At 42.1% G+C, this 576716-nt stretch overlaps 2 protein-coding genes across 2 annotated transcripts; one reads left to right on the plus strand and one right to left on the minus strand.

Moving 5' to 3' along the window:
* The first annotated feature begins 139938 nt into the window (after positions 1–139938).
* Positions 139939–453457, plus strand: LOC126188000 (uncharacterized). Its single transcript, XM_049929409.1, has 8 exons — positions 139939–140034; positions 301734–301778; positions 357251–357524; positions 393572–393599; positions 400841–400937; positions 420362–420421; positions 420515–424944; positions 449442–453457. Exons 2-7 carry the CDS (start codon positions 301736–301738, stop codon positions 420859–420861), a joined length of 849 nt encoding a protein of 282 aa, XP_049785366.1. The 5' UTR covers positions 139939–140034; positions 301734–301735; the 3' UTR covers positions 420862–424944; positions 449442–453457.
* Positions 453458–471482: 18025 nt separating this feature from the next.
* LOC126188500 (histone-lysine N-methyltransferase E(z)-like) lies at positions 471483–473256 on the minus strand (the record flags this gene model as incomplete). The annotated part of the gene is made up of 1 exon (XM_049930104.1): positions 471483–473256. A coding segment is annotated over one exon (1185 nt), but the record flags the coding sequence as incomplete, so codon positions are not given.
* Positions 473257–576716: the final 103460 nt, after the last annotated feature.

A 576716-nucleotide genomic window follows, 5' to 3' on the forward strand; every position in this document is an offset into this window, starting at 1 on the left:
AGTTTGTGAGATAAGTTAATCTCAGATCTGGAGGACGAGACTGGGACTGAATCTGTGAACTGTACTAACAACCGTTAGTCAATTGTTCCGGTTTTTAAAGATGTTTCTCACACCAGTTTAGGTCATTGCAATGGTATCTCCCTCTCTCCTTCTTTTGCTCTAACTCCATCACCCAATCTCTGTCTCTTTCTTACACACACACACACACATACACACACCTTTTCACAAACACAACATACGGGTATCTAAATTCAGCTGCCGTTTGCTATGGAAGTTATGCGATAACGTCTTAACAAATTTCCTGTCATCTTGTGGTTCCTTGTTGTCATTACTTTCTATATTTTCTTTTCTTCGCCGATTCTGAGGAGAACCTCCTCATTTGTCATATCAGTTCATTAATTTTCAGTATTTTCGTATTCTCTTCTGTTCTCGTTTTCTCGCAGTCCTTGATTCACTACCATTCAATGTCTTGTTCCAAACGTAGGTTCTCGGAAATTTCGTCTTCAAATTAAGGCCTATGTTTGCTATTATTAGTCTTTTTTGGCCAGGAATACCCTCTTTCCTCTGCTAGTCTTCAGTGTTTTTCTCCTTGCTTCGTCCGTCATGAGTAACAGAATACTTTCATTTCGTCTTCTAATCCATTGAAACGAACTTTAATGTTAAGGCTATTGCTAATCTTATTTTTGCAATTAATCATTACTTTTTTTGCCCCTTCGGTTTACCCTCCATATATGTGATACACACATTACACCGTCCAGTCCATTCAACAGGTCGTGTAAATCTTCTTCACTTTCCGGAGGGTAACAGTGTCAACATCGAATCTTACCATTGGTAACCTTTCATCCTGCTTGTGATTCTGGCATGTATACCTAAACTACAGTGTCAACATCGAATCTTACCATTGGTAGCCTTTCATCCTGCTTGTGATTCTGGCATGTATACCTAAACTATTATAATGGACGTTGGTTGCTCTCTGTTCTGATGACAGCAACACTATCACTGAACTGTTCACAGTACCTCACTCTCTGCCCAATTTTATAATCATAATGAATCCTACTCCCATTACACCATTTTCTGCTGCTCTGTATTCTTCCGCTCAGAAATCTGTTTCTTTCAATATCACTTCAGTGATCCCCGCTATATCTTAGATTGAGCCTTTGCATTTTCCTTCTCAGATTTTCTAGATTCCCTGCCACGTCCAAATATCTGACATCCACGCTCCGACTTAATTTTACAATTTAGTTAGTGCGGCATACGATATTTATTCTCTTTGATGATGCACATTTTGTGCTCGTGGCACGACAGGAAGTCACTGTAACTAAATGGTAATTACCTACATAAATAGAAATCTGTATATTTCATTTTTTGCACGAAATCGTAAATTTCCGAAAGTTTTTCACCAATTGCTTTGACATTTTGACACAACGTTGCTTGCGAATAGGCACTTGTTTTCAGATATTCCCGAAAATCTTGAAAGGATCGTGACAGATTTGCTTGAAATTTTATACGATTTACGAAAAATTTGAAAACGTACTTGAACATCTTACTTCAGACTATTACACGAACTTGATACATACCGGCAAAGAGCGCTTTGTTACGTAAAATTATAAACGATACTCCGTTCCACATCCACGCAGGCATTTAAACAATAATATACCGGTTTTTTGTTAATGACTGCGCTAAAGAAAATCCTGTGCCGTGCTTTGCTCTGCTGTAAAAATGTGCGGTTTTGTTTTCTTTCTCGCATCACTACGACAGCGGGGCATAGAAACCAACAGATAAATTTTTCCTCTCATGTACAACATTTTTAAGCATAAATTGTATACACTACAACGTACTGTTTTGTTTTCTTCCTCGCAGACGGTTTTCACAGGAAACAGGAAAGACATTCGTGTGGCTTTGCCAGTTTTTGAGTAGGGTGGTCGGAGAGGACATGGACGGACGGGTGAAAGAAAATGAACAATGACAGATGAAAGAAGGAGATGGACAGAGGAAAGAGGACAGGACGAGATCGAGAGATGGGGAGGAGAAGAAGATCGGAAGTGAGAGAGGGCAGAAGGTGCTGGACAGAGAAGGGAGAAAGGAGGAGGGGCTGGAGGAAGAGAGATGGAGAAGAAGATGGAAAGAAATAGGGTGAGAAGAATAATAGGGCTTACATTTAGTTCCCGTACGTATGAGGAAAGTGTGCTTTCTCTTTTCTTTCTTTTCCGTTTAACCAGATTGAGCCACAGCAACACGTGACTGGGTGTAGCTAGTTAGCTTTATGAAAATTCATTAGCTTCCTACCATAAAAGATGCAGGCTAATAACATAGATCATTAAATTTTTTGCCGGAAGTTATCAGTCTTCTGATTGGTTTAATGCGGCACAGCACGAACTCTTCTATTGTGTAAGGCTCTTCATCTGAGAACAGTTTTAGATTGCAAAATGGTGTCTGAACAATGAGAATTTAATACCATTTTCAGACATGATATTGAAAGTTGCTATCACCTACGGATGCACTCCTTGGCGTTTATAATTTCTTTCTTTTGACGTCTGAAAGATGCATGATCATTACAAGCTTTTTTTTTAACTTTTATCTCGTTTAATGTGACGATCTTTGTATCACGAAAAAGGATGGGGGCTCATTTCCATTCCAAACCACGCCGTGTTTGGAGGGAAGTCAAAAATTCATTCCCTTTCTCGACAATGAGCTCATCTGAAATTCTAATTAAGGAGGAGTTAGTCTGAATCGCCTAAAGGATTACACTCCTCTCTCTCGTGTTTAAAGAGCTTAAACTTTTTATATCCACACACAGGGATTCAATGTGCTTCGAGATAACAGAAGCCACAACGGAATCTTACTATTCAGCCAGAATCATCCACTGAATATGATAGAGACATTTCTTCGAAAAGTAGGTCGTTTAAAAAAATACCTGCTTCATTTTTTGTATTCTGTATATTCGGTATATATTTCACAATCTAAGCTACGATTTGCTTCGGTTTAATCCGTAGAAGAAGTTTCGTAAGTGTTCGCAATGTGATAAAACAGTGAGCAGCGAATGTAAATAACTCAACATAATAAATATTTCATAGATATTGTAAATATGGATGAAATGTGAACTAAAACTGGTAACATGAGGAATGTAATTATTTTTGATTAGCATGTATTTAATGCTAACATTCAGAATTTGTAGACAAGAAAATCTTTTATTTAGAAATTTTTCTTCTCCAAAAAAGATTATGGGTACTTGTCTCCACAATATTGTTGGAAAGAATGCAGTGAAATCATATCATGGACAACATCTTCGGGTAACTGTGAATATCTTGAACAAGCACTAAATAGATAACATTGTGTAAAACACCAGACACATATTTCTGAAGCAGTTTCAACTTCGGTTGTACATTTCAGTACTTAATAATTCTTATGTAGATTCCAAACGATGACATACTTAAACTTTTCCCTATCGTTATGGCAAAGCATTGCGAAATAACATTTAATAAATAAATGGAAAACAACTACTCTAGTACTGTGAAGACTGTGAACATTTGTACATTGTTAGCGGCTTGTAATGCCAATGTTTTGCATTTATTGATTTTTCTGAGAAAAGACATGATGAGGTTGAAATACACACACGGTAACACGTTTGTTAGATAAAGACTCGTATTTGTAATACAAAAAAAAAAATTTTAATTTGTAATGTCATCTGAAGATGATGTGCAATCGTTGTCAGATATCATCAAAACTGAGAACACTGTTAAAAGAAAATTCTTCAAGGTGATTTTTGTCTAGACATCAAATCCTGTTTTACATAATTGATAGGCTTGCACTATGCTGACTGGATGGAGAAACATTCTGATCCCAAATCTGATAATTTTGAGACAAATTTGTAATTATAAACAAAAGATTGTACTTCCAATGAGTAAATTTTTCTTTATTCAGTATATAGAAATAAGATTGTAACAGTATGGAAATTCTCCTTAGATGGAATTTAATGTCCTATTCGTCACGAAAAGGTAGGTAATTGAAATGGGATCTCAGTAAGGTGAAAAAATGAGAGGTTTTTGAAAACTTTAAAGGGAGCATCGGGTAAGGATTGACTGAAATGGCGGAGAGGTCCTCAAGATTTGAAGCTTTGAAGGATTGACTGGTATGGCAACTGAGGAGCTTTAATCCAGACCAGATTATTTATTGTTTTTTAGTTTTGCAATTCCTGCGCACAGTTATCTTTCTGTGATGTCACCAGTCTTCACCATTACCTCCTGAATTTTTGGTTCAGTTTCGAAGTTCTAATTATTAAGTTGGTTGGGCTAATTTAAGGTTTCTTTGAAGTACTCAGTCCATCTGGAAGCTTGCTCACTTTTGTAATCAGAAGTTTGACATTTTCATCCTTTATGTAGCCCTTTCAAGAACTAAGAACTCCAGTAAGTTCTCGAAGGATAGAGTATAATGTCCTGGTGTCACTTTGAAAGACAGTATTTTGCGCCTCTACGTTTCCATTCAAGCCGCTCTGTTCTGTCGGCTCCACAACTGCATTTGTCCCGGCGGTCTGGTTCAGCATTTTTTCGTGAAGCTATCTGAAGCTCCTCTCGATTTTTAGCTTGTTAATGATGTTCCTATATCGTCACGCCAAGAGCGGTTTTGAATCTAACGTCCTTTTGCGTTCATCTCCGTCGTCCAATTGTCATTTCGGCACACGTGTTCACAAAATCAAAGAATTTAAACCAAAAGTTTCAAAGTTATCGGGTAGATCTTGAAGTACCTGAAATCGACCCATAAAGTTGATAACTCTGTTGCTTTGTCTTTTAGCTTTGTCACACCAAATTGTCGCTTAGGCTGTCGGCGTTTGCTGGCATCTAGACTTCACTTTCAAGTTCACTTGGACCAAGAAATGGTACAACCTCTCTCGTGAGAATTACTTTCATCACCTGTTTATACAAACGTAGTCAGTTTCATTCAGAGGATTTCCATAGGGTAAACCTCAGATCTTCTTATGTATCATATTATGTCGAAAGAAACTATTACGTATACAGAGCTTGTGAAGGCTACAGAAGAGTTCATCATTATCTTGCACGCATTGCGCTGTCGCGAAGGGTCGAAGAACATGCTGAAAGCCTGTACGCTAATTAAGTAAGGTATTCGTAACATCCTTAAGAGTTGTTAAGATAATGAATGGATATTTCGTCAAATACATCGTGCAACTGCTCATAAAAATCACTCTTTTCCTCATCGTTTGAATCTCCCGTTGGAGCGTAGACCTGTACCGTTGTTGTCCTGGTGTGAGCAGAATGAAAACGTGCAGTAATGATTCGATCATTAATTGGAATTATTCGAACCAGATGCTTAGCAGTTTCTTTACTTAGTTCTAGTCCAACATCATGAAAATGGTGACCATTATGCCATGACTAAAAGACTATTTTACGATAACTGACTATTTGATTTTTGACCGTCCAATAAATTTCAAAAAAGGTCCAGTATGTCTAGCTGATACTGATTGGATTTTGCAACCTAGCCTATTTAAGGACTGCTCATTCCAAGTTCCGATCCGGGTAATGTATTTTGCAATAATGATTCAATTCCGTTTCATCACTGTCAAGATACCCAGTCGCGTTTCAAAGTTATCAGGTAGATCTTGAAGTACCTGAAGTACCTGAAATCGATTCATAAAGTTGATAACTCTGCTGCCTTGTCTTTTAGCTTTGTCACACCAAATTGTCAATTAGGCTGTCGGCGTTTGCTGGGATCTAGACTTCGCTTTCAAGTTCACTAGGACAAAGAAATGGTATAACCTCTCTCGTAAAGATTACTTTCATCAGCTGTTTATACAAACGTAGTCTGTTTCATTCAGAGTATTTCCATAGCATAAACTTCAGGTCTTCTTATGTATCATATCCGTGTCCATGCTTGTGTATCATGTCCATGCTGTGGTTTATATTCACATAAAGGTTCAGAACTATCAGGTTCGGAAATTGGAATGAAGTAAAATTAGATCAGGTGATGCTAATAGATTCAGATTAGGAAATAAGACTCTAAAGTAGTAAATGAGTTTTGATACTCTGGAAACAAAATAATTGATGAAGGTCGAATTTGATAGCAAGAAAAGCACATACGCCGCTGAATGCACCTACAAAGTTATATCATTGTATGACACATAGATCAGGAGACATGACGTTATAAACATTTAAATCTGTGAAAAACTTTTGTGTTGTGCATGACATTTACATTTCTTATTTCTTTTCTGCTAACTGTATTCACACATATTTCGCTGACAATATTCACATATGTTGGTAAATGTACCTATACGAATATAGTGTTGTACGACACATAGAACAAGATATATGACGTCATAGATACTGAGATACGTGAAAAAAACGCCGCATCATGCGTAAAGTTCTACTAAATATATTATTTACGACTAAGACACTCCTATAGTTGCGTCATCTTAAGGAAATCACTGGCACCTTGCAGCGCTTTTTGTAGGTTTGCACTGCAAAGGTAAACAGCTGTAGGTGGAAACGATAGCCGTCTATAGAGCTAGAAGAGGCGTTGCCATAGAGACGTTTAAAAAAGACGTTATAGGCACGCGAAGCAGCTGCGCCCAGCGTACGCGAACTGACAAGGGTCATGTTTCTTAGTTTGGGTACAGTACTTCCATATTAATTGTACACTGTACATATATTATTTATACGACTGTTTCATAATTTCACAGGTACGTGGAAACGAAGTTCTTTATGTACGTGACTAAAAAACAGTTCATTTTTTGTTTTCGTTTCTAATGGAAAATTGGCGAAATAATTACCCTGGCAATGCCGGGTTTACAGGTAGTGTTAAGTAAAAGATTTTTGTATGTTTGTATATTACAATGACGTGAGTAAAGTCTTGGAACAGCGATAAGCATATACACAGAAGGTGGTAGTATCATGAATACCAGGTATAAAAATGCAGTGCCTTGGCGGAGCTGTCATTTGTAATCAGGTGATATCGTGTGAAACAGTATATGATGTGATTATGGCAGCACGACGGGAATTAACAGACTTTCACCGCAGAGTAGTGGGAATAGAGGGACGGGACATTCCATCACGGAATTCAATACTCCGATATACACAGTGTCAGGGGTGTGTTGAGAACAACGAATTCAGCCATTGCCTCTCACCAAGGACAACACAGTGGCTGACAAGCTTCACTTAACGAACTTAACCACCGAAAGCAGCGGACGCTTAGGTAGAGTTGTCAGAGGAACAGACAAGCAACACTGCATCAGCAGAAACCAATGTGGGTCGTACGACCAAAGTGCGGCGAAATCTGACGTTAACGGGCTACAGCAGACGACCGATGTGAGCGCCTCTGCTAACAGAACGACATAGCCTGCAACGCCTCTTCTCGGCTCTTGACTATACTGGTTGAAGCCTAGACGACTTGAAAACTGTGACCGGTCAGACGAGTCCCGGTTCCAGTTGGTAAGAGCTGATAGAATGATTCGAGTATGGTGCACACTCCATATAGATCCAGGCTATCAACAAAGCATTGTGCAAGCTGGTGTTGGCTCCACAACGATATGGGCTACCTTCATATGGAATGAACTGGGTCCTCAGTTTCAACTGAACCGATCATTAACTATAAATGTTATGTTCGCCTACTTGGAGACCACTTGCACTTCGTGTTCCGAAACAACGACGGAATTTTTATGGATGACAGATGTCAGAAAAGTTTGGACGATTCGAACGAATGACTTGGCCATCCAGATAGCCTGACTTAATACCATCGAACGTTTATGGTACACAATCGACAGGTCAACTTGTACACAAAGTCGTACACTGGCAACATTTTCGCAGTTATGAACGGCTATAGAGACAGCTTAGCTTATCATTTCTGCAGGGGACTTCAAACAACTTCGCTGGATATCGGGGCTCCGTTCGAAATGGGACTCACCACTGAAGACAATTCAGCTCCAGTATGACAGATTCCAAGTCGAAGACGTTTTTGGAGACGCCCCAGACAGCACTTGGATAGCAGCTTCTATTGCTTGTCTTCACGCTTTACAATCGCTACCATGGCGAGCAAGGTCGCCGGATGCCTCCGCAACTGAGTACGTTTGGAGCTACATGGGCATTTATCTCCATGAACCTCCAGATTTAGACGATCTAAAGCACTAATTGGAAATAATTTCCCATTATCTCACTCAGGAGGACATCCAACACCTGTATCAATGAATGGGAAGTCAAATAACAGCTTGAATAAGGGACAAAGGTGGACCAACGCGCTAACAACTTGGTCAACTTGGAAGCTGTCTCTCTCGATTAAATAATCCATTTTTCCTGAAATTGTAATCATTTGTTGGTCCGTACATGTACATCACATCAACCGATTTTTCGTCCCATTCATATAATTCTATCGTGATGTATAGTTTTTTTGTCTTATCTTCAGAAGCATGCAAATTAATGGATATTAAGAATGTAATTAGGTTTATTACATTTTCTTAAATGTTTGGTGTAGGTACAAAGATTTATAGTTTCCCTAATTTTGTAGGCTTCTGAAGAATGCAAATTAATTTGCCGCGACCGGTAAAGTGAAAGATAATATAAATGCTTATGACTCCTTGTAGCATGCGAGAATTGCAGTTTGATTGCGTGTTGTACAATTTCAGCAAGATTACGATAAAACTAGTTACTTATTATCAATGTAACTTGAGATTTTATTTAAACACTGCTTTTCACTGGCTAATGATAGTTGTTTTGTTAAATAAATCTCCACCTGGGAACATTTAGCAATGTTGTCTGTCAAGCAGTGTAAATGGCACTAAGTTGCAGATCGTTTATCGAATTTAAAGCTATGTTATTCGAGGTGGTAGCACTTTTCTGTAAGCGAAATGAACAGTTTTGTCACACAATACTACACGCACACAATAGTAATATATTTTTCCTGTTAAAATATTTCATAAAAGTTGTTACGAAACAACCAAGCTTCATACACCAGCAGATCAGTATATATATCACGTAAGATTCTATTTGCAGTATGTTTAAAGATTATTTACCATCTAAGTCGAATTTACTTTCTCAAAGTGGGTTCTGGGCCAATTATCACACAATTAGTATCGCAATTATGACCAAAAATATTTATGCCTCTATAGAAAATCACTTTAAAACTGCCGCTGCAATATTTCACTAGGATGGCGGCTAACATAAGACAATCACTTACCGATCCTCCTTCAGGCCCTATTTTACTACTAACAAATAATATACATTAAATCTTTTTGTACCGTCACTATATTCATTAACATTTAAAAATATTTATCAATGTTAATTGCTTATTATTCAGCATTTACGAATAAATCGCACTGTAAATCAATAGCGCTAATGGCTGCGCTCCTTTGTAACTGAGGAGAAAACATTTATATAGGACGAGAATTACAATGAAATAAAAGATTAAACAAAGAAAATTCATTTCAGTGACACAGAAACTCTATTTTTCTAATATTAACTAACAACATAATACAGCTTTTTACAGACCTCAGTGTTACAAGATATCATCCACGTCCGATCATTACAACAGTTGGAACAAGAAGAAGAATTAATCTAGAAGAATCACAGATAACACAAGATTTCCATTATCTTTTTCCATGAACGTTGTCTGAGGTTTGATTTTCACAGAAATTTAAATTATGTCACTTGCAATAATTATTTATTATTATTTTACTACTGATGAAGTCCTTTTTTATTATTATCACGAGAATGTTCGCTCAAATTCCACACACAATGCTGTCGTGAATATTGTTGTGAATAAAATATGGTCGTGGATATTACATTGCCCCTTGGCCTGAGAAAAAAACATTGGTTGATGTATTTTTTTATCAGACCACCATATCCATGTTACTTATTGCTCACTTTCACTTGATTAACATATTGTTCTCATCATGCAAATGTTATATCTATAACATTAAGTAACTCGTAACACAGTTATTGTTGACGTGATAGTATAAATGGCTTCAGTAACTGTAAATTCTTGGAAAATGCGGCGGAGACTTCCCGGATTAACTTATATCCCCCCCCCCTCCCCGCTCCCCCAATTTGGGTTCACAGGATTCGGAAAACCAGGAACAAAAACGTCTAAGGGGCGTCAAGACTATACATTTACCTACTCTTATTTGTCAGGCTTGGCATGAATATAACGGATTATGTTTTGAACACGCGACTGTAAATTTCTATTTAGTCGCATCTGAGCTCAAGAGACTTTCACGGAGGTTAAACATTAAAATTAAAAGTTAATGTAACTAAAATAACAAATTTCGTATAAAGATTCCCCGACGACGTCGCATAGCCGCCCCCAAGTCGAGCCGCTGGATCGCAGGCTGGTAGAGACCGCTGCTGGAATGCCCTCGACCACGTGGATGGAGCGTCGGCAGCCGTCAGCCGCACCCTAGTCTGGATCTGTTGCTGTCTGGAAGTATTCCTGCAGCAGGTCCTGCTTCTCTCTTTCCACGTCCCTCTCGTACAAGATCGGTACATGAAACTCGAAAAAAAAGGAGAATCAGTAACAAGATAATTATTATATTTATCCTGTGGAAGAAGTTTTAGTCTCACATTCACTTTCATTCACACGGATTCATACAATTTGATTTGGGATGAAGTCCTGCATCTTGACACTGTTCGTTTGAATGTAGTGAATCATAGTCAACTTTAATTAACTACGCACTGTGCACATGTACGACACTGCACCGTTTATCATTCTGGTGTCCATCGTGTGCTTCGTTTATCTCTTGCGGTAAGCAATCATTTCCGCTAGGCGCTGCATAGCCAGCGTTGCATTATATTGTTGCCACGCGGCTCGCTGTACAGTCTGTCTCGTAACGTTGGGCAGGCGAAGATGACTCGTAACACGTTTATTTGAGGTCTACAGTTTTACATCGATTTTAATACAGTTAACAGTTTTTAACGTCCATGTCGTTGCTGCTAACACTGACACTCTATGAGCGTTCGTATGTTCTATAATCACAGTTATAATCGCTGTTCATCACTTTTGTGAAAAGAAAATACAGTTTTTCGTGAGTCCACTAGACTTTCATAGTTCTTGTGAGACACTATTCACTGTCCTAATTGCTGCTAGCGTTTCATAAACCACACAACAGACAATCTTGTAACAAATGGCACTTTACAAAATAATGCATTTTTGTCTATGTGCACATTGTTCCATATTGTAATAACTTGACAAAAAGATCAATCACTGTCGAAAAATATGAGATAAGATGACTGCTGGAATCTTCTACACTGTTCTGACCATAGGATAATGATTTAACTGTGTACATACCAGTACATTTCCATATTTGATGACAATCACTTATCGACTCTGCTTCAGGCCCTGTTTTACTACTAACAAATAATATATATTAAATATTTTTGTACCTTCACTACATGCATTAACAATTAAAATATTTCTCAATGTTAATCGCTTATTATTCAGCATTTACCAATAAACCACGCTGTAGATCAATAGCGCTAATAGCTGCGCTCCTTTGTAGCTGAGGAGAAAACTTAACATTTATGTAAGACGAGAATTAGAATGAAATAAAAGATTAAACAAAGAAAATTCGTTTCAGAGACACAGAAACTCTAATTTTCTAATATTAACCAACAACATATACAGTTTTTTTACAGACCTCAGTGTTACAAGACACCAACTACATCCCATCATTACAACAGTTGGAACAAGAAGAAGAAGAATTAATCTAGAAGAATCACAGATAACTCAAGATGAAGATTTCCATTATCTTTATCCATGAGCATTGTCTGAGATATGATTTTCACATAAAAGTAAATTACGTCACTGACAATAATCATTTATTATCATTTTAGTATGTATAAAATGATTTTTTATTAGTATCATGAGCATATTCGTTCAAATTCCACACACAATGCTGACGTGAATATTGTTCTGAATAAAATATAGTCGTGGATATCACATCCTGAATTTTATTCTGAAACGAACAGGTATGTCGTTTCAAGCTGCTTCACCTCAGTGCCAGAGTTAATCAATCGCAGTGGCGGCAAGTTGTGGCGCGCCCGTTTTCCGACAACCCATAACCAGACATTTTGAGCGCATGAGAGATGTGGAGAACGATCTGATCGGGTATGCAGTCGACAATCATCTGTATCGGCGAAGTTCACGACAGCATAGGCACATGCGGTCTAGCAATTGTATAGCTGGAAGGTAGTGGCACTGCGACTTACAAGATAGCGGTCTCCACCCATAACACGTCAGAATAGAACGTCACTTATCGAAATAACCATTCATGCGAATCAAGGGAGATCATGTTACATACCTGTGGTGCGCTATGTGGGTCCATGCGATAGTAAAGAACTCATTTGCAATTACAAAACTGCGTTGGAGTATAGGACCAGAAACTCAATTTATTATTTATTTAGTTTTCTATCACAGTTACGTATAATCTTTAACGATGTCTAGTTTAGAATGCGTGAACTAATTTTGTAAGCATTCCCTGCAGCTCTATTATTTGAATATAACGTAATTCCGTTGGAACATCAGAATATTAGTGTAACATTAGCGATGCAGACGCTGGTTTAAGAATGAACTCACGCGTTTGAAACTACGCAATTAAAGATTATATGCAAGTGCGATGGAAAACTACATAAATAATTAATAAAGAATTCATATTTGGGTTCGTCAGTGGTGAAAAGGAATACATAGCCAGGGCCCGCCTGAGAGAGCGACGTTGTCCAGCGTTGTGGCTGTGCGCGCCACCGTCGTCGCTTGCGTCTCTGCTGCCGCATCAACGGATGAGGCAACAGTGATCCCCTTGCCGACATTTCGTGGTGCTCCATATGTCGATGCACTGTCACTGTGGGTACCTTTCTTGCTGACAACATGTTCATTTCCCGATGCAACGTGAGTGTTATGATAGAACGATCGTGCATGCTTTAGCGAGTAACGTGTTTTTCTTCTGGGCGCTGGTCACCTGAAACTGTCGAGATCCTGCAGGGCACTGAGTATTGCCCTCCGGATCCCATAGTGTCCCTATTGTCAAGGCAGTCATGGGATTCCATCAACACGAGAAGAAATATCGTTGAACGATAAACCACAGTGTTCACAATTCTCCGTTCTACGCTGACGAAATTCGATACGAGCTCGTGCAAGGCAATACAAACCTTCTCACAAGCAAATAACGTTCAAAACTAGACATGATTGTCTTAATGGGACTTCGGCGATCGTTCATTAAATAAAAATATGGCATTTCAGCCTTTGATCGCTATTTTTCATTTTCAATGACCGGTTTCAGGCTAGCTACTCATCTTAAGATCTGTTAGACAAAGTTAAAAATATAATTAACAAGAGAGACACAGTTAGTGATAGAAATATCGTAGTTTACAAAAAGAAATTTTGGAACGTATTAAATGCCAACGTACCATATATTGCAGCTACAGAGTAACTTGTCAGTACAGAACTATCGTTTCGCTGTCATAACTGAAGTAAATTTTAATCTGTTAAAACCTTATATCGCAGTTTAAGAGAAACCTGATTGGTAACAGTAAAAGTGCCCTCTATCTATAAGAATTGTGTATATGTTATTATTTCACCGTCCATATTAATGGCGAATATACTTTTTAATAAAACAATTTTTAAAGTAATAACAAATGAATAACTTTTTTGAGTGGACCATGAACCGAAGTAATTTACACTAATTAAAAATTTCTTGATAAGAAACTTAAAAATATAATTTTAATGTAGATATTCTTTCGACAATGTGCGTTTCCTCTTCTTTGTTTTGATTGGTGGTGGAGCGGATTTCCCTACGTCAGAACGTATACAACGCCACGCCGAGTCCTCTTCCGCCGCGCCCAATTCACCTCGCCGCCAGTACGAGCGGCGGAAGAGGACTAGGCGTGGCATTGTATACGTTCTGACGTAGGGAAATCCGCTCCACCACCAATCAAAACAAAGAAGAGGAAACGCACATTTTCGAAAGAATATCTACATTAAAATTATATTTTTAAGTTTCTTTATTAAGAAATTTTATATTAGTGTAAATTACTTCGGTTCATGGTCCACTCAAAAAAAATTGTTCATTTGTTATTACTTTAAAAATTGTTTCATTAAAAAGTATATTCGCCATTAATATGTACGGTGAAATAATAACATATACACAAGTCTTATAGATAGAGGGCACTTTTACTGTTACCAAACAGGTTTCTCTAAAACTGCGATATAAGGTTTTAACAGATTAAAATTTACTTCAGTTATGACAGCGAAACGATAGTTCTGTACTGACAAGTTACTCTGTAACTGTAATATATGGTACGTTGGCATTTAATACGTTCCAAAATTTCTTTTTGTAAACTACGATATTTCTATCACTAACTGTATCTCTCTTGTTAATTATATTTTTAACTTTGTCTAACAGATCTGAAGATGTGCAGGTAGCCTGAAACCGGTCACTGAAAATAAAAAATAGCGATCAAAGACTGAAATGCCATATTTTTAAATAACATTCAGATGCGGTTTCTGGATGATAAACTCGCCACGGAATATTTCTGTTTGTGTAGAATGTAGATGGCGCTGTTCCTACCTACTTTTTGCTTATCGTTTGCATGTCCAAGCACGAAGTAAAGTTCAAGCCAGTTTAGCGTTGTTTGGATGATGTCCCCCATAGGGTTGCAATTTTGAATGCCAGCAGTGCACATTACACTCTGAACAGTATAGAAAAGCAAATGAAAATTGCCGCTGCAATATTTGACTAAGATGGAGGCTAACATAAGACAATCACTTATCGATTTTGCTTCAGGCCCTGTTTCCATTCACACCACGCCGCCACGTTATTGTGGTGTACCGACAAGAACAAGACTAGTCGCAACGAATTAAGAGACATATATCCTTTTTTCAAAATAGAAAAAAGTAGAGCAGAAACAGTAACAATACTCCTGCCAACAACTACGGCGACATACGTTTTTCTGAATCTCGATCTTCTATATCAGTACATGTGATACTAAGTGAGAGCGAAGTGACGAAAGACGTGAAAAACAGAGCATATAATTGCACGCCACATAAATATAGGAAGGCTGTACAATACAGAGTACAACGGAAGTACAGAACCTAAACTACTGTTCCTCTCCGGGAAAGTATGCAAAGCAATTAATCTCTGAAAAAAGAAACATATTTTTCTTCGCAGTACTTTCCAGATAACATGCTGTCAACGCATAAAACGCATCAGAACAGAGATACCTTGTACGGGATCGATTATTACGGCGGTAGTAATTTATTTCGTAAGCCAACACGCAACCTGCTTGCTCTTTAATGAGACAGCTGTGGGCGTGGCCACGGTGCAAAATGAGGGTAATTCTGTGGTTTATAATGTGGAAAAAATGCTGCAGAAAGCGTGACATGTGTCACTGGGCACCAGTGTCAGTCCTGCAACCGGCATCCGACCACCGACTGCGGAGAGCCGACGGAACGGCGGTAACACTGCGACAGTCAAAGATGGCCCGTCGAGGCCGGCTGCAGATTAAACACAGTTAAATTCTATGGTTCAAATGGCTCTGAGCACTATGGGACTTAACATCTATGGTCATCAGTCCCCTAGAACTTAAAACTACTTAAACCTAACTAACCTAAGGACATCACACAACACCCAGCCATCACGAGGCAGAGAAAATCCCTGACCCCGCCGGGAAGCGAACACGGGAACCCGGGCGTGGGAAGCGAGAACGCTACCGCACGACCACGAGATGCAGGCTACATTCTATGGTTTTTTCTGTTCTGTCCCGTACTATCTGCTGTACTACAAGCTATTCAGCCCCTGGTCAGATTCGACTGATATTACCTCTGAATGCTGGCCGTGGTGGCCGAGCGGTTCTACGAACCACGCGGCTTCTGCGGTCGCAGGTTCGGATCCTGCCTCGGGAATGGGTGTGAGTGATGTCCTTAGGTTAGTTAGGTTCAAGTAGTAGTAAGTCTGGCGGACTGGTGACCCATAGTGCTTAGAGCCATGTTAACCATTACTTCTGAATAATTTACGTGACTATACGATAATTAGGTATACGACTGGCGCTATGTATGTATTGAGTTAAAGAATACATGTCGCTATGCTACATTTATAAATTATCTCTTGTGATCAATCGATTGTATTTATTCACTTGATTTTACCGTCGTGTAAGCTTTGTGTAGCAGTTCTGGCTTATTTATGTCTCGACATTGTTACGAAGAAATGGCAGTTTCTTTACCTTATGGCCGCGTGCTTAAGCTTCGACTTTGTCAGACTTTTCAGTAACTGTCATACTGACGAATTTTTCGCCTCGATTTCTTATCACTAGTGAAATTAGTGAGATAAGTCAGTGCTTATTAACGGATATAAAGATCGTAAAAATTACGGGGATTTCAGCTGAAGCTTCGTTTTTTGAATCGTTTCTGAGTCGATAATGGCATCTTGAGGCACTCAGGTTTCCTCAGGACAGACGACTCTTAACACACCTGCATCCAAATGTTCAAATGTATGTGAAATATCTAGGCGCTCAGTCCGGAACTGAGCGATTGCTACAGTCGCAGGTTCGAATCCGGCCTCGGGCATGGATGTGTGTGATGTCCTTAGGTTAGTTAGGTTTAAGTAGTTTTAAGTTCTAGGGGACTGATGACCACAGATGTTAAGTCCCATAGTGCTCAGAGCCATTTGAACCATTTTTGTGTGAAATATTATGGGACTTAACTGCTAAGGTCATCAGTCCCTAAGTTTACACACTACTTAACCTAAATTATCCTAAGGACAAACACACACACCCATGCCCGAGGGAGGACTCGAACCTCCACCGGGACCAGCCGCACAGTCCATGACTGCAGCGCCGGAGACCGCTCGGCTAATCCAACGCGGCAGACGTGCATCCGAAAAACGTAAACACCAGAGGATAAAAGGAACGATGCAACCAGTACAGTCCGTCTTTAAAACTGCTGCAGTTGCAGGTGAGCAGTCACTACAAAATAAATATCCATCTGTAACGGTTGCTATGTCTGAAACAGAACACTAAAAATATTTTATAGAAATTGAGACAAGGCTCACTGAAGATGACATAAAGATATTGAAACGTATTTAGGTAAAAAAATTAAAAAATATATAAAAATTCAATTTTTCTTTTTTTTTTTTTTGCAGAAATTATAGAAAACCAAAGTCTCAAACTAAATTACAGAATCCCCTGAAGCAGAAACTACTCCTTTATAAGCATGTCGACCGTGTTTGTATTTCAGCATGACGAGAGCGTATGCGCTGCAGCGAAGTTGACTTTCTCCGGACACACACTGTGTGCGCTCACAAGACGACGTTTAGCGCCTTACAGCGAGAGCGGGAAGACGGTGAAGGGGGAGGGCAAGTCGTGCCTGGGCGCAGCAAGGCGCTGCGGCTCGTGTGGCTGGGCCGGCGTCACTGTGCAGGTCTTCAGGTCTGCGGCCGTGCCTTATCTACGGCCGCTCGCAGACTACGCGCTATCACGGGGCGCCTGGCTGCTACCGCCAACACCGGTCTCACTCGGTAAACTTCGATTCCCGCCGAGTTTATCCCAAGACGGCGCCACACTGTACACAATATGGCACGTACTGTATGAAACAAGCAAACAATGAGCCAAAACATTATGACCACTTGCTTAGTAGCTTGTTTGCTGTCTTTGGAGCGAAATAAATCACTGCTTCTGTGTATCGCGAATCCGACAGTTTGTTGGTATCTTAGTGGAGGTACATGTCATTAGACGTCTACGCACAAGTAATATACACTACTGGCCATTAAAATTGCTACACCACGAAGATGACGTGCTACAGACGTGAAATTTAACCGACAGGAAGAAGATGCTGTGATATGCAAATGATTAGCTTTTCAGAGCATTCACACAAGTTTGGCGCCGGTGGCGACACCTACAACGTGCTGACATGAGGAAAGTTTCCAACCGATTTCTCATACACAAACAGCAGTTGACCGGCGTTGCCTTCTGAAACGTTGTTGTGATGTCTTGTGTAAGGAGGAGAAATGCGTACCATCACGTTTCCGACTTCGATAAGTTATCCGCATGGCTGTAACGGATCGTGCAGCCACTTCTCGATCCCTGAGTCAGCAGATGGGGACGTTTGCAAGACAACAACCATCTGTACGAACGGTTCGACGACATTTGCAGCAGCATGGACCATTAGCTCGGAGACCATGGCTGCGGTTACCCTTGACGCTGCATCACAGACAGGAGCGCCTGCGATGGTGTACTCCAGGTTCTGTTTACAGCATCATGACGGTCGAATCCGTTTTTGGCGACATCGCGGTGAACGCACACTGGAAGCGTGAATTCTTCATTGACATAATGGCGTATCACCCGGCGTGATGGTATTGGATACCATTAGTTAGACGTCTCGGTCACCTCTTGTTCGCACTGACAGCACTTTGAATAGTGGACGTTAAATTTTAGATGTGTTACGACCCGTGTCACTACCCTTCATTCGATCCCTGCGAAACCCTACATTTCAGCAGGATAATGCACGACCGCATGTTGCAGGTCATATATGGGCCTTTTTGGATACAGAAAATGTTCGACTACTGCCCTGGCCAGCACATTCTCCAGATCTCTCACCAACTGAAACGGCTGATCAATGGTGGACGAGCAACAGGCTCGTCAGAATACGCCAGTCACTACTCTTGTTGAACTGTGCTATCGTCTTGAAGCTGCATGGGCAGCTGTACCTGTACATGCCATCCAAGCTCTGTTTGACTCAATGCCCAGGCGTATCAAGGCCATTATTACGGCCAGAGGTGGTTGTTCTGGGTACTGATTTCTCGGGATCTATGCACCCAAATTGCGTGAAAGTGTAATCACATGTCAGTTGTAGTATAATATATTTATCCAATGAATACCCGTTTATCATCTGCATTTCTTCTTGGTGTAGCAATTTTAATGGCCAGTAGTGTAGTTCGGGTGAATAACAGCCCACTGATCTGCATACGCCATGATGGCGCCCGATAGCGACTCGCTGGCCAGAGTAGCCGAGCGGTTCTAGGCGCTTCAGTCTGGAACAACGCGACCGCTACGGTAGCAGGTTCGAATCCTGCCTCGGGCATGGATGTGTGTGATGTCCTTAGGTTAGTTAGGTTTAAGTAGTTCTATGTTGTAGGGGACTGATGACCTCTTAACGTAAGTCCCATAGTACTCAGAGCCATTTGAGCCATCTGATAGCGACTGTGTGGGTTACATAGGACTTACATCAGACGGAGCTAGTGACCAAGACATCGATGTGAGTTCACTTTAATGTTCCCAAAACCACTGTAGCCCGGTTATAGCTCCGAAACACGGACAGTTATACTGCAGAAACATGACATCGCCGTCGGGGAAGATATCAAGCATAAAGTGGCACAGCTGGTTCGCATCTGTCAGCTTGTCTTCAATTACAACCACAGGTCTCATGCAAGCCATGGTCGTCCTACCATTTAGCGCCTACTGATAGTTCCACGTCGACGATAGCACGTGAACATTCAACCAGCTTCGCCGTTTTCGAGACAGCCGTTCACAGGGTCACGGTATTAATAATATCATCTCTGTCAAAGTCTCTTATGCCAGTATTCTTACCCATTTGCGGTCTGTGTCATCGTTTGAAAGATTCTCCATCCATATTTCATCCACTTATATACTTTCCTTCCCGTGTCACGTTCCCGCAACGCCACCAGGCGGGATCCAACGTCGCGGTGAGCAGAGGTTATTACGTGTTAGCTGATCAGTGTAAGTGCATATAACTGCAAATGTGACAATCCTTCACCAATGCAGAAGATGGGTGTCATGTGCTTATACACAGGTAATATGTTACTAGACTTTATTTCTCTCTAGCCTTACCTCATTAATACCACATGGAGCGTAGTTTAAGTCGCTAGTTCCAACGACTGTGTCCTTCTGTCAGTGTTAGGTGAAAGACTGAAGAAGACGTAAGGTTGAAATGGATCTGAGCACTATGGGACTTAACTTCTGAGGTCATCAGTCCCCTAGAACTTAGAACTACTTAAATCTAACTAACTTAAGGACATCACACACATCCACGCCCGAGGCAGGATTCGAACCTGTGACCGTAGCGGTTGCGTGGTTCCAGACTGTAGTGCCTAGAACGGCTCGGTCACTCCGTCCGGATGCAGACTTAAGGCCCAACTTATCCATAGAGTCCGTGAAAATGGAGTTTTAGCTGCGAAACCCGTTGGATAGCAAAGTATGCAGTATAAATAAAAATGTAAATGTTAGTTTATTCAAAATCTTAAGTCTCTGAAACTTAATTAGCCCATTGCTTTGAAATTTTGACACAACGTTGCATTCGAAAACGCGCGTGTGTTCATGTACAGCAGCGCTATTTAATAACATATAAATACATACCTAATATATAAAGGGACAACGTCGTTAATGAAGATCTCGAAAAGTTTTCGACCAAGTTTCTTCAAAAATTTTTACCCGTTGCTCAGTTAAATGTCCTAATGGACATAAGCTATATGATTTTAATATGTATAGTATATATATATATATATATATAACAGCGAAACATTGATAACACACTTCTTGAAAAGCTCTCGGCCAATTTAGGTTGGTTGCTTGGAGGTGGAGACCAGACAGCGAGATCATCGGTCTCATCGGATTAGGGAAGGAAGTCAGCCGTGCCCTTTCAAAGGAACCATTCCGGTATTTGCCTGGAGTGATTTAGGGAAGTCCGCAGCTGGTGGTCGTGCGGTAGCGTTCTCGCTTCCCGCGCCCGGGTTCCCGGCGGGGTCAGGGTTTTTCTCTGCCTCGTGATGACTGGGTGTTGTGTGATGACCTTCGGTTAGTTAGGTTTAAGTAGTTCTAAGTTCTAGGAGACTGATGACCATAGATGTTAAGTCCCATAGTGCTCAGAGCCATTTGAACCAATTTTTTTTTTTTTATTTACGGAAATCACGGAAAACAAATCTGGATTGAACCGTCGTCCTCCCGAATGCGAGTCCAGTGTGCTAGCCACTGCGCCACCTCGCTCGGTCGGTCAATTTACTTCGGATTTTTACAGGACACACCAATAACTTTCATATGGACATTGCGTGTATATTTTTTTAATAACAGTCTGCAGGTTTCCTGCTAAAGCGGACTGCGAGAAAGAAAATGCTCTTCTTTGCTGTGCTGTAAATGCTAGTGTACGGTTTGGTTTTCTTTCTCGCAATCATTACTATATACAACAGAAGAACTTTCAAACCATCAGAAACATTGCTTCTACCATACATTTTCTTTTTCAGTACATATATTTTTCAATTAAAATTGTTTACACAACGATGTGCTGTTTTGTTTTCTTCCTCGCAGTCGTTTTTCACAGGAAGAAAGAAAAGTTGTCTTTATGGAATAACGGCTTATGATGAGAATACTACCACGAATTTCTAATAACAATACCCCAGGTTCAAGATCAGAGAGGGAAGGAGGTGCAGATGGACTGAAATTTAGTGGCGGGAGGGGGGGTGGGGGCGAGAAAATGGACATATAGAGGGGAAGGAAGGAGATGGACAGAAAGAGTGCGTGGAGGAGATGCAGAGATATAGAGGAGGAGGAGATGGACAGGAAGGGGAAGGAGGTTAGGGCCAGAGAGAGAGATGGGAGGATTAGGAGATGGACAAGGAGAGGGGGAGGAGTATAGCACAGAGAGATGGGGTAGGATATTAGGACATATGTCCAATTTCAATGCATATTCAGCAGTTGCGAAGCATTGTCGGACTCGCTAGTTGGGAAGTAAAGTTGTGACTGATGACAGAATATTATTAATTAACAATCCCTAACCTAAACGCTACAATCACGGACAGCCTACGACTTAATCTCTATCAACAAAACGTCTGTTAGCCCTGTAACGCCGGCGATATCCGCGCGTTTCATATCTCGCGCAAAACTACAAACTGGAATACGACACTGTATCACAGTCGAAAGAACACGTAAGTTGAAAGTAGGCAGAAAATAGACGCTTGCGTGCTATCTAAACACACCTGACTGGATTTACATAGCCGGCCGGAGTGGCCGTGCGGTTCTAGGCGCTACAGTCTGGAGCCGAGCGACCGCTACGGTCGCAGGTTCGAATCCTGCCTCGGGCATGGATGTGTGTGATGTCCTTAGGTTAGTTAGGTTTAATTAGTTCTAAGTTCTAGGCGGCTGATGACCTCAGAAATTAAGTCGCATAGTGCTCAGAGCCATTTTAGCCATTTTGGATTTACATATTTTGCTTAAGAAAGATGCAGCATGTTATTTTCGAAGAGAAGTTGTCATCCGAAATAGAAGTTGCTTTTGGCGTGTGTAACAAAGTAAACTGTTGCTCCTCATGTTGTTATGTTAATGAACTTGCAGACAATTTTAACAATAGCTTGAGATATTTTGACAATGATGCAGTTGTCTGTAAAACAGTACTCTCTGGCAAAAATAACACAAATGTTCAGTCGGCTCAAATAAATGCGAAGTGGCTCAAAATATGCAAAAATGGATTCATCATAAAGGCTCAGTCGGGTGTGAAGCATATGACGCACATCTGTTCATTGGTGTAATATATTAAAGGTACTACCCGTGGGCTAGGGGGAGCGTCTTTTTAATCATAATCAAGACGTCTTCGGTCCCGGGTTCGATCCCCGACACTGCCTAAATTTTGATAAATAATCAACATTGGCGGCCGAAGACTTCCGGCATAAGAAGTCAGCGTGATTCTGCCAACGGCCTTGTCAAAGAGGGAGGAGGAGCGGATAGAGGTTCAGGCCACTCTCTTGTCCTAGGGGTGGGAAATTGCCCCTAAAGGAGGAAGAATCAGCAATGATCAACGATATGAGGATGCAGAAGGCAATGGAAACCACTGCATTAAGTACACGTAATGTGTATCCACAGGACATGTGGCCTGTAATTGAAGAAGTGTCATGATGATCTCTCCATTGGCAAAAGATTCCGGAATAGTTCCCCATTCGGATCTCCGGGAGGGGACTGCCAAGGGGGAGGCTACCATGAGAAAAAGACTGAATAATCTACGAAAGGATAACGTTCTACGAGGATTTCTGGTCAGATGAGTATCGGGTAATATCAACAGCAGCAGAAAATGGTATAACAGGTGTAGGATTCGTTATGAATAGAAAGGTAGGGCCGAGGGTGTGTTACTGTGAACAGTTCAGTGACCGGGTTGTTCTAATCAGAATCGACAGCAGACCAACACCGACAAAGATAGTTCAGGTATACATGCCGAGGTCGCAAGCTGAAGATGAACAGAGAGAGAAAGTGTATAAGGATATTGAAACGGTAATGCAGTATGTAAAGGGGGACGAAAATCTAATAGTCATGGGCGACTGGAATGCAGTTGTAGGGGAAGGAGTAGAAGAAAAGGTTACAGGAGAATATGGGCTTGGGACAAGGAATGAAAGAGGAGAAAGACTAATTGAGTTTTGTAACAAGTTTCAGCTAGTAATAGCCAATACCCTGTTCAAGAATCACAAGAGGAGGAGGTATACTTGGAAAAGGCCGGGAGATGCGGGACGATTTCAATTAGATTACATCATGGTCAGACAGAGATTCCGAAATCAGATACTGGATTGTAAGGCGTACGCAGGAGCAGATAGAGACTCATATCACAATATTACATCATGGTCAGACAGAGATTCCGAAATCAGATACTGGATTGTAAGGCGTACTCACGAGCAGATACAGACTCATATCACAATATAGTGGTAATGAAGGGTAGGCTGAAGTTCAAGACATTAGTCAGGAAGACTCAATACGCAAGGAAGTGGGATACGGAAGTATTAAGGAATGACGAGATACGTTTGAAGTTCTCTAACGCTATAGATACAGCAATAAGGAATAGCGCAGTACGCAGTACAGTTGAAGAGGAATGGACATCTCTAAAAAGGCCCATCACAAAAGTTGGGCAGGAAAACAGGTACAAAGAACGTAGCTGCGAAGAAACCATAGGTAACAGAAGAAATACTTCAGTTGATTGATGAAAGGAGGAAGTACAAACACGTTTCGGGAAAACCAGGAATACAGAAATACAAGTCACTGAGGAATGAAATAAATAGGAAGTGCAGGGAAGCTAAGACGAAATGGCTGCAGGAAAAATGTGAAGACGTCGAAAAAGATATGATTGTCGGAAGGACAGACTCAGCATACAGGAAAGTCAAAACAGCCTTTGGTGACATTAAAAGCAACGGTGGTAACATTAAGAGTACAACGGGAATTCCACTGTTAAATGCAGAGGAGAGAGCAGATAGGTGGAAAGAATACATTGAAAGCCTCTATCTGGGTGAAGATTTGTCTGATGTGATAGAAGAAGAAACAGGAGTCGATTTAGAAGAGATAGGGGATCCAGTATTAGAATCGTAATTTAAAAGAGCTTTGGAAGACTTACGGTCAAATAAGGCAGAAGGGATAGATAACATTCCATCAGAATTTCTAAAATCATTGGGGGAAGTGGCAACAAAACGACTATTCACGTTGGGGTGTAGAATATATGAGTCTGGCCATCTGACTTTCGGAAAAGCATCATCCACACAATTCCGAACACGGCAAGAGCTGACAAGTGCGAGAATTATCGCACAATCAGCTTAACAGCTCATGCATCGAAGCTGCTTACAAGAATAATATACAGAAGAATGGAAAAGAAAATTGAGAATGCGCTAGTTGACGATCAGTTTGGCTTTAGGAAAAGTAAAGGGACGAGAGAGGCAATTCTGACGTTACGGCTAATAATGGAAGCAAGGCTAAATAAAAATGAAGACACTTTCATAGGATTTGTCGACCTGGAAAAAGCGTTCGACAATATAAAATGGTGCAAGCTGTTCGAGATTCTGTAAAAAGTTGGGGTAAGCTATAGGGAGAGACGGGTCATATACAATATGTACAACAACCAAGAGGGAATAATAAGAGTGGACGATCAAGAACGAAGTGCTCGTATTAAGAAGGGTGTAAGACAAGGCTGTAGCCTTTCGCCCCTACTCTTCAATCTGTACATCGAGGAAGCAATGATGGAAATAAAAGAAAGGTTCAGGAGTGGAATTAAAATACAAGGTGAAAGGATATCAATGATACGATTCGCTGATGACATTGCTATCCTGAGTGAAAGTGAAGAAGAATTAAATGATCTGCTGAACGGAATGAACAGTCTAATGAGTACACAGTATGGTTTGAGAGTAAATCGGAGAAAGACGAAGGTAATGAGAAGTAGTAGAAATGAGAACAGCGAGAAACTTAGCATCAGGATTGATGGTCACGAAGACAATGAAGTTTAGGAATTCTGCTACCTAGGCAGTAAAATAACCAATAACGGACGGAGCGAGGAGGACATCAAAAGCAGACTCGCTATGGCAAAAAAGGCATTTCTGGCCAAGAGAAGTCTACTAATATCAAATACCGGAATTAATTTGATGTAGAAATTTCTGAGGATGTACGTCTGGAGTACAGTATTGTATGGTAGTGAAACATGGAGTGTGGGAAAACCGGAACAGAAGAGTATCGAAGCATTTGAGATGTGGTGCTATAGACGAATGTTGAAAATTAGGTGGACTGATAAGGTAAGGAATGATGAGGTTCTACGCAGAATAGGAGAGGAAAGGAATATGTGGAAAACACTGATAAGGAGAAGGGACAGGATGATAGGACATCTGCTAAGACATGAGGGAATGACTTCCATGGTACTAGAGGGAGCTGTAGAGGGCAAAAACTGTAGAGGAAGACAGAGATTGGAATACGTCAAGCAAATAATTGAGGACGTAGGTTGCAAGTGCTACTCTGAGATGAAGAGGTTAGCACAGGAAAGGAATTCGTGGCGGGCTGCATCAAACCAGTCAGTAGACTGATGACCCAAAAAAAAAAAAAAAAAAAAAAAAAAAAAACATTAAAAATTCAATTATTCTAGAAAGCATAATACATTAAGGGACGTTGACCTAATACACCAACGACGGTCACCAGATCGCTTTACATCACAAAGAGATTGTAAAACGTGACCTGCCAGACAGTTCTACTCGTAAATAGACGCTAACTATACCACGATTGCCTACTAACAAAGCTTCAGGAATCAGCGAGAAATACGTGAATATACTACAACCGCTTTTGTACTCGTATCTACCGCATGAGGATCACGATTACATGATTAGAGTAATTACAGTGAGCACAAAGGCATTCAAGCAACAATTCTTCCCGAGTTCCATAATCGAATGGAGTAGGGAAAAGACGTGAAGTGCTACTGTGTGGAGTATCCTATATCATACGGTTGTACTGGTTTGCGGAATGCAGATATACAGGGGTTGGACATAAATATGGAAACACTGAGAGAAACGCATGCTTGAACATACAGGGTGTCCAGTGAATCCGTCCCAGAATTCAAAACTAAGTATCTCGAAATTTAAGATCGATAGACAAATGAAATACGATTTTTGTGAAAGCTGTAAGAATTTTTTACAGAAGAATTTTATACCGAAGTTAGACAGACGTTTCGAAATAGTTCAAAAATCTGGAACAGCTGACCCTGTAACCGCAAAACGTAGTGCCTACTAATAGTGTGTAGTAGCTCAGAACCATCATTTTCACCGCTATCGTACCGAAGGAAGAGGCTGGAACCATGTATCCTGTTGAACAACGGTTTTTCTGTTATTGGAATTCCACACCTTAGAACATAGTCCTACGCAACAACACGCAGTTATCAGACACGATTTCGTGTTCCAAAAGGACTCGATGCGAAGACCATTCGCGACCTCTTCACCGAATTCCAACAGACAGGCAGCGTGTCTGATGATCTAGTGGGGAATGTTGGCCCCAGGCAAAGTGTATTTACTACTGAAAATAGCGCCACGGTTGCTGGAATTATTCAGCAAAATCCAAGGAAATCAGACCAAAGAATTTCAGTAGAGACTGGTTTGAAGCGTTTCTAGCACGCAGAATACTTAGATGGATCCTACAGGTTTCATTTCAAAACCCAAGCCACTGGGCCATACCTAGGCGAGCTGTACGGGAGAGGGCTGACTTTGAGAACCAAGCTCTCGCACTGATTGATAGTGAAGAATTTCATCTTGGCTACATGAAGTTCACAGAGGAAGCGTATTTCCACCTGAATGGAGTCGTGAATAAACAAAACTGGAGATTTTGGGATTCCAAAAATCCCCATTTGTGTGAAGTGAGACCACAGTATTGTGACGTGTTATGCCATAGACGCATTATTGGCCCTTTTCTCAACAGAGAAACGCTCACGAGTGAACTTAACGTTGCAATTTCGGAACAGTTTGTCGCCACACAGCTGGCCTTGGAGGATCTACCAGGAACCGACTGTTTCACTCAAGATGGGGCCAGACTATGTTGCATCAAACACGTGATTCGCTTTCTTGATGAATACTTCGCGAATAATATTGTAAATTTAGTGGCGCAGGGATGGATTGTCCTTCTTATTCGCCCGATATTATTCCTTGTAACTGTTGTTTGTACGGCAAATTGAAAGACACTATCTATCGGGATGGACATGAATCGAAGATGTGTCTCGCATCTGAATCCATTTCCGTTGAGACACTACAAGATGTGATGTCAAATTTCAGTGTTCGTTTGCACCATCTCCGTACTGCGAGTGCTGGACATTCGGAAAAGATTGTGATGTGATTGCAAAAACTTCTTGCAGGGAATGAGTCTAATCATTCACGCTGATGCTACACGAGCTCCACAGCGTCGGTCCTAGCCAAGCTGTTGTATTTAACCACTAACAGTACCTATACAGCGTCCTCAACAAGTTGCAAATGTCAGTCGTCGCAGGGTAATCTTCTGTGTAGTGAGTTCAGTGAATTCGAACGTGAACGAATTGTTGGTACTCTTATGGTGGATGCTTTCTTAATGAAGGTAGCCGAAGTGTTTCGTGTTTCCAGATGCGCAGTATCGAAGATCTATACCGCATACAGGGAAATCGGAAAATCATCGTGCGCTAAGGCACAATGCGGAAGAAATTGCATATTATCATGACGGACGGTTACTGAAGAGGACTGTAACGAGAAATAAGAATATGATAGCTACAAACTTGACTGCTGAACTGATTGGCGCATTCGAGAACCATGCCAGCACAAAAACAACACGATTGGAGCTCCAGAAGCAGAGAACTGCAGGGCGAGGTGGAACTCAAAACCACTCAACACTGACGAAAATGCTCATAACACGAAGACGTAGTGAAGAAGCTATAAAACCTGGACTATGGAGCAGTGGAAGAATGTCATTTGGTCAGTCTTGTTTCCCACTGTTTCCTACCTATAACCGATTTTACGACCCAAGAGTGAAACGTGACTGGTTGGACTGCAAGGTCGAATTACAGCCAAGGATAACATGACCATTCTGGCTTATCAGATTCTTCTCGTGGTGTAATGTTAGTACCCCAATGATGCTGCTGTATCTCAATACGACAGGCCCCCTGTTCACACAGCCTGCATCACACAGGACTGTGTTTTCGAGCACGCGCAAAACGACTGGAAATAATATGACATCTACATACATCAAAAAAAGTTTTGCATCACACCGGTTCCCAGAACTCCTGAACATAGAGTTGACTATGGATATGGAATCACAGGCACAGTCCCTTTGACTGTTCAGAGATGTCACTAAACCCGCCCAAAGATGTAAACAACCATGCATGAGCAGCGCATGTTACACAGAGGGGGTCCAGCTGCCGATCAATTCCAATCATTCCACCAGAAAGGAGGTACACGACTCGTGTTGTCTGTAGTTCAACCATGCCTAGACGGTCAATACCGCAGTTAGATCGCTTCCGCATTGTTACTTTGTGCCAGGAATGGCTCTCAACAAGGGAAGTGTCCAGGTGCGTCGGAGTGACATGGAGGAGATACAGAGAGACAGGAACTGTCGATGGCATGCCTCGCTCAGGCCGCCCAACGGCTACTACCGCAGTGGATGGCCGCTACCTACGGATTTTGGCTCGGAGGAACCGGTCGTGCGGTAGCGTTCTCGCTTCCCACGCCCGGGTTCCCGGGTTCGCTTCCCGGCGGGGTCAGGGATTTTCTCTGCCTCGTGATGACTGGGTGTTGTGTGATGTTCTTAGGTTAGTTAGGTTTAAGTAGTTCCAAGTTCTAGGGGACTGATGACCATAGATGTTAAGTCCCATAGCGCTCAGAGCCATTTGAACCATTTTTTTCGGAGGAACCCTGACAGTATCGCCACCATGATGAATAATGCTTTTCGTGCAGCCACAGGACGTCGTGTTACGATTCAAACTGTGCCCAATAGGCTGCATGATGCGCAACTTCACTCCCGACGTCCATGCCGAGGTCCATCTTTGCTACCACGATACCATGCAGCGCGGTACAGATGGGTCCAACAACATGTCGACTGGACCGCTCAGGAATGGCATCACGTTCTATTTACCCATGAGTGTCGCATTTGCCCTCAAACAGACAATCGTCAGAGACATGTTTGGAGGCAACCCAGTGAGGGTGAACGCCTTAGATACACTGTCCAGCGAGTGCAGCATGGTTGAGGTGCCCTGCTGTTTTGGGTTAGCATTATGTGGAACCGACGTACGCCGTTGGTGGTCATGGAAGGCACCGTAACAGCCGAACTGAAAGACATTACTTTAGAAATGTTACCCGACTTGAGCCAGCAAGGGCACCGTCAACGCCAGCCGCTGTTTTGCAGCCACGGCGTACTGCTGCCTCAGCATACTCACTGACTGCCCTACTAGCTACGGTCAGCTCCTGAGCCACAGATACCCGACGTGTGAAGAAGAGTAGAAGAGTTCGGGCAGTGTTTCCTAATAACGTAGCTGAAGCCATAGCGACTGCGACGGCATTAAAGGAGATAGACGCTGCGATTCGAGTTCATGATAGGAAATTGATTTAATCAAGGGTGATAAATATTACAGATGTGGGTTGGACCAATGTTCTAGATATAGCAGGAATTTCCTGAACCACAGTGTAAGAAATGCGGTTGAATAAGGTAACTGGAACCGACTTGGAGACGACAGTCTGATTTGGGGCGTGGCAGGTGGACACGTTGTGAGAAGAGAAACGCACCGTTTAAACAACGATGAACGCTACCGTGCCGCCATGCTGCCGCCCGGTGAACACAAGCACAGAATAAACGTGTGCAATAGCGAAATTTTGCTTACATAGCTTCTTGGATGAAAGGAAGCGTACAATTTTATTGGACATGGATTCGTTGGTGACCTGGGAAGTTTTGACTTCATAGGGAATAGGTTGAACCACCACTATATTGGCCACCTGGAGTGAGTGGAAATGACGTTTATTCTTTAGGTTCAGCGGTATTGACTATTCAAACTGGGGGCAAAAGTTTCCGGGTTTGTATGAAGCTTTGCCTCTTATGCTTGATGGGTACTGCGCAAACTTAGGATCAGATTTATTACTGAAACATCACGCTAAAGTCAATGTAGAATGGCGTTCCAGATGTGTGGGAAACCATCTAGACTAGAAACCACCTTAATTTCGCGACGGTTCGATAACTTTATTTACGAGATAAAATCTGGACGGTGCAGGGGAAACTACGTTGGGTGAACGCAGGAACTAATCTGCCAGTAAAGGTATTGCGGATAGTGGAACAGCTAAAACAAAATGAGAAATTAAGTAAATCCCTGTGTTTTACATGCATGAATATTGTGTGCATGCAGGAATTAGATGCTGAGCTGCGACGTACATTGTAAAAGTGCTAGTAATGGGAGGCATTGCTTGACTACTTGTGTACTTGTTGTTCATTAATATTATGTGGTGAGATGTATTTGTCACACGTTATTTGACACCCTTCACTTTTGTGTAAAGCGTAGTATTATTACACAATCTAAAAATCAAATTAACTCCCTTTATTAATTAATTAATTTTTTTTGTAAAAATTTCGATGTGAAAGTCACTGTATTATTCCGCAGCTATGTAGTTCTCCAGTTCAGATGTTATATGTTTTGCAATGGATTAGTATGATATTATTTCTGCTAAATTTTGTACCATGTTGTAGGTTCCTTAGAAATTGAAAATGAAAATTTCTAAAAGACATTCCTACGTGTACTACAAAGAAAACACTAAAATCATTATTACTCTGCAACTGTTTCCATAATTTGGAATTTAAAGAGTGTATACCACATGTTAACTATTTAAATACATTACATAAATTATAGAAATTAGTTGTACCGTAATAAAGAAATTAACATCTTTGTGACGATATATATAAAATGTCTGTTACAAAAGATGTACAGAGAAACATAAATGTTTTGGAATAAAGGGATTATGTCTGTAATGTAACCACAGAGTGTACTATCCTTCCGTGCACGTAGTTGTAGCGAAAAAACATATGTGTACTGAACATACTGAACACAAAATTTGTCTCAAAATAGTATGGACAGGAAGGTAGTACTGAATAATAAACGAAGAAAAGAGGAAAAATCGTTTGCTGCATTTATCAATAAGCTTTTCATAGCGGAATGAATAATTTGTTGAGTGTGAGCTATGTACCGACTCTGTTGTCTATATTAGTCTGAGAGGTGTAAATGGCTGTTGCTGGAGCGCTGTCTCTCTTCGTAAATAGCAGTATCTAAAGCCTACGGAATACAGTGTTATATTCCCCATTTTCAGAACGTCTCAACGCCTTCTATCATCTGCGTTTGGCCCAAAACGTATTTATAGAGACTGGGCTTCGACAACCTCCGCTTCCCGCGGGCCTTTTCTTCATTATAATTGCTGTTGGCACCTCTGGCAGTTCGTTGGGAAGCGCAGTCCCAATTGCTCGCATTTCCGTCTTCCTTCGCTCAATTATGCTCCTTTGTGGCGCCAGTGAAGCGTTCTTGTCGCATGCAACGGCAACCCTTCCTTGCTCCCACGCTTTTAGCCGTTACTCGGAGGCGCGGCGATTTTGTGGACCCCCCCTTGCTTATTTCCATTAACAAGCGAATAAAATTACTGTTTCCTTGCAACTTAAGACCTAGGCCGCGAGGAGTACAAATTAACAAAGATTGCCAGAGTGCAGAGTGAACTAAAACAATTATGTGTTTCAGAAAATGGAGAGTGTGTGTCAGGCAGGGGCAGGGGCAGTGGTGGGAGAAATAAAATATGATTTACTTTATCCTGAAACACTCCTTTTAGCTACAGAAAAATGTATGTCTAATATTCATAACGATTACACGCTCAAATATCTCGTACGATATCTCGCAGGAGCAGCTTCGTAGTATTTGAAGGTATGTGGCTTTGATTGAGCATGCTAGGCAACATTTATATATTCAAATACTGTATCATAGGTATAATTTTGACCCGAAATGTATTAAACAGGGTGAGCAGTACATAAAAGCGTGTGGCTCGCAAACAATGTATATTAAAGTTCTGTAAAATGCACCATAGTGGCTGTCTCATATATATTTTATACTTACACAGCATTTAGAACAGTCGGATAATTGTTCTTTACTTAACATTCATCATGATGAATACTCCTAACGAGAGAGACCACTGCCAATATGTTCAGACTGTTTATTTCAGTCGATCCTGTCGTAGCCTTCTGAAGCTTTAATGGAAGTCACTTGTCTTTGTAAATAAATTTCGTCATTGATGGTCCGTTGGAGTGTAGCAGGAGACGACATAGGGCTGGACGTAGTTTCGACAGATCTTATAATGGGTATCCCGAAACACGTCATCATTTGCTTATGTCTTTGTCGCGCAAGGGCACGGTTTCGGCATTACTACTATTGGATTTGACATGGTTAATTTAATGGGTTACCAGGTGTCCTATCTGTCGCCACCTCGTTACCCCCGGGAAGGATTATGAGTACCCCATCTATCTCCGTGTTTCGTTATCCATGTGAAAGTGGAAAAAGTTTCCTAAATATTTACGACTCGTGTTACTGAGGCAGACTTGGGTACCAGATCAATAATGACGTGGTGGAATGGGGAAAACCGCCTATGAAAACCGCATCGCCGTGCGGTTCTAGGCGCTACAGTCTGGAGCCGGGCGACCGCTACGGTCGCAGTTTCGAATCCTGCTCGGGCATGGATGTGTATGATGTCCTTAGGTTAGTTAGGTTCAAGTAGTTCTAAGTTCTCGGCGACTGATGACCTCAGAGGTTAAATCGCATAGTGCTCAGAGCCATTTGAACCAAAACCGCATCCAGGTTGGTTAGTATACCGCATCTCGTCGTTAAGCCGCTAGGCAAATTCGATCCGGGGCCGGCGCATTTTCCTGAGCCATGAGCGAAGCCTTCACACACATGGCTATCCGTGGTGGACATGTAATGATTAGATGTTAATGAAAATTATATTGACGCCTAAGACTAGCGAATTTACGTTGTGCCTAAAGATCTTCCCATATTCCTAGGAGACTTCTCGTCAAAAGTGATAAAATAATAGGGTAATTTACGGCGACGACTGTGAAGTCGCATCGTTTGACGCAACTGACAAGAGTGTGGGATGTAAAGAGCGTCGTTTTGTTGCCTGAATGCTAAATACCACTTGTTGTAATTACCATAAAACCTTAGTATAAACATTTCAGTCACTGAAGACGTCGTTGAAAGGGAATCAACAGAGTTCATTAATATATAAGCACTGCTGCGTATTATTTTACCAGCGATTATGTATTGCTGCTGTAGTTCAACTATCGGTATTTGTACTGATGACTGTAGCAGTCATGATAGAGATATTGTTAATGGTTCTTTTTGCTGCAGTTGTGGTGACTGTGAGATCCATGGGGCCGAGCGAAGACACCCCTGTGTTGTCAGAATGGCTCAGAAGAGCATGTAAAGCGTCTTTGACGCTATTAAAACAGTGTTCAGTCACTTTATTCTTACATTTACAGCTCAATGCTTACTGCACCAGCCTCAGAAGGTGCCTCATTCAGGAAATCTTTGGATTACTGCTGACATCCGTATGGTTAGCTCACTGTCTGCTCGTCCAGGTAACCATGATAGCGGTCTCGATGTCGTACAGGCAGCAGTCTGGCAGGCTGCAGCCTTCGCCACAGCGCGATTATTTGCTTTCATCCGGTTTTTGGAATGAACTCTGTCCCAATCCTGATTCTGAGATGACATTTGATGACTCATCAGCTATTTACCCAGCCTCAGTAGTAGTGTCATCGGTTGATCTGCTCCCTGCTGGTCTGGTAGGTCTCAGCAGCCAGAGGGCCCTGATCGTTAAATAGCATTGGGATCCTGAGAGGCCCCTGACTTCCTCAACGATGTTACTGCTACCAGCACCTTGCGACGAGGCGATGCTGGAAGACAGTCAGTGTCCCCATCTGTACATGGTAGGCAGCGAACAGCGTAAAGTTCAATAAACATAGGCCAGGATCTCGAACACATCTTAAGCTAGTTCATCGGAGGTCCTGGTAGACATAGTTTCACTACACTGTTCTAATCACGGAAGGGAGTGTTGTTTCTGTGAATATCATCGGTCCCATTGATCAGCTGCCCTCAGAGCTGTAAAGCTGGAATGTTTGAAGGGACTAGCATTGGGGTTTCACGTGACGTTTTTTTCGTAATGACTGAATGTGTACTGCTTATTCTCTACTGTCATCGATCCTCGTCCTGCTATCGTCCCTTAACAACACATTGCAGGCTGTTAACTATTGCGTCAGGTTCTTGCTGGATGTTCTTGTGCAGGGGATGTTATCTCTTGCATCATGTCTTACCGCCAACGCCTATGTCTGTCTGTCTCAGCTTTGGTTTTCTGTCTCTGTCACCCTTCTGCTAACTGTGTGCTCGGAGCTTGGCAGCTGATGACGATGTTGAAATGTGTGTCCAGGTCTGACCCACATGCGCCATTCCATTCCAGACTCCGCCTCTACTCTGTTTGGTATTGCCTGTGGCAACGCAGATGGTTATTTTAATCAAAAATTCAAATTAATTTTCCTTACTATTCTGTGGCGTAACGGGGAGAACCGTGCTACCCATGATGATATCAGCGTGATAATTGTACTATAACTGTCAACAGCATTGTCATGTGGTGAGTATCATGAGACCAAGGAACCATTACCACGAAACCTCTGCACGCAACATTACTCAGCGGTGTCTTCAAAATAATGCATCACTTTGGATCGTAATTTTAGTTATTGAGTAGCGCTTTGAATCGTGAAAGTACAATGATTGGGATATCAGTAGGAAACTTCACTTCCATGTCCTGCAGAGTATTTGCGGGTTAAATAAGGGAAGGAACGCTGTGAAGGGTATTACGTCCGTTAGCTTTTGTGAAACAGCATTTAGGGAAGGTATCCATCAAACACATTGTCAGCAACTAACAGAGAAGTAATAATCTGATCAGCTGCCTCAGCGCCTCACCTCCATTTCCCAACTGTACTGCGGGATGGACACAAACTGGTGGCAGCTCCATTATGCTCTGGGGTACATTCACGTCGGTATCCAGTACAGTGGAGCTCGTGCAAGGCAACATGACGGCCAAGGATCATCGTACATTGGTAGCAGATCACGCACATCCTTTCACGAAGGTCATGTTTCCAGATGGCAGTGGCATTTTTCAACAAGATAATGCGCCTTGTAGCAAGGCAAGTAGTATGTTGGAGTGGTTCGAGGAACACAGTAGTGAGTTCCGGTTGACATGCTGGCCCCAGATCTGAACTCGATCGACCAGATCTCGGATATGACTGAAGGTGGCATGAGAGCTCGTGGGCCCCAGTCCGGGAATTTATGGGAATTTTGCGACTTGTGTGTGCAAATGCGATGCCAACTCCGTCCAGCGACCCACCAAGGCCTCACTGCTTCCATGCCACCACACATAGGCACTGTTATCCATGCCAAAAGTGGACATGCTGGATATTAGTTAGGTGATCATAATGTTCTGACTGATCAATGCATTCAGGAAGCTGACAAGGGAGATAACCTAGCCATTACCTCTGAAGGGTGAAGTTTGTGAATACTGCAACTCTGGCTAGGCTCCTTCAGAACCTAACAAAAGAAGAAGAACGGAAAGAATTAAGTCATAGCCACCCTATAGCGACATCTGACTGATAAGGCGTTTTGTCTCTTCCAGATTGGAGATGATGCAGTTGGAGAACTGCCCTCCCTCCCCCCCCCCACACCAAATTATACTCTCACTCTAAAATATGTTCAGATATACTCAATTGTTCTCCCATGCTCGCCGACGTCCTCTGTACAAGACTATATCGAGATGAGTCCTACAATCTCTACCAGGTGCTGATTTAGACGTGAAGACTACTACTGAGCCAGGAGGCAGACAGTTTCCAGTCATCAACCAAGGACTTCTTCTATAGTAGCGGCAGACAACCGCCCGCACTGGGGACCGTATGCAGAAGGCTTGGCGCACTCGCACCGTCTTGTCTCCCTCTGTGTGACAACCTACTGGCGGCTACCTCTCTAACGGAACGCCTGTTCGAGCCTCGGCTTTGGTGGCCCTATCTCTCTCTCTCTCGATGTGCTCCGGTTCCTTGGGGCTTCCATCGACGCTGATCATCTCCTAGGGTGAGCACACGCCTTCGATATCGATCGTACTGGGCCTTACGGTATAGCTATATCCAGTTGTATTCCGTGGCCTGAGGCAGACCAACAGTATGGACCTAGTTGTCATACATCGGCCGCGGCGCGGTCTTTGCCAGCTACTGCCATCCTGCAGACCAAGGGTGTCGTAATGGCGGCCCGCCACTCCCTTCCACTGACCAAGACCTCTGTCAACCTACATCCTAGCGAAGTAGGCAGCGTTACTTGCTAACCATCGCATAGCCGTTTCCTCCAACCCTGGTCTCTAAAGCAACATCGAGAACTGATAGCGGATGTCCGTTCTTTTGGCAGGAGTCTTTGCGACGACGGCCGTTTACTATTGTGAGGAAATAGAACACCTGCAGCCGTCCTTATGATTTTTTATTTTGTTTCAACCAGCGCATTGAAGCTCCGAAACCGGTTGCAACAAAATAAAATAAAATCATAAGGACGGCTGTAGGTGTTTTATTTCTTCACACTATTAACTGAAGTGAACTGATCTGCTATATAACTGATAACGACCGCAAATATTCAGATACACACAGAATTAGCCTGGATGTGGAAACGGAAACTGGTCATAGACTTAAATAAAGTACATATCAGCAACTGGGCCGATCAATTAAAATTAGGTGACATGTTGTTGGCATTGGTTTGCTGTCGATTCTGATAAGAATAAACCAATTACTAAACTGCTCACAGAAATTAATTCTCTGCATTACCTTCCTATTCACAAAGTGTCCTACCCATGTCATAACTTTTCCTGCTGCTGTTAACATTACCCTGTAATCGTCCAGCCAGATATCCATATATTCTTTCCACTTCAATTCACTAACTCCGCACTGTATACAGATTCAGCCTTTCCATTTCCTTTTCCAGATTTTCTACCTTCCTTACCATACTCAAAATTTAACTCGTAGAATGTTTCAGCATTCCTTACCACACTCAAACTTCTGATATTCCACGTTTTAACTAGTAGAATGTTATCCTTTCGTTGGTTATTCATTCTTTTTCTCATGTTTACCTCCCCCTTTAATCACATCGGGGTACGGCGTCGTCTTCGTCGCTGATTTCCGTTCCTTTGTTGTACACATTAGTTTGTAAGCATTCAGTCACATATACTGATTCTTGCAATTTCCACAAGTTTCCGTGTACTGGCCACTACTTACGTAATTGTCTGGAGGAAAGTTTTATCTATAAATAATGAACAATCCATTGCTTTTAACTGTAAGACAATTAACTTAAACAGGAGAAGGAAATTCAATAGTATTAGCATTAGCAATTTGCAATGAACTTTGACGAGTCGCGTAAGAAGATTTTGACGTTCTGAAATATCACAAATTGGCTCTGAGCACTATGGGACTTAACATCTGAGGTCATCTGTCCCCTAGAACAGAACTACTTAAACCTAACTAACCTAAGGACATCACACACATCTATGCCCTAGGCAGGATTCGAACCTGCGACCGTAGCGGTCGCGCGGTTCCAGACTGAAGCGCCTAGAACCGCTTGGCCACACCGGCCGGCGAAATATCATAAATTTTGCTTAAAACGTTATAGGAGTTGTAGGAAAGGAAAATTGAAAATTTATATTTGTTTCCGACGGAATGTTGCACACTTGAAAAAGTGATTTCACGCATAAATTCTTCCTTGACTAGCGGGACAATATTTGGTGCCTTGAAGACCTGAAAGAAGTGGTCGACAGAATTCAGACTTTCAGTTCGATGTAGTCGCGAAAAGAAGGTGAGAATTAGTTATTCATAATAAACTGCAAAAGGCTGATAAGGTACTGCAACTAAAATACACGAAGCAGTCACCAAGAGATTATATCGTATAACATTGTCGCACACAGGAGAGAATATTTAAAGTTTATGTCTTTCTGTGAAAAATATTGTACATTACCTGACACTTGCAACCTACATTGTTCGGTATCGTAACAAAATAGTCTCTTTTACTTCATTCCCTGTGTCGTCCGGCCTCCCTACTTCTCTTTCTTATTTTTCTTTTCTTATTTGTTCAAAAATTTTATTTGACAGTCTTCAGAGTATTTTGATGCAAAGTTGATATGGTCCCTAATGGAGTTATAGATCTGGTCGAGTTAAATTCTGAACTGCGGGTAAAGATAGTAAGCAGAAATAATACAGTTTTGACAGTTAGCAGATTTAAAGTTGAAACAACTTTTTAATGCGTATTAAATATCGTGATCGACAGGAAGTGCAAAATGGCTAAGCAGGGTTGGCTAGAGCACAAATGCAAGGATGTAGAGGCTTATCTCACTAGGGGTAAGATAGATACTGGCTACAGGAAAATTAAAGAGACCTTTGGAGATAAGAGAACCACTTGTATGAACATCAAGAGCTCAGATGGAAACCCAGTTCTAAGCAAAGAAGGGAAAGCAGAAAGGTGGAAGGAGTATATAGAGGGTCTATACAAGGGCGATGTACTTGAGGACAATATTATGGAAATGGAAGAGGATGTAGATGAAGATGAAATGGGAGATCCGATACTGCGTAAAGGGTTTGACAGAGCACTGAAAGACCTGAGTCGAAACAAGGCCCCCGGAGTAGACAACATTCCATTGGAACTACTGACGGCCGTGGGAGAGCCAGTCCTGTAAAAACTCTACCATCTGGTGATCAAGATGTATGAAACAGGCGAAATACCCTCAGACTTAAAGAAGAATATAATAATTCCAATCCCAAAGAAATCAGGTGTTGACAGATGTGAAAATTACCGAACAATCTGTTTAATAAGCCACAGATGCAAAATACTAACACGAATTCTTTACAGACGAATGGAAAAACTAGTAGAAGCCGACCTCGGGGAAGATCAGTTTGGATTCCCTAGAAATACTGGAACACGTGAGGCAATACTGACCTTACGACTTACCTTAGAAGAAAGATTAAGGAAAGGCAAACGTACGTTTCTAGCATTTGTAGACTTAGAGAAAGCTTTTGACAATGTTGACTGGAATACTCTCTTTCAAATTCTAAATGTGGCAGGGGTAAAATACAGGGAGCGAAAGGCTATTTACAATTTGTACAGAAACCAGATGGCAGTTATAAGAGTCAAGGGACATGTAAGGGAAGCAGTGGTTGGGAAGGGAGTAAGACAGGGTTGTAGCCTCTCCCCGATGTTATTCAATCTGTATATTGAGCAAGCAGTAAAGGAAACAAAAGAAAAATTCCGAGTAGGTATTAAAATCCATGGAGAAGAAATAAAAACTTTGAGGTTCGCCGATGACATTGTAATTCTGTCAGAGACAACAAAGGACTTGGAAGAGCAGTTGAATGGAATGGACAGTGTCTTGAAAGGAGGATATAAGAAGAACATCAACAAAAGCAAAACGAGGATAATGGAATGTAGTCGAATTAAGTCGGGTGTTGCTGAGGGAATGAGATTAGGAAATCAGACACTTAAAGTAGTAAAGGAGTTTTGCTATTTGGGGAGCAAAATAACTGATGATGGTCGAAGTAGAGAGGATATAAAATGTAGACTGGCAATGGCAAGGAAAGCGTTTCTGAAGAAGAGAAATTTGTTAACATCGAGTATAGATTTAAGTGTCAGGAAGTCATTTCTGAAAGTATTTGTATGGAGTGTAGCCATGTATGGAAGTGAAACATGGACGGTAAATAGTTTCGACAAGAAGAGAATAGAAGCTTTCGAAATGTGGTGCTACAGAAGAATGCTGAAGATTAGATGGGTAGATCACGTAACTAATGGGGAGGTATTGTCAGAATTGGGAGAAGAGGAGTTTGTGGCACAACTTGAGAAGAAGAAGGGATCGGTTGGTAGGACATGTTCTGAGGCATCAAGGGATCACAAATTTAGCATTGTAGGGCAGCGTGGAGAGTAAAAATCGTAGAGGGAGACCAAGAGATGAATACACTAAGCAGATTCAGAAGGATGTAGGTTGCAGTAAGTACAGAGAGATGAAGAAGCTTGCACAGGATAGAATAGCATGGAGAGCTGCATCAAACCAGTCTCAGGACTGAAGACCACAACAACAACAACATTAAGTATTTCTAATTTTTTTACTTAGAAAATGTTTATTCAGTAACGATAAAATGTATATATTTAAAAGTGTTGATTAAGCACTACTCGACAAATTTTAGACAACAGTTATTATTTACAGAGTTAGACGTTTCAGTTGTGGAGACACAGCGATCTCTATGACTTTTTAGAATTTTAAAAGTCTTTTTCCCGATACAATCCAAGTGAGACTATATAACCGTTTTCGATTGAGCAAGCACTATCTTTAGACTATACTTCAGGTACCAATTACAGTGAAAGTAATATGTGATAGTAATGAATGTAAACATTCAGAAATGTGATGAACTGTAATAGAGGGAAAAATATATATACAGCGTAAACATTCCACTTATTTTGTAAGGTTTGTCAGGTACCCAACGCTGGGCGATAGCGCTCCATGTAAGACGTTGAGCAGTTGGTGGAATACAGCGCCTGTGTACGGAGACAAAGCCCGGTGTCGGGTGCAAGGGTCGCCAGCCGTGATATTGCGCTCCTCGCCGTGATGTGCCATTTGCGCGCTAAAGAGAACGATCTGGCTAATTGAGCGGGTAGTCGGAACTTCTGCAATCAAGGGTAATCACCTGGAAAAGCTCTCCGAGGTCGGATGAACAGCAAGGAGCCGGAACGTAAATGCGTCAGGAGTACACATACGTGGGAAATATTCGAAACTCAAAGGTTTACGTCTCAGACACGTTGTATCGATAACAAAATCTGATCAACAAAGTGAAACACGTTTCTGAGACAATATTTTTATTATCATTTCCAATACGACCTTCGCACATGTAATTGATTTTTACTTGTGTAAATCGGTTCAGGGAGTACTTGGAAAGTCATAAAACATTACAGACATGCACAGAGTAAGCGTGGCTGCGTTGCAGGTGCTGACGTCCATTTCCTGTTAGATGTTTAAATTATGGTCAAAGTTTGCCAGATCACTCTGTTCACAACTATATGAAAATCAAAAGTTCCATCGAAAGTGAAGCAAAATTGATGCTTTTCTATCAAAGCAATTATGGTAATCTAAACATTGTTTTTCGGGGTTTGGCGAGAGGCATTTGTTGGAATGACAGATGCTGAAGTTAAAACAGCAATTAAAAAAGTGGTATTTCATCTCATTTCGCTTTCGTTTGTCCTGAACTCTAGTTACGTCCCTCAACGTGTCTCTATAGTCTGTCATGGTACTTGGTGTCTGGGCGGTAAACACTCGGTTATCAGCCACAATAAAGGAAATTCTCAGTAAACAGATGAAAATCCACAGTAAAAATAAACCGCAGATTATTGTCTACAATCGTGAAAAATGAATAGAGAATTTCCATCTCTAACATCCAGCGGAATTCGTCTAAGATGTGAGTTTCACAAGGAGTAGGAAGCCGTACCCTTGGTCTTTTCTAGCTTTTCTGGCCAACGGACGGAAAAGAATGATCAATAAAACTAAACTGAAAGCACAGTGCTTAAACTACGAGCTTTTCCTGCCAAATTTTGAATTCTTTGCCTTCTGTTACCATACAAAAGTACTACATTTTTGCCATAATGAACTATTTCCCAGAGAATACTCAATTGTTGTGAGCATAAATATCCCTGCAAAAAGCCGTCTTCATTGCAAACTCGAAATTCATTGCTGCATTCTACAGTAACAACACCAGTTCAAAATATTAGTGTATAAGAAACGTAATAAGAATGCCATTGAAACTTAATTTTTGCAGTACAGTACTGCTTTAGCACGTTTCGTGAAGTTCGTGGGAAGCTAACGTTGGTCTCGAATTTTTTCTTATCGTCATTGCCGACTCATTCTATGGATACAATGAACTGCAAATGCTGCTGAGAATATACCATGAAACCATCTTGAGGCTCATATTTTGTGTACAAGTAACTATTGTTAGTTTCATCGGACCGTTGCCACTCACGTTGAACATAATTGAATTGGTAGTCAGCGTCGGTGTCTCTCTGATGTTGTTTGTGCACAAGTGAATTGTTCCACTACAAAAATATAGCGCAATCGAAGAAGAGATGGAAGTGACCATCGCTTGGTGTAAGGATTGGCAGTTTCTTAATCAAAGATAATGTAACATGTGTAAATGGTCCCAAGGTACTGATCCTGGCGAATTTTGTGTTACGGGCATTAGCACTTGGACCAAGATCTCTTTAAATCATCTAACAATAATTGAAATCACGGGCGCCGATTCGGAGCAATAAAACAACCAAATAAGTCTAATCGTTATAAAGCAGGCGTCTTAGATTTACTGGAAAAATAAAAGAGAACTTTAATCTGTTTACGAACGGAGGCTCTTAAAAACAGTGACTCTGCGGTTCGTTAGTCTGACACATTTAACTGAACGGACACGGAGCATAAAGACAAACATTTTTAGCCAACCACCGAGAGCCACGGAAAAGTTTTTAAATAGATAGTTAAGACATAGTTCAGCCTCAAGACTAAAAGTCCTAGTTTCGAACATTCCCACAGAAGTCAACTAATATACTGTATCGACGTACGCACAATGTAATCATCTAATGATAAAATCAAGAATTCAGAATCTTGTGGTGGTTCACTAGCAGTGCATTCAAAGAGATGAAAATTATTCTGGAATGTGATGCAGTATGATTCCCACTCAACATCCTACTTTGGCGTATGGAGCGCATTTGACAAATTGCATTGCGTACGGTGGTGGTTAATCAAGTTAAGTATAAGTCTATTTTACAGGAGCACAACAGAAACCTCTGGTTGATATGTACCCATTATGCTGCTCTACCCATTTAATATCGCTCTGTACCCGTGGGGTGGGCAGCTGGAGTATATAAAGACACCATCCGCAATTTGATTAGTAATATTTTAAGAAATCCTCAAAGCGACCACGTTATCAGTGTAAATATCTAAACTGCGCTGTTACGTCTTCCATTGACAGCGGAATGTACTACGATATGCTCGCTTATGTTCATTCTCAACCACCATTTAAAGAGTTGGATGGAAGAAGTTGAGACGCTAAAATCAATAGTTATTTGTGGTCTGTGCTTTCATAGTCAAACCTTGATGCCGACCGTTCTGAGTCGAGCTGTGGTCATTAGTCAAATAGCTTTTTCTGGTGACTCCGGTTTTATATATCTGATGGAACAGAATGACCATGAGAGCAGTTGTTTTTTAATTTTTATTCCTGCAACAATGATTTTATATCAGCTGGTCTGCCTCATGTATCGTTATATCCAAATGCCTTACGCATGTTAAGCTACATTCAGGTATGTGGTGCTGTACTAATAGTAATATATATAGTGTAACTCATGTAAACCCTCCCTCAAATCTGTCATGTTATATCTTCACAGATCCGATGATGGCACCTTTAGTGTGGTGAAACCGGTCATCTAGTAAACAGTGTTTAAGCGATCTTGGCTTTTGAATTATTTATACAATAGGGTGATCGCCCCACAACACACTATGTGTCCACTGCTTTTACACTCTGTTGCTTTAAATTGTTCTGATTATTTCTTTTGTGTCCCCTTTTCTGTTTCTAAATCCAAAGTTCCTGTTATACGCAATGTTTTGTTTGATCTTGTGAACAGCAGCATGCAACACTTGAAAGATGTGACAATGTTCAGCGGATCTCTCATCAATAGAAGTGCTGTCTCAGATTTCAAGCTAAGGATGTTCCGTTCTGTTTTCCAAACTGTTTATGTTCTCTTGTGAAGTAAACATCCCTTAATAACTGTAAAATATGTTCTTTTGTAGGTACTTACTTTCACCTTTTGTGGCATTCTGACCATCAGTTTCTCACTTTGAACACGCAGATCAATACTTATTTCTATTTCGCACAATATTCCTGTGTTCTTTCTCATTATTAGACTTACTATAGCAATATATTTACATAATTTTTAGTTCGTAACCCCGAACGTTTTTCACCAGAGGCTCTATTCTTCTTGTAACCACACTTGACAAATTTGCACAGTTTCTGTACTGATGGAAAAAAATCGGAATGTCACGAAGGAGTTGTGTAATAAACGGAAGTTCATAGCTGTGTTTTTGCGTCGAATTTCGCAACCATTGCATCAAGGTTCATGGTATGGGTTCCTGTAGTCATGTCCTAGTTCATGAACTACGGGCAACGTATGAGTGGCCAAGTAAGTGCTTCCGACAGTCGGTATACCAGCTACTCGTACTTTGGAATAAGGCTGGGCATCTAGGACATATTCTGAGTCGTGGTTACCTTTGCGCTCATACAGCAAAGACTACCAAATCCACCAGTTAGTCCCTCAACCGTTAGGGGTAAAACCCAATGGGACTCGGGGCAAGTAAGGCTAGCAATCTGCTTCCCTGGTACTTTAAATATGATGCTGGCAACAATCAGAGCAAAATGCCTCGGACGTTTGGAAGTGACGGAGTCCCACCTCTAACTGACAAACCAGGGACTCCTAAGATACTATTTGGAAAACAAATGGTAATGAGATGGGGAGCTATTAATATCAATGGGGGCTACTCTGGGAAGAAGGTAGAGCTGGAAGAGGCTGCAAGTAAGATGGGGCTGGACTTTTTAGCTGCTAGTGACATTCGGGTAAGGGGTGAGAAAGAAGAGGAAGTGGGAGAATACAAGGTCTACCTGTCAGGAGTCAAAGCAGGAATAGCACAATGGGGTGTAGGTCTTTACATCAGGAAAGAAATGGAACCCAGCTTAGTTGCAATAAGGTATGTAAACGAACGACTGATGTGGATAGATTTGACAGTGTCTAGCAAGAAAATTAGGACTGTGTCAGTATATTCGCATTGTGAAGGGACAGATCAAGATAAGATGGATAGTTTTTATGAGGCACTCAGTGATGTAGTTGTTAGAGTAAAGGACAAGGACAGTGTTCTGCTCATGGGTGATTTTAACGCCAGGATTGGAAATCGAACAGAAGGGTATGAAAAGGTTATGGGTAAATTTGGAGAGGATATGGAGGCCAACAGGAACGGGGAACAACTCTTGGATTTCTGTGCCAGTACGGGCTTAGTAATCACAAACTCCTTTTTTAAACATAAGAACATTCACCGGTATACTTGGAAAGGCAGGGGAACCAGATCTGTCATTGACTATATAATAACAGATCAGGAATTCAGGAAGGCTGTGAGGGACACACGTGTATTCAGGGGATTCTCTGATGACACTGATCATTATTTAATCTGCAGTGAAATTGGGATTGTGAGGCCGAAAGTGCAGGAAGTCAGGTCCATATGTAGGAGGATAGGAGTGGAGAAACTTCAGGATAAGGAAATCAGGCACAAGTACATATCAGCGATCTCAGAAAGGTACCTGTTAGTTGAATGTAGTCAATTACAGTCATTGGAAAAGGAATGGACAAGGTACAGGGACACAGTACTAGAAGTGGCTAAAGAATGTCTTGGAACAGTAGTGTGTAAAAGTAGGATGAAGCAAACAGCTTGGTGGAATGACACAGTCAAGGCAGCCTGTGAAAGGAAGAAGAAGGCGTATCAAAAATGGCTACATACTAGAACTCAGGTAGCAGAGAAAGTTATGTTGAAGAAAGAAACAAAGCCAAACAGATAATTGCAGCATCCAAGAAGAAATCTTGGGAAGACTTTGGAAACAGGTTGGAGACTATGGGTCAAGCTGCTGGAAAACCATTCTGGAGTGTAATTAGCAGTCTTCGAAAGGGAGGTAAGAAGGAAATGACAAGTATTTTGGACAGGTCAGGAAAACTGCTGGTGAATCCTGTGGATGCCTTGGGCAGATGGAGGGAATATTTTGAAGAGTTGCTCAATGTAGGTGAAACTACGACCAGTAATGTTTCAGATTTCGAGGTAGAATGGGATAGGAATGATGATGGAATTAGGATCACATTTGAGGAAGTGGAGAAAATGGTCAATACATTGCAGTGCAATAAAGCGGCTGGGGTGGATGAAATTAAGTCGGAACTCATCAAATACAGTGGAATGTCAGGTCTTAAATGACTACACAGGATAATTGAAATGGCCTGGGAGTCGGGACAGGTTCCATCAGACTGGACAAAAGTAGTAATCACACCAATCTTTAAACATGGAAACAGAAAAGATTGTAACAACTACAGAGGTATCTCTTTAATCAGCGTTGTGGGTAAAATCTTCTCAGGCATTGTTGAAAGGAAAGTGCGGGTATTAGTTGAGCACCAATTGGATGAAAATCAGTGTGGGTTTAGGCCTCTTAGAGTTTGTCAGGACCAAATCTTTAGCTTACGGCAAATAATGGAGAATTGTTATGAGTGGAACAGAGAATTGTATCTATGCTTTATAGATCTAGAAAAGGCATATGACCGGGTTCCTAGGAGGAAGTTATTGTCTGTTCTACGAGATTATGGAATAGGAGGCAAACTTTTGCAAGCAATTAAAGGTCTTTACATGGATAGTCAGCCAGCAGTTAGAGTTGACGGTAAACTGAGTTCATGGTTCAGAGTAGTTTCAGGGGTAAGACAAGGTTGCAACCTGTCTCCACTGTTGTTCATACTATTCATGGATCATATGTTGAAAACAATAGACTGGCTGGGTGAGATTAAGATATGTGAATACAAAATAAGCAGTCTTGCAAATGTGGATGACTTATATGTGATGGCAGATTCGATTGAAAGTTTGAAAAGTAATATTTCAGAGCTAGATCAGAAATGTAAGGACTATGTTATGAAGATTAGCATCTCCAAAACGAAAGTAATGTCAGTGGGAAAGAAACACAAACGGATTGAGTGCCAAATAGGAGGAACAAAGAACAGGTGGACGGTTTCAAGTACTTAGGATGCATATTCTCACAGGATGGCAACGTAGTGAAAGAACAGGAAGCGAGGTGTAGCAAAGCTAATGCAGTGAGCGCTCAGTTACGATCTACTCTCTTCTGCAAGAAGGAAGTCAATACCAAGACTAAGTTATCTGTGCACCGTTCAATCTTTCGACCAACTTTGTTGTATGGGAGCGAAAGCTGGGTGGATTCAGGTTACCTTATCAACAAGGTTGAGGTTACGGATATGAAAGTAGCTAGGATGATTGCAGGTACTAGTAAATGGGAACAATGGCAGGAGGGTGTCCACAATGAGGAAATCAATGAAAAACTGAGAATGAACTCTATAGATGTAGCAGTCAGGGCGAACAGGCTTAGATGGTGGGGTCATGTTACACGCATGGGAGAAGGAAGGTTACCCAAAAGTCTCATGGGTTCAGCAGAAGAGGGTAGGAGGAGTCGGGGCAGACCAAGGAGAAGGTACCTGGATTCGGTTAAGAATGATTTTGAAGTAATAGGTTTAACATCAGAAGAGGCACCAATGTTAGCACTGAATAGGGGATCGTGGAGGAATTTTATAAGGGGGCTATGCTCCAGATTGAACGCTGAAAGGCATAATCAGTCTTAAATGATGATGATGATGATGATGGTGATTGCATCAAAGTAGCGGTAGTAGCGCCATTATGAGGATTCAAATCAGTTTGCTTTAAATACTCGCTATGGCGGTCGTGAGCATTAGTTAGCTTTGAGATTGGACGTTGTGACCTCACTGAATATGAACGATATCGTGTGATAGGGGACGATAAGATGGATGTTCCTTCCAAGATACTGCAGAAAGACTTGACAGGTATGTAGCCACTGTACATGACTGTAGGCTGTGGTGGTCACGAGAATGTACGGTCGTAAGAAGATCGGACTCCGGACGGCTACATGCTGCTACCGAGAGGGAAGAGCATCTTGTTTGGAGTATGACACTGGAGCACCATACTGCATCTGCAGCAGAAATTTAAGCAGCAGTTGGCACCAAAGCGACAAAACAAACAGTTATAAATCGGTTACTTCAAGGACTGTTTCAAGCCAGTCCATTCCACCGACCCGACACCACCACCATTTGCGATTTCAGTTGTATCAAGCGGGAACACCTTTTGGGGGGGGGGGGCGGAGCAGCGGCGAGCAGGGTGGAGGTATGTTGTGTTTACTGACGAAAGTTGGTTCTGACCCAGTGCCACTGTCGACCATGTGCTGGTCAGACGGAGGCGAATTGAGGGTCTGCAACCAGCCTGTTTGCATGCTAGACTGGAACTGCAAATGGATTTATCGTGTAGGATGCGATTTTGGATCACAGCGGGACCACTCTCGTGGTTATACACCCACACTGACTGCAGGTTTGTACATGGTGTCTCGTTATTTGATGTATTGGAATTGGACGACAACTTCGGAGTCATCCACACCTAGTATTAACTGTCCCTGTGCTGACTGGCCTAGTGCCACAGGCATGGAACGCAAACTGACGAGCGCCACCTGCACAACACAATCCCTGCACGTCTGAGTGCTTACATCCATCTTTCTGGCGGTTACATCGGTTATTGAGGTACCAGAATTTCACTTCTGCGATTTCTTATTCGGACTTACATCAACCTGTGATCTTGCAATGTTAATCACGTAAATATGTTACCTAGAGAAATGTATTCATGAAATTTCATTAATATACATTAATTACTACTTGGTGTTGCAATATTTTCTTCCGTCCGTGTATATGTATTCTAACCGTTCTTCTTTTTTGACATCAAGTAATCCACTTACTTGATTTAGGGACAGAACAACGAGTTTGGGCTTTCCAGTGACAATGTGTTCCCTAGTGTAATTAATATTGTTTCTCTTATTGCCATTGAGAGAGGACGAGTCGCCCTCTAACTTTCTCCATATTCAAGGGTACAATTTAAAGTTCATTTTTTAATACAAGTCATCACGTTTGTATGACGACAAGAAGGTAACAGCATGAGCAGGCAGTGAAGGGAGCGTGTACATCGTTAGTGTACATGGGGTCTTTATTATGGCCCTCCTTTGAATAGTATTTTTCTGGAGTTCAGAACGAGCAGGTTGTTCGGCCATTTAACAGTAAATCTTGCAGAGGACTTTTGGGGCTTGAAAGCCACGTGCAGCTATTAGGCTCTGGCTCTGAGCACTATGGGACTTAACATCTATGGTCATCAGTCCCCTAGAACTTAGAACTATTTAAACCTAACTAATCTAAGGACATTACACACATCCATGCCCGAGGCAGGATTCGAACCTGCGACCGTAGCAGTCGCGCGGCTCCGGACTGAGCGCCTAGAACCGCTAGACCACCGCGGCCGGCTCAGCTATTAGGGAAAGGAACATCTCGTAGCACTTACTGGGTACAGAATGCTGAGTCCAAGAATTTTTCTCACTGTGTGCAGACAATGCATTATGTCGACGAAGCGGAAAATGCCTATCTGGAACTACCCGTTAGTCACCTCGTGCCACAGCAGAGGCCGAGGTCGCGAGAGAAGTCTAGGTCGCCCAGCTAACGCATTACGACAGCATTGTGAACGCCCTTTGTGAACACGGATGGCGGCTTAAAAATTCACGAGTTTCCATGTTCACCGTGGACAGGGAGCCGTCAGGTGGTGTCATACCTCAGCCTGCACAGTTTTTTGGGAAGCTTCAGGTATTAAGCAGCCGCGATGGACATAAAGCTAACACACATCACAATACTAGAGCAATCTATACTGTCCCCTCAAACGATAAAGCCCATGACACAACGTGTGATGAGATACGAGAATCGTTTCATACTTTTAAGGGAGATTATACCTTAATTGTGATGGGGGAAAGGAATTGGGTAGTAGGAAAAGGAATAAAAGGAGGAGTAGTATGAGGGCAAGGACTGACGGAATCCATCTGTCGAATTTTGCACAGTGCATTATTTAAGGTTCGTGAAAGTTGATGCTGTACGAGCAAGAGAGTTAGATACCCAGAAATATTTAAGGTATAATGGTATAATGGTAAGGCAAGTATGCTGATCCATAGTTTAAATTGTAAATAATTCCATTCGGTGACGGTCTCTGACTGCTGGTACTGTTTAAGAACTGTAAATAAATACCTTAGGAAATCGCCGAAAAGTAAGAAATTAAGATGGGACTTGGATAAATTGAAGCAACCCCAGATTTCTGAGAATTTCAAATGGAGTATTAAGCAACTATTGATTAAAACAGGGGACAGTATGACAAAAAAGACAAATGGATTAGCTTTGAGTAGCTTTGAGAGATAAAATAGTGAAACCAGCAGAAGAATGACTGCAGGGAGATACAGCCCAGTAGGTACTCTTGGGTAGGACATGAAATACTGAATTTAAGTGATGAAAATGAAAAATAAAATAAAAAATAAGAAAACCACAACAAGCCAAGCAGGCGAACAATACTACAGATGTCAATAGAAAGAAGGTTGACAGGAAATGCAAAATGGCAAAGCAGGAATGACTGGAAGAGAAATGCACCACAGCAGGAGCGTACATGACAACTGGAACGATAGACGCCAGCTATAAGAAAATCAACGAAACCCTTGTAGATAAGAGACTGTAGTTGTATGAATACCTGGCTTCAGCAGTAACCAAAGTTCGCTCCTTGGCATGGCAGCGAGCTGCACTGACCATTCAACATGCTAGTCACATTAACGGATCTGTATTTCATTGTTAACTTTGCTCAAGGAAATTTCTGTTCTCTCATTTTTCGCTGGTGTTGGATGAATTGTTGGACTCTGCTGGAGGTGGTGGGGGAAGCGGCGCCTGGATCTGAACTGGGGTCTGCAGTCTCCCTTTTGCCGCCGTCGGGGGCGGTCCTCGATCTCTGGGACCGCATCTTTCTCTCCAGGCAGAGAGCAGGCTTCCAAGCCTGACTAACTTGAAGGACGCTGTTTTTATTAATTAGATCGTCCTGTAGTCGGATTTCGATGGCCTCTTTAGTAAGGCAGTCCCAGAAGTAGGAGGATTGACAGAGTATTTTTGTTTTTTCATAGTCCATAGTATGGCCAGTCTTTATACAATGGTCAGCCACGGCTGATTTACTGGCCTGGCGTAATTCAGTATGGCGCTTGTGTTCGCGGCACCACTCTTCTACAGTGCGGACTGTCTCCCCAATGTATGATTTTCCGCACTGACAGGGAATTTGATAAACGTCTGGATTTCGAAGGCTTAGGTCATCTTTCACTGAACCCAGTAGAGTCAAGGTTTTTGCATTTCACATTGTGTTTGCCCAGGATTCTGCCGATTTTTCTTGAAGTGTTTCCGATAAACGGAATGCACGCCAACGACTTGTGTTCTTCTGTTTCTTCTTCTTGTTCTCTTTGCGCAGTCTGTCTGAGTGCGTGTCTTATTTGCTTCTGGTTGTACCCATTTTCCCGAAATGTTGTCTCTAGGAGCTGCAGTTCTGCTGGAAGGCTCTCCTGATCGCAGATCGATCGTGCCCTGTCAACAAATGTGCGCAAAACGCCTTCACGCTGGGAGCTGTGGTGGCAACTGAAGACATTTAGGTAAAAATCAGTGTGTGTAGGTTTTCTGTATACACTGTGTCCCAGCTTGCCGTCAGGTTTCCGTTTAACCAAGACGTCAAGAAACGGTAGGGCACCATCTTGCTCCACCTCCATCGTGAACTGTATGTTTGGGTGCAGCGAGTTGAGGTGTTCGAGAAATTCATTTAAGCTGTCCCGTCCATGTGGCCAAACAACGAACGTGTCATCCACGTAGCGGAAAAAAACAAGTTGGTTTTTGTTTGGCTTGTTCTAGTGCCTTCTCCTCGAAATTCTCCATAAAAAGCGCCATACTGAATTACGCCAGGCCACTAAATCAGCCGTGGCTGACCGTTGTATAAAGACTGGCCATGCTATGGATTATGAGAAAAGAAAAATACTCTGCCAGTCCTCCGACTTCTGGGACTGCGTTACTAGAGAGGCCATCGAAATCCGACTACAGGACGATCTAATTAATAAAGACAGCGTCCTTCAAGTTAGTCAGGCTTGGAAGCCTGCACTCTGCCTGGAGAGAAAGATGCGGTCCCAGAGATCGAGGACCGCCCCCGACGGCGGCAACAGGGAGACTGCAGACCCCAGTTCAGACCCAGGCGCCGCTTCCCCCACCACCTCCAGTAGCCGCCGCGCCCGCAGCACGAAAGACACCAGGGGAGGAACGGTGGAGGGGGTAACGGCTAGTATATATAGGGCTCCGAGAGGAACAGCACAGCATTCGTCAGGAACCACCTGAAGATGGTAGCGTGTACGTCTGCCGAAATATTGTGGAGAAATTACGACGCTACCCGGTCGGATACCCGAGAACTGTTCAAATTGGAAATACGCCGGGAAAACATCAGATCGCATATCGAGATTTTACTGCTTTGTATTTTTGTGAATCGGTCCCTATCTGTTTAACTTAGGTTTTCGACCTCATTCATGAGCTCTGATTTGTTGAGTTTTATCGTTAATAAATATATTTAAAGCTTGTTAAGAATTACGTCCAGAAAACCGCCAGCCACTTTGCATTCTCACCGTTTCCCGTGCCACGCATTCCGATGTAGTCTGATGTAGTCCTAGGTTAAGAAATTCGATTCCGTGTGTTATCGAACTTCACCGTACAGTGGAGAGAAGTTACCGGCCACGGACGGAGACAGAGGCGCGCCAGTCCCAGTGCGACATTCGTGAGCAAGTTGAGGACGGACGCCGCAGGCGAGCACTGGAGCGGCGCGAGGTGGCGCGTCAGGCGACGGGCGGCTATTAATCACCGCTAATCTATTCGGCGCAGGATTTCCGTGGCGGCGCGCCGCGTCGCGTATCGTGTTAGCGCACCCGCGCGGAAGGGTTATATTGCGGGGCGTCCGCCCTCACTGCAGCCGCTCCACGGCTCCCCAACTCCACGGGGTCAGGAACCAGCCGGCATGTCGGCTGCCGCATACACGGCGAGCTCCACATAGCGCACAACATTACGTTCTCTCGTAACGGCGGTGTGGGTTCGCAGAAGACAGCACCTGGCAAAGATCTGTGACCTTTCGTCCCGAAAAATGGGAAACGGTACCAGTATGCATGGCAACAGTGATGCAGCGTGTAGAGAAGCGTCGTCTTCGAAAATCTTAGCAAAAACCGAATTTAATTTCATAGTGACGAACAAAAGAAGTGTGGAACACTTAAAGTTATAAAAACTGATTTGGGTTTTGTTCAACTTTTTACCATTCAGTCTGAAAGGGTACGGAGCTTATATCTGGGAGCGGTACGGTGCTGAGACGAAATTAAATGATTTCTATTTACCTCAATGGCATTTTAACATCCACGCTCAATTAGCGACTATGCGTCCACTAGCAAGACGCTGAGCAACGCATCGCTTCGAAACGCCAAAGTTTTATGAGCTGTAGAAATCGATTGTAACCACCACGGCTTACAGTATTTCGCAATATAATGCTTTCATTTCTTCCTATTTTCTCTAATCTTTCAATCCTTACTTACGTATTACACCATGTCTATGACGCACGTATTTTTCCATATTGTACTGTCTGCCCCCACGAACTTTTCCAATTGTTTACTACTGTTTCTTTCCGTTCAGCTTTCGCGTGATACTCGTTATACTTCCCTTCTGTGTTGTGCCCCATATCAAATGTTTCAGAGTATTACAACTGTGAACTGGGCTAGTACTCAAACCAAGGCACTCGCCTTACACGGAATACAACACTTTTACCGGCTGAGAGATTCAGGCGAGATTCTGAGAAGGAAGACAAATGGTCGACTTCGGTTTATTCGGAGAATTTCGGGAAAGTGTAGTTCATCAGTAAAGAAGATAGCATGCGGATCGCTAGTCCGACCTATTCCGGAATACTGCTCGAGTGTTTACGATCCGCACGAGGTCGGAGTAAAGGAAGACATCAAAGCAATTCAGAGGCTGGTAGATTTGTTACCGATAGCTTCGAAAAACACTGAAATATTACGAGCATGCTTCAGAAATCAAATAAAAATCCCTGGAATGAATACAACTTTCTTTTCGAGGTACACTATTGAGAAAATTTATAGAGCCAGCATTTGAAGCTGACTGCGTAATGATTCCACTGCCCCCAACATCCGTTTCGGTAAGTACCACGAAGACAAGAGTAATTAGGGCTAATACGAAGACATACAGACAATCGTCTTTGCCTCACTCTGTGTGCACGTGGAACATGAATAGGAAATAACTAGGTGTCGTACAGTGTACATTCCGCTACACACTGTACGGTGGCTTGTGCACTATGTGTGTATTCGTAGATGTTGGAAATCACAATTTCATTCCAGACGATCTCATATATCGTCGATGACAAATTCAATGTGATTTGTCTTAACAAAGGTTCTTCCAGAGTCATTAAGATTCACTTCTTGTTTGTTAATGCTAGCAGCAATTCTTCTGCCGTTGCTACTTCAAAGGTGTTTATCTTATAGAAAAAAAAAATATGAAAGATTTTTTCTAGATCTGTATTTTTAATGATTGCAGCAGCTCTATTGCTTCTTCGACGCAGTTTGTCTCATAGATAACATAGTATATGAGGACACTGAACGGGTAATTCAGTATGTAAATGGAGATGAAAATCTAAGGAGTCACGGGGTTGAAATGCGATTGTATGGGAAGGATTATAAGAAACGATTATGAAATAATATCGCTTCATATTAGGAATGAGAGAGGTGAAAGACTAATTGAGTTCAGTAGTAAATTTCAACTAGTATTAGCAAATGTTCTGTTCAGGAATCACAAGAGGCAGATGTATACATCAGGGTCAGTCAGAGATTCCGATATCAGATATTGGATTGTAACGCATACCCAGGAGAAGATATAGGCTCAAACCACAACTGAATAAAGATGAATAGTAGGCAGAGGTTTAAGAGACCAATGTGGAAGAGAAGAAATGGGATACAGAAACACTAAGGGATGAAAAGATACGCTTGAAATTGTCTACGGCTTTAGAAACTGCGATAATGAACAGCTCAGTAGGCAGTTCAAATGAAGAAGAATGGACATCTCTAAAAAGGCAATCACAGAAGCTAGAAAGAAAAACATAGGTACTAGGAAGATATCTACGAAGAAACCACGGGTAACAGAAGAAATATTTCACTTGATCGACGAAAGAAGGAAGTACAAAAATGATCTGGGAATTTCAGGAATACAGGAACACAGATTACCTAGGAATTCAATAAACAGGAAGGGCAGGAAGCGAAGTCAAAATGGTTGCATGAAAAAACGTGAAGAAATGATCGTTGGTAGGACTGACTCAGCAGAAGGCAAAACAACAAACAAATCATTTTAGCTTGTAACTTTTCCACTGGTCAGTGATGCATAAAAACAATAACATGGGATTGGGGGTCCGTCTTGATGCAAAACACTTTCTTTTTATTTATTTATTCCAAAACTAGTTTAATGCGATAATATTGCCACCAGCAGTGGGTTTTTATGGTAGAATATGCAAAAATAGCATACTTATGAACACTGTAAAACATTATTACATGTGTACTATTTGGTTCAAATACGATATACTGTGAATAGTTTCATAATACTTAATTTACATCACAGGATGAGTTTTGCGATTGTTGCCGCTGCTTCCGGTATATTTTCTGTGTTTTTTGTTGCCTCTTTCTCAGCATACGTCGTGTCATCTGCAACTGTATGCCTGGCTGTTAGTAAACAAATACTATAATGTCAACTTATGTACGTCAGCGTTATACTCTTGGGATTGTGATAGTATTGTAGATACAGTTTTGGTGTATGCTAGGTTGTTACGTAGTTTCTCGTGTACTCACTTTCGTTGGACAGCTTGCAGCTGCTTTTGAACATAGAAAAACATAACTTTTGCATCTGATTCATAATCTAAAACATGACGCCATTCTGCTGTTCGCATGCTGCTAGAAATGTATCGCATATTGCGAGAAGGTTATGAAAATTGTAGCGAGAGTTCTGAAGAATTCTGTTCCTTATTTTTGTGTCTATGCGTCATGAGGGAGTGGTTTTTCCCTTCCACTATAGTTTTTGTATCTGATAATTTTGTTCTATTATTAGTTTTCAGTGTAAACTCTTTCTGTGTGTAGATCAGTTTCCATATTTGTGTGGTTGTGGTTTTTATTCACTAGGTGGTCTGCGTAAGTGGAATGTGTGCTGTAACTTTTCAGGACTTTTATGTGCTCTTGTGTAACTTGTTCTGAAGTTTCTGCTTGTTTGTCCTTAGTATCGGGCCTCACAGGAGTTACGTGTGAGTTGGTATATTCCAGCATAGCTGAATTTGTCTGAGGCCCTTCTGCCTGATCTCAGATTTTGCTGAACTGTGTTTTGTGTTCTGAATATTAGTAGGATCCCTTGCTCTTTCAATATGTTTCTAATACTATGTGCAATTTTATTATTGTATGGTAGTGTGTACCATATGTTTCCTTTAGCTGATGTGATGTGGTCTGCTATGTTGTCTGTGTGTTAAGCCTGTAGCTGTTCAGATCCTTTGGTTGTGACCTTGAGTGGATGTAAGTCATTGTTATGGTACATTTTTACCTTTTTGTTGAGCATGTTTTGGTGTCTCTTCTGTAGTAGTTTTCAACAGCAGTTTGATTCCCATGTGTACTTTCCTGGTTTAAGAGGTGTTCTATTTATCCTGTGAAGCCTATGTGTGGAACTGGCATGTTTATGGACTCTCTTGTATGAGCTATGTCTAGCAGTATTTGTGCACATGGATTTTGCGTAGATGGTAAATTAGTGCTGATTGTTGGTTTTTGTAACTACAAGATAAATAAATGGCATTTAATTTCTTGTTTATTCTTTTCTATTTCCGTTGTTAAGTGGATTTGTGGGTGTACTGTGTTGATGTTACTTCTATCTTATTTTGTCTTTCATCTATGAGACAGATTACGTCATTCACCTGTGAGTACCAGTATATTATTTTGTACCCCTATTGTTTTACAATATTGTTGAATAATGTGTTCTCTATATGATCCAAGAAAATGTTGGCTGAAGTTCCACTGATGGGGCAGCCCATAGACAGCCTCCCCTGTTGCAAATAAAAGTTGCTGTTGAAAGTGAAATAATTTTGTTCAGTGATTGGCCTAAGAATGTATGAGATTTCATTTCTAACGTGCATAATGCTTGGTTTATGGGTAGTCTAACCCAACACTTAACGCACGAGGAGTGCTCTGAAAAGGAAATTATTAAGACCATGAACACAGACGCTATCAGGTAGGGATACCCTAGACACGCCAACTCTTAGGCATCAAAAGAACAGCTGTTGTCGTTGTACCTAAATTATGTCATTGAGGAAGGGAACTTCAATTTTAGGATAAACAAACAATCTTCCCTGTACAAAGAAATTTTTTATTATATATGTTACCATACACAATCAGGTTCAAGCAACGAACATGATCTTTGGAAAATGCTATACAATCTAGGAAGATCCTGTATCAAAAAATAAGGGAAGAAAAGTTTATTCATTGAATGTAACAAATCTTAATATGAAAAAATATGGCAGCACTGCAACTAGAAATCGTAACTGTAATTTCCGTCAAAAATATTCACTCTGAAAACATAATATAACCTACTGTAGCTGGACAATATTTCCTATCCTATGTATGATTGTTGTTGTGGTCTTCAGTCCACAGACTGGTTTGATTCAGCTCTCCATGCTACTCTATCCTGTGCAAGCTTCTTCATCTCCAAGTACCTACTGCCACCTACATCCTTCTGAATCTGTTTAGTGTATTCATCTCATGGCCTCCCTCTACGATTTTTACCCTCCACGCTGCCCTCCAATAATAAATTGGCGATCCCTTGATGCCTCAGAATATGCCCAATCAACCGATCCCTTCTTCTAGTCAAGTTGTGCCACAAATTTCTCTTCTCTCCAGATCTATTCTATACCTCCACCGATCTAATCTTCATCATTCTTCTGTAGCACCACATTTCGAAAGCTTCTATTCTCTTCTTGTCCAAACTATTTATCGTCCACGTTTCACTCCCATAAATGGCTACACTCCATACAAATACTTTCAGAAACGACTTCCTGACAGTTAAATCTATACTCGATGTTAACAAATTTCTCTTCTTCAGAAATGCTTTCCTTGACATTGCCAGTCTACATTTTATATCCTCTCTACTTCGACCATCAACATTTATTTTGCTCCGCAAGAAACAAAACTCATCTACTACTTTAAGCGTCTCATTTCCTAATCTAATTCCCGCAGCATCACTCGATTCAATTCGACTACATTCCATTATCCTCGATTTGCTTTTGTTGACTTTCATATTATATCCTCCTTTCAAGACACTGTCCATTCAGTTCAGCTGCTCTTCTAAGCCCTTTGCTGTCTCTGACAGTTTTACAATGTCATCGACAAACCTCAAAGTTTTTATTTCTTCTCCATGGATTTTAATTCGTACGCCAAATTTTTCTTTTGTTTCCTTTACTGCTTGCTCAATATACAGATTGAATAACATTGGGGAGAGGCTACAACCCTGTCTCACTCCCTTCCCAACCAATGCTTCCCTTTCATGTCCCTCGACTCTTATAACTTCCATCTGATTTCTGTACAAATTGTAAATAGCCTTTCGCTCCCCGTATTTTACGCCTGCCACCTTCAGAATTTGAAAGAGAGTATTCCAGTCAACATTGTCAAAAGCTTTCTCTAAGTCTACGAACGCTGGAAACGTAGGGTTGCCTTTCCTTAATCTATTTTCTAAGATAAGTCGTAGGGTTAATATTGCCTCACATTTCTACGGAATCCAAACTGATCTTCCCCGAGGTCGGCTTCGACCAGTTTTTCCATTCGTCTTGGCTTGTTAAACTGATAATTCCGTAGTTTTCACATTTGTCAACACCTGCTTTCTTTGGGATTGGAATTATTATATTCTTCTTGAAGGCTAAGGGTATTTCGCCTGTTTCATACATCTTGCTCACCAGATGGTAGAGTTTTGACATGACTGGCTCTCCCACGGCCGTCAGTAGTTCCAATGGAATGTTGTCTACTCCCGGGGCCTTGTTTCTACTTAGGTCTTTCAGTACTCTGTCAAAATCTTCACGCATTATCATATCTCCCATTTCTTCTTCATCTGCCTCTTCTTCCATTTCCATAATATTGTCCTCAAGAACATCGCCTTTGTATAGACCCTCTATATACTCCTTCCACCTTTCTGCTTTCCCTTCTTTGCTTAGAACTGGGTTTCCATCTGAGCTCTTCATGTTCATACAAGTGGTTATCTTTTCTCCAAAGGTTTCTTTAATTTTCCTGTAGGCAGTATCTGTCATACCCCTAGTGATATGTGCCTCTACATCCTTACATTTGTGCTCTAGCCATCCCTGCTTAGCCATTTTGCATTTCCTGTCGATCTCATTTTTGAGACGTTTGTATTCCTTTTTGTCTGCTTCATTTACTGCATTTTTATATTTTCTCCTTTCATCAATTAAATTCAATATCTCTTCTGTTACCCAAGGATTTCTATTAGCCCTCGTCCTTCTACCTACTTAATCCTCTGCTACCTCCACTATTTCGTGTCTCAAAGCTATTCATTCTTCTTCTACTGTATTTCTTTCCCCCATTCTTGTCAATCGTTCCCTAATGCTCTCCCTGAAGCTCTCTAAAACCTCTGGTTCTTTCAGTTTATCCAGGACCCATATGCTCAATTTCCCACATTTTTGCAGTTTCTACAGTTTTAATCTGCAGTTCATATCCAATATGATTATCCAAATTTAAACCTCAGGATGACGTTACTGTCACTATCACGAGATAATTCTAGCTATTACTCCAAGATTACGCAATTCTGAAGTGAAAGGACATTTAGTGACTCCACGATGCGTTGTTTACCCTTCAAAGGATGCAGCATCAGTGGCGCCGGCGGCCATCTGTAGCATGCGGCGTGTCTTGTAACTATCAACCTACTAAAACTATACTGGTCTCTGACCGAGTTTAACCAGTCGAAAACTTCCCCAAGTTTTCGTGAAGCGGAAGACTGTATGTGTCCATAGGCTAAGACAAAATTGCTCTGTACACTCGCCAATGCTGGGCGACGTGAACAATATTGCCCTCAAATTTCTCTTAAAAACGTTTACTAGAACGACTCGTCTCGTTTTCTCTTCTTTGGAGATCTACGAAGTATTCACACAAAAATTGCAGAAACAGAGCCTAGTGAACCACAAATATTCACAGAAAAACCTCTCTCTCCGTCACCACAGGACATAAAGTGCCCCGTGCAATATTCGACTCCTCTCGAGAGACGAGGGCCTCAATTATCAATCCGCAATTGATAATGTTATCGTGAAGTTCCTCCTCTGTACCGCGGCCTTGCCTCACACCAATACTGGTCTCGGCAAATGTGAGCACTCGGCACATTCTTACTTGCGTGTTAGAGTCAATCAGTCGTATTAAAGTCGCCTTGTCCCTCCTTGCCTTCCTTTTGTTCAGTCAACGTCCCGAATTTTTCTGAGCATTTCTTGTACATATTTATCTGTATGCAAATTAGACAGGAACTCTTAAGACGCTGTACCCGAAAGCCACGTGTGTGCCCATTGCTCATTGCACTCCTCATTGCGCAAATTAAGCTAATTACGTTGAAAGTAAGGTATGTACCGTGTCAATCTAATCGGCGTGTCGTGGAGAATCACAAGAGAGGTGATAAAATACCCTGATATCTTAAACATTTATTTGTATGTCTGTGAATGTCTTACATTTTAGCTGTTGTTTTGTAGTGTTTATAGTTCCTCCTGTGGGTATGTGTGTGTACATGGATGTAATGACAAAATAAAGCAATTTTGCTGTTGAGGGTATGCAGACATTCATGATTTTTCCCTACTACCTCTCCTGTGTTTCTGAAGTTTCTGTTTTTTGAGTATGCGTATGTTTTCGTAATTTCGTTCTCTTCCAGCAATTTTTCTGTGTTCTCTTGTTAGACCTGTAGGTGACATGTTGTCTACATTACTTTTAATATAACTATGAATGATGTTGCTGGCTGATCAGTTTTGTTGTATTTGGGGCTCATGTTTGTTTGATGTAGTTCGACCGTCGTTTTCCTAAGGTTGTAAAGAGCTTTACTGGAAATGCCTGGCATGGCATACAAACAATTATTTTATCGTGAAACTCTTCTATTGGTCTGTGTTTCTGTGTTTACAAAATAACAACAATATGGGATTGGGGGTCCGCTTTGGTTACGAACAAGGTGCAAAAGTTATGTTCTTCTGTGTCTAAAAGCAGCGCCCAGCGAATGTGAGTACACGACAAACTACTAATAACCTATTATACACCAAAACTTTATCCACAACAGTAGCGCAGTCCAAACAATATAACGCTGGCATACATAAGTTCACGTTTTCGTATTTGTTTACTAATAGCCACTAATCCAATTGCAGATGACATTATGTACGCCGAGGAAACGGCAACAGAAAACACAGAAAATATGCCGGAAACGGCGGCAACAATCGTGAAAACCATGCTGTGATGTAAATTGAATAAAGTATTATGAAACTATTCACAGAACACCATATTTGGAACCAATCAGTACACGTGTGATAATGTTCTACAATGTTCATAAGTATTTTAAACATAGCTGCGCAACAGCAACGGTTCCACGTAATAAAACTATAAACAGCCGACCAGTTGCAATGGATAAAGAAATCTTTACCTAGGTTTCACAAGCTTGTGAGCTCTGCAACATCCATGTACTAATTTGCATTTAGATGACAAACCCTATTTTCAGGGCTATATTTTAATTTGGACAAATGGATCTATGCAGATATTTGTAAAAACGACGATGATACATCAGTCCACACAAATGTAAAATTGCCACCTCCTGAAGAAGACAAATTTAAATTTGTTGAAACCTAGGTAAAGATTTCTTTATCCATTGCAACTGGTCGGCTGTTTATAGTTTTATTAGTTCATAAGTATGCTATTTTTGCTTATTTTACCTTTAAAAAGCCCACTGATGGTGGCAATATTATCACAGAAATTAGTTTTTGATTCAATAAATGAAATACAGAAGTGTTTTGCATAGAGGCGCACCCATAATCCCACATTGTTGGCAAAACAACCTTGTGGGACATTAAAAGCAAGAGCGATAACATTAAGAGAACAATGGCAATTACATTTTTAAATGGGGAGGATAGAGCGGATAGGTGGAAAGACTACAATGAAGGCCTCTATAAGGGGTAAGACCTGTCTGATGACGCTATACAAGAAGCAACAGGAGTGGACAGGGACGAGTTAGGGGATCCAGTATTACAATCGGAATTTAAAAGAGCTTTGGACGAATTACGATCAAGTAAGGCAGGAGGGATGGATAAAATTCCGTCGAATTTCTAAAATCATTTGGGAGAAGAGGCGCCGCAACGAATACACAAGTCTGTGTGTAGATTGTATGAGACTAATAGTATACAATAAGACTTTTGAAAAAAAAAAAACATAATCCAATAACCCACACAATTGCGAACAGAGCAAAATCCGGCAAGTGCGAGAATTACCGTACAATGAGCTTAAAAGTTCATGCATCCAAGTTGCTGACAAGAATAAGATGACGATCAATTTGGGCTTAAGAAGAGTAGAGACACCAGATAGGGTTTTATGATGTTGTGGTTGACAATGGAAGCAAGTAAAGAAAAAGCAAGACACGTTCATAGGATTTCTCGACCTGGATAAAGCGTTCGACAATGTAAAATGGTGCAAGATATTCGAAATTTTGAGGAAAATAGGGTACGACATATGGATAGACGGGTAATATACAACATGTCCAAGTACCAAAGAAAAAAAAAAGAAAGTTTCACAGTAGCACTATAATGCATTTTATAAAATTGCGCAGAATTAATTCTTTCGGTGAATGTACATTTAGCGCGTAGTATCATTTAACTGTGCGTTAGGAGACAAACATTTTGGAATAATAACGTGGGAATGATGTACAGACACAAAAAATTCGTCAAACACTATCTTCCCGTCCACTATGTCCGCCAATGTTAGTGATTTAGCAAATTAATTTACATGCATTTTGCACTTTCACAATAATTTGCCCACTATTAAAGTTTTGGCATTATAATATTGTTCGTGTAAACCGCTTTTCTACTTAAAATCCGTAGTAGAGTTGCATACCCATTTCTTCACGTCTTTTATTGTTGTTATTTATTACTGAAGTTGTATTTATTTTAATTTAGTGCCATATTACGTTACGTACTGTTTGTGAATGTATGTGATAAATAAAAGCTCTCAGTGTGCACTCCTCTTCACATGCTTAGTTTTAGCATTGCAGCTTAATAAGATACGTCTTTTGTAAAATGCGATGTGTACATATATCGTTTTCTACGTGTCAGGATACATGACTACTGGGCCGCCTAGCTTTCACCTGTTTTCTTCCCCACCCCTATCCCTTCCTTTAGATTTAGGCTTTATTTTTACTGCAGTTCTCTTGTTTTGATGTATTGTAACGACACATTTTATGGTCTTTGCTGTATATCGTCCCACACATATTTTTATGTTTTATATAACACGAAGCGTGTCTACAGTGCGTGACTAGCTTGCAACCATTTTCCACCCCACACCCATCCTCTATATTACATTTAGTTTTCATTATTACTGTATCTATCATGTTTTCGATATATTGTAACGACGTATTTTATGGTCTTTGGTGTGTAACGTGATTTGTGATATGCTTTGTCTTTAAGTAACTTTGCATCAGCATTTGGCTCGTCAAATGCGTTCAACGCTACCTTGAGCTGTTAATTGCGCCACCCGGTGGCCATGTTTATTAGTTTGTACGTAACGTCATATTTTCTCACCCAGGAAGATAACATGGGCTCTGCCATAATCCGATTTCTCAGAAACTTCGTTCGGTGTAAGAGGGATCAAAATAAGGGAACACGTGTTCGGCTTAATCCGTAAATAAACTACCGTTTTTGAAAAAACGACGGTCAAAGTTTTCAAGGTATGTTCCACGTAATTTGTATGTCTTTTACTGCGGTGTATCCTCAGAAGAAATGGTGGCACAATGGTTAGCCGCGCGGTTTCTTAATTTACAAAATTACTACACGAATTACGACACGAATTTTTCCCATTGTATAATGATATAAGGTTGTCTTTATTCGACTACCAATTGTATGATAGATTAATGAATTTTTCAAAAATGAGAAAATTATTTGAAGTGGTTTGCGGTGGAATTCCTGGAGTGAATATTGATTCATAATCAATTGCAGTCGCTACTTTTTAGAAAAGTGATCGTCTGTGCGTGGTTTGCCACGAAATTATTGTCAATGCGTGAAATCTAGGACAACGATTTTTTTTTTAGAAACGGCCGAGTCTACGGATAAGCCGAGACACTCCTTGTCCACTGAGCAAAATTCCTGGGAAATCGGGTGATGGCACTTGCTGTGTTCTCATCGTTAGTTGTACTCCGATATTTGTACTTTATTTGGACATGACGACATGTCGTGTGCATGAAGATTATTAACTCCTTTGACATATTCATTTTATGTTCATCTAAACTTTTTTCAGTTTTATTATTTAGTAATTACTTTTAAAAACTGCAGTTTACTCGGAACACGTCAATAAAGTCGAGTTGCAGAACATCAAGTGACCAAACGTTTTCAGCGAACATGACAGCAGTGCATAAAAAAGCTCCGAACCTATAAAATGGTCGCATGAAACATACTGACTATATGTCACACCTCAAAAAATAATATAAAAACACTCGATACATACACTATGTGATCAAAAGTATCCGGACACGTGGCTGAAAATGAGTTACAGGTTCGTGGCGCCATCCATCGGTAATCCTGGAATTCAGTATGGTGTTGGCCCACCCTTAACCTTGATGACAGCTTCAACTGTCGTAGGCATACGTTCAATCAGGTGCTGGAAAGTTTCTTGGGGAATGGCAACCCATTGTTCACAGACTGCTGTACTGAGGAGAGGTAGCGATGTCGGTCGGTGAGGCCTGGCACGAAATCGGCGTTTCAAAACATCCCAAACGCTGTAGGATTCAGGTTAAGACGCCTTGCAGGTCAGTCCATCACGGGAATGTTATTGTCGTGTAACCACTCCGCCACAGGCTGTGCATTATGAACAGGTGCTCGAGCGTGGGAAGATACAATCGCCATCCCGGAATTACTCTTCAACAGTGGGAAGAAAGAAGGTGCTTAAAACATCAATGTAGGCCTGTGCTGTGATAGTGCCAGGCTAAACAATAAGGAGTGCAAACCCCTCGATGAAAGACACGACCACACCATCACACCACCGCCTCCGAATTTTATTGTTGGCACGACACACACTGGTAGATGACGTTCACCTTACCTACAAAATTGTTTTCCTTAGCTTTCCTCCAGCTCTTCTCACCATGTCGCCAAATAATTGGAGACTTGTCTGGTTGCCACGAGAAGAAAAGCACGTGCATATATTGGATTTCTCAATAACGGACGCATTTGTTATCCTTTTAGCTCATTTTGTGCGCAGTATCCTGCGCCTGCACCAAAGCTCAGATTCGTCGATTCGTTGTTTGTCTCTGGCTTTAGGATCCATGTCCCACAACCATAAAATAAGGCGGAAACCACTGTAAGTAGCCTGTTTGTAGGTTGGCAGCGCTAAAGACTGTCTTAATATCGCTGACAGCGCTCTGCGCCCTCGGCAAGAGATTCTGTGGCTGGACGGACTAGCAATTAGCGAGTGGATAGAGAAGTGTATGGACATTTAAAAAAATGAGCAAACAATGTATTTAGAAAATTTACCTCATTCATGTGACATCAAGTTCTAAAACTTATGTAGTTGTCAATAATTCCACTGCCCAAAAATTACCAATCAAACATACATTTCCATGCGTCTCACTTTACAGTGCATGTCCTACCAACACAGTCTCCCCCCCGCCCCTCCCAAAAAAAGAAGAAAAAAATGTCCATATACTTCCCTATCCACTCGCTAACTGCTAGTTCGTCAAACCACAGAATCTCTTGCCGAGGGCGCAGAGCGCTGTCAGTGATATTAACACAGTCTACAGCGCTTCCAACCTACAAACAGACTATTTACACCACAAGTGATTCAACAAACCGCACCTTCGTGGTGTTCGTTATTGCTCTATTCTGCTAGATATTGGTGAGCTTCATCGTAGCCATCGCCCTAGCGTCATCCGTTTTCTTATCCCACCTTCGCAGCTGCCCGTTTCACAAATGGTTAACCGAAGAGAGATGAAAGAATGCATTACTTCCAGTTCCTTTAATCGACCTTTGAGTTGAACCAGTACTCCTCGATCAGTTATCATGAGTTAGGACTTGTTGCATTTGAGATCCAATCCATATGGTAGACTAATGTGTTTTACTTTTATTAATAGGTCAGCAAGTTCGTCTTCGCTGGTGGCTAAAAGCACAGTGTCATCAGCAAATCGGAGACTGTTAATAGATCTACCACCAACTGAGATGCCTTTAGTACAATCATCAGCAGCATTCCTAATGAGATGTTTCGTATAGGTCAGTTGTATCAGCTAGGGGATAGAACGCAACGCTATCTGACATCTTTTGATGCGCTGAAGAGATCAGACCCGGCAGTACTTGTCTTCATAGCTGTTAGATGACCATTGTACATACTATTGAACATTGCAGACAATTATGGTGGGACAGCAAACTCTACATGGGCCTGCCACAACTTTTTCCGTACGACACAGTCAAAAGCCTTCCTATAGTCATAGAAACAGATGAAGACAGGAACACTAAACTCTCACAATTTCTCAGTTATTAATCGTATCTTCAGAATCTGTTCATGAGTTCCTTTTCCTTCATCAAAACGTGCTTGTTCTGCGCATACGTGAGGCTGAATCTGTGGCTGCAAACGCGGTGCAAGATGGACGCTAAAATTTCGCTTGAGTGGATATGAGAGCAATGGTTCGGTAGTTGGTACAGTTCGTATCCCTTTTTGTATGTAGGGAAATGAAGAGAGACTTCGACCAGTCTTCCAGCCACTCTCATATTCTTGCATACACTGAACGCATCATATCACCACCTTCCTGTCGGATATCCTTGATCATCCACTAGATATACTTTCTGGACCAGGAGGTTTGGTTCCAATGTAAGTAGCTGAACTGACTGACTTTTCCTACTGTTCTTAATCCCAGAACATAACTTTTCACAATACTGTTCCTACCTCGCAACAGTTTCTTCATTGTTTCCGATAGGGTAGCCATTCTCGTCGTCTACCACCAACGTACGAGGATTAAATTCATCGCTGATGCTTGTGAGTTTCTTGAATAGACCACATACCTGACTGTTGTTCGATCTCACTCCAGATACCATTAGTGAAGGTGATCTGTCCTTTCTGCAATACCATTGCTTTTTTTCTGCACAGGTTCTTATGTCTGTCTTAATCCTGGGTGGTGTCGATACCAGTTTTCTTCAGACTGGTTCTGTCTTCAATTAGTTGTAGTGTGGACTGTAATATCCTGTAAATTATAATCATGAAATCGGATCAATCTTTTGGAATTTATCCAGATACTATTTTTGTCAGTGATTCATGAAAGATATCTCATTTGCATTTTTAGGCATTAATTACGCTAGGACCGGCTTCGTTATTGTGCACGTCTTCAGGCTGACAAATTGTGCTGACGTCAAGATATAGGTTTCGATGGTCTGTTTGTCGTATTTAACGTTGAAGACGACATGTGTATGACAATCAGACCATCTGTGTCTTGACTTCTTCTGCTCAACACGATCCAGATACTGTTTTTGGGCGCTGTGGTGTCAAATGAGAACGAACTGCTGTAATAAAATTACCTATCGAAAGATATATCCGCCACATAAAACTAACGTGTTATAAGTTGTAGCACGCAGCTACCACGGCCACGTGAAGCGTTAGCTAATGTGTTGTAAGTTGTAGCAGGCAGCCAGCAGCAGAGAGTGAAGGCCGAGTAGGCTGCGAGGCGAGCCGGCGCACGGTGGCTGGCCCGTCGCGCAGGGGACCATCCATCACAGCGCGGCCTGGTCGTCGCCCCGCCCTCGGCCCCTGGTCGCCAAAAACCGACCGCAGCAGAGTCGCCCTAATCGAATCCTGATGCGACATCCTCCACCAGGTCTCTGATCCTCCGAAGTTCGCAGAAACTGCTCGCAACTTTTGTAGCTGCACCGTGATTCTTCCATTCCTTCGTTTATCCTTTCTTCCCTCATTCCTGTGGAATAAGTTATGACAGGTGCCCACAGTTCACATAGTATTTCTTTTTTTTTCTTTTAACAAGTTCTCTCACTTTATGTGGATTAATTCAGATTTAATGATTAAGTTCTCGAATGGCTGCAAATGTTCAGTACTGTCTATTTACATCACAGCATAATCTAGATGCATGAGTCGCAGAATATTTCATAAGGTTCTGCCCGAATTCCATCTGACCCCGGAGATTCGTTTTTCGAGCTATCCAATACAGCATCTTTCGCGTCTTCGTCAGTGACCTTCAAAATGAGAATTTGTGCTTCCACGTGTCTTATTATGTCTTGCCGGTTAGTCATTAATTCTTCTTGTAGCTGTTTGTCGACGAGTTGATTGGACAGTAAAGACGCACAATGTTGTACGATTGGCTGCTTAAGCTCACCGTGCGTTACAGAGTTCGTCCATCATCAGGTTTCAGGTCAGTTAATATTTTGCGAGATCCTCGTTTCTCTTCTCAAATTACGCGATATACTTAAGTCAACTCGTGCTGTGCTATATTCTGTCACCACGACCAGATTTTGTAAACTTTTGGTTGTTTACGCCGAAGAGCCAAGATTTGCGCTTTAATCCTTTTGATTCTTTCGTCGTTTCCCATCATCGCTCGTCGGTGATTTTTTATACCAAAATCATTTTTCTCGCATAGTGTATGAAAAATCTACTACTTTTGGCTTTGGCATATTGAGCCACCATTCAGTAGAAGAATAATACGAGGTGAATTTGCTTTCACATCCTCTTCATATGACGTGGAATGCCTCTGATACCAAGGGTCTTGCAAGTGTGAGACGTTAAATTTCCAGGTAACTCTGCCTCTGTAGGTCCTTTGTGTTGGCATATTAATTGGGTATATATACGAAACATGATCCAACAATACTGTGGGCCATACTTAGGACTGCAAAATGTTATTTTCTAAATTGTGCGACACATATATTCTGCCCAAAGGACTCTAAAAATGGCTGGTGACGTGTATAAAGACAGGGCCTCTCTGTAGATGTGCCTCCGTAAGACAATTAGTTGTGGATCTTTCACTTTACGTTCCAGTTCCGTGGATCTATTGCAATGGGTTATGTGACTTCTTTAAAGAACTCCGCTCTATGACGCCTATTACTGGATGCTGACGGAGCATGAACATTTGTTTATATGAAGAACATGTCCGAAAGAACAGATACCATTGGTGATCTTGCAGCTGTCGAACAATGAAATCGAGACCTTTAGCTACACGATAAATCAGTCTAATCTAAAAGCCATAAATTCAACGAAATACCTAGATATTACAATTACGAACAACTTAAATTGGAAGGAATACGTAGAAAATGTTGTGGGGAAGGCGAATCAAAGACTGTGTTTTGCTGGCAGGACACTTGGAAAATGTAACAGCTCCACTACTGCCTACACTACGCTTGTCCGTCCACTTTCACACTATTGCTGCGCGGTGTGGTATTCTTGCCAGATAGGACTGACGGAGTACATCCGAAAAGGTTCAAAGAAGGGCAGCACGTTTTGTATTATCGCGAAATATGGGAGAGAGTGTCACAGAAATGATAGAGGATTTTGGCAGGCGTTTTTCGTTGCGGCGGTATCTTCTCACGAAACTCCAATCACCAACTTTCTCCTCCGAATGCGAAAATATTTTGTTGACACCGACCTACATAGGGAAAAGCGATCACCACGGTAAAATAAGGAAAATCAGATCTTGTACTGAAAGATATAGATGTTCGTTCTTTCCGCGCGCTATTTGGGGCTGGAATCGATGAACCCTCTGCCAGGTACGTAAAAGTGATTTGCAGAGTATCTACGTAGATGCAGATGTAGATGCTTACAGGCGCTGATAAATATCAACGGGGATAGTTGAAAATATATGCTCGACCAGGACTATAACCCAGGATCACTTGCTTTACATGCCAGACGCTCTCTCCGTCTGAGCCACCGAGGACATAAGGGTACTCCAACTGCAGCGACTTATCTCTGGCGCTCCCTGTGAAACCCACATTCCCAATTTACTGTTCACACACTACATTTGTAGTGCCTCTGCCCGCTATATTCATTACCCGCGGCAGTCAATCTACCGATTCATGTAAGAGTTTGAGCAATGTGCATCCGCACTGAAGAAGATCAATGGATGGTAAGCCTTACTTATATGAAGATGGTATCTGTTCTTTCGGACATTTCCGCCGGCAAGCAGCTAATGATCTGGATTTCATTGTAATTACGTTCTTCGAGAGCCGCAAAATCATCAATGGTATCTGTTCTTTCGGACTCTTACGGGAATCGGTAGATTCAAAAATGGTTGAAATGGCTCTGAGCACTATGGGACTTAACATCTGAGGTCATCAGTCCCCTAGACTTAGAACTACTTAAACCTAACTAAACTACGGACATCACAAACATCCATGCCCGAGGCAGGATTCGAACCTGCGACCGCAGCAGCAGCGCGGTTCCGGAATGAAGCGCCTAAAACCGTTCGGCCACAGCGGCCGGCGAATCGGTAGATTGACTGCCTCGAGTAATGAGCATAGTGGTCTGGGACACCAAATGAAATGCGTGGACAGTAAGTTGAGAATATGGGTCTCACGGGGAGCGTGCCAGTGATAAGTCCCTGCAGTCGCACTATCCTCTGTGCCGTCGGTGGTTCAGACGGATAAAACGTCTGCAATGTAAGCAAGATCCCGGGTTCGAGTCGCGATCGGGGCACTCATTTTCCACTGTCCCCGTTGATATTCATCAACGCCTGTAAGCAGCTAAGGGTCTTGATTTCATTTAGTTAGGTTATTGTTATTTATTGTGCCCACTTTGCCTCAATTGTTAGGTAGTTTGATAATACCTTTGATTATTATGCTCTCCTTTGTGAGAAGAGCAATACTCATTGTTCAAGCTCAATACCCGTAACTTTTTGTAAAAAGATAACTTCAGTATCGCCTGCATATAGAAAACCTTCTAAATTTTGTACATTAAAAGAACTATGTATTTTGTTCCAATTTTACATGCCGTGCTTATTAATTTATTCTAGGCGATTAAATCTCTAAAAGCATTCTTAAATTTCATCTCGAAAGATCGCTCCTTAGATAGATTATAACAATAGTCGTCAGTTACAAACGGGTCAGAGGCTCATCCTTTTTGTATGAGGAAACCATCCACGGCGACCTGTTCTGTGTGAACATCAGCTTCTTTGGCGTCGGAGTAGGTCTGCTTTAGTTCTTGAGAGTTACATCTTCATCCGCAGCGAAGTGTTCTGTGGCGTCTGCTCAGTTTGTTAGCGTGGGGATTTTCACAGGATGTGTCCAGAGAGCGGCTTTTTAACGCCGTTGTTCAGTAGCTTTCTTTGACTCCATTTCACTGGTGTCCTCACCTTCTGGCGGAGAAACCGAGGAATCTTGGAAAACAGGGATCAGTTTTGTCTTCTTAGGAGTCTGCTGAAATAATTTGCTCCACATTTCTTTAGATTTTTGACACAAAAGTGGAGTTGTTTGTTCCTCCCTTTGGTTCGCCAGCCTTAGTTTTTTATGTTCCTTGGGAGAATTCCCTCTGACATTTGTCAGTGTCCGAAATAGCTTCTGCTTCTTGCACGGAGATTTCATTAACGCTGCGAGGGCTGCTTCCTTAGTAGTTGGAAGCATCTGCGGCGGTAGAACTTCGACTGTTTTCGGAGTTGGTCGGGATTCAGGTAGGTTGTCATCTATTAATGCAGTGATTTCCATTGCAATATCCATCTAATTAATGCTAGTAGTCTCAATAACTTCGGGGACCGTTGGTATAATCGGATGCGCTCGGCTCACAACAGCATGCGACCCAGGCTGTGTTGTCATAGCAGTGTTCGGATGGGAGCAGGCAAATTGAGCCCTCGGAAGGCCTCGGTTAGTCATCATCGATTGCAATTGCTGTGTATTAACAAAAATTTATACACCGAGTGTTTACAATTAAAGTACAGTTAGTCACAGATGTCCAGTGTGGGCTGTAACTATCGCATGGCAGCGGAACTTGGTAGATATTCTAATGCTTTAACGCGGAATCGATTTGCTTTGGAAAAAGTTAAAAATGGTTCAAATAGCTCTGAGCACTATGTGACTTAACTTCTGAGGTCATCAGTCCCCTAGAACTTAGAACTACTTAAACCTAATTAACCTAAGGACATCACACACATCCATGCCCGAGGCAGGATTCGAACCTGTGAGCGTAGCGGTCGCGCGGTTCCAGACTATAGCGCCTAGAGCCGCTCGGCCACTCCGGCCGGCGGAAAAAGTTAGTTCCAGTTTTGGCCACCAGCTGCAGATTTGGCACCGTCAATGCAAGAAAGACGTACAGGAATTTTTCCGTATGTAATAGAATTAGGTAAGGAATGTGGACAGAAAAGGTTAAACAACTGGGAAAGGCATAATGTTAATTTTATTATTAACCTGCGGTTACTCAGTTTGTTCTGTATGAGTACCGGAGGCGTCGCCGAGATGCAACATCCATAAAACGACATGATCAACAGGTTCTCGCAGCGGTTCCTGTGGAATCTGAGCAACATGTTCCTGTAAACAGGCCTTCAGATGAGTTACAGACCGAACATGCCCCTGGTAAACGGGTTCTTTTAGAGATTCAAAGAGCCAAAAAGACCATGGTTTCAGGCCAGGTGATCTTGTAGGCCACGCGTCTGGGAAACCTCTCGAGGTAACACATTCGTGGAAGATTACAGTACGCTTATCTCTCATTGGGCGAGCGACCTGAGGCGTTGCCACACCTTGCATGGAAACAGCGTCTTTCACACAGTTACACTCCTCCAAAGCAGGAACCACATGCTGTACAGGGAGGTCTCAATAACGTGCAGACGTCACTGTACAACTGAGAAGCCCTCTGAACGTATTCTCTTCAAAGAAGAACAGACAGCGAATAGGTACTTGTGAATCCATACCACACGATAACATACGGCGAGCGCAATGGCTCTTTTTGCAGAACACGCGGTTTAACAGTATCTTAAATTCGACATTTCTGTGTATACACTGTACCCAGTAGTGTAAAATGTTCTCGGTCACATGCCACCAACTTCGATCAGTGCCAGAAACCCAAGAGCAAATTCAGAATGCAGGTACGGATCATGAGGTTTTAGTTCGTGTATCGTCTGGATCTTATACGGGCGCCAGTGTAAAACAGACCCCAAAACTTACCGTCTTGTTGATCATGGGACGGACAATTCTCGTGGCACTGCACGAGCACTAGCCTACTCGAGCACGCGCTGCATGGTCACTTACGGCAACAGTAACCACGTCAACAACGTATGCCGAAATAGGACGGCTACCTCTTCCAGGTGCCACAGCAAGTTCACCCGTGTTTTCGAATTTCATTATCATCTTCTTTAAAACATTTAATGACATCAGACCTCTCCTCATATATTTCAGTCAGCGATACTGATCCAATGCAGCGCTGGAATTGCTGACGTTCAAATAATTCAGTTTCACTAACAGCGCACGGTCTTTCTTCTTGATTGACGTCGTTACGGCTTCTCAAATGACAGCGCCAGTTTGCACCTGGTGGCGACAATTGGAACTAACTTTTTTCTATGTAAATCGGTTCCGCCTTAACACATTAGTTCATCTACCAAGCTTCGCTGCCGTAAGATAATTACAGCCCACACTGGACCTCCATGAGAAGATGCATTTTAATTATAAACATCTGTTGCGGTGGAACGTGGTTTTGTGAGACTACGCGAAGTTGTCGCTCACCATTTAGGACGGAAAACTTATCTGCACTTGACCACTCTCCCGTAGAGTTTCTGAGGACTTTTCCGAAAGGTGAGATAACGGCACTGAATTGCTTTGGTGTCCCTTCAAAGGGAAACTCGAATATACTGAATGTGAGAATACCAAAAGCGGCATGAATAACAACGACACTCCATTTCCGCAATAACGTTTCATCTTCATCACAGCATTATCTGATTCAATAATTTTCTCACCCAACTCGTTACTCTTGAAGTTCACAAATAAAACATAGGCTGCAATCGACAGGTTGACCCCTATAACATTATTTCTTGTAACCAGTACCCAATTTCGTAAGACTAGGATCGAGCACAGTTCTTGTCGAAGGTTACTTTCATTGTGTCCTTCCCAGTCGGTTGGGCCATCACTGCAACTTACTTAAACCATAGCTAGACGCTGAAGCAAGTGCAGAGAATACTACACGGAAGCAATGTCAGCGCAGCCCACAGTACAACAGGTCCGACCCCAGTGCATTCGCTGGCTGACTGGCACTTTCATACGTATGAGCAAGCTGTTTAACGACCTGGATTACGTGTCTGAGGGATTGCATGATTGTGCGTTAGTATGTAACCTGAACCACGATGCGGATTAATAACTTTTTCCACTATACATGCGAGTTAACACACACACAAAAAAAAAAAAAAACAGGAAAGTGCGAGTAGGGCTCGAGGTGTGTGGGTTCCGTGTGAACTTGATTGCAGCGCGGAGTGGCAGCGTGGTTTAAGGCGCAATGTGACGGATCGTGCGGCGGTCCCGCCGGAGGTTCGATTCCTCCCTCGGGCATGTGAGTGTGTGTGTGTGTGTTGTTCTTAGCGTAAGTTAGTTCACGTTAATTTAAGCAGTGTGTAAGTCTAAGACCTATGACTTGCGCAGTTTGGTCCCTTAGGAATTCACACACATTTGAACTTAATTACGTGTATATAATAATTGTAGATAATAAAAATAAATTAGCCCAATCGCCTGGAGCAAGTCTTTCTGTTGGAAGCCACTTTTGCTACTTACGTGTCTCTAACCTGCCCCAGTTATCCAACCAGGGGCAGGGATCTACAGTTTAACCTGGAATACGAGCCACGTGTTGTTTCTAGCGACTCCTTACATCAGTGAGAGTTGAAGGCTAGTTCATAAGAAGACTGAAAAATCTGTAGCTCAGTCGAACTCAGATCACACGACTTCTGAGTTTCCACTTCATTGCTAGACCACCAGACCTGACATGTAGATAGGAATTCCTGTCAGTTAAGTTTGCGAGTATCAAACTACACTCCTGGAAATGGAAAAAAGAACACATTGACACCGGTGTGTCAGACCCACCATACTTGCTCCGAACACTGCGAGAGGGCTGTACAAGCAATGATCACACGCACGGCACAGCGGACACACCAGGAACCGCGGTGTTGGCCGTCGAATGGCGCTAGCTGCGCAGCATTTGTGCGCCGCCGGCATACGGAGCTCCATCGCAGTCTTTAACACTGGTAGCATGCCGCGACAGCGTGGACGTGAACCGTATGTGCAGTTGACGGACTTGGAGCGAGGGCGTATAGTGGGCATGCGGGAGGCCGGGTGGACGTACCGCCGAATTGCTCAACACGTGGGGCGTGAGGTCTCCACAGTACATCGATGTTGTCGCCAGTGGTCAGCGGAAGGTGCACGTGCCCGTCGACCTGGGACCGGACCGCAGCGACGCACGGATGCACGCCAAGACCGTAGGATCCTACGCAGTGCCGTAGGGGACCGCACCGCCACTTCCCAGCAAATTAGAGACACTGTTGCTCCTGGGGTATCGGCGAGGACCATTCGCAACCGTCTCCATGAAGCTGGTCTACGGTCCCGCACACCGTTAGGCCGTCTTCCGCTCACGCCCCAACATCGTGCAGCCCGCCTCCAGTGGTGTCGCGACAGGCGTGAATGGAGGGACGAATGGAGACGTGTCGTCTTGAGCGATGAGAATCGCTTCTGCCTTGGTGCCAATGATGGCCGTATGCGTGTTTGGCGCCGTGCAGGTGAGCGCCACAATCAGGACTGCATACGACCGAGGCACACAGGGCCAACACCCGGCATCATGGTGTGGGGAGCGATCTCCTACACTGGCCGTACACCACTGGTGATCGTCGAGGGGACACTGAATAGTGCACGGTACATCCAAACCGTCATCGAACCCATCGTTCTACCATTCCTAGACCGGCAAGGGAACTTGCTGTTCCAACAGGAAAATGCACGTCCGCATGTATCCCGTGCCACCCAACGTGCTCTAGAAGGTGTAAGTCAACTACCCTGGCCAGCAAGATCTCCGGATCTGTCCCCCATTGAGCATGTTTGGGACTGGATGAAGCGTCGTCTCACGCGGTCTGCACGTCCAGCACGAACGCTGGTCCAACTGAGGCGCCAGGTGGAAATGGCATGGCAAGCCGTTCCACAGGACTACATCCAGCATCTCTACGATCGTCTCCATGGGAGAATAGCAGCCTGCATTGCTGCGAAAGGTGGATATACACTGTACTAGTGCCGACATTGTGCATGCTCTGTTGCTTGTGTCTATGTGCCTTTGGTTCTGTCAGTGTGATCATGTGATGTATCTGACCCCAGGAATGTGTCAATAAAGTTTCCCCTTCCTGGGACAATGAATTCACGGTGTTCTTATTTCAATTTCCAGGAGTGTATGTGACACGTATGATTGTATCTTTTGACTGCAATGACTTACTAGCTAAATTTTTGATACAACTACGAGGGCGTAGATCTCAGTATTTTACATAAAATTCTGCTTGATACCTGTACCCATACCTAAGAAAAAATGGTCTTAGATGAACAGATGGACAAAGGGACAACAAAGTGATTCTATAAGGGTTCCGTTCATATCGACTGAGGTGCGGAACCCTAAAAACAGCATTAAAATTATGCTCTCTGCTGCTTTTCGAAACCTACAATGTCAAGAGAATGGCTCATTTATCGCTGGAGTACCAGCGAATTAACGAAAACAAGCACAAACAAAAGCAGGTAAAATGTGAAGTTGTAATAAATAACTGTATATGGCAAATTTATAATAACCAGGCTAAAGCCAAGCCAACGGCCTTGCCGCAGTGGTAACACCGTTTCCCGTCAGATCACCGAAGTTAAGTGCTGTCGGGCTGGGCTAGCACTTGGACGGGTGACCATCCGGTCTGCCGATTGTTGTGAGGCAAACTGAGGAGCTACTTGATTGAGAAGTAGCGGCTCCGGTCTCGGAAACTGACATACGGCCGGGAGAGCGGTGTGCTGACCACATGACCCTTCATATCCGCGTCCAGTGACGCCTGTGGGTAAGGATGCCACTGCGGCCGGTCGGTACCTTTGAACCTTCATGGCCTGTTCGGGAAGAGACTTAAGCCAGCAGTTCTCGCTCTACAAGATTCCAAAGGTTATTATGCTTTCTGTTATATAAAAACATCTTTTAATGCAGTGTAATGTATTTATATCTACATTTAGCACTGTCTTTGTTCTTAACTAAACATTTTCAAATCCATCACATCTGTAGTGCAACCAGGCGGTTTCACGGGTTTTGGAGTATTGCAGATGGATCAGACAGAATGGAACATTGTTTTGCTGTCTGAACAGGCCGCAGCGTGGTGTAGTAGTTGTATAAAGCTGAAAGGGTGTGAAACAATATACATCGCAAACGGTTGTGGTGAGATATCCTAGTAATGAGTTTTGTGTTGGCACAAGAGCCAACACCGTGTTACGAGTGGAGGTCGAAATGCACACGTTTTAGCTCACGCAGGCTGGCGTGAGGAGGGAAGAACTATACTGACGTGAGGTCTGGAACATGACAAGGAATGAGAATTCAGGAAGCGGATGTAATTAGTTTGATACTTAACTTTAATCCATTAATGATGAACGTCGCTCTTGACGGTACATGATTCAAAATATTATCTGTTCGGAATACATTCTTGAAGATAGTTCTTACAGTAACTGAATATGCACCTTGCTAGGTCGTAACAAATAACGTAGCTGAAGGCTATGCTTAACTGTCGTATCTGCAAATGAGAGCGTATGTAGACAGTGAACCATCGCTAGCAAAGTCGGCTGTACAACTGGGGCAAGTGCTAGGGAGTCTCCCTAGACTAGACCTGCCGTGTGGCGGCGCTCGGTCTGCAGTCACTGATAGTGGCGACACGCGGGACCAACGTATACTAACGGACCGCGACCGATTTAAAGGCTACTACCGAGCAAGTGTGGTGTCTGGCGGTGACACCACATTCTTCCCCCGCAAATCGGCGTACGGTTGTGGTATAAGGCCTCCGCCCGCCGTGGGGAGGACCCCATGTTGACGTATGCGACGAGGTGGGGAGCCTAACAACAGGCGAGGCTGTGCCACCCACACCCTGCCATTCGGACCGCGGGGAGCTAGGGAACGCCTGGAAACCTACTCCAGGGTGCACGCCAACATGTGGTGTATGCACCCGTAGAGATACAGGAGGGGCCGAAGGGTCGGTCGACCTCCAACGGGCCGGGGCACCCGACGGGCGAAGACGACACATGGTCCGGAGCGGGCAAGAGTTCTATGTCGGAGGACAACTGGTCACTGGGAGCGATCGGCGGCGCGTGACCTAGGGGGGCGCCCGGCAGCTGCAGCGACACGTCCACTGCGGCATCGCCGGCGGGAGAAAAGGCGGCGGCGGCGCGTCCCCATGGGGCCAAATGGAAGGCAGCGTCGGTAACACCTGGGGCTGAGGAGAGCCAGTAGATGGGTCCCTGGGGCGCTGACCGGACGTCACCGTCGCTGAAAGCAGACGGCAAGCAGCAGATCCCGTGCGACGACAGAGGCGCAGCCGATTGAGATGCTGGCGCACCTCACCAGAGACCCCCAAAACCAGATACATAGCGCGTCCGAGGCAGCGAAGAATACGCCCTTCGAGCCAACGCCGTGAACCTCGATAGTGGCGGTAGTAGACAACGTCGCCTGGAGTAAAAGCAGGTGTCTGCCGCTGCACAGGGGACTGATGCGGCGGATGTAGCAAAGACATCAAGGTTCGATGATGGCGACCGTGGAGCAACTCAGCCGGCGAGCGACCATCTTGGGACTGAGAGCGATACGAGGACAAAAAGAGCAATAACGCGTCCTCCCGAGAATGCGACTCTTTCACCTTCAACATCTGTGACTTGAAAGTAATGACCAATCGTTCAGCGGCACCGTTTGACTACGGCGAAAACGGCGCGGACGTCAGATGTTGAATACCACTGGCCTTGCAGTATAACTGAAATTCTGCGGACATGAATTGTGGGCCATTGTTGGAAACAATAGTTTGTGGAAGACCTTTAATGCGAAAGATAGCAGATAACGCTTGGATTGTGGCAGATGATGTCGTGGAAGACAACCGGACAACAAAAGGAAAATTACTGAATGAATCTATCACAACCAACCATCGAGAATTCCAGAATGGACCAGCAAAATCGATGTGTAAGCGTTGCCAAGGGAAAGTGGCTTTTGACCATGCAAAGAATTTACGCGGCGGTGCTGATTGTTGTTCGGCACACACAATGCAAGAAGAGCACATATTCGTAATCGCGGCATCTATTCCGAACCAAGTACAGTGCTGACGAGCAAGTTGTTTCGTTCTCACATTACCCCAATGTCCTTGGTGGATAAGCTGTCTTAAACAGAGGACTGTAACGAACGTGAGACCACGACACTGGACTGATCATTATCAGAACGCAACAGCAAAACACCACGTCGAACAAAAAGTCTCTCCTTGTGAGCAAAAAATCAGCGAACAAACGGGTCCCTGATCCGTGACTTTGACAAGGGCAATTGCGTAGCAACAAAACGTAGAACGGTAGCAAGAACAGGTCGGCAGTTGTGGCTGTAGCTACATGACGAAAATCAATCGGAAACGATTCAACCACGTCATCGGTTTCCGCGTCAATGAACATGCAAGCAAGTTCGGAGGAATTGAATGCCCTATCCTCATCAACAGGCAAACGGGACAACGCATTGGCGTTTCCGTGCTTAGCAGTGGACCGATGCAAGATATCGTAGCGGTGCTGCGAGAGGAAAATAGACCAGCGAATGAATTTCTGCGCTGTACGTGGAGGTACAGGCTTTTTCGGATGAAAAAGCGATGTCAAAGGTTTGCGGCCTGTGATTATGGTAAAGTGACGACCATACAAGAAGTCATGAAACTTTGTAACACCAAATACGAGAGCCAATGCTTCTTTCTCGATCTGTGAATAATTACTTTACGCAGACGAGAGCAATTTGGACGCAAAGGCAATAGGGCGATCGTGCGAGCCATCTTTGTGCGCGAGCACAGCATCGATCCCGAAATCCGATGCATCCACCATCAACAAAAGGGGTTTCTGGGGATCGAATGGCGTAAGGCAAATATTGTAAAGCAACGCCGATTTCAACCGGCGAAAAGCGCGTTCGTCGTCCAGACGAACGGAACACCTTTACGGTGTAAGCGATGAAGCGGAGCTGAAATGGAGGAGGCATGCGGCACATATCTGTGATAATAGTTGATTTTTCCCAGCACAGTCTGTAGCTGCTTCAAATTCTGCGGCGAAGACAAGTCTTGTATGGCATGGAGGTGCGTGGGACTGGGATGTATGCCTTGGGCATTGAGTACATGTCCCAGGTGTGGCAATTCAGTAGCAAAAAACTCACATTTGTCCTTCCGTAAGCGAAGACCATTTTGTCGCAAGACCTGAAATAATGTTCTGAGATTGGCTAAATGTTCTTCTTCTGTCTTTCCGGAGATCACAATGTCGTCCAGATAGTTTGCTGCACAGTTTGTAGATATTGCTGAAACAATGCAGGGGCAGATGCACACCCGAATGGCAGTCGTTTGAGTTGATACAAACCAACCACCAACACGCGCTGGGATTCTTCGTCCACCGGTATTTGCTAGTAAGCATCTACTAGGTCCAACTTCGAAGAATACGTGCCGGGGCACAGTTTGTCAAAAACATCTTCCGGGTGTGGTAAAGGAAAAGTTGCAATCACTAGTTGTGGATTCACTTTTGCCTTGAAGTCCACACAAAGTCTCAATTTTCCAGAAGGTTTTGGCAAAATGACTAAGGGTGATGCCCAAGAGAGAAGCCTGCACACGTTCAATTACACCTTGTGATTTGAAATCGTGTAATATTTTCGCGACCTCATCCTGGAATGCGTGGGGAACATGGCGCGCTCTGAAAAATTTCGGTTGCGCGTTTACTTTCAGTTCCAAATGTGCTTTATAGTTCTTAGCGCAACCGAGGTCCGCTGCAAAAATGTCTGCAAATTCTTCACATAGACGAGAAACACTGTCTGAAGGCACAGTCTGGTTCATTGATAGGACCTGATTTACTATAGGCAAGTTAAACAACTAAAATGAATTGAAACCAAAGAAGTTCACTGCAGAAGAAGAACAAAGGACGTAAAATGACATAAGTTTTGTCTGGCCTTTGTATGTTGCAAGAAGGCTGCACTGTCATAACACAGGGATCTCTTGACCTGAATAGCTAGTTAACTGAACATTTGCGGCACACAATGTAGGTGTGCCCAGCAGTTTGTAAGTGTCTCGATTGATCAGTGAAACTGCTGCTCCAGTATCGAGCTGGACTGGTATCACTTTGCTGTTAATGTCCAAGTCTATAAAAAGTTTATTGTCCTGCTGACGACAAGAGCGACTGTCTCACGCAACGTGAACTGACATGGGTACAAAATCACTTGAGACGTGACGGGAGTTCCTGCGATGTCGACGCACACTATTTGTGGAACGAACACAGTTACTGTTAGAGAGAGTGACACTGGGCGGAGTGGAATGAACGACATGAATTTCCATGAGCAAAGTTTCGCAAGCCTGAGTATCCTTGGTTTGATTCTGATTCTGGTGCGAAGCAAAGGGCCTGGAATGGTTTTGAGTTTTTGAACTGAGCTTTTTCTGGCAAACACTCTGAACATGTCCTTTTTTATTACAGTAAAAGCAAATAGCTTGGCGTGATTGGCAATTCTCACGCAAATGGTTAGTAGCTCACCATGGGCATGATTTCAGCACTGCATTTGCTTACCGGTGCGGCACACGTGGCTGAGAGCCTGGCGGCAGTGGTGCGGCCGGGTGCAAGGACTGTTTACTGCTCCATGCAGCTCGCCCGGTGGGCCGGTTAACCTGACACACGGCTGGCAAAGTTTCAAATGATTCCTGAGCAAAGTCAAGTGTGTCCTGTCGATCCAATATGTCCATCACTTGTTGAAGGGAAGGATTGACTAGTTTCAAAATCTGTTCCCTTATACGAACATCGGAAACGTTCTGAGCAATTGCATCACGTACCATAGTATCTGAATATGGGAGTCCACATTGACACTCAAAAGCACAATCCCTAGTAAGGCCTTGCAAGGTTGCAACCCACTCCTGATGAGTCTGACCTGTCGTACGTTTTGTACGAAAGAAGGTATATAGTTTCGCAACTACATTGACTGACTGGTTGAAATATGCATCTAACGCAGACAAAATTTCTTCGTAGGACAGAGCTGCTACATTGCGTTGGGGAAATAATTTGACTATCACACCGTAGGTTTGCACACCGACGGACGACAAAAGAAAAGGCTGCCGCTTGTTACCTTGAATTCTGTAGGTGGCGAGATGGAATCCAAATTGGCGTGACCACTCCTTGCAGCTTTCCAGTGCAGCATCAAAAGGTCTGAAGATCGGTGCAACTGCGTGTTGTGGCTGCGTTAGCGGTGGAGCGGCGGCTGCCGCATAGTTTTGCATTGCACGTTGACCATGGACGAGCTGTCGAAGGGCATCCAGTAATGCCTGCGTCTGCTGATTCTGTTAAAATGGTTCAAATGGCTCTGAGCACTATGCGACTTAACTTCCGAGGTCATCAGTTGCCTAGAACTTAGAACTACTTAAACCTAACTAACATAAGGACATCACACACATCCATGCCCGAGGCAGGAGTCGAACCTGCGACCATAGCAGTTGCTCGGTTCCAGACTGCAGTGCCTAGAACCGCATGGCCACTCCGGCCGGCGCTGATTATGTAAGCGATAAAATTCGGACAGTACATCTGGAGATTGTGGCGAAGCCATTACACAATGAAATCAGGGCAGCCTCAACGACATATGGCAGTATAGTTAAAAACACCGTTTTTCCTCCTCGTCGCCAATTTTGTGTTGGCAGAAGAGCCAACACCGTGTTACGAGTGGTGGCCGAAATGCACACGTTTTAGCTCACGCAGGCAGGCGTGAGGAGGGAAGAACTATACTGACGTGAGGTCTGGAACATGACAAGGAATGAGAATTCAGAAAGCGGACGTAATTAGTTTCATACTTAACTTTAATCCATTAATGGTGAACGTCGCTCTTGACGGTACATGATTCACAATATTATCTGTTCAGAATACATTCTTGAAGATAGTTCTTACAGTACCTGAATATGGCGCCTTGCTGGGTCGTAACAAATGACGTAGCTGAAGGCTATGCTAAACTGTCGTCTCTGCAAATGAGAGCGTATGTAGACAGTGAACCATCGCTAGCAAAGTCGGCTGTACAACTGGGGCGAGTGCTAGGGAGTCTCTCTTGACTAGACCTGCTGTGTGGTGGCGCTCGGTCTGCATTCACTGATAGTGCCGCCAAGCGGGTCCGACGTATACTAACGAACCGCGGCCGATTTTAAGGCTGCTACCTAGCAAGTGTGGTGTCTGGCGGTGACACCACAATGAGGATGCAGAGTAACAATAATAGTACAACTTCCGCCTGCTTATCTCTCTATTTCCAAGCATTATTCCCGACTTGTGGGGTCTGCTGTTTTGCTGCATCTCCTCCATTTCTCCCTGTCGTTGACATTTTGTCTTAAGCCAACAACGTGCGTGTATCCCCGGACGTTGTCAGTCAATTTCTTTTCTGGTGGTCTTGATCCTCCTAGGTTGATGTGGATCGCTGTTTTTGCAACTGAGTTGTCTTGCTTTCTCATGACGTGGCCGTACCACGGAGACGGGCTTCCCTCACCTTGTTGGTGATCGGCGCGTCACCAAACTTTTGCCGGGCGTCTGCATTTTTTACGTGGTCACGTCGTGTCAGCCCCATGGATCATCGAAGCATCTTCATCTCCATTACGTGTAACATTTTCTCCTGTTGTTTCGTCGTAGAGCGACACTCAGTCCAATACATTGCTGCTGGTCGTACCATGGTCTTATATACTTTTGCCTTTAGATATTGAGTCATCTTTTTATCGCAAAGGACTTCGGAAAACCTGTCTCCACTTGAGCGAAGCTGCATTCACCCTCATCCGAGTATCAAGAGTTGTGTCGCAGCTTCATGTCTTGTTGACGAACCAGCCAGTAACCGATCCGAGTAGCATGAGCTCCACTTGTATAAGTAGCCAGATGTGTCGGCCTCTTTTTAAAGTATGTGTTGGTCGCAATGAGATCATGAGCTTCAGCAACATCAAGTATCCGACATCCATCATCGTTCTGCACACCGAATCCATGTCCTCCATGGCATCGCATATATCCTTCTTTGGGAGGCCTGACATGTTAGTTTAAATCTCCTCCAATAACAATGGACTCATCCTGGGGAATTTCTCGTAGGAGGGCGTCCAGACTGTTCCAAAACTTCTCCTTCTCGTCCTCAGTGCATCCAGTTTGAGGTGCATAGCAAGATACAATATGGGCAGTGATAGCTGTTGAATCAATCTTGATATACGTAAGCATTTCTGACACCCTGTTGACACTGGTGACATCGTTCCGGAAGTCCTGGTCGACGACTATTGCTACGCCGTTTCATATACTGGCGCCATGATAGATGAGTTTGTAGCCATCTCCGATTTCTTTTGCCTTTGAACCTTTCCATTTGGGTAGCAAATCTCATTAGTTGTTTAGGTTGGATTAACTTCCGCCTGCTTATAAATGAGATAATGGATCAACGACGAACTTGAACAAACGTCGAACAAATACACCGCTCAATAACGAAAAAAATAAGATCAATAAAAAAAGAAAAAAGAAAAGAGCTGGGTGGCGACGTGCATGCCCCCCCTCCCCCCCCCCCCCCCCCCCCCGAGCAGCGGGCCCGCGTTCAATTCCCGGTCGGATTGGAGATTTTCTCCGCTCGTGGTCTGGATGTTGTGTTGTCCTCCTTTCATGCTCATCACCGAGTCGCCCAATGTGGCGTCGACTGAAATAAGACTTGCTCTTGTCGGCCGAACTTCCCCGGACGGGGCCTCCCAGCCGAAGATGCCATACGGTCATTTCTATTTTTTTTAAATATTTTACTTTCTCTTCTGCATTGTGAATGATTACTTCAGCATAAGCACGGATTCGCCATCCATTCTCTGATCCAAGAGAACATATGCCTGGACACAAGCTTTCTCTTAGTACTGCTGATGATACTAAATTGAAATTCGTATGTTGCCAGATACAGCGTATCCACAGAAGGAAAATGCGGAAACTCAGATGCGATGTACAGTATCGTCCTGTAATCTAGGCAAAAGTTTTTCTGCAGAAGGTGAACTGTTCCTTATTTATAATTAACAGACCACAATGGAAACAAAATTCAACGCTACCGGTCAGTTATTCGGTCTGAGAACTGGGAGATATGGATAATAGAAAGCAACTTGTAGAATGAATCATGCACTTTGTAGCGGAGTGTGCACTGTTTCAAAAGTTTCCAGCGAATTAAATCTGTGTGTAGTAGCGGGATTCAAATGCGTGAACAGCCTCTCAGTGGGTGATGCTTTAAGTCATCCTGGCGCGACCCTCTACCACACCCCTCAAACCACTAGTTTCAGCAGAACCTTGCTTCTACCTTCTAAACATCACAAACGATATCCTGCGTGCATTAAGAGAAACTCATTTGCACATGAACTTTAAAAAAAATTGTGACTGTCCTGAGAGCCCTCCAGTGGAGTCTACTAAACTTAACTGTTGTGAAAATCTTGAAATTCTGCAGGGCGGTGATGACTGGTACATGTGCTTGCTTAGTGTCGTAAAATGTTCTTTTCTTATTTTTTTGTTAATAATGTCTGCTTATATGTAATGGATGAAGTGTGTAACTCGAATTTCAGCACATAGTGGAACGTAGATTGTTTTATTAACTTGACTGCCTTAATCTCTAAAAGCAATCATTGGTCATTCTCCTGTTTTGTTCGGTAAAATATCCCTTACGTTATTAATCTATGTCTTGCAATGAACAGTACGATCGTATTCAGTTTTTCAGTTGTGCCAAATGTTATGTAGATTGTAATTATGTCCTGAAAATATCTAAGGTAACTTAGTGATAAATTTCATCAACGCAAAATGTCGTTAAGCCTAAGTTTGTTGGCGAAGGAAGAGAGTGTGAATGGTCGTGTCGGGAGAAGGACGCGAGGTTCTGTGGAAACACGATGTGAAAATTTTAATTTATTGAGAGACATTTTGGTAACAGATTTGATTTTGGACTGTGAGTAGTTTCGGAAAGGGTTCCGCAAAGGCCCTTTTGATTGTGCTTGGTTAAGAAAACGCTAGGTGGAGGCTATGGGACATTAATTTCCTGCGTCACAGTATCAGGCAAATGTACGTTATTGCTGTGTTAAACCCAATGATTAATAAAAGATTACGATGGTGGATTTTTATTGTGTGAGAGGTTGAAGTTTAATAAGTGATAATTCCTGTTAAGAACTGTGAAATGTGTTCATTAGATACTAAACTGAGTCAAACTCTAATTTCTTCTTCAGGACTGTTTTAAGGAGAGTAAGCTTATCGACTACGAATATTTTAGTACCCGCGATGCTTTAGTATACGTGGCTGTGTAATCAATATAGGTCTAACTGCAACGAATCACTTTTTGAAATGTTCATTTTTTCCAATAACGTTAACTGTTTTCTGCTCTGTTTTAACCACTTACCTAAAGTAAACAAGTGATAACGCAGTTCTGTTCACTTCGGATGGATGTCGAATGCTATTGCCAAGTTGTCAATGAAATCCTTTTCTCGTTGTAAAAGTGAAACTTGATGGTTTCCATCACGTAAACTGCTCCAGCTTGATTATTCATTATTTATGTCCTTCTTGTTCTAATTACAAATGAGTCATTCTTGAAAATGATTTTGTTTTTATTGTTTTTACTGGCTTTGATTCTGATTCTACTTTGGTAATTGCCAAGTTCATACGCACAAGTAAAGATCACCGTACACTTTTCTAAGTAAGTGCACCGTCTTTTCCTGACACCGGCGTATTTCGTAAAAGACAAGAGGTATGTCAGAGGGGACGTACCTCGGGATGACAGAACCTCGTTGATGTTGCAGTAGAATCAGCGACCGCCACTAAACCATCACAAAATGAGTGCTCTCGGCACTGGCGTATCAACAGTGTTTTAAAGTAGGGAAAAGCGCAGTTAACACTTTCCACAGTGAGCCATTTACACAGGTTTTCAACCAATATTCCGGATTTTTTAAAGAAGTCATGAATAAAATATAAAGGCAGTAAACTATTTACGAGGTGCATTCAAGTTCTAAGGCCTCCATTTTTTTCTAATTAACTACTCACCCGAAATCGATGAAACTGGCGTTACTTCTCGACGTAATCGCCCTGCAGACGTACACATTTTTCACAACGCTGACGCCATGATTCCATGGCAGCGGCGAAGGCTTCTTTAGGAGTCTGTTTTGACCACTCGAAAATCGCTGAGGCAATAGCAGCACAGCTGGTGAATGTGCGGCCACGGAGAGTGTCTTTCATTGTTGTCTTGGTGAAACAGCACACGCGCAGCCCTTCCCGGACGTTTTTGTTGCAGTGCAGGAAGGAATTTGTTCTTCAAAACATTTTCGTAGGATGCACATGTTACCGTAGTACCCTTTGGAACGCAATGGGTAAGGATTACGCCCTCGCTGTCCCAGAACATGGACACCATCATTTTTTCAGCACTGGCGGTTACCCGAAATTTTTCTGGTGGCGGTGAATCTGTGTGCTTCCATTGAGCTGACTGGCGCTTTGTTTCTGGATTGAAAAATGGCATCCATGTCTCATCCATTGTCACAACCGACGAAAAGAAAGTCCCATTCATGCTGTCGTTGTGCGTCAACATTGTTGGCAACATGCCACACGGGCAGCCATGTGGTCGTCCGTCAGCATTCGTGGCACCCACCTGGATGACACTTTTCGCATTTTCAGGTCGTCATGCAGGATTGTGTGCACAGAACCCACAGAAATGCCAACTCTGGAGGCGATCTGTTCAACAGTCATTCGGCGATCCCCCAAAACAATTCTCTCCACTTTCTCGATCATGTCGTCAGACCGGCTTGCGCGAGCCCGAGGTTGTTTCGGTTTGTTGTCACACGATGCTCTGCCTTCATTAAACTGTCGCACCTACGAACGCACTTTCGACACATCCATAACTCCATCACCACATGTCTCCTTCAACTGTCGATGAATTTCAATTGGTTTAACGCCACGCAAATTCAGAAAACGAATGATTGCACGCTGTTCAATTAAGCAAAACATCGCCATTTTAAGTATTTAAAACAGTTCTCATTCTCGCTGCTGGCGGTAAAATTTCATCTGCCATACGGTGCTGCCATCTCTGGGACGTATTGACAATGAATGCGGCCTCATTTTAAAGCAATGCGCATGTTTCTGTCTCTTTCCAGTCTGGAGAAAAAAAATCGGAGGCCTTAGAACTTGAATGCACCTCATACATAAAAATTTGAAAATTCGTCTTTCTAATGTGTTACGCAAGTTTTTCCTGAATGTGAATGATATTTTTCTCAATGTTATTTTTCTACATTTTTGGAAATTGAATGTTTTTCCGAAAATAGTTGTAGCTTCTAAAACCCATTCGTTTCAATGTTTGCAAGAAATAAGCATGTACAAAAGAACTTATTTTATTGAACGAAACATATGCGTACAAGAAAAATTCAGTGCAGAAATGTGGTTTTTGTTTTATCAAGTATAATTTACTTGAGTATGTTACTCTCTAAAACAGTGTGGTACGTAGAGACCCACATCACACTGCTTACTCCACTGTCATGTTTCTTTTATTACTCTTTTTCCTTGCTGCATTTTGTTTACATGCTTTTCTGCAGACTGAAGCACCTCTACAGCACCATGACTAGCTAGCTGTCTTTGACCTTGATGAATCACACCAAAGATGTGTTGTCTGTTGTTTGTACACAACCCAGCTATTCATCACTGTAAAAAAAAAGTAAAAGACACTTCGGTGTCTTCCGAGTCCGCCCCCGGTAGCTGAGTGGTTTTCCCTGACACTGTCTTTTTCCCCTCACAAAAAACATCGGCAATCCGATGGATTGGAGGACATGCATCGCACTGCGTGCTCTCGCGGACCTTGATATTGGATGTGGACTATTGGCATTATCTTACAGAACAACACGAAATCATCCGACGCCACTCTAAATATAAAACGCATTTTGCGAACTTTCTAGGCAGCTTGTTTCAGAACCCTCCGAAGTGGTGGGGAGTCCCAGGTTTACGTTGTTTCGAGGGATAGGATTAACTCCCAGTGAAGTGTCGAGGATGTCACTTCGTCCCTATATTTCTTTCCCTTCTTTTTCATATATGATTTTTCTTTTGGGACATTAAAATTAAATGACTATATAAAATATTATTGTTACTAATAAAAAAATTACATAAATGTACAATGTTTCCTTCCCGCTGCCTCTCCCTTAACCTGACAGGAGACGGGGACACCATGGCCAGGCCTCCAAGTACGACCCCCTGCCCACTCTGCCCCCTGAACTACTAAAAAAAAAAAAAAAAAAGTGGTCAGCGCGACAGACTGTCAGTCCTAAGGGCCTTGGTTCAATTCCCGGCTGGGTCGGAGATTTTCTCCGCTCAGGAACTGGGTGTTGTGTTGTCCTAACCATCATCTTTCATTCCCATCGACGCGCAAGTCGCCGAAGTGGCGCCAAATCGAAAGACTTGCACCAGGCGAGCGGGTCTCCGCGACGAGAGGCCCTTGTCACACGACATTTATTTATTTATTTAGAGTCTTCTGACAGAAAGCACAATATCTTAATAGCTGGTCAACCATGTCTGCTCCAGTTTTACCGTTGTTACAATCTATTTCAACATCTGCTTTACATCTGCCTACTTGTTCTTCTTTGCTTCTGGTACTAGTTACAGTTGGATTTGCTCAGTGTGTGGTTGAGAGACAGTACACATCCCTGGTCGATTTCCGTTTTACCGCAAGTAAACGTTTCTTCTTCCATAACACCATGTACCCCTTCCTCAGTTTCACAGTCTTCCATGTTTTTCGTTGCCTAAGCCCGAGGTTTAATTCTGCCACAGATAGTCGAACACATCAGGGCTTTTGTAGAACCTGAGCATGTAAATGCAGTGTTCTTTGCCTAAATAATCTCCACACAGCTTCCCAATTACAGACACGACAGAGCTATCTACATTGTTTGCTTTACTTCTGTAAATTTCGCAGTTCAAAGCATAACGTGCTGTTGAGTCACAAAGTAAATAAAGTCTGATGGTGCATTTATTTAGTTTGTGTTTCATTTGTGAGATTCATTTGTGACTTGAAGTTATTCTTACACTTTGTGACAAAAGAGGTGAAAGAAGGCCGAATTTTGTGTAGTGTATCACACAGCCTGGCTGACCTACCTTTAGAATTTCTTGTTGTCATTCATGTGCAACAGAAACAAAATGTTAGTGAATCTGTCTCTACTCGTTAGCGTGCTTGCCCATGAAGAATTCGAAAGCACATCCTTTGATCAAAAGTCACTTATATTCAAAATACTAGAGAAATATTTCATGTATATTATTGACGATCGATGCCACATCCAGTTTCCATTCTCAGACTTCTTCTTATTCATTTCATGACAGTTTAGTCCTGAATACCTGTTTCTGTCAAAGTATCATTATTGAAAAATGCTGGGAAACATTCAAATTCAGTACAGGTTTCATCAAACTGCAAAGTTACACCACTAGCACTATTGACTCTCCCTCCGAACAGGCCTTGGAAGGCCCAACGGCACCGACTGAGCGCCGTGTCATCCTCAGCCCATAGGCGTCACTTGATGTGGATGTGCAGAAGCATATGGTCAGCACACCACTCTCCTGGCCATTGTCACTTTTAGTGAACGGAGTCTCTACTTTTCTATCGTATAGCTCCTCAGTTGGCCTCACAAAGGTTGAGTGCACCCTGCTTTCCAACAGCGATCGGTAGACCCGACGGACAGCCGTCCAGGTGCTAGCCAAGCCCGACAGCGCATAACTCCGGTGACTTGACGGGAACCGGTGTTACCATTGCGGCAAGGTCGTTGGCACTAGCACTATTGAACGCTGGTAAATCAGGCTGGTTGCCGGCTCTGGATCAGTTGCTCAAATCAGAAATTACATTTTGTGATGTATCAGGACGAGCAACAGTACTGAGACTCTCATCTTCACCTATCCATGAATAAGTAAATACACACATCAACGACTAAAAGAACAGAGCAAAATATTTTGAGGTAATATTTGGTTTTATAGTAAAATACCTATTACTTCTTAACGATATTTCACCTATCCATGAATAAGTAAATACACACATCAACGACTAAAAGAACAGAGCAAAATATTTTGAGGTAATATTTGGTTTCATAGTAAAATACCTATTACTTCTTAACGATATTTTACGATACTATACACCCGTATTAGTTACCTGAACAGTAGGAACTTCGTAAAATAGGTCTGGAGTTTCGTAATCAATATCCACATCATAGTTTTCCCCCTCCGATCCGTAGCAACCGTCAAAAACAACCAAGTTCGTAACACAACACAAACACCCAAAGTAAACCACGGAGTGAACTAAGCCGAAATCAGAGATTAGGCGACCACGATCACACAAATCGATCGCGTGCTGGCTACACTCAAGCCGAAGACTCGTAATTACCTCTGCCGGAAAGAAACGTACAGCGTAAGTTTTGTCCTACTAAAAATAATGGGAAACAAAGCAACATACGCAAACGGACTCTGTCCAAAGTGCTGTGTTTGCGAGAACGTATTGTGTACGGGCTGATGTGGAAAGTGTTAATAAAGTCAGCAATACAAGCCCGTTAGTTTACCAATGCGTGCACATTTATTGTATTCCAGATACACAACACGTAAAGGTCGCTAACGGCCCTTACAATCGACACTTTTGTCACTTTAAGCTATACTTTACTGATTTAAGTCGACTGGTTAAAAATATCAGCGTGTAAATATAGAAAACTGCAACTAGTCTCACAAATATTCGTTTATTCAATTTACTATCTTCAGACATTTTCTGGCTTACCCCCTCGCGTAGTTTTGAAGTAGAGGGTACTGAATGTCCAACTGAGTTACTGATCACAATCGCCTGTACCACGGGTCCTTATACAGGTAAGCGTCTCCATTACCGTCTCTGCGAATGACTATGCACATTTTAATTACATAGTTAGTATGATTTAGTCAAATATTTGCAGTACCATCTGCAGTGCTACATTGAGTACTCATTCGTCTGACTACCGCACAACTTCAGCTACTGCCTTTTAATTATCCATTACTTAAAAGCTGTGGCATGTAAGTTGAATATTTCACTGTGTGTCACAATAGAGGGCACCTTCATTGTGTGTGTGCAAGTTACGCTTGCTTCTGATAGACAGGAAGTGAATTCTGCATTTTGCTACAAAATCTGTTTTGTGGTTGCAAAGACATACTAGACAGTTTTTAATGTACTGTTCTGGCGAGACATCTTATCCGTATAGGCTTTATTAAGATTTGTCATACCAAACTAGATAGTTTAGCAAGTACATTCAAAGGGCGAGATGTTACTGTTTTGATAGATTATTCCTCTCAAAAAGCACTGAAGGACCTACTGAATAACTTCCAAATCGTGTGGATGAATTAAGATCAGTGACGTCACCAACCATCCCCCGTGAAACGCGGTCTGGATGTCTGAAATCTGTTATGTAACTGCGGCAAAATTTGCAGTTTAGTGACTACTGCTGCACGTCAAGCCATTCAAATACTAAGTACCAAATTTTCTGACACCACCACGATCCAAACAGCTGTCTCTTCGTCAAGGAAACCCCACTGAAATCAACTTTGGTCTTAGGCTAACTATGAAGTTACACAGCTGAATTGGAGTTGTTGTTTTGGGAAGACAACGGAATTCATTTGTGATGGCACCGAGCCAGGCGGTGCGCACGTATTCCTTGATACCAGAAACCTTTGTATGTTATTGGTGGCGGTTTGGATGAGGGTCATGGTTTAGGATGGCTCCCCAATGCATTCAGTGCCTAATATGGTTCATACTATGACGCTTCATGAGGGTAATAGAGGTTTCTGCAAGTTATGTAATCCAAAATGTTAGGTATCTCTAGCAGTGCTGGAAACTTATTTTCGTTCTGTGTACAAGATTCACAATCAGAAGTATCCAACCTGCATTACTCCAATTTGCCGGCCGCGGTGGTCTCGCGGTTCTAGGCGCTCAGTCCGGAGCCGCGCGACTGCTACGGTCGCAGGTTCGAATCCTGCCTCGGGCAAGGATGTGTGTGATGTCCTTAGGTTAGTTAGGTTTAAGTAGTTCTAAGTTCTAGGGGACTGATAACCACAGATGTTAAGTCCCATAGTGCTCAGAGCCATTTGAACCATTACTCCAATTTGTGGACAATTAGTTGTTTCAAACAGGTAAGATCAAGTTTTTATGCGCTGCGCTAGTAGCTAGGACAGTGTGTCCTACCAATTTAGTATCATAGCTAGGATCCAGATTGATATTACTATTAAGAGCAGAAAAACGTACCAGTTTAATCATCAAACTCTTTTTTCAAATTTTTTACAGGATTCTTCTCTTCCGATTTGATTTATTTCGACGAATTAAAATGTATTACTCAAATTAGGGGCAAATTTGAAATTATGATTGTCATGCGTAATCCGGACTAGGATTTATATTGCTTTAACTACAATGCATATATTAAAACATTTAACACTTTCGAATATTTTTGTAAATACAGCTATGATCCTTATCTAACGTAGTTTGAATATCAGTTTACGGAGTAATCTAGAACGAAAAGGAAATGTTGAATATTTACTCGACTGCATAACGTAATTTGTAATAAATCCCGTGACTGTGTTAAAATATAGCTGTAAATCGTGCAATATGCGGCTTAATTGGGGAACTAACTAAATATATGATCCCTCGTCTGAGGAATGGCATTCATCCCCATTCGTTTAAGAGTTGTTTTCTGAAACTAGATGCCACATTCAACTCATTGGGAGTTCTGGTGTGTGAATATTGAGGACACATCCAAGACGAGATAATAAAATAACGTGGACTTGAAAGGAACCTCCCAACTAATGCAGCATTTTTCTCACTTAGTGGTGAAATAAGGCCCTTCTGTCTAAATAGACCCTTACAGATAAAGATTCATAGATGTGACCATGTCAAAATGCGAACGAGATCACTAAGTATTTTTCACACACGCACACACAGACACACACAAACACACACACGCACGCACACACACACACACATACGTGGGGTGGCAGTCCATTGCCGGGTCCGTGTACTACTCGTAATTTCATTTAAGATCATGAATACTTGAATTTTTTTACCATCACCCATAAAAATAGTTAAAGATTACAATGATTCATGCCAGTAATTGCCAGAAATGAACCTTCTAATTCCTTATTAATCTCTTGTTCTTTCTGGTGGCGGATTTGCATGTAATTCTGTCTGTAGTTCCATTGGTTATACAATGAGCGAAGCCAGATGCGGTAGGCCAGGCCAGTGACATGCTGCTCTTACGGTTGCCCCGGGTAGGTTGTGGCCTGCCTTTTCAGATGAAAGCGCGAGGCTGGGTGAGCGCTAACAGCAGGAGCTGGACACCGCCCCAGTCGTAATCAGGGCCGGTACCGGCTAATCACGTACCTGCAGGTTCGCTTCATTCTATGCGCCCTGCCTGATGTGGATCCAAGTGTACATTCACATATATAACATGGCATGACGAACACCTTCATTCGCGGAGAATCCTACTCTTTACATGCAGGCACATCAGGCAAAACGAACATCAAAAGATCTTGGGTTTGAGCCGAAAAGTAACTTTCCGGGAATGCTAGACGAGGGGAATTCGGTGAGAGATAAACATTTTAGCGGAATGTGCGAAATCGATGGATCAGTTAACAGGAATTCTTTATCTTGTTAATGCACTCGGCCGACTTTCTCTGTCACCGACTCATACGGAGAGGATAAATTCTGGCTTAAAAAGTTATAAGAGAGCTCCCCATTATCTAACCTAAAGAAAAAACAGGGGCAGGCAAAGTCAGGATACCAAATTCCTTACTTACATGAGACGCCACTTCCATAACAAAAAATTCATCATTATCGACCCCAATGGTCGATACACTATCCTCTACCCAACTCAATTTATGACCTCTTACCCCTCTAACTCCCTTGAAGTCACCGACACGTGTGCCCCTGTGTTCAACAAAACGCTATACTCTTTAATATCTATTAAACAACGGGTGCTTTTTAGCATTCGGACCACCCGTACCATTACTCTTATTCCATTGCTGCTGATCCATACTACCCACAATGTTATTTCCATTAAACCGTTGGTAGTTCACTCTACCACTATTACTCTACAGCTGGCGCCATTGCCTCTTCACATGTCCTGTACATCCACAATTAAAACATCAGACTTGGTCCCCTTTTGCAGATAAGTTTACTGAGCGTTGTAGATTTTCTTAAAACCTGTATTTCGCCAAGTTCGAAATGCAGAAACGAGTAATTACTAGTTGTAACAGTCGTGTTCAGGTCAGAATACAAACATGCAGTGTCTAAACCAAGGGAGTAAGTAAGACAGTCATTACAGTGTTAACATCCTTAAGGAAATGTTAACTTACACTAGTATTTACAATGCACGTATATAAAGTTAGGTCGCTATCTTATCTGGTTAACTTTTACTGACATTGCAACTGGGCGTCATATCTTGAAATAACTACAGCGATGTTTGTATTCTATGTATACATATGTATATTGTAAATACGACTGTGACTTGGCACGTACTTAAAGATTTTAACGTTGTAATGACTAACTGTCTTACTTATTCTCTTGGTTTAGGCACCACATGTTTCTATCCCGATATGGTGATGACTCTTTAAGCGATTGAAACTAGAAATCACTATTTTCTACACATCGCTCTTGGCCTCAGAGATGTTAATAAAATCTACGACATTCATGTTTACGGATCTCTGTCTCCATGCTGCTCATATCAGGTAATTAAGTTAATTAAAATTGTTTGCATGTTTGCAGCATGAGATTGTCTAGCTCGCGCTTGCAATCAGTCTACTCCATTCATTTTCCTTTGGTTGGTCAAACAATGTTTCATGCGGTGTGTATCCTATTTTCGTGTTAGGCAAATAGGTCTCTATACGCCCAAAGGGCTCCAGTTAATCTATGTATGTAGTTTGAATACGTTCTCGCACCACTTAAGTATGCATGAATCGTCCTACAGCATTACTTTTGCTTTAGTACCCCGAAATAGCTATTAGATTGATTCCATTGTTCTGGAGAAATTATCACCACCGGCCACTTGTAAATACGAGCGCAAGCCAATTATTATCCGCAATTTGGTTACATTTTTGTTTACATTGGTAATATTATCGTTTTACGTTGATGACGCATGCTTTGTTTATTTTTTGTTATATCTTTGCAATTTTCAAGCTGCTAGGTTAGTTTCGTTACCGCTGCCGTGCTGTTGATCATGGCTGGACCGCTGTCTATTTGCACCATAGAAGAGCAACGTTCAGTGATCCTTTTTTTTTGTGGTCGGAAGGCGTATCAGGGGCAATTCATGGACCACGATCAATGGACCGTACAGGTCAGACTTTGTACATGAAAGTCGCTTGCCCGGTATCGACAGATAGATATGATATTGCAGTGCCTGTGTTATTCTGATTACGATGCAAAGTTCCTTGAATACGCATGGTTGACGAAATACGAAAGTTTGGGTCTGGCGGTGAGTCATGATCGTATAGCCAAATGGTAAAGGCGACCACTCACGATAAGCGGGGAATCTGAGTTCGAGTCCGGATCCGGCACAAATTTTCATTGTCGTCATTCCATTCTACGTGTGATGGTTGTCCTTTTTCGGAATTGCGAATTCAACTAACGTTTCACGGATGGTTTCCAAGTCATTTCGATATCAATTCGTTGTTGTAATGTAACACGCATCCCCCTCCCGTACCCCTCGACTGGAACTAATCTGTCTGGTCTCAGTTAGTGAGTTAGTTTCCTGCCAGTTGGTGATTCGGCCCTTGGTTCTGATCACGATTCCTGCCGTTAGTTCTGTAGCTGGTGTGGTAACGCCCATGGAGTTTTTTGATCCACCACCCCGGAATTCCAGTCATGGTCAATGTCATCACGCCACTCGCAATGGGAGATTTCCTATTGTTGTGGTGTTTGGCTGTCTCATGAATTATCACTAAAGCAACTGTCTTTTAGTCTGTTTGTATGCGTGTGATTGTTAAAGTGTGATGCCCAACTATTGTTTTCTGTACTGTGCCAATTATCTTTCAGCAACTCTAACACATCGGTAGCAGACGGAAATTCGTCAACATTTTGATCAGGGATGGTCACCAGCCTTTCTTTGATATTCAGGGATAAATTGTCCTTCATGTTTTTTAAGTCATCAGTGCGTGTCATTTCCTGGTCCCAGTATTTCGTTTAGTTTATGAGCTTACGAAGAACAGTGACTTGGTTTCTTTGATTCGTGGAAGGATTAAACACTTCCTTTCTTAATCGTTCTTCGACGAGGACTTTTTTGAAGAAGGCTTCTCAAAGTCATTGTAACGTAGATATTTTCTTGACGCGACAGTTGCTCATAAGGTGGAGTCTCTGTGTATGAACCCTGTAAGGAATTTGATCGTTTGCGTGTCGTTCTAGCTATCTGAGATGACTCCTCTAAATGATTTTGTGAAAACACCCATATGTGCATAATGGCGTCCTAGTGAAAAAGTAGCCAATTGTCTCTGTCGGAGCATATTTTCCTCCATATGATAGATAGGAAGACTTGGTACTGCTCTCGTATGATACAGGGTTTGATCTGACTTCCTTGTGTCCGGTAGTTATGCACCCACTATTATTATTATTTTGTGTGATGTTACTGTCTAAGCTAGACACATCATCTCATCGAACACGGACACACCAGCTTCCAACAGTTAAAAGTTGTTTCCTAAGTCTGTAATCTCATGATGTATGGATTGCATTTCCTTATTAAAATTACCCACCTCATCGTAATGCCCAATATTAAGTTTCTTTAATTGTTTTCTGGAACTTCAGAATTGCGAGCCTCTGTGTCCTGTAGGAGCTGACTTCGATATTGATTTGCCTGTTCTGTTGTGCAGTCCACTGCACAGTATAATCGTTTTAGAGTTTGCTACATTGTGGAGAGTTTTTCCTCAATAGTCTCTTCAACTGCTTGCTTATGTGAGCGGTCAAATAGGACATTTGCTATTGTATTGAGAAAACGTGCTCATCAAGCGTCCGTTCGATATGTCAGTCTATCTTTACCGAAATATCATCCATTCTCCGAGATGAAGCTTTAACACTTTCGTTGTTTCTTGTCTGTTTGTTAGCTAAGCGATTCTAATCGACAGTGACCAGATCAGTTTTTACGTTTTCGATTATATTGTTTTGAATGTTTCAGTGATAGAATCTACTGAATGATTTGTGTCGCAGTGTGGGGTTAGAAGGCTGAAAAGAAAGTAAGTGCTTAGCGTACCGTCTACATAGATGTCATTAGAGACGGAGCCCAAGCTCGAGCTAGGGAAGGATAAAGAAGGAAAGCGGCCGGGCTCGTTGTTGGAAGAAACCATTCCGGTTTTTTCCTGAATCAATTTAGGGAAATAATGGGAAACCTAAATCAGAGTGGTCAGATGTTGGGTTGAACCGCAGTCCTCCCGAATGCGTGTCCAGCGTGCTAATCACTGTGCTACCGCGCTCGGCCGGTGAAACAGTATTCAGTGCTCATGAGAGCTTGTTTCCTTGCCAGATGCATCTATTGCTTTAACTTTTTATGGATTGAGTGCTTGTTCTTTGGCATTAATGTCGATTGCATTGACTGTTTCTGCAATTTGGGCTTATTCTAGAGTCATGTGCGTCACAATACCTGCAGAGGACAATACCTTCCCCAATACATTAGTAATTTTTGTTCAGTAAGTTGTGCTGTTACGTTTTCTTTCGTAGCTTCATGTTCGGGAGCTCAAGAACCTAACTCATCTGACAAACAGAGCGGCAACGTAAATCCGTCGTAAAAACTGATATAGTCTTTATATCACAAATAACTGAAAATAATCGGTCTCGGTTATGTCATCTACTTAATGAGCCCAAATGCATCAAGACTAGTCCGCCACTTCTTACGACTCGGAGGAGAGATAAAGGGAATGTCTGAATGAATATCAACTTTTTGCACTTGACTGAGTGAGATAAAATATTTTTCTCTGAGCGTGAGAACACTGATGTTTTACTTCTGAAATCTGTCAGAAAATCCAAAGAAATTCTGGTCATATTTAAAGAACACGAACTTCAAGGCACAATAAACACCTCCACTGTATGAAAATGTCACTAACGCGGAGTTACTAAATACGGATTTCCAAAATTTCTTCACCAGAATTACATAATTCGAAGATATAATTAGTAACTTAAAACTCACAGTAATTAATAAAGGCAAGCCTTCCGGTACAGATTATATACAAATTACACTCCTTTGTATGGTGATATAATAGCTCCTTACCTAGCAATGCTGTACAACCAGTCGCTCACCGAAAGATCCGTACCTAAAGACAGGGAAGTTGCACAGGTCACACCAGTACTGAGGAACGGAAACAGCAGTAATTCACTGACCTACAGACCCATATTGCTGAAGACGTTCAGCAGGAGTCTGCAAATTATACTGTGCTCTAGCATTTAGAACTACCTCAAATGAAACGATCTATTGACACACAATCAGCACAGTTTCAGAAAATATAGTTCTTGTGCAACTAAACTAGCTCTTTATTCCCATAAAGTGTTGTCGAAAGGGAGAACCTCAGATTGAAACCATATTTCTGGATTTCTAGAAGCCTTTTGAGACCGTCTCTCAAGAGCGGCTACTAACCAAATTGATGCGTATAGAATATCGTCTCAGATGTGCGACCGGATTCGTGATATACTGTCAGAGAGTCACAGTCCATAATAATTGACGGAAGTGATGTCTGGCGTTCCCAAAGGAAGTGGTGTAGGCCCTCTGTTCCTAAAAAATTAGCAGACAATCTGATCATCCTCTTACATTATTTACAGATGATGTTCTATTCTGCTGCGTAGTAATAACATCATAATGTTGCAAAATGATAAAGACGAGATACCTGTTTGGTGCGAAAAGAGGCAAGTGACTCTAAATATTGACAAATATGTGGGTTCCGATTTGTATCCTTGGTCTAGGGACAGCGACTTTCAATCGCAATCAAAACGTCCTTAGTCCCAGGTTCGAAACCCGCCACCACTTAAATTTTGATTACTAATCAACATTGGCGGCCGAAGACTTACCGCATAAGAAGTTACCACCATTCTGCCAACAGCCTTGTCAAAAGAGGGCGGAGGAGCGGACAGAGGTTCAGGGCACTCTTTCGCCCTTGGGTTGGGAAACTGCCCCTAAAGGCAGAAGAATTAGCAGTGATCAATGATATGAGGAAACCAATGGAAACCACGGCATTAAAGACATATACGGAGTTACAGAACATGTGGCCTGTAACTGAAAAAGTGTCGTGATGATATTTCCATTGGCAAAAGATTCCGGAATAGTCCCCCATTCCGATCTCCGGGAGGAGAGTGCCAAGGAGGAGGTGCCCGTGAGAAAAAGATTGAATAATCAACGAAGGGATAACGTTCTACGAGTCGAGGCGTGGAAAGCCAGATTCGAATGTGGTAGGGAAGTTATAAAATTTGAAAACTGAAATGGAAAGGCTCAATCTAGATATAATATGGGTCAGTGAAGTGAAATGGAAGGAAGACAAGGATTCAGATATCCCTGACGTTTCGTCCAAAGCTACGTTGGACTTCTTCGGAGGTGCTCCTGGTTGTGCTGAGTCTTGCCGACTCACGAGACTCAGCGCAACCAGGAGCATCTCCGAAGATGTCCAAGGTAGCCTTGGACGAAACGTCAGGGATAGAAGAGTTCTATGGACCGCGGCCATACAACCTGGAAGAATTCACAGCTGAAACATCCGGTCGTGAAAACTTTCATTGTATGGTAAGACAAGTATTTCTGCTCAGATGAGTATATGGTAATATCAACAGCAACAGAAAATGGTATAACAAGTGTAGGGTCCGTTATGAATAGGAAAGTAGGGCACTGAGTACGTTACTGTCAACAGTTCAGTGATACGGTTGTTATTGTTAGAATCGACAGCAAACCAAGACAGACAACGATAGTTCAGGTATAGTGCTGACATCGCAAGCTGAAGATGAAGAGATAGAGAAAGTATACCAGGATATTGAAAGGGGAATACAGCACATACAGGGAGATGAAAATCTAATAGTCAGGGTGGACTGGAATGCACGTGTAGGAGAGGGAGTAAAAGAAAAATGTATAGGAAGATATGGGCTTGGGACAAAGAATAAGAAAGACTAATCGAGTTCTGTAATAAATTTCAGCTAGTAACAGCGAGTACTCTGTTCGAGAATCACCGTGTGATACAGGAAGATTTCATTTAGATTACATCGTGGTCAGACAAAGATTCCTAAATCACTAAATCAGATACTGGACTATAAGGCGTACCCAAGAGCAGATACAGACTCAGATCACATTGTAGTGGCGGTGAAGAGTAGGCTGAAGTTCGAGATATTAGTCGGAAAGCATCAATAAGCAAAGAGGTGGGATACAGAAGTACTAATGGATGACACGACGCACTTGAAGTTCTCAAGGACATAGATACAGCAGCAAGGAATAGCCCAGTAGGCAGTACGGTTGAAGAGGAATGGTCGTCTGTGAAAAGGGCAAGCACGGAAGATGAAAAGAAAAACGTAGATACAAAGAAGTTAACTACGAAGGAACCGTGGGTAACAAGAGAAATTCCCCAATTGATAGATGGAAGAAGAAAGTACGGAAATGTTTAGGGAAATTCAGAAATACAAGTCGCTGAGGAATGAAATAAATAGGAGGTGCAAGGAAGCTAAGAGGAAATGACAGTATGAAAAATGTGAAGAACTCGGAAAAGATATGATTGCCTGACTCAGCATATAGGGAAGTCAAAACAACCTTCGGTGAAATTAAAGCAAGGGTGGTAATATTAAGAGAGAAACCAGAATTCCATTGTTAAATGCAGAGGACAGAGCAGATGGTTGGAAAGAGTGCACTGAAGGCCTCTATGATGGGGAAGATTTGTCTGATGTAATAGTAGAGGAAAAGGGAGTCGACTTAGAAGATATAGGGGATCCAGTATTACAATCAGAATTTAAGATTATTTTTGGAAGACCCAAGGTCAAATAAGGCAGAAGGGGTCGTTAACGTTCCAACAGAATTTCTAAAGTGATTAGGGGAAGTCGGAACGAAACGACCTTTCACGTTGGTGTGTAGCATGTATGAGACTGGCAATATACAGTCTGACTTTAGGAAAAATGTCATCCACACAATTATGAAGACTGCTAGAGCTACCAATTGCGAGAACTACCGGACAATCAACTTAACAGCTCATGCGTCCAAGTTGCTGACAAGAAAAGTATACAGAAGCATGGAAAGGAAAATTGACAATATGTTAGATGATCATCAGTTTAGCCTTAGGAAAGGTAAAGGCACCAGAGAAGCAATTCTCACGTTGCGATTGATAATGGAAGCAAGGCTAAAGAAACATCAAGACATAGGATTTGTCGACCTGCAAAAAGCGTTCGACAATGTAAAATGATGCAAGATGTTCGAATTTATGAGAAAAATAGGGATAAGCTATAGGGAGAGACGGGTAATACACAATATTTACGAGAACCAAGAAGGATTAATAAGAGTGGACGACCAAGAGCGAAATGCTGGGATTAAAAAGGGTGTAAGACAGGAACGTAATCTTTCCCGCCTACTGTTAAATCTGTACATTGAAGAAACAATGATAGGAATGAAAGAAAGCTTCATGAGTGGAACTAAAATTCAGGGTGAAAGAGTATCAATGATACGATTCGCTGATGACACTGCTACCCTGAGTGAAAGTGAAGAAGAATTACATGATTTTCCAAATTGAATGAACACTCCAATGAGTACAGAATATGGACTGAGAGAAAGTCTTTTTTTTTTTTTTTTTTTTAAAATGGACTTGTAGTCCGAGGTGATAGGTTACAATACAGCATCAGAGAGAAAGTCGAAGAAAGACGAAAGTAATGAGAAACAGTAGAAATAACAACTGCGAGAAACTTAACATCAGGATTGATGGTCACGAAGTAGATGAAGTTAAGGAATTCTGCTGGCTAGGCAGGAAAATAACCAGTGATTGACAGAGAAAGGGGGACATCAAAAGCACACTAGCACTGGCAAAAAGGCCATTCCTGGATAAAGAAGTCTGCTAGTGTCAAACATAGGCCTTAGTTTGAGGAAGAAATTTCTGAGAACGTCCGTCTGGAGCACAGCAGTGTCTGGTAGTGAAACATGGACTGTAGGAAAACCGGAACAAAAGAGAAACCAAGCACTTGGGGTGTGGTTCTGCAGACGAATGTTAAAAATTAGGTTGACTGATGAGGTATGGAATGAGGAGATTCTGCGCAGAATCGGGGGGAAAGAAAGATGTGGTAAACACCGACAAGTAGAAGGGACAAGATGATAGGACATCTGTTAAGACCTCAGAGACTGGCTTCCATTGTATTAGAGGGAGCTGTAGAGGGCAAAAACTGTAGAGGAAGACAGTGATTGAAATACATGGAGCAGATAGTTGAGGACGTAGGTAGTAAGTGCTACTCTGAGATGAAGAGGTTGGCATAGGAGAGAAATTCGTGGAGGGCCGCATCAAACCAGTCAGAAGACTGATGACTCAAAAAAAATAATAATAATAACATGTGCTCATCAACAAGAGTCCTAAAAGGAATCTGTTGAATTCGGTTACGCGATAAATTGTACAAATCTAAAGGCTGTCAGTTAAGATGAATACTTTGGGACAACAGTCACGAATAACTTGAATAGTAACGTAGATATTGATTGGAAGGCGAAGCAAAGACTGCCTTTTATTGATAGTATTTGGTTTCCTCCCCACAATATTATCTGTTATTAGTAGAAAATGTAGAAGATGCGACGGAGGGAGACTGCCTACTAATACACTTGTCCGTACTCTGCTAGAGTATTGCTTTGCGGTATGGAATTCTTAAGAGATAGGATAAACCATTTGTGGAAAGTAGTTCGATGAACCCTTTGCCCTGCACTTAAGTGTTGATTTCAGAATGTGATGTAGAAGTAGGTGTAGAGTATTTGTAAATATAAAATTAAAATGTAAAATATTTGATCTGTTCTATTATTTTATTATTAATCATAATATTTGGATGTACATGGTGTTTTTCTTTAAAAGCCACTGATTTGGTCTCCTGTGCGGAACACATCTAACGGTGCTCTTCACAGATCTTACCTAATAAATGCATGCCCTTTGTTGATCATCTTCATTCTCCGCCATCGCTGTGGATGCACCGACGAAATGTTGCAGTTTTGTCTAAGCCCTCAGTTTCATGTATAGGATGTGTTAGTGCACCATTTATACCTGTTTGTTAATAGAGACCCTTGAAAATATTTTTGGAGTGTTGTGGGTATCCTTTTTTCCCCATAATTTTCCATAGTATCTGCAAACATTATCCAACGCCTTCATAAAATTAATAAATGCTAAATGGGTTACCATGTTATACTTTCTTGTTTTACAATTATTGGTTTAGTTATGTATAGTGCATCTGTTGTCTACCTGCCCCTCCGGAATCCCATTTGTTGTTCTTCGCCTAATAAGCTCTCGGTTATAACGATTAACCCCTTGTTTAATAATCTGCTTTCATTTGGTGTCTCTGATCATTTCGAGGACAGTTTTATTTCTATCTTGAAAAGATGTAAGGCCTGAAAATTAGATTTTACAGCTTACTGGCTGATAAATACAGTTACCTAACCACCATCTCCAACAGAAAATCCATACTCCGGTTGTGGCTATGAGAACGCAGAATGTAGAGTTATTAGCGTACTGTCAGAAGCCTGAGTTGCTGACAGATATTAACATCTACTACAACTGTGCCTTATAGTCGTATCGATTGCCAATGGTTGAATTGTGAGAGACTATAGCAAACCCATGCTATGTATCATTTGCTGTCCAATAGATGAGGCAAGGACAAATTTAACTTCCTCTAGTAAAGCCTCTGCTCATTTCTTCATCCTCTATCAAGACAGTGTGTACGAATCTATATTTGCATACATACTGCGCAAGCCACCATACGAATTTTGGCGGAGGCTTCCTTGTACTAATGTTGGTCTTTGGCGTTCCACTCGCAAATAGAGCGAGGTGTCATACCTCAGTACGTGACAAGGGATATAAAGACAACTGAAATCACTCAACATCGGACATTCCACTGGACCTGACGGGATACCAGTTCGATTCTACTCAGAGTGTACAAAAGAACGCCCTTCTTCTAGCAGCTGTGCACGGTAGGGTGTTTGGCGAGGGAAACGTTTCCCATGACTGGAAAAAAGCACCTGTCATTCTCGTTTTCATCAACGGTCGTCGAACAGACGCACAAAACTCTAGACCTCTTTGTCTGCCTTCGGTCTGTTGTGGAAATTTTGGAGCATAAGAACCAACATGGCTTCTGAAAACAATAATAGTGTGAAACCCAGCACGCTCTGTTCGTCCACGAGCTACAGAAGGCAGCAGATAAAGTCGCCCTGGTAGACATCGTTTTGCTTGACTTCCGAAAGGCGCTCGATACAGTTCCGCATTGCCGCCTAGTGAACAAAATACGAGTGTGTGAAATATCCATACAGCTGTATGAGTGGACTGAAGAGTTTCTGGATAACAAAACACAGCATGTTGTTATCAACAGTGAGGTCTTCAGATGTAAAATTAACATTGTGCGTGCTCCATGGTAATGTTGTAGGACCATTACTTTTCATAATAAATATCTACTACTTAGTAGACAACGTCGGAAGTTCCATGGGCCCACTGGCGGATAAAATCGTTGTACACACAAAAGACGCGATGCTACAAAACTGTAGCGAAATGCATGAAGGCCTACAGAGGATCGACGCTTGCTGCTGGGAGTGGCAACTGATCCCCAACACATACCTATGTAGTGTATTGCGGATTCATAGAGAGAAGGACCATTTTTTGTATGATTACAAGATTGCAGAACAGTCATTAGAAGGCGTTACTTCCATAAAATATCTTGGAGTACGCATACAGAGCGATCTGAAGTGGAACCACCACATAAAATTTAGCCCAAGTAAAGCAAATTCCCGACTGAGATTCGTTGGAGGAACCCTCAGGAAATAAATACTATCAACTAGGGAACTACGTTACAAAACACTCGTTCGAGCAATACTCTAATCTTAGATGTCAGTATCGGATCCGAACCAGATCAGACTGATAGAAGAAATAGAGAAGATCCAAACAAGAGCGGGACGTTCGTTACAGGTTTATTTAGCGCAGGTGAAAGCGTCACGGATATGCTCAGCCAACCATAGTGGCACACACTGTAAGAGCGGTGTTCTGCATCACATTATGGTCTACTGTTAAAGTTCCGAGAGCGTGCATTCCTAGAAAAGTCACCCGCTATATTTCTTCCTCCCACATACATCTGGCCAAAATGTCATGAAGATATAATGAGAGAAAGTTTACCAGAATCGTTCTTCCCGCGAACCATACTCGACCGGAAGAGCAAATGGGGAATTAACACTGGGACACGAAGTACCCTCCGCTAACACTGTAAGGTGGCCTGCGGAGTGTAGATATAGTTGTAGATGCGGACACTTCGTTTTTCTTCTTTTGTCTTCGCGTTTCTAACGTATACTGACGGCAGTAGGAACGTTTCACAGTCCGTAGCAAATGTCGATTCTCTAAACTTTCTCAACAGCATTTAGCGAAAAGATTGTATTTTTCTTTCCACAGTTTCCCACTTTAGTTCTCGTAGTATTTACGTGACACTCGCGTGCAGATCCCAAAAGCTCGAGCGTTGCTGAAGAATGTCTCGCATAACTGTTCTGTATGCGATCTCTTTTACAGACAAGCTACACTCTTCCAGATTTCTTCCCAAATAGCGAAGCTGACCACTCGCATTCTCACGTTCAGACCAAACGTCTTCGTTCTATTTCATGTCACTTTGCAACGTTACGTCTAGGTATTTAATCAACGTGACTGTATCATGCAGCCCACGACTAATACTTTACTCGAACATTACTGATTTGATTTTCCTACTTTTCTGCATTAATTTATAATTTTTGTAACTTTAGAGCTAGCCACCATTCATTGCATCAATCAGAGATTGTATCCAAGCCATCCTGTGTTCTACAATCACAGAAAGACGACATTGCCCGTTCACTACAGTGTCATAAACCAACTGTCGCAAATTCTGTTCTCTCTGTCAGAAAGTTTATGTATATAGAAAAGCAGAGCGGTTCCATCACACTTCCCTGGGGCACCCCTGACGATACTTTTAATCTCCTATGAACACTCTCCTTCCAGGACACGTACTAGACGCTGTTATGAAAAAATATAAGTAAGTCTGAAAACACTCTATCACAACAGCTGACGAAATTATGTGTATGCAAGTTGCTCGTCAACGCAACGTCTGCTGTAAGGTCTGCTCCCCCGGTGTTTTGCTTGCAGCCGATGGAGGCGGCTGCGCCTCGTCCCCGCCCCCTGTGTGTGCGTCGAGCTACGCTGCAGCGAGATGTAAAATTCTGGCCGTAATGAAGCCCGCGTGACGGGGCGCCTAGCTTTGATCTTCCCTTTCTTTGCTCCGTCTTTGGAGTGTGCAAAAGCGAAATTTCGTTTCGAGGAACTTTTCGAAGAATTCCTCGCTCGGCTTTTTGTAAGCGGCGTAGCTGTGTTAGCAAGAAAGCGGAGTATTGTTTTCAGAAGGACGCGAGTAAATATCGAACACCACGTTCGGACTGAAACTCCACTCTCTTTACTAACTGCACGCCTTTACTATTTAGTGTGTCGGATGACTAGAACACTTACTTACAAGCAGAACGCGATTACTTGTTAGACTTCTCTTTCTTTGATTTGTTTGATTTGGTGTCGCAATCTTTCAGGTTACAAAGCTTAACGAACCTCGATGGATAAAATACGATACCAGCTGCTGCCAAAAGAACTCCTTAAATCAAGCACAGCTCTGACTGTTACTCTATGCTCCGTCTTACAACTCATCGTCTTGGATCAATATGTATCTAGAAACGAAAGGACACAACTATTAACATTTCCAGGACCCAACGCTTACTTGCAAACAGATTGAGATGGGCATGCATTCACTGACAGTATAATTCCTGTCGGATTTGATACCGACATTCAATGAAAAAACTTGAAGATTATCTCCAGAACCTATACGGTTAGGAACTTTCTACAATTGCTGTTCTTACGCTATGTTATGTGGCTACGAATTGTACACCATCCCCTTAAAGATACTTTGTTCGGTCCTTATTCATACACAAAAAAATCGGGCAGCTTCACTCATGTTGTGGTCACTTGCACATTGCACATCCACTTCACAATCAATTGTGTATTGATATGTCAGTTTGCTGACATGAATGAGTCTATTAATGGATGATTAACATTTTATTTATATTATTGTATGTTCACTGTCAGCCACTCATTCATGACGACTATGTTCTCAGTTAGCACTACAAGTTATCTATCTTGTGGCAGACATGATAATATTTTGTGCTCTGTAGGAACAAAAAATGCTAATTTTATTCAAATATATTCGTTAACATTGTTTAGAGAGCGAATTTGGTACTGACTTTAAGATTTTTAATAATTAGCTTGTATGTGAATCTTATCTCTTAATTACAAGACAAAATCAAGTCGTTTGAATCATCTAGTCGGAAAGAAAAAGGTGTGATGCCTGTTTTTCACATGTAGAGTGAGCAACAGCTGTTTTGAGCTTATAGTTAGTTTGCATTACAATCTGAACTGGAAATAAAATTGTCACATTTCACCTTTTGTAGATCACATAGTTTCATTGGTGCTACCTATTTATCATTAGTGACTGCTACCAAGTTAAAGAGTATCTATGGTTGCACAATGAAAGTTCATGACACATATTGAAAGGAAATGGGGTGACCAGCATACACTTTCACTGTGGCCACATTTCCTTTCTATAGCCAACTGAAACCAAAATCAATTTCAAGCACACCATCATTATTTCGACAAAAGTGAAAAATTACTGACTTTCACAAATAAAAATAAATAAAAAATAAGAAAAATTATAAATTCTAACAGAAATATATCAATGACTGAAAATCAGTAAATTATAAATTTTTAACTGAAAAAACTGCACATGAAAACATGCCTTTTCATATATAATTTTAAAAATATAAAAATATTTTCCATTTTATTTTTTCTAATAAATTCTTTCTATAAAAATGGAGGTGATTCAGTCTAAGAGTTGTAAATGTTGTTGGGATGAGAAGTCAATTTATAGTTTTACTTCATAGAATTATACAAAAGATGCATATGAAATAATGTGTATCTTTTCAAAATGAATATAAGAAAAATACAATAAAAATCAAATTGTTTATTGATGTGGACAATTTGTTTCTAAATATTGCTGCAAAGAAAATTCAAAACGAATTCCTAGAGAACACTCAAAAATATTATCATTTAAAAAATGATGAAAACAAAAAATTTTGTTTTCTTTAGCTGATACAAATTTTAAAAAATGGACAAATTGATGAGAAATTAAAGAATTAAATTGTTTCTATAAGAATCTAACAACTAAGTAAATCTATTCATATAAATATAATAAATGTATTCTAGAGTATAACAAAAATGAAAAATAATTCTATATAAAGAACTGTTGTAATGTTCTGGAAGAGTTAGAAAATTACAGGATAAAAGATATGTTAAAAGAAACATCAAAAGTGTTACATGAAAATCTTTGAAAATGGTATCACATACACCATTTATGTTGAGAATTATGATAAAAGTATCACATACACCATTTATGTTGAGAATTATGATAAAAAAGTTTATCAGATATTATTCATGTTAGGATTTTAAAAACGAAACATTATGGTATAAGAGTATATGGCTTTGGTATATAAGTACATATAACTGATTGATTTTTATTGGAAAATATTAATATATTAAACTTGAATTTTTCAGAAAATAAATCTAATTAATTAAACATTGTGAAGGTAAAGCAGTCTTTAGTGTATGGAGACAATATGGTAGTGTATTTATATTTTATTTTTTAAAAAATATCTTTTATTATTGTCAGTACAGAACATTTTTTATGAGTCTCAACAGAATAAGATTCATATTTAAAGCTTTGTACTGAATTCGTAGTTCTGTTTTGTTTTTACTGCTGAATTAATAATAAATATAATATTGAAAACATATTTTATTTTTAACACACATTTATTTTTGACTTTTCTCTTCCTTGGTTCAAATGGTTCAAATGGCTCTGAGCACTATGCGACTTTACTTCTGAGGTCATCAGTCGCCTAGAACTTAGAACTAATTAAACCTAACTAACCTAAGGACATCACACACATCCATGCCCGAGGCAGGATTCGAACCTGCGACCGTAGCGGTCGCTCGGTTCCAGACTGTAGCGCCTAGAAATGCGCGGCCACTCCGGCCGGCTTTCTCTTCCTTATTATCAACTTTATAATCATACATTTTTGTTCCAAATCCACAAAATTCACTATTATTTTTCCTTTACATTCATTTTGCATCTTTCCTTATTAACTTGAGGTATATTATAAATAATATTTTCTGGATAATCAGTTGAATCAAAATTATCAATCATTGACTTCATATCTTCAAAGAAACCATCATTTTTATATTATAGTTGTAACTGTCAGTATATTGGTAACAAAAATGAGTATTTTCTTTATATTTTCATTTTATAACGTTATAGTGAAAGTTACACATTAATTCTTTCTTTAAATCAAGTATAGCTATTCAAATACAAATAGGTTTCTTATATCTACTCTGTTTCTTATATTTTTCATCATTTTTCCAAATCCAAAATGAGTCTTGAGTTTGTACAGATCTGTTCCAAAATCATTTTTTTTCACTTCATTCTCATGTCTGTGTATTCTGATATATAGGATATAGTTCACATATTATAGCCCATAGGTAACAATTTTACCATTATTTCTCTTTTATTTTTTCTTTCAATATGATGTAATGGAATTCTTAATGGAATCTATATACATTTTTAACCAAGAAAAGCATTTAAATTTTAAAACATAATTGTATTTTTGTAATGTTCATTCCTAGAGACAGATACTATGTAAGACTTTTACAACAAACAGCATAATTATATTTTTTACCTAAAATGGTTAATAATTCGTTTTCATTAGTTTCAGGCACAATTTTTGGGGTGTAATAGTATACATCTTGTAAAATATTTGAATATTCTAGACCAACATTAATAATATAACAAATTTTACTTATTGTTTTAGAATCGAAATTATTTGGTTCATGCCAGTTAAATCCACAATATGGCAAATGCTGACTCATAGCATAACTACAAACATTGTTTGCATCTACAGATGCTAAGTAATTAGATACTTTTATCAAATCATAATTTTTGTGTATTTATTATTTGCTTTAACATATGTTTTACAATATTAGGATCCACCACCACTTATTCCCTTTTCAAGCATTAAAATCGTAATATAATCCTGTAATAATTCAAGTGGACACTAAGTCATTTTTTACATAGTATTGAAAAAAATCGTTTGTTGTATAATAAAACAATGGATCTAAATCATAAGTTTTTCTAAGATTTATGAAAGCCCCAGGTAATAATAAAACATATGTTTCAACGTATAAAGTATGATATTCACCACAATTTTTGATACTAAAATTTTCCAAAACTATTTATATATGATTATAATCTTCTTCAATAAATCAATTTTTAAGATTGTTATAAAATTGTTCTACTGATAGAAGTTTTCTTTCTTAAAATTTGTCACAAATATCCATAAAATCATAAAGAAAATCTCGTTTTATAGTGACTAAATTTATTAGTTCCCCTCGATCCATTTTTCTAACAGTTCTCATTTACTTGTTTGTAATTTGAAGGAGGAATGCCAAGGCTTTTAGGTCTAAGTCTGAATGTATAAATAAATTTCAATAAATCTCATTTTCAAATTTTTTGTTTCATTGACCAAATTAGTATTTATATTTTCATTATATGGTATTAAATCTGTTTCTTTTTAATCCTTAGCAAGTCTTTTACAAATGAATGACACTCATATCCTGATAAGTTATGTAAATAAATTTTTAGTTCTAAATTACAATAATTACATAATCGATAAGGTAAAGAATGAGGAAGTTCTATGCAAAAACAGAGGGGAAAGGAATTTCTGGAAAACACTGAAAAGGAGAAGAGACTGGACAGTAGGAATCAGGGAATGACTTCCATGTTAGTAGAGGGAGATGTAGAGGGCAAAAACTGTACAGAAGACAGAGATTGAAATACATACAGCAAATAATTTAGGATGTAGATTGCAACTGCTACAATGAGTTGAAGAGGTTAGCACAAGAGAGGAATTCGTGGTGGGCTACATCAGACCAGTCAAAAGACTGATGACCAAAAAAAAGAAAGGAAGAAATTATTATGAACTTGAGTTACAACAGGAAAAATTAAACAATCCTGTAACACTAATACTTGTTTATCTTATATACATACCTACTTACTTACAGACTATAGACATCGTTGAACTGAGTAATTAACACATATTTGAGATACATATAATAAATCATTGTGTTTCAGCAAAGTTTATTTCTGTTTTTCGAACAAACAGAAAAATCATCAGTCAGTTGATTCATCATTATCTGACAATGGTAAATTACAGAATATTTATTTAAAAAAATTCAGGAATGAAATTTTGGCCGAAGAACTATGGAATATAGATCAACCAATATATATATATATATATATATATATATATATATATATATATATACTTTCATTACAAATTATCCTATTTACGTTGTAAATATGACTTGAAGAAAAAATTCTATTGCAAATACAATAATATACGAAATTATGCACTACCCAAATTATGTACTACCTTTGATAGCAAAGTTCTTGTGATACTTCAACTTATATAATTTTTATGGACAGAAGAGTTTAACCTATGATATTCAAAACAGAATATTAATTTTTTTATCTTACAATATGAAACAGAATCTTCAGCTTGAGAAAATAATAAAAATTACTTTTCAAAAGTTTTGGACAAATCCTCCAATATATGTAATCCTCATATATATGTTATCTTTCAATTTGGATAGACAGAATTTCAACGCCAATTTACTATGTCTTCAAATTCCTTTAAAAAAAATTTCAACTAATTGTTGGGCCTTAGAAATATAAAACGAATATATTATTCTATAATAAAATCTTCTGACTGTCTTTGATATTGTGAAATATAAATAAATTTGTTATATCCTTAAATTCTCTAAGAAAATGTTGAGATAATTTATAGGGAAAACAAATAATGCTCCATTCACCTTCATTTTCAAATGTTTCTTTCTTCATTTTAATATAATAACCAACACATATGATTTAGCTTTCTTCTGTTAAATATAAATTGTATAATTGTTTAAGCTCTAAATTTTTATTAATTTTTCGAATTTAGGATGATCATAAAAAATTAATAAAACTTTTTTATTATCATTAAGGTTAGGTTTATTAATGAAAAAAGTCTGAGAGAAAATAAAAATAAAAAGCATGTTTATATTTTTAAAATTTAATCTCAGAACGTTTTACTTTTTCATATGCAGTTTTTTCAGTTAAAACAATTATCATTAACTGATTTTCAGTTTTTTCATTTTTAGGTAAAATAAACGATTTTATCTGACTTTTTTATCATTTTATTTTTGGTTGAAATTTATAATTTTTCTAATTTTTTTTAATTCTTGTTAATAAAATTCTGTTATTTCTCTATTTTTGTTAATATAGAGAGTAGTGCTTGAAACTGATTTGGATTTCAATTGCTTGTAGGAAGCAAATGAAGCTGCATACAAAATGTTTGCATTCACTCTTTGTTCTTGCTACTAACAAGCATTATTGAACTAGTATCCAAAAATAAAGCACAATCAAGGAATGGGGGCATACATGTTTATATATGTCACCAAGAGTTGAAGAAGTTAAGAATTAATAATTATTTCCCATAGAACCATTACTGAAAATGTAATGAAGAAAGATGTGACAGCAAAGACATCCAGTTAGCAAGGAATGAAATATGTTGACACATTGTTGTGTTATGTCATCAGCACCATATGCTTGCCACCATCATAGTGATCTTCCTATAATAACTATGCAGTGGTCCTTGTTTCGTTTTATTCCCATGTCTTTGTTTTCTAATTCCATTTCTAATCAAGCTATTTACATATAACCTGAATACAACTGAAGAAAGACTGCAATCTTGTTCACATCTTTGGTAAGTTACAATGAAATACCTACTTATTAAATTTTATCTTTTGTATTACAAATTTAATTTCATTGCTGCTTTTTATGGTTCATATCAAGTGTCATAGAATTCTGTATTCTTGTTACGTTGACTACAGTTTTGTCCTGCCTAATCTGTTGAACGCATTGACGTAGTCAATAAAAGCTATGTCCACCTTATTTGTTATGGCATAAAGTCAAGCACCAGCACACCAATCAGGCACGACAGGGATGAGACGGCTGTAAGAAGAAGTGAGCCTATCACACGCTGTCCAACCTCCCTTCCAGGATAGCAATGTGACAGCAGTGGCCCCTATGTGAAGAGGACATAAACGCCGCACCTGATTGGTGAGGCCCACTTAAATACCAGCTTCAAGATTAGCACTTGGATAGCAGCATTAACGTTAGGCACTTTGACAGCAGTTCAAGAAAGCCTTTTGTCACTTAGAGATCAGCAGTTGCTGCAAAGACTGCCTATTTTGTATGTCACCCTTTTCTTGCGACACTTCTGTTTAGTTGCCAAAGTTAAGTATTGTGTTTGATTAATTGTAATAAAACTAATTAATACGACTTGTTTGATTGTTTATCTAGCAAACCGAGTAGGCAGGATTCCTATACACAGCATTATTACCAATTTTTCCTCTTTTATTTATCAGTATCTTCAGAGTAAATATATTGTCCACTGTCGTTCATCATGATCTAAATCCCCTACTGTGTTCAATTTAAAGGTTTTTTACTGTTGTTCTTAACCTTAGAGATTTTTACACACATTTTACATCCACCTGTGGAAACACTTACTCTGCAGATGGTGGTAGTATCATGTACACTAGGTATAAAAAGGCAGTAGATAAACTATCATTTTTACTCTAGTAACTCATGTGAATAGGTTTTCGACGTGATTATGGGCACACAACAGAAATTAACAGACTTTGAACGTGGAATGGTACTTGGAGGAAGAATGGCATATTCCATTTCGGCAGTCTTTAAGGAATTCAGTGTCCTGAGATCCAAAGTGTCAAGAGTGTGCCGAGAAAACCAAATTTCAGCCATTACCTCCCACCACAGACAACAACCGAGATCAGTGGCGTTTGCATAGAGTTGTCAGTGCTAACAGAATAGCGATAAGGGTTGCAATAACCTCAATGATGAACATACCATGAATGTTTGGACAGTGGGGTGATATATGGCGTTAATGGGCTACGGCCGCAGGCGGCCGATGCAAGTACATTTCCTAAGTGCATAACCTCTCCTGGGCTCGTGACATCATCAGTTGGGCTCTAGATGACTGGAAAACTGTAGCCTGGTCAGTCCTGATTTCAGATGGTAAGAGCTGCTGGTATTGTTCGACTCTGGCGCAGACTGGAAGAAGCCATGAACCAAAGTTGTCGACAAGGCACTGTGCAAGCTGGTTGTCGCTCCATAATGGTATGCGCTATGCTTTCATGGAAGAGACTGGTTCTTCTGTTCAACTAAATCGATCATTGACTGGAAATAGTTATGTTTGGCTACTTGGAGACCATTTGCAGCCATTCGTGGACTTTATGTTCCAAAAAAACTATGGAATATTTATGAATGACAGTGCACCATCTCACCGACACACAATTGTTCACGATTGGTTGAGGAACGTTCTGGACAATTAGAGTCAGAGATTTGTCCACCCATCGAACATTTATGGGACATAATCAAGAGGTACGTTCAAGCAGAAAATCCTGCAGTAGCAAATATGGATGGCTGTAGAGGCAGCATGACTCAACATTTCTGCAGGGCCTTCCAACGGCTTGTTAAGTCCATGCCATATCGAGCTGCAGCGCTACCCTGGACAAAAGGAGGTGCAATATGATATTAAAAGATATCCCATGACTTCTGTCATCCTAGTGTAATTATTACAGCTTTTTCGATCTGCTCTGAAAAATTGAGTGCACAATAACTGTTGACTAGATTTCCTGTATTCGTACTATCTCCAGCTCAAACGTAGGAAATGTAAAACTCTTAGTTTAAGAAGACTTTTGCCATAATTTACTAACTCGCTGTTAATGCTAACTAAACCAGCTGCGTTTGTATTTTCATTGTTTTTAAATTTTGTTCTAATTCCGTTAATTAGTACATCTATCTTTCCTCAAATTTATACATCTCTGCTTGTTCCATTAACTTTTGGTCATGTCCCATTGTTTTGAGTTAATTGTATTAATATTTAATACAGATTTTTCTTTTCTATTTGCGTGTATAATTGCTTTACATGTAATTTCTTGTTGTCCATCAATGCCACTTTGTAAAGTATTTGTATATCTGTCCCCACTTGTTTTGTTGCCTTTTTGCATCCTTGTTTCCCAATTGCTCTTTTTCGATTATGTTCTGCTCTTAAATCTGGCGTTTTTCCTTGTAGATACTTCAGTTGTGCCTCACTTTTCGCTCTTATTAATTTTTCTATTTCCTCATACCATGTTGTTAAGCCCTTCATATTAAATTAATCTTGGGTCTAATATTTCTAAACTCACTTCTGAAGACTACTACTTCCTTCTTTAATATCTTCATTGTGAGTTTCGTTAGTAATTGTCCATTTATTCTCTTTTGTATAAAGTTTCTGTACTTTTATCCCATACTTTGAATGTTGTTTATTTCTGTGTTATTATTTCTTCTCCACTTTGTTAAAATATTCATTTCATTAATCATCTTTGAACCTTTTGACTTTCCCATCAGTTCCTTTAATCCTTTCAACTTTTTCTTTGATTCCGTTACAGATAGCGTAACTATTTTTCTTCTTTCATTCCTTCAGTTTGTTCACATTCTTTATTGGCACGTTCTCTGATATTCCAAACTGCTGTCTTATGCTGTCTTGTATGCCATATTTTTCTTCCTGTGCCTTGTTATACTTTGTTCCACATTATGTTTATCCATCTGGCTAATTATCGACTGCAGTGTGTATCTGGTTAATATTTTTGCTAGTACAAGTTACTGACCCTTGTTTTATCTCTGTTCCTGGAGGACAGATAGTTCTGATCTTAGGTGTTCTTCCCCTAGAGAAACTGTTCGCAATTGGGTGTTCTTTCCCTAGAGAAGATGCATTTACTATTGGGTGTTCTTTCTCTAGAGAGCTCTACTCACGACAGATACAGAATGCTCTGTATCCGTTGTAGGTCAGTCTTTGAATCATTTCCAGCATTCTAGCAAGCTAGGCTTGCCTGAAATAGACCTCTAGAACACTGAGCCCTCCTACCACACCAAGGTGAGGTCCACTGGAGGACATACGGGCTGTAACTAAGAAAGGTCATGATGATTTCTGCATCAGTAAAAGATTCGGTTTAAGCTCCATATTATGGTCTCTGGGACAGGACTGTTGATGTGGAGCTATTCGTATGAAAAGCATTGAACTACTAAAGAAATAGTAACATTCTGCAAGTTAGAATGTGGGATGCTAGAAAGTCTGGAAAGGTAAATGCAAAACTACAGTCTCGATATAGCGTGGGTAAGTGAAGTAAAAGAGAAAGAAGGTTGGGATTTCTGATCAAACAAATATAGGGTATTATCAACAACAGCAGAAAATTGCATAACAGGAGTAAGATTCGTTATGTAGGGCAGTGTGTGAGCTACTATGAACCGATGAGTGATATGGATGTTGTCATTCATGTTCACATCAAACCAACGTCAATAAAAATAGTTCAGGTGTACTTGACGTCGTCACAAGCAGAAGATAAATAGAGAAAGCGTATGAACATATTGAACAAGTATGTAATACATGTAAAGAGAGATGGAAATCTGATATGAAAGATTAGAACGAGGCACTAGGGGATAGAACAGAAGAAAGAATTACCAGAAAATCTATGCTTGGTAGTAGGACTGTGACAGAAGGAAGGACAACTGAGTTCTGCAAAAGAATTCCGCTAGTACTTGGGAATACCCTGTTCAAAAAACACAAGATGTGTAGACGTACTTGGAAAAACTCAGGGACTCCACTTGCATTACATCATGGCCTCACATAGATTCCAATAGAGATATAACGGATTGTAAGGCATACTCGGAGAACGTAAGAGACTCGGATCACAATTTGGTAACAAGGAAGAGAAATCTGAAGTTTAAGAGAATAGTCCCGAAGATTCAGTGTACAAAGAAGTACAGAGGAATGATGAGATGCATTTGAAATTCTCTGAGGCTATAGATATTGTGATAATGAACACCGTGGTAGGAATTTCGTTTGCATAAGAATGGTCATATCTAAAAAGAGCAATCACAGAAGTCAGATAGGAATACTTGCGAAGAAATCTTTGCTAACAGATAAGCCAGTTTAGTTGATCGACGCAAGTAGGAAACATAAAAATGCTCGGGGAAAACAGGAAAACAGCAGAATAAGTCATTTAGGTGAGGAACATATGTAAATTTCGGGGAAGTGTAGTCGGAATGGATGCAGAAAATGAGAAGAAATCGCAACCACAATGATCATCGGAAGGCCTGATACAGCAAACAGACAATTCAAAACACCCTTCAGTGGAATTAAAAGCAAAAACTAATAAAGTTCAGAGCAGAATATGAATTCCATTTTTAAACGCAGAAGAGAAATCGGATGGGTGGAAAGCACTGGCGGCCTCTACAGGGGAGTGATTCCATCTGTTGACGTCATAGAACAAACGGCAGTCGATATGGCGGACATATAGGATCTGTTGTTACAGTCACAGTTCGACAGAGCTTTCGATGACTTGCGATCAAATAAGGCACAAGCAACAGAAAACATTGTTTCAGAATTCCTTAAATCACTGGGGGACGTGGCAACCAAATGAGTACTAAAATTGATATGTAGCACCAGAATTTGGTAAAATTTCTCCATACAATCCCGAAGGAGGTAAGGTCAGATAAAAATGAGAACTGTCTCACAATAAGCTCAACCGCTGATGCAACAAGTTTACTGAAAACAATAATAGAAAGAAGAATAGACAAGGAAACTGAGTTGTTAGACGAAGATCAGCTCGCTATCGGTAGGGTAAAGCCACCATAAGCAAGTCTGATGTTACGACTAACACTGAAAGCAAGACTTCAGAAAAATTAAGACTCATAGAATTTGTCAACAAAGAAAAAGCGTTGAAAAACGTAATTTAGTACAATATGTTTAAAATTCTGATAAAAATTAGAGTAGGCTATAGAACAAGGTGGAAATTATATATAATTTGTATTGGATCCAAAAGAGAACAATAAGACAGGAAGACCAAGAACGAAATACTCGTATTAAAAAGGACGTAAGACAGGAACGCAGTCTTTCGCTCATACTGTTGAGTCTATATGTCGAAGAAGCAATGGCAGAAATAAAACACCAGTTCAGCGGTGGGATTTTGATCCAGGGTGTACGTTTATCACTGACAACATTCGCTCATGAGAGATTCCTGAGTGAAAGTGAAGAAGAATTACAATACCTCTTAAATGGAATGAACAGTTTGGTGAGTACAGACTACTGGTTGCGATCAAAGCGAAAAAAGATAAAAAATAATGAAGAGTAGCATAAATGAAAATAGCGATAAACTTAACACAAAACTTGGTGACCACGAAGTGGACGAATTCAAGGAATTGTGCTACCCTGCAAGCAAAATAACCCATGACGGACCAAGCAAGCAGACCAGCTCATGAAAAGGGAGCATTCCCGTCCAAAGAAAGGCTGCTAGTATCAAACATAGGCCTTAATTTGAGGAATAAGTAGCATGTAGAATAGTAACTGCTACAATCACAATAGAACGTGATCCTATTTCATTCACGGTGGGTTCTGAAAGAACATGGCCATTCAGCCACATCCATTAAAGATAACCTGAAGATACCGCACACTGTCAGCAAAGGAAAGAAAATAAATATTCTCGAAGAGCTTAAACTCTGCATCCATACCTCCCACTCACCACACCTTATTCTCAACAAATAAGCAAATTTCACAAACAAGTCATTCCTACAAATTTTTAATGAAATTTTTGAAAACTAAAATTGTTACTCACTGCCCCCATACAAACTAATAGGGAAAAAAAGAAAATAAGTACAATGATTACAACGTTACGTAATTTGCCCGCAAACATACTATACAGGTTGTATCATAATTAATGGCGTAAACGCGTACAGCTATGAGTACTTATTCATTTTTTAACTTTTAAGGTAAGCAGTTTAGAGCACATGTTTACTGGACATTGTTTCTTGTTTTGGTCCATATTATCACTTCCCAAAATAAGGAAAGCAAAGAACTTGCAGAAGAAGAGACTTGCTTCACAGTATCGAAGATGAAAAATTGCTTGTAGCTCTTAAGGTATGCATTTTCGACCCTATGTTTACTGAGAACTTTTTGTTCCTAGTATCGCGTACTTTCAACTGTATACGTTTACACCATTAATTATGATACATCCTGCACATTAAAAATGAATGCGTGGGTCCATAGTCAAGTAACACTTTCATTTTAATAATCTGTAATATCTGTTATGTTTTGTTTGTGTGATATCTTTGAACATCTCTTTTCCTAGGTAAACATGCTAAATGTTGTGTGTGTAAGTGTTTCTGCGTTATTAATATCTACTGTATCGAAGCCATAACATGGACGTACCATTATTTACCATCATGCATAATATGCAGTTAATGTGTAAATAACTGAGATATTTTTGTAAGAAATAAGATGAACTAAATGTGGAAACGACATACACAGTCCAGCTGCATGTGAGTCCTATAACACTTTACAACATATGTCGCTTAGCAATTTCCAACTGTTTCAGTCGGGTTTATTTAATCATCATAATATGATTTCTTTTCTTATTTAAACAGTGGTCTTCAACACAGAGGTTTGAAGCATGTAATAGAACGTAAACCACCTGAAGATGTTGAGATGCCTGAAACCGTTTGTGGTCTAAATAAAGTCACGTTCTGTTGTGACTGGTAGCAATTATTATTCCACAGTCACGTTATTTAACTGCGTGCATTACGGATAAAATTCACTCGAAGAATAAATGTCTCAAAATATACTTTTTGACAGGGAGTTCAACTGCATCCATTATAGATAAAATTTACTTGTGGAATAAACATCAGGAAATCTACGCTTGGAGCACAGCAGCGTGTAGCAGTGAATCATGGATGGTGGGAAAACCGTTACAAAAGTGAAACAAAGTTTTTGAGATGTGGTGCTACAGAAGAGTGTTGAAAATCTGGTGGACTGATAAGGTATGAAATGAAGAGGTTCTGTGCAAAATCGGAGACGAAAAGAAGATATGGAAAACACTGACAAGAAGAAGGGACAGAATGACAGGACATATATTATAACATCAGAGAATAACTTCCATGGTACTAGAGGAGGCTGTAGAGGGTAAAAACTGTAGACGAAATTAGAGACTGGAACGCATGCAGCAAATAAATGAGAACGCAAGGTGTAAGAGCTACTAAGAGACAAATGGGTTAGTATAGGACAGGAATTCGGGACGATCTACATAAAACTAAACGTGTCATCAACCTGGACACCAATGTCTATGACGCTCTTGAACTAGCTTTCGTAAGAACTACGTTTCCGGAACCCAAGTTGACTTTTGAACAGGAGATTTCTACTCTCTAAAAGGTATGAGAAACATTCCATCATTATATAGTAGACTAACGTCAGTAATGTAGCCCATTCATTATCACATATAATTATCTGTCTTACGAATTCTATGGAAAAGGGAGTGAACTGGGATTAATTCCACTCCCTAAGTACCGTGCGTTGCTCTCGCGATCCATGATACACTACTTCAAGAATGGGAGTAAGTTCTTTCTCGTAATCTTTGGAGACTTATAAGTATCTTATCCGTTTCACAAGCCTTTCTACTATTAAGCGATCTGGTTGCTATCATAATCCGCAATCACTTATTTATCTAAGTGTCTATCATTTCGGTTTTTCTGCAATGGTTGCTTGCTCTGCTTATCTTCTCTCTTTTAAGCGCCTGTCGCCCGACGTAAGGGATGTTCTGTATAACGCAGTGTACTCTCTAGAAGGCCTGTCTTTGCTCTACGTCAATCCTGTATAGAGCCAGGCAAGAATTTTTGTGTGCTTCCGTATGCAACATACTTTGTCGTATGTTACAATTCCCCTGCCGCATGAGGGCAGAATAGTTGTCCAAAACCGATTCCCGAAATTTAAGTAACAGTATATCGCTGTAACGAAACTGAATGTAACAGTAATGTTCTTTATAGTCAGTCTTACATAGACGTTGCTACAGCTCAAATGCTTTATACTACACACATCAAAAAAAGTTTTCCATCACCTCAGTTCCGAGACTATCGGAACTTGGTCAGAAAATTGGAATAGAGTCAGTATAAACATCATTTCCACCCTTTTTATTGCTCATGAAAACTACACTTTGCAGTTTCTACCACAGTACAGCCAGACCTTCAGCAGTGTTAGTCCAGATTGCTGTGCACACCAGTACCTCTAATATCCAGTAGCACATACTCTTGCATTGATACATGCCTGTATCCGTCGTGACATTCTATTAATAAGTTCATCAAGGCACTGTTGGGCCAGATTATCCCACTCTTCAACGGCGATTCGGCGTAGATCCCTCAGTGGATGGTGGGTCATGTAGTCCATTAAAAGCCCTTTTCAATCTATCCAGACATGTTTGATAGTGTTTTTGTCTGGAGAACATGCTGACCACTCTAGTCGAACGATGTCTTTATCCTGAAAGAAGTCATTCACAAGATGTGCACGACAGGGGCGCGAATTGTCGTCCATGAAGACGAATGCTTCGCCAATATGCTGCCGATATCGTGGCACTATCGGTCGGAGGATGGCATTCACGTATCGCACAGCCGTTATGGTTCCTTCCATTACCACCAGCAGCGTACTTCGGCCCCACATAATGCCACCCAAGAACATCAGGGAACCACCATCGTACTGCACTCGCTGGACAGTGTGTCTAAGGCGTTCAGCCTGACTGGGTTGCCTTCAAGCAAGTCTCCGACGATTGTCCGGTTGAAGGGATATGCGACACTCATCGGTGAAGAGAACGTGACGCCAATCTGAGCGGTCCATTCGGCATGTTGTTGGGCCCATCTGTACCGCGCTGCATGGTCTCGTGGTTGCAAAGATGGACCTCACCATGGACGTCGGAAGTGAAGTTGCACATCATACAGCCTATTGTGCACAGTTTGAGTCGTAACACGACGTCCTGTGGCTGCACAAAAAACATTATTTAACATGGTGGCTTTGCTGTCAGAGTTCCTCCGAGCGATAATCTGTAGGTAGCGGTCATCCACTGCAGTAGTAACCTTTGGCCGGCCTGAGTGAGGCATGTCATCGAGAGTTCCTGTCTCTCTGTGTCTCCTCCATGTCCGGACAACATCGCTTTGGTTCACTCCGAGACACCTGGACACTTCCCTTGTTGAGAGCTCCTCCTGGCACAAAGTAACAATGCGGACGCGATCGAACCGCGGTATTGACCGTCTATGCATGGTTGAACTAAAAAAGAGTCGTGTACCTCCTTCCTGGTGGAATGACTGGAACTGATCGGCTGTCGGACCCCCTCCGTCTAATAGGCGCTGCTCATACATAGTTGTTTACAGCATCGGACGGGTTTAGTGACATCTCTGAACAGTCAAAGGAACTGTGTCTGTGATACAATATCCACAGTCAACTTCTATCTTCAGGAGTTCTGGGAACCGGGGTGATGCAAAACTTTTTTTGATGTGTGTATATAGTGATATTCGATAGCCCTGTTATGAAACTAAGAAAAAATCTCATCATACCTAGACTAAAAAGACAAACATTTGATATATTATACAAATATGATGCGAAAAGATTTGAAATTTAAGAACTATTCCACGGGATGTGCTTTGGTGTAAAGACCTGTTATAGTAAGTCCAATGTCATCATACATGCAGTGCTCCACCAATGGATTGGCTGAAGACACTCTATAAGCCATAAAACAAGCATATGAGGCTGTGAATGCCCTCTATGAGTGCTCTTACATCTTAGGTCAAAAACGTAATTTAAAAAATCCAATAAAAAACGTAGATCTAATAATAAAGTAAAGTGCTGCGCACTCCCGCTAGGACATAATTTTTGCAAAATTGCTAAGGAATTCGTGGCCACTTGTTGACAAATTGTGTGTTGGCTTCAGTCTCGGGTTCTTCGCTCGACGTTTAATTGTTGATTTGTCTGACGTTTCGCCAGCACGAGTGTTGGCAATATCGAAGCTACACTCTTCATTGTTTGGTAGTGGCACAGCTCGATGACTTCCGACGCTGAACAGTCTCCATTCCAAAAAAAAAAAAAATTACCATGAAAAGGACAAACAGCTGCCCTTTCTAGATGTGATGCTCCCAAGAAATGGTGAAAACCTGGGACAGCGTGTTTCGAAAACCGACACATACGGACCGATACCTGCACAGCCTGTCAAATCACCCCCCGAGCCAGAGAAGAGGCATGATTAGTAATGATCAAGAGAATATGTGTGCAGCAACACCTCAGACGCGAGGTACAACAGCTGTAAAGCGTTCTGGGGAGCAATGGGCACTCCACCAGTTATATAAGAAGTTTTACAAAGGCCAACATTCGGAGAAGTGACACATCGGAGAAAGAAGTGTCAAGTACGACCTTTCTGCCATATATTCCCAAAGTGACGGACAGAATCGGTCGTATATTGCACAAACACGGCATAAAAACTATTTATAAACTGACGAAGGAGATCAAAGAGTATCTCCGGTCGGCAAAGGAGAAAAGGGACCCACTTGCAACTTCAGGAATATACCGCATACCATGCACATGCGGAAAAGTTTATGTTGGAATGACTGGCCGATCAATCGATACCAGGATCACAGAACATAAGCGGCATTGCAGGTTGGGGCGGGTGGAGAAATTGCCCGTGGCACAGCACGAGTTGTGTGAGACCAACCACGTAGTAAAATTCGCCGACATGGAAGTTCTCCCTGTAGAGAAGAGATATCACACCCACCTGTTCAGAAAATATAAAGAAATACACAAACACATAGCTTCAACAAGGAAGAAGAAAGCCCCGAGGTGAACGGATCCCGGATTCCCATGCTGCAGCGCAGGTAGCAAGAGAAGACCCGCGCCGGAAAAGACCACGGAAAAAAATCTTGGACGTTGGCGCGCCAGGTACATTTAACATACGCCGCGATGTCGGCTCCAGTCCACCACTAGCAGTGGATGGTGTAGCTTCGACAGTGCCAACCAGTCGTACTGGCGAAATGTCAAGAAAAATCATCAGTTAAACGTCGGCCGAAGAACCAGAGACAGAAGCCAACAGGCAATACAATTTTTGTCTACTTTAATCCCAAAACATGATTTACTGCAGCTGTAGTATCTACAGAGAGTCTTTTCTTGTATTGTTATGAAGTACATGCATACGAATTTTATGTAGGTTAGGAATATTTTGACTTCAGATGCTTTTGTTTAGATTACATATGTGCCTTAAAGCGGACCATCATTTCCAGTTAATTAGGAATTTTAAATGACGCATGCACCTGATATTTCCTGCTGTTTGGGAAAGGTATATGTTCCATAGAATAATGAAAATTCGCCTAAGCACAGATACAATTATAACCGAATCGGTATGGGTCCAATGGCTCTGAACACGATGGGACTTAACATCTGAGGTCATCAGTCCCCTAGAACTTAGAACTACTTAAACCTACCTAACCTAAGGACATCACACACATCCATTCCCGAGGCAGTGTTCGAACCTGCGAGCGTAGCAGTCGTGTGGTTCCGGACTGAAGCGCCTAGAATCGCTCGGCTACTGCGGCCGGTCGAATCGTTATGACGCGACTACCTTTGCACGATAACGATCGAAAAAAATGTTGACAAAAAATGAAAAAATAAGAAATAGTTAGTGAAATTTCATATAAATAAACTTAATTTGCTACAATTTTAGACTGCAAATCACTAAGAACGATCGTAAAAATTACTCCATAATTGTTCATTGTTTATAGCCTGTAATTATGAACTAACCGCTGAATTGTAATTAAGCGAGAACGGAACTAAAGGCACTGACTCGAGTTCCGATGTAAAAACAAATACCATTAATTAAAGTTACTCGAAAACCAATAAAATAATTTGTACTGAACGCATGCACGGAAAAGTTAATTGTTTGCGAAACAGTTCGCGTAATGAATAGCTTTGCGATGTTCGCTATAATGCTACCTGTTACTGATTTTAAAAATGCAAATGTTCATTAATACTTGTTTTCTGTTCTAATAAGTTATTTCTGAAAATGTTATAATGTTTCATTTAGAAAAGAGAAAGTAATTGTATACTACACTGTTACGTAATTTTCAAAAATGAGAGTTTTCAGTGCACGGAAAAACATGAAATATATTATTCTGAGGTAATATTTTGTCAATATTAAATTAATCTATGCTTTTTTCTCTTTTACTATTGGTTGTTATTCTTTAATTAGTTGTTGTACTAGGCATCAAAGTTCACTGTCGTTAAATGACTGTTTTGGACAGTCCTCAGTTTTGTAAATTGGACTTCTTTGTCTTAGTTACCAATATTAAATAAACTCGTCAATTTCAGTATTTTACTATTTTTTCAGTGTTGGTATTATCGGAATCAATCGTGGTGATAGGATACCATTAGATAAATGACTTCATTTACATCATATAACAGTTGCTGCAATAAACGCTCTGTTATTCAGTTAAGAAAACGTACTACGCTGGCTAGCCGTGTAAAGTCTAAAGATGAAACTGTTCAGATCTCACTATGATAAGTTGATGCTGGTGTGTTGTAACCCATTATTCGTCTACCATGGATGGCGACAGACTCATCTTTATCGTCGCTCCATATAACAAGTGTCGGCCCACAGTACTACTCTTAAATATTAATCCCTCTTGATCACAACGTGCTGCTCCCCCTTACAACCACATAATATGCCTGGCCATATATTAAAAATCTTGCAGTTTATTACTTAAATTACCGCGCACCGCGTCTGTACTTGACCATTTGTCATTACCAACTCTCTCCTCTGACTACTTGTGTCTGACACCTCGCTTACGCCCCTAGAGACAATACGTCGTACTTCAAACGTGTTCTTTGGCTCTATGCAGTAGCAAACTTGCCTGATTAGGTCAGCGTTTTTACCACATCATAATTACAATATTCTTCTTTAATTTCATTTGAGTTACTTCTTTGACATTCAGTTATATAACCACATTAATTAAATAATAAAAGGGATCTATGAAAGGAATTACATCACAGTTACATTATTGTTACAGAATTAATTATGCAAAAAATTATTAGGCACTGTGTTATTTTGTTTCTCAGGCGTCGTGTTTCATTGATCTATATTGCCAAATATAGACTCAAGGAAACAGTGACAAAATTTGTTTACTTTTCAACAGAATGAAATCAGAGACACAATCATCATGAAATAATCACATGACATATGTTTGCAGTTAATGAGGTACCTAACACAAAACATCTTCTCACACGCACAGATCTATAGACAAGTAAGATTAACGTAAGTTATCTTTAAGTTTAGCATTGCGTTGCAAATCAATAAAGTATGAAACTGCAGCTAGTTGAAAGACTGGTCTGTTTCCTATCATACTCACATTCATTATTTAATTTACCATGAAAATCAATTACAATTAATTAAAGGAAGTCATGAAATTTATTCACACAGTACTGACGTTATCTGTGTGTACGAAAAGAAAACATGTAATCGCTACTTCCATTTTTAACATTAAGTCGTTCGCATATGTATTACATATCCTTTTCATAATCACTTTCTCACAAACTTCTTTCTACTGGAAATAGAAAACGGGTTCATGGTGCACTGCCTGGTGCACTTCCTCCTCGGCTTTTATTTTTGTGCCTGCATGTGATCCATGTTCAAGCGCAGACATTTTCATATCTAGTTTCTTTCATCTTTCTGTTCCATTCGATAGATAATGACCACCTTTTTATGCTCTAACAAATTCATATGAAACTTAAATGGCAAATCTGAGTTCATCTGACATCACTAATTACATGTATACAGAATCCTCTAAAAATAAGTACTACACACTTAACCTTGATGTCTACTAGTTATGAAATAAAAAAAGACAAATATTGTGATATCGTAAGTATTACTTCTAGTGTTTCAGTATGACTCAGAATTACTGATTATTAATGTGAAAGTAAGAATAACTTAGCCATTATTTCTTTATGATTATTTACAAGTAGTATAAACACTACATCTGATCTGGAAAGGTTTCAAGTCCAAAAAGATACACACAACCAATCCGTTATCTGACTGAGGGTGTATCAGACAGAAGGCGCTAGGGTGAAGAATGCTTTCAATTTTAGACTGTACGTTATACATAAAACTCAATTCACGATTCTAACACCACTATATCTTTTGTTCACACCTCGTTTCTTCAATGCGGTATATCCCTTTCCTCATTGCTTCTTTCTTAGCTAGTGTTACCATGTAGACTGGTACAAAAAATTACTTATGGGGTATCTTTTCAGTCCTGTATTCAAAATCCTATACCTGATCAGGTTAATCTGATAATGCTCCTGTGCTATTAAACAAAATATTATAAAACCCCTCCTTATGTTCGGGAGACAGAAACATTTTCCATTATTTTCACACTCGTCATCGGAGGGAGATACCAAGTTCACATTTCTAACTTGACAACATTCGGATGCTACACTCGACACTTCATTCAGATTTAACGTAATTAGACTTAACATTGTGTGTTGATCCTCAACCCTCCTATCCGTAATCAAAACTTATTTCTAATCTAATTTCTCCCACAGAACATGCCACCATCTTTTCATCACAACCAATAACCACCTTGTGGTTCATCATTCAATACATGCCCACATTAGTGTTAGTACTCAATTGAGAAACCGCCAAAAAATCGTGATCAAAAAGAAAAATACTCTTAACAGAAAACCATATCAATGCTTGAGTTTTGATTGGTTTTACAGACACTACTAGTGCCTATAACGTTTACTCTCATAATTGTCATTTTAGCTATATCTGTTTCGGTTTTAATATGCTTATAAAGGGATTGAGTCAGGACATTAACTTGGCTGCCATTATTGATTAAAACCTGAGTCTCTATTCCATATACTGCAATAGGTATCATAATTTGATCGCATCTTTTTGGTTCGGCTCCTTTAACTTCTAGTAACAACTGTTCGTCCACTTCCAAATCACTCCACAATACATCTCGTTCAGACAGTTCATCTATTTTCTTTCTGTATTCCCCTGTTCCCTTCCTTCTTTTGATTCCAAACAAATTTTAATTTCGACATATTTAACTGATCTGCAAGTTTATGTTCCTCATCACTGTCCTCTAAGCGAACTACATCTACGTTAGCTTCGTATACGAGATTGCAGTCATCTGCTTCGCTCACTAATCTCATTTGGTTGTCAGAAGCTACATAGTCTTGCCGTATATTACAATTTCCGGGTGTCCGTTCAAATCTGCCGATTACGATTGAATCGGGAATGGCATCAACAGAACTTCTAGTCATCTGCTCTCACGTCCTCCCCGTCACTATAATCATTGATATCGTCAACATTACTCATTATATACACATTAACTTCATCTATGTTTCGCAGAATCTCTCTCAGACTGCTCCCTCCCTTCGTCTTATGAATTTCATGATTATCATCAGTCATCGTATACTCAACTCCATTCCCACCATAACTTACTTTCCTGTTATTTTCCCAGTCTCCAACCCATCATACATTTTAATTAACTGCATCAGCCATTCCCATCATTTGCTACTGTTTTGACTTCATTAACGTAGACAATTTTCTTCTTCGTGTCCCGATAATGGGCTATTATATACACCGCCGTACTACCCGTATGCGCCGGACCCGGTTTTGCTTCGACAACACCCACAATTTCATTCGCAACCGTTATGACGTACAATGTATATGAAGCGCATTTTCCCTATCTGAACCTACTCGTATTCACATAATTTACTTTGTAATTTACTCTTTATTCCGTCGTTATTTCCACAGTAACATGATTTTTGTTGGTGGGGTCGCGCACTGCTTCCCGCATCAGTTTGCTTCTCTACTGTTGCGGACCTCCGGTTTTCCGAACAGTGATTTCCGCAAATTCGGTCAGCATGATTTCAGTTCAAAATGGTTCAAATGGCTCTAATCACTATGGGTTATCAGTCCCGACCGGCCTGTGTGGCCATGCGGTTCTAGGCGCTTCAGTCTGGAACCGCGTGACCGCTACGGTCGCAGGTTCGAATCCTGCCTCGGGCATGGTTGTGTGTGATGTCCTTAGGTTAGTTAGGTTTAAGTAGATCTAAGTTCTAGGGGACTGATGACCACAGATGTTAAGTCCTATAGTGCTCAGAGTCATTTGAACCATTTTTATCAGTCCCATACACTTAGAACTACCTGAACCTAACTAACCTAAGGACATCACAAACATCCATTCCCGAGGCAGGATTCGAACCTGCAGCCACTACCTCTTCCTCCTCTCTTATCTCTGTCTGCACAAGCACATCTCACTTCGTGGTTCTTGAAATTGATTCTAATTTGTTATTGTTGTTGCTATCGTTCCGTTTTCGTTAACTCGATCCCACTCATCAATATCTGCTATTTTTTTAGGAAAGGGGTTTTTACATTTTCTTCCTGATATAACCTCGGATATTCCACAGTAATTTTCCGTGCAGCACTGTTAACATGCTCTTTTCTGATGTTTGTCGTTTTACGTATTCCACTTTTTCGTCTAATTCTGTGGAGTATGCTTTTTCGTTTCTTTACCTAGTCGATACGGAGAACCTTGCATGAATTCCTGTAACAATTCATTCTGCTTATCAACAGACCAGTATTTTTCCTAAAATTTGTTGAAAAACTCTTCCAAAGTTCGGCATTTGTCCGAATTTTTCAGTCTCGAAACTTGTATGGTTGGGGTAGACTTTTCCTAACGTCAACTTGGTAGGCTTTTCACTTGCTCCCTTGATGTACTATTTTCAGATCTCAAGCTCACCGCCTCCTAGTTTTTGAACTCCACTAATGTGTGATTTGAGCAATCTTTTAACTTTAGATTTTGACCTGTACATCAGCGTCGTTCGTAGTTACTGTTAGTGTTTTCTTTAACTTAATTTCTGTTTCACTTTGAACGTTCACGCAACGCAACAAACCTTAGCGTCCTGCAGTCGGCGGTGTCCGTAGCCGAATGCTGACTGGAGGCGGGTGTGGTGAGAGACGTCGCGTCATCCGGTCATCCGGTGGCAGGGCGTCGGAAGAAAGGCGTCTTCAGGAGGAGGTTCGTTATCCCGTGCACACATCCAGAGGGAGCAGTCTTCAGAAGGGGTATGGTGCTGTTTCTTCCGTTTCCTCGGCGACCTTTGCTTACGTGTTACTTTGCGTCATATGGCGGACGGCTGTCGTCCGACATCCGGCCAGACGACAGAAAAGCTGAGATCGGCACTGCTCCATTATCGAGAGGACTCGAAGCCGGCGGCGACGGATTCAGAGTGGGAGCACCGGAAAGCCCCATCCCCTTCGCAGTAAGATAGAAGTAACACAGTGAGCACCGCAGGAAGGGCGAGGTCTCCTATTGGCATCTGAACCAGTCTACGTCGGAGACGTTGAGGACGGACATGACCTTCCTGACCACATCCTGCCCACCGTACCTGACGACAGCCTAGCAGCTGGCAACAGTCAGGTAAGAAGGCAAGCGATTCTTCAGCTCCATTTTTATCTGACGGACACCACTTAGGACACGACATGTTTCGAATGTCCTCCATGTTTCAGCGATGTGACTGACGAAGTTGCCGTAAGGTTTAAAGGCAGCCGCCGCACCGTCCAACGGCACCTCAAACGGAAGTTAGAAAACTCTCAACGTTTGAAGTCCAAAACCAGAGAGATCAACCACGACAACCCCTACATAGCCGTCAAGTATCGGAACACAACGCCGGTGCACAGTTCTTCATTCGCCAGCCTTCACAGTGGTAATAAGGATCGAAAAATGAATTATGAGAACATACTGCGGCGAGACCGTATTTCGTCCCGTGTAAACCGTTAGACTTTTGTTCGTTCATGATCCAAAGGAAACGTTAATCGTGGCTTGGCGATAGGAAAATGTCATGGTGGTCGATGAATTACAACACGAAGACAAGCCGCTACGCTGAAGTAAACAAAAGCGCACTCGCTCGCAAGCAGCACAAGAGGCGAGATGAAAGCAAGCCGAAAGAAGACTGAATTGGCCCCTAGACCATAACGGAGGTCCAATATAAGACCTTGGTTACCAAAGAAAGCAGCTGGCAAATCAAAGTGGGACTGCTTTGTATTGCCAGTCTAAGTCTCGAATCAGTAGTCCTAGGAGGTCCACTCTGAAAGGTCAAATTCCCAGGCACTGGCATCTCCCAACGCCAAATTTATCCTGGCAGGTGCTTCGCAGTATGTAAAAGTGATCGAGCTCCTACAGGGACTTGGAAAGAAAATCGCCATCTCGACGATAATTGGAAGCTTTTTAGTACTACTGGATATCGATTCTTAAAAAAGGGGACAAGTAGTTAACCCTTGTATCTACATTATCTGTTTATCATCTATTCAGTACCATCGCAACACACATAAAACTAATTCCAAATTATTTACGGCATTTATAGTAGATGGAAATGTTGCGCCAAAGTGAATACTGTAAAACAATCTCAAATCATTATTCAGTCCGCACAACAGTCCATGACATTTCTGCCGGTACTTGTTATCGAAAGAGTACAACATTTCGGCGAGCAACCATGTCGTCTTCATCGAGTACTCTTGGATGTCTCGCCGAAATGTTGTGACCGTTGGACACCGAGTGCAGGCAGCTCACGATTTGACTGCCGTGTCAACAAATTCTCTTAGCCATACTCTGTATTGCAATTTATGTGTGTAGCTGTTTCTATGTTTACACTGAGCTGTTGGCAATATAGAATAAACTCAAGCCAAGTAAAAAAAATATTAAAAGAACTGTGTAGGAATGCATGGTTTCAGAGTGATATAAACCAACAAATACTTTCTTTAGCCTTAGGATGAGTGCCCCTTGGCCACTACGAAATGGTAGTTGTAGTGTGATTGCTTCAGCCGTTCTTATACTGGGAGATCCTTATTAACGTTTAAAACGTCCCGAGGCGACGGTACCGCAAATGTCGGGAAGTACGCCAAATTTTGAACATGTCACGTCACCAGATGGCGTACCTAGCCGCATGTACAGACGTTGGGCTTGTCGGTCCTACCCTCGCCATCAGAGGACAGTGCTGCACATCGCTACGCTAGGCTACTTTCGAACTTCCAGCATGCTGGAGTAACTTGGGTCTGCAACTTCTGTTAATCAGTAGAACGAAAAACCAGTCCAAGTTGCAAATTTTTTACTTTTTATTCATTCGATGACTAATTTTGGGGCGAGAACCATTTTTGAATCGTCATAATAAAGTCGAAAATGACATTTCCGAATGTTCATTGCACATTTTTTCTTCGGAAATGCCATTTTCGACTCTGTTAGATGATCTGAAAATGGGTCTTGGCCCAAAAATAGTCATCGAATGAATAAAAAACTGGAAACTTGGACTGGTTTTTCGTTCTACTCGTTTTCGTTCTGGCGTTAGCCGTTTTAATATGGTTACTCGCGATAGGGCTAATACAAGACAGCGATGAGTCGGTTAACATTTACAAAAACAGAGTGGCGTAGTAGATGGATATGTATCACTGCCCCCTGTCAGCGAGAGTGGGTTGGACAATCCCAACTGCTGCACATGCGGAGAGGAATTTCATCTGGCGACGTGACACGTTCAGCATTTGACCCCCACTTTTGGGGTTTCTGGCCACATGCGCCATCTACATCGCTTCGGGGATTTTCAAGCGTTAACAAGAATCATCCCCATATAGCTGTGCTACTGGCTATGGCGGCACTGGTGCCCAGCCCATGTAACTTCTCTTTGCTTACCCGCTGCGACTGCTTCAGCCTCCCGGGGTTAGGTACCAAGCTGTACCTGCTGCAAATCACCATCTTTATTGAGGATCTTGTCAGATATTTTTATCTCGGTCGCGTCTTTTATACCACTATCCGACGAAAGATTTTTCCGTTTTATAATAGATACATCGTAAATTCAATTCGGTGCCCATTTTACAGAGCATGTTCCGCAGCCGCTGATTTCGTGGGGTACTGCAGGCGGAACCAGCTCTTGCGTTCTGTAAGGCGCTGTTCAGTATTACACACAATCTATCCTACATAAAACTGACAATATCCAACCATTAATTCATACATCCCTAGCTTCCTGATACCTATCTTCGTCTTTCACAGGTCTGATGAGATGTTGCTGGGGGGCTGAAGAATGAAGTGGCAACGAGCATAAGTCAGTATCCGACGACGACGATACGTCCAATACGACCTGTCCTGCTGGGTACGCGCCACTTTCCAGTGCTCGTTACCAAATTACAATGTGTTTCACGACAATCTGAGTGAATAATGTGAAGAGGTGAAATTATCGACATAAAATCGTTAGAGACGGATATAACCATGCAATGGTTATATTACCATGACAGGACGACCATCGACAACACGTTTCAAAATATAAGTAAGCGTCGTCTCCTCCTGACCAAAAATCTTGTCTTCACGGGGCTGGCATGTTATTCTGGGCTTCGTGGTCCTAGAGGTAGAGGGTGGTGGGACGCCCTTCGTGTCGCCACCTCTTCCCCCTCTGGGTGGAGTTTGCCTGCCTTATCTTTCTGCGTCCATTGCTACCTGGGTGAAAGTGTGAGAACGTTTTTTCAAAATTTTTGGCATCATATGAGAGGGAACGTGAGTATCTGGAGGACGTGGGTACTAGCGCCATATTCACCTAGTCTAATTTGGGAAACTATCTAGAAACCAGATACACGTTGGCCCACACATTACTCGTCGAAGTTAATCCACCAGCTGGATTCGATCTGGGGCTGTTCCTCTTCTCCTAATTCTGGAAGCACATTGTTAACGAAGGGATACATCCAGGTGGGACATTCAATAAACAAGCATATTAGCCTTTTCCCTTCGGCTTTGCCCGCATAAACCTTCGACAAATATATGGGCCACTTTTCCTTCTCCTCCCTCTCTGTGTTCACTTCTTCCTTCCTCACGTCTCTCTGTCCACCTTATCGTGCTAACTCTGTATCCATCTCTCTCTACCCTCTGTCTTGTCTCTCTATCTGTTCCTATCCCAACTCTTTAAACATTTCACCCACCCTCTTTCTTGGACAAAATCTTCCTAATCCATCGCTGTTCATATCCACCTGGCCCCGTCTAAACCCTCTGCTTCTTGTTCCAGCTGCCCACTACCCCTCTATGCTTTCCATCTGCCTGCTCCATTTCCCCCGCCTGCTCTCTCTCTCTGTTTTCCCATGCCCCTCTGCCCATCTCCTCCTTCCCCTATCTCCTTAGCCTGTCTCTGTCCATGCCCTTCTGTCACCATTCTCTGTGCATCCCCTCTCCAATCTATCTCGCATGTTTAGTCCCAGCAAAACAGCTCAATGAAGCAGGCCAACACTACTCCCACAGCATGCCTATTGGGCAACGCAGGCTACATGCCAGAGGCTTAAAATCCATTTGTTGAGCTGAATTGTAGGTTGTCATGCAAAGCAGATCGATAAAGCAAACTGATGCACAACATGCGTGTCATACAGGGCAGCCTATATGTCAGAGGCTGCAAAAACGTTTCTTGTCCCAGATGTGTAAGGTGTTTGGTTTGCAAAGCAGGTCAGAAAGAAAGGGAAATACTATTCCCACACACTACACCCACCACACAGGGCGGCCTGTACAGCAGGAAAACACATTTCTGCCTGTGTCTCTTCACCTACTGTACGTGGGAGGTTTTATATAAATTGGGTACTCTAAAATTCCCCATATAGATTTCTAGGACTTGTAAAGAGGACAGAGTAGACAATATTTTGATTTAGATCTGATGTTCAGATATGTAACTTTTCTACACGATAATCATTTGGAAACTTTTGGAATGTGACAACTTTTGCAAGTAATTTATTAAATGTGACCCAGTACATAATTTGTTTTACAATTTCACACATTAATAACTAACAAAACAAAACTCATTGTTGGGTCCTGTGTATTGTGATACAGTATGGCCCTTCAAATTTGGGTGTATGGCATCTTCTTAGACCACTACACTCACATCCGCTAACAGTGAAGGTATCCCTTTTCCGAAACCATTGCATAATTATGGCTAATAGGGTATGTGATGGAGTCAGATGTTCAGGTAATGATATTGATAAAGACAGTGAGCATCTCTTGCATTACTCTGAGCTTTGCAATACAAAAGGATCATGTTAGTGTATTCTTCAAACATGTACTCAACCATGTAACATTCACAGATTTGTGTATGAGCCTCAAAGGAGGTGAGAGAGATAAGGTGGATGCCAAATGATACTACCCGATACCCACATAAGTATCTCTTACTATGAGTAAACATTTATCCAGTCTACATTCCGAATGGTTATTTTATTAAAATAACCCATTTCGGCCAAGGCTTAGGTCATCTTCAGAAAACTTAGCAGAAGTTGACAATGTGCGGAAAAGTCAGTTGGGTGGTGCTGTCTGAAGGTGGCCTAAGCCTCAGCCGAAACTGGTCGTTTTTATAAAATAACCATCACGATCCAGACTGTCTTTTCACTGATTTTATATAAATTACAAGACTGCTGATGTGCGAAAAATGTTAATATACACTACTGGCCATTAAAATTGCTACACCACGAAGATGACGTGCTAAAGACGTGAAATTTAACCGACAGGAAGAAGATGTTGTGATATGCAAATGATTGGCTGTTCAGAGCATTCACACAAGGTTTGCGCCGGTGGCGACACCTACAACGTGCTGACATGAGGAAAGTTTCCAACCGATTGCTCATACACAAACAGCAGTTGACCAGCGTTGCCTGGTGAAACGTTGTTGTGATGCCTCGTGTAAGGAGGAGAAATACGTACCATCACGTTTCCGACTTTGATAGAGGTCGGATTGTAGCCTATCGCGACTGCGGTTTATCGTATCGCGACATTGCTGCTCGCGTTGGTCGAGATCCAATGACTGTTTGCAGAATATGGAATCGGTGGGTTCAGGAGGGTAATACGGAACGCCGTGCTGGATCCCAACAGCGTCGTATCACTAGCAGTTTAGATGACAGGTATCTTGTCCCCATTGCTGTAACGGATCGTGCAGCCACGTCTCGATCCCTGAGACACCAGATGGGGACGTTTGCAAGACAACAACCATCTGCACGAACAGTTCGACGACGTTTGCAGCAGCATGGAATATCAGCTCGGAGACCATGGCTGCGGTTCCCTTGACGCTGCATCACAGACAGGAGCGCCTGCGATGGTGTACACAACGACTAACGTGGGTGCACGAATGATAAAACGTCATTGTTTCGGATGAATCCAGGTTCTGTTTACAGCATCATGACGGTCGCATTCGTGTTTGGCGACATCGTGGTGAACGCACATTGGAAGCTTGTATTCGTCATCGCCATACTCGCATAGCACCCGGCGTGATGGTATGGGGTGCCATTGGTTACACGTCTCGGTCACCTCTTGTTCGCACTGACGGCACTTTGAACAGTGGACGTTACATTTCAGATGTGTTACGACCCGTGGCTTTACCCTCCATTCGATCCCTGCGAAATCCTACATTTCTGCAGGATAATGCACGACCGCACGTTGCAGGTCCTGTACGGGCCTTTCTCGATACAGAAAATGTTCCACTGCTGTCCTGGCCAGCACATTCTCCAGATCTCTCACCAACTGAAAACGTCTGGTCAATGGCGGCCGAGCAACTGGCTCGTCACAATACGCCAGTCACTACTCTTGATGAACCGTGGTATCATGTAGAAGCAGATGCACCTGTACACGCCATCCAAGCTTTGTTTGACTCAATGTCCAAGCATATCAAGGCCGTAATTACGGCCAGAGGTGGTTGTTCTGGGTACTGATTTCTCAGGATCTATGCACCCAAATTGCGTGAAAATGTAATCACATGTCAGTTCTAGTATAATATATTTGTCCAATGAATACCAGTTTATCATATGCATTTCTTCTTGGTGTTGTTACAAAAAGGTACGGCCAAATTTTCAGTAAACGTTCCTCACACACAAGTAAACAAAAGATGTTGTGTGGGCATGTGTCCGGAAACGCTAAATTTCCATGTTAGAGCTCATTTTAGTTTCTTCCACCTACGCTCAATGGAGCACGTTATCATGATTTCATACGGGATACTGTACCTGTGCTGCTAGAACATGTGCCTTTACAAGTACGACACAACATGTGGTTCACGCACGACGGAGCTCCTGCACATTTCAGTCGAAGTGTTCGTACGCTTCTCAACAACAGATTCGGTGACCGATGGATTGGTAGAGGCGGACCAATTCCATGCCCACAGTGCTCTCCTCACCTCAACCCTCTTGACTTTCATTTATGCGGGCATTTGAAAGCTCTTGTGTACGCACCCCGGTACCAAATGTAGAGACTCTTCGTGCTCGTATTGTGGACGGCTGTGATACAATACGCCATTCTCCAGGGCTGCATCAGCGCATCAGGGATTCCATGCGACGGAGGGTGGATGCATGTATCCTCGTTAACGGAGGACATTTTGAACATTTCCTGTAGCAAAGTGTTTGAAGTCACGCTGGTACGTTCTGTTGCTGTGTGTTTCCATTCCATGAATAATGTGATTTGAAGAGAGGTAATAAAATGAGCTCTAACATGGAAAGTAAGCGTTTCCGGACACATGTCCACATAACATATTTTCTTTGTTTGTTTGTAAGGAATGTTTCCTGAAAGTTTGGCCGTACCTTTTTGTAACACCCTGTATATATTGTGTGGTAACGGTTTAGAAGTCAGCTGATCTTTTCTGTCACCCAGCGACAGTCAGTCAATAAACGCCTACATCTAGTTTTCTGGGACTTCCCACTTACATCCTATTGGGGAAACGGCTGGCGAAATTTGTCGTTTGTTCTAGCCTTCTTCCTTTGATGATAGCTGTTAAATCGCTGAGAACTGTGTCACAGCAGCGTCTCGAAGAGTTAACGGTATTAGCGGTTACAAATCCAGCAGGAACAGGGCGCACGGGGCCCTGCGCACAGCAGAAGGCACGCGGTGGGCCCGCCGGTGGCGGAACAATGGGCGCGGGTGCCAGTGCGGGGGAGTGAGGGAGCAGGGAGCAGGCCACCGCCCCCGGCCGGCGGGGCGGGCGCAGGCGCGCAGGCGGCGGTCCGGGCCCGGCTGGCGCGGGGGCGGCGGTGGCGGCAGCGGCGGCAGGCGCAGTGTCGGCCGCAGGCGGGCCGAGGGCGGGCGCTGACTGGTCCTGCTGCCGCCGCCCCCGCCGCCACCATAGGGCCCGTGTGCTGCGCGCACTCGGCGGGCCGCCAGCACGCGGCCCCGCTAGCCGGCGCCGCCGCCGGCGCTCACGTGCACGTGCTGCAGCCGCACCGGCCAGGTAACCGGTAGCTCCCTCCACAGCGCGCTCTGCGGGAAACCTCGCCTGTCCCAGTTGTACAAAGTATTTTCAAAAAAGAAAATTGTCGAATTCAATGAAACCTGACATTTAACCGCAACATGCGATTTATTTGATATTTTCTTCATTAAAAAATGTCCTAATAGAATCTGGGTAATTAGTGACGTGAGTAGTTTCGCCTGTAATGTTTTATCATCAGAACCAGTATCTTGCTACGGAATTAAGTAGTCAAGTCGTCAACGAGCGCTCGTCGTGGCCATCAACAGCCTCAGCGGAAATGGTCACCTCTTAACTTCATGTGTTATTTTCGCACACGATACTGTTTCTGATGATGACCCATTCGAGTCGGAATTGGTGGAGTGTCAAATCTACCAAACGCGATAGGGACATTTTTTTAAGGATAGAACAGCTCTATATATATGCATGAATTTTTTCACCACATGTTATCTATGTTCAGCTGGCCAGTGATACTAGATGTAGGTGCATGCTACAATGATACAACCGCAACTGTCAAAACTAGTTGTTTTAATTTCACTACATCAGGTATTTCAGCCCCTCAGTTTATATTAGTGCTCTCCATCGTCAGATCGCATTCTGTACGTGATTTTCACTGGACGGTTAAGTGATGTGAGAGGATACCGGTGGCTAGCGGCTGCGCGTTTATGGAAGCATTTCATTGAATCGACTTGGATATAACTAACTTCCCAGACACGTATCATGATAGAATGAATATTTCAAAATCACTCATGTATGCTACATGTAAAATAAATATTAAGAAAGTGTAACCTCAGAAAGTCTGGAATTTTACACGCAATAAAATACGTATCTGCTGCGTGCCTGAGATGCCATTGTCAACAACGACGGACAGATTACAGTCAGAAATTTGTAATGTTGCTCCCCATTCCTTCCATTTAGAGTTAAGTGTTGGTGGAGAGACTACAGTTAGAAAATTGTGATGTTACCACCCCTTTCTTCTATTTAGACCTAAGTGCTTCCTCATTCGTAAGCGTCGTGATAGCTTATCCATGTAACTCTGTATACCAAAGACTCCCTCTCCCTTTCGGCGGATGTATTTCACGCCGGAATGACACGTGAGTCGTTAATAATTCGAGTAAAAGAATTTCCATTACTCTGTAAGTGGTAGCTGAATTCCATTCATTACTAGAGTTCAGGCTGATTATGTGTTCTGTAACACGAAATCCTAAGCGACGCGAATGTGGGGCTTGGTAATACTCAAAGAGTCCTCACTGATAATAGATTCTTTGAAACTATTTTTTCCGGCGAATTCCATTTACCATTCTGCAATTAATATTACGCTTGTTTTTCATCATTTCTGTGATGCTCTGCACTTCCTTTCTGCGTATACGTCCAGCATTCTCGGCTGGTCCATTCTGACATAGTTCTGGCGACAATTCAACATGGATCACACGTTTTTCTACTTGGAGGGCGTGTAAGGCGGTCACACTTCATAATCAGTTGCAGTTTCTCAGCACATTTAATGAACCGTAGTTTCCGCTTTACGTCGACAAGCCCTGTTCTAAAAATTTTATCTTCCGCAGTGACATAATATATTGTGGTATATGAATAAGTGTTTTCGCCACATTTATATGTCAAAAAATTGGTAAACAAATAGATACACATATAAGTGTTGTGTGTGTGTGACGTAAGTCGCGTTAGTTTAAATTCGACTCGTTTGTTGAAAACTGCTGATACATTGGTCTGAAATAAGACCATGCTACACTGTCGTAACTTTTCGCTATCCGTCTTTGTGTATCTCGTATCGCTTATCTGCTGCTTATAACTGGTGATTGGAATTTTTCTTTACCAGTGTAGCACTTCAGATTAACAGAAATTGATAACAGGAAAACTTTCCTACTATTCTGGCAACACAAAATTTACGTTTTTTAGTTGATACGAAGCTCCATTCGAAGTTTCGAAGTCGCTAATTGTAGTCTAACTTAGAAATATTTCTCTCTTTAAAACGCTTATCGTTACGAAACTCTGCACTGTAATTTCGTATAATAATCTGTACTAACAACAGATTCGTTCAATATTTCTGTCTAAGAGGAGTGAAAAGAAGCACATAGTTAATTTTTTCGAAATACGCAGACTATGTATCGGGAAATGGAAACAGTAACAAGTACTTTTCAGTTAAAATGTTTGTACAAAGCGATTTCAAACGCAAGTAGTCTTCTTGCTCACTTCAAAGCGACAAGTCGCCTTGCAGGCAAAATGTAAAATTAATGCAAATCGTAATACATATGTACCGATCCCTTATTAATTGTTTCAATTAAACTGGTCTTGAGCTGCCTTATGTCACTGATAAAAAACACAAAGAGTTTCAATAAAGCGCAGAACATCTACTGAGAATGCTTTAAGAAGTAAAAATTAAATACTAATGGTAGTTTCTTTTTTACTGATGTGATTGTCCCAATCACCTGTCTGTATCACAGTGGACCTGCTGCAGCCCTTAGCATGGCACATGGAAGGAACGAAATTAACAGGTGGACGATAAATACTTTCCGCTAAACAATCAGATGCATCGCTGTAATCTCGAAGCATAGCAGCCAAACATACTCGTAGTTACATAGATCGCTTGGGCCCCTTTACCTCCTTACAGTTCTTTTCCGTGACGCTAAGGTCGTCACTAATATGTGGCGCAAGAGATATGTTGGTACCTAGGATACCAGTCTAGGTAGCAACGTTGAAAAAAAATTACTTATATTAGCCATGAGGTGTTATTCGTGGGCTACCTACATTGTTCACGGAGGTTTCTTGAAATTTTATTGCAATACCTTTATGTCTGAGACTGAAGCTCCTACGCTAGTGTAATTGTCGACTGGACATTGGTACCTTATAACACGAGAGAAAAGTGACGGGTTTCGGGTAGTACTGATTTCGGAGGATTCTTTTAAAACTATGTAATAACTCAGAAATTCAGTGACAAACTAACAAGAGAGGGTTTATAATCCGCTCAGCACTGCCATTAAGCAGCTGAAACGCGTCCTATGTTCCACCTCATTGTTCTGGATATGGGATTGGAACTCATGTTACCGATAAGATGGGGTGTGTCCATTATGTCCGTTCCAGTTGCCACACTGTGATCGGGTCGGCTTATTCAGTTACGTTTGAAATCTCCAATTTTGTGAAGAGAAGAATTTTCCCAACGAAATTTAGTTGATGGTACAACTTTTTTGTTCCAAGGAACCTATGTATAAAGCCGAAACTCTTCGACTTGTGTCATACAGCAGATGCAGCACAGCGTGAACACAACTAGTAAAAATAAATTCCACACGAGCTACAGCAAGCAGAGCGCTGAACAATTTAGCGCTAGGTATAGCTGGTGATCTGCGACTGAAAGGGAGCTACATATTCGAAAGACAGTTTCAAGAAGTCTCATAAATATGAGTGTGGTGACAAGACACATTTTTAAATCTGCAGGTAAAAATTTGAAAAAAAGAGAACAAAAACAAAGAGAGAGAGAGACGATGAAAGTGATGAATACGAAGACCAAATACGAAAGCCATTAATAATAAAAAATCGCAGTGTGCGTCCTCTTCCGCTATGTTTATTTGGGAAAGCGGATAAAACTTCACCGACCTAATAGTCCTGATATCTATATTCAATAGTTTCTCGCTCTCTTATTGTTTATAGTTTTACTGTAAACCAAATAGTATTGATTTAAGTTTGATCTTTGTTCAGTCCGACTATATAATCGTAGACTTTATGTAGTTTACATTCAGAGAAAAAATATCGGCGGTGGTTGAGAGATATACATCCATAAATTAATAAGAGATGTACTGATCCCCCATGGAACACAAAGCAGGTCAGTCTGTACCTGGAGCAAGGAATAAAGCACGCCAAATTTCAAAATCTCAGGACATCCAAGATCGTCGAAGTTTTCTAAAAGTTGGGAATTTAGAACTTCAGTGCGAGATTCATTTAACAGTTTCCACAAGGAAACTCTGGCAGAAAATCCGAAGTAAAGTACACGAACTCCAAGAGGCAACCTATACCTTCACCTGTGTAATAACGCTGGTGAAGTTACTAATGGTAGTGATACTAAAGCAGAGTTACTAAACAGTTTTCCGAAATTCCTTCTCCAAAGAAGATAATGCAAATATTCCAGCTTTCACATCAAGAGGAACTGCAAACAAGAGTAACTTAAAAGTAGATATTCTGGGTGTAGCGAAGTAGCTTAAATAACTTAATAAAGGAAAGACCTCCGGTCCATATTGTATACCAGTTAGCTTCGTTTCAGAGTAAGCTGACACAAAACTCCATATTAAAAATCGTATACAACAGCTCGCTCGTCGAAAAGTCTGTACGTAAAAATGAAGAAGTTGTTCAAGTCATAGTAATGGCCAAGACAGGAGGTATGAGTAATTCGTTGAATTACAGATCCATATCGCCAAAGTCAATATTCAGTAGTATTATGGGGCGTATACTGTGCTCGAACGTTATGAATTACTTCGAAGAAAACGACTTATCGACAAACGACCAACACTATTCACAAAACATCGTTCTTGTGAAACACAGCTAGCTCGTTATTCTCACTAAGTAATAAGTGCTACCGATAGGGAATGTCAAATTTATTCCAGTTTTTTCTATTTACAGAAAGCTTTTTACACCGTTGCTTACAAGCGACTTCTAATCAAATTTCGTGCCTATGGATCAGTTACGCGACTTGGTTTGTGATTTCCTATCATAAAAATCAAAGTTCGTAGTAATTAGCGAAAATTCGTTGAGTAAAACAGAAATAATATCTGGCGTTCCCCAAGGAGGTGTTATAGGGCCTTTGGTGTTCCTGATTTACATAGACGATTTAGAAGACAATCTCAGCAGCTCTCTTAGATTTTTTTTGGATGATGCTGCCACTTTCCGTCCTGTAAAGCCATCCTATGATCAAAACCAATTGCAAAATGATTTAGAAAAGATATCTGTATGATGCGAAAAATGGCAGTTGACTCTAAATAACGAGAAGTGTGAAGCCATCCACATAAGTCCTAAAAAGGTATCCGCTACATACATTCCGGTCACAGAATAACTCACACAAATCTACAGGCTGTCAATTCAACTATATACCTTGGGATTATCAATAACTGAAATTGGAACGATCTCACAGAAAATGTTGTAGAAAGCAAACAACAGACTGCGATTTATGGGCAGAACACTTAGAAAATGCCACAGGTCTCCTAAAGAGACTCCTTTCACTAAGATTGTCCGCCCTCTTCCGGAGTATTGCTGTGCAATGTGGGATCCGCATTAGTTACGGTTGACAGAAGATATCGAAAAGTCCAAAAGAGATAAACACGTTTTGTATTATCGCGAAATAGGAGATGGAGTCACACGGAAATGATATGCGGACTACGATGGCAATCATTAAAACAAAAGCGTTCAGAGTTGCGGCAGAATCTTCTCATGACATTTCAATCATCAGTTTTCTCCACAGAGTGAAAATATTTTGTTGGCCCCCACCTACATAAGAAGAAATGACCACCAAGCCAAATCTGACAGATCAGTGCTCTAAAAAAAAACAAATTTAAGTTTTCGTTTTTACTGCTGTTCGAGAGTGGAACGGTAGAGAAATAGCTTGAATTTGGTCCGATGAACCAACTGTCAGGCACTTAATTGTGAATTGTTGAGTAATCACGTAGATGTAGATTTTGATGTAGATGTAGATGTAGTCGTCGAGTAAAACAGATATAATATCTGGCGTTCCCCAAGGAAGTGTTATAGGCCCTCTGGCCGGCCAGCGTGGCCGAGCGGTTCTAGGCGCTTCAGTCTGGAACCGCGCGACCGCTTTGGTCGCAGGTTCGAATCCTGCCACGGGCATGAATGTGTGTGATGTCCCTAGGTTAGTTAAGTTTAAGTAGTTCTAAGTTCTAGGGGACTGATGACCTCAGATGTTGAGTCCCATAGTGCTCAGAGCCATTTGAGCCATAGGCCCTCTGCTGTTACTGCTCTGCATAAACGGTTTGGGAAGAACATACACGTTTGAAAAGGAGACGCCAACCTATACCCACCACTCACGAAAGCTGAGCGGTGTGCTCATCACAAGTGGCCATATGCCCCTTCATATCCGCATCCAGTGACGTCTATCGCCAAGGATGACATGGCGGTCAGTCGGTATCGTTGGGCCTCCTTTAGCGTGTTCGGATGGAGTTTTAACCTATAGCTATACCTACGCAGACGCGTGCGTACACATTTCGCACTGATGTCGGTGCTGACCTGTCATGGCAACAGAAGGACCAATAGCTTTGAGAAACTATCCAGATTCATTACTACTCAACCACCGCCCACCAGGTCAGAGACTTCTCGAAGCTGGGCTCCATGACGCTCAATGGAGTCTCAGACATGATAAAAGGGAGTGAAATCAGTACTGAGACGACATTATAAATTCAGGCTTGTGGAACCTTTCTAGGCATTCTGAGGTCAACGAGATGGTGAATTTTCTTGCTCAAAGCACAGATTGTCTGGGGAGTGCTGCTGAGGAACAAACCGATATAAATGTTTCGGCAGTAAATACCTATGCACACTGAATATTTATTTATTCCTGTTTCAACTTACTCCGACGTCTTGTGATTCTAAGGCTGGTAGTTATATTCTATACGTTCTCCGTATCATTTAGGTTGAGACTGGATGTATAATATTAAACATCTACATATAAATTCTGCAGCTACATTAACAGAAGAAAGTAGAAATAAGAAAGCAAGAAGAGTGAAGGAGAAACGAAAGAAATATCCTCTAGCACAAGACCCTCTGTCCCTCCTCTGTTGGAATGATGATGGGCAATCTGGGAATGGTTTAAAAAGTCCTGTAGCGGTAAACAGTAAGAGTCTGTGGGAGATGTAGAAGTGTTTCCATGAGAAAAAGATTGAATAATCAACGAAAGGATAACGTTCTACGAGTCGGGGCGTGGAATGTCAGAAGCTTGAACGTGGTAGGGAAACTAGAAAATCTGAAAAGGGAAATGCAAAGGCTCAATCTAGATATAGTAGGTGTCAGTTATGTGAAGTGGAAGGAAGACAAGGATTTCTGGTCAGAGGAGTATCGGGTAATATCAACAGCAGCATAAAATGGTATAACAAGTGTAGGATTCGTTATGAATAGGAAGGTAGGGCAGAGGGTGTGTTACTGTGAACAGTTCAGTGACCGGGTTGTTCTAATCAGAATCAACGGCAGACCAACACCGAAAACGATAGTTAAGGTATACATGCCGACGTCGCAAGCTGAAGATGAACAGATAGAGGAAGTGTATGAGGATATTGAAAGGGTAATGCAGTATGTAAAGGGGGACGAAAATCTAAAAGTCATGGGCGACTGGAATGCAGCTGTAGGGGAAGGAGTAGAAGAAAAGGTTACAGGTGAATATGGGCTTGGGACAAGGAATGAAAGAGGAGAAAGACTAATTGAGTTCTGTAACAAATTTCAGCTAGTAATAGTGAATACCCTGTTCAAGAATCACAAGAGGAGGAGGTATACTTGGAAAAGGCCGGGAGATATGGGAAGATTTCAATTAGATTAAATCATGGTCAGACAGAGATTCCAAAATCAGATACTGGATTGTAAGGCGTACCCAGGAGCAGATATAGACTCAGATCGCAATATAGTAGTGATGAAGCGTAGGCTGAAGTTCAAGACATTAGTCAGGAAGAATCTATACGCAAAGAAGTGGGATACGGAAGTACTAAGGAATGACGAGAAACGTTTGAAGTTCTCTAACGCTATAGATACAGCAATAAGGAATAGCGCAGTAGGCAGTACAGTTGAAGAGGAATGGACATCTCTAAAAAGGGCCATCACAGAAGTTGGGAAGGAAAACATAGGTACAAAGAAGGTAGCTGCGAAGAAACCATGGGTAACAGAAGAAATACTTCAGTTGATTGATGAAAGGAGGAAGTACAAACATGTTCCGGGAAAATCAGGAATACAGAAATACAAGTCGCTGAGAAATGAAATAAATAGAAAGTGCAGGGAAGCTAAGATGAAATGGCTGCAGGAAAAATGTGAAGACATCGAAAAAGATATGATTGTCGGAAGGACAGACTCAGCATACAGGAAAGTCAAAACAACCTTTGGTGACATTGAAAGCAACGGTGGTAACATTAAGAGTGCAGCGGGAATTCCACTGTTAAATGCAGAGGAGAGAGCAGATAGGTGGAAAGAATACATTGAAAGCCTCTATGAGGGTGAAGATTTGTCTGATGTGATAGAAGAAGAAATAGGAGTCGATTTACAAGAGATAGGGGATCCAGTATTAGAATCGGAATTTAAAAGAGCTTTGGAGGACTTACGGTCAAATAAGGCAGAAGGGATAGATAACATTCCATCAGAATTTCTAAAATCATTGGGGGAAGTGGCAACAAAACGACTATTCACGTTGGTGTGTAGAATATATGAGTCTGGGCGATATACCATCTGACTTTCGGAAAAGCAGCATCCACACAATTCCGAAGACGGCAGGAGCTGACAAGTGCGAGAATTATCGCACAATCAGCTTAACAGCTCATGCATCGAAGCTGCTTACAAGAATAATATACAGAAGAATGGAAAAGAAAATTGAGAATGCGCTAGGTGATGATCGGTTTGGTTTTAGGAAAAGTAAAGGGACGAGGGAGGCAATTCTGACGTTACGGCTAATAATGGAAGCAGGGCTAAAGAAAAATCAAGACACTTTCATAGGATTTGTCGACCTGGAAAAAGCGTTCGACGTTATAAAATGGTGCAAGCTGTTCGAGATTCTAAAAAAAGTAGGGGTAAGCTATAGGGAGAGACGGGTCATATACAATATGTACAACAACCAAGAGGGAATAATAAGAGTGGACGATGAAGAACGAAGTGCTCGTATTAATCAGCGTGTAAGACAAGGTTGTAGTCTTTCACCGCTACTCTTCAATCTGTACATCGAGGAAGCAATGATGGAAACAAAAGAAAGGTTCAGGAGTGGAATTAAAATACAAGGTGAAAGGATATCAATGATACGATTGGCTGATGACATTGCTATCCTGAGTGAAAGTGAAGAAAAATTAAATGATCTGCTGAACGGAATGAACAGTCTAATGAGTACACAGTATGGTTTGAGAGTAAATCGGAGAAAGACGAAGGTAATGAGAAGTAGTAGAAATGAGAACAGCGAGAAACTTAACATCAGGATTGATGGTCACGAAGTCAATGAAGTTAAGGAATTCTGCTACCTAGGCAGTAAAATAACCAATGACGGACGGAGCAAGGAGGACATCAAAAGCAGACTCGCTATGGCAAAAAAGGCATTTCTGACCAAGAGAAGTCTACTAATATCAAATACCGGCCTTAATTTGAGGAAGAAATTTCTGAGGATGTACGTCTGGAGTACAGCATTGTATGGTAGTGAAACATGGACTATGGGAAAACCGGAACAGAAGAGAATCGAAGTATTAGAGATGTGTTGCTATAGACGAATGTTGAAAATTAGGTGGACAGATAAGGTAAGGAATGGGGAGGTTCTACGCAGAATCGGAGAGGATTGGAATATGTGGAAAACACTGATAAGGCGTAAGGACAAGATGATAGGACATCTGCTAAGACATGAGGGAATGACTTCCATGGTACTAGAGGGAGCTGTAGAGGGCAAAAACTGTAGAGGAAGACAGAGATTGGAATTCGTAAAGCAAATAAATGAGGACGTAGGTTGCAAGTGCTACTCTGAGATGAAGAGGTTAGCACAGGAAAGGAATTCGTGGCGGGCCGCATCAAACCAGTCAGTAGACTGATGACCACAAAAAAAAAAAAAGCTGGGTTTCCATTTCACTCCACGTAGGCATCCTATATACGGGCGTAACTCCGCTACAGAATTTGCTTTTTGGGAAAGGAGGAGGGTAGTCTCACGTAGGTGCCGACGTACTCGTCTGCCTTTGGTTGTGTTGTGATCTTCAGTCCTGAGACTGGTTTGATGCAGCTCTCCATGCTACTCTATCCTGTGCAAGCTTCTTCATCTCCCAGCACTTACTGCAACCTACATCGTATGTACAAGCATATACAGTTACTTGTAAGACAAGGTAACTTTTTCCGTCCTTCAACGCCTCCATATTTACGATTGAGGGGTTTCTGCTCCACGCTAATATCTGCGTTAAGCGCTGTGCGGTGAGCAGAGGTCAACTTGACGGGTGGTGTTTTCTGTATAGAACAACCTTTTCATAGTTATGGATCATACGTCTGTCCACAAATTATTACTGCCGGGTAGTGAATTTTTCAGTCATTTGCTGCGTTATGGATCATATATCTAATGTTCTAATTTTCGAAATGGTTTCCAAAGCGGTGACCGTGGCAGAATCTTGTCACAACGGCACTTGAAAACCCCAGCGTCAGAACAGTATCGGGGATGAACTTGTTTATTGTGTCGGTCATCGCCAACCAATAACCAACGATGAAATACACTTATATCGCTTCCCCACCCTGCTCTCGGCTGTCATTCTGACAGGCCTTAAGAAGTGGCTCACAAATCCACCTGTTCCGTTCAACGTGGCGAAAGAAACCCTGCATATTCACACAGCACCCATCTCTAATTCATTTACTAAAATGGTTCAAATGGCTCTGAGCACTATGGGACTCAACTGCTGAGGTCATTAGTTCCCTAGAACTTAGAACTAGTTAAACCTAACTAACCTAAGGACATCACAAACAGCCATGCCCGAGGCAGGATTCGAACCTGCGACCGTAGCGGTCTTGCGGTTCCAGACTGTAGCGCCTTTAACCGCACGGCCACTTCGGCCGGCAATTCATTTACTCGTGACTGTAAAGTCAACTGTAAGGAACATTCCCACAATTGTTTCGTTGACTTCCCAGACAAAACTATATCAAACAGTGTTCATTCACCCAACTATCCTTTGAGGATTAGCGCTTTTCTGAAACTTGAATACACCATTTATAAAAAATTATCTGACATAAAAAGTGAAGGATCTTCAAGACATGGTCGCCTCTCAATATAATTTCATACACGCACTCATCTTCTCATCTGTATCTACGCCATCATATTCCGCAAGCCATCTAATGGTGTGTGGCGGAGGGTACTTTTGGTACCACTATCTGAGCTCTCCAACCCTGTTCCACTCGCGAATAGTGCGTAGGAAGACTGATTATCGGTAAGCCACTGTATTGATTCTAATTTCACAAATTTTCTCCCCGTGGTCCATAGCGAGATGTATTTGGAGAAGTAATATATTGTCCAACTTCACCTGAAAAGTACTGTCCCGAAATTTCAATAGTCAATCTCTCCGTGATGCACAACGCCTCTCTTGTAACGTCTACCAATGGAGTTTGTTTATCATGTCCGTAACGCTCTCTCGCCAACTAAACGAATCCGTGACGAAACGCGCCGCTCTTCGTTGGATCTTCTCTATCTCGTCTATCTGTCCTACCTGATATGGATCCCAGATAAGTGAACAATACTTAAGAAGTAGGCGAACATGCGCCTTATAAGTCACTTCTTTCGTGGACGAGTTACATTTCCTTAAGATTCTGGATCTGAGTCTGGTGTCCGCTTTTCCCACTATCTGTTTTATTTGGTCATTCCGTTTAAGGTCGCTCTGGATAGTTACGCCTTGATATTTTACGGCAGACGCTGTCTCCAGCCGTTTGTCGTCAATAATGTAGCTGTTCAGTATCGGATTTCTTTTCCTATGTATGGGCAATATGTTACATTTATGTACGTTCAGGGTCAACTGCCAGAGCCTGCACCATTCATTAATTCTCTGCAGGTCGTTCTGCAAATTCTTACTATCTTCTCGCTTTGCTACTTTGGTATAAACGATTGGGACTGTAATTCTCTGTGACAGGTGTAACGGGCACCAAAGTGCATTAGTGTTATTTATGGTTAGTGTTGCTGCCAGTCTTGGTAAGGTATATAAGGGGTGCAAACAGCGTCAGATGTTGAGCGATCACTGTGAAGGACGCTTAGATGTCACGTATTCGTTAAGACAATCGTCATCAGCACGAGACAGAATTTGAAAAGAGACTTACTAATGTCTCAATTCGGTCGGCTGGTCGACTGATGCAGTATTCAAATTATGAATCATTCAGAGGAGACACCTGCCTCGTGTTGGACTGCATGGGAATATGAGGGTGACGTACTCTTCGTCAAGATCCTGTTCAATTAGTGTCTCGTGCGTAGGCTGTCGTTAACACTGCAACACAAGCGGTTGGATTTGGTGTACTCAGGAGACATTGACTGCTGATGTATGCTGTGTTCAGCGATGATCATCGTCAGCGAATATGTTGGCCACCTGGTGAGAGGTCCCATTCTGCCAGTAGTACAACTGCACGGGGGTGTTAATCGTGGCGTCAGGGTGCGGGGAGCCATCGAGAAGCTATCGGGTATGCCTTCAGGCGACGCCTGATATTGATGGAGGGGATTCTGATAGTAGAAGATTACTTCACAGACATCCTGCGACCTCTTGTGTTACTTCCTATCTGGCAGTATCGTGGAGTGCTCGTCGACCAATGGAACATGTTTCTACGTGCTGTTTGCGTCATGTTGAGGTACTCGCGTGGCCAGCAGAATCCCCAGATTTGTCCTGGAAAGAACACGTGTGAGACCAGATCGAACGTCAACTCTGTCCCAGTGCCAATGTCCAGGACATAAGTCCGTTTACAACAAATGTGGATCGGCTTGCCTCAAGAGAGGATACAATGGCTTCGTGACACCCTTCCCAACCGGATCAGTGCATGCATTCAGACCAGTCTGAGGGAAATATTATACTGATAAGCGAGTTCATACTGCCATGTTCTTTGAAAATTTGACTCAGTTTTATAATCGCTGAAATAACATCACATAACCTCTCAACTTGTTAAATTTTATTTCGTATTCTTCCTCCTTATGGGTGCTTCACTTCTTGTATCAGACAGTGTACACAGTGTGATCAAAGGCATCCGGCTGAAAATGACTTACAACTTCGTGGCGCCTTCCATCGTTAATGTTTGAATTCAATACGGTGTTGACAGCTTCCACTCTCACAGTCATACGTTCAATCAGGTGCTGGAAGGTTTCTTGGGTAATGGTAGTCCATTCTTCACGGAGTGCTGCATTAAGGAAAGATATCGATGTCAGTCGGTGAGGCCTGGTACGAAGTCAGCGTTCCAAAATATCCCAAAGGTGTTCTATAGGGTTCAGGTCAGGACTCTGTGCAGACCAGTCCATTACAGGGATGTTATTGTCGTGTAACCACTCCGCCACAGGCCGTGCACAATAAACAGTTGATCGGTAGTGTTGAAAGATGTAGTCGCCATCCCCGAATTGCTCTTCAACAGTGGGAAGCAAGAAGGTGCTTAAGACACTAATGTAAACCTGTACTGTGATAGTGCCACGCAAAACCACAAGGGGTGTAACCTCCCTCCATGAAAATCACGACCACACCATAACACCACCGCCTCAGAATTTTACTGCTGGCACTAGACACGCTGTCAAGTGACCTTCACTGGGCATTCGCCATACAAACACCTTGCCATCGGATCGCCACATTGTGCACCTTGGTTCGTCACTCCACGCAACGTTTTTCCACTGTTCAGTCGTCCAATAGTTAAGCTCCTTAACCAAGCGAGCCGTCGTTTGGTATTTACCGCCGTGATGTGTGGCTTATGAGCAGCCGCTATACCATGAAATCCAAGATTTGTCACTTCCCGTCTTACTGTCATAGAACTTGCAGTGGATCGTGTACAGTTTGGAATCCCTGAGTGATGGTCTGGAAAGATGTCTGCCTGTTACACATTACGATCCTCTTCAAATGTCGGCGGTCTCTTTCAATCAAAAGACGAGATCGGCCTGTACGCTTTTGTGCTGTACGTGTCCTTTCACGTTTCCACTTCACTATAACATCGGCAACAGTGTACCTAGGGATGTTTAGGACTGTGGAAATCTCGCGTACAGACGTATGACACAAGTGACACCCAATCACCTGACCACGTTCGAAGTCCGTGAGTTCCGCGGAGCGCCCCATTCTGCTCCCTCATGATTTCTAATGGTTGAGGAGTGTCCGGATACTTTTCATCACATAATGAGTTTGTCTTCGAACCTCCGACTGGGAGGAGCCGTGAGAACCGTGACAAGACGCCACGCCAGCTAAATAGGACGGTGATTAGGCTTAGTTTCGACAGTAGCATTTTTGATGTTACCTACTCTCAGGAGACTAAATTTGTTTTGGGGAATTTACTATGTACCTATAAAAGAATGTCCGGGCACAGCTCGTGAACCATTTGTCCACTTCCCTTTGTGGTCGTCACAGGGTGTTGTCATCCGGGAATCCATATGACTGTCGAGAGAATCAGTAGAGGTGGACTCCACAGCCTGGACTGCCATCCCACAGTAAAACGATCACCCTGCGCAACGTTTTGCATAGACAAAACCTCCAAGAGTGCAGGCAACACTTACTAATCCAAGTATGAAGCTATTTGAAAGATAGAATGGGTCACACAGTCTTAAGAGAGGTGACATGTTGATAGACATGTTACACTGCTATAGAATTACAATATGACCCGAAACTGCTCTCGGTATTAGCGACATATTGTTTTGAACCTTATTTGTTATTAATACCACTCCAACTGGTTTGATGTATGAACGGTACACCTGAAAAGAACTGAGGAGCGTAAACTAAAATCATCAGAAACGTACATATATGTTTAGGAAAAGGATGCGGAGATGAATTTCTAAGACAGAGATGTAAACAGGCTACCGCTGAAACAGGCATAAATAACAGATTTCCCGGTGATTCACTGATTCACTTAAAGCGAACTTTTTAGATACTTCCTTCAAAGATCACCACACCTCTCGTTTCAGTTGTAACTAAAGCAATGGAAGATGGTCCTTTCTGTTGTAACACAGAAGTGGGTAACACCAACCACATACCTGAATAGTGCTACAAATCTGAATTTTTATTTTCTAAATTGCGTACAGTTATGATGATTCTAAATGTTCCAAAGTTGTTCAGATGCTTGGAGTGAAAGGTGCGTATACGATCCTTAAATTAATGAATGTTGTATTGTGCTACCTCCCCAGAGCCAATTTTAGTTTTAAAATTTCGGTTTTTATCAAGTTAACTGAGAAAGGATGAAATGTTTCTCCTATTACGAACAACAAGATTAATTACAAATCCGAATATTTTAAAACTCATTAGCAGTTATCTAACGTAACAACGGCTCTGTCTCGACAGTATCGTACTTGTCGGGTATTTGGGCGTTGCAGAGGACGCAACTACGTTTTTTATATTTACTAAGATGGTATCTGTTCTTTCGGACATGTCCGAAAGAACAGATACCATCTTAGTGGATATATAGTTAAGGCTCACCGGCCACTTGACCATCTTCTTCTTCTGTGTGAATGCACAAACAGTACCCGAACTCTTACGGGAATCGGCAACGCACCGCGAGTAATGAGTATAATGGGCGGGGGCCCTACGAATGTAGTGCGGAACAATACGTTGTGAATGTGGGTTTCGCGGGAGGCGTGCCAGAGATAAATCCCTGCAGTCGCGCTATCCTCTGTGTCCTCTGTGGCTCAGATGGATAGAGCGTCTGTCATATAAGCAGGAAATCCCGGGTTCGAGTCCCGGTCGGGGCACACATTTTCATCCGTCCCCGTTGACGTGTGTCAACGCCTGTGAGCAGCTAAGAGTGTTCATTTCATTGTAAATTCAACTATGTTTTGCCTCTTAATAAATTGTAAAATATTCAAAACATTCCGGTTACGATCAGAGATGTAGATTCCATGTAACACGGACCTTTCCTTACGTATCAGTGTAAAATGTCGGAAGAATGTGTTGCTTTATTTGTCTTGTCGTGGCCCTCAGAACCCAAAGAAACAATGGAATGAAATCGAAATATATTTCAATAAAAATACTCATTTTTTCCCTGATACTTGAGTGTCCAGTGTCTTCTATTATTAACTTACAAAAGTTGCTACATTTTTGTCATAATTCATTTTATTCTGTTCATTAACAGCAAGTGGAATAGTATCAGGTCCATTCATCTAAACGGTTCATAGAAGGCTGCCTGATATCTTTCGTACATTGTAAAAAAGACAAAAAGGAAGAAATTTGGGATGTAACGTCAGGCCGACGTCAGAATCGTTAGAAACGGAGCACTTGTTTCGTTGTAAAAATGGAAGACTAAAAATCGAAAACATCTTTTAAGGTGGAACTATTTCAACGTTCTCTTGGAGTTACTTAGCCAAATACTGGAAAATCTAATGAAGACGAAGAGTTGAAGTTTCATTTGTTCCGGATATGAGTCTAGTGACTTGACAACTGCGTCGCGCTAAGCTCGGTACAGATTCCAATACTGCCGTCTCGTAATGATTCAAATCTTCTTCAATTGTTCACAATTAGTTGCATGTTAACATTTGTAGGTGAGAATAGAAGAAAGATCATGGTTTTTATCCCATCGACAATAGGGCATTATGGACGGATCATTAGACAAAGTAGGGTGACAATAGAGAACGAAGTTGCTTGTGTTACTTTCAAAGAAAACATTCAGGCTTCACATTGAAACATTAAACACGAAAAACTTCCATGTGGTGAGTAGTACCTGTATTGACCCCTCTCTATTCTGATGAGAATCCAGTTTCCCACCGTGTCTCCTAGCTCGAAGTGTTCTCGAGGTCGGTAAGCGCATATTAATGGCGACTTAATGTTGATACCATTATACGAGGAAGCGAAATCAAAGTAGGTTTTACCGTGCGCTGACCCACCGCCCACTGTCATAGAGAAAACTGTAATCAGTTATCACTTGCGTCGGCCGTGGTGGGCGAGCGGTTCTAGGCGCTTCAGTCTGGAACCGCGCGACCGCTACGGTCGCAGGTTCGAATCCTGCCTCGGTCATGGATGCGTGTGATATCCTTAGGTTAGTTAGGTTTAAGTAGTTCTAAGTTCTAGGGGACTGATGACCTCAGATGTTAAGTCCCATAGTGCTCAGTCATTTGAACCATTTAGTTATCACTTGCATCCACAAACTGCACAGCATTGTACACTAGTTTCAATGTTGGCATGCCCGGTGGAGTCTGCAACTGTTCACTCTTACATATAAACTTTGATTTCGGTAAGGAATTTGCTTCCGCGACAGGTATCATTTCCGAATGATCTCCAGTACGTCATCTTAATGAGGCGATATGTAGGACACCACATTGATGAAGTAATCCCATTTTGGTAGCTGTAATATGCTGGATGCGAAACGAAACCTTTTGTTGATTAACAATTATTAAGCCCAAATGGCCTTTGCTTCATCTTTCGCTTTGCAGGATTGAGGAAACAGATTAGCAATGTCTCCCGGCCTATGGAAATCTATAATCACAAATGGACACAATGTTGTAATCGGTCGCACAGGTTGGTGGTCAGGTACAGAACGATGTACGTCGCAAAACATTCTTAAGTGGTTACCCAGACAATTCTCGTAATGCTAAAACGTGAACTCATAAGTTTTAATGTCGATACGTCTTCAATGCAGGTGGCATAATGTGTCTCATAAGCCGTATGTTCTAAGAAAATCAAATACTCCCTTCTTAACATTCTTCCACATTCTATGCTTCGTAATTTTCAGAAGAAAACGCGTCGGAAATAAAAATTGATACAATTACTTTGATCGTGTAAGTTGTTGCCAAGCAGGCTATACAATTCATTTCCATCGTGCATGAAGAACTTTAAAATAGGAAATATGTCTTATGTACACTTAAGTCAGTCAACTTCAGAGTTTGGGACCCGTAATGGCACTTGACGGCGTCGCGTAGGATGCAGTTACTCGATTACGTTGATGATCGATAAAATTAACGCCATAAGAATAAGATATAAATGAGAGGAGAATAAATTTGTACGGTAATTACAGATATTTTGAAAAAGGCTTATATGAAATGCTTTGAGATTACGCTGCGCGGCGTAAGGTATCGTAAATATTATAGTTATCCCTAGTTCGAAAACGAGGTCTGACCGAAAGAGCACAAATATAAATACTTAGTTGCTCACAATCTTGAACATAGCTAAGAATCGTTGGCAAACGTTACACAAAAAAGAGGAAGTAAATGACGGTTATGGGTGTGTCACTTTTGCTTCGCGTGGCGGTTTATATTATTACGAGAATCATCGCCTTCAGATGTTTCATAGTGGAGTTCCTGCACCCTGTTTTTCTGCTTTTCTCCAAAAATTCACAAGATCAACGAAAAGTCTTACAAAAATAATACTAATGAATTTTCTCTATAATTATCAAATTCTGATGGTGTACGTTTTACGAAATGTATTTTTTCCTGCACTAGATTTGCTAAGGTAGTTCCCAATTTGTAGGAAAGAGAAAGCAACTAACATATTCCAATATTGTTTTCTCCGTATAAGAGGATTTATTGAGCAACTATAATTCTCTGGCAGAATTCCCATCTCTTAAAATCATTTGAGAGAGCGGAACATAACAGATCTCAGGTTTACCATCTGAACACAGTGCACATGCTTCTCAACTGCCGTTGCTGTCATCCTAAAACAAGAATTTTTTTTCATAAATAACCCGTTTAAACGGCTTCTCTAAAACGACATCGAATCACTAGAAAGAACGTGGTGAAACTCACTCATCATTGTGACATATATTTGAAACATTTCTCGTGCTGTTTACCTTCGCAATTATCTGAGAACTTTGAGTAAGAAAGAAGAAATGTCGGTTCGTAAATGTCTGTAAGCAGATTTTCATGTGAGTCTAGACGTATTTATGCGAGTATCTGCCAGTCAAAACTTTTAAGCAGTACTATAACTCAATCTCTCTCTCTCTCTCTCTCTCTCAGCTTATCAACCTAGTGAAAATTTAGACATCACATTAGTACATGTCTCATACCTCCCAATATTCCACTCTGAAACGTTTCAAACAATTCTAAGAAGTATTCTGCTACTGGCTAAACAAATCTTTTATGAACAGTCAATTTTCAAGAGAAACTGCTCTTTTCCCATTATCCTGACAAAGAACTGAAACCTATCTCATCCTTCCATAAAACAGTTACTCCTACGTACATATATATCAAATGAATCCAGTTTGTTTAAAACTACAGTAACGCCTTACATCTGACAGCATTACCTGTGGACTGTCTAACATTACATCCAGTGGTAGCCCTTCATAATTTCTTTTTTTTATATAATTTTTTTTTTTTTATTTTCGCTGTCTCGTTGAAGATGTGGCGCTAAGTTCGGAGCAGTAAAAGCCTGAATATGTTAAACTTACATACCTTGTAACAACGATTTTATTGATATGAAATTATCGTATGCCTTTACTAGCCGGGAGAAGTCGCCTGGTTATTCGAGCGCCAGGTGCAAGTCTGAATCGTGATGACAACACACATCCAGTCCGGAGCACACAGGGAGTTGAACCGCAACCTAGAGGCAGCACTCCTAACAAACAGACCGCAAGCTGCTGACAACTACTTTATTTCAAAATTTTGCACGACGGGTTTTGAAAGATACTTTTAAAGTGCACATGTACAAATCATACGTAAACTCGTAATCGGATATGTGTCGTAGCCATTTTCTGGAAGCGTTTTCGGTCTACACGTTATATACGTGTAAAAGAGTCGCACTGTGATGTAGCCAAAGGCACTAATCATTTGTACGTGCCCAACTGCAGAAAGAATTTGCTTCTTCGAATCAGATAATGCAACAATTGAGTCTAAAAAATTAATCTACATCCATGTCCAAAATCATTAACAGATGTCGTGAACAGGATGTGATTACACTCCCCTGGGACACACCAGATATTATTTCCGTGATGGAGATTGATTTCGCAATCCAGGATAATGTATTAGGTTCTGCCTCTTATGACGGCTCCGTTCAGTCACAGAACTGACTAAGTTCAGATACTAACGTATTTGTTTATATGCGTCAGGTTTTAGAAAAACTAGAAATACCGAATCCAACTGGTTGGCGCTATTTATGGTATTCTTTTAAATATGATGAATTGTAGAAGATACGCAGGTTTCCATTTTCCTTGCAAAGCGTTGAGAACTATCTTTCTAAAAAAGTTACACAAATCCAGAACAGAACGTTATTTAATTTTCTGTCTAATTTACAGGTCAATAGGTTCGCGTATGGAACTAAAACCAGGAAAATGTATAAAAACGGTTAAGTTACCTGTGAAATAAATCACGTGTCAGTTTTTCAGTGTGTGTAGTGATAGATCACTTCCTTCACTATGGAAACTTCAATGAAATTTATGATCTAAGTCATGCCGCGCTTTAGTTGGAAAATAAAGACAAAATAATCAGCATCTCGTCTCCCCTATTACCAAGTAGTTTATTTTTTTTAATTATGTGCCGTGAGGCCATCGTACAACTACTACGCTATCAGCGCGGAAGCTGTTACGCACCAGTTGTTGAAGACGTGTGATTTATTTAACACAACATGTTTCAGGCCTACATTATACCCATTATCATGTTTTATACAACAAAGAACACGCAGATCATTATTTCACATTACTGCGAACTGTAACATATATAGGATAATGTGTGTTAAATACAGCAACATTTTCAACTTTCGCGCAATAATTTCCGTTACGACATTGTTAAATGTTCAATATAGCTGACAGCAGAAAACCTAGAGACGCTGGAGAACGTTGTTACATTTTAACAAGATTTCCATCGAAAGCGTTACTTGCAAGAACTGAAAGGTTATGTGTAGTGTCTCTCTCGCTCTGCGCCGAAACGCGTGTAGCACTTTTATACCCTGAAGCAGTTTGTAGTTTAATATTACTGGATGATGTTTTATATTATAACAACATACAGCTCTATGGTCGAATTGTATAAAATGAAACATATGCCAAGTCAGAACATAAAACAGAGGTTAGTGATTACAAATCAAAGTAACCGAAACATTATTGTTGCAGATAAGTGGGTGCTTCACGCCAAGGTCGTGGATTTACGCTCTATGTCTCAGGTTAGTTTGTTTAATATTGATACAGTTCATGACTACATGGTGCATAAATATACGATACCAAGTAGTTACTCCACTACTTCCTCCATTTGTAGTGTCCCACGGGCATTTTCAACCATCCATCCTGTGCTATCTAGTCACAGAAGGACTATTGTATCACAATTCGTGTGAAGTTTCATACTACGTAAATATACACAGACCGAAAGCAAGCAGTGAAACTCATCAATATGTAAGTGCACCATTTAGTGAAACCTCCTTCATCTTTTGCTAAGGGAAGTTGAGCAGCATACGTTTGTCATTAGACTTTCAGTAGATTAGCTTGAGATTTCTTTATATTATGATGCTGAGAATTTATCAGACGTTTCGCATTCAGAAGCAAGCTATTATTGTTAAATAAATTTCGTATTCGGTTTGGTTATTCTATATTACCGATCTCTCACCTCGTACCATGTTCCGTCCACAATGAGCACCATATTCGAAAATCTAAATAAGGCTTGTGCAAGATTTTCTATCACTTCAGATATACTCGTATATCATATTATCGATACATCGCATTGCTCATAAGTAGGTAAGAGAATTATAGTGAATTCTCTGGCACTTTCTTATGCTCGCATGGTACGTTTATTAGCTTCGTCTTTTTATATCTCCAATCGTTCACTGAATAGAGTTCCTTGAATATTTACTTTGATAGTTATTCCACTTACAACTGGAGGTGAAAGCGGGCAAGATGAAAACAATAAGAGATCTTTGCAAGGAAATCAAAAGTAAATGAAATCTGAAGCAACCTAATGCTCCAATAAATTTAAAATATTTGAAGTGGGTACCACATTGTAAATCTCAGAAATGACATTACAGTATTCCAGATAATATGAAGTTATTCTTAAGAAAAATGAGCCACTGAGGAAGCATAGCAAGGAGCAACTACTCTGATGATTTCATTCATCTACATCTACATCTACATCTATACTCCGCGAGCTACCTTACGGTGTGTGGCGGAGGGTACTTATTGTACCACTATCTGATCCCCCCTTCCCTGTTCCATTCACGAATTGTGCGTGGGAAGAACGACTGCTTGTAAGTCTCCGTATTTGCTCTAATTTCTCGGATCTTTTCGTTGTGATCATTACGCGAGATATATGTGGGCGGTAGTAATATGTTGCCCATCTCTTCCCGGAATGTGCTCTCTCGTAATTTCGATAATAAACCTCTCCGTATTGCGTAACGCCTTTCTTGAAGTGTCCGCCACTGGAGCTTGTTCAGCATCTCCGTAACGCTCTCGCGCTGACTAAATGTCCCCATGACGAATCGCGCTGCTTTTCGCTGGATCATGTCTATCTCTTCTATTAATCCAACCTGGTAAGGGTCCCATACTGATGAGCAATACTCAAGAATCGGACGAACAAGCATTTTGTAAGCTACTTCTTTCGTCGATGAGTCACATTTTCTTAGAATTCTTCCTATGAATCTCAACCTGGCGCCTGCTTTTCCCACTATTTGTTTTATGTGATCATTCCACTTCAGATCGCTCCGGATAGTAACTCCTAAGTATTTTACGGTCGTTTCCGCTTCCAATGATTTACCACCTATGGCATAATCGTACTGGAATGGATTTCTGCCCCTATGTATGCGCATTATATTACATTTATCTACGTTTAGGGAAAGCTGCCAGCTGTCGCACCATGCATTAATCCTCTGCAGGTCTTCCTGGAGTACGTACGAGTCTTCTGATGTTGCTACTTTCTTGTAGACAACCGTGTCATCTGCAAATAGCCTCACGGAGCTACCGATGTTGTCAACTAAGTCATTTATGTATATTGTAAACAATAAAGGTCCTATCACGCTTCCTTGCGGTACTCCCGAAATTACCTCTACATCTGCAGATTTTGAACCGTTAAGAATGACATGTTGTGTTCTTTCTTCTAGGAAATCCTGAATCCAATCACAAACCTAGTCCGATATTCCGTAAGCTCGTATTTTTTTCACTAAACGTAAGTGCGGACATAGTCTTTTATCGCTTCAGAGTTCATATTTATCAGATATGACTGTATAAGGCATTTGTAGAATTGTGTACATGCTAACGAGTTACATATTCATGATTGTGGCATGAATTTCAATGCTTAAAACTCTCATGATCAGATATACAGTTCTTACATCCCCCTTCTTAGTGATTGTCGAAGTAATCCTAGTGTGATCATTTTGCGAAAGGCTTCTTATTTTGTGGATGGATGGGGTAAAAACGCAACAACATTGTTGCTGACATTTGCTAATTACGTAGGACCTCTGTACGGAAACATTGTCGATTCAACATCATCTTCCAAAGAACTGACATCTCGGACATCTCTGACAAGAGCTGAAAAATAATGAGAAGGGGAATGTCGGATATTGAATTCATAATATGCAACATGTTCATGACGATTTTCCTTAAGTACTATAAAATACTGTCTTATCATGTAGCAAAAGTATTGCGTGATATGTTCACAGACATTTCTTTTCTGGAACTGCGATGAGTTTTAATTTTTAGTTTGTTAACTCTGTCCGACGACATTTTTTTTTTTATTTTATTCATGACTGTTGTTTTTCAACAACGTTAGTATGTATTTCAGAGCAAAATTCAGTCAGCAGTTGCACAAATATTTTTATTTCGATTTACCGGTTTCGACAAATTAATTTGTGATCTTCAGAAGGTTACAAAATTCGGAATATTATAAATCGTTAGGATTTGATTATACATGGATGTAAAGTTTAGTACTTTATCAGTCGTCAGCAAGTGTATTTCTGTTTGTTGAAATAATCAGCAATCAAATGCTCAAAAGAAATTTTATTTCCTTTATCGGTTTTAGCAATGAGTGCCCTTCTTCTTGTCACAGTGTGTCAAAAATAAGATAACTGCAGCATATTGCTGTGGTCATGTGGTTCATAGGCCCTGCAAAAAAATATTTTTCTACAGGTACGATGAACCACATGACTACAGCTGTATGCTGCATGCATCTAACTTTTGACACTCGCAAATAATGCTATAGTTATAACCTTCAGAATAGCGGCTCAAGGTGCTTGAAACCGGTAAAGGAAATAGAGTTTCTTTTGTGCAACTAGTTGCTGATTATTTCAACAAATATATGTAAGGTATAAGAAGTGAATTACAGAAACCTTCTTAGTATTGAGTTAGAAGATGTCAGTATCTTCTTCAGAGAAATAAAAATACCTGTGCAACTGACGACTGAATTTTATTCTGAAACGACAGACTTGTCCCTCGATGAAAGTAGAACGAATTTCAAACTGCTGTCAAGCGTTTGCTAACAATTTAAAAATTACGTAGTACGAAAACTGGAACTGATCGCAAGGAATGAGTGTTTTGAAAGAAAATCTTGAAAAAGTTGAAACACTTACTAAGACACCTTGGGGGGGGGGGGGGACAATGGTTAGTAATTTCGGTACATCCTCGAGCTTAAATTGGGCAAGTTGAAGTTGAGAGAGTGAAGAGCCCAAATTTAAACTACATGTGGGTCAGGAATTAGAGAAACTGAAAAATTAAAATCTGTCGACTTGCTCGGAATTTATGTTACGGCTCAGTGTTTTCTATCATCAAGTTTCAGATAAGGTGAACAACTGCAAAAGTCTAGAAGGATGGGTTTTGGGAAACCAAACGTACTTCTCTTTTTCCACACACGAAATCAGAATTGTGATTAAATCCTTTCCTAACACATGAGTTGCTGAGAATACTGCTCTGCATAAAATTTTTTTAAGAATACTCATCTTTGTCGGCTGCCATCCTGCTTCGGTACGCCTTCAGCAACTTGCTAACCAGGATCCAAAAGTGCCAAAAGATCAATGGTGATCACTTTCAGTCAGTTAGGTTAGTACTCTATTTCCTTTCCTCTGTGTTTTTCTTTGTGCCCTGGAACTCGACGTAGAACTTTTATTTACACCATCCTGTATAAATATGAAGGGATTGACGGCAACGGAGAAAGGTGTATCATTTCCTTAAGCTCTACAGTTAGCGCCAGAAATGCGTTAACCCAGAATTGTGAAACAAAACAACGCTTTGTTTACTGCAGCGGGAAGTCACGAATCACATTTCTAACTTAAGCTACGTAGGTATAACAAATAATGCAACACCCTCAAAACCATGAAAAAATGTGTAATGCTGGTGGACTCCAGATATCGCATTCTTCGACTGATAGGAATAATTACAGATAGGAATGCGATAAATGTCCAACCTATTCTACTTAGGACTTCTCTTAATACATTTTAGTTTATACACCTTAACAACCATATACCGTTCAGATCCGAATACTACATTTATTAGCAGTGAGGCTGTTTTGAATATTTTATCATCTCGGAAATTAAATCGCAATTGTTCATGAAATTGTTGTTTTATAAGCAAGGGAAACAATGATAACAAAAAAAAAATCATGGCATCTTAGTTGGCACAACGTAATGAGCGTCATGTTGCCTGTGCAGACAGGTCCCAATGGAATCAATTACGTTTTTCGCCACCTCGGCAGTACTGCAAATTGTTTCTGACATCCTGGGCAAATGTATAGGTACTTACACGTCTCCACGACAAAAACGCAAAAACAAACATTTATAATAATAGTTTTATAAGCAAAATCCACTCTCGTCCTGTCCGTGTGTAACGGCACAAATCACATCACGTGAAAGAAACACTATTTTGCGCCAGCACATTGTTACACTTGGCCCTGTTTTGTTGTGCTGAGAAGGACTTTTATTTCCCGTTTACAGTTACCTGCTAGAATTTTCTCACCCTGCTAGGTGTATGAGCTTATAGAACATTTGTAGACTGCACGTTGATTTAAAAACGTGTATAAAGTTTTTCGCACGATTATCATCTTAGTTGTGAATGTCAACCGTTCGGTTATTAAAGCAGACAACGAAAGTTTAGGGGAAAATACAATACCTCAGTAATCATCTGAATAAGACTTTCTTTCGGAATTTCTCTTTCATAAACGTAGAACGTCTGCAGCGTACTTGAAGTAATCCGCAATGAACAGCGTATGTTACAAACTTCCATCAGTAAATGGTATTCACTTTCAAGATCATTTTCCTTTAAATTTTATTGGAAAATTTCATAGTATGACAGCGTTTTCAATACACATCGTTACCTTTTTAACAATTATTATTTTAAATGTAATGGGCTTCCATGAGAACCCTTTCGAAATATGAAGTAACTGTCCATTCTTGACGATCCAAAATTACGAAACTCTGTACTTCCGCAACGTAAACATGGACAACAGTCTTCGGATTCCATATTTCAGTAACAGGGCCCACCAAGAACGGGTTCCTTTCTCATTGAACCTCAACGATATTTAGCTCTAATCTGCTCATTCAAGAGCAGAGTGAGAAGTCCGAAAGACATGCATTTTCATTCATCGATTTCTAGATAAATTAAAAAAAAGTTTTCAAGTGAGGAAATAATTAATTAAATAACATCTCTAAGTACAACTGAAAGCCAGTTTCATTGTGCGTGGAAAGTCAATAAAAATTTATTTACTAGCATAATTGGCACAAAATGTAGCTGCTTTCGTTGAGACTGCTTGATGTTAGTCGACAAAAAATTCCTCATTACAGACTCTGACTCTTTGGTTACTAACCTGCATATTACCACCGGCACATTCATGAGTTCCGTTCTTATCGGTAGCAGCGTCCGGCCCCGGTAGCTGAGTGGCAACCGGCACGGTAGCTCAGCGTGTTTGGTCAGAGGGTTAGCTGCTCTCTGTAATAATAATAAAAAAAAAACTGAGTTAATGGATCAACAACGAACTAAAACGGGTGTCTTGCGACGTCCGCACCGAGCAGATGAAACGAACAAAAACGAACAAAATGAGATTTAAAAAAAAAGAAAAAAAGTGGTCAGCGCGACAGACTGTCAATCCTAAGGGCCCGGGCTCGATTCTCGGCTGGGTCGGAGGTTTTCTCCGCACAGGGACTGGGTGTTGTGTTGTCCTAATCATCATTTCATCCCCATCGACCCGCAAGTCGCCGAAGTGGCGTCAGATTGAAAGACTTGCGCCAGGTGAGCGGTCTACCCGACGGGAGGCCCTCGTCACACGCCATTTAATTTAAAATTTGATCGGTAGCAGCTAGCCCTGTAGTATACTCATTACGGAGCAATATAACAAAAAAAATTCTCGTTATATCGCATCATTGTTTGAGAAATAATTCGGGAGAATAACACAACAAGCGAAAATACAATATTAGGAAACCATTATCATAAAGTGAATTATAGATGTAATTCTGCACAGTGATACAGCAATACTGTTTCTTTAGGAGCTGATATAGATTTAATCCCTGATACTGCTTCTACAAAGTAAATACAGTGTAACAGTTATTTGCATCGTTATATATAGAAGGTGGTACAAATATTCTAGTTTATAGCTAATTCTGTTATTGTAGTTGAAAGTACGTATTTAGAATGAGCACCGGAAAACTATAGTGCGAAAGTATTCACGATTCATCGTCTGTTTTGGTAACCAGAAAAATAACGAGATCAGTTTACACAAAATGTGTTAAAATGAAGCTGAGGCATAACTAATTCTTTTATGTAAGTCTCCTTAGATTTTACACGCGCTGCTAAGTCCGATCTTAGAAGAATTAGAAAGGTTTCGTTTTACTGTCGTTCTAGAGATAAAAATAGATATTTTCAGAACAGACGAGTAGATCGGCAACGACAACGTTTAGCGTTGTTGGAAGCCTTTGTCACCTTGTACTTCACGTCTTACTCTGCAAATTTCTGTGTAATATCCTGCCAAATGTGTTACTTACTAATTTAGTACGTCAAAACGATAAATGGTAAAGTAAGTACCTTGGCGATCAGCATCAACTCTTTGCTGAGTTACTGCGTTCTAAAACTGATTTCTTTTACAATACTTTGATAATAGCCAATATATGTTATACGTTTATGAACTGTGGGTGAATAATGTTGGCGCACATCTGTGCTGTCGTAAGCTACTGCACTTCCTGTGTACCAGAATTTTTTAGATCTAATGATGGATGTAAAGACGAAGCCAATTATATGTTAAGTAGATTAAAATATGTCCAAGACAGCCAATTCTACAGTTTATGGTCAGTGAACAACAGGTTAAGTGTATAATGTGGACCATATTCTTCTATTTACGACGCAAATCAATGGAGGGAGAGGCTTGCAAGGGCGATGCGAAAATGTTCAAATCTTTGTGAAATCTTATGGGACTTAACTGCTAAGGTCATCAGTCCCTAAGCTTACACACTACTCAACTTAAATTATCTTAAGGACAAACACACACACCAATGCCCGAGGGAGGACTCGAACCTCCGCCGGGACCAGCCGCACGCTCCATGACTGCAGCGCCCAAGACCGCTCGGCTAACCCCGCGCGGCAAGGGCGATGCGGTTCTGTTGTGGCTTCCAGTGGATGATATTGCCACACAGGGAGAAACTCTAGCTAATTACGTGTATAGCTATGAGACCATTTGAGGCGTCCATGTTCTTCAATAGCGCAAACACTATTTTACAGTTTTTGGGAAAACGACATTCTGTTTAAAGAGATGATTGACTTACGAACAACGTTTGTTTACTGTTTACATAAGCTCTTTTCATGACACAATAGTAGGGGGTTTCGGCCCACAATGGACAACCGCAGATGCTTTGAGCGGCATTTGGTGAACAAATGTGCATACGTTTTCAAACTCAACTCATGAACTCTTACTGTCCTGCCCAAAATCACAAGGCTAGAGACCCCCTACTAATCCGATCTGTGCTCCATATTTAGATGCAAGTATGGCCAGCATACGTCTGAAGAGAAAGGGAAGCATGTCTTACATGGTGTGTACAATCAGGGAGTTTGAATATTACCAACTGATAGTAATAACCAAATATTTAGGGATATGCTTCCGGAGCACAAAACTGGGAATGAGCACGTAAAATTGGCTATAGGGAAACCAGCTCCAGGCACATTAGTCGTAAGTATCCTAACGAAACTCAATTCACTCGCGGAAGGAGGAGTTCACATATCTCACATACGGTCGATTCTGAAGTGCACCTCAGTGACCATGGTGTCTTATAAGGTTGAATTTATAGGGAAGACATAGAAGGTCCAAAGGCGAACAGCAGGTTCTATAGCTATCCATTTATGTAAGCGTGAGAGCATTAAGGAGACTATATTCGGCACACGTTACAAGGGAGGGGTTCGGCGTCTCAGAGAGGCTCACAATCAGAATTCCGCGTGCTTTGCAAGAATAGTCAGGCAATATATTACCTCCTCTAACAAACCTTTCGCGAACCGACAATGACAGAATAACCTGAGGAATTCGTGCTCATTCGGAGACTTTCAGCCCACAATTCTTGAACGGAACAAGGAAGGAAGCAAACTATAGCGGTGAGCAAAACTTTCTACGCAAAACGCTGTAAAGTGGTTTTCAGAGTGTATATTTAGATGCAAGTATGGCCAGCATACGTCTGAAGAGAAAGGGAAGCATGTCTTACATGGTGTGTACAATCAGGGAGTTTGAATATTACCAACCTAAGGTCAGTAGTAATAAAGGGCTGTTTGACACTGCAGTATCCTTCAAAGCATCCGAATAAATAGTTTACGAAGCAAGTTGTAAAGTACGATAAATCATAATTTTTATTCATTATGTCCGCGCAGACTTTTTAGTATCAAAGTACATCATAAATACATTTTTTTTGGGCATCAGTCTTATGACTAGTTATACAGCCTGTCACGAATTCCTGTCCTGTTTCAACCCCTCCGCCTCAGAATAGCACTTGAACCTTACATCGCCAGTCATTTATTGGATGTTTCCCTATCTCTGACCTGCGCTAGAGTTTTTATCTTCCACGGCTTTCTCTTGTTCGATGGAAGTTATGCCCTGATGCGTTAACACGTATCCTATCATCCTGTCCCTTCTTTTTGTCAATATTCTCCATATATCCTTATATTCTCCGATTCTGCTGCGAACCTCTTCATTCCTTATCAGACCATCTAATTTCCAGCATTCTTCCGTAGCACCACATCTCAAACGCTTCGATTATTTGCTTTTCCCTTGCTCCACAGCCATGATTCACTACAATATAATGATGTGCTGCAAACGCACATTCTTAGACGTCACTTCCCCCAACAAAGGCCTGTGTTTGATACTAGCAGACTTGTTTTAGCCAGTAATGCTCATTTCGTCTGTATTAGTCTGCTTTATACGACCGCCTTCTTTCATGCCATATGTTATTTTGCTTCAAATATAGCAGAATCCCTTTCCTTTGTCTGTTTCGCAGTCATCAACTTTGCTTATCTTATTCCTACTACATTTTATTACTTTCCACTTTCTTCAGTTATCTCAATTCTTAGTCATTACTAATGTTACACTATTCAATCCATTCTACTGGCTGCGTAAGTCTTTTTCGCTTTCACCACGATAGAAATGTCATCAGAGAATCTTATCTTTGATATCCTTTCACTCTGAGCTTTAATTTCACTCTTGAATGGTTCTTTCATTTCCGCCATTGCTTCTTCGATGTATAGGCTGAACAGCTTTGACAAAAGACTGCAACCCTGTCTTACCCCTTTTTCAATCCGAGTGCTTCCTTCTTTGTCTTTCTTTCTTTTTGTTTCATATTGGGTGTTGTACATGTTGAATATTACCTGCCATTCTCTATAGATTACTATAATTTTCCTCAAAATTTTGGACATCTTAAAAAATTTAACATCGTTGAAAGCCTTTTCCAAGTCAACAAACAGTATGTTTGTGCCATGATTTTTCCTAAATCTTGTTTCTGTTTTCAGATGAAACATAAGAGCTGCCGCTCTGATGCCTTATCCTTTCCGAAAGCCAAAGTGGTCGTCATCAGGGCGTTTCTCCATCTTCTTCTTGATTCGTGTGTATACTACTCTTGTCAGAAATTTGGATTTATGACATGTTAAGCTTTTTGTGTGACAGTTCTCGCTCCTATCTGCCCTTTTCGTCTTTGGGGTTGTGTTTATAATACTTTTTTGAAAGTCTTATGGCATGCCTCCAGGCTTGTAGATTTTACAGAAGTTTTTGAACAGTCTCTTGGTAGCCTTTCCACCGATGACTCTTGAAACAGCGAAGGAATGTTATCTATCCTTTCTTCTTTATTTGACGTCATGCCATCTAAAGTTCTATTAAGTTCTTTGTATCCCTCATAGATGTCTTCAATGCATTATTTCCACTTCTCTCCTCTGCGTTTAACAGCGGACTTCTCATAACAACGATGAAAACCATGAGAATGAAGAAATGGAAAACGCATTTGCTAAAAGAAAATTCCATAGAGAACCTTTACGGGGGCATACTGAGGAAACTGTGCCAAGATCTCTGAAGGAATGGAAAAATATTAACACTGTAATAACGCAGGTAGTTGCAGAGGCTCTAGGACACTGAAATCCAAGAAAGAACAATAAATGACTAAATACTGGAAAGATGATTAAATTTATGTAGACAGACGAAAAAGAGGCATACGTGAAATGGACAGAACAGGACTGCTGAAAACAGAGCGGAATATAAAACACTACTTAAAGAAGCTAAAAAATTATGTCGGAAAATTAATCAAGAAAACTTGGATAACTCTATTTCGGAGGTAGACCATAAAATCATGAAGAAGAATAAAAATATAAAAGGTGATGCGAGAAGTGATAAGTAAGACACAATGGTTGGCCTACTATAAGAAAGTTTGGGCAACAGAAGGCGATGTAAAAATAGTTCAAATGGCTCTGAGCACTATGGGACTCAACTGCTGAGGTCATTAGTCCCCTAGAACTTAGAACTAGTTAAACCTAACTAACCTAAGGACATCACAAACATCCATGCCCGAGGCAGGATTCGAACCTGCGACCGTAGCGGTCTTTCGGTTCCAGACTGCAGTGCCTTTAACCGCATGGCCACTTCGGCCGGCGAAGGCGATGTAAAAAAAAAAAAAAAAAAAAAAAAAAAAAAACTGGATGGGGATGATATGCAGAAATAACAAAATAACAGGAAGAGAAAACAGTACATATAATAGAAATGTAGGAATTAGAAGACGCATGCGTAAGAGGAAAAATAGGAAAACACCGCACGGTGATTAAGACGGCTCTGCTTATATATGCAGTTCCAACATTGAAATCCTGATATTAATGGATCCTGGACAAATAAGAAAATTCCAGAATACTGGGAATTGGCAACGGTGTTACATATTTACAAGAAATGAGACAGAAGTAACAGAGAAAACTACGGTGGCATCTCTCTCTCTTAATCACGGAGTATCAAATACACAGGGTGGTCCATTGATCGTGACTGGACCAAATATCTCACGAAGTAAGCATCAAACGAAAAAGCTACAAAGAATGAAACGTGTCTAGCTTGAAGGGGGAAACCAGATCGCGCTATGGTTGGCCCATAGATGGCGCTGCCATAGGTCAAACGGATGTCAACTGCGTTTTTTTAAATAGCAACACCCATTTTTTATTACATATTTGTGTAGCACGTACAGAAATATTAATCTTTTAGTCGCATCCCTTTCTTAGCTTTGTGATAGATGGCGCTGTAATCGTCACAAACATATGGCTCACAATTTTAGACGAACAGTTGGTAACAGGTTTTTTTTAAATTAAAATAAAGAACTTAGGTACGTTTGAAGATTTTATTTCGGTTGTTCCTATGTGATACATGTAACTTTGTGAAATTATCATTTCTGAGAACGCATGCTGTTACAGCGTGATTACATGTAAATATCACATTAATGTAATAAATGCGCAAAATGACGTCCGTCAACCTCTATGCATTTGGCAATACGCGTAACGACATTCCTCTCAACAGCGAGTAGTTCGCCTTCCGTAATGTTCGCACATGCCTTGACAATGCGCTGACGCGTGTTGTCAGGCGTTGTCGGTGGATCACGATAGCAAATATCCTTCAACTTTCCCCACGGAAAGAAATCCGGGGACGTTCAGATCTGGTGAACGCGCGGGCCATGGTATAGTGCTTCGACGACCAATCCACCAGTCATGAAATATGATATTCAACATCGCTTCAACCGCACGCGAGCTATGTGCCGGACATGCATCATATTGGAAGTACATCGCCTTTCTGTCATGCAGTGAAACATCTTGTAGTAACTTCGGTAGAACATTACGCAGGAAATCAGCATACATTGCACCATTTAGATTGTCATCGGTAAAATGGGGGCCAATTATCCTTACTCCCATAATGCCGCACCATACATTAACCCGTCAAGATCGCTGATGTTCCACTTTTTGCAGCCATCGTGGACTTTCCGTTGCGTAGTAGTGCATATTATGCCGGTTTACGTTACCGCTGTTGGTGAATGACGCTTCGTCGCTAAATAGAACGCGTGCCAAAAATCTGTCATCGACCTGTAATTTCTCTTGTGCCCAGTGGCAGAACTGTACACGACGTTCAGAGTAGTCGCCATGCAATTCCTGGTGCATAGAAATATGGTACAGATGCAATTGATGTTGATGTAGCATTCTCAACACCGACGTTTTTGAGATTCCCGATGCTCGCGCGATTTGTCTGCTATTGATGTGCGGATTAGCCGCAACAGCAGCTAACACACCTAATTGGGCATCATCATTTATTGCAGGTCGTGGTTTACGTTTCACATGTGTTGAACACTTACTGTTTCCTTAAATAACATAACTATCCAGCGAACGGTCAGGACACTTAAATGATGTCGTCCAGGATACCGAGCAGCATACATAGCACACGCCCGTTGGGCATTTTGATCACAATAGCCATACATCAACACGACATCGACCTTTTCCGCAATTGGTAATCGGTCCATTTTAACACGGGTAATGTATCACGAAACAAATACCGTTCGCACTGGCGGAATGTTACGTGATACCATGTACTTATACGTTTGTGACTATTACAGCGCCATCTATCACAAAGCGAAGAATGTGGTCCAACTAAAATATTCATGTAAGCGTAGGCTTCCGCGGCCGTTGTCTTCTTCAATAAAATTCTTCAGGGTATCAGACCGCATCGTCATAATTTAAAATGCGCCAACGTTTCGGCCAGCGTTGCAGCTAGCCTTCATCAGGGCCTTACGTTAACGTAAGGCCCTGATGAAGGCTAACTGCAACGCTGGCCGAAACGTTGGCGCATTTTAAATTATGACGATGCGGTCTGATACCCTGAAGAATTTTATTGAATAAAATATTCATATTTCTTTACGTGAAACACGAATATGTTATAAAAATTGGGGGTTCCTATCTTAAAAAACGCAGTTGATAACCGTTTGACCTATGGCAGCGCCATCTAGCGGGCCAACCATAGCGCCACCTGGTTTCCCCCTTCAAGCTATACGAATTTCGTTCTTTGTACTTTTTTCCTTGGATGCTTATTTCGTGAGATATTTTGCCCAGTCACTATCAATGGACCACCCTGTATTCTAAAACAGTAACACAGATACTAGCAGTAATTGTTGAAAACATTGTGCTGAAAGAGCAGATCGGTTTTTACAGGCATTGTGCACAGACAATACGTTCGCTACTAGACAAATCGGTGAGAAACACAAAGGTTTTATTATAGAGGCACATCTACTGTTCATAGACTACTGGAAATCATTCGTAAAGCAAACAGTTAACCTGTGGGATATAATGAACAAATATCTGTGCGTAATAAATATAGCAGAAAGCATATATCAAGGATCAGCAATCAGCATCGCAGGAAATGAAAAAAATCTAAGACCAGGGAATGCCATGAAGGTCGTACTAGAAATCCTGATCGGTGGGGGCAAAGTGTAGGAGTGAGCGTCACTTTTGTCCATGTTTTCGTGAACAGCTCGGACTCTATGGCCTTTAGCGACAACGTATCCCGATACCAAATTTAATTACGTTAAATTTCCCACACAAAAGATCCTGTTCATTTTTTCTGTAGGACTAATAGTTTGCATGTAGCGAGCTACAGAATATGAAAATCTTGCGCGTGGTTTCTGAAGGGCAGGCAAAACACTGCGCGTTGCATAAAACGACAGCGGTAGGCGCAGCTTAATCGTCCTGTACAACTCAGACCATTATTATTGGATTACTGGTGGTGCTCTTTTCAGACCACCTTATTACGGAGTACCTGCTCATTTTAACTACGTCACCCATTGATTCATATGGAGGTATATGCCTATAGTCAGTTAAAACGTTTGGCGCAGTATGTTTCGAAACTTCTATGGCTTTTCTCACGCATTTCTTCGCTGTCATATCGTCACACGTATAGATTAGGACATAAAGCATCTTCCGCTTGTTTGTCTTTCATTCTCCCACCACTGATTCGTATTAAGAAACGTAAACATATTAGACAGTCCTTAATTGTTTCCACGTTAGCGACGATCATAGAAGAGGAAGAACAAGAAGATGAGGGTTTGAAGTCGCGCCGACAATAATGTCAGTGGACCCGTCACACACGGTAAAATGAGAAAAATTGGAAAAAATTTGGTAATTACCTTTCAGAAGAATCATCCTGTTATTCTCCTTAAATGATCTACGTGGAAAACGGACACCTAATTAAGGATAACGCACGTAGTTTTGAACAACTGTTCCGCCGCCAAGGTGACGACACGGCAATCGAATTTTTCCAATTTTTTATATTTATGATACGTGAAGTTCAGAATTCAGGAATCAATCCTCCATACCACTTCCCTGCAACTCTCAATAATTCACGAAAAATCAGCTTTAAAGTTTTCCGAACGTCTTCAATGTGCTGTAGCGAGAGAGAGGTTTTCGGGCAGGCAATCTTGCTACCTGATAGAATGTTTATCTACCAGTTTCGAGGACTGGGTTCGTTTCCTGTACAATGCAACTTTTTTTTCTTTGTAGATAAATGATCAAAGAGCGTTTACGTGAAGCGTAATACATATAAAGATGGAAAAAAACAGGTAATACTCTAAGCTGATAACAGTTGCTTCGTTTCGTTTATTATATTCCGTTCTTTTTTCCATTCAGTTCGAATACCTACGTCATTCTTAAAGGAAAGGCGTGTTCTCACAGGAAAACGGCGTCTCAAGCTAATGACTCTAGTTAGTATTACTCTGCAAACACTTCTCGTACCTTCCTGGATGCATATGTACCCGTTCCGCAAAATCGGCCACGGTGGATTTCCATGTTTTCGCGCCTACTTTCACCTGTGGTCCATAAGCTCATATTAACCGTGAAATTAATTACTTGTAAACAAAATAAGTGTCACCTAACACATCGTCTTTTTTTATTTTTAATAAAAGTCTTGAACACAATTGTTGAATAATCAGTGTCGAATGATACGGAATAGAGCGAATCTTCTCGGCACCACCCGAAATTTGTCACATTATTTTGTGTTTTGTATTTTACAGTTTGGTGGTTACATGTTACAGTCTTTTTCGTTGTTATGAAGGTATTTTCACAGATACAAAGGTGACTGCAGTAGTAAAGCATCATTGTCATCGGATATTACGGGTCACTGAAGCCAAAAACCTCAGGAAATTGAAATGAACAACCCACGATACTTTGTCGGTAGAGTTCGGGGTCACACTGCATAAAGAGAGCAGTATCCAGAGTTTCCGTTTTTTGACTCTAATTGCTGTGTAAGTCATAACTCCTAAGTAACCGCAGTGCTCTATACTAGTCGCCTTCTACCTCCTAGTCTGGTGCAGGTGCGGACACAGTGTTCGGTTCTGGTGGGAGTCAGATTCTGTTTCTGGTTTAGGGCGTAGAGTATGATCTTTTTTTGGGAGGGGGGAGGGGGGAGATTACTGATGAGAGTGACGCCTAAATCCCTCACTAGTTTCTAGGTATTGAAGTATTGTAGTATCACTGTCGAGTATCCATGTTCACAACTTCTGTCGCAATCATATACCCAACCCTCCCAAATTACTTCCGTCAGCTGACAGGCACGCCTCCCTTGTCTTTAATCCGGCAGGGGGCTTCGATGTGGCGCTGGCGCGACGTACTAATAGGTGCGAATATCCGGGCAGGTAAGTCAGTTGCAATACTCATTCATGTGTGAAATTTAACGGCTAGAACTTTCCAAACGGTGTATTTATTGGAATTTCAATTACCTTGGCGAGGCGTCTGTCATCATCGCAACAAGGTCGCGCAGACATGTACGACCTCCCGCGTGCAGGCCGACTGCACACAGCTGTGACTCCTGCAGTGCTCCATTATACGGACACTACCATTCGAGGTGATCAGCTCACAAGTGTGTGCCCGCTAGGTGCCTCGTCACCTAACAGAAGACCACAAAGAACAACAAAGGACCATCTGTGCGGAATTATTTGCGCGTTACGAGGCTGATCGAACATCGCCACAGCCGATGCAACCTGGGTTCATTACTTCCAACCTGAAACAAAACTGTGATCCATGGAGTGAAGCCACACCACCTATACTCCGAAGAAAAAATTCAAAGCCGCCGCACCCTCACCCAGCAATGTCATGGCGGCTGACTTCCGGGAGTCTGAAGTAGTTATTCTGCTTTATTTCCTCCCTCATGGTGGAACGATCAAATCTGGAGTGTATTTTGCTACTCGACTTCAGCGTGTTCCTCGCCACAAAAATGCATACGAACTTCTCGAGCTACAGGACAATGCAAGGCCTCACACACGTCTGCGCACGTTAAACGACTTCAGTGGACCGTTCTTCCTCATCCACCCCGCAGCCCGGGTCTTGCACCTTCCGACTTGGCTCAATGAAGGATGCACTACGCGGATGATAGCGAGATTACTGATGCAGCAAGGCGTTGGCTGCCACGTCGACAAGTAGAGTAGTGGTACCAAGCGGGCATACAGGCCCTCCCAGGAAGTTGCCTAAGGCCACGGCATTGTACGAAGGTTACGCTGGAAAATAGGTTTTTGTAGCCAAAAGAGAGGGAAAAATGCGCTATACTGGAATCCTGAATAAAAGCAATCAGCTTTCAGAAAAAATGTGCCATTACCTACTGAACGCCCCTCCTATAACATAAAAATCTTTCACAACTTTGGGAACTGCATAATTCACGATTCAAAATGGATGCTTGCACTCACCGTTATTAGTATTTCACTTAGCACGACATTTGTGAATGCGACTGTACTGAGTGTGGCTATGCAAGTATATAAAAATGGAGAATGTATTGGTTTCGCTTGTTTTACGTATGTTAGAGAAATTTAATTCTTTTTTATTTTCATACTGGAAAACCTTTAATTGTCTTGCCTTAATCAACTTCCTTGGACTCAGGAGCATGTCGGCTTCGTTGGCGGCAGTAGGCATAACCATCCCGTGCAAGAGCGCCCTTGGCTGGAATGTTTCTGTAGTCAGTCAAGCCACAAGCATTCAGGCAAGCAACTAAAAAGTGGCGATCCATGCTAGTATCAAGAGCCTTATTTTTTCATCTCTCATTACTCTACATAAGTTGACTAAAAAATCTGGAAACTTAAACACAAAGTAGTGAATTGTTCGCCGGTCGGAGTGGCCAAGCGGTTAAAGGCGCTACAGTCTGGAACCGCGCGACTGCTACGGTCGCAGGTTCGAATCCTGCCTCGGGCATGGATGTGTGTGATGTCCTTAGGTTCGTTAGGTTTAAGTAGTTCTAAGTTCTAGGGGACTGATGACCTTAGAAGTTAAGTCCCATAGTGCTCAGAGCCATTTGAACCAGTGAATTGTTCTTTGGAGGGGTGCAGTGTAGTGTCTGAAATATTGCATTGACGATTAAAAGCAACATTAAGTTAAGAATGAACTCGCAAATAGCGATTGTGGTCCCGCATCAGCTGTAGAATATACCAGAATAAATGAAAATTTGTCCCATTCGGGCACAAATTTTCGTTTGTTCTGAAATATTTTACGTTTGATGTACAACGTTAATCGCAGTTTGCGAGCTCATTCAACTTGGAGGCAGGCTTTTTCGCTCCGAGCCAACTTCCGACTCCACAGTTCTAGTTATGAGAGACATTCAGAGACTGCTTGCTCAGGATTATATGAGTGGGGGTGACTGCTTACAAACCCTTCTACACGACTGAGAATAACGCCCAAATCACAAGAGGGAGACACTATATGCTGGAACGTTGAATCTCACCTATCAGTTTTAGAAAATTTGAGAAACGCCTGACACGCCCTCACAGACTTGCCGCCCACTCACCTGTCCACATCGCGCCAACAGACATGTAATTTGCGGCTGTCAATAAATAATCTGCATTGAATTGTAAATGCTTTCACGCTCATAAACACTCGGTCATTCTGGGCGCTGAATAATTCATGGCGGAGGCTTCCAGAGCGGACGCCCGGCCTGTGTCGGCTGTTGCGCGGGGCGTTGCTTTCAATAAGTCCGGCCGGGCCCTTGTATCGGCTGTTAGGCAATGGAATATTGAGCACCGACGCGACTGCCCCGCCGTCAAGCTGTCCGCCACGTGGAGCGCCGCCATTACTGCTGTCACCGGAAACTGCGTCAGCACTGACCTCGCTTCCTTCTGGCGGCCGCTAATGCGCTCACCGTTGTTTCGTTCCAGTTTTGCGTCAAGTGCGCTGTACCTCGGCGCGGAAAAGAAGACTAATGTCCCATCGACGACAATCCTGTTAAGAATTCGTATGAAAACAAAATAAACCTCTGAAACTGGATTGTGCCATATGGAATAGAATTCAGTTTCTCCCAATGACATCCCGATAATTACTGCACCATTACACTGGGTTGCAGATGGATTTTGGGCTCTTTTCGTCGAAATGTATGAGAGAACATAGCATGTGTAACGGAAATGGAAATGAGCGTATGGCGTCAGTGGCCGAGAGTTCCCAGTTGGGAAGTTCGGCAGCCAATTGCAGGTCTTATTGAGTGCGACGTCAACTTGGGCGACCTGCACATCGACAATGGGGATGAAATGATGATGAGAACAGCACAACACGCGGTCCCTGTGGGGAGAAAATCTCCTTCCCCAGCCAGAAATCGAACCCGGGCCCTGCGCGGAGCATTCCAACGCGCTGACCGTTCAGCTAATGGGGCAGACATAGCATGGGGCTCATTTAGCATGGGGCTCATTTAGCTCATACTGCAGCACACCGTTATTTATGTTGGGGCTCATTTAGCTCATCTTCAGCATACCGTTATTTATTTTCTTTATTAACTGTTTTTCAAGTACAGCCCCTCAGTTGCTTATGTTGTCATTGCATCACCATGGGTTTCAACACTTACCGTTTGGAAGAGGAATGGGAGTTTGTGTGTATTTCCTTATTTATACTTTGTCCTTGCACAGGCCCTCTTCCTTTCATCCTTCCTGTATGAATGAGAAAACAAGCAAAACAGAACAGTTCAAAACTCGTTCCAGCACGGTCAGAGTGTGTTAGTTGTACGATATGGTTTGCTGGAGTATTTCCAACTAAAACTTCTGGGTACGCAATGGTCGGACCAAGGAGGGTAACCTGATGGCATGGTCCAATCACCGTTTCCGCATGTATTATGTAGGATAGTTGGTACCTGTTCCGCCTATCCACATGAAGACCTAGAGAGCCACGTGAGGCATTCGTTTCCTGGCGGCTGTGTAGGTAAGGTGTCGTAAACTCTCGTAAGTACTACATTGTTTTTAGGAAAAAGGTCTGTAGCCGGTATGTATCCTTTTTCAATTTCAATCTCAAAAATTGTAGATTTGCAAGGGGTATATTAGCTTTCCGACGACTGAGAAGATTAAATGCATTCTTTGTAATGTAACTGGTTTACTTTTTCTGTTCTTGCCTTCAGCCAAGTGTGTGAATCTTGGTAATTTAACTAGTTTCCTTTTTGAACCGCAGTTTGTTATTGTAGCCTTCAGCCAAGCAAGTGGTCCTTACTCAAAAATGGTTCAAATGGCTCTGAGCACTATGGGACTTAACTTCTGAGGTCATCAGTCCCCTAGAACTTAGAACTACTTAAGCCTAACTAACCTAAGGACATCACACACATCCATGCCCGAGGCAGGATTCGAACCTGCGGTCATAGCGTTCGCGCGGTTCCAGACTGTAGCGCCTAGAACCGCTCGGCCACCCCGACCGGCAGTGGTCCTTACTCTCTTTCTACTGTAGGACCATAATAAATGATTGGGTGTATTATAATGAGATAATACAACATATCCGTGTGAAATCACATGATTTTAACTAATTTCGTTTGTGAGCCGCAATTTGCTATTGTGGTTTTTAGCCAAGCACGTCATCCTCATTCTCTCTCTTACTGAGATAGGACTACAATAAAATGATTGCTGTTTGAGATAATAAATGTAATGATATACCATTTCCGCATGAAATCTTGTAATTTCAACTAGTTTCGTTTACGAACTGCACTTTGCTATTGTGGCCTTTAGCCGCGTCCGGTAGCCTACCTCTGCCTCATTGCGGTAGGACCAAAGAAACCGATTGCGTGATTGTTAAAATAAGCACGATGATGTGTAATTTGCATGTGAAATTTCATAATTTTAAGTAGTTTCCTTGGTGGGTGGTACATTTGCTTTTGAGGTATCGAGCCAAGCACATGGCCTTCACTATGTCACTTATCACAATAGAATCATAATGAAAAGGTGGTGGGTGCCATAATAAGCACAATGATATACAACTGGTGTGTGAAACCTCGTATTTGTGGATAGATTTCTTTGTGAGTAGCACTTTCAACTTTGGCCCATGATACAAACCACGTTGTCGTTACCTTATAGTCCATAGTTTACGAGCTTGAACAAGTAATTGCTGAATTTCTTCCAGCAGTACGTGAACGGAAAGTTCATTTTCCTTTAGTAATCAGCTTGTGTACTTGTTCTCTTTGTGGCCGATTTCGAGATTTGGCATGCAGATGTTGCATATTTGAGTACTTGCATAAACGCCATGAGGTCCCGCCATCAGCTCCCGTGTCCCGGCATCAGGCTCATGCTTAAATTCAATAATATAGTGTGAATTCACCTGTGGGATTTTGACCATGGAACCAATGTATAATTATCGTTTATTCACTACCGACAAGTACTGCACAAGATTAAAATGAATTAAAGTCAGTCTTTTGGAATTCAGCTTATGGTATGGTTTTCATCATTAATATTTTTTGTGGATTGAAAATTAATCGAGAGGTCTTAAGCTCGTAGCATGTCAAGCTTTTTTACTTACTTATTTATTTTTTAGAATAGTTCCAATTAAATGAAGCGAGTTTAGACGCTCATTAACCCGAATCGCCTCTTTTCACATCATGTCCTCCCTGTTACCAGCTTAAAAGCACAATGTATTACGATATGATGTGTACTGCAAAGGATAGATTATCCGTATTAATGAGACAAAATCTCTCACGTCTGTGCGCCACTTTGACCTAGCCTTTTTTGCTTGTAATTATTCATGCAGGCCGACATCCGCGTTATCTGTTGCGTAATGAAATAAGTTGTTAATTATCGTTTCACAATTTCTTTATCTGGCGAACTTTTAGTCTGTGGACTAAAATCTATAAAGGGTATGTGTGAAAAGTGAAGCTGGAGGACGTAGATGTAAAGTGAGCGATCTCAGATGGTTCAAATGGCTCTGAGCACTATGGGACTTAACATCTATGGTCATCAGTCCCCTAGAACTTAGAAATACTTAAACCTAACTAACCTAAGGACATCACACTACACCCAGTCATCACGCGGCAGAGAAAATCCCTGACCCCGCTGGGAAGATCTCAGATGGTCCTGGCAACAAATATTGTAAATATCTCAGATTTAAGTGTGCAGTTTAATCTCAGGGCAGGTACAGCAACATTTCACATGTCGACCCTGTACCAGAATAATAGTGCAACCTTCATTATGACTGGTTATTTTTCTTTTTAAGCCGACGGTCCTTCAACTGGTTTGATAGTGCTCATCTTGCGTTGGTCTGTTTAACACATTCTAACATTTTCCCTCTATATTGCTCCTTCTAACACCAAGTTAAACATCCCTTAACGCCATACCACACGACAAGCCCAACTCTTGCGTTGGTAAGGGTCTTCCACATACTTCTTTCCTAACCTACTATTTTGGTACTTCTTTATTTTCAGCTTAATACGTCTACTTGCCGATTAAAATTCTACGATTTTCAAATGTTTCTAGCTCTCCTTCTCCGGATTTTCAATGGTTGACGCTTCACTTTCATAGACAGTTGTGACCTAGATATAAACTTTTAATAACTTAGTCCTCATTTTCTTATCAATATCTGATGTCTGTAAAGCTCTTTAGAGCTCTTTTATTAGCAAAGGCTTTCTTCATCTGACCCACTTCACTTCTCGTATCATCCTTGCTTTGGCCTTCCTGAGCAATTCGTAGATAGGGCAGTTCCGTCACAAGTGCGCTGTTCTCAGTTTCGATATAAAGCAAATGATTATTCTGTTTTACTGCTGGTCGTACCCTTCATTTTTGTTTGTGCCAAAGCCATTATATATGTTATGCGTGCTATCTGTTGTGCTCAGTAGCTGTTCTGTGCCTTCTTCACGTCCAGCCAGAAGGGCTGTATCGTCTGAGAACCTTGTCAGTAAAATCTTTACTCGTTGCATCTCTATTCCTCTGCAGAAATTTTCTTTCACTGCTTTCTTTATTTCCTCGACATACAAATTGGAGAAGACTGCTGTTAAGTTGCCACCCGCTTGACATTTAACTTTTATTACTCCCACTTAGGTTTTACGATTACCATCGATTAGAGCTAAAAGAGAAGAAGAAAAGACACCATGGAGACAGTTCTGACGTTGCTCTCGATAATGGAAGCCAGGCTTCAGAAAAATCAAGACACTTTAGTTGGAAACGCCGACCTAAAAGAAGCATTCCACAATATACACTGCTGCGCGGGATTTGCCGAGCGGTCTGAGGCGCTGCAGTCGGGGGCTGTGCGGCTGGTCCCGGTGGAGGTTAGAATCCTCCCTCGGGTATGGGTGTGTGTGTTTGTCCTTAGGATAATTTAGGTTAAGTTTTACGCACTTGCGTAGGGAGGAAAAGAGGTGAGTCTAAATTTCTCTGCTTAACTGCAGTCAGTTTTTGACAAATACAGGGTGACACACGGGAGACTAACGGTTTTTAATGAAATAATACTCAGCCAACTTTAAAATTCATGCATGTTTATTTGCACAAAATCAAAGCTCATTATTTGCCATTTTAGCTAACCAAGTTATTTGTGAAAAATAACGTCGTCAAGGTGATGTCCATCATTTAATGCACGACTCAATTCTCTTCTCAAAATCCTCCATCACACGGACTAAAATCTCTGCAGGGATGGCAGCAATTTCTTGAATGATTGCATTCTTCAACTCCTCCAAATTTCGTGGTTTTGGTTATAGACACAGTTCTTCAGGTACCCCCACAGAAAAAAAGTCACATACTGACAAGTCGGGAGTGGCCGTGCCGTTCTAGGCGCTACAGTCTGGAACCGACCGACCGCTACGGCCGCAGGTTAGAATCCTGCCTCGGGCATGGGTGTGTGTGATGTCCTTAGGTTAGCTAGGTTTAATTCTAAGTTCCAGGCGACTGATGACCTCAGAAGTTAAGTCGCATAGTGCTCAGAGCCATTTGAACCATTTGACAAGTCGGGAGACCTGGGAGGCCAAGGAACATTGCCAAAACGTGAGATAATCCGACCAGAAAACATGCGTCTAAGAATTGTCATTAAAGTGTTTGCGGTGTGCGATGTTGCCCAATCCTGCTGGAACCAAACGCGTTTTAAAGGGATTCGTCGTCTTCTTAGTTCTCGTTTAAAAATGTTTCAAGCATACGAATGTAAGGAACCGAATTAACAGAAACTGTGGACCCGTTCTCTTCAAAAAATAAGGTCCAATAATGCCAACAGAGCTAAGAGCACACCAGGCTGTTACTTTTTGTGGGTGTAGAGGACGCCGGTGGATAAGGTGTGGATGCTCTGGAACCCAGTAACGTAGGTTTCGCTTATTCACGGTCCCATTTAAATGAAAATGAACTTCATCGCTCATGAATAAAATTTCATTTTCATTCGATCTCAAAACCACTTGCATTCTGTAAGCGAAGTCTTCTCCTACAGCAAATTCAGTTTCCTTAAGTTTTTGGACAAAGAGCATTTTGTAGGGATGGAATTATAATTCTTTATGCAAAATTCGTGTAACCGATTCACGATTTTATAATTGCGTAGGCTTCCGCGGTCAGAGTCAGTCGACATAAAAGTTTTCTGGGTTTGGTACCGCGTCATAATGTAAAAAACTACTGCTGCTATAGAAAAGCCAACGTTTCGACCACGATTGCAGCAGCCTTCTTCTGGGTCTAGTTTTTTACATTATGACGCGGTACCAAACCCAGAAAACTTTTATGTCGACCGATACACGATTGATTCGTAACTCACTAGCATGACGTCTAGCTGACCGTCCTGGGCTTCTGACTGCCGCTTGCCTTACCCTTTCAACATTTTCTGGTGTCGTTACTCTGCATCTCGGGCCAAGGTGCTTCTTATCCAGTATGTTTCCAGTTGATCTGAAGTTTTCCACCCATCTAATGGTTGTGTTACGGCTAGGAACAGCTCCATGTCGATCGACATTAAACCGCGCATGAAACAATCGCTGCGTAGCAATAATAGGCTCACCACTTTCCACGAAACTGTCATAGACAAACACTCGACGTTGCAAATCCCACTGCTCTATAGTGACTGAGTAAATGAAATGGCGTCTTGTGTGGATCAGAATTATCCCCACCACAACCACCTCCCACCACCGCGCCTTCAGTACTATGCAGTTCAAAACCGTCCGTCTCCCGTGTGTCAACCTGTATAACAACAAGCATCAAATACTGTTGACAGGAGGTTTAAACGCGAGGGCTTAGAGTTTTGTTTCTTTTAACGGACTGACGACAATCAATATTTTGCATCACAAAACAATTGATCCACAAATACTCATTGCCAACGTTGGGGTTTTAGTCTCTTATTGACGGCATTATCAATGACGAAAACTGGAACACGAGTGTGTACAGGGAATACTACATAGGTTCTTGTCATTTCTTTGCGATAAATCGAATGGATATGTTCATCAAATGCAGAAAGAGCAAAAATTTTACAGAAAGGACGATGAAGGAAGAAATCTGCCTATTACACAAACTAAATGAACGTAGCATACGAGACCTGCACCAGAGGAAACTTAAACGAGAACTACAGCAAAAAGAGCAATGGGTAGCAATAGTGAAGGGCTGAAAAAAAATTGGAACTAGAATTAAGAAAGCTCATGAAGAAGCCATAAGGAAACAGAAAAAGGTAGGGAGGGAGGAAGACACTCAAGCTGCAAGTTGGCAGTTGATGGTTGGAGTGCTGACACCACAGTCACAGATAGACTGCGTAAGACCTCCGGTGGAAAGAATAGACACAAAAAAAAAAACAAAAAAAAGGTGATGCTATGGATGGCACAGACACTGAAGAGCTAAAATCTGGAGCTACCTACTACAAAAGAGACTACTACATTTATTAAACACTAGCTGGAGAAATAGAGCTATACTAGAAAGATGGTCACAAGCAAATAATTGCCAAAACTGCAGAGGAATACCGTATACAGAGTTTATGTAAGAATAGCAAATAAGAGGTTAAGGATTATGGCTGAGATTTTATTCGGTTAACAGCAAGTGAAATTTGAAACGTGCAGGCCGACAACAGAGGCAGTATTTATAATTAAACAAATAATCGGAAAACAGATAAACAGCGAAACCCATTTAGTATTTTCTTAAGACGTTCGATAATGCTGCTAAACTGTGGGAAATCATGAAGAAAATAGGGTATTCACAATATCTAAAAGACATTTCCAAGAGTATATACTAACACATGACTGTAAATTTAGACATAAAGTTACTCAACAAAACCTATAACCACTTATAAAGGACTTCGTCAAGGGTCCAGCATTTCAAAAACATTTTTAAAATTTATTTAAATGATACGAGTGCAATCCGGAAATGAAAGGAGATTTTTAATGGGGGATTTCAGACTAACAGAAACTCCCGCTTGAATTTCCTCGTAAATGCAGACGACGCTGGCGGAGATTGAAGGTGACCTCCTAAGGGGAATGCATTTATTAGGTAAGATTTGTAAAGACTATCATTTGATGATATCTTAAAAGAAGACTAAGTCAATGGTTTTTAAAGGAAAACACCAGGTAGAGACGAAAGTTGTGATTAACAATGGAATAATACAGTGGGTCAAACATTTTAGCTGTTTAAGTTGCCACGTCACGTACGCGTATGGCGAAGACATAAGAAGAAATTAGTAAATTTTGAGAGAATCTGTGGAGCAATAAACAAATATCTAAACAATAAAACGAGGAAAGAAACATGATTGAAATTTTATAAGACAATGGCAGTTTCATTGCTTGTTTATGGAAGTGAATCGTGGGTTCTAAACAAACGACAAGGAAGTCGCATACAGGCAATAGTGATGAAATGCCTAAGAGCAGTAAAGGGATGCACAAGATTTGACAGATTTCTAAATTCGGAAATTAGGAAAGAACTAAATATCCTAATACATTTAATATCCTCAATAAAATACTCGAACATAGGAGAAAGTGGAACGATCAACACGAAGGAATGAGTGGAGAAAGATTATCTGTACATATGCGGAGATTTAACCCAATTGGGAGAAGAAGGGATGGGTTTCGTAACAGGCAAAACAAAAAAGAAGACCTGATGCTTGAAGCAAAGATGAGATGAGATGCAAGGTACGGATTATTCTTTGCACTTCGTACTCCGTTCACCAAAAATAAACGACCTTCAATATTGTTGATATTACTAGTATGTTTATATGTAACCTAATTTTTTGTACGTTTATTATTCTTACGAACGTTCACTACTCTTACGCTCAACGAAACATTTTTATTTTAGATCTTCTTTGTATCTTGCCATTTTAGGTGAGACCAGATGAAGATACAATTTTATTAGGGAATAAATACCTAAATGGTGATATGTTTTGTAAAATAAATTAGCTAGAGGTTTGGCAGTAATGACTGTGTCAGAACGACACCGCAGAGTCGATAACTGAACAACGTACAGCGAAGCCTAACAGCTGCTCCCATTAAACTAACTTACAACCACACCGTATCAATTATAATTTACGGGAAGATCAGACTAGTTGAGGCAGTCTTGTTTACGGATCCCTGCACAGGAAAATGGCCAGATTACAGAACCTGTGTGCCTGTAGGTCACAACTGTACGGGAGAGAGAATGTCACTTGATATGATAGTTATGGGTGTTCCAGTAGAACCCCGATAAAAATTTTGATAATGAGTATGCCTACGCACGACCAATCCACAGGCCAAATAAAGAAAGCCTGCTCTTACCTTTTGGGGTAGTACGCACTTGAAGCCCTAGATAATGTTTCATTGTACACACAAGCCCACAAGAAAAACAGATCTAGGCAGCCAGCAGTGTCTGTAATTTTTTTCTACGGTACCATTCTATGAGACTCAGCACATATATCCTGCGACCTACATCTTTCGATTCGTCTCCACCCAACAACTTTCGGTGAGGTGAATACCGCGGTACGACCCAGATTGTCATCTGCGACTGTTCTACAGGTGGTGGCCAATGTGTGTTCTTCAGTGAAAACATTATCATAACTTCAGTATCGAGATCGTTAGTGACTAAGGCATCAATGATCTGCTTCCATGCACAGTGGCTACATGCAGGTAATTTATGAAACATCTTTGTAGATATTATCCAGTGTGTTAATAGCTCTTTTTATTATCTCTGTGCAAGCACAATGATCCACTGCACATGAAATTAACTATACTGATTTCGCAAACTGCGACATAGTCGTGAATACTAACAGTGATACTATAATTCCAGCTTTTGATCACAAAAATTGTCATCAGAGTATCGATTGCGGCCTGTAGTGGCAATCTTCGGATCTCGGTCGTGATTTACTTCCTTTAGATTACTAAAGCAGAAAATAAGTATTGATAATCTGAGGACAATATTTTTGTCATCATAGACAGGAATTCATGATACTCATTATGCTGAATGTTGAGATCAACAACTAAAAATAACAATAATTAAGTAATAACCCTTTTATGGTAATATTCTATTGGCTACATGTTGTCTAAAGAGGTAGTTTAAATTTTTGCATGTGAGTGACAAATAATACAACAATAACACAGCGAAAACTTGACATGAAACTCAGCAAACGCCCTGCACGACCCTTTCACATTTGCCAGTGAAGTTCGCATTCTGTGTATATAGTATGCTACATTTCCGAGAACAGTATTCTGCCATATACAAAGTGTCTGAGACTGGATGACGAATCACTTGCATGCAGCATGCAAATATAAAGAAAAATAATATAATGTGTCGCAGAAAAGCTCACTACCTAATAAACTGAAAAAGAATGTGTTGTGTCATCCCTGCGTATTACCCCTCGAGGCGTCAAAGCTATTGTGAGTTGTACGCTGGTAACTATATAATAGTATGTGGCTTCGTCTTCAGCCTTTGACGTGTTTCATGTTTGCGAATTTCCCTCTCGTCTATGGTAGCGGAAATGTAGCTGTACGTAGTGCAGCACACATGTATGTAACAAAGGGAAATTACAGACTGACTACAAGAAACAAAGGGTGCCAGGTTATTTCACGCGCATGCAGACCGCAGTTCCTGGAGCGTGCGTGAAGTTGAAGTCGCTTTAAAAGCGAAACACGAGCCGTCCTTTTCCTTGTGTGAAGAGAAGTCCACGCGCGGACATTTTCGCAGCGCTCTGACGGTTCTACTCCAGCAGAGCAGAAATATAGCCGTAAAATCATAGCGCACGCCACCATGACAACTGGCTTTACACGCGCCGGAGTCCTCACCGAGACAACGTCGCGCAGCTGTCAAATAGACGGACGGACATCCAGAGCGCACGCCTTGTTGGGCGTCAAAAACAGAATTGTTTTACTTTGTAACAAGTGTAACAGTATGGTTACAACATGCCACAAGAACGAATCACTAACAGTCTTCTGATTTTAAACAGCCACTAGCGGAATTTTAAAAAGGATCAACAATTGTAATAGTTTCTTGAAAACGGTACTCGCATTCATTATCAATTCATTTGAACAATTCTACGATTAGATGATGTGTGCAACAACAAATCACTATCGAAATGAAATGAAATGAAATTATTGTATGACACATGGCGGGGAGTCTCCGCCTGGGAAAGTTCGGCCGCCGAGTTGCCACAATGGGCGACATGCGTGCGGATGATGATGACTTGATGATTACGACAACACAACACCCACTCATCAAGAGGATAAAATCTCCGTCCCAGGGTAAAATCAAAGCCGGTCCTGCTGCATTTCAGTCACTCAAGCTGACCATTTAGCTATGGAGGCGGACAAGTAACTTCCTGGATTTGAACGAGTTGTGCAAGCGTGGTCTTATTGTAGAGTAGAATTTATTGGAGAAAATACGTATTTGCACACACACACACACACACACACACACACACACACACACACACACATGACCTCAATAGAAATGACCGACAGTTAATAAGAAAACAACAGTCTTTTACCTAAATGTACATCTTTTATAAAATAGGCGGCGCACAGTAATAAATAACAAATGAGAAACTTATCCTAAGCAAATATCATAGGTACAACTTAAATCTGATTCCGCCTATGTGGCAAACAAGTGGACACCAACCAACCAAGAACAATAGAATAAAAATCATTATCTTCGCAGTTTTAGCCCATAGTACGTTATGATCGGGCAGCCGTAATGACGCAGTATAATAGAAGAATAAAGTCGCAAAAGGAGCTACGTATACTGCTAAGATCCTCCACCAGCTACTCACTACTACTGTAGACACCAGGACTACTCTTAGTTCCCTCCATACAGCAACATCAGCCTGACTATTGAGAGTTACCCAACAATCACTACAGACAACCAACGCAGAAACCTAGTGCTCTGCACATCACAAGAATAGCACTTTTCCCTATCTCTAGCAGCAGTTGCTGTCTTCTCTGGCCACCGGGAAAAGAAACTATCTGTCCTCCAAGTAGGCGATGTCCACGACAGCTTGATACCACCCTGTTTTATCTGTTGTGACTGTACAGGCTGCCAGGCTCTACGGCACACAACGTTTCAGACTCGAACTTCACCTCGGTTGCTGGCCATAAGCCACATGGGGTTCGATCCAACTGTGTCCCTCGAAGACTACATGGGCCATCCACCCCCAACCCAAAATCACCGCCAGCGCTTCAGTCTGGAACCGCGCGACCGCTACGGTCGCAGGTTCGAATCCAGCCTCGGTCACAAATGTGTGTGATGTCCTTAGGTTAGTTAGTTGTAACTAGTTCTAAGTTATAGGGCACTGATGACCTCAGATGTTAAGTCCCATAGTGCCCAGAGCCATTTGAACCAATTTTTTTAACCAAAATTACCCCAGACAGAACGCCGAAACAGTACTAGACCTGCTCCGTGGCTTGGAAACACTCCATCTCGCTGACCGATGTATACAGACACAGGCCGCCAGTCCGACAACCGCAGCTCTAACAATTACGTTGACATATACACACATTCGAGGAGTTAACGAGTCGGTACATACAGCACCAGATTATATGGCATGAAGATGAAGTGCAATCTCTGAACGATGACTATTTATTAAAATAAATTCTGAGTGATACGCTCCTCTACTAGCTGTTTGCTCATAAATGACCAAATGAATACATAAATGGCGCCTTTTTTTGTCGCAAGAATATAACAGTGAAGTACCTCATTGCCCAGTTTTCGATTGACTCAGCACATAGACTGATGAGCCAAAACATTATCAGCACTGCTTAATGGCTTGTTTGTCCGTCTTTGGAACGAAATACACTGGTGTCCAAGATTAAAACAACAAACCATTATTTCCCTGTCCTGTGTCGAATTCACGATATAATCATACAAACTGTCAACAGAAGTCCACACGATCGTGTCCTGCTCGGAAGATGGCATTCTAGTCAACGGGCATCCACGACGTCAGGGCACCTATCAGACGGGATAGTGTTTGCCGGATAGTCCCACATCCACAATCACTGTGTTCACAGTCACAGACGGTGCGTTATGGCACAGAGAAGACGCCTGCCAAGCTCTTGTCGGTGGAGAGCCATGGGAAGAATGGAAGCAGGACAGTTGCAAATTTATGTGGCCCGTTGCCTTAATGTGAATCGTTCTGTTGTTTTTAGGATGTTGGTATAGTTTGTTGTTGTTGTGGTCTTCAGTCCAGAGACTGATTTGATGCAACTCACCATACTATTCTGTCTTGTGCGACCTTCTTCATCTCCAAGGAACTACTGCAACCTACCTCTTGGTCTCCCTCTACGATTTTTACCCTCCATGATTTCGTCCAATACTAAATTGGTGATCCCTTGATGCCTCACATCTCCTAATTAGTTACGTGATCTATCCATCTAATCTTCAGCATTCTTCTATAGCACCACATTTCTAAAGGTTCTATTCTCTACTTGTCTAAACTATTCATCGTCCATGTTTCACTTCCATGCATGGCTACACTCCATACAAATACTTTCAGAAACGACTACCTGGCACTTAAATCTATACTCGAAATTAACTAATTTTTCTTCATCAAAAACGCGTTCCTTGCCATTGCCAGTCTACACTTTATATCCTCTCTACTTCGACCATCATCAGTTGTTTTCCTCATCTACTACTTTAAGTGTCTTATTTCCTAATCTAATTCCTTCAGCATCATGAGTACAAATGACAGCTCCGCCAATGCACTGCCGTTTTATACCTTGTGTACGCGTTACTAGTGCCATATCGCTAACCCATGACTTTTGTCACGTCAGTGTATTTGCGACGACGTACTTTGCAGCAATTAATATTGGTCTTACACCCTCCACAATGTTACAAACCACAGCTCCGTTAAAGGCCATCTGATTTCTATAATCGGTAATTTCGCTTAGTCAATGCAATTTTTACAGCAGTAAGATCGTGTCATCATCTTCTGTACTAAAATAATTTGTGACTAGCCTTGCACTCCTGCACGCTTCAGTAAGAGAGAACGAGTCGAAGAGTACGAAGTGACTGCAGGGCCACTGTTCTCAGACTTGTCATACTCGCGGAACTACATCGGGATCGAAGGAAGCCCGTTAGCACTGAAGTAACAGCGGCTCCTAGATTTGTGAAGTATGCAACCCGAACGCGAGACTCTTTGACTGTCACGCCAATCAGCGCCGCAAGCTGGTACGCCGCTTCTACTCCCGGGACGGTGCTGGCCTCCAGGAGATGGTTTCACTAGTTGCAGCTGACCAACTTCCTCCGTGTCGCATCACCCCAGCCAGTGTCGGAATGGCGCTGCTGCGTCTCCATTCACCGCCAGCCCCGCCGTCTGACTAAACTACTAGCGGCTGAGCAGCGCTGACGCCTGGCCGGGAAGGAATTCAGCCATGCCGTGAAATTCAGTCCACACAGATAAAAGTTATTGTATACGAAAACAAAATACTTTGTAACTATGAAGAATATGAAAGCTTCATCAACGTGATCTTACGTCAAAGATAAAAATTCAAGTTTTCCACGTTAGTGAATGTAAAAGATAATAGTTACGTGCTGTTATGTATTAAATGTGTTATGCTAATGTGGTTTGTAATATTATTACATATTTGTTTAACTTCGATGAAAATTTCCTCAGTGTATACTGTAGGAAGCAGTAATTTGTCTGTTTTCAAGAAGAAGAAAAGCAACATACTTTTGATGAGATATTCTGACAGATTTTCTGCTGTCCAAATCCAATGCTATTACTTGAAACAAAGGCCCACTAATGAGGGAATGCAAGAATTGTTCCAATGTGAATACAATTTCCCTTTAAGTAATTTGCCTTGAAAGTTTTGTGTGGTAGGAAAAATTTCACATGGTGTGGTTTGACATTTGTATAAATTGATACTTTTCTTAATCAAAATATCAGCGGGTGTGCTGCCGATCTATAGTGTCCAACGGGCACAATATTTCGCCGATCATACATGTCGCCATCATCAGGTGAACTGACGGACTGAGCTCCTGTGAACGTGCCGGCACGGAGATCCGTACGCTATGGCTGCTCAGAGGGAACTGGGTTCGGTCGCCGCGGCGACCGATTTAAATACCCTCCGCCCGCGGCGCGCTCCCTCCGCCGTCCGCGCCCCGCGCCACGGTCGCGCGGAGGAACAGATTGGGACGGCGTCTGAGATGACGTCAGTGTGATGGCTCTGTCCGCCGTGGTCGTCACAACTATACGTTTGCTCGATTTACTCTTGATTAACCCAATCGCTGGTTCCCAAGCCTTGCTAAGATTATAGCCACAGTCACGGTTTATGAGGTCGTCATTGGTGCGAATTTCGATGGCCTCTCTAACAACGCTGTCCCAGTATCTCGACGTCTGTACCAGAATCCTCGCGCGGTCATACTCCATGGCGTGATTTTCCGACAAACAATGTTCAGCGACCGCCGACTTGCTCGGATACATCAGTCGAGTGTGCCTCTGGTGTTCACGGCATCGATCCTCGACGGTACGCATCGTCTGACCAATATACGACTTGCCACATTGACACGGAATCTGGTACACGCCGGCCTTCCTCAAACCGAGGTCATCTTTGGCGCTCCCCACCAGTGCACGAGTTTTATTTGGAGGACAAAACACAGTTCCGACCTGGTGTTTCTTCAGAATGCGGGCGATTTTCCCCGAGAGTGCGCCTGTGTATGGAATAAATGCAGTGCCTACCTCCTCCCTCGTGACTTCATCCATCTCAACAGGTTGTGCTGCAGTGGTTGGGCGGAGAGCACGTTGAATCTGCCACTCTGAGTACCCATTTTTTCGAAATACAGTTCTCAGGTGTTCCAATTCCTAGGGTAGACTCTCTACGTCAGAGATAGTGCGCGCCCTATGTACTAGAGTTTTAAGTACCCCGTTCCTCTGTGAAGGGTGTTGGCAGCTGTCTGCGTGCAAATACAGATCAGTGTGCATTGTCTTCCGATACACCCCATGACCTAGGGTGCCGTCAGCCCTTCTCTTGACCAAGACGTCAAGGAAAGGTAATGTACCCTCCGTCTCAGTCTCCATAGTGAATTTGATGTTGGGATGTATGGAGTTTAGATGTGTAAGGAAGTCAAGGAGTTTATCCATACCATGTGGCCAGATGACGAACGTGTCGTCCACGTAACGAAAAAAGCAAGTAGGTTTCCATACGGATGACGACAGGGGTTCCTCCTCGAAGCTGCCACTGGTGAGAGTGGGCTACCCATGGCGACTCCCTCCGTTTGTTCGTAGTATTCTCCATTAAAAAGAAAATACGTGGAAGTCAAGACATGCCTAAAAAGTTCAGTGGTCTTCTCGTCAAACTTCTGACTAATCAATTCTAGTGACTCTCGAAGGGGTACCCTCGTAAACAAGGAAACGACGTCAAAACTCACCATGATATCTGACTCATCCAACCTGAAACTATCAAGGCGTTTAACAAGATCCGCGGAGTTACGGATGTGATGAGGGCATTTACCCACATAAGGGCTTAATATTCCCGTCAGGTATTTGGCCAACAAATATGTCCGGTACCGCCGAGACTATATGGACTCCCGAAGGTTCACAAAGAGGGGGTACCATTACGCCCCATTGTCAGCACCATCAGGGCACCGACATATTTGTTGGCCAAATACCTGACGGGAATATTAAGTCCTTATGTGGGTAAATGCCCTCATCACATCCGTAATTCCGTGGATTTTGTTAAACGCCTTGATAGCTCCAGGTTGGATGTGTCAGATATCATGGTGAGTTTTGACGTCGTTTCCTTGTTTACGAGGGTACCCCATCGAGAGTCACTAGAATTGATTAGTCAGAAGTTTGACGAGAAGACCACTGAACTTTTTAGGCATGTCTTGACTTCCGCGTATTTTCTTTTTAATGGAGAATACTACGAACAAACGGAGGGAGTCGCCATGGGTAGCCCACTCTCACCAGTGGCAGCTTCGAGGAGGAACCCCTGTCGTCATCCGTATGGAAACCTACTTGCTTTTTTCGTTACGTGGGCGACACGTTCGTCATCTGGCCACATGGTATGGATAAACTCCTTGACTTCCTTACACATCTAAACTCCATAAACCCCAACATCAAATTCACTATGGAGACTGAAACGGAGGGTAAATTACCTTTCCTTGACGTCTTGGTCAAGAGAAGGGCTGACGGCACCCTAGGTCATGGGGTGTATCGGAAGACAACGCACACTGATCTGTATTTGCATGCAGACAGCTGCCACCACCCTTCACAGAGGAACGGGGTACATAAAACTCTAGTACATAGGGCGCGCACTATCTCTGACGCAGAGAGTCTACCCCAGGAATTGGAACACCTGAGAACTGTATTTCGAAAAAATGGGTACTCAGAGTGGCAGATTCAACGTGCTCTCCGCCCAACCACTGCAGCACAACCTGTTGAGATGGATGAAGTCACGAGGGAGGAGGTAGGCACTGCATTTATTCCATACACAGGCACACTCTCGGGGAAAATCGCCCGCATTCTGAAGAAACACCAGGTCGTTACTGTGTTTTGTCCTCCAAATAAAACTCGTGCACTGGTTGGGAGCGCCAAAGATGACCTCGGTTTGAGGAAGGCCGGCGTGTACCAGATTCCGTGTCAATGTGGCAAGTCGTATATTGGTCAGACGATGCGTACCGTTGAGGATCGATGCCGTGAACACCAGAGGCACACTCGACTGATGTATCCGAGCAAGTCGGCGGTCGCTGAACATTGTTTGTCGGAAAATCACGCCATGGAGTATGACCGCACGAGGATTCTGGTACAGACGTCGAGATACTGGGACAGCGTTGTTAGAGAGGCCATCGAAATTCGCACCAATGACGACCTCATAAACCGTGACTGTGGCTATAATCTTAGCAAGGCTTGGGAACCAGCGATTGGGTTAATCAAGAGTAAATCGAGCAAACGTATAGTTGTGACGACCACGGCGAACAGAGCCATCGCACCGACGTCATCTCAGACGCCGTCGCAATCTGTTCCTCCGCGCGACCGTGGCGCGGGGCGCGGACGGCGGAGGGAGCGCGCCGCGGGCGGAGGGTATTTAAATCGGTCGCCGCGGCGACCGAACCCAGTTCCCTCTGAGCAGCCATAGCGTACGGATCTCCGTGCCGGCACGTTCACAGGAGCTCAGTCCGTCAGTTCACCTGATGATGGCGACATGTATGATCGGCGAAATATTGTGCCCGTTGGACACTATAGGCCGGCAGCACACCCGTGGATATTTTGAATATCAAATACGCTGGGAGAAACTTAAGAATCACATGATACTTTTCTTATCACCACAATATCACATTCTGTAAATAATTAGAATGAACAGGGAAAGAACTGAATGGGATATATACGAACAAAGGGTGAAATTGTTTTGATACAGGTCTGCAGCACAAATTTTCCTTGAAAAACTATTCTTACTTGTATTTGCTACCTTTTTGGTTATACGCTATCTGTTTTTGCTCCATATAATTATTCAGGTAAGACATTGAATACATGTCACTTAGAGGATTACCACAAAAATATCTTGCAGTAAGAAGATCAGATTGGTTTCTCAAGAAACTATTACTTTCAAAATTAATGCAAGAACCTGCTTTTGGCCACAAATTTTCAGAAAGTATGAGGCATAGGAATTTGATATTGCTAAACAAGCAATTTTCCGAACAAGACGACATAATTTTATAAAATCTGACGATGGCAAAGTGAAGCAGCCCGTGTTAGGAATAGCAAAGTAAGGGCTAGAGCATTCACTTGACTTTAGAACTGTGTTTGTTATCAAAAAGCTGTCATCCACATCAACATTATAACATTGGATCATTCAAAAATCATCAATGAAAAACTCGTTATTGAAGAAATACTTCCATCACTTGAAGAACGCATACCAAGTAAACTCTTGACAAGAGATTTTTCTGTTAAGATTCCAATAATTTGTTCCGGATGGTTGCCTGTACAATACAAATCTTTCTTTTACATTATTTGTCCATAACTTTCCAGTACAATAGTACTAAATTTTGAAATTATTAAGACATAACTGAATAGGAGAATGAAAACTTGCGACTTTCACATAGTGTAGCTTTTAATTAATACACTACTGGGAGAGTGCAAGTCTTCATCGCACCAGCTCAAAAAACCGACAGACACCGAGATCGGTGAAAACAGAACAATTGAAGTACATCAAAAATTGATAGTAATTCTTTCAGCTACCTGACAGCTTACTCAAATACAAACATACCTCCCTATGATACTTTGCCACACTGGCACGGCGCGAATAATAACCATTACAAGTATTTATTTATGTGTGTACACAACCTCTAAAAATATCTTAACAAATGCCTTTGTTTCTTTTTTCCATTCCATTCATCTGCTTATGTTTCACGTATTGAAATTACAGAAACTACTAAACAATTCGATAAATTAGAACGGAGAAATATGAAATAAAAATTGTGTGCCCTAGAGATCTTCTCGTGTGTCTAATTAATTTTTCTTTAAAGATAATATACTGAATACATTTTAGGCAAGTTTCTCGAATTTCGATAATGATTCTCGAAGGAAATGATGAAGGTTGCTGTGCCTCGCTATCCGCTGTTTGTAGCCGTTTCCATTAGCAAGCAGATGTGAGCTACAGAAATGTGTGAAGTATAAAAAAGGTCAACACTCTGGTGAGATGGGGAGAAATGCGCGCTGATAACTGGAATTTCTGGGTTTCAATTGCTGGTGATCACTCAGATTTTTCCTGTGGCGAGGAGTCCTTGAGCAGGAGTCACTCAGCCTCCTGACACCTGATAAGAAGCTGCTTTACAAAGTAAGTACCAAAATAGAGACGTAGCCTGCTAATGGGTGTCTAATAGCAAGGCTTCGATGGGAGCCATTTGCTACATGCAGATGTAGATGTATGTATGAAGCAACTAAAGCATTTACAGTACTAACAGTTACGGGATAGCCTACTATGTATTTATGTAGTTTCCAGTGGTCCTATAAACATTACCTATGTCTGAGTTGCGTAGAGACGTTAATGGGAAAAAGAATATAGTTTACATCCAGAGGGAACACAGGAATAAATGAAAACGTGCACGTGGGAACAAATTAATTAATGTAATCATGGAGTGTTAACGTAATTCATGCTATAATGCGTGGATTTAAGTTTCGAAATTACAGACTATCTACTAATTAGAAGACGGAAAGCTGTGTTTCCTTTTAGCTGGCAGAATGTGCTGTTTGACAGCGTGGTCTTGTTGGTCAAATGTTCAGAGAGATATTCAGAGATAAATACGCATTTAGCTGCTTGTGTGGCTGCATTTTCTCCGTGCAAACAAAAAGAGAATGTTGGTACTGTTTCGCAGTGTACTCTGGTGATGTAATTGTATAACACATAGAGATCATGTAAATTTCCCGAAGAGGGAATATGGATGTTAAAGATGCCAAGAATTTCTCGCGCTGCTCTATTTTATTAAGGCGATCTGAGTTTCGCTGAATATTAAACGTCATTCATTAAATTTTCAAACATTCAGCCCGAGCGTTTCCCCTGAAGTTTTAATTAGACCTCAATATCCCTGCTCCGCTATTGAGAGGAGACGTAGTCGAGTTTCGAATGGAAGTAATACTCGTAGCCGAAATAGCTCGCTCATTTTGTAGCAAAGCTTTCAAATTTTTAGGGCTAACCAACAATTAAACGCGCAAAGGGAAACAAAATTACTTATATTACAAAAAGCACACATCACAAATTTTGAAATCATTTTTAAAGACACATTTCCGGAAGTGGTACAAAGTACAATCCACTCACGGAAATGTGTGCGTTATCACCAGCAGATTCTCGAGAACATGGAACAGTATTCCTCCTTCTACCTGTTTATTGCTTCTAACTGCAGTAAACAACTTATACCTTTCAAGTCATCTAAGAGATGAAAAACGATAAATGATTGACAAGTCTTTATTTCAAATCGAAGGGATATCAAACTGTGGTGGCGCTCTGTAGGACCATCATATCATCATCAAATTCAATAGGTTTTGGCCGCAGACCTGCTTTAGCAAATATCGTATGTTTCACAGACGCTGTGGTACTTTGATTTAATTATCTGCACGATGGTCTCTGCGCGGAAAACGTTCACGAACGCCTAAGATCAATGTCATATACATCGAATTAACCTTACTCTTGGTTTCAGTTGCGCGGCATGTATTACAGGTGCCTACCTACTTATGTAATTTCACCTATCACGACTTGTTGTACTTGTGGAACTCCACCAATCCTCATGTAAACGACATGTTCTTTAGGTGTATGACCTTAGTTTCCGTCTGTTTTAAAGCTGTAAACAACGTATATAAATGTTTTTATTTGTATACCAATGTTCAGTTTGCGTTTGTATGTCAAATAGAGTCTACTTTCGCTAAGACTTGACGGTGGCACCATCTAGCGCCTGTTGTTGTACATTATGTATGTCCTGTTCACTTTCTTGTGTTTCTATACTACATTCATGGCTTCTAGTGACAGAATCGGTTACCAGGCAAATGGAGCAATGTTATGTTAGCAAGTTAGCAGTGCGGCAGTCCTACATGAAAGTACGGTGTCTTTTGAGATTCTTTTTTTCGGAACATAATACAATTATGTGCTGCATTCCATATGGAAGCTGGTTGTGCTTGATAGACTAACGGTGACGTTGTTACACGTGTTTATCTTATGGGAGTTTCCACCACGACAATGAATAAATACACATAAATGTGTTTAATTATCAGACTTGTGAATCTTCATCAGCCATAAGATCGTTGTGTCGCAGCAGGGCACTTTGAAAGAATTCTTGGCAGTTTTTACCCTGGTGTAGTTTTTACCTATTCTACATTACGACGTGTAATGAACGTTTGAGCAAGCATGGGCATAACATGTAGTGATTTCTTTATGCCAGCATTGCCTCGGTTGCCTGGTCCCATTATTTCTCATAATTTTTGTGAGATGTATGGTCATAATTCCCATTATGTATTCTCCAACTGGTGTTTTACATTTGAAAATGACGACATTGTTCGTTGAAACCGGTAATGTAAACCCTTTCTTAAAGAAAAAAAATGTTATGTAGTGTGACTATGTCTTCACCATTGTAGTGTCAAATAAACACTTAAGCTATATTTTGATCACATTCATTACGACAATTATGTCGGAATATAGAACAAACGATATTAGTAGACGTTGAACTTACATACATATCATCTTTTGACAAGACAACAAGAAAGCTAATACTGTGTGCCATATTATGATAACATTTCCTCACTAATATTCTATGTGATGGTAAACTAGTTTAATATCAATATTAATTTCACAAGTATGAGAATGATCCTAATAGTAGGCAAGGGCGTCTAGACAGCAACTGCATTACCTTGATTTTTCTCTCGTGCGCAGTTAGCAGGTCTTACTTTTAGCAGCGGCTACTGATTTCGATTTTCTGTAAGATTACACTTGAGCAATTATAACCGAAGTAGAACAGATAAAAAAGTAATTTAACTTGTATTCTGAGCTTGACTTCCTGACAGATATAACACAGAGAAAGAATAATTGCTGATATACGTAGCTCCGATTCATTTGAGCTGCTTTGTTTGTGTACAGTCTCCCTTCATCAGTATATTATGCAGCAACAAATCAGCGAAAAGACATTGGGAAGCTGTTTGCTTTCATGCTACAACGAACACAGGAAATTATTCGTATGAAAGAGAGTCACACTTCATACTGATCTAGATGGTAAACGTTCCGAATGGAATTGTAAGTTAAATCGTTTAATACCCCACAATATGTAATAAATATAGGACTGGTGCGTTATGGTGTAACACTTTCCACCAGACTGGTATCGTGTAGCCCCGCTGCAAAAGGATGGTACATTTGTTGTGGAAACCAGACAGCACTGCATAGTCGATATGATATGATAACAAAGAAACGAAGTTTCGCCTCAATACAGCATTATATGGAAGCATGGGACTGGCATTTCGTAATGTGTGTACAACAATATTTTGTTAGTTATAATGCTTTATTGAGACGAAACTTCGTTTCTTTGTTATATCTTATCGACTATGCTGTGCTATCTAGTTTTAAAGCTATAAACAAATTATATCAATGTTTTGGTTTGGATAACAGTGTTCAGTATGTGTTTATATTTCATCTGAAGACTGGTTTCGTTAAGACTTTACTATGGCGCCATCTAGCGTCTGTTATTGTACACTATGTAGGTCCTGTGCTGCATTTCATATGGAAGCTTGCTGTGCTTGAAACACTTACGGTGAGGTTATTGCCAGCCGCAGTGGCCGAACGGTTCTACGCCTTTCAGTTCGGAACCACGCTGCTGCTTCGGCTGTAGGTTCGAATCTGCCTCGGGCATGGATGTGTGTGATGTCCTTAGGTTAGTTAGGTTTAAGTAGTTCAAAGCCTACGGAACTGATTACCTCAGATGTTAAGTCCCGTAGTGTTTAGAGCCATCTGAACCAATTTTTTGATGTTATTACATGTGTCTGTCTTATGGGAGTTTGCGCCATGACCATGATTAGATTAACACATATGTATTAAATTTATATCAGCATACGATCGTTGTGTCACAGCAGGACACAATGCAAGAACTCTTGGCAATTTTTACCCTGATGTAGTTTTTACCTAGTCCACATTAGGACATCGAATGAACGTTTGGGCAAGCATGGGCTTAACTTGTAGTGACTTGTTTGTGCCACCACTGTCTCGGTTATCTGATCTTATTATTTCTCATAATTTTTGTAAGATGTATGGTCATAATACTCATTATACATATATTCTCCAACTGGTGTTTTACATTTGAAAATAACGACGTAGTTCGTTGAAACCGGTAATGTAGACCTTTTATTTTAAAAAAAAATTATGTAGTTTGACTATGGCTTCACTATTGTAGTGTCAAATAAACATTTAAATTCCAATTGTCTAAGTTACAAGTGTTTGCGTCAGCCAAGAGGCAGTCGGTAAATGTCATTATCGAAGTCCGTAAGCTTCAGTTAATATTGATTAGAGATATAGAGTTATGTGAACGGGAGTAATACGAGTTGGATTCCATTCCTGGAGTTAATTCTAAAATTTTTACTCAACATGAACCAACGTTTTGCTGAACGCCACGTACTCCACTTCCATATTTTTGCAATTACGAATTCCCCATTTTGTTGTTCGTAAGTAACTGCCCCGCAAGAGCACACAGCTCTTTCCAGTTTTCACATTCTGAAGCGGGCGCTTCAGTTGCGTGTCCGGCGGTTCAAACGCACCGCTCAATCGCAGTATAGTCGCGCATTGCAGCGATATACCGGCGCGGCAGGATCCACGCGACTAAGCTACCAGCGTTAAAGCAACCATAAAAAGTAACTTTTGTGGGGAGACATTGATCACGTTTTTTGTTCTTATTTTTCGTTAATATTTACTGAATGCAATCACATCTGTAGGCTACCATTCGTAGATCAGAACAACTGAAGCAACATCATGTGCCCCCTCCCCTAAGTTATGCTTCATCGGGCAACGCATTTCTTGTGGACTATCTTGATGCTGTTTCAATTGTTCTGATGGTGGCCAACGGTAGCCACTACCCTTTAGGAGTGTAAACAATATCCGACAGTGTCAAAAAAATATGACATATAAAATATTTATGTGAATGCCACCATCAAGCTGTCCCATCCATTTAGACGTCTGTCCCTCGACACGTATTTGCGCAGCTTAGAGGGTGACAGAAGCCAATTTGAGAGCCTCTGGCCTACAGTTCCACACTAAGAAGTCCATTCTTCTAGCATGACTCTCCATATCTTGGGAACAGCGTCAGGATAGTTTGGAGAACTCTCCACAGACACGACGCTTGCATGACATTCCTAATTACATGACACCAATGTTACTGAGTACATCTGATAAGCTGCCGAGTGAGAAGAACGCATATTGAACTCTCTGAGACTTATTAGTGAGAGACAGTTCAGCTATCAGTTATTTTCTGGGTCCCCAACGCTTTCGTCGTCTTAAGGTGTTCGTGCAACGATCGTCGGGCCGTTATTAGTGATACGTACGTTTGGCTCAATCACCTGTCTATTGATACACTAAATTTTGTAGTACAGCCTATGTCCTTCCCCTCCCCTTCCAGCCGTACGTTACTGATGCGATGTGGTATGCTACAGTTATATTTTTTCACCAAGCGTATCATATTTCCATTAACAGCGCGTCCATACAATTTCAATAGATTCATGATGCAGGATTGCACATTTCTATAAAGTATCAAGGCATTTACAATATGCGCTTGCCTACAAACATTATGAATGACTACTGTTCACTACCTCCACACCAATAAATACAGAAAACATAAATGTTACTCTCTGAGCGTATTTCACGCGTCTGGTGCCTCGGAAAACGTTGCACTTGTAGCGAGTCGTAATAAACATTCCACATTATATGTAGCAATGTTAACTAGGATCGTTTTACAGCAACAGCGCAGCCAACTTTCTCACCGCAAAACCACTGCTCCTCGAAATATTGCACTTATTTCTGAAACCGAGTTACATGCTGGATATAACTTACAGGCAGTTTAAAATACAAGCGAAATCAAACATGCTTATTGCTACTGTATGTAGTTTTGTCGGGATTAGTTGCAGTAAATTGCTCACATGCGGATCCACACCGTTTACAAAAACTTCTAGGAGCTGAAAAACAACTCTCCTATTACCCACCAAGAAGAGAGAACGCTGGAATGGTAGCAAAGCCTGGCGTCTTAAGTACGATAAGTGATGGGTGTCCAGACTATTCTGTCCCTATTATGAACGAATACATAAAGCTTTATCTTTTTTTTGTCGGCTAATATTTATTATTTGATTTATGTGTATGTTAGGATTTAATTGTTGTAACATTGTTATAAGCGATTTATCAGCTTTTGTTGCCAATAAAAGATCTCTTTCCAGCTGTCTCATTAAACTGAAGACATGGAACACAGATGATGTTACAGATAGTGCGATTTATATTCCTGTATTGTTTTCACGTTACACTCTACGATCTGTTTTTCACTTAGACAGGCCTGCATTCATTTGATTGTTCTCGAAATACTTTTTTAGCACCCTATAGAAGAGAGTGCTTTTTAGCGACAAGATGACCGTTTAAAATGCATTACGAACACAGACCTGCATTTATATGTCTGACATTGTGCTGGTGGCAGTGGGCAGTGTGTAAAACTATGTGAAACCGCTATTGTGACATGAAATGGTGCAAAAAGCTTATATGGTACGTTCTCTATCCAGGGCACAAGCGTGCAACGACGGCACACGTCTATTTTAGCAGGCCGAGAAGTAGTGTGACGAAGCCCATGTGGATGGCAATGGGGAAAGGTTAACTTGTGAGCTAAGATCACCGTTCGATGGGCGGAAGCAGTTCAGAGGTGGGCTGCTAGAATTGTTACCGGTGGGTTTGAACAACACACAGATCTTACTGATATGCTTCGGGAACTCAAATAGGAATCCCTGGAGAAAAGGCGGCGCTCTTTTCAAGGAAAACTATTGAGATAATTTCCTACGACATAATTTGCACATTAGGACCACGAAGGCAAGATACGTAGAATTAGGGCTCACACAGAGGCATATAGAGTTATTTTTCCCTCGCCTTATTTCTGAGTGGAACAGGAAAGGAAATGCAAATGGCTAGTAGTGGTACAGGGTACCCCCCCGCCACGTGCCGTGTGGTGGCTTGCGGAGTTCCTACGGAAGTAGATGTAGATACAGAATGATTAGCAATGACTTAAACTGGTATGCATTAAAATGTAATGCACATGCCCAAAGTGTGTGCAAATATGGTCCGAAGAACCTCAGAACTGAGCCGACGATCTATCTGAAGAGGGTGTTGTTGATCATTCGGACCGTCAGATTTCTGCAGTTGTGTTATCATTGGTGACGAGTGATAGATTTTAATACGATCCCGAGAAGACACGCAGACGACACCCTATAGTCTGTCTTTCGATGCGAGAATCGGCTGATCCACAACCAGGTCGGTGCTCAGTCTATTTCACAGTCAGAGAACTGTCTACCAATAATGTAAGCTCCAGAAAAAACTATCAATCAAAATTTCCCTTAGGAAATTTGAATTCGGTGGGGAGCTGGTGTTGAGTGCAAAGGTACTGAGCAATAATAAATTTATTAACGTTTATAAAAAAACTAATGAATTTGTTTTTAACAGCAAACATTGAAGAATAAAGTTAACTGAATAGACTGAATTTCAATAACCAACTCATGGCAAACACCTCAAAAAGGCAACAGTATAAAACAAATCGTTCAAAATGGCTCTGAGCGCTATGGGACTTAACTTCTCAGGTCATCATTCCCCCAGAACTACTTAAATCTAACTAACCTAAGGACATTACACACATCCATGCCCGAGGCAGGATTCGAACCTGCGACCGTAGCAGTCACGCGGTTCCAGGCTGTAGCGCCTAGAACCGCTCGGCCACCCCGGCCGGCAACAGTTTAAAACCACTTCCTTTTTGTAAACAATATTAAATGAAGTAAAAAGTACATTTATATTACCCAACACCAAATCATATGATCAACTGATTATGTCACAAATATCAATATGTCACAATATCGGCTATTGCCAGTAATTATCAAATGCCACTGAAATCGAAGGAGCCAAACGAAGGTGGTTCAAATTCATGATGATAGAGGTGGTAGCAGAGGCGACGCCAGCAGCAATAATTCTTCCTTCTCTATTAACATAGGACGGCCGCTGCCGTTACCATAGTACTAGGAACCTTCATTAAAAATTTCATTCATGGTACTAAGGCATCTTTAAGAAGATCACAGTTAACAAGAGATACAGTCATCTATCCTGTAACACAGAGAAAACTCGTTAATTATTTAGTAAAAATTAAACATATTACAAATGCAGAAATTCTTTAGTTTTCTTTTATTGTAGAAGCCAACAATTTAGTAAACAGCTCGAGCTCATGATGCCAGCCAACAGGTAACTATATACATGCCTCAGAAATAACGTAGCTAGATTCAACAGTTTTCACTAACTGTAAGGTACAATTCGTAAATCAGATGACTTACATCTCCATTCTGTACCCTTAGCTTCTAAAATCAGTTTGGAATAGTGACAGCCACAAGCCCACACACATTGACAGAACTGGACTCAAGTAGTACCAGGCTAAACGTTCATAAATAAAACATTTGTATACATAACAACAGGCAACCAGAACTCGGAGTCAAAAAGGCCACTACACGACACCAAGTGACCTGCACACTAATTGGATGATCGCCATCGATTTCTCGTAAAATCTAGCGCCCACTGACAAACGCTTGCTTAGAGATCGCCGAGAGAAAGCTGTAACGAAGATTACTCGTAGTCGGAAACCCACGGGTATTATCCAGCAGACGCCACCGCGTCCAGTACTTGCAAAGGTCAGACCGGACTCCAACCCGGCACCACAATGGACACAAATTGCTGTGCGTCCTGCTGAAGTAGCCTTCAACGAGCGATGTTCACGGCTGCGACCAACACTCGGCCCGGCCAAACCCGCAGTGAGCAAAGGCACCAACAACTCTTGCCAACGGGAGACGGCAGACACTTGGCCACACCAACACGTCGCCTCACTTTACGCTCTTCGTCGCCCGTGTCACAGTCTCCTTTACTCCAGGTCGCCGCAGGCCTTAACTACCTCATCCTCCGACCTTCCCTCCACCGGCGACAGTAACGCTCTATGAGCTGTTGCGGCCAGAGGGATTCCAAATCCGCGGGAATTAGGCGAAATTAAAAGCGAGCGCATACACAAAATTCTTGAAAGACGGTGGCACGTGTGTGACCAGGCATTGTATAATTTTGGTCGATGCGCCTCCACAATGCACACTGTCACATGACGCTCTCCTTCAATGAATTTTTCGCAAGATATAAAAGACCTTAAGCCCGCATCTCGTGGTCGTGCGGTAGCGTTCTCGCTTCCCACGCCCGGGTTCCCGGGTTCGATTCCCGGCGGGGTCAGGGATTTTCTCTGCCTCGTGATGGCTGGTGCTGTCTTTAGGTTAGTTAGGTTTAAGTAGTTCTAAGTTCTAGGGGACTGATGACCATAGATGTTAAGTCCCATAGTGCTCAGAGCCATTTGAACCATTTTTATAAAAGACCTTATCAACCAGATTCAGTTCCTGCTACCTCCTTCCGTATTCTTAGCTCAAAAACCATGTGAGGAAGCTTCACTATATAACACTGGATTTTAGCGATGAAAACGTAAGAGATTAGCTGACATATTCCACCAAATGGTTTTCAGAAGTGCTACATAGACTGGAAATAACGCTTCCGTTGCTGTACAGCTTCTGAATGTCTCTTCTGGAAGGCAAGAAACATGCGAAGAGAATAAAATGAATGGTTACAAGAAACATTGCCGTATTTCCTTCTCTTTGTCACTGATTTCAGTATGTTCGTTTTAATAGAACTGCTATTTATTTGCTGACAATGAAGTGGGCATGTGATCACTCATCCGTGCGAATCATTCTGCAGATATTAGAGTACACGCTATCGCGGCCAGAATCCATTTCAATGTGTCTCTGATCATGACGAATGCTGGGATTACAGAAGTGTCCGATTCCACCCGTTTGCTTTTTCCGATGACGTCATCAATATGGCGGAAATGGCTATTCTAAACATCTCCAATATGGGGCCTATGACGTCACTACATACACGCTGCAACAAACACGAAAATACATATAAATAAGACAATCACATCTCCCTCCAAACATACAATCAAACTAAAGTGACAACCGTGGAAAATTGGGGGGTTTTAGGGTGAGGACGAGCTAATTTAATAGTAAAAAAAGAACACTATCTCAAAACACAAAATAACGAACAAAAAGAAAAAATAAGAAATTACAACATTCCGCTACACAAACAAAATCTACAGGAATTGGACATTTCCCTTAACCTATATAGCTCAACCACAGGAGACGATACCAAAATACCCACACCAACAAATACGAAAATGGGAATCGATCATTTATGGTGACCTAAATAGGCAATCAGCCATCACAAGTATTGATACAAAAAAAACAACATTTACAACTACGAACAATAGAACCAAACCCACAACATCAGAAATCCACAAATCAAACATCCCTACATAAATTAAAACACATTCAGTACACCAAAAACACATTAAACATCACAACTCGAGAAGAACAGACCAAAAAATACTTGCTACCAATAAATTCTGGCGCTGCAAACTAGGTCGGCCAGCCCCCCTCCCCTCCCCCCCCCCCCCAACACACATACACGAATTAAACGTCTTGCCACACTACGAAAAACAAAGCAATAACACCTAACGAAAACGGCAAAGACATAAACAAAAAAGTTTGGAATTACAAACACTGCCAATGATTTCACAGGTCCAACACCAAGGCTCAAATGAACTCAGTACAACATTTTACACTCGGCACACACACACACACACACACACACACACACACACACACACACCAGAGGGCACCATCAAACACAACAAGACAACATCTATAAACGCAACCAACTCAAACTCCGTACCGTAATGACGTCATACACCACATCACCCTTACGTCACGGGTCAAAGTAGCCGGGTAGAATCGGACGCTACCATTGACCCCGAAATTTGCCTGTACGAGAAACCGAATCGTCAGTGGTTTTATTGAATATGACGCTGTCACACACTCAGACGAAATGTATTGAGACCTTCTACAGACCTTAACATATTGCACAAAAGGATTGACGATATCACTAGGTGTCGAGTCCTCTGACATCAACAGCACATCTATGCACACATACACAATCTGAACTAAATGGATCATTCCGATTGACATATGCCGTTCGAACAAAAATTTTCAAGTCTTTGTTTCTAGTTTTTAGTTTTTTGATAACTAGGGTTTCATAACCTCCTCACCCACTTACTTGTTGCTGAACTTAAAACTTTTGCCTATGTTTTCATTTAATGAGAACTGACACCGTAATTAATGCTTTTCAGATCCTTTAATTTCCTCTCTAATTTACAACGTGATTCGCCTTGACGAGCACAGCGCTTCGTCATGATACTCGCATTATCTCACTTTGCATCGTCTTTGATGACATCGTTATTATTAAAAAATCAGACTAAACGAAGTTTACACCGCCTTAAAAGTGACCAGTTAGCTTTCATCAAAAACTTTAAAGCTTCAAGCGAAATTGCAGCGTAATTTAGTTTTATGAATTCTTTTAACATCGAGTCTTCTTTACCCTTCAAAGTACCAGATCTCTAACATATGGTAATATTGTCTTTGAAAGGACATTGTAACAATAATGGTAGTCTGTGAAGTCCTTAATTACTTTCAAGGTGAAAGCCTCATGCGTTTACAGTGCAAGATTCACGTAAGTACCGCGGCGATTTCCTCGGTGAAATGAAAATTAACGTGCGCAAGAAACCCTTTCTTACTGCACCGTTGTTTGAACGCACTGTATATAGTCTACGTTATTCCGTAAAAACACATTACATTAATTAGTGTATTTTATTACGTAACTTAATTATGTGCAATACTCCCATAAATATGTCACTGCCTGCTGACAATTCGTAGTGACCCTCTGTGAGAAGAACGTTGCAGCTACGTAGAAATGAGTTGCTGTTATAGGCGTGTGATATACAAGGCAACACTGTGGTCCCTCTAACTGTGTCGGTTTAGTTTGACGCTAGCTGTTTTTCTAAATATACGAGCATTGGGTTTAGTTTTACTTTGCAGACTTCAAATCTTTTCATTATCAATTTTAAGAGTACGCCTTCCAAAGAATCGTAATTGCTCTTTTCATTAGTGCACTGCCTACTACTTTGTTGGAAGTAGAACAAACTTCTACATAGTAACTTGTGTTTAAGAGTGTAGTCCTTTCTCAATGTCAGTTTTGTATGCCGTTTATCACCACACATCCGCTGCAAAAGTACCAGATCAAAAGATTTAGTTTCCTGAGGTTTCGCAGAAGTTTAATCTCAGCACTTTTATGGCCACTTATGGTAATAGTAGTTATTGTGACTTTTCATAACAAATATCACGCTCACATTTTTACGTTCAGGACCCTATTTACATATCCATATAACTTCGGAAGGTATGTTGTGAATGATAATCAACGACGAGTAACGAAATTTGTGTTGTTTTTAATTTTTTGTGGGGATTATAAAGGACCCCTAGACTCAATGTAAACATTATGGAAAATACAGTGGTTTTGCTAAGATTATGCTAAAAGACATGTTCATGTTCTGCAACCTACTTATACATCAGTACCTATTTAAAAATGATATTGTTTGTGAAAGTTAAATACATTTAACGAACTTTCCCCCCCCCCCCCACCCCTGCCCCCGCTGGTATGACACGTTGTGGAAAATGCACTGACATTTCTAGGGCTAAAATTGTTCATCTGACTTATGTATCTTTGACTGAATTTGGCCCATACCCAACAGTTGGGGGATGTTGTGCATCGGGGATAGCCAAGAACTTGTCTTGCACACAGTGCTCCTGCACACATGGCAGTCCCTCTAGGCCGAGTGCACACTTCCCTCTCTACCATACTACACTCTCTGAGTGGGAAGAGGGAGAAAGGGCGGGCACTGCACAAGTGCTGTGTGTGCCTTCGCATCTTACTTCATATTTTTCGTCAACATAGATCACACGCAAAACAAATTTTTAGAATTCTTTAATTGGTTTTGGCGTGCAGAAGACATAATGAGATTTATAACTGGAGCAGACTGTCGGTGTACGACAGACACAGAGACTTTCGTAAATTTTCGTCACTCAGCTTGCTACATAATCGTAACTTGCATCGACACCCTTATATCGGTCCAAACATCGATACCACGTTTGCAACCTTATTATGGAGGCGTGGAAACCCTTTCCGAGAAAAACAACATAGAACTTCTGGACACTTTTAACGTGAAATAAAATTACATTGCAGATTGACCCTTTTCCCTACGCCGATGCACAGGAGTGATTTCAACTAAAATGGCGAACGGTCTCGAAAACAGCTCAAAAACATACGTAAGACTGGCAGTGTTCTCTAACGTTTAGGCAGCTACTCCTGTAAATCTTTCACCGTCCAAATGTATTGTTCAAAAATTCTGGTTTTATTTAATGACAGTGAACTGGAAATGGGCAGTGTTCTTCATTAGAAGTTGTCCCTTCCACAATGCGATTTTTTTTAATATGCAACCATTTTAGCCATGATATAAGAAATAAATTGCTTCTTACCTTGTAATATCTTACTGACGGCAGTGTGCAGTTAATTCTATTTAAATTCAAGATCTGTAACCCATTACGAATCTTATAATTTTCGTTCTTGCTTTCTTCTTTCCTTCAGAAATTCAATAATAACAGAGCTCAAACCGAGAACTGAAATTTCCCATAATTAGAGACTGGAGGGAGCTGTCCGTATTTGCTTTTAAGAAATTTTTAAAAGCCAAAATCGCATTCAGTGCTATTTATTATTGATAACTGGTTTGAACAGTTATCATTGTCATCTTCTGATCTTTGGAAACCTGTTGGCCGGCCGAAGCTTCCAATCCTGCCTCGGGCATGGATGTGTGTGATGTCCTTAGGTTAGTTAGGTTTAAGTAGTTCTAAGTTCTAGGGAACTGATGACCTGAGCAGTTAAGTCCCATAGTGCTCAGAGCCATTTCAACCATTTGAAGTCCTGTTGTTATACGCCCTGTTCCACATGCCATGTTGACATTACAGTGGACAGTATATAGCACACTCCATACAGGTTTGATGAAAATAAAAGCAGGTTTCCCACATAAAAACAATACGTTGAATATCACCTTGTGGAACAGGGATGTCCACTTACATAACATTGCAACGATGCTTGTCAGATGTTGAATTACGGTAACTTGACGATTTAAGTACATCATGGATCCCCATTCCTCGAAGTAAACAGTTCAGCTCAAGTAAACGTAAAAATGTGCACAAATGAGGATTGTTACGCAAGTCAGTATCTAACTAGCATCAGTGGAATGTAACCCGTGTGGACAACCGTAGTTACATTAGATGCTTTTAAACTGTATTGTTCTTATACGTGTATGGTGTTTGTTCACCATAGTGGATCGTGACAGCCGTGAAGAATAACATTTCAATTAATTACAAACATCAGCTTTGTATGAGACGTTGATAGAATCAACGAGGAGATTTGCTTTGCTCCTCCCCCGCCTCCCCCCCCCCCCCCCAATTGATCTGTTAACGCCCCGTACACAGCTGATGTTTGTAAATCATTGAAAACTTTTATTGTTTTTATTTGTGGCAAACCTGTTTTTATATTTTAAAAAACCTGCATGAAATGTGCTACAAACTGTCTACTATAATGTTATCTTGGGATGTGGAACAGGACGTACAACAACAAGGTTTCGAAGATCTGAAGGCAGTGTTAACTGTTGAAACCTGTCATCAATAATAAAAAGCATTCGATACGATCTTGGCTATTAAAGGTTTGTTCTTTAAATCTGAAACTCATTCCAGACCTGTTCTTTCACTTAACCAATGTATTTTGTGGTAATATATAACTTATCCGTTCTTATAGTTCAGTTCCATCCAAATTTTAGCGACTAACGACGTAATAATGCATGCGACTTCAGAAAATTTACTATGCGCACCACCAGTTCCATCACGTGTTCCACTCTCATTATATTTCATACAAAGTGCTACTTGTTGTACGGAACAATGAATCCCACACAAATCGTCTGTTAATCGTTATAATTTCTAGCTTTTTCAACTTTAATTAAATCTTTAAATTCTTTCTGCAAGGTGCTCTATTGCTGTTTCATAGAAAATTTGACTACAGAGTAGACACTGAGTGTTCTCATCCTTCTCCTCTGCGACTCCCATTTATTTTTAAAGGAATGCGGAGAGGGAATGCTAGATTGCCTCTTGTGGCGCAAACAGGCACTAGAACTGTGAACTACCTCTATACCACGAACAAATAGCGAAGGATGAACAGCGCTTAAACTACGACTCTACCGAGCCGAATAGTGTCGTACAGATGAATATAAGCCGCACAAAGTGCTGACAGAAATTTTAATATCGCACTGATAAATGAAATGTCGAGGTGTACCGAACAGAATCTAGCAGACCCGACACGTACCGACTAGTGCCGAGACAGGCAGAGCCTCGATTAGACCGTGGGGCCTGATTTGTTCGTCTCGCTATATTTCCTCTGATGGTCTTTACTGCACTCATATCTGCGACAGCTTCGAAGACACCATACTGTCTTCTGGCAGTATGCTGCTTCAAGGAAATGGCGCATTGAGGATTTGTCACAAAGACGGCACCTTGGTACTTTAAATGTCAGTTAATGACGAAGGTCGGTTAATGACTCAGCAGTGGCGAAAGGCCTCAGGAGCTGTGATTTATCAACAATAAAGTTGACGGTTGTATGACTTCCTTGTGGACTTGTGGTTAGAGTGGTCGAGCTACAGATTGGAACGAAGTAGGAAATAGGCTTGCGTCCTGCTACTTGTTAACTTTCTTTTATCTTTGCTTTTGGTTGGTTGGTTGTTTGGGGAAGGAGACCAGACAGCGTGGTCATCGGTCTCATCGGATTAGGGAAGGATGGGGAAGGAAGTCGGCCGTGCCCTTTCAGAGGAACCATCCCGGCATTTGTCTGGAGTGATTTAGGGAAATCACGGAAAACCTAAATCAGGATGGCCGGACGCGGGATTGAACCGTCGTCCTCCCGAATGCGAGTCGAGTGCTTTGCTTTTGTATGAGATTTTTCCAAGTTATTGTTACGTAATACAAGTCTGTTGTGCAATATTCGGCAGTTTTTCCGAATATGTTGCGATTTCCGAATTTGTGGTTAGGCAGGAAACTAAGAGGACAGCTAAAGGTGCTGCGAGTGAAACAAATACCAAAGGTCCGGATTCTCACAAATAACTGGCTGTTTACGAATATTTTGCGAATTACGAGGTACCCCAAGCATAGCGAAAAGGACTGGTGCAGCAAAGGCCATCAGCGGAAATATACTCGTCTTTCTGGGAGAAGTGCATTAGGTCCCAACGTCTTGTGAGTCTCGGATCGCACGCAGGGAGCACATGGTGCACACGTGAAATTTTGCATGCTGTGGTCGACCCTGGAGTACATGCATGACGGAGAACTGTTATATTTTACTGCTGGCGTAGTATGGGTGGAGCAGGATGGTCGAGCAGGATCTTTACATTGACCTGCAACTTCACCTGACTTCAATCATCTAGCTTCTCCTGCCTTGGATCACCTCAGAAACACAGGTAAGCACCTTCTATTCAAGTTTTACGGGAGTACAGCAGTGATTTTACTTTTTTGCTGTCAATCCCAACAATTGGACGAGTTACCTTAACCCAGGATTTATGCTGTTACATCAGAGACGGAAAGTTTTTTTAATAATAACCCCACGTTTATGTGAATGGTGAACACTGAGATATGTCTTTGAAAAGGTCTAGACGAAAAGTGCACTACAGGATAAATAGGGTGCATTTTAAAAGAGACGTACTTATGTTCATATCTTCATGATGAACAAAGTCACAAGAAAGACAACTGTGCTGGTTAATAGCCGCCTAGTATCTAACAATATTTGCTTGACATATTCCAACCCCACCCCCTCCTCCTTAAGCTAACCAACCAACCTCAACATTTTTCTTTTCGATTCTGCGTAAAAATTATATGGGGTACTCAAGATAAATGGGGTACCCTGTTTGTGAGTCTGTGGAGCAAGATGTCCTAGTTTAGAGTGCACTGCGAAAGTTGCGGCGGGCGAGAGAATTAGGGTGTCGTAAAGGCAGCGGCCTTGTACGCCGCAAGGTGGCGGCCGTATTACGGATACTCGGGGAAGCCCCGAACAAAGGCGCGCTGAGTGTCCTGCCAGAGGTGCCACACAATGGCGACGCGGATGACTGCCACCGATCCCTGTTCAGCAAGCACTTCAGCGCGGCCCCACCGTCGGGCGGCTAGGGCGGGCTCTTTCCATTGCGTTTCATACCTTCCAGACTGATCGTCTGCGTTCGTCGTTCGTAGCTATTATTATGATCACGTTAGGCTCTTTCACGACGCTCTGTATCTAACAGGATTTTACTAGAAACTTGTGTTATTTATAAAACGATTACCAAGAACTAGGAAGTTTGTAGGTGATGTTTAGTACAAAATACGATGAGCTTCTTTTGTGGAGTACTGTCGTTTCCTGAATCAGAATCGCCATCCACGCTGAATGCGCTTCGATTGCATTCCGATAAGCAAATCTTTTGCTCTTTAACATATTTTACAGAAGTTTCCAGACTTTATCCCACTTTTGCCTGCGGCAAATAAGTTTCTTGTACATATTTAGCAGTTACGAATGGATCCGAAATTGTCGATTCAATTAACGCAGAGGAGAACATCCCTGATGAAGAAGCTGCAGTAGTATCAATTACTTCGCGTGTCGGAAAAAAAATTAATAAACTTAGAGAAATATTTTTAGGTAGGAAGAGTGACATGATACAAATTTCGTGGTGAGTAGTCAGTATCAAATATTCAGTTCTGTGGAAGAAATTGTGGAGCACAAATGGATTACATTAAAAATGATTTTCTTTATTCCTTTGACTAATACGTGCTGAGCAGGTTTTTAGGATTGGGAAACACCTAAAATTATTCAGCAGGTGCGCTTGAAATTTTAAACGAATGAATAGAAGAACTTCATCAGATATTTAAGTGAAGTCAAATAATAGTTACAAACAAAAGCTGAATGAAGTTAAATTAGTGTAAGGAAAACAATTCAAAATTTCTTCAACGAATTTGAATTAATGTCGCTCTGAATACGTCGGATTTGAAAGCCTTCCAAGTCACAGGCGCTTCTGTGACGTTGCAAACTACGATTTAATTGTTGGTGTTGTGATAGAGTGATGCTGATGTGAAGACTCCTGTGCTCTAGTGATAAATAATCAGAAAATAATCAGAACGTCATTGGTTCCGGGTCGAACCCAGCTCTGCTTAAACTTTGAATAAAAATCGTCAGCAACGGCCGCCAAAGACTTCCGAAACAATAAGTCATCCTCGCTCTGTCTATGGCCTTGCCAATGAGGATGGAAGAGCGGAAGAGGTTCAGGGCACTCTCTTGTCCTTGGCGTGGGAAACTGCGCCTAAAGGGCTTCCTATATTCCAAATTAATCTGCGGAGGCCGTTCCTGAGTCGTTCACAAACAGTTAGATCCGCTTCAGCGGTCGCAGTATGCTGCAGCCAGTGTTTTCAAGTTATATGCTACTAGTGCCGTATCATCTAGCGTCAATTACATAGGTTCACAACTCGAAAAGTGGCAGTCTTTACATTTTACTGTGTGAAACAGAACGGAAACCTATTCCCAGAAAAACACTATGAAACTGAAACTAACAAGGAAACGTGGGGCCAACTGCTCTTGAAATTCGGAACTGCGTAACTACCTACATGAAACATAATAGAGATCAAGTAGACGGAGAGCAGCTTAATACTAACGAATTGACTTACTATTTCAAATTTAGCTCTAACTTACTGTACGAGTGCGTATTTCATGGGTGTACTGGTACCTTTGTCGGGCTCCCAGGGAAGCAACCAGCTGCTTGGAAAGCGGCCGCTACGGTCAAAGTCCAGAGGACAACGTAGGACTGCAGTAGAGCACCATGTTAGATGATGGGGAGCCAGCATCCAAGAGAGAGAAGCTTTGGTGCCTCGTCCCTTAGCTGCCCGCGTCCAACGGAACACGTCATCCCTTTTCACACGATTATTGGCCAGTGAATGTAAACAAAGTCCACACAAGGCGTCCCCCGATCGTCAATCCTGACAGTTATCCGAATTAGGGAATGGGAAAAGAAAGAGACGGAATGGGTGGGAATTCATTACTTCCAGTAGCGCAGGGGATTGTGGTAATGCATGGTCGGAGATCACAGCCACGTAGAATTCTTTGATGGACGTTTAATTCGTTGCTGACTGTAGAAATTATTAATTTCACAATTGCAGCTTTGTCCTTTGGTCCAGTTTCAAGTGGTACTGCAAAAGATTCTGCTTCAGCACCTGCGTGCAATCCTTCGACATGTATGCATGTCATCGTCAAAAACAGGCCTTTTCGCTCTAGAAATACACCAACATTGCACGAGTGCGAAGCTCTATACGTCATAAATTGATGTAAATTCATTCAAGATGCACAGATCTTTGTACTCGTCGTCCGGACGCAGTCCCTGACCGACTACAATTTCCAACTCATCGCACGCTACAATGCAGATATAGCAAATAAAAGTTAAAAAATCCATTGCTACACACATGGGGCAGCTAGCAGCATGCTTCATATGCAATGGAAACGATTACGTTAAACAGGCCCATCCCAGATGAAAATTCCGTGTTATCTATCTTCTAATTGGTTCGATGCGGTCCGCCACGAATCTCTCTCCTGTGCCAACCTTGTCGATCTAAGACGTAGCATTTTCCACCTATGTCCTCAATTATTTGTTGGATGTATTCCAAACTCTATCCTCCTCTCCATTTCCTATCCTCTAGAGCTCCCTCTGGTACCATGAATTTATTCCCTAATGTCTCAATACATGTCCTATTAATCTGAATGGAAACCTTGATTTTCTGATCTCGTAGGAGGAATATGTGGAGAAGCGTAATCAAACGGTGCCACACCAGCTGAAAGTAATTCAGTTGCTGTTAATGATACCGAGACTATAAAAAATAAGGCTGAGCATCTCAGTAATGTTCCAGATCATATAAACGGACGAGTATTTCCGTCTTTCAGAGTAAGTGAAAATACACAGAATCAGGACGAGTTTGAAACGAGCAATTCTGATACATTTCGTAACAGCCCAGACTAGTGGTAAGGTCGAAGATTGTAGCACAGTTGACAATGCTAGAAAAGGGACAAGTTCTTTCACATGCTCCGTTTGGAATCGAACTGGTGTCCCGTCCCGTCAACTCCAATGGCATTTGCTCTGTTGAGTGATTTCAGTTGTTTTTCTATCCCTTGTTCACTTATTTCGATATCTATTCTTCTGTCGTTCGTGCTAGGATTTGACGCAGGAACTACAGTGGTACCTGCCTCTGTGAAACAGTTTTGAGCGAGACGTTTAGTATTTCGGCCTTTTCTGTGTCATCCTCTGTTGCAATGCCATTACTGTCGCAGAGTATGTAGACAGAGATCTTCGATCCGTTTACTGATTTAACATAAGACGAAAACTTCTTAGGATTTTCTGTCAACTCGGTCGACAAAATTTTGCTTTAGAATTCACTTAAATCTTCACACACAGTCCTCGTTACGCTAATTTGGGCTTCGTTTGGTTTCCGTTTGACTCTTAGGCTTTGGTTAAGTTTAAACTTGCAGTAACGCTCTCTTTGCTTTCATAGCAGCTTTCTAGCATGGTTTCCGAACGACTGTTGGTCTTTTCCATCCTCCACAACTTTACACGGCACATACCTGTCGAAAGCTGATTGCACTATGTTCTTGAACTTTTTCCACTGATGCTCCACATTTTCAATGCTGGAGATGAAATTTGCGTTTTGGTATGACTGGTAATCGGAAATCTGTCTCTTTTCGCTTTTGCTAAACAGAAAACCTTCTTACCTTTCTTTGCATTCCTATTTACAGCTGTATTCAGTGATGGAATAACGGGCTTATGATCACTAATTCCCTGTTCCATGCTGATTGGAAAATATTGAGTTTGTTTGTCACCAGGAGGTCTAATTGTTGTCTTCACGAATCTTTTCTCTGATTAGAGACTCAAGGTAATTTTCGGATAATGAAGAAGAATTTCACTTGATTCTCTGTCCCTACTACCCACCCTAATTTTTTGCGTATTTAGAATTTTTATATGTCTTGCTCATTATGAGAAAGACTTGCGTGACCAAGACTTCCGACACGATGAAAAGATTATCACAACATTCTTGAAAATTTTGAGTCGACATTGTCTTCGAAGACTCGAGTTTTTTCATCGTAGTTCAGCTAGGATATCGTCGCTGACAACTCATCATTATTTCGTCCCGAGTCAATTAGAATTTGATGTATTACATGTTGTTAACATAATTTAAAGTAATCCCCGTTCATAAACTGGGTGCCCAGTCAACACGACCAACTGTAGACAAGAAAAGCACTCCGTCATCAGGCCACATGTGGCCCACCGGGACCATCCGACCGCCGTGTCATCCTCAGCTGAGGATGCGGATGGGAGGGGCGTTTGGTCAGCACACCGCTCTCCCGGTCGTTATGGTGGTTTTCTTTGACCGGAGCCGCTACTATTCGGTCGAGTAGCTCCTCAATTGGCATCACGAGGCTGAGTGCACCCCGAAAAATGGCAAAAGCGCATGGCGGCCAGGATGGTCACCCATCCACGTGCCGGCCACTCCCGACAGCGCTTTAACTTCGGTGATCTGACGGGAACCCGTGTATCCACTGCAGCATGGCCGTTGCAGCAAACAATAAGCTGGCATAAAATTTCTAGAGGCACCTAGCAGCGCAGGAAATTCGTTTTTAATCAACTTCATTATGGCGGGAATTCGCCCAGAGCGTTCATCCTCGCATCACAGGAACTTGCGGCTGCACTTACAAATTGCTGACAACCAGTACATTTCGGACTATTATTACTGTTACATATAACTCCCGGTATGTGACATCACAAGATCATCGGCTTGTTGACAAATAAACAAGGGCAGTGCGTGGTCATCATTTGTCACGAATGCATACTGACCTACACGAAATCTTTCGACTCACTGAATACAAGTAAAGCGCTCCAAGACTTAAGAGATAACATGTGCTCAATGAGAGGTGTCTTTGAAATATTACCGAGATATTTTCATCAAACGTTGTCTGCCATTAGGAAATCGACTTGTGTGACAAAATAACCACATGCTCAAAATGCACCACCAGCTGGCAGCTACTAAAAACGTGTGAATATAATAGCCTAAATTTTTGGAGATGAAAGGGCGCAAGGTTTTGCCGAAAAGCTGCGACACACAAACTATTCGGAAAAATTGTGTTGATAAATGAGTTGCAAAAAATCACTGAAACATCCGAAGGCTTTTTTCGTAAAATATATCAGGATCTTGCCTCGGGCACGGATGTGTGTGATGTCCTTAGGTAAGTTAGGTTTAAGTATTTCTAAGTTCTAGGAGACTGATGGCCACAGTAGTTAAGTCCCATAGTGCTCAGAGCCATTTGAACCATTTTTTAGAGTTACTGTTACACTCGAGCGTATATCCATTTAACACAGTTCGATCATTCACAATCTCATCGCGAAATACAAGTTATCACAGCAGGCGCGCGGCTGCTCACCGCTCAGAGACTAAGTCCCGCGATACCACACAACGAGATATTTTCAAACTCGTTTCACTTCCTAGCTGCCTGAAGACCGACTGTCCACTTTCGCATCTCAATCGGAACTGTATCCTTTCGTGTATAGACCAGAACTGTCCGCTTTCGCGTCTGCACCAGCACTCCCCCAGCCCGTCCCCAGCCGCGTTTCCCGCGCGCCGAATATCGTCGCTCAACTGACTAGGGCAGTTCCCTTCCCTGAGGCCGTCCATCTCATTGGCTACAGCTTATTCTACATTATTTTACATTTTAACATATTTGAATAATCAAAGCTTGATCACTTTCACGTTCTAAATAAAGTAACAATAATATCCATTACGTAATAAACATTAAATTATTTTGTATAAAACCAACACAATTTCCTTCTTAGCTTTCAATGCCACGGCCAGTAGCCTTGCACAAATGTGCTTACTGACAAATAAATAAAGAACAAAAATATCTCTTATGCACTAAACTTAACAACAAATATTCTGTTATCTAATGATTCAATGAAGTGTCTGCTGTCATCGTTCAATGTGATTTGTGTGAAGGAAATGATGAACTGATGCTTAACTGTAAATACTGATATATCTTTTAAACAATTAAAGTTACAGAGTTGATATTTACAACGGTTGTCATTTTAATGATGCGCTTCTATATGAAATATCGACCGATAAGATCGACTAAAGCGTTCATATTTTAGCATTCAGGTCTTTGTTACAAAACTTGTTAATTTCACTTTAAAGTAAATCCTAAACTATTACAGATGTGATCATTATTCAAGTTTTATTGAGATCACCACGATAATTTATGAAGGATTGTAGATTAAAATAATGGTGGCTTAATTCCCTGCATTCCTACAGAATTAAATACTGTAGTTTCCATAAATGTTTCCCTTTATAGCTGATCTTAGGTCCGCCATATTTAACACTGTTACGTCTCCTCAGCCACAAACAGTTTCTACTGGGATTTCCTATGACGTAGGTTCTCGTCTGTCTCCCTCGCATACTACAGCACTTAAGCCTCAATAAACAGTAGACGCGTGTGATTTTCCCCGTCTCGTGGTCAATTTGCGCCCTTTGTGGCACATGGTCCTCGACGACAGGGTTCGTTTCACAATTTCTGTAGGCTGACTCTTCCGGCCATATGTTTAAATGAGAGCGCATTGCTCGTTAACTCACAGTGTCAGCCTGAAGGAATCTTACTTCCCGTACTGCTGGGTGCGGACTGAGTACGGAGCGCCCAACACCATCCAGGCATAAATACTGTACTCATCTACCCAAGGACTGTTCTCGGGTAACACCTAAATATTTTATTCAATATTTTAACTCTGCCTGGTTAGAACCGGGTAATGCTTATACACTAAAACGCCAAAAAAAGAAATACAGGTATAGGCGTGTGTATTCAAATACAGAGACATGTAATCAGGCAGGATACAGCTCTGCAGTCGGCAACGCCTATATAAGACAACTGTCTGGCGCAGCTGCTACAATGGCAGGTTATCAATATTTAGGTGAGTTTGAACGTGGTGTTATAGTCTTCGCAGGAGCGATGGCATACATCATCTCCGAGGTAGCGATGAAGTGGGGATTTTCCCGTACGACCATTTCACGAGTACCGAGAATATCAGCCACCCAGTAAAACATCGAATCCCCGACATCGCTGCGGCCGGAAAAAGATCCTGAAAGAACGGGACCAGCGACGACTTTAAGAGAATCGTTCAGCGTGACAGAAGTGCAACCCTTCCTCAAATTGCTGCAGTTTCGATGCTGTGCCATCAACAAGTTCAGCGTGAGAATCATTTAACGAACCATCGTCGGTATGGGCCTTCGAAGTCGAAGGCCCACTCGTGTACCCTCTATGACTGGGCGACACAAAGCCTTATCTCTCGCCTGAGCCCGTCAACACCGACATTGTCTGTTAACGACTTGAAACATGTTTTGTGGTCGACCGAGTCTCGCTTCAAATTGTATCGAGCGGATGGACGTGTATGGATATGAAGACATGAATCCAAGGACCCTGCATGTCAGCAGGGGACTGTTCAAGCTGGTGGAGACACTGTAATTATGTGGGGCATGTGCAGTTGGAGTGATATGAGATCCCTGATACGTCTAGGTACAACTCTGACAGGTAACACGTTCGCAAGCATCTAGTATGATCAACTGCATCCATTCATGTCTATTGTGCATTCTGACGGACTTGGGCAATTGCAGCAGGACAGTGCGACAACCCTCACGTCCAGAATTGCTACAGAGTTGGCTCCAGGAACACTCTTCTGAGTTTAAACACTTCCACTGGCCGTCAAACTCCCTAGACATGAACATTATTGAGCATATCTGGGATGCCTTGCAATGTGCTGTTCAGAAGAAATCTCCACCTCCTAGTACTCTTATGGATTTATGGAAAGCCGTGCAGGATTCCTGGTGTCAATTCCCTCCAGCACTAGACATTTGTCGAGTTCATGCCACGTCGTGTTGTGGCACTTCTGCAAAGTCGAGGGGGCCCTACACGATATTAGGCGGGTATAGCAGTTTCTTTGGGTCTTCAGTGTAGTTACTACACAGAGAAAACACGTCTTTTTCTGAAATAGGGCTGTTTTACAGTGGCTTTTTACCTTTTATCTCTCTCTCTTTGTCACCTCTCCCGAGTCCGAAGAAATTTTAGATATCAGTGGCCACTCAGAGAGGCAGTGTTTTACGGCCAGCATCGTATGTGCTTTTGAGAAAGGGCAGTGGCTACGAGATGAGAGCAGGTGAGCAGTAGGTGTGTCCGCCCATTCATCAGACGCTGTGGGCGCTGCACACGCACACAGCGAGAGAGGCTCCCTGCCGGCTGGTAGCTGCAGGGCGCCGCGCCGGGGCGACGCCAGCTCTCTGTGGAGAGGCGCCATTCATCTGTCTGCTGGAGGTGGGCGTGCTCGCTAAGGTGCCGCATCGATTCCTGTTGCCAAGGAGCGCAGCACAGCGCCTCTACGCTCTCGTCCTGCACGCACAGAGTACGATGTACGCACTGAACGAGTACACGCGCAGAACAGAATTTTTGTCACCAACATGCATTGTTTCCAAAATCATGTGGCTACGGTGCGACGTCAGGTTTGTTCTTAAGATCTCCGTAGATTACGAATGTCATTATAGACAGCGACACAACAAGAAATAGAAGTCGATATGGAAGACATAGGCAATCCAGGGTTAGCGTGAGAGTTAATAGACTTTTGGAAGACTTGCGTTAGAATGAGACGGGAGGCGTAGATAACATTCCTGTAACATTCATCTGCAATTGCTAAAATCATTGTAGGGACATGTAAACAAATGACTATTGGTTTCTGTAGTAAACTTCCGGAAAATACCATCCACACAACCCCGAAGACAGTAACGGTAGACAATTGTGGGAGCTATCGTGTAATTAACTTAACAATCTTGCATCCAAATTCCTGTCAAGAATATTAAACAGAAAATTTAGGTCTGTTAGATGATAATTTTAGTTTTAGGAAATGTAAAAGCACCAGAGAGTCAATTCTAATGTTGCACTTAATAACAAAACAAAAACGTAGTAAAGATCGAGACGTTTTTAACAATATTTGTTGAACTATAAAAAGCTTCCGACAATGCAAAATGGATTAAGATGCTCAAAATTTTAAGAAAAATTGGCGAAAGTATAGGGAAAGACGGGTACTTTACAGTATGTAAACCAACAAGGAGAGATTAGAATGGAAGACCAGAAACGAAATTATTGCATTAAGAAATATGTAAGACAGGACTGCAGTCTCTCCCCCTACTGTTCAACCTAAAAATCGAAGACGAAAATAAAACAAAAATATTTCAGGAGTTGGATTAGAGTTCAGGATGAACTGTGGAAGAACTCCAGGACCCTTTCTATGCGATCAACACGAATGAGTACACACCATGTTCTCGGCATGAACCGTAGAAAGACGGAAGTCCTGTAATTAAGATTAGTAGAAATGAGAATAACGAGAATCTTAACTTGAAAACTGGGGAACGCGCAGAAGACGTAGTGTATGAACTGTGCTATCTTGGTGCAACATGTAGTAGCACTTGACGGATAAAGCATGGGGGACGTAAAAAACAATCTAGGTTAGGCAGAGGGCTTTCGTGACCAAAAGAGTATTAGTACCAATTATTGACACTAAGCTACAAATGATACTCTTCAGAAAGTACGTTTGTAGCACATCAGTGTTTAAAAGTTAATCGTGAACTGGAAAATAGAATCGAAGTATTTCAGCTGTGATGCTTTAGAAGAATGCTAAAATTTTCGTGAACAGAAAGGAAATGAGAATTTTATCAACCTTAATATAGGGGAGAAAACTTTGAAAAGAGGGAGAGACAGGATGATAGGACACATGTTGACAACAGTGAATAACTTCAGTGGTGCTGGAGGGAGCCGCAGACGGTAGAGAAAGGAAGGGAATGTAAATATTGGAATACATACAACAAAACATTGTGGACGTAGGTTGCAAGTGCTATTCTGAGACGGAGAGGCTGGCAATAGAGTCCCGCGGCGGTCCACATCAAACTAGCAAGAAAGGCGATAGTGTACTGAAGTCCTGTGGATTTTTCTCGTGTGTTTCATAGGTATAATGCTATTTAGCATTCGATATTTGCGAATAACACTGGTTAACGCTTTGAAATGATAACTAAATGTGAATTTTGCTCATTTACAAGTGTCACACCTTGCTATTTTCTCTTTTTATTGTAAGAGGAGTAGGGAAATCCACCACCAACTTTTCTAATTTATTACTGCACTCGATTGTACTGTCGATTCCCCTTTTTTATGTAACTTAATCTATGATGGCACTGCAAAACGACTTCCTTGTGTCCTTAAAAACACTGAATTTGGAGTTACGTTACGCGGAAAACTGACGACTTACCAGCCTATGAAATATTTTTAGTGGCAACAATATTCCCATTTTACTATCTGGCACCACACTTTAGTCTTCGGTGACCCTTACGGAAAATAAAAGATTTACCGCGTATAGGCATTATCAGTCTCATAGGTGCTGCTACAGTAAAACTTGCTCAGTACGAAATCGCGTGGGACTAAAATAATTTTCCAGATTAGACAAGTTTCCGGATTACACAGAAATTACTAGGTTACATAAAATTTGTCAAGTATCATGCACAAAAATACAGATTTCTACTTATGCACGTATTTACGTACCTTCACTCCTGCACAGCAGTTGTTCATTTAGTGTATATTGTACAATAGAACACTATATTTCTGCACTGACTTATAAATAAAATGGCATTTCTGTATTTTTACTCTAACTGGTAAATTTGGTTATTGTTGCCTGTGCACACATATCATTCTCGTATTTATTTGCGTTGCCTTTCAAGTTTCCGCCACATATCAAGGTGGAAAACTGTTTGAATTCCGTGTTCAAAATAGTTTTTTCTACGCAATTTTCTGCATTATGCAATAGTCCCAACAGCTTGGGAGAAATTGTGCGGGCTTCAAATTGGATAACATAGTTTATGCATGCAACAGCTTCTTCACGAGTATAAATTTTCCTAGGATAACATTTTGTTACTCTTCTTCTTCCTTTGTTTCTTCCTAATCATCTTCTGTGTTGCGGATTTCTATGAAATCTGTTGTTGAAGGAAAAGTGGAGTGAGTCGACGGAAAGTCATCACTTCGAATGTAGTCTTCTGCGTTATATGAAATATTTGACATTTTGATTAATTCGGCAATTGCTTCGATAGCCACAGAAGTGTATTGTTCTTGAACTACTAACCCAGCTTCGTTGAAGTACAGTAGTTGGTAACAGTTCCGTGCTTTATTTCCCTTACCGCAAAGCCAATCCAATTTACTGTATCCAGGACAGAAACTGACCGTGCAAGAGACTAAGAATGTGTATACATTCAAGGGATTGGCTGACAGCTCACACTTACCCTGCTCAAAATAGGTTGTCCCAGGAGGAACGGTCAGTACTCAGGGATATGACGGCAACGCTCATAGGAAACAAAACAACTTCAAATGGAAATATGGCCTGTTCCGAGTGTTTACGAGATACAACACATTTAATGTACAGGGTGATTATGATTAAAGTTAAACTTTCAACCCGCTGTAGAAATAACACCACTTGTCACAATGACGTCAAGTATCAACGGAATGTTGTCAGAGAAGGGGGAAAAGTATGGCAGAAGAAAAATAAATAGCTACAAAATGTAGCAATAGATGGCGCTGTAAGAATCACAAACTTAATAGCGGTCGACTACAAATGACAAATGAATCATACAACAATGTCTAAGGTGTATGTTTGACGTTAAATAAACTATACTATTCCGTGTGCATGGGTATACCGGTGCAATACTGTTAGTTGAGTAAGCCCATCCAACACGTCAAGTTCGTATCTCATGGGCTGGGAAAAATCGGTTTTTAATTGCCCTGAGGCCAAAAACCGTACAAAAAGCATCAATCACATCGGTTTTTAATTGTCCTGAAGAAAAAAAACCGCATGAAATGCACCAATCAAAATCAAATCTGATTATTAATTTCCGTGTGACTGGCGCGAAACATGTTCAGTATGCTGTCCAACGTTTTGTGCAACAAGTTGAAATCGAGAAACAGCATGTTCCACTACTGATCGGAGTTTTTCTGGGGTCACGTTCATAATGTGTTGCCCAATGCGTGCCTTCAATGCAGCTAAGTTTGCAATCGGAATACTGAAGACAACATCCTTCAGCCCCATAGCCAGAAGTCACACGGATTTAAGATCGAGTGGCCGGGACGACCAGGCTGTAGGGAAATGGCGGCTGATAATTCTAGCATTCCCGAAATGGCGCTTCAGCAGCTGCTTAACTGTATTTGCACTGTGCGGAGGTGCACCATTTTGCATAAAAGCGATCCTATCCACACATCCACGCTGTGGGACAGCTGGAATGACGTGGTTGCACAGAAGACACTATCAGCGCTTACCAGTGACGGTACAGTTAACAGGACCGGAAGCTTCTGTCTCTTCGAAAAAATATGGCCGTATGATAAATGATGCCGTAAACCAGCACCACACAGTACCTTTGCAGGATGGAGTGGTACTGGCTGATCTGCCTGTGCATTTTCCATTGCCAATATTCGATAATTCTGTGTATTGACATATCCTGTCAGAAGGAAGTGGGCTTCGTCTGTCCAAAAAATCTTCCACGGCCAATCATTGTCCACTTCCACGCGAGCAAGAAATTCTGAACAAAGGTCTCTCTTGCTGGCAGGTCAACGGAAAGCAACTCGTGCCCATGGGTAGTTTTGAATGGAGAGCAAAGGACGTTGCGTCGGATTTTATGCACCGTGCTCACGGGTATGTCCAATGTTCGGGCTGTTCTCCGTGCACTACACGTTTGCATATTCCGTTGATATTTGACGTCATTCTGACCAGTGGTGTTATTTCTACAGCGTTTTGAAAGTTTAACTTTAATTATAATCACCCTGTACTTTGTTTTCGGGCTAGTGGCGAGCACGCATGTGTCCTACCACACAATCTCATTGATGTTTTATTCTAGTCGAAGCTACCTCGTTGCTCTCTCTGCTATTAAACTAGCCTGTTGAACGCGCGGTTGTCCATGGCGTGTTGTGAGGGAGGGATCGTAAGTGTTTGACAGACAAGTATCGTTTAACTGTGTACGTACACCTACTGGCTAAAATGCCACACATCTATTCTCATAAAGAATATGCATATAATGCTTCATATTTATGGCTGCTACAATGTTAGTGATCGCGCTGCTGTCGAAGAATTCCGTCGGCGCTTTCCGACATATCGAATACTTGATCGTAGAGTGTTTACCAGAGTTTTCAGCACATTTTTGTCCTGAACGCGTAATTCAACAAGTTGTCCAGGAACGATAACACATTGTTGAAATAGTGGAGCGTAGTTCTACTACCAGCACACGCTGAATATCTGCACGCATCAGTGTCCCACGGACACATGTTTGAGGAACATTACATGCGTAAAACATGTAATCATTTCAAATACACAAAATCTTGACACTGGCGTCAACGCCACACAACTTGACTTTTATCACTGGTTAAATTACTTCTTTCTTGGTCTTCCACTCTTATTATTCCCTCTTCGCTGTTGTACATATTGTATATCACTCGTCTCTCCCTATGGCTTACCCCTATTTTCCTCAGATTTTCGAACATCTTGCACCATTTGACACTGCCTAACGCTTTTTGCGGTTCGACAAATCCTATGAACGTGTATTGAATTTTCTTTAATCTTGCTTTCATTATCAACTGCAACGTGAGAACTGCCTCTTTGCTGCCTATACCTTTCCTAAAGTTAAACTGATCGTCATTTAACACATCCTCACTTTTCTTTTCCATTCTTCTGTATATTATTATTCTCAGCCAGTTGCCTGCATGAGCTGTTAAGCTGATTGCGCGATAATTCTCGCACTTGAGACTCTTCCGACTTTCGGAATTATGTGGATAATATTTTTCCGAAAATCAGATGGTATTTCGCCAGATCAAATGGTTCAAATGGTTCAAATGGCTCTGAGCACTATGGGACTTAACTACTGTGGTCATCAGTCCCCTAGAACTTAGAACTACTTAAACCTAACTAACCTAAGGACATCACACACATCCATGCCCGAGGCAGGATTCGAACCTGCGACCGTAGCAGTCGCGCGGCCCCGGACTGAGCGCCTCAACCGCGAGACCACCGCGGCCGGCATTTCGCCAGACTCATAAATTCTACTGCCCATGCTGAATAGCCATTTTATTGACATTTCCCCCATTGATTTTAGAGAGATTCGGATGGAATGTTAACAATTCCTTCTCCCTTATTTGATCTTAAGTCTTCCAAAGCTCTTTTAAATTGTGATTCCAATACTGGATCCCCCGTCTCTTCTAAATCGACTCCTGATTCTTCTTCTACACTCCTGGAAATGGAAAAAAGAACACATTGACACCGGTGTGTCAGACCCACCATACTTGCTCCGGACACTGCGAGAGGGCTGTACAAGCAATGATCACACGCACGGCACAGCGGACACACCAGGAACCGCGGTGTTGGCCGTCGAATGGCGCTAGCTGCGCAGCATTTGTGCACCGCCGCCGTCAGTGTCAGCCAGTTTGCCGTGGCATACGGAGCTCCATCGCAGTCTTTAACACTGGTAGCATGCCGCGACAGCGTGGACGTGAACCGTATGTGCAGTTGACGGACTTTGAGCGAGGGCGTATAGTGGGCATGCGGGAGGCCGGGTGGACGTACCGCCGAATTGCTCAACACGTGGGGCGTGAGGTCTCCACAGTACATCGATGTTGTCGCCAGTGGTCGGCGGAAGATGCACGTGCCCGTCGACCTGGGACCGGATCGCAGCGACGCACGGATGCACGCCAAGACCGTAGGATCCTACGCAGTGCCGTAGGAGACCGCACCGCCACTTCCCAGCAAATTAGGGACACTGTTGCTCCTGGGGTATCGGCGAGGACCATTCGCAACCGTCTCCATGACGCTGGGCTACGGTCCCGCACACCATTAGGCCGTCTTCCGCTCACGCCCCAACATCGTGCAGCCCGCCTCCAGTGGTGTCGTGACAAGCGTGAATGGAGGGACGAATGGAGACGTGTCGTCTTCAGCGATGAGAGTCGCTTCTGCCTTGGTGCCAATGATGGTCGTATGCGTGTTTGGCGCCGTGCAGGTGAGTGCCACAATCAGGACTGCATACGACCGAGGCACACAGGGCCAACACCTGGCATCATGGTGTGGGGAGCGATCTCCTACACTGGCCGTACACCAATGGTGATCGTCGAGGGGACACTGAATAGTGCACGGTACATCCAAACCGTCATCGAACCCATCGTTCTACCATTCCTAGACCGGCAGGGGAACTTGCTATTCCAACAGGACAATGCACGTCCGCATGTATCCCGTGCCACCCAACGTGCTCTAGAAGGTGTAAGTCAACTACCCTGGCCAGCAAGATCTCCGGATCTGTCCCCCATTGAGCATGTTTGGGACTGGATGAAGCGTCGTCTCACGCGGTCTGCACGTCCAGCACGAACGCTGGTCCAACTGAGGCGCCAGGTGGAAATGGCATGGCAAGCCGTTCCACAGGACTACATCCAGAATCTCTACGATCGTCTCCATGGGAGAATAGCAGCCTGCATTGCTGCGAAAGGTGGATATACACTGTACTAGTGCCGACAATGTGCATGCTCTGTTGCCTGTGTCTATGTGCCTGTGGTTCTGTCAATGTGATCATGTGATGTATCTGACCCCAGGAATGTGTCAATAAAGTTTCCCCTTCCTGGGACAATGAATTCACGGTGTTCTTATTTCAATTTCCAGGAGTGTATTACATCAGACAAATCTTCTCCCTCACAGAGACGTTCGACGTAGTCTTTCCAACTATCCTCTCTCTCCTCTGCATTTAACAGTCGAATTCCCATTGCACTCTTAATGTTTCCACCCTTGGGTTTAAATTCACCGAAGGTTGTTTTCACTTTCCTACATGCTGAACCATTTCTTTGGCAATCATTTCTTTTTCCATTTCTTCACATTTTTCATGCAACTTTATCGCCTTAGTCTTTCTTTACTTCCTATTTCTTTCATTTCTCAGAGACTTGCATTTCTGTATTTCCGAATTTCCCTGAACATTTTTGTACTTCCTTCTTTCACAAATCAACTGAAGGTTTTCTTCTGTTACCCGAGGTTTCTTCGCAATTACCTTCCTTGTAACTATGTTTCTCCTTTCAATTTTTGGGATTGCCCTTTTTAGAGATGATCATTCCTCTTCATCTGGACTCCCTACTGAACTACTCCTTGTTGGGTTATCAATGGCCTTTGAGAACCTCAAGCATCTCTCTACATTACTAAATACTTCTGTATCCCACTTCTTTGCGAACTGATTCTCTCTAACTAATCGCCTAAACTTCAGCCTATTCTCCATCACTACCACATTGTGATCTGAGTCTATATCTGTTCCTGGGTACGCCTTACAATCCAGTACCTTATTTGGAAATCTCTGTCTGACGATGTTGTAATCTGACTGAAATCTTCTGTATCTCCATGTCTATTCCAAGTATCCCTCCGCCTCTTGTGATTCCTGAACACTATATTCGCTGTTACTAGCTGAAATTTATTACAGAACTCAGTTAGTGTTACTCCTCTCTCATTTCTAGTACCAAGCCCATATTCTCCCGCAATCCTTTCCTACAACCACATTTAGTCCCCTATGAGTATTAGACTTCCATTTTTCTTGACGTACTGAACTAGCCGTTCAACGTGGTCATATACTTTCTGTACCTCCTCATTTTCGGCTAGCGACGGTGGCCTGTATACATTATTTGTAGTTGTCGATGTTGTTTTGCTAGTAATTCTGATGAGAAAAACGCTATAAATGAACTGTCCACACTAACACACTGTCTGTCCTACCTTCCTGTTCATAACGAATGCTACTCTCGTTGTACAATTCTGTGCTGCTGTTGATATTACCCTACAGTCATCTGACCAGAAATCCTTATCTTCTTTCCATTTCACTATAGTGACCCCTACTGTATCTAGAATGAAACTTAGCATTTCCCTTTTCAGGTTTTCTAGCTCTCCTACGAGGTTCAGACTTGTAACATTCCTCGCTCTGACTCATATAACGTTTTCCTTTCGTTGGTTATTCAATCATTTTCACATGGTCACCTCCTCCTTTGCACTCCCCTCTCAGAGATCCGAGTGGGGAATATTCCGGAATCTTTTGCGAATGGAGAGATCGTCATGACACTTTTTCAGTTATAGGCCACATGTCCTGTGGATACACATTATGAGTTCTTAATACAGTGGTCTCCATTGCGTTTTGCATCCTCATGCCACTAATCAGTGCTGATTCTTCCATCTTTAGGGGCAGTTTCCCATCCTAAAGGCAAGCTAAGGACCTGAACCTCTGTCCGATGCTTCGCCCTCTTTGACAAGGCCGTTGGCGGAATGAGGTGACTTGTTACGCCGGAAATCTTCGGCCGCCAATGCTGATGATTTTTATTTTAAATTTAAGCCGTACTAGGGCTCTAACTTGAGACCGAAGATTTTATTACCAATCAAAACCGCTACCCTTAAACTCGGGTTGCACACGACGTTACACCTACACGACGATAACCACCCAAGCCCTGAAACGACGTTGCCAACACCTCTTCTGCCCCTGCAGCATGTTTTAATTCTGTTTATAATAGTCCCGTTGAAATTAAGTTTAGTGATCAGTTAGTTTAGTGTCTCATCTGAAATATTTACTGATGTATGAAAAAATCATCAAGTTGGGAATGAAAATAGAAACTACACTGCTATCAACGGAATAGATTTGTATTGCCTATGAATTTCTGACGTCTTTGATACTCTAGGGCAGTAGAGTAAACTTGTAAATAGCATAAGCAGTGGATAGATAAGTTTTTTTTTTTTTTAAAGTCATGTCTAGCATGCAGAGGAACGCTATAAAGATAAGGAGCTCGCCAAAAGCGCTGTGAAGGCGACGCTGCTGGTGGTGGGTGAACGGTAGCAGGCTCGCCCCCCCCCTCTCACCCACCCACGCCACCCCCTACCCAGGGCGGCTCTGGCAGCAGTAACGACCATCGTCCTCTGCCTCGCCGCTTTCTTTATTGATTTAGACCCATCCCAATTTGATTGGCCCTTACAGCGGATTCAGTTCATTCCTTTCTCCTGTTCCTCCACTCGCACTCTTTCCTTCTCCTACGATCAGTTGTCGTAACAACTGTTATTGGGTTAGAATGCCGTGGATTTTTGTGCTTCGTAACTGTGCCGTGTGAGTATGAATCAAATTAATATTTTCAATGGTTTTTCGTTTATAATGGCAGCTCGGTGTGTCCAGCACGTTCCTTCTTCCTGTTTTGTTCTTTCTACATTCACTTGATGGGCGATATAAATGAATTTTGAGCATTTAGATTTCAGCCACTGAAATCTTACGTGAGAAAACACCCGGAATGTGGGAATGTAGTATAACTCTGGAACATATTATTCGTTCAAATATTATGATGTAACCAGTGAAACACTGCCTCGTGGAAAGCGGCATGGGTTTCGAAAACGTCAAATGGTTCAAATGGCTCTGAGCACTATGGGACTCAACTGCTGTGGTCATAAGTCCCTTAGAACTTAGAACTACTTAAACCTAACTAACCTAAGGACAGCACACAACACCCAGCCATCACGAGGCAGAGAAAATCCCTGACCCCGCCGGGAATCGAACCCGGGAACCCGGGCGTGGGAAGCGAGAACGCTACCGCACGACCACGAGATGCGGGCTCGAAAACGTCGATTATACGAAACTCAGTTACCTTCGACATGATAACCTCACAAGGGAACCTCCCCATCGCACCCCCCTCAGATTTAGTTATAAGTTGGGACAGTGGATAGGCCTTGAAAAACTGAACACAGATCAATCGAGAAAACAGGAAGAAGTTGTGTGGAACTATGAAAAAAGTAAGCAAAATATACAAACTGAGTAGTCCATGCGCATTATAGGCAACATCAAGGGGAATGTGAGCTCAGGACCGCCGTGGTCCCGTGGCTAGCGTGAGCAGCTGTGGAAGGAGAGGTCCTTGGTTCAAGTATTCCCTCGAGTGAAAAGTTTATTTTCGCAATGTTATGATCTGTCCGTTCGTTCATTGATGTCTCTGTTCACTGTAATAAGTTTAGTGTCTGTGTTTTGCGACCGCACCGCAAAACCGTGCGATTAGAAGACGAAAGGACGTGCCTTTGCAATGGGAACCGAAAACATTTGATCGCAAGGTCATAGGTCAACCGATTCCTCCACAGGAAACACATCTGATATATTCTATACGACACTGGTGACGGCATGTGCGTCTCATGACAGGAATATGTTGTCGATCCACATAACTTGTACACTTGGCGAATGGGTAAAAAGATTCTTCTACCTTGCCCGATTTAGGTTTTCTCGTGGATGTGATAATCACTCCCAAAATAGTGATGAAAACATAAGAGTCTGTCACATAAACTGCAACAAATGAATGCAACAGTTTCACAGTCGCACAGTTTTCCCTGTGCTCTGACAAAACATATGTTTTTAACGTTTTCAAATTTTTCCGTGTGTAGACCGTCAAATCCTGCTTATGTCCAAGAAAATCTGAACATGTACTGGAATTTTGGAGAGCGAAGTTGATTATGTGTGTGAGTGCCTGAACTTTGATAATTGTTTGAAAATAAAAAATTAAACTTCTCACTCGAGCGAAGACTTGAACCAGGGACTTTTCGTTCCGCAGCTGCCCACGCTGACCACGGGACCACGGCGGTCTGAGCTCACACTGCCCTTGATGTTGCCTATCTTGCGCATGGACTACTCAGTTTGTATATTTTGTTTACTTTTTTCATAGTTCCACACAACTTCTTCCTGTTTTCTCGATTGATCTGTGTTCAGTTTTTCAAGGCCTGTCCACTGTGCCAACTTATAACTAAATCTGAAGGGGGTGCGATGGGGAGGTTCCCTTGTCAGTATGCCGATTTGGTTTCGTAGACTTTCCAATACTTTTGATCCACTATCACATAGACGCCTTTCAAACGAAATACAGGGGTTGGACAGAAATATGGAAACACAACGAGAAATGCATGGTTGAACATAAATGCAGGTGCTAGCCAAGCCGTCAGGTTGCGCTGTTGTATTTGACTACGACCGGGGCCAACGTTGGTAGCGTCACTCGTGGTCTGAACAGTGTTCCGTGCGTTATGTCGGAGCTTAGTGAACCTGAACGTGGGCAAATTGCTCTTATGCTGGCTGCTCCCGAAATCAAGGTAGCCGATTTGTTTGGTGTTTCAAGAGGCACCCTACCGAACATTTAAACCGCATGCAGGGAAAGCGAAAAAACATTATCCGCTAAGCCACAACGATGACGAAAGTATTTGTTGAGTGATCGCGATGGACGCTCATTGAAGAGGAGCTGCAAAAGTGTGCTGAACTGAACATCGCACTCGCGAAACTACCAGCACAAAAACAACGCTAAGGGAGCTCCATAAGGATGGACTAGCAGGGTCAGCTGGCATTCCAAAACCACACACCGCATTTGAGAAGAAAACATGGTAGGCAATGGAAGAAATTTTGTCGAATGGGTCTTACAAAGAATCGTATATGTTGGGCAACCGGAACTAAAGAACTTGTACATAATGTGATGGACAATCGAACAATTCAAAAATGGTAAAATAGTCTATATTAAACAGAGTGAAAGTCCAAATCCGCAACAGCTGTTTACTATGTTTTTCCCTTTATGATGACCGATTTGATACGCTGGAGGTATATCTTCAGCTCTTATCTGCATAGAGAATGAAAATACATAAGTAAAAGCGCTAATAATCAATAGCCTACGGAACAAAGTAGACAGTAAAGCGATGTACTTACAAAACTAATACTTCATTTGTCACGACTTCCAAGGCAGTTTCCACTCCTCGGAAAAACCGTGGATGAACCGGCAGATGGACATCCGATCCGAAGCGTGCACGATCAATAAAACATCCCCAAAACTCTGGAAAAAGACGAGCCCGGACAGCACATGAAAAGCCACGTCTGGTAGGATAAAAGGCATGAGCAGAAAACATTGAAAAAGGAACGTAACATAGTGTGAAACAGACCTCGCTGTGTCAGTAGAGCATGTTGTTGTTGTTGTGGTCTTCAGTCCTGAGACTGGTTTGATGCAGCTCTCCATGCTATCCTGTGCAAGCTTCTTCATCTCCCAGTACCTACTGCAACCTACATCCTTCTGAATATGCTTAGTGTATTCATCTCTTGGTCTCCCCCTACGATTTTTACCCTCCACGCTGCCTCCAGTACTAAATTGGTGATCCCTTGATGCCTCAGAACATGTCCTACCAACCGATCCCTTCTTCTGGTCAAGTTGTGCCACAAACTTCTCTTCTCCCCAATCCAATTCAATACTTCCTCATTAGTTATGTGATCTACCCATCTAATCTTCAGCATTCTTCTGTAGCACCACATTTCGAAAGCTTCTATTCTCTTCTTGTCCAAACTATTTATCGTCCATGTTTCACTTCCATACATGGCTACACTCCATACAAATACTTTCAGAAATGACTTCCTGACACTTAAATCTATACTCGGTGTTAACAAATTTCTCTTCTTCAGAAACGCTTTCATTGCCATTGCCAGTATACATTTTATATCCTCTCTACTTCGACCATCATCAGTTATTTTGCTCCCCAAATAGCAAAACTCCTTTACTACTTTAAGTGTCTCATTTCCTAATCTAATACCCTCAACATCACCCGACTTAATTCGACTACATTCCATTATTCTCGTTTTGTTTTTGTTGATGTTCATCTTATATCCTCCCTTCAAGACACCATCCATTCCGTTCAACTGCTCTTCCAAGTCCTTTGCTGTCTCTGAAAAAATTCCAATGTCATCGGCGAACCTCAAAGTTTTTATTTCTTCTCCATGGATTTTAATACCTACCCCGAATTTTTCTTTTGTTTCCTTTACTGCTTGCTCAATATACAGATTGAATAACATCGGGGAGAGGCTACAACCCTGTCTTACTCCCTTCCCAACCACTGCTTCCCTTTCATGTCCCTCGACTCTTATAACTGCCATCTGGTTTCTGTACAAATTGTAGAGAGCCTTTCGATCTCTGTATTTTACCCCTGCCACCTTTAGAAATTGAAAGAGAGTATTCCAGTCAACATTGTCAAAAGCTTTCTCTAAGTCTACAAATGCTAGAAACGTAGGTTTGCCTTTCCTTAATCTTTCTTCTAAGATAAGTCGTAAGGTCAGTATTGCCTCACGTGTTCCAGTATTTCTACGGAATCCAAACTGATCTTCCCCGAGGTCGGCTTCTACTAGTTTTTCCATTCGTCTGTAAAGAATTTGTGTTAGTATTTTGCAGCTGTGGCTTATTAAACTGATTGTTCGGTAATTTTCACATCTGTCAACACCTGCTTTCTTTGGGATTGGAATTATTATATTCTTCTTGAAGTCTGAGGGTATTTCGCCTGTTTCATACATCTTGCTCACCAGATGGTAGAGTTTTGTCAGGACTGGCTCTCCCAAGGCCGTCAGTAGTTCCAATGGAATGTTGTCTACTCCGGGGGCCTTGTTTCGACTCAGGGCTTTCAGTGCTCTGTCAAACTCTTCACGCAGTATCGTATCTCCCATTTCATCATCATCTACATCCTCTTCCATTTCCATAATATTGTCCTCAAGTGCATCGCCCTTGTATAGACCCTCTATATACTCCTTCCACCTTTCTGCTTTCCCTTCTTTGCTTAGAACTGGGTTTCCATCTGAGCTCTTGATGTTCATACAAGTGGTTCTCTTATCTCCAAACGTCTCTTTAATTTTCCTGTAGGCAGTATCTATCTTACCCCTAGTGAGATACGCCTCTACATCCTTACATTTGTCCTCTAGCCATCCCTGCTTAGCCATTTTGCACTTCCTGTCGATCTCATTTTTGAGACGTTTGTATTCCCTTTTGCCTGCTTCATTTACTACAGTAGAGCATAAGAGAGGAGAAAACTAACATCATCAAAATTCTCCGGGGAAACAAACAATTGAAATAATTATCTCGTATCGGATGCCTGTCTGCCAGTTAATCCACGGTTTTATCAACGAGTGACATATTCTTATGCGCTCTTGCAACTTCGAAGTCGTGCCACATGGAATGTTAGTTTTGTGAGTACTGTCTACTTTGTTCGTTAGGCTATGTTGATTATTAGCGCTTTTACTTACGAAGTATCATTTTACGGATATGACCTGAAGATATACCTCCAGGGTATGAAACCGGTCGTCATGCAGAGAAAAACACAATAAACAGCTATTGCGGATTTGGACTTCTCTCAGTTTAATGTAGACTATTTTACCACCTTTGATCTTAAATTGTGCGATTGTTCTCCACATTATGTACGGATGAGTCTTGTTTCACAGTTTACAACTTCTGGTCGACTTTACGTACCAAGAGCGAAACATGGCGGGAAACAGGTGATGATTTGGGGACCATATCCTGGCATTCCATGGAGACCAAATGTCGCATTACTGCCAATGATTATATGTCCATTTTGGCTGATCAGGTTCAACCATCGTACAGTGTTTATTGCGCAATGGTGATTCAGTGTTTCAAGACGAGAGAGCTCCTGTTCAAACAGCTCGTGTCATCCAGGACTTATTTTGTGAACAGGGGGATGAATTACCGCGTCTCTCCCTGGCCGCCACAGTCACCAGATCTCAATATCATTTAGCCTTGTGGTCTACTATCGAGAGAACGATGCGTGATCACAGTCCACCTCCATCATTGTTATCTGCGCTTGACTCTATTTTACGGAAATAATAGTATAAGATTCCCTTGAAAACCATACGGGGTTTGTACTCGTATTTATTCATTCTGAGTTGTGCGGGTGCTGTTTTGAATGTCAACGGGTTTTCCATATGGTAACACATAGTTTTTTCGGTTTTTCCATATTTTTGTCAAATCTCTGTAGGTTTCTATAGGACTTGATCAAAAATATCATTGCGGTCAACTGAGAGCACTAAATCTGGATGACTGACTCATCATGAGTGCATTGAAGTAATATGTGTGTGGTCCAGGGAACTATAATAGGACCGTTGTTGTAATAATAAGTCTTTTTCAAATGATGCAGTTACCTATGGGAAAATTATTTGAGATAAAAATGATGTAATAACCTGTTAGATAATGGAAAATATCGGCACCGTGCATAGGCGGGAAACTAGCTCTTAATGTAGAGATATGCAAAGTGGGGCATTTTAATTTCTGCTAAAAAAAGAGAGAGAGAGAGAGACAAGAGCTGGAATCGCTGACTTTGTAGACTTTATTCGTTTATTGCGTTAACCTGTTCTAATTTTTTATCTATGTGTACTTCGATCGTCAACGAGTGTGGGAAGAGTTTCTAGTCATAGTTTTTGCATTCGGAAGAGGCCGTCAAAGACTGATATGACGCATACTGATAACTGAATTACCCTACTGTATACATAACGGAGCACTGCGCCATAGCCTAACATATACTACGGCCTTTCCTGCTTCCATCCACTGGAAGAGTGATACATAATTTCGTTCATCATAATCCACGTTATTGGAAAGCCTGCAGCTCATGTAGTTCATGATTTACATAATCTAAAACTGCACCAGTTAATTATTTTTCCACGCTTAGCACAACAAGTTTTGACAATTTATTCTCATTTTCAAGTGAATTTGTTTACATATATATGCGTGATTTTCTGCTTCTCTTGCACTGTATTAGTCGTCTTGAAATTACACTGCAGTCGTAAAATCGAGCAAAATGAATCTTGAAATGTTTTTCACATGCTAAAGCTAGAGACAGAATTTTTTTGTCTTCTTACAAATACTGTGCCTCTTCCATAACACAAAGTATCACACACAAGCAAGTCATCACTTGCACTGTTTGTTTTTGCAAACAAAATTTGCTACACAGATATTACGACAGTATGGCTTCAGAAAGAGCTTTTATACAGACAAAGGTGTTACATTACTATATGGTTGCACAAAGTGTTTGTATGCAGTCACAGGTGTTACATTTTCTGTCAAAGAAAAGTAATGCCTCTGACTTCGCTAACTCTTTACGAAGCCATACTGCCGTATTATCTCTGTAGCGTGTTTCGAATACAAAAACAAACACAGTAAGTGTTGATTCGCGTGTGCGTGACTCTCTTTGTAGCGGAGCAAGCACAGTACTTGTAAACAGAGAAACAAAGATATCATCTCTGACGTTAGCATGTAAAAAACAATCGGAGATTCATTTTCTCCGATTTTACAATTGAAGTATAACTTCAAAACACTACTTCAGTCCAAGAGAAGCAGATAATCACACATCCAAATATTACAAAAATATTTTCTGAACAAATGGACTTGAAAATGAGAATAAATTCTCTAAATGCGTTGCGCTAAGCACCAAAAAATAAGTAACTGGTGCAGTTTTTCATTATTTACGTCAGATGATACATAGTTCTGCAACATTGTCTGAAGCAGTCTTTGTCAATTTTAATTTCTTCAGCTGGTTTTACTCTAAAGAAAATGCTGTACAATGTAAAGAAAGTGGTGTGTGACTCGGTTTTTTAGAGTACAAGTACCATACTACAAAACCAAACTTCCAGCCTTCGGTTCCCAGATCGATCCTATGAGTTTTTATTTACCTATCGTTTCTTTCCCCTGGTTTAATGATTTGTTAATATGAAAAATGGCATGCTCTCCTGAGCCCGGACTCTATCACGTCAAATTGCACGATCTCCCTATAACTGGCTGGGTGAGTTGGTTCGAGTGTCGGAGGAAAGCAGATTTATACCATCTCTAGGAGAACCGTGCCTAGATTTGTGGTGTTAAAATCAGATTCTATTTGACGAGAATTTCCATCAAGAATATAGCATAATTGTTAGTGAAATATAGATTTACATCGGAGAGTAATTTTAAGGGGAGTCAGAAACGCCGCGCCGTAACTTTTCGGATGATTGACCGATGATATTATATTGCCTAAAATACTCTAGCTGCAGCACAATGAGTACTATAGCACCTTTGAAAAAACTCTGTTTTAAATAGGAGTGTGATTAGTTAAATAAATTTGTAATAAAATGTTAGAAACGGTTGTTCCATTGATGGCAGAGGCAATTCTAGCGACCTATAAAATAATACGGACTTTTCCCCAGTCTGCGAATTTTGTTCAAGCTCCACTGTTTCGACAGTGCAATGTAAATGCACGCGAGTTTGGCATCACGTCGATGTAATTGATACGATTCTGAATGATTAATGTGGCATGCATTCCCGGTTCAGTAAGCAAATCCAGACGCTTGTCAGTGGCGTAATGAATAATGAGCTGGCGCGCCAGTATCGCTGGCCACCTGGCCCGGCTGACAGCTGGCGCCAGCGCGGACGGCCCTTTGTCCACCGCTCGATTAGCGGAGCTGTCAGGCCGGCACACGCCTACAGACAGGCGCGCCTACCTCTATGGTGTCGCATCGCACGCCGCTTTTGCACTGGTGCTCAGCCGTATTATTGCCACTCGTGTCATGCGTTTCTATGACGATTGCATTGTGTTTGTAGTTCATCTGATTCCGGGAAATCCCTGATAAAGCCTGTGAATTAGTGGAAAACCAAACCTGATCATCTCACTGAAGCGAAGATTACTTGACTAATCACAAGGGGGCACACTGAATACCAGCAGGATCTCGATACTGGACATCTGTTAAGACACCACGGAATAACTTCCATGGTACTAAGGGAGGTATAGAGGGTAAGAAGTGTAGAGGAAGACAGATACTGGAATACATCCGGCAAATATCTGAGAGCGTAGCTTCCATCTGCTACTCAGAGATGAAATGGTTGGCAAGAGAGAGAAATTCGTGGCACGTCGCATCAAAACAGTAAGAAGACTGAGGGGAAAAAGGAACACTTTGATACTTGTGCAAATTAAGTCAGCAATCAGCAATTGTGGGGGTGGGGAGGGGGAGAAGGGGGGGGGGGAGACGATTGTATAGTTTGATGAAATGTAGCTCCAGTTTTTATAAAAAGAAATTTATAGTCATACCCGTTGTCGAGCTCTAGGTCACTCTCAAATGATCAGCTTTTTGTTGACATCGGTGGATTTGTGCAGAGAGTCCATGAACCCATGGGCCAGATCCATGTCCTCCCAGTCGGAGGTTCAAGACCTCCTTTGTGCATGGGCGTGTCTGTTGTCCATACTGTAAGTAGCGTGTAAGCTTAGGGCCCGATGACCTAAGCAGTTTGGTCCCACAAGATCTTACCACAATTTTCTTTTGTCAGACCCATGAACTTACATCAGAACTCCTGTTGTGATGACCAATTGTTCAATATTTTCAGAGCGGTCTAGGATCAGAAACGGTTGCGAAAATAACTACGTTGCCATGCAACTGGAGCTGCTATTTATCAAACTGGAAACAGTTGCAGAAGCTTTATGTCCGAGATGAGAGTATGGTGGACAAATTAACAATTATACTATTAGAAATACGTAATGGCATTTCACCTACTCTCGGAGTTGGCTTAGGGATGTTGCTGATAATTCAAATACACCAGGAACTATTTCATCATATCGTAGATGTGCTCATTGAGAACTGAATCTCACGACCATACTGGCCGGGATAGTCGACAAATTACTTCTAGAGCGCGTTACGTGAGGCCAGAAGTACATGGCCAGACAGTGGACTGCTGGATAAAAATGTGCGATTTTTTAGGAACGGCAAAAAATGTATTGTATTTGTCCTGCTCTCTTTTCTGCTGAATTATAATTTAAGAAACATAGTAAAATATTCTGCTCCATCTAGTTTCGATTAAGTATTAAACGTTCATGGTCATGACAACAGATTTAAATCCATATAGAGCGTCGTCTAGACTACCTTTGATTCTTATGCGCTTCTCGTAAAATCATATACTCGTCGGCTTCTGACGTAGTTTTCAACATGACCGTCATACATTTCTGATAAACTTTCCAGGAGTACATATCAGGTCGTAACACGCTCGTAAATGTAAGGCAAGTGTTAACACAAAGAACAGCACTCACAAAACGTCTGGCATCGTTAGGTATACAACATCAACACTGCGCACGTACCGTTTCAGATAGGAAATACACAGAAATAGGAAATTGTTATCATCAAGTACGAGGGTTGTCCAGAAAGTAAGTTCCGATCAGACACCAAATGTAAACCACAGCGAAAACCAGAATCGCTTTACTTGCAACAGTTAGGTACACCTTCCACGTACTTCTCTACATATTCGCAGCTCCAACTACGAGTTTTGTCGTTGTGTTGTATCAACTTTTCAATATCCTCGTCATAGACATCAGCCGCCCGTGCTTTCGGCCAGTTATTTGCACTGGCCTGCAGCTCGTTGTCTGTGGAAAAATTTTGTCTTCATAGCCAGCGGTTCTTGTAAGCAGATATGAGGCTCAGGGGGAGCAAATTACGGACTGTAGTGTGGCTGATCAAACACTTCTCAATGGAAACGCTGCAGGAGCGTCTTCATTGCCCCTGCAGTGTGCGGCCGAGAATTGGCATGAAGAAGGAGCTGCTTGACAGTTGTGTTATGTGGGCTGCGTGATACAGGCGAAATCTCTAACCAGGCCCTCATACTTGGCGGGACACGCTATTCCCTACGCATCTTTACGTGCTCACTGTTCACTCAGAACCGAAAAGAGCGACGCGGCAGGACCAACGGGCATACTAGAGACACTGCCCAACACATCTGTGCAAAGCTTTACCCGATTTTCCCAGTGGTTTCCATTTCGCGTCCGATCGGAACTTACTTTCTAGACAACCCTCGTATAACAGAAGCTAAAATCGTTATGATGGCTCAGAAACGTAGATGAATAGTTTCGTTTCACTTTCATTTTTAGGGAACGCTCCCAAGTCCCTGTAAAAATTCATGTAAAACTTTTCGTAAATTATTACAAAAGAGTTAATTAAATTTAAGATCCTCTCCTTATTAAATACCACTTACGAAATATCTTTAGTAGTTACAGTAAAGGGACAGAAATTGTTGACATGAAACGCAAACCCGTTTGCATCAGATGGATCTCAGAAGGTTTACAAGCTTATCAGGTGAGATAACTTTCATAGTGTAAGTTTCATACTGAGTCCAACCTAGAACGGACACTGTGTTTGCGATTCAAATGGATCGTAGTACCTTCCGTCGTCCACTGTGCCGCGGCTACTCGGTGTTCTACACATAGTAGAAGTAAACTAAAGTTCCACCGTTCTGGTCACAGACAGGCCACTCAGGACCGACCGACTACCGTGTTATCCTCCGCTAATGGCGTGGGTCCAGCACGCCGCCCTCCCGGCCTTTAACGGATTTGCAAACCTTGGAACCGCTACTTCTCGTTCAAGTAGCTCTTGGCACGACGAGGCTGAGTGGACCCCATTCCCGTCCTCCCCTCAACTAATAATCCTTGGCATTAGCGGGAACTGAACCGCAGTCCAGCGCCTGACAGTCAGCTAAGGAGACACTTACTGTAACCCCACTAAAAATAAAAAAAAAAAATGTGCTTTTTCATAACGGAACATTCGAGGGAAACGTGGGGCAAGTGTGAGGACATAAAAACCTTTATTCATTTATCTTAATGAAGTGTAACATAATCACATTGGAGTATACAGCGACTAAATGTTCAGAATTTGTGGAACTGAAGACAGCCATTGTTCGTAAAAGTTTTTATTTCACGACTGGTTTCGATCCACTGCATCATTACAATATGTGTCTAAAAAGACAAAATGAACGGGCAGACTTATTGATAAGAGCATTATCTTCCGATTTAAACAATTACACTCATTTCTTTTTTGAAGTAGGCCTGTGTACATGTCATAGCGGAATCCAGTAGGTATGGAAAAATGAGAGTAAAACATTTGAAAGTATGCCGATTTGTATAACATCGTTTAGCACCCGCTGCTTCTCTCTCGTAGAATGTGCGACTTGCTGAGATTTTTTTGTTTTTGTTTTTATTTAATCAAATTCTTATGTTGTTCACAAATTGCAACACCTTCTCACCGTTTCACGCTAATTAAGGCCATATAAGCATGGTCCTAATGTACTTCTAACCACAAAGCGATTCTGGAAGCTAAAGTCCAAAGTTTTGCTAATCATGCCTTTTAAGTTCTTGCGGAGATATTTCCATAGCAACTTTCATTCCCTAACGAATATTTCTTTATATCTAATCGAGAAGTGAAATACCAATTTTCATAAATATAGCTTTTAAACGAAATGTTTTCTTAAACATTTTCATCCCCTATTGCACCCACTTCTGCGTTGAGTTTCCAGAAACACTGAAAACTTTTTTTTTTTTTATTTCCAACCGAGAATTCAGATAGAAATTGTCACAGATGTAGCCTTAAAAATCCTTTACTAGTTCTTTAGTAATTATTTATTTTGAAAAAAGAAAACTTCTACGCACTGTTTTACCTCCTTAGTGGTTGAATTTCCAAAAACTCAGAAACACATACCTTTTATCTTCTGGCTAATAAACCAAACACCAGTTATCGTAGTTGTAATTTCAAAATTCCCTTAATACCAACATACTTTCAAACAGCCTTTCATCCACTATTTCACACCCATAGGGGTGGAATTTGGGACAATCGGAAAAGAAGACTACAGTATAAGGTCCAAACTTCAAGTTTGTGTCCTGAGCGATTTCGGCTGGACGACGATGAGTCAGTGAATCAGTCTGACTTGTTTCACCCCTCAAGGGTTGAATTTCCAAAAAACAGTGAAACACGATTGGGGACGGGGGGCAACTTTTAAATCTGAAATGTAAACCCCCATTTTTATTGCAGATTCGGATTCTCCATAAAAAAGTAATGAAGTTTTGTCCGAAACATTTTTTTAAACCATTGACAGATGGCGCTGAAATCGAGAAAAATTAAAATTGGGAAAGAACTCCGATTTATTAGAATGATCCGAGGACACATCAGATCGATACAAAATGTGCACCAATCATTTCATTACGCCATATTAAGCTATTGTTTTACTAAATGTATCCTACCCGCCACAGTTTTTGATGGAGGGAGGCGGAATGGTATTAAAATCAGTTAGGGAACTTTTCAGTAATGCATTACTCACCCGACTGTGGCGCTACCGTGGCCAAATTGCGAACTATGGCTCAGTATAAGGATCGGTGCAATGAGTTCAGACGTCACTTCACTTTCAGATATTGAACCGTAAACATCAACTGACGAAAGTAAATTATTTGTTAGCGAAACATGGCTCACAATCCTCCTAAAGAGATTGTTAATATGATGTTAATTTTAGGTGAATGCCATAACAATTATGCTGCAGCTGCGCAGTTGTATGTGGATCGCCCAGTCAGACGACATCCAAACGAAAACATTATTCGAAATTACACTCAACGAGCTCGAAATAGATACATGCACTGTCCACCTCGTCATCGCAAATACAATGAAAATGACACTCGCAATGAGTAGTCGTGCTATTTAGCGACTAACTGGAATACCGAAATCAACTGTTTTGAGGATTTTGAAGGCACATAAATATCATGCGTATCATATCACACTGACACAGGCATTAACGCCCAAAGATATGCAAATAGGCTTGCATTCCTGCCAGTGGGCCTTGGAAATGATAAGAAGTGACAGTGACTGTTTTAGATACTTTACATTCACCGATGAAGCCACATTCAAAAACAATGGTGAACTGAATCGTCATTGTTGTCATTATTGGTCCCCCGTCAATCCTTCAATAAGCACTGGCACAGACCCGTTGACAATCACCACAAATGGTCGTTAATGGTCTGGTGTGGAGTTTTAAGTGGTTACTTGATAGGACCATTTTTCCTTTTACCGAAATGTCACTGGGGAATCTTACTTACAACTTCTCTGTGATGATTTGTTGGAACTAATGGAAGATGTTGATTTAGGAACTAGGCAACGAATGTGGTTCCAACAGGATGGAGTAGCTCCCCATTATGTTAAAAATGTGCAGAATTTCTTAAATTAACGGTACCCTGGTCGGTGGATAGGACACAGCGGAGCAATTCAGTGGCCTCGACGTTCACCAGACCTAACACCTCCTGTTTTTTTCTTGTGGGTTTTTTTAAAAAAATATTATTTATGAAAGACAGCCCACAACCCTAAAGGATATGGAGCAACGCATTCGAAGAACGTGTGCAGGCATACCATGGGATGTGCTGCTCAAAATTGTGGACAACTTTCGCAGACGATTGACTTAATGCATTGAAGCAATTGGGGGTAATTTTGAACAATTTCTTCATGGCTAATTTCATTCATTAGGTACCCCAAATTCTGAGAGGCAAGGGAACTCACACCAATGAAGCACCCCATGGGAACATCATTCTAATACTTCCACGTCGTTGTTCCTGGGCGATGCTAAAAGTAGGATACAGTACATTTTGTACAAAAATAGCTTAATTTGGCTAACGAAAGAACTGGTGCGCATTTTTTATCGATTTGATGCGTCTTTCTTTGATAATTCTAAATAAATCGGAGTTCTTCCACAATTTTACTTTTTTCTCGATTTCAGCGCCATCTGTCAATGGTTTAAAAAATTTTCAGACAAAACTTGATTAATTTTTTATGGAGAATCCGAATCTGCAATAAAATATGGGTGTTTCCATTTAAGATTTAAAAGTTGCCCACACCACCCAAGGGGGTGGGGGCTGGAGGTCACGTGTAGGATCATTTGATGTCCTCTTCTGAGCTTACGAACTTGTCTTACCCACTATTTTTACCCGATGTGTAGTTTTCGAGATAATCTTATCCGAAACTTCATATGGACCACCCTGTATAATAGTCTAATTTTAGGATGTTGCCCATATCAGCCTTCACAATCCAGAGAGTTTTCAGTACTATTTACAACTGTATAGCAGCTATAATTGCCCTTCGGCATAAGGTGAATAACGGTATGCCAGCTGATAAATCGCGTGATTGAACGACAGGGAGGGCTGCCAGTTTCAGACAAACACAACGTTTAAGCATCTTGTTGCAAGATAGTCATAACAATACAGTTAGCATGACAGGACGACCACAACCGAACCACGAACTTATCTACGCCACTGCTCAGGTAATGCTTCAGATCCTACTACCATCAGTTCGTCTTTAAACGGAATCTCTCTCTTGCTTGCTGTTATTTTGTCGTGTATATTTTGTAATTATTATGTGCGATCGTGAGCCAATACTAGTCCAACTGCCTGTGAAATCGGAACACGTTAAGCACACACAGCCACTCGTATCAGTGCTGTCATATTAACTGATTAAGTGAGGTGTCTGTGTCTGTAAGGAGGACTTTATTGAATATGCCTGTTTCTTGAATCTATCTACAAATCGTCTGCACGTTGCTTTGTAACCTACCAATTCCTCCTCAATTTATGTTAGTAATTCGATCATTAATCACAGTGATTAAGTGAGGGGCGAAGATTAATTATGTCTGTATTACGAAACGTTATTGATTACCGGTTTATTGTCAGGGCAGACACCATTGGCTGGAGACTGTTACACCGGCAGATTTTTCGCAGTGGACGCTGCAATCGACAAACTGGGGATCAGTCGTAATTTGCACTATTCAAGCTAAGTGATAACTCAGGTGGATGCAAAAGAAAGGGAAGAATATGCAGCAATAGAAAACAACATAGTACTCTTTTTTCTTAAGAAATTTCTGTCATTTGAAGGCAAATTACCACACAACCACGATTTGGAATTATAGTCTTTCTGAAGTATCGTTGCCATACAATGTCCGACCTGCCTGAACCACATGGTATTTCGACGATAACATGCGTGTGAAACGTGTGAATAGTAATTAACGGCCAAGTGGTGGAAATTTCATTCAAAAAGTTACATATGACTGTTATACACGACTGTGGTCCCCCTCGAAGGAAAAACCATTAGTGCAGAAGTGTGAAGGACCACTTGTCCTCAGCCGTGTGCTGTCGGTCGAGTGCAGCTGACGTGGGTGAGGGCCGCGTCTGAAGCGCTTCGTAGGGGAGCTGCAAGAGTGGACCGGTCCAAAAATTATCGAGCGGCTGTGCGCGTGGCGGGCCCTGGAGACAGGAGCTGCTGACGTGGCGACTGCGACAGGGAGGGCGAGAGCTGAGGGACAGGGCGGGCTGACACGGCAGGCCCAGGGCTCATTTCCCTCCCACGGACCTCTCGTCCGCCAATTGCGCGGGAAGACACCCCTTGCACTTGCTACTCTCTCGAGCAGCTGCTTCGTGGCCGAAGAGCTTTTGTCGGATCCTTCCCGCGTCCACGTGTTCCCCACAAGGTCTCCCACAACCGTACCCGTTGTGTCATCGTTCACACAGCCTTACAGTCTGGTTTTAATTTGTTGTCTCTCGCAATACAAAGAGCGGAAGGGCGGGGGGGGGGGGGGGGCGGCTACTTTATGCCGTCATTTGAAAGTATGCTAATCTAGTATTTTATTTTCTAAAATTTAGAAAAAAATTCCTGTTTTTAATCATTTCTTAGTCCATATTCCATAAAGATTTTGAATTTTACAGCTAAACGTAACCCAGAAATTGAAGTATTAATACTGAATGTGACTTTTCGCAACTTACGTCATATTCATGTTTTCAACTTCAGGATCCTTCTTACACATCTGCAGATGTTTAAAAAGTATGTTGTGAATAAAACTCAATGTCAGTTAACCTAGTTAGTATTGTTTCCAACGTCTTTTTGGTCGTCATAAAACACCCTTCCTCTCTGTGTACGCATTCCAGAAAATGCATTGGTATTGCTAAGATAGTGCTAAAAGATATTTTCACCTTCAGGACCATTCTCAAACACCAGTTCCTACTTGAATTCCTACTTAAAAATACTTTTGTTAGTAAAAGTTAAGAACAACTAACGAAATATATTTGTTTTATTATGTTATATTAATTTTCTTTGGTTGGCACAAAGTACCCTCCCTTGGTAGTACCCATTATGGATAATGCGTTGGTACTGCAAGGGTTAAAGTCCAAAGTTACGACTTTCACCGCGGCACGTTTACGAGCGGGGCACGTTTTCGCAGAGCACTTCGCTGGGGAACCGCTCTTGTTAGAGTGCCGCCGACAACGGAAGAATAATACATCTATTGAGGGCTGTCGTAAACTTCACGGCAACAATTGAGTGAACGTCTTAGTGTGAGGAACTTATTGACTTTTATGAGCAAGGTGGGAAAATTTTGTTAGTGAAATATCGAAGCTCCATGGGAGAATCGATACATATACGTCCGTTAACAGGAGATTATTCTACACAACAAGCTGGCACGCCCAGCTAGCCGCGCGGTCTAACGCGCTGCTTCCAGGGTGGGAAGGCGGGACGGTCCCGGGCACGGATCCTCCAGGCGGATTAGTGTCGAGGTCCAGTGAACCGACTAGCCTGTGGATGGTTTTTAAGGCAGTTTTCCATCTACCTCGGTGAATGCAGGCCGGTTCCCCTTATTCTGCCTCAGTTACACTGTGTCGGTGATTGCTGTGCACGTACACATACACCATAATTATTCCACCACATTTGGGGTTGAACTCGTCTGGTATGAGGCTGAGGGCAAAGACGTTCCCGGGACGGGGGGGAGGGGGGGCGGAGGGGATAGAGGAGGGGGGCTCGGGTACACTGGGGGCCGAACCGCACGATAACCCTGAGTTCGGTGGGCGGGAGGCGGCGGTGGGGTGGGTGGACTGCTGTGACCTGTTGTGGGGTAGTGAACCACTGAGGGCTACGGCGGGACGAAGCCTCTCCGTCGTTTCTAGATCCCCAGTTCAATACACAATACACACAAAATAAGGTATATTAGTATAATTTGAAATCCTGTAAGTTTCTACTGTGGTTTCGAAAATAATTGAAACGTGGTGATGGGGCACATTTACGCAGTTCTGTTTTGGCATGGGGCACATTTACGCACTATTTTGCATTCCCATCCTAACGATACTCCAGTGAAGAAAACTATAAGACAACAGCAGTTGGAAACTCAATCTTTAAAAAAAATAAAAAATAAAAAATAAAACTATTTGAAGCTAATAAACTTCAATCAAAGCGAATTAACTCTGTGAGAGAGAATACTGATAAGAGCAAGGAATTGTTAAAACTAGGTAAAATATGGATAGGCCTACTTCTGATGTCTTCATTAGTGCTCTGACCAAAGGGAGGTTTTCACATGTTTACAGTCTAAGCTCTCCTGTCTTCTGCCATCCTGCTCAGATACGCGTAATTTCCGCATCCCTTAATGTCGTCTATCACCTTGTATCTCCATCTTCCTCCCAATCTGTTCTCGCAACTAATCTTTCGAAAGCGACTGTTGGCAAGCAGTCCCGTCTCAACGCATGTCCCAGCCAGTTCTTCCTACTTAATCTTACAACCTGGTGCAGTCTGATAATGAGGCTCAAAATTTCCTTTTTATTTACTGCTTGAAAAGATACAACCAATTAAAAAGAAATCAAGATTGCTTCTAGTGCCTTAGATGTAAAACGAGGGCTCGCGATGACTGTGCAACAGGAAACACATAACTTTTTTGTGTGCAAAATGTGAAGCATGGACATTGATGATGAATAGCCCTTTAATTAACATTCACTTCTATGTAAGCCATATTAGACTATCATGTGGGAGTTGGCCAAAATAATTGTTTACTGCCAGTAAAAGTGTTTTCATTGCTAGAAAACAGTTAGTGCACCCTTTTAGATATTTTCAGTTCACTCAAGATTTATTGTTGCAACAGCGCATGTGGAATACATGAAGTGATTACATTTACAGATCAACAGCACAAGCGGTTCTGAGGTACCAGGCATCGACTCATGCTGATACACTCTAATGTGGGGTGGGAATGCTGGCTCTGACTCTGGCATCCAGTTGACTGTACAGGTGGGATATGTTATGCCACGGCTGCTCGATCTGTTCACATAGTTCTATAAGAGATGTTGGTTGACGTGTCGCAGGAGTCACTTCGCGTCCCGTCATCTCTCACACTTGTCGATTGGACACAAGTCCGAAGACTGTGTTGGTCACGGAAGTTGCTGCATGTCTTGCAGAGCACTTGAGTTTCACGTGCATTGTGTGGGCTAGCATTATCCTGTCGGAACAACAGATCATCTTCATATTGCGAGAACGGCAAAAGAGCAGGTCTGACAACATTCGCACGTACCGAGCCCTGGTTAGCGTCCCCTCCAGAAACAATGAAGGTGAATGAGAGTTGTAGTTGTAGCACCCCCGATCATAAGGCCTGGGGTGTGGCCAATGTTTCTTGGACGAATGCACTATGCGAGACAGCGCTCTCCATGTCTACATCGTACGCGGAAATGACCATAGCTTGCGTGCAGATAGAATCTGCTGTCATCGCTGAAGACCACGGCGTGCCGTTCCATGTGATCCGCTGACGGCGCCAGTCGTGCCGTGCACGTTGATGCTGCGGCATGAGTGTAAGATGGGCTAGGAATGTGCGCGCCAAAATCCCCACTGTTAAAACCAGTTCGCGACAGTTCGTGTTGACATGTCTGGGCTCACAGCCTCTCTTGTACGATCTATTACTGCTGCCCTTACAATACGACGATGCTGGGGGTCTGCGCTGCGTGGACAACTGATACCAGCACCGCTGCACAACTGATGCAGCACGCCCAACTTGTGTGGCGATCCTCCAAGAGGACTATACTGCCACTCGGGAGGCCACAATTTTAACCCTTTCAAACTTGCTCAGTTGGCTGCATGAAGCACCAGTGCGTCTCCGTGGCATTGATGCCTGCTTGCTTCAACGTTTGACCACAATGAGCCTTCAGGCTGTAGGCATTCCCTGTCAAAGCCGTGCCATCCTGTAAAAGCTGTGCCACTACGTTATCTATGGGTGGACGATATCGAAACAATCAATAGTATATCTACTACCCCCGCGGTGGGATATGCCGTCATCAGATCAAAATCGATGTCGTCTTTCCGGGAGTACTACTTTTTCCGGCCGTATTTTAGCCTCTTAATTGGTGTAAATAAGCCTGTTATTTTGTTTATTGCCAGTGTAACATAGTTTGAAAATTTTATAAATGTGTTTTGTGTACTCGTTATTGTATGATATGAGCAAACTGGCTCCCGTAGGTGCTTATATCTGCCATACCCGGGGACTAAATAAAATCATTTTGAACTATTGAATGTAATATTGAGTGAGAATTTTACGTAGGAATTTATACCTCAACAACCGTGTTACAAGTCCAAACAATTTTAAACATGATAAATCAAACAAAAAATATTACTAATAACGTGCCTCGGTCTCCCCTATTGTCTGCAGCGCTACGCTCTCCGCGGCGTTAAGAATTCTATCTGCTGCAAAAATCATTTAAAGATCGGAAATTCACACATCGCATAGCTCTCTTCACCGTCACTAAGCATCCTGAAAACCTGATCCCCGTTTAGTTGAGGGCAGAATTATGTTATTTTTTTACTTTTCGTGTTTTTTTTTAAAGGAATGAAATTTTCGTATCCAGGAAAAACCTCACTTATCACGTGACTAGCCTGAAGACTATTGAGCTAACTGTAAATTTTTTTGGTTACCAAAAGACCCTGTCCGGCAACAACTCTTTCTAAAGTGGCTTATCGCACTTCGTTTGATATGTATAAATTCTGGAAAACGCCTTTTCTGCTGTGCTTCTCAATTTTTAACTTGTAAAAAGTATAATGTTGTGTTCAGATTGCACCTGTAGGCAGTACATACGTGGAACAGCAGAATTCCGCTTTTTACTTTATGTGTGGAGAAGGCAATATAATGTAACGATGAAACCTCACCAACTTGACCTCGTACTTTAAGGAAAAAAGAATCACATTTGCAATATATTAGCCCTAATTAATCTTGTCACTCCCTACGCCCCACTGCAGCCGCTTAATACCCAAGCGCGAAGTGTTGTACAGCGGAGTGACAACCAGAGCACTCCTAATCGCGGTGTGTTGCAGGCTAGGGAAGAGGAGGGCGGAGATGGACACCTCTGATCTACCTGTTTTGAAGTTATGTTAGACTATGTCAAACATTGTGATGCCGCAACACGACGTAGTATGGACTCTATTAGTATCTGAAGTAGTGTCCCCATGAATCCTGCAGCGCAGTCCATAAGTCCGTAAGAGTACGAGGGGGTGCAGGTCTCTTCTGAAAGGCATGTTGCACGGCATCCCAGATATACTCAATAATGTTCATGTCTGTGGTGTCTGGTGACCAGCGGAAATGTCTAAACTCAGAAGATCATTCATGGAGCCACTCTGTAGCAATTCTGGACATGTGGGGTGTCGCATTGTCCTGCTGGAATTGCCCAAGTCCGACGGAATGCGCAATGAACGTGAATGGATGGAGGTGATTAGAGAGGATGCTTACTTACGTGTCACCTGTAGAGTCGTGTATAGACGTATCACTCCAACTACACACACCCCACACCAGTACAGAGTCTCCACCAGCTTGAACTGTCCTCTGCTGACATGCAGGGTCCATGGATTCATGAGTTTTGCTCCATACCCGTACACGTCCATCAGGTCAATACAATTTCAAACGAGACTCGTCCGACCAGGAAACATGTTTCCAGTCATCAACAGTCCAATGTCGGTGTTGATGGGCCGAGGCGAGGCGTAAAGCTTTATGTCGTCCAGTCATTAAGGGTACACGAGTGGGCGTTCGGTTGGTTGGTTGGTTTGGGGAAGGAGACCAGACAGCGTGGTCATCGGTCTCATCGGATTAGGGAAGGATGGGGAAGGAAGTCGGCCGTGCCCTTTCAGAGGAACCATCCCGGCATTTGCCTGGAGTGATTTAGGGAAATCACGGAAAACCTAAATCAGGATGGCCGGACGCTGGAGTGGGCGTTCGGCTCGGAAAGCCCATATCGATGATGTTTCGTTGAATGGTTCGCGCGCTGACACTTGTTGAGGTCCAGTAATGAAAGCTGTAGCAGTTTGCGGAACGGCTGCACTTCTGTCTCGATGAACGATTCTCTTGAGACATCGTTGCTCCCGTTCTTGCAGGATCTTTTTCCGGCCGCAACGATATAGGAGATTTGATATTTTACCGGATTCCTGATATTCACGGTACACTCGTGAAATGGTTGTACGGGAAAATCCGCACTTCATCACTGCTTCGGAGATACTGTGTCCCATAGCTCATGCATCGACTATAACACCTCGTTCAAACTCGCTTAAATCTTGATAACCTGCCGTTGTAGCAGCAGTAACCGACCTAACAACAGCGATAGACGCTTGTTGTCTGATATAGGTGTTCCGACGTATTTTGCCTGTTTACATATCTGTGCATTTGAATATGCATGCCTATACCAGTTTCTTTCGCACTTCCATGTGTTTTAGCTCATTTATTTTAACTCATATATTTTAGCAATATTCTCGTATAGATATATTGCAGCTATATATATATATACGAGCAAAATCAAAATTAGTAATATAATTGTTATGAAATCAATATAACGATTTTCAATTTACAATTTAATCATGCTGGTCAAGTTGAAGAAGAATTCATTTCTTAGCTTTAACAGTCGCAACTTTAAAATTAAAAGAAAATAATGCTCTAAAGCGATGTTAATAACTAAATAATACTATGCTAGCCCTTTAATGACATACTAATTTGTTTCATTCAATTATATTGCATTTGCGAATCGCAACATAAAAATGTTCAAAGCAGAGATATCTCTGACACCAACTACTGTTTAGAAATCACGCATTTTGCCACAGTTGCGTTTCCAGTGTCAAACCACAATTTCACGAATATCTTACCCGCTGCGTTCTACAGTACTTCACGCTCGGGTACAGGGCGGTCGCCGTTAAGCGGAGCGAGTTGCTAACAACCAGTACGCGTCAACGTTTAAAAGCTGAACTTTCAGTGGACCATAAATGTTTACTGTCAGAATTATGGCCCAAATTCTCACGCAGCAGCGATTGCTGAGACAGCTATCTTGCAAGAGTGCTTTTTTTTCTCTTTAAAGTGTGAGACCGAGTTGTTGCTGCTTCTTGTGAAGTTTCGCTCTGCAGGCTCAATGACCAGCCGCAGTCATAGACGGCTTCGATACATGTAATACCAATGGTAGTGACCTGACCAGTCACAATAGTAAAGTAACAACAACAGAGCTAAGCTTTATGATAGTGACGCTTGAAATACTGTGTACGGAGTGCAAGATCAGGTCTTCGAAGTGACAACCCCTCAGTGGCTATAGATGAACGCCAGTGACAACAAGCAGCAAAAGATAGGGTCCTTTTAAGATGTTGTGTGGTGATACTGTTCTAATGATTCCGCCAGGCATCACGTTAAGGCTGCAGCAGCACTAGTAAACCTGTGAGAGGCACAGCTCAAAACCAGAGCTCAAAATGTACGTCAAATAAATATGTTCACTCAGTCACGTAATGGTCCGTTTTTCCCCTTTATTGAAAGCGAAGATAAGGATGTGTGTCGTCTATATCCTAAGTAATAAGGTAATCTACTACATCGAGAACATATGAACATATGCATAAATAAACCATATATATATATATATATATATATATATATATATATTACTGTCAGGCCGAAATAATGCTCTGGTGAATCTACAAGCAGTTTAGTCAATAGTCCAATTTTTCAGAGGTTTATTCCAGTTTGTTTCATAACAAGGAAGTCCCAAAAACAATCATTCTGCGTTTCTATTCATAGACTAAGCCTACTAAAGACCTTTGTATCATCTGTCTTTTAGTTTTTTGTGGGTTATTTACCTTGGCTCGGTCCTTTATGATTTCTGGGATCGCATTTATGTTCTCTCGTCAGGGCCAAGTTCATTGCCCTTAATTTAGCTTATGCTAATGAACATACAAAATGATGAATGAATAATATTATGCGAAACGGACAGCTAGTGCAAATCTCATTTAAGGGAGAAAGTAGGTGACGCCACGTACAGTACATTAGTTTTAAGTTAATTGAATTGAATGCTGATTCTCTATTCAGAATACAAATGGGCGCCATGAATATGGATACTTTGGAGTGTTAATATGGGACTGAATGGAAAATAAGATTATGAAATTTTGGTTGCATTTGACTAGAAACAAAATTTATTACTCATGACACGATATTATTCAGGCAAGAGAATAAAGACCATATGAAAGAGAAATCTCTAATCATTACAATATTACGAAGTCAAGGAGGAGATCATGTTCAATAAAAACGAATTTTATGAAGATATTTTCAGAATACTGTCCCTTAACATGCACTCAGGCAAACACATTCAGAAAAATACAGGAATCGTAAACGCAGCCCGGCTTCAGGAAATAAGGGGCAATATGACAGGGGTCAAGAGAGCACCCAGTTCATTTGCATACAGATGCATTCACAAACCTAACAGTATTGAGATCTACAATTTACGATGATTGAGCTAATCAGAGTGTAATCGGGAATATTAGGGGCATTTGTTGAGCCTGAGGACATATGTCCACGATCGACACATAAAAGAGAATAAATGTATAAAAGTCATACATTAAAAGAAACTTCCCACACAAGTTAATATTCTACAACGTGATTTAGACCGTATAAGCATAGCAACAAGGCCCAGAGCATGCTGTGGGGTAAAATCCGAAAGCTATGGTGTCATCAGAAACTTGTCAAACTGGAAAAAGGACAGAAATCCTTTACGTATACATATATTCACTATGTTCTTCAGTACGAAAAGCATCGTTTAGCAGTCGCAGCCAAATTTAGAATATTTGTGGGGTTAACAGTCTAAGATAACCCCGTGAGGTAAAGGAAAGATCGCAACTGACGCCTCACCACAGAGAGAATAGCACCAAATCACCAAGAAGATTGAAACTTCCTGGCAGATTAAAACTGTGTGCCGGACCGAGACTCGAACTCTGGACCTATGCCTTTCGCGGGCAAGTGCTCTACCGACTAAGCAACCCAAGCACGACTCACGCCCCATCCTCACAGCTTTAATTCCGCCAGTACCTCGTCTCCCAGCTTCCAAACTTCACAGAAGATCTACTGCGAACCTTGCAGAACTAGCACTCATGGAAGAAAGGATATTGAAGAGACATGGCTTAGCCACAGGCTGGGGGATGTTTCTAGAATGAAATGATCACTCTACAGTGGAGTGTGTGCTGATATGAAACTTCCTGGCAGATTAAAACTGTGTGCTGGACCGAGACTCAAACTCGGGACCTTTGCCTTTCGCTGGCAATTGCTCAAGATCTCGAGTTCGAGTCTCGGTCCGCAGACAGTTTTAATCTGCCAGGAAGTTTCATATCAGCGCACACAGCTCCCGTTCGTCGTTCAAACCTCGCTTAATATACTGTAACACAGCTAGCAGCAAGACAGATAGTACACAAATAGCCGCTGGTTTGGGCTAAACCAAAAACTTGCTAGCTCAAACAGGAACCGCGCACCAAGATTCCCTTCCAAAGAGCGTTTCTGCTCTCGGCCTCTTTATACACATTTATTATTAGAGTTGAGACGTGCAAGACGTAAGGACGAAAGTAACTTTCGCTTGATGTGTCACTACCAAGTAACATAGCTCAACACAACTAGGACCATGCATTGAAAAAACTGATACGGTATTACAGAAGGTAAATGAAAGAACTATCTCCTGACACAAACAGAAATAGCACTTGTATTCAAAGATACCAATTACACTGAAGTCACCGTAATTCACGATGGTCCCCTGGACATTACGGAAGGAGGGACATGCTTCTTAATAGGACATTTGATTACTGCGGGCGACAGTACTTGATCTACAACATGTTCCCATGCTGGCCACTACGTGGATAAGTAGTTCTTGTGATAGGGCTTTCCATTCCTCCACAAACGGGTTAACATTTCCTGTATGGTCGTTGGTGCATCAGGATGTTCTGCAATACGTCTACCCAACGCATCCCTCACGGACTCGATAGAATTGAAGTCGGGGTAAAGTGCAGAGCAGTCCCTTCGTCGAGTATTCTCTCGTACCAAGAGCACCTATGCCTGCACCGTTCGATGCTGTCGCGCATTGTCATCGATAAAGATGCATTCAGAGCCGAACGCACCCCTGAGGAGGTAAGATAGTGTCAATACGCCCACGCAACATTATGGCTTGTAGCGTCACTGCACTAAGGTTAAGCAGCACTGGACCAATAACCTCTGCTTGTGAAGGCTTGTGAAGGCTTCAGAATTTTATTGTCCGAGTTGGGCTGGTCCAGCTGACGGCTGGAAAGGTACTTTGCAGCTAAACCTGGAATATTTTGATCTGAATTGGAACTCGGTCGGAGTAGGAAAAGATTCCAGAGGTATAGTCCAAATAATAAAATCAAGGTTTATTTTAGAATTTAATCTAACAACAGAGAAAAACTTCACTGGAGTCCTTATTATACCTAGTTGAACCACGACTAAAAGTCTTGCTAAATACACTACTGGCCATTAAAATTGCTACACCACGAACATGACGTGCTACAGACGCGAAATTGAACCGACAGGAAGAAGATGCTGTGATATGCAAATGATTAGCTTTTAAGAGCATACACACAAGGTTGGCGCCGGTGGCGACACCTACAACGTGCTGACATACGGAAAGTTTCCAACCGTTTTCTCATACACAAACAGCAGTTGACCGGCGTTGCCCGGTGAAACGTTGTTGTGATGCCTCGTGTAAGGAGGAGAAATGCGTACCATCACGTTTCCGACTTTGATAAAGGTCGGATTGTAGCCTATCGCGATTGCGGTTTATCGTATCGCAACATTGCTTCTCGCTTTGGTCTAGATCCAATGACTGTTAGCAGAATAAGGAATCGGTGGGTTCAGGAGAGTAATACGGAACGCCGTGCTGGATCCCAACGGCCTCGTATCACTAGCAGTCGAGATGACAGGCATCTTATCCGCATGGCTCCAGCGGATCGTGCAGCCACGTCTCGATCCCTGAGTCAACAGATGGGGACATTTGCAAGACAACAACTATCTGCACGAACAGTTCGACGACGTTTGCAGCAGCATCGACTATCAGCTCGGAGACCATGGCTGCGGTTACCTTTGACGCTGCATCACAGACAGGAGCGCCTGCGATGGTGTACTCAACGACGAACCTGGGTGCACGAATGGAAAAAACGTCATCTTTTCGGATGAATCCAGGTTCTTATTACAGCATCATGATGGTCGCATCCGTGTTCGGCGACATCACGGTGAACGCACATTGGAAGCTTGTATTCGTCATCGCCATACTGGTGTATCAGCCGGCGTGATGGTATTAGGTGCCATTGTTACACGGTTCGGTCACCTCTTTTTCGCATTGACGGCACTTTGAACAGTGGAAGTTACATTTCAGATGTGTTACGACCCGTGGCTCTACCCTTCATTCGATCCCTGCAAAACCCTATATTTCAGCAGGATAATGCACGATCGCATATTGCAGGCTGCGTACGTGCCTTTCTGGATACAGAAAATGTTCGACTGCTGCCCTGGCCAGCACGTTCTCCAGATCTGTCACCAATTGAAAACGTCTGGTCAGTGGTGGCCGAGCAACTGGCCCGTCACAATACCCCAGTCACTACTCTTGATGAACTATGGTATCGTGTTGAACCTGCATGGGCAGCTGAATCTGTACTCGCCATCCAAGCTCTGTTTGACTCAATGCCCAGGCGTATCAAGGCCGTTATTACGACCATAGGTGGTTGTTCTGGGTACTGATTTCTCAGGATCTATGCACCCAAATTGCGTGAAAATGTAATCACATGTCAGTTCTAGTATAATATATTTGTCCAATGAATACCCGTTTATCACCTGCATTTCATCTTGGTGTAGCAAATTTAATGGCCAGTAGTGTAAATTGATTAACTCGGAAGCCCAGCAATTGTCCTGTGACCGTAAATCCGTTGAGAAGTAAATTTAACTTCAAATTCTTAACAGACACCAGCAAGGCTCAACATATAAATGTATTAACAAATTAAAAGCTTTCCATGTACAAGTGCTACAAATTTCACAAGACAGTGTTACAATGGGCTGTAACAAGTGAGGTACATAATCTTACCCGAGGCTGCAGGCGAAGGCTCTGTTTTACGGTGAATTCATTTTGTTTACTAGTCGAGAATTACCTTACATGTTACTTGTAACCTCCTTCCTGCCGGTGTGATGGCCTCTGGCCACACCTGAGTGTACTTTCTACAAACGTCAGTAAACGCTTGATTGATTGTCGGCTGATAGCCGCGTGCTCTGGGGGTTCAGCAGCGTTCTTACGGAATGTTATTCTGACCAGTGGAAGTTTCGGGAAGAGTGTTTACCCCTGGCTCTTGGACATGATAATCTATCCGGTCGAGCCGGCACTTCCAATGTTCGCCTGCCGGCCGTGGTGTCTGCCTGCTACTGTATGCCTCTGCAGCTCAGTATTAGAACCTTTTAATTATCCCATAGCGATAATCATGTTGCATATATACATACACTATTTGCACTACGGGACAACCTGAACGACCAAAACGATTATGTTGGACAATTTTGATTGAATCCTCGTACGACAAGAGAAAGAAACACGTATTGCACCCAGGAACACTGTCTAACACGATCGTTTTGGTGATCCAAGTCTTATGGTGCCGTGAAGCACAACGTTCCATGGGTGTACTGAGAACTGAATCTTGTAACACGCTGAAGAGCATGCATTGCCGTCAATTGTGATCACACACGCTTTTAAGATCCATGTCCAGCCTTTTGTAACAACCCGGACACCATCAAGGATCAACGTAATTTCAGAGTGATGATTGTGTTCGAATAAAAATATCATTTCTGTTCGTCTCACTGGGTATTTCTTTCAGTTACCTTCTGTACTATAGTGTACTAGTTCTTTCCATGTATGGTCCAACTTTCCTGGCAGTGACAGATCACGTGAAAGTTACTTTCGTCCAGTAGTTCTGCACACCAGTCTAGTGAATGACTGATTTACTTTACAGTACACTGGTATCGAATGCGCGCCGTATAAATAATATTAAAGACAGCTTTCTCTCATTTGTGGACGAACAGCATGTAGCAATTTGCGTAGTGTGCCACGCATGCTTAGCTCCACTGAGTGGCATCTCCATATCAGGTTTTAATGTAGTTCGCAATGGTAGATCGGATGGGTAATTAAAAAAGCATCCCAAACAAAATATTAATTTTAAAGCTTACACAAGTAAATTTTCAAAACGCGGCATCTCCATTCTTTCAGATAATGGAAATGCTGTCATAACCTTTGCATAACAAAGCTAAATAACAATCGATCTAAGAATGATCTGCGTTTTCTCGTGAATTCCAGTATTAACACTAAATTAGTAATGGGAGACTTCAGTGTGCATCATCCCACATGCGACACAGGTCGAGAAGACAGAGTTAAGTGATGAATCACACAGACGATTTAGGAGAGTAACTTAGTGGTATTTGATAACAGGAAACCAAAGGTAATTGGGCTACATCAGTTATGAGGAACGGCTACATTTCTCTTGTTGACAGGTTTAATTTTGCTTTTTTTGCCAAAGAACAGTATAGCATGTCCAAACTCACCTTTCAATACCTATTACCACAGAATCTTGAAACAGTGTGTCTTATCAAACAAGCAATAGACGTCCAGGGTGGTAAAGCCTTACAGAAAACCTCACTCCGTCGGTTTGCTGTAATACAAGAAATTTCATGTTTATATCCATACTAGCAAATTCTCTTCGCAATAGCTGTCGAAGACTCCTAAAAAAACTTACAGTACTTGTCTGAAAAACAAAATAAAAACAATAGCTTCTTCTATAACACCATAGGTAACAAAGTTATATACGTTACCAATACAATAATATACTCTTCTCTTTGTGTATTGTCTATTGCCAAAATCTTGTACCGATATCTCGAACGGCTTACAAGGTATGAGGCATGTAATGAATATTTCAGTCGGAGAATGGCCATTCACATTTCGTACAGCATTATGGCGCGTTCCATGACCACCAGCGGCGTACACCGGCCCCACAAAATGCCATCCCAAAGCAGCAGGGAACCTCCACCTTGCTGCACTCGCTGGACAGTGTGTCAAAGGCGTTCACCCTGACCAGGTTGCCTCCAAACACGTCCTGACGATTGTCTGGTTGAAGGCATACGCGACACTCATCGATGAAGAGAACGTGATGCCAATCCTGAGCGGCCCATTCGCCATGTCGTTGGGCCCAACTGTACCGCTCTGCATGGTGTCGTGTTTGCAAAGAAGGACCACGCCATTGACGTCGGAAGTGAAGTTGTGCATCATGCAGCCTATTGCGCACAGTTTGAGTCGTAACACCATGTCCTGTGGCTGCACGAAAAGCATTGTTCAACATGGTGGCGTTGCTGTCAGGGTTCCTCCGAGCCATAATCCGTAGGAAGCGGTCATCCACTGCAGTAGTAGCCCTTGGGAGGCCTGAACGAGGCATGTCATCGACAGTTTACTGTCTCTCTGTATATCCTTCATGTCCGAACAACATCGCTTTCGTTCAGTCCGAGACAGCTGGACTCTTCCCTTGTTCAGAGTCCTTCCTGGCACAAAATAACAATGTGGATGCGATAGAACTGCGATATTGATCGTCTATGCATGGTTGAACTACAGACAAAACGAGCCGTGTACCTCCTTCCTGGTGGAATGACGGGAACTCATGGGCTGTCGGACCCCCTCCGTCTAATAGGCGTTGTTGTTCGTACAGGGTTTTTTACATCTTTGGGCGGGTTTAGTGTCATCTCAGAACAGTCAAAGGGAAATGTGTGATACAATATCCGCAGTCAACGTCTATCTTCAGGAGTTTTGGGAACCGGGGTGATGCAACACTTTTTTTAATGTGTGTATGAAGAGTACAACGACGACTGCAGAGTGGATGAAGAAGAAGAAGATCGTTCATACGACATTTTCAGGGCTTTTAAAGGTCTGTTCGGTTTTATAATCTATGAATTTTTTAGTCTGCCTTTGCAATCTAATAATTAAAATGGTAAAAATTTTGGTTAAAAAATTGCTTAAAAGTTAAGGTGAGTCTTATCCTTAACGTCTTATAGTCTGTAAAATACGGTACTATATTTTATTTCTAACAGCCAACCGATATACCTGAAGTACGTCATCCTTCAATACTTTTACACCGTCTGTAGATCCAAAGTGGATGAAAAAGATCAACAGAAAAATAATTAAAACTTGTCCAGACACGAGAAACTTTGCTGTAATTAGTGCGTGAAATGTCGCACAAAACTTCGAGTCCGGTGGAACGTCATCATGCAGAACTGAAAAAAAAAAGTAATAGTGTACGAGTTAAAGGTTCCAGATGAATCTGTGGCTATTCGGTTCTGACGTTAGTTTCTGACTGAAATAGTATCGAGACATTTGGAGGCAGACATTTTCATCAGTTGAAACTGTTTCAACCTGTTAGTATATATGGACTTACAAAATACTTTTTATTATGCATCAGAAAATCTTCATCCGTATGGTGAGCTCCCGTTGCGTAACTTTGGCACTGGTGTTGGACGTATAGTTTCGTCTTATGTTCTAGACGTAATTTTGTATTTGTCGTCCAGTAATTCAAGAATGCTTCCTCGAAGTCGTAAATATATTTTAACTTTAGTGATGACGAGACTTTCAAAAGCATACAAGGGAAACAGAAGCTGTATTTGAATCTACGAGTTTGTTATAGTGCTTTACTTCACATAATTAGAGCAAACACTGTAGACGAATACTAATGAAAGATGTATTTCGATGTACTTTGCATCACTTGTAAATGGAAAATATTCGTAGTTTTTCAGCATCTAATCTTTTGTAGGAAACTGTATCATAGATAGTGTTCATCTGTTGTGAACCAACAGAATACTCCTTATGGAGATATGTTACATGGTAATAAAGCTTCTAATGTGTCAGCGTTTACTCGGAAGCTAAATTACTCTCCCGCCGACCACTCGATCCAATTAGGATCTGGAACTTTCAGTAACATTTACTCTCGATATTACTTCTGGAAGTTTAATTAAGTTTTAATTGCAGTCTCAGGTCACCGTAGTTCGTAAATTAAGTGAAGTGTTTCTCCAACTTCTTTCCGCCGCCTGGGAGACCCGTTCGCATTGTACTCGGGAAATTGGAATCTGTTTACGGAAACATTGCGCCACGCAATAATTTCACATTAACGTACGGATGTAATTATGAAAGCGGTAATATCTGTCTCGTCGACTGTTCATTTAATTGCAGTAGATTTATTGGCCTCTGGACGTTACATTGAGCAGTCGATCGCTTCAAAAACTAACTCAAAACTTCCGTGTAAATTTTCTATGGGATAATTACGCAGGTTGATTGGGCTACGTTTTCTATTAAATTAATGAACACCAGTTATTAATTTTCTCAAGCTGATGTGTGTTTCCTGTTGCTGAGCGTGTGGGAGAGACGTACACAGACATCTGATCGTACGTTGCTATCGTCTCATGTGGTATACATAACTATCCTGATTAGCAGAAATAACAGCGCTTTCTTCACAAACAAAGTCAGTCAGACGTCCTGTTTGAAATGGATACATAATATACTGTCTGAAGAATACTGATTCCCACTATACAAAGTGATCGTTATTTATTTATACTGACTGAAACTGAAATGGTATCAAATATTTATTAATAATCGACTTTAGCCAGAATGAAAGAAAAGGAGGAAAGACGTTTGCGACAGCGATGCCGCCTTAAAGCCTCGATCAATATGCTTTGGTAGAAGGATCATTATTGGATATCTGGTTGCTCCAAGTAACAATACTGCGGAGCAACTAGCTGATATTACAACTGAAGGCAATGTACAAACGCTACAGGGAAGTTACTCAGCCGAGAAGCAAGTCGGTTGACACCACTTTGCACCGCTTGCGTGTCGATGAAAGTGAAGTGATGATGAGTGCAACACAATACCCAGTACCAGAGCGAAGAAAATTCTCGACCCTGCCGGGAATCGAACTCGGCCGCGCTTCATGGCAGACAGTCGCGCTGACAACCCAGTTAAGGGGACGAACTGCTTAACGTAGAACAGTATCGACAAAACAAGTTCAGTTATTGTAGTTCGCCAAAGCAAACATTTCTTTTGAACAGAAAGGATACACAGATTAAACTTGGAACATTCCAATGTCAACAATGTCTCGCTCCACGGGCGATTCATCTACAATGAGAAGGTTTGCAGCATCTTTACGCGATATCCTGCTGAAAGCAAGCGTTGAAGACTGTACAAAACACGCTTGTTGGGAGCGAAATGGAAGACAACGGTCACTCTAGATGAGTCCTACAAGTACTTCTAGAGTAACGGTAGCACCCGGGGTAGTATCTCCGTTATAATGCTGATAAATGTAGTTCTTGCTGTAAGAGGTATGATATTTTTCCACAGTTATTCATGTTTATAACAGGGACTAGTCAGGAAGAATCAATGGGCAAAAAAGTGGGAAACAAAAGTGCAAGGCAAGGAAGAGACACACGTGAAGTTCCCTAAGGCTATGGATACTGCGGTAAGGAATAGTTCAGTAGGCAATTCAGCTGAAGAGGAATGGATATCTCTAAAAAGGTCAGTCACAAGTGGAATGAAAAACATAGTTATGGAGAAGGTAATTTCAAAGAAACCATGGGTAACAGAAGAAATATTTCAGTTCATTGATGGAAGAAGAAAGGACAAAAATGTTCAGGAAAATTCAGGAATACAGAAAGACAAGTCACATAGGAATGATGGCAGGGAAGCTAAGGCGAAATGTCTGCATGAAAATGTAAAGGAATCGAAAAAGAATTGACTGTCGGAAGGACTGACTCAGGATACAGAGAAATCAACACAACCTTCGATGAAATTAAAAGCAAGGATTGTAGCTGTAACAGTGCAATGGGAATTCCACTGATAAATACAAAGGAGAGAGCGAATAGGTGGAAAGAGTATATTGAAGGCATTTGTGAGGGGGAAGACTTTTCTGATGATGTGAGAGAAGAAGAACAGGAGACGATACAGAAAAGATAGGGGATCCATTATTAGAAACAGAATTTAGAAACGCTTTGGAAGACTTGGAGTCGAATAAGGAAGAAGGATTATATAACACTCCATCAGAAATTCTAAAATTATTGGGGCAAGTGGCAGTAAAAAGGCTATTCGTGTTGGTGCGTAGAATGTATGAGTCTGGTGATATGCCATCTGATTTTCTGAAAAATATCATTCACATAATTCCGAAGATTGCAAGAGCTGACAAGTGCGAAAATTGTCGCACAATCAGCTTAACAGCTGATGCATCCAGGCAGCTGACAAAAATAATATACATGGGGATGTAAAAGAAAACTGTAAACCTGTTAGACGAAGATCTCCTTGGCTTTAGGAAAGGTAAAGGCACCAGAGAGGCAATTCTGAAGTCGTGGTTGATAGCGGAAGCAAGACTAAAGAGAAATCAAAAAGCGTTCTACAATGTCAAATAGTACGAGATGTTCAAAATTCTGAGAAAAGTATTGGTGAGCTATAGGAAAGGAGGAGTAATATACGGTATGTGCAAGAGCCAAAAGGGAATAATAATGCTGGAAGACCGAGAACGAAGTGTTCGGATTAAGAAGGGTTTAAGACTGGGATCCAGTCTTTCAACCCTAGTGTTCAGTCTACAAACCGAAGAAGCAATGACGGAAATAAAAGAAAGGTTCAGTAATGGAATCAAGATTCAAGATGAAAGGACATTGTTATCCTCAGTGAAAGTGAAGAAGAGTTACAGGACCTCCTGAATGGAATGAACAGTATAATGGGTATGGAATATGGACTGAGAATAACTTACCTAGGCAGAAAAACAACCAATGACAGACGGGGCAAGGAGGATATCAGAATCTCACTAGCACTTGCAAAAAGGCCATTCCTGACCATGAGAATGCTACTAGTGTCAAACATAGGCCTTAACTTGAGGAAGAACATTGCCACATCCGATTATGCCGACCCTGCGTATCTGTAGGACAAACGGCACAAGCAAAAGAAAGAAAGATATTATGATACGTTTTTATTGATGCTTACATAAAATTTGTCATGTTCAAATGGTTCAAATGGCTCTGAGCACTATGGGACTTAACAGCTATGGTCATCAGTCCCCTAGAACTTAGAACTACTTAAACCTAACTAACCTAAGGACAACACACAACACCCAGTCATCACGAGGCAGAGAAAATCCCTGACCCCGCCGGTAATCGAACCTGGGATGTCATGTTCCGAATGGATTATTTCATTCTCTACGATCCAAGTACTTGTTTTATTTTGTTTTAGAGACACAGTTGTATCTATCTGACAAACGCTTCTAGCGGATTTTAATTTTATCCGAGGCTTTAAGGATGGGAAGGGGTTGAAGAAAGCGTTAAATAATGATATGAAGGACAAGGTCAGGCTTAAAGAAAAGAGTTATGTAACCTTTTAGATACGATTATGTAAGTACTTAATGTGTAGGTCTATATTCCACATTATTCATTAAGCGTAAAATACTTCCTTTCTAATCCCTGCTTAAATCACCTGATGAAGGGCCTAAACTTCCGTAAAACCGGTCGTGGTTTTATGCCACTCTCTAATATTTTTCTCCATAATCGACCCTACAGTTACTATTTTCAGTTACGGAGAATCAGCATATTTTGTCTTATTCAGTTTTCTTAGAATTATATATTTTTTGATGGGAATTCTGTAAATTTCTGTCCTTACTATCTATTGAAATAATGAAGAGTGAAGATAATACTGTTTTAGAAGTTTTTGTTGGTGTCGTGTACCTGAAAAATGCGGGCATGTGCAACGTCACTAGAGATTTCTCACACTCATACCGTGCATGACTTTTCTTCTTGCTGGTTTTTCACACTACACAATTGTCCAGGGTATTTTCTTAATGGAATGAACCTAACAATAAGTGAGAACGTCAACTCGCAAAATATGTAAAGAAATCGATTGTGTTATACACAGCTAAATATATTCCCAGCTTTTCATTTGCTGTCTATTAAAAGACAAGACGAAACACTAAGAAGAAGAAGAAGCTATAGCTGCTCGGCCGTCTTACAGCCGGCAATGTAATAAAGGACTAGAAACCTGCGGCCGGTTGTGAGCCGGCGGTAAAAGCCAATAGGTTAATAAAAGCCAGTAGCATAATAAACTTTCTGCAGCCAGAGTTTCTTTTTTTTTTTTTTCTTTATCGTATTTCAGTTCCCCATCCGGGGTGGGCTGGCAGCAGCATAGGCGTTGCTCTTCAGCCGAGAGACACAAAGAATATAGCAGGAAGACATTGAGAACAACATAAATGAGAAAATAGTTCAAATGGCTCTGAGCACTATGGGACTTAACATTTGAGGTCATAAGCCCCTAGAACTTAGAACTAGTTAAACCTAACTAACATATGGACATCACACACATCCATGCCCGAGGCAGGATTTGAACCTGCGACCGCAGTGGTCGCGCGGTTCCAGACTGAAGTGCCTAGAACCGCTCGGCCACTCCGGCCGGCCATAAAGGAGAAAACATGGCGAAAAGTAGATACAAAATGGGGGAACATAAATGAAGAGAGCATACAAAAGGGGGTGACAAAAATGTAAATAAACACAAAAAAGTGTTTGACACAAAAAAATCACGCTGTAAGGATTAAAAGAACGCAAGGCGAAGTACGCCAGAGCGTAAAAGTTGGAGAATGATTACAACAGCCACATGATGAGCGGCGTAGCACAGAACAATCACGAACAGCAAAACTATATACAAGTCAAGCACACGATTAAAACCACAGCACTTTACCTGACTATAGAACGGCACCGAACACAACACTGACGCAGCACACTGATGACAAAGAACGATATCGGAGGCATATGAGGGAGAAGGGAAGGAAGGGGACCGGCCGCTGTGGCTGAGAGTTTCTACGCCCTTCAATCCGGAACCGCGCTGCTGCTACGGTCGCAGGTTCGAATACTGCCTGGGGCGTGGATGTGTGTGATGTCCTCAAGTTAGTTAGGTTTAAGTAGTTCCAAGTCTAGGGGACTGATGGCCTCAGATGTTAAGTCCCATAGTGCTTAGAGCCATTTGAACCATTTTAAGGAAGGGGTGAAAGGGCAGTGCTAGAGGGTGGGGGGGAGAGAATGGGGTATTGGGTGGGGGACGCACCGAAGAGGACTGGGGAGGGAAGGATGGGAGAGGAAAACAGCTAAGGAGGGAGTGCAGAGACTCAGGGGGGAAGGAGGCAAAACCAACTCTAGAGGAGGGAGGGGAGGCCCTGGGGACGGGGGAAACAAGGTCGGGCTACATTTGGTAGGAAGGGTAGACGTCACAGCGACGTTCATCATTGGGGAGGGGGAGGTGCTGGAAATTGCCCTGATGAAGGATACGGAGAGTGTGGAGATGGAGAGAGGGCAGCAATGGGTCAGGGGGTGGAGAGGAAGGAGGACATGATCGGGTGGGAGGATCAGGCCTATGGACAGTGTAAAGGATGTGGATATGTTGGAGGAAAACGAGGAGAGGGAGAAGGGGTGAGGTCGTACAGGACTACGGAAGATAGGTATGGGAGGCAAGGCGAAGCACATGGCGTTCAACGATTTGGATGGCCTTACAAAAGGGGGTAGGAGGGGGGAGGGGCAGAGATCCTGGCAATGCTGACATAACAGAGGATAGGATGGATGAGGGATTTGTAGGTGTGGAGGGTGATGGAAGGACGCAATCCCCATGTCTGGCCAGACAGGAATTTCAGGAGGTGGAGGCAAGTATGGCTTTCTGCTGGATGGTCAGGAGATGAGGGTTCTGGGTGAGGTGATGGTCGAGGGTTAGGTCAAAGTAACTCAGGGTCAGGGTGAGCTGGATGGGACAAACATAAATGGTGGCATAGAAATCACGGAGATGGATAAAGTGGGTAGTGCGGCCTGTGATGATTGCCTAGGTCTTAGAGGGGTTGATACGAAGAAACCACTGATTGCACCAAGTGGTGAACTGGTCAAAGTGGGTTTTGAGGGTGCGTTGTCACTGTTGAAGGGTAGGATAGAGAGCGAGGAAGGCGGTGTCATCATTGTATTGGGGGAGGTGTACAGGTTGGGATGGCTTGGACATATCGACTGTGTACAGAAGAGAGGAGTGGAGAGAGGACGGAGCCTTGGGGGATGGCAGCGGTGATTTAAGAGATACAGGAGTTGGTATCATGGAGGATGACGTAGGAAGGACGTCGTCAGAGGAAGGAAGCGATCAGATGGACAGGGCATAGGTTTGGAATTTAAAGAAGAGACCGCGATGCCATGAGCGGTCGAGGGAAACAAAAATGGCAGAGCCACGGGAGTTAAGTTGGGGGGAGAGAAGGTGGAAAAGATTATGGAGTTGGTCTTCGACAGAGAAGGAGGGTCGGAAGCCACACTGGGCAAGAGGGAAGAGGTGGTGTTGATTAGGTGGTGCTGGATACGATGGGAGAGGGTTACAGCTGAGTGGTATTTGTTGTTTTCATATAAAAATGTGGACATCTGGCGGCGGTTGCCCACAATTCAAGATAATATGTACAATTAGGATTAGATACTAGGGGATACAGGACTTCTTGCCCACCCTGTAGATGTACAGAAAAATCAGTCTTGCAACTTTTCTAACATATCTCGTAGTTCGCATATGCAAACAATCAAAACGTCGCATTTCAGTCATAAATAGACCTCTTTGTGAGCCAGTGGGAAATAGCACACTCGACGCGGCTTTCAGCTAGGAGGTCACTTGACTATGCCGTATGTGGCACGGGGGCTGCAGTTGTGTGTGACACAGCGGTAGTTTTCCCTCGACCGCGACTGCGTATGCAGCGAGGCCGTGCCGCGCTGGACGCCGCGCCGCCTCGCGGCTATCAAGTATTCATAGCGGCGGCGCTGGTCCAGAACGCGGCACGGCGGGCTGCGAGGCGAGGCGAGGCAGCGTGTTTACTGCGGCCCGTCGATACTCTGCAAACTGGGGCGCGCGCGGCGGGCGAACAGAGGCGGCGCCGGCGCCACAGCGCAACTCCCAACTTGCCGGCCGCGGTTGCAGCCTGCAACTTGCTCCGCCGCTGCCGGCTGCGGCGGGATGCAACCCGAGCCACCACCCCGCCACACAGTCACAGCCACCTTGCTCTCTAACCCGCAGCGAGTCTGGATGCGGTCCGTGTCTATACGACCGGGAGCTTTGTTTTTACGTGTTCGAGATGACGATAAGGTCTCAAGTTCTGCTACCAACATAGCGACGGCCTTGATACACAGATTCAGTTCTGTTTTGTTGGTACGTGCGGTGCAATAACGTAATAACCACGAAACTTCCTGGTGGAATAAAACTGAGTGGAAAACTGAGATTCGAATGCGGAACCCTTCTCTTTTGTGAAAATTCTCTTCTACCTGAGCGCCCTAAGCAGTAACGTTGCCGTAATAAAAAATAAAATTTTGCCAAAGACAGGGCCGGAAGCAGGAAGTGAGCTGATAAGTTGCAAGTGGGTCAGGTCCCCACGCATTACGATCCCACGTTTTGAGTGAGGATACGCATTCAGCAGAAACGAGACTGCTGCAGAAAACCAAGGGAAGTGAGACAAATATTTTCGTCAGTTCGTAAGACATTTTACAAGCAACTCTATCTCTTACACAATAGCACACAATGAGGAACTAACACAGCAGTTAACAGTGAAAATAGCAGAGTAACGACACATATAGTCGTTACGAAGTGAGCCCATCGGCATAACCTCACCCTAACTCCATTCAAATACCCCAGTTTCCCAGCTCTCATCATTCACAGTCATGGCACTCGATTTGATGTTTACAGTATTGTAGCGAATCTACATCTACATCTACCTGATTATTCTGCAATTGAGAATTAAGTGCCGGACAGAGGGTTCACTGAACCACCTTTAAGCTACTTCTCTACTGTTCCAGTCTCGAAGAGTACACAGGAAAAACAAACTCTTAAATCTTTCCGTCTGAGTTGAGATTTCTCTTACTTTATTATCATGATCATTTCTTCCTGTGTAGCTGGGCACCAACAGAAATAAAGTTGGTGTCTGATATTTCATGAGAACGTGCTCCTGAAACGAAAAATGACTTTCCTTTAAAGACTAATACCTCAATTCGTGTATCATATCCGTGACACTCTATCGTTCATTTCGCTATGATACGAGAGGAGTTTCCCTTCTTTGTATGTTTTCCATCAGGCCTTCCCGATGCGGACCACACTCTTCAAAGCAATACTCCAGAAGAGGGCAGACAAGTTTAGTACATGACGTCTCTTTAACAGACGTTCTACCAATAAGTTGCAGCCTTTGGATTGCTTTCCCTACAACATTACCTATGTGGTCGTACCAATTTAGGTTATTCGTAATTGTAGTCCTTAAGTATTTAGTTGAGATTACAGCCCCTAGATTTTTGTGATTTATCCTTTTAACTGAAACTTACCGAATTTCTTTTAGTAATCAGGTGGATAACATCACACTTTTCATTATTTAAAGTCAATTGCCACTTTTTTCACCATGTGAATATTTTGTGTAAATCATTTTATGATTCGTTTTGATCATCTGATGTCTCTAAAATTGTTTATGTACATCGGTAACAACAAAGACCTATAACACTCCTTAAGTAACATAAGATATTACTTCTACTTTACTCAATGACTTTCTGTGAATTTCTGACAGGGAAGACGATGCTCCATAGAAGTCGCTTGTGAGTAACGGTGTTAAAAGCCTTTTGGAAATCTAAAAATATGGAAACAATTTCATATCCCCTGTCGATAGCAGTCATTACTGAACGAGGATGCCGGCCGGAGTGGCCGTGCGTTTCTAAGCGCTACAGTCTGGAGCCGAGCGACCGCTACGGTCGCAGGTTCGAATCCTGCCTCGGGCATGGGTGTGTGTGTTGTCCTTAGGTTAGTTAGGTTTAAGTAGTTCTAAGTTCTAGGCGACTGATGACCTCAGAAGTTAAGTCGCATAGTGCTCAGAGCCATTTGAACCACTGAACGAGGATAAGCAGCTAGTTGTGTTTCACAAGAACAACATTTGCTGAATCCTTGTTGGCTATTTGTTAATAAATCGTTTTTCTTAATGTGACGCATAATATTCGCGCATGGTATATGTTCCATAAGCCTACTGCAAATCGACGTCAGTGATATGGATCTGTAATTCAATGGATTACTCCTATTTCCTTTTTTGTTTATCGGTGTGACTTGTGCTACTTTCCAGTCTATGAATACAGATCCTTTTGTGAACAAGCGGGTGTATATGATTGCTATTTATGGAGCTATAGTATCAGCATACTCTGAAACTAACGTGACTGGTACACCTTCTGGACCGGAGGCCTTGCCTTTCTTAAGTATTTCAAGCTGGTTCGCTACACCGAGAATGTCTACTTCTAAGTTACCCATGTTTTCAGTAGTTCTTGATTCGAATTCTGGAGTACTTATTTCGACTTCCTTTGTGAAGGAATTTCGGAAAACCGTGTTTATTAACTCTGCTTTAGTGGCAGTGTCTTCAGTTATCTCGCAGTGAATCTATGTCCCAGATGCTCCAGCACAGTCTATGAACTAGCCGAAGACGTACTCGAGATGACGTCCTTCGTCTGAGGAACTTCATGCTACTCTCCGCCTACCATCTGCTGATGGAGAAACTGTCTTGTGACAACACCAAATCGTCCCTGTTCGACAACGGAACATGTTGCTGGAATGGAAAACAACAGAATCACCAAAAAAGCATTTGAAGGAACTGTCCAGGCAATAAGACCAAAATGCATTAATACGCGACGTAATTTGGCAGCAGTTGCAAAGTGGTACGGAAAATTTCGAATAAGCACCAGCAAGACCCGATAAAAATATCGCCAACGTCGAAACAGTGTGAATCATTCGCGGCCAATGCAGAAATGACTAATGAAGTGACGGGTGGGGCGGGTACTACCCTACCTTTGTGTGTCCTACATACAGTCCGAAACAAACATTCTGCATTAAATCGATTTCCATTAACAGTTTATGACCGGTAATTTTACAGTCAGTTTTCCCACTATCATTTTTTCTTTAAAAGTAAAGTAATGTAAGAGAATAATTTTACTTGTATGGATAATACTTTTGTTTATTTGTACCTGAAATATCCTTGCATACCGACGCTACCCTAGGGGACTGGTTTCATAAAATATTCATGCTCTGGCGTAGTGCACACTGATAAGTCATAATGATCATCGACATGACGGATTAGAATTATTGTTTCAACTCAAAAAAGGTTCACGACGTGTTTTTAAAGGGTGGCCAATATTTCATTTTCGTCTCGATTTATAATGCAAAGCAGTCTTACTAATTCTAATCTCATCCGTATATTTACATGGCTCATTCAAGTTTTTTTCTGAATTTCCTTATAACATCTCCAACTGACACGACATTTCGTTACATTCTAATTTCAATATTGTTATGATTTATGAGAGACTATGACACGTCCAGACAGCCGCAAGAATTAAACAACGTTGCTTCCGGCATTTGGGGAGCAACGCCCGCTACAGATCGAACCCGCCTGGCGTATTAACGACGAGGACCTGTGTGGTTTTTAGGCGGTTTCTTACATCTGACTGGTTCAGTACCGTCTGGCATCACTATTCGCAAACAGAATGCTTTGGAAAACTTTCACACGAGATAACGTAAGCAGTTGTGATATCCAAATTCTGTCCCTGTAGGGGAAGTGGTGGCGACAAGACGGGCATCCGGCACCCTCTACCACCACACAGCCCGATCCCATGAAGCTACGGTACAAATGACAGGAAAAAAAAAGTTCTACGGTGAACATCCCGCTATATATTGGACAAGCCTAATATCACAATGTAGTTTGTGTTATCTGGTCACGTCATAGTCCATCTTTCGTATCCGTACAATAGTAACGGAAGAGCCATAGCTTTGTCCAGTTTGGGAAGAGTCTCCATTCACACTCGTTTATTGAAGTTCGCAACATTGTAACACAGAAATGCCTACATTTTGCAACTTTGTTCCTACATCGTTGACATTGTACACCTTAGGTGACTTCCCAAAAACTTTAGTTCACTGACTTGTTCGATTACTTTTACTTTTATTACAATTTTTTTCCATTTTATTGAATCTAATACCGACCTGCCATCAATTTAGTTTTATTTGTAGGAACTTTCGTACAAAATGCAAAAGTAATCAGGTCTCACTTTATGTCTGATGTCCGTATTTCATTTCCATTGTTGTCTATCATGTCTTTGTAGTCAGCAAAGAATGGATTTGTAAACTTTGCATTTTTAATGGTAGAAGTGTGGTTTTCTTTTCAAAGACAGTTTTTCTATAAGCACGAAAACCTGAACTTAAAAAGTGTATTAGACGGTCCTCAATATTTGCCGAGTTTTATTGACGTTGGCTGAGTCTTTTACACTCTAAGACAAAAAGAAATGCTCCACAAAGTATTTATCCCATTGGGACGGAAATCGGTGGATGTGATTTCCATGTACAGATAAACAAAGGAATACAAATTCAGTAAAACTGGATGACATATTCGTGGTAAAGAGCGTCACAAATTGAGCAAATCAATAACGCGTTGATCCATATTTGGCCCTTATGCAAACAGTTATTCGACTTGACAGTGATTGATAGAGTTGTCGAATGGCCTCATGAGGGATACCATGGCAAATTCTGTGTAATTATGTCGTCAAACTCTCGTGATGGTTGGAGGCGCCTGCACAAAATACTCCAAAAGTTCTCAATTGGGAAGAGATCCGACGACCACTCAGGCCAAGGCAGCATCTGAAAAGCACGAAGACTAGCAGTAGAAACTCCCGCCTGGTCTTGCTAAAACGTAAGACCAGGATGGCTTGCCTTGAAGGGCAGCAAAACAGGGCGCTAAATATTATCGACGTACTGCTGTGAAGAGACTAGTCAGGAAGAATCAAACAGCAACGAAGTGGCATACGTAAATACTAAGGAATGAAGAGATACATATGTATTCGCTGGGGCTATAGATACTGCGATAAGGAATAGCTCAGTACGCAGTTCATTGGAAGGTGGAATCTCCCCCTCCTTTCTTCTTCCATTTATTGTACACATTAAACAATGCCCAGTCCAGGAAATTAAGAAGCAAAGTATTTTATGAAGATGTGGGAGGTGCGAAGATTACAATAAACGCCGGCCGCTGTGGCAGAGAGGTTCTAGGCGCTTCAGTCTGGAACCGCGAGACCGCTACAATCGCAGGTTCAAATCCTGCCTCGAGCATGGATGTGTGTGACGTCCTTATGTTAGTTAGGTTTAAGTAGTTCTAAGTTATAGGGGACTGATGACCTCAGATGTTAAGTCCCACAGTGCTCGGAGCCATTTGAACCATTACAATAAACTATCAAGTTTACTTAGCTTCTCATGTTGAGATGGGTCCAGTTCTTCTTGTCTAGGGGTCTGATTCTTGAAGCTGAAAATCTAACATCAGGTCCTCACAATTGGTTTAAACTAAACAAATTGGGAGATTGTTGATGCATAATTTTTTACGTAAATATATTTTCCACTGATTTTCTCACATTTTAGTATATCATACAGTATTTTGATTTTTCACATCAACAAAGACGAAATTACATTGTTCGCACCTATTATACAAAATACCTCCGATCACATTAGAGCCGGCCGGAGTGGCCGAGTCGTTCTAGGCGCTTCAGTCTGGAATCCCGCGCGACCGCTACGGTCGCAGGTTCGAATCCTGCCTCGGGCATGTATGTGTGCGATGTCCTTAGGTTAGTTAGGTTTAAGTAGTTCTAAGTTCTAGGGGACTGATGACCTGAGATGTTAAGTTCCATAGGGCTCAGAGCCATTTGAACCATTTTTTTGATCACATTAGAGAGAAAGCTTACGAATCCCACCCTCTGCGGAAATAACAATATTCCGAAGGGTACAAATGAATCGAGAAATAAGCAAAGTGAACAGTACAGGATAGCGTAATTGATAACGGAAATTTTAAGTGTGCAAATAATTCGTAATTTCAAATGTTTCTAGGAAAAATAAGTAATTTTAGCTGTATATTGAGAACTAGTACTTATCGGTTATAACATCGAAACTAAAGTGTTTTATAAAGTAATTCCTTTCCATAAATTTTAGCTTGAAATATAACACACTGTGTTTAAAATTATATGTCAGTTTTCAGAAAAGCATCTGCGATAATACTGACCTGTCCAAAATTCGAAAAATAATACTCCTATCGACAACTACTATTGAGAAAATGTTATACAAGAGGAGGATGTCCCGTTACAAAGTTGAGTGAGCATCTCTAAAGAGGGCAATCGCAGAAGTTGGAAAGTAAAGCACAGGTACAAAGAAGGTAACTGAGAAGAAACCGTGGGTAACAGAAGAAATACTTCACTTGATCTATGAAAGAAGAAAGTGAAGAATGTTCAGAGACCTTCAGGAATACAGAAATACAAGTCGCTTAAGAATGAAATAAATAGGAAGTGCGTGGAAGATGAATGAGGCGAAATGGCTGCACGAAAAATGTGAAAGAAATAGAAAACGAAATGATTGTCGGAAGGACTGACTCACCATATAGAAACAAAAATCTCAAAACACCCTTATGTGAAATTACGACCAAGGGTGGTAACATTAAAAGTGCAATGGGAATTCCACTGTCAAACGAAGAAGAGGGAGCGTATAGTTGAAAGGAGTACACTGAAGGACTCGGGGAAGATTTGTCTGATGCGATAGAAAAAGAAACATGAATCTACAGGGAAGAGATAGGGGATCTAGTACTAGAATCAGAATTTTAAAGAGATTTGGAACATTTAAGAGCAAATATGGCAGAAGGGATTGATAATATTCCATCAGAATTTATAAAATTATTGGTGCAAGTTGCAACAATACGACTATTCACGTTGTGTTTAGAATGTGTTAATCTGGCGATATTCCCTCTGACTTTCGGAAAAATATCATCCACACAATTCCGAAGATTGCAAGACCTAACAAGTGCGAAAATTACCGCACAATCAGCTTAAGAGCTCTTGCATCCAAGCTGCTGACAAGAACAATATTTAGAAGAATGGAAAAAAAACTGCAAGCCTCTTAGCTGACGATCTGTTTGGCTTTAGGAAAGGCGGAAGCACCACAGAGGCAATTCTGACGTCGCGGTTGATAATGAAAGCAAGGCTAAATAAAAAGAAAAATCAAGACACGTTTATAGGTTTTGTCGGCCTGTATAAAGCATTCGACAATGTAAAATCGGTTAACATGTTAGAGGTTTTGAGCAAAATACGAGTAATATACAATATGCACAACAGCCAAGAGAAAAAAATAAGAATGGAACACAAAGAACGAAGTGCTCGGATTAAAAATGGTGTAAGACAAGGATGTAGTCTTTGGTCCCTACGGTTCTATTTGCACATCGAAGAAGCTGTGATGAAAATAAAAGAAAGGTTCAGGACTGTAATTAAACTTCAATGTGAAAGGATATCAGTGATATGATTCGTTGATGACACTGCATCCTGGGTGAAAGTGAAGAAGAATTGCATGATCTGGTGAATGGAATGAAGAACAGTCTAATGAGTACAGAGTATGGATTGAGAGTAAATCGAAGAAAGGCGAAAACTATGAGAACTAGCAGAAATGAGAACAGCGAGAAACTTAACATCAGGACTGATGGTCACGAAGTAGATGAAACTGAGGATTATACTCTTTTTTTTTTTTTTGTTATCACTCTTCTGACTAGTTTGATGCAGCCCGCCACGAATTCCTCTCCTGTGCTAACCTCTTCATCTCAGAGTAGCACTTGCAACTTACGTCATCGATTATTTGCTGGATGCATTGCAATCTCTGTCTTCCTCTACAGTTTTTGCCCTCTACAGCTTCCTCTAGTACCATGGAAGTCATTCCCTCATGTATTAACAGATATCGTATCACTCTGTCCCTACGCCTTATCAGTGTTTTCCACATATTCCTTTCCTCTCCGATTCTGTGCAGAACCTCTTCATTCCTTACCTTAACATTCCACCTAGTTTTCAACATTCGTCTGTAGCACACATCTCAAATGTTTCGATTCTCTTCTGTTCCGATTTTCTCACAGATCTTGTTTCTCTACCATACAATGCTGTGCTTCAAATTTCTTTCTCGAATTAAGTCCTATGACGACGAATGTTGGAAATTAGGTGGACATAAGGTAAGGAATGAGAAGGTTCTGCGTAGAATCGGAGAGGACAGTAATACACGGGAAACATGACAAGAAGAAGGGACAGGATGATAGGATATTTGTTAATACATCAGGGAATAACTTCCAGGTACTTGGGAGAGCTGAAGAGGGTAATGACTGCAGAGGAAGACCGAGATTGGTAGGTTGCAGTTGCTACTCGTACCATGAGACGAAAAGTTGGCACAGGAGAGGAACTGGTGGTGGGCGTCATCCAACCAGTCAAAAAATAAATGAATAAAAATTATAAAGGAAGGTTCCGAGGATGACAGTCAAAGGGGACCGCAATATAAAGAAATGGCACCTCAGACCATCACTCCTGAATTGTGGGCCTTATGTCGGGCGACAGTCAAGTTGGTATCCCCCCACTGTCTGGAGTGTCTTCAGCCTGGAATCTCTCTGACTGGCATTGTCTTCAATGATCAGTCCGCTTCGGATTGAGCCCCGATGACAAACGAACGTTGCTTGCGTATGAGCCACGGCAGCATGCGCCTGGTACATACACCCATGGTGAAAGCTGTTCATTGGCAACGAAAACTGGGATCTGCACGCCATTACCGCACCTGGACTTCCATTGGGTGTCGACAAGTGCCTCTTTCGTATGAAATACGTTTTATGCTGCATCGGAATGAATGCGAACACCTTGCAACAACCTTCGGATGGGCCCAGACCGGAGGACGGTGTACTACGAATTGGATAATGACGTTGCTTTCCCTGGAATGTCGTCGTTCTGAAAGTCAAAATGAATCAATAGAAGTACACATCTGTCTTTGGGGACCACGTATACCCTAAATGCAGTCTGTTTCTTCCTCGTCACGATGGCATCTGTCGCCAGCACAATGCAACTTGTCGTACACCACGCAGTGTACGTGCAGAGTTCGAAGAGCACAGGATAAGTTTACCGTACACCACTGGCCACCAAACTCCTCGGATTCAAACCCACCCAAGAATCTGTGGGGCCACGTAGATCGGGCTGTTCGAGCCGTGGACTCTCAACGGAGAAACCTAGCGCAGCTGGTCACGGCACTTGGGTCGGCGTAGCTCGACGTCACTGTCGGCAACTTTAAGAACCTCACTGACTCTCTCCTTGCACGTCTCGCGGCGGTCACCGCTCCAAATGTTGAAGGAAAACGACTATTTTTCTACAAAAGTACCTTAACCGATTTAGTGAAACCAAGGAAAAACTAATTTTCGATTTACTAACGTGGTTTTGGACCCTATTCCAGTGAATTTGTATCTACATCTGCATCTACATCTCTACTCTGGAAAACGCTTTACGTTGTGTGACGGATGGAACTTATGGTTCCATTATGCAATCCAGCGTTCTGTGTTTCATTCGTGTGTTGTGCGTGGAAGGAAGAGCTTTTTCTCGTAGTGGTCCTTCATGAAACGAATGTGAAAAGAAGTAGAATACTGCACGACTCTTCCACGAACTTCTACATCTACATCTACATGGATATTCTGCAAATCACATTTAAGTACCTGGCAGAGGGTTCATCGAACCACGTTCAGAATTTTCCATTATTTCAATTCCGTATAGTGCGCGGGAAGAATGGACACCTATATCTATCCATACGAGCTCAGGTTTTCCTTATTTTATCGTGTTGATCGTTCCTCCCTATGTAGATCGGTGTCAACAAAATAATTTCGCATTCGGAGGAGAAAGTTGGTGATTGGAATTTCGTGAGAAGATTCCGTCGCAACGAAAAACGCCTCTCTTTTAATGATGTCCAGCCCAAATCTTGCACCATTTCTGTGACACTCTCTCCCATATTTCGCGATAATACAAAACGTCCTGCCTTTCTTCGAACTTTTTCGATGTACTCAGTCAGTCCTATCTGGTAAGGATCCCAAACCGCGCAGCAGTATTCTAAAAGACGACGGACAAGCATAGTGTAGGCAGTCTCCTTAATAGATCTGTTACATTTTCTAAATGTCCTGCCAATAAAACGCAGTCTTTGGTTAGCCTTCCCCACAACATTTTCTGTGTGTTCCTTTTAACATAAGTTGTTCGTAATTGTAATTCCTAGGTATTTTGTCGAATTTACGACCTTTAGAATAGACTGATTGATTGTGTAACAGAATCTTAGCGAGATCCTTTTAGCGCTCATGTTGATGACCTCACATTTTTCATTATTTACGGTCAATTGCCACTTTTCGCATCATTCAGATATCTTTTCTTAATCGTTTTGCAGATTGTTTTGGTCTTCTGATGACTTTATTAGTCGATAAACGACAGCGTCATCTGCAAACAACCGAAGACCGATACTCAGATTGTCACCAAAATCATTTATACAGATAAGAAACAGCAAAGGGCCTATAACACTTCCTTGGGGAACACCATAAATCACTTCTGTTTTACTCGACGACTTTTCGTCAATTACTACGAACTGTGAACTCTCTGACAGGAAATCACAAATCCAGTCACATAACTGAGACGATGTTCCATAAGCACGCAATTTCACTATGAGCCGCTTGTGTGGTACAGTGTCAAAAGCCTTCCGGAAATCCAGGAATATGGAATCTATCGGAAATCCCTTGACAATAGCACTCAATAGTTCATTTGAATAAAGAGCTAGTTGTGTTTCACGGGAACGATGTTTTCTAAACCCCTGTTGACTGTGTGTCGAATGGTTCAAATGGCTCTGAGCACTATGGGACTTAACAGCTGAGGTCATCAGTCCCCTAGAACTTAGAACTACTTAAACCTAACTAACTTAAGGACGTCACACACATCCATGCCCCAGGCGGGATTCGAACCTGCGACCGTAGCGGTCGCGCGGCTCCAAATTGTAGCGCCTAGAACCGCTCGGCCACTCCGGCCAGCGACTGTGTGTCAATAGACCGTTTTGTTCGAGGTAATTCATGATGTTCGAACACAATATAAGTTCTAAAAGCCTGCTGCATATCGACGTTAACGATATGAGCCTGTAATTTAGTGGATTAGTTCTTCTACCTTTCTTGAATATTGATGTGACCTGTGCAACTTTCCAGTCTTTGAGAAGAGATCTTTCATCGACTGAACGCTTGTATATGATTGTTAAATATGGAGATAATGCATCAGCATACCCCGAAAGGAACGTAATTGGTATACAATCTGGACCAGAAGATTTGCTTTTATTAAGTGATTTAAGTTGCTTCACTACTCCGAGGATATTTTCTTCTACGTTACTCATGTTGGCAGCTGTTCTCGATTCGAATTCTGAACTATTTACTTCGTGTTCTTTTGTGAACTAACTTCGGAAGGCTGTGTATAGTAACTCTGCTTCGGCACCACTCTCTTCGATAGTATCTCCATTGCTAACGTGCAGAGAAGGCATTGATTGCTTCTTCCCGCTAACATACTTCACATACGACCAGAATCTCTTTGGATTTTCCGCGAGGTTTCTAGACAAAGTTTCGTTGTGGAACTTCAACAGTCAACCTCGCTGCAATGCACAACTCCTATCTTGTAGCGTCTGAAACTACAGTACGTTAAGAATTTCATTAAGGGTAAACGACACCGTGCTGAAACGCGCCGCCGCTCGCTACGCGTCGTCTCCCTTCCCTAGTAAACCAGTCTGGTATGGATGCCGGCTGATGACCAGCTCTCAAGAATCTTTCTAACAAGTGTTTTGTAAACTGCTTCCTTCTAAAGTGAGTTACATTTCTTTAAAATTTCCTACAATGGATCTCAGGCTTGCGTCCTGTTTTCTTACCACTTGTTTTAAGTGGTCATTGGTCATAGGTGTTTCCGAATGACTGAGGTATTTTAGTGTAGTTACAGTGCCCAGTTATTGGCCATTATGTAATCGAACCGTAGTGGATTTCTTCGCCTATTTGTGCGCGATACGTCACATTTATTTAGGTTCAACTACCAGGCACTGCATCAATCGTCGCTTCTCTACATCTCGTCCTGCGTTTTGCTACAGCGTTCTGGCCTTTCAACCTTTCCATAGGCAACAGAAGACTGTTAATAGGCTCAGGGACACTCCAACGTTAGACCACGTTAGCCATTATTAATTATAAAATGTAACGCTCCTAAAACATAAGCATGATGTACTCTTGAAAATAAATTTACGTCTGTCGACTTTTTCCCGCTAAGGAGGATTTCTTGAGTTCTGTGTACAAGAAAGTTAAGGCCGATGTTTTAACTACAGTATCACTTCACTCTGTAAAAATAGAGCGCTTTTTACCTACAAGGCAATCTTCCACTGCCACGTAGTGAAAATCCCTTCTCCTCCACCTAACAGCGGATTCCGTGGGAAACAATGCACCATAATGGCTTTAGACGTACATTCCTAAATTTTGTAATTAGGATGGTGTTGTTGCACGTAAAATAGAATCTGTGGAAGACGAGTGATGTAAATAGGCCGCCAGAGACTTTGCAAGCCTTATTCCCAGTGCAGCAGTCCAGTTAGCGGGGCAATTTCCTGCGGCCCTGGAACACACACCTAACTGCACTCCATCTCCGGTCTGGAGATTAGTCGTCTGCCACATCGACACCCGGCTACTGCCGGCAGCAGCGCTCGCCACAACATTCTCTATGAGCTCTGTGCACTTCGCGACGTCTGTGACTGCAACACGTACCAATGAAACGAGGCTTTCATGTTCACCGTGGGGCCATCTCTTTGGTAGTCACTATCAGACAAAGAAGTTGAATGTTGCACCTGTGTAGAAAAAATTATTCAGCAGTGGATCAGGATGAGGTCTTTACGGGGCTCTCGCAATGGTATTCACAAAGAGGATTTGAGAACCTGTGACACATTTTCAGGAACTTTCCGTTGGCCATAAAATGTTCAATAATTGAAAGTGTTCAATTTTAGAGAAGCGCATGGGCTTCACTGTTGCCCAATTTCTTCTACTCCATTCACTAATTTCTTATTAGAACCGACTATTGTACACACTGATAATAATATCAAAGCCGGCCGCGGTGGCCGAGAGGTTCTAGGCGCTTCAGTCTGGAACCGCACGACCGCTACGGTGGCAGGTTCGAATCCCGCCTCGGGCATGGATGTGTGTGATGTCCTTAGGTTAGTTAGGTTTAAGAAGTTCTAAGTTTAAGGGACTGATGGCCTCGGATGTTAAGTCCCATAGTGTTTAGAGGCATTTGATTTGAAATAATATCAAGTAACGTGAGCGTTACGTAAAATCTGTCTTCTGCACGCCTTTAGTGCAATAATGTTGTCAACGTAAATAAGAGTTGTGAACTGATTTTCTCTAATAAACATCGTATTCGCCTCAGAGTACAGTACATTTACATGTTTCGTGATCCGGTTGTTATGACCTGCTAATCCCGTACTGTACAACGGCCTGTGCGGGCTATTCGAAAATTCCCGTTGCAGTCTTCTTGGACTTGTAGACGGGAGGGAGTACATAACATTTCAAGCAGGAACCCATGTCCGGAAACGTACCGTTTCAATTCTACGGTGATTTCAACTCAGATGTGTAACGCCTCCACGACTTCTGAGCGAAAGAGAAATGTCTCAAAGTTGCTTGTCCCAGTATGCAGCAAGGTACACTGCAAGACGTGGACTACTTCTTATGCGGTGGTACAAAAAGTTAATTTACGAGACTCCTGGACAGACAGAGGAATATTTGTTATTACGAGTTTCGGCCGCTGCACTAGAGATTGAAGAGACTATAGGAGGAATGGACTGTGTCCCAGAACACACTTCACAGGTTCAAGGTCTGTAACGACGCTGGTGGTCGTCACATCGAGTTGCTGCTGTAACGCATCAGTACTGTTCTATACTTATACTATGCTGGTTCCGTTTTGGTTTGGAATAATGCAAACGCGTAATGGCGGAGTGTTAATACAAAAAAATGTCCCTAAGTGGTAAGTGGATGTTTCGTTACGTTTCCTATCAAATTGTTTCCTAATAACTGTGCTGCGTCACGCCTAAAAGGATTACTCAAGCAGAAATGGATGAGTTAAACTTCTGAACTGAAACTTTTACAAGCACTAGAAGTTTGTAACGAGAATTTCCGAACACCATGTATATCAGCCAAACTTGAAAACGCTTGCGTCCTTTCTGTACGAACTTTTTTTCGCTAGTTAAAAAAAAAACTCTATTCAAGCCCTGACATAATCAGTATTATTAAATCACACAGGCTACGATGGTCGGGTCACGTAGATCGAATAGATGTGGACAGGGCAGCGCGCAGAGTACTAGTAGGGCACCTAGAAGGGAAACGTCCTGTGGGGAGACCGAGGCGTAGATGGGAGGACAATGTGAAGGCTGATTTGAGGAGCCTAGGCATTGAAGGTGAATGGAAGGAAATAGCCCAAGACAGGGACAGATGGCGAAAATACGTTGCTGCGGTAATGGACTCTCGAGTCCGGTATGACCAGTGAGTAAGTAAGTAAGTAAGTATACATCTGCTCTCAAGAAATCTCGGTAATTTTGGTATCGCAGTTATTGTTATCATATAATTTGCAGTCTGCAGTATAAAAACTAATGACTCTTTGGTACCAGTATTGAATATCGGAGTAGCATTTACGGATATAAACGAACGTCTGTTTTTCAGACAACCCCTTACTTTTAAGAACAGTAGAATTTTAGAGAAGGGTTCACTAGTTCTCACGCTAGTGCGCTGAGAAATTTTAAAGAATGATTTTCTTCAATCATTAAAAAAGTCCTGAAGTTTCTACAGCATTACAGAAAACAATTTATTCGGAGGGAGAAAGAACCATTACTTTTTCAAAATCCACAATCCTCAATCTGTTTTGACTAACAACTGGGATGTATCACTGCTTGATCATTGTGGTAAATTTCTCTGACTTACTTATGACGGTTTCATTGTTTGCTGAAGCGCTTGTTCAGGAACAAACAAAATTTGAACTCGAACAGTCTTTGAAGGACTTCTTGAATCCATGTTTGATTCGATATCACAAAGTGAGACAGCGCTTGTCGCAGCAATTGCCGGATTCAAGAGATACAGATTTTGGGGCTGTAACATTTCATTTATTGGAACATTTATTCGTATTTAGAATTTCTGTAGATCACTTGTGTACTCAAAATATTTAATTTGTAGTAGTTACTTCATGATACTACGTTTGATCACCGAAACTGTAATAACAGAGTTTATGTAGTTGGTAAACTATGAAAGTATCTAATTATATTTTTTTAATGTTTTAGGTTAGTAAACCCACTGCTTGCATGGAAAGTGTAAGCTACCTCGAAAATAGAGGAACTAGACCTTCATTTAGGTAGCTCTTAACCAGATCACCGCGAAGATTAGAGTTTCGTCGAAGTGACTAAATATGAAAATGTCAACCGTTGTGACTGCTGTACTTTGTGCATTGAAACATCCATGCACAACTGATAACATTCACTACCAGTATTAAATACTGAATTGTGCTGAGCTCACTTAATGTAAGTTATCGTAATAACATTGTGGGTTTCCTCGTGCCGTATTTATTATTTGCTTGCACGCGGCAAGGCGTAGATACTACCTCGCAAGAGACAGATATGAAAAATAATGGTGCCGAATGTACGTGCATCTGGTGATACAGTAAACCACCAACATTAATGGCGGGTTTCATGTAACTTCCCTTACTCATCTAGGCAAATGAAACCGTTATTAAACTACGTTAAAGCACTACAGGAAAGTTAAACGTAGGTTTCGCGCACACGAATTCGGTCGTGTCCTCCGCTTATGCAATCGCAGAATCTTAAGGTAGTCAAATACTGCTTGGACGTGTTTCCATGGCATGCGGATCCCCAAAAGGCAGTGCAACAGCACAGTTTGCGACAGTGATCATTGTTATTCAAAATCCTTTCTCCAAAATCTTCTGCAAAGCACAAATTGTTTTAAAAAAACTCGCCAATTGCTTGTTTATACTGTATGTTTATGCATGGTGCTTAGCTGCTTGGATGTGTCTTCTAGCGATTACAATTTTTGTACGGGATATCGTCGAAATACTGTACTATCCATTCCAAACTCAGTAGTTCACGTAGGCCTTTATAAAAGATACGTCAGCGCTTCTTTGCAGAGAACACTTAAAGACATACAGATATCACAAAACTTGGAATGTAAGTCTATATTTATACTGAACTATATGTATAAACCGTAAAGCCGTCGTGCTGTCTTTTTGTCTGTTTGAGCACGAGGATCTCCAAAAGTATCATGTGAAACTTCATGGAGTTTTCGTAGGTAACTTGAACGAAGGTTGGCACAACGTATAGGCTTTCTTTTATCAAAATTGGATCTCGAAAAAAAAAATTATATATAGGATAACATATTTACTTTTGGCAAAGCTATTTACTCTTTGGCTATTGATCTGTTTCAAATTTGTGAAAATGCTTTTATTGATTGATATTTTCTATGTAACACGATTCAAGGTAATTAACACAGTGCTTATACACTGCTCAGTGGGTTTAATCCACACTTCCATACTAATAATATTAAATTTGAAGGAACTCTGTCCTAGAAAATGGGAGAAAAACACCTCTAAGGGTCTGAAGAACGGAACATCTATTTTTCTTCAGGTAACACAATCTATGTGTCAACTGCCTTGTCGCAGTGGTAACACCAGTTCCCGTCAGATCACCATAGTTAAGGGCTGTCGGGCTGGGCTAGCACTTGGATGGGTGAACTTCCGGTCAGCCGAGAGCTGTTGGCAAGCTGGGTGCACTCAGCGCTTGTGATGCAAACTCAGGAGCTACTTCAATGAGAAGTAGCGGCTCCGGTCTCGTAAACTGACATACGACTGGTAGAGCGGTGGGCTGACCACATGCCCCTCCATATCCGCATCCAGTGACGCCTGTGGGGTGAGGATGACATGGCAGCCGGTCGGTACCGTTGGGCCTTCGTGGCCTGTTCGGGAGGAGTTTTGTTTTTAACACAATCTACGTTATAAATTATGGAATTTCTTACATAATGCCAACACTGAATGATGTATAGTTACTTCAGTATCACGATGTACAAAGCATGCCCCTCCCAGGCCATCAACATGCACTGTTCAGCAGTGATGCTGCGATAGTCACTGCGTCATGTATTAAGGCAGTTGAGTGTTAGGGGGGGGAGAGGTGCACATCACTAGTTATTCATGCCAAAATGGGCAGAGACGTGAGGGCAGCTGACATTATTGCATGTATAGTAATAACCACGTACAATAAACATGTACATTAATAACCATCACTAATCACGAAAAGCTGCTGATATGCGAGCACGGCTGCGGGAAACAGTTAACAAATCAACACATAAATATATTAATACCTTGCCTGAGCCGCGAGATTCTCCTCTCGTTTAGAGGGAAATTGCTGCCGTCACTGTTCAGTCAGAACGCTCATGAAAACAACTGGGGCGAAAGGTGGTAGCCAGCTGCGGCGCGCCAGTGGCGGCTGGTCCTGCTGTGATTGAGTTTCTTTCCGCCCGCCCGCAAAGAAAACAAAACGACCGCCCTGCTTTCTCCTTCTTTCTACCGGCATTACTCAATTACCGCAGACTACGGCATGTAACTCCGTTATGTCCCGTTGTGGAACTGTTACTTATGGCATTATATTTTCGAAAATACCTCCACTATTCCAAGCTGGCAACTGCATCTTAATCAGTAGATTTAGTTCTGCACTGTCAATACTGACGTTTAAGAAGGAGAGACACACGACGTATGTGATGAATCTAGAGAACTGTGTGACATTCGAACACCCATTTCTTTTCGATTCTCAGTCACGGTTAACACAAACACTATGTTCCTTTTAAAAGCAAAGCTTCGTTATTAACTTTGAAGTTGACCCAAGTATCCATGTGTTGCAGTAACAGCAGAACGTCTGACACGGACGTACTACTGGTAGCATTTCCTTCACGCTATAACATAGTCTTCTTCGAATATGTTAAAGGATCTAAAAATCAAATGTCTGTGAAATCTTATGGTACTTAACTGCTAAGGTCATCAGTCCCTAAGCTTACACACTACTAAACCTAAATTATCCTAAGGACAAACACACACACCCATGCCCGAGGGAGGACTCGAACCTCCGCCGGGACCAGCCGCACAGTCCATAACTGCATCGCTCCAGACCGCTCGGCTAATCCCGCGCGGCTTAAAGGATCTAAACCGACTTCAAGCGATTGTTTCTACTGTTCAAAACTAGTGACATGTGATTTCGTTATTTGTTTAAAGAAGCAAGACACAAAAATAGATGTCCTTTTTAGAAAGTATACATTTTAGTTTATAGTCGCAATTTCTTTATTTTGGCACCTGGCTACCGGTTTCGGTACACAGTACCATCTTCAGGTCGTCTTCTGGCACGCAGTCATCACACTCGCTTCTCAAGTAGGTGTGTCAAATACAGTCTATTTTACCCAAAGTTTACTACACGTTTTTACACATATACACACCTTAATGCTACCACATGCCGTCGTTAGTCATAATAACTTAGACAAAAAAATTGGTTTTTATCGTTATCACTAGAGATAGAAATGCACTCTCGACCTTATACCGAATCGAAGCAGATGTCGTGTGTGTGTGTGTGTGTGTGTTTGTGTGTGTGTGTGTGTTGCGATCTAACATCCGAGAGATGTTCGGGCTCACATGCAGTTCCTCTTTGTCGAAATGTCTTGGCTCAAACTCGTGTAGAGGTTGAACCACACGTATCGCATTACACGCCCTAAATTAGACATTTCTGATCCTATCGTTAAATTGTCTGACTGACAGCAAGTTTGCGAAATACAATGTTACCGTAACATAAAATAACAGTAAAAATAACATCGGGAACTAAATTAACGACCCACAAATAATGTAGGTCACACAGTTGCGATTTGATTAGAATAACGTTTATTCAGAAAGCAAACTTATAGCGAAAGTAGACGTATTTAGAGTTATTGCTACACTCGAGCGCATATCCATTTGACCCAATTCGATCATTCACAATCTAATCGCGAAATAAAAGTTCGCACCAGGCGCGCGGCTGCTCACCGCTCAGAAACTAAGTTCGCTGATACCACAAAACGCGAAATTTTCTAAGTCATTTCACTTTCTAGCTACCTAAACGCCGACCATCCATTTTCGCGCCTCCACCAGCACTGTAACCTTTGGTGTGTCCAGCCAAACTGTCCGCTTTCGCGTCTGCCTCCGAACTCCCTCTGCCCGTCCACGGCCTCGTTTTCCCGCGCCAAACATCCTCGCTCAACTGATTAGGGCAGTTCCCTTTCCTGAAGCCTTCCATCTGATTGGCTACAGCTTATTCTACATTAATTTACATTTTAACATACGTAAATTATCAACGCTGGACCACTCTCATGGATCTAAATAAAGTAACAATAATATCCAGTACATAATAAACGGAAAATTCTTTTACATAAAACAAATACAATTTCCTTCTTAACTTTGAATGTCACGGCCAAAAGCCTTACACCAATGTGCATTCTGATAAATAAATAAAGAACAAAAGTAACGATTATGCACTAAACTTTACAACAAATAATCTATTACCTAATGATTCAATAAGGTGTCATGCTGTCATCGTTCAATGTGTTTCGTGTGGTGGAAATGATGAACTGATGATTGAATGAAAATACTGGTAATTTAAGTTTACAACATCTTTTAAACAAATGAAGTTACAGTGTTGATAAATACAAGATTCTGTCATTTTAGTGACGCGCTTCTATATGAAATGTCGATCGTTAAGATCGAATAAAGCGTTCAGATTTTAGCATTCAGGTCTTTGTTACAAAACTTGTAAACTTCGCTTTAACAGTAAATCCTAAACTATTATAGATATGATAAAAATTCAAGTTTCTTTGGGATCACCGTGAAAATTTATGTAGGATGTCAGATTAAAATTACTGTGGCTTGATTCCCTGTATTACAACAGAATTAAATAGTTTTCATAAATATTTCCCTTTATGGCCGATCTTAGTCCGCCATATTTAACACTGCTGCATCTCCTCGGCCACAAACGGCTTCTTCTGGGTTTCCCTATGACCTAGGTTCTCGTCTGTCTCACTCGCACACTACAGCGCTTAGGCCACAATAGACAATAGACGCCTATGAATTTCCCGATCTCGTGGTGAATTTACGCTCTATGTGGCACACGGTCCTCAACAACAGGGTTCGTTTCACAATTCCTGTAGGCTGACTCTTTCGGCCATATATTTAACTGAGAACGCAATGCTCGTTAACTCACTGTGTGTGTGTGTGTGTGTGTGTGTGTGTGTGTGTGTGAGAGAGAGAGAGAGAGAGAGAGAGGGGGGGGGGAGAGAGAGAGAGGGAGAGATATTGCAGAATCTGTAGTAGAAATAAGCTGATAGAAGAGGAGAAGCGTAAGATCTTTGCCCTTCAGCTGCAGTTACAATACTTAAAGAAGGAACTAGATAGGATCAGGAGAGTGAAGGGTGCTGAGGATTGAGAATTGGCAGTTATTAAGAAAGCAGCTAGGAGGAGGAGGAGGTATTCAGACAGTTATACTTTGTGTATATTCAGTAAATCTGATCAACTGTCAGAGTTGAGTGTAGCTGCAGGTCTAGGAAACATGCAGCAGTCCTCAGCAGTTAGGAGTTCTAGGTCAGTTGCAAAGTGTAACAGAAAGAAGGTTCTGCTGCTAGGTACTTCACATGGTAGAGGTGTGGGCCACCAGATAAATGAAGTGTTGGGGACTGAGTACCAGGTCTCGGCATTTCGAAGTCTATTGCAGGGTTGGCTCAGGTGACTGACAGCATAGGTGAGTTATGTAGGAATTTCACGAAAGAGGATCAGGTAGTGATAGGGGGTGAAGCCGGGAATAGTCTTGATAGGGACGAGGAATATGATGTAGGTGATGACCTGGTAACGATAGCTACTCAAACTGGTGGCACTAATATGCATTTCGTGCAACTGTTTCAGCGTCATGATCCGCCTTATCTTAACGCGGCTGTTAAGGCGCGTTAAATGGGGCTGGAGAAGGTACTGATGGCAGAGGGCATGGGTCACATTTCAGTGGTACCGGTTGAGTCTATCAGTAGATCGGATTTCACTAGGCATGGCCTGCCCTTCAACAGGTATGGGAAGGGGAGGCTGACAAAGCTTATACGTGACAATGTAGTCAGTGGGAGTGGGATCACTCATGGAAACATTCCTGTAGTAGTTGGTGTTAGAGCTGCACCTTGTTTTAGACTGAAGTCAGGTGATAGATATACCTGCTTAAAGGCAATCTCTCTAACTAAGAGATCACCGTCAGAGGACGTCATGTTTCCTAGTAGAGAAGGTATTAGCAAATTTCATCAAAATATTACAAGTATTAGAGATAAAGTTAGTGAACTGCTTGTATTTGTTGAATCTGAAATTACACGTATACCGCAGCACCACTTAAATAATTTGACAATTCAGAGGCCTCCTTTACCAGGATACAGATTATCTGGCTGTTTTTTAAGGAGTTTCTTGCGCAGAGGGGGAGTGGGCATGAAAATGAAAAACAGTATTCTATTTGAGTCCGTAGACGTACCACGGCACGCACCGAACAGATATTTGAATGTTGTGCGGGGGCAGTTGAATTTAGTGAAACTAAACTTCTAATTTTTGTTGTTTATAGGTCCCCTAGCTCTGACTACAGAGCATTTCTGCTCAAGCTAGAGAGGGTTCTTGATTCACTTTATAGGAAGTACCAGAAATTAGTTATATGTGGTGACTTCAATATTAATTTTATATACGATGGTGAAGAAAAAGAATGTTGGTACATCTTCTAAATTCATATGATCTGATGCATACTGTGTTTTTTACAACTAGAGTGTAGAGGAACAGTAGCACAGCCATAGACAATATTTTTATTAATTCTTCATTACTAGATGAGCATTCTGTTAGTAAAAGTGTGAATGGCCTTTTAGACCATGATGCACAAATTTTAACACTAAAAGGCTTCTGTACACAAACAAATGTCACGTATAATTACAAATGATGTATAAAAGTTAATCCAACAGCAATAGAGAGTTTTTTAAACTTTGTCAAGCAACAAGAGTGGCCGGATGTTTATAGCGCCAATAAAATAGATGATAAATATAATGCTTTGCTTAACACATTTCTCATGCTCTTTGAGAATTGCTTTCCATTAGAACGTTCTAAACGGGTTCCTAGCAGTAAACGGTTGTCTCCGTGACTGACTAGTAGGACGAGGATATCGTGTAGAACAAAGCGGGAATCATATTAAAATGTAAGGAGTAGTCACAATCAAGCTACCGTATTCTATTATAATCAGTACTGAAAGGTGCTTAAAAATGTTTTTAGGACGGCAAAGAATACGTGGTACGCAAAAAGAATAGCTAATTCACAGGATAAAATTAAGTGAAGGAAGTGTCTGATCAGCAGCACAAGGTTGACGATATATCAGTTGGTAGTTAAAATATTTCTGTTACTGTTTATGAGATATATGAGCAGTATTTAACAATCATTTTCTGAGCATTGCTGCTAAAATAAATAAAAATTTAGTCTCTACAGGGAATCACATAACTCTCTTGGCAAATGTCCTTCCAAGATTGAGGTCTGAAATATTCGTCTGTGATACAGACAAGAGGGAGACTGAGTCAATAATTAAATCACTAAAGACAGGACTCTTATGGGTATGATGGAGTACCTAGCACAATGTTAAAGTACTGTGCTGCACAGGTTAGTATTCCTTTAGGAATGGTCAGTTTCCAGAACGATTAGCGTACTCAGTAGTAAAGCCGTTTTATAAATAGGAAGAAAGGGATAATGTACACAATCTTAGAACTATTTCTGTGCCATAGGATAATTCATCATTTTATATCACACAATTTGCTATCAAATGTACAGTTCGGCTTTAGAAGGCATATTTTATGATTTAAATAAGGCGTTTGATTGTGTAAATCACAGAATATTGCTCCAGAAATTGGACCATTACGGAATACGGGGAGTAGGTCACAAATGGTTCACCTCTTACTTTAGCAACAGACAGTAACAGGTCGTTATTCACAGTGTTGAGAAAGGCTGTGATGTGGGGTCTCAGTGGGGTACAGTCAAATGGGGGGGGGGGGGGTGCCCCAGGGATCATTCTTGGAACCACTCCTGTTCCTTATTTATATGAGTAAATGATACGCCCTCTAGTATAACGGGTAACTCTAAAGTATTTCTGTTCGTTGATGACACTAGCTTGGTAGTAAAGGGTGTCGTGTGCAACACTGGCTGGGTTTCAAATAGTACAGTTTACGACGAAAGTTTGTGACTTGTAGAAAATAAACTAAAGCTAAGTTATAGTATGACACAGTTTTTACAGTTTCTAACACACAGTTCAATAAAACCCGATGTTTTAATTTCACATAATGGGCATATGATTAGCGAAACTGAACAGTTAAGATTTCTAGGCGTTCAGGTAGAAAGTAAACTGTCGTGGAAAGCCCACGTTCAGCATCTTGTTCAATGACTTAATGCTCCCATTTTTACTATTCGAACGGTATCTGAAGTAAGTGATCGTTTGATATGCAAATTAGGCTGCTTTTCTTATTTTCATTAGCTTATGTCATGTAGTATTATATTCTGGGGTAACTCTTTCCATTCTAAAAGAATATTTTTGGCTAAGAAACGAGCGGTTCGGGCAGCAAGTGGTGTAAGTTCGCGAACCTCTTGTATTTTGACATTGGCCTCTCACGTTACTGTCATTTCATGTTAACAATATCAGCATATTCCCAAGAATAAGCAGCTTTCACTCAGTTAATACTCGGCAGAAATCAAACCTACATTTGGATCGGACTTTCTTAGCTCTTGTGCAGATAGGTGTGCAGTATACAGCTTCATCCATTTTACAAAAACGACCACAAGAGTTCAAAAATCTGCGCGCTTTCAAATCGGAACTGAAGAGTTTCGTCATGGGTCACTCCTTTTATTCTAACGAGGAGTTCCTTGAAAAATGATGATTCTTGTTGTATTATTGACTGCGTTTACTTAAAATTATGGTTTGTCATTTTTTGGGTTCATAAACATTTTATTTTTATCTGTTATTACTTTTACTTTGGACTGACACGTTCCATGGTCTTGGAGATATACTCCTCAGTTTGGTCCTACGAAACCTGACGTGTAAATAAAATAAAACACACACACACACACACACACACACACACACACACACAGAGAGAGAGAGAGAGAGAGAGAGAGAGAGAGAGAGAGAGAGAGAGAGGGGGGGGGGGGGAGGGAGAGAGAGAAAGAAAGAGAGAATGAAAACAAAACACAGGCATAAATCATGTTGTAAATGACCAGCTCAAGCTGCTCAGAGCTTTTGTTTTATTATTTTAGATCTAACTGTTTCCTTGAGGAAATAATCTGAAAGAACTTTTAAATTTTTCATGTTGATTACCACGTTTCCCTAATTTTAAAAATTCTGCTACCTTTTAAGTGTAATGGCATGAGTAGAACTACATAATAAAGATTGTTCATTAACGTCAAGACTAATTATTTATACATTCTACATTAATACGAAAAAAAATCCGTTCAAATAATCTATGAAACGTTTACCAATCTAAAATGTAATCCGCGAAAATTTATCGCGTTGCCTGTGTATTGCTCTTGAGTATGGCACGACTAAGTCAAGTTAGTAGTTACTATACTTACTGTAAGAGATATGGCATATATAATGAGACTAACGTTTCTGATATTAGTAATAAGGAGAAACTGTACGAAAAATAAATTACGTTGAAAAGGATTGGTGTAACTTCAAATTTTTTGGGAAAATAAAGTTACGACATTAACTGTTTTAAAACATCCACTGTTGCAACATGTCCACGTTCAAGAACGAATACAAATATTGCACTCTATACTAAAGATTCTATTCAATTATGAACTGTCACTTTCTGTTCAGTACTAAAGAAACTCTTTTTCGATTCCATCAAGTGTGTCAATGCAACATCATTGTTGCGTCCAGTTCGAGAAGGCGCAGACTGCAATCCACAAAATAAATATTTACCTATCTGAAGTGAAGAATTGTTCTTACGATGAAATTATTACAGTCTGGCGCTTAAGTGAAACCACAATTTTCCAGCCTGCACGTGAAACGGCAGAAGAACATGACATATTATATCAGTCAGTTTTTTGACATCACTTGTTAGAACGATAAATGAAAGAGCGAACCCAGTATGGAACGAAATACGGGGTTTTGCGTCCGTTTCTTTGAAGTTGGTATGGCGGAAAAGACATCTGCATACAAATTGATGCAAGTTAAATTGCATCTGGAAGAGGTTGAAAATGAATTTCACTTCTTAATTGAACTCGTCAGAGAGAAAATTTTAATTACTTTTCCATTCAGGAATAAATTAACACCACTACGACAAAAAAATCTTACGAAACTTATTATTCCGAGAACTGGAAAGTAAGTCATCATTAATGAACTGAGGGAGACTTCGGGGTCAGGCGTCTGACGAACGATCTCATTAGATTCCGAAACTCGTCCTCTGAGAAGCCGGGTTCAGTCAGAGTGGAAATTTCCAGAACACTTGAAATCATTGAACACGGCAGAGCGCGCGCACAGAAAGACGACGGAGTGCTGCAGCCTTTGTGGTGTTGTGTTTGCACAGTCTGCCGCAATTTACACTGGACAAAAGCGTGTGGTGGCGTGTAGACCAACCAAACACGTTCGGTAACTGCAATACTGCTCTTTGGGCTATGAGAGCTATGGGGGAGGGGGGATGATTTTTGTTTTGGTTTGCCTTTCTGAAAGGTATTGTTGGGGTAACACATGCGTTGTAGAATGCGGTCGCAATTAATTAGGGACGAATCGCGTCACATATCATGAAAATTGAAGCTGTTTTTTGTTGTGTTTGCAACTCGTCAGATGCAATAGTCCTTACATAGAAGTGACTAATATGATGAAATTTATAAGTGTACCAGTCTATACTAAGATAAGTATTCGAGCTTTACTTATCTTTGGCAATGTAATGCATATGGATTCAAGAAGACGAAAGAGAGATAACTGTAACACAAATTTTGCGCCTCACCTCTGCATGTTTCCTTCACCACTAACAAAGTCCTCGAAGGTATCCTCTAAGTTTTCGAAAGAATGAAGAAAGATGGGGCCAAATCAGGACTGGATGGATGATCGCTGACAGTGCAACCAAGGCGTCAGATTGTTGCAGATGTCTCAGCGCTCGTGTGCGGTCTGACACTGTCATGCTGAAGGAAAGGGTGTTCCATGAGTAGACGAACTCTTCGAATTCGAATCTCGACTACAGCATGCTGTTTCTCACGCACCGACAAGGTTAACGTTATATACCGCAAAGTTATACGCTGCAGATCGGAGCACTCCAGCGGCGAAGGGCTGGAAAATATGTAAACATGAATAACGAACATGTATAACGTTAATAACGTTTGTTTTACTTAAAACATTTTTAGAGTTTTCTCACAAAAATTCGGAGGCATTAGTTTTCAGCACGCTCTCGTAATATATCGCCGAATTTGTGTGTTGCTCTTGTTTGATTAATGCAACAGAACTATGTTTCCAGTTGATATTGTACAATGTAAGAGACGCGATATCCACACAACACGCGATATCCACAGATTGCAAGTGTGAGAATTATCGCACAATCAGCTTAAAAGCTCATGCATCCAAGTTGCTGACAAGAATAATATACAGAAGAATGGAAAAGAAAAGTATCTGCTAGATGACGATCAGTCTTGCTTTAGTGAAGGTAAAGGAACCGGAGATGCAGTTCTGCTGTTGCGGTTGATAATGGAAGCAAAAAACAGAATATTCCGTCCGAGCAGGCCTCGGATGGCTCAACGGGACCGACCGACAGCCGTGTGAACCTTAGCCGAGAGGCTTCACCGGATGCGTATATGGAGAGGCATGAGGGCAGCACACCGCCCTCCCGTCCGTTGTCAGTTTTCGTGATCCGAGCCGCTGCTTCTCAATCCATTAGCTCCTTAGGAAGCCTCACAAGGGCTGAGTGCGACCCGATTGTCAATAGCGCTCGGCAGACTCAGGTGGTCACCCGCCCAAGCGGTAGCCAAGCCCTACAGTGCTTAAATTCGGTGATCTAACGAGAACCGGAGTTACCACTGAGACAAGGTCGTTGGTTAATTGAAGCAAGACTGAAGAAAAATCAAGATACGTTCATAGGATTCGTAAACATGGAAAAGGCGTTCGACACCGTAAAAAGCTACAACATGTTCGAAGTTCTGAGAAAAATTGGGGAAAGCTATAGGGAATGACGGATGATGTACAATACGTACAAGGGCCAAGGAGGAATAAGAAGAGCAGAAGATGAAGAACGAAGTACACAGATGAAAAAAGGGTGTAAGACAGGGATGTAGTCTTTCACCACTGCTGTTCAATCTATACGTCGAAGAAGCAATGACGTAAATAAAAGAAAGGTTCAAGAGTGGAGTTAAAATTCAAAGGGAAAGGATATCAATCTTAAGATTCTCTGATGAAATTTCTATGATGAAAGTAATGTAGTATTCCGTGACCTGTTGGATGAAATAAACAGTGTAATACATATACAATATAAGCTGTGGGTAAATCGAAGAAAGATGATAATCGTGAGAACAGCGAGAAACTTAAAATCATAATTGATAATCACGAAGTAGACGAAGTTGAGCAATTCTCCTACCTAGGGAGCAAAAGAACCCATGATGGACGGAGGAAGGAGGACGTAAAAAGCATACTAGCACTAGCATAAAGTGCGTACCTGGCCAGCGGAAGTCTACTAATATCGAACATAGGTCTGAATTTGACAAAGGGATTTATGAGAATGTACGTTTGAACCACAGCATCGTATGGCAACGAGACATGGACTGTGGGAAAACAGGGACGGAAGACGATAAAGGCATTTGAGATGTGTTGTACAGATGTGAGATGTGGACTGATAAGAAATGAGGAGATTCTCTGCACAGTCTGCGAGAAAAGGAATATACGAGAAGAAAAAGGGCCAGGATGATAGGACATCTGTTAAGACATCATGGATTAACTTCCATGGTTCTAGAAGGAGCTGCAGAGGGTAAGAACTGTAGAGGAAGATAGAGATTGGGATATATTCATCGAACAATTGAGGACGTATGTTGCAGTAGCTACTCTGATATGAAAATGTTAGCACAGGAGAAGAATTCGTGGAGGGCGTATCAACTCAGTCAGAAGACTAATGCCACAAAATAAGAAAAAAAGCAATGGTTTAGCTTTTCCCTCAGGCTACCGGTACTGAACCCGCGATCAAGCTCTGAATGGCACACGCTTTTGAACGGCCGCTGCGTCACCCTTCGCCGCCTGGTCTCATAATGGAGAGGAATGGCATTAGCACAGTGCCCTACTGGCCGTTGCCGACTTTTGAGATATGGATCTGCTACTTCTCAGTCAAAATAGCTCCTCAGTTAGCATCAGGAGACTGAGTGTACCCGTTCTAGTCTTCCGGCAAATAAATAATCAAACTTCCTGGCAGATTAAAACTGTATGCCAGACAGAGATTCGAACTCGGGTAGAGCACTTGCCAGCGAAAGGCAAAGGCCCCCAGTTCGAGTCTCGGTCTGGCACACAGTTTTAATCTGCCAGGCTGCATAGTGAAATTTCATTCTTACGGAAATAGTCCCCGGCAATACTGGTGACAGACCCATAGTCCTCCACATGGGATTCAGACGCGCTAGCCTGTCCTCAGGTAAAATCACGATTAAATATCAGTACGGGCAAGTTAAACAGAAAAAGTAAGTACGATAACACGCTGAATACATACCTTCCTAGTTTGACGAAACCTCATGCATCACGTCATACCTCGGCCGGCCCACCAAATCACCCTACCTTATTCCAATGGAAAATTTCTACGACTAGAACAGCGGATAAAACGTGCCAGCCAACATCCTCGCAACTTCGTAGCTCTTCGGGATCTATTCATGTATTATTGGATTCAGGTGTATATGGCGTACCTGATGAAACTTGTGAACTGTACGGCTCACCGAACAGAAGCGATTACCAAGAGATTGTACAATGGTACATGGAATTAGCGAGATGTCTCATGACATTGGCTAGTATTTTGTCAGGTCTTCGTAACTCCACAAGCAAAACTTCAGGCTTAATCTGGCTATAGACAAGAAGAAGAAACCTAGTTCAACTCTATGCAGAGGCAGAGTGTTTTCTACATTTATTGTCAGGGAGTTCTCAGTTAGAGAGCCCTACCCAAGGAAATGGTGGTGGAATTCAAATGTCGTAGCTTTGTATTGTAATACATGTACTGCATTGCTGTCTGTGCTTTAGTGAGAATACAGCAGCCGACTAACGTGTGGCTCTTTCTTTTTTCCGCAGGGATGGTGAAACAAGTGAAGGGTGGCTACCTGCTGCGATACAAGAGTAAGTAGGAGCGGCGGCACCGCTGTTTGCCGTGCCGCTGACGTAACGGCGCGCTCGCCACCCGCCCTTTGTCATTCAAATGTGCGCTTTGTGCGCCACCGTGTTTGCCCCATCAGCTGTCAGCTAGATGACGTGTCAGACGGCTTTTGCATTACAATGGAGCCCACAAAAACGGCGATTTTGTACACCATGTGCTTTATTTATACCAGTTGATAGCTCCATGAGAAACCCAGAAATGCCAGGTCTATCTCTAATTTCACCAGTACTTATTAATTTAGATGCTGAATAATATTACTGCTTCAACGACTGGAATATATCGATTAATGATGTATTTCTTGATGTTTACCTCATTTCCCTTTGTAGTTATAGCGCATGTTAAAAAAAGGTTAAAAGATTCACAGCACTTAGTGAAGTACGCTGTACTCTTCCCAAATCGCAGCAAATGTAATTATTGACATTGCAATATGGATGGCTTCAGAATTTCAGAGACAGCTTTCCGGGACGACAGATACACCATATACAGATATTACTTCATCCATGTTGGACCTTGTGAACTCCGCGGCCGTTAATGTTGTTTGATGATGACGAAATGGGCTCTAAAGTGCATACCTGAGGAGCTATGACCATTCGTTCATCTTTTCTAATGTGAAACACATCTCCTCTACTGAGCAAGTGTTCATAGCTGTTAAGGTACGCACTTTAGATCCCACGCTTATTAGACATTTTTTCTCGTTTTTGTCCACACAACCACCACTGAAAGTTACCAGCCCCACACTCTTCGCAACACAAGAACGGGTATATGTATTCAACTGTCAGAGGTATCAGAACGGTTTTCGTTTATAGCTTTCGACTCGTTCGTTTCCGGTACAGGGATCCTTACTTCAGATGAATACATTTATCGTTCTCCATCATCCTAGAAAGTCTGAAACATCTTCACAGAATCATCCCGTGTATACATACATTTACAGACGCCCGCGCCTATAACATTGACTCTCTGTAGTCTCGTTGGATGACGTTTTCGGACATGGGTTCCTATTCAAAATACGATGTACTCACTAACCTCTACAAGTCCTAGAAGTCTGTAACGGGAATTTCCGACCACCCTATATAGACAACGAGCTTGTTGTCATGTTTGACTTAAAAGTGATGTCACTAGTGAAAACTAAAACCCTGTATCCAACACTTGGATATTTTTGGGATATGAAAGGGGTGTATGTTGACGCATGTACACTTTGTACATTCTTCCACATAGCACTCAATAGTTTGCGGAGTGAAGATATAGATGTCACTCTGATATGAGTTGTATCATTGTACTTTAAGTAAAACCAACCATCAAGTGGATTACAGAAAACTTGTCCTCTCTGATTAGTACATACTCCAACGACACACTGTAAATATTTAGAATTTTATGAAATAATAGTGCATCCATGTTATTGGGTATACGCAGTACATGAGGTAACATGCGTCATTAGTCGTTCATGTTTGACGAAATTTGGTCCTGTTTTCTTCAGTTTCTAGCAGTTTACATGTAAATTACAGTAAGACTGCCACTACCGATATCGAACGATTGCCAGGGAGAGACTAATACTGTAGTCCCATGACATAGAAACCAGGCCTAGCTCCAGCGTGCGGTGTTGCCATCGAGCGCCGGATGCGGTTGCTGCGTTGCCAGGTCGATACCTGTACGACTCCATGGAGCCCTTCTCCCGACGGACATCTCGCCGCTACCGAGTCCGGCCAATAAAATTAACGATGCTAATGAAGACATGCGTCACGTTAATGAACACTTTCAGCCGGTGGTAACCTGAAGCCACAGACGTGGCTCCCTCTATTAAGCTCCTCTTGCTAGTCTCGCCACCGCCTCTATGCCACTGCATGTAGTTAATTTCCTACCTTTGAGCTACAGTGTCTGACATTATAATGATAACCCTCACAGCAAGGAAACGTAAATCAGACACACGATGGTAGTTAATGTTTTAATCACTTTCAAGTAAATTCCAGGAATTAAGTGCGGCACCTAAAATGGCATACACTGAAGTTAAAAATTGCAAAAATTTCTACTACTAACCATCACAGCTGTTTTTCTATTGAAATCCTGCATTTTTATTTTGCACTCTCCTTAGTTATAGCAGACTCAGGCATTGCTATAGCTAGCATGCTGTAAACTATTTTTGCACAGCTGGGAAATAAAATAAGTTATAAAGACACAGCCAGTAACATGGAAAGGTGAACCCTATTTTATTTATGCAGGAAGGTAAATATCATATTAATATGCCTATTCTTTAAAAAATTCGAGAGAAGAGTTATCAAAACAGTCCCACATTGATGACTGACGATTATTATTCGCCAAGTGTAATTTCATGACGGTCATTTACTCAAGCAGCTGACGCCGCAAACACATATCTGATGACAATCAGTACTACGTTAAGTAATTTTCGTGGTTTTATTTGGTTGAAATTGTGTTTCGGAAAACCAGGCTGTGTATCTGCGTCCCCAGTTAAATTACAAATTGTAGTCCTCAATTAATTGAACGCTGCTGACACTTTTAATGGTAATAGATTTTAAAAACCCTGATTTCAAGCTTGGTGGTTCCCTTTGCGCTGTTCTTGAAGCGAATTCTGTCCTTTCCACCTGTATTAGCAAATAACTCCCAATGAATCTTTCACTCAGAAGCGGAATGGTCGTTGCTTTGAAATTTCCTGGCAGGTTAAAATTGTATGCTAGACTGGAGCTCGAACTCATTTTGCACATAGTCAATACCTCGGAAAGTAAAGAAAAGGTTGACTCAGAAAATGAAAGAGGTATATGAAGTTATGAAGGCAGTGGTTCATTACTTTTCCTCATACTCATCATGATTATTTAAGCATTTGTTTCATAGGGAAACAAGTCCAAACGAGCGTAGAGGATATCAGGGTCCAGGTCTACGATAATAGGCTCCCAGAGATCGGTGTCGATTTTAATGTGATAAACGGCCAGTTGCTTTTCAATGGTCTGAAGAGATGAAAATTGTTTTGTGAGGGATTCAGACTGTGTGGTGGGTGTTCCAATGGACTGCATCGGAAACGTCGGACCAAATCAACCACAATCGAGGTCGTAAGCAAGCGCATGTTGTCGTACAGCACCTCTACACCTTTCGAAAGCAATACCGGTCATATCCTCCGAATCGCCCTCTGCAACCGTTTCAATAGGGTACAATACAAGTAGCATTCACAGACTCTCCATCATGGGTGAGGTCATAACTTTATTCGTTGATACCGATGTTTTGAACTTCTTATGCGGAGGAGATGAGAGTCGTCTCTCAGACATTGATGCTTTCTTTCTCTTGTGTTTTAAATGAAGCACCCACATTTCGTTCACTGAAACTGCATGGCACAGGAATGGAACATCCTTCGCCTAGTACTGCATTAACTGCTCAAAAAATAATCCCATCCGCTTGAGAGTAGGCACTGTAACCGGCGAGAACACTTCTTCAGTTAGTCCACGTGTTCTGTGTGCTATTCGCTACACTGCCAATGTAGATATGGAATTCAAGTGTTGTATGGCTTATATGAATCAAACCTTCGAGGCAGCATACGTTCACATCGAGGTGGACGTACTTGGCCGCCTTAACCGTTATTCGCCTCGCCCAACTGTTCTGCAATTATTAAATTGCTAGCAACAAATCGACGCCTGTTTTTTTGACATTCACTAGCTCTGCAAACTTCTTGTAGTTGGTGATGAATTGTAGCTGATGATGTTTCCTCTAAGCGCTAAAAAGTTATTAACCTTGCCACTTATGCACTTCAACCCCTATATCTTAAAACGGCATTTCGAAGAACAGTGGTGTACATATCTGCATCTAACGGCCACGTTTGAAAGCTTTGATAGTATGAAACTTCCTGGCAGATTCTTTGATAGTATGTTCTGTCTAGGCATGAGATTTGACTTGCCTCGAGTATCTATACATCTGTGAGAGTTCTTGTTACTAACTGAGCCATCCTCGCCCAACATGTTAGAATTGGGGGTCAATAGAGAATTAAATAAATACTACTACATAGACTAACAGGCCAGCTTTGTGGTTGGATTGAGGAGCTTTTAGCGAATGGAATACGTGTCATTAAGGAAGAGAAAATTCCAGATGTAATTTCAAATGTGTCCATAGAAGGTTTACAGCACGATTAATGTCGTATTATATATACACCCCCTGTGTTCCATTTATATAGAATGCGGGCTGTCCTGCATGACAGGCATGTTGCGCGGCAACAGTGTTCTTCCAAATTAACCTACTACATAGAGCAGCCTACATTTCTGGGACAAAAAACGGTTTTCAGGACCTCAACATGAAGGTGACCTGCATGACAGGCATGTTGTGATGGCGTAGTACCTCTATACTTTATTGGCATACTTTGCCTTGCAACGTTTACATGAGGAGTAAATAAAAGATTTTCAGGCCTCAGGTGTGCAGCCTGCCTACCAATAAGAGGCACATTGTGGGAGTAGTTTTGGCTCACCTTACTGAACTGTACTGCAAGGTTGCATGTGCCAATGAGCAAGGCTGGGGACAGGTTCAGATGGATAGAGAAGGGGTTGGACAGAGCAAGGGGGAGGAGGAAATGGACAGAGTGCAGGGAGAAAGATAGATGCAGGTGGAAGATGTAGAGAGGCAGTGGGCAGGTGGAAAGGGAAGAGGGGCAGATGGAGATAGCCAGCAGGAGGAGCATTCTGTCGATGGAGCGAGGGACGGAGGATGATATGGTCAGAAAGAGGGCTTGGAGGAAATGGACAAAGAGAGAGAGAAGGATAAGAAGAGACAGAGGGAGTGGGGAGAGACCTGTAGAGCTGGAAGGACTAGGTGGACAGACAAGACAGACAGAGGAAAGAGGTGGACGTTGGGAAGGGGAGCAGGAGTTTACAGCAAGAGAAGCCGTGTGTGTGTGTGTGTGTGTGTGTGTGTGTGTGTGTGTGTGTGTATGTGTGTGTGTGTGTGTGTTTGTGTGTGTGGGGGGGGGGGTTGGGGGCGGGGGCTTCTAGGTTGATGCAGTTGCATTAGAGAAGTCACAACTCTAGATAACTGTAGCGTTATGTAGGAAGATCTACAGAGGATCGACACGTGGTACAGAGATTGGTAGTTGACCCTCACCATAAAAAAATGCAACTTATTGCGAGTACGTTGTAGGAAAAAAACCTGTTATTGTATGACTGTACCATAAGGAAGAATCCGTAAGAAGTGCAGTCCACCCGTTAAGTAGGTAGTCTGCAGAACCCATTTTAGACTGATATTTTAGTGTTGCTCGTGCGTATGGTACGATTACCACATAGAATTACAAAAATTATAGAGGGAACAGAGAACATCCAAAGAGCAGTCATTGTCATATAGGAGATGATAATCAAACTCGAGTAGCAAACGCTGTAAAAGAGGCGATATGCATCACTGTGTGGTTAGCTGTTGAAATTCCGAGAGAGGCTGGAGTTAAGACGGAAACATATGAACAATGGTCTTTCCTACGCACGATTCGCGGCTTCATCAGTATAGGAGGGAACTGACACGAGTAAACAAAGAACTTTCCAGTATAAACTAGGAGACGAATTGTCAATTATAGATTCTGACGTAGCTGTAGAAAATGTTGGAAACGAAGAGATACAATGTCTTGTCTCTAGTGTTCATCCCACATGTGGGAGAAGCAGTGAAGGAAATAAAAGGAAATAAGGGATGGTACTGTATAATATAGGTCTAAATTTGAGGAAGAAATTTCTGCAGATTCATATCTGGAACACAGCATTGTAGGGAACTGAATCATCAGTCGAGAAAAAACCGTGCATGAAGAGAATCTTATTGTTTGAAATGCACGTTTACACATGGGATTATTTGAAATTAGCCGCAAAGTATGTAAATATCACAGGATCAGACAAAATCAAGTATCTAGGAGAGCTCACTGAACCTAATGTAAAGGGAAGAAATAAGATTAAGAAAAATGAACTTATAATCTCGCTTAAATGAAAATGTTTACAAAAAATTGTGTAAATTCGCAAGAAATCATCACTACAGTGCGTTACACAAGGCAGAATGCACGCATGTATCAGAAATACTGATTTTAGGATCAATCAAAGAAAACGAAGAAATCAAGAGAAGGGAAATAAATATTGTGAGGAAGATATTAGGATTTAGAATAATTGTATAAAGATTTAAAATCGCAGGAAATCATTAGTACAATGGAGTATAAGGGGTAGAATGTACGTATGTAATAGAAATACTGATTTTAGGATCAGCCAAAGGAATTGAAGAAATCAACAAAAAGGGAAGAAAGACTGTGAGGAAGACTTTAGAAATAGAATAACCCTACAAACATTTAAATTAGGGTGTGACCCAGGAGAACATGTAGAAACGTCATGTAGCAGGAATCACAGACGAAAATAAGAATAATGGTTTATGGGGACATACAAAGAATTGGTCCGTAGGTACTTAGTGAATTGTACACATCGGCTAAAAATCTTTATCCAATTGTAGAAGCTTGCATTTCTCACTATTTTTACCTATAACTATCAACGTTACACTAAGACATAAAATGTACACTGATTTGTCCTGATAAACACGACGTCTGTAATTATAGAAAACGTCGCCCTGGTTGTATCACGTAACGCGCGTCCAGCAACTACACACACTTTGATGCTCGCGCCATGTGATGTAGTGGTCTGTTGCCTGCTGGAGAGTGAGGTCTTTCCGGCGTTAGTTGTTCGCATCGGCGATAGCTGTGGAGAGACGTGAAAAAAAAAAAGAATGCTGAGTCGCTACAAGTCCTAGCAGACTGACAGGATAAATTGGTCATCAATTTGAAAAAAAATAAGAGAAAAAAACTAACTATGTGAATGCATGGTTTTTTGGCAAAATAAACTTCCACCGCGTCACGTGGTTTAATCACAGGGCTGGCGTATAGATTCTGCTGTCGTCTTTATACAGGGTGGTCCAGTGATAGTAACCTGGCCAAATATCTCACGAAATAAGCATCAAACGAAAAAACTACAATGAACGAAACTTGTCTAGCTTGGAGGGGGAAACCTGATAGCGCTACGGTTTGCATGCTAGATGGCGCTGCCATACGTCAAACGGATAACAACTGCGTTTTTTAAACTAGGAACCCCCATTTTATTACATATTCGTGTAGTACGTAAAGAAATATGAATGTTTTAATTGGACCACTTTTTTCGCTTTTTGATAGATGGCGTTGTAATAGTCACAAACGCCAGTGCGGACGGTATTTGCTTCGTGATACATTACACGTGTTAAAATGGACCGTTTACCAATTGCGGAAAAGGTAGATATCACGTTGATATATGGCTATTGTGATCAAAATGCCCAACGGGCGTGTGCTATGTATGCTGCTCGGTATCCTAGACAACATCATCCAAGTGTCCGGACCGTTGCCGGATAGTTACGCTATTTAAGGAAACAGGAAGTGTTCAGCCACATGTGAAACGTCATCCACGACCCGCAACAAATGATGATGCCCAGGTAGGTGTTTTAGCTGCTGTCGCGGCTAATCCGCACATTAGTAGCAGACAAATTGCGCGAGAATCGGGAACCTCAAAAACGTCGGTGTTGAGAATGCTACATCAACATTGATTGAATCCGTACCATATTTCTATGCACCAGGAATTGCATGGCGACGACTTTGAACGTCGTGTACAGTTCTGCCACTGGGCACAAGATAAATTACGGGACGATGACAGATTTTTTTGCACGCGTTCTATTTAGCGACGAAGCGTCATTCACCAGCAGCGGTAACGGAAACCGGCATAATATGCACTATTGGGCAACGGAAAATCCGCGATGGCTGCGAAAAGTGGAACATCAGCGACCTTGGCAGGTTAATGGATGGTGCAGCATTATGGGAGCAAGGATAATTGGTCCCAATTTTATCGATGGCAATGTAAATGGTGCAATGTATGCTGATTTCCTACGTAATGTTCTACAGATGTTACTACAAGATGTTTCACTGCATGACAGAATGCCGATGTTCTTCCAACATGATGGATATCCGGCACATAGCTCGCTTGTGGTTGAAGCGGTATTGAATAGCATATTTCATGACAGGTGGATTGGTCTTCGAAGCACTACACGATGGCCCGCACGTTCACCGGATCTGACGTCTTCGGATCTTTTTTTCTGTGGGGAAAGTTGAAGGATATTTGCTATCGTGATCCACCGACAACGCCTGACAACACGCGTCAGCGTATTGTCAATGCATGTGCGAACATTACGGAAGTCGAGCTACTCCCTGTTGAGAGAAATGTCGTTACACGTATTGCAAAATGCATTGAGGTTGATGGACATCATTTTGAGCATTTATTGCATTAATGTGGTATTTACAGGTAATCACGCTGTGACAGCATGCGTTATCAGAAATAAGTTCACAAAGGTACATGTATCACATTGGAACAACCGAAATAAAATGTTCAAACGTACCTACGTTCTGTATTTTAATTTTAAAAACTTACCCGTTAATAACTGTTCTTCTAAAACTGTGAGCCGTGTGTTTCTGACTATTACAGTGCCATCTACCACAAAGCGAAAAAAGTGGTACAACTAAAACATTCATATTTCTTTACGTCCTACACGAATGTGTAATAAAATGGGGGTTCCTATTTTAAAAAACGCAGTTGATATCCGTTTGACCTATGGCATCGCCATCTAGCGGGCCAACCATAGCGCGATTTGGTTTCCCCCTTCAAGCCATACAGGTTTCGTTCTTCGTAGTTTTCTCGTTGGTCGCTTATTTCGTGAGATATTTGACCCGGTCACGATCAATGGACCACTCTGTATAGCCGCGACGTGTTCTGTGACGTCACTGATGCTCATTCCAGCGCCATACTCGGTAACATTTTTGTTTCGTATCTTAGCACTCGCCAGCCCCCTTCAACCTTACAACAATGACCGTGTCCCCAGCTGCGCTTAGCTGCAGAGCGCCGTCTTTATTGAGGGTGTTGTCACAAATTCTTTATATGGATCGCTTATTTTATGGCGCTGTCCCAGAAACATTTAGTCTGTTTAGAAACACGCACCTCGTTAAAAGCTATTTGATGCCCGTTTTCCAGAACATGCATTGCTACCGATGGCTCCTAAGAATATAGTGGGCTGAAATACCTGTCATGTTCTACATGGGACTGAGCCTTAGTACGCGCAGTCTGTTCTCTCTAAACTGTCTACATGCGAAGGAACTGAACCACTTACGGGAATTATTCAAGGAACGGGTACAACAACTGACAGTCGTCGCAAAGGTCTCTCCGAAGACACGTAAGCAGAAGGACCAGGAGGAGAACTCGAGAAAGTTTCCATTTTTGCCGTACCGTGGCCCACTAAGTGGAAACATTAGCCGTCTCCTAAAGAAGCAGAAAATAGTTTGGGTCGTCTCGCTTCCAGGCACAATTCTACAACTGATAAAGCCTCAGAAAGACGATGTAGGCCTCAGAACGCCCGGAGTATACGACTACAAAATACCATGTGGGTGTGGAAAATTTTATGTCGGACACTGTGTAAACTATTGAACACCGCCGAGTAGAACACGATAGGTGTTCCTGCGTACGGTATACTGAGAAATAAACGCTAGCAGAGCATGCTGTAGAAAACTGATACCGAATAGTATTCTCTGAGACATCTGTTATTAAGCAGCCAATTGTTTCTGGGGTAGCTTAATAAAAGAAGCGATCCAGATAAAAAGCTTGTGACAACACACTAAATAAAGACAGTGGTTTGCGTATAAGGACAGCTTTGGATCTAGCCATCGGAGGGTCGAAGCGTTTGCGGTGGGTGCGTAACGGAGACATCAACAAACATGGCGCTGGAGTGAGCATCAACAACGTTAGAGAAGGCAACGCAACCACAAGACAATAGCCGAGGAGCACCATGCAGAAAACTCGTGGTTTTTAAAGTGTCCGACGGTACTACAAGTCAGGACGGTTCCATTAACAAATCAGAGAGTTATGGGAACGGGAAGAAATTAGCACTGAAAAGTAAGAAATTGAATGCAGAACAAAATATGGAAACAAATTTAAGAGATGGAAAGAAACAGTTCTGACAAGGCAGGGGAGAATGTAAGAGGAAAGTAAAAAGGAACAATTAAGGTACCAGAGAAAGTGTAAATCTAGGTTAGTGGCTTAAACGTCGTTCTTCACTGAAGAGGAAAAAAGATATGGTGGCGAACATTTCCATATGATATACCGCAAAATCCATCGGCCATGTCCCAAGATTCATCAGTAAACCCTCTGCAGGCGTAGTGCGAAAGGCACCAGGGAGTCTCAGAAATAGGCTCTGCTCAGTTCGTAGCAGTAATTTTTTGTAGCTGCGTACTGCAAAGCGATGCGCCTAGACCGACAGCGATGAATCCCACAATGGCGTTGAAGATAGCTGCATTATATGACTACACCACATGCAACGGTAACTTAAAGTCAGTAATGTCAGCACGGACAGTCTTGTGCATGATTTAACGCTTTGTGAGTAACCGATTGTACATCTTCAAGAAAGTTTCTTTTCTTGCCTAGAAAAATGCCTAACTACCTACAAACAGTGGTGTGTTTTACAGGGATCCCTTCAAGCTTCAAGGAATGATTTCTGTCAAGAGAAAGTCTTCCCTTCAGAATATTGTCTGTGGTTTTATGAACAGTTATATTCAGTTTGTTGTCACTGCACCAATGCTGCACCTGAGCAAGCACTTCATTCGTCTTTTCGCCAAGTCACGTCCTTGTGTCTGTAGACACAAGTAATAGCATATCTTCTGCATATGCAACAACATCTCCAATAGCATCTACCCTCTCTAACAGATGTAATAGGGGTTCTGTAATAATAACCCAGAACTTATAGAACCTGGAGCACAGCCTTTGGTAATCTGTTTACCTTGCTCTGCCCCGCAAGCCTCTACAATAATCAATGAAGTTCTTATACATACATTCGAGGACCCTGTATTCACGGAAGCATGCGAACATTGTCGAATGTGCCTACTATGTCAATCATGAGCGCGACTGAATACTTGGTTCTCGAATTTTCTACAGTCTAAAGAGCTCATTAACCACACCATGAACGCTCTCCAAAATGTCGTTCATGCCAAATTCTATTCATCTACAGACTTCCCTTTCCTGAATCAATATTGATGTTGATTAGGCCCAAGAGATCCTTGTGTGCTTGCAACCAGTCAGCGAGCAGACGCTCCTAAACTTTGGCCAAGGCGTTTAATAGGCGAATACGGTGACGGAAAATAATTAGTACACCGTTTTAGAGGTATGCAATTCACTCAAGATTTACAGTTGCAACAGTGAATATGGAGTACATGAAATGGTTACATCTACAAATCATTCGCACAAGCGATTCTACTGTATTAGGTATCGATCCATGCTGAAACACCAATATTAGCACGTGATGAAAGGTAGTTCTTGAAATGTCAGTGGACGCTCCAGGATAAAGGAACAACTAAACGGACATGCTAAAGCTGCAGGTCATTTATTACATTTCATTTGTTACTTCACAAAAGTCCAACAATCTTTTATTGCACAGATACCAAAATCACTAATGAAATACAGATGATAATAGTTGCTTGCCATGAATGTAATTAAGAAGGCACAATTAATGAGTGACAGTAATTAGCGCCAGCAGAAGATTTGAAATGTTAAAAGACGATCAAATTTCAGCAGAAAATTAGATAAATTAATTAAGGAGAGGCATTCAGGCAGTTACTCCAAAATTTCGTCAGTTAAACTATTTGATGATTAATTAGTTAACTTAAACGAATAAGTTGCACCGATTTAGGAAGTACTTACAAGCTAGTAGGACAATCAAATTTAACTCAAACACGCCCTTAGCGTTGAGTGAACAATGACAGCAATGATGCTAAAGATTACAATCGCAACATTTAACAGTATATTGGGGTGCTCAACAATAATGAATAAAACTTACAAAAAGTGTAGTAACACGAAGTTTCACAAGTCTGGTACCTTCCGAGCTGATGCCCGTCAAGTAAAAATATTTTGTGCAACGAGCACAGGGACAACTCTGAACGCAAATATCCAGTATTGGATCAATCAGAGAAACCCTTTGGGCGTAATCAAGATACTGATGTGGAAAATTAATAAAATACCGTTTTACAAACTGAGTATTGTATTGTATTGTATGTTAACCGGGGACCTAGAAACGACGGAGAAGCTCCGTCCCCGCCGCAGTGGTCCACAACTCCACGACGACTATCGCAGTCCACTTCACCCCTCCGCCGCCACACACCGAACCCAGGGTTACTGTGCGGTTCGGCCCTCGGTGGACCCCCCCCCCCCCACCCAGGGAACGTCTCACACCAGACGAGTGTAACCCCCATGTTGGCGTGGTAGAGTAATGGTGGTGTACTCGTACGTGGAGAACTTGTTTGCGCAGCAATCGCCGACATAGTGTAACTGAGGCGGAATAAGGGGAACCAGCCCGCATTCGGCGAGGCAGATAGAAAACCACCTAAAACCATCCACAGACTGGCCGGTTCACCGGACCTCTACACAAATCCGCCGGGCGGATTCGTGACATGGACCAGGCGCTCCTTCCCGCCGGGAAAGCCGTGCGTTAGATTGCTCGGCCAACCGGGCGGGCAACTGAGCATTACACCAATATTGAAACTATTGCGTTAAATCCAGACTTCAGAGAAGGAAAACATGGAAGATCTGAATAAGATGGTTTAGAATAACGGGCATTTCATGTAAAATTAATGCCGGATTGCTACGAGATAGAAGCTCAACTGATGAGCGATGCCCTAGCGGGCCAGGAGGCTGTTACGTCTCAAAGGCTACAGTGAGACGGGAAGCGGCACACCGCCTGCGGGCGTGTCCACAGCCGATGCGGACAGGCTGCGCCCGAGGAACCGGCGGTAACAGGTAACACTCCGGGGCAGCGCCTCCAAACGCTACGAGCTGCTCGGAAAGCCGAGAGCAAACAAGCAGACATACGATTCATGTAGAATAATCATAGAACATACGAAAATGCTCAAACCAAGACAAGAAACTAAATGTTGGTATGGCCCCAAGCCCCAACCAAACTATTACGACAAGAACATTATAATAAGAACTAGCTATACCCGGCGAACTTCGTTCCGCCTCTGAAAATCTTTATACGTTATAGCTGACCCGGCAAACGTTGTTTTGCCATTTAAATTATCTCTAGTGTATAAGAATAATGTATACGTGTAACACAATGTATAAGTGTAACACAATAGCTGTTGTTGGCGGGAGCTCGTGACAAAAACAATAATAATGGCAGAAAACTGTGTAGGGGTGAGAAAAGGCTTAGGGGGAAGTCCGGCAGTATCGGTCACTATTAGTTCTTGCGTTTCTACGATAGATGGCGCGGATGTAACAATTGCAGCTGATACAAGGCTCGTCCATGAGCATACAAACATAGCGGCAATGTCGTGCCGAAACGAGTTCGCCAGCATTATAAACAAGAGCAAGCGCACAAGCATAGAATTTTATCGTAGGTAAAAATATTGTACGATTAAATTCTTTTAGAGGAACAAAGGAGAGCATAGGAACTTCTTTGTTCCACTAAAAGAATTTGATCGTAGGATATATTTCCGTACGATAAAAATCGATGCGTGTGCGCTAGGCCTAAATGTCGGTTTGGCAAAGGACGCGTGATATTTGATCAGTTATCGACCGAGGCTGAGAATTATTAAATTACTAAAATCGCTATTAAAAATACTGGCTGGTGGCAGAAGGGTGAAAATTTAGGGTTACGTGTATTTTGTACTTTCACATCATAAAAAATAAAAAGTTCTGTCCCAAAAATAATAAAAAAAATTGGGGTGAACCACCCTTATCACTTAGGGGAATGAAAAATAGATTACGACCGATTCTCAGACGTACAGAATATACATCGATCGAGCCGTTGATCAAGTTATAATTGATCACTTATCGACCAGGGTTGAAAATTATTAAATTACTAAAATCGCTATCAAAAAATAGGGATTGGTGGTAGAAGGGTGCAAATTGAGGGTTGTGTGTATTTTTTATTGCCACAAAAAAATAAAGTAAACGTTCTGTCCAAAAAATAAGAAAAATTTTTTGGGGTGCACCACCCTTATCACTTAGGGGCATGAAAAATAGACTACAACCGATTCTCAGACCTACCGAATATACTTGTAAAATTTCATCAGAACCGATTGAGCCGTTTCGTAGGAGTATGGCAACTAACACTGTGACACGAGAATTTTATATATAAGGATATGGATTACTTAAGACAATTAACCGGTTAGTATTACTATAAAATATAACAAGAAGTTAATGTAATATCAAATAAATCACAAGGCTATTCAAACACATTAATTTAAATGACTGAGAAAGTAATAGGCAAATCTTGTAGGCTAACACTCAAACAACTACAATAGTAATTGTATTTAGAACAATAAATATTAATTTCTTTGAAAGGGGCAAAATCACCTGAGTTATGGATCTTAATTACCCAAATGAGCCAAGATTCACTGTATCGCTAGCCTTTGCTTACCATGGCCGTAGGCAATCTTATAGTCGTTACATCAGTCAGGGAAGCAACGACTTCCAATACAAATAAGATTCAGTTTCGATATCAGTGGTCACTAATGCACGTGGCAGCCTAGAACATATTACACAATTAATTTCACGCCCGAATGACAAGATAAGCAGGCTTTGAAAAAGTTGCAATTAAAAAAAGATTTAAAACACACAAATAATTTATGGCAATCCGATAATTTCAAACAGAGGCACAAGAAAGTAAATTTAATACTTGAGACAGAGTGAAGGAGGACCACAGGCAATCCAGTGTAGCGGGAGAAACTTCTACTTGGGAGCACATATGACAATCAAGTAACGAGCAGCTTACCCCCAAAGGGCAGAACAGATGGCACCAGAAAATGAAGCACTCCATACCCAAATCAGCAACTATGCCTCCTTATTCTATGGTAAACCGGCCGCGTCGACATTAGACCCAGGTATTGCCGTCCAACACAACTCTACCCACCATCGGCCGCTTAGACAATCGTGCGCCCGTTGGCTCCGTGAACAGCTCACCGTACATCACATGTGCCTCTTGTATTTCTCTCATTGAAGCGGCTAGTTGCCTGCCCATGTGGTTAACAATCCGCTGCGAGAAACTACAACCAAAGAGTCAACTAACAGATGACCGAAGCGCTACCCGGCGAGTGGACAGAGACGGATCGTGCCACCAGCAAAAGATGTAAGAACACAGGATGAGCTGACACGGCTGTATGAGTTGTTGGTTAACGAGTTGCACGTGTCATTCTCGTCCCATCACATCCCACAGATACTCCATTGAAGACAAGTCCGGAGATCGTGCTGGTCAGGAAAGTTTCTGCACGTCTTGCAGAGCACGTTGGGTTTCAGAGGCAGCATGTGAGCGAGCATTATCCTTTTGGAACAACACATTACTTTCCTGTTTCAAGAACGGCAAAAGAACGTGTCTACCAATACTGTACGCCAACAGAGCGCTGGTTAGCTCCCCTATGAGAAAAACCAACGGTGAACGGATTGTGGCTTATTGCACCCCAGATCATAACGCATGGGATGGGGCCAGTGTGTCTTGGACTAATGCACTCTACAAGACAGCGCTCACCAGGTCCACGGTCCAAGCGCGAACTACCATCATTTGGGTACAGGGAGAACCTGCTTTTATCGCTGAAGATCACGGTGCTCCAGTCCGAGTGATCTTCTGACGGCACTAGTCGAGTCATGCACATCGATGCTGTAGCTTGAGTGGAAGATGGTCTAGAAGTCCCACTGCTAATAACCGGTTCGCAACTGTTCGTGCTGACAGCTCTTGAGCCCTCTTATCTGCGCTGTGCTAGCTGTACGATCTGCCACTGTAGGACTTATAATATGACGATCCTGGCGGGCGGCTGTGTTTCGTGGACGTCCAGAAACTCGTCTAAGAGTGTGACAATGTTCACGTACCCACTGATAACCAGTATCTTTGCACAGCCCGCCCGGTTGGCCGCGCGGTCTAACGCACGTCTTTCCGAGCGGCAAGGAGCCCTGGGTGCCCGGCACGAATCCGCCCAGCGCATTTGTACCGAGGTCCGGTGAACCGGCCAGTCTGTGGATGGTTTTTAGGTGGTTTTCCATCTGCCTCGGCAAATGCGGGCTGGTTCTCTTTATTGCGCCTCGTTACACTATGCCGGCGATTGCTGCGCAAACAAGTTCTCCACGTACGTGTTCACCACCATTACTCTACCACGCAAACATAGGGGTTACACTCGTCTGGTGTGAGACATTCCCTGGGGGGTGCACCGGGGACCGAACCGCACAATAACCCTGGATTCGGTGTGGGGCGGCGGAGGGGTGAAGTGGACTGCGGTAGTCGTTGCGGGGCTGTGGACCACTGCGGCTGCCGCGGGGACGGAGCCTCTCCGTCGTTTCTAGGTCTCCGGTTAACATACAATACAATACAATACAATCGTTGCACAACTGACGCAGCACGTCCAACTTGCTTGCAATTCTCCGAAATGGCCACCCTGCCACTCGTAAGGTCACAATTTGACCCCTTTCAGTTTCGCTCAGTAACTGTAGAAAGCTTCTCAAGTTCGCGAATAAAACAGCGACCCGAATACAGAATAAATTTCCTTTACGTCTATGGTCACAATTTTTTTGTCGTCAGACTACCGGTTTCGGTCTGTAATCACAGTCTTCAGATCTGTTTTACAAAAGCATGTCCTAATGTGCTGCATCCATAGTGGCATCGTCAAATGTTAACACAAAATTAGCACCAGCATCGTCATATATCTATAAATAACAACATTTGCAAGAGTCATCTAGTCAGCAGCACTACTGTTCAAAACAAACTTTTTATAAAACAGATCTGAAGACGGTCATTATAGATCGAAACCGATAGTCTGACAAAAAATTTGTGACCATTGTCTTTAGGAAGTACGAGTGTGTCTCTATTGAATAGTTGCCTGCTTGGTTCATGTGTTTGCACCTCATTGTGCCTTCAGATGGCCGGCCGGAATGGCCGAGCGGTTCTAGGCGCTTCAGTCCGGAACCTCACGACTGCTACGGTCGCAAGTTCGAATCCTGCATCGGGCATAGATGTGTGTGATTTCCTTAGATTAGTTAGGTTTAAGTAGTTCTAAGTTCTAGGGGATTGATGACCTCAGATGTTAAGTCCTCATAGTGCACAGAGCCATTTGAACCATTTGCCTTCTGACTGTGAGCGATCTGGTAGGTATGCCACCACGCTATCTGTTGGTAGACGATGTTGAAATCATTATCACTTCTACAATCCTCCAGATGGCCTATGCCATTATCGGACCGAAACCGACGTCGTCTTTCCAGATGCACTATTTCTTTGTCCGACACTGTAGCTCTATATGCCAACGGCCGTACCGCAGTGGTAACACCGGTTCCCGTCAGACCACCGACTTTGAGCGCTGTCAGGCTGGACTAGCACATTGAAACGTCCCCTTAGGAAAGTTAATGAATTACTGTGCTGGGAAACCCCTTACGTTATTTGATTATCAAACAGCTGAGCAAAACTGAACGTAGTCAGACATTTCTCTCTTTACTTATTCTGATTATCACTAAACTGACATACAATACTTTTAGGGCAACTCAAACTGACTTTTAATAATCCCTACGAAAGAATGACCCTAACTAGCAATAACCAATACCTTTAATTAATCACTTACCACACAAGAATCTTCGTTACTCGAACTACTGCAATACAGCGAGCGCCAATACTGCCAGCTAAATAAAAGATTCTAACTACTGAAGGCACTAACTACTGATAGGCATAGTTAGCAAATGAAAGATTTTGATAGAGAACAAACAATGTATTTATCTTAAGAGTGTTCAAAAGTCATTATATATATATCAGTTCATGACATCCAGTCTTACAAATTTACTCTCTCTGATGGACACACGTCCAGATCATCCGCTCTCAAAACTCAGCCATCTCACTCCCCACATCCACCACCGCTGGTGGCTCACCCCCAACTGCGCAACGCTACGCGCTGTTCACATCCAACTGCCCAGTACTACAATAGCCAATATTCCAACAATACAAACCAGCCACAGACTTCACACAGCACAGTCAGTGATTTTCATATAGAGCGCTATGTGGCGTTACCAACATAAAAACCAAACAGCCTATTTACAACATGGATGGGTCACTGTCCAGGTTGCCGAGCGCTGTTGACAAGCGGGTACAGTCAGCCCTTGTGAGATGTAAATGCTGCGGGGCGCGGTACGTTGAACACATGCACCACCATATCCACATGCAGTGACGCCTGTTGACCGAGGATGACACGTCGGTCGGTCGGTACCGTTGGGCCTTCCAAGGCCTGTTCCGACGGACAGAGAGAGAAAGAGAAAGAGAGGGAGAGTAGGTCCACAGATCTTCGGTAACGCTTGCTAGCAAATGAACGCAGGTATCATACCATTTTCGAAAACAATACCCACTTAGCAGTGCCGTTAGTTTTGAAAACGGCTGTGCAGGTACGTTCCTGGTGAAAGCGGAGAGTCGCCGTCTATTTCCTGGCGCCGTTGGAAGGAGATGGGTTGTGCAGACGTCCAGTCTGCGGGCCCCACCCTGGCCGACGCGGCCCGCTTTAATCCATCAACGTCAGCGCCGGCAGCCGGCTGCAGCCTGCCCGCTCGTCAGCGGAGCCGGTGAGGGGTGGGGCAGGGAGGGGGAGGGAGCCTCATTCTGCCCAAATTACTTCCCACGCTCGTCCTCCCCAACACTCTCTCCCTTTCTCCCTCTTTCCCTCCCTCTGTGCGCGTGTGTGCATGTACGTGTGTGTGTGTGTGTGTGTGTTTGTGTGTGTGTAGGCGACCACACCGTGAAAATTTAGTCGCCACGGCCCTTGTTTCCGCTTAGGAGCCCGTCACACAGCTTTATAAATTATTTATGAGCGTGAGCCGTTATTCCACAAACTTTGGGCTCGCGGTTCGTTTAATTGCTTTATAGCTTAATGCAGCTCTCGCAGGGGATATGGGAAACGGAATTTCGTCGCTTCGCGGAACGCCGTAACACAGCAGGCTGACACTAAAATGTGGTCCCACCAGGGCAACACTCGAGTCCTTCTCAAACTTCTTCGCAGTACAAAAATTACCCCATTCTCCTCTCAGCTTGTTTCCGAGAAACTAGGCGAAAGTAGGTATCAGTAATTTACCAAGCGTTTGTATGCTGAAAGGTCTCTGTGTGGTACACACAGGTGCTGTACAATTAATGTACTGACTAATCAGGGAACGTCATTCAAGGTGTGGCCATGGGCCCGTCTATACTCCATAGCTTATGTCTGTCATTCGGTCATGTCTCCACGTCGACCCGTATTCATCATACTGCGCTGATTCAATACAGCCGCTTGCCACTTGCACAGTTCTGTACTGACACGACGTACGTCACTTGTGGAGGGTCGTTTCACCACCGGATACCAGTTCTTCAACACGTGCAGTGCTACAAAGCGACCCACGTACTCCTTTAAGTGCATAAGTAGAATTTAGTCCAGTGAGCTTAGCTTAACCGTCGTCTAAAGAAGGGGTAATCACTACATTAAATCAGGCGTCAAAATTGAAGATGCTTCCAACTAACTGCAGGATCTCTGAAACGTTCCGCAAGTGAAATCATTACGAAAACGATGCTCAATAACTCGGGTTACTGTGTCATATGTATATCCTTCCGCCTGCCCACAACTACTGTTTCCTACTTGCACCATTAGAATGTCCGAAAGTTTAAATACAAACTTTATTAATTTACTGGCTTTACAGGCGAGAAACATAAATTAATTTATCGGAAGTGTTCTTAAACTGAAGGGGTATCATGCTAGATGAGTTAACTGCAAGTTTTGCATAAATTGTGTTTTCTACTTCGTTAGGTGGAATGTGAACAGGGCTTCAATATATTACAAGGGCAATCTCCAATAATGACTGATTTAGGCGCCCCGAAAGTTAATAGGCGGCATGAGAAGTAATTCCTATGAATTCTTATGGTAGATAAGTGCTGAATGTGTTACACGAGTTGCCTATAGTGGACACATTTCGCTTGTCCTGCCTGTTACAATGGTTGTTACAATGGCTAATGAGAAAAAAAAACATGAAAAAAACAGTAAAGGGAAGTAACAGAAAAACTAGTAACTCTAAAAGGATGCTTGGGCAAACATGAGGAATCATTGTGTTACCGATGATGTACTGAATACCATAGCAACAGCTCGCAATAAGCAACTATTTGAAGAGGTTCGGATAAAGGGCACTTATTTTATGGACTTTGAGCATGAAGCTGACATAATCTTTAAGACAACTCCGGTTAAGCTCTCCCTCATGGATTTAAACCACCACGCATGCGGGACATCAGATAAAAAAATGGTAAAATAGATGGACGAGAAATTATAAGAGTATTGAGACGGAATGGCGAAGTGAAGATTTAAAATCGATCACATTCAGTAAGGTCACTGTTGCAAAATTATTGTATTCAGAGAAGAAAAGTATAATGGAATACCTACCTGAGGTGGAGAAACAGTGTTAACAATGAAGTATGTCAAGGTTGAACAGTAAAATGGTTACTGCAGGTAGAAATATTACAAAATTAGTTTGATGGGCTTAACCCGTTAAGCATTTAAGTGCAAACTTATTTAGAAAACTTAGGGGTTCTTTGTTATTTTTGGGTCGTGCCAAGTCGTAACTTGTTTTCATAAAGTAAATGAGCAGGTGTTAATATGGAGTTAGTGCATATTTATTATCTTCTTATTTCAATTTTTTTAACCTAGAATATAAACTTTATTAAACAGCCCCTTCAACATTTTAACACCTAAGTTATATTCCTTTCATGAGTTCTCAATCCGAAGATTGGTTGATAGCAGTTGGTTTCCAACAGATCTCCTGACGTACTGCCTTGCAGAATTAACTTCACATATTGGAGTTACAATCGGGAATTTTTTTGTAATTTGACGTGTGTATTTCAGCCGTGGTCATCATCCTGTTCCTTTTCCATTGACATACCCCTTTATTACCGTTTTCGGAGGCACTCGTATTTTTCAGTGGATGACCGATAACTGGTACTCTTCTTTTTCCGTTACTGTTACTTGAACTTTTGTTCCCTTTCAGCTCTTTAATGACTTCATGATTCGTGATCTTACCCGTTAATCTGATTTTCGGAATACACCTGAGCACCACATCTCAAAACAATTGAGTCGTTTCCTTTCCCAAATTCCCACAGTCAAACTCTCACAGCTGTTCAGTGTCACACTCCGAGCTTAAACGATAAATACAGTATTGAGAATTAAAAGGAAGAATTCAAAGCTCACACGAGAAAAGATTGGAGACGCGTCTGGATAATCGAGCGCGTTAACGGGGCCGCTTTCAGGTTTCGGAGAGGCGAGCGTACCCTGGATCGAATCCACTCCTTGGAAAAGGCGAGGAAGAAGGAGAAGAAAAGATGCAGAAAGAATGGCATCGAAGGAATCATCCTCTCATTTCCCTTAAGAAATTACGAAAATACAGAAAAACTAAATATGGATGCCCCGATAGGTGTCTCACCTGCTGTCACCACAGATATGAATCAGTTGCCTCATTACTGCACCACCTCGGTCGCTCACCTTCACGGGTCGGCGCTATTTGACCGCCTGTTGCTTCATGTTCCGCGAAATACACAATTTCATTTGAGTTTCAGAGACGAACTTGTGTAACACACCGACGTCACAACTGTCGATTTTAGTTTCTTGTGTCGAAGCCCTGTCATACCTGCGAACAAAAGTCATTATTCACAGTGTTGAGAATGGCTGTGAGATGGGTGTAACGTGGGGAGTGCCCCAGGGATCAGTGTTGGGCCCACTCCCGACTTTTATTTATATAAATGATACGCCCTCTAGTATTACGGTCAACTCTAAAATATTTCTGTTTGCTGATGACACTAGCTTGGTAATAAAGGATGTTGTGTTCAACATTGGCTCGGTTTCAAATAGTACAGTTCATGATATAAACTAACGCTAAATCATAGTAATAATCAGTTTGTACAGTTTCTAACACACAATTCAACAAAACCGGACGTTTTAATGTCACAGAATGGGCATGTGATTAGTGAAACTGAACAGTTAAATTGCTAGGTGTTCAGATAGATAGTAAACTGTCGTGGAAAGCCCACGTTCAGTATCTTGTTCAATGACTTAATCCTGCCATTTTTACTATTCGAAAGGTATCTGGAATGAATGATCGTTCGACACGAAAATTAGTCTACTTTGCTTATTTTCATTCGCTTATGTCGTATGGTATTATATTTTGGGGGTAACTCTTCCCAATCTAAAAGGATATTTTTGGCTCAGAAACGGGAGGTTCGGGCAATAAGTGGTGTAAGTTTACGAACCTCTTGTCGACCCCTGTTCATTAGCCTGGATATTTTGAAATCAATCCTGAATTTGGATCGGACTTCCTTAACTCTTGTGCAGAAAGGTGAGCAGTATACTGCTGCATCCATTTTCAATAAAATACCACTAGAATTCAAACATCTTAGCGGTAATCCACACGCTTTCATTTCGAATCTGAAAGGTTTCTTCACGGGTCATTCCTTCTATTCTTTCAAGGAGTTCCTTGAAAAATTAAACTGGTTCTTGTTGTATTGTTGATTTAGTTTACTTAAACATATGGCCTGACTTTTTTCGGGTTCATAAACATATTATTTTTATCTGTTACTACTTTTATTTGTAATTTCATGTACTGACACGTTCCATGACCTTGGAGATTTGTTCCTCAATTTGGTTCTATGGAACTTGACGTGTAAATAAAATAAAAAATAAAATAACAATACTTTAATACTTCCACCGAGGAAAGACAGTTGGTAATATTAGGAACTGAATCCACAGTTTCCGTGAGGTTGTTATGCTTATCACTTAGTAATAGGAGACATTCATCATTTATAAATTTTAGACTGAAATGAGTGATTGAGGAAATGAAATTGTTTTATTTTAGGACTATTTATGATAGTGATACTAACAAGCGCAAAAAAAAGACAAGGTAAATTTAAAGCTGTTCACACCGTTGTAAGGATCATATCTGCCACTGCACTTCCAAGTATCTTATGTACAAACGTATGCTAAATTGGAGACTATAGTGATGAAAGATTTTCTGCAAAATTTATACATGTGTCTCCAGTCTTGTTGAACGAACATATATGTTTTCTGTCTTTTATTTCTTGTCATAAACTGTTATCCGCAACACAGAGTTCAGAATAAGTAGGTGTGGAATTTCAAATGTACTGTCAGTTATCTCTACAATACTCTACAATTCTCACTAATATTTTCGGTCACTGTAGTTCTAAGATACTAGGTAGGTGCAAAAGTTCGTAGCATTTTTCCGTACGTTTAATAAATACGAAGGATACACATAACAGAGACTTAAGTCATCATTAATAAATTCTTCTTCAGGGTTTACAGCAGTCTTCCAATTTGGAGTAATTTTTCGGTTCCGCGCCTTTCAAAATCACGTGGTTTTGGGGCGAATAAAACTAAGAGCCATGTTCCGAGCGGATTTGCATCCGGAAAGCAAGTTCATTGAAGGTTTTTTGACAGAGACCGGGAAAAGGTTAATAAGGTGGGTGCGGAATGACTTCCCAATCCGACTCCAGTATACTGTTTTTCTGTCAGTCTAGCAGAACGCGGGCGGGCGTTATTGTGGAGTAGCATCACTTCACGCAGTCTTCCTAGTCGTTAGTTTTGGGTTGTATCTGCAAGACATCTCTGTTGTTGATAATAAATGTCCGCAGTGATGGTAGTACACCACACCATCGACGATCCGCCTGATGAGTAAAATTATATTTTTAGGATGCGCACAGGTCTGTGTACGAGGAATTACTGATTCGTTTCGGGTTACTAATTCCTTTCTTTTTCTTATGTTAGCATCAATATGCCATTTCTCGTCATCAGTAACTAAACAGGATAGGAACAGTCGGTGTTATTCACTAGCGAATTCATGCCGAGTAAGCAGAGATGCACATATGGACACATCTTACATTTGTAGCTTTGGCTTAGAGCATGCGGTACCCATACACTAGATTTTTAAACCTTCCCTGTTGCAGGAAAATGTCGAATGACGGACGAAATACCACGATTAATCACATTCGCCAGTTCTCGAGTACAGTGACTTGGATCATTGCGAATTAATGAGTTTAAACGATCTTCATCGATCTCTTTCTGAACATCTAGAGTCACTAACGTCGAAACAATCTTCCTTAAAACAAGAAACCATTTTCTTGCCGTTCTCTGTCCAACGGTATTATCCCCATACACGGCCTAAATATTCCTGGTTGCCTCCGCTGCTGTCACCCTTCCAACGAACACAAACAGGAGAATATGTCTGAATTGTTCTTGTTTCTCCACTTTAGCACTCCATTTTCTAGTGTCCACAGTTCCACACACTATCTCTAAATGACAAAGTGACAATCCCAAATAACAACAGTGAACCACAAATAAAAAAATGACAATCGATAAATGAAACCATGGCAATCAGATTACCAAAATTATAAACAAAAACGCTAGGAAGATATGCACCAATCTAAGAGAGAGAGAGAGAGAGTGGATGACTGGAAACGGGGGGTTTGGAGTGGTGAATCTCGCTACCCTGTGGCAACGCTGTGGAAGAGTCTGGGTTTGTCGAATGCGTGGAGAACATTACCTGCCATGAAATCTTCCGGGTTGTATGACCTTAGTCCTTGGAACTCTTCTATGTCTGACGTTCGTCCAAAGCTACGTTCGACATCTTTGGAGGTGCTCCTGGTACATCAGATCAATAGTCATGCAGGGACACGCCGTCATCCAGCCGAACGGCTAGTCGGCACCTACATGTCCCGCGACAGGAACGAAGGCTGATAAATGCATTCTTACGTTATGGGAGGATTCATCTTGTCTTCCATGGAACATGTGGTAGCAGCCCAAGGCACCATGACGTCTTTGGACTACGTGAATATTGTTACAAACCAAACCTCCACGTATGAACTCTTCCCGGCAGGGACAACTTCCTGGAGAACAACTTTCCTTGTCACAGACCATAATCGTGCTACACTCGTTTGATGAGCATATCTCTACACTTCGGAAGACATCTGAGCCACTATCAGGGCACAGCTATTGGCTCACAAGGCAGCGGTCCATAATTTACGGGAGTTGCATGATTTGAATTGTTATTTTAATTCATTAAAATTAGAAGTAAAACAGTCTTGATCACAATAGCACATTTATTGTTAAATAGCAACCGATGGCCATTGTCATATACACTGAAGAGCCAAGGAAACTGGTACATCTGCCTAATATCCTGTAGGGCCCCCGCGAGCACGCAGAAGTGCTGCAACACGACGTGGCATGGACTCGACTAATATCTGAGGTAGCGCTGGAGGGAATTGTCACGATGAATCCCAGAGGGCTGTCCATAAAACAGTCAGAGTACGAGAGGTTGGAGATCTCTTCTGAACAGCACGGTGCAAGGCATCCCAAATATGCTCAATAATGTTCATGTCTGGGGACTTTGGTGGCGTAGCGGAAGAGTTTAAACTCAAAAGAGTGTTCCTGCAGCCACTCTGTAGCAATTCTGATTGTGGGGTGTCGCACTGGTCTGCTGAAATTGTCCAAGCCCGTCAGAATGCACAATGGACCTGAACGGATGCAGGTGATCAGACAGGATGGTTACATACCTGTCATCCGTCGTATCTATACGTATGAGGGGTTCCATATCGCTCCAACTACACACACACTCAACACCATTACAGAGCCTCTACCAAAGACTTTCGTTGCGAAGTGGGTCAAGAGATATTCAGCGGTTGCAAATATGGATGATTTACCTGAGAGACAGCTAAAATGCCAATCTATAATCGATGATGGCGGCGATAGAATTAGCTATTAAGTAATTTTGCAATTAGTAATAACATGTATTTTCATACAAACATATATTTGTAATAGCACCTTTTATTTCATACAGATAACGATGTACACTTTCTTGTGGAACTGACTGTATATGAAACGGTAAGACCACAGAAAACAAGAGCAAATCCGAGGGTAGCAGCCTGCAGCAGTCTGCGGGTTAGGTCCGGGAAAAGCCGAGGGATTAAAACCGATACCGCTTTCTTTAGTTCTGAATAACTGGTATTTTTCGGTATTTCTTTGGTCTCAGCTACAATTTTTTTACTATCAATATTATAAGAAAAACGAAATATCAATTAGCGATAGCATCAGTGCTAAAATTTGTAGTTTTCAATCAACCAAAAAACAAAACGAGTAATTTGTATTCGTAAAATTTCCATCGCTTTCAGATACTACGTTATTATAGAAAATGATAAAAGATGTCAGTGCCATTTTAACAACAATGCCGACAGAAACGAGCAACACTTCGGCCGGCTAAGAATAGGTACAACGTTTCTGAGACAATAATGTTTCCATTACCATGTGGCGTGGCGTATTGTATGGTAAGCATGTACATGCTGTGTCCGGACTTGTCCTATCCGGTGTATGTGGTAGATTATCGCTGTGGACGTCGGACGTCAGTTGTGTTACAGAATGGAACCATCCCCCTTCCGGAAGTGTTTTACGAAGTGCGGTTTCAGTGCAGTACTGTATTTGCTTTAAAACATTAGGAACGGGAGGACCCGCCATAAACTTATAACATAACAATTCATTCACTGTTTACAATAAAGGCAGAAACTATATGATCTGTTTCCTGTGTCTACATAATATGCCTTATATACTTGTAGCCTTTGGAAGCGGAGAAATTAACAAGAAAAATAGAGTTCTTCAACCTCGGTTTTCACCCTTTACCATTGACTATTGGTAATGACCAAACAAAGGTATGATCCGCGATTACATGTTTTTTGAGCAGAGTTTCGAAAACTTAGAATCAGTATTAGAATAAAATGAATTCTTGTAGTATTCAACCGCCTATCACTTTTCTATAAAAGCAGCGAACGTAGGTGGACAGAGTTTTCTTTTATTTGTATATTTACTTTCGGTCCTAAGTATCTTGAAACTGAAGAAGTCGAAATGTTTCAGTCTTTGACGATTTCTACTTTATTACAGGAAAGAATAGGAATGGAAAACAGAAAACCGGTCATTTCAGGAACCCGTTATTTTGAGTGGTTTTAACAGTCAGATAAATCTGGCGCCGAGAACAACCGATACAGGCGAAAAGTAGTTGTTTCTGCGATAACCGCCATACCTACTGTGGGTGGGCCAGATGAGAGCGGCTGAGTTGTGCTGGGAAGCCTATCTGGATGGGGCGCGAGTGAGGGTGTGTGGCGGGCGTGACAGCGCCAACCTGGCAGACGAATGGCCGGGGAAGGGCTGGCCGCCCCGGATCGCCCCAGGATCTGCTCCGCCCACTGGCCGCGTGCGGCTGGGCGCTCGCCGCTGACAAATTGTACCGCGTAGTCCGGTTCCGCCACTGAATACGCATCCATCTGCCCACTCGCACTTAGGTACGGGTTAAGAGGGAGAGCGCGCAGTAGTGCGCTTTCTGCGCCTACGTGCTGTGTCTAGAGAGTAAAGGGAATTCTTATGGAAATAATCCTGTTTTTCCGTCTACATCAGTGTTAACTCCCTCAAAATAGTCCTCGTGAGGTATTATACAGTTACGCCAGAGCTTTTTCCAATCCCCAAAACCCTTCAGGAGCTTACTCTGGATATAGTTTTAGCTCTGCTTGTGATGCGTCCATACACATATTAACAATTAAAAAAACACCGATCCTTTAACATTTTATTTATATTCGAACAAAGAAAAATTTCACATGGTGCCATCTATAGCGAATATAGTGACTAGAACTAGAATCTCATTACAATATGGTTTTTGGCAAAAAATTCACGAACAAGCAACGCCACTTCTTCTCTAAGCTGATCGTAGGTTGTGTTCCAAAAACGAACAGCATAGAGACAGAAGTGATGACACTTTCTGCAGGTCCTGACCATCATTTTGCAGTACAGTGCTCAAGCAAGTACGTTGCAAGCTGTTACTGATTTGATTCACTGATGAGGTGCTACACCACCAACTGCACTCCCCTGGCTTAAGCCCTCGTAAGCTCAACTCGATTTCTAAACTGAAGGAAACATTTCACAGCATTCGCTTCAGAACTGCTACAAATTCTTCGGGCAATAGACCGCGCCGCTCGAACTGTCAACAGAACTGGCACTGCTAAGAGTATCCTACGACTTCCACATCGCTGGCAATGGGTTATACATAATACTGGTGACTGCTTTGAAGGTCAGAAAAACTTTGAAACACGTATTTATTTTGTACGAGCTGTAAATAAATAGTTGGCACTGTTAAAGTTGCAACCTTCGTATTCAGCAGATTTTACTTTAATCATGTGACATCCCGTTCGAAAAACTATATAATCGTCAATAATACCATTGCCCACATTTTACAATCCATGTCCAACCACTACTAAATCTCCATGACGGATAGACATCCACACCGTCCGATCGCGCTAACACTGCTTCTAACCTCCATCACTATAACTATTAACATCTAACTGCCATGACTGCTAACAGTTAACTTCTAACTGCGAGTCCGACCAGCCACAGAGACTCTTACAGAGGGCGCACAGCGCTTTCAGTGATATTAATGCAGTCTAAGGTGCTGCCAACACACAAACATATAAACATGCTACTTACAGTAGATTTGGTTGTGTTCACAGACTGCTCTGAAGTACATCCCGACGTCTAGGTTAGTCAACGAATGTGAATGCCAAACAAAGTTTGTGTTAACACTTTGTCCAATAGCGTAGCCTAGTGTTTACGGTCGCGCCACATTAAATTGGTTGATTTCAGCTGAACGCCATATGTACAGCGCTCATTTTAGAGCAACGGTAAACTAATTTAATAAGTGTATTTATACTTTTTATATTTTTTTTCAAAATTGTGAGCGTGTTAGTAGAAATACTTTGCTGCCATCAAATAGACTATTCTCTTGACTACTGAGAAATAATAACATTGAAACCTTTCAGCACGAAACATTGTAGTTCATTTCGACATCGGCTGTAAATGTAGTCGTTTGGGTGGCACCTCAGCATGCGCCATCTCTGTGATAATGTCATCATGATGTGATATAGTTAAAAAGGAGTTTTACTCTCTACAGGTTCCTCATGTACTGTCAAAGTTAATCCCTGAAGTCTTAACTCATGTGCAATCATCCTGGCGCTTCTTCTGTTGGCGTACTGTTTTCCTTATTTCCTTATATTAAGTCCATTTAAATTTTCGGCATCAGTATGCACACGGTAAATTTCAAAAACCTTATTTCTTGTATTATGCGGTTTTCTCGAGGTCTATAGAATTCTGTGCTCCAGAAGAGCATTATCAGAAATTTCTTGGTATATTTAATGCCTACGTTGTTTGTTAGTAGTATTTTTTCAGTGAGGAATGCCGTTTGATATGGTAGGAATGTGGCGGAGGGGGGGGGAGGGGGGAGGGGGGAGGGCGGAGTGGAGAACGCAGGGGCTCCTTACTGGACCGAGTTGCAAGCTATCGTTTATAAATAAAAATGCACTACTGGTCATTAAAATTGCTACACCAAGAAGAAATGCAGATGATAAACGGTTATTCATTGACAAATATATTATACTAGAACTGACATGTGATTACATTTTCACGCAATTTGGGTACACAGATCCTGAGAAATTAGTACCCAGAACAATCACCTCTGGCCGTAATAACGGCCTTAATACGCCTGGGCATTGAGTCAAACAGAGCTTGGAAGGCGTGTGCAGGTACAGCTACCCATACAGCTTCAACACGATACCACAGTTCATCAAGAGTAGTGACTGGCGTATTGTGATGAGCCAGTTGCTCGGCCACCATTGACCAGACGTTTTCAATTGATGACAGATCTGGAGAATGTGCTGGCCAGGGCAGCATTCGAACATTTCCTGTATCCAGAACGGCCCGTACCGGAACTGCAACATGCTGTCGTGCATTATCCTGCTGAAATGTAGGTTTTCGCAGGGATCGAATTAAGGGTAGATCCACGGGTAGTAACACATCTCAAATGTAACGTCCACTGTTCAAAGTGCCGTCAGTGCGAACAAGAGATGACCGAGACGTGTAACCAATGGCACCCCACACCATCACGCCGTGTGATACGCCAGTATGACGATGACGAATACACGATTCCAACGAGCGTTCACAGCGATGTTGCCAAACACGGATGCGACCATCATGATGCTCTAAACAGAACCTGGATTCATCTGAAAAACTGGCGTTTTGCCATTCGTGCATCCAGGTTTGTCATTGAGCACACAATCGCAGGCGCTCCTGTCTGTGATGCAGCGTCAAAGGTAACCGCAGCCATGGTCTCCGAGCTGATAGTCCTCGCTTCTACAAACGTCGTCGAACTGTTCGTGCAGATAGTTGCTGTCTTGCAAACGTCCCCATCTGTTGACTTAGGGATCGAGACGTGGCTGTACGATCCGTTACAGCCATGGGGATAAGATGCCTGTCATCTCGACTGCTAGTGATACGAGGCCGTTGGGATCCAGCACGGCGTTCCGAATTACCCTCCTGAACCCAACGATTTCAGATTCTGCTAACAGTCATTGGATCTCGACCAACGCGAGCAGCAATGTCGCGATACGATAAACCGCAATCCCGATAGGCTACAATCAGACCTTTATCAAAGACGGAAACGTGATGGTACGCATTTCTCCTCCTTACACGGGGCATCACAACAACGTTTCTCCAGGCAACGCCGGGGAACTGCTGTTTGTGTATGAGAAATCGGTTGGAAACTTTCCTCATGTGAGCACGTTATATGTGTCGCGTATCACAGCATATTCTTCCTGTCGGTTAAATTTCGCGTCTGTAGCACGCTTTTCGTAATGTAGCAATTTTATGGCCAGTAGTGTATTAACCATATTGCGTTTGGTGACAGAGAAAGTCAAACTCAATATTAAATAAAATAACCAAAGGCGAGGGAACAATGCACAGAAACGCCGTATTTGCACTAGACACAATTCCCGTAACATATATAATTGAAAAGACACGAATCACAAGTAGACTGCAACGCGATCCAATACACAAACATGACCGAAAGACATCACTGACGAGGACAACGCAGTAGTAGACAACGAGGTAACTGAAAACTGTGCCACTCGTACGAATACAAATCAAACTACCTTTTAAGTAAAGTGTCTCAGAGCTGCGCCGCAGTGGATGGTCTCGGCGTTGCTTAAAATCTGGAAACAAATATGTTAGGTACACGCCACACTGCTGCAGCTGCACGTGGCAATACAGAGGAACGAAGACAAATAGCCTTTGACAGAAGACACGCCGTACGCAGCACAGCAGACTGAACATTGCGTCACTCTGTCGATCACTGGCGATCTAGCCACAAGGAACCACAGCAACAAACAATGCTAATATGTTTCGTCACTTCCACGGCCATCCGAACGCGAAAGCATATCAAATCCCGCATGCTGTTCTTCGTGAGAGCAGCGATAATAAGGCGGGCAGACAGCCTCCACTCATGTTCCATACACGGCAGCGAGAAACGGCAGGCACACAGCATGCATTCATTGCCGCGTCTGTGCATCATCCAACTGACCCTTGCTCACGGATCGACAATCTGCCGGCCGGAGTGGCCGAGCGGTTAAAGGCGCTACAGTCTGGAACCGCACGACCGCTACGGTCGCAGGTTCGAATCCTGTCTCGGGCATGGATGTGTGTGATGTCCTTCGGTTAGTTAGGTTTAAGTAGTTCTAAGTTCTAGGGGACTTATGACCAAAGCAGTTGAGTTCCATAGTGCTCAGAGCCATTTGAACCATTTGGATCGACAATCTGACGTAGCCGAGCTCTCGCACCTCATGGCACCGTACATAGGTTGGCTGCTCCCCAACGCAGCCCAGTCGACCGTGTGTTGTTTTCCTCATCCGCAGGCAGACTGAGGGTCCACTACCATCTCGACCACACAAAACACACACCACATAGCGGTCACAGTAGGCCCCTGTGATACCAATGGCAGAGTCGTTCCTGGAACAGCTCACTCTATTTGCCTGTGCTAGCTTGTTACTTTTATCCTGCTTCCTTTATACGTCACGCATTACTTGCCATCCTAGGTAGTAGAACAGCACCACGCCATCTACTTTTTGTGTCCAATTTTTTTTGTTAATGTTATCGCTAACATCGTTTCCGTTATTCATAATTATATCTGCATGTAAACGAAAGGGGGATCACTGCTGTCAGCTGCACCGGGACATTAAGCGGAAACAGCGACTTCGAGCGAAAATGAGGACCGGACCAGGATTGGAATGCGGGATCTCGGGCTTACTAGGCAGGGCCAGCCGCTGTGGCCGAGCGGTTCTAGGCGCTTCAATCTGGAACCGCGCAACCGTTACGGTGCAGGTTCTAAACCTGCCTCGGGCGTGGATGTGTGTGATGACCTTAGGTTAGTTAGGTTTAAGTAGTTCTAACTTCTAGGGGACTGATGATCTCAGATGGAAAGTCCCATAGTGCTCAGAGCCATTTGAACCATTTTTTACTAGGCAGGTGCGGTAACCACTGCGCCATGCGGAACGCAGCTGCTCCGACTGTCTCGGTACGCCTCACGACCGGTCCACACTCCCACAGAGCGCCACTTATCTGCATTCCCTGTCCATCTGCTCATGTTCTCTACTCAGAGAGTCCCACAGAACGTCGGACATCTTTCGTGCATTCGCATGAAGAAAGTGGATCCATTGCCCATCCAGGCTCATTAATTATATGAATGTGTGGCGTCTGTTCTTTCGAAAGAACAAACACTACACAGATCCATAATGAACAGGTACTACTGATAGGTGGCGCTCTGTGGACTGTGGGTCGGCCTTGAGGCGTACCGAGACGTGCGTGCAGTAGCGGTAACGCTGTGTCCCGAATGGCTCAGTCGTTACTGCGTCGCCATAGTAAGTAGGAGATCGCCGGTGCGCTACACATTTTTGCCCGTCGCTGCTGATTCAAATTAGTGTTCAACTGCAGCTGACAGCAGTGATCCTCGTCCATTTACATAATAATGTTTCACAGCGTTCGGCGTAGCGTCTGCTAGTTCGAACGAACAGACACCACGATTTCATATAATTATATCTGCCTTTTATTAGTTTACTCTAAGTCCGCATTCTGTTTTCATTAGAGTCTTTATCCAATGTAACACGTCCTGTAATTTCTCTACACTTTCACCGAGGGTAGCAACATCACCAGTGGATCTTGAAAAATGGCTCTGAGCACTATGGGACTTAACTTCTGACGTCATCAGTCCCCTAGAACTTAGAACTACTTAAACCTAACCAACCTAAGGACATCACACACGTCCATGCCCTAGGCAGGATTCGAACCTGCGACCGTAGCGGCCGGGCGGTTCCAGACTGTAGCGCCTAGAACCGCTCGCCCACTCCGGCCGGCCCAGTGGAACTGATCGTTGATATCCTCTCAGTATGAATTCTAATCACACTCTTTAACCTCCCTTTTATTTCCATGATGATGTACAAGTGAATGATCAGTTATAGGAAGGTTAATTTAAAAGAAAATGGTCGGCTGTGGGTGCAAATGGTTTTAATTTTCAAAAACGTAACAGCGGACTGGGAAACGGGCACAAGGAAATTAATAGATCTGTCATCAGCAGTCTTAGTTATCTTACTTGTGAACTGTGCGCTCTCTCAAGTTCTTCGCCAGAAGGTGCTTCAGGAGTGCTCCTAGGACACTCCTTTAATGGCTACCATCAACGTCCTATTTTCTCCACTCCCGACGTGCAGCTTTGCATATACGGCTCCTAAAAATGGCCGCAATGTCTTAGTACTGTTTACGGCAATCTCATAGAATTTCAACTCAGCTCATTTCGAGTGCATCGAACGAGGTCTTTTATTTCCACGGCAAGGACGGAGTGCTGGGTATTGGGCACAATACACCTTGTCGGATGCTTCCACGTCCCGTTCTTCAGTTTCCGTCCTTCATTGTTAGTCTCGTCTTCCGTCTTCTTTCGCTTACTTGCAAAAAGTGCTTCATATTCCGGTAGAGAGCACTCTGCCACCTCACCTGGCACTGGGATGGTCGAAACCCTGTCAAAAGTTGAAAACCATTGCAATTTCAGGTAACTCAACAGTTCCGAGAAATAAGCTGACACTGCACTCTTGCTGTAGATAAATAATCAGCAACTGGCGCACCGCGGTCCAGGTCCGGACCGCAGAAAGCACACTCAAGAAAATACGTTTGCGTGCCACCCTTACCACTTTAAAGAGTATTTTACAAGTATTTGAGTGACTCATTTGAGTTCTTAATGGTTAGTAGACAGATTAAATGCATAGTCGCTGTGTTGTGTAACGCAGGAGGCTCCGCTGGAAAGTGGGGACGCAGCAGAGCAAGGTAGCGTATCGTGTTGATTCACACGGTAGCTCTGTACACGCTAAGGCAACACCAAAATTTTATTTAATGAAACAGGAAACTTTATAAACCGATCTCTGACTCTGGCAACCAATGTAGCCTTTTTTAATCGGAGCAGGGCTGTTCAAATTAATACAATTTTGAGTTCGTAACTCGAAGGAAAGCTTAACACCGCTGTATGAAACTTTGATGACAATTACTATTTTATCTCTTGAGAGGGTGCACTCGGCGGCGACGACTGTGCCATGGAAACGGATTCTTTGCGATACGTCGACACGCAGGCAACTCATTGCAGTGCGCCGACATGCGCTTCGTATCGGGCAGTGGTACCTTTATAAATAACGAATCGAAATAAAAATGCACACATTTTACTGTGACTTTGTCAATAGTTGTTTCGTTCTCGTACAGAGCTGTTATTAATTTGTCTTGTAATAACAAGCAGCTTATATCGTTTCTTTGTATCGATATGGATCCTAAAATACGTAAATATAGTAGCGAACATAGGAAGTTTCTGACTCAATGGACTGAAAAAAAAAATTATGCTTCGTTATAGGCATGGACTGTTCCAGTGTCCTCATAAGCAACAAAACTATCGATTCTGTTAAACGTGCCAATTTAAAGTGACACTATCGAACAGCTCATTGACACTTTCAAGAAAGTTTTCCGCTGGATAATGAAGATCGTCAAAAGAATCTTTAGGCATATTTACCTTCCTACAAAAAAAAAAAAAAAAAAAAAAAAAAAAAACTCGGCCTTACAAAATCTCTCTATGAGCGAGCAACCAAAATCGAATGTTGGGCGCTTAATAAACACCAGAAGCCATTTTCAGACTCTGGGACAGTAATAAATTTATGTTGTGAGCGGCCGCCGCACTTTTGGAAGAGGAAAAGAACGTTGTCGCAATTCATAGTATTCAATATCAGCAACAAGCAATACAAGTGAAAATGAAAGTTTGGCTGCTACATCTACATCTACATCGACATCTACATTTATACTCCGCAAGCCACCCAACGCTGTGTGGCGGAGGGCACTTTACATGCCACTGTCATTATCTCCCTTTCCTGTTCCAGTCGCGTATGGTTCTCGGGAAGAACGACTGCCGGAAAGCCTCCATACGCGCTCAAATGTCTCTGGTTTTACATTCGTGATCTCCACGGGAGGTATAAGTAGGGGGAAGCAATATATTCGATACCTGAACCAGAAACGCACCCTCTCGAAACCTGGACAGCAAGCTACACCGCGATGCAGAGCACCTCTCTTCCAGAGTCTGCCACTTGAGTTTGCTAAACATCTCCGTAACGCTATCACATCTACATCTACATCTACATCTACATCTACATCTACATGATTACTCTGCAATTCACATTTAAGTGCTTGGCAGAGGGTTCATCGAAAGAGGGTTCATCGAACCACAATCATACTATTTCCCTACCATTCCACTCCCGAACAGCGCGCGGGAAAAACGAACACCTAAACCTTTCTGTTCGAGCTCTGATTTCTCTTATTTTATTTTGATGATCATTCCTACCTATGTAGGTTGGGCTCAACAAAATATTTTCGTATTCGGAAGAGAAAGATGGTGACTGAAATTTCGTAAATAGATCTTGCCGCGACGAAAACTTTCCATCCCAACTCGCGTATCAAATCTGCCACACTCTCTCCCCTATTACGTGATAATACAAAACGAGCTGCCCTTTTTTGCACCCTTTCGATGTCCTCCGTCAGTCCCACCTGGTAAGGATCCCAAACCGCGCAGCAATATTCTAACAGAGGACGAACGACTGTAGTGTAAGCTGTCTCTTTAGTGGACTTGTTGCATCTTCTAAGTGTCCTGCCAATGAAACTCAACCTTTGGCTCGCCTTCCCCACAATATTATCTATGTGGTCTTTCCAACTGAAGTTGTTCGTAATTTTTACACCCAGGTACTTAGTTGAATTGACAGCCTTGAGAATTGTACTATTTATCGAGTAATCGAATTCCAACGGATTTCTTTTGGGACTCATGTAGATCACCTCACACTTTTCGTTATTTAGCGTCAACTGCCACCTGCCACACCATACAGCAATATTTTCTAAATCGCTTTGCAACTGATACTGGTCTTCGGATGACCTTACCAGACGGTAAATCACAGCATCATCTGCGAACAACCTAAGACAACTGCTCAGATTGTCACCCAGGTCATTTATATAGATCAGGAACGCAGAGGTCCCAGGACGCTTTCTGGGCAACACCTGATATCAATGCAGTTGTACTCGATGATTTGCCGTCTATTACTACAAACTGCGACCTTCCTGACAGGAAATCACGAATCCAGTCGCACAACTGAGACGATACCCCATAGGCCCGCAGCTTGTTTAGAAGTCGCTTGTGAGGAACGGTGTCAAAAGCTTTCCGGAAATCCAGAAATACGGAATCAACCTGAGATCCCCTGTCGATAGCGGCTATTACTTCGTGCGAATAAAGAGCTAGCTGCGTTGCACAAGAACGATGTTTTTTGAAACCATGCTGATTACGTATCAATAGATCGTTCCCTTCGAGGTGATTCATGATGTTTGAATACAGTATATGCTCCGAAACCCGCAAACCGACGTCAGGGATATAGGTCTGTAGTTCGATGGATTACTCCTACTACCCTTCTTAAACACTGGTGCGACCTGCGCAATTTTCCAATCTGCAGGTACAGATCAATCGGTGAGCAAGCGATTGTATATGATTACTAAGTAGGGAGCTATTGTATCAGTGTAATCAGAAAGGAACCTAATCGGTATACAATCTGGACCTGAAGACTTGCCCGTATCAAGCGATTTGAGTTGTTTCGCAACCCCTAAGGTATCTACTTCTAAGAAACTCATGCTAGCAGCTGTTCGTGTTTCAAATTCTGGTATATTCCATTCGTCTTCCCTGGGGAAGGAATTTCGGAAAACTGCGTTCAATAACTCCGCTTTAGCGGCACAGTTGTCCGTAACAGTACCATCGGCACTGCGCAGCGAAGGTATTGACTGCGTCTTGCCGCTTGTGTACTTTACATACGACCAGAATTTCTTCGGATTTTCTACCAAATTCAGAGACAATGTTTCGTTGTGGAACCTATTAAAGGCATATCGCATTGAAGTCAGTGTGAAATTTCGCGCGTCTGTTAATTTTAGCCAATTTTCGGGATTTCGCGTTCTTCTGAACTTCGCATGCTTTTTCCGTTGCCTCTGCAACAGCGTTCGGACCTGTTTTGTGTACCATGGGGGATCAGTTCCATCTCTTACCAATTTATGAGGTATGGATCACTCAATTGCTGTTGCTACTATATCTTTGAATTTGAGCCACATCTCGTCTACATTTGCGAAGTCAGTTCGGAAGGAATGGAGAGTGTCTCTTAGCAAGGCTTCTAGTGACACTTTATCCGCTTTTTTAAATAAAATTGTTTTGCGTTCGTTTCTGGTGGATTTGGAAGAAACGGTATTGAGCCTAGCTACAACGACCTTGTGATCAGTAATCCCTGTATCAGTCATGATGCTCTCTATTAACTCTGGATTGTTTGTGCCTAAGAGGTCAAGTGTGTTTTCGCAACCATTTACAATTCGCGTGGGTTCGTGGACTAACTGCTCGAAATAATTTTCGGAGAAAGAATTTAGGACACTCTCGGAAGATGTTTTCTGCCTACCACCGGTTTTGAACAAGTATTTTTGCCAACATATCGAAGGAAGGTTGAAGTCCCTACCAACTATAACCGTATGAGTGGGGTATTGTTACGAGACTCAAATTTCTCTGAACTGTTCAGCAACTGTATCATCGGAGTCTGGGGGTCGGTAGAAGGTGCCAATTATTAACTTAGTTCGGCTGTTAAGTATAACCTCAACCCATACCAATTCGCACGGAGTATCTACTTCGACTTCACTACAAGATAAACCACTACTGACAGACACAAACACTCCACCACCAATTCTGCCTAATCTATCTTTCCTGAACACCGTCTGAGACTTCGTAAAAATTTCTGCAGAACTTATTTCAGGCTTTAGCCAGCTTTCTGTACCTATAACGATTTCAGCTTCTGTGCTTTCTATTAGCGCTTGAAGCTGAGTGACTTTCCCAGCACAACTACAACAATTTACAACTACAATTCCGACTGTTCCTTGATCCAAGCACGTCCTCTATTTGCCATGCACCCTTTTGAGATTGCAGCCCACCCCGTACTTTCCCGAGGCCTTCTAACCTCAAAAACCGCCCAGTCCACGCCACACAGCCTCCGCTACCCGTGTAGCCGCCAGCTGAGTGTAGTGAACTCCTGACCTATACAGCGGAACCCTTAACCCCACCACCCTATGGCGCAAGTCAAGGAATCTGCAGCCAATACGGTCGCAAAACCGTCTGAGTCTCTGATTCAAACCCTCCACCCGGCTGTGCACCAAACGTCCGCAGTCGGCTCTGTCAACGATGCTGCAGATGGTGAGCTCTGCCTTCATCTCGTAAGCAAGACCGGCAGCCTTCACCAAATCAGATAGCCGCTGGAATCCAGAGAGATATAACCCTGTGACGAAACGCGCCGCTCTTCTTTGGATCTTCTCTATCTCCTCCGTCAACCTGACCTGGTACGGATTCCACACTGGTGAGCAAGACTCAAATATAGGTCGAACGAGTGTTTTGTAAGCCACCTCCTTTGTTGATGGACTACATTTTCTAAGGACTCTCCCAATGAATATCAACCTGGTACCCGCCTTACCAACAATTAATTTTATATGATCATTCCACTTAAAATAGTTCCGCACGTACACTCCCAGATATTTTACAGAAGTAACTGCTACCAGTGTTTGTTCCGCTATCATATAATCATACAATAAAGGATCCTTCTTTCTATGTATTCACAATACATTACATTTGTCTATGTTAAGCGTCAGTTGCCACTCCCTGCACCAAGTGCCTATCCGCTGCAGATCTTCCTGAATTTCGTTGCAGTTTTCTAATGCTGCAACTTCTCTTTACATACACCATCATCCGCGAAAAGCCGCATGGAACTTCCGACATTATCTACTAGGTCATTTACATATATTGTGAAAAGCAGTGGTCCCATCACACTCCCCTGTGGCACGCCAGAGGTTACTTTAACGGCTGTAGACGTCTCTCCATTGAGAACAACATGCTGTGTTCTGTTTGCTAAAAACTCTTCAATCAAGCCACACAGCTGGTCTGATATTCCGTAGGCTCTTACTTTGTTTATCAGACGACAGTGCGGAACTGTATCGAACGCCTTCCGGAAGTCAAGGAAAATTGCATCTACCTGGGAGCCTGTATCTAATATTTTCTGGGTCTCATGATCAAATAACGCGAGTTGGGTCTCACACGATCGCTGTTTCCGGAATTCATGTTGATTCCTACAGAATAGATTCCGGGTTTCCAGAAATGACATGATACGCGAGCAAAAAACATGTTCTAAAATTCTACAACAGATCGACGTCAGAGATATAAGTCTATAGTTTTGCGCATCTGCTCGACGACCCTTCTTGAAAGCTGGGACTACCTGTGCTCTTTTCCAATCATTTGGAACCTTCCGTTCCTCTAGAGACTAGCGGTACACGGCTGTTAGAAGGGGGCAAGTTCTTTCGCGTACCCTGTGTAGAATCGAATTGGTATCCCGTCAGGCCCAGTGGACTTTCCTCTGTTGAGTGTTTTCAGTTGCTATTCTATTGCTTGGACACTTATTTCGATGTCAACCATGTTTTCGTTTGTGCGAGGATTTAGAGAAGGAATTGCAGTGCGGTCTTCCTCTGCGAAACAGCTTTGGAAAAAGGTGTTTAGTATTTCAGCTTTGCGCGTGTCATCCTCTGTTTCAATGCCATCATCATCCCGGAGTGTCTGGATATTCTGGTTCGAGCCACTTACTGATTTAACGTAAGACCAGATCTTCCTAGGATTTTCTGTCAAGTCGGTACACATAATTTTACTTTCGAATTCACTGAACGCTTCACGCATAGCCCTCCTTACGCTAACGTTGACATCGTTTTGTTTCTGTTTGTCTGAGAGGTTTTGGCTGCGTTTAAACTTGTAGTGAAGCTCTCTTTGCTTTCGCAGTAGTTTCCTAACTTTGTTGTTGAACCACTGTGGGTTTTCCCGTCCCTCACAGTTTTACTCGGCACGTACCTGTCTAAAACGCATTTTACGATTGCTTTGAACTTTTTCCATAAACACTCAACATTGTCAGAGTCGGAACAGAAATTTTCGTTTTGTTCTGTTAGGTAGTCTGAAATCTGCCTTATATTACTCTTTCTAAACAGATAAACCTTCCTCCCTTTTTTTATATTCCTATTTACTTCCATATTCAGGGATGCTGCAACGGCCTTATGATCATTGATTCTCTGTTCTGTGCTTACAGAGTCGAAAAGTTCGGGTCTGTTTGTTATCAGTAGGTCCAAGATGTTATCTCTTTTCGAGTCGGTTTTCTGTTTAATTGCTCGAGGTAATTTTCGGATAGTGTACTCAGTATAATGTCACTCAATGCTCTGTCCTTACCACAGGTCCTAAACATTGGAGTGTCCCAGTCTATATCTGGTAAATTGAAATCTCCACCTAAGACTATAACGTGCTGAGAACATTTATGTGAAATGTATTCCAGATTTTCTCTCAGTTGTTCTGCCACTAATGCTGCTGAGTTGGGAGGTCGGTAAAAGGAGCCAATTATTAACCTATCTCGATTGTTGAGTGTAACCCCCACCCATAATAATTCACTGGAACTATCCACTTTTATTTCACTACAGTATAAACTACTACTAACAGCGACAAACACGCCACCTCCGGTTGCATGCAATATATCCTTTCTAAACACCGTCTGTGCCTTTGTAAAAATTTTGGCAGAATTTATCTCTAGCTTCAGCCAGCTTTCTGTACCTATAACGATTTCAGCTTCGGTTCTTTCTATCAGAGCTTCACTAATGCAGCTTCGACAGTTTACAATTACAATACCGACTGCTGCTTGGTCCCCGCATGTCCAGACTTTGCCCTGCACCCTTTGAGACTGTTGCCATTTCTGTACTTGTCCGAGGCCATCTAACCTAAAAATCGCCCAGTCCACGCCACACAACCCCTCCTACCAGTGTAGCCGCCTGCTGTGTGTATTGGACTCCTGACCTATCCAGCGGAACCCGAAACCCTACTACCCTATGCGCAAGTCGAGAAATCTGCAGCCCACACGGTCGCAGAACCGTCTCAGCCTCTGATTCAGACCCTCCACTCGGCTCTGTACCAAAGGTCCGCAGTCAGTCCTGTCGACAATGCTGCAGATGGTGAGCTCTGCTTTCATCCCACTAGCGAGACTGGCAGTCTTCACCAAATCAGATAGCCGCCGAAAGTCACGCAAAGAAATTAAGAATTAAACTATGTAACAAATAAGTGAGCTAAGTGTAGCGGCAGGGAACGCATCCGTAGTGCGATTTTTTGATATTGAAAGTAAAGCATTTTGGGGTGCACTGCTAGCAATATTGCCGTTTAAAAACGGGACTCACGGAGAAGATTCATTCGAGGCTTTTGATGACAACATGACAAAATTGGATATTAGTTATGATAAAACGATGTCTGTTTCAACGGACGGGGCCTCAGCGTTGATCGGCCAAGACAAGGGACTTGCACATTTTGTCAGACTTTCACCTCTAGCTAGCCCTGCAATAGGGTTATTCAGATTTTAAACCTAGAGTTCACCTTTTACTTTCTGCAGACTTTTCTTAAAATTACAAAAAATACTCTGGAAAATTAAAGTTTCTTCAAATGTGGAAACATGTTACAAGGTACAACATTGCCAATTACCCAGGAACAAATATTGCGTTGAAATATAAAAGCGTTTCAGTCCAAGAAATCTTATCAGTACTCTATTTAATCGCCTGTCTATTAAATTATTACCCTATTAAACGCTAATAATCAGTCAGTGGAATCAAATCGAGCAGAGATATTATAAGAAAACCAGTAACAAGGTAACTAAATTTTGAAGCAGAATCTATTTAAAACTAATAAGACAGGTAAAATTGTTCAGACAGTAAATAGCCTTAGTTGATTTGCAAGTGTCATATGTTCAATGTTAATAGAGTTTCTTCTATTTCATGGTAAAAGATGCCTGATGACAGACAAAGTACGGCTTTAAGTGGTCTCATGTTATATAATTAGTTCTAAAAATGTATAGAATTTTAGTCTGTAACTGTCGATTTAATATATTCCAAATAGCTTTATCGTACATTATAAGGCCTTAAATGTGTAAAACGTGAAATACTTACAAATGCTGCGCATAATACAGCCTCGTATACAGAAAAAACTAAGCTTGTAAGAAAATGACGGAAGTGCGAAATCCATCATGTGATTCTAAAATCGGACTGACGTGCCGACTAATAAATATAATTTAGTTTGTTTCTAGGTGACTGTCTTATAAGTACAACACTCTATAGTACTCTTTATTTAAATAACAACCGTTGTACTTCTCTAAAATCGCACAATACATTCTTTTAACGCAGACCAGTATGTAAACCGTCGTAACTGCTGTCATGAGACACAAAAAAATAACTCATCCGAACTAAACATAAATTTGCATAACATTCGAAATTTTCTTGTTTTCTTTTCCCACGTAGAAAACGATGCGTCTGAAATACGTTGTTACAGAATTGACATGGCATTCTTAACCGAGTACAAAGCATAAACGAGTGCGAAATATTTTGTAAATGAGTCGTATGGATATTAGGAACAGAACATTAGAATTTGAAAAACGGCCTATTACCAAATTCGCAGAAAATAAACAGAGAAAATATATTATGAATGATGGACGAAGACTAGCCAGATGTACTGGCGGAAACCATCTCAGAAGAAGAAGCTATATGATGTTCTTTATGCACAGAGTAGATAATGGAGAAGACCGAAGGTTTCTAGAGACGAACCTTGCCTACAATTAACGTGGCCATTGCTATTACTACAAATAAAAAAGTAAAACTGGATCATCAACTAATATCGTTTAACACACGTGCTGACAGTAACGTTGCGAGAGACTGAAGAGAATACGACAGCGCAGACAACAAAAATAAGCCTTGACGAAACACAATTAAACGTGTTTATAATGTCTTTCTGCTTGACTACTGTTACACTGTGGTAAAAGGACATTATAATACTTCACATGTCCCGTGTTTCTCTCTTTTTCTCCTCTGGAACTGAAGAAAACGTACCGTAAAAATACGAAGGTAGCAGACAACATTTAGTACACAGTCCGTTTCCTCAACTGACTTATGTGCCTTCAGATATATCACTTTAGTTATAGCCCATTCACACTTTGGTAGAGCATTGCTACGAAGTTTGGCTGAACTAACCAGTTGCCTTTTCATTTACAACCTTTAGTGTGTTATTTCGTGAAAATAGGTTGATGTAAACGTCATTTTGTATCTTGTGCATACTGAAACTTTTATAAGATTATGAACCCAGCAACATCGAAACCATGACTCATGTTTTCCGTCCGCCCAAGAACTGAAGAAGTCAATCAGATGGAAGGTGAAGATTATGCTTTGTGATTGCTACAGCTGTGTTTCATGAGTTTCAATCAACTGAACATCACCTCCTCTCGTTACGTCAGACCAAAGTGCTCTAAGAAAGGTCACGTTCCGCATCATAAGTTCTGCATATATATGTCAAAAATGATAACGTGTGACAAGATATTTTCCTCGCTCTAACATTGGGAAATACGTTTTACAACATTTGAAGGATCTAATGAAGCTACACGTACAGGCCACGTTTCGATGCAACGTTGGTACTAAGTTCGTGAAGTTCTCTAATGAAGCAACTACGTTGGAATCATGTACCAAGTACAAAATTATTTACGAACTAGTGCCATATTGCTCGATAAGACACAGTGCAGTCCTCTATTCTTAAAATAAAGCAAAACAATTGTCCGCGAACTCTGAAGATATTATTATAAGGTAAAATTTTATATGTAGCTGTTTTCAAACTGTGAACATGTTTTTCACCGCTGTTGCCTCGATTTGTTTGCAGTGCACCAATATCATTGTAGTAGTAGAGTATAATTATTTCCCGCCAAATGACTCCACATAACACTACTTCACCAGTACGAAATCCCCGAACTCCTAACCACACAAGGTCTGTTTGGCTTTCCAAAGGTTTTATCTTAGGACCATTAAAAGCAACATGCGTACACCAATATGCGTACTCTCAATAGGAAAGCTACGCATCAAAAACTTCTTTTTTATGAAAGAACAATTATTAATAATTGTTTTAAAGAGAAATCTTGAATTCTAAGTCTTCTCATTTTACATGGAAAACATATACCTAATACAGTGAAAAAGACTGAATCGGTGAAGTGTACATCTTTCTCATAAGCTAACGGACTGGAATAAACGTGAACTATCTACACAAATTCTTGGGTAACGATACTTAGAAATGAAGAAACCGATGCCAAACTCAGGAAAGATTAGATTGGCTTCCGGAGAAATTGAAGATCACGCGAAGTACATCTTATGACTTACGTTAGAAAACAGACCGAATAAAGTTAAACGTATGTTCACAGTATTTTTACATTTAGCGAAAGCTTCGGAAAATATGGTGGAAGTAGGAGTAAAGTGTAGTAAGCGGAAGAAATATCTACAACTTGCACGGAACCAAACTGCAGTTATTACCATAGCAGTGTATGACAACAAGGTCGAAAGCTACCCTGTAGTTATTTAGTCTGTAAAGATGCCATAGGATAACCAACCGATGATTGATACACCTTGCAGAGAAGATGCAGGATATTTCTGTCTATGGTAATGTAATTTTTTTAATTCAAAAGTCAGAAACCCCAATTGTAAGTAGATTTAAAAGATTTCTACAGCTATGTGACACCGTTCTATAAAATATCCGGTCAAAGCAGTCTTATTGTGAAGCTCTTAAAAGTTGTGTTTCAATGTCGTATGTATCTCAAATCTGAAAAACAATTCGTAAATGTAAAACACTGAGTCGTATTTGCTTACTTTTCACAAGCAAATAAAGAAAATTACATGAACGGGAATGACTTTTGTGGAGAATATCAACATTTTAGGCTACAGGAACACAAAAAGTAAAGACAGTAGTAGGACTGAAATGTGAAATTACTGTAGCAAATCCTCTTACCTCCGAGAATCTCACAAATTTTTCAGCAAAGCTGCTGCGAAAAATTATATCAATGAAACATATTTGGAAACAGAATGCATTTATTTGTTAATCAGACTATATTTCAAATGCACAAAAGTTTAAATTACTTGTCAGTGTGGGCCATGGGACTGAAATTGGCGATGTCATACATGTAATACTCACTGGCGGCCTAACGGAGGTGGTGTTTTTACGTTATTCATATCGTGAAAATTTTCTACATCGCTTGGTTCACATTATTTAAATCTCGTACACGGCCGGTGATAAATATTAACACTATACATAGAAACTGAATTATTGATGAAATATCTATTTTGCTTTTTTTAATTGATGTTTTATTCAGTGCAATATCGCTTCTCGTTTTGATCAATGTTTCATTATCCCACTTTCATTTTGAAATTTTTAACTGTGTGAAAGATACATGAAGGCAGGAAAAAAATTGTCCTTGTCAACAATAGGTTGTCAATTCTTTCAGAGTCGTACACGCTCCACATACTACCGACATCAGCACAATGAGAATACTGGTAACACCTCCTGTTAACTTATTCAAAACTCAATAAATTCGTTGCAGCCGTTTGGATTATTTCATAAAAAGGAAAGGGACATTGATTTTAGCTCCTCATCATAATTAGCGTTAGCATATTTTCTCATTCTTGTGCGCCCTAAAACACCAATCTTCATCATCATCATCATTTTCTCATTCATTTACTGTTCACTGCTGGGTATAGGTCTATTCCAGAACTTTAGCTTTTCGAATTTTAATTTCGCCAGCTGTTTCTTTATGTCGTACATCCATTTTCAATTACGTCATCCTCTATGTCTTTTCTTGTCATGAATAATCTGTATCTTCGTCTACACCTATACTCTGGAAGGCACCTTACGGTGCGTGGTCGAGAGTATTAGTGATACCTCTTTCTTTTTTCGACTTTCTTGTTTCATTCACGAACAGTGCATGTGAAAATTAATTGTCGATAATGCTCCGTATGAGATCTAATTTCTCTGTCTCGTCGCGATCATTTCACGAGACGTATTAAGGATGTAATTTGTTTCTCGACTCTTCTTGCAAGTTAAGCTCCCAAAATATTAATCAAAATATCCACGGGTATGCTGCCGGTCTATAGTGTCCAACGGGCACAATATTTCGGCGATCAAACATGTCGCCATCATCAGGTGAACTGACGGACTGAGCTCCTGTGAACGTGCCGGCACGGAGATCCGTACGCTATGGCTGCTCAGAGGGAACTGGGTTCGGTCGCGGCGGCGGCCGATTTAAATACCCTCCGCCCGCGGCGCGCTCCCTCCGCCGTCCGCGCCCAGCGCCACGGTCGCGCGGTGGAACAGATTGCGACGGCGTCTGAGATGACGTCGGTGTGATGGCTCTGTCCGCCGTGGTCGTCACAACTATACGTCTGCTCGATTTACTCTTGATTAACCCGATCGCTGGTTCCCAAGCCTTGCTAAGATTATAGCCACAGTCCCGGTTTATGAGGTCGTCATTGGTGCGAATTTCGATGGCCTCTCTAACAACGCTGTCCCAGTATCTCGACGTCTGTACCAGAATCCTCGTGCGGTCATACTCCCAAAATATTGTCCCCTGTATATAAGAAGGGTAAAAGAGCAGACCCGCAAAATTGCAGACCAGTATCACTAAATTCGGTACGCTGCGCAATCCTTGAACGTATTCTCAGTTCGAATATAATAAATTTTCTTGAGACGGGAAAGCGTATGTCCACGAATCAGCTCATTTATAGAAACGCTCGTGCGAAACTCAGCTTGCCTTTGTCTCACATGATATCCTGCGAAACATGAATGAAGGGGAAGAAGCAGATTATGTATTTTTAGATATCCCAAAAGCATTTTACACGGTGCCCCATTGCAGAAAGCTAACGGAGATACAAGAATATGGAATAAGTTCCCACATATGTGAGTGGCACGAGGACTTTTTAAATTATAGAACCCAATCTGTTCTCCACGGCGGTCGTTCATCAGAGTCAAGGATATCGTCAGGAGCGCCCCAGGGAAGTGTGATAGAGCCGCTGTTGCTCTCTGTCAACATAAATGATTTGCCGGACAGGGTGGGTACCAATTTTCGATTGTTTGCTGATGATGGTGTGCCGGCCTTCTGACCGAGCGGTTCTAGGATCTTAAGTCGGAACCGCGCTGCTGCTAAGGTCGCAGGTTCGAATCCTGCCTCGGGGATGGATGTTTGCGATATCCTTAGACTAGTTAGGTTTAATTAGTTCCAAGTCTAGGGGACTGATGACCTCAGTGTTTAGAGCCATTTGAACCATTTCAGATATTGCTGTGGTGTACGATAAAGTGCCAAAGTTGAGACAGTGTTGGGGGATGCCTCAGACAAAATTGCTAGCTGGTGTGATGAGTGGAAGCTAGCTGTAAATGTGGAAAAATGTAAGTTAATGTGGATGAGAAGGAGAAACAAACCCGTAACGATGGGACAGCGGCTGGTCAAATGTTTGACAATGAAATTCGCCAAACAGCCGTGGAATTGAGAAGTTTTTAGCTTTCAGTTTCATCAATTCATTATGACATCTTCAGGACCCACATGCACCTCTAAAAAATAATCGATATTATTATACTGGGGCTATATGTTTCTTGATGTCGTGAATTCTCAAGCCAAGTCAAGTCTTTGAAGGAAGCACTTGAGAACAGATATGGAACCAGAAGATGGCGTAATGAATTGCCGAAATTGGTGGGTAAAATAAAATAACTTCTCAATCGCACTGCTTTTTGGCGCATTTTACTGTTAAACAGCGTTAGTAGGGTCCTGCTTTACACAGTCTTGTCATTTAAACATCTGGGGTAACGTTGCAAAGTGGGTTGCAAAGTGGTATGAAACGGAACGAGCATGTGAGGACTGTGGCAGGGAAGCCGAACGGTCGACTTCGGTTTATGGCAAAAATTTTAGGCAAGTGCGGCTCATCCGTAAAGGAGACCGCGTATCGGACACTAGTGCTACCTATTCGTGAGTGTTTATGATCCGTTTACGTCGGATGGGAAGACATCAAAACAGTTCAGTGGCGGGTTGCTACATTTGTTACTGGTAGTTTCGAACAACACGAGTGTTACGGAGATGCTTCGGAAACTCAAGTGGTTATTCCTGGAGGGAAGGGTACATTCCTTTCGAGGAACACCACTGAGTAAATTTAGAGAGCGGGCATTTGAAGCTGAGTGCTGAACGACTCTAATGCAGCCAACGTAAATTGCTCTTAAGGAGTACGACGATAAGATACGGGAAATTAGGACCCATACGGAATCATACAGACAGTCGTTTTCCGTCGTTCAGTTTGCGAATGGAACGAGAAAGGAGATGACTAGTAGTGATACGGCGTTCCCCGCGCCACGCTCCGTGTGTTGGCTTGCGGAGTGTCTATGTAGATGTAGATGAAGAAATACCAACAGCAAAACTCTCCGTCACGCACAACGTTTCTCTTGTAGCATCTGCAATGGAATTTTTTGGGCATCTCCGTAACGCTCTCCCGCCTAGTAAACAATCCCGAGCGAAACGCGCCGCTTTTCATTGTGTGATGATGTTTGTTTTGTGGGGCTTTCAACTGCGGTGTCATCAGCGCCCGTACAAAGTCTCACTTTTTACACTGTCCAACCTACACACTGCCACGGATGATCGTGATCATGAAATGATGAGAGCAACGCAAACACCCTGTCCCAGGCAGAGAAAATCCCCAACCTGGCCGGGAACCGAACCCGGAACTCCGTGATCCAGAGGCAGCAACGCTAACCACTAGACCACGAGCTGCGGACCTTTTCTCTGGAGCTCCTCTATCTGTTCTACTAACACTACTCGGAATGGTTTCCAGAATGATGAACAGCACTTGAGAATCGGTCGAACGATTGTTTTATAAGGCACCTTTATCATGGATGCTTTACATTTCCTTAAGATTCTCACAATTAATTTCAGTCTTCTTTTCCTACTATTTATTTTGCGTGGTCACTTCACTTTAGGTCGCTCTGATGGTTCCTCCTATAAATTTTACGGTAATTACTGTTTCTTGTAATTTACCGCATAGAGTGTGAACGGACAGCAGTGGATCTCTTCGTCTATTTATACACAGTACGTTACATTTATTTATGTTCTGAGTCAACTGCTATGCCGATCCTCATCAAGCCTTCCTGCAATTCGCAACAGTTTCCTGTATCTGTCTACAGAATCCTGCATAGAATCTTTTTAGTCCCTCTCTCATCAATTAGTTCCGCTGTATGGCTTTTCCCTTATCCATCTATCAGCTTATTTGTACCTTCCTGTTATGTCGAATCTGCGTTTTTCTATTCCTTTTTAATCCACCTTCGATTTTTGAACTGTTGGTGCAGTGAACACCAGTGTTTCACTTTTGTAGAACTGGTAGTATCCACGGGTTATAGACTGTTTAATGCACATTAGGAATTTAGTTTTGAATGCAGCATTCACTTTCCCAAATGAACTTCAAGCCACATTTAATCTACTGTTTATTTCTTCACGTAGTCGTCTTTTGTTATTCTTAGGTTTTTCAAATGCACTAACCGCTGATTGCCACAAAAGCTTCAGATTCTGTTTTGCTCTCTTCTTATCCTCATGATACTGCATAGTATTTTCATCTTACTGTATTTAATCTTCACATCTACTGCCGTGATTGTCCAGCTTCTTCGTTATTGCTTAAATTGCTCTAGGTTCAAAGGAAACGAACATATCGTCCGAAAATGTTGTAATGTGCTACCCGTGTAGGCATATTCCAGGTCAACGATTAAAATCCTTATAACACACACGTCGCTGGAGGACCTCCGGCATAAGAAACGCCTGAAATGGCGTCGAAAAACGATGGAGAAAAATTAATTTGAGATATCATCCAAACATAAGTATCGGCAAAAGCAATGAAATGGTCTTCACGGGAGTAACAAATCGATTTGCCTAGCAATGGACGAGTTGTCTGCCACCTTTACTCTCACGTAACTTTCAGAAAAACGATTTTAAGTCTTCATTGAGTCTAACCGCGTGGACACAATAGACATTTAAGCGATGGGGTCAGTTCTCTTAAAACTTGAGAAGTATAAAAAACTAATATGAAAGCGATCCAGACGATTCGTACTGTCGACAATACTACAATAAGAGTAAGCCACGATCCTAGCAGATTGCTGAAATTTATTGGAAACAAGCTTCCTGTGAGATCACAAGACAAAAGATGGGGTGAGAAGGATCACAGCTACAACCAATGAAAGAAATGTAGAGGGAAAAAGATGCAAGAAACAATATTATACTACAAACAGCTATAAGACAAATCGCTGTAATATATATTGATTTAATTGGAATTGAATTATTGTTGACTTCAAAACTGATAATGATATGGGTGAACTGAGCCAAATATTATGACTATTCTGGGGCGTGTTTGCTACAGTATTCTGCAGCATGACGTAAGACATTTGCATGAGAATTTTAGTAGTTGTTTCTGCGTTACATAATTTATTGAACACAAGAAAACTGCACTTGCGCTAATACCACTGTAGACAAGCTAACCTGTCGACAGAATACTTGAAAGAGTACAGTCAGAATCAGTGTGCAGTCACACTGGATATACTGCCTGCAGCTGCCGCAATTAAAGCAAGTGTGTAGCTCTTGTCGCAAGGTATTTAGTAACATTATTGGAGGGAAGGGTAAGAGTATATTTTGAAGAGTTACCTATTACTTTTATTGCCTGAAAATTCTACAATACTTCTTACAAATCCTGTATCTTACCTAAATATCATGTTTATAAAATTCTACCATCTTATCTACAGATAGTCTGATACCGAGCACTTTTATTTCGGTATACCTTGTAATGAATTTTCTATGTCGTGTTTGTAGTATGTATGTCTGTATTACAACGCTCTCAATTTTACTCTCTTCTCTGCCTCTCCCTCAACCTGCTGCCAACTTCCTACATTATTAAAGCCATCCAGCATCCCAAGTTTTCGTCTTATCCTCTCTCTCTTCCCTGCAACCTTTCCTTCATTGACTCTCCGTTGCAGTGTTTATTTCGCAGAATACGTCACAGGCAAATGGTCTCTCTTTATTTTCATTATTTGCACTAGTTTTCGTTCGTCTCATTTTCTTGTACTTCTTAATTTGTCACTGTGTCAGCCCATTCTACTTTCAGCACTTTCCTCCACAAATACATTTAATACCTATCCAAGAATTTTTCTCTTTCTTTTCAAAAGTCCGAAATTTGCTGCCATGCGGTGCTACATTCAGGATAAAACACATGGCAAATCTCCTTGTTAACTCTGATACAATCCTTTTCGCAGTTAAGAAAACTTTCACTTTCCAGAAAGCACTTTTACCAATGAATATTCTTCTTTTTATATCCCCCACACTGCTTCCATTCATATCACGATACGTTCTAAGTATCTGAAAGATTTTACTTATTTCAAAATTTTTCCTTGACTGAACACTTCTATTTTGTGACTCTCATCACTTTGGTCGCCCTTGCATTCATTCTCATTGCATAATTTTATGCCTTTTTTCTTCGATCGTCTCCCTCAAAAATAGTTTTTCCTCAGATTTCCTGAATTAAAATGAATTCTTAAAATTTTCTACATACACCTTTGTAAGTTCTTTCGTTAAGCTAAAACAACGTTGCAGAAAATGTGAATATCTCTGTTTCACAATGTAATGATGAGCACAGCTGCTTAATTTTAGAAATACACTCTAAGACAAAAAGAACATCGTACCATGGTGAAATTCTCCGATTGGGACGTAAATCAGTAGCTGTGATGTACATGTAGAGAGAAACACATTATTACAGTATTAGAAAAAGTTGATGATATATTCAAGAAAAAGTGTTTCACAACTGTAGCAAGTCACTAACGCATTGGTCGACCTCTGGCAGTGACACTGATTGAAAGATTTGTCGGATGTCCTCCTGAGAGACATCGTGCCAAATTCTGTCCTACTGGTGCATCAGTCATAATCCCGAACTGGTTGGAGGGCCCTGCCCTATAACGCTCTAAACTTTCTCAAGTGGAGAGAAGTCCGACGACACTGTTGGTCAAGGAAGGATTTGGCAAGCACGAGCACAGGCGGTAGAAACTCTCGCCGTGTGCAGGCGAGCATTATCTTGCAGGAATATAAGCCCAGGAGAGCTTGCATTGAGGGCAACAAAACCAGACGTAGAATATTTTCGACGTACACCTGCGCAGTAAGGGTGCCACAGATGAAGGGTGTAACGAAACATATTAAAGGCTTTACTGTACCGAAGTATGCGATACCCTCCAAATTCAACCAGTTTAACGAGTATTTATGATTATAGAAAAGTTTTTGTGTATGTTAACAATGATTGCATAACATGTCTGCATAAACAGTCAACCCATTAAATTATACTGAATAACTGACCCACACAAAAGTTTATATCACTTGATCACTGATACAGTAAATGTCATCATGTAAAAACACTAAGTTCATCTTAAATAATTAATATGAAGTACGAAAAATAGTGGCCAACTTAGGTATTTTGGATCTCCTTAACTAAAAATCACCCAGTGAAACCTATTTGTTCACTAGGAGCGTTTTCACTCAGTATTCACGTAATCAATCCTATTTTAGACGAAAACCAATGTAATTCTTAATAATTCATGTTATTTACTTATTTATGCAAATTAGAGAAGTCAATTGACAAACTTCTAAAAAACGGCCTTTTTGTAACAAAGAATTATTCTGTCAAGTCAACAAATCTGTCTGTCATTTTAATAACATGTTAAATTATGTCACTCGATGCAAATTAATAACTTTTCTGCACAATTTATGATAACAGATGTACATGTGACTTATAAACTATATCTCTTTTTAGTAGTTCTTTGACAATGTTATAAATACAAGCAGCAAGAAGGGTCGGGGCGCAGTCGGAATGTCACTTTGGTAAAGTGTGTTTGTGTGTTATTGTTTGAGGTGGATAAACAATGCAAAGAACATGCAAAGGAAATACTACTTTGTGTTGTGTCATGGTCTTTGGTGGACAGTGGAATTAAGATGGCCACCAGAGTAATAAATATTTGAAGTTTACATATTTGTTGGTTTCGCTCGTTCTTTATCATCAAAAGCACATAAAAAACACGGGACCTCATGTTTTTAACCCTAGACAACCAGATGTAGAGCCAGCATCAGCATCGAGAGACAGCAGCGATCCAGCAAGTAGCAGCGATTACCACAACACAATGCATTTTAATGGCGCCAACCTAACATCAAGTGCTAACAAGCTCCGTAAATGGGAGTGAAATAGTGCGATTATAGCAATTAGCAATATCTACGACCAGGCGACCATTACAAGGAGATAGTGCTATGAAAAGAAATGGTACCCCAGACCATCATCCTGGCTGTCGGGCCGTATGACGGCTGTTCAGGGCGTCTCCAAACAAGTCCTCTGCCTGGAATCTCTTGACTGGAGTAGAATTGTCTTCCTTGAGGAGTTCCACTTACAAATGAGATAGTGTGACACTTACAAATGAGCTCCGATGTCCGAAAGATATCTGTATGGTGCGAAAGGTGGCAATTGACCCTGAATAAAGAAGAGTGTGAAGTTATTCACATGAGTACTAAAGAAATCAGCTAAATTTCGATTACGCCATAAGTCACACAAATCTGAAGACTGTAAATTCAACTAAATACTTAGCGATTACAATTACAAATAACCTAAATTGGAACGATCACAGAGATAATATTGTGGGTAGAGCAAACCAAAGACTGCGATTCATTGGCAGAACACTTAGAAGGTGCAACAGGTCTACTAAAGAGACTGCTTACACCACGCTTGTCCGCCCTATTCTGGAATATTGCTGTGCGGTGTGGGATCCGCATCAGGTGGGACTGACGGATGACATCGAACAAGTACAAAGAAGGGCATCTCGTTTTGTATTATCGTGAAATAGGGGAGATCGTATGACAGACATGAAACGTGAATTGTAGTGTCAATCATAAAAACAAACGCGTTTTTCGTTGCGGCGGGATCTTCTCATGAAATTTCAATCTCCAGTTTTCTCCTCCGATTGTGAAAACATTCTGTTGGTACCCACCTACATAGGGTGAAATGATCATCACGATAAAATAAGAGAAATCAGGGCTCTCACAGAAAAATTTAAGTGCTCGATTTTCCCGCGCGCCGTTAGAGAGTGGAATGTTAGAGAGACAGCTTGAAGGTGGTTAACTGAACCCTCTGACAGGCACTTTATTGTGAATAGCAGAGTAATCACGTAGATGTAGATGTTCAGCAAAGACATGTCTGGAGTCGCACCTTACAGCTGTGGTTGGTATACCACAGCTGACTGTCGCCCGCCATACGACCCGACAACCTGGAATGATAGTTGGGCTGTCATTTCTTTTCGTAGCAGGCAGCATTACTGTAAAACGAAGATATGCTACGGCTCGTTTTGTGGCCCTCCATGGGCTTAAATTTCGCCCTCACTCCATGAGAATTTGGAGTATTATGGGCAGCGCCCTCAAACCACCTCGGGATATTGAGGATCTAACGCACCCGTTGGACAGAATTTGGCACGATATCCCTCAAAAGGACATCCAACATCTCTCTCGATCAATTCCAAGCCGAATAACTGCTTGCATAAGGGCAAGAGGTCTACCAGTGCGTTATTGACGTGCTGAATTTGTGAAGTTCTTCCTCCTGACTAAATCATCCATTTTTTTCTGAGATTGTAATCATTTTTTTGCGTGCATCACATCTACCGATTCTCGCCCCGTTCGGATAACTCCTTCGTCGTGCGTCGGCTTCCTTTTTATCTTTTGTCTCAGTGTGTATATTGCTACAGAAAATAACGAAGCATTTAATACAAACTGAGTCTCCAGATGTAAGCCACTTGTCCCAAAGAATTCGTCAAACACAACAGAATTATGCTATGACTGCTAGTCGTGTAAAATGTGTAAAAACTTTTCCATCCATGTGTAGCATAACATGTGTATCCTTGTGTGGAAGTTAAGACTCGGCCTGCAGAAGACGCTATTTCTGTCTCTACAGAGAGGCTATTCGGCAAAGCATGGCGAGAGGAGTGGGTGGTGCTGTACGACGACTCGACGCTGGCGTGGTTCAAGGAGAAGGGCCGCGGGCAACCCGAGGGCAGCGTCAGGGTGAAGGACGCGCCGGAGATGATGGCCGTCAGCCAGTGGACGGCGCGCATCCCCGGCCGGCCCGACCTGCCCTCCGGCTGCCACGTGGTGCAGCTCATGGCGTTCGGCACGCGGCGCCGCGACAAGGTCCACTGGCTGCTCGCCCAGTCCGAGCAGGAGGTCAAGTGAGTACCCGCGGGCCGCCAGCTAACAGCACAAATCTTAGGAACAGATCGCACAGTCACCATTAGCATGGTTCATTTCGTGACAGGACATGGCCCTTACTGCCAGTACAACACAATTTCTACATCATTCCCAATACAGGGATGGTTCATTTCGTGACTTAACATGGCCCACACCTCGAATACTTACACAGAACAAGAGGAAGACCAACAGATACCACAGTGTCCATCCCAGTAGAGGTAACATGCATTTAATAACAGGACATCCCTTCCCCCTATCCCACAATAAAAAGAACAGAAAGAGACCAACAGCAATGGGTGACTGGCTATTTAAGACTCACCCCCTTCCCCCACACAAACACAATATGATCCATATTGGTTAATAATTACAAGTTAATCGAATTTAGAGTATTTTAAATAATTCTTGGGCCAGCTGACGTCACCCTCTTTACGACTGATTATCCGAGAAATAATCAAAATCTTCCAGTGCTGGAAAAGCCTAAAATCACAGTTTCGGAGTTGACTATGAGGGGCAGTCAAATGAAAACCTAACACCCACCACGACGCGCTCATGGAATGGTTCTATTCAAAAGTAATCACCACATTCATTAAGGCATTTATCCTACTGGGAGACGGGACGGTCAAATCCTGTTTCATAGATAGCAATCGCCTGCTGGCGGATCCACAGCCTCACCCACGCTGGCACTTCCTCGCCCGACTGAAACCGACGTCCACGCATGTCTTTATTCATGCCACCAAAAAATTGAAAATCACACGGTGAAAGATCCGGGCCGTATGTAGGAGGCTGCTGTGTTTCCCGACATCATCGCTGAAGCGGAGCATTCGTCCGATTGGCGGTATGGGCGGGAGCTATCGTGCAACGGAATGATTCCATCCGAGAGAATTCCTAAATCCCGAGGGAAAACGGCAAAGCCAACAACGCAAGCATCCAATATCTCCCCCCGCCAAAGAAATTCCAAGCTATGCACACAATTTGCGGCACACAAGGTCACAATAACCTTCTCTTTCAACCTCAGGAGCACGCTGCTCGTCGAGTTCCTCGAGCCTGGAACCACAATCAATGCGCAGCGCTGTGAAGAGACTTTGCAGAAATTGCGAGTTGCCATAAATACAAAAAGCCCAGGAATGCTGTAGGGCGGAATCACCCTGTTGCACAATAACGCCCGCCCCCACACTGTCAATCGGACAAAGGCTACGCTTTAGCGATTTGATTGGGAAATACTGCAACATGCTCCGTACAGCCTGGACCTTTCACGGTGTGATTTTCACATCTTAAGCAACCTCAAGAAACACACGAGCGGACGTTGACTTCAATCGGACGGGGAAGTGCAGACGTTGGTACGGTTTGGGATCAGTTAGCGGCCGAACGCGTTATGCAAAACCGAGATTTATCATCTCTTTTCTCAGTAAGATAAATGTGTTAACCTATGTGGGGTTTACCTTTGAGTGGAACCATGCCATGGTTCATTTGACTGACTGACCCTTTTACATATTAGAAATATAAACAGAAACATGTACCTCAGACATCTTAACAAGGAACAAAATGTGATACACAGGGAATATACCATCGATGTGAGATTTTTTAAATAATAATGTTTTGGTGTATTTATTGTTATTTGTTTCCTTTTGGACATACAAGTCCAATATCAGTTTCGTAATCATAGATCATTGTCTAGTAATTTATTATTATCCTTTCGAAATGAATTATGTTTCATGTCGTAATGCATGCCTTAAATATTGACTATAAAGGGAGAGTCTCGTTAATACCAACTGTATTGATTTGTATCACTTGGCACTCTAACAGACAGCGTCGAGGTTAATTAAGAATTGGGCTAAAATCTCTTCGCAAGTATCAGATTGTTTGTACGGTTCCCATCAGATGTAAAGCGGTATATGTGTTCGTATCGAGGGAACTTGGTGGTTGAGGGTTCCACAGGTGGTTAATCGGGCTTAAATCAATGGAATATAATGATCAGAGAAATGTTTTGATTTTATTTTCCTTGTTACTAAGTTATACAGAACTGCAACCAGTCACTTTTTTGAACAATTATGTTTTATTCCATGAATCGGTTTTCGAACCTTTTCAGGTTCATCTTCAGATGGTTTCAGGAAGTTACATCATTATTGGTAGCATAATGCTGGGTGATGGCTCTATGGCAGAAAGATGGGTCACACTTTAATGTGTCACCATGACTATAGCTTATCTGTTGATATGGATGTAAATTTAGTTTCTACTTACTGCGACAGTATCAGCGGCTTTTTTCGGTTAGTGTCCATCTGTCTGCCTCCATTTTGATGTCCAGTAACTATATCAGTACACACACTTCCACACGAACTATATTAATTTACACTTTGACAGAGAGACTTTTCAAGCATCCAGCATGAGCTTTACAACTGTTGCTTGTAACAAAGATCTTGACAGAAAGATATGGCATAGGCCTACTTTGTACAGAGATGTAATTTATTGTTCTTTACATGTATTAACGTCTATATAAGGGCAAGTATTTTAATCAAAATGGTGATAACATGAGAGCACAAGATAAAATAAATAAATAAATTACTACAAGAAAAAACTTCAGGTGACCTGATATCTTATTTCTAATTGTATATTACAGGCAGATTACAGCAATTTTTTATCATGGTTAGCATTAACATGAATACCCAGGAATCAATAATACAGTTATTGTACCTGCAGTAGTATGCAGCTGTCTGTATGACTAGGACCTTTATATTTAAATTAATAACAAATATTCAGATGGGCTGTTGACTTATTTCTGTTGTTATGTTAACATGATCTGGGGTATTATCAAGAGTAGGTTCTATTTATTTTAGCTAAAGGTATATGTATAAAAGCTATAGTGATTGTAATGGAATAAAGCTGTTTGTATGGCTGTACACTTTATGTTTGAAAAATCATGAACAAAAGTTCTTTAACTGTTGACCTATTTTTATTCTTACATTAGAGTGATCTGGAATATCGGTAAAGGCAGCTTCTGTTTGTTCCAGCTAACTTGTAGATCTTGAAAGTTCTGAAGGAAAAATTTGTTTCTCAGTTCAGTTTGATCATTGAGTAGGTAGTCAGGTGCTGTATTTTTGTAGATAAATATTTCAATTGCTTCAAGAAGATCAAGTATTGTGCCTTTGTTGGCAAAATGTAGTATTTGGAGATTCTGTTATATGTTGTTTTCAGACTGATTGTGTTGGGCAAGATGTGAGGCGAAGCTAGACTTGTTCAGGTTGTTAAGATGAAGTGCATCTATGTCTTCTTTAAATCTTGTTGTGAAGCTTCTACCAGTTTGTCTAATGTAGACGCTTGGACATGAGTTGCAAATGAGCTTGTACACACCTGACTTTTGATATTGTTGTATAGTGCTTTTGGTGCTGTGTATGATTTTATTTTGTATTTTGTTGCTGGTGAAGAAACTTATTTTTATGTTTTATGTCTTGAAGAGGTTGGCAATTTGGTGAGAAATCTTCCCTAGGAAAGGCAGGCTAATAAATGTGCTCTTCTTGTTTGTGGGTGGTTGCTCAGCAGTTGGCTGATTTAGTTTTGCTGTGTGGATTAGTTTATTTATTATTGCAGGGTTGTACCCATTGGTGGAGGCAATTGATTTAACATTTTCTGTTTCTTTTTGTCTTTCACTTGTGTCCATTGGGATTTTAAGCATGCAATTAACCATTGTTCTGAAGAATGCTTTTTCATGTTGTTCTGGATGGCAAGAGGATTTGTGTATGGTAACATTCGTGGTTGTTGGCTTTCTGATATTTTGAAATTTATGCTTGTGATTTTTATTTGAGATTGTTAGATCAAGATAGTTAATGCCTTCTAATGTTTCGTGTTCTACTGTGAATCGGATTTTATTGGGTATTTTATTAAGTTCTTTGGCTAGATTATCTATTTCTTCTGTTGTTCCATTGAACATAATGACTGTGTCATCAACATAGCGTTTGTAATAAAGCAGCTTATCTTTTAGTTGGGATTGGGACCTAAAAAGTTGTTTTCAAGGTTATTGATAAATATATGTCTGCTGGAAAGCCTGCAAGACTACTACCCATTGCCAGTCCATCTTCCTGAATGTAAAATTTGTTGTTGAGCAGAAAGTAGTTGTGTGACAATATAAGCTCTAGGATCTCTATGAGTTCATAGATTTCAGCTCTACCCATTGCCCCATGTTTGAATAAGTTATTTCTTATTAAACTAATTGTTTCCTTGACAAGAGGTGCAAACTTATCTGTGACTGGGATTGGGATATCTTTTATACTATTGATGAGCTCATAGCTGTTTTTAATGGAGAAGTTATTTTCAAATACATATGCCTTATGGATAATATCATGAAGTTTTTGGTGATTTTATAGCTTGGGCTATTGATGGAGTTCACACTGGAACGTATCGGACATTTGGATTTGTGGATCTTAGGCTGTGATCTCAGTTTTGGTGCTGACGGATTCATCACTATACAGTGCTTTGCTTCTAATGGTGTGAACAAGAAGTCGCAGTTTTTAAGTAACTTTTTAATTTTATCATGGAATTTGGGAGAAGGGTCATATGCTATTTCCTTTATGTTATTCCTTCTGAAGAATTCACAAGTTTTGCTAATATAGTCTGATCCATACACGACATGATGAGGTATCGAACATATTGCTTCCCCCTACTTATACCTCCCGAGGAGATCACGAATGTAAAATTACAGAGATTCGAGCACGCACGGAGGCTTTCCGGCAGTCGTTCTTCCCGCGAACCATACGCGACTGGAACAGGAAAGGGAGGTAATGACAGTGGCACGTAAAGTGCCCTCTGGCACACACCGCTGGGTGGCTTGCGGTAGATGTAGATGTAGAACATCTGTGTTACCTGTGTGTGCTCGGACAACGAGGGCATTTTGAGTTGAAAGTTTCTTATTTATGTTACAATATTCCAGATCACTCTAATGTAAGAATAAAAATAGGTCAACAGTTAAAGAACTTTTGTTCGTGATTTTTCAAACATAAAGTATACAGCCATACAAACAGCTTTATTCCATTACAATCACTATAGCTTTTATACATATACCTTTAGCTAAAATAAATAGAACCTACTCTTGATAATACCCCAGATCATGTTAACATAACAACAGAAATAAGTCACCAGCCCATCTGAATATTTGTTATTAATTTAAATATAAAGGTCCTAGTCATACAGACAGCTGCATACTACTGCAGGTACAATAACTGTATTATTGATTCCTGGGTATTCATGTTAATGCTAAACATGATAAAAAATTGCTATAATCTGCCTGTAATATACAATTAGAAATAAGATATCAGGTCACCTGAAGTTTTTTCTTGTAGTAATTTATTTATTTATTTTATCTTGTGCTCTCATGTTATCACCATTTTGATTAAAATACTTGCCCTTATATAGACGTTAATACATGTAAAGAACAATAAATTACATCTCTGTACAAAGTAGGCCTATGCCATATCTTTCTGTCAAGATCTTTGTTACAAGCAACAGTTGTAAAGCTCATGCTGGATGCTGGAAAAGTCTCTCTGTCAAAGTGTAAATTAATATAGTTCGTGTGGAAGTGTGTGTACTGATATAGTTACTGGACATCAAAATGGAGGCAGACAGATGGACACTAACCGAAAAAAGCCGCTTATACTGTCGCAGTAAGTAGAAACTAAATTTACATCCATATCGACACTTAAGCTATAGTCATGGCGACACATTAAAGTGTGACCCATCTTTCTGCCATAGAACCATCACCCAGCATTATGCTACCTGTAATGATGTAACTTCCTGAAACCATCTGAAGATGAACCTGAAAAGGTTCGAAAACCGGTTCATGGAATAAAACATAATTATTCAAAAAAGTGACTAGTTGTAGTTCTGTATAACTTATTTACATTCAATATACAGTCACGGTTCTAAGATATTCGTAATGGATAAGCATAATCTTTTATTTTCCTGTTCTAAACACTTGGAAAGACTCATTACTTCACTGAAAGTCAGTCCAGAGGAAGTTGGCGAAATCGTGAGATTCTGTAAAGTATAATAATAACTACAGAGGACTGATGATTGATGCAGAGACTGAAGTTGACCAAGAAGTCAAATAAATGCAACGTACTACTTATAAATGAGAGAAGAGATCTAGAACTCTTCGATTAGCAAAGTAAAATACATAGCGATAACTTTTCGGAACGGCAATGATTACATTAATTGCAGTATAAATAGATCTCAGGTTGAGATTCGTTGGATAATCGTAGGAAAATATACAATTATCCAGAACATTACAACCAACTACCTAAGAGCCGGATAACGCGTCGTGCATGGATCAGTGAGACCTTTGTAGGTCACTCGAGAAACTTGGCGCCACATCTGCACACAGAACTCACCTAATTCCCGTAAATTCCGTGGAAGGGGGCGATGACTTCTGAAGCCACTTTCAGTCACATCCCAGATGTGTGCGATCGGGTTCAGATCTGGCGAGTTGGATAGCCGGCACATCAATTGGAACTCGTCACCGTGATCCTCGAACCGCCCCATGACTCTCCTGGTCTTGGGACACGGTGTATTATCTTGTTGAAAAATGCCACTGCCATTGGGAAACACAATCCTCATTAAGGGGTGTACGTGGTCTACAACCAGAGGCTGTTATGGTGCTTGGTACAAGCTCCACTGGACCCATGGATACCCGTGTGAATGTCCCCCAGAGCGTAATGGAGCCGCCGCCAGCTTGTCTCCGTCCCCCAGTATAGTTGTCAAGGAACTGTTCCTCTGGAAGACGATGGATTCGCGCCCTCTCAATGGCATGATGAAGAAGGTATCAGGATTCATCAGTGCATGCCACGCTGTGCCTCTGCGTGAACGCCCCGTGTCGATGGTCACGTGCCCATTTCAGTCGTAGGTGCCGATCTTGTTGTGTTCACATAGGAACTCGCATTGGTCGTCGGCTGCGAAGGGCCATCGCTAAGAGTGTTGGGTTAACTCTGTGTTCAGACACACTCATACTCTGCCCAGCAATACGTTCTCATATTAGTTCCCCCACAATTCGCCTACATTCCACAAACGGGCATCACAGTGCGTGTGACTAACTAGTAGTCATTCCTCGCCAGATGACGCTGCTATCGCGTGGACTGATAGATGCTCATATTGATCTGGCTGGTCAGTGTAACTTTCAGGAAATCAGCCTGTTGCCCTTCAAGCGTTCAGTAAGCACCAGAGCGTTATCCAGGTTTTGCAGACATTCAGGAAAGTCGTATTGCGCCACACAAACATTTACTGTCGCACAGCCGAGAATGTATGATAAGAAGATTTCGACAGGATAAATCTTCGTCATGCTGACATCCGGCGAAATGCCACAACAGGAAAAGCATACGAAATGAATCTGAAAAGGTGGTCTACGGGTTGTAATGTCCCCACAGAAAATACCCTCTACCACGTACCAATTAATCGTTTTCAATCAAACCATTCACATTCATTCACTTTGGAAAAGTTATCAGATCTGATTTTCTCGTAATATATGCGGCGACAGCTCGACGACGCCAAAGTATTTTCTAGTGCGTTTATTCTTTGAAATAACAGAGATGCATATATGCATTCTCCATGGTTGTTAGAGGGGTAACTAGGACAGCTTCTGGAGTATCTGTTGAGGGACTGCGTGTTTCCGAGAGATACATATTCTGCTTCTCTTCTCGCTAAAGCGAGCCAATTAACATTTGTGCCGCTAGGGGTTTGTTTGAAGAGAAAGAGACTGTAAAAGGAAAATAATTAAGGCGTGGAATCACCGGAGATCTGGACATGTGATGGAGATGGATTTAATACACAATTTCCTCCATAAATAAGGTTTGTGACTTTTTTGTTCTGGAATGAATGAACGAATGAGTTTTTTCTGAATCATTTGATGATCACGTTGGCCCTGTAATTAGTGGGGAAGTTTCAGTTGTGTCGAAGAGAGCCGGCAATAACTGAGTCTGTCCAAAAAGGCTTCGTACACATCTGGAATTCGCAATCCTTCGTAAAAGGAACAAATTGTCCAAACGATTGATTCTCCCGACTGACTGCAGTGTTTAACAGTAATAATAAATGTAAAGATCTCTTACAGCAAGCCAGCCGCTGATTACCAAGACGAAGGACTCCACCAAAGTTCCTATTTGGCTGATTTCACGTAATGAAATATTATATTAAAAACTGTACATACATAAAGGAGAGAAAGAGAGAGAGCGAATGAAAATAGAGATAATACTAATAATCCTCCATTAGTCTAATTTTTGGCCTGTCTTATCACGGATCAGCCAAGAACTGGGAGGGCATTACTTTACTGGATAGATTTGTGTGTGAAGGTGAAGAGATCTTAAGGGCAACAGATACACGTTTATACAGTCAAGACATTACACAGAGATAGCGGCTAGCTGCATTCATCATCTATTCTTAGATAAAGAGACGGCAACTTATTATCCGAACATTAAAATGTTAAAATGGCTATCGCACGAAATTAATTCTTTTGGTTCTCGGACTAATATAGAGCATAATGGGTGCTTGCTCCCTTTTGAATCCGCCTTTGATTTTTGACAGATTATGCATTTCTTCAAGACCTCATGCACTCTGCGCTTTATGTTTGGAAAATAACAGTACACACTTATCTTGGCTACACATTTTGTCGCACCGAAATGTCCCCAGGTTAAATGGGTGAACCATACGAGTTTCTCTATTTGCGCCTCAGGTATACAAACACTCCAACGGACTTTGTTTGGCCTTCCACAGCGGAAAAATAATACGCCATTTACCAGCTTGTAATAATTTGCCATCTGATCCGAAGGTTGCTGTTGTAACCTTTGAATGACACTTCCCCACTGAGCATCTCTTTTCTGTAACTGTGCCATATGCGCACACAAATTGACGTAGTACATCTTATATGGATTTTCCTGCAGCAGTAATACAGGGAATTCTGAGTTATTATTTACTTCAATCTCTTTGGTCAAACCCTGTGGTGACCTTGATAGAGCGTCAGCAATAATGTTTTGCTGTCCTGAGACATGCACGATCTTAAATTGGTATTGTTGCAGAGCGAGAGTCCATCTAGCCAGTCTGGGGTGCAACAGTTTACACGTTTGTAAAAACGTTAATGATTGATGATCGCAATATACGATAGTCTTTGACCCATATAGATAATAATGAAATTTTTTAAATCCCCAGATGACCGCAAGAGCCTCTAATTTTGTCGTCGTCTAAGTTCGTTCACAGTTAGACAAAACACGACTAGCAAACGCAATAGGACAGAAGGTGAGTTGTCCATTTATCTTGCGTACTTGGAAAAGGCACGCTCCAATACCCACATTCGAAGAATCTGTTGACAAGTAAAATTCTTCTTGCATGTCCGTATGGTACAAAAGCGGTGCATTTACTAATTGCTTCTTTATCTGTTCGAATGCTTCTTGACACTCTAATGTCCAAAGCCAGGGCACATCCTTCTTCAACAGACTATTTAGAGCTGCTGCGTTCATCGCCTGATGTGTCCGCCCCAGTAGCTGAGTGGTCAGCGTGACGGATTGCCGTCCTCCGGGCCCGGGTTCGATTCCCGGCTGGGTCGGAGATTTTCTCCGCTCAGGGACTGGGTGTTGTGTTGTGTTCATCATCATTTCATCCCCATCCGGCGTGCAGGTCGCCCAATGTGGCGCCGAATGTAATAAGACCTGCGCCGAGGCGGCCGGACCTGCCCCGCGAGGGGCCTCCCGGCCAATGACGCCAAACGCTCATTTCCATTTCCATCGCCTGATGTGTTATGAATCTTCTAAAAAATGAGGCAAGGCCCATAAACCCTTTTAATTGCCTCCTGTTCCTGGGTGTTGGAAACTTACTAATCGCAATTAGATTCTCCTTGGTTGCGTCAATTATATGCCCCAGGAACGTGATTCTGTTTACTGCAAAATGGGATTTCTGTAGGTTAGCAGTTATTCCCATGGTTTTGAGCACGTCCAACACTCGGTTCAGTAAGGTAATATGCTCCTCCCAAGTTTTCGATGCAATAAGTAAATCATCAACAAACACTGTTATCCTGCTTCTGAGATCGTGGCCTAGTGCATAATCTAGAGCTGCTATAAGGATTCCAGCACTAATTTTGAACCCGAAAGGAACTACGGTAAATTCGTAACTTCTTCCGGAATAAATGTTGCATGTGAAATCTGGTATCCCTGTCCCTTCTACTCTTCCCATTGTGGGCCGCGTAGAATACCGACTACAAATGTGGACGCCGGGGGCATGCAAGATCCGGGACAGTTTGAGAACCGCAAGATATTGTCCTGGGAACAAGATTGTAAAAAGAACTCGAGTTATTGATTGTAAGATTTTTTTAGCCAGAGGCACAAATTAGTCTTCTCCAAATCGTTATATAAATCGATCCCTATCTTTCCTTTAGAGATCAATTTCAAAATTATTTTTTCTCTTCTGTAGGCTTTCCTATCTTCTATGTACCGTAGGCTGGGGGTCTAGGCTTAAGAGATTTTCCAAGCTTTCCCTGCTTAAGAAAGTTCCCGAATGGGTAGACCCTGATAACAGTTTCATGAAAGATCATCTTCCTTGGTTGTGCACAGCAGACATAACACCTTGATGCACGTAAAAGCAATACAGCCGCGGTACCTGTCTCTTCATTTCTTCTGTTTTCAATGTTTCTTTTCTTCGTCTGTCTTAAACATAATTATTGTTTTTCAGTCGGAGGACTGACACTCATCACTTCCCGGTTACCCACACTAATAGATAGCTCGCGAAGTGTGTTCGGTAAATCAAAATTAGGCTCACAAACTTCGCCCGCTGCGAGGGGCATTGTAATGTCCCCACAGAAAATACCCTCTAACACGCACCAATTAATCATTTTCAATCAAACCATCCACATTCACTCACTTTGGAAAAGTTATCTGATCTGATTTCCTCGTAATATATGCGGCGACAGCTCGACGACGCCAAAGTATTTTCTAGTGCGTTTATTCTTTGAAATAACGGAGATGCATATATGCATTCTCCATGGTTAGAGGGGTAACTAGGACAGCTTCTGGAGTATCTGTTGAGGGACTGACGTGTTTCTGAGAGATACATATTCTGCTTCTCTTCTCGCTAAAGCGAGCCAATGAACATTTGTGCCGCTAGGGGTTTGTTTGAAGAGAAAGAGACTGTAAAAGGAAAATAATTAAGGCGTGGAATCACCGGAGATCTAGACATGTAATAGAGATAGATGTAATACACAATTTCCTCCATAAATAAGGTTTGTGACTTTTTTGTTCTGGAGTGAATGAACGCCCGACTGACTGCAGTGTTTAACAGTAACAATAAATGTAAAGATGTCTTACAGCAAGCCAGCCGCTGCTTACCAAGACGAAGGACTCCACCAAAGATCCTATTCGGCTGATTTCACGTAATGAAATATTATATTAAAAACTGTACATAGATAAAGGAGAGAAAGAGAGAGAGTGAATGAAAATAGAGATAATACTAATAATCCTCCATTAGTCTAATTTTTGGCCTGTCTTATCACGGATCAGCCAAGAACTGGGAGGGCCTTACTTTACTGGATAGATTTATGTGTGAAGGTGAAGGGATCTTAAAGGCAACAGATACACGTCTATACAGTCAAGACATTACACAGAGATAGCGGCTAGCCGCATTCATCATCTATTCTTAGATAAAGAGACGGCAACTTATTATCCGAACATTAAAATGTTAAAGGGTATCACTTTTTTACTAGTAATCTGAGTGTTACGGCCCCGAATTCGACTCTAGCAACTGCTTAAAATTTGAAAAAAAAATCAGCAATGGCGGAAGAAGACTTCCGGCAAAAGAAATAACCCTCGTCCTGCCAATGGCGTTGTCAAAGAGGGCGGAGGAGTGGACAGAGGTTCAGGTACTCTCTTGCTCTTTTCTAGGGAATGTGCCCCTAAAAGACAGAAGAACAGCAGTGGTTAATGGCATGTTCATGCACAAGACTATGGAACCACTGCGTCCATGACGCGTAACATGTATCCATATGACATGTGGCCCGCAACTGAAAAAGTGACATGATGATCTCTCCATTGGCAAAAGATTCCAGACACGTTCCTCATTCGGATCTCTGGCAGGGGACTCCCAAGAGTGAAGTGAGCATGAGAAAATCAAAGAAAGAATTACGTTCTACGAGTCGGGGCGAGGAATGTCAGGAGTCCGAACGTGGCAGGGAAACTAGAAAACTAGGAAAGAAAAATGCTAAGACTCAAGTAGATATGGTGCGGGTCAGTGAAGTAAAGTGGAAAGAAGACAGAGATTTGTGGTGAGATTAGTACACGTTAATATCAACAGCAGCTGAAAAAGGTAAAACGGCAGGAGGATTTATTATGAATAGGAAGCTATGCAGAACAGTCCAGTAATGGGTTTGTTGCTATAAGAATCGACAGTAAACCAACACCGACGAAAATAGTTGAGGTATAAATGCCGACGTCGCAAGCAGAGGATGAAGTAGAATAATTATATGAGAATATTGAACGAGTAGGTCAGTACGTATAAGGAGATGAAAAACGTAAAAGTTATGAGAGATTGGAATGCGGTTGTAAGCGAAACAGTAGAAGAAAAGGTTACTGGATAGTACGCACTTGGTAGTAGGGGAGAAAAATTAATTGAGCTCTGCAACAAATTTCAGTTACTAACAACAAATACACTTCAAACGTCACAAGTGGGTGAGATATAATTAGAAACGGTCTGGAGATATGGAGAAATTTCCATTCGATTACATCAAGGGCAGACAGAGATTCCGAAATCTGATGCTGGATTTTAAGAGGTAACCATGACCAGATACAGACACAGATCACAATTTAGTAATGATGAAATGTAGACTGCGGTTTAAAAGAAATGTACAGCAGAATCAGCACCGAAGGAAGTGGGAAACTGAAGTACTGAGGAACGATGAAATGCCTTTGAAGTTCGGTTAAGTTGTGACTACTGCGGTAGGGAATACCACAGAAGAAATTTTAGTTGAAGAGAAGTGACCATCACTTCGAAACCATTGACGAAAGAGGGTAGTATATAAATGTTCAGAGAAAGACATGAACGCAGCAAAACAAATCACTCAGAATTGAAATAAACAGGAAATGCAGAGAAGTCGAGGTTAAAAGACTCCTGGAAAAACGTAAAGAAATCGAAAGAAAGAAATGATCGTCGGAAGGACTTATTCGGCATAAAGAAAAGCCAAATCTACCTTCGGTGTAATTAAAATCAAGGGTGCTTATATTAAGAGCGCAACGGTATTTACATTGTTAAACGCAGAGGAGAGAATGGATTGGTGAAAAGAGGACACTGAAAGCATCTGTGAGTTGATGTGGGAGACTTGAGGGATCGAGTGTGAGAATCAGAATTAAAAGAGCTTTGGAAGACATGGGGTCAAATAATACGGAAGGGATGGAGAACATTCCATCGGATGTTCTAAAATCTTTTGGGAAAAATCCAACGAATCGAATGTTAAAGTTTATGTGTACAATATACGAGGCCGGCGACGTACAGTCAGACTTCCTGATAAAAATCATCAACACAATTCTGCAGATAGCAAGAACAGGTAAATGCGAAAATTATTGCAGAATCAACTTAACAACTCACGCAAATTGCTGACATTAGTAATATACAGAAGAATAGAAAAACGAGGAACTGTTACATAAGGAATAGTATGGCTGTAGAGAAGGTAAAGGTACCAGAGAGACAGCCTTGACGCTGCTCTTGAAACTGGAAAAAAGACTGAATAAAAATCGAGATTCATTGCCGATCTGGAAAACGCGTTCGACAATGTTAAATGATGCAAGATGTTCGAAATTCTGAGATAAACAGCTGCACGCTACAACAAAGGATGAGTAATATGCAGTATGCAGAAGGACCTAGAGGGAACAATAAAATTTTATAAGACGAAGAACGAATTGCTTGGATTAGAATGAGTGGAAGACAGGAATCCAGTCTTTCGGCCTTGCCTTACTGTTCCATCAGAACATCGAAGAAGCAATGCGGAGATAAAAGAAAGATCAAGAGCGTGATTAAAATTAAAAGTGAAAGGAAGTCGGTTATAAGATTCACTGATTATATTGCTTTCGTCAGTGAAGGCGAAGAACTATTACAAGATTTGTTAATTGGAATGAACAGTCTGATGAGTACCGAATATGGATTGAGAGTAAACCGAAGAGAGGTAAAAGTATGAATAATTGAGTTAGAGATAAACTTAACATCAAAATTAGGGACCACACAGTAGACAAAGTTAACGGATTCTGCTACCTTGAAACCAAAATAAATCCTTGAAGAACGAAGCACGGGGGACATAAAAGAGTGATTAGCACAAGCAAAGTGGGCACTCATGGCCACAAGAAGTATACTGCTATCAAATATAGGCATCATTTTGAGGAAGAAATTTCTAAAAAGGTGAATCTGGAGCACAGCATTGTCTACTAGTGAATCAATGACTGTGGGAAAAACCGGAACAGAATAGAATCGAAGCGTCGGGTATGTTGAAAATTAGATCTACTAAAAAGATAAGGAATGAGAAGGTTTCCAAAAAATCGGCGAAGAAAGAAAGATATGAAAAACGTGGTAAGAAGAAGGGACAGGATGATGGGACATGCTTTAAAACACCAGGAAATAACTTCTGCGGTGCTGAAGAGATCTGTAAATGGTAAAAACTGTGGAGGAAGACAGAAATTGAAATATACCAAAAAACGTTTTGAGGTTGCAAGTGCTACTCTGAGATGGAGAAGTGTCACAGGAGAGGAGTCCGTGGCGGGCCGCACGAAACCAATTACAAGACCGATGACACAAAAGAAAAATAGGGAAAGACTAAGTTTACCGATTCTTCACAAGTGGAAAGTTAAGGTGGAAGCGGATAGTGCTACCTGAAGCTCCCTACATCGCACACCATAAGCTGGCTGTTGGAGTAATAGTGTAGATGCTGAATGGAACCATTTTCTTTTGGAAACATGAACCTACTTATGACAACGCATCTCTGACTGCGCTAAAATGTTTCGTTCTATGCAGATTAGTCCTGTGGCGCATGAGTTTCACTCCAGTGGACAGTTTTTGTTAGCCACTTCTGTGGCGTTTTCAGTCAGTCATGTGGCTTCAAATGCATGCTGGGCACAACACCAGAAGAGGGTGATCACTTCAGTGGACTGTGTGCATTTACAGTCTCAGGACTAAATGGAAACTTCAATGAAGTGACCATGAATAGCTGACCACTGTAGAGGATGCTATGCGCCACAATGTTAATGATGTAAAGGAAAGCTCTGAAGTAATCTTCCAGACATATCACTGATTCCGATGCAGCTTTCCTACCGAGATGCGCCCTTAAAAATTTTTTGTCGGACACGCCATTTAACGACAGTTGTGCGTTGTCCTTCGGACAGTCTCAGCGTTCACCCAGGTTACCAGCGAATTACTTCATTCTATATGCTTTGTAGGCATCACAAGGATAAGAAGATGATGAAGTAACTCAGCAGTGTAGCTTTCAATGATACACACTTCTTCACGAGAAAAAATTGCAACACGTAGCTTAAAAGTGAAATGATAATGTGCAGCATTAACGCTAGGACGAAAGGGCATGATCAGATACTGATCGATAAGTTTGTGACAATGTTACGAGAATCGATGGCGATATGCCTGTGCAGGTGTCTACAGCGTTTGAAGTTTAGATTGCGGTCGGCCCGACAGCTGCTAATGAGAGCTCGGTTCTGTGGATGAGACCAGCGATCGTTTCTTCCCTCAGCCCCCTCCTACTTCTCTCTCTCTCTCTCTCTCTCTCTCTCTCTCTCACACACACACACACACACACACACACACATAAACACGTTTGCGCGCACGCGTGCACACGTCAGAACATGTCCTAACGCACGCGTTACAACTTGTACAGCACCACGTGAGTAATAGAAAACAAAAAGCTGTGATTTGTGTAGGTAAAAGATTATGGGAGGTAAACGGAAGGAAATTGTCATCTTTACGTACACATTGAATAGGAGGGGAAATTAAGGCGTAGAGAGAAGAAGAATATTCGAGAGAAATATTACGAAGATAACGATTAGAGTTGCAGATGTTTATCTCATAAAGAAAAGGGCGAGAACGACGTCTTCAGGAGAATGCCCTGTTAAGCTGGTTAAGGAAAATCATGAATGAATGCATAGAAATTTTCTCAAATGATTTACACACTAAGGCTACTTAATTAGAGCTTATCGATGCGTAGATAGTTAAAGACCGGAGCTAGTTAATTAGGTTGTTAATAACAATATTCGTAAAAGGTGTTATCAAATAATATACGACTTGCTGGTAATGTCAATATGTCACACACAATGTGTTCAAGTAGCCCTCTCCCACCAATATCGTACGACGTATCGTTTAGGTGACATTAACTAGTCTCGAATCTTCTTTTTCTTCTTCTTTTTCTTTTCCTTCAGCGTTTGTCGTGCGTGATTGCGGGGTCCACTACATTCGCTCTATCACAGGCTTCATCTAGGTGGATGTAGACGCATTTAAGGTCTCAATGAATCTTATCAGCCCAATGTTGCTTAGGTCGTCCTTTGGGTCTTCTGCCGACGACTTCAAGTGTGTAACCCGCCTTGGCAATAGAGTTATCACCGGCCGTAAAACATAACCAAACCATCGAAGACGACTCTCACTCATCTTGTTTTGGATCGGTGCAACACCAAACTGTTTCCTAATGCTGTCATTGGAAACGTGATCTAGCTTAGTGAGGCCCGCCGTTTCCATTACACCTAGGTGGCGTTCTGTCTCAACTGTGGTCGGCCAGCACTCACAAATATACATGCGACTGGTTGGATGACAGTGCGATAGATTTTTGATTTTAAATCATCTTTCATCCTGCGGTCGCAAGTGACTCCTGTTATTGTTCACCACTTCATCCAGGATGCCGAGTTCTGGTGTTGACCTCTTCGCTGAGTCGGCCGTCAACAGTGATCCTGGAACGAAGGTACTTAAACTTACTTGCACGACTCAGGTTTTCACCATTGATCGTGATGGTTCCCATTTCTTGTCTGTCTGATGTCATATACTCGGTTTCCTTCAAATTAAGGCGCAAACCATGTTGCGGCAACCGGTCACTTCATTTATCAGTTTGGCACGGCGGATCAAGCCTTTTTTCTGCTGCCAGCATCACGTAGTCAGCATAAAGTAGGGTCCATGGTAAAGGTCAGTGCAGGTCAGCTGTCACGGTGTCCATTACGACAATGAACAGAAGTGGTGATAATGCAGAACCTTGTTGGGATAACCGTATTAATATGTTTCTTATAGCTGCAGAACTATTACCTTTCCTAAGAGACGCTGCATGATATTCTGTAGATCAATCAAACTTTTGCCATGCCTGCACGTTAACAGATAAATTTCAGATTTTTAATCATATTGATGTTAATGATCAGTTCCTTGATATCAATGGAGGACACATTTTAAAATAATGTTGCTATTAAATACCTTACTTTAAAATTGTTTACTGTGGGTCACCATAGTTTAACCTCAGCTGTCCACTTGTCATATTCGTATATGCTTTCTATGCTGATGAGTTCTGGAAAGACATATCATCCATACACGTAGTAATAAACTACAGGAACCAACTAATAATGGACTAGTCGTATTCAGTTTTCGACTTTTTTTTTCTTCAAATTCCCTGTCTCACGTACTTTAAATTTCTTACCGTTGTTGACAAAATAAGTAGAACAATTAAGCTGACACTGACAACAAATGATGCATAAACGCTGCAAACCCAGGGATGTTGACTAGTTTTATCTTGTGTCATTTTCTAAGGTTATCTTTCTTATAAATTATTAAAATCCTACCACTCTGTCAGTTGTGTAGTTTCCTAGGCTGTGGAATATTAGGGGCAATGAGAAACTGACTAAATGAGAAAGACAAAGCAATATTAATGCATTACAGGAAGGTGACATTTTCCACTTTTGCTGTAACAATTCTATTAGTTAACAACTGGTTTCAGCCTTCTAGGCCACTGTTAATTGATTTTGCTATTCTGTACAATATAGGATTTATTACTTGCACGGTTAGAAACGTAATGATGTTGAAATTTCTTTATAAAATTTTACTTACTTGGACTGAAATAACTGAGAAGGTGAAACTTCTACATTAATTGATTCTGAAACTGTTGAGTGAGATTGAATGCAAGTGTCACTTTTCTAGTCTTTATCATTACAACACTGACCTACAGAATTTGCCCTGACTAACAGAACTCAAACTTTTCCTATACTTTAATTACCCACAATATTCAACGTTAACGCGATCTGACTGCTTTCAAATTAACTCAAAAGAATGGCCCTGAATAAGAAGAAATCCTGACAATAGCCTATATATTCTGTAAGTCACTCACTTCACAAAAACCTTCATTACACGAATTACGGCAATACAGCAAGCGCAAATACAGCCAGCTAAATAAAAGATTCTAACTACTGAAGGCTCTAACAACTAATAGGCATATGGTTATCAAAGGAAAGATTTTGTTGCAAAGCAAACAATATATTTTTTTTACCTTCATAATGTGACAACCAGTTCAAAAAATATATAATCGTCCGTGACATCCAGTCCCAATTACATACTCATGAGTAATATTCAATCTCCAAGTCGGACACGTCCAGCTCGTTCGCTCGTGCTAATACTGCAAACCTCCAACACTGCTAATTATTAACCTCTAACCTCCATCACTCCCAACTTCCATCACTGCTGGCTGTTCACTTCCAACTGCAAGTCCAACCAGCCACAGAGTCTCTTACAGACTGCCACAGACCAGTCAGAGATTTAATACACAGCGCTACATAGCGCTACCAAAATAAAAACATATAAACAGCCCACTTACAATGTGAATGTAAACTTATTCGAAATACATTCACTTTAAATTGAAAATTATGGCATATGGATTGAAAAGGCAGCTTCTTCAAATTTGTTTCTTCTGTTCGTGTTGTTTCGAAAATGCCGTGTTGTTATTTTGACACCTCGATTTTTATAAAGATATTACATTGACCAAAAAGTAGAGCTAAACACGGAATAAAAGGAACAGTAATTTCAAACACTGACTTTATATTCATGTGCCTTTTCGAGGAGAGTTAAAACATAGCTATCTATTACAAATACATGCATATGCAGTAAGTTTACATTCACAGTATTACATTTATTTTCATGAAGATAGTATAATATATTCTGAATCAGTTTTGTACGGAATCACAGAATCAACTGAGAATAGCATAGAAGAAAGAAAATGGTTCTGAACTAATAAAATTATTACAACAAAAGTGGCAAATGCCACCTTCTTTTAATAAATTCTTTGCTGTTGTACCCACCAAGAACAAACGAAAATATTTGCTTATTCAAATGGAGCAATGAGCATTAATGATTAGTTGTTATGAATTTATCTATGAATGAGGCTAGCGCGTTTTCCAGTGTTTGAACGTGTTCCAGATTACACGTGCAAGTTAATCAAAATTGGGACTATAACGTTAAAGCGAGATATTTCGTGGAACTACAGTTCAGTCAGGAAATGTTGCTATTCGTCTTATTCTATATACAAGTTAATCAAAATTGGGACTATAACGTTAAAGCGAGATATTTCGTGGAACTACAGTTCAGTCAGGAAATGTTGCTATTCGTCTTATTCTATATACAAGGTGCTTTGCAATTCCTGTCGCAGGTTTCTATGCGTTGTAGAGGGGACTTAGAATACAGAGTAGTGGAATCCATGTCAGAAAGTGTACCGTTTGAACATAAAGTAAGTTTGAAGACCGGATCACTTCCAGATCTCCCGCTTCACGATACCCACACAAACTGAGAAAAGGACGCCGTCGTCAGTGCCCTTACGTAATGTGCCCTTCGCTTACAAAAGCTGCTTCAGCGTTCTGCTCATTTATCATTTCGTCATCATTCGTCAGTGAGCAGTAAGGACGCATGAAACAGCTCGGATGGCGAAAAACACGCTTGAAGAATACACAGAAAAGATGATAATTTACGATGAAGCAGAAGATAATGGTAGAGCTGTACGATGCATGTTTCTAGAACATTTTCCGGATCGGTGCAGTGCGTCACATATCATTTTCGTCCGACTACAACAAAGGCTGCGAGAAACCGGTACGTTGGAATCCAGGAAGGTCCACTGCGATGCTCCACGAACGCACTGAACTAGCGACTTTGAAGAGAATGTCCTCCATCATGCATAACGACAAGTTGTGGAAACACTGTCCATGCCATGTACGTGACCCACGCGAGCATCAGTCGCGTCCTGGATGACCTGCAACTCCATCCTTACCACCAACAGAACATGCCTGCACTGATTGTGGCAGATTTTGGTACAGGTTAGTTCGTGTACATGGTTCTACTTCACTGAGTTGACAGATCCAAATTTCGACGCCGCGTTTTTGCTACGAATTAAACTCATTTCACCAAGGACTTTTGAAGTATCGAGACAGCCAGATTTGGGACGACGGAAATCCAGATTTTATACAGCCACGTGGATTTCATCAACGGTTCGCTATCAATAAATCGGTGATATCTGACATCTACATCTACATCATACTCCGCAATCCGCCTAATGGGTGTGTGGAGAGGGTACTTTCGGTACCACTATCTGATTCCTCCAAACCTGTTCCACTCACGAATAGTGCGTGGAGAGAATGATTGTCGGTAAGCCTCTGTATTGGCTCTAATATCTCGAATTTTCTCCTCGTAGTCAATACGTTAGATGTATGTGGGGGGACGTAATATGTTGTCTGATTCCTCCTGAAAAATACTGGCTGGCTCAAATGGCTCTGAGCACTATGCGACTTAACTTCTGAGATCATCAGTCGCCTAGAACGTAGAACTAATTAAACCTAACTAACCTAAGGACATAACACACATCCATGCCCGAGGCAGGATTCGAACCTGCGACCGGAGCGGTCGCTCGGCTCCAGACTGTAGCGCCCAGAACCGCACGGCCACTCCGGCCGGCTGAAAAATACTGTCCTGAAATTTCAATAGTACAGCTCTCCACGATGCACAGCGCCTCTCTTGTGATGTCTGCCAGTGGAGTTTGTTTAGCATCTCCGTAACGCTCTCTCGCCAGCTAAACGATCCTGTGACGAAACGCGCCGCTCTTCGTTGAATCTTCTCTAACTCCTCTCTCAGTCCTACCCGACAGGGATCCCAGATAGATGAACAATACTCAAGAATCGGGCGAACAAGCGCCTTGTAAGCCACTTCTTTCGTTGATGAGTTACATTTCCTTAAGATTCTTCCGATGAACCTGAGTCTGGTGTCTGCTTTCCCCAATATCTGTTTTATATGGTCATTCCACTTAAGGTCGCTCTGGATATTTACCCCTAGATATTTTACGCCGGACGCTGTCTCCAGCTGTTTGTCATCAACAGTGTAGCTGTACAGTAGCGGATTTCTTTTCCTATGTTGCGCAATATGTTACATTTATTTACGTTCAGGGTCAACTGCCAGAGCCTGTACCATTCATTAATTGTCTGCAGGTGCTTCTGAAAATTCTTACTACCTTCTGGCGTTGGCACATCGGTATAGACAACTACATCATCTGCCAATAGCCTTAAAGAGCATCCGACGCTTTCAACTAGATTATTTCTATATATTATTAACTGAAACGGTCTTATCACACTTCGCTGTCGTATTCCGGATATTACCTTTACATCTGTCGATTTAGTTCCGTTAAGAGCGACATGTCGAGTTCTATCTGCAAGAAAGTTTTGAATTCAATCGCAGGTCTGCTCCGATACTCCGTAAGCTCCAATTTTTTTCATTTAACAGCAATGCTGGACGGTGTCAAATGCCTTACTGAAATCAAGGTACATGGCATCAACCTGATGGCCGTGGTCCACTGCGCTATGGATCTCATGGAGGAACAGAGCGAGCTCAGTTTCGCAGGAATACATGTTGATTTTTACAGAGGAGATGTTCGTTTTCCAAGAACGTCATAATTCTTGAGCATAAAACATGTTTCATAATTCTACAATCTGACGATCGCCTTATTGTGCTATACGTTCGTCCTTGCCACGTGACGGGCACCAGATACTTGACGTTCATCCAAGAGGCACCGGTGGAGTTATTGGAAGCAAATGTAGTTCCACCATTATGGTACTAACCATTTGGCACGTAGCGGCTGTGAACTTTTCGATTAGAAATATGGTGAAAGGTGGATAGGTTTGGACCTCTATCGTAGCCAGACTTAATTTCTCCTGACTTTTTCTTGTGAGACCATATGAAAAGTTTTGTGCATGAGACTCTTGTACACTCTGAAGAAGACCACCTTGTACGGGTTCTGGCGACAGCAGATAACATTCAGCACACACCAGGATTTCTGAGCCGTGCGCACGAAGCATGCGCAGCAGGTAAACCTTGCAATGAACAGAAGGGTCGTCACTTACAACAGCTTCTGTAGAGCACACAGGTCATAGCTTAATGTCTCTGCTATGCGCGTATCGTGAAGTGATCTGACTGTCATACTTGTTTCACATACAAACAGTAAATTTCTGGTTATGGCTTCCTTATCAAAATTATCTATAAATCCCCTCCACAGCCCTATGCCTTTAACAGGAATTGTGGAACATTCCGCAGCTGGAGCCGTTCAAGGTGATGTTCTTTTAAAAATATCGACTGTCTTGTTATTTCCCATTTCTATATTCTGTATAAACATTGCCGATAGTGATCGAGATCTAAGAGAACGCCCTCCATCGTACTGATGGAATGTACGTGGTTAATTCTCATTCGCTTTCTAATTATCATAATAATGAGGTACACTTTTTGCCAGTATATCTGTTAACCCAAACAAAGTAAAATCTTTTATTGCTTTATAAATTCCCAGTAGGTGGATCCTACTCGATTTGGACCAAAAGGGGCGGCTGGTGTGGCCGAGCGGTTCTAGGCGCTTGAGTCTGGCACCGCACGACCGCTACGGTCGCAGGTTCGAATCCTGCCTCGAGCATGGATGGGTGTGATGTCCAGAGGTCACTGACAGATTAATATATTCAACTCAGGATGAATCGCTATAGCAATTTTTTTCTTAGGACTCTCTCTTCAATATAAACTACCACCCGTGGCGGTAAGTTGGACTTTAGGAAACTTAACAGCACCAGAGAGGAAATTCTGATGTTGCCGTTGATAATGGAATGAAGTCTAAAAAAAGTCAACACATATACATGGGATTTTTCTACCTGGAAAAAGGGATCGACAATGTAGAATGGGGCAAGATATTCGAAATTCTGAGAAAAATAGGAGTAAGATATAGGGAAAGACGGTTAACATAAAACATGTCTAAGAGACAAGAGGGAAGAATGAGAGTGGAAGACCAAGAACGAATCGCTCGGATTTAGAAGGTGTAAGAGAGGGATGTAGTCTTCCACCCCTAATGTTCGATCTATATAACACAGAAGCAATGATGGACATAACAGAAAGGTTCAGGAGTGAGATTAAGGTTCAAGGTGAAAAGATATCTCTGATACGATTCGCTGATGACATTGCTATCCTCATCGAAAGTGAAGAACGATTGCAGGATCTGCTGAAAGGAATAAACTGTCTAATGAGTATAGAATATAGACTGAGAACAAATCGAAGATAGACGGAAGTAATGAAAAGTAGTAGAAATGACAACAGCGAAAAACTTATTATCAGAACTGGGGATCAGCAAGAACACAAAGACAAGGAATTCCGATAACTAGGAAGGAAAATAATACATCACGGACGGAGCAAGGAAGGCGCAGAGAGCAGACTAGCAATGGTTGAAAGAGCATTGCTACCCAAGAGAAGTCTGCTGATGTCAAACATAAACATTTATTTGAGAGAGAAATTTCTGAGAATTTACGTTTGGAGCACAGTGTCGTCTGGCAGTGAAACATTTCCTGTGGGAAAACCGGAACAGAAGAGAATCGAAGCATCTGAGATGTGGTGCTACAGTGAATGTTGATGATCAGGTGAACTGATAAGGTTCGGAAATATTCCCCGCAAAATCGGCGAGAAAAGGCATATACGGAAAGCACCGACAAGAAGAAGGCAGAGGAGGCTAAGACATCTGTTAAGACATCACTGAATAACTTCTACGGTACTACAGAGAGCTGTAGAGGGTAAAAACTGTAGAGGAGGACAAAGATTGGAATACATTCAGCAAATAATTGATGCTGCAGGTTCTAAGTGCTGCTCTGAAGTGAAGAGGTTGCCACAGGAGAGTAATTCGCGGCGGGTCGTATCAAGCCAGTCACGAGACTGAGGACTTAATAGAAGAAATCAGCCATCTTCTACGCAGATGGTATGTATCTTAAAAATCGCGAACTTCTACCGAAAAGTTGTGTTCTCTAAATTTAAGGCTAAGTCGCAAATGTTTACTCTGCTCAGTTACACGTAATGAATAATAATCCAAAACTTGAAATAGATCTTTCATTTTTAAAAGAAATTTATTATGAATACGTGGACTTCTTTGTTTGTGATTTTTTTTCAAAACTGTTACTACCTTCTTCCCAATTTTTTTCGTATTTCTTACGTCCTATTCTCTTGTCGGCTTCGGTACACATTTTTATGATAGGAAGGCATATAAGAGCTGCTGCTTCTACAGAAAGAATTTGTTTCCAATAAACAGAATAAATGGTGAATGTGCGGATTGATAAAGGTAATGAATAACGAGGCAACGTATTATGGAAAGCCACTTGTACATGAACAAATAATCTCTGAAATATATCCATACGCAAATTCTATGTTATATCGAGATACTATGTGTGAAAGTGATGAGTAACGCTCTCATCGCCTAAGTTTACATGAAAGATTATGCAATCACTGAACACAATATACGACAATTACCCATGTTCGCAAAGCCGTAATAGCCGAATACTCGTAATCTGGAACAAAACATCTGATGGTGGAAATAACCGCACACAAAATTCGGATCAAGAGCTCAGTGGTGGAGTTTCATTCAAGAAGATGCTTTTATATTAGTAATTAATACATTTTCCCATGTATATTGGTTCGCATGCAAGAAAACTTCATACCTACAGCAGCAGTACAATACTTGTTCTTATATTTTACCTTCTTTGTTACTATTAAAGTTATCACACGCGTAAGAAACATTGATTGATGAATAATCTTAACAAACAAAAATTATCTGCTTATGGATTTTGGAATTAAGTGGACCTGCAGGAGTGGTCTATTATAAGAAATTGAGCAGACTGAAACGGCATCGCACAACGTGAAGGATGGGAGCTTCCTCGTTCTGTAAGGCAGTATAGGCCGCGACTTGCGGCAGATATGAAGACAGAGTACGATAGTCGTGCAGGAACAAATGTTTTTCAGCACGCTCTTCAGCGCACATTTTGTGCAAATTTCGAACGTGTTCTAATGTTGACTTACGGCATCATCAATAACGATTGCTGTGAGTGGGGTTGAACGAGATTCTACACCTACATCTGCATCTATATGGATACTCTGCAAATCACATTTAAGTGCTTGGCAGAGGGTTCATCGAACCACCTTCACGATTCGCTATTATTCAAATCTCGTCTAGCGGGCAGAAAGAACGAACACCTATATCTTTCAGTACGAGCTCTGATTTCTCTTATTTTATCATGGTGAGCGTTTCTCCCTATGTAGGTCGGCGCAAACAAAATATTTTCGCATTCGGAGGAGAAAGTTAGTGATTGGAATTTCATGAGAAGATTCCTCCGCAACGAAAAACACCTTTGTTTTAATTACGTCAATCCCAAATCCTGTATCATTTCAGTGACACTCTCTTCCCTGTTTCAGCTTTTTCGACGTCTCCGTCAATCCTATCTGGTAAGAATCCCATAATGCGCAGCAGTATTCTAAATGAGGTCCAGGCAGTCTCCTTGGTAGATCTGTTACATTTTCTAAGTGTCTTGCCACTAAAATGCAGTCTTTCGTTAGCCTTCTCCACAACTTTTCCTGTGTGTTCCTTCCCATTTAAGCAGTTCATAATTGTATTTAGTTGAATTTACCGTCTTCAGATTTGACTGATTTATCGTGTAACCGAAGTTCAACGGATTCTTTTTAGCACTCACGTGGATGAACTCTCATTTTCCCTTATTTAGGATTAATTGCCTATTTTCGCTACCATACAGATATCTTATCGTTTTGCAATTTCTTTTGACCTTCTGATGACTTTACTAGTCGATTAACTTCGCCGTCATCTACAAACAACCTAAGACGGCTGCTCGGATTGTTTCCCAAATCTTTTATATATAGATAAGGAACAGCAAAGGGCCTATAACACTACCTTGGGGAACGTCATAAATGACTTCTGGTTTACTCGATGACTTTCCATCAGATACTACGAACTCCCGCCATGAACCATGGACCTTGCCGTTGGTTGGGAGGCTTACGTGCCTCAGCGATACGGATGGCCGTACCGTAGGTGCAACCACAATGGACGGGTATCTGTTGAGAGGCCAGACAAACGTGTGGTTCCTGAAGAGGGGCAGCAGTCTTTTCAGTAGTTACAGGAACAAGAGTCTGGATGATTGACTGATCTGGCCTTGTAACACTAGCCAAAACGGCCTTGCTGTGCTGGTACTGCGAACGGCTGAAAGCAAGGGGATGCTACAGCCGTAATTTTTCCTGAGGGCATGCAGCTTTACTGTATGGTTAAATGATGATGGCGTCCTCTAGGGTAAAATATTCCGGAGGTAAAATAGTCCCCCATTCGGATCTCCGGGCGGGGACTACTCAAGAGGACGTCGTTATCAGGAGAAAGAAAACTGGCGTTCTACGGATCGGAGCGTGGAATGTCAGATGCCTTAATCGGGCGGGTAGGTTAGAAAATTTAAAAAGGGAAATGGATAGGTTGAAGTTAGATATAGTGGGAATTAGTGAAGTTCGGTGGCAGGAGCAACACTTTTGGTCAGGTGAATACAGGGTTATAAATACAAAATCAAATAGGAGTAATGCAGGAATAGGTTTAATAATGAATAAAAAAAATAGGAATGCGTGTAAGCTACTACAAACAGCATAGTGAACGTATTATTGTGGCCAAGATAGGTACGAAGCCCACGCCTACCACAGTAGTACAAGTTTATATGCCAACTAGCTCCGCAGATGACGAAGAGATTGATGAAATGTATGACGAGATAAAAGAAATTATTCAGATAGTGAAGAGAGACGAAAATTTAATAGTCATGGATGACTGGAATTCGATAGTACGAAAAGGAGGGAAGGAAACGTAGTAGGTGAATATGGTATGGGATTAAGTAATGAAAAAGGAAGCCGCCTAGTAGAATTTTGCACAGAACATAACTTAGTCATAGCTAACACTATGTTCAAGAATCATGAAAGAAGGTTGTATACACGGAGCAGGCCTGGAGATACTGGTAGATTTCAGATAGATTATATAATAGTAAGACAGAGATTTCGGAACAAGGTTTTAAATTGTAAGACATTTCCAGGGGCAGATGTGGACTCTGACCATAATCTATTGGTAATTAACTATAGAATAAAACTGAAAAAAACTGCAAAATGGTGAGAATTTAAGGAGATGGAACCTCGATAAACTGACAGAACCAGAGGTTGTAGAGAGATTCAGGGAGAGCATTGGGGAACGATTTACTAGAATGGGGGAAAGAAATACAGTAGAAGAAGAGTGGGTAGCTTTGAGCGATGAAATGGTGAAGGCAGCAGAGGATCAAGTAAGTAATAAGACGAGAGCTAATAGAAATCCTTGGGTAACGGAAGATATATTGAAATAAATTGATGAAAGGAGAAAATATAAAAATGCAATAAATGAAGAAGCAAAGAGGGAAAAGCAGAAAGGCGGAAGGAATATATACAGGGTGTATACAAGGGTGATGTACTTGAGGATATCATCGAAATGGAAGAGGATGTAGATGAAGACGAAATGGGAGATAACATACTGCGTGAAGAGTTTGACAGTGCACTAAAAGACCTAAGTAGAAACAAGGCCCCGGGAGTAGACAACATTCCATTAGAACTACTGATAGCCTTGGGAGAGCCGGCCCTGACAAAACTCCACCATCTGGTGAGCAAGATGTATGAGACAGGTGAAATACACTCAGACTTCAAGGAAAATATAATAATTCCACTCCCAAAGAAAGCAGGTGTTGACAGATGTGAAAATTACCGAACTATCAGTTTAATAAGTCACGGCTGCAAAATACTAACACGAATTCTTTACAGGCGAATGGAAAAACTGGTAGAAGCCGACCTTGGGGAAGATCAGTTTGGATTCCGTAGAAATGTTGGAACACGTGAGGCAATACTGACCCTACGACAAATCTTAGAAAATAGATTAAGGAAAGGCAAACCGACCTTTCTAGTATTTGTACACTTCGAGAAAGCTTTTGACAATGTTGACTGGAATACTCTGTTTAAAATTCTGAAGGTGGCAGGGGTGAAATACAGGGAGCGAAAGGCTATTTTCAATTTGTACAGAAACCAGATGGCAGTTATAAGAGTCGAGGGGCATGAAAGGGAAGCAGTGGTTGGGAAGGGAGTGAGACAGGGTTGCAGCCGATCCCCGATGTTGTTCAATCTGTATATTGAGCAAGCAATAAAGGAAACAATCGAAAACTTTGGAGTAGGATTTAAAATCCATGGAGTTATAAAAACCTTGAGGTTCGCCGATGACATTGTAATTCTGTCAGAGACAGCAAAGTAGCTGGAAGAGCAGCTGAACGGAATGGACAGTGTCTTGAAAGGAGGATATAATAGATTAAGGAAAGGCAAACCTACGTTTCTAGAATTTGTAGACTTCGATAAAGCTTTTGACAATGTTGACTGGAACACTCTGTTTAAAATTCTGAAGGTGGCAGGGGTAAAATACAGGGAGCGAAAGGCTATTTACAATTTGTACAGAAACCAGATGGCAGTTATAAGAGTCGAGGGGCATGAAAGGGAAGCAGTGGTTTTGAAGGGAGTGAGACAGGGTTGCAGCCTATCCCCGATGTTGTTCAATCTGTATATTGAGCAAGCAATAAAGGAAACAATCGAAAAATTTGGAGTAGGATTTAAAATCCATGGAGGAGTAATAAAAACCTTGAGGTTCGTCGATGACATTGTAATTCTGTCAGAGACAGCAAAGGACCTGGAAGAGCAGCTGAACGGAATGGACAGTGTCTTGAAAGGAGGATATAAGACGAACATCAACAAAAGCAAAACGAGGATAATGGAGTGCAATCGAATTAAATCTAGTGATGCTGAGGGAATTAGATTAGGAAATGAGACACTTAAAGTAGTAGATGAGTTTTGCTATTTGGGGAGCAAAATAACTGATGATGGCCGAAGTAGAGAGGATATAAAATGTAGACTGGCAATAGCAAGGAAAGCGTTTCTGATGAAGAGAAATTTGTTAACATCGAGTATAGATTTAAGTGGCAGGAAGTCGTTTCTGATAGTATTTGTATGGATTGTAGCCATGTATGGAAGTGAAACATGGACGATAAATAGTTTGGACAAGAAGAGAATAGAAGCTTTCGAAATGCGGTGCTACAGAAGAATGCTGAAGATTAGATGGGTAGGTCACATAACTAATGAGGAGGTACTGAATAGAATTGGGGAGAAGAGGAATTTATGGCACAACTTGACTAGAAGTAGGGATCGGTTGGTAGGATATGTTCTGAGGTATCAAGTACTGGAAGGCAGCGTGGAAGGTAAAAATCGTAGAGGGAGACCAAGAGATGAATACAGGAATCAGATTCAGAAGGATGTAGGTTGTAGTAGGTACTGGGAGATGAAGAAGCCTGCACAGGATAGAATAGCATGGAGAGCTGCATCAAACCTATCTCTGGACTGAAGACCACAAGAACAACAACTACGAACTGTGACCTCTCTGTCAGGAATTACGAATCCAGTCACATAACTGAGACGATATTCCATAAGCAAGCAATTTCACTACAAGGCGTTTGTATGGTGCAGTGTCAAAAGCCTTCCGGAAATCCAGAAATACGGAATCCATTTGATATCCCTTGTCAATAACACTCAGAACTTCGTGTGAATAAAGAGCTAGTTCGGTTTCACAAGAACCATGTTTTCTAAATCCGTGTTGATTGTGTGTCAATAGACCGTTTCCTTCGAGGTAATCCATAATGCTCGAACACAATATATGTTCCAGAATCCTGCTGCCTGTCGACGTTAGTGATATGGGCCTGTGATTTATTAGATTACTACTACTACCTTTCTTGAAAATTGGTGTGACCTGTGTAACTTTCCAGTCTTTGCGTACGGATCTTTCGTCGAGCGAACGGTTGTATATGATTGTTCGGTGTGGACTGTGGATCAGTGTAAACTTTTCAACTGGTCGGATGAGACATGTTTCTTGTTATACCAGGTCGATGGTCGTATCAGGATGCTCCGCCATCCACGCGAACGGCCGCTTGTAAGTGGACTTCGTTGGTATCGTTGCGAACCACGCTTGATGGGTTCCGAGATGGCGATAGTGTCTTCCACGATGATAACTGTCCTTTTTACAAAGCCAGAATAGTTCCATGATTTTAGGAGCATAATAGCGAACGCATGTTGGTCTCTTGACCACGAAATACCCTTGATATGAGTCCGATGGCCGGCCGCGGTGGTCTCGCGGTTCTAGGCGCTCAGTCCGGAACCGCGCGACTGCTACGGTCGCAGGTTCGAATCCTGCCTCGGGCATGGATGTGTGTGATGTCCTTAGGTTAGTTAGGTTTAAGTAGTTCTAAGTTCTAGGGGACTGATGATCATAGATGTTAAGTCCCATAGTGCTCAGAGCCATTTGAACCATTTGAGCCCGATGGAACACATCTAGGACGCTACCGATTGCCACCTTCGGACACACAAATCACAGGCCCGTAATTTGTAGAAATTGCTCGAGTCGTCCGTAGACATCTCGTGCCACATACCTCCGAAAACGTTACAAGGACTTGTCATATCCATGCCGCACAGAATCGCAGCCGTATTGTGTTCAAAAAATGGAACAACACGCTGCTGTGCAGGTGGTCTGAATGTTTTGGATCATCCGTGCATTTCCTAACAAGCACAAAAGGGGGAGATTTGAGATCAGATGGATGGAAACCGTTACCAGATGAAGAGAGATGCCTTAAGTCATAAATCCCAACTAATTTAACAGTGTAACCGAGTATAAAAATTATATGAACGTAAATTCAATGTGTTGCATATATAGTTAAGAGATCACAAATACTGTACACATAGAGAATAAGAGACTGATAAAATCCCCAAAGAAACAGATGGAAGTGACCCTACAGAAAGGTCTGAATCAAATGAACGTTTTATCTTCTCACATGTTCTCTCACTTGACTCCGAGAAAAAGAAGGCACCGTAGAAACGTGTCTTCTTGATGTTGCTGTTGTGGTCTTCAGTCCAAAAACTTATTCGCTGCAGCTCCCCGTGTTAGTCTGTCTTGCGCTAGTTCTCTACCCCTGCATTTGTACCGCTTGTAATCAAACATTGGTCTCCCTCTACGACTTTTGCCGCCTACACCCCTCCGTCATCAGCTTAACTGTTCTTTGATGCGGTCCAATGTGTCGTATTAACTGATCCCTCCTTTTTGTCAAGTTATGCCTTCGAATTATTACTTCATAATTGCTTATTAGATCTACCCATCTAATCTTTCATTAGACGCATCACTCCGCACAGCAAGACACACACACACAGACACACACAAACACACACACACACACACACACACACACACACACACACACACACATATATATATATATATATATATATATATATATATATATATATATATATATATATATATATATATATATATATATATATATCCAAAACTTTGAATTTTTCCTGGAAAAAAAGAATGATATTTTCCAAAACATAAACTAAGTTAATCCCAAGCCCCCAATTCCGACCTAGAATTTGTTAGTTGGTAAATACCGGATCTGGTCAGCCCCTCCTATTCATTCCTAATTGGTCCTCTGTCGCCCAGTGACTCTGTAATGAACTGGACCCACAACAACCTGCTCTACTCCTTGGACAGGAAAGCAAAATGTCCAAAAGAAAGTACATCTCGTGTTTCTATAGCACCACATTTCAAAATCCTCTCTTCTTTTCCTTTCTGGACTATTGCTTGTCGTCATGTCACTTGTGTACAAGGTTACATGCCAGGTAGATAGTTTCTAAAAATACTTACCTGCACTTAAATATTAGATGTTGTCGTGCTATTCCTTTTCTGAAAGGCTTTTCTTAATATTTTATACCCATTCTGATCTACCATTGTCAGTGGTTTTGTTTCCCAGCCAGCTGTAGCGGTCTGGGTTGAGACTTGTACTGTCGTCGGAGCATGTAGTACCGTGGAACCTGCTGATTCAGTCCCAGGAAACTGCAGCGACGTCACCCACTGTGCTGGGCAGGGGGCAGGCCTTGTGGGTAAACGGTATAGCCGATACGAGAAGCGTGACTCCGCAGGGCAGAGACTGTGAACTGCCAGAGCGCCCTCGTTGATATCGAACGGGTATGAACAACTCTGCTTGTTGAGGAGATGACCCACAGTACATCCCTTCCACCAAGGAAGGCATGGAATATGTATGACTGCTTACAGGTACCAGTCGGGGGTAGCAATGGTTAGTGCGCCTCCCAAATACTGGGTCATGTAGATAGTGTGCCAAGCACATTGGATTTGGTTCAGAAAGCCATAGGTAGAAGAATCCAAGTCTCATCAGTGGTTACGAGGTAGGCAGCTTACAGCGACCAAGTATGGTAGATAATACGTGTGCCAGCCTCGGAGGAGGAAATCATCTTGGCGAGCAGCTTAGGTTCCTGCTCGAAGCAGATGTACTGCAACTTAAAAATTGACACAAAGGCTCGAAAGTTTGAGTATTTGTTACTACCGGTTTGAAACCGTGACATTATTTCGCATCTGTGATGACCCACTTTTCTGGGCTCAGAAGCGGTCTTCTCCGATTTAGTAAGAATGGCTTTCCGGACTTCAGTTTGTTGCTTCTCCGCCATATCAGCGGGTTGATAGGTGTTCTTGTGAGACTTTTTCCCTGCTCTGAGATCAAACTGTGCTGATAGAATGATGTGATGTCCTCTGCTCGCCTAGATCATGTTTCTGAGTGTACGGTTCAAGCTTCTCACTTGCGTGGGGTGAGGAAATCTCTTCCCGGTTTGTTCTGCTTTCCAAAGTATCGAGTTTCTTCCTATTTGTTATTTTGTCCGTGTCAAGGTCGTCTGGGAGGTTTGATCGGGCTTGGGCTTCGATGGAGCTGACTTTGAGAAAATTTCACATTTGTCCATAATACATCTGTGCCCTGTCGAACAGCAGAACTCGTCTGCAACTTACACTATGTAAAGACCTAAATAAACTTATTTCTGTTCATTTTTTCACATGAAATCCTTGAACATCTCCGCAGTAGTCGCAGCAGTTCTGCCTCACCACGGTTTGCCATTCGAAAGAGAAACAATGGCGTTCACAGATCATTCCACTTCCCGCACCATCAGTTGCTTCTTGGTTCAAATGGCTCTGAGAACTATGTGAATTAACATCTATGGTCATCAGTCCCCTAGAACTTAGAACTACGTAAACCTAACTAACCTAAGGACATCACACAACACCCAGTCATCACGAGGCAGAGAAAATCCCTGACCCCGCTGGGAATCGAACCCGGGCGCGGGAAGCGAGAACGCTACCGCACGACCACGAGCTGCGGACGCAGTTGCTTCTGCGAAGTTATTGAGTTCCTTGAACACTGACTACCAACAAGGAACATTAGCACAAATTCTCTTCATGGACACAATGAACAAAGTAACCGTTTAATCACAAGTTTGTGCCGATACTGTTATACAAATCTGTTGAGTTTTTCATTTCCACAACCTACCCGCATATAGCTGACTGACTCTTCCGAACAGCTTAAAGGCTCAGGTAACAATGCACAGCGAAACAGGTTCGTAATACCTACACTGAATACAGCATACCACAGAATTCCACACAGTAAATATAGATATTTACATCGATGGTTTTTAATGTGTCCTGATCTAAAGAACACGACATTAATGTCATTCCCCTGAGCTCAACATCTCACACATCATGGCGGGATAGTGCCTCTGTTTTCCAGAGAAACTGAAGGGAAGGCAGTAAGACTTGCATGGAGCATAAATTATGTTTCCGGCCCTCGAATCCGTTTCTTGGACTGACTAAAGGAAGCGAAAAGAACATAACAGCATGTTCGTGGTCCTAGAGTCTCTACACTGTGTCCACGGTCCGCCCCGGTAGCTGAGTGGTCAGCGTGACAGACTGTCAATCCAAAGGGCCCGGGTTCGATTCCCGGCTGGCTCGGAGATTTTCTCCGCTCAGGGAATGGGTGTTGTGTTGTCCTAATCATCATCATTTCATCCCCATCGACGCGCAGGTCGTCTAAGTGGCGTCAAATCGCAAGACCTGCACCAGGCGAACGGTCTACCCGACGGGAGGCCCTAGCCACACGACATTTCATTACTGTGTCCACGGAATCTAAAGGGATGGTTTAAACAGATGCAAAGAAACAGTACAACACCATTGTAAGTTATATCGTGCATTTTGTGCAAGATCGGTATGATCAAAAGAACACTGTATAACAGGGAGCAGCCTAATGATTCATTTTAGTTTTTAAGACACTGACCCCCTACATTCAGAAGGATGGAATTTGCCCTGTCTGGCCGTCCTGATTTTGATGTTCCTGAATGTCGGTGTGGTCCCTTCGGTAGGGAGCACAAACATCCGTTTGTGTTCTGTGCTTACATATATTTAGCTATTTACTTTCATTGGCTTATGTTAACGAATATTATCATTGTCTGACGAATAAATAAATATAAAGTATGAGCTGTGTAGATGGGTACGATTTAATTCTATATTTTTCCTTAAAGTCTGAGATTCTGGCCTTGAGAAGCGCACGGAAAATTAGAATTTCTGCTCCGTTTCCTTTACAGCAGCTAGTCTGGATCCGTGAACCACTTGTACTTGACTGACGGCCTTAGTCCGTCTGAAGAACTCTTTCCAGCGGCATTAAGGCAGTAAAGAATCACCTGGCTAAGCGATGCGATGAACGTAGATCTTCGGCTCCCGAGAGCGAAGCCTGCAAAGGGCCACCGCTTTGACGACGGCTGAATGGCACTGGACAAAGGGCCGGCCCTTGGCCCGCGCAACGGTACTGCCGTGGCTCCGCTAAAGGCTCACGATACTCTCTCAGCACTCACAGCGATTAAAATTTCCTCAAAATGGACGCGTTCTTTTCAAATTACTTTCTGCACCAGCACTCAAGCCTGTGATAGGTACTTCAACGGTACTAGACAGACTTCTTTCATTGTCTGCTTCTATTCAGAGGCTGAGAACAGCGCAGTACCACCAAATTCGTTTATCCATATCGTTGGGGAGAATGCCAAGATGATCCATTTTAACAGCAAAGGTTATATCTGTTCACATAATCCAAGCATCATGCGCAAGAAATGATTAAATCACTGTCTGAGGCAGCCGAAAAATTAAAAAAACAAAGACTGGTTAGTGTTGGAACTACTTTAAAAATTAATACTACATACGTTACTTACTTTAAATTCTCAGTTGTTTAATCTCCCACACTAGTTGTTCCAACTACATTCGCTGCTCAGTATCGACTCTATTTCCAATACCAGCAATTTCTTAATTGTCACTCCTATCACCACCACTCCCTCTCAAAACACCCCGTCCCCGTTTTTTTATGACAATGGTACCAGTAGTTTTCTTGGTAGTTTGTACATTGTATGTTTAGCATAAGCAACGATCCGTTATTTACAGTTTTTCTGCGATATTGTCCATTTTTTGGTAAAAATTCGCTAATTAATGGTATTCGACTAAAATGGCAGTAAAAGTATTTAAAATTTATGTCACTGAACAGGGGACACTGTATTCCATGTTTCAATTTCTTTTACTGTTGTGAAATTTCAGACAGAATTAAATATGACCGATTCTGATTTTCTACTTATAACTGATTATGATTTTCTGCTTATAACTACAAATCAACACACATCATAAATTATAATACTTGTGAACAAATGTTTGACTTTCTGATCCTATAACAATGATTTTGTTTTTGTTTTCCAGCGACTGGATGACAGCGATCAGCAACACTGTAAGTATGATTTACTTTCTTTCTGAATTAATACAATGTTCATTTCAGGGCTGGTCTTTTGGGCATTATATTATAATTAAAGATATGTTTTTGTTTATAAGGTACAGTTGTAACATTAATGAGCTCTAAGTAACGCTCTTGGTTCTACCCTTGGTAGCTCTCTCACTCATAGTTCTTCTCTTTGTCTGTTTCTTTTCTTCCTGCATTTCAGTGAAACTTTATCTGCCTTACAGTCTTAAAGCTGACATCTACGTGGTGATGACAACTTACCTGACTGAGTCTTGGCGTCAGACCTACCCGTAGGCAAAATTCTCGAAAACTGGGGATAATATGCATAGAATGATCTATCAGAACTGCATGAGTTTCTAATGGATTGTGTTTCAACCCCGTATTCTGGCGAGGTGCAAATGCTCAGAAATGCGCTGGCCATAGCCACAAGCAATGTGGTCATTGATTCTGTCAAAACTGGCTTCTTTAATGAGTCGTATCACGTATGTAGCCAGTGCATAATAAATTAATTTATAAGTTCATCTCTCTGCTCAAAGATCACCGTAGTGGAATGCTGACTTTCGGCGGTAACGCTTGTCCCAGAAAACCGAAGGGTGCCAGGCTGGTCGGGAGATATTCGTCTCTGCTTTTCCGTGGGAAGCTCACCGACTGTTCATGTTAAAATCTTTTCCCTTTCGCCCTTATGGAGGAGGAAGTGCAACAGCTAAATATCACTATAAATGGAGTGAGAACTTCTCTCTCTTGTCAGATGGGAAGACAGCTCATTGGATGATGTAAAAACGTATTTGTAAGTGGCAATTCAGTAAGCCAATTTCTAGACTTTCTCACGCGGGAAAATAGCTGATTGGGCATCGTAAAAGAATATTTGGGAATGGGAAATTTGTAGCTCTTAGTTTCCTCGGAGTGGTATGCGCCAGAACACAATTCATCAGATTAAGTATAAAACATTTCGTAGGTGTGGCGTTGGACCGAGGTTTTAAAAAATATGTCGCATTGGCAAACATTTAGCGGAGACCTTTCATTGGCACGGTATTGTTTTGTGTAGTTACCTTGCTGCCTAGGTATCAAAACTCCTTAACTTCATCTACTTCGTGATCACCAATCCCGCCGTTAAGTTTATTGCTGTTTTCATTTCTGCTATTGCTCATAGTTCTCGCCTTTCTTCCATTTACTCTCAATCCATATTCTGTACTCATTAGACTGTTCGTTCCATTTAGCATATCCTGTAATTCTCCTTCGCTTTCACTGATAACGGCAATGACATCAGCGAATCATATCACTGATATCCTTTGAGTTTGAATTTCATTTCCAATCTTTCACGTTTGTTTTATTTCCGTCATTACTTCTTCGATGTATCGAATGAACAAAATGGCTCTGAGCACTATGGGACTTAACAGCTATTGTCATCAGTCCCCTAGAACTTAGAACTACTTAAACCTAACTAACCTAAGGACAGCACACAACACCCAGCCATCACGAGGCAGAGAAAATCCCTGACCCCGCCGGGAATCGAACCCGGGAACCCGGCGTGGGAAACGAGAACGTTACCGCATGACCACGAGATGCGGGCAACATCGAATGAACAGTAGGGGTGAAAGACTACATCCCTATCTTACACCATCTAATTCGAGCACTTCGTTCTTGGTCTTCCGTTCTTATTGTTCCGCCTTGGCTTCTGTAAATATTGTATATTAAAAAGGGTGTAAGAAGGGATATAGTCTTTCACCCTTTTTAATTCGAGCACTTCGTTCTTGGTCTTCCTTTCCTATTGTTCCGTCTTGGCTTCTGTAAACATTGTATATTATCCGTCTTTCTTTGTAGCTTACTCATATTTTTCACAGAATTTCGAACATGTAACACCATTTGACACTGTCGAACGCTTTTTCCAGCTCGACAAATCCAATGAGTGTGTCTCGATTTTTCTTTAATCTTGCATCCATTATCAACCATGACGTCTTAATTGCCTCTGGTTTTCCTCAGGCAAATATGATCGTCAGTTAACACATCCTTAAATTTCTTTTCTATTATTCTGTGTATTATTTTTCTGAGAAATTTAGATGCATGATCTATTAAGCTGATGGTGCTACGGTTCTCGCACTTGTCGGCTCTTTCAAGCTTCATAAATGTGTGGATGGTGTTTTCTCGGACCGCGCCCGTTATCTGAGTGGTTATCGCGGCGGACTGCCACGTCAAGGGTACAAAAAATGGTTCAAATGACTCTGAGCACTATGGGACTTAACTTCTGAGGTCATCAGCCCCCTAGAATTTAGAACTACTTAAACCTAACTAACCTAAGGACATCACATACATCTATGTCCGAGGCAGGATTTGAACATGCGACCGTAGAGGTCGCGCGGTTCCAGAAGGTAGCGCCTAGAACCGCTCGGCCACCCCGGCCGGCCTTGCCAAGGGGCCCGGGTTCGATTCCCGGATGCGGCAGGAGATTTTTCTCCGCTCAGCGCCTGGGTGTTGTGTTGTCCTCATCATCATTTCATCCCCATCTCCGAGTCGCAAGTCACCCAATGTGGCGTCGAATCAATAAGTACTTGCCTTTCATTCTCGGAAGTCAGATCGTATATCCTCAGACTCATACATCCAACACACCAACGCGAATAATCGTTTTGTTGAAACTTGCCTCAATGGTTTAAGAAATTCCGTTGGAATGTTATCTGTCCCTTCTGCCCTATTTGATTTTAAGTCTTCCAAAGCTCTTCTCAGTTCTGATTCTGATAACGGATCTCCTGCCTCGATCCTGTTGGCACCTCGTTTTTCTCCTACTACGTCATCAGCAGAGACCGCATTATATACATCATAAGAACATTAAAATATGCATGAAAAAATGCATGAAAAGTGTTGAATAAGATCAAATAATAAAAAAATCATGCTAGTTACTGCGTGCATTATATCTCAAAGTCAAACCTGTGCATATCAATTACGAGGAAGGGAGCCGACCACGCGAAATATCGTCACATTTAGAACGCTGATATCGTTTTCTGAATACTTTTTGCTAGAGGTGAGGAAGGGGGCGTTTCTGGGACTATTTTCTAAAAATTAGCAAAGTGGGGGCGTATACTGTGTATCAATAATTGTTCCTTCTTTGCTATTGTTGACCAACTTCGAGATATATCGCACGTAGAGGGGCACGCTCAAAAACTCCGTAATATTTTATTTAAAAAACAACATACAATCATGAATTTTTTTGAACATCATTAACTTTTAACTAATACTGTGGGACCACAGCATCTTTTACAATTTAGTCTACATTTTTCTACTATTATAAACAAAAATGTCCAAGCACTGTTCTAAATGTTCGGTAGTAAGATTGTGTTTTCGATCACTCAAAACAATTTTGTAAGTAGAAAAGGACCGGTCTACATCAACTGAGGTAACTGGGCACTATTTGAATTTGGGTGCTATGTTGGTACTTACTGTTTCTGGTAAAAGTTCACCCATCCCATTAATAGAACCATCAATTTGTCACAAAGGTTCCAAGCCTGGATTATTGTTTAAAATGCTTTCAGACTTTTCTTTAAGTTTTGTTGGGAGTACTTTCGGTAGTGAGGAGTTCATTAGAATAATTTTATTCTTTAACTGAATAGATTCGTTCAACAATAAACCTTCAGTTTCAAGCTTTTTAGTACTTGCAGGTAATGGGAATAATGAGTACCAATCACTGCAATGTCTTTTTTAATACCAGAATCATTAAAAACTTCCTTGCACTGGCAAACAGCCAAAGCTTCTGCACTATCGAAGTCGTTTATTACCCCTCTAATGGCCTCGAAATGTTCATTGTAAAACAACAGAGCTTCGACCCATGTACCCCAACGACCCACCACTGGTTCGGGAGGTAAAGGCACATTTGGTATCTTTTCTTTGTAGGACTTGATGCCAGCAGGAGTCTTTAGAAACACTTTCTTTGTGGATGAAATCAGTTTATTTACATTCTCAAACGTGGAAAGTGCTTATTCAGCAAGGCGATGTACTCCATGGGAAAAGCACGTCACATGAATCAAACTGGGATAAAACACTCGGACGGTTTTTCCTGCTTTGATCATATAGGGAGCAGCATCTGAATTAAATACAAACACCCTTTTATCTGCAGAAGATTCTGGAAATATTTTCTTGATACCGTCATTCACAAATCAGGCGATCGTAGAATGATTGACTTTTCAAGTTCTCTGCAGCCCGGTAAATAGGAACAAGAAGGCTCTTCTCTTAAAGCACCAACAATTAAATCTGCAATGTAACGGCCACAAGTGTCTGTAGTTTCGTCAACTGAAATCCAGATAATGCTGTCCTTCAGCTCATTGTGTATTTCTTCCAGAACATTTTCGTAAATTGTCGGTATGTAATTTTTATGCAATGTTGGTTCATCTGGTATATTTTGATTTAAGAAATATTTGCGCACGAAACCTTCGAGGATAGGATTTGCAATTCTGTAAAGCGAAATATTGCTTGCAATAAATGCTTCACATACATCCATGTTAAATCGACTTTTTTGGTTACCAAAGGACAAATCCCTGCTACAGCAACTTGATGTCGTCAGAAGTTGTTGTCGTGGTCCTTTCTTCTGCAATCCTGCGATATGAGGACTCGTCTATTCTATTTGAAACATTTTTTTGCGTGAAATATTTTTCTCGAAAACTCGACAATATGACACGGTTCCGTCATTTGTAAAAGTTCCAGGATAGTCAGCTATCCACGAAAAGACGTTTCTTCTTTTGGGAGGCATGGGAAACAACACGTTACGCACTACACGTCGTAAACACGTTCAACTGTGTAGAAGTAAATAGAAAGCTAAACTGAAACAATGGACGGGCGACTAAAAGCTTGTGAAGTTTAATTTAATTGTTGCCGACACGTGCGTTATGACAGCGGAGGGGATTAACCGGGGACGCAGGCGTAGGCGCATTGACTCTGTCTGCCTGTTCCTGTTCCTCTTCTGTAATGATTTCGCTAGGCAGTGGCCTCTCGGTTAGCGATTGCACGCAGTTATAGCTCGCGGTCAATCTGTGAGACATCAAAACTAGATCGAGCTAGTGACCGTCCGTCTAAATTTTTAAAATATTGTAAAATAGAGTGGAAATATGCATTGTCTCTAGTTTTTAGTTAAAATATGTAATAACCGGTGAAAAGGAGCCAAATTGCACATGCATATGCCACATGCAAATGCATATAATCCGGTCTCTAGTCATCAGGCAAGACTTCCCCCCTCATAGAGGCCTTCAGTGTACTCTTTCCACCTATCCGTTCTCTCCTCTACATTTAACAATGGAATTCCGGTTGCACTCTTAATGTTACCACCCTTGCTTATAATTTCACCGAAGGTTGTTTTGACTTTTCTGAAGTTCTTAGAAGCCGCCTATTCTCCTTAGAGTGCTCTGGGGGCTTCTCCCAGTGGCCCCCTATCCCCTCCTCCCGTGACCACCCATCCAAATCTCCGTCTGGTACCTCATACAGGGCACCAAATACAGGACAGTGGAATTCTGTACAGAGACATTGGGAAATTTAGACGTGTTTGACGCTCGATATTCGTAATCAGTGATGTCACCAATATTATCAACGCCAGATATGCATGAATAAAATGAATCAAAAACATTGATATATGATTTCACCACTTGAATGCGGCTTTGCAGTCTGTCGATAGTTAACTTCAGGTCATCTGTTACTTTATTACGCAGATGTTGCTTTACGATGTCGTTGCTTGAATGGTCCGCTATTCCTCTAGCAAACTATTTGTCGTTAACTAGTGGATAAGCTGGTGGCTGTCTCTTAATTCTAAAGCCTTGGATAGCGGCCGAACAATACAAACGGTTTGGTAACTTGGGTTGTTGAGACAGTCAGCTATTTGTGCAGTGGTCTCTCTTGCTGATCGTTCTAAACACTCTCATGAAACGTTGTTGAAGACTCATTCGTATAAGTAGTGTCACCCTGTCATTTCTTCATCATCGGTTTCTTAGTCTTTGGATTCCTCACTAATACACTGCGAAAACACATTACCCATTCTGCTACTGAGTTGATAGTTGATTGTTGGCGAGACAACATCGTTGTGGCAGGTCGTGTGCGAGAATCAGTTACAGACCTTGTCCACTGATGCATCGTGTACATGGATGGTGTTATCCCCATCAGCGTCAGCTAAGGCCTGAATATGGTGCTTTGAAGCACCGAAACTGTTAGCTATAAAATAAATGACTGCCGAAATCCGTTAGACCTATAATCACAAGGATGGACAAACAAAAAATATTTTCCAGCGTTCTGGCTGTACCTTTGCACGAATGTAAATCTTCAACCATCTCCTTCTATATTTCCGGCACATTTCTGTAGTGGAAACTACGAAGTTACCTGTGTGCGCTCCAAGCTGTAATCGATTCAAGATGGTGCTAGGGCTTTTACGTTACTACTGTTGCAGCTGTTCCCTTGCCATATCCCAGTCATCTCCATTACCGGAGTAGCAGGTTTTTCCTGTTGTCAACACAGCCTCAGCTTTTTTCCATCGTTTCTTCTTCGTTGTTTCTTCTTGTGCAAAGTTTTCCCTTAAGAGTATCTCCAATTTAGAGGTTTAGCTTCTACAGTAACGGCACATGTCTGCCACTGTGTAACTACAACTTGTTTAGTGTCAGTGTTTTACTTATGGTTGTTTATAACGAAAACTTTCGTTTATATGTATATTGTAACGGCTGTCGTTGGCAGAGTAATAATACCTGGTTTTAATACCGAGTGTAATGGGTGTAAGTGCAGATATTCTTCTGAGTACTGTGTACTGAACTACATTACATCAGTATTTACTTAATTTGCTGACTAATAATTACAGCTATTAGGAGTAGTATGTTTTTAGGTTGGTTAGTAGCTCGAAGTGCATGTGACGAGGGTAAGCCATTAATGCTTAATTTCCGCTAGGTAGCACATTAGGTGTTGAATTGTGTGTGCACAATGCAAAACAGGAAGTCTATACTGTAGGGGCAGTCCACTTAGTGGTGCATTTACGACCACGCGGAAAACATGAGGTCGCAAATTATGTGATTTGCGAGGAGACTGACGCAAAGGAAAAAACAAACTAACTCACTGCTCTGTCTACATATTAAAGTGCTATATATAAAGATATCTGCACATGTACCCGTTACAACCTGTGTGTTAGTATTTTAATGATAACGTTTTCCTTTGCGCGCTATAACCCGTGTCCAGAGGAGAGCGGCCGGCGTCGTTTAATCGGCTTACGTCGTGCTTGTTGGCAGCTGCCGCCGCCGCCGCAGCCGCCGGATGAGAAGTGCACCTCGACGCCGAAGCTGATGGACCCGATGGCGCCGCGGCTGCCGCACGGCCCCTACTACTGTGAGTGTCTGCCGGCTGCTCCGCTCTGCCAACTCCATATGCCGACTTTTTCAAAACACTTTTTACGGAGCCCTTCAGTAATTAATGAGTAAAACCTATTGTACAGGAGCGACAGGATATTGAAAGGGCGGGTTGATTAAGTGAGTTATTCTCTGCAGGTTTCAATAGCACACACAACTTAACACAATACTTAATAATAATTTTAATACAATAAGATCAGACAGGTCTCCAATGGCACAGTTTAAAGAATTACAAAATACTACCAAGACTGTTTAGGCGCAACGACCAAATAAAAAAAAAGCATAGGCGGTGATATCACCAATTACGACAATTTAACTCATATCATAATTAAATTAAGACCCTAAGCTAGCGACAAGCTTTGATATACATCAACGGGGACAGTTGAAATTGTGTGCCCTGACCGGGACTCGAACCCGGGATCTGCTGCTTACGTCCATCTGAGTCATCGAAGGCACAGACGATAGTGTGACTGCAGGGATTTATCCCTTGCGCACTCCCCATGAGACCCACATTCCCAACTTAATGTCCACACACTACATTGGTTGTGTCCCTGCCTATTACACTCATTACTCGCGGCTGACAATCTTACCGAGTCCCGTAAGAGTTCGGGCAATGTGTGTGCATCCAGCACAGAAGAAGAAGGTCAATGGCCGGTTAGCCTTAACTATACAGGTTGTTACAAAAAGGTACGGCCAAACTTTCAGGAAACATTCCTCACACACAAATAAAGAAAAGATGTTATGTGGACTGTGTCCGGAAACACTTAATTTCCATTTTAGAGCTCATTTTAGTTTCGTCCACCTACGCTCAATGGAGCACGTTATCATGATTTCATACGGGATGCTCTACCTGTGCTGCTAGAACATGTGCCTTTACAAGTACGACACAACATGTGGTTCATGCACGATGGAGCTCCTGCACATTTCAGTCGAAGTATTCGTACGCTTCTCAACAACAGATTCGGTGACCGATGGATTGGTAGAGGCGGACCAATTCCATGGCCTCCACGCTCTCCTGACCTCAACCCTCTTGACTTTCATTTATAGGGGCATTTGAAAGCTCTTGTCTACGCAACCCCGGTACCAAATGTAGAGACTCTTCGTGATCGTATTGTGGACGGCTGTGATACAATACGCCATTCTCCAGGGCTGCATCAGCGCATCAGGGATTCCATGCAACAGAGGGTGGATGCATGTATCCTCGCTAACAGTGGACATTTTGAACATTTCCTGTAACAAAGTGTTTGAAGTCACGCTGGTATGTTCTTTTGCTGTGTGTTTCCATTCCATGATTAATGTGATTTGAAGAGAAGTAATTAAATGAGCTATAACATGGAAAGTAAGCGTTTCCGCACACATGTCCACATAACATATTTTCTTTCTTTGTGTGTGAGGAATGATTCCTGAAAGTTTGGCCGTACCTTTTTGTAACACCCTGTATAAAATGGTATCTGTTCTTTTGGACATATCAGATAGTATCTGTTCTTTCGGACATGTCCGAAAGAACAGATACCATCTTAATATAGTTAAGGCTAACCGGCCATTGACCTTCTTCCTCTGTGTTGGATGTACACGCATTGCCCGAACTCTTACGGGACTTGGTGGGATTGTCTGCAGCGAGTAATGAGTGTAACGGGCAGGGACACTACGAATGTAGTGTGTGGACATTAAGTTGGGAATGTGGGTCTCACGGGGAGCGTCCAAGGGATAAATCCCTGCAGTCGGTCGCACTATCATCTGTGCCCTCGGTGGCTCAGATGGATAGAGCGTCTGCCATGTAAGCAAGAGATCCTGGGTTCGAGTCCCAGTCAGGGTACACATTTTCAACTGTCACTGTTGATGTATATCAACGACTAATGACAGCTTAGGGTCTGGATTTAATTATCATTTCATTCTAAGAGAGCTGGATGGTCACCGATGGTATCCGTTCTATCGGACATGTCCGAAAGAATAGATACCATCTTCATATACACTCCTGGAAATTGAAATAAGAACACCGTGAATTCATTGTCCCAGGTAGGGGAAACTTTATTGACACATTCCTGGGGTCAGATACATCACATGATCACACTGACAGAACCACAGGCACATAGACACAGGCAACAGAGCATGCACAATGTCGGCACTAGTACAGTGTATATCCACCTTTCGCAGCAATGCAGGCTGCTATTCTCCCATGGAGACGATCGTAGAGATGCTGGATGTAGTCCTGTGGAACGGCTTGCCATGCCATTTCCACCTGGCGCCTCAGTAGGACCAGCGTTCGTGCTGGACGTGCAGACCGCGTGAGACGACGCTTCATCCAGTCCCAAACATGCTCAATGGGGGACAGATCCGGAGATCTTGCTGGCCAGGGTTGTTGACTTACATCTTCTAGAGCACGTTGGGTGGCACGGGATACATGCGGACGTGGATTGTCCTGTTGGAACGGCAAGTTCCCTTGCCGGTCTAGGAATGGTAGAACGATGGGTTCGATGACGGTTTGGATGTACCGTGCACTATTCAGTGTCCCCTCGACGATCACCAGTGGTGTACGGCCAGTGTAGGAGATCGCTCCCCACACCATGATGCCGGGTGTTGGCCCTGTGTGCCTCGGTCGTATGCAGTCCTGATTGTGGCGCTCACCTGCACGGCGCCAAACACGCGTACGACCATCATTGGCACCAAGGCAGAAGCGACTCTCATCGCTGAAGACGACACGTCTCCATTCGTCCCTCCATTCACGCCTGTCGCGACACCACTGGAGGCGGGCTGCACGATGTTGGGGCGTGAGCGGAAGACGGCCTAACGGTGTGCGGGACCGCAGCCCAGCTTCATGGAGACGGTTGCGAATGGTCCTCGCCGATACCCCAGGAGCAACAGTGTCCCTAATTTGCTGAGAAGTGGCGGTGCGGTCCCCTACGGCACTGCGTAGGATCCTACGGTCTTGGCGTGCATCCGTGCGTCGCTGCGGTCCGGTCCCAGGTCGACGGGCACGGGCACCTTCCGCCGACCACTGGCGACAACATCGATGTACTGTGGAGACCTCACGCCCCACGTGTTGAGCAATTCGGCGGTACGTCCACCCGGCCTCCCGCATGCCCACTATACGCCCTCGCTCAAAGTCCGTCAACAGCACATACGGTTCACGTCCACGCTGTCGAGGCATGCTACCAGTGTTAAAGACTGCGATGGAGCTCCGTATGCCACGGCAAACTGGCTGACACTGACGGCGGCGGTGCACAAATGCTGCGCAGCTAGCGCCATTCGACGGCCAACACCGCGGTTCCTGGTGTGTCCGCTGTGCCGTGCGTGTGATCATTGCTTGTACAGCCCTCTCGCAGTGTCCGGAACAAGTATGGTGGGTCTGAGACACCGGTGTCAATGTGTTCTTTTTTCCATTTCCAGGAGTGTATTTAACTAACAATCCCACAGTTTAGGTGTATCGTTTAAAACTATGAAAGCCACAGTAGAGCTGCCGTTGGCACCTGTACAAAAACAAGGGAAATATGAACGGCTAATTTGCCATGATAAAAGCTCGGAGATTACCTTCATCGCCTGATTAAAGAAAATTCATCTCAAGGTTGCTCTTGTGTAGCTGGTAGTTGCATCTTTTTCACGTGACGGTGCAGATTGTAGAAGAAGTCGGCTAGAGTTGCAAGGGTATGTCCCACCCGATGTGAGAACCTTTCTCTGTCCAGCAGCAATCATCCGTCCAGTGTTTGTTCTGCAGCTTGACCCAGGAGTCATTGTGTCCACTAGTTCCTCGCTGTTTTCCAGCTCGCGCTCACCGCACATCTATAGCTCGCCAGGCAACAGGGCAGCCGCGAAATTCTATTTTGCCCAATGGGCACCGACGGAACGTTGCTGTCACGGCATGCATTCACACAGTATGAACGACAACTGTTTACAGTTTACTTCAGTCGTTTACGGGAAGTCGAAAAAACAATTTGATACAGGATACTTACGGTCCGTTAAGCTGGGAAACAGCCTTTAATTGTTCTACAGAAGCCACCTAAACCATCGCGCAAGTGCACCGTGAGAGAAATTCAAAATCCCCTCGCCCTCTCACGTCACCGTCTTAGTTGGCTGTTACTTTAATTACTTTCGTTAAAATGATGCATGTTAAGGATGTGAAGATAGCAATTAAAGTTTGCGGAAACCAGTCGACCACATCTGTAATTCATGCGATCTGGACAAATAAAATGTCTTCAACTAAAACGCTATGTCGGGTAACCGTAGTTTCTAGTTTAAACTATCCTTTGAGGGCAGTGAAAGAAATAACACTTTTTTAAGGATTATACAAAAACTAATTACGTTAACACTAGACGTATCACGTGGGTAATTTCTGACCCATGAGGGGTTTTCGAGGACCCTACTCCTCTCCGTAATCGTCGTAGCACCAAACGCTCCCGTGAATTTTCATCATTTATGTGCTGGTACAATTTATCAAAATTCATATCCCTAGCAAACGTAGAAGTACGAAAAATTTACCTTTTATACCAGTAGTACCATGTGGGTCATTTTTGACATATATGCATTTTAACGTAATTTTGTATCAGTAACACCTGTTTTCAGACACTAAATAGCTTCTGGGCGTGCCTCGACGTTATTCACGAGATGTAGGAGTATATTACAAAACTGGCTTCTAGATCAGTGTCAAGAAAACTTCACTGATGCGATAAGAAATGACTAAGAATATGGAACAATTACACAGAATTGGTGGCGATTACTTGGAGGAGTAAACAGAAAATTGTCTTGATCTAGTACACTATAACTGCTGTACAGCCACTTGTTTAACTGTCGAATGACCCTCGAATATGGCAAAGAGGAAAAGTTTCACAAGCCCTTCCAGTTCTTTTAAAAAAGGCCTTTGACGAAGTGAAGATAGTAAAAATGGCTCTGAGTACTATGGGACTCAACATCTTAGGTCATAAGTCCCCTAGAACTTAGAACTACTTAAACCTAACTAACCTAAGGACATCACACACACCCATGCCCGAGGCAGGATTCGAACCTGCGACCGTAGCAGTCCCGCGGTTCCGGACTGCAGCGCCAGAACCGCTAGACCACCGCGGCCGGCGAAGATAGTAACTGTTAGGAAAAGACAGATACCAATGATGACCATGCAGCTTACCTAGAAAGAAATTATAATTAATCGAAATCCTCAGATGCGAGGATCTCGGTCAGGGCACACATTTTCAGCTGTCCCCATTGAGGTATATCAACAACACCTGTTGACAGCTGAGGGTATCGATTAATTATCATTTCTTTCTAGAGAAGCTCCATGGTCATCATTGGTATCTGTTCTTTCAGAACAGTTATTATCTTCATATAGTTAAAGGCCACCCGGCCATTGACCTTCTTCTGTGTGAATGCGCATACTTTGCCCGAACTCGTACGGGAATCGTCACCTTAGTTGGCGCGAGTAATGAGTGAATGGGCAAATATCCTTTAGGAACATTACGAATGTAGGTTGTGGATAGTTGGGAATGTGGGTCTCACGGGAAGCGTGCAAGGGATAAGTCCCTGAAGTCGCGCTATTCATCTGTGTCCTCGCTGGCTCATATGGATGCCGGCACGGTAGCTCGGCGTGTTCGGCCAGAGGGCTGCTCGTCCTCTGTAATACAAAAAAAAGAGTAAAGGAATCAACGATCAACTTGAACGGATGTCTTGTGACGTCCGCCCAGACCAAATGCCACGAAAAAAAATGGATAGAGCATCTGCCATGTAAGCAGGAGATGCCGTGTTATATCTGAGGGTTTCGACTAATTATCATTTATTTGATGAAGTGCTTTTGTTAGACGAGTTCTATGGACGTGTAAGTACACTCACGGTAAGAGTCTGCCATACTCAATCTAGAACGTAAATCAAATCCGCGAGAATTCCATAAATGTTTTGTAAGCCTTCTATAAGGATTTAGTGTGTAGAGAAAACCATTCCAACTGCGTATTGTTCGCTTTATTACTTGTTTCGTTCATCTGATGTCCACGCCTTCATGGAAATACATTAAATGTTTGAAACTCCGCTCGGCAGCGTCGTTCACACAAAATGTTGACACATCAAATCTGAGTAGAAACTTGAACTTTCGAGGATGATCCCCATTGCTTTTATTAACATGAACTGATTTCAGAACTTTTTAATTACTTGCTTGGGACAGTATCATATGCCAAAAGTCTTATAATAAATTGTTACTTGGTTCTAATACCATTTTGAGTTACTGTTGAGGAAATATGCTCTCATTTCACGATTGCACTCAAGTGAAAAATATGGTCTACAAATTCCTTATCTCTTCACTGTAATTTCTCGTCTATGATGCAGCTGTCCGCTTAAAGTTACAATACTGTATCATTGTCTCGTAACGCTCTCCCACACACTCACGTTCTCGCTAGCTGCTGCCTGCCCAGACTGCCGGACATAATGTGCGAAAGTTATACTACGTGAAGTGGAGTACTTGAGGAGAAAAAGCGGAACATCAAAATTGAAAATGAGGAAGTACGGAGGAAAATGGAAGTTAAGAAGACTATTATACAGGGTGTTTCAAAAATGACCGGTATATTTGAAACGGCAATAAAAACTAAACGAGCAGCGATAGAAATACACCGTTTGTTGCAATATGCTTGGGACAACAGTACATTTTCAGGCAGACAAACTTTCGAAATTACAGTAGTTATAATTTTCAACAACAGATGGCGCTGCGGTCTGGGAAACTCTATAGTACGATATTTTCCTCATATCCACCATGCGTAGCAATAATATGGCGTAGTCTCTGAATGAAATTACCCGAAACCTTTGACAACGTGTCTGGCGGAATGGCTTCACATGCAGATGAGATGTACTGCTTCAGCTGTTCAATTGTTTCTGGATTCTGGCGGTACACCTGGTCTTTCAAGTGTCCCCACAGAAAGAAGTCACAGGGGTTCATGTCTGGCGAATAGGGAGGCCAATCTACGCCGCCTCCTGTATGTTTCGGATAGCCCAAAGCAATCACACGATCATCGAAATATTCATTCAGGAAATTAAAGACGTCGGCCGTGCGATGTGGCCGGGCACCATCTTGCATAAACCACGAGGTGTTCGCAGTGTCGTCTAAGGCAGTTTGTACCGCCACAAATTCACGAAGAATGTCCAGATAGCGTGATGCAGTAATCGTTTCGGATCTGAAAAATGGGCCAATGAATCCTTTGCAAGAAATGGTGGCCCAAACCAGTACTTTTTGAGGATGCAGGGACGATGGGACTGCAACATGGGGCTTTTTGGTTCCCCATATGCGCCAGTTCTGTTTATTGACGAAGCCGTCCAGGTAAAAATAAGCTTCGTCAGTAAACCAAATGCTGCCCACATGCATATCGCCGTCATCAATCCTGTGCACTATATCGTTAGCGAATGTCTCTCGTGCAGCAATGGTAGCGGCGCTGAGGGGTTGCCGCGTTTGAATTTTGTATGGATAGAGGTGTAAACTCTGGCGCATGAGACGATACGTGGACGTTGGCGTCATTTGGACCGCAGCTGCAACACAGCGAACGGAAACCCGAGGCCGCTGTTGCGTCACCTGCTGCACTAGCTGCGCGTTGCCCTCTGTGGTTGCCGTACGCGGTCGCCCTACCTTTCCAGCACGTTCATCCGTCATGTTCCCAGTCCGTTGAAATTTTTCATACAGATCCTTTATTGTATCGCTTTTCGGTCCTTTGGTTACATTAAACCTCCGTTTAAAACTTCGTCTTGTTGCAACAACACTGTGTTCTAGGCGGTGGAATTCCAACACCAGAAAAATCCTCTGTTCTAAGGAATAAACCATGTTGTCTACAGCACACTTGCACGTTGTGAACAGCACACGCTTACAGCAGAAAGACGACGTACAGAATGGCGCACCCACAGACTGCGTTGTCTTCTATATCTTTCACATCACTTGCAGCGCCATCTGTTGTTGAAAATTGTAACTACTGTAATTTCGAAAGTTTGTCCACCTGAAAATGTACTGTTGTCCCAAGCATATTGCAACAAACGGTGTATTTCTATCGCTGCTCGTTTAGTTTTTATTGCCGTTTCAAATATACCGGTCATTTTTGAAACACCCTGTAGCTACAATTGAAACAGAAAGACTACTTTGCAATAGGTATCGCGAAAAAATATTCATCTTTCAAGATGCCCATTGCAAAGCACAAGATGGCCGAAGCGAATATTGCAGTGGATACCCCCTAGAGGAAGAAAAAGAGGTAGACCAGTAAGAATATGGAAACAGGATGTAGATGTAGAAATGCTAACTAGAGATCTGGAATATGGAGCCTGGATGGACATGAAGAAATGGAAAATGGGAGGCGAAAACTAGCAACAACAGTAACACATAGTTTAACTAGCTGTGAGAAATTCTTGTTAACTCGGATTGGTCTGTAATACGATCAATCTAAAAAAAACTTGCTGCCAGCCGGAGTGGCCGTGCGGTTCTAGGCGCTGCAGTCTGGAACCGAGCGACCACTACGGTTGCATGTTCGAATCCTGCCTCGGGCATGGATGTGTGTGATGTCCTTAGGTTAGTTAGGTTTAATTAGTTCTAAGTTCTAGGCGACTGATGACCTCAGAAGTTAAGTCGCATAGTGCTCAGAGCCATTTGAAAAAACTCTTAGCTTAGTTCCCTTAAACTTTCGTCACGGTTTCAGTGCGCTGCTAGTGAATATATCAGGTCAATTTAAACAAGGGCATCCATTAGTGCTTTATATCATGCATTGCAACTAACAACTCCTATGCAGCGTGAAGCGCGATGAAGCACGCTGTCTGCACTTCGAGAGGGGAATACGAACAGCGCAGGCAGCCAATTACAGCCACAAGTCCGGAAGGACTGCGCGCGCTCCTAGTTGCCAACGAGTCTTGATGCGCAGTTCTCAGCTAACAATTGTTAAGTCTGTCGTGCCACTCATTCCGACCACCCCTGGGAAATTCCAGTGAAACACGCGCAGGCCCTCGTCTCGCCTCGTCTCCATTACATAATATCCCCCATTTCACTGGTGGCTTCAGTCGTTAGCTGGCAACTGGTCCCGAGTGGGCCATTTATCAGCTCGACAACTTTGCTCCGCGATTGTTTGCCAGACGACCGTCGCTGGCACGTGGTAATGATGAGCTGCAACGAAGTTGCATATCTCTTGCACTCTGCACTTACTTGCATTGGAAGTATGGAAAGAGCGAGTTCCAGGGATATCTTATAGTTATGTACTTCTAATCTGAGCTTAACGTAACAAGTTTTACTAGGAACGTCGGTGCGCCACCAAGGATGAAGCTGTAGGGGTCATCTGCCTCTCAGCGCCTTAAGTCGCAGTACAAGAAACTTCAAACTTTCTAAAGTTAAGCGTATTGCACTTGCAGTAATAGCGACAGGAAACTCCTTAAACTAACCATCCCAAATCTGTTAACAACCACGCCGACCTTGCTCCGATGTGTGATAAGTGCACAATAGAGGAAGAAGCAGATTGCACTCCAAGCTAATGTCTTCATTCCTACAAGACCGAAACTTAACACTCGTTTGATATTGTGTTGGGGGGGGGGGGGGCGGCACGTAAGGAAACGTAGGTTAGGTAAGAGAACCAAAATCCTAATGGCCGGACAGAGATTTGTGCTTTCGAATATGAGCCTATTTACGAGCTTTTGGTGCAAATGAATGATATCGTGGGACATGTGATAAAGAAATCTACATAGTTACTGTCAGCCCACTATTCATCACATTCCCGTTACCAAAGTGAGCCGTTCTTTCTGATGATTGGCTACGGAGAATACCTGAAACCTCAAATGAAATAGGCCCTAAAAATACGTAATATTATCGTTCCAATGTCCGACAAAGAAGCTGTCTAGCACCACGTTTGATTTCCGAGACGCTCTTTTGGAACATGCTAGTAACGACACATTCCCTTTTTCCGGAACGCAATAGCACAGTTTAGGTACGTCTGCGTCTGGTGCGCTTGCTATTGACAATATTTTATATTTTTGTTTCATTTGTGATAGACGGTCGCAGGTATGCGGAAATTACAGTTGTGGATGTAAGTGAGAAACGAAATGAGAAACAACTGAAATCGATATAAAGAATGCCATAGGACCTCCTAATAGCATATTCAGCACATTTTGTATCGAATTATGCTGATGAACTGCCATCTCCCCACGCCCCCCTCCACCCCCCCTGCCCTCTGCCCTCTTGCGCTCTCTCTCCCTTCCTCCCTCCCTCTCTCTCTCTCTCTCTCTCTCTCTCTCTCTCTCGCTCTCTCTTTTTCGATGGAGTCCGACGGCGGTCGCTAGAAAAATGTTTGATTCTTAGAGGATTTTAAAACGGGGGAGCTCGTTCCAAATTTTAAGAATGGTTGCTAGAAAGATGCACAGGTCTACCTCACTGACGTCGATTTGCTGTACAGCAGTTTCACGTTCTGCATGTACAAGATTAGTGAAGACGACATGCGAACGAGGAAAAACAGTCGAAATATGATTGTCTAGCGCCAAAAATCAAAACCGGTAAGTTAGCAATTAGGACTAAGTGATTCTTTTTACGATCTACAGATACATACCCGTTCTTTTAAACATGTAGTTGCTTACTGACTCAACATCACACTAAAGATTAAATTTAATATAGGAAGATCTACATATGCCAACATGTTGATACTGTAATTGGTATGAAGAGAGCAGTCAGATTTCACTATAATTTCTCAGCGATAGGTAATATGTGCTACGTAAAACCGGAGGGATACTACGAGGGTTGGAACTTCGGTAGTGGCAACTATTTATTTACAGTTCGTACAAAATAGATACGTGTTTCAAACTTTTGCTGACATTCAAAGTAGTCACCAGCATTGTGTATAACCCGTTGCCGGCGACGTGGAAGTCTTAGGAGACTCTTAGCAGTGTCAGTTGTGTCGGCATTTCGAGCGGCGCGGTCTACCGCCCGACGAATTTGCAGCAGTTCTGAAGCGAATGCCGTGAAGTATTTCCTTCAGTTTAGAAATCGAGTTGAACTCACGAGGTCTGAAGTCAGGGAAGTCTAGTAAGTGGTATAGCACTCAGCAGCCCATCAGTCAAACAAATCAGTAACACCTTACACTGTACGTGCTTGAGCACTGTTCTACAAAAAGATGGTCAGGTCCTGCATAAATTGTCATCACTTCTGTCTCTAAGCTGACCGTAGGTTGTTTTCCAAAAATGAACAGCATAGAGCCAGAAGTGATGGCACTTTCTGCAGGACCTGACCATCATTTTGCAGGACAATGCTCAAGCACGTACAGTGTAAGCTGTTACTGATTTGTTTGACTGATGGGGCTGCTAAGTGCTATGCCACCTGCTGCACTCCCCTGACTTAAGACCTCGTGAGTTCAACTCGCTTTCTAATCTGAAGGAAACACTTCACGACATTCGCTTCAGAACTGCTACAAATCCGTCGGGCAGTAGACCGCGCCGCTCGAACTCTCAACATAACTGGCACTGCTGAGAGTTTCCTAAGACTACCACATCGCTGGCAACGGGTTATAAACAATTCTGGTGACTACTTTGGAGGTTAGTAAAACTTTGAAACACGTATCTATTTCGTACGAGCTGTAAATAAATAGTTGCCACTATTATAGTTCCAACCGTCGTATTTTGGTCGCGGAGAAGAAACTATGAATGGTTTGCAGTTCAAATGGTTCAAATTTCTCTAAGCAATATGGGACTAACCATCTGAGGTCATAAGTGCCCTAGACTTAGAACTACTTATACCTAACTAGCCTAAGGACATTACATACATCCATGCCCGAGGCAGGATTCCAACGTACGGCCGTAGCAGCAGCGCGGTTCCGGACTGAAGCGCCTAGAACCGCTCAGCCACAGCGGCCAGTTGGCTTGCAGAGTGGTTAATGGAAGGACGGTGACGTTATGGGACGTATGAAGCATTCAGTTGTACCGCAGGTTTCTCAAATTAAGAAAGGGTATCAACAAGGCGCTTGGACGTAGTCGCAGATCATCTAAATTAGGTATCTGGGAGTAGGTTATGGATGGTTGGATCGTGTTTCGTTGTTGAAGTACCAGGACAGGCTACCACCAAGTCCTGAAACCACTTGGACGTAGCTGCAGGTTGACTGTATTAGTTATTTGAGCGTTGGTGATGGATGAAGGAATCGTATTGTATGGTGAATGTATCATGCGCGTAGAAATATCTGGATGCATAAGAAGCTATATAAGGAAAGTGATTAACGATTTTATAATCCAGCGCACTCGAAGGCGAGTAAGGGACCTCAGTGCGTGGTTACAAGTTGACTTGATGTGTGCAATCTAGATGCTAAGTAAATCCGAGTGTGTTAAACCGTGGTAGGTGTTTTAACAAGTCATCATGTGGCAGTTACACATTAAAAACGAGTAGCAGCTCGTGGTTGCAGAGTGCAATACCAAACTGTTTTCACTAATATTGTGGAGTATGCAACTTTCGCAGGTGATAGTGTCGAATGAAAGAAGATAAGGAAGCCTAGCAAATATGGGCTCTAATGCTCATAGCTTAAGAGGTACGAGGACTTGTTCATCTTCGATAGTGTGAAACGTATCTCTTCAACAATTATCTCTTTGGTTTTCATATTTTTAGAGGAGGAAGTACGGATAAAAAGAATTGTCCAGTAAATAAGGCTCTAAAATGCTTTCCTTATAAGCTTGCACAGTGGAAGAGACGTGATTCGCAATATCGAAGATGAAGAAGTGCTCATATCTCTTAAGGTACACATTTTAGGACCTTGTTTACGAGTCATTTTTTTCTTGTTTTGGTCCATACTAGCACTTCTGAAGGTTGCCTCCCCCACACTCTTATCTCCAAATCGACACATTTGCCCTTCTACATCATCCATGAAAACTTGTAACACCATCACGGAATTACCCTGTGTATAGCGGCGGCTTGATACGTATTTTTTATGTACGATGGCGGTGCTCTCCACGGCCACATGTATTTAATGTGTGGCGCTTGGCTGCTTAATACCTGCAGTTTCTTGAGTATGTCGAATGAAACGTGTCGGTAAGAGAAATTTACTTGTGACTTGTGGCTGCTCTGCAGTTTTTATTTCCAACGGTTGCTGTTCCCGCTGTAGACTACGCCTGTGTTCGCTATATACATTGACGTAAAAATATCGTAACACCAAGGAATTGTGCAACATAAATGAAAGTTGGTAGGCGTCTTTATACATCTCGAAGGTGGTGTCTATTCAAATTTCGCACCAATCACAAAAGAGTAGTGCCACTATGAGGATGCAAATCAGATTTGCTTTGAAAACATTCTGTAACGCTCGTAAAAGGTGGTTACCTTTGAGACAGGGCGTGGTGAGTTGATATTAGTCAAGGATGCCTTTATGGTTACAAAGACGCCATTATCAGAACCTCTCTGAGTTTGAACCAGGTCGTCTAATAGGCCTACAAGAAACTGGACATCCCTCTACGATATTTCAGGAAGACTTGGCACGAGCGTAGCCACTGTACATGACTGCTGGCAGCGATGTTCACGAGAAAGTACTGTCTCAAGAAGACCGGGCGTCGGTCGGCCACATGGGACTACCGAGAGGAAAGACCATCATCTTCGGCGAATAGCTCTGGCACGTCGGACTGCACCTGCAACAGCAATCTAAGCAGCAGTTGGCACCACAGTGACACAACGAACTGCTACAAATCGAATTGAAAGAACATGCAATCTTGGTTGGAAAACTGGATCTTTTTATTTTATTTATCCTACAGTGAGGTATTTCACATTATACAGGGCGCCTTCAGATTGTCCTACGAGAAAAGCATACAACCTTTTATATAAATCTCATGACCCGCATTCAGCAAAGTTGGACTACCAAGAAAAAATAAAACAACAAACTGGCAAAATATGGTGTTAACCACGTAGGATGCCGCGCATGGAAATGTCCCAGCAGGCACCGTATGTGCTTACCACCACATTTTGTCCGTAGCTTGTTTTTTTTTTTTTTTTTTTTTTTGCTAGCCAATTTTCCTAAATGTAAGTCACGCCATTCATACGAAAGGTAGGACTTTTTTCTCTTAGGTGAATCTGAAGATGCCTTGTATTCGCCGAAACGCGTCACTGGTGGACAAATAAAATAAAAAATCCAGTTTTGCAACCAAGACTGCTTGCTCTTTCAAATCGATTTGTATCTCTTCGTTTTGTCATTGTGGGGGCAACTGCGGCTCAGATTGCTATTGCAAATGCAGTCCTCGTGCCAGAGCGATTCTTTCATACTGATACCATTGGTTGCTGTACCACACCGCCATGGATTGGATAAAGTTCTGTTACAAATCGATTGCTTATAGGACAGCTCCGAACCAGACTACCTGTAGCGTGCATTCCAATCGCCAGAATATTTTCACCCCTGGAAGAAAGTTTTAATCTGCCAGGAAGTTTGATATCAGCGCACACTCCGCTGCAGCGTGAAAATCTCATTCTGGAAACATCCACCAGGCTGTGGCTAATCCATGTCTCCACACTATCCTTCCTTCCAGAAGTGCTAGTTTTGCAAGGTTCGCAGAAGAGCTTATGTGAAGTTTGGAAAGTAGGAGACGAGGTACTGGCGGAAGTAAAGCTGTGAGGACGGGGCGTGAGTCGTGCTTGGGTAACTCAGATGGTAGAGCACTTGCCCGCGAAAGGCAAAGATCCCGAGTTCGAGTCTCGGTCTGGCACACAGTTTTAATCTGCCAGGAAGTTTCAACCAACCGCCGTTTAGCGAATTCATCGGTGTTAAGCGACAGCTCATTGGAGGGCAGGGTGGAGATCTGTCCTGATGAAAGTTGGCTCTGCCTTGGTGCCAGTGATGGCCGTGTGCTGATTAGATAGAGACCAGTTCAGGGCCTGTCTGCTTGCTAGACACACTGGACCTACGCCTGGAGTTATGGTGTGGGCTGCTATTCCATAAGACAGCAAGAGGCACTCACGTGGCTGTCCCACTTACTTTGACTAGAAATCTGTATGTTAATCTCGTGATTCGACCTGTTTTGCTGCCATTCATGCAAAGCATTCCAGGAGTATTTTCCAACAGGATAACGCTCGTCCACAAACCGCTGTTGTAACACAACATGCTCTGCAGTGTTTGTCTCATCCTGTTCGATCACCTGATCTGTCTCTAGTCGAGTACATATGGCACATCATCACACGGTAGCTCCAGTATCATCCACAAACAGCCCACCAAGTCTAATAGTTTTGGAACTCGATCCCACACACTGACGCCAGGCAGCTGTACAACACAATGCATGGACGTTTGCATGCTCGAGTTCAACAGTCTGGTGGTTAAACGGGTTACTAGTGTACCAGGATTTCACATTTGCAATGGCTTATCTTACGCTTATATGATCTTGCAATGTTAATCATGTATATTACCTAGACAAATACACTCCCAAATGTCTCATTACTCTGTATTACTTATTTTTTGGAGTTGCGGTTTTTTCCCGACAATGGGTATGTAACGTGTGACATTGTTGTTGTTGTTGTGGCCTTCAGTCCAGAGATTGGTCTGATGCTGGTCTCCATGATACTCTATCCTGTGCAAGCTTCTTCATCTCCCAGTAACTATTGCAACCTACATCCCTCTGAAACTGTTTAGTGTCTTCATCTCTTGGTCTCCCTCTACAATTTTTACCCTCCGCGCTGCCTTCCAATACTAAATAGGTGATCCCTTAATGTCTCAGAATATGTCCTACCAACCGATCCTTTCTTCTAGTCAAGTTGTGCCACAAATTTCTCTTCTCTCCAATTCTATTCAATACCTCCTCATTAGTTATGTGATCTACCTATCTAACCTTCAGCATTCTTCTGTAGCACCACATTTCGAAAGCTTCTATTCTCTGTTTGTCTAAATTATTTATCGTCCAAGTTTCAGTTCCATACATGGCTACACTCCATACAAATACTTTCAGAAACGACTTCCTGACACTTAAATCTATACCTGATGTTAACAAATTTCTCTTCTTCAGAAACGCTTTCCTTGCCATTGCCAGACTATGTTTTATATCCTCTCTACTTCGACCATCACCAGTTATTTTACCACCCAAATAGCAAAACTCCTTTACTTCTTTAAGTGTCTCATTTCCTAATCTAATTCCCTCTGCATCACTCGACTTTATTCGTCTACATTCTATTATCCTCGTTTTGCTTTTGTTGATGTTCGTCTTATATCCTCCTTTCAAGACACTGTCCATTCCGTTCAGCTGCTCTTCCAGGTCCTTTGCTGTCTCTGACAGAGTTACAATGTCATCGGCGAACCTCAAAGTTTCTATTTCGTCTCCATGGATTTTAATTCCTACTCCAAATTTTTCTTTTGTTTCCTTGCTCAATATACAGACGGAATAACATCGGGGACAGGCTACAACACTGTCTCACTCCCTTCCCAACCACTGCTTCCCTTTCATGCCCCTGTATTCTTATAACGGCCATCTGGTTTCTGTACAAATTGTTAATAGCCTTTCGCTCGCTCTATTTTATCCCTGCCACCTTCAAAATTTGAAACAAAGTATTCCAGTCAACATTGTCAAAAGCTTTCCCTAAGTCTACAAATGCTTAATCTACACTCCTGGAAATGGAAAAAAGAACACATTGACACCGGTGTGTCAGACCCACCATACTTGCTCCGGACACTGCGAGAGGGCTGTACAAGCAATGATCACACGCACGGCACAGCGGACACACCAGGAACCGCGGTGTTGGCCGTCGAATGGCGCTAGCTGCGCAGCATTTGTGCACCGCCGCCGTCAGTGTCAGCCAGTTTGCCGTGGCATACGGAGCTCCATCGCAGTCTTTAACACTGGTAGCATGCCGCGACAGCGTGGACGTGAACCGTATGTGCAGTTGACGGACTTTGAGCGAGGGCGTATAGTGGGCATGCGGGAGGCCGGGTGAACGTACCGCCGAATGGCTCAACACGTGGGGCGTGAGGTCTCCACAGTACATCGATGTTGTCGCCAGTGGTCGGCGGAAGGTGCACGTGCCCGTCGACCTGGGACCGGACCGCAGCGACGCACGGATGCACGCCAAGACCGTAGGATCCTACGCAGTGCCGTAGGGGACCGCACCGCCACTTCCCAGCAAATTAGGGACACTGTTGCTCCTGGGGTATCGGCGAGGACCATTCGCAACCGTCTCCATGAAGCTGGGCTACGGTCCCGCACACCGTTAGGCCGTCTTCCGCTCACGCCCCAACATCGTGCAGCCCGCCTCCAGTGGTGTCGCGACAGGCGTGAATGGAGGGACGAATGGAGATGTGTCGTCGTCAGCTATGAGAGTCGCTTCTGCCTTGGTGCCAATGATGGTCGTATGCGTGTTTGGCGCCGTGCAGCTGAGCGCCACAATCAGGACTGCATACGACCGAGGCACACAGGGCCAACACCCGGCATCATGGTGTGGGGAGCGATCTCCTACACTGGCCGTACACCACTGGTGATCGTCGAGGGGACACTGAATAGTGCACGGTACATCCAAACCGTCATCGAACCCATCGTTCTACCATTCCTAGACCGGCAAGGGAACTTGCTGTTCCAACAGGACAATGCACGTCCGCATGTATCCCGTGCCACCCAACGTGCTCTAGAAGGTATAAGTCAACTACCCTGGCCAGCAAGATCTCCGGATCTGTACCCCATTGAGCATGTTTGGGACTGGATAAAGCGTCGTCTCACGCGGTCTGCACGTCCAGCACGAACGCTGGTCCAACTGAGGCGCCAGGTGGAAATGGCATGGCAAGCCGTTCCACAGGACTACATCCAGCATCTCTACGATCGTCTCCATGGGAGAATAGCAGCCTGCATTGCTGCGAAAGGTGGATATACACTGTACTAGTGCCGACATTGTGCATGCTCTGTTGCCTGTGTCTATGTGCCTATGGTTCTGTCAGTGTGATCATGTGATGTATCTGACCCCAGGAATGTGTCAATAAAGTTTCCCCTTCCTGGGACAATGAATTCACGGTGTTCTTATTTCAATTTCCAGGAGTGTATTTTCTAAGATAAGTCGTAGGGCCAGTATTGCTTCACGTGTTTCAACATTTCTACGGAATCCAGACTGATCTTCCCCGAGGTCGGCTTCTACCAGTTTTTTCATTCGTCTGTGAAGAATTCGTGTTAGTATTTTGCAGCCGTGACTTATTAAACTGATAGTTCGGTAATTTGCACATCTGTCGACCCCTGCTTTCTTCGGGATTGGAATTATTGTATTCTTTTTGAAGTCTGAGGGTATTTCGCCTGTCTCTTACATCTTGCCCACGAGATGGTAGAGTTTTGTCAGGGCTGGCTCTCCCAAGGCTGTCAGTAGTTCTAATGGAATGTTGTCTACTCCCGGGGCCTTGTTTCGACTTACATCTTTCAGTGCTCTGTCAAACTCTTCACGCAGTATCGTATCTCCTATTTCATCGTCATCTACATTCTCTTCCATTTCCATGATACTGTCCTCAACAACATCGCCCTTGTATAGACCCTGTATATACTCCTTCCACCTTTGTACTTTCCCTTCTTTGCTTAGAACTGGGTTTCCATCTGAGCTCTTGATATTCATTAAAGTTGTTCTCTTTTCTCCAAAGGTCTCTTTAATTTTCCTGTAGGCAGTATCTATCTTTTCCCTAGGGATATACGACTCTACATCCTTACATTTGTGCTCTAGCCATCCCTGCTTAGCTATTTTGCACTTCCTGTCGATCTCATTTTTGAGACGTTTGCATTCCTTTTTGCTTGCTTCATTTACTGCATTTTTGTATTTTCTTCTTTCATCAATTAAATTCAGTATCTCCTCTGTTACCCAAGGATTTCTATTAGCCCTAGTCTTTTTACATACATGATCCTCTGCTGCCTTCACTATTTCATCTCTTAAAGCTACCCATTCTTCTTCCACTGTATTTCTTTACCCCATTCTTGTCAATAGTTCCCTTATGCTCTCCCTGAAACACTCTACGACCTCTGGTTCTGTCAGTTTATCCAGGTCCCACATCCTTAAATTCTCACCATTTTGCAGTTTCTTCAGTTTTTATCTACACTTCATAACCAATAGATTGTGGTCAGAGTCCACATCTGCCCCTGGAAATCTCTTACAATTTAAAACCCGGTTCTTAAATCTCTGTCTGACCATTATATACCTTATTTGAAACCTGCCAGTATCTCCAGGCTTCTTCCATGTATACATCCTTCTTTTATGATTCTTGAACCAAGTGTTAGCTATGATTCAGTTATGCTCTGTGCCAAATTCTACCAGGCGGCTTCCTCTTTCATTCCTCACCCCCATTCCATATTATTCTGCTTAATATCTGCAGCTGCGCGCATGTGTCGAGTGAAACAATGGATAAAAGGTATTTACAAGTCACTGCTGCATAATTTCATTTTGCAACGGTCTCTGTTACCCCTGTAGACTATGCCTGCACACGCTACACGTAAAGCTATTTTAGCTTGTATATGTGTGGTGACTGACGCTGTGGTCTGTCGCAGCAATGCCGGGCGAAGTGCCGCCTCCATACGTGCACCAGCAGCACTCGGCACTGCTGTCGTCACCCCTGGCGACCGTGGGCGGCGTCGGTGGAGTCGGAGGCGTCGGCGTCGTCGGCGGCGGAGTCGGCGTCGGCGTGGGCGGCGGTGTGGGCGCGGGCGCCTTCACCGCCCCGGTGCCGGCCAACGGCTACCTGCCGGCGCCGGCCCCGGCCAGCAACACGACGATCGTGGTGCGCGACCGCGACCACTACGTGGGCGGCAACGGTGGCGCGGACTTCGCGACGGGGCTGATGATGGGCGCGGCGCTCACCAACTGGGGCCACGGCTGGGGCTGGCACCACGCCGCCAGCGACGTGCACGTGCACAACCACTACGATGTCAACAACACCGTCATCAACAACGAGCACCACTCGGCCACGTACGTGCACGAGGACTACGCCGACCTAGGCTTCGACGACGGCGACTACGGAATGGACTGCGGCGGCGACTTCGGCTTCTAAGCGCCGCCGCGCGCCCCCACCGGGGAGGAAACGACGCCCCGCTCTGTGTCTGCAGTTCGGTAGACGCCTAGTATTTTGTACTGCAGGGAATAATACGAAACTTTTAACGGCTAATTGTATATTTTGCACCTAATACTACTTTAAGTAGTAAGTCTATGTCTATTATTGTATAAATAAGGAGAAGAAAAATCGAAAACGTGTAAGTCATGTACACCAAGAGACTATAACTTTGCTTAGATCGCTCACCCACTACAGAGCGCCTCAGAACAGCGAAGTCACTGCCCGTCAACTAGAAAGTGTAGAAACTGAGTCAACAGTGCCGTCGGATAGAGCCTTGTTCCCCCTTCCCATTACAGTGTGGAATTGAGTAGCTCGCTATCTTCTCTCAAACATTTGGTTACACAATAGGTCTAGCTGATCGTTGGTGGTAACTTTTGCATCTAGAAGACTCCATGACATTTTCGACAAGGTTCTATGTAGCACAGTTAACGCCATGAGCTGTATTATTGGCTTCATTTATATGCAACTGGTTCGGTATTACGATCTTCAGGAGCTCAGGAGCCTCTGTGAGCCCAGGTAATCAAAGGAAATATCACCCGACTTTTATTTTATTTTATTTTATTTTATTTTTTAGCAGGCTCAGAAACCATCGGCATCCTCAAAACTCTACAACCTACTTCTCATGTGTGGAGTTTTGCGGACGCCGATAGTGCCTGGGTCTTCCACAAAACATATGGAACTGATTTCCCTTTGTAAACCTAATTACCCAGACCAATAGAGGGGCATGAAAGTACTGTGACGCGGAAATCGGATGTCTGTAAATAACTCCAGTGGATGTAGTTAATGGTGTTAACGTTACTACATATAAATGTAACAGGCGTCTAGACCCCACTAGAAGATGGACGTACGGAAATTCAAGATCCTGGGTGTATTTGTTTTACGATCGCTAGACCTTGGTCCAAGGCATATTTCCGTGCCCAATCTTTCGTTTCTTAACGCTGGAGACATCCGTATTTTCTCAATTAGGCAAGCTATAGAAACCGAACTGTTTATACGTCACAGCGCAAAAGTCGGGTCGTGACGTCATTATACTGAGGATTATGATCGCAGAGGGACGCCCACGTGTCGTTTAGTGCTTGTACTGTGGAATAGCTGGCGCTGTTTCCTTTAATTAGCCTTAAGGCTCGCATCTTATTTCTATTAAATGCTTTCCTACTTTTGAATTTCTATTATATCCCTGTACATCCTAACACTGTAATGATTGGATCATGATGAAACTATAGTATCCAAAAAACCCATTTGGTGCCACTGCTACTGATTATTTATGCGTGTTGCTCATGTGACAATCAGACCTCGGTTCTCTAAGCAGGAACTTAATGCTTCCTTTACTGTTTGCAATGCACACTTGACCGTAGCTGCAAGGAATTCTGTGTACATCTGCTTTGGTGCGGGATCGTGCCTTACACCACAGCCTGATGCTTATGTAAAAGAAAATCACCAAGGATGAAAATAAAGGCTATGAAAGTCTGCATCATACGACCTAAATGTCTACGGCCGGAACTGGAATATCACATTCTTTAAATAAGCTGCTGTCAATGTTGATGTTAGCCGAGAAAATGTTTCAAACGAAGTAAGTTATCCTTGATGTCTAAGCTCTTGATATTTTCCAACTTTCACATGAAAAAGTGTAAGTAATGTGTTCTAATTTTTTCAAAGAACACCCCGAGCCCTTCGAATGAAAAAAAAAGTCGTCACCTTCGTCCTAAGAGCAAGTAAGATTTCATTGAGTCTTTCTAACTGCTATAGTTTTCCGGAACATAGACTAGATAAAAATTCAGATGCAAAGAACAACATTTTTGAATCACTAATGCCTCAAGACGTCGAAATAAGCGTACAAAATTCCTCTGATCGGGATCAGATACGAGGTTTTTATCAAGCAGCCTGGGACTCATTATTTCTGAGTGATTCCCTGCCAAACATATTCGGACAAATTCTATTTTCGGTGGCACAGCTGTTCATTAAGATGACGGTCCGCCGGAAAAGCTCGTTCTAGCAGGTCGGGAAGGCCTAGAGTTAACGCCATACAGTAATCCTAGTCTCACACTGAAATCACTCGTAGACACTACTCGGAATATTTCCCAGTGTTCTCAAACCGTTTTGATCGTATTTTCACTGTAGTTGCGACATATATATTTAACCCACCACTTTAAATTTATTGAATTACTTCAATGGATGATACTTGGCCACCTCGCAAGCCATCATCCCCCAACGCTACATACATTCTGCACTCGGTGTTGTATAACGTCGAACGAAGCAGGCACTGCATTCCACGTTCTGAACACTCGTCTTATCCCACAAAGCAGTAGCGCTCACTCATTCTCTTTCAAAATCTTAAGCTGTTAATTTAAAAAATAAAAGAAACAATAACATTCTGGATACAGTATGACTTCTTTTGCTGACTAAGCAACAGTCGTTGTCTCTGGATACTGCTCATCTCTTCTCTTTCACGACTGTAATGGTGACATACAGCGTTTAAGAGCAATATCAGAACTGGCATCAGGACGTAATGTTTTCAGTTTGTTTCTGTACAGATACTCTCGGTACAGTAACCGTACTAGAAACAGTATGCCTAGTCCAACGGGTCCTTCAGGTTCATGAAAGCAGAATAACTAGATGCCAGCTAGTCGACAATTACTCTTATTTCCTTATTTCTTTAAAAGTATTTCTGTCATTGTAAATCTGCTCCTCTTCGGCACTAGAAACTGATCCTACGCACGGTTTTAGTGTGCTACGAAATTCCGAATCGGAGCACAGTCAGCTGCAAAGTGAAAATTCATTCTGTAAAAGTCTGGTAACTGCTTGAGAAATTTATCTGATCCACATTTCTATTTCATGGACTAATAAGCCTTGGATTGTCATGGTTCCCTATTTAATCTCACTTTGCTGGACTTCAAAAGAATATGGTAAAAACCGTAGAGCACAGTGGGTTACAGTTAATCGGTTCTGTTGGCCGTTAAGATACTTTGTGGTTGACAGCAGTGATTACAAATTCAGTGAGGCACCTGTATAAACTATTTCCTTGTTTGTTTCGTATTACAGCACGTCAAAACCTTTAAGAACTATTTAATTCCATTGTCGCGGATACTTATTTCTGTAGACAGAAATGCAGAATAGGAAAATAGCTCTTTATGTTTCATTTAGTCCTCTCACCGCGTATATAAGAGCTTGTTCGATGTTTCTTAGATTTTTGTGAGCCATGTAGCCGAGAGTTTGCTTAGAAATGAGACTTGTCACTAAAAGTCCTTTGAAATTTCAAAGGATTTGTTCTTTGACCTGTATACAACAAAACCCTCCGCCCAGCGCGTAAAAACGTTCGTACCAAACTGCATTTTCAGAAGCTGTAGTGTTTGTATGCGGTCGCCAATCTGCGAAAGTAGTCATTCGCTGTAGCGACACGGGTATGCATCTTGTAGTAGGTGTAAATGTTGTCTGAGTAAGTCTGTGCATGTATAAATATATGTACATATGTATATCTTACATGTATTATGTGTATACACATATTCGGTGTTGTGCATCTCAACGTCACAATTAGACACTCAGGAATTAAACTGTTGACATGTGCGCCTAATCAAATGTTTTGGTTTGTCCGCCAATGTTGTATATAAGACGAACTGATTATTTGGTTACAAATGTAGCTGAAAATATTTGAAAAGAGGTGCGTCGTTTCCTCCCTGAGAAACTACACTTACCCTTAATTGAATTAAAGAGATATGTCTCAAAACTTTGCGGTGTGAAGAGTGCACTATGGATAAAATCAGAAAACTTCATATTTACCTCCTCAATGAGCAAGTCTTCCAGTTCTTCGACTGGTGGCAGTTCAAACGGTGGTGCAAGTGACTGACTCTTCTTCAATCTGAAATTGGGTCATCGGAGTATCCAGTGTTGGTGACCGCGCCTGTACTACGTGTCGGCAGATGGACACTTATCTTTCCTGGCATCACAGCAGAATACAAGAGCTGCATTCTCACCTGACGCCACAGCATCGCCGGACAATCCGGTGCCAGGCCCTTTCGAGGTGTGAAGGTAAGCCATCGAGGAGGCTCGGCGTGGATATTGCTGTTTAGATTTCGCCAATGGCGCAGGATAGATTTCTTTCTATCCCTTGACAGTCAGGTTTTCGTGATCAGTATAGTTTATCTCCATTTACAATGCTTTTTGGTTGCTGTATCGTTATTTGCCATAGTAAGACATGTATAGTATTGCTGCATGAATCTCGCGCACGCAAAATTGGCCATGGTAGTGTATATTTAGTTAATAGCACCACTTCCGAATGATTTTTCTGCCGTATAAGAACTGTCTGTTGTTTCAACCCCGTAAATGTCAAATTTTACTTTTATTCAGACAACGGTTTTAATCTTGTGTTGTCTAATCTGACAGCAGAATGAAATATTAGTGAAATTATCTCCAACGTCCAGTATTTATAATTGAGCACTGACTCCCACAGTCTTTTGTTCAAAGTGTACCATGATCAATCTTCTATGATTGCAAACATGGTTACTGGAGCATGAGAATAATGAGCTTTTTTTTACCTTCAAGATGGCCACAAGCCCTAGTTGAGCGCTCCTTGTGTGGTGACTCTCCTGTTCACACTACCATTGCATCCGTGGTCAATACCTCCACTGCTACTGTCTGATCGACAGTCAGTTGGTGTCTTTTCCGCCGGGTACACCCATCTGCGTTGCGCGTCATAATTATATGCAAAACTCGCAGGGATTGACAGCAACAAAGCAACAAACATGCGCCTTTTCCGTAGTCGTCTAAGCATGTAATCTTCTTCTGTACAATTTCTTTTCTTCAAGGTACTTTTATGATCAAACAGCTGTATTAGAGGGGCACTGAGTTCAGCGCCAATGTGGATATTCAAAGAATTCCTTAATCATCTGTGCTTTAATAAAAATATGAGGTGACACCTAAGATCTCCGAGGATATGGTCACCTTACTTATCCTGCCACTTAAAAGAAAAGGATTTTTTTCTTCAATCTGAATATTCTTATGTCTGTGAGAAATAAACTTTCAAAGAAAACGAAAACTTATGCTTTTAATTTCACGCAACATTACAAAAGAACAACAAAACTGAATGTAATTAAACTTTAAAGAAAAACGTAAAATATATTACACATGCTTCCCTGACACAGCCTAACCAGAAAAAATTGTAGGGAACCTTAATGTTCCACCTAAACAGTTGGTAGGGTATACAAAATGTAATATTTGAAGCGACGCCAACTCATTGTGTGTCGGACGGTAGCAGTGAAGGGGTTGACGACCGATGACGTGGGAATGGAGTTTGCTCATACTTCCATTCCATGTAACGCTAAAAGTAGTTATACATTGCAACTCCCAGTAATTATAATGATTCATATTTGATATATAACATAAAACAGTAATTCTTAACGAAACTATCTGTCCCACAATAAATGTTAGTCAATGTGAGAACAATGATAAATGCAAGAAATTTCCGCAACAAGGCAAAAAAGCTAATGTCTATAAAAAAAGTTATATGGAGATTTCAGCCCCTTGAACCCGTACTCATTTTCCTCTTTAAAACCTGCAATTTGTAATCACATAACCAGTCATTTCAAATTAGCCCCGAAGTGGAATGACATATGGTATTTACCTCGTGCTGGCGGGTTCGCAGATTTTTCACATCCTACAGCGCATTTATTTACAGTATCTGCTACAACAGAAAATAGATGTCAAGAAAATAATGGACTTCATTCAGAATCAAAAGATCTCGAGTATCATATACAGCCGAATAAAATGCAGCACTCTCAGGGGCCAGGTCATTTTATTGACAAGTAAAGTGACGGGTAGTTCATCACTGTATGACTACACAGTAACAAATTCAGGTCAAATGACACAGACAGGTCACGGTAAAAGGCGCTCAAACAGTCCCATTAGTGCACAGCGTACCCCTTCTGTCGGGATCGCAGGCATGTATTTTGGCATGCAAACGATCATAAAGATGGCGAATGGCATCCTATGGTAGATTGACTAATGCATCTTGCCCCTTTTGTTCCAATTCGGCAACTGGTATCGCAGGCAGTGGAGAACGAGTAAGTTCCTCCTTAATTATGTCCCATACGTGTTGAACTGGAGGGAGATCTGGTGAGCTTCCTGGCCAGGACAATTGTAATTTCGTAGCTTTAACAACAGGGAATAACAATATTAATGTGCTAATAGTAAACTGCAGGAGCGTCTACAGAAAGGTCCCAGAACTGCTCTCATTAATAAACGGTCACAACGCCCATATAGTATTAGGGACAGAAAGTTGGCTGAAACCAGACGTAAACAGTAATGAAATCCTAAACTCAGATTGGAATGTATACCGCAGAGACAGGCTGGACAGTGAAGGGGTAGGCGTGTTTATAGCGATAAGGAGTGCAATAGTATCGAAGGAAATTGACGGAGATCCGAAATGTGAAATGATTTGGGTGAAGGTCACGGTTAAAGCAGGCTCAGACATGGTAATTGGATGTCTCTATAGGCCCCCTGGCTCAGCAGCTGTTGTGGCTGAGCACCTGAAGGATAATTTCTAAAATATTTCGAGTAGATTTCCCCACCATGTTATAGTTCTGGGTGGAGATTTTCATTTGCCGGATATAGACTGGGAGACTCAGACGTTCATAACGGGTGGCAGGGACAAAGAATCCAGTGAAATTTTTTTAAGTGCTTTATCTGAAAACTACCTTGAGCAGTTAAACAGAGAACCGACTCGTGGCGATACCATATTAGACCTTCTGGTGACAAACAGACCCGAACTATTTGAAAAAGTTAACGCAGAACAGGGAATCAGCGATCATAAAGCGGTTACGGCATAGATGATTTCAGCCGTAAATAGGAATATTAAAAAGGGTAGGAAGACTTTTCTGTTTAGAAAAAGTGACAAAAAGCAGATTTCAGAGTACCTGTTGGCTCAACACAAAAGTTTTGTCTCAAGTACAGACAGTGTTGAGGATCAGTGGACAAGGTTCAAAACCGTCGTACATAATGCGTTAGATGAGTATGTGCCAAGCAAGATCGTAAGAGATGGAAAAGAGCCACCGTGGTACAACAACCGAGTTAGAAAACTGCTGCGGAAGCAAAGGGAACTTCACAGCAAACATAAACATAGCCAAAGCCTTGCAGACAAACAAAACTTACGCGAAGCGAAATGTAGTGTGAGGAGGGCTATGCGAAAGGCATTCAATGAATTCGAAAGTAAAGTTCTATGTACTGACTTGGCAGAAAATCCTAAGAAATTTTGGTCTTATGTCAAAGCAGTAGGTGGATCAAAACAAAATGTCCAGACACTCTGTGACCAAAATGGTACTGAAACAGAGGATGACAGACTAAAGGCCGAAATACTAAATGTCTTTTTCCAAAGTTGTTTCACAGAGGAAGATTGCACTGTAGTTCCTTCTCTAGATTGTCGCACAGATGACAAAATGGTAGATATCGAATTAGACGACAGAGGGATAGAGAAACAATTAAAATCGCTCAAAAGAGGAAAGGCCTCTGGACCTGATGGGATACCAGTTCAATTTTACACAGAGTACGCGAAGGAACTTGCCCCCCTTCTTGCAGCGGTGTACCGTAGGTCTCTAGAAGAGCGTAGCGTTCCAAAGGATTGGAAAAGGGCACAGGTCATCCCCGTTTTCAAGAAGGGACGTCGAACAGATGTGCAGAACTATAGACCTATATCTCTAACGTCGATCAGTTGTAGAATTTTGTAACACTTATTGTGTTCGAGTATAATGACTTTTCTGGAGACTAGAAATCTACTCTGTAGGAATCAGCATGGGTTTCGAAAAAGACGGTCGTGTGAAACCCAGCTCGCGCTATTCGTCCACGAGACTCAGAGGGCCATAGACACGGGTTCCCAGGTAGATGCCGTGTTTCTTGACTTCCACAAGGCGTTCGATACAGTTCCCCACAGTCGTTTAATGAACAAAGTAAGAGCATATGGACTATCAGACCAATTGTGTGATTGGATTGAGGAGTTCCTAGATAACAGGACGCAGCATGTCATTCTCAATGGAGAGAAGTCTTCCGAAGTAACAGCGATTTCAGGTGTGCCGCAGGGGAGTGTCATAGGACCGTTGCTATTCACAATATACATAAATGACCTGGTGGATGACATCGGAAGTTCACTGAGGCTTTTTGCAGATGATGCTGTGGTGTATCGAGAGGTTGTAACAATGGAAAATTGTACTGAAATGCAGGAGGATCTGCAGCGAATTGACGCATGGTGCAGGGAATGGCAATTGAATCTCAATGTAGACAAGTGTAATGTGCTGCGAATACACAGAAAGATAGATCCTTTATCATTTAGCTACAAAATAGCAGGTCAGCAACTGGAAGCAGTTAATACCATAAATTATCTGGGAGTACGCATTAGGAGTGATTTAAAATGGAATGATCATATAATGTTGATCGTCGGTAAAGCAGATGCCAGACTGAGATTCATTGGAAGAATCCTAAGGAAATGCAATCCGAAAACAAAGGAAGTAGGTTACAGTACACTTGTTCGCCCACTGCTTGAATACTGCTCAGCAGTGTGGGATCCGTACCAGATAGGTTTGATAGAAGATATAGAGAAGATCCAACGATGAGCAGCGCGCTTCGTTACAGGATCATTTGGTAATCGCGAAAGCGTTACGGAGATGATAGATAAACTCCAGTGGAAGACTCTGCAGGAGAGACGCTCAGTAGCTCGGTACGGGCTTTTATCAAAGTTTCGTCAACATACCTTCACCGAGGAGTCAAGCAGTATATTGCTCCCTCCTACGTATATCTCGCGAAGAGGCCATGAGGATAAAATCTGAGAGATTAGTGCCCACACAGAGGCATACCGACAATCCTTCTTTCCACGAACAATACGAGACTGGAATAGAAGGGAGAACCGATAGAGGTACTCAAGGTACCCTCCGCCACACACCGTCAGGTGGCTTGCGGAGTATGGATGTAGATGTAGATGTAGATACTTGTGGCTGTCTCGTGAAAGCTTTTAACAATTTAAGACAGGTGGAAAAAAGTAAACCGTTTATTATTTCAAATGTAATCGTCATTAATTGTTAATACATTCATCCAACTGTTAAGTGGCCTCTGGAATCATGAATGTACTCGCGGACCGACGCGTTGCCAAGGTTGATTAGACTACGCTGCAGAACTTCCTATGGGAAGCACTTATACACCCTCCATATAGCCTCGATCTCTCCACCCGCGATTTCCATATTTGTGGAGTCCGACAGAAAGACACTCATGACCATAGATTTGCTTCGGACGAAGAGGTTCACGGCTATGTACAATAGTGGTTCCGTAGGCAATCGCAAACTATTTTCGATGAAGGCATGACTGCCTTGCCTCACATTGGGATAAATATATTAACAGTTTTGGTGACTATATTTGAAATACCAAATATTTTACTTACTTTTTTTCCATATGTCTCGTTTTCATTCGACTGCCCCCTTCATTACTGCAAGCATCTCATAGATAATTAATTGCCAGTTATAGTATGCCGGCCACTGGTGGCCGAGCGGTTCTAGGAGCTACAGCCTGGAACCGCGCTACCGCCACGGTCGCAGGTTCGAATCCTGCCTCGGGCATGGATGTGTGTCATGTCCTTAGGTTAGTTAGGTTTAAGTTGTTCTAAGTTCTAGGGGACTGATGACCTCAGATGTTTAGTCAGATAGTGCTCAGAGCCACTTGATTTTTAGTTATAGTATAGTTAATTTGTTGTGCCACTTTTGAACACTTTTTGGCCATATAATATGTACGATGTGTCTGTTAATGTTTATGACTCTGTAAATATGAATTTATACTATTATTCGTGCTACAGTTTTACTTCTGTAAATCTGATTACAAAAAAAATTTAGTGGAAGGGTCGGCAACGTGCAGTATTAATACACTCTAAGGGGGAATAAAGAAAAAGACTAAGCAGCACGAAGGAATTATCTGAATGTCTGAATGGGACCGAAATCGGTAGATTTGATGTACATGAACAGACAAACAAATGATTACAATTCTAGAAAAAAATAGATGATTTATTCAAGAGAAAGAGCTTTACAAATTTAGCAAGTCAATAACGCGTTACTCCATCTCTAAGCGTCATGTGAGCAGTTATTTAGCTTGGAATTGATTGCTAATGTTGTTGGATGTCCTCTCGAGGGATATCGTGGCAGATCCCGTCCAATTGACGCGCTGGATCGTTAAAATCCCGAGCTGATGGAATAGCCCTGCCCATTATGCTTCAAACGTCCTCAATTGGCGGGAGTTCCGGCGACATTGTTGGCCAAAATAGGGTTTGTAACCGCAAAGACAAGCAGTAGAAACACCCGCACGTGCAAGCGGACATTGTCTTGCCGAAATGTAAGCCCATGATGGCTATCAAAGGCAACAAAAAGGAGCGTAGAACATCACCGACGTACCACCGCTTAGTGGGTGCCGCAGATGGCAACCAACGAGCCGACCGATGTGGCCGAGCGGTTCTAGGAGCTTCAGTCCGGAAACGCACTGCTGCTACGGTCTCAGGTTCGAATCCTGCCTCGGACATGGGTGTGTGCGATGTCCTTGGTTAGTCAGGTTTAAGTAATTCTAGGGGACTGATGACCTCAGATGTTAAGTCCCATTGTTCTTAGAGCCATTTGAACCATTTGGCAACCAACTAGCTCCTACTCTGAAAATAATGGCCCCCAGACCATCAGTCCTGGCTGTCGGGCCGTACCGTAGGCGACAGTAGGCTTGACATCGTACCGTTGACCGTCTCCTGACACGTCTTCGGCCTGGACTCTTATTGACTGGAATAGAACTGACTTCAGTGATGAGTCCAGCTTAGAAAGGAGTCCCCACGACAAGGGAAGACATGTCTGAAGAAGCTCATAGAGATGTTGCGCACCAGGCTGGATGCCGCCCGCGGCATGGCCCTACAGCCAGGAGTATGTTCCGGATTACTATTACATTTCATAGCAGGACGCTTTTGGTTGTCATCCGCGGCAGCGTTACAGCACACCGGTACGTTGACGACATTGTACACCGCGCCATCCTGGGCTTACATTTCGGAAAGATAATGCCCGCCCTCACTCGGTGAGAGTTTCTACACCTTGTCTTCGTGCTTTCCAAACCATACTTTTACCAGCAAGGTCGCCGGATTTCTCCACAACTGACAACGCTTGCAGCATTATTAGCTGGGCCCCCCAGCATGCTTGGCATTTTGACGATCTAACGCAGCTATTAGACATGATGTGGCACGGTGTCTCTCAGGATGACATCCATCAGCTCTGTCAATTAATGCCCAGACGACAGGGGCCAGACGTGGACCAGCCCGTTGCTGACTCTCAGTTTTTGAAGGTCTTTCTCCTGAATAAATCATCTGATTTTTCTACAATTGTAATCATTTGTTTCCCTGTGAATGCACATCGATCTAGCGATATCCGTGAAATTTCGATAATTCCTTAGTGGTGCGTCTTTTTTTCTTTTTTTTTTCTTCTTAGATTGTGCTTGAGCTCTAACTGACATAACCTTGATGTTGACAGTGTCACATAACCCGTGTCTTATACTGGAAAAGATTGTTTTCGAAGCAAGTCAACAAATGTCAGTGAATAATGTTTTCCGACATTAGCTGTTTCATTTGTACGCCAAAACTTGGAATATAAGTCATTTGCTCGGCTTATACTTAGCCTGTTTCTGCAAATGACAATAGCGCCTATGTGATCTAGCATATTCCGATATTGCTTTAAAGATTTGTTTGACGCTTGTAGCCAAGTCTAGGTATAATAATTAATAACGAATTCCTCTGGATCAAAGTTGTACTACAGCGGTAGTTTGACCAGTGTAATTGCTCATATCGTGTTGGCTTCACTAAATAAACATTTTCTTAACTGCCAAAATACGAACATAGTTATTTCACCGAGACGGTATAACGGAGCTATTACTCACTACGGTGAAAAAAGGGTACAAATGTCTGTTGGTATTATTTGATATTAGAATACATGTTATTACATGCTCTCGCAATCGCTCTTGAAATTAGAAGGATATATAGATATTTACTGGCTGCGAGATTTGGACCTGTGCTATGTATGAGCCTTGTAGTAGCAAGTTACATTTTCTGTTAACTGCCAAAATACGAACTCAGTTATTTCACAGATACGGTGTAACGGATCTATTACTCACTCCGGTGACAAAAAAGGTACAAATGTCTGTTGGTATCATTTGATATTAGAAAACATGTTATTACATGCTCTCGCAATCGCTCTTGAAATTACGAAGGATATATAAATATTTACTGGCTGCGGGATTTGGACCAGTGCTATGTATGAGCCTTGTAGTAACAAGTTACATTTTCTGTCGTTGTATTTAGCAGTTATGAAGCCATTTTTTTCAACAACTACTATGTCCATACATTTCCATCACCTAAGCTCCCTATCTCAAGTGTTGCCGCCCCACCTTAAGGCTATCATCATCTAAATTATACCGTGACATAAAAATCATGATGAGCTTGTTTCCGTTCTTGAAAGTCTTCCTGTCCGTTAATCTTTTATGTGACTTCATGCTGCAATGACATCTAGCTTATATCGCATTCAACGAAACAGAAGTTGCAACTAATCGACAAAGTATTTCACGTGACAAAAGTCATTGAAATTGACACCAAACAGAAATTTAGCTTTATATGTTCATGAAACTGCAATTAATTATGCAGAATAGGCAACACACTAATCAACCATGAGGTTCCAATAGATAATGCTTCAATTAAGACGAAGCGTATCAATTTTTTTTTTCACTTTGGCAGGTGAAACAGTTGCTTGCCATTTATGAAAACACGTTTGAAGTTACGTGACGCTCTGCAGTATTACAGGGCAAATTATGGTCGACGACAATGTAGAAATAAACGTGCTGGTTCATGTATTGGTAAGTTTTCCCGGCAAATATGCTGTTTGAAAGTCTCTCGAGCATGCAGCCGGATTGATTGATCGTTCCAGGACGAATTTTAGACGGCGTAACTCGCCGTCATCATCAGGTTTCCATTGTTGACCGAACTGGCTGGGTTTTCACTTCTTTGTCTAGGAAGATCCAGCATCCTGTGACATTTTGTCTTCCGCTTAGCTGACCTGGGGTTCTGAAAACTGGTATGAGTGTGTGTAATGGCCTGGAGAGCCTGTCCTCCGGCCTATCATTGTGTGAATACGGTAAATTCGTGATGGTCGTGGTTTTTCTTTACGTTAAATCATGATTTTACTCGATATTGTCTTAACCGACGATGGATAGTGGTGACGGGTAACTTCGACATTGTGTGCGATATCTCCTCCTCCTTTTTAGAGACACTAAAAGACGACATGGGACTCGGGAAATCTGTAATGAGTTACATACCATGCGAATGCGGGATGAAGATATTGAAGGAAGGTGTACGGAACACTAGTAGGAAACCGACCTCCAGTGGTCCACAAAATTAGTAAATGCTCAACATTGTCGTGAAACAAACCACGAAATGAAATACGCAGATACAAATATTCTACGAAACACATCCCACTCTTGGGACGATGTACAGAAGAAGGACATGGAAATGCGGCTGCATGAGAATCTAATAAACAGGGACAATGGATTTCAACTTAGTCAAGTGAGGGCTCCCGCAATGAAAGTGCCTCAGTCTCGGCGGAAACAGAAGACCGAGTGTCTAAAGAGGTGAATTGGCAGCTTATCGCAGCACACTACACGCCTCCAGCCAGCAGCTGTCCAACGTCTCTGTTGCATGACCCACAGAAGACATTCAGTTTCCTTTCATCAGGCATCCCACACAAAATGTCTATATCAAAGAGATACTCGTCTCCGCCGCCTGTCCATTACAAGCATTTACGTCCACTGTCCTACAGCGTTGCTACACATTGTTGATGAACCAACAAATCGGGTAGCTCCATTCACAGTATGGTCGTGGGTACGACCAAACACGATGGCCTCCTTTTGTCATTCGGCAATGTTTCTACGTCGACCCACATTACTGATCTGATTTCATACTATCTACCATCATGCACTCACCATTTCATTCTCTTCACTTATGTCAGCAGCGGAGGGTCTGTTGTGTTTGGTGAGAAATGCACTGTTGTGGAAAGACCATCGTGCAAAAGGAGAAACCAGCAAAGGGTGCGTGAAGTTCATTTGGTATGCCGACCAGACTAGGTGTATCAAGCTACGCGGTATTGTCGACTGCGTATTATCACTTTGGCGTTAGTGAGATACCGTAGGTTTGGAGCGGCAAGGTGCTGGTACCAAAATAAACACAGTATAAGGCTACCAACAAGTTTATTAACAATTTCAGGAAAAAAGAAATTAGTTTCAGAGGTCCACATATCTCAGATAGCAAATATGCACACAGCAAAAAAAAAAAAAAAACAGTTTAACTTCATAGTGCATCCATACTTCACCAGATTTTTAATAATTTGTTTGAAATAGGAAAATTTAAAAGGTGGAGCAGCACTACAGTAATTAACGGCTGTATAATTGGAGACACAACGATCAAATAACCCAATCCACACAATAATTACCATGGTCAACACGGTAAAGAAACAGGAACGGCTAACACAAGTCCGTAATATTCATAATCTCAAACACAAAGCAACAATTCTCAGTGTAACCAACACACTACAATAATACTTACGTCATGTTGCTAACAGCTTAACTAGTGAGACCTGAGTTTCTCCTGGCGTATACAACTTTCAAATAACTTCCGGGAATTCAGCCAGGTAACATTTTCAGCGACCGCCGATATTTTCAAGGCAAACTGCAACGGACAGGCAACGTACATGCAAATTTAAAACCTCGGTTCTCGGACTGAAGCAGGAAAGAGAACACACACACTGAACACTAGTGCCACCAAAGATGACCAAAGTCAGAGCTATCGATAGTGAGACTACGAATTTACAGCTGAGGTAGCATTGACTCTGTCTCTCTGTTTCTTGACAACGGAGAGAGCCGGATTCCAAACAGAGTTTGAACAGAAACCTCCATCCCTGTTAACGTGGTTGTCGCTAATTTAATCTCAACTGCCTCCTTAATAACACTGTCCCAATAGCTGGACGTGCATGCCAATATCTCGGTGTTATTATATAACATGGGGTGACCGGTATCCAAGCAATGTTCGGCAATAGCAGATCTACTTGGCTGCTGTAATCGTGTGTGCCGTTTATGCTTAGTACATCGGTCCTCCACGGTCCTGATGGTTTGACCAATATATGCCATGCCGCAGCTACAAGGAATACGATATACACCTGCCTTACGCAGTCCAAGATCATCCTTAACGGAACTTAAAAGCGCTCTAATTTTAGATGGAGGTCGGAAAACACATTTCACATCGTATTTCCGTAAAATACAATCTATCTTGTTGGACGTGTTTCCTACGTAAGGCAAAAAGACAGTTGACTTAGGTGTTGACTGAGAACTATCATCAATCACCCGATGTACAGTTGGTCGATAGCGCAACGCACGTTCAATCTGTCTATTTGCATGTACGTCGCCTGTCCGATGCAGCTTGCCTTGAAAATGGCGGGGTGTTCTCCCACTGAAATATCGGCGATCGCTGAAAGTGTTACGTGGCTTAATTCCCGGAAGTTATTTGAAAGCTTAACTAGTGATCAGTAAGAGTAAACTACAACTTCCCACATTTGGCGTTGGCGCCGGAGCGCGTGAAAAGAATTTCAGTATGATGAACTTTAATGTAATTATCTGACCTGGACATGCCTCGAGGTAACAAAACTCATGGTCGAGTTTCCACTCACCAAAGTGCTTAGAAGGGACGCCCTTCATTATACACGTAAAGCGTCTTTCGAACGGCCACAAAGACCTGGACTTAAGAAACATGAAAGTAGCTCAAAGACCAAGACAAATACCTAGTAGTAAGACAGTGCACAAAACAACAACCTTAAGAACGCAAACCAAGAACTACACATCAATGCAAACACGCTGAAAATCTCAAGGCACGTTGGAAGCAATATGGTAACGGACGTCTACCATGTTCCAAATCAGGAGCAAACAGACGTCCCCACACTTAACACGCCATCGCTTAAGCACCGAAATATAAGTACTAGTTTAAAGTAAGCATCCCAACACCGAACCAGTATCCAGACAGAGTGAAAAACTAAGGCCGGCCGCTGTGGCCAAGCGGTTCTAGGCCCTTCAGTCGGGAACCGCGATGCTGCTAAGGTCGCAGGTTCGAATCCTGCCTCGGGCATGGGTGTATACCCTCTATTGCCGCGTGCGTGGTCTCCCTGGTGTGAGACTCTGCTGTTTACAGATTCATTCAGTTTCCAGTGCTTCATCTTCTTCACTAACAAGAGTTGAAGCCAAAAAATAAGGCGTGAGCTTTCTGCTGATCTTACAGTAAAGCAACTGCAACACACGTGTATAGAGCCAGTATTAAACAAGAAAAATAAAACTACACTGCCGCTCGCTATACAAACCCGAACACGCTGCAGAGTGAAGCACTCACAGCAGCCACATGGTTCAAATGGCTCTGAGCACTATGGGACTTAACAGCTATGGTCATCAGTCCCCTAGAACTTAGAACTACTTAAATCTAACTAACCTAAGGACAGCACACAACACCCAGCCATCACGAGGCAGAGAAAATCCCTGACCCGCCGGAAATCGAACCCGGGAACCCGGGCGTGGGAAGCGAGAACGCTACCGCACGACCACGAGATGCGGGCAGCAGCCACATGCCTTCCAAACAATTTACTGAAGACCAACGACCATAAAAAAATTTAAATAAGATCCTGACACAAGGTACAGTAGAGCCACGTGTAAAGCCAGTGAAGTATACCAAAGCAAGTACACAGTCACTCGCTGTTTGACTCTGAGCAAAGGCGGCACCTAAAACGGCCGCACGATTTGCCATACAATTTACTTGAGACACACGCGAACAAATACGATGAAGGTACAATAGTTAGATTTAATATTTTGCTAGCGGACCAACCCCTTCATTTTCAGTGAGAACTTATAAAACTACATTCCGCTACAGATTTAAAAATATTGACCAAGATTTAGCACTTCCTAATCATAGGCGAAAACAGAAAAGTTCTCGCCGAAAATGTCCGGTAGGACAATAATAAATCTAACTCTTTCGGGTAACTCCGACACATATTGCCACACGCCATAATTGCTTCGATGCCCAACAGCTCTTGCTTCCAACGACTGAAGCCATTGGCAATATTCAACCCTCTGTGGCTTACAAGGGAACCTTCCCATCGCACCCCCCCTCAGATTTAGTTATAATTTGGCACAGTGGATAGGCCTTGAAAAACTGAACACAGATCAATCGAGAAAACAGGAAGAAGTTGTGTGGAACTATGAAAAAAATAAGCAAAATGTACAAACTGAGAAGTCCATGCGCAACATAGGCAACATCAAGGAGATCGCGAGTTCAGGAGTGCCGTGCTCCCGTGGTTAGCGTCAGCAGCTGCGAAACGAGAGGTCCATGATTCAAGTCTTCCCTCGAGAGAAAAGTTTAATTTTTTATTTTCAGACAATTATTATCTGTCCGTCCGTCTGTCCGTCCGATGTGAGGTAACTGCCCCGTAATATGGGGACGCTACACCTAAACAAACATCGAAACACACGACGTCAGTCGATTACAGCGCACGGAAGAGAGAGTATTCCTGCTAACGAGGCTCCCTGGCTGGAAGTTGACTGTTCGCTACTTTGGAGTGCATTAAATAGGTGAGATGTATTCCGTGGGCAATATGAATCCAGAAAATATAGCTCGCGACTATAATAACAAGGTCAATGGATATTTTCCGAACCCATACTACGGCGCAGTTACCTCGCATCGGACGGACGGACAGATAATAATTGTCTGAAAATAAAAAAAATAAAACTTTTCACTCGAGGGAAGACTTGAACCACAGCTGCTCACGCTAACCACGGGACCACGGCGCTCCTAAGATTACACTAGCCTTGATATGGCCTATCTTACGCATGGACTACTCAGTTTCTATATTTTGGTTATTTTTTCATAGTTCCACACAACTTCTTCCTGTTTTCTCGATTGATCTGTGTTCAGTTTTTCAAGGCCTATCCACTGTGCCAACTTATAACTAAATCAGAGGGGGGTGCGATGGGGAGGTTCCCTTGTTAGTAGCACCTTCCCCACCGATACCGGGCTCATACAGGCTTCCTCGTGGCGTTAATACTTCGCTCACACGGGACCAACAGCTGTTCTACACAAGCGCACTCACGTCTTAAATGTACTTTCCCAGAAACTTTCGTGTTTCCAGCAGATACCTCGACTCTGCCAGAGATAAGCTCAGCCCATAATCTGCCTCGCGTCAGTTGCCATTGAAGCGTCATGAAATCTTTTGGTTATACTGGTTTTGTAGACATGTCGCAAGAAAAGCTTTCGAGCACTACCTGTAAGAATAAATGAATTGAGAGAACAAATGTTATTTAAAAAATCGTAGAAGCATACTTTTTTTAATACGTTTTATGAGTCACCAGTTTTCTTGACTGGTCTGATACGGCGCGCCACGAATTACTCTTCTGTGCCATGTACAACTCTCTAGTACGATGGAAGATATTCCCTGATGTCTTAATTGATATCCTACTGTTGTGTCTCTTCTTCCTGTCAGTTTTTTGCATATATTACTTTTCTCGTCGATACTGCGGAGTACCTCTTCATTCCTTACCTTATCGGTCCACCTAATATTCAAAATTCTTTGAGTCTCTTTTTCCTTTTTTCTCACAGTCCATGTTTCTCTACCATACAATGCTGTGCTCCGAACGTACATTCTCAGGAATTTCTTCCTAAACTTAAGGTCTGTGTTTGATACTAGTGCTTTCTGGATGGCCAGGAATGCCTTTTTTGTCCTCTTTGCTCCGTCCATCACACTGCCTAGGTAGCAGAATTCATTAGCTGTATCTCCTTCGAGATCACCAATCGTGATGTTTAGTTCCTCACCATTCTCATTTCTGATACTTCCGACTTTTTAAATTTACTCTCAGTCCAAATTTTGTACTCATTATTGTTCATTCCATTCAGAGATAGTGTAACTCTAAATCACTTTCACTGAGGACAGGAACGTTATTAGCGAATATTATCACTGATATCCTTTCAGCTTGAATTTTGATTCCATTCCTGGACCTTTCTTTTATTTCCTTCTTTCCTTATTCGATGTATAGAGTGAATAGTAGGGAGGAAAGACTACATCCCTGTCTTACACACTTTTGAATCCAACTACCTCCATTTTGATCCTCCACTCTTATTATTTCATGTCGGCTGTTTTACATGTTATATATTACTGGTCTTTCCCCATCGTTTACACCTCTTTTTCTTAGAATTTCGAACATCTTGCCCCATTGCACAGTGTGGATCGCTTTTCCCTGGTCGACAAATCCGATCAACGTGTCTTGATATTTCTTTACTCTTGCTTCCACTATCAACCACAATGTCAGAATTGCCTCTGTGGTGCCTTTACCTTTCCTAAAGCCAAACCGATCGTCACCTAACTGATCCACAATTGTGTTTCCCGTTCTTCTGTATATTATTCTTGTCAGCAATCTGGATGCATCATCTGTTAAGCTCACTGTGCTATAATTCCTGCACTTGTCGACTCCTGTAATCTTCAGAAATGTGTGGATGATGATTTTCCGGAAGTTAGCTGGTACACTACGAGATTCTACACGTCTACGAGATTCAGAAATGTGTGGAAGATGATTTTCCGGAAGTTAGGTGGTATACTACGAGAATCTACACGTCAACGTGAATAGTCTTTTGGTTGCCACTTCCCCCAATGGTTTAAGAAATTTTCATGGAATGTTATCTATCCTTTAAGCTTTATTTGATCTGAAGTCTCTCAAAGCTATTTTAAATACTGATTCTAATACTGGAGCCCCTATCTGTTCTATATCGACTCCTGTTTCTTCTTCTATCATGTCATCAGAAAAGTCCTCCCCCTAATACAGGCCTTAAGTGTATTATTTCCACCTATTCGCTCTCTCCTCAGCATTTCACAGTAATACTTCCAATGTGCGCTTAATGTTAAGGTCCTTGCTTTTAGTTTCCACAAAGGTTGTTTTGACTTTCCCATATGCTGAATTAGCCCTTTCTATTTCGATTTTTTCACATTTTTCATGAAACCATTTCTCCTTAGTCTCCTTCTATTCCTATTTAGTTCATTCCTATGTGACTCGTATTTCTGTACTCCTGAATTTCGCTGAACATTATTGTACTTCCTTTTTTCATGCTCAACCGAAACATTTCTTCTTTTGTCCGTGGTTTCTCCGCCTTTATCCTTTGGGTACCGACGGTTTTCGTTCCAACTTCTGTGACTGCGCTTTTTAGAGACGCTCACTCATCTTCAATTGAAACGGCTACTGAGCTATTCCTTATCGTAGCTTCAGCCTCATAGAACTTCAAGCATGCCTTTTCCCGTATCCCACTTCATTCCGCACTGATTCTTTCTGACTAGTACCTTAAACTTCAGCTCACTCTTCATCACTACTAAGTTGTGATCTGAGTCTATATCTGCTCCAGAGTAAGCCTTACAATCCACTGTCTGATTTCGGAATCTCTGCCTGACCGTTATGTAATCTTCCTGTATCTCCCGGCCTTTTCCAAGTATACCTCTTTCTGTGATTCTTAAACAGAGTATTCTCTATTACCAGCCGAAATTTATTGCAGAATTCAGTTAGTCTTTCTCCTCTATCATTCGTAACACAAGTCCAAATTCTCTCTTTTCTTCTACTTTTCCCCATACAACCGCATTTTAACCCCCCACCCCCACCCCCCTGTTGGAGCTCTTTCCGTTTATTATCCTCACATACGTTCTCTGTCTCTTCATCTTCGGATTGCGACGTCGACACGTATCCCCAAACTATCGTTGTCGGCGATGGTTTGCTGTCGATTCTGATGAGAACCATCCTATAACTGAACTGTTCACTGTTGTGCCAAAATATTTTGGGTTACCCCCACCTTCAGTTAGCATAAAACAGTTTTATATTCACCAATAATAGGTTCCCGTCGTCTGTTTTCTGAACTCTGTATCTTCCTTTCATTCCGTATCCCGTAGCTTCTTTTATCGGCATTAAGGCAAATGCTACTCTACAACAGCATACATCGACGGGAAAAGAAATCGCACCACCCAAAAGGAATTGTGCGACAGAAACGACAGTTGCTAGGCGTGTTTCTGCATCTGGAAGCTAATGTCTATTAAAACGTTGCGCCAGTCGCATAAGAGAGGTACTAGAGCTCCACTAGGATGATCCAAATCACGTTTGCTTTAAATGTAAGGTGTAGGAATCGTGAGCGTTAATTAACTGCGACGTTAGACGTGGTGAGTTGATGTTCGTCAACAATGCCTTTAAGGCGATCCAGACACCATTATCATTACCTCACTGAATTTGAACTAGTTCATGTAATAGGGCTACGAGAAGTTGGAAGCCACTTCTGCGATATTGCAGAGACACGTTATGAAGTCTAGCCGCTGCACATGACTGCAGGAAGCGGTGGTCTTTAGAATGCACGGTCGCAAGAAGACTGGTCTCCGGACGGCAACGTGGCACTACCGAAAGGAAGACAATCGTGTTCGGCGAATGTCTCTGGCGCAACGTACTGCATCTGTAGTAGCAATATGAGCAGCAGTTGGCACCACAGTGAAACAATGACTTGTTATGAATCGGTTACTTCAAGGACGGCTCCTAACAAGACAACCCCTGTAGCGTGCATACCACTGCCTCCAAACCATCACCAAAGGGTCAAACCTGAGATCACTGTACGGCAGAGTGGAGGTGTGTTGTATTTACTGGTGAAAGCTGGTTCTGCCTCGGTGCCAGTAATGACCGTGAATTGGGTAGAAGGTGGCCAGTTGAGGGCCTGTAACCAACCTGTCTGCGTGGTAGACACTCTGGATCTACAACTGGAGTTATCATCTCGGGCAGCAGGAGAACTATTATGGTAATCCCACGTGTCCTGACTGCAAATCTGGGACTCGACCTGTTGTGCTGCCATTCGTGAACAGCTTTCTAGTTCGTGTATTCCAAAATGATAACGCTTGCTCACATATCGCTGTTGCAAGCCAATGTACTTCACAGAGTGTCGACATGTTGCCTTCACCTGCTCGATCACCTGATCTGTCTCCAATCGATAACGTATGGGACATCATCGGATGACACCTCCCACGTCATCCACAACCAGCATTAACTGACCCTGTATTGACCGACCAAATGCAACAGGCATGGGGCTACATCCCAGAAAGTGATATCCGTCCCCCGTAAAACACAGTGCATGCCTGTCTGCATGCACCCATTCAACATTCTGGCAGTTACACCTTTTATTAATGTACCAGCATTTCACAACTGCAATGGCTTATCTCAAGAGTACATAAACCTGTGATCTTGCAATATTAATCACTTAAATAGGCCTATGTTTCTTTGACAAATGCACTCCCGAAATTTCATTACTAGAATAATTATTTTTCTATATTGCGAATTTTTTCGTCATTATATGTTTATGAGGGTGCATGCGTATGAGAGGACTGCAAAAAGGATGTTAGATATGCTTGTGGTAGGCCAAGTCACATTTTTTGAAAGCTACACTGCACTTCAAGCTGACACAGATACGCGACACTATTATTCTACACAGGCAATACGTCTCTGCAAACAAGTAAACAACAGTCAGAATATCCAGCCAGTTGTTCGTATCCTAGACAATATAAATCAGCTCCTCCTTCATTCTAGGATCCACTATTTTACACAGCTCCAAGACGTAATGTAGAATGCTGTAGTTTCTTCTGGACGCTGTGCCCTGCACTTTAATTTATCTTCAGCAATGCTCTTCTGTCGTCGTGTGTCCCCGAAATACTTGCGCAGTTCCACCTGGAATACTTCCCAGCTTGTGAACTTCTCCTCGTTGTTCTCATACCATTGCTTGTCAGTGCCCTCCAAGTAGAAAAGTACGTTAGCCAAACACACCGTGTCATCCCATTTGTTAAATTTGGCTTTACGCTCTTTTACCTTCAGCCACTTGTTTGGATCTTGGCCTTCGTCACCAGAGAATCTGGAAGGATGTCTCATGTGGTGGCACACAGTTGGTGTCATCGTAACGTCCTCTTCTTCTTCTGTCTCCGATGGACTGCGATCTGTTGAATATGGCTCGAACTCGGGTTTCTCGCCACGTAAACGGCGGCTCTGTAGTGACCTGATGGGAGCCACTGTGTCGTCGATAACGTGCGCTGTCACAAGTCCCATACCCGGCGCCTCCACCAGAATAACGGTTTTTGAAGAAGTGTAATTAGATGAATGACGAACACTAACTTCACTTAAAGAAGGTTTATTCAGCACTTGCACGTACAAGAGCGCGGGGCGAACTGCCTCCGGCCAAAACACATACAGTAAATATACAGCTACAGAACATTCCAGTACACTGATTATTGACGTTTGTGGATACTTATAGAACGTACTCGAACCGAATATAGAAATTAAAATTGTAGAGTTCAGATGAATTTTGAACTCACAACCATCCATGCAACAATTTAGTAATAGAATCACTACACAACGGTGCTACTCAGCTACTTCTGTTACAGTATGGTTAGGTAAAAGTTACACTGGATGTGATCCAGAGTTTGACTACATTGTATCTATAAAAATTAATAAAAATAAAAGACTTCCTTACAAAAACACAGCAGGGCAGTCTGACCAAGTTGGCCAGCGTTCCCCTTGTACCCCTTGTCATACTGCATTTACTTTACTTCGTTTACGAAAAAATTTCAGACATTTTTCGCCGTATATACAGTCAAACTAATTCTTACTTTATTGCCTTTAATCGTTGTACTAACTTGCCTAATAATAGTGTTCTGTTAAGATACCCAATAAAATATCTTGAGCAAGGGAAATTTACTTTCAGTAGCAAGAAAACGATATGCGTGCCCTTGTTCGCTCGTCGTTCTGTCTGCACTGAAGCGTTTGTGGTGAAACGACGGCGTTACTGCCACCAGCCTCCGTGGTCGGTGATGTATTTTAACGGCAGTTTAACGAAATAATTACAACTGGCCATCGTGCCCCTACGGCCAATGTGCACAGGTCTCTCCTGCTTCATTCTCACAATGCACCACTCTTGTTGGGCAGTGATCGTAGCGTGGTATGACATCTGTCGCAAACTTTCTGAAGGCCCTACGTACATAATATTGAAACAAGAAGGTACAGAATACGAATTAGAAAGCAGTCCCATCATTCAAGATAGCGCTGACAAGAAACAAAAACTGACGAATATCTAACACTATTACGCAAGATCAGGAGAAATGCGAAACGGGCTTAGCATAAATGATCACAAAATTTCCGATTTCTGTATGTTTTCAAGCAACTTGATCCAAAGATACGGAGCTTAGCCAACATTACCGTGGTTCAATAAATGAAAACAAGAGTCAAGACACGAAGCAATTAAAGACATTGGCTGCCAGTGGCCATTGATTTAGAACAATGAGGCAAGTTGTAAATTTCTGCCGGACCATGTCTCCTGCTTACCAAGCGGATGCGCTGACCGCTATGGTATCCGGCCGCAATGGTACCCGGAACTGCATGGATCCCATCAGATCCAAATTTTCGACTGCTACCACACACTACTGATGTAGTGCCCTGCTCATTAACCTTATTACTCGTGGCGTCTCACCGCTTCCCTTGAGAGTTCCAGCTTGGTGCGCGTCTGCACTCAAGGGATCATTGGCCATTATCGTTTTCATCATATATATGGTGTTCGTTCTTTCGGACATGTCCAGACGAACACGCACCACATGTATGATTGGCTGTCATCGCCTTAATTATACTTGTGAATGTGGTGTGTATCCTTGCGGACGTGTCCAAAAGAACACACACCAAATGATCCCTACAGTGCAGATGCACATCAAGATAGAATTTTTACGGGAATAGGCGAGATGCCACGAGGCGAATGAGCAGCGGCACTACATTAGTAGCGTGTGTCGTGCAAGCTGAGAATTTGGGCCTGACGTGAAGCACGTCGGGGCAGTCCGTGCCGTTGCAGTGACCACTGTGTCTGGATGCCGCAGTGCTCAGCGCATCTGCCTAGTAAGCAGAAGACCAGAATTCCAGTCCTGTTCCGACACAAATTTTCAACTTTCCCGTTGATATAAATGAATGCCAGCTGGAAGCTAACGTCTTTAATTCCTATGTGTCTTGATGCATAGTGGCTGGAGGATCAAAATGGTCTCCATTCTTTCGCACACGTCCAAAACAACAGACACCGTATATATAGAACATAAGAGTGTTTTACAATTAGTTTGTTTTCTTTTGTGTCACTGCCTTAGATTCCATTTACCGATCTGTTATCACAGTAAAGTCCATTCTTGTACGTTTGCCCTCTGGTATTATTAATTAAATAATAAAGTAACAAATTAAACCTGCCGAATATAAGTAACTCGGGAAATAATTGTAAAGCTTTTATACATTGGGACAAATTAGAATGAAGCCTCACACCCCTACGAGACCGTTGCTGCAATCACTGCTACTTATGGCGGCAGTTCTGCAATGGCGCGTTTTCGAACTTACATTACCAGTGCATAGAGAATCATGATTGGTTCAGTTGCCCCTATCTTGAGCACCGTATTTAGTATTCTTCTGTATATTGTGTGAAGAGTAAGAAGACTAACAATACAAAATAATAATTTTGACTTATGACAAATACATTTAATTTATTTTCACATGTACTGTACGTAGACTGATTTCACATAATGAATGCTGACGGGTTTTCGTAACCGCGTAATGGCGATCTAGAATCATCATTATTTCTTGTCATTTGTTAGAGGCAGAATAGCAGATCACGACTGGAATAGTAAAATGACCAAGCTCTTTTATAGTTACTAAAGATACTTCAAATCTATCTTTGCAATTGCTTTTCAAAACGGCATATATGGTTTGGCATGCATGTTTTGTTTTCTTCACTTAAAACTTCGTCAAAGTTCTGTAATTATGTATGTTTGCAGGTGGGGATATTCAGCTGCCAAATAAGTTTTAAAATTCATCGTGAAACTTTCAGCTCTCATTTATTTTGTACGATTACTTTTCTGCCGTTTATGTCAGTTTATGCCAGCTAAGTTTGATAAACGTCATTGACCAAAACTAGTAGCGAATTGTGCAAAAGAAATGACAGCTGAAGGTTTCACCATGAATGTTAACAGTCTGTAATTAAATATAATTGGAGTTTTTGTTTGCTTGTAGATCTAACAACAGGTTGTTTCAAAACGTATTTAAATGTGATGGTTACTTACAGCATTTTGTCCTATTTCCGCATACACCTCGAAGTGTTGTCTGCAAGAATATTTTCACGTCTTTTCTGCCTTTGAAACTGATTTTCTAAATCCTAATTTCACTTTGATTGTAGCATTACTCGTTTGTTGACATAAAGTATTAGAAAGTGCCCTGATAATGTTTACTTAAGTTGTGTATAGTGTTGCCAACATGACTGCCGGTTGTTGTGTTCACTTCATGTTTTAGAGATGGAGAAGGGAGGATGGGGCATGTAGAGGTGAAATGGAGGGAAAGAGTACATATGTTTGTCTGTGTTGTACTAGTGTTTATGATTCTCATACCATTTCCGTTCAGCTTGGCCTGCGACATTCCTACTTAAGTTGGTCTCCAAACAATAATCGGTTTATAGTGTATTTCCGTGCCGCAATGTGTCCCTTAGAACTAATGTCAAAGGCATTCCCAATGACCCAGGTGTAGATTTTGTAGCAGGCCCTGCACCTGATAAGGTAGTGGCGTATTTTTATTTAGTTACAAAGACAATGTGGCAGCAGAAGTGGAGAATTTAATGATGGATTCTGAAGTACTCTTTTTTGCAGGCGTGATAAGAAATTTTGCAGAGCAAAATACATCATTGTGTTGTTATTGTAATCAGATCGCAAGTATTATTAATTAGGCAAAACTTTTTCGAGTGAGTTCGTTAGCACGTGTGTGTAGGAATATTTTCTTTCTGTTATTTCCGATTCTTTGATGTTGTTTCTTCCTAATTCTTTTCCTATTTCTTAGGCTGTTCTCATTTATTTGAATATGTTCAGAGAAGATTAATTTTTGCTTTCCAATTACTAGCAAAAATTTCTCCATGTTTTCCTAAATATCTTCTTCTTCATCTATGGTATTGCACCGATTATCATATACATTATTTCTCAAGTCATCATCCTTCTTTGTTAACGCGTATTAATCGTGCAAGGATGAAAGAGGTATCATTAGAAAGTTTTTAACTAGTTTCTGACACTCAATACCGATTCTGCGCTAAAACTTAATATTTCCGGAAAATTTTAACATAAAAGAGTCTTTTAACTATCATAGGAAAAAGGACATCATGGATGCCCAGCTTCATACCTGTATTTTACAAAGCTAATTTGACTCCCTTTTCATACTATCTTATTGAAAATACCAATTATAAAGTACTTATTAACTGGATAATTTTTATACAGCATCATCAAAGATAATAACCGTGACCACTATGATAATCCACTATGTCTGTCTGTCACACAACTTAACTTTCCTTAACGAATATGCTTTCCGAAACGGCAAACATATTTGTCATTTCTGCTTTAAATTGTGATTTACGTATTGCTACTACGGCGTAACATGCGCTCTGTAACCGAAAATATTTGTCGAGTTAAAGTTATAAGTTATATGGCCCTACTGAGATTCGCAGACCTCTGCCCATCTTACAATCCGCGACATGCATCTCAGATGCTAAACCCATTTTTGGACGTTTATAAATGTATATAGAAGGATGTGTCATAAATTCATGATTGTTATTTCACCACGTTCGGTTCATTTTTAAAGATGTTTTCTTTTCATTCCCACAACTACCCTTATTCTGAAGAATACACTTATTGCAAATACTGTCATTACTTAAAACCGTAAAAGGGAAAAAGTTTCACCCGGGCCCTCCTAGTTTCTTCAATAATCTGTCTTTCACCTACTTCTATTCTGACCAGTTTATATTTCATCATGAATAGTTTATTATCATTAGGAATATTATTGTCATTATTATTGTTAGTGGAACACTAGAACAGTTTTATTTCGTTATTAAAACAGACTCATAAAAACAGAAGTAGAAAGTGTTTACAGTAACACTACACTGGGGTACGTGGAGTGCCAACAATTCTGATAGTGAAAAACCACTTCATACGGGTGTGTATCTACTGTGGGGTAAGTCACCGTCTGTCAAAAGATTAGTTGGAATCTCGGTATCAAAGTGCTTAGATCTGTTATGAGCAAATATATTTAAAAGCAAAATGAGTGAGAAATACAGTATCTCACCTTGGTAACCCAGGGTTGACACTATTGCTGCTAGACAGTGACCCACCTTCCCCGAAAATCTTCTATACGACAAATGCTTGGGTTCGTATTTGGCATAACTCTATCAAACTATAGTGGTATAAACCTCTGGAACCATCGTCGAAAATATAATAAATGTGACTGGTTACAGTTACTTGTTGTTTCGGTTTATATTCCCAAGGTTCGTTCAAGACAGAACTGAAATGTTGGCATATAGAGTGCGTGTTTTGATGTTTCAGGCAGAACGGGGACAGAGGCTGACCCAGGGAGCCGCTCCGAAGGCAGTGGGGTGGCGCTCTGGAGCAGACCGCACGCCCCAACGACGCTGACGCCCTCCGTCCCGACGCCGATGCCGAGCAGCTCTCCTCCCTCCCTCCTTCCCTGCCTCCCTCCCTCCCTTAAGCAGACGCTGGTATCACCTGGTGCTCGTGTGGCAGGAAATTCGACTCCCAGTTCCTCGGACACTTCCGAAGAACGCAGCCTCCGACAGGCCGCAATTCGATGTAAATTTTTAAGTAGCACATAAACTGACGATGACCAATGACTTTTTGTACAGAACTTTTTTAATACAAATCTGTAGAACTGATATTAAGAGACGTATTTCTACAGGTGAGATTGTTCGTATTTTTTATTTCATTTTTAACGCAAGAGGAATATTTCTAGTTTTTGACAAAACCACTAGTTAATACCAGAATGTCCTCATATGTTTGAAAATTTGTGTAGCTTCTGACTGTAGCTCTTGTATACCAGTGAGCCTTATGTTTTTATACTGTTGTAAAAAAAATTTAAAAAGAGAATCACCGCTTAAGACATGCGATAAAACATTAAACGCTTACAAATACATGAAGAAACGTTCACCAAAAATTTTGTATACACCAAAGCGATTAGTTTTAGAGCATTCACTTCTTCTTTGGTGCAGATCTCCTTCATTTCTGCGAATTATATTTGGAGGACACTTCAGCGCCTCACTTACAGCGCCACTGAGTCCGAGACGAGTCAGTGTGTCGCTTTTGTAACAGCATTTGTGACCTTTGTAATTAAAGGGAAAACTTTGTCGTAATACAGTTCTCGGAGAGCTCCCAATAACAAATATGTACGTGTGTGTTTATATGTGTGTGTGTGTCTGTGTGTGTGTGTGTGTGTGTGTGTGTGTGTGTGTGTGAGTGTGTGTGTATGAGAGAGAGAGAGAGAGACAGACAGAGAGAATGCGATTGTTTTCAATCGCACAATCGCTTGAATGTCACGGGAAGTGATATGTACATTTGCGAAAGCCTGGCGAGTTCTCAAATCGAATTCTTCAGGCCTCCCGCAAATGGTTTAGCTTAACGCTGCATACGAATTTGTAAGAGAAAGTAATTTTTAGCGTTTTAGCTGCCAAATTGGTGGTGACGCCACTCTCGGCGAACAGGGTAAGCGTCACCCGCTGCAATGAACGCAACGGTCAGATCTCGCTGCCAGGCCGAATGTGTAGCGCGTACGGAGCAATTTGGCGGCAGCAGTGTGACACGACTGTTCACTGTCACTACTTTACTGCGTGAGAAGCGTGTGTGTGTGTGTGTGTGTGTGTGTGTGTGTGTGTGTGTGTGTGTGTCAAGATGACTAGATCGAGGAAGAACGTATGTAGTCTCTGTTTCACGCGTGAAAATTTTATCCCTTATAATATGCGTGCAAGTTATATTATTGATTTTATTTTTACCATTGTGGTTTCCGGAGGGATTCCGAAACCAGTACTTCTGAAAGGACAAATCTGTACAGTTAGTTGTTCACGCCTGTATGGTTGAACAGAAAAGTTAGCGTAAAAATGCTTGCAAATTCATTTGAGATCACCAACATAATATGAATGTCAAAATGGAAAATGTTACTGCTGTAGCTAGGTGCTAGTGTCGAAAGTAAATATTCAATGTTGTTGTGTAGATGTGTTTAGAGTATTTTTGACAAAGAGAAGTCGTTTTAATGTTCTAGATGCATAACCTATACAACATATATCTATTATATATAGATATATATATATATATATATATGTGTGTGTATGTGAGTGTGTATAACCGTGTGCAAGGGTGCACGTATATGTATCAATATGGATTTAGGTCTCATATATCTGAGGGCAGGTCCCACATATATTTAATAGTTACGAATTGTAATACGTGATTGTTGTACTAGATGTTTTAAATGTGTATAGAAGACCCACGATAGTTTGGTCTTAACTGTTTCCTATGGACTGCGTGATACTTTTCACTTCATCCAAGTATTTTCCTTTTGTAATTTTAAATTTAAAAAGAAAACAGAGAAAAATCTTTTTGCAAAAGGAGACAATCGGACAGCATGTATAATTAAACAAAAAAAATCCTAATATTTCTTAACTGTGCCACGAGCCGCTGAAGCCGTCGAGTTCCTTTCGTGTGTCGGGGAATGGGAATACCGCATATATGATGGGGTGGATTCGTAAGCGACAGGTTTATTTGGTTTGTTCTTCTTTGAAACCCTAGTTGGTTTGAGGAACTACCTTAAAACTGAGACGGTAATGAACTAGTTTTTATAGTTTTCTAAGTTTTCTAGTACCACCAGTTCTCTCTACCAAAGCCTCTAGACTTTGCTAAAAAAGAGATATTGTGTTTACTCTTCGTTTCATGGACTACGGGCTTTCTGTTCATTTCAAAGAAAACATAATTCGATGAGAAAATTTTTTAACTATGATTTTGCACAAAATATAACATTCTCTACGACTTTTCCATTGGCTAATCTACCACTTTGTTTCTAGTTTCCGGCGTCATACTCTAATGCTGGCTTTTCCCTCCGACCGAGACGAGTATCCTTTGCAGCTAAATGACGCCGTTGCTTCCCTGACACCAACGACGCGCAATTTGCTGGTCCAACTGTGCTCATATGCGGGCTGTGAACCTACATGAATGCTGCTTGCACGAGTATTTTGCCAAGTTTTCAAACTATGGCAAACTGAGATGCCATGTGCACGTTTCTTCTCTACTCCTCAACCTCCGTTGTCGAAACGTGGTTTTCATTTCCTGTCTATTAGTCCTCCACTTGGACAGTCTATGAAGTGGAAACCCGTTTTCAGTCTATTATATACGCACAAGTCCCATATCGAATCGAAGAGCTACGTTCAATCCCTTTACATTACACATCATAGCGATGTGATTTTGCGGCAAAGCTTTTTGAGACTCTTTCTGATGCAGCATTAATTTAAAATTTGAATATTCCAATACTATTGACAGCGCTATAGGTATTTTGCAAATGCGATTTTGCCGTTACCTATAAGTTTCATAACTAATTCAAAGGCTTTGTGTTGTTGTTGACGAGTGCGAATACTGAAACAGAATAAGAGTGAATCAGACAGCTAGCAGCAGCATTCACACATCCTTTCTGTCGTTTTAGTGAACAATTTTAAATTGTGTAGTTTTTCCTATGTTAATACTGAATATAATGACGCTTTATATGTGTGTTTAATAGTTTTAGAAATTTCCAGTATAACTTTCCAGTTGGAATGCTTTATGTGTATACAAGTGTGTTATTTGTAATGCAACAAAGTATTATAGATTGGACTTACTGCTCATAATAAGGCATTTTGGATATGTTCAATTTTGATAAGCAAGAAATTTACTGAAAATTAATTTTTAGTATCGAAGAGGCCTTTGATATTTCTAAGGAAATAAAAAAATTGAAGAGACTGATAGTTCTGCAGGAATTAAAGGAGTTTTCAGTCGCACTTCTGTGGCATGTTTTGAATATATATGAGAAGCAGCTTACTCTCAACAAGCAACTTCACTGAACTAACGCTGCTTATAACAGACTGATTAGATGCACTTACCTAATGCCTCGCCCCACCAAAGAAACAGTCCAAAATGTTTTAATATCAAGCAGTTTCATAGAACAGGTCGTAATGAATGTAACACATTCAGTCAGAACTACCTTTACTTTGTAGCATATGTTTATGTGTAGAACAATATTACAATTAATGTGTGTTTAAAATGACAAGTTATGGAATGTACTCAAGAAGCATGTACAGATTTAATTCGGCTTTGATTATGTACTTAATTTTCGCTTGTTGAATCGATGTTATTCGTTTCTATTTGTGTATATCTGCATTTGTATGTTTCATTAATAGAATAAGATTGTTTGAAAACAAGGAACATTCCGGTTATTCCTTAGATCCTCTGTATCTGTTACCACCTTTGTAATGATAGCAGTATAGCTTCGACAGCGCAGCCAGGACAAGAAAAACTAATGAAATGAATTTAAATTTGACCTGAATAAACTAATGCAGCAACGAAGCATTTTTTCCGACATATTATTTGTCTTCTAATAGGCAGTTAATTTTACAGTTTTCTGGGCAGCGGGATCTCTCACAGATTTGTTACGTTCGACCCAAAATGGTACTACACAAAGATGTTTTCCCTTCATGCGGCGTTACAATATGAAAATACGATTATGACGTCTTCAAAATACTTTATGCATTTCAGTCATGTTATATGGCTGAAGATCAAAGAGATGTCTCGCAAGAGGATATAAATACTTCAGCTATTCATAGCAGACTGGTGATACGAAAATCTTTGTTTTTAGATTAAAATCTTTTTGTTTTGGCTATCGACCTACGCAGTAGAATCAGAAAGTAATTTGGCTGACAACTTCAAATCTCAGAATTTGAAAATATGAACTTTATGACGCTCTTACATTCTCTTTGCAAGTTCCCCTTCCAATAGTGATTAATGAGCTTGGTTTCATGTATCTTGTGCGTGCATGTGATTAGCAAAGGTGGCAACAATATGTCACGCTTTCGTTCAGCGAAAGAAACATGGGCATAAATGACCGTAATATCGAGAAACTATGTGACATCATTCAGACAAAATAATTTTCCTCTCTAAGAAAGTGAAGAAATATCAATACGTAAGAAATATACACCGTGCATTTCGAATATTTCTAAAATCATGGGGTATGCATATTAGTGCATATGCAGGATGGTACTACGCTACACTCTAATGTCTGGAAACCATAAGCACAGGTTTGATGCCTTTGGTTGAATTTAACTGTTGCAATTATTTCACTGTGTGTAACAAGTCAGTAACTGTCGCGGTTTTATTACTTTTATTTCTCGTCCTTGCGAGACACTTTAGGCCATATGAAAAACATTAATATAAGCGTGTAAGTATATATCATAAGCTAGTTTATACATAAATTAAATGCAGATACTTCGCATCTCGCTGCCCTTGGGTTGTAGGAGGCTGTCGGCCATATCCGTTGTTTTATAATACTACAGCCCTCTCGACCAAAGTCGCCATTTGAAACACTGGTATTCATATCTTCCAGCAGGTAGTGGTGAAGGCGGAGAGTAGTTCTCTTACATAAGCATGTTGTGTGTAAGAACTTTATCTTAATATGAATCAGAACGGGAATGAGTCATTTGTTTTCTGAAGAAATTCAGTGTAATTTTTGGTAGGTTTCGTTGTTATTGCTTCCCATATCTGCTATTGTTTCCACACAGCTTACATTAGTTTTGATTACGTTTTCCTGGGTCATGAGTCGTCTGAGGCCTGCCAGGAATTCCTCTCTTGTGCCAGCCTCTTCACCTCAGAGTGGCACTTGCGCCCAACGTCCTCAGTTATTCGTTGGATGCATTCCAGTATCCTTCTTCCCCTACGGCTTTTATGCTACAGCTCCCTATCATTACTTGATATGTTGACACGTGACATATCACTCTGTCTCCTCTTTTTGTCAGTATTCTCGGTATGTTCCTTTCCTCGCCAAAATTGCGGACAACCTCCTCATTTCTTATCATGTCAGTCCACCTAATTTTCAGCATCGTATCGCACCACATCTCAAACACTTTGATCTTTTCCGGTTTTCCCACAGTCCACACATTACTTACAAACAGTGATGTGCTCCAGACGTACATTTTAACAAAGTTCTTCCTCATACTGAGGCCGATCTTCGATACTACAATGGTGTGCACAGGTTAAGGATGAAAGTAACAGTCGCATAGTCTGGAACCGCGCGACCGCTACGGTCGCAGGTTCGAATCCTGCCTCGGGCATGGATGTGTGTGATGTCCTTAGGTTAGTTAGGTTTACGTAGTTCTAAGTTCTAGAGGACTGATGACCTCAGCAGTTAAGTCCCATAGAGCTCAGAGGCATTTGAACAGTCGCATAGTGTGTCACTGCCAAGAAACGTGGATCATACGTAGGATGAACTACTACAGTACACTGCAGAAATTTGGACGATACAGCGTAGTACAGAAAGTAACCGAAAACAACACGCAATGAGACGAACAGAAACGAAACTGTTATTCAAAAACAATAATTACTCTGAAGCCACCGCCATTTACTACTGTTCTGTTGGGTTTTTCAAAACCGAAAAGATGTGTCATGGTTCTTCATAGCGTGATCACAACTTTCCAACGCATCCCGCAAGTGCTAGACGCTATTTAAGTCGGAAGGACGTGCAGGCCAGTCCATTCGCCCAAAATCCTCTCCTTCCAAGTTGCTCTGCGCACACGCAAATCGATGCGTACGCGTATTTTCACCCATAAAAATGAAGTCAGGGCCGAATGCACCGCTAAAAACAGGCACAGGTGTAGAGAGTACAGTGTCACAGTAACGTTGACTGGTGTATGTACCGCGTTCAACGATATGGAGGTCTGTACGCCCATTCAAAATTATGCCACCCCACACCATAACACCTGGACCACCAAAACGATGACATTCAACAATTTCTTAACGACAAATTTCAGTCATCAGATGCAAATCAATTTCTTATCATCTGTAATGGTTTCGCCAAATTAATTTGTCATTTTCAGAAAGTTAGTTTAGCAGGTGGTCGATATCTTCTTAACAGGGCGGCCGGAGTGGCCGAGCGGTTCTAGGCGCTGCAGTCTGGAACCGTGCGACCGCTACGGTCGCAGGTTCGAATCCTGCCTCGGGCATGGATTTGAACCAACCATCTTCTTAACAGAAGGATCATGTTAGCGCATGTTCAGAAATTTACACACCGTATGTATTTTAAAAATCGTTTGACAATTTACAAGAAATAAACCGCGACTATGTATCTGATATATACAACAGATACGTAGACGTGATTGAGTTATTGCAAATTGTTAAACGAAGTTTAAAATAATCACATACAATATGTAAATTTATAAACATACCGTGGCATTGCTCTTCTATGTAGAAGAAATTGCCTATCTGCTTGACTCTCTGCTAAACTAAGCTTCGGAGAATGACAAATTAATTTGGAGAAACCGTTACAGACAATAAAAAAAATATTTGCAACTGATGACTGAATTTATCCTGAAAAAATAATACTACAGCTGCTGAAAATTACAGCTGCGAATAAAATAATATTCCTGAGTGCATTGCATGTTTCAATCTCTCGCCATATGAGAGTAAGTCAAGCATTGTCGAACATGACAGTTTTGATGTGTAACGTCCCCTTAGAACAATTTATACAAGACTATGCTTAAACTGACACAAAATATTTTTAGCGCAACGCAATCTGACTTTCAAAAATCCCTACAAAAGAATGGCCCTGACTAACATTAAACTATACCTTTCACAAATAAATTACCTCACAAAAATCTTCATTACTCGAACTACTGCAATACAGCGAGCGCCACTATTGCCAGCTAAATAAAAGATTCAAACTACAGAAGGCACTAACTACTGATAGGGGTAGTTAGCAAATGAAAGATATTAATAGAGAACAAACAATGTATTTACCTTAATAGTCATAATATATATAGCAGTTCATGACAAATTACAAAACTCCGCCATCTCTCTCCCCACATCCACCACTGCTGGCGGCTCACCTCCAACTGCGCAACGCTACGCGCTGTTCACATCCAGCTGCCGCTGCCCAACACTACAATGTCAGACAACAATGCAAACTAGCAACAGGCTGCACACAGCACAGCCAGTGATTTTCATATAGAGCGCTACGTAACGTTGCGAATAGGAAAACATAAACAGCCTACTTACATTGAGAAAACATAAACAGCCTACTTACAGATGGTGCAGGTGTTATAGTGCGAGGAGGTATAGTGTTGCATAGGCGAACCGACCTCCACAGCTTGGAACTTTGTACTCTCGCAAGTCAACATTATTATGACGCTGTACTCTCTCCACACGTGCGTCTTCTCAGGGACGCATTCGACCCTGTCTTCATTTTTGTGGATGAGAGTGAGCGCCCTCGTCGAACTGCGCCGACGGAGGAGCTCTTGGAACGAGGGTATTACTCGGTCTGCCTGCCAGCTCCCACCGAGAACTTGTGGAATGCGTTTTGCAGTCTTATTGCAGCACGTCCACGTGCACCAACCAACACCCAGTAGCTGTCGGTCGCTCTGGGGCAAGATTGGAACGCACTGCCACAAGATCTCTTTACCAGTCTTGTGACCAACATGGCAGTATGTTTCAGAGCATGCATTGCCGTCCGTGGCGATCACACTATTAGGAACCAAGTCCCCTCTTTTGAAACATCCAACAAAACCGTCATAAATCGCAGTGCCTTAAGCGTAATTATTGTCTTTGCATAAAAGTGTCATTTCTGTTCATCTCATTACTATTTCTTTGATTTACCTTCCGTACTATGCTGTACCGTCCAAATTTCATCGCAGTAAGTCACCTGGCAGTGATAAATCATACGAATGTTGCTTTCGTCCTGAAGCTGTGCACACCAGTGCAGTAGGCTTCTTTCAATCAGGGTTTCCTCGTCACCTAAACTTGGCTGCTTTTTAAGTCTTCCTTGTTTCGTCCGTCATATGTTATTTCGATTGCATGGTGCAAGAATACCTATACCTCATTTACTTCTTGGCCAATAGTTCTGACGTCAAGTTTATCACTAATCTCATTTCTGCTACTCCTCATTACTTTCGTTTTACTTCGGCTTACCCTCAGTTCGTATTCATTCCATTTAACAGGTCCTGCAATTCATTGTTACTAAGAATAGCACTACCATCAATGAATCTTGTCATTGATACTTTTTCACCCTGAATTTTAATAGCACTCCGGAAACTTCTTCTTATTTCCGTGTAGCGTCTGAAGCATCCTATTTGATCCTGCTTACAACTGTGAATCAAGCAGTCAGTTGGTGCACTGATTAATCCAGGTCAATGCTGGGAATGCCAAAATCATAACACGAGAAAAATAACGAAACTCAGTAGTATAATTAAAATGTATTGTAGACCAAAGACTTACACGTATTTCAGAAATTAAAAATCTGTCACTGAAATTAGGGTAGAAGAGTGTTCATCTATTAGTCAGTAGCTTTCGCTTGTTAATCAAATTATTAATTTTGAGAAAAATATTATAAACTGAATATTTTCTAGTATTTAGACAGTGTCCGTGGCGTTCAGATTAGCGAGAGAGAGAAATTCAAAAATGAGAAGCGACACAACAAGTTTGCTGGAGCGTTATCTAGCCTGATCATCTCTACGGGTAGCTGCGGGCTGCAGGATGGCGACTCATCTTCTGGATTCCTGAATCACGCAGTTACGTACCATCTTGCGAAAGGTAAGCGTCACAATAGTACACTACTGGCCATTACAATTGCTACACCAAGAAGAAATACAGGTGATAAACGGTTATTCATTGGACAAATGTATTATACTAGAACTGACATGTGATTACATTTTCACACAATTTGGGTGCATAGATCCTGAGAAACCAGTAACCAGAACAACCACCTCTGTCTGCAATAACGGCCTTGATACGCCTGGGCATTAAGTCAAACAGAACTTGGATGGTGTGTACAGGTACACCTGCCCCTGCAGCTTCAACACGATACCACAGTTCATCAAGAGTAGTGACTGGCGTATTGTGACGAGCCAGTTGCTCCGCCACCATTGACCAGACGTTTTTAATTGGTGAGAGATCTGGAGAATGTGCTGGCCAGGGCAGCAGCCGAACATTTTCTGTATCCAGAAAGGCCCGTACGGGACCTGCAACATGCGGTCGTGCATTATCCTGCTGAAATTTAGAATTTCGCAGGGATCGAATGAAGGGCAGAGCCACGGGTCGTAACACATCTGAAATGTAACGTTCACTGTTCAAAGTGGCGTCAATGCGAACAAGAGGTGACCGAGACGTGTAACAATGGGACCCCATACCATCATGCCGGGTGATGCGCCAGTATGGCGATGACGAATACAAGCTTCCAACGTGCGTTCACCGTGATGTCGCCAAACACAGACGCGACCATCATGATGCTGTAAGCAGAACCTGGATTCATCCGAAAAAATGACGTTTTGCTATTCGCGCACTCAGGTTCGTCGTTGAGTACACCATCGCAGGCGCTCCTGTCTGTGATGCAGCGTCAAGGGTAACCGCAGCCATGGTCTCCGAGCTGATAGTCCATGCTGCTGCAAACGTTGTCAAACTGTTCGTGCAGATGGTTGTTGTCTTGCAAACGTCCCCATCTGTTGACTCAAGGATCGAGACGTGGCTGCACGATCCGTTAGGGCCATGCGGATAAGATGCCTGTCATCTCGACTGCTAGTGATACGAGGCCGTTGGGATCCAGCACGGCGTTCCGTATTACCCTCCTGAACCCACCGATTCCATATTCTGCTAATAGTCATTGGATCTCGACCAGCGCGAGCAGCAATGTCGCGATACGATAAAGCGCAATCGCGATAGGCTACAATCCGACCTTTATCAAAGTCGGAAACGTGATGGTACGCATTTCTCCTCCGTACACGAGGCATCACAGCAACGTTTCACCAGGCAACGCCGGTGAACTGCTGTTTGTGTATGAGAAATCGGTTGGAAACTTCCCTCATGTCAGCACGTTGTAGGTGTCGCCACCGGCGCCAACCTTGTGTGAATGCTTTGAAAAGCTAATGATTTGCATATCACAGCATCTTCTTCCGCTGTCGGTTAAATTTCGCGTCTGTAGCACGTCATCTTCGTGGTGTAGCAATTTTAACGGCCAGCAGTGTATATTACAGACTGTCAAGAAATCTCGGAGTGCGCCAACATTCAGTACGATAATTTCTCCAACATGGCGCCAAGCACGAGGCCTACTGTTCCGGACACTGGATACACAACGCGGACATTACCTGCCGGCCGCCTTAGCACACCGAGTACTGTGCGACTGAGTGCTTCTATTGGGTCCTGTTTAAATACTGAGTCCCAAGCAGAAAACAGCATACTGCTGTGGTTAACGCAGAGTCCTATGGCTGCCCTAAACTGACGCTCTTACAAAACATTATATTACCTATCCAAGCCCATCTATTGCCAACATGAGTAATTTATAAGTAGATGTCCTCAGTGTAGCAAAGCAACCTAAATCACTTAATAAACACAAGACCTCCGCTCCAGACTGTACATGAGTGGGGTTCCTCTCACAGTATTCTGATACAATAGATACTTATTTTACATCCATCGTTAAAGATTCGTGCCTAAAGACTGAAAAGTTGTACAAGTCACACAAATACCCGAGGAAAGAAACAGGAGCAATCCTTTGAATTACAGACCAATGTCGCTAACGTCGATTTGCAGTACGATTTTGGAACGCACACTGTCTTCGAACATTATGATTCATCTCGAAGAAAACGATTTATAGACAGCCCACGTGGATTCAGGAAATGTCATCCTTCTGAAACACAACACCAGGTAAAGAGTGCTAATGATAGGATATGCCAAATTGATTCCACAATTTTATGGAAGGATTTTGACACTGTACCTCACAAGTGACCTGTAATCAAATTGCATGCCTATGAACTATCGTCTCTGTTGTGCGGCTGGATTCGTGATCCCCTGTCAAAGAAATAGCAGTACTCAGTAAATGACGGAAAGTCATCGAGTAAACAGAAGTAATTTCTGGCATTCCCCAAGGAAGTGTTATGGGCTCTCTGCAGATCCTGATCTACATAAACGATTTAGGAGATAATCTGAGTAGCACTTTAGACTGTTTCTAGATGATGCTGTCATTTACGGTCTTATAAATTCATCAGATGATCAAAACAAGTTGAAAAATAGCTTGCGCATCTGTGAGTTGTGAACAGTGTAAAGTCTTCCACACTGTTCCAAAAGAAATCCGTAAATTTCAGTTATAAGGTAAATCACACAAATGTAAAGATTGTATGTTCAAATGAATACTTAGGAATTACAACCACGAATAACTTGTGTTGGAACGATCACGTAGATAATTTTGTGGGTAAAGAAAACCAAAGACTACGATTTACTGGCAGAACACTGAGAAAATGCAAGAGTTCTATTAAAGAGATGGTCTGCACCACGCTTGTATTTCCCCTTATGGCGTACTGCTGTGCAGCGTCGGATCCGCAACAGACAAGATCGACGAAGGACATCGGAAAAGTTCAAATAAAGGCAGCTCGATTTGTACTATCGCGAAGTAGGGGAGAGAGCGCCAAGGGTATAATAGGTGAAATCGGTTTTCAGTCGTTAAAACAAAGGCGTCTTCCGTTAAGATGGAACCTGCTCATGAAAATTCAGTCGCCAACGTCCTCCTCAGAGCGTGAAAATACTACTCTGGCGCCCGTCTACATCGGGAGGACTGTCTTCATAATAAAATATGAGAAATCAGAGCTCACACAAAAGGGTTTAAGTGTTCGAGAGTGGAGTGGTAGAAAAATAGTTTTAAGATGGTTCGATGAACCTTCTGCGAGTCACTTAAGTGTGAATTGGAGAGTAATCATGTTGATGCAGATATAGTTGTAGATTTGTTAGGGGAACCCGTGGTCTAGAGGTGGCGTCTTTGATTGACAGCATGGTTCCTGGGTTAGACTCCAGTCAGAGCTTAAATATTCAAGGAAAAGCATTAGCGGTGGTAATCGAAGACTCCCGACATGAGAAGTCACCCTTTCTCTGCCAAATGCCTTATCAAAGTAGGAGCAGGACCAAAGAGAGGCCAAGGGCAGTCTCTTGCCCTTGGGGTAGGAAACTGTCCAAAAAGTCGTAAAAATCAGTATTGCAAAGCACAGCATCCAAAACCCTGAGGTGTATGCACTAGTGGTCTAGGGGTAGCGTCTTTGATAAATAATAATTACGTTCTCGATCCAGGGGTTGAAACGCGCAACGGCATAAATTTTGATTAACAACCAGTATTGGCAGCCGAAGACATGCGGCATAAGAAGTCACCTTCATTCTGCCAACGGCCTTGTCAGAGAGAGCACAAGCCGGCGCGTTGGTTTAGGCCACTAAAATGGTTCAAATGGCTCTGAGCACTATGGGACTTAACTTCTAAGGTCATCAGTCCCCTAGAACTTAGAACTACTTACACCTAACTAACCTCCTGACATCACACACATCCATGCCCGAGGCAGGATTCGAACCTGCGCCCGTAGCGGTCGCGCGGTTCCAGACTGTAGCGCCTAGAACCGCTCGGCCACACAGGCCGGCTTTAGGCCACTCTCTCGTCCTTGGGGTGGGAAGAATCCGTGATGATAACGGATTGAGGATGCAGAAGTCAATGGAAATCACTGCATTAAAGACACATACCCTGTATCCACAGGACATGTGGCCTGTAATTGAAAAAGTGCGACGGTGATCTCTCCAATGGCAAATGATTTCGGTATAATCCCCTATTTGACTCTCTGGGAGGGGGAGATGACAGGGAGAAAAAGATTGATTAATCAACGAAAGGATAACGTTCTACGAATGTCAGAAACCTGAATGTGGCAGAGAAGCTAGAGACTCTAAAAGGGGAAATGCAAAGGCTCAATCTAGATATGGCAGGGGTCAGTGAAGTGAAACGGAGAGAACACAAGGATTTCTGCGCAGCTGAGTATAGGGTAATATCAGCACCAGCGTAAAATGGCATAAAAGGCGCAGAATTCGTTATGAATAGGGAGGTGGGGTATATCGTGTGTTACTGTGAACAATTTAGTAATAATAGTGTTCTTATCAGAATCGACAACAAACCAACATCGACAACCATAGTTCAAATAAACATGCCGAGGTCGCAAGCTGAAGAGATAGAGAAACTATATGTGGATACTGAAGGGATAATACTGTACGTAAAAGGAGATGATAATCTAATAGTCGTGGAGCACTAGAATGCAGTTGCAGGGGAAGGCATAGAAGAAAAGGTTCAGGAGAATATGGCCTTGGGGCAACGAATGAGGGAGGAGAAGGCCTAATTGAGTTCTGCAATAAATTTCAGCTAGCAATAACGAATACTCTGTTCAACAATAACAAGAGGAGACGGTATACCTGGAAAAAGCCAGGTGATACATGAATATTTCTGTTAGATTACGTCATGATCAGACAGAGATTCCGAAATCAGATACTGGATAGTAAATAGTACCCACGAGCAAATATAGACTCAGATAACAATGTAGTAGGGATTAGTCAGGAAGAATCAATATGAAAAGCAGTGGGACACTTAAGTACTAAGGAATGATGCGATACGCATAAAGCTCTCTGAGGCTGAAGTCGCGATGAGGAATAGCTGAGTAGGCAGTTCAGCTGAAGATGAATGGGCACCTCTAAAAAGGCAATTACTGTAGTTGTTAAGAACACCGCTAGTACAAGAAAAGAGGTAACTGCGAAGAAATCATGCATAACAGAAGAAACCCTTTAGCTGATCATGGAGCCGGGAAGTACAATAATGTTCAGCGAAAACCAGGAATACAGAAATACAAGTCACATAGGAATTAAATAAATAGGACCCTCAGGGAAGCTAAGAAGAAATGGCTGCATGAAAAATGTGAAGTAATCGAAAAAAAAATGATTTTCGGAAGCACTGACTCAGCATATAGGAAAGTCAAAACAACCTTGAGTGAAATTAAAAACAGGCGTGGTAACACTGATAGTGCAATGGTAACGCCACCGATAAATGCAAAGGAGAAAGCGGATAAGTGGATAGAGTATATTGAAGGTATCTATGAAGAGGAAGATTTGACTCACGTGATAGAAGAAGAAACAAGGATCGATTTAGAAGAAATAGGGGATCCAATATTAGAATCAGAACTTAAGAGAGCTTTGGAGGACTTAAGGCAGAAGGTATGGACAATATTCCAGTAGAATTTCTAAAATAATTGGGGAAGTGGCAAAAAACGACTTTTCACGTTGGTGTGTAGATTACATGAGTGTGGTGACATACCATCTGAGTTTCTGAAAAACTTCATCCACACAGTTCCGAAGACTGCAAGAGCTGAAAAGTGCGAGAATTATTGCACAGTCAGCTTAACAGCTCATGTGTCGAAGTTGCTGACCAGGATAACGTACTGTAACAGTTACTACAGCTTCTGACATCAAATGTAACAGTTGTGGTTACTAAATGTGACACTTCTGTCACTCAATGTAAATGGGTTTTCTCTTTTGATGCTGTCAATTGTCAGGATGAGCATTCTCAAGCATTCTGTCTGGGTGAAAATATTAAATAAATAAACTTTTCTCTCTTACAAAATGTGGGCAGGGTGGGTTCTTCCTTGGCTCGGGTATGAGGTCGAATGAAACATCATTTTTACAAAAGATAACTTTTATTGAAAGTTTCGTACAGCTGTTATCTTACTGGACGTTCTGGTTCGGAGAGCGGCAGCCGTGTCGTTTGCGTAGCCTTCTGCTGCGGCAGCGGCGGCGGCGGCGGCGGCGGCGGCGGCGTCTGATTACGCGTAGCGGTGTGTATCTCGTGTCGCCGTCTCGCCCAGCTGACCGGAGACGCGCAGCGCGAGGTGTCCCGTTTAATTATTGCGAGCGACGTCGTGCATCGGATGGTGATACCTTGAATGTGGCGTCCCAGTGTTTCTCTTCTCTAAGCGGCCGCGTGTGTTGTGCGTCGACCAGCGGAGCGGCGCGGCGGGGGAAGGCCAGTGTCCCGGACTCGAACCACGGACTCCCGCTTGCCAGTCTTCAGCTGTCAGGTCTTCATCCCAGCTCACAGGTGACTGCTGAAGTGAGGCCGTCTCCTTCCCGTCCTCACGAGTCACCCGGGTATGTAAAATCAGACTTCAAAATACCTTTTACTTCTTCTTCTGGCACTGAGGCTGCTGCTTGCTATTCCATTACAGCGACGGACTCGGTGCGTCTGTACATGATGTAGTCTCTTCTTGCATGACGATCTTCAGCACCGAAACTAACTTAAAACAACTGCTACGCTTCTTCTTCGTCTTCTTCGTCGCTCGTCTCCGTCTTCGTCTCCGTCTTCGCCTTCGTCTTCCTCTCGTCTTCATCTACATCCCCCGGGCCCACTGCGTCTCGCGTATTTATTCACTTCAGTTTACTGGAGGTGAACGACTTCACGGCCATTGCCTCTTCTGTCACGTTGAAAAGATTCTCGAAGATTCTTCTTAACGTCGGTCATTGGCTCTTGGAATGTAGGCGAGGGCCTTTGCTCACATACGACAACTGAGAAACACGTGAGCCGGTCATTGCCTCTTCTGTCACGTTGAAAAGCTTCTCGAAGAATCTTCTTAACGTCGGTCATTGGCTCTTGGGATGTAGGTGAGGGCCTTTTGCTCACATGCGACCACTGAGAAACACGTGAGCCGGTCGGGCGATGCCCTGACGGCTGAATCGACAGCGCCCGCTTATGTGGAACTTGCTGACTTCACGGTCATTGTCTCTGCTGTTCGGCCCGCTGTGAGCCAGTATGTAACTCTCCAAACTAAACGAAGTTTTCCATTTATATTCTAATTTCTAGTTCACTTTGATTTCACTAATTTATTTACTTAAGTACCACTCAACATTCCTCCACCCTTCGGAGAAATTCGCCCTCGAATTTACCACTCAACATTCCTCCACTCTTCACACGGAAAAAACACAAGCACTGAAAACTCTCGACTTACACATGCATCACATTAAGTATGTTGAAAATACTGTATCACTTTATAAAAGCACTGTGCGCTCATGAATCACATAGTTTACACATAAATGGTTATAATAAGAGTAACAAATCTTGATGAGAATGAATAAACAAAAAATAGATTTTTCACTTAGAAAATTACATAGCAACAGCTGTTTAATCTACGCTATACTAATGCAAGAATATCTATTCTACAGTATTGTTTATTTTAACAAGAGACTGTTTAATGAAGAATGAAGTACAATAAACAAAATTAATACACTAATGCTCAAAAGTAACTACTGAAGTACACCAGTTAAGAGTGTGGTATCCAATTAACAGGGATTTGATGAAGTGGTATATTGTTATTTGGCTTATTTTTTCGTCTTAAATAAAAGAAAACTGTACAAAGCAGAAACACCAACACAAAGGTTCCAGATATACCCGTTCCTAGCATTATAATTTTAGTTTTGTGTTCACCTTTTAATTTTAAAACATGTTGCACTATAATATTGGCATCAATTTTGTCTTGCTGTGAGTTTATGAACGTATCTAATGACTTCAGAAGGGAACTATCAAGGGAGTCATTGAGGTAGGACAGGTTTTGTGCAGGAAATGCTTTGCATGGCGTTTTCTGAAAAAAGCAAACAACATGGTTATGGACCTACCAACCTAGTAAAAACAAAAATAAAGAAAAGAAGGAATACATTGTTAACTACAAGATCTACATGTTTCTACGTTCAACTTTTTTTTTTCTTAAAAAATAAACCATTATCATTTATTAATTATTTACATATGTATACTATCCACAGTCTACTGAGATTTCACTAGGACATTCGCAGTCTTGGTCGAAGATTGTACTCGTATGGTGGCATGTCTGTATGTTGTGCTGGCGTGGCCACTCTTTTTCCTCTTCGTGAACTTCCTCCACCCTTCGGAAAAGCAGACACTACTGTTGAAGGAATTACATCTGGAGCGCCCTTAAAAGGTTTTAAACGACTTACATGGACAATGGTAGTTCGGGTGGGCAGTTGCAATTTAACGTTGACTGGTGACGTGATCTCAATAATTTGATAAGGACCTCTGTAGTTTGTTACAAACTTCTTTGTTTTTCCTTTCGCAACGTATGGAGTTAAAAGCATAACCCACTGACCGATTTTGTAATTTGGATATTTAGCTTGGGTATTACCTAATCTTTCCTGTCGTTCCAAAGCCTTTGTATTAGATTTTTGAACCTTTTTCCATACATCTTTCATCATTCGACTGAAATCTCTTACTGTTTCTCCGACTTTTCCGTTTTTCTGCCTGATTACATCAAAAGGGGACGGCATTTTTCTCCCATAAACCACTTCATAAGGTGACATGCCAGTTGCTTCATGCGTTTTGGCGTTGTATACCGACACGATTATTGGTAAATACGTATCCCAATTAGAATGTTGTTCGTTAATATAGTAACTAAGCATCTTGCCAATTGTCCGATGAACTCTTTCTGTGCGTCCGTTGCACTGAGGGTGTAACGGAGTTGTGCGTAATTTGCGTATTTTTAGTAAGTGGCATAGCTGTTTCATTAGTTCAGACATAAAATTAGATCCCTGATCTGTGATAATAGCTTCAGGTACGCCAAATTTAAGTATCCAGTTGTTAACTAAAGCTTGGGCAACTGTATTTGCTTGCTGATCTGGGAGACTCACCATAGCTAGATAGCGTGAAAAGTGATCTATAATTGTAAGAACATACTTATTACCAGCAGGTGTTTTATGAAATGGCCCGTAGAGATCTACTCCGCAGATTTGAAATGGACATGAAGCCTCGGGGAGCCTCTGTAAGGGTATTTTTGAACGAGAAAGTTCAGCTCGTTGTGCGCACGCAATGCAATTGCGAACGTACTGCGCAACATCCTGCTTTCTGGTTTGCCACCAAAATCGCTCTGCTACACGTCTTTCGGTTGTCCGTTGTCCACCGTGTCCTGCAAGGATATGATCGTGGGCCTCTGCCATTATTTCTTGTCTAAGGTGTTGGGGAACAACAATTCGCGGTCCAAGTTTTGTTTTACGGCATAATACACCATCTTCAAAGCAAAATTGTTTTTGAGATGCGTATTTTTTGCATTCTGTATCCTCATTTTGTGCCTTTCTCCAGTCCTCAGTATCTCGGCCTGTTGCTTCCAAAAGTGCTATTTTCCGACTTAGACAATCTGCATTCGTGTGTTTTTTGCCTGGTTTATGGATAACTTCGAAATCCATTTCGGAAAGACATAGGGCCCAACGCGTGAGACGACTAGATGGATCCTTTAACCCAAGCAACCATTTTAAAGCTGCGTGGTCTGTAATGACCTTGAATTTCCTACCATACAAGTAGCATTTAAAGTATTTGATACCATAAATAACACTTAACAATTCTTTCTCTGTTGTGGAATAATTTCTTTCTGCTGTTGTTAGTTGTCTCGAAGCGTAGGCTATGGGGTGTTCCGCGCCACTAATATTCTGACTCAAAACAACTCCTACTGAATGACCACTTGCGTCACAGGATAAAATAAATTCTTTGTTATAATCTGGGTAGGCTAATACTGGACTGTGTGTTAACTTATCTTTAAGGGTTTGAAATGCTGATTCACAATCTTCAGACCAATGAAATTTTGCACCCTTTTTCAATAATTGGGTTAAGGGTCGGGCAATTTCAGCAAAATTTTGAACATATTTTCGGTAATACGATGCGAGACCAATGAAACTTTGTACTTCCTTAACGCGTTGTGGTGTTGGGAAGTCCTTAACTGCCGAAATTAATCGAGGATCTGTTCTAATTCCTTTTTCACTAATGAAATGCCCTAGGTATGTAACCTCTGTCAATGCAAAACTACATTTTTCCATATTTAATGTTAATTTAGCTTTTCTAAGTCTCTGAAAAACGTTACGCAGACGCACAGCATGTTCATTAATGTCTTTGGAGAATACAATAATATCGTCTAGATATACACAACATTGCTGAGTTTTTAGTCCTCGCAATACTCCATCGAGTAGTCTTTGAAAAGTTGCTGGTGCATTTTTCAAACCGAAAGGCATTCTTTTAAATTGCCAGTGGCCTCCAGGGGTAGAAAATGCTGTTTTATGCCTATCTTCAGGTGCAACTTCCAATTGATGATATCCGCTACGTAAATCGATTGTTGAAAAGTATTTACTGTTACCTAAACTGTCAATGATATCTGTAATGTTTGGAAGAGGATAAACATCTGAGATTGTTTGTTTGTTAAGGTGTCTGTAGTCACAACAAAATCTATATCGTTTCGTACCGTCGGGAGACTTCTTTGGAATAATTACAATATTTGAATTATAAGGCGAATCAGAATATTCTATGATTCCATCTTTTAGATGCTGTTCTAAAAATTCATCCAGTACTGGCTGTAAGTGGTGCGCAACTCTATAAGGCTTTCTATAAACTGGGGGGCTATTTCCTGTTGGGATCCTATGCTGTGTGATATCTGTTGCTGGCAGTGGACCTTCTGCATTAAATAAATCTTGAAACTCAACTAAAACTGCTTCTATCGTGTCTCTATCCTTTCCTTGCAAATGCTCAATCTTCTGGCGTAATGCGGTTTTATAGGCGTCTGGTTTCTGACCATCATTAATATCTGACCAAATGAAATCTTCTTCTTCAAAAGTACTGACTGTAGCTACTAATATTCCCTTATGCAACTCTTTGTCCTCCACTCCAAAATTGTCAATATGTACCGGTACTTTTCTTTCTCCTTCAACGTCTTGAACCCGTACAACACTTCTACGTACAAAACAATGTGATACATCTAATTCCTCATTTTCCTCTAGTGGCTCTATTAGACATATTGTATCTGTAGGTACCTCGGGGTCAACGGTCATCCAGAGAAGTTTTCCTGAGCCAGATGGTATCTGATCCCGCGAATCAACCTTCAAGGACGTTGCACGCAGTGTAGTTGATTTCGCCTTCCGGTTAGGGAAATCTTGCGGCAGAGGGCCCTTTGCAGCGGTGTCACCTAGCTGAAATACTATTCCGCTAAGTTCTACAGTTTGCTGTCTGAGGTCAATTTTAGCGTGATGTTTATTCAGGAAATCCAACCCTAGGATCGCGTCGTACCCATCAGTTACCTTTGTTACCACTTCCACATCTTCTTGAAATTGTACACCGTGAATATAGAAAATCAATGATGTACATCCTAATGACTTCACTGTACCTCCTCCTACTCCACTCAATCTATACCTTGGAGGGTCATATTTCTTTTCTCCAATACATTCATTACTCACTATTGATACGTTTGCGCCTGTATCCACCAGTATCCTTGCCTCTTTATCCCGTATGGTAGCAGATAACCAGCATTCCGCCTTCACATTCGCCTTAATGGCATGAAATTTTATTGGGAATGCCTGGCGGCGGCTCCGACATTCCCGTTTGAGTTTAACTGATTTCTATTTCCAAAAACTTTCTTAGACCTGCATTCCTTGAATGTGTGACCTATTCTTTGACAATTAGTGCATTGAGGTTGTCTGCAGTTTTTTGCTATATGGCCTTGTCGATCGCACCTAAAACATCGTACTCCTGCTGAAAATACATTTCGCTTCTCCTTGTATCTGGTGGCAATGTCAATTTCTTCAAAAGCTGTCGCCACAGATACAGCTTCTGCTAAATTCTTAGGAAACTCTGCCCTGACACGACGGGACGTTTCAGGAGGTAACCCACGTAAAAATGTATCCAGAGCTCTATTTTCTGCCTCTTGTAAAATAACTCTATTTGCTTCATCACTAGTTGTCAACTGATAGGTGTTAATATTAACTTTTCTAATCCTATCTACAAAGCTTTCTAATGACTCGTTTTGCCTCTGAGTGATAGTGTGTAATTTTTCTCTATAAAATCTACAGCTGTTCTGTTTTTGAAAACGTTTAAGTAATCCTTTCTTCAATTCCTCAAATGTTGGAGCATTCCGTAATTCTTCATGGTATAAGACGTGTGCTTTAGCCTCTCCTAGCAATCTTAACTTTGTCATTTGTAAGAGCTGTTCATCTGACCATGATCCTAACTTTGCAGCTGCTACTAAATCACCAAAAAAGGCTGTTATGTCTTCGCCAGGTTTACCTGAAAAAGGAGTTACCAAGGCTGCTGCTGAGGAATCTAGGGTGGGAGGGACTGAACTGGTTTGCCTAACCTCACACAACTGTTTAAATAATGCATTATTATCATTTTTAAGCTGTGCTATTTGATTAACTAAGCTCTGAATAGCTTCCTCAGTAGAAACCGCTTGTGGTGCTGACTCTGACTTTGTACGATTTCGTGTCATCATTTTACAAACTGTTAGTTACACAATCTTACCACACTGAATGAAAAAGAAGTTTAAATATTTTCGACAAACTCTTAAAATTATGAGAGAGAATACCCTTCTAAATAAAGAAAATATTACGACTGCTATGCAAACCTCTATCCTTTCACACATTAAACAATACTAACTGTGGATCTTTAGTGACTGTCATTCACACCTCATATTGAGCCAAGGGTTTTTCTCTGACACCAACTTCTGTCAACTGCATTCTGCAGGAATCTTTATACTGTATGATAACACTCCAAGTCCTAATTTGTTTTGTTGTCTCATACAGACTTTGTACTCTATGGCACAGTAACTAATCAAATGTGCACATACCAGAGAGCATTGCTGTTTCTATAACTGCAACAGTACCACTTCTGATTCACTACTACAAATGCTACTTTCAGGAGCCTAATCCTAAATAATCCAAAGAAATAAAAGCAACATCATAGTAAATAAATGCAGTAAAAAAAAATTGCTCTGAGGGTTTCCCAGAAGCTTCACACAAATTGCTATAACATTCAACAACACACAGTTTAAAAGGAAATCTCAGACATACATTTTGACAATATATAACAAACACAGGTTACAACTTGGTATGACAACAATAAAAATGTTCTGTTATGGCTTATGCAGATACTGCCAACAATGTAATCATTATTTACATTCAATTTGTTCATTAATTCAATGCCTTTATATAAGGTGTCCACTTCTCAAAAGGTCACAACAATAAATATGAATACATAGCAATTCAAATTCAATTGCAAAACTAAATGCAGCTGTCAAAAAAGATCAACATTTTATAAGAATTCCATCTCTCGCTCAATTCCCACAAACTTCAACTGTTCAGTTGGTCCATACCTGTAATCAAAGAACAGTTCTTCTCCAGGCTGTATGGCACGTTTAGCAAAAATACCAATTCTGTGGTCCCCATTCACCATCATAACTTTTGCGTAACAATTAGGGTTTATAGAATGATTAGCAAAGCGTATTTTATTTCCTTTGCGAGTTGCATCAACCACAAAATCATTATTCAAATTAAAGAGGAAGCTACACATATATTTGTCATAAACTTTTCCTCTCCGGTCTGCTTCATCCTGTGATATGATTTCGCCACAATATTCTGAAATAAATTCATTTTTCTGCGCACTGTCTTTAAGAAATATCCCCCATCCAGCAACATCAGATGGTGCCATTAGCAGGTGTTTATGTAATCCACGCTGAACACTGACATTTTTACAAGAAATTTTGGAAATATCAAATTGCTCAGCTCCACATGTAACACACAAATCTGGATCACATTCACGAACAGCTAAGTAACATGGGCATTGTTTTGTGTTACACTGTGCCTTACAACGGCAACCGGGGAAGCGGTTCTGGCAGTCAGAGCTACATTGGCAAAACTTTTCACAGAAGTTCTGGGCACCAATACAGGGACACAACTGGTCACACGGTTGATTGGGATGATCACAGGGTGTAAAGTTATAAACATGGTTTGAGCTGGAATCTTTCTTCAGCTGAATCTTCCGGCAATGCATTGACCACAATCTATGCTTCTTCTTCTTCTTGCGTGGTGGCGTGAAATCTTTAAGCGATTCTTCTGTAATTATATCAGCTGATTCCTTCTGAGCAAATTCATATACCTGTTGACATGTTTTTGTGAGCATGATCTGTGCAATAGCACAATAGTTATTAAGGAAAACTTTGTGCAAAGCACGGAACAGAGACTGATCTGCGCCTGTCCACTCTGCTGTCTCCTCAGGACCCATGAGACCCAGAAGTGAGAATGAGGTCCTTGTAGAGGTGGGCTGGCTGACTGTGTCAGCTGGAGGTGGCTTCCCATCCTTCGAGCCACGTTTAAATTCTTTATCATATTTGTTACTGTCATTGCTGTCTTCAGAGCTTGCTTCATTTCCAGAATCAACAGACGCCTGTTTGCGTACTTTACGAGGACGCTGACCAGGATTTTGTGCATCAGCAGCAAAGTGGAAAAGAAAATTGAGACTGTGTTAAATGACGATCAGTTTGGTCAACAGAGAGGCAATACTGACGTTGCGGCTGATAATGGAAGCAAGGTTAAAAAATAAAATGAAAAAAAGTTCATAGGATTTTTCGACCTGGAAAAGCATTCGATAATGTAAATTGGTGCAAGATATTCGCTAGAGGGGCCAACTATAGGGAGAGACGGGTAATATACACTGAAGTGCCAAAGAAACTGGTATAAGCATGCGTATTCAAATTCAGAGTTATGTAAACGCCTATATAAGACAACAAATGTCTGACACAATTGTTAGAACGATTACTGCTACTACAATGGTAAGGTTATCAAGATTTGAGTTTGAACGTGGTCTTATAGTCGGCGCACGAGCGATGGGACACAGCATCTCTGACGTGGCCATGATGTGGAGATTTTTCTCGCACGACCATTTCACAAGTGTGCCGTGAATATTAGGATTCCGGTAAAACATCAAATCTCCGACATCGCTGTGGCCAGAAAAAGATCGTGCAAGAATGAGACGAACAGCTTCTGAAGGGAATCGTTCAATGTAACAGAAGTGCAAGCCTTTCACAAATTGCTGCCAATTTCAATGCTGGGCCATCAACAAGTGTTAGCATGCGAACCATTCAACGAAACATCATAGTTATTGACTTTCGGAGCCGAAGGCCCACTCAGGTAACGACTCCACGACACAAAGCTTTACACCTCACCTGGGTCCGTCAACAGCGAAATTGGTCTGTTGATGACTGGAAATATGTTGCCTGGTCGGACGAGTCTCGTTTCAGATTGTATTGAGCGTATGTACGTGTACGGATATGGAGACAATCCAGGGACCCTGCATGTCAGCAGGGGAATGTTCAAGCTGGTGGAAATCCTGTAGTGATGTGGGGCGTGTGCAGTTGGAGTGATATGGGACCCCTGATAGGTCTAGATACGACCTTTGTAGGTGACATGCACGTAAACATCCTGTCTGATCATCTGCATGCATTCATGTCCATTGCACATTCAGACGGACTTGGGCAATTCCAGCAGGACAATGTGACACCCACACGTCCAGAACTGCACCACTAGACTACCCAGACATGCACATTATTGAGCATATCTGGGATGCATTGCAACGTGCTGTTCTGAAGAGATCTCCACCGCCCCGTACTTAGGCGGATTTATGGACAGCCCTGTAGGATTCATACTGTCGGCTCACTCCAGCACAACTTCAGACATTAATCGAGTACATGGCATGTCGTGTTGCGGCAATTCTGCGTGCTCTCGCTAGCCCTACACGATACTACGCACGTGTTGTGGTTTCTTTGGCTCTTCAGTGCACAATATGTAGATGAGGCAAGAGAGAATACTAAGAGAGCACGACCAAGAACGAAGTGCTCGGATCAAAAACGTTGTAAGACAGGGATGTAATCTTTTGCCCCTACTCTTAAATCTGTACATCGAAGAAGAAATGATGGAAATAAAAGAACCGTTCAAAAGTGCGATCAAAATTCAAGGTGAAAGGATATCAGTGATACGATTCGCTGATGACATTCCTATCCCGAGTGAAATTGAAGAAGAACTGCATGATCTGCTGAATGGAATGGTCTAATGAGTGCAGAACATGGATCGAAGAAAGACGAAAGTAATGAGAAGTAGCAGTAATGATAACAATGAGAAACTTAACATCAGGATTGATGGTCACGAAGTAGATGAAGTTAAGAAATTCTACTACCTAGGCAAAAAAAAAAAAAAAAATCTATGGCGGATGGAGCAATGAGGACATAAAACGTAGAGTAACACTGGAAAAAAGGCGTTCCTGGCCAAGACGAGGCTGCTAGTATCAAACATACGCCTTAATTTGACGAAGAAATTTCTGAGAATGTAAGTTTGGAGCAGAGCATGTATGATAGTGAAATATGGATTGTGAGAATACCAGAACAGAAGAGAAACGAAGTATTTGGGATTTGGTGTTAAGGACGAATGTTGGAAATTAGGTGGAGAGATAAGTTGAGGAATGAGGAGGTTCTGTGGAGAATCGGAGAGGAAAAGAATATGTGGAAAGCACTGACAAGAAGAAGGGAGATGATGATAGGACACCTGTTAGACATCAGGGAATGAGTTCCATGGTGCTAAAGGGAGCTGTAGAAGGCAGAAAACTGTAGAAGAAGGCTGAGGTTGGAAAACATCCAGCAAATAACTGAGGAAGTAGGTCGCAAGTGCTACTCTGAGATGATAAGTTTGGTACATTAGAAGACTTCGTGGCAGGCCGCATCAAACCAGTCAGAAGACTGACGACTCACAAAAAAATATGTAAATAAAAATAGCAATTGATTTCCAATTTTTACACAATACTTTAAGTAACATTCGATGGACATAGGCTACATGTTTTTAATTTATATAATATATATGTAATGTATGAAGATGATACCCTGTTAGGAAAACTCTGTTCTTCACCGATTCGCTTCAGATTTTCACATGATATTCTAATTAACATCGCAGTGTACCAAATAGTGTTCCAAATAAATACAATCAACAAAATATTTCTAACATATATAGGTGAAAAGTAGTTAGCAGAAGCTTAGGAATGTCCTTCACCAATTTAGTTCAAATTTCTAATAATATTCTAGTAAACATGCAGATGGACATATTTTATCAAATGTTCTGTGAGAAAGAGAATGCTACGTTGTGCTCTGAAAACGTTCAGTTTAGTTTTTTTTTTCTCACATCCAGTATTAACTACGATAGCTAGGTATTTAAAACGTTAGACAAATCATTTCTCTTATATATATTCTTCCTCCTTACACGTAATGTTAAACAAAAATTATGTACACAACAATCTACTGTTCTCATAGGTGAGAGAGATGCGGAGAGGGGAGGAGGAAATGAACATTGTGAGGGGGAAGGAGAAGACGGATAAAGAAAGTGAGGGAGAAGGATGAGATTGAGAGACAGTAAGGGGGAGGAAGCAATGGACACAGCGAGAATGAAGGAGGAAATGAGAGAGAGAGAGAGAGAGGAGAGGAAGATATGGACCGACACATGGGAGGATAAGTGACACCCAGTTGCCAGTTGCGAAGCATCGCAGGGTTCGCTAGTTGTAAGTAAAATGCATACCACTACCATTACAATTCTATCCCAATTGGTGGTGGTTGCAGCATGATTGTGGGACTGTGTGTGTTTTTTAACGTACATACTTGTCATTATAAAATTTCTACTTGGATTTTTCTTGAATTCTCTATCTTATTTTCAAGACCACTCTAATTTAATAGCATTACACCACCAAAGGATCCTTACAGTGACATCATACTGTGAGCCATTGTTTTTAACCCAGTGGATATACAAAGACGAGCTGCTTATAGTGAAACGTAGACTTGGCATGTAGCTAACTGTTAAACATTAAATTACTGGGATATTAGCGTATTTCTTTAAATGATGATCTGTGCTAATTTAAAAAAATAAAGTCTCTTATTTACATGTGTCTACATGAAAAGTAGTTAAATGTTGGTATTTACAATCCTGGGAGAAAATTGGAAAAATTGTGATAAGTTACCACGGAACTGTAAAGAGTAACAAGTTACTACAAATCTGTGAATAGCAATGGAAGGTTGTCATACATTAGAATGCCTGCAGAAAATGCCACTGTGTGTGATACTATGCTGCAAATTGCAAAAACCATTTTCAAATATCTCTTGAATATCTTACATCCTCCATCGTGTAAAAGCATCTGACATCATTTTAGGGTTATTAAATATATTAATTCAGCCCACACTATTGCTCTAAGGATATGGGGGAAGGGAAGTGACCATTTTAATTATAAACCACTGTAATAAAGATTAGACTTACATAAACGCAAGTGGCAGCCATTTTGGGTCATAATTATGGTCGCCAAAATGAGGCTATTAGCATTTGGTAGTTAGTCAGACTTGTGTAAACATAATTAAGAGCACTAATGAGCAGATTGTTTATATTGGGGTCATAAATTACACTGGTTTGTTTGCATGAGGGCAGTAGGCCAAGTGGCCACATTGTTCACTTAGGCAAACAACGGGCCCATTGCCCTCGTATCCCCACTGTTTCGTACTGACATCACTACCAAGGTCTGATCTCATTATATCGTTGTTTTTTATTCTGCATTTGATAAATAAATAATAAAATGATGTAAGTAAATAAAATATCACGTCAAAATATAGTTTTCAAACAGTGCTCCACATTTTCTGTGAATTTAAAAAACAATATCATGAAACCAGCAATTGGTATTTATTTACCAGGATTCAGTTTCTCTCAGGCAGTCATCTTTAAGTCGCAAACATCAATACATCAGACCAATGGGTGGTTCTCTGACGACAAGGAATTTTCCTTTAATCCGATGCACTTGTATCTGGGGTATGAAGGTAGTCGCATGAGCAAGATGATTATTGGTAAATAAGTACACGTTACAGCAACTTCTGCCGGTTTCGTGATGATGTATTTTTTAAAATATGCACCATTTGATTCCCAAAAGATCTAATGGAGCTCGGTTACATGTTCCCGTGTAACGAATCTATGCTGGTTGAGCTTGGCTTAACGCTGACCTTTCCAGCCCGTTAAGTGAGAGCCCCTCTGACCTTTCTGCGATCTTTATCGACTCGTTTTTATTATACATTTCCCCCGTAATTTGGAATTGTTCCAGTTCTTGCCTCTCGTTACAGCAGTTCTAATGAACATTAGTGCAGTTTCTGTCCACCACCTATACTTGCCAGTGGATGTATGTTGTAACAATGGGAAGCCTGCACGTCTATTATGTATAATTGTTCGTAGTTGCTGTCAGACGCCATTCAGACCGGTAGCGGTTTCATGAAAACAAAGAAAACAAAAAACAGTCATATCTTTTAAGTCCCCATGGTGCTGCTTACCACTGTTCGCAATTTAGCATTAGTTGTCGATGGTTTGGCACTACTTTTGTAGGAACTTAGAGACATGCATTTAATGCAGAATGCACTGCCCAGAAATCGGAAAGAATCTACAGAGAAAAGTTTCGAAACTGTTATCATCGTAATAGGAAGAACTTTATGATCGAGCACAAGAAGTTAAGAGGAAAAAACCAGTTCAAGACACGTAGAGATATCGTAGGTTTTTAACGGAAAAATCCTGGTACTGAAATGTTCACAATAGCTCCCTCTCTGCCCTAATCTCCTATTCTTAATGAATTCTACTCCCATTATTCCATTTGCTGCTGCAGTTGATGTTATCATTTATTCGTCTGGCCTAAAATGCTCATCTTCTTTCTGTTTCACTTCACTGACACCGACTTCCCACTTTACCTAGAATGAATTTCACTTTTCACATTTACTAGCTTTCCTACTATGTTCAAACGTTTGACATTCCATGCTTCAATTCATAGAATGTTATCGCCTTTTGGTTATTCCAGCTTCCTTTCATGGACACCTTCCACTCTAGCAGTTCCCTCCCGAAGACCCGAATGGGAGAGCAGTCTGGGACTTTATGCCAATGGAGAGAGCATTCTCAGTTACAAGCCACATGTCCTATTCCTACACTTTTTTCTCGTAAGTCATCAGTCATCTTACTGGTTTGATGCGGCCCGCCTCCTGTGCCAACTCATCGTCTCAGAGTAGCACTCGCAACCTACGTCCTCAATTATTTGCTGGATGTATTCCAATCTCTGTACTCCTCTACAGTTTTTGCCCGCTACAGCTCCAGATAGTACTATGGAAGTCATTCCCTCATGTCTTAACAGACGTCTCATAGCCCTGTCCCTTCTCCTTGTGATTGTTTTCCACATATTCCTTTCCTCTCCGATTCTACGCAGAACCTGCTCATTCCTTACTTTATAAGAGCAACTAATTTTCAACGTTCTTCTGTAACACCACATCTCAAGTGCTTCGATTCTCTTCTGTTCCAGTTTTCCGACGGTTCATGTTTCACTACCATACAATGCTGTGCTCCAAACTTACATTCTCAGAAATTAAAAAAAAATGGTTCAAATGGCTCTGAGCACTATGGGACTCAACATCTGAGGTCATCAGTCCCCTAGAATTTAGAACTACTTAAACCTAACTAACCTAAGGACATCACACACATCCATGCCCGAGGCAGGATTCGAACCTGCGACCGTAGCGGTCGCGCGGTTACAGACTAAAGTGCCTAGAACCGCTCGTCAGAAATTTCTTTCTCAAAATAAGGCTCAGCTTTGATACTAGTAGACATCTCTTGGCCAGGAACGTCCTTTTTGCCAGTGTTACTCTGCTTTTTATGTCCTAATTGCCTCGTCCTTCATAGGCTATTTTGCTGCATAGGTAGTAGAATTTCTTAACTTCATCTACTTTGTGACAATCAGTCCTGGTGTTAATTTTCTCACTGTTATCACTTCTGCTGCTTCTCATTACTTTAGTCTTTTTCGATTTACTGTCAATCCATATACTGTACTCATTGAAGCGCAGAACATGTAAATCTTCTACACTTTCACTCAGGATAGCAATTTCATCAGCGAGTCGTATTATTAATATTGTGATGGTATGTTATCTATCCTTTCTGCCTCGTTTCATTTTAAGTCTTCCAACGCTCATTTAAATTCTGATTATAAAATTGGATCCAATATCTATTCTAAATCGACTCCTGTTTCTTCCTGTATCACATCAGACAAATCCTCCCCGTCATAGAGGCCATGAGGATACTCTTTCCGCCTGTCAGCATCCTCCTTTGCATTTAACAGGGGAATTCCAGTTGCGCTCTTAATGTTACCACTGCTGAGTCAGTCCATTCGACAATCATTTCTTTTTCATGTTCCTCACATTTTTCATGTAGCCATTTCGTCTTAGATTCCCTTTACTTCCTACTTATTTCATTCCGCAGCAACTTGTATTTCTGTATTCTTGAATTTCCCTGAATACTTTTGTACTTTCTTCTATCAGTGATCAACTGAAGTATTTCTTCTGTTACCCATGGCTTCTCTGCAGTTACCTTCTTAGTGTTTTTCTTTGCAACTTCTGTGATTACCGTTTTTAGATATGTCCATTCTTCTTCATCTGTACTGCCAACTGGGCTATTTTTAATTGCTGTATCTACAGCCTTAGAGAACTTCAAGCGTACCTAGTCGTTCTTTAGTAATTCCGTATCCAAGATCTTTGGGAATTGGTTCTTCCTGACGTGGAAGTTTTCTCATTTCTCAAGAGTTTTCTTAATATCAGAGAGTCCCAAGTCGAGTATCTCATGATGATGTAGCCATTGCTGACTTAACAATGGTACTAATTCCTTTACACAGTCTGGTCGCTGCTAATTTTTTAGCACTGTAATTAGAGACAATATGTGGAATCCTGAAGAATATACAAATTTTATTAAGTATTATGTATCTAATAACAATATAATCTACAAAGTTTTCCTGATTCATCACATGATCTGACCAATTTGAAGTGAGATGGTAAAAAGAGATAAAAATTGGTTTTCCCCTCTTGTTTTGCAAAGCACAAAACCAGTGGCATGAATGGAACTGCTGTATGCTGTCTGAAATAACAGTATCAATGTGCCAACTTCCTTTAAGAAAATTTTAACAAAGTCTTCAGGAACTGATTTAAACTGACACAAAACCAAAAGAAAAAGAATAGTCTAATTTTGTAATGTGGCCGAAAAGATAAACAAATGCTTATTGTTTTATTTTAAGTGGACTGATACAAATAGTAGAGTGGTATACGAAATGGTAGCGGTTTTGCTTTCTGACAACGTTTGCACTTCAAAAAATATGGGGAATTCTATTATCCATGCTGCTGAAGTAAAATGCCTCACATAATTTATTGGTACATTTTGTATAACCAAAATAATCATGCCTAAGAAGCATATAACAAATGAGTTTGTTGGTCAAATCATTGGGTATACACATAACCCAAAGAGAACTGTCAGGATTTCAGCAACTGAGTGTAATATTGTTTAGTATCAAGTAATATTGTCTCAATGCAATATTTCTTTCTTCATGCCACTTTTCTTTCACCTCCTTCCTGATGTGTTGTTTATACTTCACCTTGGCAATGTCACTAAGGGATGAAGAAAATTCAAATTTTACCTTCTGAATATACTACAGGCTAAAATTGTTTCCACTGCAATCCACTTCACGTTCTTTGATTAATCCAGCAGATGCACTTGACAAAACGTTGGCAATAACGTTTTGAACACCAGGAACATAAGCAAAATTAAAGAAATTTCCTGCAAATACCAAGCTCAACTTGTTAAGCGCCCATGAGTCTGCTTACTAGTCCTTAGAAACTGGAGTGCACAACAGCATGTATTATGGCGTGTTTACCATACAAAAAGGAATGGAGTTTGGTGAAGCCCTAGAGTATATTCCGTGCTACTAATTCTGTGAGTGAATAATTTTGTTCAAATTTTGACAGCACATAAATGTCAAATGCTACGCTTCTCTCGATTCCTTGAAACAAATGGACTACAAATTGGGTGTTGAACTCTCAGTAGAAACACAAAAATTACATGACAACTCAGGATGAGACGATACAAGACCAATAACAAGAGTGTCTTTCAAACTTGGGAATTCAGCCTTAGCCCTTTTGTCCCATCATCCCAGTGGCACACTTCATTTTCTCCCGTGAGCTCATATAATCTGGTTGTCGGTAAGATTACTGAAATCTAGATAGAAATTTATAAAGCCTAAAAATCATCTAACTTCACAATTGTTGGAACTGTGATTTCCTCGATGGATTTTGATATTATCGGTTCATTCAAATGCCTTCTGCCAAAGTAATATGACCAAGAACTTTAATTTTAGGTTTGCCCAGTTCTTATTTTTCTGCTTATCAGTGATGCCAAATTTCAAAAATACTTGTAACAGTAATTTAGAACATGACAGTGATCAGAGTGGTATTTAATCACTGAATAAAAGCACCAGTTGAAATATTAACAGCAAATGGTACCTTACAGATTTGATAACATGTCCAGAAACAAAGTAAACTTTCTGTTTTCCACAGGCAGGATGTAGTTCAGCTTCCCAAAAGCTGGCTCATAGGTAAAGAGAAGATAACATTTTCACTCCAACATACTACTGAGCTTACTACTCCTGCACACACCTGCATGGTCAGCTGCACTTCATAGCTTGAACACCAGCTATTCAACATTTAATAGCAGATCCTCATCTTGAATTCGAAAACACTTCAAAAATAAAGGTATTCTTTCTTTGTATTTTTAATAGAGACATGGGTTTCTGAGGGAATCGATATAACAAGTGCTTTGACCACCAAAATTTAAATTAGTCTCAAGATCTTCAATATTTTTTCAACAGATATAAATGTGAAACTTTCAATTCAATTTAATCCATTGCTATTTACTCATCATATCTTTTTGCCACATTATGTGCGCAAAATTTTTAACCTTCTAAGATCATAAAAAATTTGAGTCTTTTAAAATTATATTAAATTTGTGAACTTACAAATCATAATCAGAGGAGAATTTAAAAAATTGCAAAAATGTTTCACCTTTTTAAAATTACAAAATAATTTTGACCTTACAAAAGATAATTTGAAGAAAGTTATTAAAATAAGATAGTTTTTGTTAATAATACATCAGATATCTTTGACAATTGCTACTGAGTGAACAAGTTTACCCTTTATATTCCCCTTCTTTTTGTGTCTCACAACATTGATCATTTTCTAATTATTAACACTTACTTAGCCTTTTAACTGACAGTCTTGCAAATTCACTCAAGCCACCTCTCTCTGGCCTCAACATCAACAAATCGATACTGAAATGGCTCTGAGCACTAGGCAACTTAACTTCTGAGGTCATCAGTCGCCTAGAACTTAGAACTAATTAAACCTAACTAACCTAAGGACTTCACACACATCCATGCCCGAGGCAGGATTCGAACCTGGGACCGTAGCGGTCACTCGGTTCAAGACTGTAGCGCCTAGAACCGCACGGCCACACAGGCCGCCAAATCTATACTCCGCAAGATAACGTCAGTTTGCCATAGTTTACACAGTTAACAGTTTGAAAGTAGTGTGGATGATTACATAGCCACTTCAAACACCTTTCCCCAAGAGTCTTTCTATTAGGAGCTTTCTCACTACCCTATAACACTTCTAACGGAGATATGTCCAAAACAGAGTTATGTCGCGCTTTTACAGCATCACCAATTCCTTTGGCTGGACGTAAACCGGGATCTTCCGTTCGGATGGTCACAATGCTTCAAAAATTTCAAAGGTTGACAAACTGTATATCTATCCAATGTACTCGACAACCATCTCCCAATCTCCCATGCTCTTTGTCCACGATGACGCCCCTCAGTCTAAGTGTCTTCATTGACACACCAAGGATCCGCTGTCAGCACCTCACAGAGTCCTAACGCTGTCAAGTCTCGTCCATCTCACCTGCAGACTCACTCCACACTCTTTTCTCGTTGTGGGCGCAGCAGCATTCTCCGTCACTGACCAGTGCAAATTCTCTATCCCACCGGCTGACCTCCTTCGAGCCTTATGTTTTCTGTACATTGCAGTAAATGTCTTTGGCTACACCTTAGATAGGACGAAGAAATAGTCCATCATGTAACATGGTTCAAACGCTATTGCAGTAATTAACATGGAAGAGTAAGCGTAGAGGGTTGGTTTAATATTATGAACGCCATGAAATACTGACTAGCACTATGTGGAGTTTTTCAACAAAGAATGGTTGATTTAATTGTGAAAATCAATATCGCGAAATAACGTAAATTTTGTATAAAATTATTTAAACGAATATTTCGAAGGAGAAGTATTATACGAGCCTGGTTCAAACAATTGAACATCACCGACGTTCATCTAATCACATGTGGTTTCAAGCACAAAGGCTCATCGACTAATTCAGAAAGTAAAAAAGAACCAAAAAATAACATAGATTGATGAAGAACACTTTCAACAAATTTAGCCCTCAAAAACTAGCAAATCATTAACTTCATCTGTCTAGCTCCACATCATAACAACCTGTATACTAGTGAACACTCGCAGCGCTGCAGGAAACTATCCGGGCTCTGACTGGACCTCAACAGCGAATATCTGGCGTATTTCATAATGATCGCCTCCCAGGTGGTCATAGCGCACCAAATTCTCAACGGTCACCGTGAAGCACGTGACTCCTGCTACTTTTGGCTCTTCAGTAAACAAAAACTTTTGACCTCTCTGACCAGCAATCTTCCTCTTTACCCACAAAACCAAACCGATCGCGTTTTATGCCTATTGCTAAGTGATAGGATGTTCAGGGCAACTTACTGACTGCATTACCTACTCCCCCTTCTTAGGGAATTAAAGGTGTGAAATCCCTCTACCTACAGATGTCAGTTATTTATTTTATTTCATTTCTTTTGTTCCCCCATACAGTAACTCTTTCTTCGACAACTGAAGGTTTTATCTTTCGTTCTATGAAAAGAGTCGACCAAAAACTTGGCAGATGCGTTACACTATTGAGGGGCTCATCCAAAGACACACTAAATTCTTCACAGAATTTTAATAGTGCGTTGGGATACCATGGAGAAGAATAAACGTTAAACAGCAATTTTTCGCAGAAGTAAACACTACTCATCTACAGACTAAATAATAAAATCGCTAGTGACTCTTCACATTAGTTTAAGTACAAGAGGAACACTGAAGATAGGTAACCATTAATATGCACGGTGGCAATACCATATTGATTTTTTCGTGTGAGAGGTCTCGAAAGGTGAAGAATGCTCAGAAATGGGTTCACCATAAAGGGTCCTTTCATCCCTTACAGTGTATGCTGCTACAATGGGGACAGAAGATGGTCATACCAATGAAACGATACTGAACTATACAAGATGACCATAACAAGAAGTGACTGACATCTGTTTTGCAGTCACATAATGGCGAATGCTGCTTCGTGCATAGAATTTACACTGCGTAACAGCAGCCATTGTGGACCCATTTGCATCCACAGCTTGATGCCATCTGCTGCATACTGGACTAGTGGAAGACAAGCTATTCCATCGGATTTGAGTGCCCAGGAGAGAAACACAAATGCCTCAGAGTATTACTGACATGTAAGCTCTGTTGCTAGCAAAGTAAGTAGTAAAACGTTGTGTTTTCGAATGAGATACTCGTACAGTGATGGAAGCACATGTATTAGGCGCTATTGTAGCAACAACAGTTTGCCAGCCGCTGTTGTTGGGCAACGCAATGAATAAAGATCAAGAATAATGTGTGGGGCTGCCACTGAATGCTTTGCACGATGTTGCTGAAAACGTACTGGGGGCCAATCTGAGCACGTCCATACCAGGAGGATTTTAGTGCCTGAGTAATTAGAAAATCTTCTTTTGAAGGGTTAAGAGGATCAGTACCTCCCTGCCCTGTGCATTTCGTTGACGTGTCACCAAAAGGAACCATGTGCGATATGATTAGTCGCTAACCATGGTTGATGCTTTGTAAACTTTCATGTAACAACATGGACATACTCAGTAGCATACACAGACCATTTCACACATTGAGTAAAGTGCCAACAACCTGTCAGTAAACTGTTGGGTGAGAGTGGTAGAAGAAAGTGGAATAATAATGGTAGTAGCAAGTTACATTAACATTGGAACAGTAAAAGATCAATATTCCCTAATACAGGGATCAAACAGAAAATGAAAATTTGAATAATTTAATGCCATAAGCAGTGTCATATTTTTCATTATTTATATATTACTGTAAAATTTCAAAAAAATGGTTCAAAAGGCTCTGAGCACTATAGGACTGAACATCTGTGGTCATCAATCCCCTAGAACTTATAACTAATTAAACCTAAGTAACCTAAGGACATCACACACATCCATGCCCGAGACAGGATTCGAACCTGCGACCGTAGCGGTCACGCGGTTCCAGACTGAAGCGCCTAGAACCGCACGGCCACACCGGCCGGCTGTAAAATTTCAGTCTCATATCATTTTCAAGTACCCTTGAGACGTGGCATTGTACTGTCTTAACATTGCACATGCTTACGTTGATTAATTAAACGAATTAACCAATTAATTGGAATAAATGAGAAAAGTAATCAGCTGGAAAACATGTTAATTGGTGCAATATTTTATTACATTACTTACCATCAGGGTATATGTATTGGAGCTATTGGAGTTATAATTGAGCGAGCCTACTAGAATCTTCTTAGAGATGTCTGGAGCAAACGAGGCCACTTAGCGCTTTCAGGGGCAGACGCAGTCGGCAGGCCCCAATTTTGCGAGTCAGCAGGATGAGCGAAGCCAGGGGTGATCCGGGAAGTGTAGGAACGGCGAAGGGATACTTGAAAAGAGTCCAAAGTAAATGTTAAGACATAGTTTGTCGGGGTTGACGCTTCTTCACTTTGGTTCCTGTGGATGAGACCATCCAAAAAGTAAAATAGTCTTTCGTACATTTTAAAAACATTGAGATGGACAGCAGAGAATTCAGAGTATTTAGTAAATTAAAGTTTAGAGTTGTTCGCCATGCCAGTCAATTATAGAAATGGATATAATTACAAGCAGAATTAATAAGTGATAAACTGGAGACTCTGACGTCACGTTCAGGAGCTGTTGGGAGAATGGCACGACACAGCAGTGTTAGAGAGACGCGGCTCGACGGTAGAAACGGAGAGTCATGCGTCGAGCGTCCCTCTGTCATGACTATACAATAAGCTCTGCTGGTGCACATATTGTGCTAGTAACCTTGTCTAAGCAAAGACACGCAGGTTGGGAACTTTAGGATTGTGTTGCAATTACGAGTATATTTCTGCTGGTAACAAACTACTGAGGTCTAGACACAATATAGTTCACTTCTAACAGAATTAGTTTTTCTTCATTTGTAATTATATTCAAGTTCCACAAGCGTGGTTGCGTTGAAAACTTCATTTGGCAGAATCCGCATATTTGGAGCGTGTTGTACTGACAGTTGCACTGAAGGTAAGGTGAGGTAAGTTTGACCGTTGGATGATCTGCAGCTGGCCTACGAGAACGCAGTACTGACAAGTAGGTCAGTACCACTATAGTGCCCAGCACCCCAGTAAACTGCAGCCTACTGTAACTATATGTTGTCGATTATCGATTGCTATTCTACATTCTCTCAGTGTTGGCCGTCGTATTTTTGTGGTGTCCGTCATTCAACCATGCGCACACAACACCCTTGGCATCCTGTTATCGGCATTATCTGCCCTTTGCTTGTCTCTGCCCGATTGCTAAGAAACTGGAGGTCCGCAAGAGCATTGGTGGGTGAAATAGGTGTGTGTACAGCAAGGAGAAGTGAAGGGACTTTCTGGCAGCAGTGTGGAAAGTTGGAATCCCGGTCTTACATAGGACGCGTGAGCACCTCCATTGGGCTGAACATAGCTGCAAGAAGTCGTCTAATCCGTGTAACGTTATTGGTGGCATTATCCCGATTGGTGTTTAATTCTTATCGGCTTGACCACTGGAGGAAGCGAGCCGTTCGGGGAACCGTTGCCTGCCTATGTTGTGAACTTTATCGTGAGTTCTTTTCCGTAAAGGGCACTAATTTTTTTCTTAATTGGCTTGCGACCCATTGCATCCTGCTTTATTTCTGATGTAGCTGATGTATGTGGTCATTCCTGTGATATTCTGTTGTTTTTGCGCAATGAAATTTTGTTCACCTGAGGTCTTCAGGGGTGAGGCATCTTGTTCCTTAAAGAAATTTACGTATAAAATATAATTAACTAAAAGAACTTTTCGCCGTGTTAGGAATGTATCATTTCAGACTATAACTGTTTGTGCAGTTGCTATGTGTAATACTTTGTTTGATTAACTGAAGCCTTGACCTGTAACTGTTAATACGTAACGCCATATGGAAATTATTAATTATAGCGGCAAATGCTTAGCTCCTTACGTTGTTTTGAACAGAAAACGGACGAGATTTTATTTTCAGTCCACAGACGTGCTCCGATCTACTTTTCCCATTTTTGTTATTGTTTTGTTTTAATTATCAGCTTGCATGAATTTTAAGAATAGTATTTATTGATGTGGTGATCACTGGATTTAACTATCTTATTTTTCTCACTGTTAAATTGTTTAGTTTATTAACTGTGAAGTGCTCAGTAATTTTTTATGTTAATCTCTTCTTAAATTATATACAGTTCTGTCGACCCAGCACTTTACCACTCCCTAACCATCTCTGTACTGCTTTGGTACCAACACAGTGGTTAAATTCAGTTTAAGAATTAATCTGACCACGAGATAATACTGGAAATATTTCATCTCATCGAACGGAAGTAATAGTAATTCAGTGCATTAACAATATGTTCAAGGTTAAACACAGTAACAAATGAGCTAGGATTAATAGAAACTTACCGAACAAAATTTCAGTGATGGTACATCATGCTACAGTACTCTTTCCTTCTTTGTTGTTATTTCATCCCTCTCGTGGTAACACCTGTCCACTCTCCAGCCAGAGGGTATCTACCATTCATAGACACGATAAAACAATAAACTCAAATGAGATATTTGCAACTGATTTCATAATTTTAAAAATGAAATTTGACTTTCGTCACTGTTAATTTTAAAACAAGAGTACTAAAAGGTAAAACTGAAACAATAACAGTACATTGAAAACTTCTAAAGTACGATGTAGAAAACTGATATTAGAAATGGAGCACTACATTGTCACTAAAAGTGGAAGGACCTCGAAAAGAATTGTTGGTTGTTGGAGAGAAAGACGTTAATTTATTGGTAGGGAGGGTTGATGTGGATATATGTTTGGAGGATTGATGAGCAATGTCGACGTAGAAGAAGAGGATGTTGAGGAGACAAGAAAGGACGAGTAGTCGAGGGTTTCGGTAAGCCCATAATGTGAAGGGGGAAAAGATGCAGGGAAATATGGAGAGGTCATGGGCAAATTGTACAGATGAGGAGGGAAAGGAAGATAAGTGGGATGGGCAACGTGAAATTACAGTTGATGGCAAAGTTGTCCCTGCATGTGTCATATTTGAATGGCATGTTCCGTCATTGCGCTTGTGAGTACAAATATCGTAGTTATCACAAAAGAAATGTCACTAGTAACGTCAATAGGGGTACACGTCACACATTTGATATTATATGTATTTACACAGACTATCGCAGTCGACTTACACTCTATGGCCGCACAATGGTTAATGTGGGCATGGCACTAAGGAAAATGCTGTTACAAAGAGCATATGCTAAACAACATAGCAGACATACAGAAATCATGTACTTGACGTATAGAGATGGTACCTGAAAATATATATAACCTTAATGTGCGACATGTACCCGTATTGACGAGGCTGGTAGTAGACTACTTCTGAAGATCTCATAGGCTACCTCAGTCGATAAAAACGGAACGTATAGGATCACTTTCTTTACCACCTGTCTGTCTGCCTGTACGACTGCTGGAAACCCTTTTCCTCAGGAAATGGCGACGTGTCAAGTTGAAATTTATGTCACATTCTGAGGCCTATGGTCTAACAGCGGTGTAAAACATGCTAGCTTCTAAGTCAATGCAGCAGAAAGATGCTGCCATTTAAGTCACATATTTTGATACTCGAAAACTCATTCATTAAAATCTGTGGGGTGCTGCCTTCGAATGTTTGTTTCACATAAAACTTGAAACGCCATATTTAATTGCGGTAACAGCTTCGTTATATCTGATGTTGGATAAATTTCGAAAAGCGTCATATGAGCAATAAAGTCATTCCTAAAATGCTTTTTTATTGAAGTCTCTGATCACAAATGAATTCTTTAGGCGATTACCGGTTTCAGTCTGTAGTGACCATCTTCATATCTTTTTTACACCATGTCCTAAAGTGATACGGCCATAATGCCATTATTCCATTACGGCCGTATCACTTTAGGACACGGTGTAAAAAAGATCTGAAGATGGTCATTACAGACTGAAACCGGTAATCGTCCAATGAACTCATTTGTGATCAGAGACTGGAATAAAAAAGCATTTTACAGTATTGGATCACTGTTTGTACACGCGATTATGTCGCAGTTGGTGAAAGTCACTCCTTGCTTGATGTTTGACTTTTACTATTGCGAACCATTCAGCTAGAATGAAGAACTACTGATTATTATAATAGTGGTCGCTTGCCTCAAGCATGACTTTATGTCACGTTTATATTACTGAAATGAAAAAAAATTCTCTAAAATCTAGGAATCCATAGCACAGATATCTTGCTTGTATCGATGTCGATAGCAGGCAAAAATTGTCGAGATTCTCGATTCTCGTACCGGATTAAATGTCTGTACACATAATGAAGTTCGTAGGGAAGACTCAATGCGTGAGTCCTTACTGTACCTAGTCAATTTTCTCTTAAGAAAACGACGATATTGTACCCACGAGCGCAATAACAGTGGACACCAGTCAGCTATACCATGTGGGGAGACTACTATTGAAGACAACACAGAAAATCAACAATGTAATTCTATGTAAATACACTCCTGGAAATTGAAATAAGAACACCGTGAATTCATTGTCCCAGGAAGGGGAAACTTTATTGACACATTCCTGGGGTCGGATACATCACATGATCACACTGACAGAACCACAGGCACAAAGACACAGGCAAAAGAGCATGCACAATGTCGGCACTAGTACAGTGTATATCCACCTTTCGCAGCAATGCAGGCTGCTATTCTCCCATGGAGACGATCGTAGAGATGCTGGATGTAGTCCTGTGGAACGGCTTGCCATGCCATTTCCACCTGGCGCCTCAGTTGGACCAGCGTTCGTGCTGGACGTGCAGACCGCGTGAGACGACGCTTCATCCAGTCCCAAACATGCTCAATGGGGGACAGATCCGGAGATCTTGCTGGCCAGGGTAGTTGACTTACACCTTCTAGAGCACGTTGGGTGGCACGGGATACATGCGGACGTGCATTGTCCTGTTGGAACAGCAAGTTCCCTTGCCGGTCTAGGAATGGTAGAACGATGGGTTCGATGACGGTTTGGATGTACCGTGCACTATTCAGTGTCCCCTCGACGATCACCAGTGGTGTACGGCCAGTGTAGGAGATCGTTCCCCACACCATGATGCCGGGTGTTGGCCCTGTGTGCCTCGGTCGTATGCAGTCCTGATTGTGGCGCTCACCTGCACGGCGCCAAACACGCATACGACCATCATTGGCACCAAGGCAGAAGCGACTCTCATCGCTGAAGACGACACGTCTTCATTCGTCCCTCCATTCACGCCTGTCGCGACACCACTGGAGGCGGGCTGCACGATGTTGGGGCGTGAGCGGAAGACGGCCTAACGGTGTGCGGGACCGTAGCCCAGCTTCATGGAGACGGTTGCGAATGGTCCTCGCCGATACCCCAGGAGCAACAGTGTCCCTAATTTGCTGGGAAGTGGCGGTGTGGTCCCCTACGGCACTGCGTAGGATCCTACGGTCTTGGCGTGCATCCGTGCGTCGCTGCGGTCCGGTCCCAGGTCGACGGGCACGTGCACCTTCCGCCGACCACTGGCGACAACATCGATGTACTGTGGAGACCTCACGCCCCTCGTGTTGAGCAATTCGGCGGTACGTCCACCAGGCCTCCCGCATGCCCACTATACGCCCTCGCTCAAAGTCCGTCAACTGCACATACGGTTCACGTCCACGCTGTCGCGGCATGCTACCAGTGTTAAAGACTGCGATGGAGCTCCGTATGCCACGGCAAACTGGCTGACACTGACGGCGGCGGTGCACAAATGCTGCGCAGCTAGCGCCATTCGACGGCCAACACCGCGGTTCCTGGTGTGTCCGCTGTGCCGTGCGTGTGATCATTGCTTGTACAGCCCTCTCGCAGTGTCCGGAGCAAGTATGGTGGGTCTGACACACCGGTGTCAATGTGTTCTTTTTTCCATTTCCAGGAGTGTAGTATGAAACCTCCATCTTCTTATAGATTCTAAAAAACATTTCAACCTATTTTTAATGCACTAAATTCCTGTTGTTTTTGTATTTGAAAAGGCTGTCGAAGTCTATTGATTCAGTTTTCACGGCTAAGGATCCAAGGTCAATAAGAAAATGATCCTGTTGACTAGAACCATGTGGCCAAGCATTATTTGGCTGATACTTTCAAAAGTCTTTGAAAGAACACCCTCGAGATATTTCAACTTCTCCAAATGATGCAGGCTGCCTATATTATTTTGAAATCGGTTGAAGCTGTCATGTTGAAGTCACATTCTTGGTCCGACATAAAAGGCACATACTCAGACAATCATGCCAACACTTCTTACAGAGAAAGTAGATGCTGTAGATACTTTATTTCATTCAGTTTTGCAAAGAGTACATAAGGGACAGTCGAATAGATGTATACATCCCTTTTCGACACAAAGCTCTTCCTAACAGCGTGAACCAACAGCCCACCAAGAATAGCTTCAGTCCAAATGTGACCTAACAAAGGAAGAATCAGATACCCGTATTTAATTATCTAAAGTTGTTTATTGTAATTTACATTCTCACCCTAGACGTCTACTAAGATACTTAAATTTTTTATCGCAATATACGTGCCAAAATAATGTGAGGCACTGCTGACTGTTAGTAATTTAGCACTGCGAAATCTGCTCATAATCAGTAGTATCTAAAGAAGTCGCTGTTTCGGACTCTCTTGCCACTACTAAAAGACTTCTATACCGGGATTACCAACGGCCTCTTGGGGATGCCAGGCTGAGAGCGGTGCCCGAGTGCAAGATTTATACACAATGCATGAGGCGTGTTTCTTAAGAAGGTCCACTTGAACATAAGTGCACTACGAAAGGTTATTTAAAAAAAGTAAATTTATTTTCAGAAAGTACATACTTCACTCTATTTTTTCGACATAGTTGCCAAGTTTGTTGAAATACGTATCATACATCTCAACCAATTTTAAAATACCCTCTTCATAAAAACTTTCCGCCTGCTCCGATAACCAAGAGCCCACTGCCGTTTTCAAGTCGTTGTCATCACTGTAACGGTTGCCAATAAGGTGTTGTTTGAGGTGGAGTAACAGATGGTAATCGTTCGGCGCAAGATCAGGACTGTAAGGCCGGTGGGTGGGTGGCCTAAAACTTCCCAGCCAAACTGTCCAATAAATCGCGGGAGTGACCTGCAATGTGAGGTCTTGCATTGTCATGGAGAAGGACAATTCCCTTTGTCAACATGTCGCCTCTTTTGTTTTGAATCGCTATGCTTAGCTTTCTCAGGGCTTGGCAGTATGCTTCTGCATTGATAGTGGTTCCTCGTTGCATGAAGTCGACTAACAAAACACCATGCCTATCCCAAAACACCGACGCCATGATTTTGCGCAGGGACAGAGTTCGTTTGGCCTTCACATTCACAGGCGAGTGTGTGTCTCCATTCGATGTTCTGTTCCTTCGATTCGGGCTTGATATGCGAAACCCATGTTTCGTCTCCAGTTACGATCAGACTCAAGAAGCCATCACCTTCTTCGTGATAACGAGTCAAGAAATTCATCGCACACTCCAGTCTTTGGTTTTTGTGGTCCTCTGTTAGGAGTTTTGGGACCCAATGGGAGCACAGTTTCCTAAACTTCAGGTGTTCAGAAACAATGTTGTAAAGGACTGATCTCGACGCGTCAGGAAATTTGTTTGAGAGACCGGTTATTGTGAAGCACCTGTTCTCACGAATCCTCGCTTCAACTGAAGTCACCAAATCAACTGTAATCAAAGAAGGGCGACCGGAGCGGTCCTTATCATGGACGTTGTCACGGCCATCTTTGAATTCTCGTACCCACCTACCCACTTTGCTTTCACTCATAACAGTATCACCGTACACTTCGCAAATCTGCCGGTCGGTGTGGCCGAGTGGTTCTAGGCGCTTCAGTCTGTAACTACGCTGTTGCTACAGTCGCAGGTTCGAATCCTGCCTAGGGAATGGATGTATATGATGTCCTTACGTTAGATAGCTTTAAGTAATTCTAAATCTAGGTGACTGATGACCTCAGATGTTAATTCCCATAGTGCTTAGAGCCATTTGAACCATCTGAACTTCGCAAATCTGTCGATGAATTTCTGCATCATACACGTTCCATGCTGACAAAAACCATATCACTGAGTGAACCTCACACGCGGCGGGCGAGTTGATAGTCTTAAACATTTTGAAAGCACAGAACAGAACCTTCAGGTTATACAGAGCTGAAACTGAGCACGCTTGTTCCCGAGGCATGCCGGTACACGACGCACGAGCTCGTTGCGGTATGAGCGCAAACTACTAGTGTCTACAACAAAACGGACCGTACTTTCAAAAAACACGCCTCGTATATCACAATTAGTGGCATAAACTTACGAGGGTGAAATTGTACAAGAGAAAAGGGGACTGAGGGGAGGGGCGGCAAATGAAAATCCGCTAGTGTGAAAAAATTTTCTCGAGTCGCCTCTCGTAATACGTTCTGGTGGCGTAAGATGTATGCGAGGGGAATCAGGAACGTTGCTACGAACTTCGACGGGATGTAGTGGTTGCTAGTCTCCTGTGTGAAGGTAATTATAAATCCAAATTGAAATTAGCACCTGTCGGAGGAGCGTAGCGTTTTTGACGATCGTCACCAGGAACCATTATCCACAAACGTCATCCAACGACGGTACAGAGCTTCAAAGTAACAGGCACTTGCTCCCACTGCAAGGTCACCCCTTCGACAACAAGCATGACTTGTACGATGGCGGCCCATAGGTGGATAGTGTTGCTGTGTTGTTGTTATTCAATGATAGCGACAGATTACCACTATCGGAGTGGAGAAGATGGGCCTAGCTTCTGCGTAAACAGTCCTTACTTCGTATGAATGTGGTGCTCTGTTGCCTCGGTGGAAGACAGTTTCACTGACGGGTTTTCATCTGCTGTTTATGTTTCTCCTGTATACTGAAAAACACAGGAGATTTTAGAGGGTTTCATGAGAAAAACTACGGATTGAAACCAAATCCGAAACAATCATTCATCGACGAAATAGCATCGCATTCATAGGAGAGGAGGCCTCTCTACAGAGCAGTTAGCTCTGTCTTCTCTGTCAGCGATCGGGGCAATCAGTCGCGATCACTGGACAACAAAGTACATTGCGACCCGCTACACCTCTGGTCCGTCAGCGTACAAAGTCACGTTTGCTGCTAAAGACGTGGCCTAGTGAAAGGCGCCGGCGCCTCTAGCATTGACGCTCCGTAGCACCGTTGGATCACGTTTCCAGACATGGGTTCATATTCTCCATATCTTCCTCAAGACGCCCTCCACAACCTCTCGATGTTTGTCGTAACCTTTTTTCTGGGACACCCTGTACATCCAGGTTGTTCTTGAAGGCTTTTTCACGTAACACCCGTTAAATGTGGATAGTAGTTTGCAATTTGCTGGTCATTGAAGTCCCATTAAAAAGAAGGCGGTGTGTAACAATAGTCAAATCAGCAGGACGTGTACTGCATGCTTGGATATGCAAACGTTAGCATTTCAGCAAAACAGCAAAGCAGACGGAAGTAGCGTCACCTACATTGTATGAGAGATAGCCAAAAGAAATCGAACAAATGTTTTGGTGAACAGAGAAGCCTTGCCGCTAGGAATGCATAGAACGAACATTGCAGAATAAAGTCAGCTGAGTGTCGTAGCTGAAGAAAGCCAGGACTAGTTTCGGTAGAATTTATAGTGACAAATGTTTTGTGTGATCATAACTTTTTGCAATGGCGGATTTTCGTGAACAGTGTGTGGCGATGAAATTCAGCTTTTCTGCTAGGAAAAAGTGGGACAGAAACTTTTGAAATGTTAAAACGACGCACAAAGACGGTGCTACGGGAAAAACTCAAGTGTTTGAGCGGTTTTCCCGTTTCAAAAATGATAAATGTCAACTGATGAAAACCTCGTACCGGTAATCCTTCCACGGCCCGAACACGTGAAAATGTTGAAGAAATTCGTTAAATCAACAACAAAGATCGATGAAGACCCACAGGAGAAATTAAGGAGCTGCTTGGAGTGACTTGGAGATCAGTGGAGCAAACTGTGACAGGAGATTTTGGAATGAAAAGGGTGGCTGACAAATTCTTGCGACGACTGTGGACTGCAGATCAAAAATAAGGTGGCATGGAAGCAGGATGTCGTTTGAAATGAGTCCCCAAATTATCTTTCTTTAAAAAATTATTACACGTGACGAAACTTGGTGCTATGCTTACGATCTTTATTCAAAGCAACAGTCAAGCCAGTGGAAGACTTGAAGTTCGCCTCGCCCCAAGAAACTCGTCAAGTGGAACCAAACATTAATACAATGCTGATTTGTTTTCTCGATGTGAAATTAGTTGTCAATAGTGCCTGCTCCGCAGGATCAGAGAGAGAATCAGAGTTTCTGCTTGGAAATTTTGAAAAGAGGGCAGGACAGTGTGGAGGCTGATTTTTGTCAGTCGGGTCGCTGGTTTTTCCGTCCTGACAATACACCTGCTCACACAGCCCCATCTGTACGACAATTCTTGACCAAAAATGGTATGACTAGTGTTCCTCACCCTCGACACCTACCCGGCCTTGCTCCTTGCGACCCTTTTTTTGTTTTCTAGTACGAAAAGAGATATGAAAGGAACGCGTTCTGTTGATAATGCTGAGGTGAAGAAAAAACGACGGAGTCGCTGTCGGGCATCACAAGATACGAATTTAAACAATGTTTTTAAAAATGAAATAAAAGATTAGAGAAGAGTATCAGTGCAAGTAGAGAGTATTTTGAAGGGGTTTGAAAGGTTGTGCTTAAAATGTGAATAAATAAGTTTAAAAGAATTAAACAGCATATTTTTCATCTACATATTGAATTTCAGTGTTGGTTGTTTCTTGCGACTCGTGTAAGAAGTGATACATATACCAGCAAGAGTCGGAATTCGCCAGCGGTACGACCGTGCCGTTTCTGGATCGTAGTTTAGCGTCCCACGATATTTTTCCCAATTTTGGTCCGGATCCCGCGACTGTCGTGCTAATATGGAGTCAATGGGTTCAGGACGGCTATTCTCGACGTCATGCGGAATCTCAGTGGTATTACGCAACCAGAGGCCGAGAGGTCTCACATGTTGTCTGTGCGGCCACGGCACAGCCACATCACGTAACATGCGTCGGCAAATGGACTTCTTTGCAGAAAGATAAACATTGTCACGTGCGACACCTGGAGAACAACGGACTGTAAGCACGCCTTGTTGTCATGATTTCCATTGACGCGGCTGTAGATAGGCACACGATAGTGGCTTGCCAAACGATAACAGGGGACACATGAATGGCAGCACGTCGTCTACTTCCGCGAATCCTAGCTCCTCATACAACATCAAAGTCGACATCCCCGTGTGTGATGGCTCTGATGTGAACGAACGTTGCAAGATTGCGTTTATCATTATCATCATCATCATCATCATCCTTAGTGTGGTATGGGATACCATGTGTATACAGTATTTTCATCGCAGAGTCACATAGACGGTAATGTGGAAAGCAGCTGTCAAGCTGGTGGCTATTTCAAAGTCTCGGTGATATTATCATTAAACAAGGTATCACAATATGGCACGTTGCCTGTGCTGTTCTAACCTACCTCGGTACAGAGACTGTGCGACTGGCCAGCACGTTCTTCACATCTCTCGCTATTGAAAATATTTCTCAAATATAGAAATAAAAATTTCAATAGCCAGTATCGCTAGATATATTTTTATTTCCGATGGCTGGTTTCGGCAAATCTAAACTGCCATCATCGGATCTCTGAAGCACATAGATCGCAGATTACAATTATAATCAGGTTAGATTCAATAAGATGGGTTTCACATTTTCATATGATGGATATATACGACATATCTTACGCAAATACATCTCAGTACATCTGCATCATATGCACAGTACGTCATATCAAGTCGTGACAAGTCATTCGGGAATATGCAAAAAGTGATGCACCGGCATGTCAATAACAAAACAAGATTTACGTAAAATATCATGCATATGCGCGAACTTCACAAGCTAATGTTCGCACAGTGGTCGGTCTAAATCTTGTTTTATTATAGACAAACCGATTCTTCACTTTCTGGCTGGTCCCGGCGGAGGTTCGAGTCCTCCCTCGGGCATCGCTGTGTGTTTGTCCTTAGGATAATTTAGGTTAAGTAGTGTGTAAGCTTAGGGACTGATGACCTTAGCAGTTAAGTCCCATAAGATTTCACACACATTTGAACTTTTTTTTTCACTTGCTACATGTTGCTGAAATCACGTGTCACGTGTCACGACTTTACCAATGACGGAGATGTATTGAGATATATACTGCGGTGACAAAAGTAATGGGATAAGGACAGACATGTACAGTTGGCGGTAGTATCACCTACACAAGGCATAAGAGGACAGTGTGTTAGTGGAACTATCATTTATAGTCAGCTGATTCATGTGGGAAGGTTTCCGACATTATTATGGCCGCACGACTAGAATTAACAGACTTTGAATGTAGTTGGAGCTAAATACTTGGGACATTTCATTTTGGAAATCGTTAGGGAATTCTATATTCGGAGATCCACAGTGTCAGCATGTAACCTCCCACTCACTTATCGATCTTAATGACAGCGAAAAATTAAACCGCGTGTACCTAACGGAAATTTGGGAAAGGCAATCGTCACCGATGTTAATTTGTCGGTAAAGAGGGAGGAAAGGGTTACATCTAAATGAAAGGAAAAATGCAAATGAAACTGGTGGAAATTAATTTTGAAAAGGGGTAAAGTTAATAAAGAAAGTAAATGTGCGGCCGTTACGTTAACAATTAACTAGCGGTAATCAGATATTTGAGATTTGGGGGAAATTACGGTCGCCAGTCCTATGGACAATTACTATAGTAACTGAAAAAGAAAGGTTATTACACATATAATTAGCACTAGAATCGTGGCAACTGAAGGTTGACACGTGTAGTGTGAAAACTGAAAGTTTGTCAGAAGTAATAAATTTCGCTACACTCTGACTTAATTTAGCAAAAGAATTAATAAGACCGGAAAATTGAAAGTTAATTTAGTGACTGAAATTAATAGTGAGCTTTGTTTCTGAAGCACATCGAAATTCAGTCAAATACGGTTAGTCTTGGGCTACCTCAACAATCATTTCAAAAGCTACTTGAATCTACGCAATTTAGAAATAAGAGATTTAACTCTGAACTTGAATTAAATGATTCTGAACAATTAACAATAGTAAAATTTAGTACGTACCAAGCTGAGCTGCAGTCACAGGTAAGCTAAAATCGGTAACAAAACTCGCACTCTTAATTTGTGCTTGTGTAATCTAAATATTGTAGCCAGCTATGAATACCTTAACTGAACTTTGAAATTGAAGCAGTGAAATCGAATGATGCTGGCGTTTGAATTTCAACGACACTCGGGTTCATTCCGGAAAAGGAAGGAACCCTGCTTGGTAATGCAATTGGGACAATGAGCAACAAAGGTTCATGCTACGTTGCTGTAATTTAGTTATGAAAATGGAACAGTTTGAAAAGCTGAGGTCTGCCATACAGTTCTAAAACTTTACGTGCTTCCAGTCTTCCTTGTTGGTTGATTGAAGGTTTGAAGCCGTCGATCGAGGAGGTGTCGAGTCACTCATTGTCAGCCGTCGCTGTTGCAGAAGCTGGATGTTGGCGCGCCTCCTTCTCGACATGGTCACCAGGCGAAATGGGCTCTTGATGTGCGCCAGCTAATGCTTCCCGTCCGCGACACCGTGTCAGAATCTATCATAGCAAGTCGAGCGCAATTACATGCTGCCCAACCCCGAAAGCGCGGCAACTCGCGGGAGCGTCACACAACACACCTGCTCCACTGCACCACCCCAGCCAGACTCTCCCTCTGCCCGCGCTCCACGCGACAGAGTTAACACTACCATAGATCCTAAACACATTGGTTCTCCACACGACCTCTCGATGTATTCGTTCGATAGCATAGTTTTCCCTAGGCCAGACCCAGCGCATAAATACAAATAATATTCACAAAACAAACCAACTGTAAATCGACATAAATGCATATATATACAAATAGTAAAACAATTACAATATACAAAGACACAGAAATGTTATATCTTCAGGTAACAAAATAAGGAAAAAAATTTGCAGTGCAATAGATGGAAATAGGAGGATACGCATTTCCGGCGTCACAAGCAGTGTGCCGTGAATACCAAATTTCAAGCAGTGGCCGACGGCCTTCACTTAACGATCGAGAACAGCAGCGTTTGCATAGAGTCATCAGTGTTGACAGACAAGCAATACTGCTTAAAATAATAATAGAAATCAATTTCGGATCTATGAGTGTGCGGCGAAATATGGCGTTAATGCGCTATCGCAGTAGACGACCGACGCAAGTGCCTTTGTTAACAGCACGACATCATCTGCATCGTCTCTCCTGGGCTCGTGACCATAACGGTTGGGCCCTAGAGGACTAAAGACCCGTGGCCTGTCAAGTGTCCCGATTTCAGTTGGTAAGATCTGATGGTAGAGTGGCTCAGACCACACGAAGCCTCGGACCCAGGTTGCCAACGAGGCACTGTGCAAGCTGGTGGTGGCTCCATAATAGTGTGTGCTAAGTTTACATGGAACTGACTGGGTCCTCTGGTCCAACTGGACAGATCATTGACTGAAACGGTTACGTTCGGCTTCCTGGAGAGCATTTTCAGCAATTCATGGACTTCATTTTCATGGATGACAGTACGCCCTGACACGGGCCTATAATAGTTAGCGATTGGTCTGAAGAATCTTCTGGACAATTCGAGGGAATGATTTGACCACCCAGATCGCCTAACGTGTGTATCATCGGACATTTATGAGACATAATTGAGGGTTCAGTTCGTGTACAAAATCCTGCACCGGCTACACTTTTGCAATTATGCACGACCACAGATGCAGCATGAGACAACATTTCTGCAGGGGACTTCCAACAACTTCTAGAGTCGATGCCACGTCGAGTTGCTGCACTGCGCCGGGAAAAAGCTGGTCCAACACGAAATTAGGAGGCATCCCATGTCTTTCATCACTTAAGTGTAAGTTGCCATCATCGGATCTGTGAAACATATAGATCGCAAATTAAAATCATTATTAGGTCAGATACTTCAATGTGGGGCACATATTCTCACAATATGGATGTAAACATCATGTCTTACGCAAATACCTCTAAATACATCTCAGTGAGATGTACAATATATAGTGTCAAGTTGTAACACATCATTCCAGAAGAATGCCGAAATTTATGAGTCAGCTTGTCAATAATAAAACAAATTGACATAGAATATTATGCATGTTGCACTGATTGCAGGAGCCCATGTTCACACAGCAGTCGGTGGAATACGAGGAGCGTTTGAAAAGTCCGTGTAAAGTCCGAGAGATGGCACCACCGGCACGTATCGAGGTCTTGTTTAGTTATTAGCGTCTTTGCAAAGAACGCACACCAAGTTTCTTCAGCCATATTGGTCTATTTCTTTGTGTTTGGCATTCGTGTGAATCAAGGAAAAAATGGACGAAAAAGAATTTCGTGTAGTGATTAAACATTACTTTATGAAAGGCAAAACGCCTCAGGAGACTAAAGAGAAGCTTATAAACATTATGGTGACTCTGCACCTTCGATTAGAACAGTTTATAAGTGGCTTCCAAATTTTCGGAGTGGCCATATGGTCACAAGTGATGCTGAACTTTCTGGACGCCCTGTGGAGATTAGACTCCAGAAATCACTGATAAAATCCATGACGGAAGACAGAAGAGTTAAGGTGCGTGAGATTGATAGTGCTGTGGGCATCTAGAATGAACGGGTACATAATATTTTGCATAAACACTTGGACATGAGAAAGCTATCCGCAAGATGGGTTCCGCGATTGCTCACCCTTGAATAAAAACGGAATCGTGTGAAGTGTTGCAAGGATGGTTTGCAGCTGTTCAGGAAGAATCGGTACGACTTTAAGCGAAGTTTCGTCACTGTGGATGAAACATGGATACATTACTATACTCCTGAGACCAAACAACAATGTACTCAATGGGTTACCAAGAGACAATCTGCACCAAAAAAGGCAAAGACCAGTCCTTCTGCCAGAAAGGTTATGGCAACTGTCTTTTGGGATTCGCAAGGGATAATCCTCACCGTCTACCTGGAAAAGCGTAAAACTATTACAGGTGCATATTATTCATCGTTATTGGACCGTTTGAAAACCGAGCTGCAAGGAAAACGCCGGCGACTGGACCACAAAAAAGTCATTTTCCATCACGACAATGCACCAGCATACATCTCAGCAGTTGTTGTTGCAAAATTAATGGAGATATAATTCCAACTCGTTTCACATCCCGCCTATTCTCGGCAAGTGGCTCCCTCGGAATACTACTCGTATTTGTTCGCCAATTTGAAGAAATGGCTGGCGCGACAAAGATTTTATTCAAACGAGGAGGTGATTGCAGCAAATAATAGCTATTTTGTAGACTTGGACAATTCGTATTATTCGGAAGGGATCAACAAATTAGAAACCGTCAGACGAAGTGTATAAGTCTAAAAGGAGACTATGTCGAAAATTAAAAAAGATTTACCCCAAACACGTTAGTAAAAATGGTTCAAATGGCTCTGAGCACTATGGGACTTAACATCGATGGTCATCAGTCCCCTAGAACTTAGAACTACTTAAACCTAACTAACCTAAGTACATCACACAACACCCAGTCATCACGAGGCAGTGAAAATCCCTGGCCCGCCGGGAATCGAACCCGGGAACCCGGGCGCGGGAAGCGAGAACGCTACCGCACGACCACGAGCTGCGGACAAACACGTTAGTTGTTTTCATTTTTGCAACGACTTTTCAAACACCCCTAGTAACTACGATTGATTCTTCACTTTCTGCATGTTGCAGTGACAGGTCACGACTTGAGATGATGTACTGTACATACAGTGGAGATGTACCGAGATGTATTAACAAAATGTTTATATCCATCTTGCGAAAATATGTACCCTACGTGTGTCCTGATTACGATCGTAGTTTGCGATCTATAACCTTTACAAATCCTATGAGGACAGCTTGGATTTTCCGAAACTAGTCATCAAAAATAAAATTGTAATTAGTGATCTTGGATGTAGAAATTTGTACTTCTACATTTCACATTACTCTAGATCGCTCGCAACTTGAACGATGTCTAGCGTTTACAAGGAGGTCATAAACCGTGTGAAAAGCTTGCAATGGTGTTGCTGGGTAGCTGTACTGAGAAAAATGGCTGTTAACAAAAATTTCGATACGTTGCGTCGTTTCGGAATTAATTACCATTGAAGCTAGCCAATAAGGCCGTTGCACGCGTAAATTCAAGCGTCCCGCCAGATACAATTAATGTCAGTTAATCTCATAGCGTAGATGACAACGCACGAGATTGCTCAGCGTTTGGCTCAGATTCGTTCCTTGCCACCGTCCCATGAGCAATTTTGTATCGCTTCCTTGTTCTGTTTTAAGAAACCAAACGAAGAACACGTTTGACGTCACCGTCTCTGGCGGGCCATTTGAAATTGCGCGCGCAGTGGCATGATTGCATATCTTCAATGCTATTTAACTCGGAAAAGGCACAACGTGTCAAATTTTTTCTTAACAGCTATTTCTGAGCACATCCTATCCTGCAACACCCTTACAAGCTTTTCAGACTGTTTCCGACCGCCCTGTTGAGTATCCTTATCTATCATTGAAGTTCGACTCGATACGCAGCCGGGTTAGAGACATTGTTGCTACCAGAGGCAGCAGATGTATGCGCTAGTTTTGACTTTTAGTATGTTCCTCAAATGATGCTTTAACTGCTCATTCTTCCTACTGTTCTGTGTACCCACAACAAATCGGAATTTTTATAGCCAGCAGTGTAGTTGGTTCCCCCTGTTTTACCACAAACGGAAATACTTGACCCATGAACTGACAGTACACGACCCGTATTTCGGCAAACACGATAAACGGTTTTTGATGTTAACGTAACTATTTTATCCTGTCATGGACAGCTCCGAAACGTTTTCCGTTACAGCAGTCGTATTTCCTCCCTGTATTTAATCATTCAGTTCTCAACATGACGCCGATCACTAATCGGCATGGGTTGACGCAGAGCCATCCGCATGGCAAGCGAACCTCGTACGCCGCTACAGGCGTGTACGACACGGGGGAGTAGAGGCGCTTCCAGCAATCGATACGGAAGAGGCAACGGCTTGCCAGTGGCACGGCCGCTAATTATTGGCCCAGATCTGCATACAGATTGGAAAAGCGCTGCGACTATACGCTCGTGTCGATACTGACAGCCACCGGCTCCATGGCACCAGGAGATTGCGTAAATACTCTCGGAGGCAAGTCCATTGTATTCGTGGCTCGGAGAAAAATTAAGAATAGCGAGAACCGTACATTTGTAAAAAAAGTGGTACTTCAAACAAGATTTTGCTTATCAAGACTGAACTTTTAAACTGCGGTTACGATTCAGCATCAGCTGCAGAAATTTTTTGCGCAAATTAAAATTTGTGCTGGACTGGAACTGTTGCTTAGGACCATATAGTAAAACACCGACATTGTACAACAGTACTTCACGCCATAGTTGGGCAAAATAACGAGAGAAAAACAGTGTTTCAGCCTGTGCAGGTATCACGGAAATATAGTGTGAGACAAGGGAATGTAGACACCAGGAAAAATGGAAATTTGGGCCAGTTTTTCAAGCGCAAAAGCGTAATCGGATACTTGCAACGGTAAAGCCGATCACTCGTGACGAGCGGGCAGTCCGGGTTTGAGTCCCTGTCATTGACAAATTTACATTTATTCTGCGGGGAGTCAGGGTTTGAGTCCCTGTCATTGAAAAATTTACATTTATTCTGAAATATTCTGCAGCTGATGTTGAAGCATAACCGCAATTTTCGAGATCATTCTTGACTGAATACGGTTGTTAATCCTTAGGATAATTTAGGTTAAATAGTGTGTAAGCTTAGGGACTGATGACCTTAGCAGTTAAGTCCCATAAGATTTCACACACATTTGAACATTTTTTTTGTTAATCGTCAACGCAGCGTCTGCTCATTTGAATGCGCATGCATGTCCGAAGGAAAATTGTTCCGGATTATATCTTTCTTCTCCTTTCTATAACTTTGTGATCACTCCCTTGGATTGTTTTCTGAATCAGCAGCCCTTATATCATGTATCTTCATCGTCGAACGTTTAGTTTTGAACAGATCCAAGACTAAAATGTCCTCTGTTTTATGAAATACAATATCTTGGAGATGTTCACTTTACGGTTGGTTGGTTGATTTGGGGAAAGGGACCAGACAACGAAGTCATCGGTCCCATCGGATTAGGGAAGTAAGTAGGGCGCGCCCTTTCAAAGGAACCATCGCGGCTTTTACCTGAAGAGATTTAGAGAAATCAGGACAACCTAAATCAGAATGGCGAGACGCGGGTTTGAACAGTCGTCCTTCCGAATGTGAGACCAGTGTGCTAACCACTGCGCCACCTCGCTCGGTTTCATTTTGTGACGCGAGTTTATAGACAACTAAATGAGGGGTAAAACCGTTTAATCAAATACTGGAGCGTAAGTTTATGGTTCAGGAGACAAAGCTTGCTCGCGGAAATCAAGGCTGAGAAATTATTTTTATGGCCCGACATATGGTTTCAAGCTAGAGCTTCGCAGGAATGCAATTTTAATATCAGCTTCAACGCAGACGAAGGTTTAATACCGAGCGTTCCCATTCTAGGTGTGCTTTAAGACTCCTATTGTCGAGTGAACTGAGAATAAGTGGCATACAGTTGCTGTTTAATCATACAGTGTAAGCTCTGATCATGAAATAAAATTCACTACGAGTGTCACATCGAAAACATCGCAATATTATGCGCATGTGTACAGAGACACTATTGAGGTTTATAAACACCAAAATAATAAAATTTGAATGTAAACATTCCAATGTAAGAACGACGATCGATTACTTTCAATCGAGAAAGTACCAGCGATTATCTCTGAGTCGACGTCACGTGATAGACAGTTGTGCTCTCTAAAATGCCCGTATATTCAGCTCTCCCTGGAGCTTTGCAGTTCGCCATTTTACTCTAGAAGATGTCTTCCCCAGTCGGAGAGGAAACGTTAGGAGAAAGTTTTACACATCGACCGCGGCCTAATAGCCCGGAAGTTTTAAGTGAAGCTGCTGTTTATTGCAGAGTATGGTCGATTTTAGAAAGTTTCACGGTGACATGGAAATAAAGGCGTCATTTATAAACATAGGAATGGGAAACCACAATTATCTACAAGGAAAATAGCTGTAAATTAAAAATAAATATTTGGAGAATAGTCACAATTAAAGTGAATCTGCACTGAAGAAACATGAATTTACTGGGTCTTTACGACATTCCAGAATTCATGATATATAGTTATTTCCTTCTTTTCCAGAAATACTTTTTATCCTAGCACGCATTTTGTGGATTACTACATAGGTATGCCTCTTCACCAAACACACAGCTTGGTTTCTTCACGTATCGACTTTTAGTAACTTGATCATTTGTCCGACTCTTTAGCTGAATGGTCAGCGCGCGTCACTGCCATGCGACGGGCCCAGCGAGGAGATTTTCTCAGCTCAGGGCCTGGGCGTTGTGTTGTCCTATCATCACCTCATCGTCATCAACAAGCAAGTCACCCAATGTGGCGTCAATGAAAAGATTTGCAACTCGGCTACCGAACTTAAACGAGTGGGAACTCCCGGTCATCAATGCCATAAGATCATTTCATTTCATTTTATCATCATTTTTTCTGGTTTAGTGCCAGCTCGTCTTCCTTCTGTACCGTCGAAGTTGTTTGACACGACTGGTATTTGGTTAATGTTTATTGGGTAACTTTGTTTATCCATTTTAGGGGATGACTTGTTGCAAAGAGTCACCCCAGCTTTCTTGTCACCCTCTTGTTATATCCACTTAAATTTTACAAAAGATTTTGTTTTAATACTCTTAGAACGACTGGAAACAGGTGCTCAAACCTTAGCTGAACGTTATATAGTCGACTGATAATCCATAGCGGTTACCTTCGTAAATTTATTTCGTAATTTTCCTACTAGCTCTTTTGTACTTATTTTGATGTGTTTGGTGGTAGAGCTGCTTGCATGGTTGCTAGTCTCCCGTGTAAAGGTAATTATAAATCCGAATTGGAATTAGCATTTGTCAGAGAAGCGTAGCGTTTTTGACGATCGTCACCATATCACATTTCCGCATAAACGCGTCAGTGTAGGAGTGACTTTGTAGAACCGTAACTTCATGATTTGCTTCGCATCTGGTTACACCTAATACTTCTTTCAGTTATGTGCGTCTTGGGTGACACCTGACTTTCCAGTGTTGTTACCTCGCCTCGTTCTTGCTATTAGTTCTCAAATGTATTCGTTAGCCTTGGCTGTTTTTTCTGCACTACTACCTGCTTGCGTTTACACGTTTCCTTAGCCCTATAATGGCTGAGACCGACGCACGTCACCATACCAACTACACATCAGATGCTACACATTGTAGCATCGAAACGTTGTAACTGTTTTCGTCAAAGAGAATCACAGATTTACGAATCCCTCGGGTATTCCTGATCAACTAGTGTTAGTTTCTGGTATCTTTGCCACAATGTTCTCTAGTAAACAACTATTGTTTTTGTATAATAGTTTGGTACAATCATTTAGGACAGCAATTTGAGTCTTAATTTATCTCTCTGTAGTTTTTCGTTAGCCTCTGTCCCAATCTATGAAGAAATCTGCTGTAGATGTGATGTCGTGAAGTTGTCTGTTATGTCCGATGAATTATGATTCGTCGCTTTATATAGATATCACCAACGGTGGGTTTTGAACTACGTGAACACTATAGTGAACGATCTACAGCTCATCATGCTTGATGTATTCTTCCACGGTAATTGCACCTTTCGTGTCATAAGGCCAGAATTGTGCTACATGTTTTGGGGACAATGTTAGTGCACTAACGGTGGTTTGTAAGTCACCGAATTTGCCTGATCTGAACCCAATAGAACCCACCCGGGAAGCTGTTGGGTGCCAACTCCGCACCATCGGTCCACTTGCCCATAATTTACAGGACTCGAGTGACCTGTGCGTAGAGGTCTGATGGTAAAAACGTCCGGAAAACTACCACAGAGCAGTTGAATCGATACCACAGATAACAGCTGCTGTATTACGTTACATAAATGTACCAACACACTATTAAACAAATTATGATAATATCCATTATAAATCTACAGCTACAGACATATTCTGCAAGCCAAAATATGGTGATTGTTGGAGGGTAGTTTGTACGACTACTAACAGTTTCCTTTCCTTTTCCAGTCGCAAATGGAGCGAGGGAATAACAAATATCTATATGCCTCCGTACGACGACTAATTTCCTGATATTATGTTCGTGGTCCTTAAATGAAGTTGGCGGTAGTATAACCGTTCCGAAGTCAGCTTCAAATACCACTCCTCTCAATTTTTTCCGTGGTGTTCCGCAAACAGAACGTCGTCTTCCCTCCAGGTATTCCCAGCATCGCCGTAATATTCGCAGTTTGATCTAACCAACCGGTAACAAATCAAGTAACCCGACTATGAACTGCTTTGACGTCTTTCTTCGATCCGGCCTAACTCTAGAGCAGTAACTTACTCAAGAATCGATCGCACTAGTTTTCTATATGGTGTCTTCTTTACAGATGAACCACGCTTTTACAAAACTCTCCCAATAAACTGAAGTCGGCCGTTCATCTTCCTTACTGCCGTACTTACGCCTTCGTTCTATTTCAAATCGATTTGCAACGTTACGCCCAGATACTTAATCAATGTAACTGTGTCAGTACACTACTAATGCTGTATTCGAACATTACGGGATTGTTTTATCTACTCACCTCCATTAAGTAAATTTCCCTACATTTAGAGTAAGTACCAGTCATAATACCAACTAGAAATTTTGTCTAAGTTATCTTATAGCCTTCCACAGTCATTCAACGATGACACATTCCCGTATACCACAGCACCAACAGCAAACAGCTGTAGATTGCTGTTTACCTGTCACTCAGATTATTTGTGTATACAGAGAGTCAGAGTAGTCCTATGACACTTCTCTGGGGCGCACCTGACCGTACCCTTGTTCTGATTAACACTTCCCGTCGATGGCAACGTATTGGGTTCTGTCACCTAACATGTCTTCGAGCCACTCACATGTTTGGAAACCTAAATCTTATGCTGGTTCCTTCGTACCTTCGCTAACATCAGGCAGGGGGGCACCGTGCCAAAGGAATTCCGAAGAACTAGAAATGGAGAATCTGCCTGTTGCTTTTCATTCATGGGTCGCCAGATATCACGTGAGAAAAGTGCAAGCTGAGTTTCGCACGAATACGAATATCTAAACCCGTGTTGATTCGTGAACGGAAGCCCTTCCCTCTCTAGGAAATTTATTATACTGGAACTGAGAATATGCTCAATAATTCTGCAACAAACTAATATCAAGGATATAGGTCTGTAGTTTCGCGGCTTTGGTCTTTACCCCTCTTCGATTTTTCCAGTCGGTTGTGACAATGCGAGGCGCGAGAGATTCGCAATAAATGGAAGATAAGCAAGAGGCCAGTGTCATAGAGAAGTCTCTGTAACACCGAACTGGGATTCCATCCGGGTCTGGCGATTTATTTGTTTTCAACTGTTTCAGTTGGTTCTCTACGCCAGAAATGCCTATTACTACGTCCTCCGTACGGGAGTCTGTACTACGATGAAACGACGGTATGTTCGTACGATTCCCCCGCGCGAATGTTTTCTTAAAGTCGATATCATTCCTTTAGCTGTCTTCAAATGCCACGGCAGACTGGTCAACGAACGGCTGGATAGTAGCCCTCGATCCAATTAGCGATTTTACGTAGGACCAGAATTTTCTCGGGTTCTTGGCAAGATCTTTTGTTGAGGTACGACGGTGCAAATTGTCGTATGCTACGTGCATCTATCTTTTTACAGACGCAAGAATTTCTAATAACTTTTGCCTGTCGTCATTTGCGTATTCTTTTTCAAGCAAGTGTGCAACAGTCTCTGCTCCCTTAGCAATCTTAGAAGTGTGTTCTGAAACCGGGGTAAGTCTTTCGATTCCTGAATACTCTTACTCGTCACATTCTACGTCAGGCCACGATTTAGAATCCATTTAAAATTTCCCCGTGATATCTCTAATGACCATCACAGTGGAACTAAATGGTGTTCATTCATTTTTCACGATGAGCAACAGTGTTAAAGATATTGTGTCCCATTGCGCGCAGCAATTTGAAATTTGGCTCAGAGGTTTGTACAACCTCTCTCTGTAATGGTCGTCAAATTTGGGCTCGGCGGCACTTCAGACAACAAAGTGCTAATATATGCAGGAAAAAAGCCGAGCTCAGCATTTCATGTGATGTGTAAGGTGGATTAATGTGTCGCATTGGTACCAAGTTTCACCACAATTCAGCTCAAAGCCACCATGTACGTGTCACACCCCTTCTTACCCAAATTCACCCCCTCTTTCGACGCCTCTGCTATGGAGATCAGAACCGTGACGCCCAGCATTGAAGTTAGACGGTTTTCTCAAGGGCGGCCAAGTAAAATACTTGCACACATCGCCGCTCGACATGAAAGGGCCTAAGGGGCTGTCATAAAGGACATCAATGATACCACCCCTTTCGCACTTCGGTAAGCTACAGGACGTCATTGTTGCTAATCTTTGACACTACTGACATCCCTCAGACGGTTAACCCCATCTCTAAGGGCGTCTTGGGCCTTCAGGCTCACTGAACGTTGCCGCACCCCTTCGGAGCGTAGCGCGACCGTAGATTTTTCTCTAGTCTAAAGGGTGGAACCAATAGGGACCATTCAAAATCTTTCGACTGAATTCGAATTTAATTCGGGGCAGTAAAGGATGTTTATGCTCTACAGTCCTCCTGTTTCGCACCCTTTTGTTTCGTGACCATGGGAGGGGGAAGAGGGCTGTGAAGTTAAAACATGCTTAAATAACCGGGTACCTATGTGGATCACTTCAACCGTGTACGTGTACTGGGACAGCCGATCATTGATTACTAGGCGCTGGTGTCACAGGCAACCATCTCGACACCCCTGAGGTGATTGCCGCTACGTCGTTTAACTATCGCCTGCTTGCAGCATCTGAAACGTTGGCAACGTGTGAGTGGGCATTATCCTGTCGTAGAATGACGCCTTTTCCTCTACACTGCAGAAGTTCTCTGAGACACTCTTACAAATTCTCCATACAGTCCCGATCATGCGACTTCCATGTTTTCGGAACCCTGAAGGAAAAACATTGTTGGTCATGATTTGCTTCTGATGAAGAGGTGCACGTCTTGGTGCAGTCATAATTCCATTCGCGTCGGCAAACATTTTTCCATTAAGGCATTGTCCGTCTTGTCTCTTCTTGGCATAAATGTATTACCAGTTTTGCAAGTTATTTCTGAAATAATAAACGGTTTACTTACTTTGTTTCCATTTGCATCGTTTTCATTTGATAGCCCTTATAGAATCGAGCTGAAGAGATGTATTTAGGCGTGCCATGGCCACACAGTGTATGAAGGTGATAAAATAGTTGTTCTACCAACACAGATTGTCCAACATCTTTTCAAGGAATGATGCGTCACTGACAGTCATGAAACACGGAACAGTACATCTACGTCATCCACGAGTACATCAGTATTTCTCAATGCACCTGACGGTGTATGGTGGAGTGTACCTCCGGTGCAACTAACTGATCTCCATGTCCCTGCTCAATTCACGAATGGTGCGTGGGAAGAATGGCTGTCGGTAAACCACTGTATTAGCTCAACATTCTCGAATTTTATCACTGTGGGAGGACGTAATAATTTATCCGATGGTTTCCGGAACGTACTCCATCAGAATTTCAATAGTAAATGTGTCCGTCATGCATAACGTCTCTGTTGTAGTATCAACCACTGAAGTTTATTGAGAATATGTGGAACGCTCTCGCGCCGACTGAACCTCCCGTCACGAACAGCGCCGCTCTTCTTTGGATGTTTTCTATCTCTCATATTAGTATTACCTGATCAGAACACAAGGTTGATAACCAATGTTGGAGAATCAGTCGATATTGTAAAGCACTTCTTTCGTGGATGACGTTCATTTCCTTAAGATTCGTACTATGAACCTCAATCTGACATCTTTTGCTGCTGTTTGTTCTATGTGGACATACCACTTCAGGTCGCTCTGGTTGGTCATTTAAAAATGGCTCTAAGCACTACGGACTTAACATCTGAGGTCATCAGTCCCCTAGAACTTAGAACTACTTAAACCTAAATAACCTAAGGACTTCACACACATCCATGCCCGAGGCAAGATTCGAACCTGCGACCGTAGCAGCAGCGCGGTTCCAGACTGAAGCGCTTAGAACGGCTCGGCTACAGTGGCCGGCTGGATTGTTATTCCTAGACCTTTTACGGTAGATACTGTTTCTAGAAATTTGTCGCCTATATTGTAGTCGTACAGTGACGGATATCTTTTTCTTTGTACGCACAGTACGTCACATTTATTTACGTTTGGACTCAACTGCCAGGCACTGCACCATTCATCAATCTTCTGCAGATCCTTTTTCAAATCGCTAGAGTGTTCTGGCTTTGCCACTTTCTTAAAAACAAGCGCTTCGCATGCGAATAGACTTACTGAGCTTCCAACATTTTCTACTAAGTCGTATATACAGAGTGGTCAGATACAATCTGGAAAGATTGTAAGGGTGTTCCTGAGTAGGTTCTGGTCCGAAATAGCTGTTAAGAAAATGGTTCGGTACGTTGCACCGTTTCGAGTTAATTAGCATTAAGTTAGCCAGTCAGGTCGCTGTGTGCCTAAATTCAAGCGGACCACCAGGTACAATAAGTGTCAGTTGTTCTGTAACAGTAAATAGCGCACGAGACTGCTCAGCTTTGGCTCGGGTTCGAACCATACTACTGTCGCAAATCCAATTTTTGTTCCGCTCTTTTGTTCGGTTTTAGAAAACCAAACGAAGAACGCACTTGGTGATTCCGTCTCTGATGGGCCGCTTGAATTTGCCCCCGCGCAACGACCTGATTGGTTTGTCAGGCTTTATAACCTCTCAGTATGTATTCTAAATAGTAACGGTCCTACCAAACTTTCTTGTGGTACGCTTGAAATTACCTTACATCTTTCGATTTTGTTCCGTTAAAAGCGAAGTCAAGGGATACGACACCAGCCAGAGAGCCGATCGCTGATGTCCACAGCACTGAGGATCTGAGGATCTGGTGGAGGACAAATGGAGCTGAGTTCCGAAAGATGTCGGCTAACGGAACACATGTTGATTTTTACTAAGAAGATTTTCGATCCCCAACAGTGTTACAATACGTGAGCACAAGACATGTTCCATAACTCTACTACAAGTCGGCGTCAGCGGTATATGCCTATAATTATGTGCATCTGTCCTAAGACCCTTCCGGAGAACGGGAATGTCCTACGTTTCTTTCCAGTCTCTAGGGTACCCCTCTTTGATCCAACGACCTACTGTAAACTGCTGCTAGAGGAGGAGTTTTTTAAGTTACATTTTTTGGAGGGCTTTTTATACGCTGCAGATATTGGCAGTCTTTTAATGCAGGGAGTGACAAATATCAAATTAGATTATATCTGTGGATGTGATGCTACAGTAAACTCATAGACAGTAAGAGAATTGGGGCAAGATACTCACTAAAGATGGATTATTGTCAACCACGTGGAAAAGCCTCCAAACTGCAGGGGTATTACCGTCACAATCCACAGTATCAGGATTATCAACATTTACACGCCATCAGAAAGCAGGAAAAGAACCAACGGAGCTGAGTTTTATGAAACAGAGGTCGCCCCCCTCTTCGGAATGCACGAAGATAATTTAATTTTAGCGGGAGATTTTAACTGTGGCTTAGATACTAAAGATCAAACCCTCAGTTTTAACAACTCAGCAGAATTAGCCCATTTAATCAATTTAACTGAGACGTGAAAACATAACGATGGAAATATGCCTGGTTTTACATTTATCACGAACAAATTCGTAAGTCAGCTGGATAGAATTTATGTCTCTAACAACTTAAAGAAACGAACCCTACAAACTGAAGTTTGGCCCAATAATTTCAGGGATCATGCAGGATACACCTGCACACTAGATACGGAAAAACAAAAATCTCATGAAGAAAAAGGAACATGGAAACTTAACGTCACACATTTACAAGAAGACGAATGTCGCGAACGATTCAGGCGGATTCGGGAAGAATGCGAATGAAAATTCGCATCATGTAATTCTGCAATAACCTGATGGCTCAAATGCGCAAACCCAAAATATGAAAAATGTTAATGAATTTCTCGTGTGAAAAAAACTGTCTGGTAAAAGAAAACGAGTTTATTTTACTTAGAGACCTTTAGAGACCAGCCGCCTCAGATACCGGGAATTAGATGAAGAGCCAGAAAATAAACAATAACAAAGAGTGCACAAAGGAAAATATTGACAGAGCATATAAGGAAATTTGGTACCCCCCTAAACACACAGTATGGAATAAAAGGAGGCTTCCACAATCATTTCGCTGATTCGATTTCCAGTAAAACTACTGATACTAATGCACAGGAATCCCTTTGAAAAGAAAAGAAATCTCAACTATGCCGTCTCAGAGGTTCTTATGTCGAAGATTGATGAAGAAGATCTGGAGCCGTCAATAGAACATAAACTCAAAACTAAATCGTTCTGCCATGATGGAATACACGTACAGATTCATTACATTTTCCAAGAACAAATTAAAACTAAATTTCTGTTCATATACAATGAACTAATGAAACCTGACACAGAAATGCCAAGTGATTTTGTGGAAGAAATTGTGGTTTTAGTTCCAAAAAACCCGCACAAGTATCCATCGAAAACCTTAGACCCATAACTTTGCTGAAGAGTGACTAAAAGATCATGGCACGTATACTAGATCAAAGTCTTGAGAATGTAATGCACGTATTTACTCGTCCTTACCAAACCATCGTGAGCAATGACAGAACGACAGTGTGTGATTATAGAGATACAATAGTCATAATATAAATTCTCAAAATAGAATGCGCTAGAATCTCACTAGACTGCCAAAAAGCCTTTGACAGAGTAGACCGTCATTACTTATTCGAAACAATGAAGTCAATAGGCTTTCCGCAACGCTTCATCAAATTAATACTCAGAATATACTCGTGGTTACCAATGAAAATGATGTAGAGAAGTATCTCTAAAAAAGGCAGTCACAGAGGTTGGAAAGAAAAACATAGGTACAAAGAGCATGACTGCGGAGAAATACATAAGGCGAAGAAATACATCAGCTTATCGACGAAAGAAGAAAGTAAGAAAAAAGTTCAGGATTATTTAGGAGTACGAAAATACGAGTCCCTAGTGAATGAAAGTGCAGGGAAGCTAAGGCCACATGGCTGCAGGGGAAATGTGAAGATATTGAAAAAAAAAAGTTCGTCGAAAGACTGACTCAGCATACGCAAAGGTCTAAACAACTTTCGTTGAAATTAAGAGTGTTAACTGTAAGAGTGCTAGAGGAATCCCACTGTTTAATGCAGAGGAGAAAGCGGATACATGGAAAGAGTACAATGAAGGCCTCTATCGGGGGGAACACTTGTCTGATATAATTTTTTAATCAGCAATTAAAAACTTTGGAAGACTTAAGATCGAACGTGGCAGAAAGGATAGATAACATTCCACCACAATTTCTAAAATTATTGGGGGACGTGGCAACGAAACGACTGTTCACGTTGGTGTGTAGAATGTATGAGTCTGGCGACATACCGTCTAACTTTCGGAAAAATACCATCCACACGATTACGAACATTGCAAGAGCTGACAAGTACGAAAAAAGTTGCACAATCCGCTTAACAGCTCATGCATCCAAGTTACTGAGAACAATAATCTACAGATGAATGGAAAAGAAAATTGAGGATCTGTAAGATGATGATCAATTTGTCTTTAGGAAAGGTAAAGGTGCCTGAGAGATAGTTCCGAAGCTGCGGTTGATAGTGGAAGGAAGACTAAAGAAAACTCAAGTCATGTTCATAGAATATGTCGACATCGAAAAAGCGTTCGACCTCGTGAAATAGTGGATATGTGAGAAAATCTGAAAAAATGGGATAAGTTGTAGGGAAAGACGGGCGACATACAATAGGTAAAAAGAACAAGAGGGAATCAGAAGAGAGAGAGACCAAGTACGAAGTGCATGGATTAAATAGTAAGACATTGATGCAGTCTTTCGTCCACACTGTTCAATCTGTACATCGAAGAAGCAACGACGAAAATAAAAGAAAGGTTCAAGCGTGGGATTAAAATTCAAGGTGAAAGAATGCCAATGGTAAGATTCGCTGATAACATTGCTACGTTCAGTAAAAACGAAGAAGCATTACAGGATGAGTTGAATGGAATGAACCTTCTAATTGGTACAGAAAATGGATTGAGACGAAAGACAAAAAGTGGTGAGAAGTAGCAGAAATGAGAATAGCGAGATACGTAACGTAAGAGTTGGAGTTCACGAAGCAGATCGAGTTATGGGATTCAGCTGTCTAGACTGCAAAATAATTCAAGATGAATAAAGCAAGGAAGATATAAAAAACAGACTGGCATTGGCAAGAGAAGTCTACTAGTCCAGACTAGCACTGGCAAGAGAAGTCTACTAGTATCAGACAAAGGCCATAATAGGAGGAAGAAATTTTTGAGAATCTATTTTTGTAGCCCAGCAGTGTATGGTAGTGAAAGATGAACTATGTTGGACAGGAACGAAAGACAATCGATGCCTTTGAAATGTGACGCTACAGAATAATGCTGAATATTAGGTGGACTTATAAGATAGGGAATGAGGAGGTTCTACGGAGATTCGGCGAGGAAAGGAATATATGGAAAACATTGATGAGCAGAAGGGACATGATGGTAGGACATCTATTAAGACATCAGGTAACAATTTTCATTGTACTAGAGAGAGCTGTAGAGGATAAAAACTGTACAGGAAGACAGGGAGTACAGAGACTGTAATATATCCAGCAAATAATTGAGGCTGAGAACATAGGTTGCAAGTGCCACCCTGAGATGAGGAGGATGACACACGAGAAGAATTCGTTCTGCACATCAAACCAATCAGTCTATAGACTGAAGACTAAAACAAAAATCAAGGAGCAAGTTCTTTCGCATATATGTGTAGAATCTTAAAGATACCTCTTCATTAAGCGACTGTAATTACATTTCCATTCCGCTATCAATTATCGCAAAATCGGTCATTTCTATGTTCGCTTGGTGACTGAAACGAGAAAACGCATTATCCACGATGAACCAGTTTCGGAAGATCGAATTCAGTATTTCGGCCTTCTCTATGTCATCTTCCGTTTCGAAATAATAACAATGGTTGTTAAAAAATCATAAACTTTAAGGACGGGCGTCACCGTTGGCAGTTCCCGTCCGAAATTTGATGGGTGAACCAAAAGGTTCATTTCAACATTCTTGGTGACTATATGTTGCGCTTACTTAGACATCTTCTACATGGATTCTCCTCCAGTTTAGGATTACAACAGACATTTTCACTGTGTTTCAAGCAGACGCTCCTGTTTGACAGTCATTGAGACGACTGTACCACCTCGATTGGCTCGTTCAATAGCTCATTCCATATTTCATAGGAAAGACTGATATTTTCGGAGCAGTGGGTGAGAAGTAGTAATAAACTTCTTCACAGTTTTGGACCTCTTTCGGATCTAATTATAAAGAGTGGCATCAGGTTGATTTAGTGTACTGTAAGAAATTTCTCGCCTCTCTTCCTCGCCGAACTAAGGCCATTGTCAAGGCTGGAGAGGGTGTTACACGATCTCGTCTGGGCGATCAGCGGTCAGCTTTAAATCTAACATCGACTGCTCCACTTTGAATCACGAAACAGAAGTAGTGGCATCTGTTAGTATTGGTCAAATATCTCGAAACACAATAAAGTAATTTCATGAAAATGTAGATCACGACCAGTGGCTACGTATTTTCATATTGTTTTTATTCTTTGTTCAGGCACATATTGTGGTGGCCAATTCACCCTAATCAGCCAATTGCTGTTGAGCGGGAGGGCCGGGTCACATAAGCAACATTCACAGTTTATAACAACAACACTTTTATTAAACTTTTCTTTGGCAAAATAAAATTTTATCTTTAAAATTTTGGTGATAAGGTAAGTTAGCAAAAAATCCTTACAAGCACGGGTAACCATCATATTCAAACAACAACATTAATCTTTAAACAAACATTAAGTGACTCGCAAGCTAATTAAACTCTGTACGCAGTAATGCTCACAAAAGGAGACTACAGTAATGAGATAAACTTTAACCAATAATGGATATCACAATTTTTTTAACACAAAATAAAATACAAACAGATACGCTCCTTCGTGAAACATTTTCAAAACAGGTGACGTCGAATAGGCACGGGCTAATTCAAGTAGCAGAAGGGGGCCCCACTGGACCCAGACCACAGGCGGCTAGACCCAGAACCCACAGCAAGCGGGCGAGCTGGACAGGGTGCCGCACACAGTACACTATAACACCAATCTTTTATGAAATCCTTTACAGGTCCAAATCAGGGCCGCACGACTCGATTCGGGTAATGTGGCCGAGTCCAGTTCCCACACTACAAGCCAGGTTCGGTCTTGCAAACGTGTCAAACACACCCGAACCTCTGCGTCGTGCCCCGGCCTGCTCGACCACGCTCGCCTCCGGTTCTCAAGCGCCGCGCGGCTCTCCGGCTGTCCTCTCTCTAGCGCCACACGCCCGTCGCGGCCAAAAGCCACGTCAAACGGCCGAGCCCAAAGATCACACCATGCCGACCCGATCGATCAATCGATACGAGCCGGCACGGCTCAGATATAACAAAATTTTTACTGTATCGTGGGCTTACGCCTAGTGTTGCTGCAACCCACATTACACAACATTTACTGCGCTGCCGGCTTTCCTACATTCGACGGTCGAGGTGAGCGACCAGCAGACGGTGACCCAGGCGCCAGCAGTGGTTGGTGGCTCCACACACCTCTGCCTTACGCCAGCCACGTGACAGTAAGCTAGACTGAATGTTTCCTTGTACCGAGGGCTGTACTTCGACCGGCGCACGGGCTTTGAGTAGCCGGTTCACTCACAGCAAGCGCTCTGGGCCAGGCGCCGAATGCTTAAGCGTTTCTTTAGTCAGGAGCTCGCTCTGGATCCGTCGCTATGCTGTAACCGTCGGCCGAGCCAGCCTTCTTTCCCCGATCCTGTAACGTGTTCATCCAATAGAAGACACGGCGCTGACATGGGGACCAGTCACTGGACTTGTACCATTTCTGTGATTTTCTTTAATTCGTATTCGCTGAACATAGATACTTCCAACCTCGGATCCTAGACTCTTAACTGTTCTCTCCCGGACCTGTGAGTGTGTCCAGAACTGCAATCAAATTTTGTTCTACCATAACAGCGTCAAGAATCTTTAATCAGACTGGGTTTCTATATTGTGGGTGTCAATAACTTTTATCGGATTTTGCTTCTGTCTCAAGTATGTTAAGATCTTTAACATCGAACTTTTCTTTTCTCCTTTACCAGGCCTTCTACCAGATTTACTGTTTGCGTTTGGACCAGAAAAGTTTACTTTCACGAAGTGTTAACAAGCCTTACAGTGTTGAGACTTTCCGGAGGGACTTGTTCCGTCAAATTCTGCCAAGACCTATTCATCAAACTTATTTTCTTTATTACCTGACCTTGTGCCTGAAATTCATTATTAAATCAAAACTTAATTCAAATAAACTATTGTTCATTTTATGCCTATGCCTTACTTGTTTGACTGCATGCGGCGGATGCTATTGAATTACAAGTATATAAAGAGAATAATAATAAGTTTTTAAGGCTTATACTGTATTACACTAGTTTCTTATTGGTTCATTTAAGTTAAAATCTCGGTAAAAATTTCTTAGAGAGAAACGTAAAGCAATAGCTTTCTCATTATTTTCGCAACTAGTCATGCTCCTCCTCTTTCTGCGAAGTTTATCAAATGAGCTTGCAGAGTTATTCAAACGATCAGCTCCTTTCTTGATCAACATTTTTTTTTGTTTTCTGGCAATGTCATGCTCGGGTTGAAATTTTAGCTTTCGAAAACATTCACCCTCTTGTTCGCGCTTCTGCCGAGGAAAAGAGCGAACATCGTCGAAATGTCGAGTTTTCACTCAGACATGAAGCGGCTTAAACCAGAGACAGCTTTTTACTTGTGCGCCCCTGCAAGACCATTGCACTTGTTGATGCTCTATGGATTATTCACAAACCAACTGCTTGGATCAACATTTCGCAAAATTTTTTCCAGGTTTACTTTGATTCCATGCCTCGACGTTTTATTTCCTGACTGTGCGCTTTCTCCCATCGTATTAGAGAGGATGGAAGAAAGTACGAAAACACCAAAAGATAACATATTACAATGCGTAACACTGTTTTGCTAAATTTTTGGCATTGAGAACAGATTCCAGTCGTCTCGGAGTGGATTAATAAAGGTCTTATGCCACCCCTCCTGCAAAATTGTGGCACGTTATGGATGGAGGATGGTAGTGACTACCAATCACTCACCACTCTCTCCAAAATGCTTTACAAAGAGTCAACAGTATTGAGGTCTGGTGACTGTAATGGCCAGAGGAGATGCGACAATTCATCCTAGCTCTCACAAAACCAGTCTTGGACAAATGAAGCTGTCGTCTTTCAAAACAGCATCACCATTGTGGAACAAATATTGTACCACGGGACGGCTATGATCAGCTAAAATGGTGACATCACCCTTGGAAGTTATGCGACTTTACAGAGTAACCATGGGGTCCATGGAATACCACTATATGGCTGTCCAAATTACCACCGGAATCCTGTCATGTTTTACTCTTGGGCGGTAAACTCGTCCAGACGTTAGTGAGAAACAAGACTCACTCGACAAAATAACTTTCTTCCATCGCTCCATAGTCCAGGTGCTCGGGTTACTGGCATTTACATCTCTGGTAATTGGTTTTTCATTTCTAGCTCACCTAGCAGTTCCCAGCTTTGGAGGTCGTTTTGATGCTGGCAGGGTCCGCGAGTGCGACAGTGAGTTCTTCAATGACGTTTGCAGCCGTTGTCCTCTCATTTTTCGTCACAATCCTCACCAACGACCATTCGTCACGATCAGTCAACACACTTTCGTCTGCATTGTGACTTAGTGGATGATCTTTTTCCGATTTTATTATATTTGGTATACATCTTCGGTACGGTGTTTTTTGAAACACTTCGGCGATCTTATCTACGGGAGCTCCCACCATACGAGAACTAATAATTGCCCACGTTCGAATGCACTCAGCTCCGGCATAAAGCACTCCCAACCACGGAGAAAACAGGTGCCGTTCGCGGTCAAATGCAGCAGGGCACCATGTCGCAATTGCCTTTACGTTCAAGCAGCATTTCTCGTGGCGTTTCCATATTTTTGCCCAACCCCTGTAAATTCCCAGTAGCATAGATGACCGAGAGTTCTATGATCTTAATCACCTACCCGTGCATATATATATATATATATATATATATATATATATATATATATATATATATATACTACTGGCCATTAAAATTTCTACACCAAGAAGAAATGCAGATGATAAACGGGTATTCGTTGGACAAATACATTATACTACAACTGATATGTGATTATATTTTCACGCAATTTGGGTGCATAGATCCTGAGAAATCAGTATCCAGAACAACCACCTCTGGCCGTAATAACGGCCTTGATACGCCTGGGAATTGAATCAAACAGAACTTGGATGGCGTGTACAGGTACAGGTGCCTATTCAGCTTTAACACTATACCACAGTTCATCAAGAGTAGTGACTGCCGTATTGTGATGAGCCAGTTGCTCGGCCATCAGTGACCAGACGTTTTCAATTGGTGAGAGATCTGGAGAATGTGCTAGCCAGGGCAGCAGTCGAACATTTTCTGTATCCACCTGCAACATGCGATCGTGTATTATCCTGCTGAAATGTAGGGTTTCGCAGGGATCGGATGAAGGATAGGGCCACGGGTCGTAACACATCTGAAACGTAGCGTCCACTGTTCAAAGTGCCGTCAATGCGAACAAGAGGTGACCGAGACGTGTAACTAATTGCACCCATACCATCACGCCGGGTGATACGCCAGTATGGCGATGACGAATACACGCGTCCAATGTGCGTTCACCACAATGTCGCCAAACACGGATGCGACCCTCATGATGCTGCAAACAGAACCTGGATTCATCCGAAAAAATGACGTTTTGCCATTCGTGCACCCCAGTTCGTCGTTACGTACACCATCGCAGGCGCTCCTGTCTGTGATGCAGCGTCAAGGATAACTGCAACCATGGTCTCCGAGCTGACAGTCCATGCTGCTGCAAACGTCGTCGAAATGTTCGTGCAGTTGGTTGTTGTCTTGCAAACGTAGCCGTCTGTTGACTCAGGGATCGAGATGTGGCTCCACGATCCGTTATAGCCATGCGGACAAGATGCCTGTCATCTCGACTGCTAGTGATACGAGGCCGTTGGGATCCAGCACGGCGTTCCGTACTACCCTCCTGAACCCACCGATTCCATATTCTGCTAACACTCATTTGATCTCGACCAACGCGAGCAGCAATGCTGCGATACGATAAACCGCAATCCCGATAGGCTACAATCTGACCTTTATCAAAGTCGGAAATGTGATGGTACACATTTCTCTTCCTTACACGAGGCATCACAACAACGTTTCACCAGGCAACGCCGGTCAACTGCTATTTGTGTATGAGAAATCGGTTGGAAACTTTCCTCATGTCCACACGTTGTAACTGTCGCCACCGGTGGCAACCTTGTGTGAATGCTCTGAAAAGTTAATCATTTGCATATCACAGCATCTTCTTCCTGTCGGTTAAATTTCGCATATATATATATATATATATATATATATATATATATATATATGTGTGTGTGTGTGTGTGTGTGTGTGTGTGTGTGTGTGTGTGTGTGTGTGTGTGTCGTCAGGTGCGTAATTCGCACTCACATTCTTTGTGCTGTTGTGCGTTAATATTCGTAAACGCCGCGCACTAAAACTGGAAGTTTCTGGGGCTCGTACCTCGGGTTCTGCTGGTAGGGTCCAGGTTGGGTCAAGTGTTTTCGACATCCCTTGGACTAAGAACAATTTGTATATCTAACAGGGTCACGTCATAGGGCCACAGTTTAAATATTACACAATTCCTCCAGCTTAAGCAAATCTAATAAATCGGTTGGTTATTATTGCATTAGATGTTGTCTGTGGTGGGTCTTAAGAAGATTATGCAGGTTTCTGAAAAGTGTTTATCACCATTTTCTCTTCGCCGTCAGCATCTGATACGCAAATAACTAACCGCAGCAAGTTCCTCATCGTCTATCGGTATATTCTCTAGGGATCGTTACGTTTTCAAACATCTTTATCTGTTATCCAGAAAGTCCCCAAAAACCATGTTTTTGGGTACCATGACCGAACTGCGGATTCCAAGACGGATATGCACAGCAAATGGCTTTAATTTTTACGATACATTTCTAAGATTCCGGTATCTTCCGGCCTTGAAAATTTTCTTGTTTACCTGTTTCGGAGATACGTAGGATGAAATTTATCTATTCGTACGCCTAGAGGGAAGGAGACAACGACAATGGGAGAGGAATAAAGAGAGGGAGAAAGTAGAAGTGCGTGATAGTCAGTGATAACGACAGTCTGTGACAGTGACAAGAAGGAGGTGAGAGGAAGAGAGAGATAGTCACAGTGAGAAGAAAGAGCGTCCGTAGAAAGAAATGAATGATGCAGTAGCAGTAAGAGGACTAGGGGGACAGCGGCAGTGATAGGAGGCAGTAGCAGTAGGACAGAACGAAGGAGACTATGGCTGTGAGACAGGAGACGCTGGCAGAGAGAGACACAAAGAGATAACGACAGCGGATTGGGCTGAATGAGCGAGTGAACGGGTATGAGCGACTTACAGCGATGGAGTAGTTGGTGTGAGCGAGATACAGGTGGGGGAGCTTTTGGGAGGGGGAGTACGTTGAGTGTTAAGAAGATCGCGAAAGCGTTCGACTGCAAAATTTTTGAGAAAGTTTTTAAACATCCTGAGGAAGCTAGAATGAGGCATATGATGTCCTACTTTTCAGTCAAGATTTTTCAAAGTAGAGTATATTCGCCTTTTTTGTACTCCGATTGGAGCATATTTCGGATGGTTGTATTTTGACTATCCGTTTGGATAGGCGGTTGTAATACGATTGACTACAACGTTTCCGACTGCTACCGGGTAGACACAAATGAAATGATGCAAGAGCGTCCAGACTTTTTCGTATTCGTCGTGTGCCGTGAAAACTGCACTCGTGATTCAGTCGCTACCCACGGCGAACGCTATGCAGAGCTGCCTGCCCTGTGCTGTGCTACCCTGCTGCAGGAATGTTCCAATCTTGCGGCCGGTAATTGAAAAACAGCTACGTCACTGACAGGATATTACTGCGGTCGGCGCGTCTGCCGGCAGGCCAGTCAATACGGCGCCTGCCCCTCATTCCGCCGCCGTGTGCATCCGACTCTGTGAGCCGCGCTGCACCCGCTTCGCTCGCGCGCGGCGGGGAGTGGCCCACGTCAGGGGCAGTGTTATTGCGCGAATTCCACCTCTGGCTCCAGTGTAACGTCACAACTATCAGGAGAGTAGTGAGGGAACACACAGTACAGGGAAGGGCCGGGGAGGAAATCCGAGCAGGAGAGCCAACGGCTACTGGAACTGAATCACTGTGATTTCCTACACACAGTCAAGCATCTGCGGGACATCGTAAAGCAGTCTACATTGCTGAGCGACTGAGGTAGAGGAAGCTGTTATCACACGGTTTTTCTGTCATCTCAGTGACTACATCAGTTCTACAAAGCGAATTGCAGTTGTGTCTACCTCTGTCAGTCTTCCCCTTCTCTGCTTCAGTCGTGAATGGTGCGACGAAAGTACGACTGTCTAAATTTCCGTATGAGCACTAATTTCTCTTGTTTTCGTGTCACAGTCGTTACGCGAGATTTGTGTGGTATGCTGCGCCGTCTGCAGCTCATACAGAACATAGTACTAAGAATCACATGCGGTGCTCCGCGCTACACACGCACCGCGGATCTTCACCGGGAATATCGTCTAGATACACTCTTACAGGTATTGCAAAAACTCTCCACACGACTGTACATAAACACTATACACTCGCATAACCCGTTTATTTTTACTCTGGGGAAGTACGACCACAATCATAGATGGAAACATAATAGACCAAAGACACTATTGGCAAGGAACTAAACATACATGGTCCATAGCACGCTAACGCGACAGTACTGGCAAGCCCCTGGAACACAACTACTAGTGGCAACCCCAGATGCTCCAGCCGCCGAAAAACAGGCAATCGCAGGGAAGCCGTACTGTACACAACACGCAAACCAGCCCCACAAACACACCCTACACTGGGAGCTGATCTATGGCCGATCGCCCACTAATTAATGATGACCTCCGCTGTTAAAGAGACGAAGACGCTGCAGCAGGCCCAGGAGAATTCACAGGAGCCCATCTGCAGCGCAAGGACCGACCCATCTACAACGAGCACCCGCAGCGACAAAGGTAACGATGGACGATACCTCGCAGTAACATACCCTCACCTTGCATGTACTGTCGCAGCTAGCAAGCTGCTCCTGCCCTTACTACCCGTCCTACTGTCGCAGAGGTTTATTTTCCCTTGGCGCTTGCCTTGGCGCTTTTTTCCTTCTGCCCTTACAAATCACTACCCTTCGATCGCTTTTGTCCACATTCTGTCTCCTGATGGACCGTGTCAATGAGTAATTCTACCCAGATGCATGGACAACGTCACAGCCCGCATCCTGTGACTCCTGATTCGAAAGCTAACGTGTTATACGGAGGTGACAGTAGAACTGTCAGTTTGGTCACCACGTCGGTGTGGGCGTAGAGGGGCCCCATCCTGAATAGGGAGCAAGTAAGATTTTGCCCAACTCTTCTTTGAATGCATGCGCCATGAACTTCGACAGCAACCATCTCTATGATACAAAACGCTTCTCTTGTAGCGACTGCATTAGAGTTTGTTGAACATCTTCGCGACGTTGTCGCACCGACTAAACCATCCCAAAACTTGCCGCTCTTTGTTTAATCTTCTCTATCTCTTCTGTTAGTCCTACTTGGTAAAGATACTAGACCACGGGTGAGCATCCGGCGACTCGCGTGCCGTAACCGGCCCGCGTCTAGTTTTAATCCGGCCCTGAGATGAAATTCGTGGGAGAAAGTGCGGCCCACGTATTGTATTTATTTAGTATTATAGAAACAACCCAATTAAATTCCATCCGTCACCATGAGTATTTTTGGACAAACATTTATAAAACACTTGATAATAGAGTTTGTGGATATTAACTCACTAAATTTCAAACACATGAATAAACTGTCTATAGCCAAAAATCGAGAAGTTATCCGTCATTGCTTGTCGACTGAAACTGCCTACCACATGCCGATTTGGTTTTTCTATCGTGTCTCATATTAACATAAATAAGCAATTCTTGTCTGTTGTACATGTATCAGAATGTAGCAAATGTTAGAACTGAAGATACGTTATAATGAAGTAGTCACAACCAGTTGCTTCTACAGCGTTTATTTTTCCATGATATCATTTCAAGATGCCTGGCGTCTCATCTTCAGATATGTACATTTATTTACGTGTCGTGAACATTGCTTCTTTAGCAAGGCGTTGAAGAAATTTGCAACGGAAGTTTCTAAGACTGCTATTGTAAAACATCGTAAGTAAAGAGATAATGTTCACTACGCAAAAACAAATCTAAACATCGGAAAAATAGATAAACGTAAGTAGAATGTACTCTATAAATTTTGAGGCATAATTAATTGTTGGTGTGTCGTTTAAGGAAAGGGGTGCCATTCATATCCGTGTGTTACATTGTAAACATTAAGGCCAGGAACGCTATAGTTTTGATTTTATGCGCTAGGAGCGACGCTATTGCGTCACGTAACGATGCGGCCCGCGAGCTAAGGAAATATGTGAAACAGGCCCGAGATCATCGAAATTTTCCCAAGAATCGGTTAAACAAGTGTTAACGTAAGCCACGTCTTTCGTGGATGGGTTACGTTCCCTTTCCTTCGAATGAATTTCTGCCTGTCATGTGCTTTGCCTACAATTACTTTTATATGATCACTACACTACAGGTCGCTCCGTACAATTACTCCTACATATTTTGCAGGTATTACTATTTTCACATAATAGAAAAATCGCGAGAGTTCTGTGTTCCTGTTTTCATCTGCTTCCTTGGCTATAGGAAAGCCTTTCACTGTGTTGTCTGGGAAAGCTTGTGGCAGTTGCTTGCAGAGTTCGGTGTCCCACCCCACTTGATGGCATTGATCAAAAGTCTATAGAATAATTATTTCGCAATTGTAAAGACAAGTGCTGACACGTCTGATTCCTTCAGAGTATCAATAGTGTGACACATGGTTGCGTCCTATCCCTACAACTGTACAACATCTATGCAGAACAGGAGAGCTCTTGATGGTTGGACCAAAGGCATCTCAATTGGTGGGAGAACTATCAACAGCCTCCGTTTGCTGATGACACTGTGCTTTTAGCAAACAGCGAGATGAGCTTGCTGAGCTACTAACAAGAATAAAGGACATTAGTCTAGCATATGGATTAGACATAAACCTCAGCAAGTCCAAACTCATGATAATTGATGAAGAAGAACAGATCCAGTTCAAAGGCCGATTGAGGAAATGGAAGTCGCGCATTCCTTCATCTATCTTGGGTCAACCATCTGCAGCACGGTAAGTTGTGAAGATGAGACAAGAAGACGAATCACGCTAGTGCGAGTGGATATCAAGAAGCTCATCAAGATCTGACAGAGAAGAGCAATAACAAATAACACAAAGATCCGGCTAGTTGAAATACTTGTGTTTCCTGTCTTCTTTTATGGTTGCGAAACATGGACACTCAAGGCCGCATACAAACAGTGCATTGACAACGTTTGAGCTTTGATGTTCTCGTAGGATGCTGCTTATAAAATGGACCGAAAGAAGTACAGATGTTTCCAGAATGAGATTTTCACTCTGCAGCGGAGTGTGTGCTAATATGAAACTTCCTGGCAGCTTAAAACAGTGTGTCGGACTGAAACTCGAACTCGGGACCTTCGTCTTTCGCGGGCAAGTGCTCCACCATCTGAGCTACCCAGAAAAAAAATGAGAAGAGTCTGAAGACGTGCGAGGAAAATAGCTGTTCTGAAGAGGACAACAAGAAAATCAGATGACTCGGTAACATATTTAAACTATAAGAAGTAGGCCCATGAGGGTTATACAGGGTGGACTGAAGATGACTTGCATAAGTATCAGTGTGTCGCATGTCTCAGACGGTAAATATAATACTGTCCATTTGTGCCCCACAGAGTACCTGCAATTACCCCAATGTATGGGTTATAACCGGGGCCAACTGCATATACGGGCCCTGCAACGAACTTGTGACGTCACACTAGTCGGCTTGTCTGCCACACTTCGCCAACGCTCGGCTCTGTGCAGAGTTCACGGGTATTAAATATTTAATTGAAAAGGTACGATCCTCGCTTGAAGTGGCTGCTAGCACTCATAAGATCTGCAGTGTAACGTGCTCTGAAGTACACGCCGTGGCCTGTCTTTCTCGCAGATCTCGGTTATAACCGTATACTTCCCAGCGCTGAGTTATGTTAAATATAATTTAAACCACCAAAATTAAGTCTTCATAGCTCACGTATCTTGCTCATGCCCTGTTTATCTTTCACTCAAATAAACAACGAAAATTGTCATTATCATCCAGCTTTCTGCTTACCTACCCGATTATATACCAACTTCCTCTACTCGGTAAGCCATAAAAAGTCCTCAAGTGGAACATATGTCTCTGAAGACGACGTAGAGAAGAGTGTCAGAGCTTTCTTAATAGTCCTTCAGAATCGAACTGGTGTGCTTCTAGTAAGACGGTCTCCCACGTGTGACTGTTTGGCGTGAGTTAAGACGATATGTACATCTCATACCATACAAATTAACAATGGTACAAGAAATAAGAGACACAGATAGGACTTCTCGTAAAGATCATTTTGGGCAAATTTTACATCGACTGGATAAAGACGAAGACTTAAATGGAATCATTATCTTTAGTGGTGAGTTGACTTTACACTTAAGGGGATGTTGTGGTCGAGATGCACGAAACATAAGTGAATTTTAGAATGTACTCAAACAACAATTATTTTTATTGAAAGGGGTTTTCGCCACATCATTATGCATTCATTCGTGTGTGAAAGATATTTTTTTTGTCTCATAACAAATCAAAAATGACAGCTGCAGCCCTTGCCAAAGCGCCGGTAGGTGTGGCAGTGCTATTCTAGGCGCTACAGCCTGGAGCCGAACGACAGCTACCGTCGCAGGTTCGAATCCTGCCTCGGGCATGGATGTGTGTGATGTCCTTAGGTTAGTTAGGTTTAAATAGTTCTAAGTTATAGGGGACTGATGACCTCAGACGTTAAGTCCCATAGTGCCCAGAGCCATTTGGACCATTGCATTCCTTGGGTGATCTCGTCATTCTGGAAGGTCCAAGGGGTCAACGCAAATACGCATATATCCTTGAAGATCATGTGCACCTCCGCATTTTTTTTTTTTTTTTTGTCATCAGTCTACTGACTGGTTTGATGCGGCCCGCCACGAATTCCTTTCCTGTGCTAACCTCTTCATCTCAGAGTAGCACTTGCAACCTACGTCCTCAATTATTTGCTTGACGTACAGTTTTTGCCCTCTACAGCTCCCTCTAGTACCATGGAAGTCATTCCCTCATGTCTTAGCAGATGTCCTATCATCCTGTCCCTTCTCCTTATCAGTGTTTTCCACATGTTCCTTTCCTCTCCGATTCTGCGTAGAACCTCCTCATTCCTTACCTTATCAGTCCACCTAATTTTCAACATTCGTCTATAGCACCACATCTCAAATGCTTCGATTCTCTTCTGTTCCGGTTTTCCCACAGTCCATGTTTCACTACCATACAATGCTGTACTCCAGACGTACATCCTCAGAAATTTCTTCCTCAAATTGAGGCCGGTCTTTGATATTAGTAGACTTCTCTTGGCCAGAAACGCCTTTTTTGCCATAGCCAGTTTGCTTTTGATGTCCTCCTTGCTCCGTTCGTCATTGGTTATTTTACTGCCTAGGTAGCAGAATTCCTTAACTTCATTGACTTCGTGGCCATCAATCCTGATGTTAAGTTTCTCGCTGTTCTCATTTCTACTACTTCTCATTACCTTCGTCTTTCTCCGATTTACTCTCAAACCGTACTGTTTACTCATTAGACTGTTCATTCCGTTCAGCAGATCATTTAATTCTTCTTCACTTTCACTCAGGATAGCAATGTCATCAGCGAATCGTATCATTGATAACCTTTCACCTTGTATTTTAATTCCACTCCTGAACCTTTCTTTCATTTCCATCATTGCTTCCTCGATGTACAGATTGAAGAGTAGGGGCGAAAGGCTACAGCCTTGTCTTACACCCTTCTTAATACGAGCACTTCGTTCTTGATTGTCCACTCTTATTATTCCCTCTTGGTTGTTGTACATATTGTATATGAACCGTCTCTCCCTATAGCTTACCCCTACTTTTTTCAGAATCTCGAACAGCTTGCACCATTTTATTTTGTCGAACGCTTTTTCCAGGTCTACAAATGCTATGAAAATCCGCTTACATATTTTTTTTCTCGGCAAGATGGTATCTACCAGCAGGACAATGAAACGCGTCACACAACTCATACTGTACAAGCGTGGTTCGAGTTCCATCAGGATGAGTTTACCGTACGTCCCTGGCCACGAGACTTTCCAGGTTTAAAGCGAATCGAGAACCTTTGGGGCTGTTGCGCCACGGGTACTCAACCGAGAAACGTCACACATCTGGCCACCCTGCACTACCGTGCTGCAAAAGGTGGTTATTCAAGATTTTGACAGATGATCACATTAATGTGACTGGACAGCGTAGATCATACAGACTGAATCATGAAATGCCGCTAGTACTCGTACTGAGCAGATTAATGAATACATGTTAATCATACGTAAAGTACACTCCTGGAAATGGAAAAAAGAACACATTGACACCGGTGTGTCAGACCCACCATACTTGCTCCGGACACTGCGAGAGGGCTGTACAAGCAATGATCACACGCACGGCACAGCGGACACATCAGGAACCGCGGTGTTGGCCGTCGAATGGCGCTAGCTGCGCAGCATTTGTGCACCGCCGCCGTCAGTGTCAGCCAGTTTGCCGTGGCATACGGAGCTCCATCGCAGTCTTTAACACTGGTAGCATGCCGCGACAGCGTGGACGTGAACCGTATGTGCAGTTGACGGACTTTGAGCGAGGGCGTATAGTGGGCATGCGGGAGGCCGGGTGGACGTACCGCCGAATTGCTCAACACGTTGGGCGTGAGGTCTCCACAGTACATCGATGTTGTCGCCAGTGGTCGGCGGAAGGTGCACGTGCCCGTCGACCTGGGACCGGACCGCAGCGACGCACGGATGCACGCCAAGACCGTAGGATCCTACGCAGTGCCGTAGGGGACCGCACCGCCACTTCCCAGCAAATTAGGGACACTGTTGCTCCTGGGGTATCGGCGGGGACCATTCGAAACCGTCTCCATGAAGCTGGGCTACGGTCCCGCACACCGTTAGGCCGTCTTCCGCTCACGCCCCAACATCGTGCAGCCCGCCTCCAGTGGTGTCGCGACAGGCGTGAATGGAGGGACGAATGGAGACGTGTCGTCTTCAGCAATGAGAGTCGCTTCTGCCTTGGTGCCAATGATGGTCGTATGCGTGTTTGGCGCCGTGCAGGTGAGCGCCACAATCAGGACTGCATACGACCGAGGCACACAGGGCCAACACCCGGCATCATGGTGTGGGGAGCGATCTCCTACACTGGCCGTACACCACTGGTGATCGTCGAGGAGACACTGAATAGTGCACGGTACATCCAAACCGTCATCGAACCCATAGTTCTACCATTCCTAGACCGGCAAGGGAACTTGCTGTTCCAACAGGACAATGCACGTCCGCATGTATCCCGTGCCACCCAACGTGCTCTAGAAGGTGTAAGTCAACTACCCTGGCCAGCAAGATCTCCGGATCTGTCCCCCATTGAGCATGTTTGGGACTGGATGAAGCGTCGTCTCACGCGGTCTGCACGTCCAGCACGAACGATGGTCGAACTGAGGCGCCAGGTGGAAATGGCATGGCAAGCCGTTCCACAGGACTACATCCAGCATCTCTACGATCGTCTCCATGGGGGAATAGCAGCCTGCATTGCTGCGAAAGGTGGATATACACTGTACTAGTGCCGACATTGTGCATGCTCTGTTGCCTGTGTCTATGTGCCTGTGGTTCTCTCAGTGTGATCATGTGATGTATCTGACCCCAGGAATGTGTCAATAAAGTTTCTCCTTCCTGGGACAATGAATTCACGGTGTTCTTATTTCAATTTCCAGGAGTGTAGATTGCTTCATCGGTATAATCACTCTGTTGACAAGGCGTCAGTGAAAAGCCGGTGGAACAGATCGTGTGACTATATCTGGCAGTACAATTACAAATGTGTGATAGCTATCCTTAAGTTGTGTTCAAAGACACATCAAATGTGTGGAAGGGTGGTGGTGGTGTTGGGTGGGGGGGGGGGAGACAAGCGGTGTTAATAGGGGCGTAGATACGGTGACTACAAATGATAAGTTGGTCAAGTCTGACGCTATCAAGGAGGGGATAAGGGTTTGAGTGAACATTATTAAACAAAAAGTTTTTAAGGTAAAATATTTTTGATGCCTACACCTAAATTTTCCTATTGCAATTACACTACGATAAGTTTCGGATTGCATCTACAACTATCTTCAGATCGTTCAAAGGTAACAAAGCGGTGAAATGCACTGGAAGGCATCATTAGCTATAGTCATACAATGACATGCATTCGTAAACTTCAAGATAATGACAGTACGTACTTCAAAAACCTGTTTTGCTCACCTTGACGTTTTCAAACTACATATTGTTATTATCTTGGTATTTATGAATCGGTGCTATGCATGCCTACAGCTAATGATGCCTTCCAATACATTTCACCACTTTTTTACTTTTTGGTCGATCTGAAGATATTTATAGATAGCAAACGAATCTAATTGGTTCAAATGGCTCTGAGCACTATGGGACTTAACATCTATGGTCATCAGTCCCCTAGAACTTAGAACTACTTAAACCTAACTAACCTAAGGACATCACACAACACCAAGTCATCACAAGGAAGAGAAAATCCCTGACCCCGCTGGGAATCGAACCCGGGAACCTGGGCGCGGGAAGCACGAAACTAATTATTAAACTTTAATTATAATAGGAAATTTGCGGTCCAGGCATTATATGTTTCTAACTATTTTTTTTATTTCAATGACAAGTTATTTGCTACAGTAACTGTCAACTGTTCCAGTCAGGCAGTATCGTAGAGTAACGCTGAGAAAAATGTTTAATGTTTTTCAGCTCACCTGATGTTTGGTTTCTGTTGGCTGCTGACTAAGCGGATCAGTACTACAGCTAAGTTGATCCTTTTCCACCTTACTGTGGATCATACACACTAACCAAAAAATTTGCAACTTGTAAAAGACGCTTATTTTGAGGCCATTACTTTGCTGATATTTAGCTTGCATTAATGCTGGTCAGAACTTTGTCGCTACCTGTTGATTTATTTAAAATTTGAGCTGTTGTGACAAGGTTTTAGTTTACATAACTAACAACAAATGCTCGTCACTATGAGTCTTTGGAATCCAAGTTTCAGTCATTCAGCTATGAAGTGTGAAACAAGCAACATGTTCTTGTTTAGGTGCTAGACACGAAGTCGTAGAGGAGACGCAGGTGTATGCAGATCATTGGTAATTAATGCAGATTTGGAGATTTGGTCCCTTTACGCATGGTATGTGTGGTGTCACCGCCAAACACCACACTTGCTAGGTGGTAGCCTTTAAATCAGCCGCGATCCGTTAGTATACGTCGGACCTGCGTGTCGCCACTATCAGTGATTGCAGACCGAGCGCCGCCACAAGGCCGGTTTAGGCTACAGAGACTCCCTAGCACTCGCCCCAGTTGTACAAACGACTTTGCTAGCGATAGTTCACTGACTACATACGCTTTCATCTGCAGAGACGACAGTTTAGCATAGCTACGACCTAGCAAGGTGCCATATTCAGTTACTATTGATACTGATATTGTGAATCATGTACCTTCAAGAGTGACGTTCATCATTAATGGATTAAAGTTAAGTATCAAACTAATTATGTCTACTTTCTGAATTCTCATTCCTTGTCATGTTCCAGACCTCACGTCAGTATAGTTATTCCCTTCTTACGCCAGCCTGCGGGAGCTAAAACGCTTGCATTTCGGACTCCTCTCGTAACACGGTGTTGGCTCTTCTGCCAACACAACAGTATGCAAAATGAATCTCAATCAAACGAAATTATCTGTCCCTAATTAGGGAATGGAACTGGCCGTTATCCATGGGATTAGTAGTGATGGGAAATGTATAAAAAGGAGAGACGAGAAAATGACGAAAAACTAAAAAAAAGGAGAAGTAATTGTCAATTGAATGCTGAGTATCAGCAGTATGGAGAATAAGTTTTTACTCTGCAATGAAGTGTGCACTGAAGTAATGGTGGTAGTAGGGCGGTGAGAGAAGGTCGTGAGTCGTTCTTGGATAGCTCTGTTGCTAGAGTAATCGCTGGTGAAAGGCTCTGGTCTGGTACACAGTGTAGCTTATCCCAGTAAATTTGACATACAACTGAAGTTCACTAATGAACCGCATGGTCACCTTAAAGGAAAGAACTACATTGAAGTAGCTTTAAGTCATACGAAATGCTAGTCTTTCTCTTTGCACATAAAATCCCCGGAACACGCACGTAAGGGAGTACCATGATTTCATACTCCTTTAATTTTGAAAAGCTCTTGATGCCGCATCACACTCTAGATTAATAACAAAGACTCGAGCATACGGAATAGAACCTTAAGTACTGTACGTGACCAGCTCGAATACTTTTGAGTAGCTAGTGTTCATTCGACACATAGTAATGTAAGGAGATCTCAGGGGAGTGAAATAATAATGCTCCTGTTCCCCATATACCTTGGTAATCTATTGCGTAGGGTGGACGCAGCCTGAAACTAACAACACTGTTGCGTAAAATTGTCGTCGCTGAGTGACTATGGGGAATCAGAATTAATGGTAGGAATATATATTTACTGCAATGAACTGAAGCTTGTTTTAGATACGGATATACATAAGTTATTAGCAGTGGGTAGAAGATACATTCCTTAAATCTTAGAACATATTTTAATGGTATAATTCTTCATTCAGCCATGCTGAAGAAATACATCATGGGGCCGTAATGTTGTGGATCTTTAGTGAAACTGGGAAATGAATGGCCAATTATCAGTTTTCAGGAGGGTTCTATACGAACGAAAACACATACTGAGCACTTGTGCCAAGCATTCTTTATTATTTCTTGAGCAGATTAGATTAAAGAAAGACAGTGAGCGTTTCAGAAGCTATCTGCTAGATTTGTTATCAGTCGGTGTGATAACCATAAGTGTGTTAAGTAAATGTTCTGCAAGCTTTATTGACAGTTCTTGGGGTGAAGAACACAGTCTTTTAGCGAAATCATATTGAACACGTTTAGGTAATCAGCATCTGGGACAGCCTGTAGAGCAATTGTGGTGCCTCCAGCACTCATCCTGTATAAGGATTACATGAATAAAACAGTGGTACTAGGGCCTCTGCAGAGACATACAGGAAATCATTTTTCCTCTGCTGTATTTGCGAATGGTGCTCTGTAGAGAGGACTGTGCAGCTTGTACGTAGATGTAGGAGTGATTGTAAAAACCTGAGAAATGTTATTATACTAGAAATGTGGCCTCACTCTTCCTCAATAGAAACAAAAGCATTAAAAAATATGTGATCTCACGTGGTTTACATTACTTTCCCAACTGAGCTATAGTTATGTCATGAATGGTCTTATTGTTGACAAAACATTAAACTGTGATATTCATAACCTTTCAAACAACACAAACAAGGAATAATGTATCATACGAGAACACTAAGTATAAGACAGATGAAAAATATTTTGACAGGTTGGCAGTGGGGTAAACATAACGAGAGCGGTAACGGCTGAACATGGGTGTGTGTGTGTCGCGGGCGGCGTGTCGGCGCCCCTTGACCCGGACGCGGTGTTGCCGCGCGGCCGCCCATTCATGCGCGTGTGGCGCTGTTGCCAGGTCGATACCTGCTGACGTCAGCTGGGCGCCGCTGCGCGCAGCGCTGCTGTAATGAGGACACGGCCGGCCGGCAAGGTCCGGGCCGCGCGCGCGCCTTCCCGCCGCTCTTGTCTGCCGCTAATGAGGCGTCTCTAATAAACAGCCCCGCACAACTTTCCTACACCTGCCGGCGCCCATCATGTGTGGACACGTCCTGCTCCTTCTCTCGCTCTGAATCGTCAGGCACTGAATGGCAGCAGAAAAGTTGGCCAAATTTGACGATTGTTGCCCATGTCTTCTACAAACACACAGTATTTAGAAAAATTATTGACACAGTCCCAAATACAATAAATATTTATTTCTGAGCTTAAACAGATCTTCTGAAACACTGCCTTACCACTAGTCAGTTTCAGTGAGACAAAGAGTCCTATGAGCAAATTGATGGTGTCGAGTGGTAACCTGTTCAGTCTTGTGATCGCTAATTTTCATATGGAACAATCTGAATAGTCAGCTCTATGAAGAACAAATAAAAAACCATGTCGATAATATGGGATTGTGGATGACACATTCGTGCTTTGGTCATATGTTAAAAAAGCTTCATAAGAATCCTTCAGTTGTCTAAACGATACATATCCCAAAATCCACGTCACAATGGAAAATAATAATGTAATATCCTTCTTGGATTTTTCTTTTATGAGGCAGACTGATGGAAGCTTGAAATATGAGGTCTTTCGGGAAGTAACACATACGAACAAATATTTACCTAAGAACTCCAACCATCTTCTGCAGCAAAGAAAGGTGACATCTAAATTGTTGTTGATAGAGCCAAAAATCGCACGTCGAAACACCTGGATGCAAAATCAAAACACTTGAAGCTTTTATTTGAGAAAAATGGCTAGTCAGGCAAAGAAATAAATAAAATTGTGCAGTCAAAAACATTATGAGAACGATAAAACAGAGCTTGGGACACGGTTTCTCTACTCTTTATCAACAAAGTAACTGATTAGTTGGGAGGATTTTACCAAAACATGACATCAGACAGACTCATAGACAAACTAAGAAAATGTGTTAAACAGTCCTATCTCTAAAGGATAAAGTTCCTTCTCCGTCAAGATGTGGGGTATACAACGTTTCATATGCGTGTGGCAAGGTGTACATCGGAAATACCAAGAGAAGTGTGAATACAAGACTGAATGAACATAAAAATCTTTGCTGACTAGAGGAAAAGAAAAATCAGCTTTAGCAGAGCATGCTCTTCAGAAAGGAAATCATGCAGGGAAGTTTTCTGAAATCACAATTTTAACAACAAAGACAAACTATTGTCCACAGTTATACAGAAAAGCCATCGAAAGATAGTGGCATGGGGATAATTTTAACAGAAGAGAACAAGGCGCGAAACTTAGTGTTATTTGGACAGTCGGTCCGCACACTCAATCTATCAGTTGTTATCTTTGATAGGCGACAATCGAAAACCATTTTACTTCTGACAAGGATATCTCTGCTGATCTCATGCGAACTCGATCACGCCCATTTTACACAGCATTTATATCGCTCTCTGAAGCCCAAATCGTCAGCCAGAAAGACTCATCGTCGCCTGCAACATCTCCGAAGATGTCCAGCGTAGGGCCAGACGAAACGTCAGAACCGACTAGTTTGTTCGACAATGGCTACACAACCCGGAAGCCTCAGCAACAACTATGAAATCCAGTCGTGAAAGCTTTCATTCTATGATTACTCAAGTCCGCCTCTGAGTCTGTCACACGGATGATCTAGGTTAAATCCTTTGTTGCTTGAGGTGAGAGGACCATAGACGGCCCATGGAAAAACGTTTCAAGAGAATAAATAAAGATAGATACCCCATCAACGAAACATACAAGAAGTACAACTATTAGTAAATAGCAGTGGAACTTCAAGCCTCACGAAATAAAAGAAAGAATTACATGTGCTCTAGTTTTCTGGTCATTTGGTGCAGTAAGTTCTTACAGAATTTTTCTGTGAACGTTGACGTGGACTTAAAAGGTCTATGTTTATTATGATCATAGAATATGACATTCATTGACGAGTGTACATATAATTATGCTCCCAATATTTTAAAAAGGTCTAGGTTTATACAAAAATTAATACTCTCTTAACTTTAGTTGTTATTACTCTTGTCTGTGCTTTTTCACGCACTTTACAAAAATCCATTTTTTTATTGTGTTCTGAAGACCCTCCACACCACTCGACCATGTGCAAGCCTCTTCACAGCACCTACTTTGTTTTGGAAACGTAATTATTGCATTCTTCTTTAAGATTGGGGTATTTCGCCTGTCTCATACATTTTGCACAACAGGGGGAATAGATTTGTCAATGCTGCCCCTCCCAAGGACATCAAAAATTCTAAGGGAATGTCGTATACTCAAGAGGCTTTGTTTTGCCTTCGATTTTTAGTGCTCTGTCAAATTCTTATCACAGTATTACAATTACCATATCATCTTCATGTCCTTCCTCTACCATTTCTATAATAATGCCTTCAAGTTGAATACCCTTGTACAGACAACCATCCAATGCTTCCACCTTTCAGCTTTCCTTTCCTTGCTTAGTAATGGTTTTCAGTCTGATCTCTTGATATTCATATAGCAACATCTCTTAATTTTGCTGTAGGTGGCATCTATTTTTCCTCTAGTTTTACGTACTTCTATGGCATTGAATTTGTCCTCTACCTATTCCCACACAGCAGTTTTGCACATCCTGTCAATCTCATTTTTAAAAGTCTGTATTCCATTTTTCCTGCTTCATTTATTGCATAATTATTTATTCTCTTTTCGTCCCCTGAGATATACATGGCTCTCTACTAGGTCTTTTATTTTTACCTGTATGATCCTCTGCCGCCTTCACTATTTCAGCTCTCAAAGTTTGTCTTTCGTCTTCTACTGTATTGCTTCCCCTTTTCTTGTGAGCTGTTGCGTAACCAAGTGTTAGCTATTAAATTGTGCTTTGTGCATATCTCTACCAAACTCCTTCATCTTGAATTCCTCCCCCCCCCCCCCCCACTCCCCAGCCCACGTTCTTCGATTATTTTTCTTTATCTTCCTCTTTATGCTGCTGAATTCCAGACCTCCAGCACAATTAACTTTTTCTCTCCCTAAACTAGTATAACGATTTATTTTATCCTGCCATCATCATTAGTATCATTATCATCATCATCTGGGGTGTTTGTCGACATATACATTTGTACTACAGTGGTGGCTTTGGGCTTCGTGGTTATCTTGGCAACTACAATGTTTTTACGTGCTGTTCAAAGTAGCTTTAATGAATTCCTATTTTCTTATTAATTATTAGACCTAGTCAGCTAACGAGAAGCACTGTTCCACCAGCCACATTTTCACACATTCTCACTATATCTAATTTCAACCTATCCAGTTCACTTTAAAGTTTTTTATCTATTTATTCGATTAATCGATCTAACATTCCACGTTCTGAACGTAGAATGCGTTTTGTTTTTCCTGACGACATTCTCCTAGGTAGTTCATGTGTGGAGATCCGGATGGGGACTATTTTATTTCTGGAATATTTTACCTAAGAGATTACCATAATTGTTAATGGTGTTTGGAACCAGTCAGTTCCCTGGTATGGCACCTTCAGATTTAATAATAAATTATTTATTTTCTAATTTGGTTCATTATATTTTGCTGCTATGAGATGAACGTCATAATTCTATGGGATGCAATTAAGTTATGTACATAAAAGAGATACATTGTGTTTTGCATCTCCTGACCTTCATCACTACCTTTCAACCTACACATCTGCACCTTGAAGAAGAAATGCTGGAAATAAAAGGTTTATAAAAGATTAAAATTCGGGGTTAAATAAGATACTGATGAAATCTTTATCCTCCATGAAAGCGCGGAAATCTAGTGAGCACGAAAAGTGTATTGAGAGTAAAGCAAAGAAAGACGACAGCAATGAGGAACATCAGGAGTATGATTATTGAGAATCTTAATTTCAAATTGGGAGACCAAAAAATGGGCAAGGTAAGGGAATTCTGCTACCTTAGAAGCAAAGTAACGTACAACCGAAGATGTAAGGATGAGGTAAGAAGCAGACTGGCGAAAACGGTATCCCTGCTAAAGAAAATTGTTTTTTTTTTTTTTTTTTTTTTATCATCAGTCTACTGACTGGTTTGATGCGGCCCGCCACGAATTCCTTTCCTGTGCTAACCTCTTCATCTCAGAGTAGCACTTGCAACCTTCGTCCTCAATTATTTGCTTGACGTATTCAGATCTCTGTCTTCCTCTACAGTTTTGCCCTCTACAGCTCCCTCTAGTACCATGGAAGTCATTCCCTCATGTCTTAGCAGATGTCCTATCATCCTGTCCCTTCTCCTTATCAGTGTTTTCCACATGTTCCTTTCCTCTCCGATTCTGCGTAGAACCTCCTCATTCCTTACCTTATCAGTCCACCTGATTTTCAACATTCGTCTATAGCACCACATCTCAAATGCTTCGATTCTCTTCTGTTCCGGTTTTCCCACAGTCCATGTTTCACTACCATACAATGCTGTACTCCAGACGTACATCCTCAGAAATTTCTTCCTCAAATTAAGGCCGGTATTTGATATTAGTAGACTTCTCTTGGCCAGAAATGCCTTTTTTGCCATAGCCAGTCTGCTTTTGATGTCGTCCTTGCTCCGTCCGTCATTGGTTATTTTACTGCCTAGGTAGCAGAATTCCTTAACTTCATTGACTTCGTGACCATCAATCCTGATGTTAAGTTTCTCGCTGTTCTCATTTCTACTACTTCTCATTACCTTCGTCTTTCTCCGATTTACTCTCAAACCGTACTGTGTACTCATTAGACTGTTCATTCCGTTCAGCAGATGAGTTAATTCTTCTTCACTTTCACTCAGGATAGCAATGTCATCAGGTAATCGTATCATTGATATCCTTTCACCTTGTATTTTAATTCCACTCTTGAACCTTTCTTTTATTTCCATCATTGCTTCCTCGATGTACAGATTGAAGAGTAGGGGCGAAAGGCTACAGCCTTGTCTTACACCCTTATTAATATGAGCACTTCGTTCTTGATCGTCCACTCTTATCATTCCCTCTTGGTTGTTGTACATATTGTATATGACCCGTCTCTCCCTATAGCTTACCCCTACTTTTTTCAGAATCTCGAACAGTTTGCACCATTTTATTTTGTCGAACGCTTTTTCCAGGTTGACAAATCCTATGAAAGTGTCTTGATTTTTCTTTAGCCTTGCTTCCATTATTAGCCGTAACGTCAGAATTGCCTCCCTCGTCCCTTTACTTTTCCTAAAGCCAAACTAATCGTCACCTAGCGCATTCTCAATTTTCTTTTCCATTCTTCTGTATATTATTCTTGCAAGCAGCTTCGATGCATGAGCTGTTAAGCTGATTGTGCGATAATTCTCGCACTTGTCAGCTCTTGCCGTCTTCGGAAATGTGTGGAGGATGCTTTTCCGAAAGTCAGATGGTATATCGCCAGACTCATATATTCTATACCCCAACGTGAATAGTCGTTTTGTTGCCACTTCCCCCAATGATTTTAGAAATTCTGATGGAATGTTATCTATCCCTTCTGCCTTATTTGACCGTAAGTCCTCCAAAGCTATTTTAAATTCCGATTCTAATACTGGATCCCCTATCTCTTATAAATCGACTCCTGTTTCTTCTTCTATCTCATCAGACAAATCTTCACCCTCATAGAGGCTTTCAATGTATTCTTTCCACCTATCTGCTCTCTCCTCTGCATTTAACAGTGGAATTCCCGTTGCACTCTTAATGTTACCACCGTTGCTTTTAATGTCACCAAAGGTTGTTTTGACTTTCCTGTATGCTGAGTCTGTCCTTCCGACAATCATATCTTTTTCGATGTCTTCACATTTTTCCTGCAGCCATTTCGTCTTATCATCCCTGCACTTCCTGTTTATTTCATTCCTCAGGGACTTGTATTTCTGTATTCCTGATTTTCCCGGAACATGTTTGTACTTCCTCCTTTCATCAATCAATTGAAGTATTTCTTCTGTTACCCATGGTTTCTTCGCAGCTACCTTCTTTGTACCTATGTTTTCCTTCCCAACTTGTGTGATGGCCCTTTTTAGAGATGTCCATTCCTCTTCAACTGTACTGCCTACTGCGTTATTCCTTATTGCTGTATCTATAGCGTTAGAGAACTTTGAACGTATCTTGTCATTCCTTAGTACTTCCGTATCCCACTTCTTTGCGTATTGATTCTTCCTGGCTAATGTCTTGAACTTCAGCCTACTCTTCATCACTACTATATTGTGATCTGAGTCTATATCTGCTCCTGGGTACGCCTTACAATCCAGTATCTGATTTCCGAATCTCTGTCTGACCATAATGTAATCTAACTGAAATCTTCCCGTATCTCCCGGCCTTTTCCAAGTGTACCTCCTCCTCTCGTGATTCTTGAACAGGGTATTCGCTATTACTAGCTGAAACTTGTTACAGAACTCAATTAGTCTTTCTTCTCTTTCATTCCTTGTCCCAAGCCCATATTCTCCCGTAACCTTTTCTTCTACTCCTTCCCCAACAACTGCATTCCAGTCGCCCATGACTATTAGATTTTCGTCGCCCTTTACATACTGCATTACCCCTTCAATATCCTCATACGCATTCTCTATCTGTTCATCTTCAGCTTGCGACGTCGGCATGTATACCTGAACTATCGTTGTCGGTGTTGGTCTGCTGTCGGTTCTGATTAGAACAACCCGGTCACTGAACTGTTCACAGTAACACACCCTCTGCCCTACCATTCTATTCTTAACGAATCCTACACCTGTTATACCATTTTCTGCTGCTGTTGATGTTACCCGATACTCATCTGACCAGAAATTCTTGTCTTCCTTCCACTTCACTTCACTGACCCCTACTATATCTAGATTGAGCCTTTGCATTTCCCTTTCCAGATTTTTCTAGTTTCCCTACCACGTTCAAGCTTCTGACATTCCACGCCCTGACTCGTAGAACGTTATCCTTTCGTTGATTATTCAATCTTTTTCTCATGGTAACCTCCCCTTTGGCAGTCCCCTCCCGGAGATCCGAATGGGGGACTATTCCGGAATCTTTTGCCAATGGAGAGGTCATCATGACACTTCTTCGGCCGGCCGAAGTGGCCGTGCGGTTAAAGGCGCTGCAGTCTGGAACCGCAAGACCGCTACGGTCGCAGGTTCGAATCCTGCCTCGGGCATGGATGTTTGTGATGTCCTTAGGTTAGTTAGGTTTAACTAGTTCTAAGTTCTAGGGGACTAATGACCTCAGAAGTTGAGTCCCATAGTGCTCAGAGCCATTGACACTTCTTCAATTACAGGCAACATGTCCTGTGGATACACGTTACGTGTCTTTAATGCAGTGGTTTCCATTGCCTTCTGCATCCTCATGTCGTTGATCATTGCTGATTCTTTCGCCTTTAGGGGCAATTTCCCACCCCTAGGACAAGAGAGTGCCCTGAAACTCTATCCACTCCTCCGCCCTCTTTGACAAGGCCGTTGGCAGAATGAGGCTGACTTCTTTTGCCGGAAGTCTTCGGCCGCCAATGCTGATTATTTATCAAAATTTAGGCAGTGGCGGAGGTCGAACCCGGGACCGAAGACGTTTTGATTATGAATCAGAGACGCTATCCCTAGACCACGGGTCTAGAAACTTAGGATTAGACAAGGTATAAAGAGAAGTAGAGTGTGTGTGAATTGCTAAGGGCCCAAATTGCTGAGGTCATCGGTCCCTAGACTTAAAAGCTACTTAACCTAACCTATGCTAAGAACAACACATACACCCATGCCCGACAGAGAACTCAAATCTCTGGCCGGAGGGGCCGCACAATCCGTGACATGGCGCCTATAAACCCACGTCCCCTCCGCGTAGGAAAATAGAAGTGTAACTGAACGTGTAGGTGGTGTGAAGGGGTCCTGACCATCGCCAGGAATCATTTTCGCCTCATTCTGTGAGAATACGTTACTACTGCTCTATTACACCTTGCACGTTACGGTTTTGTGTCAGCACTGCATAACATTAGGTAAAGCAATATTACACCTTTTATTCGTTTATGTATGATAGTTTAATTGCTACAACAATTTACCCACGAAATGAACAGTGAATGAATGGTTTGTGTTCAATATGGTTATCTGTGGCATCACACCTGTAATAACACTCATGCTGTAGTTTCGAAATTGATTTCATTGATAATAATATGTAGTTTCTTGTACTGCTTTACCTAATGCTGTGCAAGTGTTGACATCAAACCGCAACGTTCAAGAATAATGCACTCTCAAAGCTTGGGGGAAAAAGGATACATCTTCTTTCACGTCCAGTTCCCTTTACGGTGGAATGGAGATCACGCCGCGCGACGGGATGAGTGTTTTGGAAGACGCTTGTGGGAAAGCGGTTTATATTTTCGTTAGTGGGAGCAAAGTATATAGAATTGCTCTAGTGTGGTGGTGAACTTAGTGAACAGTTCAAAAAAATGGTTCAAATGGCTCTGAGCACTATGGGACTTAACAGCTGTGGTCATCAGTTCCCTAGAACTTAGAACTACTTAAACCTAACTAACCTAAGGACATCACACACATCCATGCCCGAGGCAGGATTCGAACCTGCGACCGTAGCAGTCGCGCGGTTCCGGAGTGCGCGCCTAGAACCGCGAGACCACCGCGGCCGGCAGTGAACAGTTATTCAGTGATAAGTAACCATGTTACAGAGTAAGATAACACTATCATGACAAATACTTCACTCAAAAAGGTGTATAATTACGTGTAATAATTGCTTTTGTTAAAAATTTGTTGTACATCATTTATGTTCACTATATACGAAATGCGTAGGAGACTATCTCGTAATGAAAACTGGAGTCCAGTTGACGAAAATGGCGTGACACCTATTAAGTAGCGCTGCTAAGTTAGGGTACATGTAAGTCGGAAAACACGTTTTAGCAATACTTTTCAAAATACAATGGCACTCCAACGTTGATCGTTAAATGACAAAATCCATTATTTTTTGAACGTGTCCGTAGTTATTGGAAGACGGGAAAATTTCTGTTTCATGAGCATTGTGTCATTAGTCCTAAACAAATGAAAGTACAAGGAGACCGCAAGCTATAATTGTGTGGTAATGCGTGGCAGAATGCAGTGCTTTTTGGTGTCAATTAATTTGTAAGTAGTTCCTGAGTTATTTTTCAACTGGATGGATTTGGTAGGTGGAAAAGGTCGAAACGAAGAGCGAGATTGTTCCTGAAAAATGGTAGTGATTATTTGTATAGCATGAGCTAAGCGTATATATATATATTTCTCCAGCTTTTCCGGGTAAAGACCGATTGGAAGTTAACAGAAAATTTTAATTCATTTTTATATGACTTCAAATGGCTCATTTCTGCTGCCAGTTTTTGTAAACAATCTCTCAAGTTAGTTCAGCAATTAAGTGAGGTAGATTTAGTTAGCCTTCCTAGTTAACCAATGTAGTACAAGGTGTAACGTGTTTTTGCGGCTGGTCCCGGCGGAGGTTCGAGTCCTCCCTCGGGCGTGGGAGTGTGTGTTTGTCCTTAGGATAATTTAGGTTAACTAGTGTGTGAGCTTAGGGACTGATGATCTTGGCAGTTAAGTCCCATAAGATTCTACACACATTTTTGAAACTGTTTTTTTTTGTAACATGTTTTCTGGCTCAACTCCAAAATTAATAATAGAAAATGACCTCAGTGTACTTTGAGAATCAGTTGCAATAGTTACATCGGGAACTACTATAATAGATCATAACTAAGACTTACCAACATTTCTTCATATGTTGTTGAAAAGGTTGCTCATTAGTGCATAAATAACTTACTGAGAGTAAGAGTTCACACCTGTGCCAAACTGCTACAGATACGTACATATTAATGTTGATCTACTCGTACCGACAAGCGTTGTACACTTCAGTACATACCTTTCTTTATCAAACTGCACTTCAGGTTCATTTTATTATTGTATGTGTGTGTATGTGTTACTTCAAGCATTAAGAACTAAGTTGAGTACGGTAGCTATAGAAATTATTTCTCTCCAAAGTACTGAATTAAGGAAATAGTTTGTCTGTACCTAAGTTTTTTCTGAGTCACCGGTTTTCTAACGGTTTTGATGCGATCTGCCACTAATTCTTCTTCTGGGCTAATTTCTTCGTCTCACAGTAACACTTCTCAACTATTTCTTCTATTTATTCACATCTCTGTTCTCCCCCACAGTTTGTACCTTCTACAGAGTCCTCTAGGACAACAGATATTATTCCCTGACGTTCTTAACACATGTTCTGTCATCCAGTCTCTTCTTCTGGGCAGTTTTCAGCATATATTCCTTTCTTTGCCGATTCAGCAGAGAACCTGCTCCTTCCTTACATAATCAGTCCACCTAATTTTCAACATTCTTCTTAGCACCTCATCTCAAACGCTTTGATTCTCCTCTGGTCCTCTTTTTCTATAGTCCACTATTCACTTCTATATAAAGCTGTGCTCCCAACGTACATTCTCAGACATTTCTTTCTCAACATGAGACCTGTGTGTGCGACTAGTATACGTCTATTGGCCAGGAATGCCACCTTTGGCTGTGTTAATCTGCTTTTTATGTCCTTCTTTCTGCGTCTATTATGGGTTATTTTACTGCCTAGGAATCAAAACTCCTTGACTTCGTCTACTTCGAGATCCCCAGTTCTGATGTTAAGTTTCGCGCTATTATCATTCCTGCTTCTCCTCAACACATTCCTCTTTCTACGATTTACTCTCAATCCATGTTCTGTAGATTGTTCATTTCATTTAACTGATCCTGTAATTCTTCTTCAGCTTCAGTTAAGATAGCACTGTCATCAACCAATCGTATCATTGACGTCCTTTCACCTTGAATTTTAATCCCATTCTTGTGCTTTTCCTTTTCTTTCGTTGTTGCTCTTTCGGTGCGTAGATTGAACAGTAAGGGTGAAAAATTACATCCCATCATACACCCTTTTTAATCCGAGCACTTCGTTCTTCGTCTTCCAATTTTATTATTCCTGTACGTACTGTATACAATGCGTCCTTCCATCTAGGTTACTCCTCTACACCTCACAATTTCCAACATCTTTTCCCATTTCACTATGTCGAACGCTTTTTCTAAGACATATCCCATGAGCATACCTTTATTTTTATTCAGTCTTCCTTTCATAATCAGGCGCAAGACCGAACTGTCTCTCCGGCGCCTGTACCTTTCCTAAAGCCAAACCTACCGTTATACAACTGGTCCTCAATTTCCTTTCCCATTCTACTGTATATTATCCTCTTGGATATCCGAGCTGTTACGCTGACTGTGAGTTAGTTGTCGCATTTATGTGCCCCTTATACCTTCGGAACAGTTTGGATGATATTTTTCCGACAGTCTGATGGTACGTCACCAGTCTCTTAGATCCTGCACAATAACATGAGTAGTTGTTTGGTTGCTATTTTCCCCAGGTATTTTATAAATTACGTTGGAATGGTGTCTATGCTTTCTGACTCATTTGATAAGTCTTCTACAACCTTTTTAAACTCTGACTCCAATACTGGATCCTCAAAGTCTTCCATATCGGTTCCGATTTCTTCTTCTATCGCTTCATCCCTACCCATCATCATAATGGCCTTTGGCGTATTCTTTAGGAAACTTAAGTATGCTATCCCGTTCCACTCTGATTCTTCCGGAAGATTCTGTTAATCCTCAGACTGTTCCTCATCATTACTAAATTGTGATCTGAGTCTATATAAGCTCCTCGGTACGCCTTAAAATCAAACATCTTATTTCGGAACGATGACGTATTGCATCTGGAATATTCCGGTATTTCGCGTCTTTCTCAAGTATACCTTTTCCTCTTGTATTCTTGAACAGAGTATTCACTAGTATCATCTGAAATATGTTGCAGAACTCAGTCTTTTCCCGTATCATTAATACTGGCAGGCTCATGTTCTCCAGTAACAGTTTCCTCTATCACTCCCCTACAGCCGTGCTCCTATCCCCGAAGATTATTAAATTTTCGTCTCCTTTAGATACTGAAGTACCCTTTAAGGGTCCTCATATACTTTCCAAGTCTTCTCATCTTCCTCTCATGACGTTCGCATGTATTCCTAAAGTATTGTTGTCGACTTCGGTTTCCTGCAGAATTTAATAGAAGAAGTCTGTCACTGCACTGTTCACGGTAGCTCTCGCTCTGCCCTACTTCCCTGTTCATAACAGAGATGGGCAAAACTGCTCTTTTCAGGGATTGGATCAAATTAGTCACTCACTGGAATGAACTAGTTCTTTTTCATGACTCACCACTCACCATTCACTCACAAAAATAAGTAGAAGGACGGTACACTGCCTTTTTAACTTAGGTTACTAAATTTGCACTTCTGTCTGATATGGTCCTATTTTGTGTTAGTTCCCTAGAAATTTTCAGACACAAAATTCTTAAATTTCGTCTGCTGTAAAAATTATGAATATTACAAAAAAATCCTAAATACTTTTTATCAAATGGAAAAATTTTAAGAATGAAGACTGATTCTTTTTATATATTGATACTTTTATTGAATAAAATAGACTATAAAAATTACGTAAACTGTAATTGAAGTGTACCTGCACTCATCATCTGTTCCACGTATGATCCCATAAAGGAAAAATTAACCTGAATTCCTTTTATGAAGAAAAATCTCCCCATTTTACGACTCTTCACAGTGCTGGCGCTAATAACCGCGCAGTTGAGCGCCCCCCAACCATTGGTGTTGCTGTGATACGTCATACTTTCAGAACCAATCGAAATAGCGCTAGCCACAACAATTTCCTTGTTTCCCACCAGTCCAAGGGATTGGTGTTTCTAGTCAAATATCCCTCCACTGAACATTTGACCAATTCGACAACTGCCGCACATTCCGAGTCGTGACTTGCTTGAAGCTGACTAATGGTTTCATTGGACTCCTTCCAAGCTGAAGATGTCTCATGTGTCGCGGTGGTAACTGATTGAGAAATGAACTCTATTTTTTCTTGTTGAACAACTAACGCTTTCGTTTCTGCAGTAGCCTTCCTGTAGTAGTCCTGAAATGTTTTGCGGCCTTTGAATTGGGGCTTCAGTAACGTTGCCCGACTAGTCAGTTTCTTGCTCGAGATAACCCCAAAACATTCCGATAATCCTTTAAGCAAATTATCAACCAATGACCCTGTTCCTTCAGGATACTCTTTATTTTTGTCTTCAGAAGATTTTAGTTGCCGTTCCATTAATCGTGGCAAGATTTTCATTTTTGAAAGTGAGACTGTTTTCTCTGAGGACACCTCTGTGGTTACGCCATAAAAAAATTTCAAAATCTGTGAAGCCTGTTGCGTTATCTCCCAGTCGATATCTTTTAAATTTAGGGTGACTGATTTTCCAGTTACAGTAGCGAGGCAACAAATCATGGAATTTTTATTTAAAGCACATCTTTGTAACATTTCATAAGCAAAGTTCTATCACGGTGGGACACCTTGTTTCAGTTTCAGTCGTTCTTTTTATACATTTTCTTGCATTTCAGCAGGTTTGCTTAAGGCAAAGAGACACTCCTTGAGAAACATAACAACTCTTTTGATGTCGTTATTGGATTTCTGTACGGACTTCTGAATTTCGCTTTGCGCAGTGAGCTTTGAAAAATGTACAAAGTGTGGGATATATGGAAGTTTCAGAAGCAGCGCAGTTAATTGCATATTTGACGCTTTTTCTGTTGTTATGGATGTGATTTTAAGATTGATATTGTATTTGGGATAAGAAACCTTATCCAGTTTGAGATATTTTCTGCAGTGTGTCTCTCTTCGAATTGCGAACACTTTAAAAGGTATGACTTTAGTTCACTCTACTGATCTGTGAAATGTGCAGTGAGTGCACAGAAACTAATTTTATTTACACTCTTCCATGCATGAGACGTAAGGCAGACTGCCTTTCCGGTGGCCAATCGTTTTCATTTTTATCAAATTAATCATGGTGCAAACTGTGCATTAAAGAGTTTTACAACATTTTTCGACTTAGTTAAGTATAATCTGCGCAAAGCATATATATATATATATATATATATATATATATATATATATATATATATGTGTGTGTGTGTGTGTGTGTGTGTGTGTGTGTGTGTGTGTCTTCATCTAGAGAGAAAGGATGGTATTCACTGCAAATTCATTTTTAAAAGCTGTACATGGAAGGCAATACTTTTATTTAATTTTTATTTAATGTGAGCGGTTTTATAATATCAGAAAATTTACTTATTGGCTGTCGTAAACGAAAAGCAGTTGAGGGTGCGGGTATCACAAAGGGAAATAAATCACGACTTCGCTAAGAACCTGACGACACTGATGGGTTGGATACAGCTTGAGACTCAATTTGCTTATCTGGGAGGATACCTTCGCCTGAGTTGCAAACAGACATAAGTGAGGACGATTCACGAGAAATGATTTATGGAGTTTCTGCATCGATTGATGGTGATCTAAATCGGCTACAGTCACCCTTTATTACAGTTGGCCATCAGTTTCAATTCATTTCGTCGAACTCCTCCGTATATACTGAAGCGCCAAAGAAACGTATCGGCATGCGTATTCAAATACAAAGATACTGTATGCAAACAGGCAGAATATGGCATTGCGGTCGGCAACGTCTATATAAGACAAAAAGTGTCTGGAGCAGTTGTTAGATCGGGAACTGCTGCTACAATGGCAGGTTATCAAGATACAAGTGGGTTTAAGTGTGGTGTTATTGTCGCCGCACGTGCGATGGAACACAGCATCACCGAGGTAGCGATGAAGTAGGGATTTTCCCGTATGACCATTTCACGAGTGTACCGTAAATGTCAGGAATCCGGTAAAACATCAAATCTCTGACATCGCTGCGGCCGGAAAAATATCATGGAAGGACGGGACCAACGACGATTGAAGAGGATCGTTCAACGTGACAGAAGTGCAACCTTTCCGCAAATTGCAGCAGATTTCAGTGCTGGGCCATCAACAAGTGTTAACGTGCGAACTATTCAACGAAACATCATCGGTATGGGCTTTCGGAGCCGAAGGTCCACTCGTATACTCTTGGTGACTGCACGACACAAAGCTTTACGCCTCCCATGGGCCCATCATCACTGTTGATAACTAGAAACATGTTGCCAGGTCGGACGAGTCGGGTTTCAAATTGTGTCGGGCGGATGGACGTGTACGGGTATGGGGACAACCTCATGGACCCTGCATATCAGCAGGGGATAGTTCGAGCTGGTGGAGGCTGTATAATGGTGTGGGGCATGTGCAGTGGGAGTGATATGGGGCCCCTGATACGTCTAGATACGACTCTGACGGGTAAGACGTACCTAAGCATCCTGTCGGATCATCTACATACATTCATGTCCATTTTGCAGCCCGATGGACTTGAACAATTCCACTAGGACATTTCCACACCCCACACGCCCAGAATTACTACAGAGTGGCTCCAGGAACACCCTTCTGAGCCTAAACACTTCCGCTGGCCACCAAACTCCCCAGAAATGAACATTATTGAGCATATCTGGAATGATTTGCAACGTGCTGTTCAGATGAAATCTGCACCCACTCGTACTCTTACGGATTTAAGGACAATCCTGCAGGATTCGTGGTGTCAATTCCCTCTGGCACTACTTCAGACATTAGTCGAGTCCATGCCACGTCGTGTTGCGGGACTTCTGCGTGCTTGTGGAGGCCCTACAGGATATAGGCTGGTGTACGAAGTCTCTTGGCTCTTTGGTGTATTTCAGAATATCGACATCCACGTTTTTCTTCTAACGAACGTAGACGCCTGGCCCAAGCCAAGGGTGCTCTCCACTTCCATAAATACAGATTCCTATGTCCAAACAAACGCAACAGAAGTAACAGACGAGGAGGTGGAGTAGTGGTATACAAACGTTTTGATTTATTACCGACCGTGCTACTCACATCCAATAGTAAAGAAGACAAATAAGTTAAATATATGTTCGTAAACATTAAAACACTTAAGAAAATTTGACTAATGTGCATCCTCTATAGACCTCAGAAAGCAGGTGATATACGCTGTTTCAGAACTAACCTTTCAAAATTGTAATGCTAGGAACTTTAACATCAATATTCTACTTCTTCACTGTCAAATTCAGGTGTGTAGTTTCTTCTTCAAAATGTGTCAATATTTCAGCTTGCACCTACCCATAAGGCAGCCTATAGTTAGGCCTCCATACATACATTTGCCAAGAAATCCACAAAGAAAGACATTCGTACCTGGAGTATCAGCTCACATCATATTCATGACTTACTCTCTACAATATACAAGAAATAAACTGTGACAACATACAGAGACGTTAAGTGTATCAGTGCACCTAAACTTCCAGTGGAGGTACAAGAGGTAATTTGGGAGACGACTTCCATAGGGTTTCTGGACATGAAAGACCAACTCCATGGTTTACTACCAAACTATTAAACGATAAATATGCTCCCCCAAAGACCGGATATCTGAAGGGAAAACCCGCACCAACGGAAGAGCTAAAACAGTTCGTGTATCTCGGATACGCTGTACATCGGACTTATAAGTGGCACCTATCTTTGAAAATAAAATTGGTTACAAGCAGAAAGAAAACTAAGTTATGCCAACACATTAATGTAAAACACAAAGACCAAATCCTCTATGTGTGATCTAGGGAAGAACAGATAAAGTAGATGCTGCAGCTGATCCATTGTCCCGACCAAGGAACTGAACCAGTACTTGACTTAGGCGATAACCTTCACTGAAACGTAAACAAAACATAGACTTACTGATTATTTCGCAGACGTAAATGACGATAGTCGTGAGAAATTCTTTCTTGAGCTAACAACGCTGCAGAAAAATCCTTCAGTTCAGCATTTACTGTAGAGGTGGTGTCGCAGTCCAAATCAGCAAGCTTTTTGTTGATCCACTTCTGCTAAAAGTAATTACTGGTCCATAGGCCTTGAAGCTCATGCCTGGACAGTACATCAGAAATACCCGTTCCCATCAGAATACAAGTAGTAGAGATCCTGTTGCTAAGAAGAGTAGCTGGGTACATTCTGTCTGAAGGGAGAGTGGATGTGGACATCAGAAAAGAAATGAGTGAAAAACTTAAATGAGCAGATTAAAGACTACAGAAGCTACTGGAAGGGTTATGTAACAAGAATTGAAGATGACAGATAACCAAAATTGGTAATAATTATTAGCCAGTGGCCCGCATCTCGTGGTCGTGCGGTAGCGTTCTCGCTTCCCACGCCCGGTTTCCCGGGTTCGATTCCCGGCGGGGTCAGGGATATTCTCTGCCTCGTGATGGCTGGGTGTTGTGTGCTGTCCTTAGGTTAGTTAGGTTTAAGTAGTTCTAAGTTCTAGGGGACTTATGACCACAGCAGTTGAGTCCCATAGTGCTCAGAGCCATTTGATCCATATTAGCCAGTGGGCAGAAGATATTTAGGAAGACTGTGGAAAATCAACAGTTTCAACAAGAGGGCGTAATAGGCAAATGCCTAAAACTTGCAGAGAGAGAAGAAGAAGAGATGCCATATTAAAAATGTTATGATTTTGTAAGTAATGGTGATTTTAATAAGTTTTGTAGTTGCACATCAAACTCTGGTCTCATCTAAGAGGGCTCCTGAAGGCGTTAATCGGTTCAGGTTAAATGAATAAATAAAAACATAAACATAATATACAAGTTGTCACCTGATGAATGCTCAATATTCACGGATATGACCCGAACGATCACTTCAAGCAAAAAACTTCATGTCGACATATGCAGTATTCTGAATTGTTTCCGAGATAGTACATATTTAATGTACACTGTTACTTATTTTCTTTATTATTCAGTACATTTTCATTGTTTGCAACGTACTACAGTAGTGTAGACGAAATCTACACAAATAATTTGATAAAAGACACGTAGTCTACCAAATCGGGAACTACCTCGTACTAGCTTACCTACACCTCAATGCATTCGTGTTGCGCAAGATTTTCCGTACTCTGTAGTTCTCTTCAAGCAACCTATAAGGCCTTGAGAAAAAATGAATAGGACCTATTAAGGAAATTTTGTGTAGTTAAAATCTGGGCTGCGACAAGCCGCAGAATTCATGTTAGTCAAGAAAAAGGTACAAAAGTAACTTTAAATATGTCTCTTCTCAGAAACCAATTGGAATAGGGCATATGACCATATTTAGATTTTTGTTTCAAATGATCATTCCTGTCATATCTCTGAATACTGACTATTCTTCCAGAGACTATCATGTGGACTATAATGCGTGTTAAAATAATTTTATCTTATACATAGAATTACATTTAGTATCCTATCTGCCCAAAGTAAATAAAACATGTATAAAGACTCCCAACACACCAACAGCAATTATAAATGCAACAGTCATGGAAGAAGACATAATAGTGCACCTAACAAGAACAACAAGAAAACAGAAGAACAACAATATAAGAAGACAAAAACTAGAACAAATAAAATAAGCATGCAAAGAATAAAGAGCTGCGCTTGTATGGAGAGGTGCTCAGTCAAGAAAGTGAGTTGTGAGCTGTATCACTGAGCCAAGATTGCAGAGAACAGAATCACACCTCAAGTCACCATGTGGTCTGCTCCAGGTGACCTCGTCCACGAGTGTGGCACGGGACAGTGAACTAGCTTCCAATCTGATCTGTAAGGGTTTTGGGGAGCAGTGAGGTAGCGAGGTACCTTACAGTCTGATCCCTGAGACTGGTGAGGAGCAGTGAGCTAATGAGATGGGCAACGGTCCAGCTGGTAAGAGTGGTGGGGAGCATTGCGTTACTGGAAAGAGAGTGATGCCTGGATCGCATTGCAATATGCTCCGACCAAGTGGTGGCTGAAGGCTGCAGCTTTCATGATCGCTGGCAACACATTCTGAGTGCTATGCTAAGTCAAAGGATAATAAGTAACAACTCACTCAAAAGTATATATATGTTTATTGAGCTTCTGAAATTTGAGATATTTTTTTGAAATCAACAGCTGAAACGTGATGCTGCAAGTGTTTTCTGTCTTAATGTGTCGTACTAAATAAGTTGTGTATTGTTTGCTTCAGTAGCTGCGTAGCCATTACGGCGGGTGGTAAAGAGAGGAGGTTCAGGGTCGATTCCCAGCTACATGGAAGATCTTTTTTTCCACTTGGAGATTGTATATTGCGCTGTGATTATCTTCATATTATCATAATTAGCATTACTATTGAGATTGCTGAATGGGTACTGCCCAACAGTCAATAAAATGAAAATAACGGAGCTTACTTTATTTTCTGTTTTCATGGATGAGAAAATTGTCATGTTATGCAAATCCACATGTGCACATGGTCTACAACACATTTTTTGTAGCTTGCAAAACGTTTTCTTAAGGATGTGACATGGGGTGCTTTTGCAGCAGCCTAGTGGACAAGAAGGAAATGCATGAATACAATTTATTTAATAGCACGGGTTAGATAAATGACAAGTAACAAATGATAGCCTTTTCCAATCTGTAGATGTCCTTTGAGCCCTACTATTCGGTATGTCGTGTGGCCACCATGCACTGCAATTAGAGCTGCTATACGCCTTGGCATTGAATCAGTAAGGTTCTGAATACTTTCCTGAGGGATTTCCCTCCACGCAGTTTGTATCCGAGCCCACAAATCCTTGACACCAGTTACTGGGTGATCGTGACGCACCAGGTGCTGACCAACCATATCCCAGACATGATCGATGGGTAAAGGTTTTCAGAAATTACTGCAACCAGTCGCCTTTTATGTAGATGTATTTTATTTAACCATGACCGGTTTCGAGCTGCCTAGCAACTCATCATCAGATGGTATATACATTTAGTGCTTTTTTGTACCCATTGTGTGGGTGGTTGAGTATCTGTGGAGATAAATCTTTATCTCCACAGATACTCAACCACCCACACAATGGGTACAAAAAAGCACTAAATGTATATACCATCTGATGATGAGTTGCTAGGCAGCTCGAAACCGGTCATGGTTAAATAAAATACATCTACATAAAAGGCGACTGGTTGCAGTAATTTCTGAAAACCTTTTCACACCACAGTCGCAGTGTTCCACATCCACAATGGATAAAAGTCTTATGATCGATGGGTGACATGTCTGGCGAACGTGCAGCCCAGGGAAGCAATGGAACCTGTTGCTCTTCGAAGAAGGCCTGTACATTCCTCGAAATATGTGGTCGGACATTGTCCTGTTGAGCTGTGGTCTGTGGAGATGCCTAAAGCGGGTGGAGTACCTCAGGCTCCACAACCTCTGTTAGGTACCGGTTGCTGTTCAAAGTGTGCGCGATACGTACGAGGTGAAATAGCTTGTTGTAACCAATGGGGCCCCAAAACATCACACCTGGTGTTTGCTCGCTATGCTCCTCCACAACGCAGCCCTCCAGGTTGTGCTCACTACGGTACCGCCGGCACGTATGCGGCCATCACTGCAGGACGCGTTGAAGAGGGACTCGTCATAAAAGATTTCTCGTTGCCAATCAGCACTCCAGTGACGGTCCCATTGTAGTCGGAGGAGCTTGTGGTTTCTGGACAATGGAAGCCGACGTAATGGCATGCGTTCAACCAGTCCAATCTGCAGCAAACGGCGACGAACCGTCGATGAAGACAAGTTCACACCTGTTGCAATGCTCCAGCGACGAGCCAACACTGTGGACGACTCTGTACGGTCCGTAATGGCCATGTGGACAAGATGACGGTCATCCCGTGCTGTGATCATGTTCCGTAGTCCAGTTCCCGCTAGTCGCTGCGTACGACCTACCTCTTACCACCGCTTCCACACACGTATCACTCTCTTAACAGCATGCCCTGTACGAGCTGAAATGTCACAATATATCAAACCCGTTTCCCGGAGACCGAGCCTTCTGCCCCGTTCGAACTCGCTCACATTCCGATATGGCTCCCTTTGACATCGACGAGGCATACTAGCACTCACTGTATAGTTTCCACCTTGTGTGGCATCTCTGTACCGACTACACTAGGCGCAACACCGACCCCATGGGCCGACATGAGAGGGCTCTGCTCTGCCTACGTGTACCCCATCACGTATTGCTTGCATACCCATCGCCACTTCCACCAAGTGTGGTGCTGTTTGGGTAATTCCTTCTCGGTGTTGCACTTTTCAAACGGCAGAGTATTTATATTGAGCCTTTGGTTTTCCCTTTCGAGATTTGCTACTACATTCAAACCTCTGACATTCCATACTGGGACTCGTAGAATGTCATCCCACTGTTGGTTATTCCATCTTTTTATCATGGTCACCACACGCCCGGCACCCTCCCCCCCACCTCCCCCCTCTCGAAGATCCGAATGGTGGACAAGTCCAGAATCTTTTGCCAGTTGAGAGATCGTCATGAAACTTTATCTATCACAGGCAACATGTCTTGTGGCGACACCTTATGTGTCTTTACTGCAGTGATTTTCGTTCTCTTTAGCTTCCTCATGTCTTCGATCTTTGGTGATTATCCTGTCCGCTCCTCCGTCCTCTTTGAGAAGGCTGTTGCCAAAAGGAGGGTTACTTCCCATGCCGGAAGTCTTCGCCCACGATTGATAATGGTTTTTATTCAAAATGTTAGCAGCGAGTCGTATCGAAACCGGGAGAACCATTTTATATTAAGAGTGTGGCAATAAGCAGAGTAGGGTTTTAAGCCTCAGAAGGATACTGTGAAGTGTCTGGGTGCCACAGGGACCCCTTTCGGCTCACTGCTTGTCTAACTATGTATCAGTTATCTTCACGTAAATATTTTTTTTTCTTTTTGTGGATGACATAAGTATCATTCTGAAAGACGTGCAATGTAATGTAAATAACTTAGCAAAGATGGTGGAGAGAAACATCAACGCATGGCTCACGCAGATCAAATTCTCGCTTAACCACTGAAATATGTAGTGCATGCAGTTTAAGTTCTTTGAAAAGAAGGTGGGTAAGAAAATTTCTTCGAAGTATCACATGCAGAACCTTGCGCAGATTTACAATTCCTTTGGACTCTCGTAATGTTTCTTATAACGTTTCAAATTAGGACAACGCAAGTAACACATTGCGCGAATGCAATAAATGTGATCAGTCGCACCAAGAAGATTAATTGCAGAACAAATCTTTTGTGATACGATTAGTAGGTTATGACTTGGAACATGTAGATACTAGATGAACTTGTGTGCCTTGAGAATTCTTAGTGAATCTCATTACACGCTGCACATTAAATTGCGCCACAGTGTAAACGGATTGTTTGTCTCAATAAAAACGCGGTGGATTTAAGGATGCAGTATCAGATTTAAGAATGTTTGGATGTATCTGTTCAGGACGAAATTTGTGGCATACGTCTTCTAGAGCGGCTGATGAAAGAAAAAGGGACATATGAGATAATGTCAACCGGGAATCTACCTCTCCTACAAGTAAAGCTTTATGGTCGTTCATTTTATGTTTCTTCGGACCTGTAATCCTATATACTGTACTTTATGACATTTGTTGCTTCCAATTACTCACCGCTAGTAGTGTAGTATAACAATAATGGGCCTTACCGCCTATTTATGCACTATGTTTTACACTTATATATGTTAATGGCCATCTTCCAGTTCCTGCTTCAAGCGTCTGTCATCTGCAGGTCTTCCTGAATTCCATTACAGAGTTCGGGCGTTGCATGGGAATAACCTCACGGAGGTCCCAGACTCTATCCCCCGATTATTTGTATGTGTAGTTAATATACCTTCTGAAATGAGAAATCGGATCACTGTTACCTAGGGTCTCCCTCGCATGCATTGTTAGAGAGGCAGCAGAAAAGTAGCTAACGCCATACAGTTCATTATACATAGCGTCACCATAATAGCACCAAACCGAAACAATCGTTTTCAAGAGGTCTGAGAGCGGTAAACAAAGACAGCACAGTTTATGATTTCCAATACTTACTTCCAGATTTCATCGTGACAATTCTTAATATTTCCAGGCGGCTTTCAATGAAAGAGCATCGTTGCGTATCTCTCACACCAACATAGTGAGTAATCACCCTTTCCAATGTGGTTATTTAAATGTGCATCTGGTACGCTAAGCTGGAACTGCAACTATAGAATGCTGTGTTCGTTCAGCATGAAAACCAATCACATTACCCGGATCAGTTCAGAGTTCTAATGAGACCTCTTTACAGCCCGTCTTCAATAGAAACTTCCTAGTTCTGAAAAATGAGATGCTTTGGGGCAAACAACACTTCTGTAATACATTTTACTATTCTCTCTCAAGGAATGTGAGCGTTGATGAACGAATATTTTCAAACAATATGGTCATGCAACAATTGAATCTGGATCTCTGTCTTAAGTTGTTAATGTGTTTTCACGTGAGTTATCGCAGCATTCTTGGCTTGGCTAGTGCCACGGCAGTTCATGTATATTGAAAATACGATTTAATGAGATACACAAAGAAATGAAACTAAAGTTCTCCGAAAATAATTATGAATAACATAGACCTTTCCCAGAGAAGAATTATCAAATACACTTTGTTATAGTACTGTATGTTGCACTCGGACTTACAACAAACCAGGGAAAGCAACCGCTTTGTAGCTACTTCACAAGCGGAGAGCCTTGCAGCGCACTAGTCCCTGCTCCTCACTGATATTTTATTCATCGGCCTGGTGAAGTATGTGAGTCGGATACAGTGCCTGGCCGTCAAGAAGATATGAGTAACGCTCTATATCTCGAGCTCAGGTGGATGCATCCCGGAGAATGCCCAAGCAATGTTCCGAGAAAATTTGTTGCTTCAGACGGTGCCATCTGAATATTGTTATGAAACATGGTGAGCATTATCAGAGTCGAAGAGACTAGCATTTCCTTAACGGCCGAAATAATATTTCTGATGTACGTGCAACTGACTGTTTTGTACGAAACGACAGTTCTTTTTATCTGCTTAGACTCTGTTTCTATCCTTAATGTTACACAAAGGAGGCGAGCAAAAAACGCTGTTTTTCTCTAGGATACGTTTTGTGTGGTGGATAAAAGACATCTACAACGGGAAAGAATCCATTTTATTAATAGAATGTATTGAATAACGCAATAGTTTTCTGCGTAATATTCCTGTATGTCTCTTATAAAAACTACAAAGAGAGATCGTCGAAATTCCCAGTTTCTTATAATAACGTCTCCATTTTTGCAACTTAAACAGCACACTTGCTTCTCTGTAACTACACATGTAACACGTAACCGCTCTGTTATCAGTAGCGGACACTTACTAGACAGTGTAAGCACAGAATGCAGTGGAGGTACCTGTTAGACTGATGTGGACTTAATTTCTAAGAAATTTCTCTTCATTTAATGTTTAAGTAGTCTATAGACTCTCTAGCTGTCCAGTCTACTCAATTATGTGATCAGTTTATCTTTTACAATCAGATACCAATCTTTTTTTTATTCAAGGTTTTGTCTACAATACAAAGGAACGAGTAACTCTATCGTTCATTAAGATTGGTATCTGATTGTTTAAGATAAACTGATCACATAATTGAGTAGACTGGACAGCTAGAGAGTCAAATGAACTACTTAAACCTTAAATGAAGAGAAATTTCTTAGAAATTAAATCCACATCAGGCTAATATGTACCTGCACTGCAGTCTGTGCTTACACTGTCTAGTAAGTGTCCGCTACTGATAACAGAGCGGTTACATGTGTAGTTATCGAGAAGAGAGTGTGCTTTGCGGGCTAGTGCTGATTCCATGTGTGACTTTTTTCTTCATATACCGTTATAGCGTAGGTCGTACCTGTATAATCTGAAACTAACTTGGCGGTTTACTCCTACGCTCTGCGGCTGGTCTCGGCGGAGGTTCGAATCCTTCCTCGGGCATGGGCGTGTGTGGTTGTCCACAGCTCAGGATAATTTAGGTTAAGTAGTGTGTAAGCTTAGGGACAGATGACCTTAGCAGTTACGTCTCATAAGTTTTCACACATTTTTTTCCTACGTTCTGGGTGCTTGTGTTGCCCTCATCATTTTATCATCTTCATCATCATTCGTGACAGTGGCTAGATTGGACCATGTAGTAACTGGACTGTGTAACAGTTGGAACTTTGTACGGGCACTGATGAACGCGCAGTTGAGCCCCCCACAAACCGAAAATCATCATCCTACGTACTGGAAATACAGCGTGTACCACGAGAAATTGTCACTGTTCAAGGACACGACAGGAAAGACGATTCTAAACAAAATCATGCGTTCAAAAATGCTTGCTTTAAGAGCTACGAGCACTTGTTCAGTAGAAGAGATGTCTTTCACAGTATCGAAGATGAACAAGTGGCCAGAACTCTTGAACATTCTAAAGTCCATGATTACTAGAAATTTTGGTTACGAATGGTCGTTCCTGTCATATTCCTGAATGTTGACCATTCCTCCTGCAACATTCTGTACAAATACGTGTAATGACTGTTGGCCTTTATATTAACTGTTGTGCTGTGTCGATGGAATACCACGACGAGGAATTTTGGGGCACAGACATCTGCCTACCGTCCCAAACGCAAGAGCCTGAAGACACAATCGAACTGCCATCCTGCTCACGCCTTGTGTCAGCGTAAACCGAGATGACAAAGGTGATGAGGTACCTACTAAGATCATGTCTTACCTCCTTTTGCCCGGCGTAGTACAACAACTCGACGTGGCATAGATTCAACAGTCGTTGCATGTTCCTTGCAGAAATACTGCGCCATTCTCCCTCCACAACTGCGAAAGCATTGCCACTGAAGGAGTTTGTGTATAAACTGAGCTTTCGATTACGTCCCATAAATGTTCAGTGAGATCCATGTCGGGCGATCTGCATGGCCAAATCATTCGCTCGAATTGTTCAATACTGTTCAACTCAATCGCAACGACGCAGTTTCATCCACAAGATTTCCATCGTTGTTTGAGATCATGAACTCCACCAATGGCTGAGAAAGGCCTCAAAGTAGCTGATCGTAATCATTTGCAGTCAATGATCGGTCAAGTGCATGTTGACAACTTAGTCCATGGCTTCGAACCCTACCATCTGTTCTCACCAAGTGAAATCGGGACAGATCTGACAAGAGTAGGGTTTTCAGTCGACTACGGTCCGATCGATAACATCATGAGCCCAGGAGAGGTGCTGCAGGTGATGTCGTGCTACTGTCGAACGTGCTAGCGTCGTTCGTCCGCAATAGTAGCCTACTAACGCCAAATTTCACCAGACTGACGTAACGGATACGTTCGTCGTGCGTCCTATATTGATTTGTGCGGTTATTTCAAGCAGTTTTGCTCGTGAGTTAGCAGTGACAACTCTATGCAAACGCAATTGTTCTCGGTCGTTAAGTAAAGGCCGTCGTCCATTGCATTGTCCATGGTGAGAGATAATGCCTGAAATTTGATATTATTGGCACACTCTTGACACTATGGATCTCAGAACATTGAATTTCCCAAGATTTCCAAAACGGAATGTCCCAAGCGTCCAGTACCAACTACCAGTCCCCATTTTAGTCCGTGGATTACGGGATACTGAATTACCTAACGATTTCCAAAACAGACTGTCCTAAGCATCTAGTTCCAACTACCATTCCGCGCTCAAAGTCTGTTAATTCCCGTCTTGCGGCAACAAATCGGAAACGTTTTCACGTAAATCATCTGGATACAAACAACAGTTCTGCCAATGCGCTGCCCTTGTGTACACCATACTACTGTATATGCGCATATCGCTATCCCTTGACTTTTGTTATCTCAGTGTGCGTCAACAATCTCTGCCTGACACCATTTCCAGAGCAGTTGATCGTATGTAATATGACCGTCTTTCATCAGTACTACGTGCAATGTGCTGTCGAGTCAGCATTACATCAACGTCGCTGTGTAACGCTGCCACCATGATCCTTCACCAGGGCTTTATTTACACGCTGTGATCCAGCTATGCTTTAGCAATCATGGCCGAATATATATAATGTGATGTCATCACATACGTATTTAGCTCTCCCTAAACCCCTCCCCATCTTTCGGTATCTGAGACGTTTTTCATAACTGAGATCCGCCTGAGTGACAAAATTGGGCGATATTTTGACATTTTAGCCATTAATGACAGAATTTTGAGAAAATTTTGTAAGGAGTTGAACCATCACCTTTTGGGGGATATTTTTGTTGATTAATGGATTTTTTGAGAGACACAGGACATTCAAGTGTATTGGTGCGCTCTGTTTTTAATTCGCTTTTTATCTGTAATGGTATTTACCGCTGCCTGCATTCTGAAATACTGAAATATACAGGCCACAAAGTTTACTCGTCTGTTAAGAACGAAACCAGTGCACAAATGAACTGCTATAAATAGGTAATTAGGCTAATATAGTAGTGCGAGCATATTTTTAAGTTATTACAACGTTAGACGACGAATCAAAATACACTCCTGGAAATGGAAAAAAGAAACACATTGACACCGGTGTGTCAGACCAACCATGCTTGCTCAGGACACTGCGAGAGGGCTGTAAAAGCAATGATCACATGCACGGCACAGCGGACACACCAGGAACCGCGGTGTTGGCCGTCGAATGGCGATAGCTGCGCAGCATTTGTGCACCGCCGCCGTCAGTGTCAGCCAGTTTGCCGTGGCATACGGAGCTCTATCGCAGTCTTTAACACTGGTAGCATGCCGCGACAGCGTGGACGTGAACCGTATGTGCAGTTGACGGACTTTGAGCGAGGGCGTATAGTGGGCATGCGGGAGGCCGGGTGGACGTACCGCCGAAGTGCTCAACACGTGGGGCGTGAGGTCTCCACAGTACATCGATGTTGTCGCCAGTGGTCGGCGGAAGGTGCACGTGTCCGTCGACCTGGGACCGGACCGCAGCGACGCACGGATGCACGCCAAGACCGTAGGATCCTACGCAGTGCCGTAGGGGACCGCACCGCCACTTCCCAGCAAATTAGGGACACTGTTGCTCCTGGGGTATCGGCGAGGACCATTCGCAACCGTCTCCCTGAAGCTGGGCTACGGTCCCGCACACCGTTAGGCCCTCTTCCGCTCACGCCCCAACATCGTGCAGCCCGCCTCCAGTGGTGTCGCGACAGGCGTGAATGGAGGGACGAATGGAGACGTGTCGTCTTCAGCGATGTGAGTCGCTTCTGCCTTGGTGCCAATGATGGTCGTATGCGTGTTTGGCGCCGTGCAGGTGAGCGCCACAATCAGGACTGCATACGACCAAGGCACACAGGGCCAACGCCCGGCATCATAGTGTGGGGAGCGATCTCCTACACTGGCCGTACACCACTGGTGATCGTCGAGAGGACACTGAATAGTGCACGGTACATCCAAACCGTCATCGAACCCATCGTTCTACCATTCCTAGACCGGCAAGGGAACTTGCTGTTCCAACAGGACAATGCACGTCTGCATGTATCCCGTGCCACCCAACGTGCTCTAGAAGGTGTAAGTCAACTACCCTGGCCAGCAAGATCTCCGGATCTGTCCCCCATTGAGCATGTTTGGGACTGGATGAAGCGTCGTCTCACGTGGTCTGCACGTCCAGCACGAATGCTGGTCCAACTGAGGCGCCAGGTGGAAATGGCATGGCAAGCCGTTCCACAGGACTACATCCAGCATCTCTACGATCGTCTCCATGGCAGAATAGCAGCCTGCATTGCTGCGAAAGGTGGATATACACTGTACTAGTGCCGACATTGTGCATGCTCTGTTGCCTGTGTCTATGTGCCTGTGGTTCTGTCAGTGTGATCATGTGATGTATCTGACCCCAGGAATGTGTCAATAAAGTTTCCCCTTCCTGGGACAATGAATTCACGGTGTTCTTATTTCAATTTCCAGGAGTGTAGTTTTTCCTCTTCTTTCTTTCTAGAAACTTATCCGCAGTTAGAAACTGTCAGCCGAGCACACAGGAGAAAAAAAAACAAACGACACCACTTACATTAAATTCAACTGCAAGTGCGAACCGAACTAATTAACTAAACAAAAACTGAAATCAAGTACGGCCAGCAATGTACAGTAGTCGATTTTGCCTAGAGTAGGGATTGGCGACAGCCAATAGAGCTATCGATATACCGATAGCTTCATTCTATCAGTTGATAGTACACATCCCTTTTTCGCCATATGACTGAAAATGAAAATATAAGAAGCGACTAAGAAGTTTTCGTTCGAAGGCTGTACAGTCCAGAATTGATATGTTACTGAAGCAAAATCGCCGTAGCCACAGAGGCGATCATGCCATAAATGCAACAGTTTGAAGATAACCGTTTGGTAAAACAGCGTGTCTCGCTCCGTGAAAAAATCCGTAATTGCTTGCTGCACATCCTCAACTGACGAGAAACATTAGCCTTTTAAGGCCTTCTTTAAAGGGACTGAACTTCGATAATAACATGGAGAGAGATTATTACTATAACGTGGGTTTTCGAGAGTTGTGGGGTAAAGTGTGTTCTGAGACAATATGTTGGTGCAGGTTCCATACATTCAGGGGCACCCTAACCCCATCTCCTGATGACACAGTGGGTTTTCCCACTGGCATGTGGTTCCCTCTCCCTAGAAACCCACCCCACTGCACCCCACCCCACACCTCCTCCCTCCCTCCCACCCCTCCCTTCCTATCGAAATTACAGGATATTGACATTTTGGTAGGAAATTCAAAATGGTGGGAAATCATGTTTATTAGTGGTAATATCTGGAGACCACCTGACCAAAGTCACCCAAAGTCACAATACCACCTCCACAAGTGGTCCTTCCTCATTCTCCTCCCCTCCCCTCCACTCCTCTCCCCTCCGCTCCCTTCCCCTCCCCACACTCCCCTCCACTCCCCTTCTCTCCACTCACATACCATCTGCTCCACTCCGCTCCCACACCTTCCAATCCCATCACATCCCATCCTATACCATACCATACCATACCATCCCATCACATTCCATATCTGGAGATTGGTGGAAAAAGGACTCAGTATGTGCTGGGTTGGTGGGTATGATGGATGTATATATTTATTTTGTTTGCAGTGCAGCACATTGTTTATTTAAACAATTTCAGTGGCGATTGATTGAGCACTTTATCCAGTTTTGTCAACAACTACTATATGTGGGTGTGGAGATTTTCGCTATTACTCTAGCACTGGAGAGTTGTTCCAGCCGGTAGCCCTATATGGAAAGTATGGGTACTAATATTTGGACAGCCATCACTGAAGAACATGGGAGTAGCCTCCTGCTGATCTACAAGTAAGTAACTGCTGGAAGTGGAGACCATATTTTCACTATTAGTCTAACACTAGACAATTGCTTCATTTAGTCTAGGCAATTGTAATTGGCTTATTGTAATTTCATTCCCCAGCCCCAGATGGGCATGGAGGACTAGCAGTGGTATCAACTGCCATTCTTCAGCAGAGTGATACATTGAATAAAAATATGAAAATGAGACATAGAAGAGGTGATGAAAAAGGGGACATAAGAACATAATATGGGGAGACAGTGAGTGTTAAAATAAACGCTTACATGGAGACATCCACTGTATGAAAGTTAAAAGAGTTGGCATAAAGATAAAACATACAGTTGGTGATTCATAGACCACATAAAATACACTAAAGATCCATGCACAAGTTAAAAGTTGACAACAGTATTAAAAAACTGCAGAACAAAGACACTTTAAAATCATTGTATGAGACAGAGCACAACTGATGAAGAATAAAAACTGCCATGAGGGACCTTCTAGGGAGTGGAGGCCTGAGGGGAGGGAGTAAGAGGGGAGAGGAAGGGGCAACTGGGGAGGGGGGGCTGGATGGGGTGTGATGAAAAGAAAGGTGATCAGCAGGCGCAGCAAGAGGCATGAGATGGGTGGGGTGTGGTGGGAGATGGAGAGGGAAGGCAAGTCAGGAGGGAATGCAAAGACACAAAGGAGTGCACTGGATAGGAAGGGGGTAGAGGAGGGAGGAAGAAACCACTCAGGGGAAGGGAAGAGGAGGGTAGAGGGAACCCTGAGGAGTAGGAGAGGGAATGGTGGGATTGATAGGAGTGGTAGATATCCAGGCAAACCTCATCTTCTGGGAGGGTAGGTGGTGGAAATTGTGTTAGGAAATGACATGGAGTGTGTGGAGGTGGAGAGAGAATGGGAGAGAACAGTAAAAGCAAGGCAATGGGCTGGGGTTAGAGAGAATAGAAGACACCATGGGGTGGAGAAGATTGAGTCTGTGGACTACGTACAGGGTGCGAATATGTTGAAGGAAAAGTAGAAGTTGTGGGAAGGGGATGAGATCTTAGAGCATCTGTGTGGGAGATGGGAGGCAGGGTAAAAGCTGGTGGAGATGAGGATGTTATAGAGGGTAGCAAGGACAGCCAGGAAGGAGGGGGGATTCCTTGAGGTGGCACTAGGTGACACCATCATGGCCAAGGGTGGTGTTGAGTTTGGAGTGGAATATGAGATTGATGTTGTGTGTGGTAATGGGAGAGGGGGGACAGAGGGAGTAATCATAATTGGAATCGTCAGGAACCGAGAAGATCTTGGAGAAGTAGGACGCAAACCAGTTAGCCTCCACAGTGATTGTCGTTTTTTATTGGATTACAGTTCGCCATCCATGGTGGGCTGGCAGTACCATAGGTGCAACTCTTCAGCCGAGAGACAGTACATAACAATGACAGGATGGAGTCTTGGGGGACTCCAGCAGTGGGATAAAAGATACAGGAGTTGGTATCTTGGAGCGTGACATAGGAAGGATGGTGTGAGAGGAAGGAAGTGACCAGATGGACAAAATTGATTGGCAGAGTGTAGGTTTAGAATTTAATGAGGAGACTGGGATGCGACACACAGTTGTAAGCATTTTGGAGGTTGAGGGAAACAAAACTGGAGGTGTGATGGGAGTTAAGTTGGAGGGAGAGAAGGTGGATGGAGTTAAGGAGATGGTCTTCAGCACAGAAAGATGGTCAGGAGCCACATAGGTGGTGTTGATGAAGGTGGTGATGCAAGAGGAGAGGATGGATTCGAAGACCTTACTGATGATGGAGGTTAGGCAGATGGGATGATAGGAAGAGGGGACAGAAGGGAGTTTGTTGGGTTTGAGGAATAAGAGGTTGTGGGAAGTCTTCCACTGGTCAGGGTAGAAGTCAGTGGAGAGGATGACATTGTATCAATTGGCAAGGACAGTCACAAAGGAGAAGGGGCAGTCTCTGAGGTGGCGGTAGGTGACCAGGGACAGTGTTGCATTTGGAGCAGAGGACGAATGTAATGTCATGTGCAGTGATGGGAGTGCTGATGTCTGAGGGGCTACCTGATCCAAGTACTGCAAGTTACGGGCGAGAGGTGGAACAGAGGTATCAGTGCGGTCAAGCACATTAGGGAAGAAGGAGTAATCATGATGGGGATCATCAAGAATGGAGAAGACCTCAGAGAGGTAGTAAGCAATATGGTTAGCCTCACTGAGGTTGTCAGGGAAGGGGCAATCGCCATGGAGGATTGGGTAATGCGGGGTAGGATGGCTACCAGTAATGTGGTCGAAGGCTGTCCAGTACTTGGAGGAGCTGACAGGGAGGGTGGAGTTGAGGTGTGTGCATGTCTGGCATCAGGCCTGGCGTTTCTTTGCTATAAGGAGGTTCCAGATGTGGAATGTGTTGCTGTAATTGCCGGTTGCAGAAGAGTGTATCCTGGTCACGGGTGTGGAGGAAGGAGTGGTAGAGCCTGGTAGGGACATGGGCCTTTGCAGTGTCGGTGGTGGTCTTCTGAACGAAGGAAGAGGCATGAATGATGTCAGCAGGACCACGAAAGGTGAGGGGTGTCTTTCGACCTGCGAGGTAATGGATTCCTGGTAGGCATCCCTTTCGGTGCACCGATAGTTGTGGACAGACTTTGGAGACTCAGCTGGGCAGTGGGCTGCAGGCGGGTCATAGGCAGAGGAGATGGTGAGAAGGACATTGAGGTGGTCACTACCAACACGATCGAGGACATCCACGGCGATACGACCAAGGAGTTAGGGGGCTGTGAGGATAACATTGGCGGTGGAGTTACTTTCAGGATGGGCGTGTTGTGGGAAAGGAACAAGGTCATCATGGAGGGTGGCCAGGAACTGATGCCGCCACTGAGGGGTGGCAGGGTCGAGCTGTGGATGAACTGTGACTTTTTTTTCCTTTATTGGAATTTCTTTTCCCTGAACCACAAGGGCAGGGGAGAGCAGGCAGTGGCACAGTCCACCACTCTTCAGCCAAAAGGCTTTAAGAAAATACAAGGGAAACTCTTACATAAAGAATGGGGGTATAAAGGGGACATAAAAATACAGTAAATGGAGATGATGGGAATTGAAATATTCACTAATATGGGGACATTGGGTGACAATTAAAATGTCGGCATGAAGTTAAAAGAACACAGCTGGCAATTTGTTGCATACTTAAAAAGACTGGAGTGAAACACAAGTTAAAAGTCGGCCACAGTATAAACCCTAGGACGCCTAAGGGAGGGGGGGGGCTTCGTTGAACCCAAAATTTTTTTATGTCCCCTGCTTTTGCCCAAGTAACTTTCATACTACATATTCCCTTTGAGTTATTGTTTGTTGGCTATTTTATGAAATGTTTGTGTCAATATATTTTATAGAAAATTCCAGCTTTGAAAGAAAAAGTAAATAAATTTATTATGGGTCCAACAACCCCCCCACCCCTTGGGGGATTTCGTATTTATCATCTCTACAACAATGCAAGTTAGTTTCTTGTTGGTTGGTATTCTTGATATTCACACCAATCGGTTTACTTTCACAGGAAGTGATTGTTGATGTCAGTCAGCTGTTATTTATCTTGTAAACTTGCAGTGTGTTAGTGCAGTTCCCTACTGTTCACACCCAGACTTAGAAATGACTAAAAGAATACGTGACTCGTCTTTAGAAAGAGTTCTGAATGAAATTTTAGATGAAGATTCTGACTCGGGGAGTGAAAGTGAATATGAGGATGGTGTTATGGTGTATGATCCAGATCGGGAAAATTATGTGGATGTTAGAGAAGATGAAGATAGCGGAGCTTCAGGCAGTGACCATCAGGATGTTATTATTGTGGCCAAGTCTGGAAGAAGGTACGTAACCACACAGCCTAGAATTCCTCGGAGGTCTGTTTCTAATTTTGTAAGAGAGCAGGCAGGAGTAACTCCAGCTGGTGTTTGCCATTCACCTGGAGAAGCCTTGAAGTTACTTCTTACACCTGACATTATGGATGTTATAGTAAAACATTCAAATGAAGAGGCAGTTAGGCGAAATGTTACTTTGACTAATGAGAAGGAATTGTATGCCTTTATAGGAATACTGATACTTATGGGGGCAAATAAAAACAATTCTGTCAGTGTACACGATCTTTGGTCAGACCTAATGGGTCGGCCAGTTTACAAGGGTATTATGGCAAGAGAACGTTACAAGTAACTTATTGCAATCATAAGGTTTGATGACAAAAGTAACTGCCAGCTAAGAAGGGAAGCAGACAAGTTCACAGCAATCCGTGATGTTTTCATCAAAGTGAATGATAGGTTTCCACTACTGTATAAACAAGGGGCCCACCTCACCATTGATGAGATGCTCAGCTTGTTTAGAGGGCGCTGCTCCTTCAAAGTATTTATGAAGGATAATCCGGGCAAGTATGGCATCCTTATACGCATAATGTCCAATGCAGTAAACAGATACGTCTTGTATATGGAATCCTATGCAGGTAATGTTCAGGATTTGCTGAAAGAAGAATGGGGTTCAGTAGCTGTCGTCAAACGTCTGGTAGCACCTGTGAAAAATACTGGTCGAAATATTACTACAGACCGATACTACACATCGGTGGATTTGGCGGAAGAGTTATATCAAGACTACAAAGTTACTACAGTGGGAACTCTCCAGTCCAACAGGACGCATATTCCAGACATGATCAAAAACACGTCAAATCGAGAACTATATTCATCAATGTTCTTGTTCACAGACCCACCAACAGGTAGGCCTCCAGTAATTTTGGTGTCCTACATAGCAAAAACGAAACCAAGAAAAACTTACTGATGTTGTCAACAATGCACCAAGATAAAGGCACTGTTGGAGGAGAGAAGAATAAAACCGAGACAAATGAATATTATAATTCGACGAAAGGTGGAACTGATACCATTGATCAAATGGCGCGTATTTACACCTACAAGAGGGGAACAGAGAGATGGTCTCTATCTGTATTTTACTTTCTCATCGACATTTGTGCTATCAATGCAACCACCATATTCATCCAGCAACATCCAAGATGGAATGAAAAGAAACACAACACATGGAAACTTTATCTTCTGCAAGCTGGGATGGAACTAGTGAAATTGCAGGTAGAAGAAAGAAGTGCCAATGCAAGAGGGTTATCTAACCAAATTGTTCAGTCAATGGAGACTATTCAACAAAAGAAAATCAAAGAAGTGACAACAGAAGCACGTCATCCTCCTGCAGGGTAAGGTCGGTGCGATATTTGTGTAAGAGAAGCTAAAACAAAGAAGCAGAAGTACAGCAATCTAAGTAAACCAAAACAGTATTGTGGACAGTGTCATAAACATGTGTGCAACACACATTCAGAAAAATTGTGAAGTGTGTCTCTTGCCTTGAAGTTGAGGACTCAGAGTAGTCTATTGTATATGAACACATCTGTATTTTGTATTGTAATATACCCATTTTTTATTCACTCAATCCAATATTTATAACAATTAACAACATTTATAAACCAATCCCTTAGTTAAAATACATAAACCATTTTGAAAGTTGTAATTTTTCGTCAGTAAACTTATTTGATACCTGTGGTCTCGCCGAACCCCCCTCTTTAGGCATCCAAGTTAGAAAAAAAGGCTTGGGCATCCTAGGGTAAAAATCACACAGAGCGAGAGTCGTAAAAAACAAAACCACAGGAAACGACAAGACTCTCACAAAGAGAGAGCTGCGGAAGGAATGGCGCTCGGAGAGGAGGAAAAAAGAGGAGAGGGGTTATGGGGGTGGGAGGAAGAGGGAAATGAGGGACAGGGGGCGCACCAAGGGGCAGGAGACGGGCAGGGCGGGAGATGAAGAGGGAAACAAGCAGGACGGAATGCAGAGACACTGAAGGGGAGCACAGGAGAGGGAGGAAGAATAGGAGGGGGAATACTGCTCAGGGGAAGGGAAGGGGAGGAGAGAGATCCCTGAGGAGGAGGCAGGAGGAAGCTAGGGTTAGAGTTGGTAGGTAGGGTAGACGTCAGGTCGAAGCTCATCATCTGGGAGAGGTAGATGCTGGAAGTTGCATTAGGAAAGGAGGGTGAGGGTGTGGAGATGGAGAGAGAGTGGGACACAGTGCTAAAAATGAGGCAGCAGTCTGGGGGTGGAGAGGAAGGGAGACACCAGAGGGTGAGAGGGATCGAATCGGCGGAAATTATACAGGGTGCGGATGTGTTCAAGGAAAAGGAGAAGGTGGGAAAAGATGATGAGTCCATAGAGGATGGGCATGGGGGACGGAAGGCAGATGTGGAGGGCGAGATGGAGTGCATGGCGCTCGAGGATTCGGAGGGTGTTATAGAACTAAAACCTTGTATATACATATATATGTTTTATTAAGACTCACACTAATTTCTGTCTTATCTTTTGGAATGCACATATTGCTTTATTGCTACAGTCAATTACTTCGTGGTATTTCTATAACCAGTCTAAGCCCATTATTATGTTGGTGCTCAAATCTGGTACAATGGTAAACTATTCTTCCAATTGTCACCCTTGAATCTCGAAACAGGCAAATATTTGATGGGATGTAGGTTTGCTACTTTTCATGGTGGCATGGATTATTTTAACTCCTATTACAGGCATTACTGCTGCTCCTGGTCTAATATTTACAAATAGAAAACTTTTATGGACTTAGCACTTATCTCCACCCTGGTATCTATTAAAATTTGCATTTGCAGGCCGTTCTTATCGACGGGCAGTATTTTTTATCTACACTTATCTGAGTCTAGTTCTTGGTTTTCCAATAGCAAGTCCTCATCCACATCAAAGTCGTTCCAGAAAAACGCGGCGGCTCTGACACCGATAGCGGTTTATCTGGTGGTTTTTAAATTTTCTGTTCTTGGGCTAAGAGATCGCATATACATAACGAAATTTTAAAGTTTGTAAGGCTATCGTCACCGAAGGACAAAAAACGCCAGCTAGTTGGAGGTAAGTAGTAGAACAGACTATTCTGAAGGGAGAATCTATTCTAAGCTTAAGCTAAATACTGAAATAATATTTAAATGGGTGAAATATAGTGCATTAGCTCACGAACCACATGGTGAGGGGGGGGGGGGGGGGGGGGGAAGGTACCACGTAATGTTTACCACAAAAATCACTGATAACACAAAGGAATCACTGATTAGTTAAAAAAAGTGGATAACTGAACGGCTGCCAGCATCTTGAGAAAGGTAATGGCAAAGAATTTTAAGCAGATAATCACTGGTGTGGCAACAAAGGTTGTCATACTTTTCCACAGGACAACATTTTACGAGAAAATAAATGAATCAGGAAGCACTGAGTTTGCAGTTACTTATTCTGAAATACTAAATTTTGAAAGTAAAATGAAATGGAATTACTGGTTAAATGAATGACTGGTTCAACTTAAACTGCGTTATGTAAAAAAAATTCTTTCAGAAATATCAGTGTAACGCAATGCAAAAATTAGAAAAAGGCAAGCAATTTACATTTGATTAATGAAAAATTGAGCTGAATTTACTTTAGGCAAATGAACCATTGGTTTTACTTTCAAAATAACGTATAATAAAATACATACCAAGCTCGCAGAACGTCCACTTCCCTCACATGCTTTGAAAACTCACTCCCGAGGATTCTCAAGGAGTCCTTATATTTCTGTCATAGTGGATAACTCAACACTGTCCATATTCTCACTCATACCAGACCAGAAACTTTACATTGTCTAAGCACAACGGTTTTTACTTACATAATAGATGGCATAAAAGAATTTTTAGAATATATTAGTTACAAAATTACATATAACAGAGAGGCATTTATACTCATTGATCATGGCTTGGCTTTTCCTTTCATTTCAGTTGCTTTCAGAACATCTACTCTGTAAGCCATATTTCCCGTTACACATTTTGCAAATTCGTTGATGACAGTCTAGTCTAGGAAATAAATTACGAATAAATTTTGAAAATTACACTAACAATTTAATCTTTATTGGAAATTCTTTCTCAGATTAGTCAGTTCCTGACTGATACAACTTCAGGACAACAATGTGACGTACACCTAACAGCTCGCCAGAATTAGGTAAAGCAAAACAGTAAGCGTTAGTGTGAGATATATTGTCAATCATAAATGGTCCATTATAAATGAATTTAAATTTTGAAATCTCAGTATCAGTCTCGCTTGATTTCTCGTTATCTTTAGCGAGAATGAGGTCGCCAATTGCAGATTTAACAAACTGCATTTTCGCATTATGACGCCGTATTCGCCCTCGGCTTTCTTTTTCATTACCTCTCGTAAACGTTCTTTATCACCTCAATATCAGTACTAATCGCGTAGGAAAATCAATTATCTGTTCAACCAAACTCTTAGACTTATGGTCTAATAGGATTTCCTACGGCGTCAATCCTGCAGATTCGTGCGTCAGAGCATTCATAATCTTTTCAAAATCGTTTATATATTGGCCCATGCTCTGTGATTGTGGTGACATTACGTTCGGCAATATCGCCAAAGCTCGCGCATGTATCGTCCGCTGGATTTCTGGCTTGGCAATAGGGCAAGATATGTATCACTTCAACCCCACTGCTTTCCATACCTTCATTCCATAATTTGGGAGTAAACTGTGCTCTATTATCGGACATCGTTTGCAAATTTTTCATAAACCGTTTTAGCTGTTCTTATCGGGTATAACTTAACGAACTTCGAAAAGGTCTCCATCACTACTAATGAGTAGGCGAAATTACCTGAGGAAAGGCAGAGGGCCATATAAGTCCGTACGCACTAACTCTAGTACAAGGCGACGTCAAAAGCCCTGCACAGGGCCACGGTTTGTGCAGTTGGCCACTTTCCCCCTCTGACACTTGTCGCAAGTGCAGTTGTCTGTACCTCTTACATAACACATATCATAATTAAACTGCTGTATATAAAGATGCCAACTTGTCAATCTTTGGTGCAGTAAACGACAATCTTTGAGATAACTGAGCGCCTTGTGGTCCGTATGAATTATCACTTTTCGGTCACGTAAGTAACCTTTAAATTTCGTAAGACCCCATACGACTGCGAGACCTTCGTTCTCAGAAAACGTGTAGTTTCGCTCACTTTTTGTCAGCGTCCGACTTGCGAACGCAACCGTCCGGTGTTCCTTCTTCTCTCCTTCTTCCACCTCCTGGAACAGTTCTACATCTAAACTGTAATTTGAAGAATCCGTTCCCATCCGAAAAGGTAACGAAATGTCGGGATGGTACAATATGTTACTCTGTAACAACTCACCATTGCAGTCTCTCAAATGCGGCCTGACTCTCGTTAGTCCAGGCAAATGGTATATTCTTCCGTAACCAGTTGTTTAAGTTTGGATCATTGAACGTTTGCAGGAAATTGGGACAGAATCCGCTTAATCTTACAAAACTTTTCAATTGTTTTCTAGTCTTCGGAGGTGTACAATTCTTTATTGCCTCTATTTTCCGTGGAGACCTTAAGTGATTTCTGGTGTTGTAATTACGTGACCAAGAAAATTTAACTCTTAATTCACAAACTCATATTTCTTTCATTTCATTAAAACTTCGCGTAACGCACTGAAAACCTAGACTGAAAGATCGCAATGTTCTTGCCTGGTCGCATTCGGCAAAAGCAAGTCGTCTATGTACACTGTCAGTCTGGAACTTACGGTCACGCCTAGTACTTTACCGAGCGCCCTGATAAAGACAGACGCTGACATGTTCAGTCCGAATGGCACTACCTTATGCTGGTAACACCTGCCTGCATACAAAAAAGCATTACATCTCCTAGACTCTTCCTCAGGAGGGGTCTGTCAGCAGCCAGCCGTGAAGTCGAGGCTGATCGTGACTCGCACATTATGAAAACTTTACAGTATCTCTTCTACGCTTTCTGGTCCATCCATTTCACGTTGAACAGCTTTGTTCAGCATACGTACATCTATCACGATACTGACACTGCCATATCTTTTTCCTACTATGATCAAGGGATTGTTGTAGGGACTGCTACTCCTCTCTATAACATTCCAATATAGTATTCGACCTATTTCTTGTTGTAAGGCCTCCTTTTTGGACAGCGGTACCGTGTACAGTCGTAGAAAGAACGGTTCGTGGAGCATCACATTTAACTTCCACTGAAATCCAGTAACAAGCCCCGGTTTACTCGAAAACACGTAGTTTATTTCTCATAAATATATTATACAATTCTTATTTCTGTTCGGGT

Source organism: Schistocerca cancellata, chromosome 5, assembly GCF_023864275.1.
Source record: "Schistocerca cancellata isolate TAMUIC-IGC-003103 chromosome 5, iqSchCanc2.1, whole genome shotgun sequence".
Classification (NCBI taxonomy): Eukaryota; Metazoa; Arthropoda; class Insecta; order Orthoptera; family Acrididae; genus Schistocerca; species Schistocerca cancellata.

Excerpts from the sequence above, each read along its gene's own strand:
- LOC126188000 (XM_049929409.1), top strand. The coding sequence starts at position 301,736 with ATGGTGAAACAAGTGAAGGGTGGCTACCTGCTGCGATACAAGA. Across the intron at positions 301,779-357,250 it reads CTACCTGCTGCGATACAAGA|AGAGGCTATTCGGCAAAGCA; the intron begins GTAAGTAGGAGC and ends CTGTCTCTACAG. Across the intron at positions 357,525-393,571 it reads CAGTCCGAGCAGGAGGTCAA|CGACTGGATGACAGCGATCA; the intron begins GTGAGTACCCGC and ends TTTGTTTTCCAG.